At 36.0% G+C, this 431803-nt stretch overlaps 2 protein-coding genes across 5 annotated transcripts; both read right to left on the reverse strand.

Moving 5' to 3' along the window:
• Positions 1 to 15203: 15203 nt before the first annotated feature.
• LOC150098339 (uncharacterized) lies at positions 15204 to 290799 on the reverse strand. 3 transcript variants are annotated; one of them, XM_090405889.1, is made up of 12 exons: positions 290480 to 290799; positions 233335 to 233403; positions 206514 to 206714; positions 152425 to 152723; positions 141519 to 141791; positions 120757 to 120841; positions 101370 to 101547; positions 83888 to 84072; positions 75343 to 75495; positions 42882 to 42971; positions 29116 to 29232; positions 15204 to 20376 (listed from the first exon to the last, which is right to left on the reverse strand). In XM_090405889.1, the coding sequence occupies exons 1-12, from the start codon at positions 290628 to 290630 to the stop codon at positions 17438 to 17440; spliced, it is 4740 nt and encodes a 1579-aa protein (XP_090262015.1). In that variant the 5' UTR covers positions 290631 to 290799; the 3' UTR covers positions 15204 to 17437. The 3 variants fall into 3 exon arrangements, with proteins under 3 accessions (XP_090262015.1, XP_090262016.1, XP_090262017.1); XM_090405890.1 differs by lacking the exon at positions 233335 to 233403; XM_090405891.1 differs by lacking the exon at positions 206514 to 206714.
• A 40094-nt stretch (positions 290800 to 330893) lies between these two features.
• LOC150098340 (DNA polymerase epsilon subunit 3-like) lies at positions 330894 to 430319 on the reverse strand. 2 transcript variants are annotated; one of them, XM_090405647.1, is made up of 5 exons: positions 430264 to 430319; positions 402367 to 402449; positions 354731 to 354816; positions 345471 to 345589; positions 330894 to 331214 (listed from the first exon to the last, which is right to left on the reverse strand). In XM_090405647.1, the coding sequence occupies exons 2-5, from the start codon at positions 402430 to 402432 to the stop codon at positions 331051 to 331053; spliced, it is 435 nt and encodes a 144-aa protein (XP_090261773.1). In that variant the 5' UTR covers positions 402433 to 402449; positions 430264 to 430319; the 3' UTR covers positions 330894 to 331050. The 2 variants fall into 2 exon arrangements, with proteins under 2 accessions (XP_090261773.1, XP_090261772.1); XM_090405646.1 differs by having other exon boundaries at positions 430170 to 430293.
• Between the last annotated feature and the right edge of the window lie 1484 nt (positions 430320 to 431803).

Here is a 431803-nt window from a genome sequence, read left to right on the forward strand (position 1 = left end):
GTATTTAGAAGGGGCGCACTCTTTCGATGCTGTTGGCACATTCTCCCTCGATGAGTCTTTAGACTACCTGGAGGTGTCACTTAATAATAATAATAATAATAAGCTTCAACCAATTGAAATTATTGTATCTTCCAGTCCATATTTTCATTGTTCAGGACGACAATATTTTCGTTAATATTTCATCGCACATCTCTTTATCGGATGCTGCTCTATAATTACCGATAGTCTTGGGCCAGCTATCTCTGAGTGGAGATTGAACTCATCTCTGTCTCCAAAAGATAGGTAGGCCTTTTTTATTCCCTAAAAAGAAATAAAACGTGTCATCATCATCATCAACAACAACCATGGGTCCAATGCCCGTAGGTGTCTGTCGCCATCTTGATATGATTCTTCCATTGCATTCAATTCTGTGCAAGATACTCAGTTTGCGTATAGTTTGCGCACCATTTGACGATGTCATCTCCCCATTCTCTGTTTGGTCTTCCTCTTTTGTTCTTTCCTTCAATCATTCCAAACAGCAATGTTTTTAATTTTCTCTCATCATTCATTCTACATATATGGCCAAATAGACGTAGTTTCCTTTGATTATTTTCTGTATCAGGTGTTCTTTTGGTTGTATTCGCCTGCAGATTTCCTCATTGTTCACTTTCTGGATCCAGCTTATTCTCAAGATCTACTTCCTCTCAAATGCTAATATCCTCTTTTCAGATTCTCTCAGGAGTACCCAGGCCTCGCATCCATAGAGCATGCTGTTGAAGATACATGTTTCTACAGTGAGCAGTTTAGTTTCAATCTTTATAGCTCGGCTCTTCCATATTTTTTCCATGGTTTATTAAAATAGTTGTTGCTCTGGCTATTTTAATTTTTCTCTCTTTTTTGGGGTCCATGTCATGCGTCATGTGGCATCCAAGATATGTGAAATGTTCCACATTTTCCAGTTGGAACCTCTGTATCGTAACTCTGTTCAGTAATTCCTGTAGTCCGAATATTATTGTTTTAGTTTTTTCAAAGTTGACATTTAGCCCATATCTTTTTCCTTCTGATAGTGTTTGCAATGTCCGTTCCAGCCTTGCTGCGTCTTCTTCAATCAGGACGATGTCATCTGCAAAGAAGAGGTAGTTTAGTCTCATGCCATTTATTTAAATGCCTCCACCTTCTTCTTTAATCTTATCTAGTGTTCTTCCCAGATGTGTGATGAAGATGATTGGTGATATTGGGTCCCCTTATATAGCAATTACTTTGATCAATAATCTGTGGAGATGACAATATTTACGCAGAATTTAAACGTATTTTTGTGTTTTCTGCTAATCAATATTCAGCCATTTCAGTTGGAGTACACTAAAAGATAATAATAAATAATAATCAGCTAACGCCTTTTATATTATGTAATGAAATATGGAGATCAAGGTATGCCCCCAAAGAGTGGAAAAAATCGATCTTGGTTGTTCTTCATAAGAAAGGCAGTGCTTTAGAATGCACCAATTACAGAACTATTGCATTAATGAGTCATCTTGGCAAAGTGCTGATGAAAATACTAACAGAACGCCTGAAGGGGCATATGGAGGCACATCTTCCGGATGAGCACGCCAGATTTCGACAAGATTGAAGTACAGTGTAAGAGATACTCGCACTAAGAAAGAACAAAAAGATATACCGCTGTTTCGTGGACTTCCAAAAAGCATTTGATAATATTGACCAAAATATAACATGGGCTGCCTTGGAATCCTATGGCGTGGACAATAAAGTGATCTGCCTGCTGAAAGATATAAACAGCCAAGCACAAGCAAAAATCAGAATAGCAGGTGAGACAAGAGACTGGTTTGCCACTAGTCAAGCCATGGGATTTCATATTATCCACGCCATAGGATTCGAAGACAGCCCTCTAACACCCTTGCTAACCACACTCTTGCTCAGTTTCCATGGATGGTCCCTAGTCTTCCCACCACCAATCCTGTTCTGAAAAATATCCTCTCAATTAATCTTAGAGAAACCCTTCAGTAATTTGAATGTCTCAATCATATAGCCCCTTTTCCACCTATCAACCAATTTTTGCAACCCACAAATCTTCAACCTGTTCTCATAAGGTTCATTCCATAGACCTGCTATCATCTTGGTCACTCGCCTCTGGATCCTCCCCATCAAGAAGAAACCCTGTCCCCCAAATCTGGACAGAGTAGTCAAGATTGGGTCTTATCAAGGCTCAACACAGAGGAACAATGACTTGCTTGTCTCTGCTCTTCAAAGTATTCTTCAGTAACCAAGTGATCTGATGAGCTGATTTAGCCACTTTTGCAATGTCCCCCCTAAACTTCAACTTCCTATCCACCCACATTCCCAAATCCCTTGCCTCGTCAATCTCCTGGAGTACATTTCCACCAATGTGGTATACCGCTTCTAATCTTTTCACCCCAAAATGCACTCTTCCTAATAGCTATAGTTTCCCTGATTCTGTACATCTACTTTCACTTCATTCAGCAACATTTTTTCCGGTCTCCACACACCAAATCCATTCAGATGCAAATCATCCATCTTGTATAAGTCCTTTGGCCCATCAAACTCACTCCACACGTCCACAAACTCCACACCACTCCTCCTGCATAACCTGCACATAAGGTCATTTGCAATTATGGCCCTCCTTCTCAACTCTTCTCTGTCATACCTTGGAAACAGACTCACTATCTTAACTGTCTCTTTTCTTTTGCTACCTCTAGTAATTTCTTCAGGTCCTCTCTCATAGCAAATTTATCACCTTTTAAATCTTGCGTTCCTGTCACTACTATCATTTCTTCCACCCTCTGCTTTTCACTCTAATAGCCTCATTTACATCCTTAATTTTCGCACCCGGTAAGTACGATTTTATCGAACTCTCATCTATTACACCTCTTACTAGTGAATCACCATACAACACTCGCTCCTATATAATAGGAATTACTTTAAACTTGGATTAATAGCAAGGGTCTTCAAGAATTACTTGAAGGACATTATAATGTTGTCATAAGGGATTAAATAGGAAACAGCGGTAGTAGGTTATTCTATTATTATTATTATTATTATTATTATTTGACACCTCCAGGGAGTCCAAAGACTCATCGAAGGAGAGTGTGCCAACAGCATCGAACGATTTTTCCCTTCCAACTACTAACCGCGCTCAAGCTTGCTTAACTTTTTGAGTGAGCCATTAGTAGCAGAGGCTCTACCAATCGACCAACCTTTGCTGGCATTGACAGCTTTAAATTCTTGTAGTACAGTGTAGCGTGTGATAAACATGAGTTCGAAAAACTAAGATTTTGAGTGTGTTTCTCGAGCAGAATCCAGGGGTGGATATGGAATTCAGTGAATTAGGATGTGTTGAGGTAAGTATCAAAAGTTGCAGTGGACAGGACATGTTTTTCGTATGGAAAAATGACAGTATACTTAAGCCTGGAATTTTAGGAAAACCGATTATGAGGACAAGATAAGAGAATAAAATATAAGGTACCTGAGGCAAATAAGGCCCACCTTATTTAAAATTTGAATAAGTTAGACAATTGTTTAGATTAATTGAAACAACAGTGTTCATATTAAAGTTTGTATTATCACTAATTAAAAAAAAAACACAAATAAGAACAATTCATGCAGCAATTTATATTTTATACAAGTCTTTAAAAAACACCTTGTGTGGGTCTTATTAAACCATAATAAAGCCCTTGAACAAAATTAAATATTTAAAAAAGAATATAACAATTATTTTTAATTCTTATTAATTTTAATCATAATTATTAGCTTAAGAACAGTCATAAAGGCATACAAATACGTCACATTCTTCTTGGTGAGATCAACACACTCTTCATGGTACCATTCAAGTCACCGTGTGCATTGCCTCATATTAGCAACTTTTCTTCTCTGCATCCATGGCAACACCACCCCTCTTTTGACACTCCGTTTGTTCCTTTATTTTTTTTGTTCTTCCTGTTTTTTAGTGGCGGCCTTCTCTTTCTTACTATCATTTTCTTTGAAAAGATCTTTGGTCACTCTCTGGTCCTTATAATTTAAAAGCTTTTCTTCGTGGTGTTGCCTTTACAACTGCATAATTTGGCGTTGGCATTAACTCCTGAAACGATGACTTCAAAGAGTTCTTTGTTTTTAGATTTTTAGATTTGTTTTTAGTTTTTAGATTTAATCTCATAATCGGAGTTATCTGAATCACAAGATGGAGGATTAGGGCTACAGCACAAGCAGGATTCAAAAATTGAGTTTTACGTTTAGAAATTGTTGGGTTTCTCTTTAAAAATAACTTCAACCAATCTTTTCCTGCGAGGTCACTTTCTTTATTGAAGTTATTCGTAATTCATTTTGTTCGCAAAATAGAAAAGTTTGCTTGCGTATAGATTTTGAAGTTAAAGTGACGCCAATTGAAGCAAACTTTACTGTTCTTTCTACCAAGTTCTTCCCTTGTTCTTTTGTTAGCACAGTATTTCTTCCTAATCTTTTCGTCATCTTCTCTGTCTTTAAATGGTTCCTCAATGTTCTTCTAGGTACTCCATAGCATTCTGATGCTGCACGTTGTGATAGTTGTCCTCTTTGCAAGACTAGACTAGATGAAAGACTAGAAGCAGCTTTCACAGCTGCTTCTAGTCTTTCATCAGTCCAAAAACCCCTTTTGTTCTTAACTTCTGACATTTTCAGAAGCCTTTAGCAATAAAATAAGTAACGATTATGAGCAATCACCAAAAAATAACACCATAAATCATAGCAATTTAATAAGGCCCATCAACAAATTTACTGGGCCTTATTAACCGCCGCGAACTAGATCAGATAACATCTATTTTCACGTGAAATATGAATTCAAATCAATTAAAACATTTTTTATCATAAAACTGAATGTTGAAAGAACAATTTAAATATAAAAACAATGCGAAAAGAACAATATTTTTAATTAAAACTTATGAATTACTGCGGTGTAATATTAAACGGGAAGACACAACCACCTCCCACAAAGGTCAAGGTCAAACTGACACAATACAGTCGCTAGACAACATGGCGCCACTGATTTGCCATTGCTTATTGCGTCCTCTGTGTGTAAGAAACCACCGTAAATGTGATTTTTTTTTTAACGGGCTTTATTAGACACTGGGTCTTATTTGCCTCAGGAACCTTATAATAAGGGATATTTTTTAAGGAAATCGTTCATAATTAGATGTCAAAATTTATTTTCTACAACGTAAGCTTAAAAACAAAACTGGGGTGAGTTGGATAAATTGCCACGTTCTTAAGGAAAAGCTTAGGGAAGAATATTGACCTGGAAAAAAATCAGCTGAAAAGTTTGACACACACACACACACACACACACACACAGCCGACGCTAGGGTCTTTGCCGCCCACATGCAATGTCTATCTAAGCGCCGCTGAAACGATCCGGGCGTGTGTGGTTCTTTAACGATAATAAAAATTTAAATTATTTCAAATTTCTTAAATAAATTTTGACGGAACAGCCACACGTTGGTTCGCTAAATGTAACGAACCGGGGTTGTTGACTAGGCAGCATAATCGTTAAAAATCCAAATATTCAAAAAATTCTCAAAAGTTAAAGCAAATTTTGATAAAGCCACTTCACTTTAATCGTTGAATATAATGATAAAGGGATTATAGCCTTCTCCCCGACCCGAATCGCTAACAAAATGAAAATGAATTTTAAATAAAGTTAAAATTTATTTGAACTAAAGTTTAAAAAATTCTTGCATTTTACAAGTTACTAAATTCTTAGTAACTTGTAAAAAATTTTAATAATTTTTATAAGTGGAACTATCTTGTAAGAAAATAAAAGAAACTCAAGATAGATGAGAATATAAGAAAAGAATTCAGAAATAATTACATTTAATATAAGTATTCAGAAAAACATCTTTACAGAATAACAGAAAATAAATTAAATTACGTGAATATACTTGAAATTTTTTTAAATTAAAATTTTAAGGGTTTTGATTTCATATTCATAAAATTAGAAATAATGATCTTAACGTCTAATTCCGCACATATATCATTTTCAATAGCAATTGACGCCAAACTAACAAGCCTTTTTTGTGACATACTTGTTCTTAAGTAGGTTTTAATCAATTTCAACTTGGAAAAGGAACGTTCACCGCTCGCTACACTAACAGGTAAGGTTAATAGTATTCTTAACACTTTCATTGCCAAACTGAAAATTGGAATTTCGTGTGGTGGCCAAATTTTTTTTTTTATTATTTAGTTAGCGACGTCCACGCGATAACGCGTGATCGGCCGTTTGGCGCGGCCTCGCATCGCGTGATATCGTTTATTGCCAAGCTGAAAATTGGAATTTCGTGTGGTGGCCAACCTTTTTTATTTAGTTAACGTCCACGCGATAACGCGTGATCGGCCGTTTGGTGAGAACTGGTATCGCGCGATATCGCGTGTTTGACAATGAACATGTTAAAGCAATTGAAAAGTTAGGGAAAGATAAATTATTGGACACAATAAAATTAAAAATATCGAAAGGGTTTTGAATATTTAAATTATCCTTCCGAAAAATATCCCGGAAAGCACATAACTCGTCATATAGTTCTATTGCATTTACGGCTTTATTGTCGCCGTCCTTCAAGAGAATCTCTAAATCGTCACAATTTTTTTGTAAATCTTCGTTATTAATTTGTAGTAATCTATACAATAAATTGAAATTATCATAATATATTTTTTGTTGTTCAAAACGTTCTATTAACGAACACATTGCAACATCTAGAAGAGTCTATAAAACACATTAACTCTAAATTTATCTTCTGTCGATTGTGACGTTTCGTCATGATGCTCGTAGTCAAATTGTCGTGTCTTCTTTCGTCGTCGGACTTCTGTACCAGTTTTAAATTCTTTTTCTCCGTTTACCTCTTCACTCAGTTCTTTTGCCGCTTTAGAACTTCTTTAAAATTTGTATCTGATCGATACTCTTGTAAGATAGATTTTTCGATAGATTCTAAAGCAAGTGTGATGTTCATATTTTTGTCTTCAAGCATTTTACTCACACGGTTTATTCTGTTAATAAATCATGCCCAGTTATTAAAAGTTATAAGAGAGCAAATAAATTTGTAGTCCTTTATTTTAGCACATAATGTTTGTGCTTCATGCTGAGTTTCTTTATTAAAATTTCCATCGTAAATTTCTCGTAATTGATATCGTAGATGGCGGATTGCATTAATTTTACTTTTCCATCGCGTTTCTGATGGCTGTTTCAATGTTAATTTTTTACGAACTTTAAAAGGATTGCCCAACGTTTGTAAGAGAATGAAAAGAAATTGTATATTTCTTGAATAATTGCAAAGAAACTAATTGTATCTGCATTCACTCTAGCTGCATCGTTAATGATTAAATTAAGAGTATGAGCAGCACATGGCACGTAAAAAGCTCGAGGATTTTTGTTTAAAAGCAAGTTTTGAAGCCCATATTTTTCCCCTTTCATATTTGCCCCATTGTCATAACCTTGACCTCACGTCTTCAATGGGAATGTTCCATTTTTCCAGTTGTTCCATTATTGTTGCACATAAACCACGTCCTGTGGAATCTGATATATCTGCAAAACCTAAAACGTTTTCCCTGATCTTGACAATTCCATTGTCACAGGAAAGAAAGCGAATAATAATGGTCATTTGTTCTGTTTTACTTGCATCAGGTGTGCAGTCTAAAATTATGGAATAATATTTAGATTTTCGAATTGATAATAAAATTGTATCCCTGATTGCGTTACTTAAAGTTTCCAATATTTAATTTTGACTGTTTTTACTCAAATAGTGTACTCTATTGTTTCGTTGTAGGGTCCTTTCAATATGATTTTCCATAACGGGATCAAACTTCGCAAACAGTTCGACTAATTTTAAAAAATTATCGTTATTCCTTTCATATAATTTATCAGATGATCCGCGAAAAGCTAAATTTTGGCTACCATGGAATTTTATAATTTCAATCAAGCGTTCTGAAACACTCGTCCAATGTTTCTTTACCATCGAGTCTGGCAAACAATAGTATTTTTGTGTTTTAAATTTTTATCAAGTTCCTTCCATTTTAAGAAATTTTTCATGTGAGTTCAACTAGTCTCATGTCTATGCAAAGTTGTACTTACATTTCTCCAACCATTATAACCTTCTACAAGAATTCTTGATTTGGTAGGTGCGAAAGGTTTGCTAAAAAGCAAAAAACAGAATTTAAAGTTTCGGAATAAATGAGCCATGTTCTTGGCACGAGCTCACCATTTATCATTTTTCTATTATCATATTTGTTGCCAAATTTATGACCATATGTATTTCTGGGATATATTATATTTTTCTTTTGAACAGGCTCCATTTCAATTAAAACAACTCGTAATTTTTCATCAATATTTCCTCTTCACCTGGATCTTCTAAATTTACAGAGACTAGCAATGTGTTCGTTTCGTGGTCAACTACAACTAAATCTTCTCCTAATTGTTTTTCACTTAAATCATGCGTCTTGTTATCTTATTCAAAAGTTTGCAATAGTAGTTTCGTGCAAACTGGATGATGTGCACAGTTCTTCAACTCTGATTTCTGATGTATCAAGTAGGTTACAATCTGCATCAGAATATTTTAATATTTTAACAAATTTATTAAGAGCCCCAGGTTGTTTCTTAACATCTGCTTCTTTTGCAGCATGACACGATTTTGTGCACCAGATAACTTTTTAAAATTTTTGATTCCATTTCTATTTTATACCACAATAAATTATTACACAACACGACACAGAGACGAAATAATATTCCGCACTGCGCTACTGTCAGTAGCCAATTGAGATGCATACCATATGACTGGTTAACTAGCAACAAATGTTTTGTATGAAAGTTCGTTTCTGGTCATAGAAACCGTTCACCATTTCACTTTAGATAGACTGCAGTAGACACATGCTGCAGGCAAGCATTTAGCCTGCTCTCGCTGCAAAATTGTAAACAGCTGACTGATCAAAGAGGTGGCAATGTACAATTGTTTTAAATTTTTATTCGGTGCATCCTGCCTTATTTATTTTGATATTGATCATTATAAGAATTTTTTGTTTTTATGATAAAAATTTTGTTTGTTAAAAATGAACTTATGAACGGTGTCCCAGCAGCGGCGCCCGCATTCACCACATGCCCGCTTCCACCAGCCCTGCACACACAGTTATTATATTATTAACTGAAAAATAAAAGGAAGTTCAGAAGCGAAATTAATGTAATTTCACTCTCTGTAAGATTTTGAAACACCCAATTGAGGAAATTAATAATTATTTCGTTAAGTTTTGTAGAAGGTAAGATAATGAAAGTTGAGAAGGAAAACGTGCATGTAACTAAGGATACAGAACTTGCTGGCCAGACATCTTATATCTGGCCAGCAAAAAAGGTGGTGGAGATGATACATTGTCCTTGTAAATAAATTAAAATGTTCATGCTTCTTTTTAATGAATTGTCAAAATTAGCAATCTTTCCTATTGATTGGAACATCCCTAGGATGCCAATACCAAGTCATTAGAGGAGGAGGAAGTAGCTCATTGTTAGAGTGAACCGATGTTTTGACAAAAAAGGAACAATTTTTTGATTTAAAAAAAAATTATACATAAATCATATTTTATCTATTACATAAATTACATATATGTACTGTGAGACATTTTGCTTTAGACAAAAAAAAAAAGTAATTCATAATAAAGAATTAATAACAAAATTTTCTGAGTTACGGATTTTTTGAGGAAATTTTACCCTTTGACACTCGCTTATAAAATCCTAAACAAGATTTGCCTAAAAAAAGACGTTAAAAAAAAAAAAAGAAAAAATCGTAACAGTTTGACTTAAATTCGCAGCAGTAAGAATCGACCGGCCTGAGATAGAGAAAATGTTGTTGCACAATATCGCATTTATCGCTTCAGGTAAATAAAACTGAAATCTATAAGTTTTTGAAAAAAAAAACAAACAAACATAAATTTACATTAAAAATTCTTGTAGAAGAATCTTGTCTGGTAAAATTTTATAAAATTGTTTTGGGATGATAGCAGATGAATTGCAGCCAACAAAAGTAGAAATTCAAAATTAACATGGAAAGCAGTGCATTCAACGTCATCTGGTCTGAGATAGTCTGCAGGAGAAAGTATTTCGTTGGCTCAGCTGCTAATAGGCCAGGGAATGCAAAAGATGGTGTGATTGATATGTAGCTGCAAATAAACTTAATCAGTTGAATGCAGGTAATTATTATGGGTCAATTTAGCTGTGGGGATATAGACTGTAAGAAGAAATGAACATATGGGAGTAAGATAATGGAATTTATACAGCTTCTAAGGTATTGGAAAAGATTAAACACAACACTCAAGAAGGGACATCGTGTGGGGAAGCATGGTTTTGTGAAGGGTCGGTCATGCTTCAGTAACTTACTCACTTTTTTGTAATAAAGTGACAGCTGAATTGGATAAAGGTAATGACTATACATTGATATTGCTAGACTTCGCAAAGGCGTCAGGCCAGATAAATTAGAGCACATGGAGATGAATGTGAAGTTAGTGAAGTAGATAAGAGGATGGTCGAAGATACCACAGTTGTTCATTCAGAAGTAGAGTCCAGTGGTAGACCTGCAGCTAGTGGTGTATCATAGGCTCTGTACTTGGGGTACTAGTCAATTTGTACATTAATTATATAGGAAATAATCTCAGGGGATAGAGTTGTTTGCAGATGAGGCAAAATTAAATAGAGCAATAGTGCAGAAAAAATTGCAGGGTGATTAAATAGACTAGAATTATGAGCAAAAGAGAACGGATATCGTTTTAATGTGGCAGAGTGTATGGTTATGCATTTTGGAGTGAGAAGATTACCAGCTGATGGGGTATCCATCAGTATGGTATATTGATGCCAGAAAATTGATGAAACACTGTTTTTGGGGGTGTTGGTTGAAGGGTGAGTTGATGTTCAGAAAGCATATTGCTAAAGTGGCTAAAACAGCTCATTGGATGACCCGGTTATTGAAGAACACCTTCACAAGGAAAGGGAAGCAGGCTATTGAACTTCTTGATAAGGCTCACCTGGGTCCCTTGGAGGTGTGGAAGACGTGAAACGGATTCAGAGTCGAGTGACCACGATGACAACAGGCCAGTAGAATGTTTTATGTGAGGAGAAATTGAAGATTTGGGGATTCAGAGGCTGGATGATGATTAGGGAAATATATATAGAGACATATAAGTTGTCTCTACACAGAGACAACTTATATGGAATTTACAGAATTGATGGATGAAATGTTTAAGTTCATGACTAGTGTGGGGAACACTAGGGTCATCCTTGGGAATTAAGTGTAGTTAGAAAAGGGCATGAGGGTTAGTTTTTTTTTTTTTTTTTTGGTTAGAGAGTGATGAATGAGTGGGATGGATTGCCAGAGTAGTCGTGAGGATGTTGTCGATATATGAGTTCAGAGCAAAATGAGGTTTTGTGCAGGTACTGATAGGTAGCATTGATGCTAGTGGACCTCCACAGATGAGTCTACGAACTCCATGCAGATATTCCTATATACCAGTGTTTCTCAAACTGTGTTCTGCAAGAAGTTCTGGAATTTGTGATTTTAGTTTTCTAAGCATTTTTCATGAATAAATATTTTATAGTAGAAATATTCTGAGAATAATATTCGTGAATATGTCGAAAAGCTCAGACCCAGGACGCCTAATAACATCTGTGTATCGTTAATTTTCACACATCAAAACCTTTCAATATTTGGGAAAGGGAATATCGCTGTTTATGACCGGTCATAAAAATTGCCTGCAAGCGGATTATAACAATGGGTGGCATGTTCTCAAAACTGAAGGAAATGATCTGTGTAGCAAATGTCAGTGACCAAGCAGCATATTTTTAAACATGGAAATATTCATGAATTATCGTTAATTTTCACACATCGAAATCTTTCAACAATCGGTAAAGAGAATACCGGCGTTTATGACGATCATAAAAACTGCCTGCAAGCCGATTACAATGGGCAGCGTTTTCTCAAAACTAAACAAAATAACATCCGTGTTGCTAATGTCAGTGGCCAATCAGCAAGGAAGTATAAAGAAAACTTTTCCACTGAAATTGAAGATCAAGATAACCTGTATCCATTTCTCAAATCTAGTAATACTGAATATTTTCTTCGCAAGTTCGTATTGCAGTAAGTGCTTGTTCTGAAACCGGAGTGCCGTGATTTTAAAAGTAACAGGAAAACAGAGTTAAATTCTAATATGAATAAGAGACAAGGCACTTTGTTCAGTTTTGGTATTAAGAAATCTTATTAAGGAACAGATAGTGAGTCATTCACCTCAAGCCTACAAAGATCTCCAGGATGTACAAAAGAAGGGCAAAACTACCAGCACACAGGAGAAAAAGTCTGCATTCACTCATAAGTACTTATAATTAAAAAAAAATTCTTATATTATAAATAAATATATTTGGTGATCAGAATGGGATATGTCAATGAAAATTAGCACAAATTAATTTAATGATGGTTTAATTATTAATAATTAGCAATTAATTATTAGTTAATACATTACAAAATAACCAAGGTGTTCTGTGAAAATTTCAGGATTTGTGAAGTGTTCCGTCGTAGAAAAAGTTTGAGAAACCCTGCTAAAAATGTAATTATTGCTCATAAAGTAACTATATAGTTCGGTCTAACTATTCAGATCATAATGTTGCTCATGAATGTAAGCTAACATAAGCGGCACCATTTACTGGATAAAAGTAAATAAAGTAAAAAGATTAATAAGATAAACATTTAAAAAAATCAGCTAGTGCCTTTTTATTCCAATATATAGGGAATAGGCAAGGCGTTTTAGCCCTAACTTTTGGAGACTGAGTGTGGAGTTCAATCTCCACTGGCAGCCAATCAGAGATAGCTAGCCCAAGGCTATCACTAATTAAGCAGCACGCAGTGAAGAGAGACTGCTCAACAAGTGCTGCCATCTTGTGGTCCCTAATCCTAACACTCATATTTAATGTCTGAAATAATGTTGGTTCTATGGTCGATTTTCTTGAGTTTATGGGAGAAAAAACCCGCTAGCCCATGCCAGAGATCGATTAACTCGGGAACCAGTCGAAAAAAGGCTTAGAAAAATTTCTTCTAGTCACCGACTAGATTCGAAATGAAGTCTTCCTTCAGCGGTCAAACGACACATCCACTGAGCTACACAGGCTCAATGTTATTTCTTTCTTATGCTTGATAAAATTTCATGACCATCTGGACACATGAAACATATGATCCGTAAACTGGTACCATCCTTGTCAAACAGTGAGGTCGGGTCACCTTTCGCATAAAATGGAGAACTGTAGGTAATTTTTTTTTTTTCCAAAAAGAAGTAAACCTTGGAAAAAGTAGCCTATTCAATATGCATAGTTCTTTGAAGATTTTGTTCAACATATTGTTCATATGAGCATGTAAAGTAAATTTATTTTAAAAGAACTATAAAGTTTGTGGTTACTTAGCTATGTAAAATGTCAAAAATATACATTATAGTCAAACAGAAAACTACTTTTGAAGCTATTAAGTTTTGAAAGTGATCAAGAGCTGACTAAAAAAGAAACCTCCAGTATAGTACTGCACTATTTTAAAGATGCATGCTCTGTCCAGGATCCATTATATTCTTCTTTTATGAGTGCTTTTGATTAAGAGACTTGCAGCAGACTTCTCTTTTAGGTAGTGCAAATCAAAGGCAGACATGGTTTGCTATCATTTGGCAATAAACTATCAATGGATATTTATGTTTTGTTTTTCTTTTAATACAAAACTTTATAGGTTTTTTTCCCCTTCAATAATTTTATTCAATTTCTTTTTATATAATAAAAGTACCAGACTGAGAAACAACATGCCCGTGGTGCAATGGAGCACAAATGGCAATACAATGAACTGCAAACCTAAAGCAGAGCAAATTGATGTCCGTGGGAATGAGTACCAATCTCTTGTTCATAACTCTACTGTCCTAGTAACTCAATATTTAATTTCATCAAATAGATGCAATGCAAGAATACTTTTGTATAAATGAAATTTAATAATTAAGAATAAGGAATGGTGACTTTACTGACATGGAAAATCACTTTTCCATATTTTCTCTGTTAGGGGCTGAAATTGTTGATATGGATTTTTAGATAATTCCCTGAAAACATAAACATAATATACACAGCTGTTAGAAAACTACATATAAAAGCTAAGGCAAACCATATCAGAAACAAAGACATCTAGTCACAAAACTCATTTTCATTCTCTGGCAGCAAAAAGATCAAAGGATCGATTTAAATATTAGTAGCAATGAATTTGCAGCATTAAGTGCATGAAGTGAAGCAGATGTTATCCTATTGCTTTCCAGAAAGATCTCAAACCATCCCATGACTCTATCCAAGTAATAGTTGAACAACGATAGTGACAAAAGAATTGCTATGGCACAACATCTCAAGAAGAATTCCATGATCTGAAATGCTGATGAAGATCACAGAAAGGCAATTCAGTGAGTCAGGCTGGTGAAAAAATTTTAGATAGCTTTTGAAAAGTATGAAATACCACATCTCAAGTATTTTACATTGGCATATTTGTATATACATGAAAGGAAAAGAAATTCAATGAAAGTATAGTAGAAAAACATTAGCATTTATTGTGTGATCTAAATTCCAAGGCTGTTTTATGTATTGTGCTTGGATTTACTAAAAGAATTATTTCAATGTTCTGTTCATAATGAAGACACCTTTTTCAATTAAAATAGCAAATTAGTTTTGAAACAAAGCTTAAAATTTAGAGATGTATACACTTGCCACTTCAAGAATAACAGTTTTTCTTTTTTTAAAAAAATTGGACAATTACTCAAATTATAACAAATTTTCAAAATATTTTACATATAATGTAATATGGATTGATAAAGCTGAAATAGAGTAGGTTCAGTGTTTTTCTGATGAACTCTGAAAAAGTTACATTACTGTGAAGTTAACTTTAGTATACAGAGACAAAATCAAACATGTGTCACAAAAACAAAAAAGATAAAATGGCATATAAATTACTATTTTAAATTACTCCCTCACAATCGAAAAGCAGCTTGATAGTAATTTTACCTTCAAAAATAAAAAAGGCACTTCAGCAAGCTTTTCCCTATGTATTATTTTCTTTTCCTAAAACAACTTGCAAAGGTGCACGTATCATGTATATATCTGTTACTGACACTGTTATTTAATACATGAAAAATGAGTCCAAGAAACATATAGGAACTGGTGGTATTTATTATTAAATATTTCTGTCATATGATACAGTACTAACAGCTCACACACACACACACGCACACACACATCATGGTAAACACTGGGGCTCAAAATTCTAATCACAGATCAAAACTTCAGGATTAAAAAAAAATTAAAAAAAGTAAAAATAAAAACAAAAAGAGGATAATGATGGGAGAAGCTACTTCACTTCTGTGTAGATGACTTCAAAAATACAAAAACATGGCAATAAAAAAGAGGGCGTCCAAAGGCCCAGGTGATTCTTTGGACTATGATCCTTACAGCAGGAGGTCATGGATCAATTTGATCAGTATGCTGTTAATGGTTTTGAACCATGCTACCCACATTACATACTGGAAGAGACAATTTGAAGTAATAAAAAACTGGGAAAGACTGAACACATTTGGGCTGACAGTTAAACGACTCCGTGTCGGACGGTGGTCGTTCCAAGTTGGAAAAATGTGATCACAACACTACTTTGCCAGAATAAAGACTAAGTAACCAGCCTCAGCATTTCCCCAAACATATCTGTGAAAGTTATCCAGTCCTTTTCAATAAAAGACCTGGATGTCTAAAGCTGCCCAGAACAGGACCAAAACTATGGGTATTACAGAGTACTTTGTAAGCAAACTCAGCAGAGGCTCCCTACAATGAGCAGTCACATTAAAACAGTATGAAAAGGATTTCTAAAAACCCACAGTCCAGGTCCCTAGATTTATTAGTCATGTGCGTCAAGGTGCTAATATATAAAGATAGGCAATCAAATATGACAATGGACTATGCTTCTAGAAATGCTAGCTTGCCTTTAGCAATTGGGGGTGTAGGGAAACTATTTAATACCACATGGGATACCTCTTGTAAATGACAAAAAGGGACAGTATATGAAAGAAATTATTGTGAAGCTGCACATTTGCTTTTTTTTTTCACTTTTTTTTTGTTTTGTTTTTGCTGTGCTAAAAGTCCAAGAGGAGTCACTCTAAGCCAACCACCATGTTTGATATGATGTGTTTGGTCTCATGGTTTATACTTCTCACTTGCAGACAGCCATCTGGCAGAGGTCAAGAAACATGCCTCCACACCTGAGTAGGGACTTTTACAGAAAGGCAGTGCCTTTTTGTGCCAACTTCTTCACACTTGAGGTCCATTTTGGGTACTTTACGTTACTATGGCAAATGGCTAACAGTTAATGTTCCAATAAAAATTTTCCCTTTTTTCTCTTGGAAACAATACAGTTTGTTTACTCAGGTGAAAGTAATATAATGTAAGTTTTATGTACAGTATCAATAAAATGAGAGAGTATAATTTTATCATTTTTTACACTATATAAACAAAAAAATATTAATTAGCAATTAAATTACCCACAAAATCAATGTTGAAGTGGTAGAACAACTGGACAAAGAGTAGCACAGTTGTTAACCATATTTAAGAAATATAATTATCTCGGTGAAGATGGGACTCTGATACAAATAAATGCAGCCTATGGAAATATATATATCAAAATAAAGCTAATATGAGAACATATTACAACATCTACAAAATTGCCAAGCAGGCTTTTTAGTACTAAATTACAAGCATAACAACAAAATTTAAAGAATATTTATATAAAATTGAAATATGACTCTAGTTCTTATTTATATAACTTACTATAATACAATTTTATACAACAAATATCTAAATATATATTACATTATAAATGACAGCAAAGGGAAATAAGTTTATCAAATACACTATCTGCTCACATATAAAGAAGATCTATAAAAATTTTCTTATAAAAGTAAGATTTAAAAATACCTATTTTTAAAAGAAATCTTAAAGATAAAATGAACAAGTCAATTGCCACAGTACAGCAAGTTTTGGTATGTCCAATGATCCACAAGACAAATCACAAAAACTCAGTCAATGAGCTAATGATCACACTGAACTAGGACAAGTATCAAAAACACCAAGGCATGCCAGGACAGTGAGCATAACAAGATACTGCTTGTAGCCACACTATGTCTTCTCACATTATAAATTCATACATTCTAAACAATAACAAATACACTTTGTTTTCAACATCCAATGAGCGTTAAAAAATTAACAAAAAAGAGACTAGATTTTTTTTTTCTTCACAGATTGAAGCACTTTACAATGCATGGGATACATAAGTACAACACACACATATACACAGACATACATACATTCAACATCTCTGTACAAAGGTATACAATGTGCAGCTCATCTCTGTACAACATTCACCAAATCTCGAACAGTGTTCTGTAAATCTACAAAAAGTTTTGCACTATCAACACTATTGTTACTGCTGCACGTACGCAGCTGCTCTCCCTGGATCTCAAGTTTCGAAAGAAGTTCACGGAATCGAAAACGCCCATGAGGAGGAATGTTTTCTGCATAGCTGCCACACGAGGAACGGAACAGCTGCACTTTGTCTGACAACTGCATCACACTAGCACTATTAATTGCTGCAGAGTTTTTTAACATCAGAATGTTATTCTCTAGGGCACTTGAAATTTCCAAAATGGAGGCCTTGTTGCCAACTTCAGCACCCTTAAAGGAGTCATTAGAATCCTCATATTTTTCTTTCACTCCATCTTCCAACTGATTTTCTATAGGACTTTCTTGACCCTTACCTCCAGATTTAGGCATCACTTGGGGTTTTATTCCCACTTTGGTTTGTTTAACTACAGAAGCAGCTGGAAGCACAGGATGAGAGCTCTTTACAGGTTTAAGGGGGATTACAGGTTTGGACTGATTTAAAAACTGAAAAGCACCATCATCTTTTTCAATTGCAGATTCCAAAGGTGGTGGTGGTGGAGGAAAAGTATCTGTATCAGAATTTTCATCTTCCAGTTCAGGTGTTTCTAAAACAGAAGTTGGGGGACTTTCTTTCGGAGAAGTTCTCGTTTCATTTGGTAAGGAATGCAAAGACTGGTCTTCCTCTTCATCCTCTTCTTCCACTTGGTTAGAATTTAAATGGCCCTGAGATTTCTCTTCAGCACCAATGGGGACGGTGTCAACACCCACTTTCAATGATTCAATTCGTCGAGGAAAATTCTTCTGGCTGCTTTTCTTTTTCATTTCAGAAAATATTGTATTATCATGAATAACTACCATATCCTTCTCCCAGAGCTTCTTAAAATTGCTAATACTCCCTGAACTGTGTCGCCTGCTTCCTTCTTCTGCAAGCAAAAGATTTGGTTTTTCGGAGGCATAAACTTCACTTTTACTTCGCTCATGTTTAGGATCATCACATAAAGCTATATTTGACCTATTGAGTGATTCACTATTCAAGTGTTTACTCTTTGTGTCTTCAGCAATTTTGGGACATAGTTTGGGATGTAGAGATGAATTGCCTAAACAATTGGTATTCACTTGGAAGCCACTAAGATTACTATTCTCTATATATGGCTCTGGTAAGCTAGAAACATCTATATTCACTACTTCCTGTTCTACAATTTTAGTTGTGTCAGGATTGCACTTAGTTTCTTTTTTCTTATCAAGAGTATTTTCAATATTAAGTTCTTCTTCTGCAGTATTAACATTTCTAAAACCTTCTGGTGCTGGTATCAAATCACCTGTTTGAGAAGAAGCATCTCCCATTTCTATGGCTCTTCTTCGTACCTTCATTTTCAAACTTTCAAAAAGTTCTGACACTAGCTGAGCTGCAGGATTTTTTAATGTATTATCACTCTCTTTGGGTTTGGATGATGACTGATTATCTTCTGCGGACTTCTGCAATATCTGGGGAATATTGTGAGCATCTTCATTAGTAGTAGGCAAAAGAGGTGAATTACTTGTTGAATTATTCAAAGGATGATTAGGTCCATCATCAGCATTTTTAACACTCTTGTTCAGCTGCCAAGCAGAACCAGAATTCCATGAAGGGGGAGTTGGACTCCTTCCTTCTGTTAAATTTTTAATAGCACTGGATCTCTCACACTGGAACTGCTCATCTAAGGAATCACTTTTTACTAAATGTTTGGGAGGACTTGGAGGCTTATCTTTAGGTCTTTTTCTAAGTGTTCGACGAACAAGACTAGTACCAAAAGGAGAGGAATCTGGATGTAACACTGGGGAAGTTTTGTTGCTAACTAGTTGACTTATCGTAACGCCTTCTTCAGATGGTGTTCTATGCCGTAAACCATAGCGATTGACACAATCTGTGATCACATTTCGAGGTTCTTGAACACAATCAAGTCTCCCCTCTCGTGATGGCTTCCTTTCTAGTTTTCTACTTCGTGAGAGACGTGGAGAAAAAGCAGATCTTCCTCCAAGACAGTGAGTTTCTGGAATTGAACCTGTTTCAAATACCTCACTAGTTTTTGTATGTGTCAAATCAGATTTCTGCCTTTGTAAAAATCCATGGGAGGAATGTCTGATAATGTCAAAGTCTTGTCGCTGTCGAATTGTTGCTAAATGCCTAGTATCTATGCGACTGACATTAAACATGGAACCTGTCCCTCTTCTGTGTCTCCCATGTTCTAAACCAGGACTAAAGTGAACTTCTCCACTAATTTCACTTAAGCAATCTAACTCTCCTTCCATGACAGTTTCAGGAGGACACATTGTACCAGCATGCAAACCATGCTGCTTAAGAGATTCTAAATAAGCTCCAATACGTGCTCCTTTTGGCAAAGTTCCATAACGATTTATTGCCCTCTTCACATTTTGGACTTCTAAAGCTGCTACTTGTACTTTCTTTGGTTCCTGTTTCTTATTATTTTGAGTTGCATTTTCTTTAGTTCGTTGCTGTACATTTAAAGGGTAAGTTCTAGCTTTCTTTAGTTTTTGCTGCTGAGGTTGTGAAGGATTTGGAACACTAGATATGGAGGCTGCAGTGTGATTTCCAGAGTCTTCTGTATCAGGGGTTCTTTCTCTCATATCACTCTCTGTTTCCCCATTACTACTATTCAGTTCATTAAGTTCTTTGTTGATAGTTTCAAATACTTTTTCTAGTCCATTTACAGACTCCTTGGGAGGATCCAGCTCTTCACCACCCAAAGTTTTATCTTGATAAGTACTATCTCTAAATGAACTTGTCCGTTTGGGTGGTACAGGGGCTTGCTTACCACGAGGACCAGACCGCCTTAACTGAACTACAGTAGATTTTGTAGTCAAAATCCCTGGAAGTTTGGTAACGCCACCACGATGGACACCTGTATAAGATATATTCCATTTACCATCAAGACAGTAAAGCATTTTCATTTATAAAGATAACACTGTCATATACATATATATATATATATTCATGTCATAAATATCATGTAAAGAGGAAAAATTAATAGTATACACATTAACTTCTTTTTTTTTTTTTTGGGGGGGGGGGGGGGGGGGGTAAATGTTACGTATATATCTCCCCTCAGCAAAAACTTCCCTAAAACATAAGAAACACACCGATGCAATTCTAAATGAAATTCACTAATGTATATTAGTGAATTTCATTTATTTCATATTAGCAAATTAGGAGACCTATTAGGGGAGAGAACATGGGGATCATCCATGAAAATTAAATTTGTTCGTAGTCAAGAAAGAAGTAAGGAGCTAGGTTTTTTCTCTCACAGAGCAGTGAGTGAGTGGAATAGTTTGCCTTTAGGGATAGTGAGTGCATCTAGTGTGACGAATTTAAGGGAAGGTGTAACAGCTGGTTAGGGTGATTTATAGCCTCCCTCAAGCTTGACTCCCTGAAGGTCTCAGATAATAATATCTTCCAATCAGATTTGCTGTCTCTCTCTCTCTCTCTCTCTGTTCACTAACATTCTTTCAAAGGACACTTTAGACCTCATCCAGGCACAATTTCCTCCCGATATCTCAACTTTTTTAAAGTACACCATGAACTCAGACTATTTCATTTGGCAAGATTCTACAAACAAATAGAGGGCACAGACATGGAATCTCCATTTTCCCCCCCTCCACCACCCCAGCAAGACTACTTCATGGAAAACCTTTGAAGAAAGTCTTACCTCTGCCCCACACACAGACCTACAGTTTAGTTATGCTAATGTTGATGATGTGTTCTCTGTTTGGCCACATGGCAGAGGCTCTTAATTACTAGCATCCCAGAATCTACTTCAGCTTAAGGGGGGGAATATGAATAAAAATCAGTCTTCTCCTTCCTAGATGCCTTGATTACATGGCAACTTGATGGATTCCTGGCATTCTCAGTTTACAGACCCCCCCCCCCACACACACACAGCCAAGTTCTTTGCACACATATATGCACCAAGAGTCACCCCCCTCGTCCCACAGTGTGGGATTATTAATGTCCTGTACAACAGAGAAAAATTTATTAGCTCTGATAATAATGCTCTTACCACTGAACTTGAACACATTCATGACATTTTCTTAGCCAATGGCTACAATCCCCCATCAAATCCAAATGATATTAACCCCCCCCCCCCCCCCCCCAAAAAAAAATAACACACTTCTCTTCCACCTCCACTACAACAGAGTCCATACAAATCTATTACCAACCCATATATCTGAAGCACATCCAAAAACCAACTAAAATTCTAAAATTATACAATCTTATTACTACTAACAGACCATATAAAAAATTGGCATCCCTTATTTGCTCCTCTAAAGACCAGTCACAGTCACTAGATCTGCCAGGTGCCTACCAGGTTCTGTGCAATTCTTGCAGATAAGCTTATAAATTGGTTACTCATAACTATTATTTTTTTGGAAATAATAAATTTCCAAAAAAACATAAGAATACTAAAATATTAATTATAAAAACTTTAATTAATACTTTCTTATTTTGGCAATATTTAATATAAACCATTAATGTTTTATGTTGAGTATCTTATCACATCAATGAATACACAAAAATAACATTAAAAAAGCAGATAAGCTACTGTCATTATAGATGAACTGGATTGTAACAGATAAATGAGTAAATTACTAATCATAATATTCTTATAGATCGGAATCCTATCAAATCTCAAAGGGAAAAAAGTGTATAAATTATTAAAAGTGGCATCATGGCCAAAGAAATGAACAAAAAGTTAAAACCTTATCATGCTAAACCACCCCAGACATATGGGATCCCCCAAATCCCCACCATCCAATGTTGCTCTCACCCATAAAAAAGTTATTTGCAAGCTATAATACATTTTGTTTCGTGAGTTGGCTTAAGGATTTTTTTCCCTATTTTGTTAATTTTATATATTTTTTGTATAGCTAGGGAAACCCTGCTCTAGATACCAAACATGGAAACTTTCATCTTCACAGTCAATGGAAGTAACCTTCTATTGACTTTCCCCAATTTTCTGTTTCTTTCTTCCTTATTGTTATTCTGAATTTACACAACTTCACGAAGAGAGAAAGAATACAACATTTTTCTGTTTCAGTTTCACAATGAAAGGCTGGAAGTGTCATACTGGCAATTTTGAAAGAAAATGGCAAGGTTCTTCATACTTATGTTCACTTATTTATTAATGTAAAATAAGGTGGTCTTTTTCCAATGGATTCTATAACAGGTATCAAAGTACAGTCTGCAAGGAGACCAGAGTAGCAGTACTAAATGTAGTCTATGTCCAGAAATCTAAGTTTTAGCAGACCTGTCAGTTTGACCATAATAAGCAAGATATCTCTAGAGAACTCGGTAAATAAAACTAGAAAGATATAGGAGCCATAAATGATCTTTAGTAGAGTGGATAAGAGTCATTTTTTGTGCATACTAAAGGAGGTCTAAATCTACAAAATACTGGAGAACAAACTGCATCTTTCTTTTTTAGGATTTCTACTCCCTTTTCAGAAGTTTCACAGACATAAGGATAGATTTACTGTAGCCTGAGTTTGAAGGTGGGAATGTCAGAATTTTTCTTATCTGGTGTAGATTTTAGCTATTAGTTAAGGAGGTGCTGCAATAACTAAATTCAGTAGTGATGAAATAATCATCAGATTCACTTAATTTTGTCATGTTAACTGGTTTTTATAATGCCATAATCTTGGGAGGGAATAGCACCACTGTTGATGGGTGTATCTACCTGTGTATATGTGTATGGTTTCTTGTGGTTAACCATAGGATTTCCTGTCACCAACACTTGACTACACATCAGGGTGTGAGCTAAATATTAGGATGTCGAGTTGCAGAAATGTGTTTATGCGAAATGTGTTAGAAAGTGGTTCAATGTGTCATAAATTTGTGAACAATATGAAAATTGGGTATAACAGAATCACATTAACAACAAGGATATTAGAAAGGAACTTTGGCATTATTAGCATTCAAAAATGTGTGAGAAGAGCTAGTCTAAGATGAAACAAAGGCGGAAATTAAATTATCTTAAACAGAGCAGGTGAGAAGAAAAGAGTAGCAAAGCAGGTGTTTGCTGTAAGGAAGACAAAGATCTAGGTGGACTGATTCAGTTAGTAGTGCTTTAGAAGACCAAAATACCTTACAGATTTTATATCTCAGAAGAGTTTATGAATCAAAGAATAAACCAAGTAAAGTGAGATAAGATAAATAATAAGCATGATTTGGTGATGGAAAAGAACAAGTGGAATTAGAACCATGAAATTAATCAGAAAATTTTTGAAAAAAGTTCTTATCATCCTTTCTCATAATAAACACTGCATCATGTCTCATGTAGTTCTCTTTCTATTGTTTCTCATCATGTTTTATTTTTCTGCTTCCCCTCCCTCTTGCCATTTTGTCAATTGTATTATTGTTCACTTTTTTTTTTGTATTTTAATATCTGTATTTTTAATTGATTTTTTTCTTTCCTCTAGATATGCTTTCATATCCTCAAACATTTGCAGCAATATCTTTCTGCCACCATGCAAAATTTGTGTTCTTGCTTTTTTTTTTTACCTGCTAGCATTCTTTTACTCTAATTTAAGATGGACAATATATACTATTAAAATAAGTCAGAATTTGAGTTAAATCCTACAAAATCCATGGCTAACATACGTGTAAATACACAGATTTTAAATATAGAACAAACATGACAAGTTAATGTGACTTTTTCATCCCGTCTAATAAAGTAGTCTAACCAACCAATAAAGAAGTATTTCAAATGCCAATGACTTATCTGACTTCTAAATAAAAACATGTCATATTGTAAAAACTCGATGTAGCTTAAAAATACCAAAGTGCTTTACATCGATTGTTTACATAGGTCAAGTCCCATGAGAATATTGTAAAATTAACCTTGTTTGTCTCTATATTTTGTGCTAGATATTATTGTAAATAACCCTTTGGAAAATAACTGTATATACTCCTTTAACAAGAATATTTTAGAGTTAAAAACAAAAGCAATGTTTTGCTGCCGGAACTTTGTGTAATAGCTCTCTATGAGGGCATAAGAAAGGTTGTTTATGACTTTTATGAATGAGAAAGTGCTTACAAGCTCTGCGCATAAACACCTCCAAAGTCAGTCTAAAAGGTTCAAACAAGTTTCCACTGGCCGGCAACTTACGATCAAAAGGGTGCACAGATGAGAACAAAGAGCAGGTTGAACTTAAAAGAAAATGAAAGAGTCATGCCAAATTCTTAGAAAGGGTTACAACCCTTTCTGGTAGTAGGCATAATAAAAAGGGACAGAGCTGAGCAGAGGAGACTTCCAGTCGCCGCCGGAGAAGGCTTCCAGTTGTCGACAGAGAGAGGGAACAACAGAAGTTGGAATCAGAGTGGAGGCGAGCTGCAGACTATAAGCGAAGTCCGAACCAGAGCAGTGGCGGCAGAAAAAAAGAGGTGAGGCAAGACCCCAGTTACTAAAGAGGAGAGTCGAGATCCAGGTGCCGAGAGAGCAAAGGCAAAGCGCTGTTTCCCACTCGTGAGTGGGGAAACAACTAAGACATTAAAAGCGCAGTTTTATTACTTAAGAACCACGACTGTTAATGTAAACTTTGCAGTATATAAACATACTACTTCGCAGTAGATAAACTTACGTTTATCTACTGCGAAAGTGGATAAACATAACACATATTATTACAATATCTTTAAAATGAGTGATTGTCTCTGTAAGTTGTTTACCTATACTTTAAAATTCGACTGTGAAGTACATGATGGCATCCACAATCAGATAATAAATTATCTCAGAGAATCATACAAAGAGTACACTTTTTGGCTAAGTGATACTTTCTGGTATCTTCACAAGATGATTCAAGACCTAACACCAATATGCCTTAGTGTCTACTTAATTCACTATTTCTATATATTTTACATTGCTGTAATGAAGCTGTATGGTTCTTTCTTTATTTAATTACTTGATATAATTTAGTATAACATATAAAAGAGAGGCCTATATCTAGCAGCGGATGGAAAAGGGTGAAGAAGTATATAATTTTAATAATAAATTTTATTAAAATACAACTAATCCACACTCATCCAATCTTTTAAAGAATGTGAGTAACAATTAAGAAAATGCACTCCAAACAGCCACTGGCAACTGCAGGAGAGGAACTGGCACTACAATGTTATCATGTTTATACTGTTGCTGATAAAGGTACAAGGGGGTATCCAAAAATAACTGGAATCATTTAAATCTTTATTAAAGTTTATACCATATCCTAGTATCCTTCAAAGTATCCTCCGTGTGAGTCAATGCACTTGTCCTAACATTTTTGTGACTGCTGGAAATAGTTCTGGAACTGTTCAACTGGGATACTGTTGAATTCCAGTGACTTTTCTTTCACATCAACAAATCTTTGCCCTTTCATGGTTTTCTTTATCCATGGGAATAAAAAAAAAGTCATATGGAGAGAGAGAGCGAGCGAGTGAGAGAGATTGGGTGAGCAGGAAAGGTAGGAAACAACCTAACAAATGTTAGGCAGGCTTGATCTAATTGAAAAATAACTTTATATAGTTGCTACACACATAATCCTATTTAGTTTGCATGTTCTACTGCATTACAAAATGCACTTAAAAATGAAGTATAGAGAAGAAATAAGGAATTATGGGGTTTAAAATTATATGATTTATAGATAAAAATTTTCTTTAAAAAATTACAATATTAAATATGCATTTTATCTCTTATAAAACTGATATGTTAAATACTGATGAGGAAAACAATATCCTGTATTTTCCTTCAAAGGGGAATTTGTTTTCTTAGTTCAAGTTACTTGTGTGTATGTGAGCATAGGTTTATAATCTAGACTACAAAACCCTAATTTATACCCCCCCCCGTCATGATTGTTGTTTGTTAGATCCTTGTGATAGCCGAGAAGTGTTCATTAATATTAGTAAGATTTTCGTAATTAACCTTATGTTTAAATCTGTTCACACATCTATTGAATGCTTTGTTTGTTTGTCTGTTATTATTTGTTTTACAAGAAAAACGCCACTTGCTAAGAGAAAAACTGCAAATTTGTCAGATTATTTAGAATTGCTACTGAGACAGTGAGGCAAATGTAATGTGATGGCCAAATGCATGTATTCACTTATGAGTTTATTTTACAAGAGGAAAATATGAGATTTGGAAAGAAAAAACTACAACAAACTATTGGATTGGTAAATAAGTTCGTTCGGTTTTTCAGAGTGGAATGAAACATATTTTATTTAATATATATAATACATACTAGTCGGTTATATATTGACCCTCTTTATCAATGACCTCTTGCCATCTGTCCACCAACTTCATAAAACTCCTGAGGTTTACTGGCGAAAAACTGATCCAGGTGTCTTTTGACAGCTTCCTCATTAGTGAAGATTTTTCCGTTCAGAGAATTCTGCAAAGATCGGAATAAGTGGTAATCGGGAGGTGTCAGGTCCGGTGAATATGGAGGATGCGGCAAAACATCCCAGCCAAGATGTAATGATTTACTCCGGGTTGTTAACGATGTGTGGGGTCTGGCATTGTCGTTGTGCAAGACAACCCCTTTCCGATTTGCCAATTCAGGACGTTTTCTGCTAATTGCACGGGCCAGTCATGTTAACTGTGAGCAATAGACAGTTGAATCAATCATTCTGCCTGACGGTAACACCTCGTAGTGGACAACACCTTTATAATCCCACCACACAGAAAGCATGATCTTCTTTGGGTGCAATCCCACTTTCGAGGTTGTTTGCACCGCTTCGCTCTTGTGCCCCCATGATCTTTTATGTACCACGTTATTATACATGCCCCATTTTTCATCTCCCATAATCATCCACTTCAAAATTGGTTAATTTTCTTGGGGACTGCAGTGAATCACAGATGGATATGCAAGCAGCCTCAGTCAATTCATGTGGTGCCCAAACATTGAGTTCTGAAACATATCCCAGCTTGTGCAAATGGTTTTCAACGATTGGTATGGGATATGCTCAGTACTGCAGCAATCTCCCACACTGTTTGTGATGAATTTTTGTCGACGATATCCTTCACCACACACTCGAAGCAACCTCGGTCGGGCGACCGGCGCATCACTGAAGTTGAAATCTCCAGAACGGAATTTGGCAAACCACTTTTGACATACGCGTTCTGTTAAGGCACCATCCCCATGTACACCGCATATTTTTTTATGGGCCTCCGCAGCGCGTTTGCCTTTTTTGAAATAAAGAAGCAAAATATGCCGGTAATGTACGCTATTTCCTTCCATTTCTAAAAATATGTTACACACACGCAACAAGTAGGCCGTTGAACGAACACGGCCTACTTGATGCCGTGTTCGTTCGAATTTTCACGAACGAAAATTCACTGAAAGGTTATGTGAAATGTCGCCTTTCAACTGCGCAATAGCATTGCGTGGTAGCGCAACAATAGCGACAGGCGAAGCGGCATAAACTTGTACTAACACATAAACCGAACAAACTTATTTGCCAACCCAATACAAAAACTCCAATTGCAGAAAAAACTACAACAAACACCCTACAGTCAATACTCACTAAATAGGGACCAAAAGAATAGTTTATTATGGTAAACATCACTGATGTTATGGGGATTTAGATAGGACTTTTCAATAGTTTGTTATTATAGTGAGAATCAACTATAACAAAAGGTACCAAAGGTCTGTTCAAAAGGAAATACACAACACATTGTTACCATAGTAAACTCTTAAGAATAATTATTCCTGTGATTCTTACAAGTTTGACAAAAGCCTGAGCAAATAAACTGTTTTTATCTTATGAATGACATATTAGGCCAAATGGTCTAATACAGAATAAGTTGACTTTTCCTATAGGTTGCAATTTCACACCAGATAAATTTTATTGTCTGGTATGAGACTGCAACCCTGCTTACTGGAGGCAGCTCTAGTAGCTGCTTGAAAAAGTACAATGTTTGGTTTCTGGAGCAGGATTTATTTAACCCTTAGCACACAGTACTAATGCCAATGCACTATATATAAGACTTTCATGGGTGGGATTCGCAGTATAAAAAAGCCAGTTTTATCTCCATAGTTTGCTATGGCTGTCGACTGTTGTACATGTTCAGGTAGTATTGCAGGAGTAAAAATTTACATTGCCAAAAGGCAAAAATCCTATTGTCATCATATGAGATTAGTCAGCTCTTCAGTTGAAGGTCCTTATGAACTCTGTGTATCTCAAGACAGCTTGAGTTACACGCAGACTGGTTAACAGCAGCTTCTATAGTGTCTATGACTTTGTATTTCAAGATCTTATTCCTGAGACCATTTCCAGTCAGGAATATGAAAGAACAGGGGCCAAAACGTTAGTAATTACAGAGATTAATATTTAAAATATCCATATCTTGACTTGACTTTAAACAGACATTTTTTTAAATAAATAAAAAAGATAAAAATGGACAATTCAGTTGAATAAATGTTCAAAATGGTCACCATAATCTTGAAATGCGCACCTTGACTATACATTCATGTGGGACAAACTGTAACCTTACAAAGAACTGTGGTATTATTAATGCAGTTTGCAGCATTGAAAATTTGTTGCAATTCATTCGTATGGAACAAATTTCATAAGTATCATTGAATTTACATGAATTTTTCAATTTACTACTTGCCTTGTTCAGATACCCATTGGTCCCCTTCCTCACTGAGAGCATGAACACTTGAGGAACTACCCCCATGCTTTTTATAAGGTACACCTGGAATTTTCTTTTCAAGCTGTTTTTCTACTTCTGCAAAAGAAACAAGATAATTAAAAAAAAAAATCATACAAAGATTAAGCATTTTTCCCAATGAAAAGTGAGAAGATAACTTTAAGCTATAGTAGTGTTTTGTAAAAATTACCTAAAAATATTTTATACATTCAAAACAAGGAAATCAGTACAAACTAGAGTTGGAGTAATGTTCTAACATGTGATTTAGGAAATGAAAATCTGCAACTTAGGCAGAATATCAGGCACTAATTTTTCTTTTTTTTTTGAAAACAATAGGTGCCAGTATGGTATAAAAGTATTAAGAGAGATTACAGCAGAGATTATAGTAATAAAAAAAAAACCATCCGACAGCAACAACAACAACATAGCAAAGCTACTTGCATAGTACTACAGCAGAGATTATAGTAATAAAAAAAAACCATCCGACAGCAGCAACAACAACAACAACATAGCAAAGCTACTTGCATAGTACTTCTTAGAATTGTGTATAGTTATTATTTTTTTTCCCCTCCATGAGTACTATAGTCAAAGTTTTATCCAGGTAACCTTCAAGAGAAAATTGTTATAAATCCATAACTGCTTTAAGGTAAAAAAGCAGTATCCCCCCCCCCCAAAAATCTGTTTTTCCCTCCATTCCACAGAAGAACACATAAAATTAATTGACATAATTTTAGTTGCTTCAGTTGTAAATTCAAAACAATAAAATGTAACCATAACGTTTTCCCAGAAATAACACCTATATGTAACCCATAACTATTGATTAAAAAGGTACAGGTGGACATCTATATCATCCAATCAGCAATATGTGCAGACAGGAACTTAAACAGCTTGATCCAAATGCTGTGAAAGTTTGCAGGAATACATTGTGCACTATGCAGAAGAGATATCTGAGAAAACAAAAAGTCGTTCCAAAATTCACCACCAGGGGCAGTATGATGTACTGAATTTAAATGTAGTAAGTTTTTGTGTGTTTAAGGAGAAAACTGACAAGCATATATAACATTTTTATTCACTTCCATTATGTGTTCACAAGCTGTACTGTTCAATGTATTACCCTTCCCAGCATGCCACAAACTGCATTCTTTGCACAGTGTGTTCAATGCCAGAATGCAGCTGGTTGGGATTAATGTTGTGCACATGTCTTTCAGTGTTGGCAAGTTATCAGGATGATCCCAATAAACCTTGTCTTTGAGAAATCCCCAGAGTCCTGGGGAGGATCAGATCAGGTGAACGAGGCTGCCGTGCAGTTAGAAATGCATGGCTGATCACTCTGGCTTTCATGAAATGTTCTCAAAGAACCTCCTGTATGGATCAACTGATGCGTGGAGGTGCCCAATCCTGCATGAAAATGACTGAATCCATGTACAGGCACTGCTATAGCTGTGGCACAACAAAATTGTTTATCATATCGCGATACCTCTTGGCAGTAATTGAGCAGGCAGATCACAACACCGGACTAGGGAATGTCCTCAAAGAAGAATAGTCCAATGATAAATGAAATTGTAAACCTGCACCAGACAGTAACTCTGGGTGAATGTAAAGGAATTTGTTGGATTGCATGTGGGTTTTGCATAGCCCATATATGGTAATTGTGGGCATTCACAGTTCCATTCAGGTGAAAGTGAGCCTCATCTCCTCACAAAATCATACATGACCACGAAGTGTCCAACTTCATTTGAGAAAGGAATGTTCAAGTGAATGTCAGTCGACTTTCAAAGTCCTGTGTGGCAACTCCTGCATCACGGTCATCTAGAATGGGTAGAAATGCAGAATCTTCTGTAGAATTTTCCACAGTTGTGTAAGGCACATCATGCGTTTTGACACAGCAGCACTTGCGCTGCAAACACCAATGCTGTTATTCGTGGCTTGCTCCACAACAGCAGTAGCAACTTCATTCACTTGTTGTGAATTGATTGGCTTGCAACCTCTGCCAGGTCTAACTCCCAATGATCCCGTTTCTTCGAAGCAGCTAATCATTCGTCTCAGAGCACATAGAGATAATGGACCTAGTCGACATTTGTTCAGGCAATGAAATTCGTGGAATGCAACAGAACTGCAATTTTTAGATAGTACCACTTCACGAGCAAAGCATATTGTTAATGGCAAGGTTAATGCCATTTGGACAGTATTAACAATTAGAACGAAGGGAAAAATCCAGTGCCCATCTTTTTAAACCCTTGTGGCACTTGCTGATTTGTGTGATATGCAAGTCTCATGCATTGAGTGTTTACAACATCCCCTGGCAGTGAATTTCAGGACTACTTCACCCTCCCCCATCAGATATAGCTTCCACACGATGGCATTCCACAAGACCTTAAACAAGGATACTTTAATTTTGATCACCCTGTATATAACATAACAGTATCTATAAAGATACTGAAGATCACTTACAGATAATTCTATCAAGAATTATGTGATATCTTAAACTTGGCAATAAAGATAGTATTGGGCATTATTTTATGAGAAGACCATAATAACACAAAACTTAAATAGTACAATAGACTTGAGTTGTCTAAGAAAGCTTTGAATGGTGTGCTTTCCATATCTATATTCAAAATTTTTAAACTCTATTGTTTAAAAATAGTGCACAAAAGGAAGAACTGTAAAATTTAAATTATGCACCAAAAAGTCCTAAACATATAGCAAATATTTATAAATGAATGGTCTCTAAAGAACACAGTTAAAACTAGTTGTGGCTTACAATATGTTTAATTTTTTTTTTTTACTAGTTTTTGCACAAGATCATGTTCAAAAAAACATGAACTTGTGCAAAATTTTCATCTGTAAGAGGAAAACAGAATAAGAATCCATTACATATCTATGTACAAATATATTTGTTAGAAAATAAACTATCCTTAAGTAATATCTAATTATTTTCTCTTAAAAATTATTATTCAGAAAAAGCTTAATTTATTAATTTACAAAAAGCAACTGTGCTTATGACAAAATATTCAAGATTAGAATTGTAGCATTGGCCTGTGTACATATTTATGCAGATATTATTCTTTAACATGATTTTTTACCTCTTATCTGTTTTATTGTGCTATGATCAACAATATAAGACAAACAACAAAATTACACGATAATCTCAGTAACATGCTAAATATGAAAATATGTTCATATTTAAAACTGCTTCTATGAAGAAAATTAGCTTCATCCATAGGATAATGTGTTTAGTGTCAATACTATGCTGTGCCAAACCAGACTTTTGAGGTTATACGTATTCGAAGTAGTACTGATGTTCAATAATTATTTTTTTTCCACAGAAGGGCCTGTCAGCCCAGAGTATGTCAAATTACATTCACACAGAATCTGGAAAACACCAGCTAAGGATAGAGGTGACAGTTTTTCTTTTGTAGATGGTAACAGATGAGAAATTTTGTTGATAGGAAAATATGTAGGAATAAGGTGATACTTCTTCCAAATTCTACCAATAGGTTCAGAGACATCAGAAATATAAGAGATTGGAATCCTGCAGTCTGTTGAAGAATCCTTAGGTCTTGGAACATAGGAGTTGGTTCCAACCCTATTATGGGCTCTATTAATTAAAGACTGGTGTTATCAAGTTTTTAATTAATAAAGCACATAATGTGTGCTCCTCTCCCTCAAGCTTACAACAAGAACTTCCACTATCAGAACTTTAATGGAATTGAATAGTTACAACCAACATTTTATTTCTACACCCAGTGACTGCATTATAAACAGGTGTTATCATGTATTTTCTGCAACTGAAAATTTCAAAGAGTTTGTTATGATAATGTATTTGGTAGGCTGCATTTGGTGCTACAATAAAGCTTTGTTTTGCTTGCATACATGCAAGCAAAACAAAGTTTTATTGAAGCACGGTGTCTGTGGGGAAGGGATGTTTTTCATTATGTAGGATCATTTGCATTCCAGATGTTTCTAATTGCTGTCACTAAATATAGTACATAGAATGAGACTGTACATGTCTCTAATGTATTTAGTGATGCAATAAAACTACTTTCTCTTGCATTTACAGTTTGGTGTCTGTTGGGGAGGGGATCTTCATCACTCTATAGTCAGTTTCATTCCAGTCTTCAGAAACAATAAACACACTGAGTAAAAACTGATCTATTCCTGAATAAAAATGAATCCTTCTATGTTTTATAAGAAGAACCTGTCTCGTGAACCCCCAAAAAATACAAGCATATTTTGGATATATGTGACTGGATAGAACAGCCATTGCAAAAAAACTCGCGATGAAGGCAGAAATCCTGAACAGTTGGATAATTGCAGTTTTCTTTTATATTTGCAAAGCAGTTCCTCATCTGATGAAAATCATATTTTTAGAGAGCAAGGGGTATATGCAATTGTGAATATTCAGTTTCTGCAAACGAATGGAATCCAGGAGGTATTCCTGAAACTGTTACTGCTGCAATACCTCCTGGATTCCATTCGTTTGCAGAAACTGAATATTCACAATTGCATATACCCCTTGCTCTCTAAAAATATGATTTTCATCAGATGAGGAACTGCTTTGCAAATATAAAAGAAAACTGCAATTATCCAACTGTTCAGGATTTCTGCCTTCATAATAAGCTTCTTTTAACACTTGATCTGCAGTGTATGCTGCATTCCTTACTGATGACTTTATGAAATCCATGGTAGAACAAACTAACAGATATGATGATCCAGTGCTTGTCTATCACTCAAGAATGTGAAACTCCAAATAGACATATGAAACCCAAGAAATGGATACCCATATCCAAGGGGGAAAAAAAGGATTCCTTTTACTTATCAGAATTGAACATGTTCCTGAAATATGTTTATGCTGGTCAAAGAATTTCATGTATACACTAAGGAATCCAATTCCCAGGAACAGATATCACCAATGAATACTAGTCGAAACTCATAAATATAGCATCAAAGTTTACAAACTGTTTACCAGCTGGCTACACGTGCAACATCTATGTGTATGCAGATAAAGGTGCCAGTGGGTCATCAGAGAATACTCATTCCATCACTATAAAATTGCCTGATGGCCTCTTGGACGAAGGACAGATTCTGTTTGCAGATAATTTTTATAGGAGTTTGGCACTTGCTAAAGAACCTCTAAAACTTTCTAAAAGAACATCTCTCTCTCTCTGTGTGGCACAATCAGGAATAACAGAGTTGGACTTCCAGCAGAAGTTATGATGAAGAAACAGAATCAGGGAGAAATCATAGCTGGGAGGCAGTGAATTATGGAAATGGACTGAAAAAGATCAGCAATCATGTTGACAATGTATAGAGATCATCACTGATTACTAGGGAGAGTGCTCATAAGAATAGGATAGGGTAGCAACTACAAAAGCTGGATACTGTGTTTAGCTATAATGCAACTAGGAAAAGCATCGATTTCCCAAACTAGGTGACCTGTTATTATTCCTCTCAGAAAGAAAACAAAGTGTTATAAAAAAAATCACCATGGAATTACTTTTTGGAATAGCTCTTGTGAATTTGTGGATTATTCACAAAAAATTCAGCTCTAAAGGAAATCTTCAATCCACAATTCAGGAGAATTGTATTTAAAAAGAGATAACAGTGAAGAGGTCAAAAATTCATCAATTGTGAAAAATAGAAAGTCTGTCAGGCAAAGTCAGCATGCACAGCAGAGAATACTATCAAAAATTTTCAGATTGGTGGAAGCAAATTGGCAGACCAGAAATCCAAGAAAGTGCAAACATATCGTACAAAATATTATGGGCTTCCATGAATTTTAATGTTACTCATGCATAAGAATAATTCACAACTTGTAAAATAATGTAATAATGTAATATAATGATATTCTTAATTTTCTGTGCATAAAGAAGAAATTATTTTACTCTGGATTTAGAGAAAGATGTTGGAAGTTTATTTTCCACTTGGTTAGACTATAATAAATTTAGTTTAATCCTTTACCCAAGTGTAGGCAAACAAAATTTGCGCCTGAAGTAGTTCAGGACTGAGGCAACTTGTAGTAAAGGTGGACCAAGCAAGGAGATGTGCTTTGCATTATGGGAGATACTGAGACAAGGAGTAATGAGAGCTTCAGGTGCAAACTTTGTTTGCCTACACTTGGGTAAAGGATTAAACTAAATTTATTATAGTCTAACCAAGTGGAAAATAAACTTCCAACGTCTTTCTCTAAATCCAGAGCAAATTAATAATAAGGTAGTACACCTTTTGGCAACTCGTATAAGTAAATATGACCTCTCCTGTTGCTTCTGCCTTAGTATCACAAAATCTGGGTCTGCCTCCCAATGACGAGACCTCAATAAAGGTCGAAACTGGTCTGGGTAGTGGCCCTTCCCTTAATGCATAGCTTTATACATGTCTGCAAGGAGATGTGCTTTGCATTATGGGAGATACTGAGACAAGGAGTGATGAGAGCTTGGTCCACCTTTACTACAAGTTGCCTCAGTCCTGAACTACTTCAGGCGCAAACTTTGTTTGCCTACACTTGGGGTAAAGGATTAAACTAAATTTATTAAAGAAATGATCATTGTAATTTTCTTGGAAATCAATAATGACAGCATCTCCAATTTTAGGAATGTGTTTTGACTGTAAAGATCTTTCAGTAGTAGGGTTATGTTGTTATTATTGCAGGTGTTTTTGTTTGCATTTTTTCTTAGCGGTGGAATGGAATGTAGTAGTCTGGTATGGGAATATTGCAGTCTCAATAACGTTCAATTAAGAACAGTGGTTCCAATTAAATTAAACTTACCAAGAAATTATATTTTGCTTAATCCTTTATTTTCAAGTTAAGCAAACAAGGCTTGTGCATGAAGTATTTTCATGACTAGACCTAATTGTATATAGAGGTTAATGACTTCACCTCAATTGTTCAAGTATCCCATAATGCCAAGGACACTTCCTTTCAGAATGCATAATGATATGCAGGTCTCATTGGGGGAAGCCGATCCCAGGAAATATCAAGGTGAAATTAATGAAGAAGTCATATATTTAAGTTAAGGGGATAATAAATCCCTCATTATTTTAAAGCCAGATACGAAACTCGGAGATCGAAATCTAAGAGTTTCATGCCGAAGAACTATTGGCGAGTCCAAGCGTAAGTCAACACCTGGGTAGTACAACACTCGGGCAACTCGGAGCAAGCTCCATCACTATCCTTAATATTTTCTCATAATGTAAAATGCAGCTCCTAGGAGATGTATTACTGTTTTACGTTATGAGGAGAGGTCACTACCCAGACCGGTTTCAACCTTTATTGAGGTCTCATCAGTGAGTAGGTAGACCTGGAATACCAAGGTTTAAGTGAACCGAACTTACATAAACCCCTACCAACAAATTGCTAGACCGGTGTACCCATATATTATTATTACTACGATAAAGAGCCAAGAAGCTATTTTTCCGGTGGCGTAAATTAAGTTAAGGGGATAATAAATCCTTCATTATTTTAAAGCCGGATACGAAACTCGGAGATCGAAATCTAAGAGTTTCGTGCCGAAGAACTATCGGCGAGTCCAAGTGTAAGTCAACACCTGGGTAATACAACACTCAGGCAACGCGCAGCAAGCTCCATCACTATCCTTGCTCCGAGTTGCATGAGTGTTGTACTACCCAGGTGTTGACTTACACAATTCGTTAGTAGGGGTATATGTGTAAGTTCGGTTCACTTAAACCTTGGTATTCCAGGTCTACCTACTCACTGATGAGACCTCGATAAAGGTTGAAACCGGTCTGGGTAGTGACCTCTCCTCATAATGTAAAACAGTAATACATCTCCTAGGAGCTGCGTTTTACATTATGAGAAAATATTAAGGATAGTGATGGAGCTTGCTCCACCCTCGCTCTGAGTTGCTTGAGTGTTGTACTACCCAGGTGTTGATTTACGCTTGGACTTGCCGATAGTTCTTTGGCATGAAACTCTTAGATTTCGATCTCCAAGTTTCGTATCTAGCTTTAAAATAATGAGGGATTTATTATCCCATTAACTTAATTTATGCCGCCGGAAAAATAGCCTCCTGGCTCTATATTGAAGTCATATATTTCCTATGTACAAGTAGTAAAAAGGTGTATAATCTTATTAAAATACTCTGGATCAGAGATAATTGTAGAAAGTTTTTTTTTACTTGGTTAGATATTAATTATAACTGACCAAGAAATTCTATTTTTGCTTAATCCTATATCCAATTATAAAGAAACAAAGTTTGTGCATGAAGTAGTGGATCCAATGATCTAACAAGGACTGTATCCTGATTGGTAACTAAACTTATAAACAACATTATGTCACATTAATACAGTCTGAGCTGTTGTAATTTGTGTTTTACACTTTTTTTTCTTGGTTATTGATTACCAAGAAAATGAAACCATATTGATATAGTAATTGGATTGATACAGTAAAAGGTGCCTTAGAAGACAGATTTATAAGATCTCATAATGTTGGAGTCTTGACAGATAACAGATTGATTTGGAGGAAAATTGTTGATAGGAAGTTAGTAATGATGTAAGTATTTCATGCAGTACTATCATAATATCCTGTACACCCCTTCGGGGTACATGTCAGGAATTTGGTGATGAAACCATATTACGTTGCTCTGAATCTCTAGTGATATAGACTATCCAATATGCTATAAACACAAAAATACTCTATCTAGCCTCACCCGCATGACAATTAAACAAAATACATTAAATAAAACCAAGCAGAACTAATAGTTATCTTAGTCATAAATTTGATGATGATTTAAATGAAACTGCCTTTACACTTTCATGGCTTACCATGTGTATATAACAAGTATTTTTTATTGCTTTCTGTTTTAATTTTTAGTACATTAAATTTTTCAAGTCATACTTTGCTTAATTCATTGTCTTCATTATTAGTTTCATCCATGTATTTTCAGCTATTTGATAAATGTTTCTATGCTCAATTTTTGGTTCTTCATCATCAATACTTTTCCAAATTATGTACTGTCTCAGCTCAATCAAGTCCTGTAGTATTTATGTCATACATTCAAAAAATACACATGCAGGTATGTCAAATTAATAATCTCCTTTAATATAATAAATCACATTTAGTGTAAATCTCATTTTTAGTCTAGGCTGGATTGAGGGGCAGCTCCATTACTGAAATACCTTAGCTTTTTCTAGTTTACAATCAAATGTAAAACTAGATGTAGTGTAGAAATACCAAAGCGCTTTACAAAATAATCTTGTTTGTCTATATGTTTTATGCTAAATATTTTTGTAAATAACCCTATGGGAATTGATTGTATCATCATCATCATCATCAAATTCCTGCCATGTACCCTCAAGGGGTGTACAGGATATGTATTGATTGTATTTACTGTTTTATTTAAAGTTTATAGAATGTCAAAAACAAAGGCAATGCTTTGCTATCGGAAGTTTTGTATAATAAGTATGTATAAGAGCACAAGAAAGTTGTTTACGATGAAGTGTGTGAGAAAAGTGTTTGTGAGCTCTGCGCACACCTTCAAAGTTAGTATCAAAGAGATCCACTAGTTTCAGAAGTTTCCGCTGCCCAACAAGACAAAGAAAAATAGAGTGCATGGAGGAGAAAAAAGAACAGGTCGGCCTTAACAAAAAGATCAAGAACTGCCAATTTTTTCGGGGGTTTACAACCCTTGGTGCAAGGTCCAGAGAAGGCAAAAATAAAAGGGGACTGAGCCAAACATTGTGAAGGGGAGACCAGGTCCAGTTGCCGAGAGAGAGAAGAGGCGAGGTCCAGTTGCTGACAGAGGAGAGTCGAGATCCAGTTGCCAAGAGAGCAGAGGCGAAGCACTGTTACCGAAGAAGCCATAGGCAGTCGGCGGAGAACCAGAAACAGTTGGATCCAGAGGAAAAATTGAGAGAACAGCTGATGCCAAGTGTTGGTCGGATGTCCTAGTGCTGTGGGAAATCAACCGAAGCTAAAAGCAGCAGAACGATCTTCAAGCCTGAACTTTTGAGCACCGAGAAGACTGCAATCCAAGACCAGCTGATTTTTCGATGAAGCGCCCCCTGAAACAAGACTCTCCGGACAGAAACCTAAGGCCTGAGATGAGAGAAAAATCACAGAGACTTTGATGCAGGACTTTTGGAAGGTGTCATGACAAAGAGCCTCTGTAAGTGTATTACATCCTTTAAGGTACATTCTTCTTGTAATTTAGGAGATATGTCTTAGATGGACTGATAAGAAATATCTATAAGAGAGTCCTCTGATTTGTTGTTAACTGGAATATAAATTGTAAGATAACTTGCTAGCTAACATAGCTAGCTAATCTCCTTATGAGTAAATTAGTCTCAGCTTTTTAATTTTTTTAGCAGAGAAGTAACAGAGTAATCATATTGTATAGTCATTTAATATTGAAAAGGAAAAGTTTCTTTCTTTATACCAAAAGTATATAAGGATAGGTAGGTAAAGAGAGTAACCTCCCTATTACTTATTTAATGTACTTCATTTTTTTTATTGTAAATAAATATGTTTTAATTATATGTCAATAGAGTGCCACCTGATTGTTTATTTTACAATGCACTGTTCCTAAAAATAATCAGACTTGTGAGCGAGAAACCAAGTAAGATAGCCGAAGCGTATAGTTAAGTGCAAATAGACCACGACTGTTTGTGTAAAGTTTTACTGAAGGAATTTGTGTTAGAGAAAGAGAGAGAGAAATCAACTGGCCGTATTACTGAGTTTTATGCCAATTAAAAGATATTGGCAGCGCAGTCTTATCAAATAAATTTTCTAGTATCCATAGGCATAAAACTCGTGGTGCGAGTTTGCATATGTTGCATGGTCCTTTCTGAGAGACCGTTGAGTTTCATATAATTCTTTATGCTTACTAGTCTCTGCTGTAATAGTTGAGGTGTAGAACAAATAGTATGAGCATGTTGCAATAAGTTTTTATAATTCGTCTTCTGTGATGGATGATGAGCCAGTTGCTGTTGAATTCTATTTTGTAATTAGCTGTTATCGCCACTGATGATAGCCTGCAATACTCAGACCCAGAAGAAGCCCAAGGTCTAGGTGGATTGATTCTGTTAGAAGCGTGAAATGTTAGATATGACAATATTGGAGTGCTTACAAGTAATAGATTGATTTGGAGGAAGATTGTTGATAGGAGATTCAGCTATTTAGGCGCAATCGAAATAGCAAATTAAATACGGAAATAAAATAAATAAATAATGTTAGTATACTGAGAAGCTAGTTAAATAAATTTACAAGGAACAAGAAAGAAATCAGCCACAGAACCAAGCTAGGGAGTATACAAGGCAGTTTTGACATATGGATAACAATGAAAAACACAAGAAATAGGTAATACTATTTATTTAAGGCCTGAGTATTGCAGGCTATCATCAGTGGCGATAACAGCTAATTACAAAATAGAATTCAACAGCAACTGGTTCATCATCCATCACAGAAGACGAATTATAAAAACTTTATTGCAACATGCTCATACTATTTGTTCTACACCTCAACTATTACAGCAGAGACTAGTAAGCATAAAGAATTATATGAAACTCAATGGTCTCTCAGAAAGGACCATGCAACAGTTTTTTTTTTTTTTTTTTAATTCCTATAATCTTAGGTCAAATAACAAGGAAACAATATATCAAGTTCCAATCCAATACATCTCTAGTATCTCAGAACCGATTTCCCGAATTCTTAAGAAATACAATTTAATGACTACTATTCTCAGCATGGTTTCCATCTTCAAAAGATAACTGGACTTCTCTAGCTCTCCCAGGTGTCTACCAAGTTCCTTGTGTTTGTCATTGCTCTTACTTTGGATAAACTGGATGCTCTGTATAAAAGAGAATACAACAACACCAGTCTTATATTAGCAACAGTAAATCTGAAAGATTTGACTTGGTACAGTACAGAATTTATACAGACCACAACATCCTATGGTCTGAAACATGCTTACTTCATCAATGTTGGTATAAATTTGAATGCTGTTAAAGAAAGCACTGAGGCCTTACTTCACCTGAACTTAAATCAAAATGACTCTCTCTCTCTGTTAATCTAAGATATGGGAAAGTTATTTTAATCACACATCAATAATTTTTAATTTTTTTAACTAATGAACAATTAATACATAAAAAAAAATATACATAAATCAACACCATTGTGTTGATTTATGTATAAATCATGCAACTCTTACTTTTGCAAATTAATCCATTATTTGAATTCTACTTTGTAATTAACTATTGTCACCACTGATGATGCTCTGTAATATTCAGGCTAAAATATATCGCCTTAAATAAATAGTATTAGTTATTTGTGTTTTTTGTATTACGTTAAAGAAACCTCTCATGGCAAGGGTATCTCTTAAAACAAGAAATATCTTTTCCTTCCTGATTTTCTTATTATTTCTAAAGAGAAATATACACAAATGAATTTTGCTTATTAACTACTTGAATGAAGAAAACCATCCAAAAGTTTATATGAAACTGTGAAGTGAAACAAAAATTAACTGGTTCCCAAAAGAAAATTTAAACTTATTTTTCAATCGATTTTAATTTTTTTTAAAAATAAATATATCGTTTTTAACTAACATTTGATCTGGAGAAAGCATACAATGGTGTGCCAAGGCAAAAAGTCTGGAGGTGTCTGAGGGAGAAGGTTCCGGAGATGTACAGAAATGTGAAGACAAGTGTTCGGACCTGTCTGGGACAGACAGAAAGTTTTCAAGTAACAGTTGGCTTGCATCAAGGGTCATCATTAAGTAAGTTTCTGTTTAAAATTGTGATGGAGGTGGTGACGGAGGAGGTGAGAGAAGATGTGCCTTGGACAATGTTGTATGCAGATGACATCTTGCTGTGTGCAGATTCAAGAGAAGAAGCGGGAACTAAACTGGAAAGATGGAGAAAAGTACTGGAAGAGAGGTATGAGACTGAGCAGAAGTAACACAGAGTATATGTGTTGCACAGTGGGCGGCGGCCAGGAGACAGGTCTGGAGCTGGAAGGAAATGTCATCAGGAAGGTGAGGGACTTTAGATACTTAGGTTCAACAGTGGAAGAAGATGGAGGAGCTGAGAAGGAAGTGGGATGCAGGATACAAGCGGGTTGGAGGAACTGGAGAGAGATGGCTGGAGTGTTATGTGATAAGAGGATGCCGATCAATCTGAAAGGCAAAATCTATAGGACAGTAGTGAGGCCAGCTATGACGTATGCTATAGAAACTGTGGCCCTGAGGAAAAATAACATTAGCAGAATGGAAGTAGCAGAGATGAGAACGCTTAGGTGGATGTGTGGTGTGACCAGAAAGGATCGTCTGAGAAATGACTATGCGAGGGGAACAGTGAAAGTTACAAACTTAGGAGCGAAGATACAGGAGGCAAGGCTGAGATGGTTTGGTCATGTGATGAGGAGGGAGGACGAATATGTGGGAAGAAGGGTCATGCAGATGGATGTGCAAGGAAGGAGGAAGCATGGGCGGCCAAAGAAGAGATGGAGGGAGCTGGTAGAAGAGGACTTGAGGATGAAGAACTTGGATGTGGTGACAACCCAAGACAGGAGGATGTGGAGGAGACTCATCATCAACAGTGACCCCACTTAAGTAGGAGAAGCTGCAGAAGAAGATATCGTTTTTAACTAACAGAACATTTTACTCTTGATTATTACTGAAATTAAGGACTTCAATATCTGAATACAAAACCAAAAATTTATTAAGGGAAAATTTTTATATGAAATGTAAATTCAAAAGATAAAGCTTGCATTTTACCTTCTGTGATACTAGAATTTTGAAACATATTTTCTAATGTATGATGAATTTCTTTAAATGTAGGTCTTTCCATTGGTTCCCACTGCCAACCTAAAAATAAACCAAATGTAAAATTTGCTGTTACTATATTTTTATAGCATCTCGAAATTTATGGCTAAATAATGAATTTCGTATTAACAATCAAAATAACAAGCCACTCTTGTCACATAGCTATGTTTATCTAATAGGCAAGTTGCAAATATTCAATGTACACTCATACACTTGTATTTTAATATTAAGAAGGTATTTATTCTTAGGTTTTCAAGAAAAAAAATATGCATTATTAAATTTTATTTATTTGACTTTAGCTGATATATACAGTAATGCATCAAAGTGATTGATTTTGCATTCAGCTTAATCAAGCATTAAGATTCCTGACTACATGTAAGTCCTTATAATTCCAGTCTAATCTTGATATCCTTCTTCTAGTTCTCTTTTAACTTCCTACCTTCCACAAAAAAAAAAAAAAAAAAAAAAAAAAAAAAAAAAAAAAAAAAACTGTTTTTTTTAATACTATAATATTTCTGAAAAAGTGATGATGCTTTTAAAATTGTTTAAGGCAGGAAAGAAAAAGCCAAGCCATAAAAGGCAATGGAGCAGTCCCCTTTGTAACGACTAGGCTAAAATGTTAAAATTAAATGAGATTTTAATTAAAGGATATTAACTTACATATCTGTGTAAAAATTTTGAAGGTCAAGAATGATAAAAACTTGACACAATTGATCAGAGCCAAGAGAATTAAAAGTGAGGAGTACAAGATACAGACAACTAAATGCAGAAAATACATTCAGAAAAATGAAAAACATAACCAGTGACAAATAAAATAAACACTAAAAAGATGAATTACATAAATTTTGGATTTAAAAGAACTGAGAATAAAGAAAAAAAAAACTGTTATATACATAGCAAGCCAGCAACAAACAAGAAACAAGACAGGAGCTGGCTGTTTTGCTAAAAAATCATCAGACGTGAACAGCAAAAACTGTGAGCTAGCTGCATGTTTTTTTTTTTCTTTCCGTGAAATATGTTAGGAGAAATTTGGCTGGTTTGGGAATATAGGAGTAATTATTTTTGCTTAATTGCTATGAGGGAGGACAGTAAATAGAGTATTTTTGTGTTATGGCACATTTAGTGGTTCTTATTGCTAGTGATTCAGAAAAATGTAATTTGAATTCATTTTCTTAGAAATTGATAATGGTTACTGTCACGATTTCAGGGGTGCATGCAAAGATATTTCAGTAGTCAGATGTTTGTTGTTTGTGGTAGAAAGTAAATAAATAAGGGAATATTACAATTCTGATAAGAATTAAAATCTAAATTAAGCAAGAGTTAACAGAATGAATGGTAGAACCAATATAACAGGTGTTGCATCCTGACTGGCAGTTAAATTTAGAATCCATATTATGGCATGGTGGCCTGAGTTATTGTGGTTCTGTGTTTTAGTAAATTTTGTAGTTAAGACAATTCCATAATCTGAATATTGGAAGATTCGTTTTATGGTTTTATAATTGTTTTGGATATATGGGAATTTTAAAACTATATGCAGTTTTGATAAGAGCTTGAGAAGAAGGAACATGATTTTGGGCTGAATGAATAGCATAGTCTATGAGTTGCTTGAGATACTGTTGAGAGTTGAAGAACTCTTTCAGGTGAGTAATTTCTTAGTTTAAAGCTGTAATAGAAGATGAGTATTTGCAGACATTAATGAACTGTATTAATATGACATATTCTTTGATAGAGTAAGGATAATAGGAGTGAAATGCAAATAATTTTCAATGTTTGCGAGTTTATAGTATACTTTGGTACTGATATGATGACCAAATTTAATGAGAATCAAATTCAAGAAGTTAATGGTTTTATTTCTTCGTATTCAACATAGAATTTTAATCTAGGGCTAAAGATGTTGAAAGAAAACAAACTAGTTTATGGCATTTGCTTTACCAATGCACAGAACATCATTAACACACCTGCCATAATAAGAGATGCCAATTGGTGGAGAGGGGTATAAGAACTGTGTTCACATATAGACAAGAAAAAGTTCAGCGAGTACACCAGTAATGTTATGGCCTATGGGAAGACTGAACATTTGTCATTGTATTTAAAGTAATTTGCTGAGATTATTGGTCTAATTATAGAGAGAATATCTGTAGGAGATAATGTAAGTTCCAATAAGGTTCTCATTACTTATAAGCAGGGTGCAGACAATGTCTAGGGTTTTTGGCACATTGATGCTAGTATATAGAAAAGAAGCCTCTGAAGAAGAATAGAACTGGGCAATATGGTTGTTTGCTTGATATGTTGTAAAAGTTGATCAGTATGTTGTATCATAAGTTTAGGGGGCACATTGCAAAAGTAACTAAAACAGCTCACCAAATCACTTGGCTTCTGAAAAATACTTTAACATGCAGAGACGAACAAGTTGTTGTTCCTCTGTATCGAGCCTTGATAAGACCCCATCTGGACTTCTGTGCCCAGCTATGGGCACCAGGGTTTCTTCGTGATGGAGAGGAAGTGGAGAGGGTCCAGAGACGAGTGACCAAGATGATAGCAGGTCTGTGGAATGAACCTTATGAGAATAGGTTGAAGATTTGTGGGTTGCAGAAATTGGACGATAGGCGAAGGAGGGGTGATATGATTGAGACATTCAAATTACTGAAGGGTTTTTATAAGATTGATCCAGAAGATATTTTTGAAAATATGACTGGTGGTGGGAGGACTAGGGGCCATGCATGGAAGCTGGGCAAGAGCATGGTTGACAAGGGTGTTAGAGCTAGGTTCTTTACTTGGAGAGTGGTAAATGAGTGGAATAAGCTTCCAGAGTCTGTTGTGGGTGCTACGACTGTGAATGAGTTCAAGGCAAGGTATGATAGATACTGTGTGAATGTTGAATAGTTGTTCTTGACATGATGTTAGGGCCTCCCTCGATGAGTCTGTCGACTCCTTGGAGTTTCCAGGAACAATAATAATAATAATAATAAATTTTGAATATTTAACAATGGTTTTAGTAGAAGTGCAATAAATTTTTCTAAACACAAGTCTCACTTAATTGAACATTATCAAGATTGTAATATTCCCATACCTATTTACTTGCTACCACAAAGAAAAACACAGACAAAAAAAATACACCACCACCACCAACAACAACAAAAATCCCACTACTGAAATATCATTGTATGCAATACAAACTATACTCACCCATGAAATCGAAAATGTCACCATTATTGATTTCCAAGAAAATGAATCCAAATTATGTTGCTTTGAATCACTAACAATAAGAACCATCCAATGTTCCATTAATACAAAAAGGTCCTATTTACAGTCTTCCTCATGGCAATTAAAAAAAATAAATTACTCTTCAGTACTCTCATACCAGCCAAATTCTTGAATGCTCTCGAACCAACCAACTCCTCCTAACATGTTTTACAAAAAACCATGCAACATGCTCATAGTTTGTTTTTGTTATTCACCTATAATAATGTTTTAATGAAATAGCCAGCTCCTGTCATGTTTGTTGCTAGCTTACTATATATATATATATATATATATATATATATATATAAAACAAGTTTGCATTCCTTTTCTTTATTTTCAGTTCTTTCAAATCCAGAATTTGCATAATTCATCTCTTTGGTGTTTACTTATTTATTTTTTTTTTTTGTCACGGATTATATTTTTCATTTATCTGAATGTATTTTCTGCACTCAGTTGTCAGTATCCTGTACTCATACTTTTAATTGCCTTAGCTGTGATCAAGTTGTGTCAAGTTTTTTCCATCTTTATCTTCAAAATTTTTACACAGATTTGTAAATTAATATCCTTTAATTAAAATCTCATTTATTTTTTTAGTCCATTTATCATTACAAAAGGACTGTCCCATCACACAAAAAAAAAGCTTAGCTTTTTTTCTCTTACTTGAAACATTTTTTTTTTTTTTTTACTTTATACCTTTTACCCTCCATTAATTTCCCCTTCATGACTTCTGAGACAACAACAAAGACACGGATCCTAACCAGTTGGTCAAAAATATTTTTATCCATTCAAATAATATAAAAAGTGAGTGCCTAAATGCTATGTAGTTATAGATAACATTGTTATTAATATAAAAAAAGTATAAATAAACTGAAAAGAGAATTCTTGATATTGGCCATATAGCAGCATATAATCCTCTTTCAGCTCTTTCATTCGAGTAGGGGCAGAAAACTCTTATATTGAAGCAAAACAATTATATTGTCAAATGTATTACTAATGGCTAGACGGTTTACAAAGAATGATGAATTTCAAATTTGAAATGGTTGATACAACTCCTCTTTGGCTAATTTTTCTGACAGCTTTATTTTGGAGCCACTAAACCCCTAATTAAACACTATTTTTCATATTCATCTTGGTACAAGAATATATTATTATTATTATTACTGACACCTCCAGAGAGTCCAAAGACTCATCAAGGGAAGGCACCTACTTTACAACTCTCTGTCTGTACCAACTACAATGAACCGCAACCACACTAACGCCATCTGCCACCCATCACCACCACTAGCATTTTCACAGACAATCACAAACATCCATGCCCATGACGGGATTCAAACCCACAACGCTTTGGCTGGAGAGCAGACAAGCTAATCACTAGGCCGACCAGGCCGGAAATATTTCATTTGAGATTCACAGATCTTCTAACAAACTTGAACATAACATGCTTTTATTACAAATGCAAAAGTATAAAGTAAAAAGGGATGTCAGTTCCGAAACTAGTAACACCACCTGCATAAGCTTAAACCTACAAAAAGGAGAGAGTGCAGCTATTCACATAGATTCAATCCTACTCACCAACTAGAGACTTTATCTAGGCCTCACCCCCTTCTCCCTCCTGAAAGAAACTTTGGTTTTTAACCACCACCAACTGATTTCTAATTTTAAGTCCAAATTACTCCCTTTAAGGAATAAAAGGCCATTAAACAAATTATTTTATTTATAGCTTTGGAACCTTAGTGCATATGAAAACTTACAAGTGAAAAGCCATAATATTGAAGAAGAGAAGATATGATCTCACTGTCTTCGTGCTCTGAAGATGCTGGATATAATACCAGCGAAACATCAACTTTTATCAGTTCATTTATACCAGATAACACTATCTCAAATTGGTTTCCCTAGGATTGGCAGAAGTTGATGTAATCAGCAACTTACAAGTCAAGATTATATGCCTAGATTATAAGTATATCACAAAAGTAATATTAACTGAGCAATATTAAGACAAAGCCCTAAGGAAAAAAAAGACTAAAAAAAATGAGGCTTTTGTCACTTTTATGTGACCTCCCTACACAATTTTTTTTTGTAAACCTACAGTACATTCATAATGTGGGCGAACCAATAATTTTTGTTTTATTAATTTTATATTTTTAATATTACAATTTTTATTTTTTACATAGCCCAGAACTCTGGTCTGGAAACCAAACATGGAATTTTTCATGCCACTTCAGGCCTCCAATAAGTATGTGATCATTTCACACCAGATGATAAAATTCATCTAAAGACAATTACAAGTATCCGAGCCTATAGTGGGATTCGAACCCACAGCCTGTTAGTTGGAGGCTGGACATGCTAACAACTCAGCCAACACCAAGCTGGCATAATAGGAATTGAATAGGCATTTAATAGGAATATAATGCATTTTGCAATCAGTATACTGCTTCTTGCTCTGCTGAGGTTGGCCACCATTTCTGACCTGGAAGAGAAAACATCTACACAGAGGGAGCCACAAGATTAGTCAATAATCACTTAGAGAACTCCATCTTAGCCACAGAGCCACATGGTCCAAGAATGATAGCAATTAGACTAAAAGAAAAAGGAATTTTTTTCAACATTATCCAAATTTATGCTCCAGATCATGAAGACGAAGAATCTGATACTCACTGGCAATTACAGGATCTTACTGACAAAGCAAACAAAAAAGGACATCCTAATAGTGATGGGAGACTTCAATGCTAATTACAAGATTTATGCCAGACATGAAAGGCGTAATGGGTAAATAGGAGTGGACGAGATAAACAAAAGGGACAAAAGGCTCCACTGGAATTCTGGAACATAACAATCTCTTCATATAAAACTTAATTTAATTAATGTTTATATCGCCGAAATAAAGCCTGTTGGCTCTTTATATTTAAGTAACTTAATGGGTGCACCTTTTTGGACAACTCGTATAGCAGAGTATATAAGTTCTTTTCGCTATACCCTTTGGTATTAATTTGGTCTAGCTACTCACTGATGAAGCCTCAAAAAAGGCTGAAACCGGTCTGGGTAGTGACCTCCCTACCATAATGTAATAACAGCATACATTTCCTAGGAAATGTGTTTTTACATTATGGAAAATACCAAGATTAGCGATCAGAATTTTCCCCACCTTTGTAACGAGTTGCCCGTGTTTGTACTATGTTCTAGGACTACTTGCATTCAGCTCACGCTAGTATTACGCTGATACTTTTATAGTTTTTTTATACTATATTCGGCATGAAACTCTCTGATTCAAATCCTTGAGTTTCTTATTCAGTTTTAAAATAATGTGGGATCTAATATCCCCTTAATTTAATTAATATAAAACATATTTTTCAATAGCCCATCACACAAATATACATGCCATCTCTAGATGGAATGATTAAAAATTGCACTGATTACATTCTGATCAAAAATAACTGGAAATCCTCAATCCAAAATGTAAGAAAATTAAAGAAACCAGATTTTGACTGACCGTGAACTACTAGTTGCAAAAATCGAACTGAAATTTAAAAACACCAACCAAAGACGCTAAGCAATACTATTAACATAACAAAACCGAAAGATAAAACTATACAAAACAACTATAGTAACCTAATAGAAACAGAGTTGAAGAAAAATAATCTTTGACAATGTAGAAAATACATGGAACCAGAGAAAAACAATTATGGTAAATTCTGCAAGTAAAATACTTGATACAACAATTAGATCAAATAATGACTGGATAATCAGATGAAAACCTTAGAAGAAAAAAAAAGAGCAGCTGCAAAAAATACTTGGAACACAGAAAATACAGAGGAGAATAAGGAACATTATAAAAGCCTGAAAAACTGAAAGCCAAACTGATAGAACGTACAGGGCTGTCAAAAATGATTGGCTGGAAGAAAAAGCAAAAAATGTGTGAAGAAGCCAATAAAAAGAATAACAAGACTGTGTATAAAATTATAAAAGATTTAACAATTCAAAACAGACCATCTAAAAATGAAAGACAAAAATAATATTCAAACTGGAACAATTCAAAAGATAAAATAAAGAAGAGTTCAAAACTGGAAAAATACAAATGAAGAGACAGAAAGAGAGAAAGCACCATCTATAATAAACAAAGAGATTTTGAATGCAATAAACCAAATGAAACTGTCTAAGTCAGCTGGTTGTGGCAAACTCCTTACTGAACTGTGAAAATATGGAAGCACAGCAGCCGGTGATATTCTGCTAGAAGTTTTCAACAAATACTGCATGCTGGTGAAGTACCACATGACTGGAAAATAGCCATAATATCAATATTCAAAAAGATAGATAAATGAAGATCTGAAAATTATGGAGACCCATAACATTGTTAAGTCATAGCTACAAAATATTCATCATACATATTATTTCTTTCTTAATCCTCCTCTTCTACCTTTTACGATGTTGAGGTTTTTTATTTTTGCAACTGCCTCGAGGATAAAGTGGTTAGCCCTATGCCTCCTGGTGTGTCCTATGTCTGTAGATGTGTATGTTCATTGGGTCGGTTTGCCTGTTCTGGGGGACGAAAAACCCATTTGTGCTCTAGATTCTGCAAGAATCTTGAGCACAAATGGAAAAGGCAATAAAAATTTTAAACAAAGAATGCAAAATTTAAAATTTTTAATAAACTTAGAAAATCATATACTTGAACAGGTAATGAAATTAACATATTGTGGCAGTCTCGTTATTCATAACCTAGACAACACAAACAGTAAAATACATATTTAATGTAGGATGGTCTAACATAAATAAAATAAAATAAAAAAAAAACAGCATTTCAAAAAGCCTTAAATGAAAGTTATATAAAACCATGATTATATCAATGGCAACATATGGAGCTGAGACATGAAAACTCAAACAGAAAGAAATACAGAATATCAGAACATCTGAAATGAAATGCTTAAGAAAAATAAATAAGCTAGTCAGAACACAAAACAAATAAGCAAGTCAAAGACAAACTAACCCACCCACAGAGAAGATATAATTCTTAAACAACAATTAAGATGGTTTGGACAACTCCAAAGAATCTTCTCAGAGATAAACCAAACCAAACCAAACATAGCCTTGAACAGAATCACTGGAAGACAATCTAAAAGGAGACCAAAAAAGAACTTGGCTACAGTCACTGAAAGAAAAGTCACAGTAATCCAGCTTCAAAGAGATGACAGAAATAGCCAGAGGGTAGAGCATGATGGCAACACTTTGTTGCCATCATGCTCTACCCTTAATCCACCATCTGATGAATGAAAAAAAGTTTTAATTTGCCAATCTATTCTTGTTTATTTGGCAGCCAGTGAATATCTCCTAATGGTGCATATTATATGAGCATGAGGACAGGATATTACATCACACGTACCAGTTGGTTCTCCACATTCCATAAAGTTGAAGTGAGGGTCCTCTTCCTAGTTATTTAGCTCTGATAACTAAAGCAATTCCGGATCTTAAGGATGGGATCTAATATCATAACTTTTTCAAATGCATTTTATTAAATTTGCTTTTGCTAAATAGCTTTAGTAAGTTATTTTATTTCTGTTAAAATAAAACCTGGTTTTATTTTAATGGTCATATCTTAAATAATGGGCCCAATGAATGACTAAAATCTTGAAAGATTTTAGTCATTCATTTAATAATATGAGAGGAGGTGAAGTATCAAGAAATACATCCTCAAAAAAACATGACAAAAATGTTAATCTTACCAAGGTGCAGCACCTTATGATAAACAATAAAGTTAAATATATGGGAAAGCAAGAAAATATAACATTAATTTTTATTTTCTGATCTTTTTCAATAGTTTCTTTTCATGATCCCTATTAATTCTTGATCCCTATGTGTGTATATATATAGGGATCAAGAATTAATAGGGTCATCAGAGAATTCATACATAAGAAAAAAAAATCAAACCTCCATGGTTCAAATCTTCCACTATTGCAATTGTGAAATCAAAATAATAATAATAAATCATAAATAACAATGAAATATTGCAGTTACTACTGTTCCAGCCACTATCCTATAACTTCAGGCTAACCCTGTATGTATGTGCTCTTGTGTGTGTACATACTCTTCTTCTTCAACCTTTTGGTTCTGTCCACTGTTGGACGAAGATCCCCCCATGGTTTTCCAAACCACTCTGTTTTCTACCTCTCCCACCCATCTCACTCCTGTAATTTGTTCCAGTTCATCCCTCCACCTCCTTCTCTGTCTTCCTCCATCCGTTGGTATCCACTTTGTTGTTTTTCTAGTCCATCTCCCATTACTGCATCTGGCAATATGGCCAGCCCATCTCCACCTTAGCCTGTTTAATGTATTTTACAATATCCTGTTTGAGATCTTATCCAGGTATCTGTCTTCCTATCTCTTAATGCTATTTTTAGCATGCTTCTCTCCATGCGATGTTGTGTTGTTCTCAGCTTTTTGTTTAGAGCTTCTGTTAAAGTCCCAGTTTCTCCTCCGTTATGTAAGGACAGGAAGTATGCACTGGTTGAGAGCTTTCCTTTTTAGACTCACAGGAATGTCACTTCTGAATATGTCTCTCATTTTCCCATAAGCCATCCATCGTTCAATCTCATTTCTTTAGCAATCCTCAAAGGATAACAATAGGCCCAAATATACATGTGAAGGAACTTGTTCTATTTCATGGTCTTCAACTTTGACAGTTCTATGATTTATGTATTTATTCATCATTATTTTTGTTTTTTCTCTATTTATTTTTAATCCAATTACTCCAGAGGCTGCAATTTAGCCGATTTAGCCTTTCTTCTAGATCATCAAGATTATCTGCAAATTTCAGATGATGCAGCCTTTCTCCATTTATGTTTATTCCTTTTGTTTCCCAATCAAGGCTTCTAAAGACTTCCTCTAGTGCAGCTGTAAATAATTTGGGAGATATGGTGTTGCCTTGCCGGATGATTATTTGTATTGGAAACTTTTCACTGTGTGTACATACATGCATTTATATATCATCACCATAATCAACTATTTTCCAGTTTGTAATAATTTGTACACCTCAAGAAGTCGGCATTCCGATGAAACTAGTTGTGTTTTAAAGTTTTTATCTTAGCTTATCTCGGTGTTCCTAGTCAGTAAAATTATGATTTAAAATGTCTACAATCTGAGTAAATACCAGTCACAATATATATATATATATATATATATATATACACATAACACATACATGTTATGGACTAAATGATTAATATGGGCATTATTTATAATGCCCAGCAGTTTAATAATGACAAACAAAATCAGGCACTATAATAAATTCCACTTTGTTTATCATAATTTATCACATTGATGGGTCAATATGAATACTGCTGTCATTTGGTCGGGCAAAGTGATAATTATTATTATTATTATGTTACACCTCCAGGGAGTTCAAAGACTTGGATCAGATATACTTACAGGAGTATAAGAAAATCTTGGAGAACACAGCCCTACCAATACATTTAGATCTCTCAGACGTAAGTGTATGACGATTGAGATCAAGATATCCACCACTACAATTAGCCCAACTACTACAATCTAACTTTGACCTGAAGCAAAAGTGGCAAGAACAGTGGGAGAGCCAGACAGATGAGATCACAAAATTTTCTCTCAAAGAATTACAAGAAAGTTTTGATGCTTGCTCACACCTCCCATGAAAATCCTGGACTCAGCTTAATAGAATACGAACTGGTCATGGTGTATGTGAGGACATGCTTTTCAAATGGGGTACACGACCATCCCCGCATTGTGATTGTGGAGCTCAAAGACAAACTGTGGATCATATTGTGACTCAGTGTTATCTCCGAGCATATTCAGGACACAAATTGGACTTTTAAGTGCTACACCCAAAGCTATGAACTATTTGACCAATATGGATATAACCTCTTAATTTTATTGGTTTTTAAAAAGACTTTTAATTTTATATGTTTTTAAAGTGACAGTGTAATGTACTGCATGTTTTGTTATTCATGCCATACGAATAAATAAATAAATAATAAATTATTATGTTACACCTCCAGGAAGTTCAAAGACTCATCGAGGGAGGGCACCTACTCCACAACTCTGTCTCCACCACTCAATCCACCAACTAAAGTGGACTGAATCATCTACACCAGTGGTCTCCAAACTTTTCGCCGTGAGGGCCACATTGGGTACTTCAGCACTGTTCAGCGGGCCGTAGTAATAAAAAACTCTAGAACTAGATATATGAGGTTTATTGAAAGCAGATAAAAACTGATTATAGAGTATGTGAGATTAAATTATTGTATATTAATGACAACGAACACTATCAGCAATTTCTCATATTTTTATCACAAATTATAATAAAACCATTAATGTGAATGATGTAACTGTGTTTGTGTTTTTAAAATCTTATTAAACTCTGGTTCAAATTTTGAAGTGCTAATTACAAGTAGCGATTTCAAATGTTCATCAGATAAATTTTCCCTGTATTTTGACTTCATATATATCATTTGGGAAAAAGTTTGTTCGCAAAGATACGTTGTCCCAAAAAACAGAGATAAATTTACAAGCAAATTTCTTCAAATTTGGGAACTGCTCAGAGTTCAAAAATTTATAAAAATCGATCAAGTTCCCTTCCTTGTATTTATCTTTAATATGTTCATTTGCCTGAAGTTCAATAATTTCCATTTGAAGTTGACTTGGGACATCAGTAAAAACACAGTCAAACGAATTTTGAAACAATCTTATTTCCCTAGCATTGGCATCCAAATCAGCAAATCGCTTCTGAAATTGTTGTTTAAGATCTGAAATAACTAAATTTGCGAACAAGAAAGGAAATTCTGCTTCACCCTTTTTATGCAATTCTGCACAGTATGGCATATGAGCAAAGTTACAATTTTTCACCTGGCCTTCCAGAAGTATCACCAACTGTTTTTTTTTTTTTTAAATTTCGCATAACTTCGAGTTTTTTGTCAATGAATACAGATTGGGAAATTTTGTTTTTATTTCGTTTTTTGCTCGTTAGTTCATTTTAATCGTGTTTTTATCAACTTTTTAAAGTGTTCTTATTTCGTGCGACATAAATTTTTTTGTTGATAAAAGTTTATTTGGATGTAACTTTTTTATTTCGTTTTGAATTCTTTTAAATTTTTTTCTTCATTAGTCTATTTTAACAAACCTTTTACAGTCAGAAAGACCGTAACTTGGATTACAGTTACGTTTTGCTATTCGGGAATATATTTTGAAAACAATTTTAATTAATGCACTTGAAATCTATCAACACCCCGTGTTTTTTTTTAGCAGATTCTTATTGAAAAATTAGTCCAATTGGCGGGCCGGATAAAATCATATCATGGGCCGCATCTGACCTGCGGGCCATAGTTTGGACACCCCTGATCTGCACCAATGCCATCTACCGCCCACACAACCAGTATTTTCCTAGAAGAGCAGATAAGGTGTCCACTCGGCCAGTCAGATTGACGAAGATGATCGTTTTTTGGGCAGTATTAGAAGCTGCAGGGATTAGGAGAGGAGAGTCTTCAGATTTCTTTTTGTCGGGAGACATGAAGGGAACTTTTCCCAAGTCCTTCAAATTTTTATAAAATCAGCATGTTTGACAATTATAAAAAAAGTGAAAGAATCAAAAACCAGTGACTTAGCCCATAACATATAAACATCATATAAGGGTATTGTAATATGCATATGGCAATTTGATTAAATATTACATTCACACCGAAGATATATTTCAGATATTGCACAATGCCCATATCACTATTGGCCATGGTTGCAGAAACCGCATGGAAAAGAATTAAGTATGAAATATAAATATATAACAAGGAAGATGATTGTAATTTAGGTCGCTAGGTTAGGAGTTGGGGTGCTTAAGGGTCAAAGCTGTATAACTGAGAGGAGACCTCCAAATAGCCTTTAAAGGAATGCGGAGAACCGACCAGGGCTTCTGACATAATGTCCAATCCTCACCTTCTTGTGGTGCACTCTGTTGGGTATCTACTTGGATACTGAACGAACGAGGATGGGCTGGCAATTTGCGATTTAGCCGACTAAATTGTATTCTTATTGGTTAAACCAAAATAAAAAATGACGGTACAACATGACAAAATTTCATGCCGGCTGGGGTGTCGCCCGGTTAAACAAGGCCCCCGTTGTTTTCGCCAGGGAACCAGGGTGAACAGTGAAAAGTCAGCTACTGGAACAAATCTGAAAACAAACCCCAACTCAACACAACCAAAGTTAAAGATTGGTACTATCAACGTAAGAAGCCTGAATGGCAAAGAAATGGAGCTAGCTGAAGAATTAGATAAGTACCAGATCGACATAATAGGGGTGACTGAAACAAAAAAGACCAAAACTGGTGAGATCTTTCTGAGCAATAAATACAAAATGTTATATTCAGGCAATGATAATCAAGGAAAAGAAGGAGTAGCCATAGTAATCAATATAAAATACGAGGCTAATCTTCTTGAAATGGCAGTCAGTCTCAACTAGAGTAATGTGTGCAAATATGAGAATGGGGAACTGGACAATGAGACTTATTTGTGCCTGTGGTCCCACAGAAGGTTCTACTAAGGTAGAACTGGAGGAATTTTTTGAGGCTTTAGAAAAAGCAACTGACACAATGAAAAATGAAAAGTTGGTCCTTGTTTGGGATCTAAATAGCAGAGTAGGAAATGACTGTGAGACATACAAAAATATTTTGGGAAAATTTGGAGAAAAGAGCAAAGCTAATAATAATGGCAAATATCTGTTGGATTTCTGCTCAGGACATGGACTGGTTATTACTAACACCATGTTCCAACATAAAAATGTGCACAAATTCACATGGAGAGAAGAGGCTAGGAATAAGAAAAGTCTCATTGACTATGTTATTGTTGATAGTGATGTTTTCTCCCTAGTGCAGGACACCAGAGTGTACCGAGGATTTGAAACTGGAAGTGATCACTATTTAGTCTCGAGCAGGATAAAACTGAATTTCATATTGAAAAGAATAACATGTAAGAAAGTTTTAAAGTGAATAAAAGTTGAGCAGCTCTCAGATGTGAACTGTAGACTAAAATACACAAAGATTATTGAAGAAAAAATGAAAGAGTTTGAGAACAGGAATCAAACCTTGGAGATTCAGTGGCAAACTCTGACTAATTCTGCCAGATAGGCATGTGGTGAGGTTGTCTGCAACGATAAAAAAATCAGAACTCCCTGGTGGACACAGGAAGTTAAAGAATCAGTGAAGGAAAAGAAGAAAGCATATCAAAAGTTCCTGTCAAATAAGTCAACTTGTGCTCTTAGATAATATAGAGACAAATGTAAGAATACTAAACACTGTGTAAAACTAGCTAAACAAATATCGTGGGAGGATTTTGGCAAGAATATAGAAAATAAATATCAGGAAGGTAGCAAAACATTCTGGAGGTTGTTGAAGAAGCTTAGGAATGGAGGAAAGAGTGCTGTAAAAGGAGTTAGAGATGATAAAGGTGACATGAAAATGGTAGAAAAAGATACCCTTGAAGTATGGAGTAATAACTTTGAAAAACTGCTAAATGAAACAAGCAGTGATGACAGCACAGTGGTAAAAAACACTGACCAGGCATGCAGTCAGGAATACATATCCATACTTGAAGTAGATGATATTCGACCAGAAATGCTGAAGTAAGGTGGTATAAGAGTCTTACACTGGCTGCACTGCATAGTTCAGAAAGCATGGACAGAGGGACTAATTCCCAATGATTGGAGTAGAGCTCTCATAGTACCCATATATAAAAAGGGAAATAAAACTGAATGTGAGAATTACAGAGGTATTTCCCTACTGAGTGTTCCTGGCAAGATCTATGCAAGTATACTTGAGAAACGGTTGAGAAGAATTGTGGAAGAAAAGCTTGGTGAAGAACAAGCTGGATTCAGGCCAAATAGAGGCTGTCAGGATCAGATCTTCACTTTACGACAAATAGTGGAAAAATCATGGGAATATAACAGAGATCTGTATTTAAGTTTTGTCAATTTGGAAAAGGCATATGACAAGGTGCCAAGAGAGAGGCTATTCAATACGCTACAGTTATATGGTGTCAATGGGGCATTATATCAAGCAATACTTAGTCTTTATTTGAGTTGTAAGTCAGCAGTTAGAATTGAAGGAAGTACAGGAAGATGATTTAATGTTAAATCTGGTGTGAGACAAGGATGTACATTATCCAAATTATTCATTATGTATATGGATCACATTATGAAGGAAAGTGGTATTAAACATGATATCAAAATTGGAGATGTTAATGTCAGCTCTTTGCTTTATGTGGACGATGTTATGCTTCTAAATAAATCTGCTACAAGTCTGCAAGATTCTCTGACTAAATTGAATAGCTGTTGTAATAGATATGGTATGAAGGTCAGCAATAAAAAGACAAAGACAATGAAAATAGGCAGAATCATTGAAAATGTCAACTGTGTTGTGAATGGAGAACCTGTGGAACAAGTAAAACATTTCAGCTATTTAGGCACGATTTTTACTGAAGATGGTAAATTAAATATAGAAATAGACAACAGAATCAGCAAAGCTGGTATGGTGGGAAGTCAATTAAATAAATTCATATGGAATAAGAGAGAAATTAGTCGGAACACTAAATTAGCAGTATACAAGATAGTGTTCAAACCAGTTTTAACTTATGGATCTGAGAGCTGGGTCAGAAGTAAAACACTTGACCGAAGACCACAGATATGAGAGTCCTGAGAAAGATTATAGGCGTGAACAGATGGCATCAATGGCAATATCATATTTAAAATGAGGATATTAGGAAAGAACTTGACATTGTCAGCATCCAGGAATGCATTAGCAGAGCTAATCTCAGGTGGTATGGTCACTTAAACAGAATGGGCAAAGAATGATCAGCAAAACAAGTGTTCTCTGGTAGGTTGGCAGGAAAAAGACCCAGAGGAAGACCAAGATATAGGTGGATTGATACAGTACAAAGTGCCTTAGACGATAGAAATATAAGATCAGATAATGTTGGAGTCTTGACAAGTAACAGACTGATTTGGAGGAAAATTGTAGATAGGAAGTTAGTAATGATAAAATTTGATGATGATGAGGTTAGGAGTTTTTTTTTTTTTTTTTTTTTTTTTTTTTTTTTTTTTTTTTTTTTTTTTTTTGAAAATCAAACTGCCCAAAGGGAATGTAGATTTATTCATAATGTCTGGTGTCAATTTAATAAGTTAATCAATATTTATCAGGCTGCGTGGCCGTTTTAGTCATTATTTATAATGGCTAAGCATTATGAGTAATGACCTATTAGCCACTTGGTCCATAACATATAAGCTCACTGAAATATAGCAAATAGTCTCTATGGAGATTTTATCATCATTCCCTTCAAATTCCTGATTCCTGAACCAGCTGTTCAGCACCAAAGAAAACAAAGTCGGTTCCATCAGCAGGAAAGGTCATGGCATCGGTGTTTTGGGATGCTATGAGACATAGTTTATTAATTATCTTGAAACTGGTAAAACAATAACCAGGGAATATTATTCCGATCTTTTAACCAGACTTGACGAAAAAATTCGTGAGAAAAGACCCGGTTTGCAGAAGAAAAAATCATCTTTCATCAGGACAATGCACCTGCCCACAGAAGTATTTTGGCAATGGGAAAATTAAGGGATCTGCACTATGAATTGTTGGAACATCCACTCTATTCCCCAGATATGCTTCCCTCTGACTTTTATCACTTCCTTCTATCCCTCTAATTATAAATTCGTTTTTCATTGTTAGGCCGAGAACTTTTCAGACCACCCTCGTAGATTGGTGCAGGTTTACTTCTGAGCACTCTACAAGAGTGGTCTGAAAAGTTCTCGGCCTAACAATGAAAAAAAGAATTTTAATTTCAAAATTATTTTTATTTTCAACATAATCTCCCTTAAGACTAATACATTTATTCCAGCGATGCTCCAGCGGCATTATCCCATCCCTGTAGTGGTTCTCAGTAAGATCTACAAAATATCCCTCTATGAGCTCTGAAAGCTGTTCCACTTTTGTATATTTTGTATTGTAAAAAAAAGATGTTTTCAGCAATAGCTTAATTAATGCTCAACACAATGAATAATTAAAAATGGGTTTAATAGTTCTGATATTTCATCTCTTTCACAGAAATATATAATCTGGGATACAATATAAAAATTGTAATAATACACAAAGAATCTAAACAACAAGTGGAAGATGCTAGAAGCCTAAAATTTAAAGGATATGCTCTTGGTGGACACTAGTTACTAGCTTTGACAACTGGATGGGAGATGTACAAATAACTCTTTCCCAAATCCTGGGATGTTTCACACAACTATATTTATTTAGATTTATTTATTTTTTATTTTTATTTTTAATCTGTTGCTGATTCCAAAAAAACACCTGAAACAGAGTGGGAGGGAGTTGAACCTAAGAGATGAGGATGAATTTCCTCCCAACCTTTGTTCCAGGTGCACACAAGGTCTCTTTGTTCTTGCAACATGTCATATTATGGACTAATTGGAAGATATGCTAACACCAGTCATCAATAAAGTAAGAAATATATATGATCCCACAACCATGGTCAATCAGGTTTAGCTGATTGACCATGCCTTGAACAACTTGCACAGAATCAAAAAATGCTATAGTTCACAGCAGCATAATAGAAACTTTTATCGTTTTGGAGCTCTGAAATTTGGAGTCTAAAGGCATCCTTCTTAGGACTTTAAGCTTCCAGCATCTTTGCTTACTGATTGTGTTATTACAAATTTTATACAGTATCCCAGATGAAGGTCTTGACAGAGATGAAATATTGGAACTATTAAACCTGTGTTTAATTATTTCATTGTGCTGTTTTACATTCCATTAAGCTGAGCTTAAACAAGCATCTAAGCCTAATACTTTTTTCCTGAAATTTTCTTATTTCTAGTGCCTTCACTCCATGCAAATTCATAAATATCTTTATGTTGGAACATGGTGTTAGTGATAACTAGTTCATGTACTGAACAGAAATCCAGCAGATGCCATTATTATTAGCTTGTGCTCTTTCTCCAATTTTACAACATATTTTCTACATGTCTGGTATTCTTTTTATACTCTGCTATTTAAATCTCCAAGAAGGACCAACTTTTCCTTTTCTTTGTCGGCTACTTTCTCTAAATTCCTCTACTTTTTCCTTAGTAAAACCTTTTTGTGGAAATATAAACATAAATAATGCTCACTGTCTAATTCTCCATTCTGAGGTTTGCCCACATGACTCTCGATACCGCCTACCCCTCAAAATGTATCTTTATTAGCACTGAATACTATAGCTACCCTTCCTTTTCTTGATCATCTGGATATATATCATTTTGTAGTTGTTCAGAAAAATCTCGCATGTATTTGTTTTCTTTGTTACAACGATACCAATTATTTCAACATGGTATTTCTCTATTCTTCCATTACTTCTGCTACTTTTCCACTGATAGTTCTAATATTGATGATATGCATATCTTGAGTTTTGCTGTGTCAAGTTAGAGTATGTTCTAGTAGCTGACTTTTAACTGTTCACACTGCTTTAAGATGATGGCAGTCAGGATCTTCTTTAACCAGGCAATGCTCCAGCCAGCATGACATTTCATGTTGTTGCATTATTGTTGTTTTTGGTTTGAGCCAATAGTGAATACAATTTGGGTGGCTAAATCCCAAACTGCCAGCCCATCTTGTTCATTCAATACTCAGATGGATACTTACTAACAGGATGTAACACAAGAAAGTGAGGATTGGACATTAAGTCAGAAGCCTCAGTTGGTTCTCCACAATCATTAAAAGGCTATGAAGTTATCTAGTTTCCTGGTTATCTAGTTTTTACCCTTATGTGATCCCTGGAGATCTTATGCTTCTAAAAAAAAAAAAATCTCACATCACACAGATTTCTCACTTATTTCTGTTTTGTTCCCAATTCCTCTGCTAGACTAAAGTAAAAGTTACTTCTGTTTAAGTATAATTTGAACAAATTATTGCAACTGTTATCCATAAGCTACTAAAAATTCAACTGAAATGTATTATTGCTGAATAAACTTTCTGTGTTACTAATTACAGAAGACTTCTGAATACATAAGCATATATATGTTATGGCCTTGTGACTTGACATTTTCTGTTAGAAGGCTTTATTTCTTAGTTGTTCAATATACAACATGGGATTATAATTAGCTACATTCAAATGAACTAAGCATGATTTTCTCCATTAAGTGATTATAATGCATTGAAAAAAAAAAAAATAGTAATATAATAACACTTCCTTGTTGTGCCCCTTGGGAAACACTGGGTAAATTCCCAGCAGGCTAACGTGACTGGTAAAACATATTACGGCCAATCACCCAATATGGATATTAAATGATTACGAAAGGAAACGAGATAATATCAGCTACTTCCACACAGACTTGTGCCTCAACTGCTGATACAGTTATGATGAATACCAAGGATCAAAACCTTCCAGGAAGTTCTTGATTAAATAAAAGGTACGAGAAAGTGTGATCAAATTAAATTATGGAAATCTCACCTCATCTTCTTAACATACAACATACAGACACTTAAGAAAGCTGGAAAATTTTTTGAGCTACTTAGAGGAGCAGAAAAAGTCAACATAGACATTATATGTATACAAGAACACAGATGGAGAACTGACAATCATGAAGTGAATGAAACATCATCAGCTGACAAAAAATGGAGATTTATTTATAACTCAGCAAACAATGATGGAACTGGAGGGGTTGGAATAATACTCAAGAAAGAACTAGCAGAAAAAAAACATCAATTGAAAAAGTGTCTCAAAGAATTCTTCTCATAACCAAAGTACCAACCCAAAACTGACAATAATATCCATATATGCTCCTACAGAATGTGCTTCACTAGAAGACAAAGACACCTATTATAAAGATTTTTCTGAAGCTGTCATGAACATCCCAGTTCATAACATCACATTCATTGGTGGCGATTTTAATGCCTAAATTGGTAAGGACATTGCCAGTACTACTAAAAACGTGGGTAAATATACTTTGATAAGTATATTTATTTGTGGTTTCACAAATAACAATGGACATTCTCTCATGAACTTCTGCAATAGCCATAACATGGTAATCACCCAAACCAAATTTCCCCATCCAAAAGGAAGACTATGGACCTGGGAACATCCAAATAGTTCTCATTCCCAAATAGACCACATCCTAATCAATGGAAAGTGGATCAGATCAATCAAGAACTGTCGAGCATATAATACGGTTGAACTAAACTCTGACCACAGAATAATCAGTGCCCACATTAAACTTTCACTAAAAGCCTCTAAAAATAAGGCCTACAAAGAAACAGTACAACTGGGTCAAACTAAAGAACCCACAAATTGCAGCATCTTTCCACAGCACATTAGAAAACAATATGGAAAACATTCTTAAAGATCCAGTTAATGAAAAGTATAAGGGTATCATTGAAGCAATAAACATAACATCCAACAAAATTCTTGAAAACAGCAACAAAAAAAGACTTGAAAAAATGAATTACTCCTGAAACTGAAAAATATATAGATGAAAGAAATAAAGCAAGGAAACTCTACCGCTTAAACAGGAATGAAATAAATAAAGACAAACTAGACATTTTAAATAACAAGGTCAATGAACTAATGATCAGAGACAAAGAAAATCGAATAAATAAATACTGCGAGGAACTTGAAAATTATAATAAAACTGGGGATACTAGAAACACTTTTCAAATGATAAATTATATCTGTCACCACAAAACAAAAAGAAGTGGAAATATTGTCACACATGACAAAAATGGTAGGCAGCTATCAGTAAATTCAAACTTGATGAAAGAATGGAGAAACTACTTTCAAGAATTACTGAATGTTGATGATCCCCAACATATAAGTCAGCTAGAGGACCTGCATCTAACCACCACTCTATCAATAAATTTTGAAGACTTCACTGAAAAGGAATTAAAAATAGCAATAGATCAAACCAAAGCAGGAAAGTACCCAGAGATTGATGGAATCAGAGCAGAAGCTTTCAAAAATGCTGGGTAAAATACATATTTGAATCTCCTTGCCATAATGAATCAAGTTTTAAACACTGGAATAATACCTCAACAATGGAAACAAGGCCTTATTGTCCCTATACCCAAAAAGGACAATCTTAATAGAATGGATAACTACAGAGGCATTACTTTGCTATCAACCACAGTTAAAATCTACAATAGGATGATACTCAATAGAACAGAATCTTACTTAACACCACCTTTAAGAAAAAATCAAGCTGGATTTTTTTAAAAAATGAGTACATTAGAACAGATACGTTGCATCAGAAGAATCATAGAAGGTTAATGTGATAAAAACTTACCACTCATTTTAACCTTTATAAACTTCAAAAAAGCCTTTGACTCCATTAATAGAGAAGCAATGTTTAAAATACTCAGTTTCTATGGTCTACCCTCAAAAATTCATATAAGAAATCTCAGCACCTTATAAAGATTACAATGCTACAGCAATCTTTAAAACAGAAACAGCTGAATCTTTCTGGTGACATCAGTAGTCGTGCAAGGTGATGTACTGGCACCTTATTTGTTCTTAGTATGCTTGGACTACCTCTTCTGGACCATCAACACAGAAGATCGTGGTTTTAACATTAGAACATCCATCCATACCATGCAAATAACTGAATTTAGCTTTAATCTCTATATCTCTATAAATCTCTTTTCCCTTTTCACATTGTATCATATTGTGAATAAACTATGATGATGAATATAATAATCTTCTTCATATTCCCTTTAACATGTTAGGATCAATGGCTTGTCACAACCAACTTGGCTTTATAAAAATGTAAATAGCATTATGATAGCATAGCACACCAATAACACTAGGAATAAAACCCTAGTGTTATTGGTGTGAATAACAAAAGTTCAAAGTATTCTCAATAGGTTATGAAAATTTTATACTTCATATCAACAATAAACCCCTAGAAAGAGTAAAGGACTTTCAATACCTTGGATCGTACATCAGTAATACCGAAAATGATATTAGAAAACATAAACAGCTGGCTCTGTCTTCCATAACAAACTCCTTCCCATCTGGAAATCATCATTAATATCATTAAAGACAAAATTAAGACTATACCATGCAACCAGTAGACCCATCTTTACTTGTATGGTTCTCAAACCTGGACAATAAGCACCAAAAAAAAAAAAAAACTACAGATCTAATTAACTCCTTTGGAACTACATGTCTCAGACTGATCCTTGGATACACTTGGATGGACCATGTCACTAACTCTGCTGTGCTAAATCTGGATAAGCAAGAATCACTTGTCAATATAGTCAAAAAACTACAACTCAGATGGCTTGGATTTTGGGGTCAGACATCCTGAAGTCTCACCCTTTTTGGAATCCCTCATCCTGTACAAACCAGAAGATGGCAATCGCAGTAGAGGAAGATCATGCAAACAATTTGGCAATACATAATATGTGAAACCATCAGTAGGCTGAACTGTAAAACTCCATCTGACATCTACCAGTTAGCTCAAGATAGAGAGACTTGGAAGACCATAATTTGCAATATTTAATTTTTAATATAAATCTCTTTTCCCTTTTCACATTGTATCATATTGTGAATAAACTATGATGATGAATATCATAATCTTCTTCATATGCCCTTTAACATGTTAGGATCAATGGCTTGTCACAACCAACTTGGCTTTATAAAAATGTAAATAGCATTATGATAGCATACCTAATTCTATCTACACAGTCTACTCAATTGCATGGATTCTCTGGCTAGTTTATCTGTCTTGCAAGATGAAAAATGTCAGATTCACACCAATAACACTAGGAATAAAACCCTACCATCTCTGTATGAGACTGGCTAATAGACCTTCTTGAGGAAAAGCCTTTTATGTACATTCCTATGTTCTAAATGATTCCAATCAGGGCTTTCCAATCAAAGGGAATTATCATCATTACCAACATTACAGAGGCTGAGTTATTATTATCAAGAGAGACCTCCAGGGAGTCATCGAGGGAAGCCACATACTAAATACACCAGTTATCATACTTGTTCTTTAATTCATTCACACTGCTTGCACACATACACAACATTCCACGGCAATCCATTTTCAATCACGCACCGCTCTATGAGAGAAAAATCTAGATCTCACATCTGTCTTAGCTTCCAAGGATGCCCTCTTGTCCTTTCCCTAACCTTAACCTCCATAAAATAAAAAATTCCACCAAGTAAAATCCTATATGACTCTTTCAGAAATAAGTCTCAGTCATATCACCCCTCTTTCTCCTGTCTGCAGTCTACGAATTCACAATCTGTCTTCATAATCAGTATTCCACAATCTTAGCATCATTTTTAACATTCTCCTTTGCAATCTCTTCACTATATCAGAATCACAGCAGAAACCAAGAGATGAGACATGCACACAATAATCCAAGTGAGGTCTTATCAAGGCCTTGTAAAGAGGCAAAATGACATTCTTCTCTTTACATGTCAAAGTTCATTTCAGCATTACCTTTTGAGTTGTATTTGAAATGTTTGTTGCCTGCCCCCTGAACTTCAACTTCATATCTACTAACACTTCAAGATCCCTAACCTGATCAGTTTCTTCTAGCAGAATCCCACCAATATAATACGACATTGGATACTTGATTATTACATAACAAGCCAAAGTGCATGATTTTACATTTACTGACACCTACAATTCCAGCTATTGAAATTATTCTACAAGTACTACATATCAGCCACATTATCTTTGCACCACCAGCAAGTAGTTGTATGTTGCCTGTCAAATCCTTCCCAATGTCATTGATGTAGAGATTGAATAACAGTGGACCAAGGACTGATCCTTGTAGTACAGCACTGGCTACCTTAAATCTTGCAATCTGTCAGTCAGACATCCTCCTATCCAGGCTAATATTTTATAATCGAAACCCATATTCTCCAACTTATGCAACAGTCTTCATTGCTGTATTCTATAAAAAGCCATAGCAAAATCCAAAAGTATCATGGCACATCCATTTCCCCTTGTCTAGCTCAATGATAACATTATAGAATGATGCGAGCATGTTGCTAAAACATGACCTTCATGCTGTTCATTGCAAAGTAGAGATTCTCTGTCAATCCATTTCTCAATCAACCAACTTTTCCAACATCTTCACCACCACTCCTGAGATACTGACTGGTTGATAGATGGATACACTTGGTCTTTGCACCACCCTTGTGCAATGGAATTAACATACATTCTTTCCATTCCTGCAGAATCTTTACTGTTCTGAGACTCAAATTACACAGCCTGGTTAAAGGAATAGCGAGTTCAGCAGCTGTTCCTTTAACCAGGAACAGCTGCTGAACACAGTTGCTAAACTCTTTCAGCAACTGTGCTGATATCCCATCAGTCCCTATTGCTGAATCCTTTCTTCAGTTTTCAACAGCTCTAATATCTCCTCCTCCTCATACACCTGAGTTTCTTCATCCAGTGAAGGGGTAGCAGTGAATACACCAAGTTGGTGGCTTTTAACAAACTGGACACTCATTAGCTGAACAACCTCTTCTGCATCTCTCACCCTCATACTATCTGCATTCAGTAGAGTTATTCTTTCATGTTCATTCTTTCTTTCTTTTAGTTGCAGCATATCGATAGAATTCTTTGGGTTTATCTTTAGGTTGCAGAGCCAGTATCTTTTCATACAAAGACTTAGTTTTTTGTACGACGGTTGCGACTCTTCTGGTATGCTGCTTATAATTTTCATAACAGACATCATCCTTACATGGTATTCCTTTCACATTATCCTTTTTTTTTTTTTTTTATGAATCTCTTGCTTGATAAGATTACACATCCATTTGATTCCTACCCTATTTATTCTTCAAACATTCGGGACATATTCTGATATTGCATTGTTTAATCATCATCATCATCATATTCCTGCCATGTACCCTCAAGGGATGTACACGATATGATAGTACTACATGAAAAATTTATTTCATTACTAACTTCCTATCTACAATTTTCCTCCAAATCAGACTGTTACTTGTCAAGACTCCGACATTACCAGATCTTATATTTCTATCGTCTAAGGCACTTTCTACCGTATCAATCCACCTATATCTTGGTCTTCCTCTGGGTCGTTTTCCTGACAACTTGGCAGAGAACACTTGTTTTGCTAATCTTTCCTTGCCCATTCTGTTTAAGTGACCATACCACATGAGATTAGCTCTGCTAATGCATTCCTGGATGCTGACAATGTCAAGTTCTTTCCTAATTTAATCTTTTTTAATATGATATTGCCATTGATGCCACCTGTTCATGCCTCTAATCTTTCTCAGGACTCTCTTATCTGCAGTCTCTAGTCTTTGGTCAAGTATTTTACTTCTGACCAAGCTCTCAGATCCATAAGTTAAAACTGGTTTGAACACTGTCTTGTATACAGTTAATTTAGTGTTCTGACTAATTTCTCTCTTATTCCATATGAATTTATTCAATTGACTTCCCACCATACCTGCTTTGTTGATTCTGTTGTCTATTTCCATATTTAATTTACCATCTTCACTAAAAATCGTGCCTAAGTAGCTGAAATGTTTTACTTGTTCCACAGGTTCTCCATTCATAACACAGTTGACATTTCCAATGATTCTGCCTATTTTCATTGTCTTTTTATTGCTGACCTTCATACCATATCTATTACAACAGTCATTCAATTTAGTCAGAGAATCTTGCAGACTTGTAGCAGATTTATTTAGAAGCATAACATCGTCCGCATAAAGCAAAGAGCTGACATTAACATCTCCAATTTTGATATCATGTTTAATACCACTTTCCTTCATAATGTGATCCATATACATAACGAATAATGGGGATAATGTACATCCTTGTCTCACATCAGATTTAACATTAAACCATCTTCCTGTACTTCCTTCAATTCTAACTGCTGACTTACAACTCAAATAAAGACTAAGTATTGCTTGATATAATGCCCCATTGACACCATATAACTGTAGCGTATTGAATAGCCTCTCTCTTGGCACCTTGTCATATGCCTTTTCCAAATTGACAAAACTTAAATACAGATCTCTGTTATATTCCCATGATTTTTCCACTATTTGTCGTAAAGTGAAGATCTGATCTTGACAGCCTCTATTTGACCTGAATCCAGCTTGTTCTACACCAAGCTTTTCTTCCACAATTCTTCTCAACCGTTTCTCAAGTATACTTGCATATATCTTACCAGGAACACTCAGTAGGGATATACCTCTGTAATTCTCACATTCAGTTTTATTTCCCTTTTTATATATGGGTACTATGAGAGCTCTACTCCAATCGTCTGGAATTCATCCCTCTGGCCAGGCATTCTGAACTATGCAGTGCAGCCACTGTAAGACTTTTATACCACCATACTTCAGCATTTCTGGTCGAATATCATCTACTCCTGCTGCCTTTCCACATTTCAAGCCTCTGATGGCTTTTTTCTACTTCAAGTATGGATATGTATTCCTGACTGCATGCCTGGTCAGTGTTTCATTTAGCAAATTTTCAAAGTAATTATTTCATATTTCAAGGATATCTTTTTCTACCGTTTTCATGTCACCTTTATCATCTCTAACTCCTTTTACAGCACTCTTTCCTCCATTCCTAAGCTTCTTCAACAACCTCCAGAATATTTTGCCACCTTCTTGATATTTATTTTCTATGTCCTTGCCAAAGCCCTCCCATGACTTTTGTTTAGCTAGTTTTACACAGTGTTTAGCTTTCTTACATTTGTCTCTGTATTCTCTAAGAGCGCAAGCTGACTTATTTGCCAGGAACTTTTGATATGCTTTCTTCTTTTCCTTCACTGCCTCTTTAACTTCCTGTGCCCACCAGGGAGTTCTGATTTTTTTATCGTTGCAGACAACCTCACTGCATGCCTCTCTGGCAGAATCAGTCAATGTTTTCTTCAGAGTTTGCCACTGAATCTCCAAGGTTTGGTTCGTGTTCTCAAACTCTTTAATTTTCCTTCAATAATCTTTGTGTATTTTAGTCTACAGTTCATATTGCATCGTTTAAGTATTTCTTAAATGCTTCCTATGCACTGTTGATATTCTTCCATTCCACCAACCGATACCAATGCATTGAACTCAGTATACTCCTCCATATTTTTTTTTTTTGTTGTTGTTGCTCCAACCAATGAAAGGTTATGTGCTAATCTACTGTACATTTTGTACCATGGGTGGGCTAAGGCTTTTTTTTTTCTGTTTTATATATATATATATATATATATATATATATATATAAAACAGGAAAAAAAAAACATATATATATTATTATTATTATTTGACTCCTCCGAGGAGTCTAAAGAACTCATCGAGGGAGGGCACCTACTCTACAACTCTCTATCTCCACCACTCAACCTCATCATCTACACCAGTGATGGCGAACCTTTTTACCCAGGTGTGTCAAACATCTTTTTTTTTTTAAATATTGACATTGTTGATGTGCCACTTGCATACATGCATTATAAATTTAACTACATAATCATAGGTGGTGACTTATACATATCATATTAGGCTATTTATTTAATAGGACATTGATATAAAATCTATGAATTCATATTATACAATTAATTTAATAAAGTGAAATTACAAACTTACATTACATTTAATGAATTTTCTGTTGCTGAGTAATGGTAGAAAGTTGCTTTATAGAAGGGCTATAGTGTGTACATTTTAATGCTACACAGGCAGCGCTCAAATCATTGCTCAATCTATTTCTCCGTTTCGATTTGATATTATTTAAGGCAGAAAATAGAGTTTCACGAGAGTACGTAGAAGAGAAAATTGTTAGACGAGCTTTAGCAAAGATTTTAAGAGCATGAAAGTTTTCGGGAAGGCTATTCCACAAGCTTAGAATTTCACAGTCTGAATTTTTACACGCGGTATCATGCAGACATTCCCGCTTGAGTTCTTCTAATTCATTTCTAAGAGCAATAAACTTTCTTTTCCAGATAGGATTACACTGGAAGTCGGCTAGTTGCATTTCTAGATCTTTTAAATCCAACCACTCAAAGCCATCTAATTTAATATCCATGAATTCTGTTTAATCAGGATACTTTATGAATTGGATTGTTTGTTCCAACATTTGAAATTGCTCAAATCTAGAAGAAAACTGCTCAGTTACTGACTTTAGAACTTTGATAGATTGGTTGATATGTTGTTCATGAATTTGGGGGCTGGTTTTGTTAAAAAAAATTTTCACTCTTGGGAAATACTTAAAATTGTTACTTTCTAAATCACGTTGAAATATTCTGAGTTTATCCTCAAAGCTCTTGATCGTGCCAAACATAACATCGACAGATTTTCCGAAACCTTGCAATTGTATATTAAGTTCATTCAGGTGCAATGAAAAATCTGTGAAAAACATCAGCTTACTGAGTCAAGCAGAATCATTCAACTGAGAAAATTCGTGTTCTATGCCCTTCGTATTTAAATATAATTTCATTTAATTTAAACATTCAACAAACCGTTCAAGTACTTGGCCATGACTCAACCATCGAATATTATTGTACATTAATAGAATTGTACACTGATTCAACTTCGCTTAAAAGTGAATTAAATTCTCGTTTGTTTAAAGCCCTGGAAGCAATAAAATTAGTTACCTTTGTCACAATTCTCATCACATCATCCAAATCCTTTAAGCCTGATTTCACACACAGTTCTCCTGACAATACAGTGGAAACAAACCAGGGGATGACCAACACATTCTGTAAATTGTTTGATAAAACCGACATTACCACCAACCATATTAGGCATGCCATCAGTTGTAATTGAAAATATTTCGATAAATCTGTTTCTCACGGAACACTTTAACAACACAGTGACATATGTCTTTACCTGTCATGTTTTGAGGTAAATTTTCTAACTTTATCAATTCCTCGTGCATAGAATCACCATGAACATACCTTACAATAATAGCCAATCGATGACAGCTGATGATGTAATATCTGTAGTTTCGTCGAGACAAATGGAAAAACAATGGTATGAGTTCAAGTCTTGTTGTATTTGATTTTCTATATCTAGCATTCATTGATATAACTCTGTCTTTAATAGTATTCCTACTTAATGGTAAGTCTTTCATGCGCTTTACAATGGCTTCCTTATTATGAAAGTCCTCAAATAAAAATGGTGTACACTTTACGAAAGCTTCTTTAATATAATCACCATCACTAAGTGGTTTCCCATGTTCAACAATAGTATGTGAAATACTGTAACCTGTGGCTACTAAATTTGAAGGTCCTGAAACAAATTTAATTAAAGTCCCTGATTGTGATTCTGCCAGTTTTGGATGTTGCGATATGTATTCTTTGCATTCTTCAAAAGTTTTTTCTAGGAGCCGTTTGTGCTTAGTTTCAAAATGTCTTCTTACCTTCCAAGTTCTATTCACAGATAGCTCACCACACAATTTACAGAGAATTTTATCGCTCTATCAATAACACCATATTGTTCAGTCCAGGCATCTTGGAAATTTCTTCCACTTCCTTTCTGTGATAATTGTAGTTTTTTATTAGTGCTAGCTTCCATTGTAAAAGGGTTCACAAATTAAAAAAGAGCACAATTATATATGGTGGCAATTAAGCAATAATAATTAATAAGAAATAACAATTACTGGAAATGAATTATACACCAGCAACTCAAATTACTTAAGTGGCAGACCATGCAAGACTACCACTACTTCTTTCAGCAGGGTTGCCAGATTTATTACCGGAACATTCATAGCAATCTTGTTATGTTTTACTCTCTACCATGCTACTAAATAGCAGCTATTTAGTAGGTTTTGTTACGAGTCATCGTAAGTTGTTACTATTTGCATCATTTAACAAAATTTACTGAATTTATTGCAACTATAAAAATGTTTTCATTATTTACTCAGATAAATTCAATATTTAACGCTGCGAATTATATTTTCTATTAAAGTGGTTTTAAATATGTTTAGGACTTGTATTATTCAGTCGAGAGACTTGGAATGCATGTATGAACGAATTTCACACAGAAGTCAATTGAAAACTTTAAGTTTATAATATATAAAGCACGTATTTATAAGTTTGTATCATTTAATATCGATAATAATTTTTATAAGTTTTTATAATATCATATGACTATGCAGACATTATAATGATTAAGAAAGAAAACGTAAACTTAAAACACTCATTGTTTAGAGGCTAGTTACAAAATAAAATAGAAATAAGTTAATTACAAAATAAAATAGAAATAAGTTAACTACAAAATAAAATAGAAATAGGCTAACTACAAAATAAAATTCTTTCAATGAACCGAAACCTACCTTCACCTTAACTGAGAGCAATCTTTCACGATTTATTGCAGTTTTTTCATCAGAATACCAATATCTTTCAACATCCAAGGTGTGTCACCTGAAATCCTCAAGTGTGTCAGTGCTGACACGCATGTTATAGGTTCGCCATCTACTGTCCACCACCACTAGTATTTTCACAGACAAATATCCACGCCCATGGCAGGATTCAAACTCGCAGCCTTTTGGCTGGAGAGTGGATATGCTAACTACTCAGCCAACCAGGCTGGCATTGATAAGATTATACATTCATTTGATTCCTGACCTATTTATTCTTCAAACGTTCGGGACACATTCTGATATTGCATCATTTAAGTATTTTTTAAATGCTTCCTATGCACTGTTGATATTCTTCCATTCCAGCAACCAATACCAATGCGCTGAACTCAGTATACTCCTCCATATATATATATTATATATATATATATATATATATTGAAGCATGTGTAGCTCAGTTGATGTGACATTTGCATACCATGATGCTTGAGTGAACGAAGGAAGACTTGGTTTCAAATCTAGTTAGTGACTACTAGAGGATATTTTTCTAAGTCTTTTTTCAACCAGTTCCCAAATTAGTCGATCTCTGGCATGGGCAAGTGGGTTTTTTCCTCCCAGAAACGCAGGTTTGTCGTCCTGTAAACTCAAGAAAATCGACTGTAGAACTCACACTATTTCAGACATTAAATATATTGTGTTAGGGTTAGGGACCATGAGATTGTGACACTGTTGAGCCATTTCTTCACTGCGTGAAAGGCGTTAGATGGTTTACTTTTATGTAGTCCAGAAGCCTTGCTCTAAGAGACCAAACATTGAAATTTTTAAAGTCACTTCAGGTCTCCAATAAAGAAGGTTGGGAAATGGTAGATGGCATTGATGTAGGTGATTGGTAGTAGAGGTTTGGTGTAGTAGTGGAGACGGAGTGTTGTATAGTAGGTGTCCTCCCGCAATGAGTCTTCGGACTCCTTGGAGGTGTCACGAATAATAATAATAATAAGCAGAGCAGTGATCTCACACTGCGCAATGAATGAATTTCATTATCCAGTGTGAACAATGAAATTCATCTCTCACCTAAAGATAATTACAAACATTCATGCTCGCAGCAGGATTCAAACCTATGCCTGTTGGTTGGAGAATGGGTGTGCTAACCACTTGGCTAACCAAGCCAGTCTATTATTACTATTATATCATATCTCCAAGGAGTCCAAGGATTCATTAAGGGAGGGTATCCTACTCTACTGCACACAACTTACCATCTCCACTGTACACCAACTGTACATAATGGCATCTACTGCACACCACCAATAGTATTTTTTTTAAATATATTGTTGTTTTGATCAACATATGACAATTGTTTGTCAGGAAATGTATTATAGTAATAGTGGTATTATATTATTAAAATAAAAATTGACTATTTATTTGTAATGTTTGGAGAATTCAGATATAAAGGTAAGCACTGTTGGATAGCAGCAAAATATCACAGTGAATTGAATCATAGCAAATGGAATCAACATTCAGTTTTCTTTATATTGTGTCATTTCTCTCGGGCAACATGGTAGGTCTGCATACAGCTGAGCTAGGATGCATTTCAAAATTACTTTTTTTAAAAAAAGCAGCTTCATTTGTTAATTATGAAAGGGAGTAAGTAATTATAGCAAGTCATTATAAAAAAGGGATTATTTAAAAATAAATCTTTTTTTTCTAATGACTTGCCCAATTTTCCATTTTATTATTACATAACATTTATTATAAAATGACATATAAGATAGAATGTAGAATAGAATAATAATAGAAAATAAAATGACATATAAGATAGAATGACCTAAAAAAATACAATAACCAAGGAGTCACTTACACTGCCTCATGAGATCATACACTCTAGGAGGACAACCAGGAGGACATTCCATTCTATAACCAGATTCCAACATGTGATATACATCAGTAAGTTCCACCCCTGGATATGGAGACATTCCATATGTAGCTATTTCCCAAAGCAGAATACCAAATGCTGGAAAATCAAAAGTAGATTAATAATCAATTAAGATATTATAACCATATGTAACATTAACAAACCTTCCTAAACAGGCAAGGATATATAACTGACCGCTTAATTTCAGGACAACTAAACTAAAATGTAGACTATCCCAAATGTCATTAGGTACATACAAAGGGTGCAATAAAATAAAACTTTCAGTAATAACTACATTTTTCTAAAATTCATATGAAGATATGCACTTTGCTGAAATAAGTAGTACTGAGATGGCATAAATAGCATATGGTCCCTCTTTGGTCCTGATCATACTTTTTGGGATATATACTCTTCACTAGTTTATGACCATATGAGTCAGGTATCTCGGACTATTCTTTCTTTAAATACTACTATTGCATTTAAAGCAAACTGAAAATGCTGGATACAGTTTTGCCTAACATGATATTCCAATTAATCCCAAAGGCATTCTCTTGCATTAGGATTCTGTGCAGGTTGTTCAAACTTTTGCACATCATTTCTTTCTCAAACTGTGTTGCAAAAACATCTGAAGTAAGACGTACTATTGTGTTGAAAGAGAACAACAGTTTGCGCCATAAAACTATCACAGGATAGGAAGTCTTGTATATATCTGTTGGCATTTGTTTTTCCAAGTACTAAAATCACAAGCTTGAGTCCATGCCAGGAGAAACAGCTCTACACCACTTCACAACTGGGATCACTAAGGCATAAGTCATTTCCCAACCTTCTGTCTCATACACACACACACACACATGCATGCACACACTCTTACTCATCTAATGAGAAAAAAAATATAACATGATTCATTGCTCCTGACTATGGATTTCCAATGCGCTGCAGACTTGTCATGGTGTGGACTGTAAGTTCACACTAAAGAAAATCAGACCCATGTTCACTCTAAGTTGTGTGTGCAGCTGTGGAGTGGCCATTGCATGCCCATTTACAAGACTCAATCTCTAACTCACTGTCAAAGATGACAGTAAGTGGAAGACTCCCAATAAAAACTCTCAGAGGAACAGACATTAGCCCATGCTAAGTTATTTTTTGTAACATTGTTTTGATATGTATACATATATTTTATATAACTTCTTATGTAACTTTTTTTTTTTTTGAAAATCAATGCCCAAGGCAACCAATTGCTGCTCAGAAGACATCATGACTTGCACATTTGATTCCCTGGCTTAGAGGGAACACTAATCATGTCTTTACACGTGAGACTGTGAAACTCTTTACATGGTGTCATATATGTTCTTTGAATTCTTGGTCAATTGTTTCCACATTCTTCAACTGCCAAGATTTCTATACTACTCTCCTCGGCATTCTTTGGTCTTAGTATTAGCTTCCTATGCATGCACTGTTTTGACCGAGGTGGTACCGATACATTTTTATCAGATGATAATATTATACAGTTGATTTTGGTGATGTCTTATAGCAGAATAGGTCAGTGAAACAGCAAAAATATATGTCTCATTCTGAAATGGAAGGGAAGGGGTACCAATACATATTTGAATTTCATGTATTTTCCTAGTATATATATATATATATATATACTAGGCTGAAACTAGTAGTGTGTTGATATTAAAACCTTTTTACTTAAATCTCGGTTCTAGTCATTTAATTCTTCATAAAACTATATATATATATATATATAAGATCTGGTAAATAACTTAAAAAGACAAATAACAGTTTTTATTCATAAAATATTTTTGCAATACTTGCATTCCAATTTGACCAATGCTCACCTTCTGTAATGCTATCTGTGACTAGATATCCATTTAGATCTGAATGAATGAGGGTGGACTAGCTAATAATAATAATGGCAGCAAGTATTCACTGTTCAGGACATGGACAAGGCATTCCTAGCAGCACATTACAACATAAAAATGAGTATAAATTTAAACAGAGATTAAACAAAATAACAAAAGTCTTATCAATTATGTCATAGTTGATAGCGATATCTTCAGAATGGTCAAAGATTAAGAGGGTACAGAAGATTTGAAATAGGAAGTGAAGTGACTAATACCTGTGTCAAGTACACGAAGAATGAGTATACTAATGAAAAGAAAAATGTGTGTTAATGTTTTGAAAAGAATCCAGGGCAAACATCCTTAATATGTGAAATTTAGGTTGAAATATACAATTATTATTATGGGAAAAGTGAATTAATTTGAAAACAAGGACCAAACTTCAGAGACAGTGAAAAAATCTGAAAAAAAAAAAACAATGACTGATTCAACCGGAGATGCATGTAGTGAAGTTTGCAAAGATAGGAAAATAAGAATTCAATAGGGAAGTTAGTAAATCAGTCCATGGATATATGTGTGTGTGTGTGTGTGTGTTCAACTCCCCACAAATTACAGAAATAACTTTCAACTATCAAACATTACATGAAATGAAATGGCTTCTCCAAAAAGACTACACAACATCTGTTCGATTCCTACAACACAATCCAGAACAACAAAGAATCAATACATCGAGCTCCAATTCCATATATTTCCGGAATTTCAGAACCAATTTCAAGAATTCTGAAGAAATATGATTTAACAGCCACTTATATCCCCATTAACAAAATATCCACTATTTCCCCTCTTCTAAAGATAAACGCTCAACTATGTCACTGCCTGGTGTATATCAAGTTCCGTGTGACTGCAATCTGTCATACTTTGGACAAACCAGACGCTTTATAGAAAAAAGAATACAAGAACATCAGTCGTACATTCTTCACAACAAATCCGATAAGTCTGGATTGGCACAACACGTGGAGGCCAGTCAAGTGGGAAGCATTGCACTGTCCAGGATGTTCAGATACCTCTCTGAGTTCAATTCGTGGCACTAAAAACAGAGGTTCAAGGCAAAACCAGGACCATAGCATCACACTGCTGTCTCCAAATTTCATAGTTGGGGTTATGCACTCTGGTAGGAGATGTTCACTGGGTATCCGCCACACCAGTTCATCTGCTTTGTAGAGAGTGCAGTGTGATTTGTCATTCCATAATACAGCTTTTCAAGCTTCCATGTCCTATTGTGCATGCTTTTTGCACCACTGAAGACAATGTTGCATGCTAGTTCAGGTAATATGGGACTTGCATACTGCAGTCCTGCCATGGAAACCCATGTTGTAAGTCTAAGCCTCAGTTCTGTGAATGTTTTTGTAAAGATTCGTGTTCCAGTCGATGCCAGGAACTTTGCATTCAACATTTCAGATGAACTGAGATTTCTATAAATTATCCTTTGTAGCACCCAACGGTCATCTTCAGTGAGTGTGGTAGGTTATCCACTCTGGATAGCATCACACTGCTGTCTCCAAATTTCATAGTTGGGGTTATGCACTCTGGTAGGAGATGTTCACTGGGTATCCGCCACACCAGTTCATCTGCTTTGTAGAGAGTGCAGTGTGATTTGTCATTCCATAATACAGCTTTTCAAGCTTCCATGTCCTATTGTGCATGCTTTTTGCACCACTGAAGACAATGTTGCATGCTAGTTCAGGTAATATGGGACTTGCATACTGCAGTCCTGCCATGGAAACCCATGTTGTAAGTCTAAGCCTCAGTTCTGTGAATGTTTTTGTAAAGATTCGTGTTCCAGTCGATGCCAGGAACTTTGCATTCAACATTTCAGATGAACTGAGATTTCTATAAATTATCCTTTGTAGCACCCAACGGTCATCTTCAGTGAGTGTGGTAGGTTATCCACTCTGGGTAGCACTTGCACTTGACTCCGTGTGCTCCATCTCAGTATGGTATCACTGATTGTTTTCCTGGGATAGACCAATTTGTCAAACAGAGAGGTCTGCAACATAGCATCCTATCACAACACTTCTTTTAAACTCCATCGATTCCCTTCTCACAATCATTTCAACCAAACACATTTGCAATGACTTGGGTGCATCATATTATTTCCAATTTACACCAGCTACAAACATTTGACTCATTACATGGAATGACGCACTTTGCCCATTGAGTTGTCCAATGCCTTCTTTCCAAGCAGTGTACGAATCAGCTGATCAATGACTGGATATCATACGCATAAGAATTATGAGAAAAATAATTGGAATGAACAAATGTCATTCACTTTACGACAAATAGTTGAGAAGGCATGGGAATATAACAAAGATCTGTATTTAAGTTTTGTCGATCTGAAAAAAGCCTATGAGAAGGTGCCAAGAGAGAAGCAATTCAATATCTACAGTTATATGGTGTCAATGGGGCATTATATCAAGCAATACTTAGTCTTTATTTGAGTTGTAAGTCAGCAGTTAGAATTGAAGGAAGTACAGGAAGATGGCTTAATGGTAAATCTGGTGTGAGACAAGGATGTACATTATCCCCTCTGTTATTCATTATCTATATGGATCACATTATGAAAGAAAGTGGTATTAAACATGATATCAAAATTGGAGATGTTAATGTCAGCTCTTTGATTTATGCGGATGATGTTATACTTCTAAATAAATCTGCTACAAGTTTGCAAGATTCCCTGACTAAATTGAATAACTGTTGTAATAGATATGGTATGAAGGTCAGCATTAAAAAGACAAAGACAATGAAAACAAGCAGAATCATTGAAAACGTCAGCTGTGTTGTGAATGGAGAACCTGTGGAACAAGTAAAACGTTTCAACTACTTAGGCACTATTTTTAGTGAAGATGGTAAATTAAATATACAAATAGACAACAGAATCAGCAAAGCTGGTATGGTGGGAAGTCAACTGAATAAATTCATATGGAATAAGAGAGAAATTAGTCAGCACACTAAATAGCTGTATACATGACAGTGTTCAAACCAGTTTTAACTTATGGATCTGAGAGTTGGGTCAAAAGTAAAACACTTGACCAAAGACTAGAGACCGCAGATATGAGAGTCCTGAGAAAGATTAGAGGGGTGAACAGATGGCATCAATGGCAATATCATATTTAAAATGAGGTTATTAGGTAAGAACGTGACATTGTCAGCATCCAGGAATGAGTTAGAAGAACTAATCTCAGGTGGCATGATCTCTTAAACAGAATGGGCAAGGAAAGATTAGCAAACCAAGTATTCTCTGCTAGGTTGGCAAGTAAAAGACCCAGAGGAAGACCAAGATATAAGCAGATTGATATGGTAAAAAGTGCCTTAGACGACAGAAATATAAGATCTGATAATGTTGGAGTCTTGACAAGTAACAGACTGATTTGGAGGAAAATTGTAGAGGACGTTAGTAATGGTGTAAATTTTTGATGTAGTACTATCATATCCTGTACACCACCTTGAGGGTATATGGCAGGAATTTGATGATGATGATGAAGAACATATAAGCAGAATTAATCTAAGATGATATCATCAAATTCCTGACATATACCCTCAAGGGGTGTACAGGATATGATAGTACTATGATAGTACTCCAAATCAGTCTGTTACCTGTCAAGACTCCAATATTATCAGATCTTATATTTCTATCTTTTTAATGTATCAATCCACCTATATCTTAGTCTCCCTCTGGGTTGTTTTCCTGCCAACCTGGCAGAGAACACTTGTTTTGCTAATCTTTCTTCGCCCATTCTGTTTAAGTGACCATACCAGCTGAGATTAGCTCTGCTAACGCATTCCTGGATGTTGACAATGTCAAGTTCTTTCCTAATATCCTCGTTTTTAATAAGATATTGCCATTGATGCCATCTGTTCACGCCTCTAATCTTTCTCAGGACTCTCATATCTGCAGTCAGTGGTCTTTGGTCAAATGTTTTACTTCTGACCCAGCTTTCAGATCCATAAGTTAAAATTGGTTTGAATTTAATTTCTCTCTTATTCCATATAAATTTATTCAGTTAACTTCCTATCATACCAGCTTTGCTAATTCTGGTGTCTATTTCCACTCTTGAGCATTTCTGGTCGAATATCATCTACTCCTGCTGCCTTCCCACATTTCAGGTTTTTGGTGGCTTTTTCTACTTCAAGTATGGAAATGTATTCCTGACTGCATGCCTGGTCAGTGTTTTTTACCATGAGCTATCATCAATGTTCATTTCATTTAGACTCAAACATTATCAGATCTTATATTTTTCGAAATAATTACTCCATACTTCAAGAATATCTTTTTCGCCTGTTTTCATGTCACCTTTATCATCTCTAATTCCTTTTACAGCATTCTCTCCTCCATTTCTGAGCTTCTTCAACAAACTCCAGAATATCTTGCCACCTTCTTGATATTTATTTTCTATGTTCTTACCAAAATACTCTCATGACTTCTGTTTAGCTACTTTTACACAGTATTTAGCTTTCTTACATTTGTCCTTGTATTCTCTAAGAGCACAAGCCGACTTACTTGCCAGGAACTCTCAATATGCTTTTTTCTTTTCCTTCACTGCTTCTTTAACTTCCTATGTCCACCACTGAGTTCTGATTTTTCAATTCTTGCAGACAACCTCACCACATGCCTCTCTCTGGCTGAATCAATCAGCCAGTGTTTTCTTCAAGGCTTGCCACTGAATCTCCAAGGTTTTTTACCATGAGCTATCATCAATGTTCATTTCATTTAGACTCAAACATTATCAGATCTTATATTTTTCGAAATAATTACTCCATACTTCAAGAATATCTTTTTCGCCTGTTTTCATGTCACCTTTATCATCTCTAATTCCTTTTACAGCATTCTCTCCTCCATTTCTGAGCTTCTTCAACAAACTCCAGAATATCTTGCCACCTTCTTGATATTTATTTTCTATGTTCTTACCAAAATACTCTCATGACTTCTGTTTAGCTACTTTTACACAGTATTTAGCTTTCTTACATTTGTCCTTGTATTCTCTAAGAGCACAAGCCGACTTACTTGCCAGGAACTCTCAATATGCTTTTTTCTTTTCCTTCACTGCTTCTTTAACTTCTTATGTCCACCACTGAGTTCTGATTTTTCAATTCTTGCAGACAACCTCACCACATGCCTCTCTCTGGCTGAATCAATCAGCCAGTGTTTTCTTCAAGGCTTGCCACTGAATCTCCAAGGTTTGGTTCCTGTTCTCAAACTCTCATTGTTTCTTGAATTATGCTTGTGTATTTTAGTCTAGAGTTCACATCTGAGAGCTAATCAACTTTTATTTGCTTTAAAACTTTCTTATATGTTCTTCTTTTCAATATGAATTTCAATTTTATCCTACTCAAGACTAAATGGTGATCACTTCCAATTACAAATCCTCTGTATACTCTCGTGTCCTGCACCAGTGAGAAAACATCACTATCAAATATCATAGTCAATGAGACTTTTCTTATCTCTCCATGTGAATTTGTGCAAATTTTTATGTTGGAACATTGTATAAGTAATAACCAGTCCATGTCCTGAGCAGAAATCCAACAGGTATTTGCAATTATTATTAACTTTGTTCTTTTCTCCAAATTTTTCCAATATATTTTTGTATGTCTGACAATCATTTCGTAGTCTGCTATTTAGATCCCCAACAATGACCAACTTTTCCCTTTTTATTGTGTCAGTTGCTTTCTCTAAAGCCTCAAAAAATTCCTCCACTTCTACCTTAGTAGAATCTTCTGTGGGACCATAGGCATAAATAAGTCTCATTGTCTAGTTCCCCATTCTGATATTTGCCCACATCACTCTACTTGAAATTGCCTGCTATTCAAGAAGATCAGCCTCGTATTTAGTGTTGAATACTATAACTACTACTCCTTTTCCTTGCCTGAATATAACATTTTGTATTTATTACTCAGAAAGATCTCCCAGTTTTTGCTTTTTTTTGTTTCGGTCACCCCTCTTACATCGATCTGGTACTTATCCAATTCCTCAGCTAGTGCCATTTCTTTGCCGCTCAGGCTTCTTATGTTGATAGTACTCATCTTGAACTCTAGTGGTATTGAGTTGGGGTGGGTTTTAGGATTTGTTCCAGTAGCTGACTTTTCTCTGTTTGCCCTGGTTCCCTGGCAAAAACAACATGGGCCTTGTTTAACTGGGCGACACCCCAACCAGCATGAAATTCTGTCATGTTGTACCATCATTTTTTATTTTTTTTCGGCTAAATCCCAAATTGCCAACCCATCCTCCTTTGTTCAGTATGAGAAGATCAGGTCAGAAGCCCTGATCGATTCTCCACATTCCTTTAAAGGTTATGTGGAGGTCTTCTCTCAGTTATATAGCTCTGACCCTTTCGCACCCGTGATGGCAAAGATTATTATTTCAATTTCACAAATGTTAAAAGTAACAAGAGCGAAAAAAAACTTGATGATGGATTTATAATGCTGTATTTCTAAAATTTTGCTATACCAAAGTGAAACCTTCTGGACTCTTTCCTAGACTATCATAAAGTATTTATTATTTTTTACCATTGTGAATACATGTATGCTATAAGTACATCAGAACAACAAATATCTTTAATATTACAATTATGTAATTCATCTGTTAAACATACCCCAGACATCAGATTTGGTGGAAAATTTGTTATATGCAAGTCCTTCAGGTGCAGTCCACTTAATAGGAAACTTTGCTCCAGCATGAGCAGTATAGGTGTCATCTCTCATTAATCTTGCTAAACCAAAATCTGCAACTTTCACTAAATGGCTCTCTCCAACTAAACAGTTCCTGGCAGCAAGGTCTCTGAAAAAAAATCTGTATGTTAACAATATAAAATATTTGCATAAATACATAAAATGCATAACAAATTAAACTCAACAAATTTAAAAAAAAAAAATTTTGTAACAAAGTAATTCATATTAGGGTATTTCAAGGTTCTGAATACAACTCTGTAATTTAAATAGTTTTTGGAATATTTTATCATGAATCAGCATTTACTAATACTAAAATTTTAAATTACTGTCATTCAATTTTCCTTTTGTAGCTGTTGCAGCTCTCAAGGCATACATACAGAAGTAGTTGAAAAATTAACAGCAGTATAGTGCTATGTTACATTTAAAAGTTAGGTGCTTATTTTGACAAGATATGTTGATGTTTAATGGAGAAAACATATCTAGAGATAATAATTATTAAATTTATTTAACTAGTAAATTACTATGCCAATATTTCACCATACCCACTAAGGCATCTTAATGGGCACAAAGAAATACACAATCATGTGTATGTAGACATACTAAAAGAAGGGAAAACATAGATTGAGTGAGAGGATCTTACAACTCCTTCAATTCAACATTAAAAAGGAAACCAATAACTATCTGCCCTTCCATGGCACTCTGGTTAATGGATAGTTTAAATAATTATCCATTGCCTTATCCTTTTGTCTACAGAAAATCTACCCACACTGAAAGGTACATACCTCTTCTATCACACTGCCACCCTTACCAGCAATATGGTGTTATCAAAATCTTAGCAGATCGAGCTAGAACTATTTACTCGGACAACTAGTCTCTTCATGGAATCAATTACATTTGTTACAGATGATGGCTTTCCCCTTCACAAAATCAACAAGACAGGACATTCTCCCCTCCCCCCTCAAAAAAAAAAAATAATAAAAACCAGAACATAAAAAATTTCATCGCCATTCCTTACATTTGAGGTATCTCAGAAAAAGTCTCATGTTTTAAAAATTAGCTACTCCATCATCTTGCCCGTACTGGGGTCTATAGCATTCCTTGCTTTTGCATATTGTCATATTTTGGACAAATTGAAAGAATTGCTAATGTCCATTTGGAGGAACACAGAAATGTCCATTATATGAAGAGGAGGTAGAGAGGATCCAGGGTAACCAGGATGTCAGGTCTATCTACAGAATGCACATTATGAGAACAGGTTAAAGATTTGTGGGTTAGAAATGGGTAAAGAGTACTGTAAAAGAAATGAGAGATGATAAAAGTAACATCGAAAATGAAGATAAAGATATTCTAGCTATCTGGAGTAATTAGTATGAAAGATTGCTAAATGAAACAAACAGTGACAACAAGATGGTAGAAAATATTCAACATGAATGCAATCAGGAATACATATCAACACTTGAAGTAGAAAATCCATCAAAAATCTGATGTGGAAAGGTAATTGGAGTATTTGACAAGAAATGCTCAAATATAGAAATATAAACGTTTTACAGTGGCTGCGATGCATAATTCAGAAGGCCTAGTCACAGAGTCAAATTCCAGATATTAATTGGAGTAGAGTTCTCACAGTATCCAATATAAAAAAAAATAAAATAAAATAAAAAGAGAGAGAGGAAATAAAAACGAATGTGAGAATTGTAGAGTAATTTTCCTATTGAGTATTCCTAGTAAGATTTATGAAAGTGTACTTGAGAAATGGCTAAGAATAATTCTAGTAGAGAAGCTTGAAGAAGAACAGCTGGATTCGTGCCAAATACCTGTTGTCAGGTCAGATTTTCACTTTAAGACAAACAGTTGAGAAATCATGAGAATATGACAATGATCGGTATTTAAGTTTTGTAGATATGAAAAAGACATATGACAAGCACCAGGAGAAAAGCTGTTCAAAATGCTACAGTTATACAGTGTGTTACACCTGATATCTTGAGAATATAGTATTCTCAGTTATCATGGTGTAACATGAAAAATAAATAACACAAATAAAAACCCCTGCATAAAAAGGATAATTTAGTTAATGTATTGTTCTTGCATCCAGTATAAATTGAGTAAAATGTAAAGGTCTATTGTTTAGTTAAGATAACGAAAGAAAAGAATGTATTAAGATGTATTATGACTAAACAAGGAATTTGTATTAAATAAGTAGCTAACTAAGAATTAATATAGTAATGCGATTAAGAATGAAAGAGTTAAGTGCATAAGTATAAAAGGATGAGTCATGAAATACGCTATGTAAGAGGCTACGGATTAAGCTTTAAGTAGAATTCTGAGAAAAGGTTTGAAAGGGGGTTAAGATAGAGGCTAACAAGAGAAATAACGGAATATCGCTTAGGGCCTATGCCTGGATGGGAACTTCGTTACGAGTTGCCGATCAAAATGACGTATGGCGGCCAAAATGCCACCCAATTGGTAGACAGACGGAAAACAAGTAGGAGGTGGGAAAAAGAAGAAAGAAAGGGCGCCGTTAGGAGAGCAGCTACAAAAGGGTTGGTAACCCCCCCTTTGAGGCTCTTTTCTTTTTGACATTGGATTTTCGAGGAGTAGGCTCTTTTGGGTCTTGGGGGAGACGTTTAGGTGGTCAAGGAGGCTTGAGGCCTTTTTGCCTTTTGCGAGAAGAGAAGAAACGTTTGGATAGTCGCGGTGGTTTTAGTTTGGTTTTCTAGTGGATTTCACGGTGTTCCTGAGTGGAGAGATATGGCATATATCCTCATGCCACAACAAGGAATCGAAGGTGAAAGCGAAAGCTATTCCCGCATTCCTATGTAGAAAGCGAAATATACCAGAGAGTCATAGGAAGCTGTGAAAATATCGATGTCCTCGTTTTGGATAGTACAGCCGACGGCGCAGATGTTCATATAGCCCTGAATTGCAAGAAGTTATGCAAGCAAGTTCGTTCAGTAGAAGGTGAAGGCCCGTAAGTGAAGCTAAAGAAAGGTATTGTGAATTTTGTCTTATGTTAACTAGAAGTTGTATGTGATAGATACCATTGTCATATTACGGAACTGTTTAAGTGATTAGGGAGAAATTATAATAGGACTTTAGAGTTTGATAGAGAGTGTTAAAAGTAAGCTAGCTAGAATTGATAATTTATGAATAATTAATTATCCTAAGAATCTTGAGTGTCTACTATATCGTAAAAGGAAAGTTAATGACATAGTTGTGCGTTAATGAATATTGAGTTTGATTAGTGTAAATTGAGTAACCAAGTAGCCTGAGGAATTTGAATGCCTAGTGTGATGTGTAGAGAATCGGAATTGTCATAAATATGTGCTAGAGTAGTAAATGTATTTGTTAGTGTACTTGGAGCTGAATAATCTATTAATATGTGATGATCTAAAACTTTTATGTTAAGTGAATTCATGTTTTGTATAAAAAATTTTGTGGCGGCATGATCATAGTAACCTTTGTCGAACCATAGCCCAACTACTTGTATTAAGCTAATTTTAGTGTGTAAGTTATTTAGTTCTGTATTTTGATATGTACCATGTTTAGAGAAATAATAAACCTTTTGTTTAATGATAAAAGAAGTTGTCTGATATTGCTAATCCAATGCACTGCTTAGAAACATTCGAGCCTAACCAAGCGGGAAATTAATGTTAAGAAACGGGAAGTTTAAGGAATTAATGTTGAGTAATAAGAAATAGTGTCACGACTGCAATAGTTGCACTTTCAGTTATTTGAGTTCCTTTCTCTGTTTATGTATAAGATATCTTAAACTAAATATCCCAAAGGGCGCAGTTAAAATAAAAATACTAGGGATACTACGGAGAACAATAGCTCAGATATTAGTAGAAATTTTGGTGGTGTTTTGAAAATAGAAGATAGAAGAATATAGACGAAGGCAGTTTGTAAGACAAACAAACAAACAATAAGATCATAAGATAGGGACGTAACAAGTGTAAATGGAACATTATTTCAAGCAATACTTCGTCTATATTTGAGTTGTAAGTCAGAAGTTAGAATTGAAAGAGGATAACAAGAAGTTAATTTGATGTTAAATCAGGTATTAACTCCTGATAACATTATCTCCACTGTTATTCATCATCTATATGGATCATATTATGAAGGAAAGTTTAGCTTGATATCAAAATTGGAAATGTTAATCTCAGCTCTTTACTTCATGCAGATGTGTTATACTTCTAAATAAATCCAGCACAATATAATAAAATTAGTTTAATCCTTTATCCAAGTGTGAGCAAACAAAGTTTGCGCCTGAAAGTATCTTCAGGACTGGGGTAAGGTGGTACAACACCAGGACAACTTGTTGCAAAGGTGGAGCAAGCTACCAACACTACTATCTCAGTATCTCCTATAATGCAAAACACATCTCCTTGCGGATATGTCTAATGTTATGCATTAAGGGAAGGGCCACTACCCAGACTAGTTTTGACCTTTATTGAGGTAGAATGGGAGTTCATGTCTCTCATCATTGGCCTTTAGAGAATAAAGCACGCTGAGGGTCAGCAGACAGTAAGAGAGGAGTATGATGTAAGATAGAGTAGGATAGTAGGAGGTAAAAGAGGCCTCAGTCAACCTGTTTAGCCGTACTAGGCTAATTGGTCTGTAACACATAATCTCCGTTTATCTGTTCAGAAAAAAAAAGGTTAAACATAGACTTTTGTCTAGGGTTCGCATATGATTTTATCCAAATTAGTAATTTGCTTAGAGGATCTTTTTGTGTTACTAAATATAATATCCTTATTTGTATTCCGGGTAATTAAATTTTACTGCTGTTATTGAGAAACTGAGGACTTATGGTCCGGGCTAAATATATGAATTGATCATAGAGGTCAAACTTAAGGTCAGGAAAAAAATAAAAAAAAAAAAAAGGAATTTTTTTTTAATACATTTAAAATATAAATTTTATTATTTAAATTTAAAAAAATTCAAATAATAAAATAACAGGACTTAAGGTCCAGTGAGTTGAAATGAATAGGGACTTATAGACCTGGTACCATTGGGACTTAGAATGGGATAGACACTGGCTCGGGAGATGCCGCTCGCGAGGAGCGGCACCGCCTCGCTGTAAGCCTTCGCAGCCCGGGTTCTCAGCTCTACCCCCCTTATTTGGAGTAAAAGAAACCGTGCCAGTGAAAGCTTTGTGGCTAGGGAAGACAGAGTGGTTATTCTTTTTCCTAGGGGGGGGGGGTTGTGGGTTCTAAAGAGATATACAGGGCTTGGTGCGTCCCTGTATAAGAAAGCATATTGTCGGTGGTTTGCAGTATTGATTCACAAATTTAAAATCTCCTAGTAAGTGCCTTTCTTGTGCAAGAAATTTGGGTAGGTAGAAAAAGAAACCTTTCCTTATTCTTGCATACATTAAATTTGCGTCTCATACCTGGGATTTTTTCCGTACCTTCCAAATGTGATATTTTAACACGTTGATTAGGAAGATAACGAACTTTTGGTTTTTTTTGGACTGGTGGGGGGAATTGTAGCCGTACGACCTCTTCTACTGTCAGCATGGGGATTCCCAATGCTGTGCTGAGTCTCCGCCAGATGCTCTGGGCTGGTGGGCAAAAATAAAAGAAATGGTCCACCATTTCCACATCCCGGCAGACATCGCAGAAGGGGTCGCACGGGCTAGGTACATACCGGGATTTCACCTGTTTCACCGGGAGCCGCCCGTAGGCTATTCTCCAGGCTAGATCTCGATGAAAAGGCTGGCCCCAGCTGTTTTTGATATTTCTGAAGAGAATTTCATTATTTGTCCTGAGATTGGGTGTATCACGCCTGGAAAGTTGGAAGAAATCCCAGTATACTGCTTTGGGTTTGTGTGTGAGGATTGCTATTCCTCTGTGTTGTGATCGATTTAACTAATGTACGGTATCACTTGGGCACCCCCCCCCCTTGAGCAGGGTCCAGCATAGTCCGTGATTCCAAAGAGGGGGAGGAAAAGTCCTATAAAGTATCTAATTAGCAGGCCAGAAATGTGGTTGGAGTTTAAGGCCTTCCGTATGGTTTTGAACGTGTTTGCTTGTAGCAAGCTTTTGTGATCGGACAGAGCGTAACCCCCTTCTTCCTGTTTGAGTTGTAGGTATTCTTTCTTTACTTCGTGTTTTCTCCCATTCCAGAAGAAATCAATGAGTTCTTTTGATAATTTATTTTCTTGTGACAGTGTGATGCCTGTGATGTTGACAGTGTGCATCAGCATTGGGGCGACGATTGTTCTTATTACTGTCGCTCTGCCATAAAAGGAGAAAAAGGTTGGTTTGAACAGCCTTATCCTGTCCCTGCTTGTCTCCTGCAATTTTTGGATTGGTAGTGCTAGGGTGTCTGAAAAAGGCACGTCTAGTACTGTTAGGGGCTATGTCTGTAGCGTTAAACCATAGGGAAGTCCAGTGCTATGGAAATTTCCAAAACTTTTGATTTTAGTTTTTTGTGCATTAACGCGAAGACCACTGACTATGCTGAACTTTTGCAGCATGTGCAGAGATATAGATGGACTCAGAATCTCTGAGTGTGGCCACTACAGCATACATCGTCCGCATATGCTACTATTTTGCATTGTCTGGAGACTTGGGGCAGTGGAATACCATTAATTGCAAGGGTGTTATCAATTCTTTTGATTAGGGGTTCTAATACTAGGGAGAAGAGGAGGGTCTTAGCGGGCAGCCTTGCCTAACCCCTCTCTTTATACGGATTGGTTCTGTCAGAAACCCATTAATAGATAGTTGGGTCGTGGCTTCCACGTACATGTTTTTAATTGTATGCCGAAGTCTCGGGCCCACGCCTGTTTTTTAGAGCATGTTCTGCAAGTACCTGTGGTTGACGCTGTCAAATGCTTTCTCCAGGTCGGTGGAGAGAAGTGCCAGGGGGTATTTTTTTTCCTTGGCCAGTCTGATCAAGTCTCTTAACAAGAAGAGATTGAGTTCCATAGATCTACTGGAGATCCCGTAGACCTGTGAGCTTGTTATTATATTTTCGATACAGGCCTTAAGGCGTGTGCAGATAATTTTTGCAAAGATCTTATAGTCTAAATTGGTTAAGGAGATTGGACGCCAGTTATTCGACAAAGTCCGATCTCGGTCTTTCTTGGGGATAAATATGGTATAGCTCTTAACAAATTCCTCGGGGATGTTTCCCGAAGTGAGGAATTAGTTAAAGATGTTTATTAATGCTGCCACTGCAAATTCCCAGATAGATCTATAGAATTCTATCCCCAGTCCGTCTGGCTCCGGGGTCTTCTTTGTTTTCATCATTTTGCACGTAGCCTTTATTTCGGCTGCAGTTATCGGCCTGTCATGTCAGGGACGCAACACGTTTTCCCGATCACTAAGATGATCGGGAAAACGTGTTGTGTCCCACTCATCACTGAAGTCATCTGTGCCCTGCTGGTCAGAAAAGATGCCGATATACTGCTGATGAAAGTGACGGAGTATTTCGTGGGTTGAGTGTAGAATCTGGCCCTTCTCTTCGATCTGGTAAATCATTTTCTCGTCATTAGCCGCCACCCGTTGTTGGTTGTAGAATGCAGCAGAAGGTGTTTCCAAATTTCTGAGATAGAGTCTCGTTCGAAAATCGAGGTCCTCGACTCTACTCTGCCGTTCTTGCTGCAGCTCTATTTCTACTTGCCTGATAAGATGTCCGCAGGGAACTCCACTCCGTTCGTTTGTCCAGTACCAGCCGAGTTCCCTGTAGAGATCCCTCAGCCGTTTGCGTTGTTGGTAGGCCCTTTCGCACCCGCATTTTTGGAACAGTTCCCTAGCCTGCCACTTGAAGCTCAGCCAGTTTTCCCAGTCCCAGTTGGTGTTTGTCCATCTGTCACAGAGGTTCTGTAGCTGGTCGCTAAAAAGACTGGGAAAGGTGGAAGCCTCCAAGGACCTCTGACTGTTTCCATAACCTCTGGGAGCGTGATTTTGAGTATGACCATTTTGTGGTCGGTTGTCAAGTTGTGCACTGAGGTGTGACGTATCCTCTGAACATATTGTTCCAAGTTTTGGGACACGGCGGCACCACGTAGTTTCTACTTTGGATGGGTTATTCTGCCTCCAGATATCGACGAGATCAAAATTTACAGCATCGTTTTAAAGCGTCAATGCCGCAAGTTCCAGTGTTTGCATTCCCACCGATTTTGTCTAGACGTGCGTCTTCCACACAGTTCCAGTCTCCTGCAACTATTAGGTGTTCTGCTCCCAGGAGATAGTTTTCAAGGGCAGAGAAGAGACCAATTCTGTGGTATGGATTGTTCAGGGCGTAAACTGCAGAAGTCGGATGGTACGGCCACCGTACTTCCAGTCCACCGTTACTAGGCATCCTGTGGCGTCTTTTTGGACGTCGAAGAACCCCCCCGCGAGCGACTCCACGTCCCAGTGCTTATAGAAATGGGTTTCTTGTATCAGGAGGATATTGATTTTGTGTGTTAACATTAGCCTCCAGACAGCGCTTTGCGCAAAGGAGTTGCGTAGTCCGTTAGTGTTTAAGGTTGCGATTTTAACTTCCATGTTGGTGTTAGTATGAGGGGGGGGGGGGGGAGTTATCTGTTGGTTGTTCTATGCAGGCCAGTTCTGGTTCCTCGTCAGTGCTGGTTGCACATTCAGCACCCGAGTCAATGACGAGCCTGTTTGGGGAGTCCCTCTCCCCTTCATCTTCAGAGTCCATTTCGTGGACTTCTGGTTCTGCCGGTTGATCCCTTTCTGGGGGTAGGCTCTCTAGCATTGTTATGTCATTGTTGAGGGACTTTGTGCCTATTGTTTGACGTCGACCTGTAGTGTGGGTATACTCTGTCTCGTCCTCTGATGACATCAGGCTGCTTTGTTTCGCTTTTTTCTTTTCTTTTGATTCAGTTTCTCTTGTGCGCTTTGTTGGGGCGCTGGGTGTGACTTCTTCCTCTTTCCTGCGCATTTCATGGTTTGCCACCTTGATGCTGGCGATGTTGTCCTGCATGTGGCGGCTTGCCTTGGGTATCTTTTGGGTTTTTGTGGAGGTTGTGTTTTCCGTTGATGCTCCCTTTTCAGCCTGTTGGCAGAGCTCCGGAAAATCGCTCCTTGATACTGTCTCAGGCTTCCCGATGGGTGTAGCCCTAGTCGGTGTTATGGTCCCTCCAATTGCTTCTGAGAGTGTCCTGTTTGGACATGTGTCCACTTTGTGGGTCAGATCCCCACACTTCAGACAAGGTTCTGTACAGCTTTCTATTTTATGTTTTGATGCTTTGCAATTTCTGCATTGTATTCGAGGGCAATCTGCCCCAAGGTGTTCCTCCGAGTTACATCTAAAGCACCTTCTTTTCACACCCGGGTAGTTGATCATTACCCTCGTTCCCCCAAAAAAAACGAAGTTGGGGACTTCTTTTTTCATTTCAATCTGGATTTCGACGTCTCCTGTTTTCCATCCTTTATAGTCTGCATGCTCAATTGCTTTAATCTCGTGAATTTCCCCCCATTGACTAAAGAATTTCTTGACTTCAGGTTCGTTCTCTAGGTATTCTAGTGGAAACCTGGTTATTTTTAGCGTTTTGCATAGGCTCCCTACTAGAAACTGTCTGATTGTTTGTCCACAACAAATGAAACCCTCTAATAATTTCTTTTTTGTTTGTTCTTTTTTGACCACTATTTGAAATCTATTGTTCCCGTAAGGTATAAAACCGTATATATTTTCAGCCCCTACTGTCTCGATTAGAGCTCTCCCTAACGCCCGCTGATCTACGGGCTCCGTGAGCTCGATACCGAGCGTCCTAGTTCTAGGCAAAAAATGCGACATGGTTACAGAAATTCTTAACTACTGGCTGTAGAAATGGGATGTAAGGGAGGGAAAAATCGAGGAACGTTGGGCGTTCCTCGCCGCAAACAAAACGATACCAGAATAGATGGATAAAACAGGCAATTAAAAGAAAAAAGGTCTTACCAAAGCTGGGGTACTACTGTGGAATCTGAGCATGGAGCTCTCTTTTCGGGCCGTTGAAACTGGATCTTCTTGAGAGGTAGACGTCCGCCTTTGGCCAGAGCTTTCTCTGGGGTCCTTGGGAACTGTCGCTGGAATCCGCTGCGTTCTGCCGATGTCGATATTGAGGTCTCTTCAGTGGGAGCCAGGCCCAAGTGGAGATACCAGGCAGAAGCATTAGCAGGTCATCTCTACCTATAGGAGTTGCCAAATGGTGTGCCACCCTTTTTTAATAAATTACTCTGGATTTAGAGAAAGATGTTGAAAGTTTATTTTTCACTTGGTTAGAGTATAATAAAATTAGTTTAATCCTTTATCCAAGTGTGAGCAAACAAAGTTTGCACCTGAAAGTATCTTCTGGACTGGGGTAAGGTGGTACAACACTAGGACAACTCGTTGCAAAGGTGGAGCAAGCTACCAACTACACGTTTGCAACAAGTTGACCTGGTGTTGTACCACCTTACCCCAGTCTTGAAGATACTTTCAGGCGCGAACTTTGTTTGCTCACACTTGGATAAAGGATTAAACTAATTTTATTATACTCTAACCAAGTGAAAAATAAACTTTCATCTTTCTCTAAATCCAGAGTAATTTGTTAAAAAAGGGTGGCACACCATTTGGCAACTCCTATAGGTGGAGATGACCTGTGAATGCTTCTCCTTGGTATCTCAACTTGGGCCTGGCTTCCACTGAAGAGACCTCAATAAAGGTCAAAACTAGTCTGGGTAGTGGCCCTTCCCTTAATGCATAACATTAGACATATCCGCAAAGAGACGTGTTTTGCATTATAGGAGATACTGAGACAGGAGTGTTGGTAGCTTGCTCCACCTTTGCAACAAGTTGCCCTGGTGTTATACCACCTTACCCCAGTCCTGAAGATACTTTCAGGTGCAAACTTTGTTTGCTCACACTTGGATAAAGGATTAAACTAATTTTATTATACTCTAACCAAGTGAAAAATAAACTTTCAAAAATCCAGCACAAGTCAGCAGGATTCCTTGACTAAATTGAATAACTGTGGTAATAAATTTGGTATGAAAATCAGCAATAAAAAGACAAAGACAGTGGAAATAGGATGAAACACCGAAAACATCAAATGCATCCTGAATGGGGAATCTATAAAATTTGGAAACAATTTTAGTGAAGATGGCAAATTGAATTTTGAAATAGCAGAATTAACAAAGCTAGTATGGCAGGAAGCCAACTGAATAAATTTATATGGAATAAAGAGAGAATTTGGTCAGAACACTAAATTAGCTGTATATACTAGTGTTCAAACCAATTTTGCAAGAATATGTAATTTTACAAAATAAAATAGTGGATCAAAGAATGGAAACAATAGATATGAGAGTTATGAGAAATAAGAGAATCAACAGATGGCATCAACAGCAGTATCATATTAAAAAGAAGGATATTAGGAAAGAACTTGACATTGTTTTCATTTAGGAATGTTTTAGCAGAACTATTCTCAGTGTGAAATGGTCACTTAAATAGAATAGAATAGGAGAGGAAAGATTAATGTTCCTGTCATCCTGCCAAAGCAAAACAAGTGTTCTTTGGCAGGATGGCAGGAAAAAGATCCAGAGGAAGACCAAGATATAGGTGGATGCTGATGTAAAAATAGTCACTCATACCAATAATGACCTCCATGTAGTATCAATGTTTATTTAATGCAGTGCTCTGTATGTTATGACTGTGCCCTGAAAATGCTGGGTAGAAACTCAGCAAAATATTAGTTTAACAAATGCATTTTTCCTCTTTTGTTGTTACTTATATTGTGAAACTACTCTATTATGAATAGTTCTGCAAAATTGGACTGAAAATGAAATAATAAATATTTAGAAATAAATTTCAGATTTTCTGACCTGAATATGGTGTATTGTAATGATCCATTAAACTTAAATAACTAGAATATAAGAGCTATGATAATAAGATAATAAATAAAAGCTAAGCTTTATGTTAATAGAGCTACTCTTTTTTTTTTTTTTTTACTCCAAGAAGAAGCTTTTCATTAATGGGTTATTTATCAATTTAAATTTGAAATTGTATGAAATTATACATAACTGGATAATATGAAGATTTGGTTGATGGAGTTATTTAGATGAAGTTTTTAAAAGCAAGTTGTAAATGATGAGACTGAGAAAACAAAGTGTGAAAATTAAATGTGCACATAACAATATATACGTAAGCAGACATAAAACCAAAACAAATTTTGGAAGGCAATGGAATTAAAGATTATGAAATTATGAACTAAACATAAACAAAAATGGTTGATCTGCATCAAATAAAGGATAGCAAAGCTAGTTTATGTTGAAGAGAGTATAGATATTAATTAGAATTTGGTTTGTTCGAGAGTAAGGGAAATAATTCATTTTATTTAATTACCAAAGGGGAGAGGGGTAAGATTAGCTAGGGGTCTTTGTATATTTATGGTGTATTGACTGGTTCTTATTGCTAGAAATTCTAGGCACTGTAACTGGTGTTTTCATTTTCTTGGAAATCAATAATGAGGACCGTCTTAATATTAGAAGTGTGTTTTAATCATATGACATGGAAAGATATTTTGATAGTGGGATTTTTGTTGATATTACTACTGTGTGCTTTTTGTTTGTATTCTTTCCTTTCTGGGTGTGATGTAAACAATTAAGTATCGGGATATTGCAATCGTGGTAATGTTCAATTATAAACATGATTATGATTTTAAAGAACAAATGGTGGGTTCAATAAATTACTAACTATTATAATAATGGAATTAACTCACATAAATTATTCTTTATTCGTAGAATTTTCACCTGAGTATCACAGGCATCATCAGTATAGGTACAAGGCTAATTAAACAATAACTGTTATATTTAAGTATAAAGAGCTAATAAGCTTCATTGGTGCAAAGGTGGTAAAGTTCAGATCGCTATTCTTAGGTATTTTCCATAATGTAAAACACATTTCCTAGGAAATGTATGCTGTTATTACATTATGGAGGGAGGTCACTACCAAGACCGGTTTCAGCCTTTTTTGAGGCTTCATCAGTGAGTAGCTAGACCTAATACCGAAGTGTATAGCGAAAAGAACTTATATACTCTGCGAACGAGTTTTCCAAGTAGGTGCAACCATTAAGTTACTTAAGTATAAAGAGCTAATAAGCTTCATTTCGGCAATGAAAACATTACAAAAATTAAGGGGATATTAAATCCCACATAGTTTTAAAACCGAATAAGAAACTCAATGATAGGAATCAGAGAGTTTCTTGCCGAATATAGTAAACTATAAAGTATCGGCGAACACTAGCGCTAGCCAATGCAAGTGATCCTAGTACGTAGTACAATCACGGGCAACTTAATTCAGGAATCATTGTCAAGGTCTTAGAGAAAATAGTCAAGAGGAAAATACAAGATTGGATAGAAGAAAATGGGATACTGTATCGGGGACAGCATGGTTTTGTGAAGGGTAGGTCATGCCTCAGTAACTTGCTCACGTATTATAACACAGTGATGGCTGAACTGGATAAGGGTAATGGGTTTACGGTGATTCTACTGGACCTTGCCAAGGCCTTTGACAGGATTCCACATGGAATTCTAATCAGTAAATTGCAGCATATGGGAATGGACATAGGGTTGACGGAGAGATATCAGAGAGTGGTTTACTCGGGAGTAGAGTCCACAAGACGGCCTGTGACTAGTGGTGTGCCACAAGGATCTGTTCTTGGACCACTGCTGTTTAATTTGTTCATAAATGATATAGGAAATGATGTGAGAGGAACAGTTCATTTGTTTGCGGATGATGCGAAGTTGGGTAGGGCAATAGTGAATGCAGATGACGTCAAAATTTTGCAGGATGATTTGGATAGATTGGAGGTCTGGGCTAAGGAGAATGGATGTCAGTTTAATGTGGCAAAATGTAAGGTTATGCATTTTGGGGTGAAAAGATTGGTGGCAGTTTACTGCATTGGTGGAACCGTGCTCCAGGAAATTGATGAGGCACGAGATTTAGGAGTGTTGGTAGATAAGGAATTGAAATTTAGGGGACACATTGCAAAAGTGACCAAAACAGCTCATCAAATCACTTGGTTGCTGAAGAATACGATGACAAGCAGAGACAAGCAGGTTATTGTTCCTCTGTATTGAGCCTTGATAAGACCCCATCTAGACTACTGTGCTCAAATTTAGTCACCTAGGTTTCTTCTTGATGGGGAGGAGGTGGAGAGGATCCAGAGGCGAGTGACCAAGATGATAGCAGGTCTGTGGAATGAACCGTATGAGAACAGGTTGAGGATTTGTGGGTTGCAAAAATTGGTTGATAGGCGGAGGAGGGGAGATATGATTGAGACATTCAAATTACTGAAGGGTTTCTATAAAACTAATTCAGAAGATATTTTTGAGAACAGGGCTGGTTGTGGGAGGACTAGGGGACATCCATGGAAACTGGGCAAAAGTGTGGTTAGTAAAGGGGTTAGAGCTGGGTTCTTTACTTTTAGAGTAGTGAATGAGTGGAATGGGCTCCCTGAGTCTGTGGTGGATGCTGTGACAGTGAATGAGTTTAAGGCGAGGTATGATAGATACTGTATAAATGTCAAATAGTTGTGATGAATATGATTTGGGGCCTCCCTCGATGAGTCCAATGACTCCCTGGAGTTGCCCGTAATAATAGTAATAGTAATAATAGTAATAATAAAGTATACTTGAGAAACGATTGAGAACAATTGTGGAAGAAAAGCTGGATTCCGGCCAAATAGAGGCTGTCAGGATCAGATCTTCACTTTACGACAAATAGTGGAGAAATCATGGGAATATAACAAAGATCTCTATTTGAGTTTTGTTGATTTGGAAAAGGCATATGAAAGGTGCCAAGAGAGAAGCTATTCAACACACTACAGTTATATGGTGTCAATGGGGCATTATATCAAGCAATACTTAGTCTTTATTTGAGTTGTAAGTCAGCAGTTAGAATTGAAGTACAGGAAGATGGTTTAATGTTAAATCTGGTGTGAGACAAGGATGTACGTTATCCCCTCTGTTATTCATTATCTATATGGATCACATTATGAAGAAAGTGGTATTAAACATGATATCAAAATTGGAGATGTTAATGTCAGCTCTTTGCTTTATGCGGATGATGTTATACTTCTAAATAAATCTGCTACAAGTTTGCAAGATTCCCTGACTAAATTGAATAACTGTTGTAATAGATATGGTATGAAGGTCAGCATTAAAAAGACAAAGACAATGAAAACAGGCAGAATCATTGAAAATGTCAGCTGTGTTGTGAATGGAGAACCTGTGGAACAAGTAAAACATTTCAACTACTTAGGCACTATTTTTAGTGAAGATGGTAAATTAAATATACAAATAGACAACAGAATCAGCAAAGCTGGTATGGTGGGAAGCCAATTGAATAAATTCATATGGAATAAGAGAGAAATTAGTCAGAACACTAAATAGCTGTATACAAGACAGTGTTCAAACCAGTTTTAACTTATGGATCTGAGAGTTGGATCAAAAGTAAAACACTTGATCAAAGACTAGAGACCGCAGATATGAGAGTCCTGAGAAAGATTAGAGGCGTGAACAGATGGCATCAATGGTAATATCATATTAAAAACTAGGATATTAGGAAAGAACTTGACATTGTCAGCATCCAGGAATGCGTTAGCAGAGCTAATCTCAGATTAGAATGGGAGAGGAAAGATTAGCAAAACAAGTGTTCTTTGCCAGGTTGGCAGGAAAACGACCCTGAGGAAGACCAAGACATAGGTGGATTAATACTGTAAAAAGTGCCTTAGACGATAGAAATATAAGATCTGATAATGGAGTCTTGACAAGTAACAGACTGATTTGGAGGAAAATTGTAGATAGGAAGTCAGTAATGATGTAATTTTTTCATGTGGTACTATCATATCCTGTACACCCCTTGAGGGTACATGGCAGGAATTTGATGATGATGATGATGAGATAACATAGGAAGAGATAAATCAGAAAATATAGAGAAAGTAACGACATAACAATAGAACAGCCGGTAGGATTTTAATTGAATAAGGTTTTGAATAAGAAAGGACATAATCAAGAAACAACTAAATAGAACAGATATATATAACATATAAATATTTATCACTGTGGAGATCAGATCATCATCGAAATTGCAACATCCTCATACATAACTATTTACATCCCACCCAATTATATATCTGCCATATAATTAAAGACACCTTGATATTGAGAACCTTCTCAATAAGGTTCCACAAGCTCATAACTAGCTTCCCTATCCTTTATCTGATAGCAGTCCACTGAAGTGGCCAAAACACTGTCACAATACTGGCTGTTTTTCTTTACTGCAGGTTTGTGTGTGTGTGTGTTGATACTTCATCAAATTTTGATGAAGTATCAACAAAAGTTGATAAAAGTAATCAACTTGTGTTGTTAAGGTTTTATATCTATCTTTGGATATACCGTTACTTATATAGTTGGTTTTTCCAAACTTACATTGTTTTTCAGCACGACTGAAAAATTTCATCCAAATATCACTATTATCCTGATCTCCATATTATCCATTACTCTTTCAAATTTAAATTTTAAATGAATACATAGCAAGCCTCTGTATCTCAGTTGGTATACATGAAGCCCTTTGGCTGGAAAGACTTTGGTTCGACTCCTGTCTAGGATGTAAAAAACCGTTATCAGGACTTTTCAAATTTGCCAGAAGAACACATGAACACATGGATTTACAGCCGAAGAAGACAATGCATATATGATTAACTGCCTTATTGTAAGCAGTATTACGTTTCAAGAAGCTCAGTTACTTAGCTGTGATAGGCCATTCAGCCTAACATGAAAAGGGAAGATGGGATGGAATTAATAAATAACCATTAAGGTAACGTCTAATGGTTGCTTAAAAAAATAAAATAAAAAAGAAGTAGCTCTATTCTTATCCTACATCTAGGGAGTAAAACTTATGTCTCGGAATATAGAAAGTTAAATCTGTTTTCTGAAAGTAGAGTGATATAAACTTTTCAATACCATACTTGAAAGCAAATTCTATAAAATAGTACAGCACTGATTCAAAAGGGTGACATTTTGAGTTAAAGTGTTGCAAAGTGTGAAAGAGAGGAGTCCACATTTCCTGAAGGGGATGTAACTGGGGAGGGTACATAATTTCATATGAACACAATGAGAAAAAACTGGTTATCACCATTAGATGTAAACATATTTTATAATAATTAACCTGTACTCAACTTTTAAATGTTTCCTGATTACAGTTAAGTATTAGTTAAGGATTTTCATTATCTCAGGAATGTTTGGGCAATACAGAATGATTGTACTTTTACTCTATATTTTCTGAAATGGCATCATTACATGATTCCTTTAGGTACTCTATACAATGTTTTCTACAGAGTAAGTTATTAAAATTGAAGTCCACAAATACATACACTGAATTCATTTTTTAATTATGAGTGGAGAGAGAGAACATTTGCTCATCACTTACCTGTGAATAAAATTGCGTGATTCAAGATATGACATGGCTGATGCTATCTGTGTGGCCATATACATTAAAACTACTGCACTAATATTATCACGGGTTGTATTTCTTAAAAAGTCCAATAAATTTCCATGAGGCATAAATTCTGTAATGATGTAAAATGGAGGTTCTCTTGTGCAAACACCTAAGAAGATAAAAATAATTTATAGCAATCATTTGCATGGGCATAATTTTATACATGCCCACATAAAAATAAATAAAATAAAGAACACTAAGTATAAAAAGCTATATAATTTACAGTAAGAAACTCTTCAAGAAACCAATCAGTTAGCGAGGAGGTGGGGATTGGTTGACTAGTTAAAGAAGACCTTGCTGTTTATATCAGAGAACAAAGGAGAAAAATGAAAAGTCAGCAAACTCAAACTAATCAACATCAGCAGAATTCAAGATAGGCACTATAAACGTAAGTATATCGATGAAGAGAAGTGAAAGTAACAGAGGAATTCATCATGAAGGTTGTTTTCTTGATCATAAATTAGTAAATAATAATATTTGGTTAACCGATCAAGTGTTGATCAATTTTATTAATTAACTGAACCCAGGTTCAGTTAATTAATAAAATTGATCAACACTTGATCGGTTAACCAAATATTATTATTTACTAACAGAGGAATTAGTGCAATATCACAGCAACATAATTTGTGTTACTAAAACGAAGTCAAACACAAGTCATATTCTTCTGAATAATAACTACAAGATGTTATATTCAGACAATAATATAAGAAAGGAAGGAGAAGCTAAAGTATTCAACCCTAAACAAAGATAATCTTGTTGAATAGCTATCAATTTCAAGTGATGTGGATAACATCACAAAGGAGAATTGCACATTGAGATTTATTTGTAACTATCCTACTAAGGAAGAAGTGGAGGAATTTTTTGAGTCATTAGTAAAAGCAGCTGCCATAAAGAAAAAGGAAAAACTGGTCTTTGATAGAGATCTAAACAGAAGAGTAGGTAATAAATACATACAGATAGAAATGTGTTGGGAAAATTGATAAAAGAACAGCAAAGCCAAATATAGTGAGAGGTTCTTGCTGGATTTCTGTTCAGGACATAGATTAGTCATTACTAATACCATATTTTCTATTAATAGAAATAAAATAATAAATAAATTAAAAAAAAATATTAATAGACAAGATCAAAAGAAGACAACTTCAATGGCACGGACATGTCGAGAGAATGCCATCAAAAAGGCTATCCAACCTTGCTCTGTATGCAAGATTAAAAGAAAAAAGGAAGACAAAGAACTAAATGGATAACATCGATAAAGGTGAACTCCGGATTACAAACCTATAGACAGCTTACCAGCCATGCAAGAAACCGAGACTCCTGGAGGTTGTTGTGGAAACACGGAAAACTCAACAAGACCCCAAAGGAAGAGGACAGTAAGTAGCAATATCATATTCCAACATAAAGATGTGTATAAATTCACATGATGAGATAACACTAAAAATGAGAAATGTCTTATTAGCTATAACAGTTAAGAACATGGAAACGTATACAAGGATCTGTATGTAAGTTTTGTAGATATGGAAATGGCATATGACAAGGTGCCAGAAAAAACTGCTTCAAATGCTATTGTTGATGATGGTGGTATCTCCATATTGGTTCAAGATATGAGTACAGAATGGGTCTGATAACATTTGTGTTGCAAATGTTAGTAACCAATCAGCAAGGAAGTCTAAAGAAAATTTTTCCACTAAAATTGAAGATCAAGGTAGTCTGTATCCCGTTCTATCTAGTAATACTGAATACTTTCTTCGCAAGTTCGTATTGTAGGGTGAAAGTTTCCAAAACTGTAGTGCCGTGATTTTTTAAAAGTAATAGGCCTGCGGATTTAAATTTTAATATGAATAAGAGACAAGGGACTTTGTTTAATTTTGGTATTGAGAAATCTCTTACTGAAGGTGTTTGTGACACAACAGATAGTGAGTCATCCACCACCAGCCTACAAAGCGATCTCCAGAATGTACAAAAGGAGGGGAAAACTACCAGCACAGAGGAGAAAACGTCTGCATTCACTCGTAAGTACTTATATTATAAATTTTTGGTGATCAGAATGAAATATGTCAATAAAAATCAGCATAAATTAATTTAATGAGGTTTATGTTTAATTAATTAATAATTAATAATTAATGATCAATTAATTATTAATTAATACATTACTAAATAACCAAGGTGTCCCGTGAAAATTTCAGGATTTGTGAAGTATTCTGTCGTCAGAAAAGTTTGGGAAACGTAGTTCTAGAATATGTTTATCATTTTGAAGACAAGGTCAGAAGGTTGAATTCCAGATGTCAGATAGAGCTATCATAGTACCCATCTATAAAAAGGAAAATAAAACTGAATGTGAGACTAAAGAGAAACTTTGCTACTGAGTGTTCCAGGAAAGATTTATGCAAGAAAAAACAAAGTTCAAGAAAAATGGAGGATTGTCAGGATCACATTCTCACTTTATGACAGTTGAGAAATCATGGAAATGTATACAAAGATTCTGTATATAAGTTATGTAGATCTGGAAGAGGTATATGCAAGGTGCTGCCAAGAAAAAAAAAAAAAAAACTGCTGAAAATGCTATAATTAAATGCGACATTATTTTTAAAATTGCACATTACATCTAACTTAGTCTGCATAATTTGCCTTTTCCTTTTCTTCATGGTTACATGGTGGTCAACATTCATTACTAAAAATTATGTAAACAATTACTGAGTTACAGTAAAACTTCAGTTTAATATAAACCAAAAGTTTTATTGTATGTATTTTTCTATGTAATTTCTGACAGTCATTTCCAGCGTAGGAAATGACTGTCAGAAATATTTTAGGAAAATTTGAAGAAAACAGCAAAGCTAATAATAATGGCAAATACTTATTGGATTTCTGCTCAGGTCATGGACTGGATATCACTAACACAATGTTCCAACATAAAAATATGCACAAATTCACATGGAGAGAAGATGCAAGGAATAAGAAAATTCTTATTGACTATATTATTGTTGATGGTGATGTTTTCTCCCTGGTACAGGACACCAGAGTGTACAGAGGATTTGAAATTGGAAGTGATCACCATTTAGTATTGAGCAGAATAAAATTAAACTTCATATTCAAAAGAAAAACATGTAAGAAAGTTTTAAAGTGAATAAAAGTTGAGCAGCTCTCAGATGTGAACTGTAGACTAAAATACACAAACATTATTTGCTGGCCTGATCGGCCGAGTGGTTAGCGTATCTGCTCTCCAGCCAAAAGGCTGTGGCTTCGAATCCCGCAGTGGGCATGGATGTTCGTGACTGTCTCTGAAAATGCTGGTAGTGATGGTGCGCAGTAGATGCCGTTGGTGTAGATGATGAAGATAGTTGCAGTTGGTGGAGACGGGGAGTTGCAGAATAGATGCCCTCCTTCAATGAGTCTTTGTACTCCCTGGAGCTGTTATATAATAATAATAATAATTGAAGAAAAAATGAAAGACCTTGAGGAGAGGAACCAAACCTTGTAGATTCAGTTCCAAGCCCTGAAGAAAACACTGATTGATTCAGCCAGAGAGGCATGTAATAAGGTTGTCTGCAAGGATAGAAAAATCAGAACTCCATGTTGGACAAAGGAAGTTAAAGGGGAAATGAAGGAAAAGAAGAAAGCATATCAAAAATTTCTGGCAAATAAGTCAGCTTGTGCTCTTAGAGAATACAGAGACAAATGTAAGAAAGCTAACACTGTGTGAAATAGCTAAACAAAAGACATGGAAAGACGTTGGCAAGAATAGTAGAAAATAAATATCAGGAAGGCAGCAAAATATTCTGGAGGCTATTGAAATGGAGAAATGGAGGCAAGAGTGCCTGTAAGAGGAATTAGAAATAATAAAGGTGACATGAAAACTGGATAAAAAAGATATCCTTCATGTATGGAGTAATTATTTTGAAAAATTGCTAAATGAAACAAGCAGTAACAGTACAGTGGTAAAAAACAATCAACAGGAATGCAATCAGGAATACATATCCATAATTGAAGTTGAAAAACCATCAAAAGCCTGAAATGTGGAAAGGCAGGACATGGCAGGAGTAGATGATATTTAACCAGAAATGCTCAAGTATTTAGGTATAAAAGTCTTGCAGTGGCTGCACTGATAGTTCAGAAGGCCTGGAAAAGACAAATTCCAGATGATTGGAGTAGAGCTCTCAGAGTACCCATATACAAAAAGGGAAATAAAATTGAATATGAAAATTACAGAAGTATTTCCCTACTGAATGTTCCTGGTAAGATTTATACAAGTATACTTCAGAAATGGTTGAGAAGAATTGTGGAAGGAAAGCTTGGGGAAGAATAAGCTGGATTCAAGCCAAATAGAGGCTATCAGGATCAGATTTTTACTTTATGACAAATAGTTGAGAAATTGTGGGAATATAATAAAGATCTGTATTTAAGTTTTGTAGACCTGCAAACTTGTCTAAGAATTATTGGAGAGAAAACACTAAACCATGGTGGAAAGTTGTTTTGGGGATTTCTAGATTTTGAAAAGGCATTTGATTCAGTGAAACATAAAAGGCTTTTTGACATTCTAGAAAATATTAATATTGACTCTTATGACGTGGAAATTTTAAAGAGATTATATTGGTCACAAACAGCGTCAGTATATATAAATGGAGAGGAAACAGGAGAAAACAGGATGCAAGTTATTACCATTATTGTTTAACGTTTATAGTGAACAGATGCTTAGAGAGGCACTTGAGGATGTAGAAGAAGAAATAAAAATAAATGGAAGAATCATTAATAACTTAAGATATGCGGACGATGTAGTGGTGATGACAGAAAGTGAAAATGGATTACAACAAATTATCAAAGAATTGAAAACTCTTGTAAAGAATACAGACTAAGAATTAACACAAAGAAGACCAAGATAATGATAATGGGCAGAAAAATAGGAGATAACGTAAAGATAAGATGTGAATAGATTTCAATATTTAGGTTGCTGGATCTCCAAGTTGGACATTAGAAATAGAATAGGCAAAGCTAACTCAGCATTTATGGAAATGAAGAAAATTTTAATAAACAAGAATATTAAACTAGGTGTTAGAGTTGGAATAGTTAAAGCAACAGTTTGGAGTATTGCAAGTTATGGAAGTGAGTCATGGACACTCAGAAAGAGAGATATGGAAAGAATTAATGCATTGGAAATGTGGTGTTATAGAAAGATGGAAAATATTAGCTATACAGAAAGAATATCAAATCAAGAAGTTTTGAATATTATGCAAAGAAAGACCAGATTTGCAGGACATCTGAGAAGTTCTTCGGGACACCTGACAAGAACTATATTACAAGGGAAAGTTGGGGGGGGGGGGGGGGGGGAAGAGAAGACATGGAAGACCAACTATAGAGTGGTTCAATGACATCGTTGAATGGACTGGTTTAAGAATGACGGAGGCAACAGACAGAGATAAATGGAGAAGAGCTGCTCATCTGCTGCAACCCTCTTGCTAGAGGATGCTACCTGACGACGACAAGACCTGCAAAAGGCATATGACAAGGTGCCAAGAGAAAAACTATTCAAAATGCTAGTTATATGGTATCAATGGGACATTATATCAAGCAATACTTAGTCTTTATTTGAGTTGCAAGTCAGCAGTTAGAATTGAAGTACAGGAAGATAGCCTGCTGTTAAATCTATTGTCAGATATGGATGTACATTATCCCCTCTGTTAATCATTATCTATATGGATCACATTATGAAGGAATGTGGTATTAAACTTGATATCAAAATTGGAGATATTAATCTCAGCTCTTTACTTTATACAGATGATGTTATACTTTTAAATAAATCCAGTACAAGTCTACAAGATTCCCTGACTAAATTGAATAACTGTTAATAAATTTGGTATGAAGGTCAGCAATAACAACATAAAGCCAATGAAAATAGGCAGTAGCAATGAAAATATCAGCAGCATTGTGAATGGAGAACCTATAGAACAAGTAAAACATTTCAGCTACTTAGGCACAATATTTAGTGAAGATGGTAAATTAAATATGAAAATAGACAATAGAATCAACAAAGCTGGTATGATAGGAAGTCAACTGAAAAATTTATATGGAATAAGAGATAAATTAGTCTAAACACTAAATTAGCTGTATATATACAAGACAGTGTTCAAACCAATTTTAACTTATGGATCTGAGAGCTGGGTTATAAATAAAACACTTGACCAAGGACTAGAGGAAGAACAAGATATAGGTGGATTGATACCATAAAAAATGCCTTAGAAGACAAATATAAGATCTGGTAATGTTGGAGTCTTGACAGGTAACAAATTGATTTGGAGAAAAATTGTAGGTAGGAAGTTAGTAATGATGTAAGTATTTCATGTAACTTAGTACTACCATAATATCCAGTACACCCCTTGAACGGTACATGTCAGGAATTTGATGATAAATAAATAAATATATATATATATATTGCTGATTTTCATGTCAATCTGCTACAGATGTCATTCAATTTAGAGAATCCAGGTGACTTACGCAGGATGTGTTTAGGAGTATAACGTCATTAAAATAAAGCAAAAAGTTAAGTTTGAGATCTTTGATTATCATATCAGTTTTAATGCTACTTTCTTTCATAATGAAGATATTGAATAAGAATGGAGATAGTGTAAACCTGATTTTACAATCTATCTTTCTGTGTTTCCTTCAATTCTAACTGCTGGCTTACAATTTAAATACAGACTATGTATTGCTCTATATAATGTTCCATTTACTTGATATAATTATAGTATTTTGAAAAGCTTTTCTAGGGATACCTGTTGTATGCCTTTTCCAGATTTAGAAACTTAAATACTGATCCTTATTATATTCCCATGATTTCTCAATTTGTAGTAAATTTCTCAAATTTCTCAATTATTTGTAGTAAAGCGAAAATCTGATTGTGACAATCTGTTTGGCCTGAACCCAAGTTGTTCTCCAATTTCTCTTCCACAATTTTTATCAGCCTCTTCTCGAGTATGCTTGAATAAATCTTACCATAGGAAATCATTATTTCATTATTGAGCAAACACAAAGCTTTAATTTTTTTCTTTGAAGTGTTGCCAGCAAGGTTTTGAAAAAAAAATTAGAAAGATCTAGGGCACACTGATAAGTGCCAGAGTCAATACAGTCCACTATAGGAACACAGTGGATATATATAGGAATATAGCCAACTTTATGGACCTTGGGAAGACCACAGAGAGTGGCAGATGATCATCAGAAGAGGTGAGGATGAATGGTGGAAAACAAAATATCCTACACATGGTTTAAGTAGTAATTAGTGAAAGGAAGAGACAGAGAGCTGGCCATACTTTCAGTCTGTTTCTAAAATCTTATTTTCCTGCTGAAGTTACCCAACTGTATAACAGATTCAAATATTTTCACCACATCAGAGAATGAGAGGGTGAGAGCATCTCAAAGCTAACCTAACCAGAATATCAGATCGTAGGGAAATATATTTGATCTTTTTGAGGAATTATGTGGACGTTTCATAAATGATCTGGAATGTCCGATGTGTGCCCTTAATAAATAAATTTTACCTATATGTAGGACAGTCAATACAGATCACAATGGATTTCACAGGGTAGCCTTCTTTATGTATCTTTATAATAAGTTGGTTGCATACCAAAGCCCAATGGAGTATAAATGTGATGAGTTACTTGTGACTTGATGGTCTCCTTAAATCTAGTGAATATAGAAATAACATTCATATCATAGATGCAGAGACTAAGGTTTTGCTAAAGTTATGATTTTGCCATGATATAGTTACAGGATTTAAAAGAATACAATGAGAAGAAGAACATGGAAGAAAGTGAAGGCATGCATGCACGCACAGAGAGGGGGGGGGGACAAAGGAAAATATATAGCAGGTTGCTTAGAGGACATGCATTAACAAATCAGCTCAATCAGTATAGTTTGATTAATTATTATGGGAGATTTCAATCATGGCAACACAGACTGGATGGATTTGGTTGGTTGGTTTATAGTTTGTTGGCACAAAAAACAGCAAAGATCATATTGCACCTTAGTAAAGGTTACAGCAATACACAAGGTCAAATATTGGAAGGAAGAAAGAATATAGGGGGGAGGGAAGGAAAACGAAATTTATAACTACTGAAAAAGATAATTACTTAAAAGAAATGTGACTTAAAAGAACCTGGGGTTTGGAGTAGTTGATCTGGTAACAGCATAGAGGATATGTCCATAATCTAGGTAGCCACAATATCTTAGTTGGAAAGAGTTATCATGCATAAGCACTGTCATATCATTAGAAACCGCATGGAACAACATTAGTAGTGCACTGATAAATGGTCAGGAGACATTTAAGGGGAACAGTATAAAACTGTATATCTATGGATAGGAGGATAAATCAGGCAGAAGTTAAATAAATGAATAGCATCATTAAACAGGAACTGCAAAAAAAAAAAAAAAAAAAAAAAAAAAAAAAAAAAAGCATAGTGGAAGGAATATAAAATTTTAGAAAGACAATCAGCAGGAAGGATGAGCAGCACTAGTAAAAGAAGGCAAAATCAGATTGGATCAGATTTCTAATCTATTTACACTGATTGTATGGTGTAAATGGGACATTATATTGACCAATAAGAGTCTATATATGAGTTGTAAGTCAGCAGTTAAAAGTTAAGGAAATACATGAAGATGGTTTATATTAAATCAGGTATGAGACAAAGCTGTACATTATCTCCACTGTCATTTGTCATCTAAATGGATCACATTATGAAGAAAAGTTGTATTAAACCTGATATCAAAACTGAAGATGTTAATTTGAGCTTTTTACTTTATGCAGATGATGTTATACTTCTAAGTCAGAGGTTCCCAAACTGTGAGGTGGAATTCACTTGGGCCTGGCTCCCACTGAAGGTCGAAACTAGTCTGGGTAGTGGCCCTTCCCTTAATGCATAACATTATACATATCTGCAAGGAGATGTGTTTTGCATTATGGGAGATACTGAGATAGGAGTGTTGGTATCTTGCTCCACCTTTGCAAGGAGTTGCCCGGTGTTGTACCACTTTACCCCAGTCCTGAAGATACTTTCAGGCGCAATCTTTGTTTGCACACACTTGGATAAAGGATTAAACTAAATTTATTATAGTCTGACCAAGTGAAAAATAAACTTTCGACAACTGTTGATGGTGCAGAGTTTTGGTTTGAGAAGGCAACACAAGTTCAGAGGAATTTCCACACGCAATACAGCAAAGATCCTCCTAGTAGGTGCACAATCAATGCCACAAGAATTTTGTGGAAACAGGCTGTTCCATGCGTCATCCAAGGTCAACAGAAAGGCTGTGTGCCGCTGATGCTGTTATGGAAGTAGTTTGGGAAAATTGAAATTCTACATGTGACTGCATGGCGTGTTTTACAACAGCGTCTACATTTAAGGCTCTACCCTCGTACAACATTTGAAGACAATAAAAAGATATGCCAGAATTTCTGTATGGAAATGATCAGTAGGATAGAACAAAATGAGGATTTTTTTTTTTGGACATTTTCAGTGACAAGTGCACTTTTCACATAAGTGGGTAAGTAAACACAACTGCAGAATTTGAGGAAGTGAAAATCTATATGCCATCGTAGAACATGTTCACAGCATCCCAAAGGCTAACGTTTTGTGCACCACAAGCAAGAAGAAAGTGTATGGACCCTTCTTTTTTTCAGAGTCTACCGTTACTGGTGGTGTGTATATCTGGATATGCTACAAGGGTACCTAATACCATAATGAGATGATGATGACCAGGATGGATGTTTACATTTCCAACAAGGAGGAACACATCCTCATTACCTAACAGAAGTAAGGTCATACCTCGACACCAATTTTCCAGTCAGATGGATTGGTAGAGGGGCATCTGTAACATGGCCACTGCGTTCCCCCAATCTTACACTGTTAAATTTTTTCTCATGGAGCTTTGTGAAAGATCGAGTGTTTGTACCACCACCACCAGCCAATTTGAATGAGACGCATTCAGGAATTACTGCCGCCATTGTTGAAGTTATACCAGATATGCTCTGCCACGTGTAGCAGGAAACTGATTATAGATGGGACATCTGTAGAATTACTGGAGGCAGTCATATCAAACTTTAACTATCTGCATTGAAACTTCAAGTGTTATGCTATATTTGCATGGTAATAAAAATTGTTCATCTATCACTATTTACCTTCTATTGTCATTCAAAGTTGTATATATCCGCTTTTGAAACATCCTGTATTTATGGTTGAAGCACCTAAGGCTATGAGGTCAGTGGATTATGTCTGTAAATTGCTGGAGGCTGTCTGTTACTACATTATCTATTACTACATCCTAAGAGAATGTTTCACCTGGGAAGAGATAATGTAGTGACAGCAATAGATGAGAATACAGGTAGATGAACTTGAGGTGCTTAGGTATTACAAAGTCTCGATGTGAATACTGCTGTGGGGGTTGAATAGGATACTGGCCTGAGTTAGCAAATTACAGAAAAAGTATCTCAAGAGTTAAGGCACTGGAAAATGGGTGAAGAGTAGAGTTCAAGAATGGGCAATAGGAATGATACTTTTTTTTTTTTGGAAGAGCAAAACAGCTTTGTGAAAGGTGGGTCTTGCCATGGTAATTTACTCACTTTTTATAATAAAGTGGCAGCTGAGTTGAATAAAGAGAATAATAATACCAATAATACTGCTGGATTTTGAAAAGGAATTTGACAGAATATCAGATAGAGCTCTATTATATGAGGGTGGTCTAAAAGGTTCTTGGCCTGACAATGAAAAAACGAATTAATAATTTCAAAATTATTTTTAATTTTCAACATAATCTCCCTTAAGACTAATACATTTATTCCAGCGATGCTCCAGCGCCATTATCCCACCCATGTAGTGGTTCTCAGTAAGATCTGCAAAATACCCCTCTACAGCTGTAATCACCTCTTGATTCGAAGAAAACTGCTGACCAGCGAGAAAGAGTTTTAGCCTTGGGAAGAGATAGAAATCAGAGGGAGCCAAATCTGGGGAAGAGGGTGAATGTTCCAACAATTCATAGTGCAGATCCCTTAATTTTCCCATTGCCAAAACACCTTTGTGGGCAGGTGCACTGTCCTGATGAAAGATGATTTTTTTCTTCCGCAAACCGGGTCTTTTCTTACGAATTTTTTCATCTAGTCTGGTTAAAAGATTGGAATAATATTCCTGGTTATTGTTTTACCCTTTCAAGATAATTAATAAAATAAATGCCTTTAGAATCTCAAAACACCGATGCCATGACCTTTCCTGCTGATGGAAAAGACTTTGTCTTCTTTGGCACTGAACAACCGTCTTGTCCACTGCTGTTTGGATTCTGGTGAATGGTGAATGCAAGTCTCATCCATGGTAATAAATCGATGTACAAAATCAGTTTTATTCTTGTTAAAACCCTCCATGCACTATTCAGAGATTTTCATGCAAGTGCGTTTTTGATCTGCTGTGAGCAAGAGCAGCACCCATCTTGTGCAAAGCTTTTTCATTTGCAATTCTTCATGCAAAATATATCCTACACATTCCTATGAAATGTTTATAGTCTCAGTAATTTCCCCGCACTTTGACTCACCGGTCATCCAATACCATATCGTGCACTTGATTAATGATTTCTGGTGTTGTTATACTTTTTAGACATCCTTCACTTGGATCATCTTCACAGCTGGTATGGTCACATTTAAATTCGGCAACCCATTTCTTAATTGTTGAAAATGAAGGAAGAGTGCCCTTAAACTTTTATGAACTTCAAATGAATTTCTTTTGGTGTTAAACTTTCTTTTACAAAGAATTTTATAACAGCACGATACTCAATTTTATCCATTTCAAGGGATACAGACAACACTTTTGCTTCAGACAGCTGTATAAAACAAATTACTTGATGGAATGATTGCAATTTCACATGGATGCTTATGACAGATGTACCAACTTTGAATAAAAAAATCTTGCCAATAGTGTTGACATCTATGGTCGAGGTCAAGAACTTTTCAGACCACCCTTGTATAAGCTGGAGCAAATGGGGATAGATATGAAGCACTGATATGGATAAGGGATAACTGACGGACAGTTATGAGATGGTAGTGTGAGGCAGAGTAGAACCAAAGAGAAGCCAGGCGACTAATCATGTGGCAGAGTTCTATTACTTAGGCCATTGTATAATTTGTACATTATCATCATATTCCTCATATGTACCCTCAGGGGGTGTACAGGATAATTATGATAGTACTAGATGAAAACATTACACTATTACTAACTTCTGATCAACAATTTTCCTCCAAATTAATCTGTTATCTGTCAAGAGTCCAACGTTATCAGATCTTATATTGCTGTCTTTTAAGGCAGTTTTTTACTGTATCAATCCATCCACATTGTGATTTTCCTCTGGTTGCTTTTCCTGCTAACCTGGCAAAGGGACACCTGTTTTCTTTACTCTCCCATTCTCTTTAAGTAACCATACCACCTGAGATTAGCTCTGCTAACACATTCCTAAATGCTAACAATGGCAAGTTATAATATCCTAATTTTTAACATGATACTGCCACTGTTGCCACCTGTTCACTCCATTTATCTTTCTCACAATTCTCATATCAGAGGTCTCCAGTCTTTGATCATGTGTTTTATTTTTAATCCAGCTCTCAGATCCATAAGTTAACATTGGTTTAAACAAGTCTTGTATACAGCTAATTTAGTGTTTTGATTAATTTCTTTCTTATTCTATATAACATCATCTGCATAAAGTAAAGAGCTAAGATTAACATGCCAATTTGGATATCAGATTTAATACCACTTTCCTTCATAATGTGATTCATACAGATAATGAATAACATTGGAGATAATGTGCACCCTTGTTGCACACCTGATTTACCATCAGACCATCTTCCTATCAATTCTAACTGCTGACTTACAGTTTAAACAGAGACTATGAATTGCTCAATATAATGTCTCATTTACACCATATAACTGTAGCGTTTTGAAGAACTTTCCTCTTGGAACTTTGTCATATGCCTTTTCCAGATCAACAAAAATTAAATACAAATCCTTGTTATATTCCCAAGATTTCTTAACTATTTGCTTAAAGAGAAAATCTGATCCTGACGACCTCTATTTGGCCTGAATCCAGCTTGTTCTTCACCAAGCTTCCCTTTCACAATTGTTCTTAGCCATTTCTCAAGTATACTTGCATAAATCTTACCAAGAATACTCAGTATGAAATACCTCTGTAATTCTCACATTCAGTTTTATTTCCTTTTTTATAGATGGGTACTATGAGAGCTCTGCTCCAATTATCCAGAATTTGACCCTCTGACCAGGCCTTCTGAATTATCCAATACAGTCATTTGTACATTATTAATACAGAAAATTACTGCTGACCTGGTTGGCCGAGCAGTTAGTGCCAAAAGGATTCGGGTTCAAATCCCGCCATGAGCATGGATGTTTGTGATGCTCTGTGGAAATACTAGTGGTGGCAGCGGGTGGTAGATGGCGTTAGTGGATTGAGTGGCGGAGACGGAGAGTTGTAGAGTAGGTGCCCTCCCTCGATGAGTCTTTGGACTCCCTAGATGTGTCACAATAATAATTATTATTATTATTCGCAGACGTACAGAACAAGAAAGACAATAGCTAAAGAAGTGTGGTAGAGATTTTGCAAGATGATTTAGGTGATATAGAGATGCTGTATGTATAATATGGAAACGTATACAGTTATGTACTAGGGATAAAAAGATGAAAAGCAGCATACTGAACTGATGGAAGTAGACTGAAAAATTCATGAATGTAGAGATTTCAGCATGATAATTAACAGCAAACTGAGTTCAGAGGATATATTACAAAAGTGGGCAAATAGCTCAAAGAATCACTTGTGAAGGGATGCTGAAGAACACATTGACAAGCAGAGATATAGAGGTTGTTATATGCCTTTAATAAAAACATATCTGGATTACTGTGATTTAGTTACCTGGGAATAAGAAAATGTTGAAGATCCAGGGACAAGGAACCTAAATTGTGATTGGTTTGATGTGTACTCTCTATGAGAATACTGAAGATATTTGAGTTAAAGAGTTTAACTGACAGGCTAAAAAGAAGGGACATGACAGAAACATAAGTTATTAAAGGTGTTTTATATAGTGGATGATAAAGAAATGTTTTGATACATCACAGGACAGAAGAGAACAAAAAGATCACTAGAAGTTATACAAGAGTTATTATTAGTAAAGGAGGACCATTTTTTACTTAGAGTGGTGAATGAATGAATGAAATGGGTTGCTTTTGAGGGCTATATTAGTGAATGAGTTTAAGGAGAGTATGATACATATTGTGTGAATAATGGTTAGTGTGAGCCTTCTGCAAGGAGTCTTTGGATCATATGAACATTTTTTATTTTAAATGTGATATTCATTTTTATCCTATCCAATGTTAAATGGTTATTACTTCCTATTTCAAATCACCGATGCCCTCTTTGCAGCCTATTGTTTTGTATATGTTTTAAAACATGCAGAAAACTCGTATATTTATGTTATGTTCAAACATGGTATTAATAACGAGGTATATATATATATATATATCCAGCTTGTATCCTGATCAGAAATATGGCAGGTATTTATCATCACTATTAGTCTTACCCTTTTCTTCAAATTTTCCTAACATTTCCATATATCTAGGATTCATTTCCTACTCTGTAAAAGGAAATCATCTTCCTCCCCTCCATTTCTGATGAGTCTAAATTTCTCTACTACTTCTCTTCAACTAGAACCACCTTTGGTGGGATCATAAACAAATATAAGTCTCATTATTCAATATCCTATTTTGAAATTTGATCACACTTCTCTTCTTGAAATAAACTCCAATATCAAGTTTAGTGTTGAATGCTATAGCTGATGCTTACTTACCCAGATCCTTATTGCCTGAATAAGTCATCTTGTGCTTATATTTGGTCACCTGATTTTCATTATGATGTGGAAACAGTGGAGAGGTTACAGGACTGTGGATGACTGTAGATTGCAGAGTTTGATGCATAGATAGTGATATGATAGAGACATTTAAATTAGTATGGGGATTTTATCAGATTAATCTAGAGGGGAGAGTGTGGTATAATCACACCCTCCGTGGAGTGAGTAGACCCATCGTGGGAGGTTCATTCAACTAACCACATATTTATCATACTGAATTTTAAAATCCTTAACACTCCCTGCATTAACAACATATTCCAGTAATGCATTCCATTCACACACAATTCTCCATGTAAAAAATCTACTCTTCACAGCCTTCTTTACGCTTTTACATAACTTCCAGGGATGTCCTATGGTTCCCCCCCCCCCTCTTGCCTTCTACTCTTTTTATAATCTCTTCTCATTCTCCCTTGTTGTTTTGGCCTTCTTCATCTCGGTATCATCAATAATGCAAATATATGAAATTCCTCTGCCAGGTGCCTCATCTATTAAGGCTTTGAATACTGATCTTCAATTTACTGAGTATGAGGTTTCTCAAGAGTAAATTTTTGCTTTCCCTAGTCTCTGATGAAAACAGTAATGTTTTTGGACAATTGAGCAATATCCCAGTTAGCATGGTATCTGATTATTTTATATTTTAAGACATATTAGTTTCAACCAATACATGATAAATTTGTTAACAATAGTGCATACCAAAGGAAGATAAGGACTGGACAGGGTCAAAAAAAGTACACATTTGGTTCTCCATATTTTTATTAGTGTTAGGATATTTAAGGGGAGTATCTAAAGACGGAAGTGATGCTGAAAGTGGATACAATGTCTAAGTTGTTTGGGATTAAAATTTGGACAGAGATTTAAAATTAGTAATAATATTTTATGCATGACGTGATATGGCATGTGTGTGTGTGAATGGGAAGAGCGAGAATCTGGACAACTGTTTTACTAATCTAAAGGAAAGGAAAATAGCAATGTCAACTATAGACTGAAAGGATAAGTTGATTTATGGAAAGGGTTGCATTTTTCAGATAATTCAGGAGGCAATGAGATTATTTTGAATAATCCCTTTATTATATTTTTGTGAGTTGTTAGGTCAATCTTTATTGCTATATGTGGTATGATCGCTAAGCAGAACTTTCATTTTTCAGGTCTATTCACTGCCATGAATTCAGAACTATAGCAGCATTATCCTTATCTTCTCCAGTGATAACTTTCTTTATTTCTTATAATCGCATAGCGGTTTCTGAAAAAGTTTCTTTCAGAAGATTCATGTTACTTATTCACCTTTTCATTTTTTTTTTAAATGTAGAGTTCATACATGAGAAGTAAGTTAATCAATCTATAGTACGTTACCATCAGGGGCGAATATTCCGGGTGTGCGGTGCTCATTCACGAAATATCAATAACAGCGATATTATATTTTTGCATTTATTCCTGCTAAAGACTCTCCCAATTGTTTAGACTTAAAATTGATCACAATATACTAATGCTTCACGAAGAGGGCACTTTTCTAAACGTAAACATTGCATCACATTCGTGTTAATAGCCCGGGTGTGCTTTCAAAATGCATACACCTTTGAGCCCTTCGAAAAAATGTAAAGAGGGGGCAGCGGGTCAAATTCTTAGCTTTCTAGTATTTTTAAACCGCTGAGAAGGCGAGGCTAGGTGAGCTAACATTTTGAGCTCACCCAGCACCTAGTGTCTGTGATTGATTATTGTGTCAACCAATCCAATTGAACGTTGTCACTTGTCATTAGTTGAGAGATTTCTGTATGGGATGGTTGTATTACAAACAGCTGTTACACGTTTTCTGGAACTGAAAATTTGAAAGTGGATGTTAGGAGAAAAAAGCTAATTGTTTTTTCTTTTGCTTGTGCAGTATAGCATCTGTTGAGGGTGCAAAGTTTTTTAACGGTATATAGAGACATTTTTATTCTAGTCTTCGGAAACAACAGACAGTAAAAAATATCTATTCCTGAATAAAAATATGAATATTCTGTTATTATAAGACATTGTTGATCTACAATAAAATACCAGCATATGTGAGATTGATAAGACAGAAAAAAACCACTGATGCTAAAAAGAAATAAATAAATAAAATAAAAAATGAAAAAAAAAAAAATAATAATAATAATGAATGTAGGATTCCTGAAAGTGTAAATTATTCCGATAACGATCGGATGTTATGTATACTGAATCTCAGTAAACAAAATAAAATTCTTGGAAAATGGAGCGAAATATACACAAACCAGAGAAATACACATATAATATGTGCAACAAATTTTACGAGATGATTTGCTACTCTATCAAACTATATTTATTCCTGCAATACTCTCTCTCTCTCTTCACAAGTTTTTTTTTTTTTAATTATGCCATCATAAATTCACTTATTCATGTTTAGACTATAGGATCATGCTGTTCGCTCTACCCAGCAACTTATAGGACACACATATCACAAATGATAATTATTAATAATTCATTTACCATTAATGCAAGTGTTTCTACTCACACTTATTCTTTCTTATTCTTACGTCTTATAAATGATGGTTCACATATTTTCATCTTTGAGTATTTCAAATATACCAACCAAATATAGCATTCTCCTTCATTGTTGCTTTCTAATAAATCCTAAAACAAATGGATTGTTCCCCCACTCTATGCAGAAGTATTCAAAGTTATCCTGCAATTAATTGCATTGGACCAATTAACATGAGCACCTATGCACTCTCAAAACTTTCATACACTGATAAAAATGCAATCACACGGTCATGGGTGTCCACGTGTGCAGGGGGAGGGGCCACTTTCCCCTGGGATGGATTAAAAAATTCCACAAATTATAATCGTAAAATTGATTGAGATATATAATCTTACACCCTCAACCCTGAGATGCTTTGTCTGTCTTAAAATTTTATTATGGGTTAGCCTGTTTTGGCCCACGGCAGGGGTAGACATAGAACACGTGTTTTATTGTAGCAATAAAACACGTGTTCCTGTTTTTGGTTCATCTTTTTCTGAATTGTGAACAGTGACCAGTTAGTTTGTCCTCTGTGTCTAGTGAGTCACTGAGTGAAGTGTGAATTATAAATTTATAATGAAACAAATTTAAACAGAAAAATACATTTTTAAAATGTAAGTGTATGCAATTTAATATTATTTTACTTGTTAGTTTTATGATTTTTTGCTTTTAAACTGAAATAATTTAATTTAGGATTAATTAATTAGTTGATTTTTAATAAAATATGCCGGTCAAATTTTTTTTATATATGAAATTGTGCTAAAAACTATTAATTCGGAATACTTTTTCCCCCAAGAATTAAAAATCATTAAAATCGATGCAAAATGAAAATAATGTATTTATAGTTTACATCAACAAATAATTACATAAAAAAAGCTAAAATACATTTATTTAATTAAATCAATAATTATAAAAATTTATTGATGTAATTATGTCTCCAAGCTTTGCCCCCACCCCCTAGAAAATTTTCTGCGGACACACGCCCATGCATACGGTCAAATTGGCATGAAATTTGTACAGTGGGTTGCATAACCCACACCCAACCGAAATGGGCACGTGACCGCACTGGTTACTACTGTGTATGGGTAGTGTGTTGGGAAAGGAGAAACTTGTTTATATTTGATTTAAAAGCCTGTATTGTATTCCTTGGAAGCATATAAGGGGAAAGATTGTTCCACAATGCTGCAATAGTAGGGATGGAGGAGGAGGAGGAGGAAAAGAAACTTGTTCTGTGGGTTTCAAAGTGTACTGAAGAAATGTTGGGCAGCAGCTGTGCATGTTCCAATGGACTTAGTATTGAGTGGGGGAATTATTGATGCTATTTTGTATGAACATTTGCTATGGAAATATCTATAGCAGGGGTTCTCAACCTTTTACAGTGGCGTACCACTACATTTAATTCAAGATATTAGATGTACCAGTAAGCAATCTGTTTTCGTACCACCCGGCAGTGGCTCACGTACCACCAGTGGTACGCGTACCATAGGTTGAGAATCCCTGATTTATAGCATGCAGATATTGCAGAAATTAAATGCCTGTGTAAAAGTGGGAGCAGTGAGTTGGTAAGAGATGGGTTATTAATAAATCTAATTGCCCTCCTTTGCATTGAGCCACTTAGCCTTTATAAAATATCATGTTAAAATTTATAAATCACATGCTCAAGTTACTACTCATGAGATAACCAAATACATTTTTTAATTTCCCTGGTATATAATGAATGTATTAATTGCTATATTTTTAAATGAAACATTATCTGAACAATGACTTGCAACTGTTCAACTGTATGTGCGAGTATTCACCAACTTCTCCATCTGGAAAATGACTAGTTAAAATTATTATAGAGTAAGATTTCTACTGTGAATAAATAGTAAAAAGCTCACCTAACAACTGTACCAAATTAGGATGTTTCATCTCTTTCATTATAGAAGCTTCTTCTAAAAAATCCTTCAGTGCCATTGTATCCTCCTGAAACAAGGTAAGATATTTAATTATATTAAAGAAGAGAATTTTATCAAAATACCATACTTATCTAATTCTTTTTAAAATAGTCCCAAGTGCTAAAATGTAAAATTAGCCATGAACAAAATCAAAGTCTTCAATAACTGAATGGTCAGAAACCTTTCAAATGTATCCGTCCAAGTTACAACTGCTTAAGTTATAAATCAACAAATATATAAATTACACACATACACACTTCCATCGTAATGCCATCCTTTGCTGGAAAGATATGAGTGCAAATCTTGCCTAAGGTGTAAGAAATTTGTTTTGTATGAAATTTAAATTGACATCAGAAGCTGAAAATAATGACCTTTTTTTTTAGTCTGTTATGGCCAAGTAACATGATTTTATGCAAGTTGAATTAATGCTCTGATAGAGTGTTAATCCTATCTACATAGTCTATTATATCTATCAACAGCACAAATTCACTGCTTGTGTATCTCTGCCACATCTAGATGAGATCAACCTTCACAAATTGGAAAGACTCTTCGTGTTAAAAGTTATCATCATCATCATCAAATTCCTGATATGTACCCTTGGGGGGGGGGGGGGATAATTATGATAGTACTACATAAAAAAGTTACACTATTACTAACTTCCAATCAAGAATTTTTCCCAAAATTAATCTGTTATCTGTCAAGATTCCAATATTATCAAATCTTATAATTCTGTCTTTTAAAGCACATTTTACTATATCAATCCATCTGCATCTTGGTCTTCCTCTGGGTCTTTTCACTGCCAACCTGGAAAAGAACACTTGTTTAGCCTAATTTTTCTTCTCCCATTCTATTGAAATGATCATACCACCTTAGATTAGCTCTACTAGTATATGCCTGAATGCTAACAATGCCAAATTCTTTCCTAATATCCTCGTTTTTAATGTGATACAGCCATTGATGCCATCAGTTTACTCCACTAATCTTTTTCAGAAATCTCATATCAGAGGTCTCCAGTCTTTGATCAAGTGTTTTTTTATTTCTAACCCAGCTGTCAGATCCATAAGTTAAAATTGGTTTGAACATCATCTTGTATACAGTTAATTTAATGTATTGACTAATTTCGTTCTTATTCCATATAAATTTATCCAGCTGACTTCCCACCATACCAGCTTTAGTCGCCTATTTACATATTTAATTTTCCGCCTTCACTAAAAATGTGTGCCTAAATGGCTGAAATGTTTCACTTGTTCTATAGGTTCACCATCAAGGATACAGTTGAGGTTTTTAATGTTTCTGCCTATTTTCACTGACATCTTTTTATGCTGATTTTCATACCAAATTTATTACAACAGTTATTCAATTTAGTCAGGAAATCTTGCAGACCTGTACTGGATATATTCAGAAATATAACATCATCTGCATAAAGTAAAGAGCTAAGATTAACATCACCAATATTGATATCAGATTTAATACCACGTTCCTTCATAATAAGATCCATATAGATAATGAATAACAGTGGAGATAATGTGCATCCTTGTCAGACACATGATTTTACCTTCTTCATGTCTAACTGCTGACTTCCAGTTCAAATAGAGACTACATATTACTCTATATAATGTCCCATTTACACCATATAACTATGGTGTTTTGAAGAGCTTTCATCTTGGCACCTTGTCATATGCCTTTTCCAGATCAAATACAAATCCCCTGTAATATTCCCAAGATTTCTCCACTATTTGTCATAAAGTGAATATCTAATCCTCACAACCTCTGGTCTGAAACCAGCTTGTTCTTCATCAAGCTTCCCTTCCACAATTTTTCTTAGCTGTTTCTGAAGTAGACTTGAATAAATCTTACAGGAACACTCAGTAGGGAAATACCTCTGTAATTTCTCACATTCAGTTTTATTTCCCTTTTTATAGATATGTACTGTAATATTTTGCTGGCTTCATAATAATATGATGTTATCTATGTTATCTGTTATCTTTGATATGTTATTGTTTCTTATCGTTAATGTCGATGCTGTGACATTGTAAGATCTTTATCATTCTTTACCTTATTTCAACTTCTAATTCCTTTTAGGGGTTTCTCTATAGACTTAATCTTACTCTCAGTTTACTCCCTTTTTGTCCTATTCTAAAGTACTCCCCACCTTGTGCCTGGAATATCTAGATATTTATTTGAATTTCAAGACTGCGCCTCAGAAGTTCCCCTTAAGACACAAGAAAGCATTAATACCCTAGTTGAACAAAGAACTTATTCATATCTTAACTTAGGCACGGTTTGCAGTCATGGCCTAAATTTCTATATTGAACTCAAATAACCAATAACTTCCGGGTTTCCCACCTTACAGATCTGAATTAGTTTTATTTGGGATAAGTGCATTGCAAAAAGATTAAACTGAGACAGAATCATTATGTACTAATAAACAATCGAATTTTAATTACTGGTCAGATAGTTATATACAATACATGAAATTAATACTTCATTCACTTTAGAAATTCTAGGTCTTGAATATATTCTCAGGTATGATCCTTAATGAACTCTCTCAAGCCCTCTCAATTAAATTTCAATTGGTACATTTCATATTACAAATTATTCAAAGACTTTTCACATATACCAAGCAAATATTTTAGGTGCGATTAACAATCACAATTAGCCTTTACACATGCATCATGCATACATTATATAACTCTTAGATTCTCACTCTCTAACTTAAGAACTTAGTTAAGAGACTGGTGATCACATTAGCATAATTTCATCTTTTCTAGATTAAACATTCCTATTATTTACAACAAGCATTTCAATTAGAGAGAATTCAATTAGCCTAAATTGAATTAGGGAATTCAACTACACTCATGTTTAGCTTATCAATCATTTATACAGATCAACGAGTAATTCATGCACGATAAAACTCTATTTTTCTATACCAAACAGTTCAACAGTTCTTTAGGGGAATTGTCTTAATTCGCACACATAAAAGAAATGAACGTATTGCCTCATGTGGGTCTTTGACTGTCTTGTGCACGTCCTCCCTCCTTGTTCTATTTACTTTCTACCGGTACTTCAGGGGTCTCTTCTCCTTGATACTTTCTTCCCTTCCTTGATAAGAGTCTCAGGGCACTGTCAAGGGATCGCATCGGCCAACGGGATACTGGATAGGTTTCTTCTGGCGTCTGGAACTGACCAGCGAGGAACTGTTAGGTCAGTGGGCACACATGTACTCAATCAGAGCGGCAAGGCTTGGACCAATACGGCAAGATTTCTCCTTAGACTGTAACCTCCAGTTTATCCTTGGCTTCGGACTGGAAACTCCCCTTGTGGACGGACTCTCATCTCTCCCCTCCGGAACTAATTGGCGCCTCTCTTGTGTACAGATCATGTAAGATGAACACAGGAAGCACTCTTCAACAAAATCCCGAGCCTTATATATCTCATTACCCCTGCACTTTTCTTCAAGGTCATGGGACCCCAAATGTCCCCGTGCATGTCTTGCGCATAGTTACAAGAACCCCGGACAACAGCATGAGTTTGGCAGTTCTCGAACTTTTGTCGACAAATCTTATTCTTCCTTAATCTGGCTGTGGCCTATGGGACTTTCCATTTGATACCAGCCGTGCCTTTTCAATACTGACCTTGAAGGTCACCTGCTACAGGACTTGTAACCACTTTTCAAAGGAAACTGCCGACTTATAGACATTACCCTTGGTTTCAAACATCCTACTTCTATTTTTAAAACAATGAGTGAGTCAATTCCCTTTGGGCTTATTTTTGTGTTTATACAAAATTTAAACATAGGAAGCATAGATATATTTTGTACAAGGAATTTAAGGTGTGTCCCTACTGTAAAAATCGATGTATTAGAGGTATTATTATTTCTTGTAACATCGAGTTTTTACAGTACTATGAGAGCTCTGCTCCAATTGGAATTCAACCCTCTAACCAGGCCTTCTGAATTATGCAATGCAGCCACTGTAAAACTTTCATACCTCCATATTTGAGCATTTCTGGCTGAATATCATCTACTCCAGCTACCTTTCCACATTTCAGGCTTTTTCTACTTCAAGTATGGATATGCATTCCTGTTGTTAGCTTTCTATCATCATGCTGACACTGCTTGTTTCATTTAGCAGTCTTTCAAAGCAATTACTCCAGACATCTAGAATATCTTTATCTTCAGTTTTCATGTCACCTTTATCATCTCTGATTCCTTTTACAGTACTCTTTCCTCCATTTCTAAGCTATTATAATGGCCTCCAGAATACTTTGCCACCTACACTGATATTTATTTTTTATGTACTTACCAAAATCTTCCTATGACTTTTATTTAACTAGTTTTACAGTGCTTTGCTTTCATACATTTTTCTTGTTATTCTCTAAGAGCACATGCTTACTTCTTTTCCTTCCTCGAACTTCCTTAGCCTACCATGAAGTTCTGATTTCCACATGCCTCTTTGGCTGAATCAATCAATGTTTTTTTCAGGATTTGCCACCAGATCTCCAAGGTTTGGTTCTTGTTTATAAACTTTTTCATTTTTTCTTTAATGATGCTTTTGTATTTCAGTCTACAGTCCACCTCTGAAAGCTGCTCAACCTTGATTTGTACCTCTGAATGAGATCAACAAAGTTTCCATCAATTGGAAAGACTCTTTATGTCCTATATAGAATTCAAATCTAGATCTTTCTGCCCAAATAGCATTATCATACAAAATTAGCTATGGAGGCTTTATTAAAGAAGGCTGACAGTGTTTTATTTATTTTTTGAATTATATTATAGCATGATCTAATTATAACTAAGACTGTAGTTATAATTAGATCATGTTGCTCTAGAACTCATGATTCCATATTTACACTGTTAATCCTTCTATCATGTACACCAGTCCATATTTGCTATTGGTCCATATTTTATAATATACTGAAGATTCTCACTGCTTCAGTATGAAGCAGTGAGAATCTTCAGTATATTATAAAATACCTGCAAGAACATTTTTTGAATAAAAATAGTATTTTAAATAATTATTTTAGTAAATAATGCATAGAGAGTGGTAAAAGAACTAGTGGATTTATATGTAAAACAACAACAAAAGTCAGGGTTTAGTAATTAGATTTTGAATCCACCTAAGTATAACATATGTTTAGCTATAATATAAAATAAAGTTTGGAATAGAAGAATAGCAGCAATTATTAGCAATATGTTTTATTGTCTGAGTTTAAGCTACAGTCAATCCATTTCTATTTGTAGAAGGACAAACAGATTGTATATTTGTATCTCTGACAATGCCATTCTAATCTGTCACTAGGCCAAAAGGGTTTTGGCCTTCCAAGACATTCATGGTCTACACTAAACAAGATCAGGACAGAACATCTCCCAAACAATACCAAAAGACAGATAATTTGACTGAAAAACTGCTGTACGAAATGTCAAAAGGCCTTTGATATTAAAGGAACCTGAACCCTTGTGCTACTAAAGGGCTGTCAATGCACAATATATATAGCCTCTAGCAGTCAAGTCATCCCCATCTTCTAGCAGTATAGCCTGTTTCCACTAAAGGGGCTCTAGCAAATGTTGCAAGCATTACCACAAAAAAAAGTATATCTTCCATCGCCTGGTGAAATACCACCACTTTGCTCATTAGAGAGCTGAAGTAGCTGCAACCATGTTGGTCACTAGAGCAAGGATTCCGGTTTCTGCCCCCCCCCCCCCATCCTTTCCACATGCAGTAAGAGTGGTACCCTTGGCATACCAATCTCAATATATTTGGGGGGGCAAGGACCCTTCCCCATTCAAGAGTACTGCAGGCCAGCTACTGGATAGTACACAGAACTGAACCAGCTAGTAATGAATCTGGAGGCTTGCTGATCAACCAGGATCAAATCCTGCAGCCATGTATTTTGCCAGCTCATGACTGGAGGGAGACCAAATACTGTGGCTGCAGGGGGAACTGCCAAGGCCATGTATAGATAGGAGACAGAGTTCCCTCTGTGGGTAGTATGCTTGCAAGCTCTGCTGCATGTCCCACTTACTCTTTATCTCTTCCTTGCAAAATACAATGGACCATAACCCAAAGAAATTTTATTGCAGATCTCAAAAATTCTCCCACAAAAAAAAGTTTAAAAAAATATATAAAATAAAATCCACATCCCAAACCCAACATCTGTGGTCTAAACAGCAATATAAATGACATGTACCGCCTCCACCACCTACAGTCATTTATACCAGAAGTACTATTCCTATCAAACCCTAACTGGCCAAACTACACATTTACACAGCTCTTTCTGCCACCATGCACAGTGGCACTTGTGCATTCATCAAAACCAACATACCATGCTAGAGTGCACATCCTTGAATCCTCACTGTTTGTTCTGCTTTGGCTTAAAATTTCTCTACCAAACCACCAGGCCACCCTCTCTCTTTTTATATATATATGCTCTCTCTCTATGTCTCCAAACTCCATCAACCACTCTGACCTCATTGACTATCTCTCTCTAAAGCTTGACTTTCTGCAGTCAAAATACCTCAATCGAGAGTCATCCTTCCTTTGGACTTCAATGTTTTCAACACACATTGGCTCCTCTTCTTCTTCAGTTTCACCAAGCAAGCAGGCAAGGGTGCTGAGGTGTTCGCAATCAGCAATGACCTATCTCATATCATCAATCTTTCTACCAGAATACCAGACAATCCCCTCCAATTTGCCAACACACTTGACCTCTTCCTAACAAGCTCCCCTTCCAGGTATACTGTGGTTGTCAGTTCTCTTCTTAGTAACTTGACCACAAGCTCATACAAGTCTCTTTTGCCACAGAACAACCTCCACCCACCAGCTCACAGTCTCGTGTCCTCTGACACTACAAGGGCCAACTGGGAGGACTTCTGTGACTTCTATTCCTCCTTCCCACAGCCGACTGCTTCAGCTCTGATCCAAACACCTGCTCAGACCGAATAAGAAATCATCCTCACAGGAGTGAAGGTTGATCAAATGATGCTGCAGGATCTTCTTGCTTTCACCATCCACCTCTGGACTTAAGCCATGCAGAAATTTGGAGAAACTCACATGGCTGCCTAGATATTTCAAATTCATTTGATCAGGTTTGGCATGAGTTTACTTAACAAACTGCCTTCCTCACTCTCCAAATGAATCGCCAACTTTCTCACTGGTCACTCACTATGTGTTATGGTGGGCAGTTTACTCTCCTCAGATTTCCCCACCAACGCAGGAATACTCCAGGTTTATGTCCTTTCACCCACTCTCTTCCTCTTGCATGTAAATGACCTACTCTCTCTCAGACTTCCAATCCCATCCATAGTTTTGCTGATGACAGTACACTCCATTCCTCCTTTCATTTGACAAACCTTGTAGTGCTCAAGAATTAGATTTCTCAAGATTTACCATGACCAGTGACCTGAACTCAGATCTCCTAGCTATATCCCAGTGGGTCATGAACAACCTTGTAAACTTCAATGCCACCAAAATTCAGTCCTGTCTAATGTCTTGCAAGAAAGAGCTCACATCCCTCCCCTTACCTTCAGTAATACTGAGATATCGAAACATGATCAGATTTCTCTTCTTGGACTGACTTGCACTTCTGATCCTTCCTGGCACAACCACATTTCAACTATAGCTTCTGCAGTTGCCAAAAAACTTTGTGTACTTTTTTGCACAAGACACTAACTTCATACCTTAACACTACTAACTGTATACAAAGCCCAAATCTGCCCAGCCTTGGAATATTGCTCCCATATTTGGGGTGGGGCACCAAAATTCTCTCTAAGATTGCTCGATTCCCAGAAGAGGGCAATCCGGCTAATTAATAATCCCTCTCTCACATAGCCACTTCAATTCCTCTCTCACAGATGCTCAGTTTCTGCCTTGTGCCTCTTTTACAGATACTTTCATAGCCAGTGGTCTGCTGAACTGGCCACTGTTATTCCTCCACTCTCCTGAAAAATCATTAAAACAAGAGCCACTGCTAAACAACACCCTTTTACAGTCCATCTTGAAACTCACCAAGCCAACTTCACTGCTTCCTCCCCCATCCCATCTATTTCTGTCCTTTGGATGAAATCTTCATATATGGACAAATTAGTTTACTGGTCCTGGTAAGTTTTTTGCATAGCAAAAAAAGACTACCATCAATATGGAAGAATAAGTTATGCACAAGAACAGATGGGACCCCTAAGTCTGGTCTTGTGCAGTATGCTACCAAGAAGGGGGTTTGTAGATCTATGTTGGAGTCCCAGGAGGATAAGACCTCAAATGATGCTGCAGGATCAAAGCCTCCGGGAAGTTTTGGAGCTAATGTAAGGACACAGCATAAGAAAATGAACCTCAAAGAAAATACAAATATGGGCACCTGGAATGCTAATTCAATGTATCAAGCAGGGAAGATGGCCAATGCGATCAGAGAAATGAAAAGAATGAAGATATCAGTTCTTGGACTCTCAGAGGCTAGATGGAATGGGAAAGGAGATATAAGAACAGACGATGGATTTAGATTTATTTACTCAGGAGGAGAAGAACATCAAAGGGGTGTTGGAATAATGTAGGATAAAAGGGTAGCCAATATGGTGGAGGGATATTGGCAGAGATCTGAAAGAGTGATTGCTTTGAAAATAAAGGCCAAACCTAGAAATATCTTCATAATTCAAAGATACTTACCAACAACAGATCATATAGATGAAGTTGAAGAGATCTATCAACAAATAGAGGAATGTTTACATTTGAAAAATAACAGATATACTGATAGTAATGGGAGATATGAATGCAAAAAGTTTATTTTTCACTTGGTTAGAATATCATAAATTTAGTTTAATCCTTTATCCAAGTGTGAGCAAACAAAGTTTGCACCTGAAAGTATCTTCAGGACGACTCCTTCCAAAGGTGGAGCAAGCTACTAACACGCCTATCTCAGTATCTCTCCTAATGCAAAACATATCTCCTTGCGGATATGTCTAATGTTATGCATTAAGGGAAGGGCCACTACCCAGACTAGTTTCAACCTTTATTGAGGTCTCTTCAGTGGGAGCCAGGCCCAAGTGGAGATACTAGCCAGAAGCATTAGTAAAGTCATCTCTACCTATAGGAGTTGCCAAATGGTGTGCCACCTTTTTAATAAATTACTCTGGATTTAGAGAAAGATGTTGAAAGTTTATTTTTCACTTTATCCAAGGATTAAACTAAATTTATTATATGAATGCAAAGATAGGGAAAGGAAGAGAGGATGGTCTGGTGGGTCATTGGGGCTTGGGAGAAAGAAATGAAAGGAGAGACAGACTGCTGTAATTTTGCAGAAAACACAAATTGATAGTGACTAACACTTGGTTTCAACAACAAGACTGTATACTTGGAGAGCACCTGGACAGAGAGGTGAAGAAATCAGAAATCAGATTGATTATATATTAATTAACTCAAGATATAGAAATATAACAAAAAATGCAAAAACTTATCCTGGAACAGACTGCAACAGTGACCATAACCAGCTCACAATTGAAATAAAAATCAGACTAAAACGAATAAATAAAGAAAATGCAACTAGAAAAATAAGAATTGATGGACTAAAAAGAAAAGATATTAGAGAGAAATATTAAGCTGAACTAGAAAATAAGATTAGCAGTATTGATACTGATAGACCTCTAGAAGTAATCTGGACCGATCTAAGAGAGAAAATCAAGGAATGTGCTAAAGGTCTTCTGGGTGAGGCAGAGAGGAGAGGAAGGAAGCCCTGGATTACTGAGGAGGTGAGAGGAAAAATGGACGAAAGAAGAAAATGAAAGAATAAGAACAAAGATGAAACCCAAGTCAGGTATAAAGAGATCAATAAACAAATAAAAATCCTGGCTAAAAAGGCAAAGGAAGACCGGCTCGATCAGGTCTGCAAGGAAATAGAGGAAAATGATACAGCAAAGGATATGAGAAAGGTCTATGAAGGCTTGAACTTGATTTCAGGGAAGAAAAGAAGGATAAAAAGAAGTGCTTTGAAGGATGAAAGAGGAAAGATTTTGTTGGAAAAAAACGAAAAAATGATAAGATGGAAGAAGTATGTTACAGAAATTTATGGAGATGAATATAATCTGGAATGTGATCAGATAGAAAAAGATGATGCCCCAGAAATTAAGGAATGGGAAACCGAAGCAGCCATTAAAAGAATAAAGGATAGGAAAGTTCCAGGAATGGATGATATTCAAGGAGAGTTACTGAAGGCATTGGGAAAGGAAGGAATAAAACTTCTGTCCATCATCTTTAATAGAAGTCTGGAGGAGGATATAATACCTAAAGACTTTGTAAGATCTATTTTTATTCCTATTCCCAAGACTTCTAGAACAATGGATTGCAACAAGCACAGAACTATCGGCATGATTAGTCACATTGCAAAAGTCCTAATCAACATAATATATAGAAGAATGGAACAGATGACAGAGAGGGAATTAAATGAAGCACAGTTTGGTTTCAGGAGAAATAGGGGAACCAGGGAAGCTATCACAACACTACGGATATTGGGGGAAAGAATGATTGAGTGTAATAAAGATTTATATCTATGCTTCGTGGACTATAAAAAAGCTTTCAATAATGTTAATCACTCTGTTTTATTTGATATTTTGCATAAAATAGGAATAGATAAAAATATTATGAGAATTTTGTTCAGAATATACAAAACTCAAGAAGCCAGGGTCAGATTTGAAGCAGAGGGTACTGAATGGATCCCCATAAGAAGGAGTGTGAGACAAGGGTGTGAGATGTCCCCACTCCTTTTTAATGTCTATAGTGAATGGATGATGAGGGAGGCCTTGGAAGATCTCAAGGATGGAATAAAGATAAACGGACACCTGATAAATAATATAAGATATGCAGATGACATTGTACTTATGAGCGAACCATAGGAAGGCTTGCAAAGAATTTTGAACAGACTGAACAAGGTTGGAAATGAGAGATATAAAATGAAAATAAAAATTCAGAAGACCAAAGTGATGAAGATTTCAAGGTAAGGAAATGATGGGATGTAAATCACTTTGAACGGACGAAGAATAGAAAATGTAAAAAGTATTCATTTGAATACCTTGGGAGTTGGATAACAGAAGACAGTAGATCTAATTATGAAATTAAGCACAGATTAAAAAAGCAAAAGCAGCATTTTTCCAAATATACCACATATTAGGAAACAGAAATCTGAACAAACAATTGTTAAATTGTGAATGAAGATATTTGAGAATTATAATACTTCATTCACATTTAACATAATCTGCCATAACTTAAGCAACACTTGAAAATATTATTTGATGTTAATCTCTTGCTTGTATATTATTATTCATATAATTACATTGAGTTTGTTTATCATCATAATCAAATTCCTGCCATGTACCCTCAAGGGGTGTACAGGATATGATAGTACTACATGACAAAATTTACATCATTACTAACTTGCTATCTACAATTTTCCTCCAAATCAGTCTGTTACTTGTCAAGACTCCAACATTATCAGATCTTATATTTCTATCGTCTAAGGCACTTTGTACCGTATCAATCCACCTATATCTTGGTCTTCCTCTGGGTCGTTTTCCTGCCAACCTGGCAGAGAACACTTGTTTTGCTAAACTTTCTTCGCCCATTCTGTTTAAGTGACCATACCACCTAAGATTAGCTCTGCTAACGCATTCCTGGATGTTGACAATGTCAAGTTCTTTCCTAATATCCTCGTTTTTAATAAGATATTGCCATTGATGCCATCTGTTCACGCCTATAATCTTTCTCAGGACTCTCATATCTGCGGTCTCTAGTCTTTGGTCAAGTGTTTTACTTCTGTCCCAGCTCTCAGATACATAAGTTAAAACTGGTTTGAACACTGTCTTGTATACAGCTAATTTAGTGTTCTGACTAATATCTCTCTTATTCCATATGAATTTATTCAATTGACTTCCCACCATACCAGCTTTGCTGATTCTATTGTCTATTTCTATATTTAATTTACCATCTTCAGTAAAAATCGTACCTAAGTAGCTGAAAAGTTTTACATGTTCCACAGGTTCTCCATTCACAACACAGTTGACATTTTCAATGATTCTGCCTATTTTCGTTGTCTTTGTCTTTTTATTGCTGACCTTAATACCATATCTACTACAACAGCTATTCAATTTAACTATATCTACTACAACAGCTATTCAATTTAACTATATCTACTACAACAGCTATTCAATTTAGTCAGAGAATCTTGCAGACTTGTAGCGGATTTATTTAGAAGTATAACATCATCCGCATAAAGCAAAGAGCTGACATTAACATCTCCAATTTTGATATCATGTTTAATACCACTTTCCTTCATAATGTGATCCATATACATAATGAATAACAGAGGGGATAATGTACACCCTTGTCTCACGCCAGATTTAACATTAAACCATCTTCCTGTACTTCCTTCAATTCTAGCTGCTGACTTACAACTCAAATAAAGACTAAGTTTGTTTATTATTGTTTAATTATATAATTTTGGGATTTGTATTGGTAATGAAAGGACTCTGTATCAAAATGTCATTCAATTTATTTTATTTATTCCTGTATTAATATTATAAGAAGCTGTGTATATATATATAAGAATTTGTATTTATCATACTTAAATGTATTTTATGTGAATTACAGATTATATCTTTATTATTTCTAAAAAAAAGAATGTAAATATGTGGAATTCTGCTGATATGATTTTATGTAATTCTTCTGATTGAATTTGATTGGCTAGTAAAGGAGAAACGGAGTTCTTTTTAGTCAGCGTGTGCTTAGAACGAAAACGGCTATGATATGGAGAGAAGCCTGTAGATGTAAGCTGAACTGGCTAGAACAGTTAATTGGAAAATGAAAGTAAACAAGGGGGGGGGGGGGTGCTTAAAGGTGAAAGCTGTATAACTGAGAGGAGACCTCCACATAGCCTTTAAAGGAATGCAGAGAACCAGGGCTTCTGACCTAATGTCCAATCCTCACCTTCTCGTGGTGCATCCTGATGGGCTGGCAATTTGCGATTTAGCAGACCAAATTGTCTTCTTATTGGTTAAACCAAAATAAAAAATGATGGTACAACATGACAAAATTTCATGCCGGCTGGGGCGTCGCCCGGTTAAACAAGGCCCCTGTTGTTTTCGCCAGGGAACTGGGGCGAACAGCAAAAAGTCAGCTACTGGAACAAATCTGAAAACAAACCCCACTCAACATCACCAGAGTTAAAGATCGGTACTATCAACATAAGAAGCCTGAATGGCAAAGAAATGGAGCTAGCTGAGGAATTAGATAAGTACCAGATCAACATAATAGGGGTGACTGAAACAAAAAAGACAAAAACTGGCGAGATCTTTCTGAGCAATAAATACAAAATGTTATATTCAGGCAATGAAAATCAAGGAAAAGAAGGAGTAACCATAGTATTCAACAAAAAATACGAGGCTAATCTTCTTGAATGGCAGTCAGTCTCAAGTAGAGTAATGTGGGCAAATATGAGAATGGGGAACTGGACAATGAGACTTATTTGTGCCTATGGTCCCACAGAAGGTTCTACTAAGGTAGAAGTGGAGGAATTTTTTGAGGCTTTAGAAAAAGCAACTGACACAGTGAAAAAGGAAAAGTTGGTCCTTGTTGGGGATCTAAATAGCAGAGTAGGAAATGATTGTGAGACATACAAACATATTTTGAGAAAATTTGGAGAAAAGAGCAAAGCTAATAATAATGGCAAATATCTGTTGGATTTCTGTTCAGGACATGGACTGGTTATTACTAACACCATGTTCCAACATAAAAATGTGCACAAATTCACATGGAGAGAAGAGGCAAGGAATAAGAAAAGTCTCATTGACTATGTTATTGTGGATAATGATGTTTTCTCCCTAGTGCAGGACACCAGATTGTACAAAGGATTTGAAATTGGAAGTGATCACTATTTAGTCTTGAGCAGGATAAAATTGAATTTCATATTGAAAAGAATAACATGTAAGAAAGTTTTAAAGCAAATCAAAGTTGCGCAGCTCTCAGATGTGAACTGTAGACTAAAATACACAAAGATTATTGAAGAAAAAATGAGAGTTTGAGAACAGGAATCAAACCATGGAGATTCAGTGGCAAACTCTGAAGAAAACATTGATTGATTCAGCCAGAGAGGCATGTGGTGAGGTTGCCTGCAAGGATAAAAAAATTAGAACTCCCTGGTGGACACAGGAAGTTAAAGAGGCAGTGAAGGAAAAGAAAAAGCATATCAAAAGTTCCTATCAAATAAGTCAGCTTGTGCTATTAGAGAATACAGAGACAAATGCTTTGTCTCTGTATTCTCTGTATTATGTCATGAATAATAAGATCTAAACACTGTGTAAAACTAGCTAAACAAAAGTCATGGGAGGACTTTGGCAAGAATATAGAAAATAAATATCAAGAAGGTGGCAAAATATTCTGGAGGTTATTGAAGCTTAGGAATGGGGGAAAGAGTGCTGTAAAAGGAGTTAGAGATGATAAAGGTGACATGAAAAACGGGAGAAAAAGATATCCTTGAAGTATGGAGTAATTACTTTGAAAAACTGCTAAATGAAACAAGCAGTGATAACAGCACAGTGGTAAAAAACATTGACCAGGCATGCAGTCAGGAATACATATCCATACTTGAAGTAGAAAAAGTCAAAGGCTTGGAATGTGGAAAGGCAGCAGGAGAAATGATGTTCGAACAGAAATGCTGAAGTATGGTAGTATAAGAGTCTTACAGTGGCTGCACTGCATAGTTCAGAAAGCATGGACAGAGGGACTAATTCCCAATGACTGGAGTAGAGCTCTCATAGTACCCATATATAAAAAGGGAAATAAAGCTGAATGTGAGAATTACAGAGGTATTTCCCTACTGAGTGTTCCAGGCAAAATCTATGCAAGTATACTTGAGAAACGGTTGAGAAGAATTGTGGAAGAATAGCTGGATTCAGGCCAAATAGAGGCAGTCAGGATCAGATCTTCACTTTACGACAAATAGTGGAAAAATCATGGGAATATAACAGAGATCTGTATTTAAGTTTTGTCAATTTGGAAAAGGCATATGACAAGGTGCCAAGAGAGAGGCTATTCAATACGCTACAGTTATATGGTGTCAATGGGGCATTATATCAAGCAATACTTAGTCTTTATTTGAGTTGTAAGTCAGCAGTTAGAATTGAAGGAAGTAGAGGAAGATGGTTTAATGTTAAATCTGGTGTGAGACAAGGATGTACATTATCCCCTCTGTTATTCATTATCTATATGGATCACATTATGAAGGAAAGTGGTATTAAACATCATATATCAAAATTGGAGATGTTAATGTCAGCTCTTTGCTTTATGCGGATGATGTTATATTTCTAAATAAATCCACTACAAGTCTGCAAGATTCTCTGACTAAATTGAATAGCTGTTGTAATAGATATGGTATGAAGGTCAGCAATAAAAAGACAAAGACAATGAAAATAGGCAGAATCATTGAAAATGTCAACTGTGGAGAACCTGTGGAACAAGTAAAACATTTCAGCTACTTAGGCACGATTTTTACTGAAGATGGTAAATTAAATATAGAAATAGACAACAGAATCAGCAAAGCTGGTATGGTGGGAAGTCAACTGAATAAGAGAGAAATTAGACGGAACATTAAATTAGCTGTATACAGGACAGCGTTCAAACAAGTTTTAACTTACGTATCTGAGAGCTGGGTCAGAAGTAAAACACTTGACCAAAGACTAGAGACAGCAGATATGAGAGTCCTGAGAAAGATTATAGGCATGAACAGATGGCATCAATGGCAATATCATATTAAAAACGAGGATATTAGGAAAGAACTTGACATTGTCAACATCCAGGAATGCGTTAGCAGAGCTAATCTTAGGTGGTATGGTCACTTAAACAGAATGGGCGAAGAAAGATTAGCAAAACAAGTGTTCTCTGCCCGGTTGGCAGCAAAACGACCCAGAGGAAGACCATGATATAGGCAGATTGATACAGTACAACGTGCCTTAGATGATAGAAATATAAGATCTGATAATGTTGGAGTCTTGACAAGTAACAGACTGATTTGGAGGAAAATTGTAGATAAGAAGTTAGTAATGATGTAAATTTTTCATGTAGTACTATCATATCCTGTACACCCCCTTGAGGGTACATGGCAGGAATTTGATGATGATGATGATGAAGTAAACATTCTCTTCGCTATCTTATGGATAGCGAAGAGACTGGTCGTGTGTAACGAAAAGCGAGTGGAGATATGTGGAAAAATCGACAAGGAAAGGACCGGGAATAAATAGGCATTAAAAACTACCTGTATGGAATTCTGATATTACGATAGATTCCTAATGATTAGAGGGAAGAAAGCTGCAGAGCTGAAGTCAACACATAGTAGAAGATAAGGAATTAATACATGATGTAAATCTAATGTGTCAAGACTTATGTATCTCTGCATTTAATATTTCAGTTAACATAGTGAAGATTTCTTTCCTATGTTAACTGAAGTTAACATAGTGAAGATTAGTTAACATTCCTGTTAACTAATTACCTCATGGTAATTAGTTAACAGGAATTTTGAAAATGTGCCTAAGTGAATTCAATGTGCAGAAGTTGTAACCTGGTAAGACTTATCCTTTTTACATCCAGTGTGAAGCAAATGAAAGTTAATTCCACCTAATATATCTATACCCTAGCTGAGGTGTTTAACTATAAATAGTCGAAGGAATGAAGCACTAAAGTATTTCTCCCTTGAATTGATAACTGCCTTGAGATTCAATTAAGTGTTTATAGACTAGAAGTGAATTAAAGAACTGCAACTATAAAAATATTTATTGTGAATTCTGGAACTTTGAATTGTGAGAACTATTTTCTATTAATTGGCAGTACATAGAGAACTGAGAGTTGAATGTTTGATACCTAATGCATTGTATCTATTCCAAGCACTAGAACAAAATTGATGTGTAGATGATATGATTTGTCTCACAGAATAGAGACAGGTTGTAATAGAGATACTTATGTCATGAATAATAAGATCTAAGATTTTTGGCTTTAATCTTAAAACCTAACTGAATAGCTACCTGTATCAGAGATATTTTGGATTTGTTCAATTGCATTATCTTGTTTAGAAAGTTATGCTTAGATGTACATGTTATATAACCCTGCATTAAATGTTTTGTTTTATTGAATCCAATTTGATGTTTGCCTGATTTCCTTTCATTGCACCGCTCATAAAAATTTATCGGATAATATTAACCTCGGCCTGTAGAAAAGTGAGATTGCAAATGCTAGTTGATGATTGATTCCTCTATATTATATAGACTAATCTGAATATAAGGTGGTGCAGGATAATATAAATTTCTTTATATTGGGATCAGTATCAAAATCAACATCTGACAAATAAAAACCGGAATTTAAAGAAGTAAGGATAAGTTCAAATAACCATCATAATTAGATCAGTCAGCAAAATAGCACGATACAACACAGTTAAAAGTAAGAATCCTCAAGACAATGATCTGGAGTATGGGGATGTATGGATGCGAGTCCTGGACGATCAATAAGGAGATGAGTGACCAATTGAATGCATCTGAAATGTGGTGCTTGAGAAAAATGGATCGTATCAGCTGGGCTGAAAGAGTGAGCAATGGAGAGATTCTTAAAAGATTCAAAATGAAAAGAGACTATATGGCTAGTATCCAAAGAAGAAATATAGCGTTTGCAGGACATTTGATGAGGGGTTCTTCTGGAGAGCTTCCTAGAATAGTATTGCAGTGGAGGGAAAGAGAGGAAGAGGAAGACCCCGACTGCAATGAAAAGACAACATCAAAGATTGGACAGGCAAGAATCTTACAGAAGCAAGAGATAGAGAGGCATGGAAGCGGACTGTTCATCAGCTGCAACCCTCTTAAAGAGAATGCCACAGGATTAGATTTTAGAAACTAATAAGAAGATTTGGGAAACTTTAATTCTTATTTACTAAAAATAAAGAGCCAAAGGCTTCAAATCAGCAATGCAATGCAAAATTATACAAATTAAGTGGATATTAAATCTAACATCATTTCAAAGCCGACTACAGAAACTATAGAAGTTTCGTGTAAAATTTGAGCAGAGAGCTTACAGGAATATGCCTGATACCATACTACAAGTTGCCATAGTCAAACCTAATAAGTGGCATGAATGCTAAAGAGCCCATATATTCGCCTCCTATCGGTTCATTTTGATAAGGTTTCACTGATCCGACAGCTGTTTCAAACTCATTGGTTTTTGCCAGGGATCAGGCAGAAACCTAAGAGAGCAAAAAATCTCAGTACTAAGAAACTCGAAGCTTCAGAGAAGTGTATTTCCTGTAAGCGAACTCTCGGTTGGTGCATAAAGTATTTACTAAAAATAAAGAGCCATGTAGGCTTCAAATCGGTGATACAAAATTATACAAATTAAGTGGATATTAAATCCAACATCTAATACAGTTAATACACCTCGTCAATGCTTCAAGTTTTGCTCTCTTAGGTTTCTGCTTGATCCCTGATGAAAACCAATGAGTTTGAAACAGCTGTGGTCAGTGAAACCTTATCAAAATGAACCAATAGGAGGCAAATATATTGGCGCTTTAGCGTTCATGCCACCTATTAGGTTTGGCTAAGGCAACTCGTAGTATAGCGGGGGGGGGGGGGGGGGGGGCGTATTTCCTTAAGCTCTCTGGTCAAATTTTACACAAAACTTCTATAGTTTCTGTAGTTGGCTTTGAAATGATGTTGGATTTAATATCCTCTTAATTTGCTTAATTCTTATTTCAATTCTTTAATTTAGTCTTATGAGGTGCCCCTCATAAGACTAAAGTCTTTATATAGTATAATGTCATTTCTTCCACTTATTGTTTCTTGTCAGTTGTTACAATTTTAACATCATATTCTTGAAGATGTCTCTGTGACAAAATACTGAAACAACTAAACCTGAGGTTTAATTATTTTTCTCTGTGTTGTAGTTATTCCATTAAATCATATTATGAGTGCAGGTGTGGTGAGAGGATGATATGGCTTCATCCTACTAAAAATCTGGGACAATGTCATCATGAAACCATCAACAGAATGAAATGATGGTCTTATGATGACAGCAACCCAAATTTATTCGGGTAAGAGAATGTAGATTCTGAAAACAATCTCACTGGAACACAAGAGTGGCTGCAGTGTAATACTGATGTATTTTTTCTAATCATCCAATCAAGTACTGTCTGTTCTTGCACTTTGTCAAAAATATTTCAATTATATAATATAAGGGTAGCTAATTTTTGGTGAGGCTTGAAGATATTTGAATATTATGCCTTTTATGAACATGTAAAATGCTTTCTGTGTTTTGGGGAAAGTTGAAGTTGGGAGCAAAAGTAGTGTTGATTATGTACTGAGGAAACATTGGCTCAAAAGTGTCATGGATGCGATTAATTTCATTTGAGAAATAACTTGATGGGCAGACAAAATGGATCTAACAGATGTATACACATTTTTGACATTAACAGATATACACAAAAGGCATAATTTATTCATGTATGAATAGGGAAATAAATATAGAAATATTCATATAACAACAACTCATACAGATAAAGTCTGTTAAATGAAAGTGAGCCCAGTTGTTCTGTTTTGTGCCAAATCATATATGTCAGATTGTTCATGAGTATCATCTTCAAAAACTTCGCACAGTACTAATGTAGAATAGGTTTAGAGCCTTTCGTGCATGGGATTTGCATTCAAATAAAGTAATATGAGCTGAAAAGGATAAAATTTTCTGCTGGATGAAGAAGTTATGGATGTGATGTGTTTGTTCCAGGGAAAGTAGATAAATGCCAGTTCAAGAAGAGACGTTTGCTCTTATGAAACAAGCTATGTATTATCAAAGATAAGGGAAGATGAACTGAAAAATTTTTTTTGAAAGACAGGATCGATTTGGTGATGGTAACTACTAGGTTGTCCCACATTGAAGAATGATATGAAAATCAGTGTTTAAGGCTGGTTGAACATTTTGAAGATTTGGGATGTAGAAAAACAGGAAGGTGTGTCAAGTGAGTAGGATTTACATACTGTCATCAATGAAATTATGAGTAGAATTTTAGGTCTACTGAACCTAGAATTGTTTTTAGTTTATGTAATCGTTATCATCGTTATCAAATTCCTGTTATTCACTCTCAAGAAGCATACAGGATACTATGATAGTACTACATGAAAAGTTCACATTATTACTTATTTCCTATCAACAATTTTCCTTTAAATTAGTCTGTTATTTGTCAGGATTCCGATACTATCCAACTTCATATTTCAGTGTTCTAAGGCAGTTCTAACTGCATCAATCCACCTAGATCTTGGAGCTTATGTAAAAGAAGAATAAAATTATATAAACATAGTTCTGTTACATACAGATGAACCAAATGAATCTAATTAGGTGCTTATGCATCTAAGACAGAAACCAAAACAGCTCAGTTGGTCTCTTCATTGAATACAGTCAACACTTGAAACAGCAAACTCACAGGAACAATAGTTTGCTTGAAAGATTTACTATAGTCATTTTTGTTTAGAACAGCACTGGTAGTATGGGGTGTTGGTCAGGAATTTTCATTAATTTGTCACTGTGAGTGAGCTCATTATGATAGTAATGAATATAACCAGGTGGGAGCTAAATATAAGAACCATTGGATTCAATAAGTAATTTAAATAATGAACCAAGATTTATTTCATCTTTATTCTGGAAACTTACCTTTAAAGTTTTTACTGCTACTGTCATATTATACCTTTTCCAAACAGCTTCATAAACATCGCCATACTGACCACCTCCTAACCTGTGTTTCATCACAATATCTGTTCTGTCTATTTCCCATTCATCAGGTTCTGGACTTAGAGCAAAGACTGCGGGTTTGTTCCTTTTAGGAGCTGGGTACAAAAGCATTGTAATTAGGCCATCAGTGTGCATGGAATGATGATGAACTAGTTCAGCTAATGTGTTGAAGCGACATTCAGAAGTAACAAATACCTGCAAAATTCATAACAGACACAAACATTATTTTCAGATGTAGAAAAAATGTATAAATACTTGACTTACAGTTAAAAGCTGCAAAGAACAAATGAGTACAAAAACATACTACTGGTCATCATCTTGTCTCATCCCCTCACAATTTATGCTGCCTTCAAATAAGTAACCAGAACAAAAATAATTTAATACATAGGTTAGCATCACTGTTTTTGTACATGTTTATTGATTACAGCAGACCTTTCTTAATGTCAGTATTTTTACACAATCAGATTCCTAAAAAACTGACATTAAAAAGGCTGTCATAAACCAAAACCCAAATTTCCCATAAACTCAGGATCATGAATTACATTCCTGGAAATACAGATTGAACTCTATAATAAAAAATAAATATGTGTATTCTTTAAGCTGGTGCTTATCAAAAAATGAAACAAGTGAAATCTGGAACAAGTTCCATCAACTACATTATGAATTCCTCAAGGATAAAAATTTCATGTTTTTCTTCTAATGTTAATGTTCTCCACTTTTTTAAGGATTTTTTATTCTAAAATTCACTTTCTCTTTTTTCCAGATATCTTATTGCAACATAAATAATTTTAAACTAAGTTGACAATAAATTAAGAGTGAATTAAATCACAACAGTTTGCTTTAATACAGGTCACTTCACAAGTGCAGAAGCTTTTTCTCTGTACCTGTAAAGTGATCTGGGAACTGCAACTCATACTGATTGTATTTTAAACAAATATATAGGTATCCCTCGGTTAACGTAGTTAATTAATCCCTCGATGTTACCGCGTGTATCAAATCTAATAATCAATGGTAAAAATTACAATTCATCCATGATTGATTACAGTATTAATAATTTGTTTCATATGGTACTCTTTTAGGAGAGAGAAAAAATGAATGCAAAATAAATGTTTAATTAAAACTTGTACCTACATTAGTAACTGCAATTTTTTTTTTATCAAAAGAAGTTATCAAGATTAAACTGTTTAAACTAAACATATATGGTCGTTTATATAATTCAAATACAAACTTATTTATTAAATTACTGACCATTTACGAAAAACAAAACTACATTAAAGCCTACCAGTTTCGCCAGCAAATTGTCTGGCTTTTTCAAGGCATTGACGGAGACATAAAAACTAGTAAATGCAAAATTGAAAGGAACATAAAAAACGCTGTAAACCAACTGGTAGCTAAGATTACACGTTCGTGACAGAGAGGACTTATTGTTCTTATTCATTATCACGCAAGCATGTTTGTTGTAAATGTGTAATGTGTTTACTGGCTAGCTGTAGTTCAGATTGATTTAGAGAGAGAGAGAGAGGATCAAGTTTTTCCACAAACTGTTTAGGATTGCACCCTGATTTCTGTTGAGGTTTCCACCGGTTATTAACACTATTGTGGCTTCCTTGAATAAACGATGTCTGTAGTCATCATCCAGATATGGCATGGAGCTGTTTTGCCACTCTATCGTGTGGTTAGATGTACAGAAATGATGTGCTAAGCCGGAAGAGATACTTCTGTTGTGGTTTACATCACCAACATGTTCTTTTTGTCTGATTTCTAAACTCCGTGAAGTTTGTCCGATGTAGGCAAGACCACAGGAGCAAGGAATGTAATATACTCCAGGATATTTGTAGAAAGGCACCTTATATTTTGGAGATCCTAAAACTTGTCCGATGCTGGTGGTTGGTTTGAAGACCACTCTGATGTTGTAGGCTCTTAGTATTCTGGCTATTTGATAAGAAATTGACTTGATGAAAGGGATCACTACAGTAGAAATGTGCTGGGAGCGTGATTCTTCTTGTCTGGGGTTGTTACCGTATAGATATTTTTTGATGATGTTTTGAGGATATCCATTTTGTGATAATGTGTTGGCTATTAGTGAGAGTTCAGTGTGTATCCTCCTCTTCTGGTATAAACTTTCTGGCGCTATATTTCAACATGTGGATAATGCTCAGTTTGTGTGTCTCATGATGGTTTGAAGTATAATGAAGATATCTTCCAGTATCTGTGGGCTTTCTGTAAATAGATAATTTGACACTATTTGATTGTTTCTTTATCAAGATGTCTAAAAGATGCAGTTGGTTGTTGTTTTCCACTTCCAGAGTGAATTTTATCTTGTTATGTATTAAGTTGATTTTATCCACAAACGGTTTTATTTTCTAAGCTGTCTTGCCATATAATGAAGATATCGTCAACATATCTCCACCATGTAGATGGTCTAGGGGAGATTATGGAGAGAATTTCTTTTTCAAGTTTTTCCATGAAAAGGTCTGCACAAGATGGTGATAGTGGGCTTCCCATTGCCAGGTCTTCTAATTGTTGGTATATGGTGTTATTAACTTTGAAGGAATTAGATTGAAGGCAGTGTCTAGACATCTGTGTGATGTCTAGAGGAAAGAGATCTTGGATGATGTTTATTATCTCTTCTACTGGTACATTGGTGAAAAGGGATACAACATCTAGACTGGTAAGTATGTCTGTTGGTGCATTTTTTAGACATCTTGATAAAGAAACAATCAAATAGTGTCAAATTATCTATTTACAGAAAGCTCACAGATACTGGAAGATAATCTTCATTATACTTCAAACCATCACGAAACACACAAACTGAGCATTATCCACATGTTGAAATATAGCGCCAGAAAGTTTATACCAGAAGAGGAGGATACACACTGAACTCTCACTAATAGCCAACACATTATCACAAAATGGATATCCTCAAAACATCATCAAAAAATATCTATACGGTAAAGATTATCTTCCAGTATTTATAATATCTATAAATACTGGAAGATAATCTTCATTATACTTCAAACCATCACGAAACACACAAACTGAGCATTATCCACATGTTGAAATATAGCACCAGAAAGTTTATACCAGAAGAGGAGGATACACACTGAACTCTCACTAATAGCCAACACATTATCACAAAATGGATATCCTCAAAACATCATCAAAAAATATCTATACGGTAACAACCCCAGACAAGAAGAATCACGCTCCCAGCACATTTCTACTGTAGTGATCCCTTTCATCAAGTCAATTTCTTATCAAATAGCCAGAATACTAAGAGCCTACAACATCAGAGTGGTCTTCAAACCAACCACCAGCATCAGACAAATTTTAGGATCCCCAAAACATAAGGTGCCTTTCTACAAATATCCTGGAGTATATTACATTCCTTGCTCCTGTGGTCTTGCCTACATCGGACAAATTCACGGAGTTTAGAAATCAGACAAAAAGAACATGTTGGTGATGTAAACCACAACAGAAGTATCTCTTCCGGCTTAGCACATCATTTCTGTACATCTAACCACACGATAGAGTGGCAAAACAGCTCCATGCCATATCTGGATGATGACTTCAGACATCGTTTATTCAAGGAAGCCACAATAGTGTTAATAACCAGTGGAAACCTCAATAGAAATCAGGGTGCAATCCTAAACAGTTCGTGGAAAAACTTGATCTTCTCTCTCTCTCTCTAAATCAATCTGAACTACAGCTAGCCAGTAAACACATTACACGTTTACAACAAACATGCATGCGTGATAATGCATAAGAACAATAAGTCCTCTCTGTCACACGAATGTGTAATCTTAGCTACTAGTTGGTTTACAACGTTTTTTATGTTCCTTTCAATTTGCATTTACTAGTTTTTATGTCTCCGTAAACGCCTTGAAAAAGCCAGACAGTTTGCTGGCAAAACTGGTAGGCTCTAATGTAGTTTTGTTTTTCGTAAATGGTCAGTAATTTAATAAATAAGTTTGTATTTGAAGTTATCAATAGTCATTTGAACAGTTTTAGTTTTTTTTCTTATCAGCATAAATTCTATGATAACAAGCAAAATGACTCTCCAGACCTCGGTAAACAAGCAATAAAACATAAAGAAAAAACAGCGCAAATATAAAACATGATGGTACAAATTAAGTGGATATTGAATCCAACATTATTTCAATTCCGAATATAGAAACTACAAGAGTTTCATGCCGAATATATAGAAACTAAAAGTTTCGGCGGATGCAAGCATAAGCAACCTTATGGGCATCTCGTAGTAAAGGTGGAGTAAGCTCGAGATCACTTTCCTTAGTATTTTCCATAATGTAAAACACATCTCCTAGAGCAGTGGTTTCAAAACTTTTTTGATCGTGTACCCCAAAGACAGAAAAAATAAACAGCGCGTACCCCCAATTGATTGAGCAAAAATCTATTGTAATAAGTATTATAAAGAGGAAATATGCCTATCTACCTTTTATATCTTTTATACTCACTTTGTTGTTTACTTAAATCTATCCTTTCTTACTTAAACCTTCTATCAAAATCCTACCGGATGCTCTATTGTTATATATTTATCTTTCATTATTTATTCTTTCTTCTCTTACTTGAATCTTATTTTTATATCTACGATTGTTTCCTCTTTGGATACTGGCAAATTTATATTTTGCTGTGCCAGCCAGTATCCTATAGCAGAAAAGATCCTTGCTCAGGGATACAATACTAGAGTCTGAAGATTACCTACACAATATCTTATTTTAACTGCCGTATAGATTCAGATTATTGCAGTTGTGACCTAAATCTACATTTTATATTCACTCTCTAAATCCTTCCCGCCAAAATAGGTTCTATTTTTATAAGTGGTAATTTGGAATCGTAATCACGCATGACTCAGGTTCAGGTAAATATGACATGTTTATTGGGATATCTAAAACACAATACAAAATTCATATGCTCAATTATGCTCAATATTAAATAAAACTCGAACTAAGAGATTAACACACTGGAACTAATTAAAGCTTATAAGGCAAGCTAAACACAGTAATTACACATTGGGATATAAAGTAAACGATGTTAAGTTAAGCATATTCCTTTCAGTGGTATTACTTGTAAGAACAAAACTAACAACCATTCAAATGTTACTGAGATACTAAATTCTACTTTTCTTATTGCATCAAGTTAATCCTATCACATACAAAATTACAAAAAGATCTCTTCTAAACAATTCTTCTTACTCACAAACGAGGTTAACTTTCTGATTAGAGATTGTTCAAAGAGTTCCTTAGAATAAAGTTCTAAATTTCACAATCGTAAACAATCTTCTTTCTTCTAATGAACATTCAAAATTAGAGCAATTACATCTTACCGACTTTTTTCGCGTCGTTCCGCACCGCGTATTTGTCTGGATATTTCTCATCTATTTTTTTGCTGTCTATACACCAACGTAGGGGTTACGCTATCTTCATTCTTTCTGCCGGAAACGTACTCAAAATCTTTGCGTTTCAGGAACAACTCGATGAGGCTTTTTAGCGACGGCTTGATTCTGCTAGGACCGGAATTTTTACCTTCAGCTTTGCATAGAATCCAGCTTCATTTCTTTACGAACGCTTGCTGCCCGACATCACAGACTTCACCCCCCCCCCCCCACGCGAAAGTGCCCGCCAATTTCCGAACCACCCAACAGGGAAACTATACAACAAGAGACCAAGAGAATTGCCCTGTGTTCCAGGTTCAACCCCCTTTTATACTCCTATAGAGCGCCCTCTTTTTCAGCCCCTTTTTGCACACGATCCTTACTAATTTCACCTTTTGGCTTATCCTTCGTTTCTACGACGCTGATATACTCGGATTCATGGAATACATGGTTACGTGATTTTCCGAATAAGCTATACCCGCCAGCGTTACGCTGTACGCGTGTAGCTTTAGGCCTTCCAGGAATTAATACTTAACAGCTTTATGATGACTCACAATAGATTTTACATAGCTTAAGTAAGGATTAAATTTAATTCACATTATCCCTCTTTTTTAAGACATACAAAATGAAATCTCAAATTAATCACAATAGCTTAAATATAAGGTGCTTAAATAAAGAATATAAATTTTTACATAAAGTGAGGAAGTTTCACTTTTAATTACAACTGCTGTGCAGGTATTTCTCTATGTTTACAAGTTTTATATGTTAGACCCTAAATGAATGATTTCTTTCCAAGATTCCTTCATTTAGGATCTAACACTATTGTAATAAGTATTATAAAGAGGAAATATGCCTTGTTTCATTATATAATAATTAAAAACGCTAGATATTTTTACACATTATTTTGATTATTAACAGCTTACAAAAATATTTATTACAATATTTAATGTGAACAATAGCCTTGCATTTCTTTCATAATTTCTTGAAATTCTGATTTGATGGCTTCTGATGCTGCGATACGTTGCTTCTTTAAATTATCAGCAATGATTTCTATACGTCTACCAATAGTATTTGCTGATAAGGGAATACATTTTAGTTTATCTGCATATTCTTTTCCATGGATTAGTTCTACCATTTTTATGGCGGTTGGGAGTACAAGTGTTTCCCCAATGGCATGTGGCTTTTGGTCTTTAGCAATTAAGAATGCAACCTCAAGAGATGCCTCCAAATATTTATCGTTAATTTTCGTGAATTTTTTTAAGTTGTTGGATTGAGAATTACATGTCTTCAAACATCGTTCAAAGAATTGTAAAGATTTGTGTTCATGTTCAGGATGTTTAGTTTTTAAGTGTCTTACTAATAATGATGGTTTCATACTTCCATTACATAGCATCTCATGACACAATACACATGTAGGACAAGGTTCATTGTTGACTATCGTTGATGTAAATCCCCATTTCAAGTAGTCTTCTTGATAATTTCGAACTTTCTTGGGCAAGGTTTTGTTAAGTTTCAGATTAATGTTTTTATCACTTAATTTGACTGATAACGAACTTGTTTGAACAGAAGAATCAATCCTATCTTTTCCTTGTTGTTCGTCTGATGTAGAAGTACTATCATAATTATCTTCAATTCGTGGTTTCTTTGGAGGAAATTTTTTAACCATTTATCCATTTTGTGATAGTTAATTTGTAAAATTTAAATATAACTCATTTACTATTGATAATATCAAACACTTTTAAAAAATGTAAGCAATTTTGATAATATTAATTCACTATTTCGAGTATGAACATAAAAGTAAACACAAAAAGGCGTTGGAATTGCACAGAAACAATATATATACTAAAAATTGTTAAACTTACTACTAATAGTCAAATAATTAATACAACTGTGGTGTCATCTGTAGATAGCAGGATAACTAAGCAATTTTTCTTCTCTAGCTGGGCTTGTCAACACTAGGATGCTCTACAAACAATGGCAATGATACGAAGCAAGAGATTTACTCCCTAGTTTTAAAAAACATGACAGCTTTGCCACGGACGATTACGTGTGGAAAGTTGCCCAATGTGCGCTAATCGCAAATTTAAGTTTACTGGATCTTTATAACGTCTTTGTCTATATTAAATATATGTTTAATTGATGAAAGAAAGTAATATTCTTTATCTTTAATTAATTACTTAATTTTTTTTCCTATCAATATAAAACTTTTGTTGACGTACCCTACATATCGACTCGCGTACCCCCTGGGGCATGCGTACCACACTTTGGAGACCACTGTTCTAGAGGACATGTATGATAAATAAGCCTTTGGCTCTCTATTTCAGTAATACATGATGGTTTATTTATTTTCAGTTACAATCTAGAAATTATTGCACAAAGAATAAAAAAATAAATAAATAAACCATACTATACTGACATCGGAGGTCACGGTATATATATATATCTCTCAGATATAATTCACTGTGAAATATCCCAAACCTTTACATAACATGTGTTAAACCAATCTGACAGCAAAAAATGCGGAATATCACTCATAACATATGAATGCACAGCTACCCATGACCTCCAAGCTATACACTGAATTGTGTACGAATATTTATATTAAACATTTTGCATGTATCTGTCATATCAGCTGCGAGCTCTGCAGGGTTAAAGGCGTGTTAATCAAAACTCTTGCCGCGTATATCAAGGGATTGCCACAATTAATTTTGCCGCGCTAAGCAAGGGATAGCTGTATATGCAATATTTCGTGACATAAAATTCAATCAGTGGATGAAAAAATAAGCCATGCTGATTCAGTTATTAGAAATCATTCATACTAATTAAAATTCTCAGTTGGATGTGTTCTTAGTCAGCAACCTTGGAGAAGATACACATCCTAATCATATTGTTTCTGTGGTCCAGCATTTCATATATTCATAATAGAAAACTTTACCAGTCATAAAAGTGGGGGTCATAATATAGAGTCTACTGTATTTATTATTTCAGTTTTTTTTAAATCTTAAAATTAGAAATAATTACTGTTTCCTAATTTTATTTTGTGCTTAACCACCCAAATGGCTACAGAGATAAAAATATATCAAAAATATACCTTTCATATCCATAATTTATATCGACTTGAATGAACACTTCGCCTCCATGTAATTATGAATGTATATACATATCAAGGTCAGTACAATGGTTAAACTGACCGAGAACATGGGGAAAAAATGAGACTGAGATTAGATATTAAAATTATTACGAATGCTCACTTTTGTGAGATTATTAAGGATGATATCTCTGGCTAATTTGATATACCAGCTTTTAAACTAATGTTACACCTAAAAATGTCATTTATCCAATTCTTCTGCTAGTTCCATTTATTTGCCATTCAGGCTTCTTATATTAATAGTACCGATCTTGAACTCTGGTGATGTTGAGTTGAAGACTATTCTACTATTATGTTTAAATTATATATTGCTCTTTGGAACTGCTCTGATATTATTACCTGATCATAACAAATAATAACATATTTATCTTATTACTCCAGGAAATTTCTATACCTGGGTTATTCAAGGTGTCCCATTATATTAGAATTTCATTAAAACCAAAAATCTGCCAAACACTTGTATTCCCTTAAAGTAGGCAATGCCATTTCAGCCTTATTTAACTTTGTTTTTAGATTGAATGGGCAGTTCAATCTCCACTGGTAGTCCAAGAAGCAGCTGGCCCAAGACAATCACTAATGTTTTTTAAGTGGCATCCAGTGAAGAGAGTGGCAGACAAGTGCTACCATCTCATTATCGGTTAACCATAACATGATATCTTATTGTCTGAAATAGTGTGAGTTCTATGGTTGATTTTCTTGAGTTTAGGGCATGAAAAACTCAAGTTTCCAGAAGAAGAAACCTGCTTGCTTGTGCCAGAGATCAACTAACTTAAGAACCAGTCAAGTTAGAAAAAGGTTCTCTAGTTGGCGACTAGAAGTGAACGAAGGTCTTTCTTCGGGCGGCCTAGTTGAGGAAGGAACTGTCAATTCCAATGAGCTGTACAAGCCTATTTAGAATAAATATGAAAAAGTATTGGAGAAAGATGACATCCATGTCTTACATCCTGTTTTACAGATTGTTTTTCAGACATCTTTTCATTTATTTTTATTTCGTTTCCTTTGTATATATTCAATATTGCCTGTGATAAAATATTAGGTATATTTATTCTTCGTAATATATCAAAACAATGCCTTTTTTACTTTTTATTTATATCAAATGGTTTTTGATATAAACAAAAGGTGAGTTTCTAAATTAAATTCTCTTCCTTTCTCTATAAGCAGTTTTAAACAAAAAGCTGTATCCACTGCATTTTTAGAAAAAAGACACTCTACAGCGTCTTTTTTCTAAATCCATTTTGACATTCTACTAAAAACATTATTCACTATACATTTTCAATTTTTCATTAATTATTCTACTATGTATTGTGTAGCATGTATATAATCTAAGTTAAGGGGATAAAAAATCCCTTATTGTTTTTCAGCCAGTAAGCGAAGCTAAGATCGAAAACTACGATCTGAACGTTTCATGCCGACGAACTGTCGGCGGATCCAAGCGTACTTGACCACTTGGTAGTGCCACACCAGGGCAACTTGTTGCAAAGGTGGAGCAAGCTCCCTCACTATTCTTGATATTTTTTCATAATGTAAAAACACACAGCTCCTAGGAGATGTAATACTGTTTTACATTATGAGGAGAGGTCACTACCCAGACCGGTTTCAACCTTTTTTGAGGTCTCATCAGTGAGTAGCTAGACCTAGAATATCAGAGTTTAAGTGAAAAGAACTTACATACTTTCGCTATACGATTGCCAGAAAGGTGTTATTATAACATATTATAACTAAGATGAAAAGCCAAATGGCTATTTTTTTCTGGCGAGGTTCGTCGGCATGAAACGTTCAGATCGTAGTTTTCGATCTTAGTTTCGCTTACTGGCTGAAAAACAATAAGGGATTTTTTATCCCCTTAACTTATCAACCTCGCCAGAAAAAAATAGCCATTTGGCTTTTCATCTTAGTTATAAAATGTATATAATCTATTATATAAAATATAGTATTTTATATTTCTAGTGCATTTAAAATTCACTAAACTAATACCTCTGTAATTATCAGTTTTTTTTTTTTTAAATAATTACCAAACTTGCATTTGATTTTACTGGTATTTGTCCACTTGTATATGTTTTATATATGTATATCTGTCAAATACATTACTAGTAAAATACATGATTATTATTTGCAATACAGGCAAGTTATTAACAACTTTTTCAAAGATATAATCTTTTATATCTTTGAAAACATTTATAGCTTTCAGTGATTTTTTTTGCATTCTTAGCCTATTTAGCATGATTCAATACTTTATGGCATAATGTGTGTGTGCACGTGCAATAAGAACAAAAATAATATGTGAATACCTTTCCTTCAGAATCTTCACTAATGCGATAATGATATACCCTTCCTTCATAACGAAGTGAAATGGACCTCTGTCCTGGGCTACTTTCACTTTCTCGAACTAGAAAGCTACCATTGATTCCACTACTAAGAAGATATTCAGCAGCATTCCTTGATATAGGGCCATGATACCAAGAGTGCTTCTCAAGACTATTCACTGGCGTAATATAATTACTAGGCACCCACCCAACCTGGCCAGTCCAAGACTGTGCTTCACACCATTCTCCTGTCCTATTATATGACAATACACGTACTTGTTCACCTAGAATGAACAAAGAACACACATTAATAAGTATGATCCAAGTCAAACAGGAGAAGATAATGACCTCACATCAGAATATAAATACAATTATTATTAGCGTTCAGTGCTTTTTTTTGCATTGTTATCCTATTCAGCATGATTCAATACTTTATTGCTATATATTTATTTATTAACATAAAAGAATATATATAAATAAAAATAAGTATAAAAAATTGGCTATGAGCCAAAATGTCTGGTATTTTTGATATCAGCCTGTGATCCACAAAACTAATCCAGTAGTATATTTCACAAATATATTTAATACTGTATAATGGATTAAAAAAATGAAAAATGTTTCATTTTTTCATTACACACTAAGCATGGGCATGATATCTTTCTGTTAGTAAATGAACTGCTAAAATACATGTATTGTCTTCTAAGCATTTTTGTAGACAAATCAAAATTGCACATTATATGAAAGAGATCATACCTTTATGCATAATCACTTCCAGATAATATTAGCTTATATAAAACTGCTTAATAATTAAACAGAGCAGTCTTGCCAACTTGAAAGCTAAAAAGTTGCTACTTTAGTTGGTAGGTAAGAAAATGGATCATGTAAGTTACTAAAGTAAAAAACACCAGAATTACCACTACTAGGTGGTGAATTTAAAATATACTGTGGCATGGATGTTTGCAATTACTCTTTTCAGCTTTGAAAATGTAATAGAATTATGCTAAAACAATGGAGGATAGACGATTTTCACTATTCTAGTGTGATCCTCCATCTTATTATTATTATTTATATGGGTACACCATGGAGACCCACTTTATCCACTAACACAATATTTACTGTACATCTCCTTAAATCTATTCATTGTTGAGGTGCTCACAACCGCCTCTGGCAATCCATTCTACCCATTTAGCACTCTGCACATAAAGAACCTAATCTCACACACTTACTACCATACTCTTGGACAACTTCCAAGTGTGACCTCTTGTTTCCCCCCCCCCCTCCCCATGTACTGAAATTTTTCTTTTGTACCAATCTTATAGAAAGCCTTTAGTAAATTATAAATTTTTATCATATCTGCTCTCTTCTGCCTGTCAACTAAACTTTGCAACCCACACACACACACCCTCAATCTATCCTCATAAGAAACATTCCATAGACCTATTGCAAAATCTCACATGATAAGTTAAATTAGTTAACTTATCGGGCTTGGTTTTACAGGGGTTTCAAACACATGTATATATAATGAAAAATGTAAAATTAAAATAATAATTAGATAATACCTTATATTCTTGTAAAGTGCATAAATAATTCCTGTTGAAAGTTGTATGAAAAACTAAAGAGAGGGGATTAACAAGATTAGAAAGGTGAATCAGCAAAAGTAAAAGTTCACATTCATTTTTGAAATTATGGATTCTACAACCATGTTCTCTAAAAGAAAGGAAAAGGAGTAAAAGTTCACAAGGTAAGGTCTTGTGAACAAAATTAAGTGCCCACATTAGAGATGTTTTAGGGGGGGGGGGGGAGAAGCGAAATGACTTCATACAAAGGGACAATCATGGAAATTTCAGTACTGAAACAAAGGATTAAAAAAGATATTTAAGGGGACAGAGACTCTCTCTTTTTATTTTCACTTGTCCTTTACCCTCATCTCCCCACCATCAGAACTGGATCCTCTGACGAGGATCCAGTTCTGACGGTGGGGAGATGAGGCCATACCTGTGGGATTCTTGCTTCGATGCATGGAGGGACGAGGAGAAGGCGACTACCCGAGGACGTGATGGAGAGATTGGTGGTTAATTCCTAGCATCCCGATGGAAAATCATAGCAGTTTCAACGGGATATCTCCCCAATATAATTGGACTGTTTCAAGGAACAAGGTTCGCTGCAGGGATGTGAATTCTGCCCGATAAAGCCCAAGTGACCGACCAGTGAGGATAGAAACAGCCATTGTCATAGAAAGGACATCATCCGTAACCCTAGATTAGGTCACCATAATTGTCTATGGAGTGCCCACACGACTATTGTACCCTGAAGTAAAGGAATAGAGGCAAGAAATCCAGACTGAAATATTGTTCATGTGATTGGACTGTGAATGTAAAAGGTACTGTAAGTAGGCATGCTTTGTTAAGAACTTTTCCTCAAATGTATAAGATTAGAATTAGCATGAGTGATATTGGTGCTTACAGAAGGGAGTTGCATGAATTTGAGTTTAGAGCTGTAGAAATGCAAGAGTAAAATGTTATGATTATGTACAAAGAATGGAAGGAACTAAATTAGATTAGAGATAAGGGGATAACTACTCCTATACTGTAAATTTGTTGAACAACATCTTAAAGTTTAAAGTTGCGAGAAAGCTATGTATTTAACTATTAAATGTATGTTAAGCTGATTCAGTATAGTTTGGTCAAGAGAAGTAGTTTCCTCCTCATGGATGATTACTTGTAATCTCTTACTAGTTAGCAATAAACTTGCATTATTCGATTAATGACCTCACCTGATCTTTTGCCAATGCACTGTCTGGAAATAATTGTGAACCTGTGTGCAAACTGATAGAGAATCGCCACGACGTGCTGCATGAGCAGACGTAAATTTGCCTGTGATCCCCCCCCCCCCCAAAAAAATTCTCAGACTATATTAATTCAATTAGGATGGTGCAGTCGATAATCAAACAAAGTTGAGAAGTACGAGAATTGTGACGAACTGCAAATTGGACACAGTAATAACCTTAAGGCCTGCTTTGTGTGCAGAACATATTCATTTAAGAAAGGACAAAGGAGAGTCAAGTGTTAGGTAGGATTAGTTAAAAGTAAAGTAATAAGGAGTCATATTAGTAGCCCATATTAATTTTTCAAAGGCTCATTCAAGGATCTATTTGAGAGTAAATATTTTAGAGTGATTGACCCAACGCTCACAATCCAAGTATACAGAACTGAAAAACACAATAATAATAACGTGAGAGAAAATAACACTATCACTAGCTTGGTCACTTGTCTCTGAATCCTCTCCACCACCTCCCGATCCTCAAGAAATGCAGGTGACCAAATCTGTGCACAGCAGTCAACATGTGGACAAATCATAGCCTTATAAAGCCCTTACTTACATACTAGACATTTGAAGTCCAAACAATCATGTCTGTACTTCAAAACAAGATTTCAAGCTTATCTAACTGTAATGCTATAGATTTTCAATCTTTCTTCAGAGAGAGAGAGAGAGGGGGTTTCTTGGGGAATGACTGTTATACCACAAAAAAGAAGTCATTAATTGATGACTGTTCAATGAATTGAAAAAACTAACTAAGATAAAGCAAGATCATTTTGGTTTGTTACTAAAATGAGAAAATTGCTGCAATAAATTACTATAAACAAACAGACATTCGGCTATCTATGATAATTATTTGTGAGAGCAACTATAAAAAATTTTTTTAAAAAACATACTTTTAATATAATTTCACTTCTTCAAGTTATATCTGCATTTTCCAGTTAATTTTAACTGCAACTATTCATGTAACAACTTGATGAATAAAACATAATACCACAGGAATGCTAATATCCAAAAATTAATAAAAATTAATTCTGATTCACAAAAAAGTTGCCATATATGATGAGTCAGCATTATTGTAACATATCAATAAAGATTATAAATGCAGGTATGACTCAAACATAGAGGACATTATTATTATTCATATATTGTTTTCTTAATAATATATACATGCATTTGTGAAATTAACCAATACTTCTAAAAATATACAGATAACAATTACTGCATATTAGAATCTGACATATCAAGGAGACCACATTAGGCTAAGAGCTTTGAATGCAGCTCGCATAATCACAATTAGAAAAAGACCATCATGCTCCATCACAGCAAATTTAGAAGAGGACTGTTTATAGAATCTGCTGCTGCTCTTGAAAATCTTCTTTTTCAGCCTTTTTTTTAGTCAGTCCACTGCTGGACGAAGGCTTCCCCTTTTTTTGACCACTTCTTGTCCAAGTTTCTAAGGTCATCATCCCATCTAGTCCTTAGCTTTCCTCTGTTTCTTCTTCCAGTTGGTATCCAGTTTGTAAGCTCCTTGGTCCAGCGTCTATCCTCTCGTCTCATTACATGGCCTGCCCACTTCCATTTTCTGGTCTTAATATGAGGTTGAATGTCATTTACCTTGATTTGCTCTCTAATCCCAAAGTTTAATATTTTATCTTTTGAAGAGATCCCTAGGATGTTTCTTTCAAATTTTATTTGAGCAATCTTCAATTGGTTTTCCAATGTTTTTGTTAGGTTCCATGTCTCACTACCATAAGCCATAACTAGTAATAAGCATTGATCAATTACTTCCCTTTTTAGGCACAGTGGGATGCCACTCTTAAGAATGGAACTTAGTTTTCCAAAACCTGTCCATACCAACTGTATTTGTCTATTGAGTTCTGATTCAATGCCTTTATCTAAATCAGGGGTTGGCAAAGGGGTCAATATTGATCCCTGGGGGGCTGATGTGACTATCCAAGGGGTTGATAAAATCTAGAGGTCAATAAACACCTAAAACGATTTTGAGTAACACCTAGTAAGCATTCAACTATTCATCAAATACATCCTTCTCATTTACCATTCCAAATAATTCAATAAAATGTAAGTAAATTTTTAATGTTCTTTATACATTTCTTGAAGTATTTTCTTTAATTTCTTTAAATATTTCTTATCGAGAAGCAGAAAGGAAGTAAAAGGGTGAAGGAATTATTATTTTTAAATTGAGAAATTCATTATTGATAACATTTATTCATTTATTTAACATGATGGGGTTCGATGAAGAACAAGGATCCCATGAAGGGGTCAATGGTCTAAAAAGTATGCCGACCACTGATCTAAATCAAAGAGCTATAGATAGACAAATTGATCTACAATATCTAATTGATTATTTCCCAGGGTGATGGGTGATTTTATTGCTGACTTGTTGAACATTACTTTAGTTTTCCCAGTATTTATTTTTAGCCCTTTTTTCAGACTTTCTGTATTAAGTTGGTCTTTCATACCTTGGAGTTCTTTAGCTGTTTCGGGTATTATCAAGATCATCTGCATATCTTAAGTGCGAGAGGTATTTCTCATTTATCTTTATACCTTTATTGTTGCAGTTTAAGTTTTTACAGATTTCTTCTAGTACTGCAATGAAGAGTTTTGGTGACAGAGTGTTATGGTTGCAGAAGAATTGTTATGGATATGTTTTAGAAGTTTGATGTACCGGGGTTCAACACCTTGTTTCTCTAGGACTGTTATTAGTTCATTTGTCTTGCCTGTGTCAAAAGCTTTTTCATAATCTATGAAAGCTGCTCTTAAAAACCAGCCTAATTTAAATAAATATGATTGCATGAAACACCCCAAAATATGGGAAATACTAATACTTCGAGATCCCAGTTTACATCCTAAGCCACCGACAGGTGTCCATACAGGGCACCCCCACCTAATTAGGACTCTAGTCTTTCATCCACATGTTTCAGTTAGTTTTGTGATGTCTTTGTGTATGTGTGTTACAAGTCTCATTCTGTGCTCCCTGACAATGTCTCTGTAACTGAGATGAAATAAATACTGGAAGCATTAAATACTACTTTTGATCATTTCCTAGTGCTATTTGACTCTCCATTAAGCTTTCAGCATGATATTTTTTGAAACTTTGCTCACAAAAATAATTGGGGTGGGGTGGGGAGGGGGGCTGTTTTCGACTGAAATGCCCAAGCAGAGAAAATCTTACTATCACTTTTGAAGAAAAATAACAGTCACTAATGCTTCAAAATGAAGAGGAGAATAGTCTTTTCTTATCAACAGATTCCATCAAGTTCAGCAAAAGGACTGAAGAACTTCTGATGATAATAAATTTAGTTTAATCCTTTATCCAAGTGTGAGCAAACAAAGTTTGCGCCTGAAATCTTCAGGACTGGGGTAAGGTAGTACAACACCGGGCAACTCGTAGCAAAGGTGGACCAAGCTAACATCACTCCTATCTCAGTATCTCCCATAATGCAAAACACATCTCCTTGCGGACATGTATAATGTTATGCATTAAGGGAAGGGCCACTACTCAGACTAGTTTCGACCTTTATTGAGGTCTCTTCAGTGGGAGCCAGGCCCAGAAGTGGAGATACCAGGCAGAAGCAATGGCGAGGTAATCTTTACCTATAGGAGTTGACAAAAGGTGTGCCACCTTTTTATTAAATTACTCTGGATTTAGAGAAAAATGTTGAAAGTTTATTTGTCACTTGGTTAGACTATAATAAATTTAGTGTCATCCTTTATCCAAGTGTGAGCAAACAAAGTTTGCGCCTGAAAATATCTTCAGGACTGGGGTAAAGTAGTACAACACTGGGCAACTCATAGCAAAGGTGGACCAAGCTAACATCACTCTTATCCCTTAATGAATAACATTATACATGTCCACAAGGAGATGTGTTTTGCATTATGGGAGATACTGAGATAGGAGTGATGTTAGCTTGGTCCACCTTTGCTACGAGTTGCCCGGTGTTGTACTACCTTACCCCAGTCCTGAAGATTTCAGGCGCAAACTTTGTTTGCTCACACTTGGATAAAGGATTAAACTAAATTTATTATAGTCTAACCAAGTGAAAAATAAACTTTCAATTTCTGATGAATCCAGGAATCTGTTTTTATTCGTGATTTCTTTCTCCTCTCTGCTCCTGTCTGAAGCATAATATGTTATGATTTTATTATTATTACATGAACTCTCCTGGAGTCAAACACCCCTTCTATCAGCCAAACTCTGGGAGAGAGGTTGGGGGGGGGGGGGAGATTTATACCATTAACAATTACAAATATTATATACGAAGCATAAATCATATTACATACAACGTAAAATAATTATACTTATATTACAAAAGTCCATAAGCTTACAGAAAATCTCTCCTGCCTGAAACATATCTATCATACTGAAGCTTAAACTCATTCACACTCTTAGCATACACAACATATGCTCAAGCAATGCATTCCACTCACCTACCACTCTCCATGTAAAAAAAAAAAAAAAAAAAATTCTTGCCATCTTATTCACTACTCCCATGTGTAATTTCCAGTGATGGTCTCTAATTCTTTACCCTTCTCATTTTCCACGATCTGAAAAAATCTCTCTTGTATCCATTCATTAAATACTTTGCAAGAGTTTAAATGTCTTGATTATATCACCCTTTTGCCTTCTATCAGCCAAACTCTGCAGATTATATGATTTCAATCTATCCTTACAGCTAATATTCCACCGTTCTGAAATAATTTTTTGTCAACTGCCTCTGCACCCTCTCCAAACCCCACTGATCAGGGCCTTATACACTTGAATGACTATCATTTTATCTCTACTAATTAACGTTCATCTTAATATTGCAGCAATCCTCTCAGTTGCCTTTATCATGTTTGTAACATGCCCCTTAAACTTCAAATTTCAATCCACTATAACCCAAAGATCTCATGCTCCATGAACTTCCCCTAGTATACCTCCACATGCAGAGTATGCAATATCCCATCTGTAGTTCCCAAAATTCGAAACCTCACATTTAGCAATATTAAACTGGCATCCCCATTCATCTGCCTATGTTTCCAACTTACTCAGATCCTCCTGAATAGCCACAACATCACTACTAGTCCTCAATAATCTTCCCCAGCTTCACATCATCTGCAAATAGCTGAACATCTTGAATTCCAGTGACAATATAATAATTGATAAAAAAAGTTGAAAGTAGTGGCCCCAACACAGCCCTGTGGAACCCACTAGTAATTTTCCTTTTACTCCTCCATACACAACCCTTTGTCCTTTCCTTTAGTGTTACACGGTGATCAGCATTCATTTTACACAAATTATGGACTCTACAACCGTGTTATAAATAATTATTTTAATATCCTGACGTTTCGACTTTCATATTAAGGTCGTCATCTGAAGTATACACACACATATACAGAGACGAGCTAAATTACATTTCACATGGTATGCTGAAGAGACAGTGATTTGATCAACGGTTATTCTGATGACCTGACCTCTAGTGAAATTAAAATAAAATTACAATAAACAAAATAAAATACAATAAATTAACTACATCAAAGCTATATTCTATTTAAGACAACATCAGAGAAACATTCTCTCATATAGATAGTTTTGTTACAGTGAAAATAATGTCCTAATTTAACATGACAATTGTTATTAGATTTAGGATCCTGGATTACCTATGAGTGTATTTACAATAACTCTTAGGGAGAAAGGTTAAGTGGGTAGGATATGTGCCTTCCATATGTTTGGGATTTTTAGACTATCATTTGTTGTTAAGATTAGGGTGATTGATTAGAATCTCACAGGCCTCCTTAAATTTACATTCATACCATGTTTTGGTGTGATGTAAACCAACAGGTACTTTTCCAGTCAATTCTATTTAGTGTTCAGGGCATGATCAGAAAGACCAGCTTAACAACAGTTATTATATTTAATGTGTCGTTTATGTTCCTTCTTTCTGATAGGAATTGTGAGTCCTGTTTGCCCTATACAGGACAAATTACAGGTGCAATGAATACGGTATACCCCAGGGTAGGCCAGTAGAGGGAGTGGATCCTTGGATGTGTTGAGTAAGTTCTTTAATTATGCAGGAGGTATAAAGGTGGATTTAAGGTTGTATTTTTGTAGTATTCTGTTCATTTTGTCTGATATCCCTTTAATGTATGGAATGGTTACAGTTTTATTATAGTCGTCTTTATTTTTGTTTTTAAGTGAGGTCTTGTACAGAATTTTGTCGATAGTTATGGCTGTAACCATTTTTTAGGAAGGTATTGCTGATAACTTTTAATTAATCTTTAAGTGCTTGTTCATTGAAGCAAATCTTCAAAGCCCTGTTTTTAAGTGTATTAATGACCCCTAGTTTTTGCGTTGGGTGGTGGTAGGAGTTTTTGTGTATATATTGGCCACCATGTGTCAGTTTCCGGTAGACAGTGAAGGAAAGACCGCCAGAAGAAAGGCATGTGACAAGTGTATCTAGAAATGGAAGTGTGTTCTGCTTTTCAATCTTGATTTCAACCTAGTTTTTGCGTTGGGTGGTGGTAGGAGTTTTTGTGTATATATTGGCCACCATGTGTCAGTTTCCGGTAGACAGTAATGGAAAGACCGCCAGAAGAAAGGCATGTGACAAGTGTATCTAGAAATGGAAGTGTGTTCTGCTTTTCAATCTTGATTGCGAATTGTATGCGTTCGTGTTGTTTGTTTAGGTGGCTGAGGAAAGTGTCTAGTGTCTGGCGGCCATGGGGAAAAAACAGCAAAAACATCGTCAATGTATTTAAGCCAGACTTTGCGTTTTAAAGGAGAGGAATCTAGAGCACGTTGCTCAAAATGTTCCATGTAAAAGTTAGCAATGGGGGGGGGGGCATGGCTGTGCCTTCTTTTTGTAAGTGGAAAGTGTTTTGTCACACAAAATAGTCAGAATGTAGTACATGCGCTAAGAGTGCTTTGATATGGGGAGGAAATTTGTCCTAACAGAAGGATTGTGTCATTGGTTGGGACATTTGTGAAGAGGGCAGAGACATCAAAGATGAATTAAAAGTTACCAGCGATACCTTCCTAAAAAATGGTTACAGAAAATACTATTGACAAAATTCTGTACAGCACCTCACTTAAAAATAAACAAGACTATACTGTAACCAATCCATACATTAAAGGGATATCAGACAAAATGAACAGAATACTACAAAAATACAACCTTAAATCCACCTTTATACCTCCTGCATAATTAAAGAACTTACTCAACACATCCAAGGATCCACTCCCTCTACTGGCCTACCCTGGGGTATACCGTATTCATTGCACCTGTAATTTGTCCTGTATAGGGCAAACAGGACTCACAATTCCTATCAGAAAGAAGGAACATAAACGACACATTAAATATAATAACTATGGTTAAGCTGGTCTTTCTGATCATGCCCTGAACACTACATAGAACTGACTGGAAAAGCACCTGTTGTTTACATCACACCAAAACATGGTATGAATGTATATTTAAGGAGGCCTGTGAGATTCTTATCAATCACCCTAATCTTAACAACAATGATCGTCTAAAAATCCCAAACATATGGAAGATGCTTATCCTACCCACTTAACCTTTCTCCCTAAGAGTTATTGTAAATAGAACCATAGGTAATCCAGGATCCTAAATCTAATATAACAATTGTCATGTTAAATTAGGACATTATTTTCACTGTAACAAAAGTATCTATATGAAAGAATGTTTCTCTGATGTTGTCATAAATAGAATATAGCTTTGATGTAGTTAATTTAATGTATTTTATTTTGTTTATTTATTGTAATTTTATTTTAATTTCACTAGAGGTCAGGTCATCAGAATAACCGTTGATCAAATCACTGTCTCTTCAGCATACCATGTGAAATGTAATTTAGCTCGTCTCTGTATATGTGTGTGTATACTTCAGATGACGACCTTAATATGAAAGTCGAAACGTCAGGAAATTAAAATAATTATTTATAACACGGTTGCAGAGTCCATAGTTTGCGTAAAATGAACTTTGATTCTTTCCTTTAGTGCAGCGTTTCCCAGATTTTTCCTATGACAGAACACTTCACAAATCCTGATATTTTGACGGAACACCTTGGTTATTTTGTAACATATTAATAATTAATTATTAATTAATAAAAAATTAATAATTAATAATAATTTAAAAAAGTAAAAATTAATGTATTAATTAATACATTGCAACATTAATAATTAATTATGGCATAATCATAAAGAGTATTAGTACACTTATGTATATGGTGTGATATGTTGACAAATGTAAAATTACATTTAAATCAGTTATCGATCACTGGACTAATGAAATCTTATAGCATATTGTAGTTTCCTCAGTCCAACATCATTAAATTAATTTGTGCTGATTTTCATTGACATATCCCATTCTGATCACCTAAAATTTATAATATTATTATAAGCACTTACAAGTGAATGCAGACTTTTTCTCCTCTGTGCTGGTAGTTTTCCCCTCCTTTTGTACATCCTGGAGATCGCTTTGTAGGCTGGTGGTGGATGACTCACTATCTGTTGCATCACAAACACCTTCAATAAGAGATTTCTTAATACCAAAATTAAACAAAGTCCCTTGTCTCTTATTCATATTAAAATTTAAATCTGCAGGCCCATTACTTTTAAAAAATCATGGCACTACGGTTTCAAAACTTTCACCCTACACTACGAACTTGCGAAGAAAGTATTCAGTATTACTAGATTTGAGAACTGGATACAGACTACCTTGACCTTCAATTTCAGTGAAAAAATTTTCTTTATACTTCCTTGCTGATTGGTCACTAACATTTGCAAAACAGATGTTATTTCAGTTTTGAGAACAGAGGATACCCTGCACATTGTTGTAATCGGCTTGCAGGCAATTTTTATGACCGGTCGTAAACAGCGCATTCCCTTTCCCAAATTACTTCCATATTTAAAAATACATGGCTTGGTCACTGACATCACAGAACACTTATTCACTTTCAGCGGAACACTGGTGTTCCGCAGAACACAATTTGGGAATCCCTGCTTTAGAGTTACATGGTAATCAGCATTCATTTCAGTAAAATTATGGAGACTACAATTGTGTTAGGAATAATACAGTTGTAGTCTGTTAGGAATAAGGTGTGTGTTATGATCCATTGAGTTGTTTTTGACTCCTGGCGACTCCACGATCATACACTCTCCATTTTGATCTGTCCCTGACCATGTCTTTCAGAACTTCCAAGTGCACTCCAGTTGCTTTTTAATTCCATCCACCCATCTAATTCTTGGTCTTGCTCTTCTCCTGCTTCCATCAACTTTAGCAAGCATCATCTTCTCCAGACTGTCATTTGCGCGCATAATATGTCCAAAGTATGACAATTTTTGCTTGATGATCATAGCTTCAAGGGAGCAATCTGGCTTTATTCTGTCTATCACCAATTTATTGGTTTGTTTTACAGTCCATGGTATTTTTAGTAAGCATCTCCAAACCCATAATTCAAATGCATCTATCTTCCTTCTTTCACTCTTTCTCAGTGTCCAACTTTCACATCCATACAGCACCACAGTGAATACCATTGCTTTCACGATTCTGATTTTTGTTGTGAGGCTAATATCTTTAAAGATCTTGCTTAAATTTGTCATTGATTTTATTCCGAGTAATAATCTTCTTCTAACTTCTTCTGTAAAATAACCATCTTTATCAATTCAGGAACCTAGGAACACAAAATTGTTAACTGCTTCCATTTTCTCCCTATCTACTTCAAAATCATTAAGTTCACATGTTGCCATAACTTTTGTCTTTTTGAGGTTAAGTTTAAGACCATATTTAGCACTTTCTTCTTTAACTTTCATAATAAGTTCCTTCAAATCTTCTTTGCATTCTGCTAGCAAGGTGGTATCATCTGCATACCTCAAATTATTAATATTTTTATTGTTAGGAATATTTTTATTTATATTGTTAGGAATAATACAACTGTATTAATCCTAACGCAGTCGTAGTTTGCGTAAGGAATACAGGCTTCAACTGTGTTAGGAATAATTACTTTAATTTTCCAATATTTTGACCTTCATATTAAGGTCATTATCTGGAGTATACACATATATATACAAAAGACAAACTACATTACATTTCAAACAGTATGCCAAAGTGACATACTGTTTGAAATGTAATATAGCCATATTAGATTTCATCAACTATTATTCTACTGGCCTGACCTCTAGCAGATAAAAAAACCTACAACAAAGCTATATTCTATTTATAACATCATCATAGAACAAATTCATATAGATAGTTTTAATACAGCAAAAGTAGTAGCTTAATAAATAATTTCACATGACCGTTGTTATATTATTAGATCCTAGATCAGGGCTGTAGATAAGTACCAGATCGACATAATAGGGGTGACTGAAACAAAAAAGACCAAAACTGGTGAGATCTTTCTGAGCAATAAATAAAAAATATTATATTCAGGCAATGACAATCAAGGAAAAGAAGGAGTAGCCATAGTATTCAACACAAAATACGAGGCTAATCTTCTTGAATGGCAGTCAGTCTCAAGTAGAGTAATGTGGGCAAATATGAGAATGGGGAACTGGACAATGAGACTTATTTGTGCCTATGGTCCCATAGAAGGTTCTACTAAGGTAAAAGTGGAGGAATTTTTTGAGGCTTTAGAAAAAGCAACTGACACAATGAAAAATGAAAAGTTGGTCCTTGTTGGGGATCTAAATAGCAGAGTAGGAAATGATTGTGAGACATACAAAAATATTTTGGGAAAATTTGGAGAAAAGAGCAAAGCTAATAATAATGGCAAATATCTGTTGGATTTCTGCTCAGGACATAGACTGGTTATTACTAACACCATGTTCCAACATAAAAATGTGCACAAATTCACATGGAGAGAAGAGGCTAGGAATAAGAAAAGTTTCATTGACTGTGTTATTGCTGATAGTGATGTTTTCTCCCTGGTGCAGGACACCAGAGTGTACAGAGGATTTGAAATTGGAAGTGATCACTATTTAGTCTTGAGCAGGATAAAATTGAATTTCATATCGAAAAGAATAACATGTAAGAAAGTTTTAAAGCGAATAAAAGTTGAGCAGCTCTCAGATGTGAACTGTAGACTAAAATACACAAAGATTATTGAAGAAAAAATGAAAGAGTTTGAGAACAGGAATCAAACCCTGGAGATTCAGTGGCAAACTCTGAAGAAAACATTGATTGATTCTGCCAGAGAGGCATGTGGTGAGGTTGTCTGTAAGGATAAAAAAATCAGAACTCCCTGGTGGACACAGGAAGTTAAAGAGGCAGTGAAGGAAAAGAAGAAAGCAAAAAGTTCCTGTCAAATAAGTCAGCTTGTGCTCTTAGAGAATATAGAGACAAATGCAAGAATGCTAAACACTGTGTAAAACTAGCTAAACAAAAGTCATGGGAGGACATTGGCAAGAATATAGAAAATAAATATCAAGAAGGTGGCAAAATATTCTGGAGGTTGTTGAAGAAGCTTAAGAATGGAGGAAAGAGTGCTGTAAAAGGAATTAGAGATGATAAAGGTGACATGAAAACGGGAGAAAAAGATATCCTTGAAGTATGGAGTAATTACTTTGAAATACTGCTAAATGAAACAAACAGTGATGACAGTACAGTGGTAAAAAACACTGACCAGGCATGCAGTCAGGAATACATATCCATACTTGAAGTAGAAAAAGCCATCAAAGGCTTGAAATGTGGAAAGGCAGCAGGAGTAGATGATATTCGACCAGAAATGCTGAAGTATGGTGATATAAGAGTCTTACAGTGGCTGCACTGCATAGTTCAGAAAGCCTGGACAGAGGGACGAATTCCCGATGATTGGAGTAGAGCTCTCATAGTACCCATATATAAAAAGGGAAATAAAACTGCATGTGAGAATTACAGAGGTATTTCCCTACTGAGTGTTCCTGGCAAGATCTATGCAAGTATACTTGAGAAACGGTTGAGAAGAATTGTGGAAGAAAAGCTTGGTGAAGAACAAGCTGGATTCGGGCCAAATAGAGGCTGTCAGGATCAGATCTTCACTTTACGACAAATAGTCGAGAAAGCATGGGAATATAACAAAGATCTGTATTTAAGTTTTGTCGATTTGGAAAAGGCATATGACAAGGTGCCAAGAGAGAAGCTATTCAATACGCTGCAGTTATATGGTCTCGATGGGGCATTATATCAAGCAATACTTAGTCTTTATTTGAGTTGTAAGTCAGCAGTTAGAATTGAAGGAAGTAGAGGAAGATGGTTTAATGTTAAATCTGGTGTGAGACAAGGATGTACATTATCCCCTCTGTTATTCATTATCTATATGGATCACATTATGAAGGAAAGTGGTATTAAACATGATATCAAAATTGGAGATGTTAATGTCAGCTCTTTGCTTTATGCGGACGATGTTATACTTCTAAATAAATCTGCTGCAAGTCTGCAAGATTCTCTGACTAAATTGAATAGCTGCTGTAATAGATATGGTATGAAGGTCAGCAATAAAAAGACAAACACAATGAAAATAGGCAGAATCATTGAAAATGTCAACTGTGTTGTGAATGGAGAACCTGTGGAACAAGTAAAACATTTCAGCTATTTAGGCACGATTTTTACTGAAGATAGTAAAATAAATATAGATATAGACAACAGAATCAGCAAAGCTGGTATGGTGGGAAGTCAATTAAATAAATTCATATGGAATAAGAGAGAAATTAGTCGGAACACTAAATTAGCAGTATACAAGACAGTGTTCAAACCAGTTTTAACTTATGGATCTGAGAGTTGGATCAAAAGTAAAACACTTGATCAAAGACTAGAGACCGCAGATATGAGAGTCCTGAGAAAGATTAGAGGCGTGAACAGATGGCATCAATGGTAATATCATATTAAAAACTAGGATATTAGGAAAGAACTTGACATTGTCAGCATCCAGGAATGCGTTAGCAGAGCTAATCTCAGGTGGTATGGCCACTTAAATAGAATGGGAGAGGAAAGATTAGCAAAACAAGTGTTCTCTGCCAGGTTGGCAGCAAAATGACTCAGAGGAAGACCAAGATATAGGTGGATTGATACGGTACAAAGTGCTTTAGACGATAGAAATATAAGATCTAATAATGTTGTAGTCTTGAGAAGTAACAGATTGATTTGGAAGAAAATTGTAGATAGGAAATTAATAATAATGTAATTTTTTTTCATGTAGTACTATCATATCCTGTACACCCCTTGAGGGTACATGGCAGGAATTTGATGATGATGAGATCAGGGCTGTTCAAAACACGGCATGCAGGCCACATGGTGCTATTTTGTGCAGCCTGCCTGTGGTTTTGATTTCCATGAGCAAAAAAATAAAATAACAATTTGAACCAAATGCCTATTGGATATTTTAATTCTATCACTAATCGATAATCTCAATGTTGGTTATTTTATTTGGTGTTTTTACATCACTATATATCCACGTTTTTCAAACATTAGATGCGTTCTTACAATGTTTTATTCTAACGCACATGCTCCGGGAGCTCATGGGGAACGTGAGCGTGCGATTAGTGTTGTTCATTTGTTTAGCTATTGTGCTTCTGCTGCTCACTAAATTACTAGATACGCACTGGATGCAGCCCTCAGATAAATCTTTTTTTAAATGCAGCCCTTGGATTACCTAAGGTTGGACAGCCCTCTCTTAGATTATTTACAGTCCTAATAATAATTAACTCTTAGACCAAAATGTTATGTGAGTAGAATATGTGCCATCTATATTCTTGGGATTTTTAGACCACCATTAACTGTTAAAATTAGGGCTGTTGATAAGAATTTCATGGTCCTCCTTAAATTTATGCTCATACCACATTTTGGTGTGATTTGGAGGTGTTATGTAATAATAATAATAATAATAATAATAAACAAATGCCTTTCAAGGGATACCAGATAAAATAAACAGAATATTACAGAAATACAACCTTAATGCCGTTTTAAAACCTTCCTGGAAAATTACAGAACTTATTCAACTCATCCAAGGATCCGCTTCCTCTCCTGGCACATCCTACAGTATAGCATATTCATTGCACCTATAATTTGCCCTATATACGTGAAACAAGACACACAATTCCTATCCGAAAAAAGGAACATAAACGGCACATTAAACTTAATAACTATGGTAAATCTGGCCTTTCTGATCATGTCCTAAATATTTTACACAAAACTGACTTGAAAGGCATCTGCTGTTTACATCAATACCAAAACATGGCATGAGCATAAATTTAAGGAGGCCTGTGAAATTCTTCTCAACCACCCTATATTAATAATAATAGTAGTCCAAAAACCTCAAGAACATGGATGACACATAATTCTACCAACATAACCTTTTTGGTCTAAGAATTAATTATAATTAGGACTGTAAGTAATCTAGGATCTTAACTCTAATATAACAACACCTGTGTTAAATTATGGATTTAGGCCACCACTTTTGCAATTTATTCTCTAATGATGTTATAAATAGAATATAGCTTTGATGTAGTTTTATTTTATTTTTTTTTCATTAGTAGTCAGTCCAATAGAATAACAGTTGATCAAATCACTGTCACTTTGGCATAGTGTTTGAAATTGTAATATAGTTTGTCTTTGTATATATATGAGTATACTCTGGATGATGACCTTAATATGAAGGTCGAAACGTCGAGAAATTAAAGTAATTATTCTTAACATGGTTGTAGTCTTCATACTTTTACTGAAATAAACAACTCTTTGATATCTAGCAGATAAAAAATTGACAATACACTCTACCAACTTAATATCCAAACCCATACATTGCAACTTTATTAATACCAGATTTTTTTCACTTTTTTTTTTTTAATTTAATGGTGCAATTTTTTATTATTATTTTATTTTTTTTTTTTTTACATTAACAAGGAAATGAAAAATTTAAGCCCTGGTACATATTTTAAAAATTAATTAAAAAATTAATTTTTAAAATGTTTAAAATCTTCCATTTTAACTGGAATTTTTTACACAGCCTGTATTGAAAAGAAATCAATATGTACAGGCAGTAGCTAAGATATCTGCTGCAATTATTTATTATTATCAGGGAGAACTAAAAGGAATTTAACTTCAATTTATGTATTTATTTTTTTTTTTTTGCGATAGCTATATACGGGCTTGCTTAATATGCTATAGGGTAGATGTCAGCTGAGTACAAAAGAGCATAGAGAAGATATAGGATGGGTATTATTTCCAAGACACAACTTCTAAGTATAACAGAAAGGAAATTAAAAGAGAAAAATGGTGCCAGGAGGCCAGCTTTGTTTTCTGATGATATTATAGTGGAGTGAGTAAGTGCATGTGTGAGAGAGAGATGTGAAAGTACAGATGAGCAGAAATTGCACCCAATGGCATTTGCAAGGGACCAAAAAGCATAGAAATCAGATATTTTGAAATGTGCACTTCAGTAGGTAGGCTAAGATAAATTGAGGTCCTTGTCTCAAGCCATGTGTGGATATAAGTCACAATGGATATAATGATGATTCCCAGATTGGTATACTAGTTGTTAAATTGCTTCTTGGATAGTGGGTTGGAATTTTGTATACAGAAATGATTTCTGTAATACCGGCAACAATTTCATTAACTTAATCAGAGTAGGTATTTAGAGTGCAAGAGCAGAAACAGTATTGTTACCATGGAAAGGAAGAGCTGAGGTCCCAGAGTGCCATCCTACTTGAAGTCATTATAATGACATAGGATACATAGTTGAGAATGAATGAGGGAAGGGCATTCTGGGAGAGAAAACTTGCATATGATTATTGTTTGGGCTACCAAAAGGAGAGGTGACTTCGACAGCATAATGGAAGATGAATTTCAGGTATGAGACCACAGTAATGATGTGCTGTAAGTTTACCACATCGTGTGAGTGGTAGGCACTTAAAAAAATGGAAAGAGAAATGGTTAAGAAAGGACAGGATGTAGAGAGAATGTAGAAAGTTATATGGTATTCTGGTTGCTGGATGAAAATTTGCATTACGCTGCATATAACAAACACTTCCATATCTCTTCCAGCTGGAAGAGATATGGAAGTGTTTAATACCCACAATTCCAAATTAACATCTGGAATTGTGGGTATTAAAGTTACTTAAAAAGATTATGTCACTGTTTGGGTAAATAGCATGCAGAAAATCAAGCTTCAGGGATGAGAAGTCAAAGAGGACAGAGTGATTTTCAGAATTTGCATGAGTACATAACCCTCATGAATGAAGATAAGTATCTTCATTCATGAGGATTATGTACTCATGCAAATTATGAAAATCACTCTGAATACCAGTACTGATACATAAGGATAACCGTTATTCTTCCTTTATCAATTATCCATTCTGTTCACAAGAGTTCAGTGAAAAGATGAGGATACGTGTGCCAAAAGCTGAATATTTATATTCTTATCTACATTAAACCCAAAAGCCAGTCATTATAAAATCAATGATCTTCAATATAGAATTTAGTTTTAGGCAGTAAAGTTGATGAGTCAACTCCTTGTAAGCACAAAAAAAATTTTCTTACTATTGCTTCCATAGTAAACTGAAATTCATAAAAAAATTTTGTCAAAGCAATGAACCCAGTTTGACAAAAAAAAAATTATTAAAATAAAAGAAAACAAGTTTCTTGGTCCTGAAATTAGAAAAATAATGATTCTGAAAAGAATCATTCAGAAAACTTTCTCACTGAATCACAATGAGAAAGTTTGTTTTCTGAAGTGTAAGAATTTCTTAGAAAATATATTCAGTTATGATGAATTGGTCTAAAACCACACAATAAAATACAGCATCCTTAAATATACATATTTTGCATTGTTTTAAACTTCTTTCTGATGAATATGGATGCAGTCGATAAAAGCACAACAAAAGATATCATTAAAATCTTTTGTTGTGCTGGAATAATCTCTAATTAGTGATTAGAGATAAACTGGAACAATCTCTAATTAGTGATGCATTGCACATTGTCCATAAGAAGCAAGCAAAATGTCAATGAAAATAAAATTATCTAACAATTTTTTTAACGTACAGGGTGGCCATAATTAAGGAAAAGGTGTTCAGAGCCTTGTAGCAAAAAATGTATTGGACAAAATTAAACCAAACTTGGTGTAAGTACACTCTGTAACATGAGGTTTTTATTTACAGAAAATAAAAATAGTACAAAATTTTACCACCAGGAGGTGTTTGGCATTATATGCACGGGATATTTGCATAATTTCACTGTTTTTCTACTGACATGTTGGTGGATATGAAGAAAACCAAAATGCCTCATTGTGATAAGACTGAAGTGCTGGATCTCACCTTGCTTGAACATGCATTGCTAGTCAAGTTTTACTATCAACAATGCAGTAACACTAATGCTACACTTCGAGAATTCTGGTGTTTGAAGGATAGAGAAAAGATCCAATGGCAATAACAAATCTTAGAAAAATTATTTTATGATTTGAAAATAGCAGATCTTTAGCAGAAAGGCCAGGATGAGGGTGTAAACAGATTATTCCTCAACAAGTTGATGAAGTTGCAACTGCCTTTGTGAAACACGGAATGAATAACGTACAAGGGTCTGGCAGTACTGGGCAATATCAAGGCTGGATATGCCATACTCAACTGTGGAAAATGCTACATCAAATGCTGAGGTTTTTACCCTAGAAGATCTCCCATACTCAAGCTTTGCTTCATGGTGATGCAAAAACTCGGCTATCAATTTGAGCGAAGAATATCAGGGCAAACTGTTTCCAGTTTGCCCTGATATTCTTGGCTCAAATGGAGGTAGATGATGTCTCCTTACGGAGACACATTTTTATGTGAATAGTAGTGTTAACTCACACAGTTGTCACATTTGGGCTGCGAATAACCCTCATGTGTTCCATCAGATCCCTTTACACTCACCGAAGGTCACAGTGTGGTGTGGTTTCATTGCATTGTTTATTATTGGTCCATACTTTTTCAAAGAACTTTGCCCAACAGGACTAGTGACCTGTACCATCTCTGCTGTTAGGTATTGAGAGATGATGTGTAACTTTGATGTTCTGCAACAGCGCAGATGCTTTGACTCTACCATATTCATGCTGGGTGGAGCACCACCTCACATTGGATTGCCAGTACAGTGAATGTTACAAAAGCAATTCAGAACACAGAGTGATTAGTCGTGCATTTCCCACAGCATGGCCACTTCGTTCGCCTGATCTCAAACCCTGTAGCTTTTGTCTGTGGGGCCATCTGAAATGCATGGTGTATGAAGGGCATGTCCCTGATTCAGCAATCTTGAAAGACAGAATAACGCAGCGTGAGGAAAATCATTACAGATCTGTTGTGTTCTGATGTAGAAAATGTCACACACAGAATGCAATTCTTAGAACATTTGAAAGGAGGACATACTGAACAACATCTGCAAGTTATACAAACATGAAAACTGATTTTTTGTGTCTCTTCTAGCCATTAGTTTATTAATCTCACACCACATGCTTAGAGTGCCAAATGTCCCCTGGTGACAGACTGTTGTACTAATTTTTATCTTCTGTAAATAAAAACCCCAGATTTTGTGCTGATTCTAAAATTAATACAGTATCATCTGTGTATCTTAAATTGGTTAATTTTTCACTTTTTATTTTCATGCCTTTGGAACTCCGGTTAATTTTTTGAATCATCTCCTGAAATGCTGCAGTAAAAATTTTAGTGGATATAGAATCTCCCTGTCTTATCCCCTTTTGTATAGGTATCTTGTTGCTTTGCATTTGTTGTCTTATAGTTGCTTCTATTTTTGTATATTTCTTTTAACAGTTCCACACATTCACATGGTATGATTTGATTTTCTTGAGTTTCTATTATTGCAGAAGTTTTGTTGCTGTCAAAGGCTTTTTCATAATCTATAAATTGCTGGCCGAGTGGTTAGCATGTCCACTCTCTAGCCAAAAGGCTGTGGGTTCAAATCCCACCATGGGCATGGATGTTTGTCTGTGAAAGTGGTGGTGGATGTAGATAGCATTGGTGTAGTTGCAGTTCGTTGTAATTGATGGAGACCGAGAGTTGTAGAGTAAGTGCCCTCCCTGGAGGTGTCACGTAATAATAATAATATGTAAATTTCTATTCAATTGCTGGCTTGGTTGGCCAAGTGGTTAGCATATCTGCTCTCCAGCCAAAAGGCTGCGGTTCAAATCCCGCCGTGGGCATGGATGTTTGCGATTGTCTGTGAAAATATTGGTGGTAGTGGTGGGCAGTAGATGGCATTGGTGTAAATGATGCAGTTTGTTGTAGTTGGTGGATTGAATGGTGGAAACAGAGAGTTGTAGAATAGGTGCCCTCCCTCGATGAGTCTTTGGACTCCTTGGAGGTGTCACATAATAATAATAATGATAATAAATGCTAAACAGAGGTTTTTGATATTCTTCTGTTTTGTTCATGATTTGCCTCAGTGCATGTATATGGTCAATTGTACTTTATCCTTTTTGGAATCCAGCCTGCTCTACTGGTTGTTTTAAATCCAGAATAGGTGTTATTCTGTTAGTTATTGTAAGTATTTTATACAGAACTGATCATAAGCTAATTGGTCTGTAATTTTTTGGTTCTTCTTTATCTCCTTTTTTATAAATTAATGTTAATATTGCATTATTCCAGAATGAAGGTATTTTCACTTTATCAATACATAAGTTGATAAGGGTTGTTAGATGTTTTATTAATTCTTCACCAGCAATCTTTATTAACTCAATTTGGATTTCATCTTCTCCTGGAGCTTTTCCATTTTTCATTTGGTATATAGTTTCATGTACTTCTTTATAGGGCACTGGTAGTTCAAAATTTATTTTCAATATTGAAGTTACTTCTTTTATTCTGTATGGTTTTATCTAATTCATCTTTATAAAATTCTTCCAGTCTTTTGATAATTTCTTTTGGATTTCTTGTTACTGTGCCATTCTTTTCTTTTATCGTTACTAAATGTTTTTTCCAATCATCAGGCTTCTTAGAATTTTCATATTTTTGTTATTTTCTATTATTTGTTTTGATTTTTCTATGTTATAAGTTCTGATTTCATGTCTTACTCGTTTCCTTAGTTTTGTACAATTCTGAGTATTCTGTTTTTGAAATAGATTGTACTCCTAACTCACCTTTAGTTGAAAAAGACCAGATAAAGGTTCCTCATGTCTTTATTGGAAAATATAGTCTATTTCATATTTGACTTCATGTCCATTTCTTTTTTGGGTATTTTTTAAAGAATGTGTTCATGACGTAGAGTCTGTTGTCTTCTGCAAATTCTATTAAGATATTTCCATGTTCATTTCTCTCCCCTAACCCATGAGTTCCAATTGCTTTTCGATTTGGGAAAGTTTTTTCCCTATTTTTGCATTAAAGTCTCCCATTATGATCAAAAATGTTCTGTATTATTCATCATCATCATGTGTCATGTCCATCCAGAAGGTTGACTTACCATGTGTCATGTCCATCTAGGAGGTTGATTTACCATGTCTCCACCAACTTCGTTCCTGTGCCTCCTTTGCACATTCTTCATATGTCAGATATGTCCAGTTCTAAAGATTGCTGCTCCAAGTAATTCTTTGCATTCATCATTCCCTCCCAGTCCTTCCAAGACCACTTTTTGTAGGCTGTCATGTCTTAGCAAATGTCCAAAGTATGCAAAATTCTGATAAACCACCCAAATATCAACAATAATGGTTGCATGAAAATTCCAAGAATCTGGATGGCACACATTCAGTCTACTTAATATTTAGTATCCAGCATACTTCAGGACTCTAGGCAACCTTCAGATAGTATTGGATACCATTCCATACCAACTGGTTGGAATTTATATGTATAATCATGGTGTTAATATATATATATATATATATATATATATATATATATATAGACTTGTTGTTGCCCCCAATGTAATTTTACAACCAATAGATAATATTAATAATAGGACTCTAGCGTTGATGTAGTATTTTTTTTTTTCACCAGAGGTCAGGCCAATAATTGTTGTAACGGTTGGTCAGTAACTTTAACAAACCATGTAGATTGTAGTGCAGCTGGTTTCTCTGTATACAGTATATATGCTCCAGAAGATGACATTGATATAAAGGTCAAAATGTCGAATGTGGATTTTGGTTTATATTAAACTAAAGTTTTACTCAAACACGGTAGTTGTCTCCATAATTTTCTAAAATGTATTCGGATCACCGTGTAAGCCTAAAAGAAAGGAAATGTCCAAAGTATTTGGCCTTTCTTCTTTTGATAGTTTTAAGAAGATTTCTTTTTTCTCCCGTCATTTGTAGAACTTCTGCATTTGCTTTCTTCTGAGTCCATTATACAATTCTTCTTAAAATCCACATCACAAAAGCTTTAAATTTTTCTGCTGCTTCCTTTAATATTGTCCATGTCTCAGATCCATACAACAGTATTGACCATATAATATAGCATTATGTCAACCTTATCCTCATTTTTATGCTCAAAATCTCTAGGTGTCAGGACAGTTTTCATCACTGCTCATTGTATTTAAAGGATGGCTGTCCATTACTTTTGGAAACTATATAATTCTTTCTTAACATTTTTATGCACATTTTCAGCTTGTGTCTTTTAAAAGGAAATTCATCCATTAATTCAGGAAAACTGTCTTCTTCCTTTATAATGATTTCCTCCTGCTTTCTGACTAAAAAAAAAAAAAAAAAAAAAAAAATCTGTATACTACATTCCACTCCAAAAAACTTTCTTCTTCCAGGACATATTCTGTCTCTAAATAATAGCTATTCCCACTCTCTCATGATATCCAGCTTCTTATTTGCAAATGCACATTTCTGATTCACTGCCCTTGCTCAAATTTGTTTGCTGAGGAAGTTTTTACCTTTCTCTACAAACAACTGCTTTAAATTAACTGCAGGAATAGTAGTCCATTTACTGAAATAATATTTTTTAATCCATCTGAGCTTGATACTGGAAACCTATCAAGGTGTTTATTATCTACAGTTTTATAACTAACTGGAGACAGTTAGGTATTATATATGGGCCTCATGCACCCACTCCCAACTTTCCTTTCTTTCTAGCATCAGACATATCTTGTAATAACACAAGTTGGCTAGATTCTAAATTTCCTTTATAGTTTTATTTATGGCCAATCTCCTTTTTTTTCTGAGGCCTCTCTCTCTCTCTCTCTCTCTCTACTACTGTATCAGTCAGATATGTATCTATGTCTTCAAATCCAGACATGGGAATAGACATGCGAAAATCAATAAGGAAAAAAGCTTTCAAATTCAAAGAGCAAAAAATGGTTTTTCTTAGAGACACTAGAATGAATTGCAGTGCGATAAGCAAATAGTCTGTGAAAGATAAAAAATGTGAGAAAACCTGTTTTATAAACTTGTTCACTCTTTCGTAAAAGCTGTTGCACCAAAGTCAACAGGTTATTGTAAAGATTATGTTTAATAGCTTACAAACTTGCAAAAATAATTCTGAAGAAAAATTATCTGACTTCAAAACCTATAAATTATCTCATCTAATGAAGCATCTTTTAAGTCTCTGCCTATTAACTTGTAAGCATAAGCTACCAAAAGATGAATTTTCTAAAGTGATAGACGATTATCTTTTAAATATGTTGAACAGTGATTTTGGTTAAATGTTTTAAACATGAAAATATGAACTTTTTTTTTTAGCTCAAGGATAGTTTCAAGAAGAAAAAAGGAACTTTAAATTTATCTTTATGCTTCATTCTGCATTTCAGGAACTAGACAGTATCTCAGTAATATGAATGATATGCATGTTTTTTAATGGTTGATTGGTTATTCAGAATTAATTGCTGATGCAATTAAGGCTTTTCTGGCAAAACTGCCAGAAAAATAACTGATGTTTGTTAAATGAATTATTTTTCTACCCGGTTTGCCTGTTTTTGATGAATGAAAATCCCAATTATCTGTCACCTACATGTGATTTTTTTTTTTTGGTTTAAATTGCAAGGTATGAATTATGTAACTGAATGGAACAAACCAAGCTGTGAAAAAGTTATTTACCTTAAACAGGTAAACTACTTTTTTCTGTTTATCTGTTGTTATTATATTAGAATTCCATGATTCTAAAAAAAAGGAAACTGAAATTGGAAGCAATTTTGAGAAATGTTTATGTCCATCTATTTTGCTATATGAATCAGGGCTCCTTTAGATAATGAACTATTTATAATTCTACTTTGTGTTTAATGCCTGTGATGAGATAGAAGCATTTTACTCACTCTATTACATTCAATCATACCACAAATTACACTAATGATGTTTATTTTGTAAATAAACATATTAGTTTGAACTTATTTTATCTCTCATTCAAATCGCTTACATTTTTTTTTCTTTCAGTAAGCTTTTATTAAGCAATACCAGTCTTGAAAACAATAATTACTAAATACTTATGTTTCATTTAACTGGATAAAGAAGAAAATTACTTGGTATACAACTGACAAAAATATTAGAGCAGAGAGAATGGTTTTAATTTTATATAAGAAACTGAGCAAAAAAAATTAAAAAAACTTTGTCTTTTTTTTTTTTTTTGTATTGTGATAAGGCATTGCTTAGCATGTCTATTGAACAGGAGAACAGTTATTCATGTGTAAGGGAATGAGTTATCTAAATATATTATCCTGACACATACTCTGCAGGATTTCAGTGGAGGACAAAATGATAAAAATATTAAAAAGCATTTTTTAGACTGCAGAAAAGGTTAAACAGATTAGAAAATGGCAATTAATGATCAACTGATGCTAGTCACAAAAACCTGTTACAGAACAAAGCAAACATTTTTATTCACATTTTGAGAAGGCTACGAACAAGGTCAGACTTATTCGCTGTTTAAGAAAGTATTAACGGAACAATATTCTAAAAAGTTTCAGCCAACTGTTTGGAAATTGTATTCTTGTGTGCAAATTTAAAGTGAAAGTGTGTCAGACTTGTATATTTATTGAAAAAAAAAAAAAAAATTTCTGCAATTTCACACAGGTCTGAAACTAGATTTATAACGAGTACATAAAGAGATTATTAATTCATCTCATTATTATTGTTGTTTTTTTCAAGACCGGTATTGCTTAAAATCTTACTGAAAGAACAAAATGCAAGAGATTTGAATGAGAGATAAAATAAATTCAAAATAATCCTGGTCATGGCAGGATTTTTTGAGTTAGATGGATGAGTAACAAAATGCTGTGGGGGGTATATAAAGAGAAAGGTGACCAGCAAACTCATGAACAGCACAAGGCTCAGGCAAGAAAGGTGACCAGCATGGCAAGGAAGGCAAAATCAGATTATGAGAAGTATCTAGCCAAGCAGGCCAAAGGAAATCCCAAAGAGTTCTTTTGTTATGTGACAAGTAAGAGGAAGAATGACTATGGAAGATTAACCTTAATGAGTGATAATGGTCATGAGGAGACAGAAGTGGATAAAATAATTGAGTTACTGAGTGACCACTTTGCAAGATCCTAGTGAGGTTACTGCTTTAACCTACGTGACAGAAGGTGGATGAATTGGAAGTTCTTAGGATATTGCATAATCTCAATGTAAATACAGCTGTGGGATTAGATGGGATATCAGCCAGGGTTTTGTGAGAATGTGCAAGGGAACTAGCAATGACTTTGACTAGGCTTTTTAAGTCTCTGCTCTGGTAGAGTTCCAAGAGAGTGGAAAGAGGGAAAAATAATCTCTTGCATAAGAGAGGTTCCAAGACTGCAGGAGGAAATTATAGACTAATCAATATCTCAGGTGTGGTGGTAAAAGTACTAGAAAAATTGTTCAAAAAGAGAATTCAAGAATGAGTAGATAAAAATATGATACTATATGGCTTTGTGAAGGGTTGGTAATGCCTTAGTAATTTACTAACTTTTTTTATAACAGAGTAACAGCCAAGTTGAATAAAGGAAATGGATATGCAATGATTTTGCAAAGGCATTTGACAGAATACCACATAGAACTTTGATAAATAAATTAGAACAAATGGGAATGAATATGACACTGGTTAAGAGAGTGGCTGCTGGGCAGATATCAAAAAGTGGTATAAGGACAAGCAGAATTGAGGCGAAAACAGGTGACTAGTGGTGTGCCGCAAGGTTCAGTGTTGGGACCATTGCTGTTTAATTTATATATAAATGATATAGGAAATAACCTAAAAGGAAATATTAATTGCTGATAATGCAAAATTAGGCAGAGTGATAGAATTCTAGAAGGAAAAATCCAAGATGAATGGACCAACACCAACCTAGTGTTATTGCACAAAAAAAGGAGACAAGGAAGTAGTAAAAAATTATCTTCCAATAAACCTCTAGCATTCTATAAACTCCTCACAAAAAACATAGCAAACAGGATAACACATATACTAAAAGATAATCAATCAATAGAACAGACAGGATTCAGATCCAGTTTCAGCACCATGGACAATTCCACACACTAAGACAATTATTAGATAAATGTAATGAACTCAACATATCCCTCTGTCTAGCTTTCATAGACTATGAAAAAGCTTTTCGCACAGTCAAGACAAATGAACTAATAACAGCCCTAGAGAAACAAGGTGTTGAACCCCAGTACATCGAACTTCTAAAACATATCTATAACAATTCTTCTGCAACCATAACACTATGGAACAAGAAATCTAAATTCAACTTATGAAGAGGAGTTAGGCAAGGGGACACTCTGTCAAGGCACTATTCAATGCAGTATTAGAAGAAATCTTTAAAAACTTAAACTAGAACAATAAAGATAAATGGGAAATACCTTTCACACTTAAGATATGCAGATGATCTTGATAATAGCCGAAACGGCTAAAGAACTCCAAGGTATGAAAGACCAACTTAATACAGAAAGCTGAAAAAAGGGCTAAAAATAAATACTGGGAAAACTAAAGTAATGTTCAACAAGTCAGCAATAAAATCACAAATCACCCTGGGAAATAATCGATTAGATACTGTAGATCAACTTGTCTATCTAGGACAGCTCTTTGATTTAGATAAAGGCACTGAATCAGAAATCAATAGAAGAATATAGTTGGCATGGACAGCTTTTGGAAAACTAAGTTCTGTTCTTAAGAGTGGCATCCCACTGTACCTAAAAAAGGAAAGTAATTGATCAATACTTATTACTAGTCATGGCTTATGGTAGTGAGACTTGGAAGCCAACAAAAAGATTGGAAAATAAATTGAAGATTGCTCAAAGAAAAATTTAAAGAAACATCCTAGGGATCTCTTCAAAAGATAAATAAAGAACTCTTGGATTAGAGAGCAAACCAAGATAAATGACATTCTAACTCATATTAAGACCAGAAAATGGAAGTTGGCAAGCCATGTAATGAGAAGAGAGGATGGATACTAGATCAAAGAGCTTACAAACTGGAAGAAGAAACAGAGGAAAGCCAATGACTAGATGGGATGATGACCTTAGAAACTTTGACAAGAAGTGGAAGAAGAATGTCAATGATAGAAAGAGGTGGAGGCCTTCGTCCAGCAGTGGATTGACCAAGGCTGAGAAAGAAGAAGACAGTTAATTAACGATGTGGACAGCTTGCAGGATGATTTAAATAGGCTGTCAGTATGGGCAAAAGTAATGGGTATCAGTTTAATGGGGAGAAATGTAAATTTATGCATTTTGGGATAAATAGATTACAAGCTATGTATCACATTGATGGCATTGTACTCCAGAAAAATAGATGAAGCTAGAAATTTAGGGGTAGTGGTAGACAGGAAGTTAAAGTTTAGAGGACATATTGCAAAAGGTAGTCAATAGGACTACTTAGCTATTGAAGAAGACATTAACAAGTAGAGATAAGGAAGCTATTATTCTTCTTTATAAAGATTTGATACATGAACCCGCGGTTAGCCTAGTGGCTTTGCACTTTGCAACCATATGCCTGGGGAAGGAGTGTCACAGGTTCGATTCCCGTTGTAGACGTGAGGAATTTGAGGATCTTCCTCAGGCATAGCCAAGTTAGCCGGTCTTGGGCGCGGCCAGTAAGGTTTTTTCCACCAGTTTATCTGGCGTTTTTCATCCCGCAAGCAGGCAAACTGGCCCCGTGAACATACGCCTCTACAGTCATCATCATCATACGTATCAAGGATTTAGGCCTAGTATGGCCTGTTCCGGCCTTAGAAGTCATCGTTGAATCGTTTAAGAGGATGCCCGGTTCCAAGCTATCACCTCTACAGCCAAAAAAATACCCCCCCCCCCCCCCCCGGCAGACCAGGCGACGGGTCGGTTGGGAGTAGTACTAACAAGAAGTCGCATCTAAGTAACACATGGACCCTGCATAGGAAGCGGGAATAACGCGTAGAAGAAGAAGAAGATAAGGATTTGATACATCCACATCTGGATTTATGTGCTCAAGTCTGGTCACCTAGGTTTCTTGGTAATGAGGAAGTGGTGGGAAAGGTACAGAGGCAAAGTGACCAAGATGGTGAGTGGCCTGTGAAATGTTCCCTATGAGGATAGATTGAGGGTGTGTTGATTGCAGAAGTTGATTGATAGGAGAAAAAGAGGGTACATGATAGAGAGATTTAAGTTGCTTAAACGGTTTATAGGGTAGACTCAGGGCAAATGTTTTAGCACTTGGCTAGAGGGACCAGAACAGGGGGTCATCCCTGGAAGTTGAATAAAGGTATGGTTAGTAGGGGACATTAGGAGTAGATTTTTTTTTTGCTTGGAGAATTGTGAATGAGTGAAATGAGTTGCCAGAGTCAGTGAGTGCTTTGTCTGTTAATAGGTTAAAGAATAGGTATGATAGATTGGGTCTCTTGTGATGAGTCTTTGGACTCCATGGAGGTACCCGTATGATGATGATAATATTAGAAGTTTTTAATGTTTCCTTCTAAAGGAGGAAAGCTCAATTCAGAATTCAAATGTACCATAGCCAACACATATAGTAGAGCAAGTTAGTCCTAATTTTACATCACCATCATGCCCAAAATATTGGAATCTTCAAACTTTAGCCCTCACGGCATAGCAAATTTCATCCTCAGGATGAGCACTGCATCTGAACAGGCTCTACTTATACTTTTTTTATAACAGAATGGTTATAACAACAACAACAATGAAAAAAAAAAAAAATGCTAATTAAACTTCTAAAAAAAGAACAAACTTCCCCTCTGCCACTAGGGTCATCTCGCTTTCCCAGGTGTCTATAATATTCCTTGTCAATGCAGCACAAAAACAAAAAAAAAAAAAAAAAAAAAAAAGAAGAAAAAAAAAATGCTAACTAAACTTCTAAAAAACAACAAATCCCCATTCTCCTAACCAGGCTAAATATACACTATATCAGGGGGTGTTCAACCCATCGATTGCAGAGCGATTTTTGGTCGATCTCCTGTGTGTTTCTCCTTACTTACAAATTTAATGAAAACTGAAAACAAAATATTTTATTTATCATTATTTTGTATTATTTTTAATTTGCTTTAAGTGTATTGCTATTGTTTATTAATTTTTCATTAAAATTGTCAAATGAGTAATTTTCTTATAAGTCCGGATAAATGAATTAATTTGGATCAGTGGAAGTCAAACAGCAAGCCGAGTGAATACGATTACAAGCAAAGTGTAAAAACTCAATTGTAGCTTAAATATTAAATATTCCAAAGCACATTATGTCAATTTTTTACTTAGGTTAAGTCCCATGTGAATATTGTAAAAAAATAAACTTTGTCTCGGTATAGTTTGTATTAGATCTTTTTGTAAATAACTCTTTTGAAGCTAACTGTATATACTGCTTTAATAAGAATATGTTAGAGTTAAAAACAAAGGCAATGTTTTTGTTGCCGAAGCTGTACATGGCGGCATTAGAAAGATTGTTATTGAAACTTGTATGAGAAAGGCTTGCAGGCTCTAAGTGTAAACATCTCAGAAGTCAGTCAGAAAGAGTTCAAACAACTTTCTGATGGCCAGCAACTTACAATCAAAACAAAGCAGAGGAGAACAAAATGCGTACTGAACTTGAAACTTAAGATGAAAGACTCATACCGATTCTTTGGGGATTGCTAAACTTCATGCGCGGTCTCAGAGGAGGCCTAACAAAAAGGGAGACTGAAACAAGCAGAAGGGGTCCCGGTTCCAGAATTGCTGTCAAAGAGGAGGCCACCCGGTCCAGAGTCGCCGTCAGAGAGAGAGACTGCCCAGATCCACGTTGCTTGAGAGAGGAGTTTCCCACTTCCAGAAAGGAGCTTCTTGGTTCGAGACGTCGCTAGAGAGAGACTACTTCTAGGCTGCAGACAAGGTTTCAAATTGCTGAAAGGAAGAGTTCCAATTGCCGGAGAAAAGTTTCCAGGTCAGGTTAATGTCAGACATTCACTAGTGTGTTGCATTTTCATTACAATTTGATGAATCAAACGACTTCACTGATATTGCTCAGTTAATGGTATTTCAAGATTATTCAAGTAAAGAAGAATTTTTGAAAATTATACCATTATTGGGAAGGACTAGGGGAGAAGACATTTTTTCGGCATTTGATGAATTTGTGAAACAACACAAACTTCTGCTTTTTAAACTTGTGTCTATTACTACTGATGGTGCTCCTGCAATGATAGGTAATAAATCAGGCTGCATTTCATTATGTAAAAATGATGACAAATATCCAGATTTTTTAACGCACCACTGTATTATTCACCAACAAGTACTGTGTAGTAAAAGATTAAACACAAAAGATGTTTTGGATATTACATTTAAAATTGTAAATTCTATTCGAGGAAAAGCCCTGCAAGGGCGGTTATTTAAATTACAGGCAGATGATGATAGGGAACTTCTGTTAATAATGTTCACTGGCTCAGCAGAAGTCAATTTTTAGAAAGATTTCTTGTATTAATTATAAAAATTTTTATTACAAACTATTATAATAGCAGAATTAACTCACGTAAATTATTCTTTATTCGTAGAATTTCACCTGAGTATCACAGGTATCATCAGTACAGGTACAAAGCTAATTAAACAATAACTGTTATATTCACAAAGCGCCACCTAAGTAGCTAAGGTTAAATTTCCTAAATTTATTTTATTATTGTTTATTTATTTATTTATTTTTAATTATTTAAATTTAATTATTAAATAATAATTATTTAATTATTCAATTATAATAATTTAAAAAAAATTATTTTTTATTTATTTCATTTTTAATATATATATGTGTATATCTGCTCAGGTCCAGTTAGAAGAACACCGGTGGTACATCCAGTACCTTGAACCCGAACAGTCTGGAATTGCAGAACATGCCATCAACACCAGACATAGAGTTAAGTGGAACAAGACAAAAGTCATTCACAAAAGTCGGTTCCTAATGGAACGGCTATACAAAGAAACACGTGAAACATTACTTCACTCCCCCTAACCTAAACAAATCCGATGGTCTACGTCTTTCCCTCTTGTTGGAGATAGGAAACATTTGCTGCTTTAAAGTACTAACACATATATATAAAAAAAATAAAATAAAATAAAATTTCTTTTAAAATTATTATAATTGAATAAATAAATAATTATTTAATAATTAAATAACTAAATAATTAAATTTAAATAATTCAAAAAAAAATAATAAATTTAACCTTAGCTACATCGGTGGCACTTTGTGAATATAACAGTTATTGTTTAATTAGCCTTGTACCTGTACTGATGATGCCAGTGATACTCAGGTGAAAATTCCACGAATAACAAATAATTTACGTGAGTTAATTCCATTATTATAATAGTTAGTAATATGTCTACTCACGGTATTTCCTTACTGAAACTTATAAAAATTTTTCTTGATGAAAATGGAGATATTTATCCACAATTGAGTGATAAAAGATGGTGTTACACTTATCATTTTTAGTAGATTTCTGTACGAAATTAAGCAATTTTAATTTAGAGTTACAAGGTAGAGGTAAAAATTTAATTGACATGTTAAGTTCAATAAAAACTTTCCAACAATACTTACTTTTATTAAAGAAAAATATAAATGACCGTGAATTTAGACATCTCCCATATTTATTAACATTTTTTGAACAAAATCAAGAAATGCTTCGCTATGATTTAAAGATTTTAATAAAACTGAAATGACTATCTTTTATCAATAATCCATTTCAAGAAAACTTGAACATCGCAGAAATTTCAAATAAAATTAGTGGGCTGTTTGATATAAACCAAGCTGAAGTAGAACTTGAGATAATAAACATTCACAATAGTTTACGTTTAAAATCAATAAACAATGAAGTCATTTGGAAGTATGCACATGAAAAATTCCCAATATTAACTGATATTGTGGAAAAATTCTGTCGTTTTTCGGATCGACATACTTGTCAGAATCCGCTTTTTCAAATATGACCATCATAAAAAAATCAATTAAGAAACCAAATTACAAATGATCATTTGGATGATTGTCTACGATTGGTCACTTCTTCATATCAACTTGACTATGAAAATATTACGAGGTCCAAACAATGCCAAATTTCACATTAACTTTTTTTTTTTTTTTTTAAATTAACCAGCATTTCCTGTAACTTGTGAGTTTGTAATCAATCTGTTGTTTTTTCTAACTTTGGTTTTCCAAAATAGAGAAATAAATATTTTATTCCAATATTTTTTTTTTTGATGTATTAAAATAATTAAAAATGATAAATAAATTTTTAAATACACAAATAAAGTTTTTAGTTGTGTATTTTTTTTAGTTGTTTATTTGTGCATAATCGGATATCAGGTTGGGAGAACGTGAGCTATATAAGAGAATAGATCGCCGAATAACTTTTTATAGAAAAATAGCTCACGTAGTAAAAAAGGTTGAACACAACTGCACTATATCCTTACCTTATATCAAAGGTACAACAGATAAACTGAGCTCACTCCTGAAACAACACAAAGAACTGTTTAAAAACCTTTCGACCAAGTTGTCAATTTCCTCGGACAAATTAAAGTTCATTAGGATTCCTATCTCCTTCCCAGGCATCTACAGTATTGCCTATCAATGCAGCATCCAGTAATCATGAACAAGAAAGACAACCATTACTAGAAAAAAAAAGAGCAAAAAAATAAATTCAGTATGGACAACCAAAAAGTAGACTAGTCCAACATGTCTTAGATGAAGACCATTTCATCGATGGAAAAAAAGCAAAGTTACTATACAGATCGTGGTTTAAATCACAAACACTGTTCCTAGAAAGAAACAAACAATTCGATTGGTGATAAATACAACAGAGAGAAGATGTGAAGGGATTGCTGAAGTGAAAGTGAAAATCATCAATATATTACAAGATATATTAATAAATTAAGAAGGACTGTGATGGCAAATGATTCAATGCATAGACTGTATAGGAAAGAATGATTGTGAAGTTTTTCACATGGGGGAGTGGGTGAGCTTGAAGGAAGAATGTATTTATATAAGAAAGTTTGGGCCTGAAAGTATCTTCAGGACTGGGGTAAGGTAGTACAACACCGGGCAACTCATTGCAAAGTGGAGCAAGCTAACATCACTCCTATCTCAGTATCTCCCATAATGCAAAACACATCTCCTTGCAGATATGTATAATGTCATGCATTAAGAAAAGGGCCACTATCCAGACTAGTTTCGACCTTTATTGAGGTCTCTTCAGTGGGAGCCAGGCCCAAGTGGAGATACCAGGGAAGCATTCGCCAAGTCATCTCTACCTATAGGAGTTGCCAAACGGTGTACCACCTTTTTATTAAATTACTCTGGATTTAGAGAAAGATGTTGAATGTTGTACCACCTTATCCCAGTCCTGAAGATACTTTCAGGTGCAAACTTTCTTTGCTTACACTTGGATAAAGGATTAAACTAAATTTATTATAGTCTAACCAAGTGAAAAATAAATTTTCAACATCTTTCTCTAAATCCAGAGTAATTTAATTATAAGGTGGCACACCATTTGGCAACTCCTATAGGTAGAGATGACCTTGCTAATGCTTCTGCTGGTATCTTCACTTGGGCCTGGCTCCACACTGAAGAGACCTCAAATAAAGGTCAAAACTAGTCTGGGTAGTGGCCCTTCCCTTAATGCATGACATTATACATATCCACAAGGAGATGTGTTTTGCATTATGGGAGATACTGAGAAAGGAGTGATGTTATCTTGCTCCACCTTTGCAACAAGTTGCCCGGTGCTGTATTACCTTACCCCAGTCCTGAAGATACTCTCAGGCACAAACTTTCTTTGCTCACACTTGGATAAAGGATTAAACTAAATTTATTATAGTCTAACCAAATGAAAAATAAACTTTCAAGTATTTATATAAGAGAGCAGGAAAACTGAATTATGGTGGGAGGAATAGAAGAATCTTTGCGTAAGAGTGAACATATTATCAAACTATATTAATGATACAAATGTGCTTAATAATAGAGATGATTATGATGAGAAGATTGTTGTGCAAATGATCATCTCAAAACTATATCTGCATACATATGCTAGAAATAATAGGAACAAATAGGCCAAGTTAAATGTCTTAGTGGTGACTCTGTCTCACATTACTGACATTTATAAAACCTTGCTCTAAGAAGCTTACTAACTGACACTGAGTGTAAAGGACACAGTATTTTTAAGAAGAAACGAAAGGGGATGCTATGTTATGATATCAAATTATTTTAGCCCTGTTATAGTAGAAAGCTATAACTGCAATATTAGCAACAGTTTTTCATGTAGCAGTGAGCTTGAAGATATCCTCAAGGGCTCACTTTAGTGAGGATGGGCATCGCAAACCCGGGGTACCTGATGCTGGACCATGCCTTACTTCATGTAATACACATCTGTTATATTATCCGTAGACTGGTCCCTCCCCTTCTTTGTTCTCTTCTTGCTCTCCACCCCCCCCTCCAGGTGCTATTGGAGTATTTGAGGACTAGGGGTGAATCTTTCCTATTTCGCTATGTCATTTCACCTTATGCAGCCATGAAGGGGGGCAAGCTAGCCTCCATAGGTGCCGGACCCAAGCTCGGATAAATGCCAAGGGCTGACATCAGGAAGGGCATCCGGTCATAAAACTTCACTGCCAGCTCTAGCTATGATCTAATGAGCTAAAAAGAAAGTGATACAAGGGCATACCCCTTAGGCGACAAGCAGCAACATCGCCCTACAGCTGCAAGAAGTGGACGAGGGCTACCGCATCAAGGGCAAATGCAGTTAAAGAAGCGAGCCCAGCAGGTGGAGAGAGTGTTACAAGCGGGAACATTGAATGTTGGAAGCATGACTGGAAGGGGAAGAGAGGTGGCAGACATGATGAAGCAGTTGGACATTTTATGTGTGCAGGAGACAAGGTGGAAAGGCAAAGAAACTGGGAGATGGGTATAAATTGTTCTACTCTGGAGCGAATAAAAAGGAAAGAAATAGTGTCGAAATTGTGGTGTGTGCAGAATGAAGGGCGAAGTACTGGAAGTGGGTAGGAGGAATGACAAGATCATGCAAATGAAACTGGGGCTTAGAGAAGAGCAAGTGGTTGTCTTATGTGTATATGCCCCACAAGATGGCTGTACAGCAGAGGAGAAAGATGAGTTCTGGAATTTTTTCTAGATGAAGAAATGAAGGAACTGGAAGAAAACAAGATGGTGATTGTCGGAGGAGACTTGAATGGCCACATGGGAAGACAGAATAGGGAGTGCGAAAGGGTGCACGGCAGCCATGGAGTGTGAATGATGAACCAGGAAGGAGAGAGGTTGTGGACTTTTTTTTTTTTTCAGTAGTGTTGGATCTGGCAATTGTGAACTCGTTTTTCTACAAGAGGGAAGAACGTTTGACAACATTTAGAAATGGTAACAACAGTTCACAAATTGACTATATTTGACTAGAAGAAAACATCTTAAGGAAGTGACAAATTGTAAGGTAATCCCTACAGATCAGGTGATGCAGCAACACTGGCTGTGTGCGCAGACTTTAAAATAAGATCGAAGATAAGAACCTTTGGAAGCCATGGCATGAAAACAATTAAGCGGTTTCGCTTAAAAGAAGAGAGTATGAGGAACCATTTTTAGGGAGAGGATGTTAGAGAGGATTTCAGATGAACTAGAAAGTGTACAAGATTGGTAAAGACATAATTCAAAAGCATTTCTGAGCTGTGCAATCGAGGTGCTTGGTGAGACATCTGGAAAGATTAGAGAGCAGAAGGTTAGTGGTGGAATAATAATGTACAAGAAGCAGTGACAGCTAAGAGGAAGGCAAAGCAGAAGTGGGATGAGTGGCATATCAAGATCTTTATGATCAATTAGATACAAAGAAAGGACAGAGAAAAATTTAACGACTAGCAAAATGTAGAAATAAGGCATCAAAGGACATCTTACATGTGAGGCAGATCAAAGACTCTGGAGGAAGAGTATTATGGAGGGATGTGGATATAAGAAACAGATGGAGAATATACTTTGAAAGACTTTTGAATGAGGAAAATGCAAGGACTCACAGAGAAGCTGCAGCCTTCTGAGGGGATGGTGCAGAACATCAGTAGAGTGGAAGTGAAGGAAGTCATGAAGAGGATAAAGAATGGAAAATCGGTGGGTCCTGACAGGATCCCAGTCTAGCCATGGAAGGCACTAGGGGAAGAGGGAATCGACCTACTGTGGGACCTGTTCATGAAAGTTTGCCAACAGGAAAATATACCCGAGGAATGGAAGGAAAGTACTCTTGTCCCCCATCTACAAGGGTAAAGGGGATGCACAAGACTGTAAGAATTACAGATGAATAAAGTTGATGCCCTACACAATGAAAATCCTAGAAAGGGTACTTGATGAAAGATTGAGGAAGGTGGAGATTGCAAGGGAGCAATTTGGCTTCATGTGTAATCGATCAACGACAGTTGCTATCTTTGGATTACGGAAGATGATGGAAAATTTTTGAGAGAAACAATGGGAGCTACATCTGGTGTTTATTGATCTGGAGAAAGCGTATGATAGAGTGGCAAGGCAAGAAGTCTGGAGGTGTCTGGTGGAGAAGAAAGTACCAGAAAAATATGTCAGGTTGGTGCAGGATATGTACAGAAATATGAAGACAAGAGTTCGGACCTGCCTGGGATAGACAAAGTTTTCAAGTGACAGCTGGCTTGCATCAAGGGTCAGCATTAAGTCCGTTCCTGTTTAATATTGTGATGGAGGAGGTGAGAGAAGACAAGCCTTGGACAATGTTGTATGCAGGTGACATCTGGCTGTGTGCAGAGTCAAGAGAAGAAGTGGCAGCTAAACTGGAAAGATGGAGGAAAGCTGGAAAAGAGAGGTATGAGACTAAGCATAAGACAGAGTATATGTGTGGCAAAGTGGACAGCAGCCAGGAGACAGATCTGGAGCTGGAAGGAAATGTCATCAGGAAGGTTAGGTACTTTAGATACTTAGGTTCAATAGTTGAAGAGGATGGAGAGGTTGTGAAGGAAGTGGGATGCAGGATACAAGCGGGATGGAGGAATTGGAGAGAGATGGCTGGTGTTTTATGCGATAAGAGGGTGCCGAACAATCTGAAAGGCAAAATCTATAGGACAGTAGTGAGACCAGCTATGATGTATGCTATGGAAACTGTGGCCCTGAGGAAAAATAACATCAGCAGGATGGAGGTAGCGGAGATGAGAATGCTTAGGTGGACATGCAGTGTGACCAGAAAGGATTGTCTGAGAAATGAGTATGTGAGGGGAATGGTAAAAGTTACGAACTTAGTAGCGAAGATACAAGAGGCAAGGTTGAGATGGTTTGGTCATGTGATGAGGAGGGAGGACAAATATTTGGGAAGAAAGGTCATGGAGATGGATGTGCAGGGGAGGAAGAAGCATGGGCAGCCAAAGAAGACATGGAGGGGGCTGGTGGAAGAAGAAGGATGAAGAACTTGGATGTGGTTACAGCCCATGACAGGAGGATGTGGAGGAGACTCACCAAAAACAGCAACCCCACTTAAGTGGGGACAAGCTGCAGAAGAAGAAGTGAGCTTGAAAATATATGGTGTGAGCTGGAGTTTAACAAGATCAAATACATGGTGATGTGTTGCTGATCACCTAGTGGATCAGCTGCTAGTGGTGATGAAATACACTGTCAAATAAACCTAATGTTTACTAAATGATTAATTATCACAGATGTCTTTAATTATCTGAACATTGATTGGGTAGCAGTGAAATCTCATGAATTTATTACACTGTTGCAGACAACTTCCTTAAGCAACATGTGAGAGAAAAAACTCAAGGTAAAAGAGTCTTATACTTGATTACATTGACAAAGGGGATTTCAATAAAATTGACTGTCCTGCCTACAGTTGGTGACATGCTATACTGATCTGAGAAGTGGCTAAGTGTAGAGATATTCCATTCAAAAAAAACGTTACATGCTAAACTACAAAGCAGGAAATTTTGACCAACTGAGGAGAATTTCATGTTAATCCCGTGGTATTAGATTGCTGGATGGGAAGGATATTGGCAGTGAATGAGGTATTATGAAAATGAATGTGACACTAGAGTTTAAATAATAAACAGGATGGGAGTGAAATGGATGTACAATCTAATTAAGCAAGAGATTCTTAAGAAAAAGATGACGTGGAAGGAATACCATATGCATAAGGATGATGTCACTTATGAAAATTATAAGATGTAGGCCCAAAGAGTTAAAAGTTCTAAGGAAAGCTAATCATCAGTATGAAGAGAAATTGATTCTGAAAGCTAAAGACAATGCAAAGAATCCCATTGTTATGTGGCAAGTAAAAGAAAGCATGAATGTGAAAAAATAACTATCCTGAATGCAAATGTTATGCAGGCAGTAGATGCAGAAGAAACTGTTCATGCAACGTAGAAGTCAGCAAACTTTTTAGGCTATTGATCCCCATCACGTTAAATAAATGAATAAATGTTATCAATAATAAATTTCTCGATTTTAAAAATAATAATTCCTTCACCCTTTTACTTCCTTTCTGCTTCTCAATAAGAAACATTTAAAGAAATTAAAGAAGATACTTAAAGAAATTTATAAAGAACATTAAAAATTTACTTGGAATGGTTAATGAGAACGATGTGTTTGATGAATAGTAGCCAGTTGGTGTTGCATGTTTACTAGGTGTTATTCAAAATCGTTTTAGGTGTTTATTGACACATCAACTGCCAGGGGTCAATATCGACCACTTTGCGGACCCCTGATCTAATGAGTGTCCATTTTGATAAAAGCTATCAACCTGGTGAATGCAAGAGTGCTCAATGCTGGAACCGCTAAACTGGATAAAGAAACTCGGGTGTACGAAGAAGTGTAAAACTCGATGTAGCTTAGAAAAACTAAAGCGCTTTGCATCAATTTTTACAGAGGTCAAGTCTCATGAGAATATTACAAAAATAACCTTGTTTGTCTCTATGTATTTTATGTTAAAATTTAATGTAAATAACCCTATGGGAATTTATTGTATTTACCGTTTTATCTAATGTTTCTAGAATGTCAAAAACAAAGGCAATGCCTTACCATCGGAACTTTGTAAAATGTATAATAGCTATGTATAAGAGCACAAGAAAGTTGTTTACGATTAAAAGTGTGAGAAAGTTGTTTGTAAGCTCTGTGCATGAACACCTTCAAAGCTAGTATCAAAGAGGTCCGCTAGTTTCAGAGAAGTTTCTGCTCCCTGACAAGACAAGGAAAAAAGAGTGCACGGAGGAGAAAAAAGAATGGGCCGGCCTTAACAAAAGGATCAAGGAGAACTGCCGATTTCATCGAGGTTTACAACCCTTAGTGCAAGGTCCTGAGAAGGCGAAAATAAAAGAGGACTGAGCCAAACATCAGGGGCAGTTTCCGGCAGAGAACCAGAAACTGTCGAGAGGAGGCGAGGTCCAGTTGCTGACAGAAGGAGAGGAGAGGCACTGTTACCGTAAAGAATCAGAGGGAGTCAGTGGAGAACCAGAAGCATACTGACCCATAGAAACAGACTTTACGGCGAACCCACACCAGAGGAACAAATTGGGAAATTAACTGAAGTTAAAAGCTGCAGAACGATCTTCAAGCCTGTAAGCTGAAACTTCTTGCCTGAGCTTTTGAGTACTGGGAAAATTGCAGTCCAAGAACTGCTAATACGCCGATGAAATGCCCCCTGAAGCAAGGACTGAGATGAAGGAAAAGCCATAGAGACTTTGATGCAGGACTTTTGAAAGGTATCATGACAAACAGCCTCCGTAAGTGTGTCCAACCTTTAATGTACATTCTTTTTGTAATCTAGGAGATATGTCATAGATGGACTGATAAGAAATATCTATAAGAGAGTCCTCTGATTTGTTGTTAACTGGAATATAAATTGTAAGATAACTTGCCATAGCTAGTTAATCTCTTTATGAGTAAATTAGTCTCGACAATTTGGTTTTCTTAAGCAAAGAAGTAACAGAGTAAATATATTATATAGTCATTTAATATTGAAACGGGAAAGTTTGTTTCTTTATACCAAAAGGATAGGTAGAGAGAGAAGAGTAACCTCCCTATCGCTTATAAATAGTGTACTTTATTTTAAATGTAAATAAAGGTGTTTTAATTATATGTCAATAGAGTGCCGCCTGATTGTTTATTTTACAATGCACTGTTCCTAAAAAAAAAAAAAAATATCGGACTTGTGAGCAGGAAACCAAGTGAGATAGACGAAGCGTATAGTTAAGTGCAAATAGACCACGACTGTTTGCGTAAAGTTTTACTGAAGGAATTTGTTTTAGAGAAAGAGAGAGAGAAATCAACTGGCCGTATAACTGAGTTTTATGCCAATTAAAAGATAATAGTGAGGCAGTCTCAATAAAAAATAAATTTTCTAGTATCCATAGGAATAAGACTCATAGTGCGAAAGGTAGATAAAAATAGTATGCAATAGAATAAGCAAGAAAGGTTACGAGAGAGAGAGAAAGTACGCACTGCTAATTAGAATAACAGTATTTCAAAGGTGCAGTAACCAAGCAGGCTTTATAAATAGCAAGAAGTAATAGCACGCACAGTTTACAGAGGTACTAGAGCTGTTACATAAACTGAATAAGAGTGCAACTGAATGCAGAAGTCATATTTCCATATACAAGTAGCCAAAAAGTGTCACAACTTGTTACTTAAAAACTCTGGATTAGACATAGATGTTGAAAGTTTTTCACTTGGTTATACTACAAATTAAAGATGCCAAGAAATTATTATTATTACTATCTGAGACCTCCAGGGAGTCAAGAATTCATTGAGGGAGGCTATAAATCACTCAAACCAGCTGTCATATCTTTCCTTAAATTCATTCGCACTAGATGCCCTCACTATTCCTACAGGCAAACTATTCCACTAACTCACTGCTCTGTGTGAGAGAAAAAACCTAGCTCTTACCCCTTTCATGACTGAACAAACTTAACTTTCATGGATGCCCCACTCCCACCTTCCATATAACGAAAAATTTCATCTGATGATATCCTATAACACCCATTCAAAAGTTTATAGACCTCTTATCATATTACCCCTCTTTCTCCTGTTAACCAGAGTATCTAATCCATTATCTGTGCTCATAAGCTAACTCCCATAATCCAGATAATATTTTAACTCTTCTTTGCATCCTTTCTTTATCCCCTTGGAATCCGGGAGACCAAATCTGCATAAAATAATTCAGGTGTGATCTTATCAAAACCTTATAAAAAGGCAAAATGACTTCTTTATCCTTACATGTCAAGTTTCACTTCAACATTGCAATTATCTTCTGAGTTGTATTTGAAACTTTTGCTATGTGACCTTTGAACTTCAAATTCCTATCCACAAATATGCCAAGATCCACTGCCTCCTCAGTTTCTTGCAGCATAATCCCACTAATATAATAGGCCACTGGAAATCTCATCACACCAAAGTGCATAACTTTACACTTACTAACATTAAACTGACAGCCATTTTCGTTTGCCCAAATTCCCAGCCTATTCAAACCATTTTGTAAGTGCTGAATATCATCCCTGATTGTCCTACCTATCTTCACATCATTGGCAAACAATTGCACATCTGATGTTAGACCCTCTGATGTCATTAATGTAAGATTGAACAATAATGGCCCAAGGAGTGAACACTGCAAGAGATTAAAACTGTTCAAGAGGTACACCACTGGTCACCTTAAATCTGGCAGATTCACACCCACTATATACCACTTTCTGATATCTGTCTGTCAGTCATCCCCTGATCCGAGTCAAGAGTTTACATTCCAATCCCATATTCTCCAGTTTATGCAACAGCCTGTGGTATCCTATCAAAATTCTTGATATATCAATATTATATTTTTGGTTTCATCCTTTATCCAAGTGTAAGCAAACAAAGTTTGCTTCACAGTCGTGAAATCACTTCACAACTGTGAGTCCTCAGTCACTGGGATAATAATGAAAGAAATCATCATGCAAGAGATTAAAACTGCTCAAGAGTTGCCTATTATTACAGATTTTTTGCAATTTTGATATAAAGTTATCACATGAAATGTTCATTTCTGCTATTATTTCTAGTAATGCTTTTGATATTTTGCTTTGTGACGAGTTCTCATCATTGTACTGTTATGGTTGTTGCTACAAATCAGGCACTCTTACTCTGTTAGGGGTAGAATAACAGATGTCATTATATGCTACTCTATTTTCTAAAGTTCCTGATCTCCTTTCCAAGGAATCAGGAATAAGAAATTTTCTTCAAAATTTCTGCGTGATCAGCAGGGCCGTTGCCAGATTAGACCGTGCCCTGAGGTAAACAATTAAATATCGCCCCTGATGGATTATAAGACAAAAATATAAGAAAATCTCCAATTGCTATTTTGTTTTTATTACAAGAGAAACATTAATGCAAAATGATTACAAAATAATATGAATTAAATGTTTGCTCTATGGGGATATCGCACAATAAAACTGTTTATAAGCTCTTCTAAATTTAAATTATAAGCTATATCCGCCTCTATCGATATAGTTGCTAGACCAACCATTAGCGTAGCGACAGTGCCTACCACAATATGGCTGAACGAGCGCCCTTATTAAGCCAAGCCGTGAGGCAAGCTGCCTCTATGCTACACCCTGTTGACGGTACTAGTGATTAGTATTTCATTTGAAAATTTATTCAGCAAAATTCTCAGCAGAATAACATCAGAGGATGATAAGTGGAAAGCAATGAAACCAATGAATTTATTAAAGAAGTATGGTGATTGATTTTCTAAAGGAGTACTGGGATTGTCTCAGATAAATATGGTAGGGCATTCAGTCACAGTTGAATCTGATAAACCAATTTATGTTAAGCAGTACCAAACACTTCCTAAGTATGCAGACAGGCTGAAATTGTTACAACAGTTTTTGGAAGTGGGGATTATTAAACTTTTAACATTTTTATTGAGTCCTCAATCCCAGAGAAGCTGCAAGGTAATCTTAGATTTGTTCTCAACCTAAGGACAATAAAGAAGGTCAAAGTGATTACCCACTACATAATACAGAGGAGCTCTGGGATTCATTAGATAGTACCAGAGTGTTTTTCAAAACTCAATCTTAACAGTGGTATCTATCAGATACCTTTAACGGAAGAAGATCAACAATGCTTTGCTTTTCCCAGCTAATGGGCGGAAATTCCAGCTCACATGACTCTCGTCAAGACATAAGAAAATCTGCACAAATATGGTCCCATCAGATCTGTTGGGCTTAGGAGTTTTATGTTTCTAGGATGGCCTATTGATTTACTCTTCAGATAAAAGCTCAAGTTTTTTTTTTTAGCATTTCTTTATTTAGCAGTAACTGCTAAATAAAGCAATGAAGAAGATGAATGAAGCTAAGCTCAGATTAAAAACTTCAAAACATGAATTCTTCTTGAGTGGGTTTTATATCTAGGTCATCTTATTTCACAGTAAGGAATAAAGACTGATCCAAGTAACCTACAAGCTATCCCTAACATCACTCCTATTGTAGAAATGATATCAACGGTACTAGACTGATGGAATGGGCTGAAAGCCTTGAGCTATCACTGGTTTTTGATGCAAAAGACTCTGGAACTTTTAAATCATGTAGATGGAAGAAAGGCTCAAATCCTGACCTCTGCTTTTGCAACTCCACTTGCAACACCAAGGATGATCCCTTATCCACTGATAGGAAAGTACTTGAAAAATTTCCAAGATCTCAACACAGACCTGTTATAGTCACTATAGGAATGCAAATCCTGATTATACAATCTGTGAAAAGATTGTAACATCCATTGGATCCAACCTGAATTTGAAAATTAAACGTGCTGCAAAATGATGTATACAAAGAGGTTTCCAGAAACAGTACACCCATGCTGGTCTCCTGAAACTGAGGAATTATTCAAAAAATACAAAAAAGATCCAGATCCTGAAATTGGAAAAAGAATTTTAGAAATGAACAATGGCTGCAACGTTGGAAAACTACACCTGAAAATTTAGACTTCACCCATTCTAGCCAAAAGGCTTGGGAATTGCTCTGAAAACTTGGAACTGCATCAGTTTCTAAGCAGAAAGTCACACAGGTCACCCCTTAAAGATATAGCAACTAGAATCCAGTAAACATCAAACAATGTAAAGATTAGTGCATCCTATTCTAAAGAAATTAGGACCAAATATTGTTTATATTTGGTCCTAATTTATATTGTTTATATTCCATGTTTATAGAAGTGTCAAACAAAATAACCACTTCTCAATGCCATTCACTGAAAATAAACTGATTCAAGCTAAATCACCAAAAAATAACAAAACATCAGGCCTGGATGGTATATATACTGTGAGTTCATTAAACATCCCAAAGGAATTCCTGAAGAGCAAAGTTATAGCTATCTTAAGACCTGGAAAAGAGCCTACTGATGCAACAAACTATCGACCAATATCTATACTAAGTATTCCTTATAAACTTTTTGAACAGTTACTCTATAATCGATACCCTTTGATTAATGCCATAGTATACCAAATGAACAAGCCAGATTCAGTTTCTCTCTCTCTCTCTCTCAGCTGCTGCGACCAAGTACTTGCCCTCACTACACATATAGAAGCTGGTTTCTAAAAAGGCCTTAAAACCTCAGTAGCATTCATATATCTGTCTGCTGCATACGACACAGTTTAGGTGAATGGATTCATACTGAAATTTTGCAACCATAATATAAGACTCAAGGATGATTAAGATTCTAAAGCACTTGACATCAAAGTGCAAATTCAAGGTACAACTGAATGGTAAAAATTGAATAATAAAATAAAAAATTGAAAAATAGTAACTTTAAAGTAGTAAAAAATCGACTACCACAGGACTCTGTGCTAGGTCCACTCCTCTTTAATTTCTACATTAGTGACATGCCACAAAATCTCCTCTCGAAAGTTCGTGTATGCAGACAATCTGGTGTTGGCAATTCAGACTAAACACCTGAAAGAGGCTGAGACTGTGCTCAGTTCCGACCTTGAAGTTCTGTATAGCGGTTACACCCAATGGAGACTTGCCCAAATCCCTCTAAGTTTGCATATTTCACTTGAACAATCATGAAACTAATAAACGGCTGAAGGTTTCATTTAGAGAGAAAATTTTGAAGCACAACCCCAACCCAAAATATTTTGGAGTCATCTTAGATCACTCTTTAACCTCCAAGAAATACCTGTAAAATGTCTGCCAAAAGCTAAAAACTAGGAATAATATCATCAGGGAGCATGTGTGTTTGGGTTGGGGGGGGGGGGGGCAACACTTTTAAAACTGCCACCCATGACTAGTGTACTCTTGTGCAGAATACTGTGCTGTGTGGTATTTGTTATGTCAGCAAGGTCAACATGCAACCAGACATAAGGAGGAAAGCTGCCATTAACAGAGAGTGGATAAAATGTATGGGAAATAACAGCTTACCAATCCATGAGGACCTCCAAAATTTACCACCTATTTGCTTAAAGTCCCATGACCTGATCTGGAAAAATCAGCAACCAGCTACATATTTTTCTGAAACTGAATGGAAGAATCACTAGCTTACTTAAAAAAAAATAAAAATAAAAATAAAAATGGACACCTCATTACAGAAGCCCTGGTGGCAATGGAGAATACTCAATCGACTGAGGACAGTCTTTGCCAGATGTGCTACCATAATGTATAAGTAGGGCTTGCATCATTCCCAAAATGTGACTGTGGTGCTGATTAACAGACAGTAAATCATATTATTCAGGACTGCCCACTGGAGTTTTCAGGGCACAGTGGTGGATCTGTTCCAGGTAATCCCGGGTGCAATATCTTCCTGTTTGCACAAACCCAACCCATATGAAATGTATGTATGCTATTATAGAATTATAGAGGAATTTCACTACAGCGTATTCTATAAAATTAATGCAAGCATACTTGAAAAGAGGCTAAGAAACATTGTGGAAGGAAAATACGGAGAAGTTCAATCTCAGTTCAGGCCAAATAGAGATTGTCAGGATCAGGAGTGTGGGAATATAACAACAATCTGTATTTAAGTTCTGAAGATCTAGAAAAGATACCTCTTTCTTAACCATGAACAAACTTAACTTCCATGGATGCTCTCATTTTCTCTCTCCACATTCCATATAATGAAAAATTTCATCAGATGATATCCTATAACATCCATTCAGAAGTTTATAGACCTCTATCATATCACCCCCTCATTCTCCTATTAACTAGTCTGCAGCCCATATACTCACAATATGCTCTCATATTCTAACTTCCATAATCCCGATATAATCTTTGCGACTCTTCTTTGCACCCTTTCCACAGCTTCTTTATCTCCATGGAATTCAAAAGACAAAACTGCACATGATAGTCCATGTGCAGTCTAATAAAGGCCTTGTAAAGAGGCAAAATGACTTCCTTATCCTTATATTTCAAGGTTCGCTTGAGCATCATCAATACTTGTCAAGTATTCAACATTGGAATGCTTGTCAGCATTCCAATGTGGCTGTATCTAATATTTCAGCCTTTCAAATGGCTGTCCTCTGGTCTTTTTTTTTGCTGCCATCTTGGCATCAAACACCTGTTTAGCTAGCCTGTTAAGTGACCATTGACTTTTAGACATACACACTGGTTTCTGTTAAGGTTTAACAGAATGAATACAGCACATATAAATAATTAAACACTAGTTTAATCAAACCTATATTTCGTCTCAGTCACTGAAACATCATGAAGGAAATTATTGAAATTACAAAAAACAAACACAAAAATGCACAAAACAATAAGTGGAAAAACGATGATGATGTCTCTGTAACAGATGAAATATAGAATCGATTAAACTAGTTTTTAATTATTTATATGCTGTATTCATTCCATTAAACCTTACAAGGACTCTTAAGTACTATAAATGTCAAGTTCCTTCCTAATATCTTCATTTTTAATATGATTCTGCCATTGATGCCATCTGTTCACTCCCCTAATCTTTAATCAAGTGCTTTTCTAATCCAACTCTCAGATTCATAACTTAAAACTGGTTTGTATACCATTAGGTTAGCAATTTGGCAAATTTTTTTCCAATTCCATGTAAATTTATTCAGCTGCCTCACTGCCTATTTCCTCATTTCAACTGTTTAATACAATTTTAGTGAAGATGGCAGAAATACAACAGAATAAGAAAAGCTGATAGAGTGGAGAGAACTAAATAAATTTATATGGAATAAAAGAGAAATTAGATAAAACACTAAACTAGATTTATACAAGACAGTTTGAACTGATGTTAAGTTATGGATCTGAGAGTTGGATTAGAAATAAAACAGTTGATCAAAAACTAGAAACCACAGATCTGAAATCTGAAAAAATTTAGAGGAGTGAACAAATGCCAATAGCAGAATCATAATAAAATAAAGAGCTAGTAGGAAGGAACTTGACATTGTTAGAATTCAGGAATGCATGCACAGGGCTAACTCAAGTGTGGTATGGTCACTTAGACAGAATGGAAGAAGAATTAGCAAAATATGTTTTGATGCCAAGAAAAAGACGATCTAGGTGGATTGATGTAGTGGGAAGTGTCTTAGAAGACCAAAATAAGTCTGACCATATTTGGAGTCTTGATAGTTTGGAGGAAAACTGTCAATATGTAGTAGGATCATAGTAACCTGTGCATTCTTGAGGTTACATATCAGGAATTCAATTACGGCGATTTTTTTTTTTTTTTTTTTTTTTTTTTTGTGGGAGATTTCTTCTGATCTGTAGAATCAGATATTGTCTTTCATGAGAGTGAAAGGCTGAACATGGCTCCCATACACACGTATAACATGTACAGTGCCCTCTGCACAGATATACTTCTAGGCATGATCTGGCAGAGCAAGTAGTAAAGAGTTATTTGCTTGTTAGTTGGGCAACTTCCTAATGCATATTACCACTAAATTCATTCCATGTACTATTTAGTGGCTGGTACGTGCATACCTACAATACCTTCACAAACAGAGAAAATATTGGCCTCCTATTTAGTTGTAGTGTGGTAAGCAGGTCTACAAAGGGTGTACCTGGGGAGGTCCAAAGATCTTACTCTGGAAACCAACCATAGTACCCATTTCAGACCACCAATAAGTAGGGTGATAGTTGGTCTTTCACCAAGTGATGAAAATCCTCTACCACTTAGGAGATCTGGTTATTTACAAGTAGTTAGCATATTAACTCTCCAACAGGCTGTAGGATTGAATCCAACTGTGGATATGGATTTTTTTTTATGAACGTCTTTAGGTAGAAGATGACTTCTGTTATCTAGTGAGAAACCAACATGTTTGGTCTCTAGAGAAGGATTTCTAATTTATCTAACCCTTAGTCTACTCATGGAATGATATAAATGTACTAAGTCCTTTGTGAGTAGATTTAGATCCATGAGTGCAACACTACTGAGAACAGTCAGAGAACGTGCAATGATGTCTCAATCAGATTCAAGCATATGTTAACAGGGATAGACACCCAATAACCCTAAAACGTTTCTATTAAAGTTTGTTTTTTTTTTAAAAAAAAACTAATTTTTTTTTCTAATAAGTTTTTTTTAAGTAGTACTATTTTTTACATCAGTCCCATACAAAAGGTGTTTTATAACCTCTAGCAAACTAGAAAATAATGTGTAAATGCACGGACCATATTCATTTTATGAAGAAAGGTTATTCATACTACTTATGAAATTATTTATTTTGAAGGTTCAATAAATATCTCTGTTATTAATACTTCCTATTTTCATCCTAACATTCAAAATATTTAAACTATAAACACCTTTCAATAAAAGACACAAAGCGAGTGAGTCATTAAGTTACATTCAGTTTGAAACTCTGTAAACATAACAGGATGAAAAAAGTGAATTCAAAAAAGTAAAAGGGGAAAGAAACAGAATAAATCACTATTTAAAGTATTCATATTTGGTTATGAAGTGTTAAAATATAAGACTTATTATTATTTATGTGACCATAGGTTTTTTTTTAATTACTATATATGTTCATATAATAACGCCTACCAGTTTCGTTAGCAACTGTCTAGCTTTCTCTAGACTTAAATGGTAAACACAAAAAAAATGATAAATGCACAAAGTATAAAGAAAACAAAACCATTAGTAACTATAAGGTAGTTACTAAGGTTGATACGTTCGCATGACAATGTCAGCATGTGTTGCGAATCTTTAGTCCGTGTCCTGAACACGCGTTGCATGAGCACATGTTATATGATTGTTGGCGTACTGTAGTTCCGTCAAACTGAGTGAATTGATTAAAGTTTTCCAAGTCTCATTCAATATGGCACCTTGATTTCTGTTTAGGTTGCTGCCTGTTTGTAGGACTACTGTTGCTTCTTTGAATAATCGGTGTCTGGAATCCTCAATAAATCACTGTTAACAGTCATGAATAAACATTGTCATCGAAAGAGTTAAGATGCAGCAGCTATTAGTCTAAATGTTTAAAATACCCCATTCTAACACCCCATCATGCTGCTTTTGGTACTTCTTTTAGTATTCTTTTTTAAGTATTTCTCTGAATAGTATAAAATAAAGCTACACACACATGTATGTGTGTGTATTAATGCTAACCATGCCCCCCCCACACACACACTCAAGGGTTGAAACCAACAGCATATTATTGTCATGGCAGACAGTTAGATAATCACCTGGGAAATGTACCCTTGAGACCAGATATTTTCAAGCTAGCCATTTCTGAACTTCCAATAAGCAGGACGGTAGTGGTAGTACATCACCTCACACTACATAATAAAAATAATCTACCACTTTAAAGATATTAACAAACTTCCATGTCATAGGGGGATTCAAACCCACAGCCTACAGCATGAAAGAGAAAATGTAATCCATTCAGCCAATGTGGCTGGCAAACATTGGCTGAATGGATTACATTTTAATAAAGTGAATATTCTATGAAATAATTTCCAACTGGCTTTAATTTTTATTAACATAATTTGGGGTTTCTGCTATAGTCAAAATTCAGAAATGATCCATTGTGCAGTTCTTAGTTCATAGTAGGTTTCATATAATAAACAGTTAAAGTTTAAACTGCTGTTTAATAAATCTATCACCACTGGAGTTTGTTTTATATTAGTTTTATACTAGTTTTTCAAACTCATGTTAGCTGAGACTCTTGCAGTGGCCTAACATTATTTGATGTTTTCATTCATGTTACCAGTCCATAACTGCTTGATTCTGGATTCAGAAAGGTCATGATTACTTGTTAGGTTAATACATACGCAAGTTAACCATTACTCTGACAGTTGATTCCTACATTTTGACAAGTTTTATACATAGTTCATATACAACAAACTATATTTATACATAGTTTGTTGTATATGAACTTTCCTTATGAAAGTTTAATAATTTCTGATTAATAACATGATTAATAGCTTATGCTAGTTAAATAGAATTTTAAATTTAAATTAAATTCAACAGCTACTAAATAGTGTATGTATAGTTCTAATTCTCTGAATAATAATAATAATGCAACAGAAAAGGCATTAGCGATGTATTAGATTTAACAGCATAGCATTGAGAAAATAATTAAATGAAATCACATTAAGATGAATTCTATGAAGAAAAGCAACAGATGCCCTCACTAAAAAGTGATTAAAGCAGTGATTTAACATGAATGCATGAAAGTTGGAAAACAAAATATAGTAAATGTCTTAAATACTTTTCTAAAAGCCAAAATGAATTATTCCAAATTTTCACAAGCTGTACTAATGTATAGTATGAAATTTAGGCAATAAATAAAAAAAGTTTCATGTATTTTAAATAAAAATTTTTGTTTATGTGCTCTCTAACCTTTGTTGAAACAGAACAGAACAGCATTAGCATGCAAAATTATGAATAGATATATAAAATGCATCCTGAAGCTCAAGAGTGAATGATGTGCAAGTGCTCAAGGAAACAATGTGCAATTTTGCAGTTAGGCACTAGATAGGTGGTACATTTCATTCTGCAAGTATATTAATGATGAAAATCAGCAAGTCTACATAAGAGCCCACTGATATCTAATAAGAGATGCACCAAATATAGCAAGATTAATCCCATTATTCATCCAGTTCCTATCCCTCCCCTGCCTGGTAAGTAGTAACTAATTCATTCATGCATAATTTTAACTTAAATTCTAGACAACAATAAAAGTGTGTACAACAGTTCCAGTTGCCAAAAACTGTGTACAGTAACCTATAATATTATTATTAAACAGATTTCAACATATAAAATAATGTTCTTTTCCATGAAATTTCATGTAATTATCTGCAATTATAGATGAAAATAAAATTATAACAAAGCAAAGGAAAAAAGAACCTTCACATGCGAAGGTTATTTTTCACATGTGAAAACTGCATGCTGAACAGTAATAATCACTCTACGTGACCAACACATACAGACTAGAATCTGCATGAATAATCTATATTCATGAAGATGTCATTTAGTATCTTCTGTTACCATATGCACATCCAATACTTGTTGCTATTTCAATGTTCAGATATAATGCCAAGAATATGCACTGATATCAAAAGCTAAAAGTTATGACTGTGGGCTCTTTCTGTTGTTGTTTTTTTTTTCTTTCTTTTATTTATTTTTTTTCACTGCATGATTCTATAGTGTTATGGAACTTAAACTTGATAACTTTTAAAGAATTACTGATATTTTCAAAAATACCAAAGGCCTGCATTTCCTGTATCTTGTTATTATCATAAGCCCAGTCTAGATCAATGTATTATTGATAGAAGGAAAATACGGAAGTGCCATTTACAGAGATGAGGTCCTTTTAATCCCATAAGGATCACTAACAGATGACAAAATATTGTATCTGTAGATATCATTCTGTTTTCAAAGGCTAAAGAGCACTCAAAATTATCTGTTCTGGACTGCAGAACATTTTCATATATACTCTCATTTTTTTTTAGTAGTGTGAACAAATTTAGATTTCAGAACTAAGCATCAGTTCAAATGGGTTTCCAGTAATTTGTTTCTTGCCTTTCCTAAGGGATAGCTGATTTTCTCCCCCTGATTGAAAGTCATATAATGCTACAAACAACTGTGGATCAGCATCTTCCTGGGCCAGGAGATTCTCCTTTGACATCCAACGGGAAGCACCATCTGGTGGCAAGGCTGGGTTACTACCATCATCTGCAAGATCAGGAATTTCTGGTAGGGGCCTGCTCTGCAGCAAGGCTTCTGTAATTTTAAGAGATGGGGAGAAAATTTTATAAAATGTCCATTAAAAATTGTACTCTAAGGGTTAAAGTTTCATACATTTTTTGAATTTTTTTAATAAATCAAATTAAATTAATCTTCTAAATATATAATAAAATCTTAACTTTGATTTTATTACAAAAGTAAATTTAAGAAATAACAATAAGAATATAAATAAAAATTTTAACCTTAATTCTGAAACTTTAAATATATTTGAAATACAGGTGAAATGCCTGTTTAGTTTCAGACTAATAAAAAAGGTTTTCCTTTCTTTTCTCATATTCTCTGTAATGTGATATATCACATCTGCTGTAATGACAATCCCAGAGGAACATAAGTATAAAAGTGAATGGTTTTTAGAAGACAATCAATAAATTCTATAGTGTTAATAGAAGCCCAGCATGACCTAAGGGGAAAAAACTATCAGCATTCACAATATATGAACAGAATTATGGACACCAATAAGAACCTACAGACAAAGAAAAATCAGCAGACCAATCAAATATTTCAACAATGTAACACATTCACATCCCACCTGAAGTTCATGGATAATGAAAAACTTCCTAGTATGATTTCATGGGACTCAGAGATGGCATACAAAAACTTTGTATAAATACCCTACCTTTTACATGCATAGTATGAGATTAGTCAAATAATGAAATTTCGACACAATTCCTTAATCAATTTTTGTAATTCCTTTATATAAGGTATACAAACTTTTCTTGAACCTATGTATCCCATTTGATGTGCCAAAAACTAGGCAACATTTTATCTCACCCCACTCCCAGCAGACATGCTATTTGTAGTACACAAAATCTCACTCAAAGTTACAGAGTATGTCTAAAGGAGAGAAGAAAAAAAAAAAATTCAGTAAAACTTATCTCCCTGCATCTAATTTCCTAACTTACTCTGTGTATGATTTTGATAAATTTAAAAACACTCATCATCGTCATCAATTTCCTGATAGGTACCCTCAAAGAGAGTTCAGGTTACAATGACAGCACTACATGATTAAGTTACATTATTATTAATATCTTATCAACAATTTTCCTCTAAATCAATCAATTACTTGTGAGCACTCCAATAATGTCATATCTAACATTCCATGCTTCTAAGGCTCTTCTGACTGAATCAATCTGCCTAGTCCTTGGTCTTCAGCTGGGCCTCTTTCCTGTCATCTTGGCATCAAACGCCTGTTACGCTAACAACCTCTCTTCACCCATTATTTAAATGACCATACCACCTTAGATCAGCTCTGATGACACATTCTTGAATTTAAAAACACTCTCTTTTTAAAGTGAGCAATTTCAGAAAAAAGACAAATCTTTCTAGTAGGAAGATCTTCAATAAAAAAAAAAAAAAAAACTTAAAATTATTCACTGGCTATAAGTAAGTAAGCTCAGATGTAGTGCAGTACCTATACAGGTAAGTAACTCTAAATTATATGCCTTTAAAATTTTTGAGACTATCTAAAGAACAAAGCCTTTAAAATTTTTGAGACTATCTAAAGAACAAAGTCAAAAATCTGCACAAGCGACTCCTACTCTTGTTGGCTGCAATTCATCTGTTATCATCAGCAGGACCCCACTACCTGTCATGTCTACTCCATCCTCCCTAAAAATACTACATCCATCACATTCTATTCCTGCAACCACATCATCTACTATTAGTCAAGTCTCATTCATGCTTCTGTGTTTGGCAAAATTGCACTAACCAATGCCAAAAACTCCTTCCTCTTGTTCCTGATACTAGTGCAAGTATATAGAAACTGTAAAAACATCCCCTCGGCCCCCCTCCCAACCCGAGAGACTAGATTGTGTATTTTTTTTTGTTAATTCACACAATTATTTGCCTGCATCATTCAGACTACGGATCCAGAAACTCTACATCACTCCTTCTACACAACCTGCATATTGATTTATTAGCTATCATTGCTCTCCTTCTCAGTCCATTTCAATCTTCACCCTCTTGCTCTTCTTTGATTCTTATTGCAATAACACTTTCACAACCTCTGCTCATACAATACTTCTCGCATCTGAGGCCATTGGTGCCAGCCAAAACAAGGAATTCTTGCACCTTGTCTTTCTTCATTCTGACAGCATCACTAATATAATTTTAACCTATCAAGGAAACAAAATTTTGTCATGCTTTCATGAAGTACTTCTTTTATCACAGAATGACCATAAAAAATTATCTGCTTATCCACTTTCATATGAACTTTCATTTTTTATCTTGAACATCTCTTCTCAGTTTGACTAATCTTCAGACATTTCTGCAGCCTTTAAATTTTATGCTTTGCCTTGTGAAGGACTACATGCAAATGTGCTATTTCCTTATTCAGGTCTTCTACGTTCTCCAGACCTACCACAACTACACTTTCAATATTATTACCTATATTCAACCCTCTACTCTACTATCACATAATTTGTTCTATCTACACTCACTCTCACAACACACTTGTTCAACAGTTTCACTCTCCCTTCCCAAATCATTCAACTTTCACAACAAACACACCTCCCAAATTCTACATGGAACAAAATCAAGCAAATTTAACTCATCCAACAAAGATGTCTTGGCTGTCATTGTTGTACTATGCATTTGTGCCACATTGACAATATATACTTTAAGGAAATATACATATTTTACTTAAATCAAAATCATTCAGGCCCTTATAAAACAAATAACTATAATAAATTATAGTCATTTGTATGTGAAAGATAAGTAATTTGAAAAATTACTTATCTTTCAAGCAGTGTTACAAACTGACAATAATTCTGAAACCATTTCATGTCGCTCCAAAATCTGATATGAAATGGAACTGCCCTTACATATGAATATGATAGACTTCATTTTAACAGATGTTAATGAGTATAAATAATCAAAAACATGGTAGTCATGAAGTTAAAGTAAAAAGTAAAATTTCAGTTTCAGACAAACCTATAGTGGATAAACTTTGCTATCTGATGATCATTTCTCTAAAACATTTGAAATGATGTCTCTGAAAGCATGCAATCACGCTGCTGGCTCATCATGCATTCTTACAGGTTTGTGTAGTTTTTTTTTTTCTTCTATACTTATCAGTAAATTTGAGTCATTATCTCTTATCATATTATTTATTTAAGTTTCATTCTTGTCATTTTATCTTATTCACTGGTTCTATATTTTTATGTTATTTCATTTTTAATACTGTTTTTGCACCATTATCAAATTCAATACCTAATTTAACATCATCACTTTTATCCCTAAAAAATGCAGGTTTGTTTAAAACTTTATAAAATTTAGAGTTTAACAAAATCGTACCAACCCGGTGAGAACGTAAAGAATGTAAGCGAGTCAATTATAATGCAAAAACAGCGATGAAGGAATTGATAGTGATAGCAGGTACAAATGATTTGAAAGGAAACAAAAAGGCTATGAGTGAGGATGTGAAGGAATTGCTTGAGGTAGCAAAAGAAAAGAGTGAGAGAGTTAGGATGGTGAGTCTGTTGCCGCTGTATGACAGTGAAGAGTATAGGAGGGCCATAATTGCTAATGACTTTATGCGTGAATTATGTTTGATGAGTGATGTGGAATGAGTTCGATGGGCGAAAGGATTTATATAAAATGGATGGTTTACATTTGAATGGATTTGGTGTACGGAGATTTGAAAAGGTCTTGTCGAAAGTAGTGGAAGTGAATGTACAGAACCAGGGAAACTAGAGTTATTAGGGGGGGGGGGGTAAATATGCAGATTTTAGGGAGACAGTTGAGTGTGTGTGTGTAATATGCCCAAGCGAGTAGGAAAGACCACAAATCAGAATGGGTTAGTTAGTATAAGGCATCAAAATAGGGGTGGGACAAATTGGCTTCTGCAATTCATGTATACAAATGCCAGAAGTATTAGGAACAAGAGGGAAGAATTTTTGGCCTTGGTTGGCACTTCCAGGTCGCAGGTTACTGGCATTAGTGAAACATGGCTGACAGAAGATGACACAGCTAGTAGGATTGAATGTGAGGGGTATGGTGTGTTCAGGAGAGACAGGGAGAATAAAATGGGGGGAGGTGTGTTATTGATGATAGCGGATGAGCTACAGCCAAGGAGAATAGAAGTGGAACTGCAGGATAGAGAAAAGAGCACATTTGAGGCTATTTGGTGTGAGATTGAAACTAGCAGAACAAAATATACAGTTGGGTGCTGCTATAGACCAGGTGATGGAATAGATGGTGGAGATAGTATGCATAAGCAAATAGAAGAAATGAGTGGAAGGAGGGTAATTATTATAGGAGATTTCAACTATGGTAACACTGATTGGAAGGAGGAGAGGACACATAGAAGGAAGGAATTGGATTTTATGCAGTTATTAAGGGATAACTATCTGTGACAGCATGTAATGGAAAATACTAGGGATCAGAGAGTGCATGACCAGGTAATTGCATCTGAGAATTTGGCTGTAACGAATATGACCACGTTGCCACCAATCGGTGAGAGTGATCATACGGTCTTGACTTGGGAGGTGGCTAAAGGTGTGGAATTTACAATTAAGAGGGCACATGTGGAATTATCAGGCTGGTAAGTATGACAAGCTTAGGAGACTGATTGGTACAGTGCCATGGCATGTACAACTGCAAGGGCTAGAACTTGATAGTGCATGGGAGGCAGTTAAAAAGTGTTTGCATGAAGCAATGGCTGACTGTATACCTAGAGTCCGAATAATAAATCAAGTAGGAGTCAAATGGATGAATAACACCATTAAGCTTGAGCTGCTAAAAAAGAAACAACTATGGAGGGAATTTAAGGAGAAAGGTGACCGGCAGGCACTTGAACAGTATAAAGCCCAGGCCAGAAGGGTAATGAGTGTGGTAAGGAAAGCAAAAAATGATTACGAAAGAACATTGGCCATGCAGGCTAAGGAGAATTCTAAACAGTTTTTTCGATTTGTTGCAAGTAAAGTTTTTTCGATATGTTGCAAATTTTATGCAGAATAAAATGTTGCAAACATTTTATTCTGCATAAAATGTATATGGCAGAATGATTTTAAAGAATGCCGATGGTAGGGAAGTAACCGAATCAGTTGATATAGTTGAATTACTGAGCGAGCACTTTGCAAGAGTATATCATCCAGGTGGTGACATTGCAGAAATGAATGAACCAATAGATTATACGGGAATTGTGGTGAATGAGGTGGAGGTGAGTACTCTATTACAAAACCTCAATGTCAATACATCTGTGGGATTGGATGGTATACCAGCTCGTGTCGTACGTGAAGCAGCTAAAGAATTGTCAGTCCCCTTGACCATTTTGTTTAATCTGAGTCTCGGGTCTGGGTTAGTCCCGAGGTGGTGGAAAGAGGGGAAAATAGTTCCACTGCATAAAGGGGGTTCCAAGACTACTGTTTTAAATTAGCATATCAGGAATCGTTGTCAATGGGTTTACAGTGATTCTACCGGACCTTGCCAAGGCCTTTGACAGGATACCACATGGAACTCTAATCAGTAAACTGGAGCAGATGGGGATGGATATAGGGTTGGTGAGATGGATAGGAGGGTGGTTGATGGATAGATACCAGAGAGTGGTTTATTCAGGACTGGAGTCCAAAAGACGGCCTGTCACTAGTGGTGTGCTGCAGGGTTCTGTTCTTGGACCACTACCTTTCAATTTGTTCATTAACGATATAGGAAAGGATCTGAGAGGAAATGTTCACTTGTTTGCTGATGATGCAAAGTTGGGTAGAGCAATTGTGAGTGCACAGGATGTCAAAATTTTGCAGGATGATTTGGATAGTTTGGAGGACTGGGCTAGGGAAAATGGATGTCCATTTAATGTGGACAAGTGTAAGGTTATGCATTTTGGAGTGAAAAGATTAGCAGCAGTATATCACATTGGTGGAACTGTACTCCAGGAGATTGATGAGGCCAGGGATTTGGGAGTGTTAGTGGATAGTGAGTTGAAGTTTAGGGGGCACATTGCAAGTGGCTAAATCAGCTCATCAAATCACTTGGTTACTGAAAAATACTTTAACAAGCAGAGACAAACAAGTTATTGTTCCTATATATTGAACTCTGATAAGACCCCATCTGGACTACTGTGCCCAGATATGGGTGCCAGGGTTTCTTCTTGATTGGGAGGAGGTGTAGAGGATCCAGAGACGAGTGACTAAGATGGTGGCAAGTCTGTGAAATGAACCTTATGAGAACAGGTTGAAGATTTTTGGGTTGCAAAAATTGGTTGATAGGCAGAAAAGGGGCGATATGATTGAGACATGCAAATTACTGAATTGTTTCTATAAGATTAATCCAGTAGATATTTTTGAGAATAGGACTGGTGGTGGTAGGACTAGGGAACATACATGGAAGCTGGGCAAGAATGTGGTTAACAAGGGTGTTAGAGCTAGGTTTTTTACTTGGAGAGTGGTAAATGAGTGGAATAAGCTGCCAGAGTCTGTTGTGGGTGCTATGACCGTGAATGAGTTCAAGGTGAGGTATGATAGATACTGTGTGAATGTCGAATAGTTGTTCTTGACATGATGTTGGGGCCTCTGTCGACTCCTTGGAGTTGCCCAAAATAATAATAATATATAAAATATAACTTTATATCTAATACTATCTTGTTTTGGGTAGTTTATGTTCATTAACCTGCGTTAAAAATCATTGCCTACCATTTTGATAATAAAGATAGCGTCCATTTCAGTAGCATAAGATTACTATACATAATTTTCATCATCATTATTATATAAAGGTAAGCTGAAGTCCATATACTCATCACAGGAGGTCCACTAACCATCATTTGCACAATACGTGTTATATCTGGCTTTTTCACTGACTAAGCACTCGATAATGGACTCCGGCAAACTCTTCACCACTCTCCAAACAAAAATTCTAGTCCTCATGAATGCTAATTCTTACATAATTTCCAGACATGAACCCATAATTTTCCCTACTCTAGTTGTCATCATCAATTTTCTGTTTGCATTATTATTAATCTCCTATCAACAATATTCGTCCAAATCAATCTATTACTTGTGAGCACTCCAATATTGTCATATCTAACATTTTGTTCTTCTAAGAAACTTCAGACTGAATCAATCCACCTAAACCTTGGTCTTCCTCTGGGTCTCTTTCCTGCCATCTTGGCATGAAACACCTATTTTGCTAACCTTTCCTCACTCATTCTATTTAAGTGACCATACCACCTTAGGTTAGCTCTGCTGACAATTCTCAAATGATAGTAATGCCAAGGTCCCTCTCTAATATATTCATTTTTTTAATATGATTGTGCCATTCATGCCATTGGTTCACTCCCCCGAGAAAAATTATTTTCTCAGAACCCTCATATCTGTGATCTCTAGTTTTTGATCAAGTGCTTTATTTCAAACCCAAATTTCTGATTCATAACTTAAAACTGGTTTCAATACTGTCTTGTATACTGCTATTTATACACTAGTTATGTACTAAAAAATTTGCTCCTTATGAATCCTATAACTCCCCCACCCCATAAAAAAACTTTATATATCTCTATCATATCCCCTCCCCCTTAAATTGCGTATCCACCAGCCTCGGTATACCAGAAATCTTCGATCAGATCTGTGCACAACACTTGCATAAATGCATATCCAGTTGGGCCATATAAAGAAGTAGAATAACATGATAATCTCTGCCTGTCAAGGTGTTCTTCAATAAACAGGTAATCCTATGGGCTGTTTTAGCCATATGATCTCTAGAATTTCAAGTCTCTATCCACCATTATTAAGTTCCTGATATGTAGGTGTACAAGATATTATGATAATACTACACAAAAATAATTGGTTGTGCGGTCCCAAAATCAACTTGGTGTGGCCGTTCTTTGAGGTTAGAGTTTGCGGAGAAGAGAACAAGACTGGAAAGCGCGCTCACTCCTGTTCTACTGTAGGAGATGTCATGTCTATGTTCCTCAAGACGAAGTGAAACAGATTTATCTGTCTGGCCAAAATAAGGTCAACCACAGTTGCACATAACTTTATAAACACCAGGAAAATGCAGTTGGTTGTGTTTTGGTTGACTCAGACAAGAACGAAGTTTTGGCAGAGTAGTATAGTCTGTCTTTATGTTGAATTTCTTCATAATCCTAGCTAACATTTTTTAGAAGATTTTGAAGAGAGAGCTATTTCTATAGCTACTTTAAAACGTAAACTGTGGTTACGCTACATTGATGACGTCTTCCTAATCTGGGAACATAGTTTAGAGGAACTTCAAAACTTCCTAAACCATTTAAATAATCAACATCAGAACATTAAATTCACATTAGAACTAGAGATTAATGGCATTCTCCCCTTCTTGGATCTAAAGATCAGTAGATTACCTGACTGTCTTAAATTTTCAATTTTTCGAAAAACCACCCACACTGATAGATATTTGTATGGCTCTTCTCATCACTTCCCTCCTCATAAACTGGGCATCATCTCCACCCTTGCCCATCGAGCAAGATGTCTCACTTCCACAAAAGAAGACCTTCAAACAGAGCTTAACTTCCTGAAAAACACCTTAAATAATAGATATTCATCTCGTAACATCACTAAACGTTCGAGATGATGCTAACAACCTCGACAAGAAGATGAATCCAACCCTATCACTCATATACAGTTACCATTTATCAGCTCTCTTACCCCAAAACTATCTAGGATTATGAAGAAATTCAACATAAAGACCAACTATACTACTTTGCCAAAACTTCGTTCTTTTCTGAGTCGACCAAAACCAAAACACAACCAACTGCATTTCCCTGGTGTTTATAAAGTTATGTGCGACTGTGGTTGACCTTATTTTGGCCAGACAGATAAATCTGTTTCACTTCATCTTGAGGAACATAGGCGTGACATCTCCTACAGTAGAACACGAGCGAGCACCCTTTCCAGTCATGTTCTCTTCTCTGCAAACTCTAACCTCGAAGAACGGCCACACCAAGTTGATGGAGACCGCACAACCAATTTATATACATGCAAAGATGAATTTGAAAGACGAATTATAGAAGCAAAAGAAATAATTCTGGACCCTTCACACTTGAACAATCTAAGCTACAATTTGCCTGATTCCCATAGCGCAGTAATCCAATACTGGTGCTCTAAAATTAGCTGTCACACACACATTCAGCTCATGCCAACAGTAGCACGCGGTCACCTATTCAAACATGACTGTTACTATTCTGCTTCTTTTTATTAAGCTGGAAAGTCCATGTTTTTTACCTTGTTATTTTTATAAGTCTTATGTTATTTCTTACTCACCTGAAGAAGTCGGAACACTGATGAAACTAGTCGTGATTTATTAAACGTTTTTGTTATACTTTCTCGGGTTCTAGTCAGTTAAATTTTAATTTTATATATATATATATATATATATATATATATATTTATTTTATTTTTTTTTTTGCGTTCCATGTTAACGTACCGAGGATGCCTTAGATCAATGTGATCCAAGCTTTTATAGTCACAGAACACTTTTCATCTCACAATGATCTGAAAACATTGTGATTTATGTATATTTCTATTTTGAAAACAAAATAGAAATATACATATAAAAATTATAAAATCAGTTGAAAATTAAAGCTGCATTCTATACAAGAAAATTTATACATACACATATGAAATCAACGTGAATTATGATTTATAAAGGAAAAAATTAATTCTATTGTAATGGGATTGGTGTTTGTATGCCAATGAATCACAAATTTGTTTATTATCAGGTATAATGCTAATACTTAATATTAGGTATAATGCTAGCACTGTATATTATTATTACTTGAAACCTCCAGGGAGTCCAACAACTCATCGAGGGAGGGCACCTACTCCACAACTCAATCCACCAACCACAATGAACTGCAACTACACCAGCGCCATCTTCTGCCCACTACCACTACTAATATTTTCACAGACAATCCCAAAAACCTCCATGCCCACGGCAGGATTCGAACCCACAGCCTTTTGTCTGGAGAGCGGATATGCTGACCAGTTGGCCAACCAGGCCGGTATAATTTTAAATATTTTAATTTTTAATAGAATGTCACATATCTCACAATACCTTAAAGTGAGAAAATCCAAAACATCTAAGTGCAAATGAAAACCTTTTTTTCTGGCAGTTTGTTTCTGTTAGAGTATTTCTTAATATAAGATAAGATACATCACACCATAAGTTCCTGACCTGAAAGCACATGACCCTGCTCTGTAAGTTTCCTGCAGTAACTCAACCACAAATGATAACTAAGTGTGAAAAAGTTGAAACATATCAAAAGTGTGAAAATACAACACAAAATTGAAACAAAGCAAGACCCAGCAAAAACATACCCCAAAAAAGTCAAAACAATATCAAAAGTTTGTCTAACAAAAAGACTTCTACATTCATTTCACAAATATGTAGAGCATCAATACAAAAATTAACAATATACAGGTAACAACACTTGTTCTGCCAGTTTTAATCGAATCCCAAATGTCATTCTCTATGACATTCTACCTAAGCTATCCCAAACACATATTACTTGATGCCTTCCATAAAAAGGAAGGACCATGCAGTTACTTTCACTTAGACATTCCTTGACAAAAGTTGTCAAATCTGCAATATCGACTATATGATCATCACTGACTAAAGATTTCTTTGCCTCACTTCATATCATAAAGTGAGATAGCCATAACTTTATCCATGATAAAAACATAGCATATATTCAGTGATTCAAATAAAAAATTCCAGCCTGTACTACATCCTAAAACAAGTGCCCATTGTCCTAATCTCAATACTTTTGAAAGTAATGGAGAAGATCATCAACATCCAGTTTCTTCACTACTTGGAGATTTCGTGATCGTTATGAATTCTGCTGTGGAAAAGGAATGGAAGAATCCATATTGATGATCACTAATTGATAAACAAGTTGAAAGTTTATTTTTCACTTGGTTAGACTATAATAAATTTAGTTTAATCTTTTATCCAAGTGTGAGCAAACAAAGTTTGCGCCTGAAAGTATCTTCAGAACTGGGGTAAGGTGGTACAACACCGGGAAACTCGTTGCAAAGATGAAGCAAGCTAACATCACTCCTATCTCAGTATCTCCCATAATGCAAAACACATCTCCTTGCGGATATGTCTAATGTTATGCATTAAGGGAAGGGCCACTACCCAGACTAGTTTCAACCTTTATTGAGGTCTCTTCAGTGGGAGCCAGGCCCAAGTGAAGATACCAGGCAGAAGCATTAGCAAGGATTAAACTAAATTTATTATAATTGATAAACACTACACAAGCTACCATCTAATGGTCTCCCTCCAGTTCTCTTTGACTATGATTGCCAACCTCCTCTCTGATCATTTATTGCATGTCATGGTGAATATGCAGTGAATGACTGTGGGTGAGAGTACAAACCCTTAGGGTTCTATACTCATGCTCTTGAATTTATGCATCAATGACTCTCACACTGGTCACCTCATTATTCCTCAAGTGGGATGAAGATAATCTAGTAAATTTCAATGCTATCAAAACACAGTCCTAGTTGAGTATCAACTAGGACTAGGGCTGCTTTTCCATTTCACGTATCGATACGTGCTCCTAACTGCATTTATGATCGTCAATATTTTCTGTTATCATTCTATCATTTTTGGTTTTATTTGGCAATCTTTAAAAGTAATTACTTCAATGACTTATGCAATGTTTCACTTTCTTACATTTTTCTCTGCATTCTCTCAGATAGCATGCTTACTTATTTGTTATTTGCTAGGAACTTCCCAAATGCTTTCTTATTTTCCCATGACTTTTCATTCTTGCAGACACTTTCACCACATGCTTGTCTGTCTGAATCAAGCACCGATTTCTTCAGTATCTGCCAATGATTCTCTGAGGCTTGACTGCTATATTCAAACTCTCATTTTTTTCTTTAATAATTTTTGTACATTTGGGTCTACAGTTCACCTCTAAAAGCTTGCTCAACTATGATTATTTTTTTCACATCCTCCCCCCCCCCCCCAGAATGATAATCAATTTCATTCTACTCAAAACTAAATGATGATTACATTCTATTTCAATCTCCCCTGTATACACTTGTGCCCTAAGCCAACATAAAAACTCACTATCAACAATAACGTAGCAATGCATGTTTCTTTACTCAATGAAAAGTTATGCACATTTTGTGGATATTAAAGTCACTAAGGAAGTAACTTTAAGATAACTTTATTGTTTGGGTAGATGGACTGCAGGAAATCAAACTTCAAGGATAATAAGTCAAAGTAGTTAGTGTTTATCAGAATTAGGCAAGTGGTAGGGGCAAGGAAACTTCACACCAGAGAAAGCAAAAAAAAGAGGAAATTCAAGATTTGGTATCTTGAATTTTCTTGAAGAAAAAAGTCTGATATTCCTTGCCATCTGATATTCAGCAAGGAATATCAGACTACACAAAAGCACAAGGAAGAAACAAAGGAACAGAAAGTGTAATTTAGATAATCAAGGTGGACTGTAGTTGTTGGTAGAGCTGCAGTTTGGGGTTTGGTCAAAAACATGTCTTATATTCAATGAACTGCTCTTGCAATGCCATGAATAATTCATTAATTTCAGACTTCAAGAGGCTTAATAGACTATTATGTCATTTAATTTCATAAAATTTTATAATCTGAACAAAATTCATATGGCCTATCAAATTGTAGTCTTATTTCCTTCAATGTGTTAGGCTCAAAGTCCTCTCAAGGCCAAGGCCAAGTAACATGTCTCAGTAGAAGCCTAATTAAGACTATGACAGGGTGGCAAATCCTAACTGCAAAGTCCTGCATCTTTGGTCAGTTAGTCTTTTTTGAGAGTTTGAAAAACCCAAATTTCTGCCACCTGCCACCTCCATATGAGACTAAAATCTTACATTCAGATGAAAAGTGATTATAATAATTTTTCATTTTTTAGACAGGATTCAAACCTAGGTCTTTCCAACCAGAGGGCATCATTATTTATCAAATTACAGTGGCTTTAAAGTTTAGTCATTATCAATTCCTGATGTGCACCATAAAGGGTGTACAGGATACCATGACAGTACTACATAATTAAGTTTACATTATTACAGCTTTCTTTGATATGGTGTTTGTCTATTTATTGCTGATTGTCATATAATTGTAGTGTGGACAGTATTTGTTCACACTACAATTATATAATATATATGTTTAATTATATATATGTATATAAATATATACAATGTATGGAAAAGGCACCTGATCATATACCTTTTCCAGACTTGATTCTTATTATATGCTCACATTTCTCAATTATTTATCTTAAGGAAAAATCTGATCCTGACAACTCCTACTTAGCTACTGTCCAGCTAAACCTGAACCAAGAAATGTGCTATACATTGCAATGGGATATTGGATGTGAAGTCATCTGCCTTCATGTAAAATTAGCCTACTTGGTGAAGACTCTTTATGCACAAACTTTGTTTGCTCATGTTACCTGCACACGCACAGGCTTAAACTGTCTAGTATAAATAACCGGAAGCAAATTTTTGTCAAAATTCTAAATATATATATATATATATACCAAATTTCAGCAAATGCCTTGGGGGTAGATTTATTCATTTTTATACTGAAGTCACAAGACCCATAACAGCACTGTGCATGGGCAAAATACGTAAGTGCATACTACTTACAACTATATTTACTATGTGGTTATACACATAGTAAATATATCTAGATTTTGCAAAGGCCTTGGAAGGATCATAACGTGACAGGATGCTATTTAAACTGGGATATATAGAGTCGGATAATATATTAGTGAGTTAGTTTAGCCATTTGATAGATATCAACAAATATTGTAGATGAAAAAATCACTAGTAGCCTGTTTTACAGCCATTTATATTTAATTATATGTTAACAATGTTGGAAAAGTTAAATGAGGATATGCAGTTGTTTTGAAGATGATGCAAAGCTGGAGGGAGCTATGAGGAGCAAAATTAATGCTGGTTCTCCAGGAGTATTGAAATAGCCTGCCTGTATATGCAGATGAGTGGGTTATAAACTCAATGCAAGTGTTTTGAAATTTGGACGACAAAGATAGGACAGAATGCTATAAGTTAAGTTACTATGTAGGTTTAAGTGCTACTGCTGTCTAAATCTCATGATCAAGTTTAATGGAAATAGAGCTAGAATATGTGAAGCAAAACATAATTAAAACCATCATGTGATTTCATTTGCTGTGCTGTGATTCATTTCCATTAAACTTCTAACAGGAGCTATGTATTCATATGGTAGCAGGAGGGGGAGATGAGGAAAACTCTAGTAAAGATTTACAAGGATTCAAATTTAGGCAGAAACTGTGAGGACAGCACAACAGATTATGGAAATTCATTATGAGGCAACAATCATTTGATATAAAAACTTTAATAATAAAATTCTGATAACATAAATAAAAAAAGAAACAAAAGATATTGATGGTTTTACTATGCTATATAGTGGAGTGGACCAACATATCAGAGCTTCTAGTGGTGTGGCCATTTTAATCAATAATTGGAGAACAGAATATTGAAAGTACAATTTTGTAAATGATCGAATTATAACAGTTAAATTAAAAACAAACAGAAGCTACTTAAATATCACAGTATCAGAGTATATGACCCTGAAGAAGGTAGGAAAGAGGATTCCATACAACTATATGAGGAACTATAAAAACAGTTAAATAAATGCAATAAAAATAACTATATATTAATAGCAAGAGATCTTAAAGCTAGAGTTGGAAATAATTCAATCCCAAATGTCTTAGGAAAATATGGAGAAATTTGCATGAATAACAATGGTCAAGAACTATTAGACTTCCGTACTTTCAATAATTTTAAAATAACCAATACTTTTTTTCAAAAATATATAAATAAATATACTTGGAATGGCAGAGGAACAAGATTTATAATTGATTATATCATTACTAATCAGAAACTAGTTCCATGTGTGTGAGAGATATACATGTTTAGAGAGGAAGTGAAATTTTTTTACTTCCTTGTTCAGTAGGTTTTAAAATAGAAATACTAGCAAAATAGGGAAAGTAAATAAGGAAAAAAAAAAAAAAAGAAATAGAACAAGTCTACTATATCTATTACAAGAAGAAAGCATTAGAATGCTATATCAATCGCAATTAATAGATTATCTAAAAGAAGCCCAAATCAGTGAAGATATAGAAGAAGAAGAATGGAAAAATTTAATAAAGATAATACATAAAGTACCCTCTAAAGTACTTGGAAAGAAAAATAAAATATGGTAGTAGTGTCACAGTTGGAGAATTAATTAAAAAGAAAAACATTAAAAATCTGGAACACAGATATAGAAAATGCAATAATAATAATAATAATAAAAATGGCATACAAATCACTCCTTCAAAAGCATACAAAGGAAACAGAAGAAATATGGCTAAAACCAGAGTAGAGAAAGCTCAATAAGATTCTTGGGGCAGATTTATTAATAAAATAGAAGACATACATGGAAGAAAATACATAGTCTACAAAATATTAAGGAAATTAAACAATGAAGAAAGAGATACAACACAAATCAATATAATACATAAGAAACAATGGATAGAACATTGTAGTATTTATAGTATGACTCAAATTTAATAGCAGAAAATAATAATGAAGAAATCAGTACTATAGAACTAATAAAATTGGAAGAACTAAAAGAAGCAATAAAGGTAACAAATAATAGAAAATCAACCAGATTAGATGGCATAAAATACAGCTTTGTAAATATGGTGGAGAATATTTACATCACAGATTCTTAAAATTAATAAATAACTGTTGGAAGAAATGTGAAGTTTCATCAGATTGGTTAAAAGCTAAGGTTATATCTATATTTAAGAAAGGAGACAGAGATAATTATGGAAATTACAGAAGAATAAGTTTATTAAATAATACAGGTTACAAAATTTACAGTAAATTCCTAAATAAAAGACAGAAATATTGCAAACAATCTACTATCGGAAGAACAAAACAGTGTCAGACATGGAAGATCATGTATAGATCTTCCATGTGCTAAAACAAATTGTTGAAAAAAAGACAAGAATTTAATTTAGAGACTCATGTGGCCTTTATAGATTATGAGAAAGCTTTTGATAAAATACACAGAAAAAAAACTATGGAATATAATGAAAATAACAAGGATATCCATTACATTTGGTACAAGCTATACAAAGTTTATATAAAGATACAAAAATAGTTACAATTAGGTAATAAATTAACAGAAGAGATTGAAACAAATCAGGGTGTCAGAGAGGGATGGAGCTTATTTCTAACTCTATTCAATATATATATATTGATCAGATTATTAAAATATAGAAAACAACAATAAAACAAGGTATCCAGTTAACCAGAAGAACTGTTATCAATACAATGGTAAATGCAGATGATCCGATTATATTACAAGACGATGAAGATGACTTTCAAAAATCAGTTCATGAATTAAACAAAATAAGTCAATAATACAATTTAAAAATTTCACAAAATAAAACAAAAGTCATGGCATTTAAAAGTTGAGATCATGTTAGAACAAAAATAGTTAGAAAATAAAATAATAGAACAATGACACAGTTTAATTATTTAGACTGCATAATAACATATCTAAAAGATAAGGATATAGATGAAAAAAATAAAGAAATTTCAGAAAATCTGTGGAAAAATTCAAAGGACACTGAATAATAATAATAAAAAAAAAAAAAAAATGAGAAACTCAACTAAAATTTTACAAAGTAATGGCCACTCCCACTCTGTTATATGGTTCAGAAACATGGACAGTTAAAAAGAAAGATGAAAGTAAAATACAAGCTGTAGAGATGAGATTTTAACAAACAATTAAAGGATGCACAAAATTGGACCATATAAGAAATGAAGACATCAGAAAAGAACTGGATATATATATATATGAGGTAAATGAAAATATTAAAGGATGTAGAGAGAAATGGAAAGAACGTCTATTTAGGATGGAAAGATATCAGCTGCCAAAAGAGGTGGATATATAAAGACCAAAAGGAGAGAGAGAGAGAGAGGGGAGGGGAGCAGCAGCAAGATGGAAAGACCAATGAAGCCAGAGTAAGCAAATCCTTGAAGAGAATAATAATAATAATAAAATTCTACACTTCACCCCTTACATAAAGGTTATCTTCAGGAATATATACATCTATATACACATAACTAAATTATAGTAACTAACAGCATACCACAGTAAATTATCACATCTAAAACTAATTAACCTGTCTAGCCTAACCTCTTTTTTTTTTATTTTAAGATTAAGATTTTTTAAATTTAAGATTAATAATTAATTGTATCAGCAAATCAAAATAATGACATCAGGCTTCTATATCTCAGAGTTTTTAGTCTTGATACAGGTTACAAAATACTTTATCTATTCTATATATATAAAAAGATAAGCCGAAATTTGAAACGTTTTTATGTCACGTTTTTTGTCTTACCAGCTTATTGGCCCAGAACTGGGGGGGGGGGGGGTTGCTGTAGGCGGCAGGGGGGAGCCCCCTAGTATTACTATAATCACTCAATGGTTTAACCTATGGTATTTTGCCTAGTCCCTTATTTATGTATATATTAAAAAAAAATCCCTCAGATCTCCTGTTAATCTCTTTGAAGTTTTCTTTTTTTACTTTAAAGTTGCCATTCATCTGATGTTTGTTTTTTTTTGTTGTTGTTTTGTTTTTTCATGGAAGAAATCAGTGTTACCCATAGATTATAGAAATGTTGAGTGTGTGAACAGGCAGAGTAAACATCATCTGCAGAAAGATTTCGTAACAGGTTAATGGAAAAGAAATTTTTCACAGAGTTGAGGAGGACAAGCAGAACAGGATGCCAAGCAAGGAGCAGGTTTTTTGTTTGGAAGGTGAATAGAATGCACTGTAAGTGCAGAAACAATAGATAGTTTTATGGTAAAGTATGAAGAGCACTCCGAGAGGGATAGAATAAAGCTGCACTGAGGTTTTGGACTCCATGAAAATCTTCTGATAATAGTAATAAAAATGATAATAATTTGGTCATAAATATGTTATCTAAGAAAAGTTTGCATGCTTAGCCAAATATTAATCTATATAATTATAACAGTTCCATAAAACAACTAAAGGTTAGCAAAGGTTGTGATTTTCCTTCATTTTAAATAGGCTCACTAAATTCTTGTTGTATTACAGCTTAACATATCTTTTTCAAAGTATAAAAATATTAATGTCATGGGCAAGACTTTCACAAGATGTATGCCCCACTTACTTATTCCACCTGCCAACCCCCATACATACTTAGGCTGCTATAGTACAATAATCTACCATTCATCTGATCCTTCAATTATCAGAAAGGAGAGTTCTGATAATTATTGGAGGGTCAGATAATTGAAGTACTATAACAGGGTGCTATACAGAAAAATTTCCTTTAACTAGAAGAACAGCGTGCATATGAAGAAGATAAGGAGTGTGAACAAGAAGAGAATGTTATGACTAAGAAGCTAACTGCAAAAGAACTTGTGTTAGTTTTCAATCACACTGAGCTTGCTAAGGAAATTTTGTTTGATGCTGATCCTGATATGAAACAAAGCTTCGAAGTCTGCCAAAATCTTGATAAAGCGATTGTCAGCATTTCCTTCAGTTGATATGCAAGAGTCAGTTAATTGAAGAGTCGTTTTTGAAGGCTGGATAAATGGTAGATTACTGTAATTACAATATTCTGCTGATTTTATATAATTGACATAAAAGGCTGCAAAACCTAGAGCAAATTGATTGTGTGTGAGAAGGATCAAGAGAAAAATATTCTGTTAATGCAGAAGGATGCTCCAGAGAACAGATGTAGATGGAATGAAAGATGAAATGGGATTTCAATTCAACTGAAAATTAATGTTTGGCATATCATTTTAGATTCAGCAGAAATAGGAGTGGAAATGACAGATGCCAGTTCTGTGAAAAGCTCTCATGGAAATATCTGTAGAAAAGACAATGCAACAGTAGCTTGAGAGAGAGAGAGTTAGTCTGAGAGCTAGCAGTTTCAATTAGCTAAACTGCCCTTTTCTGGACAGCATTAAGAATGTTTTGAGAGGTTTTGGTGGACTGGCACAAATGTGATACTATTCCAAGGATAGGAAGATGTTGGATTTGAACAGATTTAGAAGCTGCATATTGGGTGAAAAAGGATACCAAGTTTTTTTACACTGAGGATGCTACAGAAGTAGCGTGTTCATACCAGGAAAAAGTATCAGTCTGAGAAAGGGGGATCTGGTCTTGAAGTGAATGTTATGAAAGGTAAATGGAGAAGAAAGGTCTTTTGTTGTGAGAAAATAAGACAAAAATATGTTCTGGAAACACTGAAGGTGATTCGGTTGTCATCAATCCATAGATGGTATGGAGATCAGCATGTAGGGCACTGATTATGGAAGACCTGGAACACATTGAGACATTTGAGCACTGCAAGATATGACATAGGTGTAGGAGGAATGTGAAGAGCTGTCATCGGCTAAACTACAGGAAAACCTTGCTTAACGCAGATTCGACATGTGCGGTAATCAGTTAGCATGATTGAGTGAAATGATACTATTTCTCGCTTTAAGCGAGTGATTAATCAGTTAACACAATTATTTAACATTATGTGAATTTTTTTGTCACCAATCTGCAGCGAGTGGCAGCACTTTTCAATGTAGCAGCCAGTGGGCAGTGGCAGTGTTGTGAGCGATGGCTGGCGACACTCAGCAGTTCACTCAAAACTATCATCGCAAGCGCACATGGAAACTGTTCTCTTGCTCAATCACTTTTCCTTCATTTTGCTTTAATTTAGATACCAGGATTACGGAAGATAAAGGTTATTTATAAACCTTTATTATATTCAACCCTGATAGGGAAAAGAGAAAGACTGATAAAGAAAGCAGCAGTAATAAAAAGAGAAGAAAAGTAATTACGTTATAGGAAAAACTGAAAAACTTGCTCGATTCCCATTCAGAACAGTTAAGCGAGAATGATCTCCTTCAACTAGAAGAACAGCGTACATGTGAAGAAGGAGTGCGAACAAGAAGAGAATGTTATGACTAAGAAGCAAACTGCAAAAGAACTTGTGTTAGTTTTCAAACACACTGAGCTTGCTAAGGAAATTTTGTTTGATGCTGATCCTGATATGGAACAAAGCTTCGAAGTCTGCCAAAATCTTGATAAAGTGATCGTCAGCTATCACAAATTGCATAACAAAATGGAAAGGTCGAGCACTATTCAAACATCTTTACTTAATTTTTTTGTAAAAAAGTAGCACAATCAAATTTTTAGACATTAAATAAAAATTTAAGCAATTGATTTTTATTAACTTTGATGATTTTATACTTTAATATTTCCTCCTACTTGTACAGCTGCAACTGAGACGTGTGATATTATACACATGGTGTAAGACTCATTCTTGAATTCATAAATTAAGCTGTTACCAGTTCTTCTGCCTTCTCCCTGAATGAAGCTCATGACATATTGAGCAAAATATATAGGAGTAATAAATTCTATTTAGTTTTCTTTTACCTGTGTAAAGCTGTTATTTAAAACATTATACTATGTCTAACATGCATGTCTCTATTAAATGTCTAGTAACAATTATTATTTACTTCTGTTTCATTAAAAAGAAACTGATCCAGTACCTGTTATCAGATATAATATCCAGGCTATTGTTGCACATCCATAAGCTCTATTGGCATTTATAAGAATGAAAAACAAATACAAGGAGTGCAAGAATGACAACATGGATTTCAAGCCATTTGGTGAAGGGGGGGGGGGGGGGATGTTTGAAATGTTACAATCTACCACTATTTGCATTGCTCTTATACACTCACGGTCTTTAAGTCAGGCCTGAAAATGCATTTGGAAGCCATGAGTGATATATACTATTCTATATTCGGGTGGCAAAGGTGCTTCAATAGCAAGTACATTTTGTACAACATTACTTTCCAATCTATCTACATATGTGGCAGAAATGTTGAGCAAAGCAAACAAAGGCAAGATTCCTGGTATATAGATGCAAGCTATATAAAACTACACATTTATGACTGCTTAAGGACTGAAGTTAGCAAATAACAGAAAGGATTTCCACATATATCCTCTAAGAAATGTGCAGAACCAACTAAGGTTTCTGACCCAATGTCTAATATTTTTTATGGTACAGCTCATTAGTAATCCACTTAGTTACTAGTTTATTTATTTAAACTGCTTTAAGAAATACTATTTATTATTTTTTTAACTGTGGTTGAGTTTTTCATTTGCACAAGCAATACTATATGAAGTAACTGGCTTTGCTTTTAACCACATGAGTGCTCCACATGTTTAGCAATGATGGAAAGTCATGTAGAAAAGTTTAGATGCTGACTATTATTCATATTACAACTTTTTAATGGTATGAACTCACAATGCTACTGTGTATATACAAATAAATAAAAAAAAAACAGGTAATTATTCTGGCATATAACATTATTGAAAAACTATTTTCATCCCCCATCATCTGGGATGCATATGAAAAGATAGTCAAAGTGCTATGCAAATATAATCCTCATGCTACTGTTCAACCAAATATCAATCTAGCAATTGTTATCTGTTTCTTTAAGCACAAAAGTCCATACCTTAGCATATCAGGGGATGTATAAGTGCCATATATCAGCAACATATGGTATTTTGGAGAGATAGAAAGAACTGTTCACATCTACTCACTGAAAGAAGATATGAACATGAACCACCATCGTTAGATGAATAATAGCTAGCAGACTACACACTGGACACTCCATCATGCAGGATTAAATGGAGGGAAAAAACTGATTCTACACAGAAGCCACTAAAAATGGAACACTATTTCTGGAGTCAGCATTAGCAATGAAGCACAGAATGAACCTTGAGAAGTATGACTACATTAATTTATTCAAAATATGGCATCACAATAGACTGTCAGTTTCTTCTTTCAGCATTAGTGAATTCTTTTCCACAATTACTTGAGTGTAGTGTCTATATAAGTGCTCCAGTGCTCTGAGGATGTTGATTTGAAATCCAGTGAAATATCGGAAGTTTAATCAACTGTCTGGTCGATTCTGTTTTTATAAAGTGTTGTAATTCAATACTGTTGAAATAAAACTTATTTCAACTAGAGCAAAGTATATTAACTATCTGAGTAGCAATGAAATCGGATTGCGGATTAAAAGATAACTATTATCCGATTCTAAGCTGAATCAAATTATCCAAGTTTTTAAGTCACAATAATTCACAAACACAATGCAATTGCAGGCATCGCATCCCTGATAACCAACCACAGAAGTACAAACAACTGGATAAATTTGTCAGCCTCAACAACAAAGAGAATGGTTGCTCTACTCTCCAACAAGCTAGAAGTTCAAATCTTAATGTGGTACAAATGTTTGTAAATGTCTCTGGTGGCAGATAATTTTCATCACCCAGCGTGAGATAATATCCTAATATCTGAATGAAGGTCTGAAATGCCTTTCAAAAAGTTCTACATTTGGTTTTCAGCACAAGGTTCCCAGCTTATTTTTGATTTAGATCTAGCTATAGTATACTAAATATACTATTTACCACCTTTCGTAAGTAGGACTGATAAAAAGGATAGTTAATTAGTTGTGATTTGCTATAAAATATATTGATTTAGTTACAATCATTATGCAGAATGATGTTTGAAATTATGCTATAGTGACATGAAAATCAACATACATGCGCCTCTGTTAGTTTCTCTCTCTCTCACTCGCTGTTAATCTTTATACAATGTAGCTGATATTTTTAGTACTAAATGTAGTTAGCAATACTTAATACAGAGAATTTTAAAGTCAACATAAACGAAAGTTGTAGCAGCATTTCAACAAGCAGCTAGTCTTCCAGATGTATCTAGGCAGAATTAAAATAATTGCTGAGATGTTTGTCATAGACAACAAGAATCACTATATTATATCTTAAAATAGATAATTATCAAATAATAATTCAGGGTAAGAATATTTTCCTGTTTCTGAAAATAAAAAACACAAAACACTTGATACCTTAATATAATAATAAGCATTTAAAATTTATTTCCACAAATAATTCTGATTTATTACCAAATAAAACAGCAAGAAAAAGAAACAGTTCAGGAAATTTAGTAATTATCATTAAGAAATTATCCCATTTCCAATATGTCCTTTTTTTAATATAGGAATTATCTATATTTATATTAAACAAGAAAGTTAATGGAATTATATTATTATTATATGGATTACTCCATGAAGTCAGAAGACTCATTATGAGAGATCCATTATTCACAATACCTATCATACCTCATTTTAAACTTCTTCACTGGGAAAGTACTCACAATCACCTTTGACAACATTCACCACCTTCCAAACAAAAAATCTAGTAATAATATGCTAGCTAACCATGCACTTACACAATTTCCATGGGTGAACTCAAATTCTCTCCCTTCCTGTGTACTGAGGGAAAAAAAAAAATCTTCAATGTCAATCCAATAAAAAACCCTTTAATAACTTATATGCTGCAATCATGACTACTGTTTTTTTGCCTATCAGTTAGTTTTTGAAGCCAACAGGCCATCATCAATCTGTTCTCATATGGTGCATGCTACAGTCTTGCCACAGTCCTCTTCTTTTACCCCTAAGGAATTCAGGTGTCTCGATCTATGTGCAGTAGTCCAGATGTGGCCTTATATATAAAGAAACAATAACCTCTCTATCCCTGCTTGCTAATGTCTTCTTCAACAACCACGTACGCTGATATGCTGTTTTAGCTACTTTTGCAACATGCCCTCTAAACTCCAACTTCCTGCCTTCAATCACTCCAAAGTCCCTGGCATCAGCAGTTTCCTGAATTCAGTTCCAAGAATATAGTACACAGCTTGTAATTGCTTCTTCCCAAAGTGCATCACCCCACATTAAACTGGCAGCTATTTACCATTGCCCATACTGCTGGTCTATTTAAGTCTTCCTGCAGGATTGTTGCATCACCTGCATTTACTATCACCTTCCAAGTTTAGCATCATTAGCAAACAACTGAATATTTCCTTGTCAATCATTTCTTATATCATTGATGTAGAAATTAAACAACAGAGGACCAAGTACTTGTGTTACACCACTGGTTACGTGCCTTCTCCTAGGCCCAACTCCTCTATAAACACACTTTGATATCTGTCTATCAGTCACTCTCTAATCCAGATCCCCAGATTCATATCCATCTCCATTTGCTCTAATTTAAGCACAGTTCTATATGGAATCCTGTCTAATGCTTTTGCAAAGTCCAACAGTATCACTAATTAGTCATTTCCCTTATCCAACTCTAGTGACACTTTCTTATGAAAAGTAAGCAAATTACTAAGGTAAGACTTACCCATCACAAAACCATGTTGTCCCTTACAGAGTATTACATTCCTATCCACCCAGTCCTGAATTCAGCCTTACACCAATTTCTCCAATATCTTATCCACCACTTTTGAGATGCTGATTGTCCTATAATTTGATCATTTTGTCTGAGAGCCTCCTTTATGTAGTTGGACTATTAGGCCCTCTTTTCACTATAATTGGTACCTTTCCAGTACTGAAGCTGAAATTAAATGGCTTGGTCAGACAAGCTGACAATTCCCTTGTACATTCTCTTAACATACAGGCTGATATGCTATCTGTTCCCATGGCTGTTTTCAGATTGAGGTTCTGCAATATTTTAAATTGCAGAATAAGCCCTTCATTTTTTTGACCTCTATTTTCCCATCAGTCAATGTCACATCTGGTATTGCAACATCACCTAGATGGTACACACCTACAAAATGCTCACTCAGTAATTCAACTATTTGGTTTGCTTCTGTTGCCCCCCCCCCCACATCAGCACTTTTTAAAGTCATCCTTCCCTAGTGTTTCCTCCTTTAATTGCCACATAGTGAAAAAAATGTTTTTAGTATTTTATCCATATGACTCTGGGTATACATTCTGATAATGATTTCTTCAAACACTCCTTGACCATCTCCCATGCACCACCACCACCACCTCTCCTCTTCCCCCTCCAAATTTTTATGCCATGCACTACTGAAAGCTGACACTCCTCAGGTGGTCATAATCACCTGCTTTGTAATTCCACATACATTCCTTCTTAATAGAAATTTCTGCATGCCTGGCAATCTTCCAGGTCAAGACTACATGATCACTTCTCCTAAGCAGAGGAAACATAGCTAGAAAGGTTACTGTTGAGTTCTCTAATGCTATGATCAGATCCAGCCCAGCGCACTCAAACGTCATGTTCTCTCTATTACATGCTGTCTCGGGTAATTATCTCCAAACAGCTGTATAAATTCCATTTCCTTCTCTCCCTGTGACTATTCCTCCTAACAATCTATGTCCAACTATTTCCTCATAATTGAAATCTCTGATAATAATTATTTGACTTGCACTCATCATGCTAATTTGCCAATGCATGTCATCTACATTCTCTCTTATATCCCTAATAAAAGGTTGCTGTTTATAGCAGCAGTCAATTATATATTTCATTCTCTTGGCCTTTATTTCATACCATATAGACTCAAATGAATTACCAACTGCATCCCTTTCCTCCTGATGTACTTCTACTCCTTTTGGTTTCAATTCCTTTGCTATCATTAGCAAAATCCTACCCCCACATTCTGTTTCTTCTGTCCTCACTGAAGATTCAATATCAACTTCGGTCAACCAAGTCTCATTAATGCATATATCTTTTGGCCAAGTTGAGCTAACCAATGCCAAAAACTTCTCAGTCTTATTTTGAATACTTCTGGCATTAATACATTAAAATGGAATACCCCTTCGCCCCACAACCTCCCTTACACCTTATGTTGCTAAGGCCACTAAAGTTAAAAACTTGGGATGCTATATTTAGCATTATATGTTCACTCTCCCACTTATTAACCTTGAGGCTGGCTGGACCCAGCTCGCCTGCATCTACCCTAAACATTCTAGTTTCTCTAACTTTGTACTTCCAAACTCACTGAACAACACTTTCTCAAGACTCCTGATACTCAAATTCAGTGATAGTCTTCGGTAAGTTTCTCTCAGTTAGCTTTGGCATTCCTTACCATACAGGTCATCGTTATTGCCTGTACCTTGTATTACTCACCAGCATGATGATCCTTTTTCTTCCCTCCACAACTTTTTCTGCAACTACTGCTTAATGATGCTATTCATCCATCTAACTATCATTAGAAATGCATCACATAAATTTAAAAGCTAGTTATAAACTCAAAAGTAGGTCATGATTATGAGCTTCAAGAGACCTTAACATTCCTAATATCAAGATGGCACATTGTGAGATAAACCAGCCCATCTTATGTGATCCTACCTAAACCAGATACACTATTCTGAAAGGAGCAATTTTTTTCCACCTGAAACTCATTGAAATATCATTAACACAAATGCATATATGCACAAAAAAAAAAAAAAAAAAGGCTAACCAGAATTATTAAAAATCTACTATCAAAGAATGCAGTTTTCAAAATATAACTGACACCTCTTTTTGTTACCTGTTTTTATGAAGGCAAAAATATATCAGGGGAAAAAAATTTTTCCCACCATTCCTTTCTTCCTTGGAAGCCAATTTTGTAATGAAAAATCAAAAAGTAAAACAAAAAGGCATAAAAACCAGACTCATTCCAAAAAATTGACTGACCTGGATTTTGCTGACGATATCTACTTGGTTGAGGAAACAGTGGATAACAAGCAACAGGCAAGTGATAGGCTAAAAAATATAGCAGAAAAATTGTGATTAAAAATAAACAAAACAAATTAACAAAAACAAAAACATATGCAATTCCGGAAACAGTGCTCTTATTAATTAGGGAAATTATTTATTTATCAGGGAAACAATACAGCAAATATAAGAAATACAAATGAAATGAAAATAAGTAATTTCAAGTAAATCAAGCAAATAAACCAAATTAGATAGCATTCGCTGTATCAGTTATACTGTATATTTTCTAAGATAACAGTAGATAATTTAACAAAACAAGCAAACCTTATAAACAAAATCTGTTTGGAATTAGTATCATGCTCAGAATATAACTCAAAACTATTTCAATATGTTATGTGGTAATATAAGCTTTTTGATAAAGGGCATTTCACTTAGAATACAGAAAGAGTGAATGAAGTGGTTCTTTATTTGGTTTCCATGCTTTATCTTTTAAACTTATTTAGCCAATGAAATCTAAGTATTTAAAAACAAACAAAAAAAAGTTTGCACATAGGGGATGCAATCCTGACGAAATTTCTTAAATCCAAAATTTTTGAATACGAAATGCCAGTCCTAGGTTCTCAATTTCATCTTACTAAAATTATTTTAAACAAAAAAATTAACCTGATTTTGGATTCAAAACCAGCAATTTTGTTATTTAATCTATTTCTTTATTACACTATTTCTTCTTTCTTCATTGTAATAAGCAGAAATAAAATGCACCAATGCAAATAATATAATAATTAAAAAAGAAAAGAATTTCATTCACAAATTAAACTATAAGTCAAATGCACCAATAACTTGAATTATTGGATGCTGCTGTTGTCATTATAATTAATAACATCATAATGATGGCAATAATGATAATATATTATAGTACCTGTGTGAAGCATTTATGGTGGAATAACAATATAATAATAAAGGTCCCCCCCCCCCCCCTCTCTCTCTCTCTATGATTAACTCTTACAAGACTTACTTTAAAAAATGCTCAAGTACTACCTTTTTTAGAAAAATAAAAATTTCTGATATATAATGTATCAAGAATTTTATTATTATTATTATTATTATTGAACCACTTTGATATATTTACTGAAAAATAAAGATTTGGATAGTGGACAAGAAATCTGAATAGAGTTGGTCCAACAAGAATAATCTAAGGAAATGTTTAGATTGGAAGAGACAATGGTATGTTGATGGAGAGGAGTAGAAGTCATGGAAGCATGGCACAACATTGTAATGCCAAAGAACAAAAGATGAAAATACTGACAGAATGGAATTTTATAAAAAAAAATTTAAAAAAAATGAAACTTTCATAAGATTATGATCTGAGTCGCAAAAAGTAGTTTTGACCTCTACAATATATGTGGAAGAATAACCAGTTAAGAAGGAAACTGTCGGGATTATATGTTATTCTGGGTAATAGATGATTTATGTAATTCCACTACATATGACAAATATATCAGCATCTCACCCAGTGTGGTCCTTTCTGTATATGAAAAAGGAAAAGGGAAGCCAGTTGTAAACATTAAAGTCAACAAGAAAGATAAGTAACTACTACTACTGAGTAATTGGAGCAACAAAAATTCAGCTTTATTGATAAGAGTAGGTGTAATTATGAGAGCAGTAAAAACAGTAGATGAATGCTACAGAATAGATAAGGAAATCTTGAATCAATAATATTCTAGATTTGACACTCCCTTATACATAATATTAAATCACAAAGATAAAAGTGCCTTTCTACGACGAAAAACCATAGAGAATGTACTTCAGCCAGCCAAAATACATGGTGATTACTGCACTTGCCATTTAAGGTTCCATCAAGTAACCTGTAGGACATGGGCCACTTGCAAGCGATAGTAAACTGAAAAAGAAAAAAAAAATGTGTTCAACTGTTTCTAGTTACACAAATTACAGAATGGATTATTAAATTCATATCATGACATTTGACCGAGTTAACTGGGAGGAAACCACGTATGGCCATCTGTGCCAAGTCATGGAGGGATACGTTGTTATATCCAAACATGATAGAAAGTTATATCTGAACTTAGGACTTTTATATCTTGGAAGTTCAGATATAATTTTCAGTCATTTAGTTGGTTCATAAGAGGAGAGGAAAACACCTGCAAAATGCACAAGGTTAAAAAAAAAAACGGCAATGATAACTAATATGAACCTATAAACAGGTCTGAATATGAATAAGGTTTTTTTTTTTTATTGTGAATACCACCACAAAATGTTATAAGCCATTAACACATGAGTATATTGAATGAGTAGGCTAAAGGTTATCTAGACCAAACATGAAACTTTTTCAAACCACTTCACGTTTTCAATAAGCAGAATAATGGTTTCACCCCCAAAACAATGAAATTCAACTGCCACCTAATGTCATTCATAGGTATCCATTCTCATAGTGGAATTTAACCCCAAAATGCTCTGGTTGCAAAGCAAATACACTAATCGACTCAGAGTCAACTAGTCAAGCACTGCAGCAAGCGATGATATACATGCTTGTGTTTATGAGAATTATTGCAAATATTGATGTAGTAGATTCAGAGATTTTTTTTTGTAGGATTTTGTTATATTTTGGCACTATTTTTTAAGGGAAGTTTTTTTAACTGAAGTCACACTATAATGATTCTTCTTTTTTAGTAGCTGATGCCGATAGAGAATTAAACAGTAGAGATATGCGGATAAGAGGAGGTGGCTAAGTTTTGAATAGCTTGCAATAGTAGAGTTCTGAGAAGTGAAACTGATGTCATGGTTCTCCAAAAATTTTGAAAATGCTCTCTTTATATTATTATTCAGGCCTCCATGGAGTCAAAAGACTCATCGTGGGAGGTCCTTTCTAAGAAACGCAAGTCTATCAAGACTCATTGAGGGAGGTCCCCTCCTAGGAAACACAAAGTCTATCATACCACTCCTTAAACGCATTGACCGTTCTTGCTCCCACCACTCCATTAAGGCAATGCAGTCCATGGTTCAACCACCCTCCACACAAAGAAACCACTCCTCGCGCTCTTTCTCACAGTTTCCTTTCGTAACTTCCAGGGATGGCCCCTTGTCATGACTCCTTCCCGGTTTTAAACCAAGCGAAAGAACTCCCCAGTGTCAACCATGTAAACACCTCTCAACAGTTTAAAAGTCTCAATCATGTCACCTCTCCTTCTATCCACCAAACTCTGCAGTCCACACTCCCTCAGCCGATCCTCATAACTAACATTGTACAGTCCTGAAACAATCTTTGTTATCCACCTCTGTACCCTTTCCACAGTTAATTTATCCCCTTCAAATCCTGGGGACCAGATCTGAGAACAATAGTCTAAGTGTGGTCTGATCAGAGTCTTATACAACAGAATGATAACCCTTTTATCTCTGCAGGTCAGTGTCCTTCTCATTATTGCAGCAATCCTCTGTTACCTTCACTACCTTTGCAATATGTCCCCTAAATTTCAGGTTTCTATCAATCATCAACCTCAGATCTCTTGTCTCCCCTACTTCCTCCAGTTTAACTCCTCCCATAGAGTATGCAGCGTCCCATTGATGTGTCCCAAACCTCAAGACCTTACATTTTGCTGCATTATATGTAGATGATAAGTGGGTTGAAATTTTAATATTGCAAAAAAATGAAGGTCCTGCAATGGTTTTGATATTTGACAAGTAAGAATGATATGTATACAACTGATGGAGATATACTGAAATAGTTGGAGGCATTATCTGCCACATCAGAATGATAGCATACAAGGATCTAAAAATTTGGGGACAACAATGCAAGAACTGCAAATTATACTTAACAAGAAATCATATTATAGCTTTTAACAGTTTATCATACAGTGAGTACATGAAGTAATATCACAGAAGGCTACCTGTATATGGGAACAGATGTCATATAAATTGTCTTAGTATCTTATAATACATAGCATTATAAGATACATGCTGCCTTTTAGAAGTATATATTGTCCATTATGCAATGGCTACCATCCAGACCAGATTTGACCTTTACTGAGACAAGGTTAATGCTCAAAGTCTTCTTTGGCTTCAGTATTTAACTGTAAATCATTTAGTTGTCAATGGGTTTTTTTAACCTCAAGTTTCTTTGCCAGAGTTTGTTTCACTTCTCTTATAAACCAACTAGATGACCGAAAGTTATGTCTAAACACAAAGGAAAAATTAAACTGAGGAACCCGAGTTTTCACATGAAAAGATCCTGAAATTCAGATGAAAAACCACAATTTAACTGGCATTTCCCCCTTACTATATGAATCAATCATCACCTAGAAAGCTTCTTTCTACACCTAGAAAGAAGAAGGTGTAGTAATTTGATTGTAGAGACAAAGAAATGTTTCTGTACATGCTGCTGCAATAAATGCTTTCTTTCTTGGATTTAACATATGCGATACTTGATTTCATTCATTAAAACAAATATAAATTCTATGTTTTGCTCTGAGTGCAACAAACTGGAGATATAGGACTTCTTCCAAAATAAATACAGAAACCTGTAGGACATGGTCCACTTGCAAGAGATAGTAAACTGAAAGAGAAAAAAAATGTGTTCAACTGTTTCTAGTTACACAAATTGCAGAATGGATTATTAAATCCATATCATGACATTTGACCGAGTTAACTGGGAGGAAACCACATATGGCCATCTGTGTCAAGTCATGGAGGGATATGTTGTTATATCCGAACATGATAGAAAGTTATATCTGAACTTAGGACTTTTATATCTTAGAAGTTCAGATATAATTTTCAGTCATTTAGTTGGTTCATAAGAGGAGAGGAAAACACCTGCAAAAAGGCACAAGGTTAGAAAAAAAAAAAAACAGCAATGATAACTAAAATGATTTACCAGTAGCTTACTAAAGACTATGAGGCATTAATCCATAAACAGGAGAAGCGATGACGTATTATAGTTTACAGATAAGTCTTTTAGTAAATATTTATTAATCTTAGAAATTATTTTTTAAATTATACATTTTTGGTCGTTTTATAATAGAAATACAATTTTATTAATACAGACCAGTATTTTACAATAAAAACATTTATTCAAACCTACCAGTTTCGGCAGCAAACTGTCTGGCTTTTTCAATGCATTACGGAGATATGAAAGTTAGTAAATGCAAATTAAAAGGAACATAAAAAACATTGTAAACCAAACTAGTATCTATGGTTACACGTTTCGCATGACAGAGATGACTTATTGTTCAGTAATCACATTACAAGTCTACAACAAACACGCATGCGTGATAATGAATAAGAACAATAAGTCATCTCTGTCACGCAAAACGTGTAACCATAGATACTAGTTTGGTTTACAACGTTTTTTATGTTCCTTTTAATTTGCATTTACTAACTTTCATATCTCCGTAATGCCTTGAAAAAGCCAGACAGTTTGCTGGCGAAACTGGTAGGTTTGAATAAATGTTTTTATTGTAAAATACTGGTCTGTATTAATAAAATTGTATTTCTAAATTATTTTTTGGTAGTATTTTACTTACTCTAGACTGTAAAATTGAATGTGCATATTTGTATGGGAATGGTTCGTTAGGGATTTCGTACGATGTAGTTTCTGGTCAATGTACTATGTACTCACTGACAAGGATGAATGGTTCATGGTGTGAAAGCAGAGTCTGTCAGAAATGTTTTGTGTGCAAGTGCAAAAAATGAGAGTCATGTGGGAAGCACAAGAATGAAGTAACAAACAAATATTAACAATGTTAGTGTTGTTGAGAATGTGGAAAGAGTGCATGAAATATGAATGAGAGTATGAAAGAAGTGGCTGAAGGTAATGTGGGTGATGAGGTGATGGTAACGAATGAAAAAAAAAAAAAAAAAACAGAGCATTTACATAGTATTCTTCAGAGGAAAAAACATGAGCTGGCATGACTGGAGAAATGATTGTCATGTTGAACATCAGGAGGAAGAATGAAAAAAAAAAAAAAAAAGAGAATGGAAAAAGCATGAAAGTGCAAGAAACTAGGAGTAAAGAGAAGGTTGTATGGATATTCAATGATAAGAGATATTCTTAATGAGAAAGCGATGAAAGTAAATTACCCAGGTGTAAAGATCAAGGACGATCAGTGAAGCTGTTAGTTTGCATAGAGAGAAGTGACAGTGAAACAAATTATTGTTTTGGAGGTAAAAATAAGTTACTAAGATCAGTGTGGCAAACAATACGGGATATCAGCACAGTGCTGTTTCCATGAGGATAAAAAAAAAAAAGAAAACATACACTGTACCTTAAATACAATATGAAAAATTCTGCACTAATGAACCTGATCTAAAATAAAAATCACTGTCTCCTAAACTTTGTGAAGCTATTTATTATCATTATTCTACGCCTCTATGAAGTAATAAGACTTATCACAGAAAGCTAAACTATTTACAGACCACTCTTGCAAAACATTTCACTCACTTATCACAATCTATGTAAAAGATTACTTTATTCCTTGCTCAAATGACCATTGCTAGATGTCACATTGTACAGTGTCCTCTATGTCTATCTCATTGATTTTTTTTTTTCAACAATTTATATGCCTCAATAACATCACATCTCTAACATTTCCTTATTCAGATATCCAGATAGATCTGTGCAGAAATCCTGATCCGTATTTTATACAATATCAGTGCTATTATCCTCTTAACTCTTCAGGAACTTCTTGTTAGTGTTATTGGTATTATTATAGCAATTTTTTTCTTTTTCATTCCCGAACCTTAATTATCGTACCCTACACATGGAACAGCACCATGTACAGGGTCCATCAATTAAGGGTTGAGAAAGAAGTTTATTGATATTTTTCTAGAAGAGTCGGAGGTTGTTTGGGAACATGCCATGATTAAGGATGGCTGCTCAGAGAACAAAGGTAGATGAAATAAAAGGAGGAATAGAAGAAGCAGGTTCGGTATATTTGCAGGTGTATTGAAAAGAGAGTTGTTGGGAGGCTGATACTCCTGTTTTAATAGGTCTAATGGAAGGTGGGGAAATGATTTGCCAGTTTGATGAAGTGTGAGTCAAAACAGTGCATCTGTGAGGGAGGAATCATCTATAAGCCAAACTGCACCCTTCTAGACAGTATTAAGAAATTTTAGGTAGTCGTCATAAAAATTATGGAAACAACTACCATGTTAGAGTAAAACTTCAGTTTAATATACACCAAAATAATCACTCCTGGATTCCCTCAGACAGTCTATCCTTCACTGTTTACTGCAAGTCTACACATATCAGCCAATATATGCATGCTAACTCATATCACCACCCTTTGCAGAAACGTGGAGTCATTAACACTCTCAAAAACACAGCTATAACAATTTGCTCTAATGAACAAGCTCTTAAACAAGAATTACAAATTATTAGCAATACATTTATAAATTATGGCTATATGAAATACTATCAATAAAGTTCTTCATTAAACTTCATCAAAAAATACATATAATATAGATTACATTAAAACCATAGCTATCCCATACTTAATACAGTTTAATATACACCAAAATAATCACTCCTGGATTCCCTCAGGCAGTCTATCCTTCACTGTTTACTGCAAGTCTACACATACTGGCCAATCAGGGTTATCAGAAAAAATATAGAGAATTCTACACCATTATAATCTTAATGCCACTTTTAAACCACCTATAAAATTTAAAAAAAAAATTCAACTCCTCTAAGGATCCTCTCCCTCAAGTTTATCATATCTTGCACCTGTAACTTACCTTATATTGGAGAAACTGGACGTACAATCCCTATCCATAAAAAAGAACACAAACGAACATTAAATTTAACAATTTTGGTAAAGCAGGCCTCTCAGATCATGCTCTTAACACCCTACATCAAATTGATTGGAAAAGTACATGTTCTTTACATCATACAAAAACTTAGTATGAACAAAAATTTAAAGAAGCCTGTGAAATTTTGATTAACCATCCTAATCTTAACAATAATGGTGGCATAAAAATCCCAAGAATTTGGATGACATACATTCAGTCCACTTAGTTCTTCTTCTTTCCACCCTTACTTTAGGACTCTAAGCAAGCATTTCTTTCAGCTTTTATTGGCCACCAATTTGCTCTAATGAACAAGCTCTTAAATAAGAATTACTAATTATTAGTAATATATTTATAAATAATAGCTATAGCAAATACTGTTTTGTTTTAATTTATATGTATACTTATATGAGTAACTTTGTGTGAACATGTTGCTTTTTAGCTTAATTTATTTTTGTAACCAAATAGATAATAATAATAACATGCCTCTAGCATTGATGTAGTAAGTTTTTTTTTTTTTCACCAGAGGTCATGCCAATAGTTTTAATGGTTGACAAAATCAATCTAACTTTAGCATACCATGTAGACTGTAGCGCAGCTTGTTTCTTTGTATATATGTGCATACTCTAGATGATGACCGTAATGTGAAGGTCGAAATATCGAGATTATTATTATTTGAAACATTGAGTGATACAGTGAGTGTTTATAATGTGATAATATCGAGTGTTTATATCAAATTGAAGTTTTACTCTAACACGGTGGTTGTTTCCATAATTTTTATGATGAATTCTGATCAGTGTGTAACCATGAAGGAAAGAATTTTTAGGAAGATTTTAGGTGCACTTCCCCAACCATGTGAACAGTATTCTCAGAATGGGTGGATTTAGGATTTGTATATAGTTGATTCAACAAAAAATAGCATCTTCAGCAGAAATGAATGCCTAGTTTTCTAGGGACTGAGGAAGCTACTGACATGATTTGTTTAAGCTAGGAGAGGCTGGAGGTAAATATCAGTCCAAGCAAAGAGATCTGATTCTGAGGTTAAGGGAAGGTGAGCTGAGATCTCTTTTGTGAGATAAAAGGCAAGACTCAATTTTGGTAGCACTGAAGGTGACCAGGTTATTTCATCCCATTGAAGCATAGTATGGAGATCAGTGTTTAAAGCTCTGGTTTCAGAAGATCTTGGAATTTGGGATGTCTGAGCTGTGAATGATTTGTCAAATGAACTGGATGAATGAAGTGAACTATCATCAACCAAGCTGTGGAGAGGATTAGTGGCAACTAAGAGAAGGTTGTTTATGTATAAGAGAAGGATAAGTTATAGAACAGAGACCTGTGGCACTCCTGCACTGGTGACAAAGCTTGAAGAGAGGAATCCATCCACTAAGACACACAATGAATGACCAGGGAAAGAAAGATGGTTATCCAATTACAGAAGTTACCAGGGCTGGAAGATAGTTAATTTGCTTACCAGGCTTTGATGATGAGCCAAATTGTTCTCCTATGGATAGTAGAAAGAATTTTTAGTGAAGTTTTAGGTGTGCCACCTTAAAACATGTGAGCAAATATTCTATCGATGGGAAGATTTGGGATTTCCATGGCATTACTGCACATTAGTAACATTCATGCAGCAGATGAATGTTACTAAATGGAGCAAGGAAACCTTGGGCCAGAGGAGATCAAAAGCAGGGATTTTCTCCTTGCCAGAGAATGGCTAATTCTCTGGCAAGCAATGTTAGATCTCCCAAAGGCGTCATCCTTGTGTGGGGGGGGGAGGAGGGATCACGATAGTATGTAATTTTGGCATTTAAGTTGTATAGTGGTGGAGGTAGCTGCAAAAATTTGGGGTTCTGTTAAAAACAAAAGGTCTGGTCTGGGTGACTAAGTTATATTGAATGCCTCCTTTCATTACAAAAAGATTAGAAAATTTTTTTTCTCCAAACTGGATACTAAAAAATTCTCCTGGTCCTGACATCATTTCTCCAACTGCCCTGAAGATTGGTGCCTCAGAGTTGACTCCTGTTATATGTCACCTTATTCTACTGATACCTATCCTACAGTCTGGAAATTATTTCATATTCAACCCATTCCTAAGAAGGGCAATAAATGTTTACCATCTATTTACTATCCAATTTCATTGACTTAGTTATTTCTTTAAGTAATGGAGAAAACCCTTCACATTCAACTTATGAATGATGGCCAGTAGTGATGTTGGTCAATAGATCTTTTTGTTTATGTTACCCACCTTTGGACAAGCTATGGAAAAGTCTAGGGAATCTCAAGTGGTTTCCCTAGATATATGTGTAAAACATAATCAGATTTGGTACAAAGGTCTAAAAAGTAAGCTCCTATCATATGATCTGTATTCTGCAAATGGGCTGCTAGCTTTCTGTCTAGATGCACATGTGTGATGATGATGAATGGATTTTTATCCTCAAACTATATAAATTAATGTTAGTGTTCCATGAGCTCTGTTCTTTCACATACTATGCTTCTATATATATACAGTCATCCCTCGACTTACGTCCTTTCGAAGATACGTCCGTGATCCCATAAGGGAATAAATAACATTTTCGGCTATATATAGAGGACCTGAACCAAAAGCGCATACCCTTTAGCACTGTGTCTATAACCGCTAAGGCACTAAGTCTCTTCAACAGGTTGAAGGAGAAAGCAGAACCCGATTATGACTACGAATTCAATGCTTATTCCGATTGGTTCATGAGATTCAAGCAGAGTTTTGCGCTGCATAATGTGAAAATGTATGGAAATCTGCAAATGCTAAGAAGGCTACCAAGGAGTTTGTGGAAAAATTTGATAAAATTATTTGCCACAGCAATTATTTAATATGGATGAGACGTCCTTGTTTTGGAAAAAAATGCCCGAGCAGACGTTCATCCACAAAAAGCTGAAATCTATACCTAGTTTCAAAGCTCTTAATGCCCGTGTTATGATTCTGTTACAGGTAATGTGAGAATCCAAGAATCTTCAAAAACATTAGGAAGCATACTCCCAGTTCATTATCGGAGCAATAAGAAGTCATGAATGACTCAAAAATTGTTTGAGGATGCCTTAATCAACTGTTATGTGAGTGAAATAAAAAACTATTGTGTGAAAAAAAATGTAGAATTTAAAATTTTATTAATTCTAGAGAATGCTCCAGGTCATCCGTCTTGTAAGTCTTATAGCAGTGATCTTCACTAAGTTCAAGGTCATGTTTCTCCCTCCAAACACTACTTCATTGACCAAACTGATGGATCAGGAAGTTCTTGCAGTGTTTAAGGCTTATTATCTATGGACAACTTTTTCACAAGCCATTTCTGCTACTGAAGGAAATGACCAGACTCTCATGCAATTCTGGAAAACATTCAACATGCAATTAAAACTATTGCTGTGGCTTGGGACGAAGTGACCTCTCAATGTATGAGTGGCATATGAAAAAAGACATTAAAAAGGTTTGTGCATGATTTTGGAAGTTTGTAATAATGGGTCTAGCAAACAATATGAATCTAAAAGTGAATGATGACGACATAATTCAACTCGTAGAAAGTCCCCCTGAAGAACTGACCAAAAGAATTTGTCAAACTGGAGGAACAACTTGCAGAAGAGGAAAAACGAGAAAAGAAAGAGGGAAAAGAGAAACAAGGAGAAATAGTTAAACAATTCACAGTGAAGGGTCTTGTAGAAATGTTCTCTGCAGTTAGCGATGTTCTCAAAATGGTTGAAGACATGGACCCCAATGTTGAACGCTACTTATTAGTAGAAACGAAAGTACATGACTCGTTTGCTTGCTATGAACAAATTTATGATGAAAAGAAGAGGAGGAATAAGCAAAGCACATTGGAATAGTGGCAGTAACACACAGTACAGTTTTATAATAAAGTTTAAAAATTAAAATGACAGTATACTTATTACGGTCAAGTCCCTAACCCCTATAACTCTGTTGATTTAATGTATCGACTTACGTCCTGCCAGATGGAACGGAACCCGGACGTAAGTCGAGGGATGACTGTATATATCAATGACCCTCTCCATTTGGCTGCAAATCCAAAATGCAGTTTTGCTCATAACAATACACAGCACTTCTCTAATTGGACAAGCCTTGCCTTACACAAATCACCAAAGCTTCCAGAATATCAACTTCTACATACTCCAAACCATTCTTCAATGGGATTCTGATAGCCTTGTTAATTTCAATATTAATAAAACTCAATTATTTTTTTTATTTCTTGCAACTAAAAGCCTTTTCTTCCAGTCTTAGTTTCATCCAAATATTTGGACAAGATCAGATCTCTTCTTGGGATTACTCTAAATTAAAATTTTTCTCTCTCTCTCAGCATAAATGCATTACAGATATTATCTCCTTAGCATCCAAAAAGTTAGGCTTTATCTTATGCTAGAGGTGTTTTTTCCAAAAGTTATTTATTAACTCTATACAAGTCACAAATCCATCAGCCATGGAATACTATTTCCACAGGACTCCTTAAAAATACTTGACTCATTGAGAGAGCAACTGGTTGATTAATGGACTATCTCTCACTAATCCACTCCACTCTCTTTTCACATAAACATTAACTTTTTCCTGCTCACTTTTTCTACAAACATTTCTAAAGACAATGTTCATCAGAATTAGCATTGATAATTTTCATTCTTCTTCTAAATCTGTTAAAACATGTGCAGCAACTTTTCAGCATTCCTTCACAAACTTGCAGAACAAATTTTTCTTAATCTTCATTTACTCCTTTTACTGCTGTCTTTTGGAACAGTCCTCCCTCAACTCTAGTGTTCACAAGTTTGTTTTTCCTCTTCACCTTTCTGCTCATCTGCAGTATTGTACTTCAGAATGAACAGTCTTATGGATAGGATTACAATAAAAGAAGAAGAAAAAAAAACTTAAAACATGAAGCTTTAATTAATAAAATTCTAAACACTTTATATTCAAAACTTCCAGTTTTCCTCTTCATGTGCAATACTTCTCCTTCCAACAGGAAATACAAATAAAAAATTTTGCTTTTGTCTCTACTAATTTCAGTTTCCTCATGACATTCATCATTTCCTGGCTTGCACCCTATACTCCTTAAATAGTTGATGAATACTCTTCTTTTTATACTTCCCTTCTAACATTCTTTTGTCTACAGCTACTACAGTACTTAATTTCAGGGCATTTTAATAGATAACTTTAGACTTTTATTTAGTAACTCTCTCAAAATTAAATTATTTCCTTTCCCTGTGTTTCTGGCATTTAAGAAATTCATGCTCACAGTGGGATATGAACCCACAGCCTTTGGCTGAAGAGTGGATATGCTAACCACTCGGCCAACCAGGCTGGGGATTTAGAATCCTCTTTCCTGCAACTTTGGCCTGATCCTCACTCAGAAAACTTTTCCACTAAAACTTATGCTCATTTCATTTTTCCTAATGATTAGGAAAAAGTAACCTGCACTTAAGCAATTCCCTATTAATTGTTTTTTCTTCTCCTGATTAATTCTCTTTTCTTCTATTTTCCTTTTCACAATCATCATACTTATTTCAAATTTTTTCAACATCATTATCATTCCCTTAATATTGTTTTTTGATCCCTTTAGTTTATAATTTTTCATTTTCAGTATTTCTTTTAAAATCATTATTTTTGCTTAACTTTTTTTACGATCAACACCATTCCATGAAAATGTTTCTTTGAACCACTCTTCTTTACCTTTATTTTATTATTCAAGATCTCAATGGGGTCACAAGACTAATTGGAGGATGCCTATTTTAGACAACAAAGTCTATTATGACATTCCTTAAATCTGTTTACTATCTATATGTTCACCTATTAGGCAATGCATCCCATGGTCAAACTAATCCCTATAGAAAAAAAAACGCTACAACCACCCATCGCTTGCTTTGGCAAACTTCCAAGGATGGTCTCTTGTCCAATTATGCAAAAAATCTTCCCAGTGTTTCAATCATGCCATTCTTTCATCTTCAATCCACCAAACTGTGCAGTCTGCATGCTCTCAGCCTATCCTCATCAAGAACATTGTACAATCCTGATATCAATTTCATTATCTGCCTCTGTACCCTTTCCAAGGCTATTTCAACCCCTTCAAATCTATGTCCATCTTAGTATTGCAAAAAATGTCTCGTTATATTCATTATCTTTACAATATGTCCCTAAAACTTAATTCAATTGACTATTAGCACAAGATCCCTTGCCTTCTCTAATATAGTTCTAGCAAGAGAATGTGCATCCCAAATTTGAAGCCCTTATATTTATTGCATTAATATAAGCCTGCCTATCCCACTTAATCAAATCCTCCTCCTGAAGGGATCACATTAGCACTATTACTAATAATATTTTCAAGCTTTATATCATCTGCAAACAACTGAATATCTCTCTACAAACCACTGACAATATCGACTAAGGTTAAACAGCAAAGGTCCCAGTCCTGTGGCTTTTCTTTTCTATAATAATGCTCCCCCTCTACCCAACTCTCTGATATCTATCAGACAGCTAGTTTCCAATCCAATTCACTAATATAATATCTAACCTCATGTGTTCCAGCTGAAATATCAACTTCTCATCTGGCATTCTGTCAAATGCCTTTGCAAAAAAGAAAAAAAGGCAGTATATGCTTTTCCCTCATCAACCATGCTCAATTTTCTGTTTCGTTAACCTCTTTCTATCCAATGCCGGATATAGGCTTTCCTAACTTTCCAATTCTCTCCATCTTTAACCAATGTCCACATCCTTTGTATATCATTTCTCCATCTTGTGCTTTGGCAATCTTTCCTTCTCGTGGTGCTCAATTTTTTTCACCTTTCATCTAGCAATCCACCAATACAGACAGCCCATCTCCATTTATTTGCTTTACAATAGTTCGCGATCTCCCTAGTCCAGTCATCTTTATAATTCTAGTATATCTTATTCTATTCCCTTTTGTTATGTGAAGCATTGTTCTCTCTGAGGCTTTTGGGCCACATGCAACCTGTCTTTTAATAGTTGTGCATGTTTTACTTCCATAGGTAAACACTGGAAAATGTACACATTAAATAGTTTTATTTTTAAGCATAGAGGCAAGTCTAACAGATAATCCTTTGTTTCCTTGTAAGATTCTTCTACTCATTTCTTTGTTTTTCCTTAAAACTAACTAATTAACTGAGGTAAATATAGTCCTCCACAATTTCAACAGGATTATCTGCTAATTTTAGTTTTTGATTTCATCTGAATTTGTCATTAGTTTTGTTTGTTATGTTAATCTTTAAACCTTTTTTTGCAGCTTTCTCTGTCAATGTGATTTCAGCATTTCCTGAGCTTCTACATTTCTTGATAAAAGAACATTCCATTGACATTAATTCCACAGTTTTCCCATGAGACAATCTTAACAGCTCGAATGTAGCAGAAAACAATTTGAGTGATATTGGATCTCCTTGCCTTACTCTTCTCCCAATAGCAAATTCCTTCCCCTGATGTTCTAATTTTAAACTTGGTACTGAGTTTTGATATCCAGTTTTTTTAATAATCTGATATACTTTGCTAGGATGACTTGCTGTTTTAAACTGTTTATTTCTGACCAATATACGTAATTAAAGAATAATTATGGAATCAAAGGCTTTTTCAAAATCAACACCATGCATGAAGATTAGATTCATTTGCTTTTTCTATTACTTGGTTAATAGTTTAGATATGATCTAAATCTGAACCCTGCTTGTTAATATGGTCAAAAATCTTGTGCTTCTATTTAATATAATGGATATAAATATTGTGATAACAAACTGATTGGCCTATAGTTACTGATATTATCTCTGCTGCCCTTTTTATGTATGATAATCAATGACTTATGCAACTGCACTGGAATTTTAAAATATCACTGACCATACCCAGTATGACCTTATGAAGCTATGAAAAATTTAAGGGAAGAAAATCATGTGGTGAAATCTCATCCGGTTCCACTGCTTTACTGACTTCCAGAGTACTTAATATTCAAAATAGATTCTCTTTATGCACTTCTAAACCTTCAACTCCTCTCCCAACCCTCCAGGAATAAAACTTGCTTTTCCAGGATGAAATACTCCAATAAATTGATCATTAAACAGCTCCAGTATATCATCTACATTGGGTACTTGACCAATACAGATGACATAGTAGCCACATAACAAAAGAATTCTCTTCTCATATTCTATTTTTGTCTTTCTACTATACTAGTTCCTTTCCTGGCTTCAGGCTTATATTATTCATGCAACTGCTCTCCACCTCTTGCTGCTATTGATGCTTGTCATGCAGAAATTCTTTTAAATGTCATGTTTACTGAAACTATTCCCAGGTAATCTCATCCCAGGATGAGATGAATCCTGCAATGACTTTACTTTTCAACTGCTTCTTTCTATTTCTATCAATTATAACCTTTTATGACTGACTGTTTTCTGTAAGACAATTCAGAATTTCAATAAAAGGCTTTTACCATTATACAATATACTGAATTTGTTGATATTATTAAACTAAAGTAAGTTATTTTTTGACAATTAGTTAAATTACTTCATAAATTAATTCTTAAGCATAATATAAATAACATAATATATTAATATAACATACCATGATAAACTGATCAAACTTGTCAGGTGATGGTTATTTGAATTTTCATCAGACTGGTGGATGGTTATCATGCATGTTCACTAATGTCAGAAGACATTTGGATAAAGGATTAAACTAAATTTATTATACTCTAACCAAGTGAAAAATAAACTTTCAACATCTTTCTCTGAATCCAGAGTAATTTATTAAAAAAGGGTGGCACACCATTTGGCAACTCCTATAGGTAGAGATGACCTGCTAATGCTTCTGCCTGGTATCTTCACTTGGGCCTGGCTCCCACTGAAGAGACCTCAATAAAGGTCGAAACTAGGCTGGGTTGTGGCCCTTCCCTTAATGCATAACATTAGACATATCCGCAAGGAGATGTGTTTTGCATTATGGGAGATACTATGATGTCTACGAGATAGGAGTGTTGGTATCTTGCTCCACCTTTGCAAGGAGTGCCCAGGTGTTGTATCACCTTACCCCAGTCCTGAAGATACTTTCAGTCGCAAACTTTGTTTGCTCACACTTGGATAAAGGATTAAACTAAATTTATTATTAAATAGATATGCATCTTCAGCCATCTACCAGCGTCAAGTGGTACTTAAGTACTAGTACTAACGTCGCAGGTAGATGGCTGAAGCAGTAGTTCATTCGAGTGCACTGTCTAGTGCCTTCTAGATACATCTCGAAGGGTCTCAAATACTTTGTTATTTTCATATAAATAGAAGAGGATCTCATCCACAGTCAGTCAGTTGTGAACCGTGATATTCGTGTATAAGCGCACGCAGGTTCGTCGAGTCAGCCATAGCCTATTGTGGTTTTATATTGCCAGACTTTTTTTTCATTAGTGTGAGACATATTCAGTGGATAATAACCATTACACAGCCATTTTGGATAATTTTTTGGGGTTCGCCTTCCATCACTATGATGTCTACAAGTAAAAAGTGTAAATCAAGTGATTCTTGTCAGGTTTTTAATGAAAAGTGGACCAATTTGTACTTTTTTATGCCGATCGACGATAAGCCAGTGTGTTTAATTTGTCGTGAGTCAGTGTCAGTATCAGAAGAATACAATATAAATCAACACTATGAGACAAAGCATGTATCCAATTTTGATCACCTTCAAGGACAGCTTCATGTGAACAAAGTGAACTGTCTCCAAATTGATTTAAAATGCCAGCAGGGTATGTTTAAAAGGCAGAGGAAAGAGAGTGAAGTGTGCGTCAAAGTAAGTCATGTAATAGCTGAAAAAATTGCAAAAAATTCAAAAGTCTTCTTGGACGGCGAGTTTGTGAAAGAGTGTCTCATCGCTGCTGGGGAAATTATGAGTCCAAATAATAAGGAAGTGTTTAAAAAGCAGAGTTTGTCTGGGGTAACTGTAGCACGGCATGTCAAAGAACTTGCCAATGACATTGAAGGAACTTTAAAAAAACAGTCATCTGAATTTATGACATATTCACTTACTTTAGATGACAGCACAGATGTGAAGGATATAGCACAGCTGGCTATCTTTGTCTGTGGCATTGATCAACAATTCTCTGTGACAGAAGAACTGGTAGCACTCGTACCTATGAAGGGAATGACGAAAGGCACTGATATTCTTGAAGCTGCCAAGAAAACGCTCCAGCGTTTCAACCTCAGCTTAACCAACCTGTGGTTGTAACTGATGGTGCCCCTGCTATGGTGGGAAAGAACGAAGGGTTTGTTGCGCTGCTACAGAAAGAACCGGAGCTAGAAGGAAAAGATTTCGTCCATTACCACTGTTTAATCCATCAGGAGAATTTCTGTGCAAAAACTATTGGATTTGAGAATGTCATGAAAGTTATTGTCACTGTCATCAACATTATTAGGGCAAGAGGACTGATTCATCATCAATTCCAAGAGTTTTTGAACCAAGAGTACAAAGCGGATCACGGCAATGTGGTTTATTACAGTGATGTGCAGTAGTTGAGCTTTGACTTAAGGAGCGAGTTCATGCAAACCAAGGGGAAGTTGATTGTGGAATTCAACGATCTGAAGTGAATGACAGACTTTGCCTTTATGACTGACATCTCACTGCATATGAATGACCTAAATACGTGGCTACAATCCAAAGATCAACTGGTGCACACTGTTTGATCACATGAAAGCTTTTGTGGCCAAGCTTAAATTTTGCAAGGCACAATTCGCAAAAAAAGACTTAACTCATTTTCAACTGCTCGCTGAGTCAGATGAATACGCTACAAAATTAGTCATGTTGCGAAGTGGGTTTGAAGAGATTTTTAGTGATAATAAGTCTTCTTTAGATTTATTTTCAATGCCATTCAAGTATCAATGTTGCCGAAATGCCAGGCTCAGTACAAATGGAGCTGCTTGATCTCCAAAACAGCTCTTCTTTGAGAGAAAAATTATTCAATGTGCCCTTGGCTTACATTTTACAAAGACTACATTTCTGAGGACGCATTCCCTAATCTTCGCTGGCATGCTTTAAAGATGAGTGCTTTGTTAGGAAGCACATACTTATGTGAGCAGTTCTTCTCCAGAATGAAGCATGAAGTCCAAGACAAGAACTCAGATTACAGACCAACATCTCGAGAATACTTTGCGCAAAGTGACTTCCAACATTGATACCAACATCAACAACCTGGTCAAGGAAAAGCATTGCCAAGTTTCCCATTGACATTGTAAAAAATGAATGTTTTATTCATTAAATTATCTTTTTCCAAGTATTGATTGTATTTACTTATCATGAACCTGACTCTTACCTACGTTCTTAAAGCTGAGTTTATTTTTATAGGATTTTATGTAAAGTATCAAATGCACAGCATTCCTTGCAAATCTCGAAAGCATCTTACAATTCTAAATACCACAGTATAGCTTAGTGAGCCGTGGGCTTCATTGAAATTTTTAATGCGGCCCGCACTGTCTGAAAGCTTGAAGATCCCTGGCATAAGTAAATGCAAATGAACCAAAAATCATTACCATTAGCGAGACCTGATTGACACAGAAGAGAATATCCTTACAGGGACAGAATACAATAGTTACACTGTATCCAGGGAAGATAAGCAGAATAAGAATGGAGGAAGAGTAATGCTTATGATTATAGATGAATTGTAACCAGCTAGAATGACTGCAATTGGTAATGACCCAGACTTCTACTTAGCACCAAACAACCTCAAAAGATGTTTGGTTGTTCAACCAGAGGCTTTTAAGGCTGTTTGGTGCAAAGCATAGGTTTGAGGGCTAAAATGCATAGTGGGTGATGTTCTAGACTATAGGATCAACTGAAGAGAACTTGGAACTGCACAGGCTTGTGAATACAGAAAGGGCTATCATTATGGGTGATTTTAACTATGGGAATATAGACTGGAAGGAGGAGAAAGTATGCAAGAAAAGGAGGAAAAGAATTTACAGAATGACTGAAGAATAACTTCCTTAGGTAGCATGTTATTTAAGGGAGTTCAATCTAGTAATAGAATCTGGCCACAAAAGAGGTAACTATTTTGCCTTCAGTTGGTGAAAGTGGTCGCGAAGTTTTGTTTTGTTTTGGGAAGTGACAATTCATGTAAGAGCTTTCACTAAGAATGAATACATGTGAAATTATAAAGCAAGTAATTATGATAAACTGCAGAGGAAGTTTGCAGATGTACCATGGTATAAAAAACTGAATGGTATAGGAATCAATAGTGCATGGGAAGTGGTCAAAGGGTGTTTGAAGGAAGCAAAAACTGACTGCATTCCCAGTCCGAAGAATTAATCGGAAAGATATGAAAAAGATGACTAAAGTTTTAAGGCATAAGCTAGATATATAAAAATGTTATGGGGGGCCTATATCATTATAATTACACAGGTATCTTCATGGAGTCAGAAGATTCATCATAGGTGATCCACACTAACTTTATACACACAATACCTATCATACCTTTCCTACAACTCATTCACTGTCATGGCACTCACAACTAATGCCTGCAATCCATTCCAATCAATCACTATCATAATTGCCAAAAATTCGGCATCATTAAGACTTTAGTACACTGAGCACAATCTCATTGCACCACTGAAATGCTACTCTCCCAAGAAATAAATCACATCAAGTCCATCTTCCTTTGTAATGACTTTTACTGAATCATATGTCAACAAGATAATTAATTATTATAGTTGCCTTGTCATCTGCCTCTCTGATACAGGTGGTCCATCATATCATCATTCCCTATTAAAGGCATCTCAAAAGGTATAGCCAAACTACTTAGATCCATTGGGTTATGAGTGTCCTTCAGGCCTATCAACAAGATATCTATTTTTCTAGGCTCAGCTAAAGATTTCTGCCTTTAGCCCATCCTGGAGTGTATCAATTTCATTGCCAGTGTGGATTATTGTATTTTGACCAAATATGTAGATCTGCAGCCATGTGTCATGATGAACATTTAGACTACATTTAATTCCATCAACCAGAGCAATCAGGACTTGCAGAGCATGCTTTGGAAGAAAATTAAGGTTCTTTGTAAAAGTAATTGCGAGGCCATGCTACACTGACCAAATCTAAATAGAAACAACGGACTTAAATTATCCCTCAAATAATTTAAAATAGTTCTTCACAAATTATTATTATGGGCTACTCTATGGAATCCTTAGATTCATTGAGGGAGGTGCTAAACATCATGCCAAATACTATCCAATATTTCCACAGTATCTATCACATTTTGCTTATGAGTATATCTTAAAGAGAACCCAAAGAAGATTCACTAAGTCAATGTCAAGTTCTTGCAAATGTGAAGATATATTGAGGGAATGCAATTTGCAGAAACTCGTGAATAGAAAGAGAGGATATATACTATTTTGACAAAAGTATTTGGACACCTTATGTGCCATGAAAATTTCAGATCCTACCACATTCAAATATTCAGGGGATGTCTGTGTAACCTGTTAATAAAAGGTGGAATGTGTTGCATGTTTTGTACTGTACTCAATGTCAAGATGACACATTCAGCTGAGCTGACAGACTTCAAACATGGGAATGGTAGTTGAGTGTCACATCAGTTGTCTTTTTGTCCGTGACATTGCTACTCATCTCAGTATACCGAAATCCACTGCTTATGTCAATCATAGATGGAAAGTTGATGGTGCTACTATAGCAAAAACCCACCCACCCACCCTAGGAGGCCACTGACACTTGCTCTGTCTCAGAACATTTGAGCATCCTGTATTCAGTGGCAGACCTCATAAACAACTTGGAAAATGCTCCAGGAACATCTGTCAATGCTAGAACTGTCTGCACAGAGTTGCATGCTTTAGGTTACCATGGCAAAGATGATGCAAATAAGTCACCCCCCCTTTAATGCCAAACGACATTTGGATGGATGGTCCTTTCACATCGTTCCTGGACCATAGATGATTTGAAAAGAGTTCTGTGGAGCGATGAATCACACTTCCAAATGTTTCACTATGATGGTGCTTTGGATGTGGAGATTACCCAGGGAATAGCTCCAGCAGGACTGCATCATTCCAATTGTCAAGTTTGATGGAGATTCAATAACGGTATGGGGGGTATTTCAGTTGGATGGAGCTTGGTCCATTAGGGAACATGCCCAAAACACATGACATCTGATGACTACCTGGATAACTTCATGCTTCTGATGCTGTGGAAGTATTTTTTGGCAGTGATCCTTGCATGTTTCAGAACAACAATGTTCCATGCCATACCACACTGTGCATCCAAGACTGGTTTCCACAAAACTACGTTGACACGTTGGACTGGCCAGCTCTGAGTCCAGACCTCAACCCCTACTGAACATTTAGGTGTTCAGTAGGGGTTGAGGTTCTAATTCATCTCATTATTCCACCAAATAATGAGATGAATTAGAATGACAAATTCATCATTTATGAAATGATGAATTTGACATTTCATAAATGATGAAATGACAAGAGCAGTCATCATCAGCAATGGACGTAGCATTGCATGAGGAATGGAAGAATATTCCTGTTATGATGTATCAGAAATTGATTGACAGCATGCTTTGAAAGGTAGCTGCTGTCATTCAGACCAAAGGTGGTCCCACTTGATACTAGAAATGTAATTACAACACTTTTTTTTCACCACAACTTTTGTCCAAATAGTGTAGTTGAGACATATGGTGAGAGACAAATAAGTTGGTGATGGGCTGTCACCAGATTAATGTGGAGATCTTTTATAAAGTAGTAGTACAAGTATCTCTTAAAGAGATACCTGTACTACTACTTGTACTAGTACAAGTATCTCTTAAAGAAGGAAAGCAGCTGATGAGTAGAATGCATTGCTTGAGCATGGTAAGTGCAGAAACTGTGAATGAGTTTAAGGCATGATTTGATGATATTTGAGAATGTGAACTTCCTGATGAGTCTGTGCATTTTCCTCAATTCTCACAATGTAGAATCTAAATTTCAGATCCTTATTTATCAAACCCTACAACCTTATCATCTCCACCTCTTTTTTTCAGTATATCCCTACCAAATGTATTCGCAGCATCCCATCCTTGATTTCCAATTTTAAAACCTTACATTCTGCAACAGTGGATTGGTCATCCACTTATATAGTCACAAAGACAGTCCATTAAAATCTGCCTAGTGAGTCACAACATCCATTTCTTTCTTTACAGCTCCTCCAAGCTTTCCAACATTTACAAGCAACTGTATATCCCCAGTTAAGCCTCTCTCTCTCTCTCTCACTCTCCATGACATTTACTGTATTTACCAGTGCATAAGATGCACTTTTTTTTCTTTGAAAAAAGGTCTGAAAAACAGGGTGCGTCTTATACGCTGATACTCAGTTTTTTATTACTTTCATTTCTGGAAATTTTCTCTGTTTTGAGTTACGCTATTTCTTCCTTGCGGTGTGAGAGAGCATTCCAGTTACTGGAATACATTCTAGTATTTCTGTTATGAATATATAACATTTGGTCTAGGCGCCCTATTGAAGAAGCCTGCCCTGCTAGTATGGGAACAACTTCGTTCTCACAGAACAGATGTTAAAAATAAACTCAAGGAATTGAAAACTCAGTTAACTGTAATTCCAGGAGGTCTAACTAGTCAGCTTCAACCTTTAGATGTTTGTATTAATAAACCATTTAAGGGATTTATGAAGCAGAAATGGATCACTGCACCCAGAAGACTGCTGGATGCAGTCTTCAGATTTTGAGGTTACGCCATCAAGAAGAAGCCTATCATTTCGCAAGTTTGTGAGTGAGTCAAAGCTTCATAGGATGCTGTGAAAACTGAGACAGTGGTTAAATCATTCAAGAAGTGTGGCATTAGTAATGCATTGGATGGTGCAGAGGATAATTTGTTGTATAATGACTCCTATTCTGATTTAGAAGAGGTTTTAAGTGTCCCTTATTTAGTTCTGCAGATGAATTTCTGGCTTTTGACGAAGAAGATTAAAAGGTGGATACTCTTTCCTAGTAAGATTAGGTATTTGTTGCAAGTAGACCTACTTATTACTTTATATTTGCAATACTGTAAATTCATTATAATATTCAGTGATAAAGTTTTTTTCCCTAAAAAATGTGTACAAAAAAGGGGGTGCGTCTTATACGCTGGCAAATATGGTAATTCTTTTTTCCACTGAATGTCCAGTTTGTGCAAAGGGTGCCAGTCACATGGAACACACCAGGAAGAGCAAGAGGGGAATGTTCCTTTAGAAGATGAGAACAACATGCTCACCTCAGAGTAGACCACACTATGTCTTTTTGATTCAAACATAGTTCAAATAAACAAGGAAATGGCATGTAGAGTCCCTGTCCAATAAATTAATGCATCTCAAAACCAATTTCTAGAATTCTAAAAAAAAAAAGTACAATCTAGTGGCTACATCTATTCGAGTCAGACTATCATCATGGTTCCCCATTTTCTAAAGATAAACATTCCCCTCTTGCTCTTCCTGGCATCTACCAAGTTCGATGTGACTGTCACCTTTCATATTTTGGACCAGCTGGACGTTCAATAGCACAAAGAATACAATAACAACAGTTTTACATCATCATCATAGTGACGTTTAAGTTATGCAATACTGGCAATAAAGCTCCTGGCATGTAGTATAGTGCAGAATTAGTAATTTCCTCTTTTGGAATACTGTTTTCCCAGCCCCACCTCTCACTGCATATTATCCAATCCCACCCATCCCAATTTAAGTACTAATTTGTTGTGAAAATCTATCAGTCATTTGTGGTGTGCAAGATAGAATGACTGAAGAGGTTTTGCCTGAAGGAACGACAGATAATGTGACTATGGCAATTAAGTGAGGTGAAAGGGTGGATGAAATGATTGTGATGGTGGGCATGAATGACTTGAGAGGCAGTGTAAATCAGATGGTAAGAGATCTGAGGTTCATGCTTGAAGTTGTATCGAAGAAGACAGAGAGAGAGAGAGAGAGAAGATGGTGTGCATGTTGCCCAGGTATGATAATGCAGAGGAGAGCATCAATAATGAATGGTATAATAGCCTGAATGTGTTAGAAGAAAAGGCTTAGAATATATGGATGCTTCGAGGGCATTTGTGGACAGAGGAATTGTATGCATAAAATGGCTTGCATTTCAGTGAGGAAGGACATGGGCATCTGGAGAAAATGCTGTTCTCTGAACAAGTCAGTGCGTCAATGCAGAGAAACTAGATTTATCAGGGTGGAGAGTAGCAGAGGTGCCCTCTTGTGGAAATAGGTACTTGGGAGATGAGGGATTACATTGGGTAATGATGAATCCAGTGGAGTCTGGAAGGAATAATGATAGGTATAGAAACTGTAACAATGCTTTGATTCTTTATACTAATGCCAGGAGTATCTGTAATAAAGAAGATGAATTGGTAGAGCTGATAGAATCAGCTTGTCCAAAGATTATTGGAATCTCTGAGACATGCTTGAAGGAAGATGATATACTGACAGGAATAGAAGTAGCACAGGGTATAGAATTTTTCAACAGGATAGGAAGAAACATATGGTTAAGTACTTATGATAAGTGATGAGAAGACATCATATTGGAAGTTTAATGGAATATTTACAGCACTAGGAAAGGATTAAAACTGATTTTAACTTCCAATATTTCATCACTAAGGCATCTTTAGGGATTACAAAAAACTACTGTAAGATACACTCAAATACAACACAACACAAAACTAAGTGAAATATGTGGGTGACTCTAAAGTCCTATCTAGGTGGTGTACCCTCTATGGACATTTGTAGGTGACCTAGGACAGTGGTGGCAAACCTTTTTATGTGCACGTGCCAAAAGTTTACAAATCGAGTTGCTGACGTGCCGGTGCGTGCCAAAAATTTGGAAATCAAGTTTCTGATGTGCCGGGCAGTTTTTAATAGAGGAAAAATTCATAGAAAATTAATTAATAATATATATATAATATTTTATAAATAATTTAATTATTTATAATTTTATAAATAATATTTTATTTTATTTATAATATTTATTTATATATAAATTTATAATATTATTCACTGTAAAATTGATTATTGTATAATTAAATTGATTTTAATGATATTGGTTTGAAAAAAGAACCGTAGTGAGAAAAATATTTATGCATTTTAACTCACCGTCAGCTGAGAAGGGGAAGATGCACAAGGATGTCAACTTGTCGGCGAAACGCTTAGCATATTTACTCGAATATAACTTGCCCACGCATATAACTCGTACCCCTGATTTTACTTTACGAAAAAAGGCATTAAAAAGTTTTGCATATACCTCGCACACAAAAAATGTTTAAACATGTTCACGTTCAGGCGACAGTAACTTGTTCTCCGCGGTAACAACACACCTCCCCAAAAGCCATTATACTGCAGATGCAAGAAAAACAAGTGTAGTTTTATTGTATCCCTGAATAAGGTACACATGATTATGCAGTCTGTGTAATATATTTCTCAACAAATAGTGCAATTAGAGACAGCTGAATAAAAATGGTGCTAACTAATGCATCACATGTCCCCCTCTCACAGAAACTGTGCTGTATAAACTGGAGCAAAACCATGTTACACCAGAAACACAGTACTAACTAAAAACTATTGTCCAATTTTTCAATTATATAAAATAATGTTTGTTTGATTGCATTTGAAATTCTGATGTCATTATGACAGATCACAAAGGCTCACTTCAAATAAAACTCTACCACGAATTGAAACATACCACATAATGCTTGTGTAAATTCCCCTGACAGCTCAAATGCAAACAAGCAGCAATAAAAATCAGCCAAGGGTTGAAACTTTGTGCGAGTTGAACACACCAGCAATGAGAAGTTCCGTCGGAACGATAAACGTCACCCTGTCATGAATGTGTTAAAATAAGAAATATATAGTGAGTGTTGAGTATGACAGTTGCAGATGCTATGGGATTCGGGTGAAGAGAATTAGCATTTCAATTCAAAAATTGTCGGCTGGCTTGTATCTTTGAGTTGTGCGATCTTTTGTTAATACCGCATCAATCATATGCATGTCTTCATAGCTGCTCTATGTATGCTGGCCTACCACTGCTGTCTGTTTCGGGGTATGCTTTAACTTCTCATTAGTCATTCATGAAGGATTGTTTGTTATGTATCTCAAGTCTTGTAAATTAATGTTCATTTTTGCTTGGAATAATGGGAAGGAAGATTTCACTGTTTGGGTTTCTCAAAATCTCTGCATATATCTCGCACTACAAATTTTTAGCTTTAATTATAGGGAAAAAAAGTGAGAATTATATTCGAATAAATATGGTATTATCACATACACATGCCCAATATTTATATATGCAAAGTATGTAATTTAATAGATAAAAATGCATGACTCTCTCAATTATAAACACTAGTTCCAACAATAATTAATATTTTGAATTTAAAAACACATTACTTTAATGCAGCAATTAAAATTTATTGAAAAAGTTAAACTTAGTTTCTTTTACTACAACTCAGTTTTTGAAAGTTTTAGTTATAGTCGTGAGAATTTTGTTGCTGTTTTCTGTCCGTTAGCTTATTAATTCTGGGACAAATTGAAGTGATAGAAAAATGGATAGAATCAGAAAGTTGCAAGAGGTTCATCTGTTTCGTTATAAGCACGGTTATGACAGAAAATACAGTTTCAGAAATACATTGGAAAAACAAAGAAGAAATCTCATTGTTATTTCATATAAATTTGGATATTCAGTTTTCATTCTTATCCAGAATTTCGATTTACTCATAGAATTAAAAGTACTTTCGAGTCCTGTGTCCGATGATAATTCAAAAGTTGAAGGATTTCTTCATGGGAAAGGGCTGTCTCTTTGTGTTCAACAAAGGTTCACATATTTTACCACCAGGGATCCTCATGTTCGGGATAAAACTTTTCAAACGACAACATCTTCAAATGGGTTGCAACAACATCTGGTATTGAATTATGTGCATAGAAATCACCTGCTTCCATAATAGATTCTCAGTACGACTGAAACATTTCATTATTTCTTTCTGCAATCATATTAAACCAGAGTTTGAGTTTCTTTTTGAATGATTCAATCTTGTTCCAAGCATTAAATATTGTTGTATCTGGACCTTGAAGTTTTAATTCAATTCGTTTATATAAGAAAATATATCGCTGAGATATGCCAGCCTGGCTACCCATTTCTTATCCCGGAAATAATAGGACAGGTCACTTTTCTTATTAATTAGAAATAGCTCAGCTTTCTTTCGGAGTTCATATAACCTCTCGTGAACTTCACTGCAGGACATCCAATGAACTCCCGAATGTTGAAAGATTTCAATGTCTGAAAATTACCGATTACTCATGAACACTTCCATGTTTATAAATACGCCGCTTCATCACTGACATTTCCAACCTAAATAACATCTGGGTCTGAATTTTTTGTTACATTCACGAATATTATATTCTCCTCAGAATATTTCCACTATAAAATATTTATTCATGAAAAATGATAAATTTCAGAAGAACCTCTCGTGACCCGGTATAATTGATGCCAGGGCCCGATGGTTGAGAAACCCTGATCTAGAATGAGTCGACTGAGCCAAAGAAAAATTGTATTTGTTCACAGCCCACTGTTGGAAGATGCCCAGCAGATATGACCACAATGTTACTCTTAATATATGTTTAGAAGACAGATGTTTTGACAAAGTTGCAGCTGGTGACTTTTCATATGCTAAAAATATTAAAGATGATAAACTTGAGTTAATTAATAAGCTTTTAAATAATGAAAAGTTTTGGCGACTAAACACAGTTCTCTTCTATCAGCTTGAGTCATGTCATTATGCCCCTAAGCCAATGGCTAGAGGTTCTTTACATCAGCTTTAGTTTGCAGTTGTAAGGTCTAGTTCCTACAGTAGGCTTTGTGATTGTTGGTTAGTTTATTTCGTGAAAAACAAAATTTAACTTGTAGGTATTGTAACAATTAAAAATAAAAAAGGTTGAATAATTTATAAGTGTATAAAAGGATATCACCTGTAAATCATTGACGTGCCACCTCTGGCACGCGTGCTAAAGGTTCGCCATCTATGACCTAGGATGTAAAGTGGGATCTCTGATAACACTGGCCAACAAAAAAAAAATTTTTTTCTGCTGATTATGATCTGACACTTGTTGTTTGCTAATTTGGGTGCGCTGATTTCAAATATCAAACCCATTTTTCTCTATCACATCAGGTTTTTCCTCTATGGCATTTTCTTTTTGCTAATTTGTAAGTTTTTGATAGTTTTAAGGAGGCACTACTATTTAAAGGATCAAAAAAAATCGATTTTTTAATATTATTTTCTGAAAGTATGTACTTTTAAAAATCTGTTCCTAACTTTTTATCAAGAAATTCGAAAAATTCCCGAAGATATTCCCTATTATTCAAAGCGGTGCGCAGATCAGAATCGGAGCGCTCACCGCTCTCACTTGTTAGTAAACAAATAAATGCGTAAGAACCTGCAACAGCACGTACTGGCGCTTTGGATGTGAGAGAGGCCGATAACCGACCTAATACATTTAGGTGATGAAAAGTATGCGATGACAACTGCCTAAAACAAATGAATGCTATATGCGTCATAGTGGACAAAGAACGATCGAAATCAGTCAATCGTTAATCGATCGTGAAAGTATGATGAGCGCTATAAGTTTTAATAGTCTGTTTTTTTTTTGTCTTGTTAATTGCATGTTAGTCGGCAGTGAAGAAAATACATCATGTCTACTACTCGAAATTGTGTCAATAGTGTAGATTCCTTCTGCTACATTTGTGGCAGCTTTACTGTTCCCAGTCAAAGGACAAATATCACTGATTTCGTTAAGAAAGTGTACTTTGCATACTTTGACATAAAAATTACAGATCAGGACAAGTCATGGGCTCCAAATAAAGTGTGTAAGTCGTGTAGAAAATTTACGATAGTGGAGCATGGGAAAACGCAAAAAATTAGCTTTTGGCATTCCAATGATTTGGCATGAACCGAAAAATCACGTAGATGATTGCTATTTTTGTTTAGTTAGGCCTCTCTCGCATTCAAAGTGCCAGTACGTGCCGTTGCAGGTACTTATGCATTTATTCGTTTACTAACAAGCGAGAGCGGTGAGCGCTCCGATTCTGATCTGCGCACCGCTTTGAATAATAGGCTATATCTTCGGGAATTTTTCGAATTTCTTGATAAAAAGTTAGGAACAGATTTTTAAAAGTACATACTTTCAGAAAATAATATTAAAAAATCGATTTTTTTGATCCTCTAAATAGTACTGCATCCTTAAAACTATCAAAAACTTACAAATTAGCAAAAAAAAAAAAAGAAAATGCCATAGAGGAAAAACCTGACGTGGTAGAGAAAAATGGGTTTGATATTTGAAATCAGCGCACCCAAATTAGTAAAAAACAAGTCTCATATAAAAGTCAGCAAAAATTGTGTTGGACTGTGTAATTAATGTTTCCCAAATTTCGGAAAGTTTTATCCAACCATATTTATTTAAATTCGGTTGATTTCTGAGTGCCGCCACCAATTCTAGAACTTTTTTTTTCTTAATTGACTATTGTAGAGCATGGTGGTTTTTCCAAGAGATCCTATGGGCAGTATCTAAAACATCGTCTGCAAGGCCAGATTGACCATAGTCGTGATTTCAGATGTGTGATTTGTGTTCTTCTAAACAGATGGTTGCTGATCTGCCTGTCTGTCCAAAGTAAGCCAGCTTGCAGGGTACTTTATAAACTCCAGGCACTGAGAGAGGTGGGAGCTGATCTTTGGTAGAACGGATAATGGTAGAAAGTTTATGGTGGGGCTTAAATGCTGTCTGGAGGTTGTATTTTTTTAAAGGACCTGGCTATTTTTTCTGATGTGCCACAGATGTAGGATATGGTAATGGCATTTCTGAAATCCTTCTGAAGAGATGGCCAGGGAAATGGAGGAGAAACTGATTATTATTTTAATTTCTGTAATCGCTGTAGCCATTGGAAAGGAAGGTGTTGTGTATGCAGTTGAGTTCAGTTGAAAGGTTCCACGGGAACAAAGATTGTGGGCTCTATTGGTTAGTTTTAATAATGTCATAGTCATATTGTTGAGAGTGGTGGTGGGAGAGTTTGTGAATGTATCAGCCTGTGTGAGTAGGTTTTCTATATACAGCGAAGGAAAGGTTACCATTAAGAAGGCATGATAAGGTGTCTAGGAAGAGTAAACTATTGTTATTTTCCTTTCCATCATAAACTCGATTCTTGGATGTAGGCTATTGAGGTGACTGAGGAAGGAGTCTAATGTGTCTGGCCAAATAGAGAACACATCGTCTACATATCTTAGCCAGATAGAAGGTTTGAGATTATATTAAATATTCAATTAAAATGGAATAATGACTAAATGAGATAAATGAAATAAATATTCCATTAAACCTCCAACACGATGTCCTCACAGCACTTAAGCCTCAACTCACTGATGAGAGGACAATAAGTCATTGCTTATGATAAGTGATGACTTATGTCCTCTAAGAGTGGAGGATTTGAAGGGCAATGGCACTAATGGCTTTGAAAGCATATGGTGTGAAATACGAGGGGTGGTCTGAAAAGTTCTCGGCCTAACAATGAAAAACGAATTTATCATTTCAAAATTATTTTTATTTTTCAACATAATCTCACTTAAGATTAATACATTCACTCCAGCGATGATGCAGCGCCATTATCCCATTCCTGTAATGTTCTCAGTAAGATCTGCAAAATACCCCTCTACAGCTGCAATCACCTGTTGATTCGAAGAAAAACGCTGACCAGCTAGAAAGAGTTTTAGTTTTGGAAAGAGATAGAAGTCAGAGGGAGCCAAATCTGGGGATAGAGCAGATGTTCCAACAATTCATAGTGCAGATCCCTTAATTTTCCCACTGCGAAAACACCTTTGTGGGCAGGTGCATTGTCCTGATGAAAGATGAATGATTTTTTTATTCTGCCAACTGGGTCTTTTCTCCCAAATTTTTTCGGTCTAGTCTGGTTAAAAGATCAGAATAATATTCCCCGGTTATTGTTTGACACTTTTCAAGATAACTAATAAACAAAATGCCTTTAGCATTCCAAAACACCGATGCCATGACCTTTCCTGCTGATGGAACCGACTTTGTCTTCTTTGGCACTGAACAACCGGCTTCTGTCCACTGTTTTGACTGCTGTTTGGATTCTAGTGTGTAATGGTGAATCCAAGTCTCATCCATAGTAATAAATCGATGCACAAAATCAGTTTTATTATTAAAATCCTCCAAGCATTGTTCAGAGATTTTCATGTGAGTGCATTTTTGATCTACTGTGAGCAAGTGTGGCACCCATCTTGCGCAAAGCTTTTTTATTTGCAATTCTTCATGCAAAATATATCCTACACGTTCTTTTGAAATGCCTATAGTCTCAGCAATTTCAGGCACTTTGACTCGTCAGTCATCCAATAACATATCGTGGACTTGATCAATGATTTTTGGTGTTGTTACGCTTTTTGGACATTCTTCACATGGAAGAATGTCTGGTATGGCCACGTTTAACCTCGGCAGCCCATTTTTTAATTGTAGAAAACAAAGGAGAAGAATGCCCATAAACTTTTATGAACTTTGAATGAATTTCTTTTAGAAAGAATTTTATAACTGCACAATACTCAATTTCAAAGGATACAGACGACACTTTTGCTTCAGATAGTGTATAAAACAAACTACTTGATAGAATGACTAGCAATTTCATGGATGCTTATGACAAATGTACCAACTTAGAAAAAAAAAATCTTGCCGATAGTGTTGCCATCTATGGTCGAGACCGAGAACTTTTCAGACCCCCCTCGTAGAGGTGGGCAGGACAGGATATTTAGTGGAGTGTTGCTACAAGCTAGGGAGCATAGACAGTGAAGAGTAGGAGATGTTTAGTCAGTTGAGTTTGGCAAGTGCAGGAAGAGTGATTGTTATTGGAGATTTTAACTACAGCAGTATAAATTGGGAAGTGGAAACTGCATGTAGTAATAAGGGAATGGAATTTCTGGAATTCTTGAGGGATAAACGTCTTAGGCAACATGTAGTAGAAGGAACACGAGGTTCAAGAGTTTTAGATTTGGGCACAGCATCAGAAGAGCTGATTATAACTGAGATGGCATCTCTGTCCCTAGTCGGAGAGTAACCGTGTAGTTTTCACTGAAGATGAACAGACATGGAGTATCAAAGAGAAAAGAATGTATGTGGAATTATAAGACAGGTGATTATAACAGTCTTAGATATCAACTTGGGGCAGTTCCATGGAGGAAGGAATTGAAAGGGTAAGATATTAGTACTTGGTAACTTGTGAAGGAATATTTATTTAGCAGCAATAGCAAGCTATATACCGCAAGTGAAGAAAACAACACAATATAGAGTAAAGTGGATTACACACAATACCAAATGGGAACTACAGGTAAAAAAGAGGTTATGGAAGCGATATAAGGAGAGGGGTGGAGAGCAGATGCATGAAGAACATAAGAATCAGGACAGGAGAGTGACTAGTAGAATAAGACAAGCAAAACTGGAATATGAGAAGAGAGTGGCCCTGAGATCCAAAGAAAATCCGAAGGAATTTTTTAGCTATGTGGCCAGTAGGAGTTGAAATGATTGTGCTAGAGTGACATTGTTGGATAAAAATAGAAATAAGAGTGACTGATGCAAAGGACATAGTGGAGTTGTTCAATGAACACTTTAATGGAATATTTCATCCTGGAGAAGTAGGTTTTAATACTAGAGGAATAGAGCAGGTTCGAGGTTTAGAAGCGAAAGAGAATGGAAACTACAGGTGTGTTTCAAATACTGAGTGTGCTCTGGATGTCAATAAAACAACAGGAATGGATGAGATTTTGACATGGGTTTTGAGAGAATGGGCTAAAGAACTGATAGCTCCATTGACCTGGCTTTTCAATAAAAGTCTGGCTGTGGGAAAGGTACTAAAGTAGTGGAAGGGGGATTAGATAGTGCCATTACATAAGGATGGTAGCAGAGCGGGAGTGTCAAACTATAGACCAGTTTATATTTCATCAGTAGTTATTAAAATCTTGGAGAAATTAGTGAGGAATCATTTACAGCGTTGGGCAGATGAGGGTAATGTTATCTGTAAGACTCAGCATGGATTTGTTAAGGGATGCTCTTGTTTTAGTAATCTGACTGCCTTTTATAATAAAGTGACAAGAGCGATTGATGAGCGAAACGCATATTCTGTGATTTTTTTTGGATTTTGCAAAGGCATTTGACAGGGTACCACACGATAAGCTGATATTTAAGTTGCAGCACGAGTTTAGATGTCAGATTAGTGAGCTGGATTCAGGATTGACTATCTGATAGGTATCAGATATTTGTGTATGGGGGAAAAGTATCAAGGAGCCAAAAGGTTACAAGTAGGGTCCCACAGGGCTCAATACTGGGACGTGTATTGTCTAACCTTTATATTGTTACACCCTGATAATTTAAGAATGTGAAAATTTCAGTTATGATGATGTAACAAGAGAAGAAATAAAAACCCTGTATAGATAACTAAGTAAGCAAGCTTGTTCCTAAGCAGATATCATTAAGAGCCTTTGAAAGTAACGAATACAAAAAAATTAAAAGAAAGAAAAATATGCTTGCATCCAAGTGAAAAATATAGCTGAAATTGATTGTTGAACTAAATAAAAAAAAGAAGGGAATTTTATTACAGTTGTGATATGATAAAATAAGGTTAAGTAAAGCAAAGATTAGTCATAGCATTTTGTATGTGAGAGGCTAGTTTTTACACTTGAATTAAGAGATTAAAGATTCAAGTTAATTCTTAGAAAAATTAGGAAAGGGACTTAATTTAGTATAGATGACATAGAGGTTAGCTTAAACAAAAACTAAAGCTCAAGGTCATAATTCCCGAATTGAGACTTCGTCACGTGCACACGGACAGCATGATGTTTTGGCAGAAAAACGCCACTCTAATTGGTCAGTGAAATCGATTCCAGTAAGGAGGGAAGAAAAGAAATTGAAGAAGGTGCCAGTAGGGGTCATGGTATAAAAGGATTAGGACCACCCCACAAGGCATTTTTCCTGAGAGTTTTCTTCATGAGTCTTCGTATAGGTCTCACGCGGTTTTCCTGAGTGACAGGTTAGGAGTTTTCTCCGTCCGACACAATAAGGAAACAAAGTGTGCGGGATTTCGATTAGTGTTCTTATTGTAAGAAATGAGGGATGCCTTTTAGTTAAAAAGAAAGAAGATAATGTCAAAAAGAACTTAGGAGTGATAAGATATAGAAGAGTTTGTCCTAGGAAGGCAGAATCGGAAAAAGGTAGAGACCAGTGTAGAAAACCCAAATCATATGTAACTGTAATCATTGTTCAATTACTGAACAGTTGAAGGGATTAATGAGAATTATACTAGGACTTTAGTACATGTCAGACTAGAATGAAAATGAGCTTGTTACTATTAATTAATAAGTGTTCATGTGCCTAGAGATTTATGCATGTACATTGTATTTTAATTAAGAGACTTTTAAAGGTCAAAAGTGTGCATTAGCTCAGCAAAGGGATAATTTTAATCCATATCGTCTTAGTGAGAAAATTAGAGTAACTGATTATATATGTCTTAGAAAATACAGAATTATAGCGTGAACAGACCAGTAAGGAGTTAGACAAAGGGTCAATTAGTTCTAGGATTATACATGTTTGTATGTATAGAATCTGTTATGGAGATATGATCACAATTCTCATATAGGATCTTAACCTAATACTTGTGTTTAGCTGGTATAAATTTGTATTATATATTCTTAGTATTGAATTGAGTTTTATTTGATAAAGAATGAATTGTATCATGTTTAAGAGTTTTCAATACATTTTTGTTCCTTGAAAATACAGTTGTCTGAGATTGCTGCTCAATGCACCACTTATAACAACGTACGAACCTAATCACACGGGGGGGGGGGGGGGGGGATTTTGTTGCGTTACGAGATAAAGGTCATGACTGCATATTAGCTTCACACTCGGACATATTTTGGTAATTGATCCTTGTTTTTGAATTTTATATCTTAAACTAAATGTCCTGAAAGGCGCAGTATAAAATAAATATTTAGGGACACTAAGGGGAGAAGAAGCTTGAATATTTGTATTTGGGTGATATCTCGTATATAGATAAGATTTGGATAAAGACAAGTACAGTTTCACATGTAAGGATAGTTGAAAGCCTAATAATCGTAAATTGGACACAACATAAATGGCGCAGTCGGCAGGATGTAGTTATTATTATTCCTGACACCTCCAAGGAGTCTAAAGACTCCTTGCAAGAGGTCACCTACAACTGTCTCAACCACTACACCGAACCTCTACTATGAATCATCTCCATCAACCGCCCACCTCCACCACAACTAGTATTCTATGTCTGTAAATTGTGTGTTCTGAAGGGCTGATTTGTCTGTATGCGGGATGAAAAACCCGAGTTTCTGGGAGAAAAAAAACCCTGCTACCTCCGTATGAGATCGGCTAACTCACCTAATTTAGCTAATTAAATCCTAATTACAAGCTATTCGCAGCAAGATGGTTTTGGGTGCAGGTCAGACAACTGAGAGGAAAAAGTTTAATTAAGTGTTGTTGAAAATTTTAAAGAGTAAGTTACTGTAAACTGGATGCAAGTATGACTGATCCCTCTAGTAGTTTAGGCATGGATAACAGTGAATTTTTTCGTTATATTAACCCACAGCAGGTGTTCCCACAATTTTCAGGCGAGGAGACTGATGACGTCCTCAATTTTTTTAGTTATATAGAAGAGCTTAGAAGAGTTGGAGGAGGGACTGAGTTTCAGTTGTTAGTCTTGCTCCGGAGTAAACTGGTGGGAAAATCTAAAGCTTTCCTGTATTCCTCCCCCATTCTCAAGGAAACCCTGGATTACTCCCGATTTAAGACAGTACTAATTTCTGAGTTCTCAAAACTGGGAAGCTTAGGACCTAACTTATGGAAGCTCCAGAGGTGCACTCAGAAGGAGAATGAAAGTGTAGCTGAGTTCCATAACAGGTTACTGAGAGTAGCTAGTACCCTGAGTGTCCTTAGTGAAGAAAAGTCTCACTTGGACTGGGCCATCTTCCACCAATTCAAACAGGGAGTCAAACCTGAGTTAAAGGAAACGGCATTTGATAAAAGATTGCCCAGTTTAAGTGAGTGTTACGATGCTGTCAAGGAACGTGAACAATTGCTTGGAGACCTCCGTCCCACACCGGTTCCGGGGTCAATAAACATAATTGAAGAAAAGGGGCAAGGAAAAAATAAAGAGAGTAAGGAAAGGAGAGAAAGACCTAAGGCAAGAGAGAGACTAGAAGAAGAAAATAGGCAGGTGATAAACAAATTGACAGAGTCATATACTGATTCAGATAATATCAGGGTTATTGTGAAGCAAGAAATAGAAATGCTCCAAAAACCCATCATAGATCAGTTAAACGAGGTGAAGAGACAACTGGAAACGTTATCTGTAAAGACCCCAGAGCCTGATTATAGCAGAGCTGAGGAAACCACCAAGTTAATTAAAGAGGAAATTGAGTGTCTGCGTATAAATACCTCTTCTCGATCGAATGGATTCTGTAATGCAGAGGCTGTCAGAAATCACTCCACAACACACAACAGCTAATCCTCAAAATCAAGGAAGAGTTAGTGACCAAAGAGGCGATAGAGAGCCCCCAAGATGTTTCAGTTGTAACAAGCTGGGACACTTTGCTCGAAACTGTTACATCAAAACCGTTTTAGTAGAGGTTATGATGGAGATTTGGATTCACATACTTATACAAACAGAGTATGGAAAATGGGACAAGGAAGAAAGGAGCATCCTTACGAGATGGAGGCCAGTGCATATGGAAGACAATGCAATGCTTTGCTGGACACTGGGGCTCAATCATCCATTGTATCTGAGGATTACTTTAAGATAATAGAGCCTTATGCCAAAGATAATATCACTCACCTTAAGCAACGAGTGAGAGTATCAGGTGTTACAACTTCCACGACTCGTGCTTCTAGGACTGTAAATCTAAAGTTATACCTGCCTGAGTTCAAATTATGTGTTTGGCAGGAGTTTCTGGTCCTATCAGGGTCCTCTCTTCCACACATCAAGCTGATCCTGGGTAGGGATTTCCTGTCAAGGTATGACTTTAGATGTAATTAGATGAGGAAGGAAATATACCTATTGGGAAGGAGACAGATTACAAGAAGGGGGCAAACTCCAGAGTTATGTAAAGAAGGGAGAAATGAGCCTCAGGAGAGGAACCATGAATCCCACATGAATAAAGTGAAGAGATCATTAAATGAGGAGTTAATCAGTGAAAAGAAATCAAAAGTCGTTAAGGTTAAATCAGAGGTAAATTACTGCAATGTTAGAAGAGGAAGGAGAAATAAAAAACAGAGAAGTTAAGTAATGAGTAAATAGATAACACATACATTATAAAAGGGATGAGAAAAAAAACAAAAAAAAAAGGATATGAGAAAAGGAACATTTCGCAAGAAAAATTTTGTATTAAAAGGGAGGACCTTTGTTACACCCTGATAACTTAAGAATGGAAAATTTCAGTTATCATCATGTAACAAGAGAAGAAATAAAAACCCTGTATAGATAACTAAGTAAGCAAGCTTGTTCCTAAGCAGATATCATTAAGAGCCTTTGAAAGTAACGAATAAAAAAAAAATTAAAAGAAAGAAAAATATGCTTGCATCCAAGTGAAAAATATAGCTGAAATTGTTTGTTGAACTAAATAAAAATAAGGAAGGGAATTTTATTACAGTTGTGATATGATAAAATAAGGTTAAGTAAAGCAAAGAAGATTAGTCATAGGATTTTGTATGTGAGAGGCTAGTTTTTACACTTGAATTAAGAGATTAAAGATTCGAGTTAATTCTTAGAAAATTTTGGAAAGGGGATTAATTTAGGATAGATGACATAGAGGTTAGCTTAAACAAAAACTAAAGCTGAAAGTCATAATTCCAAAATTGAGATTTTTCGTCACGTGCACACGGACCGCATGATGTTTTGGCAGAAAAACGCCACTCTAATTGGTCAGCGAAATCGATTCCAGTAAGGGGGAAAGAAAAGAAATTCAAGAAGGTGCTGGTAGGGGTCATGGTATAAAAGGATTAGGACCACCCCACAAGGCATTTTTCCTGAGAGTTTTCCTCATGAGTCTTCGTATAGGTCTCACGCGGTTTTCCTGAGTGATGGATTAGGAGTTTTCTCCGTCCGACACAATAAGGAAACAAAGTGTGCGGGATTTCGATTCGTGTTCTTATTGTAAGAAATGAGAGATGCCTTTTAGTTAAAAAGAAAGAAGATAATGTCAGCATGTTTCATCATCCAGTGATCGTGATGAGAGAAGGGAAAAATCTATAAAGAAGTCAGTGCCCATGTGGTGAGTTTTACAGCCATAGAATAATCATTCTATGTATGTCCTTAATTGAAGCATGTAAGGTAAAGATTGTGAAGGCCCATCTTAATGCCAAAAGAATTTAGAAGTGATAAGATATAGAAGAGTTTGTCCTAGGAAGGTACAATCGGAAAAAGGTAGAGACCAGTGTAGAAGACCCAAGTCAAAAGGTATTAAAATCTCGTGTCAATTCAAATCATATGTAACTGTAATCATTGTTCAATTACTGAACAGTTGAAGGGATTAATGAGAATTATACTAGGACTTTAGTACATGTCAGACTAGAATAAAAATGAGCTTGTTACTATTAATTAATAAGTATTCATGTGCCTAGAGATTTATGCATGTACATTGTATTTTAATTAAGAGACTTTTAAAGGTCAAAAGTGTGTATTAGCTCAGCAAAGGGATAATTTTAATCCATATCGTCTTAGTGAGAAAATTAGAGTAACTGATTATATATGTCCTAGAAAATACAGAATTATAGCATGATCAGACCAGTAAGGGGTTAGACAAAGGGTCAATCAGTTCTAGGATTATACATGTTTGCATCTATAGAATCTGTTATGGAGATATGATCACAATTTTCATATAGGATCTTAACCTAATACTTGTGTTTATTCTTAGTATTGAATTGAGTTTTATTTGATAAAGAATGAATTGTATCATGTTTAAGAGTTCAATAAATTTTTGTTCCTTGAAAATACAGTCGTCTGAGATTGCTGCTCAATGCAGCACTTGTAACAACGTACGAACCTAATCACAAGGGGGGGGGGGGGGGAATTTTGTTAAGTTACGAGATAAAGGTCACGACTGCATATTAGCTTCACACTCAGACATATTTTGGTAATTGATCCTTGTTTTTGAATTTTATATCTTAAACTAAATGTCCTGAAAGGCGCAGTATAAAATAAATATTTAGGGACACTAAGGTGAGAAGAAGCTTGAATATTAGTATTTGGGTGATATCTCGTATGTAGATAAGATTTGGATAAAGACAAGTAGAGTTTCACATGTAATCGTAAATTGGGACACAACAATATCAATGACGTTGTCAATGGATTGCAGGGGGATATTCAGTTATTTGCTGATGATGTGAAGCTAGGAAGGGTTATTAATAATAGTGCAGATGTTTTAGCCCTGCAAGAGGATTTGAATAAACTGAACAGATGAGCAAATGAATGGGGGATATCAGTTTACTGCAGTTAAATGTGAAGTCTGAGATACATCAATGGGAGGAAGGATGCATACTCTGTTGGAGGAACTGTACTGGAAAAAGTGGGGGAGGCAAGGGATCGGGGGGGGGGGGGGGGTGATTGATAGAAACCTGAAATTCAGGGAACATATTGCAAAGGTAGTGAAGGATTGCAGCAATACAGAGGACACTAACCTACAGAGATAAAAGAGTTGTCATTCCATTAAAGCCCTGATCAGACCACACTTGGACTATTGTTCTCAAATTTGGTCCCTCAGGATTTGAAGGAGATAAATTAACCATGGAGAGAGTGCAGAGGCAGATAACAAAGATGGTATCAGAACTGTACAATGTTAGTAATGAGGATAGGCTGAGGGAATGTGATTTTTTAATTCGTAATTAGACTGTAGATTTTGGTAGATAGGAGTAGAGATGATATAATTGAGACTTTTAAACTCTTGAGAGATAGTTACAGAGTTGACTCTGGGGAGTACTTTTGTTTGGTGGAACAAGGGAAGGAGCGGGTACAAAAAGCCATCCCTGGAAGTTATGAAAGAAAGTTGTGAGCAGAAGGATGAGGAGTGGTTTCATTGCATGGAGGGTGGCTGAACCGTGGAATGAATTGCCTGATAGAGTGGTGGAGCAAAAACAGTCAATGAGTGGTATGAGACTGTGTTTTCTAGGCTGAGCCTCCCATGATGAGTCTTGTGACTCCATGGAGGCCTGAATCATAATAATAATAATAATTGGCAAAATTAATACTATTGCATCTTTCATGTCCAATGCATGTATCAACCCTGTTGAAATATATGTAAGTAGATTGCTAAAGCATGATCTCTCCTTAACAAATCCATGCTGCCCTTTCACTGAGAATTATTATTATTAAGAGAGACCTCCAAGGAGTCAATCTCCAGGAAAAGAATCCTACTGTTATCAACCTAATTCTAGATTCTAGTCTTTGCTAATCTCACTAACACCTTATTCACTATCCCAGATACATAGCTGGATAGACTGTCCATATGCGACACCGATATGCTATAGGTTTTCAACCTCTTGTATGATATATATAAATATTGACTGCTATAGAGTAATTTCAAGCTTCAATTTTTATTGCTCACTTTATGAAGTGGAATATCATCTAGTGTCCTTGCTTCCATTCATTCAGAATTCTTCACTACAAGGCTCCTTTTAAACAAGCCAAAGTGGCTGAAACACTGAAGTTACTTGATTCTTCACATAGATTTGCTGCTACTCACTAGTAGATGCTTCTCACTCAATCATTCATAATATCACACTCAGGAGGATGGAATATCTCAATAAACCAATCACTGCATACATACTTCAGCTATATCCTCCAAAGCAGTTACCAGTAAGAAACATTAATATCATCCTCCATAATCATTCGTTCTTTCAATTTTCTAATGGCCATATTACATAAGAACTGCTCATACAATGTACTCATACTACATTTTCACTTTCCTTAACAAGTGAGTCAGCTTAGTCGTTATACTAGAATAGTCCTAATATATAGCTCACAATTCTGGATTTCGTGTATTCTGGATTTTGTCTAGCAATCGAAATCCCAATTCTGGATTTCGATTGCTAGACAACTTCCTATTCAAGATTCTGATATTTTACAGGCCCCTAAATCCAAGTATCTGACATTTTAATTGACAGATCAAGTTTCCCATATTTTGTCAGTTCACAAATCCAGATCCTAGATTCCCTACCTCAGACCTCCAGCCAAGATCCAGGTTCCCAATCCCTTATACTGGCCTCCAACAACTAGCCTGGGATGAACTAACTGTATGAGTCCATTTATAGCCTTTCTTTATACTGCTCATTATTGCTTTTATGTCTCTATCTTTCAGGAGTGTCTGTTTATTCTCACTATTCATCCATCTCACAACCATCCAATTTAACCTCCTGATCACTGGGACACATTTAGACATTCCTGCTGTTAAATATTTCTTGAACAGCACCCTTTCAGCATTTGATCTTCATTCTACCATTCCAAACTATCTTCTATGCTTTTCATCTGCCTTGTAGTTCGACAATATAAGCCATTATATGACTGGCTACTATCACCTAATGGTCACTTTCACCAAATGGAACCAATTTGACTTCATTCACAATAATGTCTTCTGGTGCAATAACCAAATTCAAGGCTCAATTCTAGCGTGTCCTCTGTTATATGAAGGACAGTCACTTCCAGTAGGTAGGTAGATATCCTTCGGAAACACTTATTTTGCTTGTTTTTGGATACTATCTGTTCATTTCAATCCACATTTCCATCATTAAAATCACCATCCTCTTGGTAACTTAATCAATTTGCCTGTACACTTTCCCACACATAGAGCACATGGCAACATCCAACTAAATATCTCAATCTGTCTACCTTCATCTCAAATGGTGCAGTCTTAAAACTACTATAATCGCATCACGTTCAAGCATGATTCCTCTGAGATCAAGTGTTCTCCCCTTTCTCTAATGAAAAGTAGCTTATATTTCAATCTCTATTTTCATCAGCATATTATTTTCATTCAGCTATGTTTTACTTCTAGCCCACATATGACATTGAACTGATGTGCTATATTATACATGACAAGAAATTGTATTCATGTTTTAATCTTTTACCCAAGTGTAAGCAAAACAAGATCAGATATCACCATATTAATAAACACTCCAGATCAGAATAATTGTAGAAAGTTTTACTGCATTACAAAGCATATTATACCTGACAAAAAATTATATTTTCATTTTAATCCTTTATCCAAGCATAAGCAAACAAAGTTTGACATGAAATATCTTCATGACAACTCTACTTGTATGTGTGTGTATTATGTTGCTCCCACCTGCGAAAGGATATTTGTAAACCTATAGTATATTTTGCACCATATGCAGAATAAGGATTTTTTTTTCTACTTTTATCCATTTTATATTTTTTTTTGTACTTTTCATTTATTTTTTACATAGTCTGGAAACCCTGTTCTGGAGACCAAACATGGAACTTTTTCAAGCCACTTCAGGCCTCTAATAAGTGGGGTAGTGGTCTCACACTGGGTAATGACATTCATCTCCCACCTAAAGACAACCACAAACATCCATGCATTCGAACCAGCAGCCAACTGGTTGGAGAGTGGGTATGCTAACCACTCGGATAAGTAGACCGACATATTATATAGCCTGTTGACTTCACACCAGTTACCTCCGTATCTCATATTGCAAAAACATTATGAGAAGAGACACTTAAATAAAGGATTAAAACAGTAAATTTTTTTTATTTTATGCCCCCCCCCCCCCATTTACCACAGAAATTACTTTAAATGAAACAAACAGTGAAAGAACAACAGTAGAAAATATTCAAGATGAATGCTATCTGGAGTATGTAACTAACAATACCTTGAAATAAGTTAGCAAAAGCCTGAAATGTGGAAACAAATTTCAGAATATTTGATGAGATATGTTCAAATATGGAAGTTATACATCTATTGTGACTTCTTAGCAACAACTGCTCTGACAGAAACTGTCAGGTATATCAGAGAGAGTATTTCTTGTGGCTACAATGCATAATTCAAAAGACCTGGTGAGAAGGCAGAATTTTGGATGACTGGAGTGGAGATCTCATAGTACCATCCATAAAAAGGGAAATAAAACAATATAGAAATTATAGAGGAATTTCTCTACTGTGTGTTCCAGGTAAGATTTATGAAACTATACTTGAGAAGAGATTAAGAAAAATTGTGCACGGGAAAATTAGAAAAGAACAAACTGGGTTCAAGTCAAATAAGAGTTGTCAGGATCAGACTTCCACTTTATGACAAATAGTGAGAAATCATGGGAATATAATAAGGATTTGTATTTAAGTTTAATAGACCTGGAAAAGTTATATGACAAGGTGTCCAGAGAAAAGCTTTTCAAAGCACTACAATTATATGGGGTAAATGGAACATAATGCAGAGCAATACATAATTTATGTTTAAATTTTAAGTCAGCTATTAGAAGTAAAGGAAATACAAGAAGCTAGTTTGATATAAAATCAGGTGTAAGACAAGGGTGTACACTATTTTCACTCTTATTCATCATCTATAAGGATCGCATTATGAAAGATAGTAGCATGCTAACCTCAGTTCTTTACTTTATGCAGTATTCTCTAAATGATTAACTGTTGTAATAAATTTGATATGAAAATCAGCAATCAAAAAACAAAGACTATGAAAATAGGCAGGAACACTAAAATTTGAAATCATCAACTACATCCTGAATGGGGACCCTATAGAACAAGTAAAACATTTCAGCTATTTAGACACAATTATCAGTGAAGATAGCTAATTAGACATTCTGACAACAGAATTCACAAAGCTCGTATAAAAGAAGTTGACTGAATAAATGTATATGGAATAAGAGAACAATTAATAAAAACACTAAACTAGCTGTACAAAAGAGAGCACAAGCCTATTTTCATTTATGGATCTGAAAGCTGGGTTAGACAAAGCCACAGAATTACAAGGTATAGTTGGGATGGTGAGCAAAAATCAATAATAGATTATTCATCCTTGATAAAGAATAGAGCAGGGTAGTCATAGACATCAAAGATGGGATTTTTCTTGCTTTAAATGAAGAGCATGCAGTTCTCATGGCCACTTTTAAGGTGCATATGTCAATGTGGCATGAAAAAAAAAAAGCTGAAGCTGTAGATGCTAAAGTAAAGCAGCAAGAATTTCAGTCCCAGATCAGGTTCAAAGCCCATGAGTTAATGGGAAAAGTTTTCAGATGTAATGGTAGGAATAGCAAAAGGTGTTTGGAAGAACAAGGCAAATGCAGAAAATTAAAAGAAACATCCTAGTGGAAAGAGCTAAGGAATCTGTCAAATAAAAAAAAATAATAAATAAATAAAAATAAAGACTATCAGAAGTCCATAATTACTAGATCAAATGATGATGATAGAATCAGAGAAAAAGCCATTCAATAATAATAATAATAGTAATAATTAAAGAGGCAAAGATAAAAAAAAGCTAGATGGAATTTACACATATATTGGAAGATGATTTTAATGGGAACAAGAAAATGTTATATGGACTAATAAAGAACAAAAGAAGAAGCAATGAGGTACCAGATTTTTAAATAAATGGAGATGTACATCTTCGTGACCACTGGATTAAAGATTAGGATGATGTGACAACACTGCCATAGTAAAATAAACTGGGATGAATACATTGATGAGAGAGATAATAAGGAAATAAGTCTGGCAGAAGTTGAAGAATAAAGATGAAGAATAGAAAATCCCCTGGGAGAGTACAGGATTTGATTGCTAAATGATCAGAGCTCTTGGCAGTACGAGATTCAAGTGGCTATCTGACATCTTTATACTGACCTGGAAAAAGAAGGCAATACCTGATGATTGGACTAAAGGGATTATTATTCCAATACATAAAGGAGGCTCAAGATGGAAGTGTAGTAACTATAAAGGAATAACATTATTCTGTAATGGTGGAAAGATTTATGAAAAGATAATGGTAACAAGAATACAAGCTAAAATAGAGAAAGTTCTAAAAGAAGAGAAGTTTGGTTTTAGAAAAATGGTGCTCAAGTGTTGATTTGATTTTTGCTGCAAGAGAAATGATGAAAAGACACTATTAATTTGGAAGAAGCCTATTTATAGCATTTCTTGAAAAAGCCTCTGATTTGGTTCAATAGGAAAAAGTATGGGAAAGATAGGCAAATAAAAAGAAAAAATAGCCACGATCAGAAATATGTACTAAATCTAAGAGATGTAAAGATTAAATTTGGTAATTCAGAATGGTTTACACTTAATAATGAACTGTGAGAAGGAAGTATCTTATCTCCATTGTAGTTCATTGTGGTGATAAACAGTATCCTAGATATGGTTTAAGACTAATCAGAAAGGAGAAACAACTGTGTTTGCAGATGATGTCATGATTAGGGAACATTCAGAAGAGCTACAGAAGAAACTGGACAAATGGAACAATGTGACACAGAATTTCAGGTTACATATTAATAGCTGGAAGAGTGAGAGCATGGTTTGAAATCATTGTGGAAATGTAAACATTAATTGCATTAAAAACTCAATGAGCAAGTTTTGAAGAGTAGTGAAAACTTCAAATATCTAGGAATTATACAAGTATATAATGAGGATCTCACTAGGACAAACTTTCTTTAACAGTGTAAGCAGTCTACTTTGGGACAGTAAGGTCCCACTTAAGTGCAAGCCTTTGATTAACAAGTTGTTATGCCTGTTCTGATTAGCAGCAGAGACATGAAGACTAACAAAAAGAAACATGAATAGAATACAATGAAAATGAAAGTTTTTAAGGACAATATTGGCAAAAACAATTAAAGACAAAATAAGAAATGTGGACATTAAGAATAATTTACAGCTAAAATGTATTGAAGAAATGCTTATGAACTCTAGCTTGAAGTGGTTTAGACATCTAATCAGAATGAACTTAGAAAAAATACCAAGAAGAATGAATGAAACGAAATTTCAGGGGAAGAGACCAAGAGGAAGACCACGGAAAATGTGAAGAGACCAGATAAGAGAAGATCTATAAAAAAAGAAATCTGAACTGAAACAGTGTTCACAAAGAAGGAATTTGGGAGGATAGAAAAAAATGGAGCTTTGATCCACCTGACAGTTACTTTGGAGCAGTTGTTGATAAAGAGCAGCTGGGTTAGAAATAAAATATTTGATCAAAAACTAGAGACCATATATATGAGTTCTAAGAAAGATTAGAGGAATGAATAGATGGTGCCAATGGTAGAATCATATTATAAAATGATCAAATCAAAAGGAACTTGATATTATTAGCATTCAGGAATGTGTAAAGAGAGTGGTATGGTCACTTTAACAGAATGGGAGGGGAAAGGATAGCAACACAATTTTTCTTTTTGTTTTGTTTTATGCTAGGATGACAGGAAAAAACCCAGAGGAAGAGGACCAAGATCTAGGTGAACTGATACAGTAAGAAATGCTTTAGAACAATGAAACTAAATCTGACAATATTGGAGCTTTGACAGATGAGAGGTTAATTTGGAAGAAGACTGTCAATAGGAAGTTAGTAATGATGTAACTTTTTCATGTAGTAGTAGTAGTAGTATCAAAATATCCTATACACTTCTTGATATATTTCAGGGATTTGATGTTGATGAAAGGCAAGATTTGACAATATTAGAGTGCTAACGCATGATAGACAAATTGGAGAAAAACTGTTGATCTTGAGTAATAATGTAAACTTAATAGCATAGTCACTTTCATAGTATCAGACTATTACATGTGTCCCTTGAGAGACATATAAGGAAAGGAAACTGATGATGATAATGATGAGGTCTGATAATGCAAGAATTATTGATGTTATTATAACATTGCACTACTAATACGAGATTATAAAAAACAAAACCACTTTATGGCACTTTGTCATTTCTGCTTTGTTTTATATCTTGCATAAAAAAGAGTAGTCACAAAATTACATCCCAACAGTATCAGATCAATTCCATCACTACATGTTGGCATGGCAGGTCAACTGGATGGCACTACTCCAACCAAAAGATTGTGGGTTTGAATCCCTCAGCAGGCAGGCAGGCAGGGATACTTTTGAATGTCATTACTGGAAGCCTGAAGTGCCCTGAAAATATCTCATGTTTTGATATTTCCAGATTATTTAATCCTAAGTCCGCCGCCCACAGTACTAAATGGACAACAGGTTTCCTTTTATATGGGAAGTCACATTAAAAACTTTTTTAACCACTTTCGTCATGCTATGCATTCATTATTACATTTTTTTTTTCAAAGGAAATCTTTTTAAACATAATATGAAACATTTCTTACTACTGCAGGTTTTTTTTTCTTGGTTGATAATGAACCACTTCTTTTCTTTATAGTCATGAATGCAGCAAGTCTTTCAGCTACTTGTTCACTGAGTTGTATGAGATTGCTATTTAATTACAAAGAAGTTGTATGAAATCACTTCTTTAATTACAAAGAAGTTACTAATTTGTAATTAATTATATCAATTGTACAATTAATTACTAAGTGGTAACTTCTCATTTAACATGATTATACACTAATATTGAAAGTTTATCCGAATTCATGATGCTCCTAAATTTGTTTAATGTTAGATTAAAAAGCAAAGCTATTTTGGCAATGGAACAGTTCCTTTATAACATCTAAACTACAAGAGATATAATTAAATGAGGTTTTTTAATTTAAGGATATTAATCTGATGTACCTGTGTGAATTTTTTTAAAGGTAAATAACTTGGTACAAGACTTGGTCAGAGCTGAGATAGTATATACTTAAAAGTGCTGAACATAAGGTAATGATAACGGAGTGTAGAAATACATTCAGATAGTCAAAAAATGTAAATAAAACCAGTAATGGAAAAAAAAAAAAAAATGCAAACTATGAATTTAAAGAACTGAAAATAAAGAAAAAAAGAATAAAAAACCATGATAAGCTGCAACATTTTAGGTGGCTTTGAGAGCAGGGGGGGGGGGTAATTTATTTTGTTTAATTGACAAGAGAGGGACAATAAATAGGATAATTTTGTGTTTATGGCATATTGGATGGTTCTTATCACTAAAGACGCAAAGCAATGTAACTTGGTTTCATTTTTGTAGAAATTGATAATGGTGATCTTCATTTTGGGATGGGATGGGGTTAGATTGTATTGCATGTAAGGATATCTCAGTGGTGGGATTTTTTGTTGTTGCTGGTACATTTTTGTTTGTGTTTTTTCTTTGTGGTAAAAAGTAAGTAGCCCGGTATGGGATATTCAATCACTATAACGTTCAATTAAGGCAGACTATAGAATGAATGGTAGATCCAATATAACAGATATTGCATCCTAATGCAGTTAAACTTATAAACAATGTTATGACATGGTGACAAATCAGTCTGAGCTCTTGTGATTCTGTGTTTTAGTATAAAATATATTTGTTATGAAGGGACTATGCCATTGCCACAATATCTTTGCTATTTAATCTAATAATTATAACAAGCATTTATTATTACAATGTTTCTGCAGGAAACATTTTTTCATGTATCAATTCTGCTATTTTCTTCATTTATTTTTTTTTTTTTCACAACTGACAATGAATTATTTATTTTATTTATTTATTGTTTTCAGTTGGGGATACAGGTAAACTGTCATTCAGCTTGTTATTTCTCAATTTCTGCATAATGATAAAATGATAAACAGAATTTTTCAGCATTTCAAATTCCAGAACATAACACTATGTGGACTGCCCTTTTCAGTCAGATACTGTCAAACTTAACCACAGATAGTGGCTTGATAAGGTAAAGGGCTTAAGAATTTTAACACATTTGCATTATCAAACAATGAGTTAAAGCAATAGAATGAGCAACAAGAAAAGGCCAAAACTGATGATGATGATGAATGTACTGCTCATGCATCTTATGAAAAGACTCAAGTCTTTCATCACATTCATGCAATCCTTAATGAAAATGATCCTGACAGCTAATGTCAATTTAAAATGACAGTATAACATACCTTACAGCTATCTACTAGGCAAGCATCAGCTAATGATCCTAAATGTTTATTATTATTATCTGACACCTCCAGGGAGTCCAAAGACTCACTGAGGGAGGGCACCTACTCTACAACTCTCCGTCTCCACCACTCAACCTCATCCACCAACCACATCATCTACACCAACATCATCTACTGTCCACCACCACTAGTATTTTCACAGACAATCACAAACATCCATGCCCAAGGCAGGATTCGAATCCACAGCCTTTTGGCTGGAGAGCAGATACGCTAACCACTCGACCAACCAGGCCAGGCTGTTGGTCAGATAACTACAAAGTTAATTTAGAGAAATCCGGCTGATAGGTCTTAAAATGATATTTTAAACTACCATCCAACACATTTCGGTGGACAGAATCTCTGCTAGGAAACCAATAAGGTTTAAGTCAAAACTTGCTGTTGCATGAATGAAAACCACCATTCTGTTAACTAGAAACTTGTGATACCTTGGGAAGAAAAAAATATGGTGTGCAGTCTGGAGCAAGATTTCCAAATTATCTGACCCTCCCTTAGTTCCTCCTTCCCCAACACACACACACACACAAAAACTGCAGAAGAGGGGGAGAACAAATTCCTCTTCATACAATGGTCCTCATAATTATGATCATATTTCACTTCCTCTTGTTTAGTGTCTTCCATGTGTCCTCAATCAGAAATTAAGCAGCACAACTTAAAGTAAAATTCTGATCCCAAATATACAATATATGCATTATACTTACAAAAAGAACCCATTCAAAAAATTTCTATTTTGACATATTCAAAAATATCTATTTAGGAATGCAGCTAGTGTTTTCCACTTTTTTTTTTTTTTAAAGCCAAGCCTTATAAAAAAAACTCAAGGAGATAAGCTCATCCAGAGCATGCTTTTACAAACAACCATGCCTACAGTGGGATTCGAACCCACATCTATTGGTTGGAGAGCAAGTATGTCTTAGAGAAATCATATTTCATCAAAATATTTTCAATATTAGATGGGTTTTCAAATATACAACTAATGTGCTAATCAAGGAGTTCCAATGGAAGAGGCGTGTACTCTTGTACTATTCTACTTTCATAATAATGCTTACCAGTATAATCAACATCAAGGGGGGGGGAATACATTTATTAAGCTCATTAATATTTAACTGGTTTTGTACCCAGCACCATCACAGCACAATAATAACTGTGACAGGCACACTGTACTAAACCAAATAATTGTAGAAACGATTTAAAATGTAATTGACACCTAATGTCCTCACATGGCACCCTCTGTTGGTCAGATAACTAAGTTAATTTAGAGAAGTCTGGCTATTAGGTCTTCTCAAAAGGATAGTCTCCCAAATCTTTGGTAAATTAATGCAACCATACTTGTTGAGGATGGGAGAGTGCTTCATGGCTGATGCTGATTCTAATAATAGCCTCTCAGACCTGTAATGATTTCTATGTAATATAGATGTTTTTCTCCATCTGATCCTATGTGAAGGAGTATCCAGAGCATGGTCTGTCAATCCCAACTTACCATACAGATGATCTCAGATGTAATTTGTATGTACTTCAAGGCAGATGTTAACTGATTTACTAGTCTGTCCCAAGCAGGCTAACTCACAGGAACAAGGAACTTTATATACTCCCAGATGTTCAAGAGGAAGTAGCTAGTTGAATGAAAGGTTTGAAAATGGTATGGAGAACTTAGGTTATTTGGTGGTGGTGGTGCGATTGTTTATGTAAATACTTTCCGGTATGAGTAGGTTTTCTGTAGATAGAGAAGAAAAATGAATAATTAGGAAGCTGTGTCACTAGTGTATCTAAAAAGGGGAGACTATTATTACTTTTTTTTTCTATGGTAAAGTTCATTTTAGGATGTTGGCTGTTAAGATGTACCAAAAATGTATCACACATTATCAACATAGCGCAGCCAAACTGTTGGTTTTTATATGGGTGTTGAGAGCACAGTTTGCAAAATGTTGCATATAGAAGTTTGCTAGAAAAGGAGGAAAGAGGGGAACCCATAGCAGTCCAATCTAGCTGCTTGTATATTTTTCCTTTCCATGGGAAATACCCTGCATATATGGTGAATCTGAATAATTCAATTATGTGTGGGGGGGGGTTAAGGTCAAGGGTCTCTGTCTAAGGTACATTAGTGAAAATGTGAGGTGATATCAAAACTGACCATGATGTCAGAATCTGTCAGAGTTAAATATTAAATTAATGTTTTAAAGTGTAAAGAAGTTTTAATAGATGAGAGAGGCCTGTAAGAGAGAAAATTGATTTGGATAACTGTTTAGCCAATTTGTAGGTGGGGCTGTATATGCTATTTAGCCACTGTGTATATGGCTACAGCCCATAATATTTATTTGTCATGTAATATTTTATCCATAAAATGGATAAAATATTTATTTGTCATGTAATATTTTATCCATAAAATGGATAAAATATTACATGCACCCCTGCCCAACACACAGAAGCAGAGCAAAACCATTCCCATTCCATAAAGGGAACACCAGAAAAAATAAGCCAAAGTTCTGTGCAAACATGATCTGCATACCACTTTCAAATCTTTCATTCAAATAGCAACTTTTATACATTGTCCTAAAAATCGATTGCATCCTCTTGAATATCCTGGAGCATATAAAGTTACCTGCAAGTTAGACTACTTTGGACAAACTGGTAGATGAGTTAACATACACCTTCAAGAACATAAAAATTATATCCAAGATCATCTGTATGGCAAGTCAGGATTGGCAGACAAGGCTCTGGATACTCCTTCATATAGGATCAGATGGAGAAAAACATCTACATTACATAGAAGTCATTATAGGTTTAAGAAGTTATTCTTAGAATCAGCATCAGCCATGAAGCACTCTCCTGACCTTAACATGTATGGCTGCATTAATTTACCAGAGATCTGGGAGACTATCATTTTAAGACAATAGCCGGACTTCTCTAAATTAACTTTGTAGTTATCCAGCCAACAGATGGTGCCATGTGAGGATATTAGGTGTCAGTTACAATTTAAATTGTTTCTACAATTACTTGGTTTAGTGGTATATGCTTGTCACAGTTATCACTGTGCTCTAATGATGCTAGGTAGAAAACCAGTGAAATATTATCGAGTTTAATAAATGTTTTTTTTTCCCTCTTGATGTTGATTATACCATTAAGCGTTGTTATGAATAATGAACAACTCCTAAGCCTTTCTTTACTTACTACTTTACTTTGGAATCTTAATTTTAGGTGATGCTTTATTTCATAACAATATTCAGTTTCTGTAAAAGTGTCTGCAATGTTAACCAATGTCTCTTTTGAAGGTCCAGTTTGAAAAACTGATTAGCCTGAAAGATCCTGATGCTTTAACATATACTTCTATTTATAGGACTACATCAAGAAACACACTCAACCAACTCACTTCAACCATATGAACTGTTAAATATGTATTTAACAAGTAGTATTAAATATGTATTTCATATATATATATATATATATATATATTTGAAGACCAAATGGTTTTCAAAGTGTAACTGCCATTAAGTCCACATCATGATTGTCAGAAAATGCAATGCATTTATAATTATATAAACACATTGCACTTTCTGACAATCATGATATGAGCTTACCATTCTATGTGATAAAAAAAATTATTAACATCCTTTCCCTTATCATATTCAGGGATGAGTAAATAATGGCATATCCCTTAAGTAAAACATTAAAACAGTATAGACAGTCCTTGCTGTTTCCTTTCTCAATGTGAAGTGGTCAAACAGTTTAAAAATAAGTTAAATCTCTAGAATGCAGAGGTTTTTCCAAAGGATGTAGATTAGGGAAGAACTGTGTTTAAATCTCATTTGTGATGAACACTCAACTTTTTTTTTTTTTTTTCAAAAAAGAATATGTTGAGTGGAGTCATTAGGGTTTTTTCACTCTAGAAATACAAACATGCAAACAAACCAGTTTTGAGAATATACACAAATGACCATAGCAGATAAAATGGAGCCAGAGTAAGCACATCTGTGAAAAACTCTGCCACATGAAGGACTCATCACTAAAAATCACCACATGAAAGACTAATGGATTACCCAAGCTGCAGAGCATACAATGGATGCCATTTCTATTAATGAGATGGGCAAAGGATTGCCCATCCTGCCACTATTAACTTAAAATTTTTACATTAAGACGACTTGAAAGAATGAATGTCCATACTGGTGAGTAAATAAAGCTGCGCATGTGATAATATATTGTTATTGAAAGATGATAATGATGATGATGATAATAATAATAATTATAATAATTATTATTATTACCATCATCCTTATCAGACCTCCATGGAGCCAAAAGACTCATCATGGGTAGTCCCACTGTTACATACAAACAGCTTACTATTATTATTATTATATGACACCTCCAAGGAGTCCAAAGACTCATCGAGAGAGGGTACCTACTCTACAACTCTCTGTCTCAATCCACCAACTACAGCGAACTGCATCATCTACAACAACGCCACCACTAACATTTTCACAGACAATCAAAAAATCCATGCCCAGTGGTTAGTGCATCCGCTCTCCAGCCTTTTGGCTTGGAGAGCAGATACACTAACCACTCAGCCAACCGAGTGGTTAGTGTATCTGCTGTGTCTTACCATGTCTTAAATGCATTCACCATCTCTACACTCACCACACTCTTGGGCAACGCATTCATTAAAACAGTACATATGTGAAAGTAATCAATTATTACATGAGTTTTCCAATGTTTTTTTTTTATTCATTTCTTTTTCTCTCTCTCTCTTGTTCATGTACAAAAATGGATCATAAACAACTGTGACTGAGTTTATATTTCTGGTAGCCAATCCAGACCTGTCTGCTGCTGGCCTCAAAATGAATGACATGCCATTTATAAAACTGATCAGAAAAATAAATAAGATAATAAAATGAAAATTAAATTAAAATTTTTACAATCTATAGGTTTCATAAACAAACTTACAAATCTTAATTTGCAAGAAAAAGAAACATGTTAAAAAATATACAATACCTTTCAGTAGCACAAACATTATTTTATTCATATTACCAAAAACAAAATAAATAAAGAACAACAACAAGTGAAATGAAATTTATACAATCTGCAAAATATACATTATTCAGTCATATAAGAAATGAAGATAACTTAAAATAATGAAAAATCAAATCAATCCAAGAAAACACAAATAAAAATAATGGAGCAAATATGTATATCAAAATCCAAATGTTCAAAAGAGAAAATCAGGTAATTATCAATAAATATTGTCAAAATAATGAATGAGACTGCAGCAGAACAAAAGCTTGGCAACTGTAATTAAGTCATTGGTGATGATGATGAAAATAAAATAACACAATGATGAACAACAAAACTAGAAAAATATCTATCTATATATCTATATATATATATAGATGTGTCATATTCCAGTTATTTTTTAAATAACTTTACAACGCAAAGACATATTTTGTGGATGCAGTAATCACTTCAATAAAATGAAAGCTGAATATATATAAATTCATAATACTACTACTTCAAGCAACAATTAACTATAAAATATATATTATAATATGTATAATTTATGTGCGATGAATTTTACATTCATCCAAAATAATATTTTAACAAGATACAGGAGCAGGAGCCACTATTAAAAAAAAAAGTAATATTTAAGGAATTATTTTTAAAGAATGCCAATACAAAGTATTTTCTTTTGTGATACTGAAATAAAGTAACAAAAAGGGGGGGCCATTTCTATGGAGCTTATATCTGGTATCAAAAGATCTTATCATGAAAAAGCATGTAAATCAACAATTTTTAATAGTATGATTTAAAATGAAAGATGGCCTTCAGTCACTTTTGTGTAACAGAAAATAATGTAAATCAAACAGCGTTTTTTAAACTAGTTCTGTAAGTTTCAATTGAATAATCTCAATATATTTAGCAATTTCTATTACAATGCATTGTAATTTAGATTTATGGTGAAAGGTATATTTTTCATGGAACAGCAATCAATAATGAAGTGAAAGAGTATATGGTATCCTCCAACATGAGACAATTTCTTTTATGAAAATAAACAAATACATTGAATATTACTGTAAAAATGATATAACATGCTTTATTGTATTACTATTAGAAAATTATCAGAATATTACTGTATAACATATAATTTTATTCATGTTACTCTCAAAAATGAATAATTTATTTTAAAGTAAAAGGGGATTTGTGAAGTCAAATTAAAAATTTGACTTCACAAATTTTTCCTTTGTGAAGTCAAGTGGATCATCAAGATGCTATGATATTAGTCTGTGTAATAAATTCAAGAAATGTAATAGTGAAAGCGATAATTACAGTGGGATGATAAATACTACTTGTACCAATTCAAAAATTTGCGTACTTTTAACAGATTCCTCAAAGTCGTTATTTCACCTTTGGACTCCTCTTGTTTGCAGAAATCGTCTGGAATATATTTGCTTTGTTGGCTCGGAGACATAGGTTAGTTGAATATAGATTAAATTATAACTCCCAAAACTGGGATTAACTCTTCGATTTTTAAACTACAATGTCTTCCATAATTCATTTAAAGATCACAGCAGTGAGCCTAATGAATATTTTCAGACTGGCAGATAATTTTTAAAAAAATAAAAAATAAAACCACATAACTGTAATAAATGAGTCACCGATCAAATTATCAAAGCCTTTTATTTAATGGATGCAACTTGTTTTGTCTTGTTCAAAACAAGAAAGCTTGTTAGAAGAGTTTCGTGTAATAAAAGATAATGAAATTAATCAGGATGATACCAACAAACTACCCAAAACGGAAGAAAAAATAACATGAGTTTCAAAGTGTAATAATAAGAGAAGAATGAATGGTGAATCTGTACGCAAACAAACAAACAAAAAAGTAACACTGTATTCGTTGGTAACTAGCTTTGTAGTGCAGCTGAAAAGAATTTGAGAATTCTTAACAAGTTCTCTAGCCATGATGTTGAATGTGAATGATCTAATAATGTTCCAGATTTTCTGAAAGGAGAAGGTCACAACGTGCAATCGCAGCTGTTAATCACGTAATAAATCAACTACTGATTCACGAGGTGGATTCATTGATCAAAGAGGCAGCAGGTATGACCAAATGATAGGAATAAAGCAACGTTCGGTCTAAAAAAAAAAATAATAATAAAACCTGCCGATCATCAATGAATACGATGTATAACTAGGTACGATTTCTTAAGCTTACCATTATGTTCAGTAAATATATTTCCTGATCCAGTCGATATCCGTGAATCCTTAGACTTGTGTTTCTGACTGTGCTTTGCCGTTTTGCCACCATGACTACTGCCGACAGACGAGCCACTACCACGGTTCTCTTTGCCCTGCTGGGCTCCCATAGCCTGGCGCTTACTGAGCTAACCAGGATCCACTCCCAGCACTAGCACCGCCAGATTGACGAAAATCTGCGACTTGTGTCGCTCTTTACTGATCCATGTTATCCATATGCATGCCCCTTATTAAAATTATGGGCAAACAATAATATATAGAAACCCATTCCCTCCAACAATAAGCACCTCTGTAGCCATTTTGGCTATGATCCGTAAAGCCGAATTCTTCCGGGCTCCACTCTGATAAATAATCTCAACACCAGATACGGATTTGTATAGAAAGCTTAGTGTACGAGAGAAATGAGTGTGATGAGGTCTTCTTTCTATGTCAGTAAAATAATTGTAACTGGCTGGAAGAAACGTGTTTTTTTTTAAATAAATAAAGCCATGAAAAGAAAAAGGGGAAAACTTAATACATTTTATGAAGAGGTGTTTCCAATCAACAATATCAGTGTTATTATTTTGGATATACGCTATGTTTGTATACAAATATTTGCGTTCTGGATGTATATATTATAGTTCAATTAATGATGACTTAAAAAAAAAAAAATTCTGCAACAAACAATAAATAAAAAAATAATAATTTATCATCGATTTAATTTAATTTAATCTGCAGGTGTTTTTCCAATTTTATTTTTAAGCCAGTAAGAAATATATAATGAATTATTGAAAATAATAACAATAAATAATAAATAAAAGTTAGTTGCAATTTACAATATGCGTTACAAGTAACAACGGGTAGTGATCATACTTTGTTATGATTTTGTTAACAACACGAAATTTAGGGCATTAAGACAATTTTTAAATTTCACTGATTCGGAAAGCAAACGCATAGTTACAAACTTATTGAGCGGCTCAACCAGGATGGCCAGATCTGCTTTTGAAGAAATTTATCCAACAACACTGCATTTTTGATAGTCATATTTGTCATATATGAAAATACAGTTTTCATAAACAATTAAAATGCAGTAAAATAAAAACGAAAGTTTTATTAGTTAATAAAACATGAAAACTGAACTGAATATATAGTAGTTGTAACAACCTAATACAAAATAAAGAATATATATATATATATATATATATATATATATATATATATACAATACACGGAGTCGCTGACTACGATTCAAAGTGGAATAGTATTCATCCACCGCTTTTATTCAACAACAGATATATTCAAGAGGACATAACCTGTCAAATAATATAAATTAATATAATAGTAGAAAAACGCACTTTAAAAATGAAACATTCTACAAATATTGGTTGTTTTTCTTTTTTTTTCTCCAGCTCGCATCGCTCAATTTCGAACAACATTCAATTATAGCTATTTCTTACAGTACTGGAGGTCTTCTGATGGATTCAGCCCAACAATTGGGAAAAATTAAGGAGGAGGGAAGGGAACCTTTTTCTCACCAGTTATACATATTATACTCAGGTGATTTTGGAGATTTATATCTCAAGTCTTTTGTGCTAGTCTTAAAAATTAACTGCTCAACCACTTATCGTTAATTAGATTCTGGTTTTTTTGACAGTTTTATATGTGCAAACAAAATGACCGCCAACATCGAAAGACTATGCCAAAAGTTTGCAAATAAGTCAATTGTTAAGCAGATAGGGTTGTATAACGTTTCGTATATTGCTAGTAAAAGGAAAATTTTCTCATCTACCAGAGCGTTTTGCTGTAATAACTTTTATTTTCTCAACATCATGCAGAATACGAAGTTATCAGATAGGGGGAGGGTGGGGGCGTCAGTAAAGAGAAACTGAATTCCACAAACAAGTTTCTTCCAAGCAACGATATATGCAGCAATTATATATGTGTTCGTATGCGACAATCATTCGTACATGTATTTCACACTAATTTTTTCTCACCTCTCAGAGCGTTTTGCCATAACTTTTAATTTCTCAGCATTACTATCATGCAGAATACAAAACGATTTACCTTTTCCCCCCTCCTCACATACACATATGCCAGTGCGTGCCCTCTGTATGCATATGTGAGATTGGTCATGGTCAACAAACTGAAGTCCTTCACTATCTTCAAATGATACTTTCGCTAGATATATCTTATTGTATCGAGTTGGTTACAATAGCTCTAAGAGAAGATTTAGAACAAGGGTGCTGATGTGCTATTTTGGTTGTTGTTGTCGAGTCCATTGAAGAGCTTCTAGATGTGACCATGAACATGTAGTACTGCTTGGAAACCATTTCTTTTGATTGTGCTATTTTGGTTGCGTTCACAATATCCTCTAAACTTCATCTCCCTGTCCACAATCACACTCAAGACCCAGGCCTGATCAGCATAGTTCAATTCCATCAATATAGTAAACAGCTTCTGATCTATTTCCAAAGTGCATCACCTTATACATGGCCAAATTAAACTGGTAACCATTTACATTTGCCTATTTAATAATAGGCAAATGTAAATGTAAATGGTTTCTAATAGACTGTTTAAGTCGTCCTGCAGGATCTCAGCATCACCTTCATGTACCATTGGAGTGGAGTCCAAGGTAGGTGACCATTGGTGTACCATTTTGTTCTTCCCAGTTTAGCATCATTAGCAAACATCTGAATATTGCCTGTCAATAATTTCCTATATCATTGATATCCATATTAACCAACAGAGGATCTAGTACTGAGTCATCTGGTATACCAATGGTCACGTGCCTTCTTTTGGACTCCAATCCTCCATAAGCCACACTTATATATCTGTTCATCAGCCACCATTTAATCCAAATCAATAGATTCATATCCATCTCCAATTTATCCAATAGAGTTCTATGTGGAATCTTGTCAAAATCTAGCAGTATCACTGAGTAGCCATTTCCCATTATCCAACTCCAATCACTTGATTATAAAAAGTAAGCAAATTACTAAGGCAAGAGCAACCCTTCAAAAAACCATGTTGTCCCTTATAGCATATCATATAAATACTCCTATCCACCCAGTCCTGAATTCTGTCTTTCACCAATTTCTTCAATACCTTAACCAGCACTCCTTAGATACTAATTGGTATATAATTGGCTTCTTCTGTCTTGTAGACTCCTTTATACAACGGGACTATTTTGCCCTCTTTACACCCCATTGGCACTGATAGCCTTGAGCCAGTTATTTTGTGATTAGTCAAAATTGGAGAATAGCACAGTAGTCTTGAAAAGTGATCGAATTTTATTAGATTATAATCATCATACATAAATTTTAATTAACGCATCCAGTAATCTTCCACGTATTTTCAACGTTAACATGAAAATGAAACTTCATATAATTTATATTAAACTATATAATAAACTTCATATAATTGATTTTTCGAAGTACAACCTTTCTAAATATCTTGCCACTTCTCTAATATGTTTCTCTGGCAAATCTTCATTCTTTATCAAAAACTCAACGGAATTTGTCTACAGCCTTAAGGATATCACCATCAAAGACACAGAAATCATGGCCATTTCGACATAATATCCTTATTTCCAAATGTTCCTACGGAGAAAGTTATTTCACTATTAAAAGACAAAGTATCTAAGAAGATCTTAGCCTTATTGACAGACTGTGTTCATTCCGGATACTTCAAATTTGAGAACACAATCTACGAACAAAATTCGGGACTAGCTATGGGAAACCCTTTATATCCAGTACTTGCTAACATCTACCTGGAAGATTTTGAAGAAAATGATATCTCATCCTTCCCTTTAAAACCCAAGATTTGGAATCGTTACATTGACGACATCTTTTTAATTTGGAAACATGGCCTTGAATCCCTCTGGAATTTCCAAGACCACCTGAATGATATACGTCCTAACATGAAGTTTACAGCTGAGTTGGAAGTCAAAGGTTCTTTGTCTTTTCTGGATGTCAAACTGACCCATTCAGCAGGAAAATTCAAGATTTCGATTTATAGAAAACCTACTCATACGACAGGTATCTTTATGATCACTCCCACCACTATCCTCCACAAAAATTCGGGATTATTTCTATACTCGTACACGGGGCTCGCTCGCTTCTTTCTGATGAAGAACTAAACTTTGAACTCAATCTCCTTCTAACCACATTTCAACTAAATGGCAACTCAATGAAGGTTATCAACAAACTCCTGTTCAATCCTCTCCCTCGCTGCAATGAAGACACAACAATTTTTAAAGGAAACATTTCTATTCCTTACATCAGCCGTGTCACATCAAAATTTGCGAAGATTCTGAGAAAACATAACATACGGACTTTCTTCACGACACTACCAAAGCTACGTTCCCCTTTAAGTCTGCCGAAGACTAGACATAACAACCTCAAATATCCCAGCATCTACCAGATTTTCTGCATTTGTGATAAACCATACTTTCCTCAAACGGAAACATCAATTGAACTTCGCATCGAGGAACATCAAAGAGATATAAATTACAAGAGAACACGAGCCAGTGCTTTATCTAGCCATGTTTTGTTTTCCCTTCTTCCACTGGATGAGGAAACTTTTTTTACGACGAAATAGAAAGGAAAATAATAGAATCAAAAATATAATCCTTAACCCTGTACATACCTTAACCTTGTAACCTTAATTACAACTTATCAGATTATCACTGCTCTGCTATCGAATATTGGCGTGCTCGAGATCTTTAACGCACACGTATAGCTAATAATGCAGTTAGAAAGAGTTCTTTTTAAACTCATCAAGGCTTGAACCTTAACAGTTATTTGCTAACACTTTTTTGTACTGTTCAGAGCCAGTTCCTGTACGGTTATCTTGCTGGTTATTTCTATGTTTTTTGCACCTAAAAAGTCGAAAGACGAAACTGGGAAACACGAAACTAGTCGTGCGAATAATAATTCTCGGTATTCTAGTCATTAAATAATAAACACAGGGTGGCGATAAATTAACTTTCCCTCTTTGTAGGTATCTGTAGCTAAAACCAATAAACGGAATGAGACGAAATTTTATACTGAGACTTTTGAAGGCATGGGGAGATGATTTCCGCGAACAAAAAGATTTAGTACCAAAAGTCGCCGATAGGAGAAATTTTGGCGCTGGCGGAGCCGAAAGCAGTCAGATATTTCCAGTAAACGTAGGTTAAAAGGATTATGCAAATTTTACTGTGCGTACATGAGAGAAGTGCCACCAATTCCACTTAAAAAGGGACTGGGAACGTTCAGGCAGTTATTCGAATGACTGACGAATGGTGCTCAATATACATCCTACCTTGCCTCAGCGTGCTTTACTTGTTAAGTTGTTTTACCTTAAAACAGTGAAATGCTGTAGGGCCCCTTCGGGAATTTAGGAGGCTTCATAACCTGTGTACAGGTCCTATGTCAGCTGTAGCACTGAGAGCCATGATTAAGAAGTTTGAAGAAACTGGATCACTAGGAGTTAGACCTGGCTGAGGACGGAAAGCAGTGCAAGAAGAGACAGTAACAGACGTGGCTATTGCGGTGTTCGATGACACAGGAACCAGTACTGGTCCAAGCGCCATCCAATCCAACTCCTTATGCTCAGCTGTAGAGCATGTCGCACACCAGATGCAATTTGTTGTACACAAGAAAGGTCAGCACATTGAAAATTGTGTATGTGGTCCAGGAAACCCTGATTCTGATGAATAAAACATTATTTCCTGTGAATTCTATCAGTAAATTAATTTCTGTGTCTCTTGCAAGTTGTTGTTTTAGTTTAATTATTATTATTCTTATTATCATTGTAACGCGCCACATATCCAGCTGGAATGAATGACGCTGCTGTCTCTTACACCGTCGAAATGTTATTATTCCACTCTATCTGCCTTTAATGTAATTATCCGCTTGTTTTGGCCGTTTATTAGTTTTAACAACAGATGCCTCCAAAGAGGAAAAATTATTGTATGGCCACCCTGCAAAATGTACTCAAATCAAATAACATGGGCATGCCAGTAGTGTCTGGCGCTTGTGTGCAAAACATTAGTTGGCGCCCCTATACCCCCCCAATAAAAAAATCACTTTATTAAAACGTATCAGTGAGTTAAAATAAAATAAGAAATATATTAATTATAAGTTTATTCCTGTGTAGCTCAGTGGATATGGCGCTGGCACACCACAGCGCTTGGCCGCAGGAAGGAAAACTTGGTTTCGAGTCTAGTTGGCGACTAGTGGAAATTTTTATAAGCCTTTTTTCGACTGGTTCCCGAGGTAGTCGATCTCTGGCACGGACAAGTGGGTTTTCTTTTCCCGGAAACTCGGGTTTTTCGTCCCGTAAACTCAAGAAAATCGACAATAGAACCCACATTATTTCAGACATTAAATACGAGTGTTAATGCTCGGGATCACGAGATGGTGGCACCTGTAGAGCCGTCTCTCTTCACTGCGTACCGCCTAATTAGTGATAGCCTTGGGCCAGATATCTCTGATGATTGGGTACCAGCGGAGATTGAACTGCCCACTCAGTCTTCAAAAAGTTAGATAGGGCTAAAAATGATCTCGCCTACTCCCTGTATGTATAGGGAAATAAAAAGGCATCAACTGATTTTTTTATTTTTTTTATTTTTTTAAGTTTATTGAACAAAAAGCAGAAATTACTAAAAAAATGTATAAAAAACAATAAACATACAAGAAGGGTACAAAAACAACAAAAATAATTTGAAAAGTAAATAAATAATAAGATAAATAAATAGTAGTAACTTACAGGTATATAAAATAGGAACATATTAAACATTATTGGGTAAAGAAATATTTAAATAAATATTTAAACAGAAAGAAAAATCACTTAGTAAATCGAACTTTTCTAGTTTTCATTAATGAAAATTCTCGAATAATATCATGTATATCAAGTTCATCCGGTCTTCGGTCTTTCCTCCAGAGGCAAAGCTACATGCCACCGGACGGGTCCCCAGGTTGCCGATCGGGGAATGGCCACCAGAGATGGTGGCTAACTGCGAATAGCCAATAAGCAGTTCCGGACAAGAAGCGACAATACTAACAGTACATGGTGGGTTAGTGGACAACTCCAGTAACGGTATAAATTGCCACAGAAGTCCAATGACGATACTGCGTCAGGGCGAGCTCAGGCCGCCCTAAGCCTAAATCTATATGCTCTTTCTGATTCTCTTCCAAGCTCTTCAAGGAAGACTAAGGGTTTGTCAGTTAAGTGTCGATGTGCTCACAGTAAAAAGAAAACATGATTGAAATCTGATCCCAAAGTACAAGAAAAAAGATTCGTGCCGGCTCGGACGTCGCCGGGTCAAACAAGGTACGCGTCCCCAATCAAGTAATCAGGGTTAGATCGAAAATTCAGTTACTGAAAACAAAGACAAAAAAATCAAACTCAGGCCTGTAAAGGATGGAATCTCAATTGGCACATGGAAAATTGCAGCTGCTTCAAGAAGAAATAAAGAAATTCAGATGTGATATATTGGGTATTTCAGAAATGAGATGGACATTGTCAGGAGAATCAAACGTCGGAAGAGTTCTCTGGTCAGGAAATGAAAGTAAGCATGAAGCAGGCGTATGTTTCCTGCTAAGTAACATGGCCTGTCAGGCAATGATAGGATACAAACCAGTATGCGAGACTCTAAGATCGAAAACTACGATCTAAGCGTTTCATGCCGATGAACTATCGGCGAATCCAAGCGTAAGTTTCGCATACTGGCTTACCGATAGTTCGTCGGCATGAAACGCTTAGATCATAGTTTTCGATCTTAGAGTTTCTCATACTGGCTGAAAAACAATACGGGATTTTTACCCCCCTTAATTTATCAACTTCGCCAGAAAAAAATAGCCGTTTGGCTTTTCATCGTAGTTATAATAAGGATACAAACCAGTTAGTGAAAGAATAATGGTTGCAAGATTCAGTGCCCAAACATTTACTATCACAACCATTCAAATATATGCGCCCACTGCAGAGACTGCAGATGAAAACATTGAGAGATATTACAGGGATCTATAACTAGTAATTGATGAGGTACCGAAGCAGGATATACTCGTCATTGGAGTAGACTGGGATGCAAAGACTGGCAAAAATAACACAGGATGGGGAAAGGTTATGGGAAAATTTGGATATGGAGAAAGAAATGAACGTGGAGAGAAGCTTCTGGAATTTGTCACGGATAACAACCTGATGGTTTGCAATACCAAATTTCAAAAAAACGATTGTCGTAAATGGAAGTGGCGCTCCTTCGATGACAAATGCAGGAATATGACCGATCTGATATTAATAGACCAGAAATGGAGAACCTCAGTTCAACAGTGCAGATCATTTCAAGGAGCAGATATTGATTCGGACCACAGCTTAGTGATTGCCAATATAAGACTAAAACTGAAACAGAAGTACAAAGGAAAGTTCCAAAAAGCTAGAGACATCTCAAAACTAAATGAAGACAGGCTAAGAACAGCATATCAGAATATATTGGAAACTAAGCTTAAGACCAAAAGTGAAAAACAAAATATAAATACAAGAGCAGAACAACTGACTACAGTGCTAAAAAAAGCAGTCGATGAAGTAATTCCTGAAAGAGAAAAGATCAACAAGAAATGGATAAATCAGGAAACCCTAAAATTGGTACAAGAGAAAAGAGAACTGAAACTTAAAAGAGATAATTCAGAGGCAGCAGATGAGTTATACCGTCAAAAATGCAATAAGTACGGAAAGCATCAAGATCTGATAAAGCCAAATGGTTGGAGAACCAGTGCAAAGACATTGAACAGTACCATGGAGAACACAAAACTAGAGAGGTCTACAAACTTATACGAAATGTCAATAGGAAGTGGCAAACAAGATCAGTAGCAGTCAAAGATGAAAATGGTAAAGTACTTATGGATAAGACAGAAATCATACATAGATGGACAAGATATTGCAGCGAACTATATAAAAATCAACTAAATGATACTGAAACAGAATTAATCAAAGAACTAAAAGTAATCTCTCCACCAGCAGAGATCTTTGAAAAATGACATCATGGAAGAGGAGGTGAATAAGGCTATAAAACATCTGAAGAACAACAACAATCCTGGAAATGACAACATAATAGGCGAGATTCTAAAATATGGGGTGGGGAGAATCGGTCTTGGTTGTTCTTCATAAGAAAGGCAGGATGGTTTTTGTAATTGGTGCTTTAGAATGCACCAATTACAGAACTATTGCATTAATGAGTCATGTTGGCAAAGTGCTGATGAAAATACTAACAGAGCGCCTGAAGGGGCATAATAAGGCACATCTTATGGATGAGCAAGCCGGATTTCGACAAGATCGAAGTACAGTGCAACAAATACTCGCACTAAGACTAATACCAGAGAAAGCTCGAAGAAAGAACCAAAAAATATATTGCTGTTTCGTGGACTTCCAAAAAGCAATTGATAATATTGACCAAAATATAACATGGGCTGTCTTGAAATCCTGTGGTGTGGACAATAAATTGATCTGCCTGCTGAAAGATATAAACAGCCAAGCACAAGCAAAACTCAGTATAGCAGGTGAGACTGGAGATTGGTTTGCCACTAGTCAAGGCACAAGACAAGGGGACCCAATATCACCAACCATCTTCATCACACATCTGGGAAGAACAATAGATAAGATTAAAGAAGAAGGTGGAGGTATTTCAATAAATGGCATGAGAATAAACTACCTCTGCTTTGCAGATGACATCGTCCTGATTGAAGAAGATGCAGCAAGGCTGGAACAGACAGTGTAAACACTATACACAGAAGGAAAAAGATGTGGACTAAATGTCAACTTTGAAAAAAATAAAATGAACAGAGTTACGATAGATAGATTTCAACTGGAAAATGTGGAACACTTCATATATCTTGGATGCCACATGATGCATGGCTTGGGCCCCAAACAAAGAGATAAAAAATAAAATAGCCTCAGCAACAACTATTTTAAAAGCCATGGACAAATCATGGAAGAATCGAGCTATAAAGATACAAACTAAACTGCGCATTGTAGAAACCTGTATCTCCAGCAGCATGCTCTATGGATGCAAGGCCTGGGTACTCCTGAGAGAATCTGAAAGGAGGATATTGGCATTTGAGAGGAAGTGCTAAAGAAAGATCTTGAGAATAAGCTGGATATAGAAAGTGAACAATGAGGAAATCTACAGACAAATACAACCAAAAGAAAACCTGATCAGAAAATAATCAAAAGGAAACTATGCCAATTTGGCCATATATGTAGAATGAATGACGAGAGAAATTTAAAAACGTTGCTGTTTGGAATGATTGAAGAAAAGAACAAAAGAAGAAGCCAAACAGAGAATGGGGCGATGACATCGTCAAATGGTATGGAAATTCTATACATAAATTGAGTAATCTTGCACAAAACAGAATGCAATGGAAGGATCATATCAAGATGACAGCAGACACTTACGGGCATTGGACCCATGGTTGTTGTTGATGATGATGATATCAAGTTGGTCCAAAATATCTGACTCTAATGATATAATGGCAAGATTTGAAAGTATGTCTTGTACCATTGTGGAGCGCAAGTATTTTTTAATAAGTTTAAGTTTTGAAAAGGACCGTTCCGCAGATGCTACAGATGCCGATAATGACAGAAGAATCCAAAGAGCAATTGTAAAGTTTGGATAAACTGTGATTAAGTCGCTTGAATAAATATGCTGAATTATCTGATATATAATGTTTTTAAAATTAGAAATAAATGGTTTACTGTAAAATTTCTTCGCATAAGTCGTCTGTGTTAATGTCTCAATGATTCTCATGTGTTAATTTTTGTCGTAACTTTTTATAAGAGAATAAATATTCTTTATTTCCTGAAGTACTTAACAAATACAAAAACTGAAAAGAATTCATATGTTCTTTTAATAAAGTTAATCTTTCCTTCAAAGATTGTAGTGGAGATTGAACTGCCCACTCGGTCTCCAAAAGTTAGATAGGGCTAAATAGCCTCGCCTACTCCCCGTATACGGGAATAAAAAGGTGTTAGCTGATTTTTAAAAAAAGAGCCTCTGTAGCTCAGTGGATGTGGAGTTTGCACACCACTGCGCTTGGCCGCACGAAGGAAGACTTCGTTTCGAGTCTAGTCAGTGACTAGAGGAAGTTTTTCTAAGCCTTTTTTCGACCGATTCCAGAGTTAGTCGATCTCTGGCACGGGCAAGTAGGTTTTTCGTCCTGTAAACTCAAGAAAATCGACCGTAGAACCCACATTATTTCAGACATTAAATATATTGTGTTAGGGTTAGGGAACACGAGATGGCGGCACAATTGAGCTGTTTCTCTTCACTGTGTACCGTTTAATTAGTGATAGCCCTGGGCCATCTATCTCTGATTGGTACCAGTGGAGATTGAACTGCCCACTCAGTCTCCAAATGTTAGATAGGGCTAAATGGCCTCGCCTACTCCCCGTATGCGGGAATAAAAAGGCGTTAGCTGATTTTTTTTTTCTTTTTCAAAGATTGTAATATTTGATCTATTATGCAGAGAGAAAATTTACTTTAAATGAAATTTCAGGATCTGCTATATTTTCATTTTCATGTTCGTAATCAAATTGTGTTGTCTTTTTACGTCGCCTTAGTGGTTTGCTACTACAAAATACAGATTCTGCGTGAAATTTTGCTGCAATTAATTTTAGCTTTCTACAATTTCTTCAGTGGCAAATTATTAATTGAGAAAGAAGTAACATTTATTTGCTAATAAATACATTCATTTATCAGCATACTATTTAGGCTTTTATTTTTGTAGACAGAAGACGTCTTAAGCTTGCGCGGCAATAATTGAGCTTTGCATTGTGTATCGAAGGCCGATGCTTGCTCGTCTAGTCAAAGGTACCTGGGCTTGCTCGGTTGTAGGAGCTTACAGATCCTCACTGCAGCACTGTGATTTCATGCATGCGCATTGCCATTTCCGCTCCCTTCACGTCGTCTTAAACACAAGGCCACACGCAGTCAAAGTAGCTATAGCCAGTGAGCTTCAGCCAGTCTTTACAAGTGTGCGTGTTGGTTGGGAAAGTTAAGTTACAACCAACTTTTTATGACGATGTTATTAACCAGTTCATAAAGAACCGTAGGGTAGAATTTGCATTCAAGTAGCTGAATTGAAAAAGATAGGATATCATTTGTAAAATAAATGTTGTATTTGTATGATTAAATGTACATAAATTTCTAAATATATAGTTTTAAATGGTCATTAGAGTAATTCATTATTCGGCTAATCAGACTTCAATCACGCCTCTCACTCCCTGAACGATAACCAAAGCAAGCGTGAATTTCAAGACCAGCATTCGCCCTTTAACTTCCTTGAAAGTTTCATCAGATCTATAATCATTTAAAAACTAATTTAGATCATTCAATTCATCTAAAGTAAGTTGGAGATTGATAAATGAAGACTGCAGTATTATGCTGACAATATTTACTTTATTTAAAATATCATTCCAAATCTTTGGCGCCTTTACTATTCTGGCGCCTGTGTGCGTCGCACACATTGCAGATATGGCCGGCGCGCCCCTGCCAAGTAAATCTATAAACACACACTCACACACACACACACACACACACACACACACACACACACACACACACACACACACACACACACACACACACACACACACACACACACACACACACATACTGAGTCGTCGATTACAGGAGATTGAATGTAATAATATCTGTGTGTATATACACCTATTTCATTGGTGTGCGTCGAGTGCAGTCAAGAGGGTCCTGCGCTTTAATTAGGTCTTTCTTACAAAGCAAATGCACAGGATTTTTAAATTTAGAGATTATTGGGAGGGGGGGGTAATAATTCATTAGTTGTGGCTGGATCGACCCAACAATTAAAAATTAATCTTGTAGTTGGGATAAATGGTTACATGGCATATCGGCCCATGTGTTACGAGAATGTGCAAGAGAATTAGCAACTCCTCTAACCAGAATGTTTAATTTAAGCCTCAGTTCTGGTAAAGTGCCAATAGAGTGGAAAGAGGGGAAAATAGTTCCATTGCACAAGGGAGGCTCTAAGAATGAGGTTGCAAATTATAGACCAATCAATATATCTGGAGTGGTGGTTAAGATTTTGGAGAAATTGGTTAAAATTAGAATTCAGGACTGGGTGGACAGCAATATGATACTTTATAAGGGGCTGCATGGTTTTGTGAAGGGTAGGTCTTGCCTAAGTAAAATGCTTACTTTCTATAATAAAGTAACAGTGGAGTTGGATAAATGAAATCCTTACTCAGTGATACTGCTTGACTTTGCAAAGGCTTTTGACAGGATTCCACATGGAACTATGTTACATAAATTAGAGCATTGTGGGTATGTATGCGAAGATGGTGATTTGGAATAAAGGATGGCTGGTGGACAGATATCAAAAAGTGATTTATCGGAGCTGAATCTAGGAAAAGGCAAGTGAATAGTGGTGTACCTCAGGGCTCAGTGCTTGGTCCTCTATTGTTTAATTTGTACATCAATGATATTGGAAATACTTTGAATGGAAATATCCACTTATTTGCTGATGATGCAAAATTGGGAAGAGCGATAATCAATTCAAATGATGTAAATATTTTACAGGATGACTTAAATAGGCTGACGGCATGGACTGAGGTAAATGGCCAGTTCAACGTGGCTAAGTGTAAGGTGATGCACTTCGGGAGGATGACATCGCATGCTGTTTACTATATTAACGGAACTGAACTGCAGGAAGTTGATGAGACAAGAGACTTGGGAGTTATTTTGGACAGAGAACTTAAATTTAAAGGGCATATTGCAAAGATTGCCAAAACATCACATCAAATTACATGGTTGTTGAGGAACACAGCAGGGATAGGGAAGTTATTGTTCCACTCTATAAGGCATTAATAAGGCCGCATTTGGACTATTGTGCACAGATCTGGTCGCCAGGATTTCTTGGTGATGTGGAAGTGGTGGAGAGAATTTAGAGGCGGGTTACAAAGATTGTTGCAGGTCTGTGGGATGTTCCCTATAAGGCTAGATTGATGATCTGTGGGCTCCAAAAACTAGCTGACAGACGTAGTAGAGGAGATATGATAGAGATATTTAAATTGTTAAAGGGATTTTTTTACAGGATTGATTCTGATGATATTCTTAAGACCAGTGCAGGATGTGAGAGAATGAGGGGCCATCCCTGGAGATTGTGTAAGAGTGTGGTTAACAAGGGTGTTAGGACTAGATTTTTTACTTGGAGGGTTGTGAATGGGTGGAATGCTTTGCCAGAGGTGGTTGTGAATTCGTCAACTGTGAATCAATTTAAGGAGAGGTATAGGTATTGTGTAAATAATGGTTAGTGTGTCAATATCGGGTCTCCCGCGATGAATCTTTTGACTCCATGGAGACACCTGTTAAAATAATAACAACAACAACAACAACAACAACAACAACAACAACAACAACAACAACAACAACAACAACAATAATAATAATAATAAACAAACAAGAGCCTGTGTAGCTCAGTGGATGTGGCGTTTGCACACCATCGCGCTAGGCCGCACGAAGGAAGTCTTGGTTTCGAGTCTAGTCGGCGACTAGAGGAAATTTTTCTAAGCCTTTTTTCGACCGGTTCCCGAGTTAGTCGATCTCTGGCACGGGCAAGCAGGTTTTTCCTCCCGGAAACTCGGGTTTTTCGTCCTGTAAACTCAAGAAAATCGACCGTAGAACCCACATTATTTCAGACATTAAATATATTGTGTTAGGGTTAGTCACCACGAGATGGCGGCACATTTGAGCCGTCTCTCTTCACTGCGTACCGCTTAATTAGTGATAGGCTTGGGCCATCTGTCTCTGATTGGGTACCAGTGGAGATTGAACTGCCCACTCAGTCTCCAAAAGTTAGATAGGGCTAAATGGCCTCGCCTACTCCCGTATATACGGGAACAAAAAGGCGTTAGCTGATTTTTTTTTTTTTTATAATAATAAACGTCTGTTGTCACTTGCACTTATAAATAAAAATTTCTTTTTATGTATTTTTCTATCTACTAATTACATTTATTTTGCTATCCAAAATTTATTTTGCTATCCAGAACGTATGCACACTGAGAAAACAATGCCAGTGATTTCGACCTGCAAAACTTCTAGGCGCGTTTTTTCCCCTAAGAAACTTGGGGTTCCACATTGATCTACTCTGCAGTGTTCCACAAAATCGGTTAATAAAGTTTTCACCGATAATGCAATACCTAATGTAATGTAATTCCATCATTAACAGAAACTTCCTAACAGAAACCCAAATTTCTACCCTCCCCACAATTGCTACTCATCTCAGCTTTTATAATTACACATGTTTAGACTCCTTCTGCCTCAAAGCGCGTATGTTCATTCCAATATATCACGTTAAAGAGACTCAACCTGGAATCTTCCCATTTTGACCTCTTTTGGAAGAAGACATTGTTCTCTCTACTGTAGCCAAAATGACACCAAGCATTCTGAACATCTCGTTCGATTGACTTTCTTAAAAGTCGATGTTCTTCAATCAAATTTTCCTAGCAGTGGGGTTATTTTCCTTATAAACTTCAATGTCCACAACACCAGCTGGCTCTCCTGTTCCAACTGCACAGTTCAATCAGGTAGAGAGGTCGAGACGTTTACCATCACCAACGACTCTATGCAGATATCGCACATGCTTGCCAGAATACCACACAACCCTAACCACTCTCTAAGACCCTCGACCTCTTCCTCACTAGTGACCCATGCAATTACATGTCAATGTTGTCTGTATTCTAGGCAGTTCAAACCATATCCTCATGGTGCTCTTTCTCCAAGAAACAACACAAACATAATCACTCCCATTCACACATTGTAAGGCATTACAAAAAAGCAAAGTGGGATGATTTACGCAGGGCCGTCGCCAGATTAGATCACGCCCTGAGGAAAACAATTAAATATCGTCCTGATCGATTATAAGACAAAAATATAAGAAAATCTACAAATGCTATTTTGTTTTCATTACAAGAGAAACATTAATGCAAAACGATTACATAATAATATTAATTAAATGTTTGCTCCACGGTGATATCGCACAATAAAACTGTTTATAAGCTCTTCTAAATTTAAATTATAAGCTATTTCCACCTCTATCGATATAGTTTCTGGACCATCTAAATTTTCTTGGGTCATAGCTGTTCACAACTAATTTTTAATCAGTTCAAGCTTGGAAAAACCTCTTTCCGCACTTGCTACGCGACGGCCTACTGTAATATGGCTGAACCAGCGCCCTTATTAAACTGCTCCATGAGGCAGGCTGTCTCTATGCTATACCCTGTCGATAATACTGGATTTAAGTAACTCCTACGCTACAGTTCATTGAGTGAATTATTATTATTGCGCTTCCAGCCATTTGACTCAAACCTATGTGCTGAACGTATTACTGAAATAATTCTTATCTACAAGAAAACTTTCATTCCGTACACCCTAAGTTCTCGTGCTCTATCTAAAACTTGGTTCTCTCACACGTGTGCTACGGATGTACTAGGAGAAGAATCTAGAAGAACCATGACTAACTTGTATCCAAAACTCCATCCGCCTATATCGCTTTTACCAAAGCCTGGAATAGCTTCAGGAAAACTATGAACATGTCAACAACTGACTTTGGGAGAGAACCAAAACACGAAACTTGCATCCTATCCAAACGCAGCCGTGCATTCTGTTCTCTGGCCAAAGCAATTAGTTCAACTTCTTCCAGTACTGATGCCATCACTACTATTGCATTCAGATTATTCTGTTGCATTTACACCCATAGAAAAAGTAACCTTCTGGCTTCCTACTTTTTCTCCAGAACCGTCCGTAACACTCATTTTTTAATTCTGTTCTTTTGTCAGAGAGATATCAGAAAAAAATTTGCACATATTGTTACTAAAACGTTTCCTAGACTTGATGGTATTTTTCTGATTGTCCTATGGTTTAATGGTCCAGAATTGACACCCATTCCATGCCTCCTTATTTACGCTCTCTTATTCCAGTAGAATCTATACTGCAGTCTGGAAATTAGTTCACATTCAACCTATCACAAAAATGGGCGTAAAATCTATATTTTCAAACCATTGTCCACTTTCTTTCCCACGTTCCTTCCAAAGCAATGGAAAGCGCTACCAGTAGTCAAATGTCGGTTACCTTGAAGACTAAATTAACGTACCTGCGGTATCGATCCGTCATTATGCTTTTAAAAAAAGCACAAAAAATAAAAAAGGACCCTTCTCCTCTAGCTTTACATTTCACATCAAAATCTCCATGGATGATAAGATTGATCTTTTTTAGGATAACACTTCAAATCTCACTTGGCACGGACATATTACATATATTGATTCTTCTCCCCCCCCCCCAAATCCCTCGCGGCATTACTTTAACTTAACACAACTTTTTACTTTATACAAATCCAAAATTCGTTCGACAACTGAATATTACTCCCATATCAGGGTTGGTGCCCTTGTAGTATCCCCGAAAGATACCAAACTCTATACAAGAAAAGGGCAATCAGACTGATGAATAACCCATCACTCATTAATACACTTCACTTACTTAACACTGTTTCGACTGTTTGCATCTTCAACAAATACTTTAAAAAAAAATCAGGTAACGCCTTTTTATTCTTGCATAGGGAGTAGGCGAGGCCATTTTATCCCTATATAACTTTTGGAGACTGAGTGGGCAGTTCAATCTCCACTAGTACCCAATCAGAGATAGCTGGCGAAAAGTTATGACTAATTAGGCGGCATGTAGTGAAGAGAGACGGCTCAACAAGTGCCGTCATCTAGTGGTCCGTAACCGTAACACAATATATTTAATGTCTGAAATAGGGTGGATTCAACGGTCGATTTTCTTGAGTTTATGGGACGAAAAACCCGATTTTTCTGGAGGGAAATCCACTTGTACGTGTCAGAGATCGACTAATTCAGGAACCTGTCGAAAAAAGGCTTAGAAAAATTTCTTCTAGTCGCAGACTAGATTTGATCCCAAGTTTTCCTTGGTGCGGTCAAGCGTCATGGTATGCAAATCCCGTACCCACTGAGCTACGCAGGCTCTTCAATAACTACTACCATGGCATTAATAAAATTAGCATGAATAATATCCAAACTCTCTGTAAAATCAGTTAAACGCGTGGAGTAATTAATCAACACTCCCTGACGGTGCATCTCGAAACTCACCGAATAATTTAATCCTCTTCATTTATTCCTTTTGCTGCTAGAACAGAATTGAGATCATGTGTGATTTTCAAGGAATAATATCCACTGCCCTTCAAGGTAAATGTTAAGATGTTCCTTCTTGCCTATCGATGGTGATAATATACTATAGATTGACAACCTCTGGTGGAAAGATGGATTTTCCATAAAAAAATTACCTACTTAGCCAGAGACGTCTATATATACGAAGTAATATGACTATAGTTCTACGAGTTCGCAGATCCAAACTTGTTGCAGGATTTTACTAATACACGGCATGGCATCGACTCTATAAGAGCTCTGATCAGTGCACCCTTACATGATGATGTTCTCCAAAGAAATGTGATTGTTTAGCCTGGATTATTCAGAGATCTGCTCATCTCTCCAGCTGTGAAATCACATAGATGCTCTATGGGTTTCAAGTCGGAAGAATATGGTGGTAAAAACTGAAAGTTTCTGTTGTGTTCGGTGAATCAGTGACGATGTATACCAGCACATTTCCTTACAAGACCATACTCCTGCCACTAGGAAAAACAGCCATCATGGAGGAGAGAATATTACAAAGTTCCTATTCATTATGAATGATCACGGGTGTAGACGTAATCCACAATGGATAGGTACTTTGCTTTGTTTGCAGTGTTAAGCGTTGAAGAAATTTCGAAGGAAACATCTCTCATAGCATAACTGCTGCTTTCTTCTGTTTCTGCTGAACAGTGCAACTGGGCAATTTCACTCTCTAGGTTCTTGACACACTTCCCAGCTCCACAGTATATTTGGAAAGGAGGTTCATCCGAAAACGCAACTTTATTGCAGGTTTCGTTGATCCAATGAATCGCTCAGACGCAGAGGTTCTCAATGATTATTCTTAAGCATGAGTACTAGGAGCCTACATTGGATTGTGGTAGAACAAACATCGTCATCGTCATTCCCTGGCTAAATTCCGTGGCCAGCCTTTCAACAGTTTCTACCTACGAGTAGAAGCCTGCGCCTCATCGAAGCCCATGGTAGAAATCGGTAAGACGTGGGTACATAGCATTGGCCTGATCACCTGTATCCTGCTGATATCCTTCCACTCTTGATATAGCACTGTTGTAAGTCTAAAACACTGGCAGTTTTCTGAATACTGATGCCATTCCCTTCAGCAATATAAACACCTTCAAATGAGCAGTACATCACACACTTCCAGTACTATATATACGGCTTTCACTGTGATTCGGTTTCCACCTTGCAGACGTTGTAAAAGAAAAATCTTCAAAGATTTGGTGTTGTCTTACCAATATGATTCCTCAACTTAAAGGGGTTACCAATGCCTCATCTTTTGCACGTCACTGTTTTGATTTCTTGTATACCGTGTAGGAATTCAAAGTGTCATCGTTTTCACAATCTAAATCGTCTATGATAAGCAATAACACATCCTCTTCTCTTTTACCTATTCGATCTTGACTGTCCACATTATAATTTTCACGATGCACTTAACAAAAAAAAAAAGCTGTTTATTAAATTACGACAGAAAATTTCTAAAATATGACAGTGCATTATCATCAATAGTGCCCCTGGTCCAATGTCCTTTGCTTTCTGATGTTGTTTTCAACATTATTTGCTATTTCTCTGTACCCATTGCACGGTGATTCAAATTAGCAATGGACCCTTTCTACACCATTCCTTCACATCACTAACCCACGCTCATCTTGCTCGTTCTCTTTTGTTTATACCATCCATTGTAGCACGCAGTAATGTTTCGATCTTTCTACGGTTATCCAAAAAGCCCAGATTTCCTTCAAATTATTTTCTGTATTGGATTCTGTTTCAATTTTGCTTTTCTATTCGGTTCTTCATTTTTCACTCATTGCACCTATCCAGTATGTAAACACTTCCTATAATATTCTTTCACAAGCCAATATTCGACCCATAATGATGCAAAGCATATGTGAATATGCATGTTTCCAGAATTGTCTTCTTTATGGCAAGGTTCAGTGATTTACATTTCCATATCTTATCAATTCCTGCAAGTTTACTTTTGCTTTTGTTATCCAAGATCATAACTCTTTTTTACATTTCAAATCGTAGGTCACGTTACACCTCAGGTACATGAAATTCCCCAACACGTTGAGCGCACATATCCATCGATTTTATGTTTATTTCATTTTCATCCTCTTCATATATCAATGGAAGTGACTTTGGCATCCTCTGCGCTAGGTTTCCCATTGATAGACTTAAGTTCAAGTCTACTCGGTGACTGCAGGAACCTTTTCTAAACTTTTCTTCGACTGGTTCCCGAGTTAGTCGATCTTTGATACGGGCGAGCAGGGTTTATTCTCCTGGACTCTGGTTTTTTGTCTAGGGAACTCAAGAAAATCGACCATGGAACCCACGCTATATCAGACAATAACATATCCTGTTAGGGTTATGGTCCTAGAGATGACAGCATATGTTTGCTAAACTCTTCAGCAGTTGTCGCATATCATTAACGAAGATGGTCCACTTCTTCAATAATCACTGTCACATGAAAATCCGAATTTATTGATTTTTGTACCATGAAATAAAATTCCTCATATTCTTCTTTACAACATCGATTGTTCTTTCCAATAGCATGATAAATATGCTTGGAATAATTGATCTCATTATCTCGTAACGTTTGTGTTCAGAACTATATTTTTATATCTCTGCAGTTAGTCATGGGAATCCCTGCATTATCATTGCGGGTTCGAATCTGCAGCTGCGGGAAGGATATGGTAACCGCTCTGCCAACCAGCCTGGCTCTACTTGTATACTGCAAAATTTCTGAGTAAAACATTATGCTTTTAAAGTACATATCGATGCCGACTTCTATTAATACAGCACCTTCCTTGTTACTTCTTGGATATCCTACTCTACTACTCCGAATTAATTGTCATCAATATTTCTTTCTGGATCATTGCTTTGTGCTCTTTTGGAGACTGAAAGTCAGTTCAATCTTCACCAGTAGCCAATCAGAGATAGCTCGCCCAAGACTATCACTAATTATACACGGTAGCCGATGGAGACAGGTGGATGACAAGTGCTGCCATCTCGTTGTGCCCAAGATTATGTACACTGTCAGAAAAGAGATGCGTTCTTCTGTTCGATTTTCTCTAGTTTACAGGATTAAAAACCAGAGAAGGCGAGAGAGAGAGAAAAAAAATAGCTTGCTAGTGTGCCAGAGATTAATTAAGTCTGGAACCGGTCGAAACAAAGGCTTAGTAAATGATCCTCCAGTAGGCGACTAGAAATGAACTTGAACGCTTTATTCGTATACGGCACACGTCACTTCATCTGAGCTACAGAGCCTCAAAACTATCCCAAAAAAACAACAATATTCTTTTAAATTCGCAACACTTTTTAAAACATTTACCCCCCAATAATATGCCCATCTCAGAATTTATCATTTTTTTCAGAATGTTTTGTTACGACTAATAACTCGAAATAATAATCCAACATACACAAAAATTTTCATATCGATTTATGTAACTTTCTGGAAATAGCGTTTGCTTTCATTGATCACAGAAACAGCCCAGGACATCATTATATATATCTACAGGAAGAATAGTCCGAAATGCCCACTGATCGTTATCGTATAATTGTGGAGAATATGTCTCGTATGACTGCTGCAGTCATCGCAGCAAAAAACTTCTACATCTTATTAAATTTGGCTGTTTTTCCCTCACACAATGGCTTCTCTTAATTTCTTTCAAGTACTGTATTATTATCTCACAATAGCCTGAGTTCTGAGATTAACACTTTCATTGCCAAGCTGAAAATTGGAATTTCGTGTGGTGGCCAAATTTTTTAAATTTTTTTATTTAGTTAGCGATGTCCACTCGATAACGCGTGATCGGCCGTTTGGTGAGAACTCGCATCACGCGATATCGCTTGATTGGCAATGAACATGTTAAATTTCTTGAGTTATGCAGTTAAAAATTCGTACTAACAGATAATAAGCATTCACTAATTTGGGAACCGGCTGATAAAAAGGCCCTAGGAGAAATTCCATTAGTCGGAGTCTAGATTCGAAATTAGAATAGTTTTCCCTTCTGGAAACAAATCAATCTTTAGAAAATCTACACATACAGATAGATGTACACTGTCAGAAATGCATGCGTCCTCACATCACTATCTTGCACAGGAAAGTGGGTATCATCTCAACCATAGCACATCGTGCTAGATCTATATTGTCAGATGATGAAGATCTAAAAAATGAACTACAACATCTACAAAGAATCTTCACAAGTAATGGCTACTCGTCGAAAACTATTAATAAGCATCTATACCACCGCCATCAAAACAACTCAGAAACACAAGACAATCCAAAAGGTTATATCTCCTTACCATATATCAGCTCGCGCTCCACGAAACTAAGAAGAATTTTAAGAAAGTTCAACATAAAAACTTGTTTCTCTACACTTCCTAAACTAAGATCGATTTTAAGCAAATACAAACAAGCTCACAACCATCTACAGTTCCCAGGAGTGTACAAAATCACGTGTGACTGCGGGAGCAATACTATGGGCAAATTGAAAAATCCATCCTCCTACGTCTAGAACAACACCAGAGAGACATTGCCTACAAAAGAACTAGAGCAAGTGCCCTGTCAAGCCATGTACTGTTTTCAGTAAACACAAATGATGAAGGCCGTCAACATGAGATAAACCGGACAACAACCTCAAACCTTCATATATGCCGTGACGAGGTGGAGTGATGCATAGTCGAGTCTAAGGAAAGTGTTATGGACCCTCATCACATAAATAATAACCTCAGCTATAATCTACTGGACTCTTTCAGCTCTGCTATCCGATATTGGCACACGCATGAAATCAGACGCACGCAGCTACTTCACAATAGAACTTCAACACGGACTGTAGCTACAGTTCAAAACTGATTTTATAATAGTCGTTTTATAGTGATATGATGTTTCTTATAGTGTTTACTTGCTTTCTATGTTCCCACGCCTGAAGAAGTCGGACAATCCGATGAAACTTGTTGCGTTTTGAATAAATTTAATTGTTATTCTAGTCTAGGTTATAGTCAGTATATATAAATATGAACATATCCCAGTACCGAGTAAATACTACAAATTGCTATATATATATATATTATATTAGCCTTAAACTACGTTTCAGGCGCAAACTTAACTGTTTGCTTACTTGGGATTAGGAGTAAAATAACAAAGTTTTTTTACACTTTTCAGGGAACTGATGGAAAAAAGTGAAAATAGCAGGAAAATTAATAAAATAACCAAGTTTATAAAATTACTTGGTAACCCTAATATACATTATTCCCAATATATATATATATATATATATATATATTGGGAATAATGCAAGTGATGCAAGTCTAGCTGATCCTACAGGTAGTGCAAGACCAAGGCAACTCGTGGTAAAGGTGGTATAAGCTCTGATCACTAATCTTAATATTTACCCTTAATGCCAAAACACATCTCCAAGAAGGGGATGTATGATGTTTTGTATTAAAGGCAAGGGGGCCACTACCCAGACCGGTTTCGACCTTTATTGAGGTCTCATCAGTGGGAGCCAAGCTAGAAATACCAAGATTTTAGTAATACAGAGCTTATAAGTATTTTACCAGAACAAGTTACCATAAGGTGTTTTAACCTTTTATTAAATATATATATATCTCCTCCTGAGATTTTTATTTAACACGTTCATTGCCAATCACGCGATATCGCGCGATGCGAGTTCTCACCAAACAGCCAATCACGCGTTATCGCGTGGACGTCGCTAACTAAATAAAAAAAATAAAAAAAAATTGGCCACCACACGAAATTCCAATTTTCAGCTTGGCAATGAAAGTGTTAAAAAGGTTAAAACACCTTATAATAACTTGTTCTGGTAAAATACTTATAAGCTCTGTATTACTAAAATCTTGGTATTTCTAGCTTGGCTCCCACTGATGAGACCTCAATAAAGGTCGAAACCGGTCTGGGTATTGGCCCCCTTGCCTTTAATACAAAACATCATACATCCCCTTCTTGGAGATGTGTTTTGGCATTAAGGGTAAATATTAAGATTAGTGATCAGAGCTTATACCACCTTTACCACGAGTTGCCTTGGGCTTGCACTACCTGTAGGATCAGCTAGACTTGCATCACTTGCAGGTGCAAACTTGACTTGTTTGTCTGTTTGCTTACTTGGGAAATGGAGTAAAACCAGGTTTAATATTGCTTGGTATTCTTAATATTTATTATACCCAAGGTAAAATACTTTCTACACACACACACACACACATATATATATATATATATATATATATATATATATATATATATATATATATATATATATATATATATATATATATATATATATATATACAGTAAAATCCCTTATTTACACTTTTCAGGGAACTGATAGAAAAAAGTAAATAGCAGGAAATGTAAAAAAACATTAAAAAAAGGCTAAAAGATGACTTACTGCTAGTATGTGATTCTACATACTAGATTACAAAATTTAATAACTGAAAATAAATGAATTTACAATGTACTTACATTTATCTATTTTAAAAAATCTTTAATTGTTGATTGTTTTTGCTTTTCGTTTTTTTTTTTTTTCGACTTAGCGGCAGATTGCTTTGCATTGAGTTCAATGCTTGACCTGTTTTTTTACTATCGTGTTCAAAGTGGACACGGAGAGTCCAAGATCTTATGCTAAATGCACACGTGTTCCGGCATGCCAATTTACACGTCGCAGAATTGCCATCATTCTTCTACCGAAATACATTTTCTGTCTTTTTTCTGCATGTTACTAACATGGATAATCCACCACCGCAACTTGAAAGCAATTTTCACACGCTAAATTACGTTGTAGAAATTCTGCAAGATCAATTCGTACTGTGATTGAAAAATCACGGTATCGCTCATCACTACAGTACCGCTGCATGCGCGCAAGTCACCATGATGGCAAGCCAAAAGCAACGCCACCTGAGAATAGAAATGCGCAGATTTCCACTGAAATCGATTCGAAAATCGGTATTGCCACCGAGAAAAAAAAACAATACATCGTGAGAATATACCTAAAGACGGGACCAACAGAAAATGACGTAAATGGCAGGAAAACGTAAATTACGGGAACGTAAAAACAGGGTTTTACTGTGTGTGTATGTATGTATATATATATATATATATATATATATATATATATATATATATATATATATACATACTTTTAGTCTGTTTGCTTACTTGGGAAATGGAGTAAAACCAGGTTTAAAATTACTTGGTATCTTTAACATATTTATACCCAAGGTAAAAATACTTCCTACATTTATATCTCCTCCAGAGATTTTTATTTAATAAGGTTAAAACACCTTATGGTAACTTGTTTTGGCGAAATACTTACAAGCTCTGTATGACTAAAATCTTGGTATTTCCAGCCTAGCTCCCACTGACGAGACCTCAATAAAGGTCGAAACCGGTCTGGGTAGTGGCCCCTTGCCTTTAATACAAAACATAATACATCCCCTTCTTGGAGATGTGTTTTGGCATTAAGGGTAAATATTAAGATTAGTGATCGGAGCTTGTTCCACCTTTGCCACGAGTTGCCCTGATCCTGCACTACCTGTGGGATCAGTTAGACTTGCATCAATTGCAGGCGCAAACTTGACTTTTAGTCTGTTTGCTTACTTGGGAAATGGAGTAAAACCAGGTTTAAAATTACTTGGTATCTTTAACATATATATATATATATATGCATCCTCTGTAACTATAGTCCTACAAAGCATCTTTGTTTATATGCGAATTCTTTCCTGTTTCTTTCCCTTTAGTATGATCAATATCTATGCTTTTCCTTTTTTTGGTTTTAAATTGTGCAGATTAGATTTTAAAATTTTCGAAATTTAAAATCTAATTAAATCACGTGTTCTGTTAACCTGTTTGCCAATTTGCGGAGCGGAAAATCTGAATTTGCTAAGTTCTCATCACACATTTATAATCGACGTTGGAAATTCCTTTCAGTTGTTGCAAGGTATAAAGTGCACCTTGGAATATCAGGGTTCGTGGGCTGCTAAAGATAAAACTCAAGCCGAACGTTGTAGAGAAATGCTCTTTATTTCATAAAGAGTTAGAAGAAATAAGCAATACTTTTACACAATAAATAAAATAAATTATTGACACCAAGGAGAATAGAGTTTGCTATGTATTTTAGGACTACATTGTACTGCTCGATATTTTATTATTAGCTCTCTATGGATTCAATGGCTAATCTCGGGAGGTCCTGCATCATACATACATACAGCTCATCATGCGGCGAATGCGTTTACTGAAGGCATTCGCGGCAGGATGAGCTGTATATATAGGAGTAGGTTTTTTGTAGGCAAAAAAAAACTACTCCTCATCCCTTGCTCACATCCTTGTTATATAGCTTCCGGGGAATGGCAAGAAGCTATTCCCTGGAAAAATTACTAAGCAGACCCTAATTTAAAGTGCTATAGTTCAGGTCTGCCCTTACATAATGGAATAATCGTATCCTTTTATTGAACTGAGTAGGCTCATGACTGGAAGGTAACCTATCAGAGAAACTTCCAGTTCTTTTGAACTTGGATAATTTTAATTGTTTTATTTATGAACAGTAATTAATGATTTGTTTCGGCTGTCTCCAGGGAAGTGAATTATTTTACTTTTCCCGAGACATCAGTGTATATTAATAAAAACCTGTCGATTATAAGAAACTATGATAGGAAAATCTTGAGTTATTTTCAAGTCGACGTTACGAAAGTCTTAAATGAAAAGGAAATCTTTGTTCTGTCAAACAGAGCCAGTAAAAAAACACACCACAGAATTAGAATTAAACTGTAAAACTAGACAATGATATCCACACCGGTGTATGATACTGGTTATCAGTGTTACTTGCAATATATTCCAGACATTCACTATTGTATCCCTAAATTCCTTGGATCTTAAGTAATCTGAAATGCATTCTGATGCACAGAATTCCCTCTCTCGGCAACATTAAACTGGGACTGTCCACATACCTGCACATTAGTAATTCATTCAGGTGATATTATGAGTTATTTCTTATTGTTAACTTTCCATGATCTTCAACAAACTATACACAGCCTTGTTTGACGGAAATCAGCCATCACTCCATGAAAGAAAAAAATTACTAAGTAGATTGTACTTTTAAACCCATTCAGATTCTGTACTTATGGAATTATCCTATCATTTTATTGCATTATGCCAGGGTCAAGACTGAAGCTAAACAGAGAAACTTCCAGCTCCCTTGAACATCCAATCAACACACTCGCTAATATCCTATCCAACATCGGTCTTTATGTCTTAAAGAGATATAGGTTGAAAATCAAGAATTTCTCTCCCTCAAAGAGGAATTCTGGAAACCATCCAATGACAAGATAAGGAAGTCATTTTGCCTCTTTACAAGGCCTTGATAAGACCTCACTTGGACTATTGTGCGCAGGTCTAGTCTCCATGGTGATTCTGATATAGTGGAGAGTGCAAAGGAGAATGTCAAAATTGATATCAGGATTGTAGAACACTGATTGTGAATTTGTAGGCTGCAGACATTAGCAAGCAGAAGAAAGAGGTGTGATATGATTGAGACGTACAAACTTTTGAAAGGGTTAGATAGAATTTTTCTTATTATGGTGAGAAAGACATGAGGGAATCCATGGAGGTTGATAATGAATGCTGACAAGAAGGGGGTTAGGGCTAGATTTTTGTCTGATTGAGTAGTGTGTGATTGGAATGGATTGCCATTGGATGTGTGTGTAAGCAGTGCGAATGAATTCAAGAACAGGTATAATAGCTGGTGTGAATGGTATGGCCTCTCTCGACGAGTTCCTGAACATGCAGCATTGGCTTGGGTAATGGTGCAAAAGGCATCTGCAGTGAGAAGTGGAAGTTTGGAAAACTGTGTTATGGATCGACGAATCACGCTACACCAAATGGATGGGTGTGCCAGATACCTGGTGAACGTTTCTTACCCTCGCATAACTCAACTATGAAATTCGGAGTTGGTGGTGTGATAGCATGATCCTGTTTTTCCTGGTTTGGTATCAGAATTCTATTGTGCCATGAACATTGAACTCCAAGTCATCTGAAATTCTGGAGAACGCAATATTTCCTATGGTACGGACCACTGTCTCTTTCATTAAGAATGGTGTGGTGGACAGCAGTCCTGTCATAAGGCTGCTGCTGCTGTAATTGTGTGGTTTGGGGGACATGAACATCACCACAATTGACTGGGCTCCACATAGCTTTGATCTCAACCCTATTGAGCATCTGTGGGATGAACTGGACTTTGCGTGAGGTCAAGGAACGTCCATCCTCCAACATGCCAGAACTTCATTACATGTCTACAGGCAGGGCCGCATTAAGACCCATAAAGGCCCTAAGCACTTAAAAGATTTTGGTGCCACATATATATGTAATTCAAAACATAAGCAATAATAACCATAAAATAAATTTTTATATTTCTAAATGAAACAAAACTTATAGTAAGATGGAAAATAATGTTTATTTTTGTATACTTCAACTTTATTTAGATTTCAAAAGTTTTCTCTTACTTTTTTTTAATTGCAAAATCTTTGATCTGATCCTCAAAATTAATCTCACGTAAAACATCTGTTTCTATACTTAGTAGAGATAAGGCATTCAACCTGCCTTGTTGCATAGTTGTTCTGATGGGATTTTTAATATACTTCACTGAGAAAATGAACACTCAGCTGAGCAATTTGTGACCATTAATGTTAAAAATATACGAAAGGCACACTCAATATTGTCTTCTACAATTATTTTATAAAGTTCAGCATGACTGAATCTTGTTTTTACATTTTTTTGTTGCACTGAACGTATGGCGCACATATGAGTGAAACTGCTGAAGCTCAGCTGAGAAATTATTGTTCAAGTCCTCTGGGTAAGCATCAATCAGCTTTTGACAACACTGAGAATACCTTTCAATTTCAGTAGATGATGAAGTCACTGAAGTAGCATCATGTGCCACATCACATAGAAAAGAAAATCTCTCTGATATTTCTTTGTATATCGCTCCTCTTCTCATCTCAGTTTCAAGTTTGTCAACAATTGTGTAAAAGATGGTGATGCGAAATTTATCTCTGGCATTCAGATATATTTCTGGAACATCTCCGTCACTGGGTACCTTCTTTCTGATACGTTTGCGAGTTTGAGCTGCCTTGTAATCAACATCTGGTAGCACTTCCTTTGTAGCTGCTTCATATTTTCAAATTCATTTCCTGAAATGCGCAATTGGTCAGCTAATGATCAATACAGATCTGCACGTTTTTAAGTTGACATCCTCATTCTGTAGAACTTGGCTTACTCTATGAAAATATTGCAAAATCTCACCCCAAAAATTCAACATAAAAACGAATTCTAGCTCTTGCATCATATTTGCAATATTATCTGCTTCTCTTCTAGTGTCTCTCTTTTGCGACTGATCTTCGGCTATAGTCTAACGCTTCTAAAATTTGAAGGAAAGATTTCAAAATTGCTCCTGTTGTCATAGCATGTGCTTCCCATCTGGTATCAGATAGGGATTTTAAGACATTTTCATTTCCAATACAACCTTTAAGGACTGTCCACCGGCTGGTTGAGGCTGAAAAAAAGGTATAAAGCAACCGCACTGTAGAGAAGAAATTAACTGCCTCTTGACAGCAGTCAACAGCACTTCAGCCAACGGAATTTAGTGAATGAGCTGCACAGGGCACATATATATAGCAAGCAAACTTGTTTGTTTCTAAAATGTTTTGCTGCATCCCCTTATAACGCCCAGACATGTTAGCAGCGTTGTCATAAGACTGAAAAGTTAGCTGACAAATCAGGTGTTGCAGTACTTTACATAAGTACTGCAACACCTGATTTGCCATTTCCTTACTGGTATGGCTTGTCATTTCCAGAAAGGTTAAAAAGCGTTCAATAGGCTGTCCATCTTTTCAGTACCTAAGTAAAACACTTAATTGGTCGATATGTGACAGATCTGGTGTAACCATATTTTACTTCATCAACAATAACCACGTGGACCTTTTGAGCCACCTGTGAGGAACTCATTCAGCTAATTTTGGACAGATAAGGATTTCCTTTGCCACAATTTCCATATTTCGCAATGCGACCTGCGAAAATTGGATCAAACTGACTTATGAGCTCAAGCTGCCCTAAAAGTTCCCATTTTGCAATGATCCAAATCTTTCTTGTTCCTCGAAAAGCCAAGCCACGTTCAGTTAACGCACGAATAACAGCTATGACACGCCTCAGGACATGCTCCCAGTAATCACTCTTCCTGAATTTGTTTTTCCAACTGTTGTCCCAACCCTACATCTTGTCTGCGAATTAAGTATGTTAGCATAGTCTCAGTGAGTAGTGCTTTTTTCGTGATCAATTACAAGAGTATTTCGCCAGTCACTGAACCCTTCTCTTGTAACAAAATGTGAGAAATTTTTAGGAGCAAACAGTTTACAAACAAAACAATAAACTGATCCCGTTGATGGTGAAAGAATAACCACTCTCTTGTATTCCTCACCATTGGCTTTTGTCCCAACAAAAAGTTTCTGCAAACAGTATCTTACTGGTTTGCCACTACTGAAATGTCAGTAAGACTTGTCAAATGACCCATTGTGGTATTGACAGTCACTGGGTCCACAATCAGTCCAATAAGCCACGTCATCAGCAGAGAAATCAAGCCACAACCCTGGATCTTTTGCAGACTGAATCATTTCACCACCATCACCATGGTCCACTAAACTTTCCTTTTCAGCAATTATTTCAACCTCAGAATGTTTCGTAAAGCAACTTGCATCAACATTTGCAGTAGAGATATCAAGAGATTTTACAAAGTGAGGTCAGTAGTGAGACATGTGCTAGATGAACCTGCTTGTGACACCTTGATGATTCCATCATAATCATCATATTTTGATTTTGAAGTGATCAAAGTGGTATTTGTGTCCATTTCTGATCAGGAATTGGTATATAATGTTGTGGAACTTGTGTGAAGAAATCAGTCAGCTTTGCAGTCTTGGAATCTAATTCCAAAGTCGCCTCTCGTTTCTTTTTTGATAGTTCTCGCTTTTGTGCACAACTTAACTGAACACGTTTCATCTTGGTTCTTGGGATCTGTTAAATACAGAAATAAAAAGATTTCGTTGAATATTAGGTGGCAATCAACACAACTACACACATCACAGGCAACATCATACGAACAATTTAATTTTCGGCTTATAGCTGAATATTCTGCTTTCGTGCTTTAATTAACTCTTATTTTACCGGAGGCGCACTTCTGCGACAGCTAGGCCTTTTACCGTAGACGAGTTTCTGAGACAACCACGTGATTTGTTTTATATTTGCTTCTGGAGCCTTTTATAAGACATAATTTATTGAAACAAGACCTAAAACACAGGAAAATAAAATGGTTACGTTAATTATAAAAAAATACCTCATTTGACGCAATGGTAGTGCCAGAATGCGTCGTGAGCGATAATACGGTGTAAGCGAACCGTCATGCACGTGGTTAGTTTATTAGGCCTTCTACACGTCATTATTTATTGAAACAAAGTAGGTAACAGTACGTAACGTGACCAATTTTTTTACAATGAAAAGGAGGACGAAAAAATTTAAGAAAAAAGTACAACGTAAATAAATGAAACATTTTATTAATTTAAACAAAAATACACTAATTATGCTTACATCCCTTTTAATTATTTAATTAAAAGAGTATTTTTCCATTGAATGAACATTTTTTGTCAATATATCATTTTCTAACAATATATTGGAAATTTCGGAGCAAGAAATATCCTTCATATTGAATTTTACGGTAAGTGCTGCAGCTAGACTATCAACATTCAATCTTGATTTCTCACTTGTCCAAAAATCATTACCAATTGAAAAAACTCTTTCAACTGCTGCATTAGTTCCAGGGCAGCACAACGTAAATTCAACAAGAATAACTAAATTTTCATATGGAATGTGTTCATTTTTGAAATGGTTAAATATTTCCACCCATCTCTTATCAATTTCAACATGATTTTCCCATTGTTCTAATTTATCAGAATTTAAATATACATTCAGTCTTCTAATTTCTTCAAACAGACAATTGTCATCGATTTTAATATCAGGCATTTCTTTCGATAAAAACTCAACACAATTTTCAATATCTGCCCAATTTACTTGCGATGAAGTCAAAAAAACACCATTGAAAACTGTTATTTCCTGTGATATTTGTTTCAGACCATTCTTCGACATATTGGAAACATGTTTGGTAAAAATTCTGCACTTCTTTGATAAACTTTTCCGTTATGCCCGGATTTGATTCCTCTAAGTTTGACAATTTTCTTTTTATTATTAAAGGAATAAATTTTTCTTCAAATCGTGATTTATACTGAAGGACAAAATCGTTCAAAATAAGACTAACTTCCGTAGCTGAAATATGTTCATCTTCAATCTTTTGAATCGTTTTGTGGAAAATAGATGCCTGATTATGTACAAAATACATTATCTCCGATAATTCATAATTGAATTCGTAACAGTTCGGCGCGGACTGTTACGAATTAACAGAGAAATCTGTTAATCTCTGTATTCATCTCTGAATACAGAGATTAACAGATTAGTTTTAAAATATCGAAGAGGAGGACACTTTTCGAAAAAGGACAGAACCTACAAAAGAAGGACTGTCCTCCCTAAAGGACGACGATTGGTCACCTTACAGTAAGAAAAGATAAAAACAATGAAAAACTAATTAAAAGTTAATTTAAATTAAGTTTTTTACCTTGGGTATAAATATGTTAATGATACCAAGCTATTTTAAATATAAACCTGTTTTTTTTTTTTTGTTTTTGTTACTCCATTTCCCAAGTAAGCAAACAGACAAGTCAGTCACAAGTTTGCGCCTGCAAGTGTTGCAAGTCAAGGAAACTCGTGGTAAGGGTAGAATAAGCTCTGATCACTATTCTTAATATTTACCCATAATGCAAAGCACATCTCCTGGATCCTCTACATCTATCTCTCATCCTGAGATTTTTATTTAATAAGGTCAAAGCACCTTATGGTAACTTGTTTTGGTAAAATATTTATATTTTACCAAAATAATATATTATATATTAATATATTATAAAATATTTATAAATATTTAAAATATTTATTCTGTATTACTTAAAACTTAGTATTTCTTAGCCTGGCTCCCACTGATGAGACCTCAATAAAGGTCGAAATCAGTCTGAGTAGTGGCCCCTTGCCTTTAATACAAAGCATCATACATCTCCTCCAGGAGATGTGCTTTGTATTAAGGGTAAATATTAAGAATAGTGATCAGAGCTTATTCTACCTTTACCACGAGATGCCTTGACTTGCAACACTTGACTAACTTGTCTGTTTGCTTACTTGGGAAATGGAGTAAAAAAAAAAAAAAAACCAGGTTTATATTTAAAATAGCTTGGTATCGTTAACATAATTTAAATTAAATTCATCATCTAACTAAAGCAGAAATTCTGTGGTCCCCCCCCCCTTTCCATGATGTCCTAAGCACATGCTTATTTTTTTTGCTTAATGGTTAATTCAGCCCTGCCTACAGGAAAAAGGTCCCAATTCCCACTGATTGCTATTGCACACCTTGTGGAAAGTATGTCCCATAGGAGTGCTACAAATAAGAGATCAGTATCACGTAACTGAATCCTCTTGAATTACCGCTCGAACGCATTCTTCAACTGCTGACAAAAGCCCCAACACATGTCTGGCCTATCTATTCAGATAATTTACCACTTTGTAAGCATAAAATATGCTCCTCAGGCCATTCTTAACTATATCAGTACTAAAAGTACAGGTGTGTTCCCTTGATTTCTCCTTTTGGTAATATTACAAAATTTTTTGCATCAATTTTATAGTCTCTCTTTACCAACCTATGTTTTTATCACATATCTTTGACAGAAATTTTGTAATTCACAAACTTCCAATATATCCTCATAGGAACCATTCCATTTTGATTAACTACATCTGGATCCTCTCTCAACTGCTTCCCCCCCCCCCCCCCCCAAAAATCCAGGCAAACATCTCAGTAAAAGAAGTGGTTGGTTATATCAAAGCCTGATAAAGAGAGATAATAGCTTCCATTATTAAAATCATGTTAACTACTGTGTTATAGTAATACTTCAGATTAATATAAACAAATAATCACTAGACATTCTGATCTTCATATCAAGGTTATCATCTGGAGAATGCGTGCGCGTGCGCGCGCGCACACACACACACACACACACACACACACACACACACACACACAAAGAAACAAGGTAACATTACAATCGACACAATATGCTAAAAATCATAGTAATTTGGTTAACCATTCAAACTACTAGCCTAACCTCTGGTGAAAGAAAAAACTTAATACATCAAAGCTACTCATGTTATTATTATCTATTTGATTACAAATCATTAAGAGATATTAAGCTAGAGAGCAACATGCTCACATAATTACTCATATATTAGAATTATAATATATAAAAAACAGTGTAGATATTGGTCAATTAAAAGCTGAAATTATTGCTTAGTCTTTTAAAGATGCCTGTGAAAATTTGATCACCCACCCTAATCTTAACAATAGCTGCGGCATAAAAATTTCAAGAATTTGAATGGAACACATTCAGCTCTTACTGGCCACTATCTATACAGTTTTATTCTAATTTATGTGAGAACATGTTGCTTTCTAGCTTAATCTCTCTCCTAATGATTTGTAACCAAACAGATAATAACAACAGGACTCTAACTTTGATGTAACAAAGTTATTTTTTCTTTCGTCAGAGGTCAGGCCAGTAGTTTTAATTGTTGACCAAATTACTGTGACTTTAGCATACCATGTAGATTGCAATGCAGCTTGTTTTTTTTGTATATAAGTGTATACTCCAAATGATGACGGAGGTCAAAATATGGAGGTCAAAATGTCAAGTGATTATTTTATGTTAAAATGAAGTATTACAATAACATTATAGTTGCTTCCATAATTTTTAATAATGAATGGTGATCACCATGTAATCATGAAGATAGCTTCCTTATATTTATTAGTATTTGTTAGTTATTTTCAGGCATTTTGTCCAATTTTTGAATATTTCCCATTAACTTCACTCCCTTCTATCAACTCCCAAATCTCTGGCCTTTTTTTTATTTTTGTCCCAAAGTGTATAATATACCTTTTTATACTGAACTGGCAGTTATTATTTGGTCACACTACCAATATACTGAAATAGTCCTGCACATCCCTACATTCCCCTTAAGTCGCCCTAGTACAGAATGAGAAATGTCTTGGAAAGAACGTGTTAGCTACTGCAACACCAGCAAACAAATGGATATCATTTCTGCCATTAATAACATAATGCAGAGGCCAAAATACATAGTCCTACACATCTTCTTTCTTGATTCTACTGCAGTATTTTATGTTGTCTCTTAGTCACCACTTTTATGTCACTAGTTTCACATCCATCCCCATTTGATGATATCAAATACCTTTGCAGTCTGGCACCATCATGGTGTGATAATTTCCTTTAACTAAAATGACATTGATTCAACTTGCATTATTAAGGCAAACTCCCTTCACAAATCCATGCTAATCACAATCCTATCCATCAATGTCTGAATTCTCACCTTAAACTTTTCTAAAAGTGAGAAACTAATCCAGCTGTAATTTGCTACCTTTGTTTGGATTCTTCATGCAATAGAATCATCTTGTGCTCGGTCCATGCCGTCGGTAGTGTCTATGCGCTTTGCAACCATATGCCCGGGGAAGGAGTGTCCAAGGTTCGATTCCCGTCGACGACGTGAGGAGCTTAAGGATCTTTCTCAGCCATAGCCAAGTTAGCCAGTCTTGGGTGTGGACAGCAGTTTCCCCCTCCCCCAAAGTTTATCTGGGTTATTCATCCTGCAAGCAAGCAAACCGACCTCTTGAACACAGGCTACAGTCAAAAATACATACTTAATCCCTCATTAGGAGGGCTCAACCAGTCTTAAGGGGCAGTCAAGGAACAGGGGAACCCCACACAAATAAATAAAAATCTTGTCCTCTTTCTATTTGGATCTTTGTAATGCTAAGATTTAAATGAACTGAATTATTATTTTTTGCCAAGTCAAAGCTAATACTGAAACATGCTTTCCTTTATTCCTCATGTTTCTGATATTAGTATACCTGAATTGCAAAATCTCCTTTGCTCATAAGTCTAACTGTTGTTGCTATTCTTGACTGTGGCATTTAGACATGAGAGCTAAGATGCTAAAATTACATTCAGCATTCTCTATCTATTCAGTTTTCACACTCCATCACATACAAAAACTTATGTCTATCAAACTCACTCTATATATCAACAAGATGCATATCTAAGAACTGACTCATTTGCAATCATGGATCTTCTCGTTTAACTATTATTATACTACAGTAACAGGTTTACTATTTTGCCTCTCATACTTCTGTTTCTTCCAGTAACTCATATCCATCTCATTTCATATTTGTCACTTTTCAAATCATATCAACCGTTCCAAGGCTATCAATTCATTCAGCTTTCTCCTCTGCTCACATTTTTTAAAGCTTTGCACCATGAAAATATCATTTCATCAAAGTCATTAAGCACACATCTCCTAAACAATGAATCACAATACAGTTTTTTCTCTCTCTCTGCTGTACTATTCATTAGATATATTTAGTCATATTTAAGTTCTTTTTAAAAATTTATTCATGTGCCCCCACTTCCTCCGCCATCCCTTAGGACATTGAGCCCTCCTAGTGAAGGAATTAAGTATTTTATGACTGTAGATCTGTGTGTGTTCACAGGCCAGTTTGCCTGTTCTGAGGGACAAAAAAACAGAGTTTCCAAGTGAAAAAAAACTCTCTCCCTTGTATGAGACTGGCTAACTCACCTTTAGTCAAAAGAGACCAGATAAAGGTTCCTCATGTCATGGACAGGAATTGAACCCAGGTCTTTCTGACCAAAGAGCTTTGCCCATACTGACTGAGCTATGGAGCTCTTCTTTTTAAAATGTAATATTAATTAAATTTTTTAGTGTAATAGATTGGAATGAAGGGAGCATCTGGAGCAAAGAAAATTAATTTCCTAAGTTTTAAAGAGACAAGTACCTTGGGCAGTATGTACCTAAGAGAGAGTCCATGAGGATCAAAGGGTCTTGGTTCTGATTATCTCATCAGAGGAGGTTATTGTAAATGGCTGTCAAATCCTCCTCCAGTTGGTCAAGGTAATCACGAAGTGATGATATGGGTGGTGGGCAGCCATATAAGCACTTCTGTGAGGACGATATATATGGAACTATAAGTCTTGTGATTATGACAAACTCAGATGTCTTGCAGCAATACAATGGAATGAACAACTGGATGGAAAGGAGACAGGAATATATATATATATTTTTTTTTCTTCTTCCAGCAACAGCTGAAAGAAGTTTTAGCAAATTAAAACTCATCACAACATATTTGCAATCAACAATAGGGAGTGACAGATTAAATTCTTTACCCTTGTTATCTATTGAAAATGCTGTTGCTCAGAAAATAGACATTAGTGAAAGAATAAAAGCTTTCACAGATTTAAAATCAAGAAGAAAAAAAGTAATTATAATTGATTAAATTAAACCTACAGTGTAAAATCAATATTTTTTATTGTAGTATATCTGAGTGAATAAAAATGATAAGTAGAAATAATGAAGTTACAAGTCTGCAAGATTCCCTGACTAAATTGAATAACTGTTGTAACAAGACAAAGACAATGAACATAGGCAGAAGCATTGAAGATATCAACTGTATTTTGAATGGAAAACTTATGGAACAAGTAAAACATTTCAGCTACTTGGGCACGATTTTTAGTGAAGATGGTAAATTAAATATGGAAATAGACAACAGAATCAACAAAGCTGGTATGGTAGGAAGTCAACTAAATAAATTTATATGGAATGGGAGAGAAATTGATCACGACACTAAATTAGATATATAAAAGACAGTGTTCAAACCAATTTTAACTTATGGATCTGAGAGCTGGGTCAGAAGTAAAACACTTCAACAAAGACTAGAGACCGCAGATATGAGACTCCTGAGAAAGATTAGGGACGTGAACAGATGGCATCAATGGTAATATCATAATCAATACAGGGATATTAGGAAAGAACTTGATGTTGTTAGCATTCAGCAATGTGTTAGCAGAGCTAATCTCAGGTGGTATGGTCAATTAAACAGAATGGGAGAGGAAAGATTAGCAAAACAAGTGTTCTCTGCCAGGTTGGCAGGAAAAAGACCCAGAGGAAGACCAAGATATAGGTGGATTAATACATTAAAACGTGCCTTAGAAGACAGAAATATAAGATCTGACAATGTGGAGGAAAATTGTAGATAGGAAGTTAGTAATGATGTAAATTTTTCATGTAGTATTATCATATCCTGTACACCCCTTGAGGGTAAATGTCAGGAATTTGATGATGAAGTTATGAAATTATTAATAATTTGAAAAAATACTTATACTTACAATTAGAAAGTACTTAACTATGCAAAAAAATAAATAAATAATTATCTTGGTTTTTCACTGCTTGTGCTCTTGGAGAATACAGAAACAAATGTAAGAAAGCTAGACACTGTAAAACTAGTTAAACAAGTCATGGGAAGACTTCGATAGAACATAGAAAACAAATATCAGGAAGGTGGCAAGATATTTTGGAGGATGTTGAAAAAGCTCAGAAATGGAAAAAAGAGTGCTGTTAAAGGAATTAGAGATGATAAAGGTGACATGAAAACAGGAGAAAAAGATATCCTTGATGAATGGAGCAATTACTTCAAAAAATTGCTAAATGAAACAATCAATGACAAGATGATAAAAAAACACTAAACAGGCATCCAATCAGGAATACATATCCATACTTGAATTAGAAAAAGTCATTAAAAGCCTGAAATGTGGAAAGGCAGCTGGAGTAGATGCTGTTTAACCAGAAATGCTTAAGTATGGAGGTATAAAAGTCTTACAGCATAGTTCAGAAGGCCTGGACAGAGGGACAAAACCCAAATCATTGGAGTAGAGCTCTCATAGTGCCCATATATAAAAAAAAAAGGGAAATAAGACTCGATGTGAGAATTACAGAGGTTTTTCCCAGACATGCTAAATCTGGTGTCAGAGAAGGATGCATGTTATCCCCTCTGCCATTCATTATCAGTATAGATAACATTATGAAGGAAAGTGGTATTAAACCTGATATCAAACTTGGCGATGTTAATCTCAGCTCTTTACTTTATGCAGATGATGTTATACTTTTAAATAAATCTGGTACAAGTCTGCAAAATTCCCTGACTAAATTGAATAATTGTTGTAATAGATTTGGTATGAAGGTCAGCAATAAAAATATCAACTGCATTGTGAATGGAGAACCTATAGAACAAGTAAAACATTTCAGCTATAAAACAAGTAAAACGTTTCAGCTACCTAGATAATATAAATATAAAGTTATGAACGCTGAACTAAAAATTACAAGCTATAAAACAATATGGTAGTACCATAAGAAATTCATGAGAAGTATGGGTCTAAGTGGACAAGAGTCAAAGTTCAGGGAACACTGCAAAAAAGACTCTGAAGGAAAAAAAAGTGAACAAATGAAGATTATGGATCACCTAGAGGTTGTAAAACACAATGATGAAAAGACACTTATCAAGTCCCTCTTTATAAGATTATAATACAATCATATCTGGACTACAGTGGATAAATATGGTTACCTAGGTTTCTTGGAAATGAGGAAATGGTGGAGAATATGGAGGTGAGTGAACAAGATGGTGACTATCTGTGAAATGCTTCCTATAAAGATAAATTGAAGATGTGAATTACAAGATATGGCTGGGGGAAAACAAGTTTTAAAGGGAGGTAATTAAGACAGAAAATAAATCCTCTAACACCTTTCATTCAAAAAAAGATTAGATGGAGCACCTTTAGCCGTAACTTTTTGAAGACAGGTAGGAGCCAGTCTCCATCCTTCAAAAAATCAAGCCTGTTTTTTTGGCAGAGGAGGGAGGGAGGGGGAAGAGAGAGAGAGAAAGTGTAAAGAGAGGCAGATCAGATATTACACGAATAAGAGTTAGCATGGACATATCGTGATGATTAAACTCTTCAGAGATGAAATAATAATGATGACAATTACAAGTTATTAACATCTTATCAAGTTCACTGCATTTTTATTTATATCTTGCTTATGGATATAAATGCCAAACAGATTAACCAAGAATATTAACATTTATTATATAATACATATAATACACTCAAATAATTCATCCCTTCCCCATCAGTTTTTTTACTCTTATAACACAAAAACTAATAACAGTTTTTCCCATAATGCAGGATAATGCCAAAGGAAAATGAAAATATTTTAATTCATTCAATAACATTAACTTCAGCATCTTTTTCACCAATCTCTAGTTTGGTTTCTTCGTCAACTGTTTCATGCTCTTCCATTTTTTCCTCATTATCTTCACTACTCTCATTAGCTTTAGTGACTTTCTTTTTCATCTCTTTGGTTGCTTTCACACTTCTAAAAGCTGAAATATTAGTTATAAGATTTATAAATAAAAATTTTAAATAGTTTGAATTTAGAGTATTATTACAGAGAATTATTTTAAAAATAGCTTCAAAGTTCAGAATTGAAATAATATGCTATTTGCATTACATTACAAAACAATGATACAAATGATAGTGTATATTAACCTATATTCTTGAATTCTCCAATGGCAGATTTACAATTTTGAAAGTTCCAGACAAAGTCAATTTGATCCCCTTACAGATTTTTCAAATAACAAAATGTAGTAGTTATTAATTTTTATGGTTATAGCGATTTTTGTTTAGGAGTACCTCCTTTTTATAATGTCACTGGTTTCTTACTCAATTTTTAGGGCATTACTGATGTTTTAAAGACAGATACATGAGGAATATTCATGCATTCTTTAAAACATCAGTAATCCCTAAAAAAATTGAGTAAAAAGCCAATGACATTACAAAAAGGGTACTCCTAAACAAAAAAATAGGCAAAAATAGACAAAAAAATTAATATTTATAGGAGCAATATGGAATTTTTTTTTTTTCAGAAATAATACCTAAAATGTAGTAGAATTAATACAGTGTTAGTAAGGTGGGGCTTCACAGACCCCAAAGATTTTAAATTGACTATAACTTTTTAACAACACGTGGCAATGAGTCATGCCTCAATATAGCTTTCCATCCTGTAACCTGCTACTCAACGCCATAGGTGACAGGCTGTTTCATGCAAGCAAGTTGAGTGTGCAGAGGTGTAAAGTGTGCTGGGGTCCACCAGACCTCCACCTTACCAAAAGTGTGACTATATTTACTTCTGAAACACAAGTTGTTTTCATATATATTCTACTAAAATATTATCGTTACTGCTGTGTCTTCTATATTTTTACATACCAACTATAAGCAAACTCGTTTTCATCAATATTTAGAGTATATTTTGAGAATAATATCTTTTTTTTTTACCAGATGAGTTACGAGTAGGAAGAACAGAGGTTATGTCAACTTATAGATGACGCTTTGACAGATGAGGAGCCATTTAGCAGAGATGATGATGATGATAGTGAAACTGATTTAGAATTAGTCAGTAACCATGAGTCTGATACGGAACAAGACTGTGAGGAAGAATCCACTAATATTGATTAAAAAGATATTATTATTATTATTCAGGCCTCCATGGAGTCGAAAGACTCATCGTGGGAGGTCCTTCCTAAGAACATAAAGTCTGTCAAGACTCATCGAGGGGAGACCCCCCCTAAGAAACACAAAGTCTATCATACCACTCCTTAAACTCACTGACCGTTCTCGCTCTCACCACTCCATCAGGCAATGCATTCCACGGTTCAACCACCCTCCATGCAAAGAAACCATTCCTCACCCTCTTGCTCACAGTTTTCTTTTGTAACTTCCAGGGATGGCCTCTTGTCATCACTCCTTCCTGCTGTTCAACCAAACAAAAGAACTCCCCAGTGTCAACCAGTGGCGCACTCAGGATTTAATCTTGAAGGGGGGGGGGCGAGTTGAGTAGACGATTTGCAAATATACAATATGCATCTCATACGACCTATGACTGAGCATCTGCAATGATCGCTAATTCATTAGTATAGAAATAGAAGACATGACACAACATAAATAAAAAAAAACGAATTTTAATTAGGAAAAGATTTTTTGAAAAATTTCTAGTGTTTCCCCCTTTTCTTTGGGGGGTGCCCGGGCCCCTCCCCCCCTCTGGGTGCGCCACTGGTGTCAACCCTGTAACCACCTCTCAACAGTTTAAAAGTCTCAATTATATTACCTCTCCTTCTTCTATCCACCAAACTCTGAAGTCCACATTCCCTCAGCCGATCCTCGTAACTATCCTTGTACAGTCCTGAAACCATCTTTGTCATCCTTTCCACAGTTAATTTATCCCCTTCAAATCCTGGAGACCAAATCTGAGAACAATAGTCCAAGTGTGGTCTGATCAGAGACTTATACAACAGAATGATAACCCTCTTATCTCTGCAGGTCAATGTCCTTCTCATAATTGCAGCAATCCTCTGTGTTACCTTCACCACCTTTGCAATATGTCCCCTAAACTTCAGGTTTCTATCAACCATCAACCCCAGATCTCTTGTCTCCTCTACTTCCTCCAGCATAACTCCTCCCATAGAGTATGCTGCATCCCATCGATGTTTCCCAAACCTCAAGACCTTACATTTTGCTGCATTAAACTGACACCCTCATTCATTTGCCCATCTATCTAGCTTATTCAAATCCTCTTGCAGGGCTACCACATCTGCACTATTATTAATAATCCTTTCTAGCTTCGCATCATCCGCAAACAACTGAATATCCCCTTGCAATGTCATTGATATAAAGGTTAAACAATATAGGTCCTAGTACTGAACCCTGTGGGACCCCCCCCCCCTTGTAACCCTCTGCCTCCTTGAAACTGCTCCACCATACACAACTCTCTGATACCTATCAGACAGCCAATCCTGAATCCAGTTGACCCAATCTGACATCCAGACCCATGTGCTGCAACTTAAATATCAGCTTATCATGTGGCACCCTAATGGAATGTAGAATGCTAATGAGAAATTAGTTCGGTGTGTTTGAAGCTGGACAGTATATGGGTGTTGGCCAGTAGCTGCTCTAGTTCTTCTATGGAATGGTAGCAGCTAATTCAGAGGAGCAATGCCCATGAAAGTACCTACAGAATAGGCATAGTGCTGAAACAGAGCACCTATGATAAAATGACTGAAGGGAGTCTGTGAGGGAAGGGTTGTCTATTTAGCAGACTGCCCTCTTCTGAATATCATCAAGAATTCTTAGAGAGGTCTTGTGTGCTCCACCCCAAATGTGGGAACAGTGCTCCAAAATTGGACAGATCTGTGACTTATAAAGTGTTAGTAGTTGAGAGGAAAAGACGTATTGTCTAGAATAGAAAAGAATACCATGCATTTCAGAGGTTAAAAAGACTATGCAAGTAATATGTTTGTGCTAGGATAAACTGGATGTGATAATCAAGCCAAGAAAAGAAAGTTGATCTCGAAAGAAAACCAGAATATTATCAAAATTGAGAGGTAGGATTGCTCTCGCAGGTAATAAGGCAGGCTTGAGTTTTTTAGCATTGAAATTTACTAAGTTGTCTTCACTCCCATTTCAGAATGTTGAGGAGATCAGTGTTCATGTCTCTAGTTATGGAAGATCTTGGGGCATCTAACATTAGGGTACTACAGGGTTTATCAAATGAGGAAGAGGAATAAAGAGTACTGTCATCAGCAAAGCTGTGAATAGGATTTGAAGTCAGAGAAAGGAGGTCATTGATGCAAAGGAGAAGAGTATGGGTGAGAGCACAGAATCCTGAGGCATTCCAACATTGATGGGGAAATATCATGAGAGGAAGTCATCTACCACGACAAAATGAACAACCAGTGAGAAAGTGGGCAGCTTGTTTAGGCCTCAGTGCCAGACACGATCAAATTCCTTAGAAACGTCTAGAGCAATAACAAGAGTTTCTCCAAATCTTTCCATGGCCTAAGTCCAAAGGTGAGTGAGATTAGCTGTACAACAAGCATGGCAGAATCCATATTGCTGATTGCTAATTAACTGATGAGTCTTCAGGTAATGAAGAAGTTGGATGTCAATAACCTTCTCCATCACTTTTTAAAGTACCGAGATGAGAGCAATGGGACAATAGTTAGAGGGCTGATTTTTGTCTCCCTTTTTGGGGCACAGGCTGGATGTCAGTTCTGAAGCATAACCGGAGGAATAGCATCTGGACTAGGAGCCTATCAAGATTGATGAGGTTTTTTTTTTTTTTCCCCTTTTGGCAAAAGTGCAGAGGAGGCATGTAGTGGACAGTTTGTGGAAGTGCAGAAGGTGATCTGCTTTGGTTGTTCATTAAGAAGTTGGAGGAAAAACCTAATGCTAAGAGATCTGCCTTTTCCTTGGGTGAGGTTACCTTAGTGCCATCAGATTGCAAGAGAGGTGGCAACATGGAAAGGCAGAAGTTAGGCTAACAGCCTTAGCAAGGAACCAGAAGGCTTGACTGACAGTCGAGAAGGAGGCAAGTTTATTGCATTTTATTCTTATGAAGTCTGCTTTGCAATCATTGATAACTTTTTTTACATTGTTTCTGGCTGTTCAGTAAGCTGAAGTTTTTAATTTAAGTTACTGAACATAAGCTGCATTTTTATCATGGATGGCAGAGGCACATTTTTTTTGAGAAGCAGGGCTTGGATACAGGTTGGGGGGGTTTACAGTGGAGTGGGGAATGAAGGCTCTCATTCCAGTGAGGATTATTTTGGTTACCAGTTCAGTGCAGATGTTAGGAGGAGGATGAACTGTAGAGAAGGAGAACTGAATAAGAATGTGGTCACTGTTGTCAAACAGGAGAGCAGACATCTATGGTATATTTAGAGGGAGAGTTGGTTAAGAAAAGGTCAAAGAATGTTGATAGAATGATAAGGATTGTCTGGTATTGTAGTGGATAGATTGACTGATGGCAAATGATTCAGCTTGATCTGTGAAGCTGGAAAAAGGGAGCCAGTTTGTGTTATGAATGTTAAAATTGCTGAGGAGAACAAGCTCACAATTTGGGTAATTAATTTGTAAGAAATTAATTTTTAGTGATAGGTAGTAGTCAAAAAGGGCAGCAGGATTGTCGCAGTTAGGAGAGCAGGAAATGCAGCAAATGAAGGCTGTAAAGTGAGGTAAGGAAATTTGAGCCACAGCAGATCGAAAAGAGGAGGATTCCAAGTTAGATAGCCTTTGACAGGGGATATCAAATTTCACAAAAGCATATATTCTGTCCTTTCTGCAAATTGTATCATGTAGGATGTAGTTGAGATGGTTGTGGTGGACAGTGGTCGTGGAGGATGCCAAATGAGGTTCTTTTAGGAAAAAGAGATCAGGTTTTGATGTCTGTAAATGTTGATGTATGTCACTAATGTTTGTTTTAATGCTTTGAATGTTGGAGAAATGAACATGGAAGTGTTTTTTATTGGTAAAAGTTTTGGTATTATTTAGGATGGGTTGGGGCATATTTTTATTATTTGTTTCAATTTTTAGTAGGAGTAGGAGTAGAGTTTAGCAGGAGTAGGAGTAGAAGGGGGTGCTTAAGGGTCAAAGCTGTATAACTGAGAGGAGACCTCCACATAGCCTTTAAAGGAATGCGGAGAACCGACCAGGGCTTCTGACCTAATGTCCAATCCTCACCTTCTCGTGGTGCACCCTGTTGGGTATCTACTTTGATACTGAATGAACGAGGATGGGCTGGCAATTTGGGATTTAGCTGACCAAATTGTATTCTTATTGGTTAAACCAAAATAAAAAATGATGGTACAACATGACAAAATTTCATGCCGGCTGGGGCGTCGCCCGGTTAAACAAGGCCCCCGTTGTTTTCGCCAGGGAACCAGGGCGAACAGCGAAAAGTCAGCTACTGGAACAAATCTGAAAACAAACCCCAACTCAACATCACCAGAGTTAAAGATCGGTACTATCAACGTAAGAAGCCTGAATGGCAAAGAAATGGAGCTAGCTGAGGAATTAGATAAGTACCAGATCGACATAATAGGGGTGACTGAAACAAAAAAGACCAAAACTGGTGAGATCTTTCTGAGCAATAAATACAAAATGTTATATTCAGGCAATGACAATCAAGGAAAAGAAGGAGTAGTCATAGTATTCAACACTAAATACGAGGCTAATCTTCTTGAATGGCAGTCAGTCTCAAGTAGAGTAATGTGGGCAAATATGAGAATGGGGAACTGGACAATGAGACTTATTTGTGCCTATGGTCCCACAGAAGGTTCTACTAAGGTAGAAGTGGAGGAATTTTTTGAGGCTTTAGAAAAAGCAACTGACACAATGAAAAAGGAAAAGTTGGTCCTTGTTGGGGATCTAAATAGTAGAGTAGGAAATGATTGTGAGACATACAAAAATATTTTGGGAAAATTTGGAGAAAAGAGCAAAGCTAATAATAATGGCAAATATCTGTTGGATTTCTGCTCAGGACATGGACTGGTTATTACTAACACCATGTTCCAACATTAAAATGTGCACAAATTCACATGGAGAGAAGAGGCTAGGAATAAGAAAAGTCTCATTGACTATGTTATTGTTGATAGTGATGTTTTCTCCCTGGTGCAGGACACCAGAGTGTACAGAGGATTTGAAATTGGAAGTGATCACTATTTAGTCTTGAGCAGGATAAAATTGAATTTCATATTGAAAAGAATAACATGTAAGAAAGTTTTAAAGCGAATAAAAGTTGAGCAGCTCTCAGATGTAAACTGTAGACTAAAATACAGAAATATTAAAAAATCAGCTAATCAGCTAACGCCTTTTTATTCCCGTATATACGGGAGTAGGCGAGGCCATTTAGCCCTATCTAACTTTTGGAGACTGAGTGGGCAGTTCAATCTCCACTGGTACCCAATCAGAGACAGATGGCCCAAGGCTATCACTAATTAAGCGGTACGCAGTGAAGAGAGACGGCTCAAATGTGCCGCCATCTCGTGGTCTCTAACCCTAACACAATATATTTCATGTCTGAAATAATGTGGGTTCTACAGTCCATTTTCTTGAGTTTACAGGACGAAAAACCCGAGTTTCCGGGAGGAAAAACCTGCTTGCCCGTGCCAGAGATCGACTAACTCGGGAACCGGTCGAAAAAAGGCTTAGAAAAATTTCCTCTAGTCGCCGACTAGACTCGAAACCAAGACTTCCTTCGTGCGGCCTAGCGCGATGGTGTGCAAATGCCACATCCACTGAGCTACACAGACAGAAATATTATTGAAAAGAAAATGAAAGAGTTTGAGAACAGGAATCAAACCTTGGAGATTCAGTGGCAAACTCTGAAGGAAACATTGATTGATTCTGCCAGAGAGGCATGTGGTGAGGTTGTGTGCAAAGATAAAAAAATCAGAACTCCCTGGTGGACACAGGAAGTTAAAGAGGCAGTGAAGGAAAAGAAGAAAGCATATCAAAAGTTCCTGGCAAATAAGTCAGCTTTTACTCTTACAGAATACAGAGACAAATGTAAGAAAGCTAAACAGTGTGTAAAACTAGCTAAACAAAAGTCATGGGAGGACTTTGGCAAGAATATAGAAAATAAATATCAAGAAGGTGGCAAAATATTCTGGAGGTTGTTGAAGAAGCTTAGGAATGGAGGAAAGAGTGCTGTAAAAGGAATTAGAGATGATAAAGGTGAAATGAAAACAGGAGAAAAAGATATCCTTGAAGTATGGAGTAATTACTTTGAAGAACTGCTAAATGAAACAAGCAGTGATGACAGCACAGTGATAAAAAACACTGACCAGGCATGCAGTCAGGAATACATATCCATACTTGAAGTAGAAAAAGCCATCAAAGGCTTGAAATGTGGAAAAGCAGCAGGAGTAGATGATATTCGACCAGAAATGCTGAAGTATGGTGGTATAAGAGTCTTACAGTGGCTGCACTGCATAGTTCAGAAAGCCTGGACAGAGGGACGAATTCCCGATGATTGGAGTAGAGCTCTCATAGTACCCATATATAAAAAGGGAAATAAAACTGAATGTGAGAATTACAGAGGTATTTCCCTACTGAGTGTTCCTGGCAAGATATATGCAAGTATACTTGAGAAACGGTTGAGAAGAATTGTGGAAGAAAAGCTTGGTGAAGAACAAGCTGGATTCAGGCCAAATAGAGGCTGTCAAGATCAGATCTTCACTTTACGACAAATAGTCGAGAAAGCATGGGAATATAACAAAGATCTGTATTTAAGTTTTGTCGATTTGGAAAAGGCATATGACAAGGTGCCAAGAAAGAAGCTATTCAATACGCTGCAGTTATATGGTGTCAATGGGGCATTATATCAAGCAATACTTAGTCTTTATTTGAGTTGTGAGTCAGCAGTTAGAATTGAAGGAAGTACAGGAAGATGGTTTAATGTTAAATCTGGTGTGAGACAAGGATGTACATTATCCCCTCTGTTATTCATTATCTATATGGATCACATTATGAAGGAATGTGGTATTAAACCTGATATCAAAATTGGAGATGTTAATGTCAGCTCTTTGCTTTATGCGGATGATGTTATACTTCTAAATAAATCCGCTACAAGTCTGCAAGATTCTCTGACTAAATTGAATAGCTGTTGTAATAGATATGGTATGAAGGTCAGCAATAAAAAGACAAAGACAATGAAAATAGGCAGAATCATTGAAAATGTCAACTGTGTTGTGAATGGAGAACCTGTGGAACAAGTAAAACATTTCAGCTACTTAGGCACAATTTTTACTGAAGATGGTAAACTAAATATAGAAATAGACAACAGAATCAGCAAAGCTGGTATCGTGGGAAGTCAATTGAATAAATTCATATGGAATAAGAGAGAAATTAGTTGGAACACTAAATTAGCTGTATACAAGACAGTGTTCAAACCAGTTTTAACTTATGGATCTGAGAGCTGGGTCAGAAGTAAAACACTTGACCAAAGACTAGAGACCGCAGATATGAGAGTCCTGAGAAAGATTAGAGGCGTGAACAGATGGCATCAATGGCAATATCATATTAAAAATGAGGATATTAGGAAAGAACTTGACATTGTCAGCATCCAGGAATGCGTTAGCAGAGCTAATCTCAAATGGTATGGTCACTTAAATAGAATGGGAGAGGAAAGATTAGCAAAACAAGTGTTCTCTGCCAGGTTGGCAGGAAAACGACCCAGAGGAAGACCAAGATATAGGTGGATTGATACGGTACAAAGTGCCTTAGACGATAGAAATATAAGATCTCATAATGTTGGAGTCTTGACAAGTAACAGACTGATTTGGAGGAAAATTGTAGATAGGAAGTTAGTAATGATGTAATTTTTTCATGTAGTACTGTCATATCCTGTACACCCCTTGAGGGTACATGGCAGGAATTTGATGATGATGGTTTCAATTTTTTAAAAATTTTTTTTCACATTTTTAGCGTTTTTTTTTTTTTTACATTTTTGAAAATCATGGATACAACTACCGTGTTAGAGTAAAACTTTAGTTTAATATAAACCAAAATATACACTCAACGTTTCGACCTTTAGATCAAGGTCATCTTCTGGAGTATACACATATATACAAAGAAACAAGATGCATTACAATCTATACGCATGCTAAAGTTACTGAATGTATCCATAATTTTCATAAAATGTCTTCTAATGACCGAGCCAATCTAAGAGCGCAAGCTGACTTATTTGCCAGGAACTTTTGATATGCTTTCTTCTTTTCCTTCACTGCCTCTTTAACTTCCTGTGTCCACCATGGAGTTCTGATTTTCTATCCTTGCAGACAACCTCACCACATGCCTCTCTGGCTGAATCAATCAAGGTTTTCTTCAAGGCTTGCCACTGAATCTCTAAAGTTTGGTTCCTGTTCTGAAACTCTTTTATTTTTTCTTCAATAATCTTTGTGTATTTTAGTCTACAGTTCACATCTGAGAGTTGCTCAACTTTAATTCGCTTTAAAACTTTCTTACATGTTATTCTTTTCAATATGAAATTTAATTTTATCCTGCTCAAGACTAAATAGTGACCACTTCCAATTTCAAATCCTCTGTACACTCTGGTGTCCTGCACCAGGGAGAAAACATCACTATTAACAATAACATAGTCAATGAGACTTTTCTTATTCCTTGCCTCTTCTCTCCATGTGAATTTGTGCACATTTTTATGTTGGAACATGGTATTAGTAATAACCAGTCCATGTCCTGAGCAGAAATCCAACAAATATTTGCCATTATTATTAGCTTTGCTCTTTTCTCCAAATTTTCCCAATATATTTTTGTATGTCTGACAATCATTTCCTACTCTGCTATTTAGATCCCCAACAAGGACCAACTTTTCCTTTTTCATTGTGTCAGTTGCTTTTTCTAAAGCCTCAAAAAATTCTTCCATTTCTACCTTAGTAGAAACTTCTGTGGGACAATAGGCACAATTAAGTCTCATTGTCCAGTTCCCCATTCTCATATTTGCCTACATCACTCTACTTGAGACTGCCTGCCATTCAAGATTAGCCTTGTATTTAGTGTTGAATACTATGACTACTCCTTCTTTTCCTTGATTGTCATTGCCTGAATATAACATTTTGTATTTATTGCTCAGAAAGATCTCACCAGTTTTTGTCTTTTTTGTTTCAGTCACCCCTATTATGTCGATCTGGTACTTATCTAATTCCTCAGCTAGCTTCATTTCTTTGCCATTCAGGCTACTTATGTTGATAGTAACTCTGTGATGTTGAGTTGGGGTTTGTTTTCAGATTTGTTCCAGTAGCTGACTTTTCGTTGTTCGCCCTAGTTCCTTGGCGAAAACAACGGGGGCCTTGTTTAACCAGGTGATGCCTCAGCCGGCATGAAATTTTGTCATGTTGTACCATCATTTTTTAATTTGGTTTAACCAATAAGAATTACAATTTGGTCGGCTAAATCGCAAATTGCCAGCCCATCCCCGTTCGTTCAGTATCCAGGTAGATACCCAACAGGGTGCACCACGAGAAGGTGAGGATTGGACATTAGGTCAGAAGCACTGGTCGGTTCTCCGCATTCCTTTAAAGGCTATGTGGAGGTCTCCTCTCAGTTATACAGCTTTGATCCTTAAGCACCCCAGTTTGTGGACCTATGGCCTGAAATTGATGGAAAAGGATTTGTTCAATGCTGACAGACTTCACTTAAATGGCTTTGGTGTTAGGTATCTAAAGAAAGCCTTTATTCACTGAGAATGCTGAAGCACAAAGTCAGGAAAACTTAAACAATTAGAGTGGATGCAGGTGAGTGTGTGAAGGTGAAAGACCCATAAGGTGAGTAAGTATGAGAATGACAAAAAAAAAAAAAAAAAAAAAAATGCAGAATCTAGTCTCTCAAGCAACAATAACGAATAGGTCAGTTAATTCAGAAAGTAAACATAGTTGCCAACCTAAAGGGATGCTACAGTTTCTAGATACTGATGGCAGAAGAATCAGGAAAAAGAGGGATAAGTTTTGACATTGGTCAATGCAACCTCACCTAAAGTTATAAGCAGAAATGAAACTTGTCTAACAGCAGATGATGTAGTTAGAAGGAGGATAGAATATGAAGTATTTTCAGGGAGAATAGAGAAAATAAGATGGGAGGAGGGATGCTGCTAATGACAGTAGATGAACTGCAGCCAAAAAGAACAGGAGACAGGCTGGAGAGTGGCTGTTCTTTTGAAGCAGTCTGGTGTGAGATTAAGGCCAATAAGACAAATTATACCGATGATTGCTACAATAGGCCAGGAAGATGGGTTCCAGGGATGATGTGAAAGACATACATCAGCAGATTAGTACAATAAATGCAGATCGAGTAATTATTATGGAGGAAATATGGAGATACAGATTAGAAGGAAGAAAGATCACATGGCAGGAAGGAAATGGAATTTATACACCTACTGTGAGATAATTACTTCAAGTAGAATGTGATGATGGATGAGAATGTGCAAGGGAGCTGGCAATGCTTGTGACTAGGCTATTTAATTTAAGTCTTAGCTCTCACAGAGTTTCAAAGGAGCAGAAAGAGGAGAAAATAATTCCTTTGCATAAAGGATGTTCTAAGACTCAGTAGCAAATTAAAGACAATTAGAATCTCAGGAGAAGTAGTATAAGTACTGGAAAAATTGGTCAAAAAGAGAATCCAGGAATGTACGGATAAGAATACAATTTTCTATGAGGGACAACATGGTTTGTGAAGGGCCAGTCACAACTTAGTAATTTACTAACTTTTTATGATAGAGTGACAGCTGAGTTGGATAAAGGGAATGGCTACATAATTCTCCTGGATTTTGCCAAGGCATTTGATGGAATACTACACAGACTAGTGATGTGCTGCAAGGTTATGCTAGGACCCTACTGTTTAACTTGTATATAAATGATATCGGAAGTAATCTGAGGGAAAATATTTGGTTGTTTGCTGAAGATACAAAACTGGATAGAGTAATATTAATCATGGAGAGCTTGCAGGATGATTTAAATAGGCTCTCAGTATGGGTAAAAGATGATGGATATCAGTTTAATGTGGAGAAATGTAAAGTTATGCATTTTGGGATAAACAGATAAAAAGCTGTGTTCCACACTGATGGAACTGTACTCCTAGGAAATAGTGAAGATAAGGATTTAGGGATGATAGTAGATAGTTTTGAGAGCATACTACTAAGATAGCTCATAGGAATGACTTGACTATTGAAAAACACACTAACAAAGATAAGGAAGTTATTCCTTAAGACCTAGATACGTCCACATCTGGATTACTGTGCTCAGGTCTGGCCACCTGGATTTCTTGGGGACGAGGAAGTAATGGAGAGGATTTGAAGCAAGTAACCAAGATGGTGAGTTGTTTGTGAATGCACCCTAGTTGGTTGATAAGCAAAAAAAGAGGGGATAAGACAGAAACATTTAAGTTACTTAAAGGATTCTAGATGACTGAATGCAGAGGAAATGTTTCAGTACTTGGTTAGAGGGGGACAGAAACAAGAAGTGATCCCTGGAAGTTGAGTAAGTAGAGTTAGTTAGTAGGGGTGTGAGGAGTAGATTTTTCTTTTGGAGAATAGTGAATGAATGGGATGGGCTGCTAGAATCACTTGTGAGTGCTTTTTTTTTTTTTTTTTTTTTTTTTTGTCAATGGGTTCAAAACAAGGTATGATAGATAATGACAAATATTGTGTGAATAGTTTGGGTCTCCTGCAATGAGTCTTTGTACTACATGAAGATTCCCATGCAATAATAATTTTTTAGAACATGAAATAGAATGGTTACTGAGTGTCTCCTTTCTAGAACTGTCCATCATCTATAGGATTAAACTTTGCTTAAGCATTCATTTAAAGAAAATTAATTTTTGGAGATGCCTGTTGCATATGCATGTTGTAAAATCTAACGACAATCTGAAAAAGTCTGTCTGTTCTTAATTTTCTTTCCTAAATACAATTGACTTTAGCATACTGTTCTCACATTTCAGGTGGTGCACCTAAAGCCTAACTAAGAATCCTCAATTAGATACAGAGGAGGGCAGTCTGCCAAAGATGTGACACCCTTCTCTTGATTTCCTGCGATCATTTTCTCATGAGTATTGTTTCTGCATTTTGCTTTATTTTTTTATGCTCCACTGAACTAATCCACTATCATTAGTCAACTTCCCATTAATCATGCAAAAATGAGACCACCCATTTGTACAGTCAGACTCCAAACATATCAAACCGACTTCTTTCATTCCATACCTCTGTTCTTTGAAAAAGAGTTTCCCATACTACTTTCCCCAATAAGTACAACTCCCAACTTTTCAAGGAATTTGTTAATAGATTCCTTCCTTCTCCTCAAAAAAAAAAAAGTTTGCATGTGCAATATGCTCATGTATCACTTATGTATCACACTGAATTGCCCTAGTATCCTAGTGCAATCAGATGTGAAGTCATCTGCCTCTATATACAAGTAGCCTAGCTATGAGGTAATTCACATGAAAGCCATTTGCTAACATTGGGTAAAGGATTAAAACAATAATATAATTTGTTGTTTTTTATAGTTTACAGTTTTTTTACAATTACAGTTTATTAGTAAAACTGAATAGGTTTCTATTTGTTTCCTAGTTGAACTAGAATAAAAATCTAAACATACATCACCCCTCCATAATAATAAAATAAAATAATCAATAGGAAATTTTGTGTCATGGTTAGCAATATGACATCATATACAAACTGCTCCATTTTATGATTAATAATTAAAATCTTGTTTAGACCAAAACATAAAACCTACATTTCTAAACATGTTGTTTTAAGGATACTTGTGACATAAGATCGAATGATATATTCATGTAAACACAAGAAAGATATTTATTTAACCAAATATTTCAGTCTGGAAATAGCAGACCATCCTCTTTTTTCTTCAATCATGTCTCTACTTCATGTATTTTTTAAAAAAAATTTTTTTTTGAAAATTTGGATGTGATAAACTGAAGGCTGTAAGAAACTTTTTTTTTTTTTGATTCTATCATAATTAGATTTGTTTCATGTGCACTTCACTGAATACTGTACTAATTTTTATAAGTCTCTCTTACACACACACACACCAAGCAAGGAGAATAGTAAAAATACTAAATTAAAATCTTTGAGACTGCCACACTAAAAAGAATGCAACTGGTGTGCATATTACAGCTGACTAGATCTGTATTCTTCAGCTAAACTCAGCTATTAAAATTAAATTGCAATAACATTTTTCTGGTTCCAAAAGAAGGAAGTTGCAACTACTTCTTATCCTTACCTTCCAAACTTTCCTTCAACGGCTCCAGAAATTTTTCAAATTCCATATCCTCCATTGCATTTAAAACATCTACTGCAGTTAATGTTTTCCTTTTTGCTTTTAAAGCAAAATTGTTAGCACTGAAATGATAAAATACAAAGATTTCCAAATAAATATGTTGTAATTAGAATTAATGTTCACACAGCTATGCCACAGGTAAACCTTATCAAATTTACAAAATACACATTAACAAATTTCACTTAACTTCCCCTAAAACATCCATGGTTAAAGAATAACAGAAATATGAATGCAATACTAAATTGTATTCATATAACAATTTATATGAATACACCATGTGTATCTGTATAACACACAATGAATCAAGTGTGTGTTGTGTGGAATTCTTCACCCCCTCAACCGACCATGACGTCTATAGATGTCCAGCTAAATCTGGATACGATACTGTAACACCCATCGAATAACATGGAAAAGAATGCAATTTGGTCTCACTATTTCATCTACCTTGACCGGTAGGGAGGTTAAATATGCAGCCAGGTAGTTGCCGGGATAAAACAGTATGTATATGCACGTGTTTATGCAGTTTATAAGGTAATAACCAGAAGTACAAAAGTAACTATTCAGAGACAGTACTAGTTTCATCTAAATTGAATAAGACTAAGGGTGTAAGAGAAGAATTAATACACAAACAGTAAAAAATTAGCATGGTGACAAATATGGAATTCCATGCATCCAATATTGTGCACACTGGTAAGCTCTTGTTTGCATACTCAGCTGGCCGTCATTAGGAAGCAATCAAATAAATTTATGCTAGGATTTACATGAAGGTGTATAGGATCTAATAACACTTTAAAAGATTCCCAGATATTTCTTTGTTTTGCCATAGTATAGGTGAAAGATCTTGGATTCATTCCAAGATCTTAGACCTTAAATGTGAATCTTGAATGGTGGAATGTGTACAGGTGGTCATTGATTAATTCACAGACCTCTAAGTAGTTGAGGAGTTGGTTATTGATGACTTTCTCCATTATTTTAAAGAGGACAGAGGAGATGGCAGTTGGTCAATAGTTGGATGGTAGGCTTCTATCACCCTTTTTGGAATAGGATGGATATGAGATTTGTTTCCATGCATTGGGATAAGTACTAGATATGTATAATAAATTATAGAAATGACGCAGAACTGATGTTAGCTCTGGAGCACAATGTTTGAGAATTGGGGAGATGCCATCAGGACCAGAAGATTTTTTATCCAAGTTAATTAGTAGTTTACTGATGAATTTTTGTCGAAAAGCGATAGGAGGCAAGCAGTGCTTGGATTCCAGTATGATAGCAGGTGATTTCTCTTGGTTATCTATGCAGGAGTTTGAGGAAAAGTGATGCCAGGCGTTCAACTTTATCTTTGGGTGAAGTAACAGTGTCATCAGGATGAGACAAAGGTAGAAGTACAGAAGAGCAGAAGTTACATCCAACGGCCTTAGCAAGCGACCAGAAGGCACAGTTTCCATTTGGACAGAAGGCTCTTGTCTGCTGGTGGCCTTTATGAAATCAGAGTTGGATCTACTGATGACTGATTTGCACATGTTCCATGTTTTAGTATAGGCAGAGTATGAAGCTGAAGTTCTTGATGTGAGCCACATGCAGTAAGCTGAATTTTTTTCTTTGACTGCTTTGACACATTTAAGGTTGAACTAGGACTCCGAAAGTGGATGTGGATTGAATGAGGATGAAGGCCTTCATACCAGTGAAAAAAACTTGTTTTGACTTGTTCACAGCAGGCATTAGGGTCAGGTGAGTGAAAGCAACAGTCAGACCAAGTAAAGGAAGTGTAGAAATTCTGGAGGCCATCCCAACTGGCTCTTCTGTAGTGCCAGTGGATGCAAGGTTAGGAGTGGTTGGAGGAGGCTTGTATGAGAATGTGGTCCAAGTTGCCGAGAGGAAAGGTGACCTTTACAGTGTATCTGGAAGGAGAACTGGCCAAGAAAAGATTAAGAGTATTTGGATCACTGTTTGTGATCCATGCATGCACACTGTTTGTTTACACTTGGATTAAAACAATAATATAATTTCTTGTCAAGTCAAATATATTTTGTAACCTAGTCAAAAAACTGTCTATAAAATTTATTCTTCAGTAGAAGATAGTCTTTAATGATTATTTAAAGTTTAAAATATTTTAGTTATGCCAGCTATCAATTCTTGAAACTCTTCAATGCTTGGAAGGGGGGGGGGTAATCAAGGACTAATTAATGTGCTTTAGGGTTGCATGAAAGAAGAGAACAGATCTGCTACTACAGCGCTGAGAGAAGTTCAAGAAGCTATAGTTACCCAAAGAAATATCAGTATTTATTTTCTGAAACCAGAACGAAGAGGACTTTTCCCCCCTTAAATTTGCTTAGCAAACTTTGTTCAAATAAATTATCTCTGTCCCCTAGTGATTTGCTATAGTTACTGTCTACCAGTGGCGGGTTGTGGCTTGAAATCGTGCGGGTGCTGCAACTTTCGAAATATACATATACACTGTACTTACAGTGTGTGTGTTTGGATAAAATATCAAAATTATGGTAAAAATTTAAAAAAAAAAAAAAAAAAAATTAAACATGAAAAAATATTGTTTATTATCGATAAAATTATAGTTTGGTATAATTCAAAATTACTTAAAAATAAAATCCATTCGTTTAATTGTAATGTACAAATATTTAAAGAGACGGAGTAAACATGATAAGCACTACGAACGCTCTACTACTGGCGCAAACTATATATAAACAACAGTGGAACTGTGCGACGGACAGTGCCGCATTATGCTAATAGTTCGCTCGCCGCAAGCATATGACGTTCATATGCTGCAGTTCCGCAGTGCCTATGCACGAGCCGCCCCTGCTGTCTACTATAAAATGTGAAACAAAGAATAGCATCAGAGTGTGTATAATTATGCATTTTATACACTTTCTTTGCTATTATCTAAGGCAGACACATGCTCACAAATATTCCCATTTTTATAGAACATTATAAAAACTAGATAACAGATCTCTTTTCTGATCAGTCATTTTTCACAACTAAACTCGCCATATTCACCATGCTTTCTTAGCAAATGACTAAAATTCCAACAAATTAACAAAATATTGAATCTTCCTCAACAAATCAATCTCCAACAGAACAGTAATGCTATTACTATTTTCTAGATCTGGGCCACTTCAAACAAAATATAACAAACACGAGTCTAATTTTAAGGTTTCTTGTCCAATAACCAAGATTCATGTACCAATAGACTTGTACCCTTGCCAAGCCTTGAGGTTTTAAGTATAATCAGCTCCACTTCTTTTGTGTTAAGAAAGACTTCTAGGGAGATGGATTTGTTAAGGGAGGACATTATCTGCACCAGCTGTTACACTAGTTCTTGAACTCTTTCACACTACCTGCACTCACCACATCCAATGGCAATCCATTCCAATCAGGAACCACTATGTGAGAGATAAATTGAGCTCTCACCCACTTCTTCATGGCATTCTCAGTGTTCAAGGATGCCCTCTTATCCTTTCCCCACCCTCCATAAAATGAAAAATTACAGCTAATGATATTCTGCATGACACTTTTAGAGGTTTGTAAGTCTCAATCATATCAAAGCCCCTTTCTCCTGTTTGCTAAAGTCTACAGTCCACAAATTCTCAATTGATCTTGATCAAAAAAGATATCGGGATCGTGAAATCCCGATATCTTTTTTGCACTCTCTCCAATGTATCAGAATCATCATGGAATCCAGGAGACCAGGCATGCAATGTCCCAAGTGTAAAATTATCAAGGCACTGTAAACAGGTAAAATGACCTTATCTTTAAGGTCATTGACCTTCCTTATCTTTACACGTCAAGGTTTGTTTCAGTATTGCAATTATTCTCCGAGATGTATTTGCAATCTTTGCTATATAGCCCTCGAACTGCATAAGTTAAAAGTTTTATTTTAAACAGAGTTAATAGTCTTTTTGTATGGTAAGTGGTGTAGCATAGCACATGGCACGATGCAAGGCAGAACAATGGTGTCCAAGGCATCATTGTTTAAAGAATTCAACCAAAGGTACTTCATACAGTGCAATGTCTGCAAGATGTATGCATCACCAAAGGCAAATGGAATTTGGCTTGAAAGTGATAGTGGTGGGAAAGTGTGCTGAAAATGCCATGAAAGTAAGGGTCAGGTCGTGAGAGAGTGAAGCAGTGGACAGAACAGAGAATGTACGTGAAAATGTCTGATGGTGTAATGGTAGATAGGATTGAGACAGGGTCTCAAGTCACATGACTGAGAGAGAAAGAGCAAAAGTGTTGATCAAAAGAATAGTATGATGGATGTAAAGAATGAAGAGTTGACTGTAATGATGTAGATAGCTTGGTTACGCGAGTAAAACACACATGGCAGCTGCAATGAATGCAGAAACATCTGGTGAGTGGGTCAACTGATATTGGAAAGAAAGCAGTGCAGGGGGAAAAGAGAAATGAATGCTTGACTAAGAGAGAAAGAAAAATCAAGGAGTGAGTCTTGTACAACAATTCTATCATAAGAGGTGTGTGATTGGTGAAGGATTAACAAAATTGTGCTTCTCGGGTGCAAAAATTAATGATGTTAGTGAGGCTATTAGAGTGCAAAAGGGTAAAGTGAGAGAGTTGATCGTTTTGGCTGGAATGAATGATTTGAAAGGAGAAAAGTATGGCATGAGGTAGGATATGAGAGAATTACCGAAAGTAGCAAAAGAAAAGAGTGAGAGTTACGATAGCAAATAACTGAATGCATAAGTTATACAGGAGGAATGATGTGGAGTTCGTGGATGTGTGGGGTGTGTTTGACGGGCAAAAGGACTTATACAAGAAGGATGGTTCGTATTTGAATGGATTTGGTGTTCAGAGTTTGGAAAAAGTGTTGTTGAATGAAGTGAAAGTGGATGTGTGAAATCAAGGGAAGGGGTGAGCTCTTGAGGGCATATGCAGATATCAGCAAGGTAGTTGAGTGTAAGAATGTGCACAAAATGCCTAAATTAATACCACTGGTAACAAACTTAGTATGAAGTGTCAGGATAGCAGTGGGCCCAAGGGACTTCTGCACTTTATGTATACTAATGCCAGGAATATTCAGAACAAGAGAGAGGAGTTCTGGGCATAGGTTAGTTCATCCTGGCCAAAGGTTACTGGCATTAGAGAGACATGGCTGACAAAAGAGGATGATATTTTAGTGGGATTGAATGTGAAGGGTATAGTGTTCAGGGAGGATAAAGAGAAAAGAATTGGAGGAATGTGATTGATGATAGTCTAACTAAAGAGTAGAAGTTCAACTGCAGGCCAGTGAAAATAGCACATCTAAGGCTATCTGATGTCAGATGGAGGCCAGCAGAACAAAATATACAGTTTGATGCTTCTACAGAACAAGGGATGGAATGGATGATAGGGATAGTATGCATTGGCAAATAAGCTCAATGAGTGGATGGCAGGTAATTATTATGGGGAATTTCAACTATGGAAACACAATATAGGACATAGGAGGAAACAAATGAAATAATGCTGTTACTAAGGAATAATTACCTGTGACAGCATGTGATGACTAGGAGTATGAGAGTACTAGATCTAATAATAGCATCTGATAATTTGCCTGTAACCAACATGACCATGTTGTCATCAACTGATGAGGGTGATCATACGGTCTTGATCTGGGAAGTGGCTAAATGTGTTGAATTTTCAGTTAAGAGGGGGGTATATGTGGAATTACAGGGCTGGTAAGTATGACAAGCTAAGGAGATTGCTTGGATCAATGCCATGGCATGTGAAACTGCAAATGCTGGATGTTGATAGTGCATGGAAAGTGGAAAAGGAGTGTTTGAAGGAAGTAATGGCAGACTGTATACCTAGAGTCAGGAGAGTAAAACAAGTGGGAGTTAAATTGATGAATATCATCATTAACCTGCAGCTACAAAAAAAGAAAAAAATAGTGGAGGAAATTCAAGGAGAAGAGTAACCACTGTGGTAAGAAAGGTAAAAGCACAACATGAAAGGAAATTTGCAGTACAGGCAAAAGATAATCCCAATCAGTTCTTTCAATATGTTGCAAGTAAAAGGAAGAATTTTTATGGCAGAATGATTTTAATGAATGCCGATGGTAACTGAATCAATCGAAATAGCAGAATTACAAAGTTAACACTTTGCAAGGGTATATCATTCGGGTAGAGATACTGCAGTAATGAGAGAGAAAAAGACATATGGGATCTGAGGTAAATGATGCATAGCATATTACAGAACCTTAAATGTGAATACAGCCATGGGAACTGTGAGTGCTGTTGACCACATTGTTTAATCTAAGTCTCAGCTCTGGGTTAGTCCCGAGGGGACGGAATAGTTCAATTGCATAAAGAGGACTCCATGACTGAAGTAGCAAATTACTGACCGATCATCATGTCAGGAGATGTTGTCACTGCACTGGAGAAGTTGGTCAAAAGCAAAATACAAGAATGGATAGATGGAAATGGGATACTATATTGGGGGGAGGGGGAGGGCAACACGGCTTTGCGAACAGTAGGTCATGCCTCAGTAACTTGCTCACGTTTAAACAAGATTAAACCAGTGGTGTATGCTAAGGACAAATCCTTGTACACCATTGGTTACCTTAAATCTTGCAGAATCCCATTTCCCATATATCACTTTTTGATGTCAGTCAGCCATTCTCTTATCCACATTAAATATTTCATAATCCAATCCCATATTCTCCAATTTATGCAACAATCTTCCATGTTATATTCAGTGAAAAGCCTCAGCGAAGTCCAAAAGTATCATGGTGTATCCATTCCACCTTATCTAATTCAACGGTAATATTATTATAGAATGTGAGCAATTTCTCAAGAATGACTTTTCTCTAGTAAACCCATGCTGTTTACTGCAAAGTATAGGTTCTCAGTCAATCTATTCATCCCCAATTTTTCCAAAATCTTCACCACCACACCAGAAAGATTGATCAGCCAATAGGAGACACCAGTCTTTGCACTACTCTTGTCCAATGGGATTACAATACATTCTTTCCACTCCTATGGTCCCTGTTCTGAGAATTAAATCATATAGCTTGGTCAAAGGAACAGCTAATATGAAATAGCCAGTTCAGCTGAACACTGTTTTAGCATCTGAGCTGATATTCTATCGTTCCCTATTTCCAACTTCTTATTCAGTGTGTGCAACAGCTCTGGAACCTCCCACTCCTTATATACCAGTTTCCAAATCTTGTGAAGAGGTATCAGTGAGCTGAATGTTGCATACACCAGATTCATAGCTTTTACCAAAATGGGCACTCATTACTTGAATACTCTCTTCTGAATCCATCACCTGCACACCATCTATCTGCATTCAGTAGTTATTCTTTTTATATATATATTTTATTTTATTTTTTTTTACTTGCAACATAACAATATAATTCTTTTGGATTATCTTTAGCTTGAAGAGCCACTTTCCTTTCCTACTCAGTTTTCCATACAATGGTTTAACTCTTCTAGCCTGCTCCTTATAATTAACTATAACTAACATTCTTATGTACATGGTATTCCTATCATCTTTTTCTTACAATTATCCTGCTTAATAAGATTATATATCCATTTCACTCCAACTCCATTTATTCTTCATACACTAGGGACACATTCTGATATTACATGATTTAAGTATTTTTTTAAATGCTTCTCATGCACTGTCGATATATTTCTCATCCAACAATCAACACTATGGTGCAGAGTGCAGCATGCTCCTGAATTGGTCATAACTTCTTGCTTTGTAGTTCAGCATGCAACTTTTTCTGAATGGAACATTCATAAACTATAGCCACTTCCCAAGTCATCGCTGCATGATCCCTGTCACCATGTCACCGACACTATAATCAGATCTAACATTCTTTGACCTTGAGCTCTTCTGCCACATGCTGCTTGAGGAAGTTGTCTCCAACAGCTCAATAAATTCAGTTTCATTCTTCTGATGAGATTTTGCTGCTATCCACTCCATGTTTGGATAATTAGAGTATTCCATTATGAGGGTGGTCTGAAAAGTTCTCGGCCTAACAATGAAAAAACAAATTTATAATTTCAAAATTATTTTTATTTTTCAACATAATCTCCCTTAAGACTAATACATTTATTCCAGTGCCATTATCCCGTCGTAGTGGTTCTCAGTAAGATCTGCAAACTACCCCCTCTACAGCTGCAATCACCCTCTTGATGCAAAGAAAAACGCTGACCAGCGAGGAAGAGTTTTGGATTTGGGAAGAGATAGAAGTCAGAGAGAGCCAAATCTGGGGAATAGAGTGGATGTTCCAACAATTCATAGTGCAGATCCCTTAATTTTCACATTGCCAAAACACTTTTGTGGACAGGTGCATTGTCCTGATAAAATATGATTTTTTTCTTCTGCAAACCGGGTCTTTTCTCACGAATTTTTTTGACTAGTCTGGTTAAAAGATCGGAATAATATTCCCTGGTTATTGTTTTACCCTTTTCAATAAACAATAATTAATTCAATAATTAATAAACAAAGTGCCTTTAGCATCCCAAAACACCAATGCCATGACCTGCCATGAATTAATTTGCCTATCAGTGTGCTTTAGTCCTCTTCTTGGGGGTAAATGACTTTCACTATTTCTGTGAGTGATGCTACCATCTTTCTTACTGAAAAAAAAAAAAAAAAAAAAAAAAAAAAAAAAAAAAAAAAAAAAACACTAGACAAGATAGCATTTGGTCTCAGAACACTTTCTAGTTTTATAAAATCTTATCTCACATGCGATAAAAATGCAGCAAAAGTTTCTACCCTGTTCTGGCTGTGTGTGTGTGTGGGGGGGGGGGGGGGGGAAGAGATCATCATAACATTCAAAAATGGAATAAAAACAAACTCATAGTTGGCAGATTTTTCTTCAATGCTTTGTAATAATAGCATTAGTGAGCAGTAATGCATAATCTGATGTGCAACATTTCCGTTTTCTTTGAGGAAGAAACACAGTCCATCAAATTTCTAACTCATAGTAAGAAGATTCCTCTCTAATTAAACTAAAAAACAGATCAAATTACAAATGATAATAGTAACATTTATTATTATACACGCACACATTGCCAGAACATGTTTGAACTAGGAGCTGGAATGTGTTGGAGGTTCAACATACCTATTATGTACGCATATGAGCAAGACTTCCCCATAATCTGTTCACTCCATCAGGGATAATAACAATTTAACTACATAACAGTAAAGAATTATCCAAATGACCAAAAGCTTAAACTTACCATGAGGTAGCATACAAGGCAAAAACAGTTGCTGATCTTGTTAATGTTGCTTTTGCTTCTTTTGACACAATAACGCCATCGGGAAGCTAAAAGGCAATAACTGTGGATGAATAAATTTACAATATAAATATCTATAATACAAATAATTATTTCCCTCAAAGTTTTTTAGTAAACTGGCAAAGAGAGAATATAGGAGGTTTTTCCACAACAAATACACTAAGTATTGGAACCTCCCAAAACATGTATGCATTCATTCATACATCTTCTTCATGTATTAGGCCTAGTTACAGAGTTACAGCCTGTTATGGAGCTATCCTTAGCTCTTCTAAGCCGTACCCATCCCGAGGATAAGGTGGTTGGCCCTATGCCTCCCGGTGTGTCATGTGACTGTAGCCTGGTTCATGCGGCCGATTTGCCTGCTTGCGGGATGAAAAACCCCAGATAAACTGGAGAGAAAAACCCTACTGTCCATGTTCAAGACTGGCTAACTTGGCTATGACTGAGAAAGATCCTTAAGCTCCTCATGTCGGAAACGGGAATCGAACCTAGGACATTCCTTTCCCAGGCATATGGCTGCGAAGTGCATAACCACTAGGCTAACCGTGCAGACTCATTCATACATAAGTGTTTCATTCTAAAATGGGAAGTGTCCAATACCTATATATATATTCATGTGCTATATATGGTATAATATATAAGGCAGTAGAGTGAAAAATGGAGATCTGTATACAAAGTCAAGACTTCAAACAAAAGAAAGATTATTATAGGTCACCATCTGTTCATGACACTTTAAAAACAGCATTATCCAAAATTAGCTGCACACAATGTTATTATCTAATAGAAATGTAAGGATGCTTAGAGGAAGAGAACAGATAGTTAGTACATGTGGAAATAATTAACTAGGAGCTCAAAGAGTTTGCAATGATGGTAGGAGGGAGTGACTGTTGACACTGTTTGAACGTAGAGTGTTGAAATTTGGTAATATGAAGTGACAAATCATGATACATCCACTTCCAAATTGAGGAGTGCACATGCTGGGTCCATCATCCAATCTGAATATTTTAATAAGAGATGGGTAATGATCTGGAGCCACAGCCTTTGGTTAGAATGCATGGAAAAATGAATGCCAATGAATATATGACATTTTCTGGATAATGTAACTACAATGTGGAAGCTCTACAGAATGTAGAAGTTTAGCATGGCAATGCCATACTGCAGGTACCATTGTGACATGGTTTGCTCAGAAGCACTCAAACCATGTGAAATTATGTGGAACTACTTGAGTGGCTAGCAGAGTCCTGATTATAACTCAAAAGAATTCATCCTTTGTGGTGAACAAATACTGCTAGATGTGGCATTCAACAATAGCACTGTTAACTAGTTTAACAAGGAAGAATGATCCAAAATATCTCATTATCACAGATTGGTGGAGAGAGTATGCCAAAAAGGGTGGAATGTGTTATCATGACCAAAGGAGGGCCCACCCACCCATAGAGGTGTGTACAAATTAGGTTTTACTGAAACAATGCTGTTTCTACAACTTATTTCAACAGCGTATATGTGAATGTCAAGTGTGTATGCAGACTTAAATCCTAGGTAGAATAATGTAGATTTAATGAAAATTACAAAGAACAGAGGTAGATGGAAATGAATGAAGAGGAGGATGACTTTGAGTGATAAGATTGGAGCAGAATATATGGATGCTGATCAGCAGCTACTTGTGTTCTTATGATCAGAATAAAGTGAAGGAATGGGGTGACCAGTTCAGAGATCATCCTTAACAATAATTATAAAAGACAATGCAGAAACACATCATCTGTAAGAAGCCTATACTTCTGGATGGTAGTGAGCATTCTTAGGGAGGTTTTGGTGTCCCATCCAAAATACAAGAAGAGTATTCTAAAGTTGGCCGGATTTGATATATAAACCGTTAGTCACTGGATCCAGGCAGAAGATAAATAGTGTTGCTGTCAAGTTAGGCTAGATGTAGGTCAACACAATAAAAGAAAATTAATCTTGAATGGAGAGTGGAATATTATCAAAAATAAGAGATTGAATTAAAACCCTACTTTATGGAAATAACATTTTTCCCCTCTTCAAACATCAGTTCCACATGAGAGACAGCAGTCTCCATAACACACAAGTGTCCTGAGAGAGTCAGGAGTAGAGTAATCTGTTGATATTCTACTTAAACAGTTGGAGCTGAAGTTATTTCATGGGGTGACTGTTCTACAGAACTGAGGTAGATTAATAAAAAGGGATGTGGTTATGCTTGAGTTCCTGTATATCTGATAGAAATGTGAGGCATAATGGATGCGCAGGTTATGCAGACGGTGTGGTGTGGAATTCGTGGACGTGTGGAATGAGTTTGATGGGCAAAAGGATTTATACAAGATGGATGGCCTGCATTTGAATGGATTTGGTGTGCGGAGACTGGAAAAAGTGTTGCTGAATGAAATGAAAATCGATGTGCAGAACCAGGGAAACTAGAACTACCAAGGAGGGGGGGGAGTGGATATGTGGACATCAGTGAGACAGTTGAGTGTAAGAATGTATATAATGTACCCGAGCTAGTACTAAGGACAAGAAATCTGAATGGGATAGTTAGAATAACGCATCAAGATAGGGGTGGGACAAAGGGACCTCTGCATTTCATGTATACTGATGCCAGGAGTATTAGGAACAAGAAGGAAGAATTTTTGGTCATGATTGGCTCTTCCTGGCAACAGGTTATTGGCATTAGTGAAACATGGCTGACGGAAGATGATATAGATAGTGGGATAGAACGTGTAGGTTATAGTGTGTTTAGGAGGGACAGAGAGAATAAAATGGGGGGAGGAGTGTTATTGATGATAGCTGATGAACTGCAGCCAAGGAGATTTGAAGTTGTATTGCAGGATAGCGAAAAGAGCTCATTTGAGGCTATTTGGTGTGAGAATGAGACTGGCAGAACAAAATATATAGTTGGGTGCTGTTATAGACCAGGTGATGGAATAGATGGTGGAGATAGTATGCATAAACAAATTGATGAAATGAGTAGAAGGAGGGTAATTATTATGGGGGATTTCAACTATGGTAACATTGATTGGAAGGAGGAGAGGACACATGTGAAGAAGGAAATGGATTTTATTCAATTATTAAGGGATAACTATCTGAAATAGCATGTAATTGAAAATACTAGGGGTTTGAGAGTGCTTGACCTGGTAATAGCATCTGAGAATTTGACTGTAATGAATATGACCATGTTGCCACCTATTGGTGAGAGTGATCATAAGGTCTTGACCTGGGAGGTGGCTAAAGGTGTGGAATTTTCGATTAAGACAGAGTATATATGGAATTACCATGCTGGCAAGTATGACAAGCTTAGGAGATTGCTTGGATCAGTGCCATGGCATGTAAACCTGCAAGCGCTAGATGTCGATACAGCATGGGAAGTGGTCAAGGAGCATTTACAGGAGGTTATGGATGATTGTATACCTAGGGTCTGAATAGTAAACCAAGTAGGGGTTAAATGGATGAATAACACCATTAAGCTTGAGCTGCAAAAAAAAAAAGAAACAACTATGGAGGGAATTTAAAGTGAAAGTGACCTGCAGGCACACGAATGGTATAAAGTGCAGGCCAGAAGGGTAACGAGTGTGGTAAAAAAAGCAAAAGCCGATTATGAAAGGAAACTAGCTACGCAAGCTAAAGAGAATCCCAAACAGTTCTTTCAATATGCTGCAAGCAAAAAAAAAAAAACTGTACACGGCAGAATGATTTTAAGGAATGACGATGGTAAGGAGGTCACTGAATCAGTCGATATAGTGGAATTACTGAGCGAGCACTTTGCAAGAGTATATTATCCAGGTGGTGACACTGAAAAAATGAAGGAACCATTAGTTTATATGGGAATTGTGATGAATGAGGTGGAGGTGAACAGTCTATTACAGAACCTTAATGTGAATACATCTGTGGGATTGAATAGTATACCGGCACAGGTCTTACATGAAGCGGCAAAAGAATTATCAGTGCCCTTGACCATGTTGTTTAATCTGAGTCTCGGGTCTGGTTTAGTCCCGAAGGTGTGGAAAGAGGGGAAAATAGTTCCACTGCATAAAGGAGGATCCAAGACTACTGTTGCAAATTACCGACCGATCAGCATATCAAGAGTCGTTGTCAAGGTCTTGGAGAAAGTAATCAAGAGAAAAATACAGGAATGGATTGATGAAAATGAGATACTGTACGGGGGACAGCATGGCTTTGTGAAAGGTAGATCGTGCCTCAGTAACTTGCTCAAGTTTTATAACACAGTGACGGCAGAACTGGATAAGGGTAATGGGTTTACAGTGATACTGCTGGACCTGGCCAAGGCATTTGACAGGATATCACATGGAATTCTAATCCATAAACTACAACATATGGGAATGGATATAGGGTTGGTGAGATGGATAGGTGGGCAGTTGATGGACAGGTATCAGAGAGTAGTTTATTCATGAGTAGAGTCCAAAAGACGGCCTGTGACTAGTGGTGTGCTGCAGGGTTCTGTTCTTGGACCACTGCTGTTTAATTTGTTCATCAACGATATAGGGAAGGATCTAAGAGGAACAGTTCATTTGTTCGCTGATGATGCAAAGTTAGGTAGGGCAATAGTGAATGCAGAAGATGTCAAAATCTTGCAGGAAGACTTGGATAAATTGGAGTTCTGGGCTAAGAAGAATGGATGTCAATTTAATGTGACAAAATGTAAGGTTATGCATTTTGGGGTGAAAAGATTAGCAGCAGTATACCACATTGGTGGAACTGTACTCCAGCAGATTGATGAGGCCAGGGAGTGTTGGTGGATAGGAAGAAGAAGTTTAGGGGACACATTGCAAAAGTGGCTAAATCAGCTCATCAACTCACTTGGTTGTTGAAAAATACTTTGACTAGCAGCGACAAGCAAGCTACTGTACCTCTGTACCGAGCCTTGATAAGACCTCATCTCGACTACTGTGCCCAGATTTGGTCACCTAGGCTTCTTCTTGATAGGGAGGAGGTGGAGAGGATCCAGAGGCAAGTGACCAAGATGATAGCAGGTCTATGGAATGAACCTTATGAGAACAGTTTGAGGATTTGTGGGTTGCAGAAATTAGTTGATAGGCGGAAGAGGGGAGATATGATCGAGACATTCAAATTGTTAAAGGGTTTCTATAGGATTAATTCAGACGATATTTATGAGATCAGGACTGGTGGTGGGAGAACTAGGGGACACCTATGGAAGCTGAGCAAGAGTGTGGTTAGCAAGGGTGTTAGAGCTGGGTTCTTTACTTTTAGAGTGGTAAATGAGTGGAATAAGCTGCCAGAGTCTGTTGTGGGTGCTATGGCGGTGAGTGAGTTCAAGGCAAGGTATGATAGATACTGTGAGAATGTCGTATAGTTGTGTGGACATGATGTTTAGGGCCTCCCTTGATGAGTCTAAGGACTCCCTGGAGTCGCCAGTAATAATAATAATAATAGTTCTGAACAACATCCATGGAAATATCTGTAGAAGAGACAACGCAGAAACTGATCTTCTATGATGGTGCTTCTCTCAGTGGCTCACTAGGTCTCATACTAAATTCTCTACCAATAGGTCACATTTTACCATGCAACATGAGACTTCATATGCCATCCTTAAATGCAAAACTGTTAAATAGCTGTCATATCACACAATATTTTTCATGGAAAATTAAGGTTCTCATCATATGGTGGCAACACAGTGACAAAATATTATGCATATTATTATAATGAAATTAAACAAATTATGGAAAAGAAATTTTGAATTAATAGGATTTTAATATATCACACATCCTAAATTGTATCTGAAATTTTAATAACTAAGATAAAAAAATATTTACTAAAAAAATTATTTAAGAAAATTTTTCCTGTTAATCTTGGGATGCCTGCATTATTTCTTATTTCACCAACCTTCTTCCTGATGTACAGGTTGATCGATATTAATGTAATCCTGTTTAACGCATTGTGGAGTGCCACCCAGTGATCCATATGCTGCGAAACTTTGTAGAAATACATTATGTGTCATGCAGAAGTTCTAGTCATGCAGAAGATAGCAGTTCTCAAGTGTCGAAGAAGTTGACTGTTGATAACCTACTCTGCTACTTTACACAAAACTGATGGGAGAGAAACAGGTCAATAGCTTGATAGTAAACATTTATCTCTTTTCTTGGAACTGATTCTATATAAGTTTTCTTCCATGCTGAAAGATGGATGCTGAATACAGTTTAGTAAATAAATGATAGAAAACAGGTGTTAGTTCAGGAGCACAATGGATGGTATTCCATCAGGACTGGCTGCCATAGGGTATCCAAGAAGAATGGATGCTAGTTGAGTAAAATATAGTGTATTGATGATAAAGAACATGTGTTATTCAGGAGCATGTTTTGAACAAAATTGGTGGGATTCCATCAGAACCACCTACTTTTTTTGGTGTCCAGGTTTTTTGGGATTCTTTTGATATCTTTCTGGTATTTTTAAAGGCCACAAGAGGCATGCAATGCAATGTGCTAGGCAAAGAAAGAGGTGATATGCTTCAGTCATCTATGAAGGAGTTGGAAGAGAAGAATGAAGCCAGCATGTCAACCTTAATAACAATACAATGCTACCATTAGGGTGAGAAAGAGGAGGAAGCACAGACAGACAAAAAGATATGACTGCAATTGGCAAGTTTTCTACATTTGTCCATATCAAAGTTAGAGTTAGCCCTTTTAATGAGTTTTTACAAGTGTTGCAGGCAACAGTGTAGGCTACAAACAAAGATGGGGGTTTTTATTTCAAGCCACTAATCACAAGCTGTTTTCTTTTCTTAGACCATCCTGGCACACTTATTGGAAAACATGCCTTAGATCTAAGGTGAGAATTTTGAATACAATGAGAAATGAAAGCCTCCATTTGAATATTGATTATTTATGTAACAAGATCACACCAAGTATTTGGATCTGAAGAATAAAAACACTATCTGACCATAAAGAGGAAAAGTAAAAAGTCACAAATCTTCACACTTGGCATTATTGTGTCCAAAGTATACAAGATTGTGAATGGCTGAGAGATGGATGTTCTACCAAAGATGAAACTTGGATGATCTGAATTACCAATAACAGCAATCACCTCAACACTGTACATGGAAGAACTTGTTAAGAAGGGATCCAAAGTGACGGCGAGTGAAGAGAATTGTCAGGAATTCTGATAGGGAGATGAATAAATTTCAGGTCATTGCTTACAGCAAACATCTCTGCCTCTCTTCTAGCTTCATCAATTGAATTACAGAAAGGGAGCCAATTAGAGTTGTGGACAAGGAAGACAACTACACTGCTTGCAGAATTTGGATCTAAAAAATAAACCTTCAAAGATAAGAAATCAAAGAGGTCAGAATGATTTTCAGAATTGGGAGAACAGTGAAGATAGCAGATGAATGAGAGAAAATGTGGCAACAAAATCTTAAGAAATCATATAGGATGCAATTCAGACAATTCAAATTAGCTGTCATTGTTGCAGCAGAGATTTGGAGTTTCAATCAGAAAGAAAACATCAGGTATGGATGTCTGAAGGTGAGAATGTATGTCATTTAAGTTAGTATCGATGTCACGAATGTTGAAGTGGATATGGAAGATTTTTTCAGTTTAAATTTTTTGGGGTATTTTAGGGAAGTTAACTTTTTAATTTAACTTGAGGGAATTAAACTAATTGTTTAGGCTTACTCCCATTCTAGTGCTTCAACGGTGAAGAGAAAAAAAGAAGGGGAAATACTCCTGGACATGTTGTCCATACATTGAGTACCTGATCTCCATATCAAATGTCAGCTATAGCTTCTTCAGTCTAAAAAATTTGGTATATTTTTCTGGCTGAGACTATTTCTCACAGTACAACAGCTAACACCATAAATCTGCCCAAATTTTGAATAGTGCTCACACGTTTGGGGTTATGTACCTAAAACCTCCCTATAATTGTTTCATGCTATCCAGAAGTGGGGAATCTGATTAGATGGTTCCTTCTCTGACACAACTGGTGCTACAGAAACAAAGAAGAGAAACAGGAGAAATACTTCTAAATAAGAATTACAAGATGTTATATTCAGGTAACAGTGATCATTGAAAGAAAGCAGTAGTCAACACTAAGATAATTTCCTTGAATGGCAGGCAAAGACTGAGATGAGAAATTAGATGAGACTTAACTGTACCTCTGGTTCCATGGAAGGAAGTTGAGGATGTTTAAGTCAATAGAAGAGGTGGCTGACAAAAAAAAAAAAAAAAAAGAGAGAAACTGGTCTTTGTTAAGGATTTAAACAGCAGAGTAGGATATTAATTCCAGATATCAAATGTTTTGGAAACTGAAGAAAAGAACAAGTGTCTGCTGGATTTCTCGAGCTGAACTATTCATTATAAATACCATGTTTCAACATAAAGATGTACACAAATTCATAGTGGGAGAAGACTTTGTCTTTTTCTCACTGTGAATGTGTGAACATCTTGGGTCAATTACCGTTCAGTGATATCTTCATGCTTGTTATGGAGAACATAAGAATTGAAACAGGAAGAGATCACTGTTTAGTTCTGAGCAAGATAAAAACAAATATCATAAAGAAAAGAAAATATGTATAAAAGTTTTAAAAAGAACTAAAGTTGAGTCACTTGTGAAATGCAGACTCAAATATACAAATATTCAAGAAAAACATGAAAGTTTGAAAACTAGAACCAACCCTTGGAGACTTAGTAACACAACTGAATACAATGAGTCAGTCAATGAAACATGTTTCTAGAGATGACATCATTGGAACCATGGTGTACTTCATTTAACTCACACATCTTGTCCCAGCACAGCAATTGTTGGGAATCTTTCTTGACTATCTAATGATAATATACATCATAACAAGTTTGGTGGTCTTGAGAGGACAACCTCGGTGACTCTACCAATGAATAGTTGCAAAATCAACTTTGAGTTTGGTTATTTTCAAAGTAAATGGACACATTTACAGTGCATGCACAATAAAGAAGGTGGTATCTAAGTTTTTTTTTTTTTTTTAAATCTGGTCCACACATGCAAGGCCATGATAATAATATAGTGCCATGTGTGGATAGTTAGTTAGTAGGTAGTTTAGTTTAGTTGTAGATAGACAAATGGGATTGAGGCTTAATTTCATGACTATCAGATTAAGGTGCAAGGTTTGAATGGCAGCATCCATGGCAGGCTCTGACATGGTGTGAGGTTACAAAAAAAAAAAAAAAAAACTGACAATAACCTCAATAAATAAATTAACAGTAGTGGCAAAGAACTGGTGATAGTCCCTAGGTCATACTATAATAATTACATGAACTGAACGCCTTTAGGTTCATGTACTAAAACATGGACCAAATGTCCTTAATGTGGGATAATGATTGAATGCCTCTAAGTCAGAATTCCCATCTAGCCACTGCAACAATACTAGTCATGCCTTGCTCATTGAAAGACAACACTAGCCAGAGTTGCTTTTTTACTGTTATGGTGTGATCACTGCTTCCTGCACCACACCATTGAGATATGACATGCAGTCACCAAATTGTCTGCTTACAACCTAGGTACTGATCTGGATGTTGTGCTTAGAAGAGCAACCACTAGAAGTTAAAGGCAATCCTGGGGGAGGTTAAGCATATTAAAAATTTCTAGCAGGTGTGCAGAAAAAACAGGTAAGCTGTGCAAAATTAGCCAAATAGGAGTTGTTGGAAGATGTTATAAGACAGAAGATAAATATCATGAAGGTAGCAAAATGTTCTAGAGGCTATTAAAAAAGTTTAGTATAGGAAAGAAATCAAAGATGAGAAAGTAACATAAAAGCTGAATAATATATGCTGGAGGTCTAGAGTAATTACTTGGACAAAGATATTCTACATGAGAGTGATAGAACAGTGGTAGAAAATATTCACCCAAAGACTCAAATATTGAGTATAAATTTTATTTCTTATGGCTCTACACAGTCCAAATTAAGGCTTGGCCTCCTGGATTTGCTGCCTCTAACCCTGTCTATCCAAAACTTTCTCTAGTTTTGACATTGTAATATAATATTGCTATCTTGACTAATGGTGCCTATTCCAGCTTGTTCTAGGTTTTCCTTTTAGTCTTTTACCATTAATTTTACATTTAATGTATTTTTAAGGATAGTGTCATTTTCCATATGAAAAACATATCCTACCCACTGCAACACTTTGAACTTTATTACACTGGATATTTTTTAAAATTTTTTTATATACATACAGTCATACCCCCGACTTACACAAATCTAGAGTTACGCGGTTTCTTATATGTACGTATTCCAGTCCCGCTTCATGCCTCACCACTAGTCGTATCTTTCAGGCACTGGCTGCATTCGCCAGTGTCGCACATGCTGTGAACAAGCACTGACGTGTTTCGCATGGTCTCCATTCATACATGATTTTTATAGTCTACAAACCTTGCGATTGTTTAATGTTATGTTCTTGATAAAAATTTTATCACATAAAAAATAATAATGTTGTCCAAAGGAAGCAAGTCCGATTCTTCTACAGCTAGCAAGAAAAGAAAAACATTGACTTTGGAAACAAAATTCAACATTATTAAGGATTTTGAAGGCAGAATCAAAATTTGTGAGCTAGCAAAGAAGTTCGATCTACAGGAATCCACAGTAAGAACAATCATAAAAGAAAAGTTTATAGATTTTGGAGGACATAGATTCTAACGAGGAATGAATTGTAGCCACAAGGCAAGGAATAAAAAAATCATTAGCTTGCTATGAAGAAATTTTGCGTGACAAGAAAAAGACATTATGCCATCAGACGAATCTATTAGATTTTATGAAACCATCGACATCGAAATAACTTTCTTTTTTTTATGTACAAAAAAACTACAGTTATGATTATATTTTTTAACAAATATAGGTTTTTGTAAACCTTTGGTCCCAATTGTATATTTGTATATATAAATTAGATGCAAAATTATACCCCGAGTTACGCGAATTCGACTTAAGCGATTTTTGTTGGTCCCACCTACCGTGCAACTTCGTGGTTTTACTGTATATAAAAGTTGATATAACTCAAGGTTGTATCTGATTCCTCAGAGACCATAATTTATACCAGCATTATACATTCATCCATCTGTACAAAAGGAAAAATTAATGTGAGAAGTGCAGGCAAACTTTACCTACACTTGGTAGGAATTTCTCTACTGAGTAAGATTTATGTGTATAAATCTTACTCAGTAGAGAAATTCCCCTCGAAATGGATAAAATTGAGTATGTGTGCATAAATTTGATGCAAAAAAACTGTGGAAGACAAAAACTTGAAGGACAAGCCAAGTTTACACCAAGCAGGGGTTGATCGGATAGTCACGTGAAGATAAAAAGTTGAGAAATCATGAGAGTATAACAAGGACCCGTTGTAGATACAGAAAAGGGATATGACAATGTGACAAGAGAAAAGTTGTTTGAAAGTGTACAACAAGTGCATGACGCAAACTGTAAGGCAATAAGAAGAACTGTTGAATGTTGAATGAATTTCTTTTGGCGTGAAACCTTCTTTTACAAAGAATTTTATAACTGCACGATACTCAATTTTATCCATTTCGAGGGGACAACGCTTTTTCTTCAGACAGCTGTATAAAACAAACTACTTGAGAGAATGACTTGCACATGAATGCTTATGACAGATGTACCAACTTAAAAAAAAAAAATCTTGTAGATAGTGTTGCCATCTATGGTCGAGAACTTTTCACACCACCCTCATATAGTCTTTGCAGTTCTCAATTTTTCCACTGGGTGATGGCTAGGTTATTTATGGCTTTCCCTATGAGAAGACATTGTATTAATGATAAATAGTCATTTAATTTACAGAAATTTAGTAGCATTTCTCCTCCATCATTCATTTCTCATATTCCAAATTTAACAGCTGCATAAGAATTTCCTAAGATTATCAGGATCTCTCTTATTTGTATCATCTGCTTCTTCATGAGAATGGTCTGGTGCATAAACCTGGACAATCTTAATGTGAAGGTTCTTTTCTTTTGCTTTAAATCTGATGGATAGGATTCAAAAAAGGATGGATCAGTGATGATATTTATGAAATGGTTTCTGATTACAACTGCAACTCCTCTGACTGCTGACCTCTTTTCCCACAGCATACTGTTCTTTCACTAAGGTCTACCCTACCTTCATCCATCCAATGCATCTTCGAATTCTGATCACATTTCATCTAAAGCAGGGTTTCCCTAGCTGTGTTCTGCGGAAGGTTAATAAGTGCTCTGCGAGAAGTTCTCCTGGAATTTGTCATTTTAGTTTCTAAGCATTTTTCATGAATAAATATTTTATAGTGGAAATATTCTGAGGAGAATAATATTTGTGAATATGTCGAAAAGCTCAGACCCAGAACGCCTAATAACATCTGTATATAGTTAATTTTCACACATCGAAACCTTTCAACATTTGGGAAAGGGAATACCGCTGTTTATGACAGGTCATAAAAATTGCCTGCAAGCGGATTATTACAATGGGCGGTGTATCCTCTGTTCTCAAAACAGAAGGAAATGACATCTGTGTAGCAAATGTCAAGTGACCAAGCAGCATATTTTTAAACATGAAAATATTCATGAATTATCGTTAATTTTCACACATCGAAATATTTCAAAAATTGGGAAAGAGAATATCACTGTTTATGACCAATCATAAAAATTGCCTGCAAGCCGATTACACGGGTGGCATATCCTCTGTTCTCAAAACTGAAAGAAATAACACCTGTGTTGCAAATGTTAGTGACCAATCAGCAAGGAAGTATGAACAAAATTTTTCCACTAAAATTAAAGATCAATGTAGTCTGTATCCGGTTCTCCAATCTAGTAATACTGAATACTTTCTTCGCAAGTTCGTATTGCAGGGTGAAAGTTTCGAAATCGTAGTGCCGTGATTTTTTAAAAGTAATAGGTCTGCAGATTTAAATTTTAATATGAATAAGAGACAAGGGACTCTGTTTAATTTTGGTATTATCTCATCTCATCTTCCTTATACCCTCTTTTACCCTTGCGGTGTCGAGGGTCCATTGATCATTGGACCTCACTCCGTTTACAGGATAAGGTGGTCAGCTTTATGCCCCGGTGTATCCTATGGCCTGTAGTGTTGAGTTCTCAAGGCCAGTTTGCCTGCTCTGCGAGATGAAAAACCCCAGAATAAACTGGGGAAAAAACCCTGCTGTCCACGCCCAAGACTGGCTAACTTGGCTATGGATAAGGAAGATCCTTCAGTTCCTCACGTCACCGACGGGAATCGAACCTAGGACACTCCTTCCCCAGGCATATGGTTGCAAAGCGCATAGCCACTAGGCTAACTGCGCGGACTTTTTTGGTATTAAGAAATCTCTTATTGAAGGTGTTTGTGATGCAACAGATAGTCGTCCACCACCAGCCTACAAAGCGATCTCCAGGATGTACACAAAAGGAGGGGAAAACTACTAGCACACAGGAGAAAAAGTCTGCATTCACTCGTAAGTACTTATAATAATAATATAAATTTTTGGTGATCAGAATGGGATATGTCAATGAAAATCACCACAAATTAATTTAATGATGTTTAATTAATTATTAATAAAAATCAGCTAAATTAACAATTAATTAATACATTACAAAATAACCAAGGTGTTCTGGAAATTTGAAAATTTCAGGATTTGTGAAGTGTTCTGTCATACGAAAAGTTTGGGAAACGCTGATCTAAAGCATCATAGTTCCTCTTCAAGTAGTCTCAGCTAAGTAGTTTTGTGCATTGTTCTGATGTTTACAGCTGAGATGTCAAAATGTCTTCTTGAGAAACACACAGCCAGATTTTCACTTGTCCTCTATGGTTCTGGGACAGGCACGCCAGCTCACCAAACATGGTAGCAATGTCATTAAGCTTTAATATCAAATTCATGGAATTAACTTCTTATTCAAATTTCTTACAAACTATTAGTTATTTGTCTAGTCATTGATAGTGCACCTTTTCAGATACATCAGTACATTACTAATGCATCAGTCAACTTAGATCTTTGTCTCCAGCCATGAAACTTCTGATTTGATGACCCATCATCTCCCATAAATTGATTATACAGCAATTCCTCGATTAATGCACTCCCGATTAGTGTGTTTTTGATTAGTGCGCCATTTTTTTCAATACCCAAATTCGATTAGTGTGCCTATATACATCTTAAAAATAAATGTTACAGATTTTAAAAATTTTCGATCTATATATTTTTTATGGCTAACTATTTTAAAAAATCACTCACCGAGATGAAATCCAATATACGCATAACATTATACACATCTCCTTGCGGATATGTATAATGTTATGCATTAAGGAGGGGGCCACTACCCCACTACCCAGACTAGTTTTGACCTTTATTGAGGTCTCTCCGCAAGGAGATGTGTTTTGCATTATGGGAGATACTGAGATAGGAGTGTTGGTAGCTTGCTCCACCTTTGCAAGGAGTCGCCCAGTGTTCTACCACTTTACCCCAGTCCTGAAGATACTTTCAGGCGCAAACTTTGTTTGCACACACTTGGATAAAGGATTTAACTAAATTTAATATAATTTTACAGAGTTATTTTTCAATGGCATACTACACTATTTCCATGTACGCTATGTTCCAAATTTACCTCCAAAATTTATGTTGTCTGCTTTACATAGAATTTTGCTGATCATATCTCATGCAATTGCTTTCCGTACTTTTATTTTAAATTATTTTCCTAACCTTTAATCATGAGTAAAAGAATTAGTGAGCAAAAACAGAAGTGTGAAAATTATTCGAAAAGTAATCTGATTGGAAGAAAAACTTGAAATAATAAAGAAAAATGAACAAGGCGAGTCCAGAGCAAAGATAGGACAAGAACACAAAAATGGGTGAATCAACTGCTGAATACAAAGAGAAAGATAAGGCTGCTTGAAGTTCATCACGCATGCACTGAAAATCAAAATATTATAATGACTGAATTAGAGAGACTTCTTTTTACGTGGATCAGATTGTAACCAAAAACGCATCCCGCTAAACACTGGCCTTATTAAATCAAAAGCATTGTCTCTTTGTAACCAGGAAAGAAAGGGCTATCAATGATGGAAAAGAAGAATTCCACGTTAGTGCTGGGTGATTTGAGCGTTTTAGAAAGAGAAATAGCCTACATAATGTTCTAATCAGAGGTGAAGCTGCAAGTGCAGATAACGAGATATTAGAGATTTTGAAGACAATTGTATAAGAAGGGGACTATTGTGATCAATAAATATTTAATGTCGATGAAACCAGCCTTTTTTTGGAAGCGAATGCCTTCCAAGACTTTTCTAGCCAAATCAGAGAAATCTCAGCCAAGTTATAAAGTCACAAAGCCGAATAGAATTACTGCTAGCAATATGTAAGCCCATTCTTCCACATTGTGCAAATGATTTTAGAGGCTTTTCAAATGAATCTAAGTTAATTAAATCTCGTTCTGAGAAGTTGAGTGAATCCGACCTGCTAAATTTAGATGCACAGTGGGAAGATCCTGAAGAATATGAAGAAAATTTAATCACTGACAAGCCCAAAGAGGTTTCGCAGAAACAATTTGAAAATAGTTTTCACACAATCAAAGTTTTTAAGCAGCAATGCTTAGAGACTGACCTTGGTGAAGAGAGAACCAGTAAAATTTGCAGAAGAGGCAATAGGACTACCGTCAGTTGCATGAAAAAAAAGAAATAAAACCCGCCAAACTACGTTAGCTCAATTCTTTGTTAAGAAGTAGAATAATAAATTTATATTCTGAATATGTTGTATTGTCTTTCAGCTTCATTGTTTTCCTTTAACTAGGCCCTGAGACATACCCTAATTCTTTTATAAAAAAAATTAAGGGTTAAAAAAGAAATCTGAGGAACAAATACTTTTTCCCATAGGTTATTATATTCAATTAGTGCATTTTCGATTAATGCGCCTGTTTTAAAGAACGCATTAATCGAGGGATTGCTGTATACTTTCTGAGATCAGCTCTCATTCATACTTTCTTGAATGCTAAAGTTATTTTCTAATTTTTTTATCTTTAATATGATCTTGCCACTCATGTCATCTATTTACTATCCAAATTTTTCTCAGAAATATATCTATGGTCTCTAATATTTAATTAAATATATAAAATACTTTATTTCCAACCAAACACTAAGAGCTGTAAGTTCGTTTTTTTTAATTAATATTATACAAGCATTTCCATGGAGTCAGAAAACTCAATTGAGGAGACTTGCTAGCAATCCATTCAACTCATTTTCAACTCTGAGCAAAAAAAGCTAGTCCACCCACCTTTACTAATGACACTCTTCCAAGGGTGACTTCTAGTTCTCTCTCTATTTATCATGTACTGAAAAATATTTTTGTATCAATCTTACAGAAACCCTTTATCAACTCATAATTTCTATCATGTATCCCCTTTATAAACTAATTTCTGCAATGCACACCTTCATCAATCATCATATTGACTGATGAAAATGAGATACTATATGGGGGACAGCATGGCTTTGTGAAGGGTAGATCATGCCTCAGTAACTTGCTCAAGTTTTATAACACAGTGACGGCTGAACTGGATAAGGGTAATGGGTTTACAGTGATACTGCTGGACCTGGCTAAGGCATTTGACAGGATATCACATGGAATTCTAATCCATAAACTACAACATATGGGAATGGATATAGGGTTGGTGAGATGGATAGGTGGGTGGTTGATGGACAGGTATCAGAGAGTAGTTTATTCAGGAGTAGAGTCCAAAAGACGGCCTGTGACTAGTGGTGTGCTGCAGGGTTCTGTTCTTGGACCACTGCTGTTTAATTTGTTCATCAACGATATAGGGAAGGATCTAAGAGGAACAGTTCATTTGTTCGCTGATGATGCAAAGTTAGGTAGGGCAATAGTGAATGCAGAAGATGTCAAAATCTTGCAGGAAGACTTGGATAGATTGGAGTTCTGGGCTAAGAAGAATGGATGTCAATTTAATGTGACAAAATGTAAGGTTATGCATTTTGGGGTGAAAAGATTAGCAGCAGTATACCACATTGGTGGAACTGTACTCCAGCAGATTGATGAGGCCAGGGAGTGTTGGTGGATAGGAAGAAGAAGTTTAGGGGACACATTGCAAAAGTGGCTAAATCAGCTCATCAACTCACTTGGTTGTTGAAAAATACTTTGACGAGCAGCGACAAGCAAGCTACTGTACCTCTGTACCGAGCCTTGATAAGACCTCATCTCAACTACTGTGCCCAGATTTGGTCACCTAGGTTTCTTCTTGATGGGGAGGAGGTGGAGAGGATCCAGAGGCAAGTGACCAAGATGATAGCAGGTCTATGGAATGAACCTTATGAGAACAGGTTGAGGATTTGTGGATTGCAGAAATTAGTTGATAGGCGGAAAAGGGGAAATATGATTGAGACATTCAAATTGCTAAAGGTTTCTATAGGATTAATTCAGAGGATATTTATGAGATCAGGACTGGTGGTGGGAGAACTAGGGGACACCTATGGAAGCTGGGCAAGAGTGTGGTTAGCAAGGGTGTTAGAACTGGGTTCTTTACTTTTAGAGTGGTAAATGAGTGGAATAAGCTGCCAGAGTCTGTTGTGGGTGCTATGGCGGTGAGTGAGTTCAAGGCAAGGTATGACAGATACTGTGAGAATGTCGTATAGTTGTGTGGACATGATGTTTAGGGCCTCCCTCAATGAGTCTAAGGACTCCCTGGAGTCGCATGTAATAATAATAATCATAGCATTCCACAGAGCTGTCACAAGACAAAAAATCCTGTCAACCACCTCTTGATCCCCAAGAAACCCAGCTGACCAAATCTGTGCGCAGTAGTCAAGTTGCAGCCAAATCATAGTCTAATAAAGAGAAATATCTCCAATATCATCACTTGTTAGTCTTTTTCAACATCCAAGTAATCCTTTGAGCTATTCTGCCAACTTTTGCAGTATGCCCTCAGAAATTCAACTAGGTCCACCATTAGCCTCATCAACTTCCTGCAATCCAGTACAAACAATGTGATACACAGTATGTAACATGCAACCCAAAGTGCATAGTCTCACATTTTGCAACATTAAATTGACAACTGTTATCCTGTGCAGATGTGTCAAGGTTTAAGTGTGTTGAAGGTTTAGTGGAGTATTTAGAGCACTAAGAAAAGATTAAAAACTAATTTTAATGCTTACAATATTTCATCTTCAGGGAGTACAAATTACACTTGTAATATAATATACACTCAAAGACAGCACAATACTTAATGGGTGACTCTAAAGTCCTATCTAGGTGGTGTGCCCTCTATGGGTGTTGGTAGGCAGCCTATGATGTAAACTGAGATCTCTGACAATTATTGTTTCCCAAATTTTGGGAAGTTTTATGCATCTGTATTTGTTTAAATTAGGTTTATTTCTGAGTGCCATGTTGTATCCATGTATTGGATACAACTCACAGGATCTTCTGGAAGAAAACCACCATGCTCCACCATAGTAAATTTAAAAAAGAAAACTGTTTTTGGAATTTGCAGCATCACTCAGAAATCAACTTAATTTAAACAAATACGGATGCATAAAAACTTCCCAAAATTTGGGAAACAATAATTGTCAGAGGTTCCAATTTACATCCTAGGCCACCTACAACATTATACAAATAACACTTGTAACACACACACACAAAGACAACACAATACTTAATGAAAAACATAGGTGACACTAAAGTCCTATCTAGTTGGTGCATGTTACAAGTGTTATTTGTACTCCCTGAAGATGTCTCAGTGACTGAGACAATATATTGGAGGCATTAAAATTAGTTTTTAATCCTTTCCTAGTGCTGTAAATACTCCATTAAATCTCCAATGTGATATACTTTGTCCACAAAGCCATTAACCCAGCATTAGTAAGGTCACCACCTTACTAACGTATAGTAAGTAAGGTCACAGTTATAGTCAATTTAAAATCTTTGGAGTCTGTGACACCCCACCTTACTAACGCCTGGTTAATCATCCAATAGGATATCTACATCACCTTTATCAACCATTGCATTCCCCAGTTTTGCATCAGCATCAGCAACAAACAACTGAATACTCCCCCCCACACTCCAAATCATTCCATATATCATTAATACGCATATCAGATTAGTGGCTCAGTACATAGCTTTAAGGCATCCCACTAGTCACCCTCCTTCTCCTAGATTCTACTCCACCATATACTACTCTCTGGTTGTCAGCATCACACACACACACACACACACACACACACACACACACACACACACACACACACACACACACACACACATCATCCATTCTGATATGCTCCAACTTCTGTAGCACTTTTTGCATGCTGTAATTATTATTATTATTATTATTATTATTCAGGCCTCCAAGGAGTCAAAAGACTCATCGAGGGAGGTCCTTTCTAAGACATAAAGTCTGTCAAGACTCATCGAGGGGAGGTCCCCCCCTGAGAAACACAAAGTTTATCATACCACTCCTTAAACCCACCGACCGTTCCCGCTCCCACCACTCCATCAGGCAATGCATTCCACGGCTCAACCACCCTCCACACAAAGAAACCACTCCTTACCCTCTTGCCCACAGTTTCCCCTCGCAACCTCCAGGGATGGCCCCCTGTCATCACTCCCTCCCGCTGATCAACCAAGCGAAAGAACCCCCCAGTGTCAACCCTGTAACCACCTCTAAACAGTTTAAAAGTCTCAATCATATCACCTCTCCTTCTTCTATCCACCAAACTCTGCAGTCCACATTCCCTCAGCCGATCCTCATAACTATCCTTGTACAGTCCTGAAACCATCTTTGTCATCCGTCTTTGTATCCTTTCCACAGTTAATTTATCCCCTTCAAATCCTGGGGACCAAATTTGAGAACAATAATCTGTCAAATGCCTTTGCAAGTCCAGAAGTATCATGGTATAGCTATTTCCTTTATCTAAATCCTGTCATTATTATAAAATAGTGAGTAAATTACTATGGCAGGATCTACCTTTTACAAAGTCACCCAATTAGGTAATAATTGGTCTAAGTTTGCTACTTCTGTCTTGTCTTAATCTGTATTATCTCAATTGAGATAATAATTGGTCTGTAAGTTTGCTACTTCTGTCTTGGAGCCACCTTTATGTAATGGAACTATCAAACACTTTCCACTCACCTTGTCAGAGCTGAGACTTAGATTAAACAAATTTTGTCAGAGCCTGCTTATTCTCTGCACATTCTCATAAAACATAGGCTGACATGTCATCTAGTCTTACTGCTGTACTCACAATGATATTTTTCAATATGTTGAGCATCTTCAGCCCAATTCTCACATCAGTCACCTCAGCAACTGCAAAGTCTTCACCTGGAAAATATATCTTTGCAGAATGATCACTTAGTAAATTCAGCTATTTCATCTCATTCTGTCACTTTATTACCATCGGCATTAATCAAAGTCATCCCTCAATAATCATTCTTTCTGTTGCTTGCTAGATAGCAAAAACTTTGGGATTTACTTTGATGCACTGATTTGGTCTTACTCTAAATACTATCACCCTTCTTGCTTCACTTTGTATTGCTCATATGTTAATCACCTTTTTCTTTATATTTCCTCCACACTATTTTTTTTTTTTAATTTTTTACAGCTCTTGCTTTATATCTATTCATCCACTTAACCCCCACTTGGTTTATTTTCCTGACTCTGAGTATGCAGTCTGATCCCGCTTCCCAAGCACTACTGACATTCTTTCCTTGAAGCTTAACCATGGCTCCTAGCTGCATTCTAAGTCTGTCATAATTACCAGCTTTATTGTTCAAATACATCCTTTCTTGAGAGAGAATTCCACATGTTTTGCTACTTCCCAGAACAAGACTGCATGCTACCCTGATTGGAAGTAGAGTGTCTACCTTGATTATGGATACATCTTCTGATGTTATTACCAGACCAGCACTCTCAAACCTCTGGTCCCATCCATCACATGCTATATCCCTCAGTAACCATATAAATTCCATTTTGCCATTTCCCCCCTCCAGTCAATGTCCCCATTGCCAAATTCTCTCAGTAATAGCTCAGCATGCATTCATTGTACTAATCTGCCAATGCATGGCATCCACATCTTCCTGTGAACTCCTTGGTCTATAATAGCAATATTTTGTACTATTGGTATCTACTTCACACCAGAACAGCCTAAAATGAACCATCCCCCCCCGCCCATTCAGATCTAAAATCCTCATTAATTTCTAATTTTGTTAGTTGAAGTTCTTCAGTTTCAGTTTCATCATCAGTTTATTTTATTTATTCTTGTGGCAAAAAGCAGCTACAGGTCAATGTCCAGACCAAAAAGCCAATCTAGGGCCTCATCTTTCACCTTATGGATGTCCTGGAAGCCGCCGCCACCACCACCACGAAATTGGTAGTCATTGGCAGTAATTCACAATATGAGTGATCATCTAGGCCACAGAGGAAAGTCACAATAAGGGTAGTCTGATAGTCTCCATTTATGTCGTAGGTAGCCACATCTGCCCTGGTTAGTTCTGATCTTGTTGATAGATGACCAAATCTTCCCAGGATGCAGAGCACAGGGATCTTCAACCAGGAAGCCATTTGTTGGAAGATTGTTGAACCAGTGTTCTCTCCACATGTCAGGTGTTGATGGTGAGGCAGCTGAAGGGAATTTGTCCATGGACTAGAAAGGGTTTTGTGATTTTAGGCGAATACTAGGTGGATTTATGAGAGTCTGATGCAGGGGCAGAAGTGGGTTGCTCATTACTTTATTAAATACTTTAATCGAGGCTTGTCTTCTCTGTATATTTGGTGGGGCAATGTTAGATAGGATAGGCAGCCAGGGGAGAGGGGTGCTTCTCAGTGTCCCACTAATTGTGCACATGGTAGAGTTTAGCTGGGTGTCTATAATGTTAGTGTGCGCACTTCTTTCCCAGACAGTGGAACAGTATTCTGCTGCAGAGAATGTGAGGGCTAGTGCAGACGACCTTAAGACATCGGCACCACAACCCCACATTGTTCCAGCAAGCCATGAGATGACATTATTTTTTGTTTTAACTTTGTTGGATAGGTTGGTGATGTAATATTTTTTGTCATCTAAGTCTCACTGATGATGATAATCTTTGACCAAGTCAAGCTGACCAATGCCAAAAAACTCCTCCCTTTTATTTTTGATAATTCTGGCATTTGTGTACATGCATTTCAACATCCTCTATCCTCTTGGGTCCACAGTTACTCTTGCATAATGTCATTGCCAACCCATTTAGATTTGAATCTGTGAAACTTTATGCAGCACTGTATAATCATTTCTGTGAACACACTCATTTGTTCCAGGAGTGGCTGAATCAACACTTGACTATATCTACCCCCCCCAGTGCTTCTAGTTTCTCTGATGTTGCAATTACAACCTGTCAATGAGTGGCACTTTCTTCAAACATCTAATTCCAAAACCATTCAAATATAGTCCAACAAATTTACTCTATACGTCTATAAACTGAACACCATTCCCCTTGCACAATCTTCTCGTTAACAATCATGGCCCTTCTCAATTCAATCTTATCATACCAAGGCAGTAGACTCGATCTTTAATTTCTCACTATCAGCAACTCTTTGATGTCTTCTCTCAATGCATATTTCTCACCTTTTGAATTATTCTTATCTTCTAAAACAATCATTTCTTTCACTTCTCCCCTCTGCAAACTAACAGCTCCACTAACATCCTTGATTTTTGAACCTGGGAAACATACTTTTGTCACATTCTCATTAAGCACACCTCTTATCAAATCTCCATACAATATCTTCTTCTTACACCAAGTGCCTAGCTCTTTTATACTTCTCCCATTCACTTTTTTTTTTTCTTCCTAACATTTAGCCATAAGCCAATCACTTCTCAAGTTGTTTGAGTTTTGTACTGTGAAGGAATGTGTAAGTGTGCATTACCTTACTGTTATCTCATCATCCACATCACTTAGCAACTTCTTTTGTACTCTTATTCATATTTCATCCACTATTATTCACTCCTTTCACTACATTTGTTAAAACACTCTTGCTGTCTGCCTTACATGATTAATATTAGCTACTTCATTGTCCTGCTTTCGACACAACTCATTTCTTGCACTCTCTATATCAAACTCTTGCTTTCATATCATAAACCATTCAATCTTGGCAATGAGTACAATGAATACACACTGCATTGCAAAAACTCCCTTATGTTATAGTAAATAAGGAAGCCCTGGCCACCATTTTTCTCATATGCACTGATGTCACATAAAACTCTTATTAAATGATATTGTGTAGTAAATTTCACAAACACACATGCACGACTACAGAGCCGAAATTAAGTAAAATATTAACAATGATAATGACTAAAATTACTAATATTTAATAAAATAAAAAACTTATCTGTATGCCATACAGATAAGTTTTGCCATACACAGCACAGGTTCTATGCATAATACTCATAAATATCCACCCTGTACGAGATCTCAGACTTAATAACAGTACTGCGTGGATTATACTTGCCATGTATACTGATAGTTTAGTGTTTTGGTTGATTCTCTCTCTCCTTATTCAATAAATTTATTCATCTGGCTTCCATCATATCAGCTTTACTTATTTAATTCCCCTCTATGAAAACTGTGCATAAGTAGCTGAAAGGTTTCTTATTCTTCAAGTTTTTTGCTAAGAATGCAGTTGATGTTTGCTATGTTCTGCCTATTCTCATTGTTTATAGATACTTATACAGCTTACCCATGTAGAAAAATTACAGAATTTTATTGAAAACCCCAATATGAAGAAAGCCTGGTAACTATATTCAAAACATGAATCAGAAACTGAATTATATAGCATGTGTTTTACTACAGTCCTACCCAGCACCTAGTCCTTTTCTTGTGTGTGTGATTATTGTTCGGCACCTTTCCAAAAAAGTTTTTTTTGAATAAAGTGTGAATAAAATGAACAGGAAATGAAAAACAAATGAAAACCGCTTTACAGTATAATGTTACCTACGGATTATTCTGCTTATACAATTTTTTTTTTTACACGGAACTCAACAATTAATCATAAGTTGATTTATGATACATCAAAAAATAAAGAAAAACTATTTTAGGTATATGTTAAAAAAACGTTTAATTTTCTTGACTAAAAAGCTCTGGAAAAACTTTTATTGGGATTATATTGATCAAGTGTATATAATAAACAACTAAGTTATACCAACTAGTTTCACGAACTAAGTCTGTTGGCATCTTCAGGGTACATAACTGACGTAAGGCACTAAAAAGTAAAAAACTGTTACAAACTAAAATCAACTGATTCCAATTATATTAAACAAAGAACAGAGCGCGTACAATACATTCATAGAGCGTGGATGATCTCACTTGTTGTTATTTAGGAACGTTCTATAGTTGGCACTATAATTCAGTTCTGGCGAGTTGAAGGATCTGATAAGGGTCTTCCAGATCACGGGCAAGATTAGTCCTTGGTTCCTGTTAAGGTTTTGTGTACAGCGGGCAACTGTTGTGGCCTCCTTAAAAATTCGGGAGCGGAAGTTCTCCTCCATGTAGGGAATTGTGCTTCTATCCCACTCTATGGTATGGTTCGTTCTTGAGAAATGAAATGCTAACCCCAATTTTTCTTCTCTGTTATTATTGACGTCACCTATATGTTATTTTTGCCTAATTTCAAGGCTCCTTGAAGTTTGGCCGATGTAATTCAAGCCGCACGAGCATGGTATGGTATAAACTCCAGCATATTTGGAGAAAGGATGGCTATCTTTTGGAGATCTTAAGAATTGTCTAATCGTTTCTGTGGGTTTAAAGGCCACTCTTATTTTATGTGGTCTAAGGAGTCTAGCAATCTTATTGGAAACTGTCCCTAAATATGGAATGACGATGGTAGAAATATAACGTACATCATCTTGTTGTCTTTATTATTATTATTATTGTTCCGGGAAACTCCAAGGAGTCGACAGACTCATCGAGGAAGGCCCTAACATCATGTCAAGAACAACTATTCAACATTCACACAGTATCTATCATACCTTGCCTTGAACTCATTCACGATCGTAGCACCCACAACAGACTCTGGAAGCTTATTCCACTCATTTACCACTCTCCAAGTAAAGAACCTAGCTCTAACACCCTTGTCAACCACGCTCTTGCCCAGCTTCCATGCATGGCCCCTAGTCCTCCCACCACCAGTCATATTTTCAAAAATATCTTCTGGATCAATCTTATAAAAACCCTTCAGTAATTTGAATGTCTCAATCATATCACCCCTCCTTCGCCTATCGTCCAATTTCTGCAACCCACAAATCTTCAACCTATTCTCATAAGGTTCATTCCACAGACCTGCTATCATCTTGGTCACTCGTCTCTGGACCCTCTCCACTTCCTCCCCATCACGAAGAAACCCTGGTGCCCATAGCTGGGCACAGAAGTCCAGACGGGTCTTATCAAGGCTCGATACAGAGGAACAACAACTTGTTTGTCTCTGCATGTTAAAGTATTTTTCATAAGCCAAGTGATTTGGTGAGCTGTTTTAGTCACTTTTGCAATGTGCCCCCTAAACTTCAACTCCCTATCCACCAACACTCCCAAATCCCTGGCCTCATCAATCTCCTGGAGTATGGTTCCACCAATGCGATATACTGCTGCTATTATTTTCACCCCAAAGTGCATAACCTTACACTTTGCCACATTAAATTAACATCCATTTTTCCTAGCCAAGTCCTCCAAACTATCCAAATCATCCTGTAAAATTTTGACATCCTGTGCACTCACAATTGCTCTACCCAACTTTGCATCATCAGCAAACAAGTGAACACTTCCTCTCAGATCCTTTCCAATATCATTGATGAACAAATTGAAAAGCAGTGGTCCAAGAACAGAGCCCTGCGGCACTCCACTAGTCACACGACGTCTTTTTGACTCCACTCCTGAATAAACCACTCTCTGGTATCTCTCCTTAAACAACCCTCTTATCCATCTCACCAACCCTATATCTATACCCATCTGCTCCAGTTTACTGATTAGGATTCCATGTGGTATCCTGTCAATGGCCTTGGCAAGGTCCAGTAGTATCACTGTAAACCTATTACCCCTATCCAGTTCAGCCGTCACTGTGTTATAAAACGTGAGCAAGTTACTGAGGCATGATCTACCCTTCACAAAGCCATGCTGTCTCCCATACAATATCCCATTTTCATCTATCTAATCCTGTATTCTTTTCTTGACTAATTTCTCTAAGACTTTGACAATGATTCCTGATATGCTAATCGGTCGGTAATTTACAACAGCAGTCTTGGAACCACCTTTATGCAGTGGAACTATTTTCCCCTCCTTCCACCCGCTCGGGACTAACCCAGACCCGAGACTCAAATTAAACAAAATGGTTAATGGTACTGACAATTCTTTAGCTGCTTCTCGTACTACACGAGCTGGTATACCATCCAATCCCACAGATGTATTGACATTGAGGTTATGCAATAGACTACTCACCTCCACTTCATTCACCACAATTCCCGTATAATCTACTGGTTTATTCGTTTCTGCAATGTCACCACCTGGATGATATATTCTTGCAAAGTGCTCACTCAGTAACTCAGCTATCTCAACTGATTCAGTTACCTCCCTACCATCGGCATTCTTTAAAATCAATCTGCCATGTACATTTTTCCTTTTACTTGATACATATCTAAAAAACTGTTTAGGATTCTCTTTAGCCTGCATGGCCAATGTTCTTTCGTAATCCTTTTTTGCTTTTCTTACCACACTCGTCACCCTTCTGGCCTGCACTTTATACCGTTCATGTGCCTTCCGGCCACCCTTCTCCTTAAATTCCCTCCATAGTTGTTTCTTTTTTTGCAACTCAAGCTTAATGGTGTTATTCATCCATTTAACCCCTACTTGATTTATTATTCGGACTCTAGGTATACAGTCAGCCATTGCTTCATGCAAGCACTTCTTAACTACCTCCCATGCACTATCAACTTCTAGTCCTTGCAGTTGTACATGCCATGGCACTGAACCAATCAAACTCCTAAGCTTGTCATACTTTCCAGCCCGATAATTCCACATGTACCCTGTCTTAATTGAAAATTCTACACCTTTAGCCACCTCCCAAGTTAATACCCTATGATCACTCTCACCGATTGGTGGCAATGTGGTCATATTTGTTACAGCCAAATCCTCAGATGTAATTACTAGGTCAAGCACTCTCTGACCCCTAGTATTTTCCATTACATGCTGTCGCAGATAGTTATCCCTTAATAACCGCATAAAATCCAGTTCCTTCCTCCCGTGTGCCCTCTCCTCACTCCAATCAATGCGACCATAGTTGAAATCTCCCATAATAATCACCCTCCTTCCACCCATTTCTTCTATTTGCTTGTGCATACTGTCACCGTCATCTTTTCCATCACCTGGTCTATAGCAGCACCCAATTGTATATTTAGTTCTGCTAGCCACAATCTCACACCAAATGGCCTCAAATGTGCTCTTTTCTCTATCCTGCAATTCAACTTCTATTCTCCTTGGCTGGAGCTCATCAGCTATCATCAACAATACTCCTCCCCCCATTTTATTCTCTCTGTCATTCCTGAACACACTATACCCATCACATTCAATCCCACTAGTTATATCATCTACAGTCAGCCATGTTTCACTAATACCTATAACCTGTGGTCTGGAAGTGCCAACCATGGCCAAAAACTCTTCCTTCTTGTTCCTAATACTCCTAGTATTAGTGTACATGAATTTAAGACCCCCATTAGCCCCAACCCTACCTTGATGCCTTATATTAACTATCCCACTCAGATTTGTTGTCCTTATTTGCTCTGGCATATTATATTCATTCTTACATTTAACTGCCTCCATAAGGACTGTATCTCTACTCCCCCCCCCCCCCTTAACAAATCTAGTTTCCCTGAATTTGCACATCCACTACATTCAGCAACACTTTCTCGAGTCTTCTTACACCGTAACCATTCAAATGCAAGCCATCCATCTTATATAGATCCTTTCGCCCATCAAACTCACTCCACACATCCACAAATTCCACACCACTCGTCATACATAACCCACGCAGAAAGTCATTCGCAATTATAGCCCTCCTTTTAAACATTTCACTGTCATACCGTGGCAAAAGACTAATCATTCTAACTCTCTCACTCTTTTCTTTTGCTACCTCAAACAATTCATTCAGGTCTTCTATCATTTCCATTTTATCTCCTTTCAAATCATTCGTACCTGCCACAACAATCATTTCTTTCACCCTTTCCTTTTGCTCTCTAATAGACTCAGTTACATCCTTTATGGTCACACCAGGTTGGTACGATTTTGTCAAATCCTCTACTAACACACCTTGTACTAATGAGTCTCCATACAGCACTCTATCCTTCATTTTGTTCATGTTCACATTCACACATCAATTTTTCCTGTCATACCTTTTATTATTGGTTGGTTCATTCAGTCTACTTTTGTTCATGCACTCTAGCTGCTGTTTTGCTCTTTCTATTGCACTATTCAACAACGCGATCTCACTCAATGCATCTATCTCATCTTTTTTGTTCTCTGAGAAACCATTAATACTATCATTCACACTTTCTACATTCACACTCTCATAATTCTCATGTACAACCTTGCCGTTTCTTGTCATATCGCTATTTTCTTCATTCTGAAGTTTGACAAAAATATCACACGATCCGAAATACACTTCAATTCCTCATTCTCCCTACATTTTCTACACACATTCAATCCTTTATTATCATCTAACCACACTCCGACTGCACTCCGCAAAGCGTACATTTCACAGCCAGTACACTGACTCATTTCTTTTATGCTACCGTTCTTTGATAACGATGGCGAACCTTCATTACTGCCGCCATTTTCCTTCGCACAGATGCCATACTTATTTGCAACGTGTTTTGTCAAATTATATAACACACCAAAAATAGACGCACTAAAATACGCAAGGCAAACAAAACAAAACTACAAAATATTAAGTAATTTGTATCGATAACTGAAAATGATACTTATCTTATCTGGAGCTTGCACGAACACTACACATTACGAATTCATCTAGCGGCGACTTCCCGACATAGATTATGTTATAAAACACTTTAGTACACTAACCACGCTAATAAAGCTCCAATAATATACCAAAATTACACACTTAAGTCCATTAAATTGAATCCAAAACATCAATAAATCAACAAAAAACACCAAGAAAAATTTTCAGAGAAAAGTATCTTGTGGATGAGTCTTCGAGGAAATCCATTCATGGTAAGGTTGGTGGATATCAGGGATAGTTCTTCCTGGAGGTCTTGTTGATCTGTTGTAAGGAGAGAGGCACGGTTCTTCAACATGTGTACAATACTAAGTTTCTGAGAAATGTGGTGTGAGGAAGTGAAATGTAAATAACGTCCTGTATTCTTAGGTTTGCAGTAAACTGAGAGGTTGATACCACCATTTGGAAGCTTCTTAATTAAAGTGTCCAGAAATGATAATTGATTATCTTCTTCAAGTTCTAGAGTGAATTTGATTGTGTGGTGTAGAGAGTTGATTTTCTTAAGAAAGTCGAACAGGTCCTTTTTTGTGTGGTTCCAAACGATAAAGATATCATCCACGTATCTCCACCATATTGTGGGTTTAGGGTCTGTTTGAGTTAAGATTTTATTTTCAAAATCCTCCATAAAGAGATCAGCACAAGATGGAGAGGGGGGGGGGCTACCCATTGCAAGGCCAGTCAATTGCTGATATATGGTTTTATTCCACAGAACATGACAACAACTAGCAATGTTCCTACACACACAGTAACGAATATATCATTTGTATTCTGGTTTTTCAATTATTTAACAGTTGTGAAGTTATTAAAAACATCTAATATGTGTAGTTAATTGTTAATAAGCTTTCGTTGTGTAAAATGTTTATGTACCATTACCCCTGATGTAAGTCTTATGATGCACAAAGGTCAGTGTCAATCCTATAAAACCCTTTTAATAACTTAAAAGCTTCGATCATGTCTCCTCTTTTTCATCTATCACCTAATTTTTAAAGCCTACAAACCATCAACCTTGTAGGTTTTTTAATTGTTTATTTTTAATAAACTCTTTATATTAATATTACTATTATTATTACTATTATTACGGGCAACTCCAGGGAGTCATTGGACTCATCGAGGGAGGCCCCAAATCATATTCATCACAACTATTTGACATTCATACAGTATCTATCATACCTCGCCTTAAACACATTCACTGTCACAGCATCCACCACAGACTCAGGGAGCGCATTCCACTCATTCACTACTCTAAAAGTAAAGAACCCAGCTCTAACACCTTCACTAACCACACTTTTGCCCAGTTTCCATGGATGTCCCCTAGTCCTCCCACAACCAGCCCTGTTCTCAAAAACATCTTCTGAATCAATTTTATAGAAACCCTTCAGTAATTTGAATGTCTCAATCATATCTCCCCTCCTCCGATATCAACCAATTTTTGCAACCCACAAATCCTCAACCTGTTCTCATACGGTTCATTCCACAGACCTGCTATCATCTTGGTCACTCGCCTCTGGATCCTCTCCACCTCCTCCCCATCAAGAAGAAACCTAGGTGACCAAATCTGAGCACAGTAGTCTAGATGGGGTCTTATCAAGGCTCGATACAGAGGAACAATAACCTGCTTGTCTCTGCTTGTCATCGTATTCTTCAGCAACCAAGTGATTTGATGAGCTGTTTTGGTCACTTTTGCAATGTGTCCCCTAAATTTCAATTCCTTATCTACCAACACTCCTAAATCTCGTGCCTCATCAATTTCCTGGAGCACGGTTCCACCAATGCAGTAAACTGCCGCCAATCTTTTCACCCCAAAATGCATAACCTTACATTTTGCCACATTAAACTGACATCCATTCTCCTTAGCCCAGACCTCCAATCTATCCAAATCATCCTGCAAAATTTTGACGTCATCTGCATTCACTATTGCCCTACCCAACTTCGCATCATCCGCAAACAAATGAACTGTTCCTCTCAGATCATTTCCTATATCATTTATGAACAAATTAAACAGCAGTGGTCCAAGAACAGATCCTTGTGGCACACCACTAGTCACAGGCCGTCTTGTGGACTCTACTCCCGAGTAAACCACTCTCTGATATCTCTCCGTCAACCACCCTCCTACCCATCTCACCAACCCTATGTCCATTCCCATATGCTGCAATTTACTGATTAGAATTCCATGTGGAATCCTGTCAAAGGCCTTGGCAAGGTCCAGTAGAATCACCGTAAACCCATACCCTTATCCAGTTCAGCCGTCACTGTGTTATAATACATGAGCAAGTTACTGAGGCATGACCTACCCTTCACAAAACCATGCTGTCCCCGATACAGTATCCCATTTTCTTCTATCCAATCTTGTATTTTCCTCTTGACTATTTTCTCTAAGACCTTGACAATGATTCCTGATATGCTAATCGGTCGGTAATTTACTACAGCAGTCTTGGAACCACCTTTATGCAGTGGAACTATTTTCCCCTCTTTCCACCCGCTCGGGACTAACCCAGACCCGAGACTCAAATTAAACAAAATGGTCAAGGGTACTGACAATTCTTTAGCTGCTTCTCGTACATAACGAGCTGGTATACCATCCAGTCCCACAGATGTATTGACATTGAGGTTATGCAATAGACTACTCACCTCCACTTCATTAACCACAATTCCCGTATAATCTACTGGTTTATTCGTTTCTGCAATGTCACCACCTGGATGATATACTTTTGCAAAGTGCTCACTCAGTAACTCAACTATCTCAACTGATTCAGTTACCTCCCTACCATCGGCATTCTTTAAAATCAATCTGCCATGTACATTTTTCCTTTCACTTGCTACATATCTAAAAAACTGTTTAGGATTCTCTTTAGCCTGCATGGCCAATGTTCTTTCGTAATCCTTTTTTGCTTTTCTTACCACACTTGTCACCCTTCTGGCCTGTGCTTTATACCGTTCATGTGCCTGCCGGTCACCCTTCTCCTTAAATTCCCTCCATAGTTGTTTATTTTTTTGCAACTCAAGCTTAATGGTGTTATTCATCCATTTAACCCCTACTTGATTTATTATTCTTACTCTAGGTATACAGTCAGCCATTGCTTCATGTAAGCACTTCTTAACTACCTCCCATGCACTATCAACTTTTAGTCCTTGCAGTTGTACATGCCATGGCACTGAACCAATCAAACTCTTAAGCTTGTCATACTTTCCAGCCCGATAATTCCACATGTACCCTGTCTTAATTGAAAATTCTACACCTTTAGCCACCTCCCAAGTTAATACCCTATGATCACTCTCACCGATTGGTGGCAATGTGGTCATATTTGTTACAGCCAAATCCTCAGATGTAATTACTAGGTCAAGTACTCTCTGACCCCTAGTATTTTCCATTACATGCTGTCGCAGATAGTTATCCCTTAATAACCGCATAAAATCCAGTTCCTTCCTCCCGTGTGTCCTCTCCTCACTCCAATCAATGCGACCATAGTTGAAATCTCCCATAATAATCACCCTCCTTCCACCCATTTCTTCTATTTGCTTGTGCATACTGTCACCACCATCTTTTCCATCACCTGGTCTATAGCAGCACCCAATTGTATATTTAGTTCTGCTAGCCACAATCTCACACCAAATGGCCTCAAATGTGCTCTTTTCTCTATCCTGCAATTCAACTTCTATTCTCCTTGGCTGGAGCTCATCAGCTATCATCAACAATACTCCTCCCCCCATTTTATTCTCTCTGTCATTCCTGAACACACTATACCCATCACATTCAATCCCACTAGTTATATCATCTACAGTCAGCCATGTTTCACTAATACCTATAACCTGTGGTCTGGAAGTGCCAACCATGGCCAAAAACTCTTCCTTCTTGTTCCTAATACTCCTAGTATTAGTGTACATGAATTTAAGACCCCCATTAGCCCCAACCTTACCTTGATGCCTTATATTAACTATCCCACTCAGATCTGTTGTCCTTATTTGCTCTGGCATATTATATTCATTCTTACATTCAACTGCCTCCATAAGGATTGGATCTCTACTCCCCCCCCTAACAAATCTAGTTTCCCTGAATATGCACATCCACTACATTCAGCAACACTTTCTCAAGTCTTCTTACACCGTAACCATTCAAATGCAAGCCATCCATCTTATATAGATCCTTTCGCCCATCAAACTCACTCCACACATCCACAAATTCCACACCACTCGTCATACATAACCCACGCATAAAATCATTTGCAATTATAGCCCTCCTTTTAAACATTTCACTGTCATACCGTGGCAAAAGACTAATCATTCTAACTCTCTCACTCTTTTCTTTTGCTACCTCAAACAATTCATTCAGGTCTTCTATCATTTCCATTTTATCTCCTTTCAAATCATTCGTACCTGCCACAACAATCATTTCTTTCACCCTTTCCTTTTGCTCTCTAATAGATGCAGTTACGTCCTTTATGGTCGCACCAGGTTGGTACGATTTTATCAAATCCTCTACTAACACACCTCGTACTAACGAGTCTCCATACAGCACTCTATCCTTCATTTTGTTCATGTTCACATTCATACGTCTATTTTTCCTGTCATACCTTTTATTATTGGTTGATTCATTCAGTCTACTTTTGTTCATGCACTCTAGCTGCTGTTTTGCTCTTTCTATCGCACTATTCAACAACGCGATCTCACTCAATGCATCTATCTCATCTTTTTTGTTCTCTGAGAAACCATTTATACTATCATTCACACTTTCTACATTCACACTCTCATAATTCTCATGTACAACCTTGCCGTTTCTTGTCATATCCCTGTTTCCTTCATTCTGAAGGTTGACAAAAATATCACACTCACGATCCGAAATACACTTCAATTCCGCATTCTCCCTGCATTTTCTACACACATTCAATCCTTTATTATCATCTAACCACACTCCGACCGCACTCCGCAAAGCGTACATTTCACAGCTAGTACACTGACTCATTTCTTTTATGCTACCGTTCTTTGATAACGATGGCGAACCTTCATTACTGGCCGCCATTTTCCTTCGCACAGGTGCCATTCTTATCTGTGACGTGTTTTGTCAAATTATACCCTAATCTTTAATAATTATTCAATTAATAAATAAGAGGAAAAAAAGTACAAACATCAGAACATTTAAGTACTAAATATAATTAAATAAAATGAAATATAACTAAATACAGTAACTTAGCTTCGTTTTATCTTCCACTGTTACTCGTTCGATTCCGACGGTACCAAAATATATTATATCGCGACAGCAACTAACTTCCAAAAAACAACCACTGAAGTACACTCGTATTCAGGGAAACAATTTAGCACTCAAAAACGTAGAAAAACGGGGAAAAAAGCGGACTATTCACCGATTAAAAATCACTTTCTTCTGCACAGCTCAAATTCACCGCCACGTGCTACGGCGACGCTAGCGCCACTTCCTGTGTGGTCTTGATACCAAAAACTACCTACAGTATATTAAAAGATGTTTATAAGAATGCATGCAGTTGCAGCAGTTAGAATAGGTGAAGATTTGGGAAAATGGTTTAGAATAAGCAGGGGTACTAGACAAGGGGACCCAATATCACCAAGTATTTTCATCGCACATTTAGAAAGAGTAATGGAAAAATGAAGGAAGATGCAAAAGGAATATCAGTACATGGGATGAGAATCTTGGGGGAGACCACACTCCTACCAGGCACGTCCCCCGGGTGGCGGAAACCCAAATGGGTTGCTCTGAAAGAATAAAGAGCCGTCGACCAAAGGATGTAGCAGAGGCATGGCAAGCTGGCTACATTATTATGCCAGTAACTTTCATGAGCAGGAGAAAGTCTACAAACCGAGATAGTGCTACTGCGTACGGGACAACCGACGCGCCTACTCAAAGACCACATAGAAATCAGCAATGTGGTCAGCTAAGGATGTGAAACATGTAGCCACCCTCAACATAAGATCACTATACCGACCCGGAAAATTTGAAAAGACTGAAATGGAGTATTTTAGGTTTATCAGAGACACATTGGTGCGGAGATGGATTCATGGATTTACCAGAAGGAAGACTGTACTTCTCAGGAAGAAAAGATAACATACACAGAGAAGGAGTTGGATTACTAATTGAAAAGAAACTTACACACTCAGTAATGAAATAAACCCAGTGTCTCCTAGAATAATAACAGCCAAACTTCAAGCAAAAAAAAAAGGTCAAACAATTAAAATAATCCAGATATATGCACCAGACAGTAACCATTCAGAGGAAGAAATAGCAAATTTCTATGAAGAACTACAACAGGAAATAGATAATCCCCAAAACAGAGAACTCATGATAGTGATGGGAGATTTTAATGCTAAAATAGGACAGTTCACAGCAGACAAAAAAGATGTGATGGGGAAATTTGGATACGGAGAGCTTAACGACAGAGGAGAACAATTACTCCACTTCTGTAAAGCAAACGATCTAATGATTACAAACACATTGTTCTATCAACGCCCTAATAATAAATATACATGGGCATCCCCAGATGGTAATATAAAGAACTGCATAGACTATATCATCATAAACAAAATGGAAAAGATCAGTATATACTGTACGAACATTAAGAAGTTTTGATTTTGACACTGACCACGAAATATTAACTGCCAAAGTGAAGATAAAATTCAACAGGAAAAATAATATCAGAAAAGAAGAAAACATCAACCTATCAAAACTAAAAGATAGCTCAAGCAGAAGTCGATTTTTAGAACAGATGTGCTTGCCTATGCAAAAAAAGCCAAAGAAAAATGGTTAGAAGAAAAAGCTAAGAAATGCCAAGAAGCATACCAACAAAACAACCTAAAAGCCTTCCATGATACTGTAAGAGAAATTACAAAGGAATTCTCAGCAAAAGCAGTAACAATGATAAACAACAAGATGACTGAAACTGGGAATATTGAATATATAAGAAAAATCTGGTCAAACCATTTTAAGACTATCTTCCACCAAGGAAACAAAACTACAATGCCAACAATAGAAGAAAATAATGATCACCCAAAAATTTTACAAGAAGAAGTTAGATACACAATAAAACAGATGAAAAACAATAAAGCACCAGGCATTGATACTATCCCTACTGAACTGTGGTCATATGGAGGCAGCATATCAATAGAATATTTAACAACCCTATTCAATAAATTACTACAAACAGGAGAGATCCCAGATGACTGGAGAACTGGAAAGATCATCCCAATATACAAGAAAGGAGACAAAAGAGACTGCAGAAATTACAGACCAATCAATTTACTCCCTCACACCTATAAAATATTCATAAGAATTATATAAAATAGATTAAAAAACACCTACGAAGAAATGATAGGCATAGAACAAGCTGGTTTCCGAGGAAACTTTTCAACAATAGACCAAATTTTCACATTGCACCAACTAGCAGAACTCAGCTGGGAAGACCATAAAGAACTATATTGTTGTTTTGTGGACTTTAAACAAGCTTTTGATAACATCAACAGAGAAATCCTTCTCAAAATTCTACTAGAAAAAGCAATACACAAATATATAATACAGTTTCTGATAAAATATTACTCTAAGACAAATGCAATAATTAAAAAGGACACACTCACAACAGAACCCATAGAGATCTAAAAAGGAATAATGCAAGGATGCCCATTATCCCCATGCCTATTCAACATATATCTAGAAGAAGTTGTAAAGAAAGCAATAGACAATGAGCTTGGAATCAATGTCAACGGTTTAAACATAAATAATATCAAATATGCAGATGATCTCGTCCTTCTTGCAAGAACCCCAAATGAACTACAAAAGTTGATCAACAAGCTAAATGAAACCTGTAAAACATATGACATGACAATAAATATACAAAAGACAAAAGTGATGAAAATAGGGAGGAACAGAACTACCATCTCAGCCACCCTAAACGGAGAACAATTAGAACAAGTAGACAACTTCATATACCTTGGATCAAAACTAACAGAAACAATAGATGAACTCAAAACAATCAAATACAGAATAGCAATAGGATGGACCACCATGGGAAAATTACATGATAACTAATATTTAAGGAATTGACAGCGTATACTAGAAATATAAATTAAATAAACTTTAATATATACTTTCCGATATTTCGGCAAACGTCACGTTGCCATCTTCTTGGGAACTTAATACAAGGACACGTGCACACAAGTACTACATAACAGCAAATGAGACTGAAGCTAGGAACTAACGTTTTCCTAAAGTCCTGATGGTGCCCCCTGGCAAGCTATATTGGTAGTTCTTGGCCTTTGGGCTGAAGTTCTTCTGATAAAAGTTTCCCAAATTTGGGGCAGTCTCATGCATCCAAATTTGTTGAGGTTTGGCATGTTCCTAAGGGCCGAGGCTGATTCCATGAATAGTCTTTCATACTTAAACTTGCTGCGGTGTATTACTGTGGCTTTCTTCCATCTTATTCTGTGGCGAGTATCCAGAGCGTGGTCTGCAAGCCCAGAGTGGCTGTACTGGTGAAATCAGATGTAATCCTTGTGTTCTGAGATTCTGATATGTCAAGAGAAGACTCAACCCGTCTTAGACGGAAGAGAAGAAGAAGAAGGGATGAGAATTAACAATCTGAGATTTGCAGATGACATTGTTATTATTGAAGAATACGAAAGAGAACTACAAAAAAAAACTATTAAACGAGGAAGGAAAGGGAAGAGATTTGGACTTGTTATGAACTTGGAAAAAACAAAGATAATAGTATTTGGTAAGAAGAACATGAAACAAAAGATACAAGTGGATGGAATTGATATAGAAAATGTAGAACAATTCACATATTTGGGAAGTTAAATTACATATGATTTGGACTGTAAAAAAGAAATAAAGACCAGGATTGCAAAGGGAAGAACAAATCTGAAGTCCATGGATAACATCTGGAAAAGTAAAGCAATCAGCCTGCATATGAAACTAAGAGCCTAGAAACATGCATCTTTAGTAGTGTAATGTATGGATCTGAAATGTGGGTAATAAATAAGGAATCAAGAAAAAGAATTTTTGGCATATGAAAGAATTTGTTACAGGACGATTCTAAGAATAGGATGGGTACAGAAAATCACAAATGAAGAGCTCTACAATAATGGAATTACAAATTTTTTTTTGTATTTTTTCACTATTTTTGTATTTTAAAAGTACAATGTAAATTCCATTGTACTTTTTGTACATTGTACAAAAAAGTACAATGGAATTATTTGGACACATCTGTAGAATTAGTGAGGACTAGAAGATAAAGACATTCATATTTGGTATTATGGATGGTGTAAACAGAAGAGGTAGACCATACAGAGAATGGATAGATGACATAAAAGGACTGGTGTGAAATGGGTTTACAGAAACTGTGACACTGTGCACTAGACAAAGAAAGGTGGAAGAAGATAGTGAAAGAAGCATCAGACACCAATAGGCAGTGAGCCCATGGTTTGTGGTGATGATGATGAGGATATCTACATATCACATCATCCTACCCAACAGTATGGAATTCTAAAAATACTTAGAGCTAAGGCTATTTGTTCTAATGAATACAGCTCTTTTCACAGAACTCAACTCAACACTGTCTGTGCCATACTTTTTTTTTTTTTTTTGGCCAATGGTTCCTAAGTTCCTTGCCCTTCTACTTCCCCTTTGTCAAACACACAAGAAGAAAACACCATATATTCAAGGTACAACTGAAAAGACAGCCACAGTACTAATAAAATATAACTTTCACACCACTTCAAACCATCAAATTAGCACCTTGATTCACTCCAAGGACAAACTCCATCCTCTAGAACAGTGGTCTCCAAAGTGGGGTATGCGAGTCGATACGTGGGGAAACGTCAAAAAAAGTTTCATATTGATAGGAAAAACATTAAGTAATTAATTAGAGATAAAGAATATTACTTCTTTCATCAATTAAACATATATCTAATATAGACAAAGACGTTATAAAGATCCTGTAAACTTAAATTTGCGAATAGCGTTGGGCGACTTTGCACACATAATAGTCCGTGGCAGAACTGTCATGTTTTTTAAAACTAGGGAATAAATCTCTTACTTCTTATCATTGCCATTGTTTGTAGAGCATCCTAGTGTTGACAAGCCCAACTAGAGAAGGAAAATTGCTTAGTTATCCTGCTATCCACAGATGATACCACAGTTGTATTAATTATTTGACTATTAGTAGTAAGTTTAACGATTTTTAGTATACATTGTTTCTGAGCAATTCCAATGCCTTTTTGTGCTTACTTTTACGTTTACACTAGAAACAGTGAATTAATATTAATATTATAATAAATTAATTGACATTAGATACAACACAACTTTGAAAAACGAATTTCAACAGAAATCTCTTCACAATTAGTGAATGGGACTGAAGGCCGAGTATAGCAATTTAGTAAACACAGCAAATGATGCACTCCTACCATTTGGTTCTACTTATTTATGTGAGGTATCATTTTCTGCAATGACAGGTATTAAAACCAAATATCGAAATAAATTAAACTTGGAACCAGACCTTCGTATCGCAGTATCAGAAGCCATCAAACGAGAATTTCAAGAAATTATGAAAAAAATGCAAGGCCATTGTTCACATTAAATATTGTAATAAATATGTTTGTAAGCTGTTAATAATAAAAATAATGTGTAAAAATAGCTAGCTTTTTTAATTATTATATGATGATACAAGACTCTTTATAACACTTATTACAATAGATCTTTGCTCAATCAATTGGAGGTATGCAATCAAAAAAGTTTGGAGACTGCTGGTCTAGAATATCCTGGAATGTATGAAGATACCTGTGACTTAGCTATTTCTATATTATAGCAAGTTGGAACTATCAGCCCATGCTTTGGACACAGGATTAGATGGAAGAAAACCAGTGTGCTACATAGAAGTTGTTATAGGTCAGAAAAGTTATTTTGAAATTAGCAATAGCTATGCATTCTTCTAACTTAACAAGTATGACTGCATTAACTTGCTAAAAATTTGGAGATCAACTTCTACAGAAGCATTTGTAATGCTTCTTTTTTACAACATTAGAGGGCACGACATTAGGACTTCAGATCTTTTGTTCATTACAATGCAAACTGTTTCACTTACTGTCACATGTACACTGCAGCATATTTGCTCTGAAAATGCTGGTTTAAAATCGAGTGAAATATAAACCAATTAATAAACATCTTTTTATAATTTAGCTGGCTTGGTGTTTGTAATACAGTTCAAATAAGTTATGAATAATGTCAAGCATAATTTGGGTTGAGATCGAGGTTATATCGTAGTGTGTAGTGTTCGTGCAAGCTCCTGATAAGATAAGTATTATTTTCAGTTATCGTTGATAAAATTACTTAATATTGCATAGTTTTGTTTGCCTTGCATATTTTAGTGCGTCTATTTGTGTGTTTTTGGTGTGTTATAACTTATTATTTGATAAAACATGTTGTAATAATTATGGCACCTGTACGAAGGAAACTGGCGGCCAGTAATGATGGTTCGCCATTTTTATCAAAGAACGGTAGTATAAAAGAAATGAGTCAGTGTACTAGCTGTGAAATGTACGCTTTGCGGAGTGCGGTCGGAGTGTGGATAGATGATAATAAAGGATTGAATGTGTGTAGAAAATGTAGGGAGAATGAGGAATTGAAGTGTATTTCGGATCGTGAGTGTGATATTTTTGTCAAACTTCAGAATGAAGAAAATAGCGATATGACAAGAAACGGCAAGGTTGTACATGAGAATTATGAGAGTGTGAAAGTAGAAAGTGTGAATGATAGTATTAATGGTTTCTCAGAGAATAAAAAAGATGAGATAGATGCATTGAGTGAGATCACGTTGTTGAATGGTGCGATAGAAAGGGCAAAACAGCAGCTAGAGTGCATGAACAAAAGTCGACTGAATGAACCAACCAATAATAAAAGGTATGACAGGAAAAATAGGCGTATGAATGTGAACATGAACAAAATGAAGGATAGAGTGCTGTATGGAGAATCGTTAGTACGAGGTGTGTTAGTAGAGGATTTGACAAAATCGTACCAACCTGGTGCGACCATAAAGGATGTAACTGAGTCTATTAGAGAGCAAAAGGAAAGGGTGAAAGAAATGATTGTTGTGGCAGGTACGAATGATTTGAAAGGAAATAAAATGGAAATGATAGAAGACCTGAATGAATTGTTTGAGGTAGCAAAAGAAAAGAGTGAGAGAGTTAGAATGATTAGTCTTTTGCCACGGTATGACAGTGAAATGTTTAAAAGGAGGGCCATAATTGCGAATGACTTTATGCGTGGGTTATGTGTGACGAGTGGTGTGGAATTTGTGGACGTATGGAGTGAGTTTGATGGCCGAAAGGATCTATATAAGATGGATGGCTTGCATTTGAATGGTTATGGTGTAAGAAGACTTGAGAAAGTGTTGCTGAATGTAGTAGATGTGCAAATTCAGGGAAACTAGATTTGTTAAGGGGGGGGGAGTAGATATACAGTCCTTAGGGAGGCAGTTGAATGTAAGAATGAATATAATATGCTAGAGCAAATAAGGACAATAAACCAGAGTGGGATAGTTAATATAAGGCATCAAGGTAGGGTTGGGGCTAATGGGGGTCTTAAATTCATGTACGCTAATACTAGGAGTATTAGGAACAAGAAGGAAGAGTTTTTGGCCATGGTTGGCATTTCCAGACCACAGGTTATTGGTATTAGTGAAACATGGCTGACTGTAGATGATATAGCTAGTGAGATTGAATGTGATGGGTATAGTGTGTTCAGGAATGACAGAGAGAATAAAATGGGGGGAGGAGTATTGTTGATGATAGCTGATGAGCTACAGCCAAGGAGAATAGAAGTTGAATTGCAGGATAGAGAAAACAGCACATTTGAGGCCATTTGGTGTGAGATTGTGGCTAGCAGAACTAAATATACAATTGGGTGCTGCTATAGACCAGGTGATGGAAAAGATGGTGGTGACAGTATGCACAAGCAAATAGAAGAAATGAGTGGAAGGAGGGTGATTATTATGGGAGATTTCAACTATGGTCGCATTGATTGGAGTGAGGAGAGGACACACGGGAGGAAGGAACTGGATTTTATGCGGTTATTAAGGGATAACTATCTGCGACAGCATGTAATGGAAAATACTAGGGGTCAGAGAGTGCTTGACCTAGTAATTATATCTGAGGATTTGGCTGTAACAAATATGACCACATTGCCACCAATCGGTGAGAGTGATCATAGGGTCTTGACTTGGGAGGTGGCTAAAGGTGTAGAATTTTCAATTAAGACAGGGTACATGTGGAATTATCGTGCTGGAAAGTATGACAAGCTTAGGAGTTTGATTGGCTCAGTGCCATGGCATGTACAACTGCAAGGACTAGAAGTTGATAGTGCATGGGAGGTAGTTAAGAAGTGCTTGCATGAAGCAATGGTTGATTGCATACCTAGAGTCCGAATAATAAATCAAGTAGGGGTTAAATGGATGAATAACACCATTAAGCTTGAGTTGCAAAAAAAGAAACAACTATGGAGGGAATTTAAGGAGAAGGGTGGCCGGAAGGCACATGAACGGTATAAAGCGCAGGCCAGAAGGGTGACGAGTGTGGTAAGAAAAGCAAAAAAGGATTACGAAAGAACATTGGCCATGCAGGCTAAAGAGAATCCTAAACAATTTTTTAAATATGTAGCAAGTAAAAGGAAAAATGTACATGGCAGATTGATTTTAAAGAATGCCGATGGTAGGGAGGTAACTGAATCAGTTGAGATAGCTGAGTTACTGAATGAGCACTTTGCAAGAATATATCATCCAGGTGGTGACATTGCAGAAACGAATAAACCAGTAGATTATACGGGAATTGTGGTGAATGAAGTGGAGGTGAGTAGTCTATTGCATAACCTCAATGTCAATACATCTGTGGGATTGGATGGTATACCAGCTCGTGTGGTACGAGAAGCAGCTAAAGAATTGTCAGTACCCTTGACCATTTTGTTTAATTTGAGTCTCGGGTCTGGGTTAGTCCCGAGCGGGTGGAAGGAGGGGAAAATAGTTCCACTGCATAAAGGTGGTTCCAAGACTGCTGTTGTAAATTACCGACTGATTAGCATATCAGGAATCATTGTCAAGGTCTTAAAGAAATTAGTCAAGAAAAGAATACAGGATTGGATAGATGAAAATGGGATATTGTATTGGGGACAGCATGGCTTTGTGAAGGGTAGATCATGCCTCAGTAACTTGCTCACGTTTTATAACACAGTGACGGCTGAACTGGATAGGGGTAATGGGTTTACAGTGATACTACTGGACCTTGCCAAGGCCATTGACAGGATACCACATGGAACCCTAATCAGTAAACTGGAGCAGATGGGTATAGATATAGGGTTGGTAAGATGGATAGGAGGGTGGTTGAAGGAGAGATACCAGAGAGTGGTTTATTCAGGAGTGGAGTCAAAAAGACGTCGTGTGACTAGTGGAGTGCCGCAGGGCTCTGTTCTTGGACCACTGCTTTTCAATTTGTTCATCAATGATATTGGAAAGGATTTGAGAGGAAGTGTTCACTTGTTTGCTGATGATGCAAAGTTGGGTAGAGCAATTGTGAGTGCACAGGATGTCAAAATTTTACAGGATGATTTGGATAGTTTGGAGAAGTGGGCTAGGAAAAATGGATGTCAGTTTAATGTGGCAAAGTGTAAGGTTATGCACTTTGGGGTGAAAAGAACCGCAGCAGTATATTGCATTGGTGGAACCGTACTCCAGGAGATTGATGAGGCCAGGGATTTGGGAGTGCTGGTGGATAGGGAGTTGAAGTTTAGGGGGCACATTGCAAAAGTGACTAAAACAGCTCACCAAATCACTTGGCTTATGAAAAATACTTTAACATGCAGAGACAAACAAGTTGTTGTTCCTCTGTATCGAGCCTTGATAAGACCCCATCTGGACTTCTGTGCCCAGTTATGGGCAGCAGGGTTTCTTCGTGATGGGGAGGAAGTGGAGAGGGTCCAGAGACGAGTGACCAAGATGATAGCAGGTCTGTGGAATGAACCTTATGAGAATAGGTTGAAGATTTGTGGGTTGCAGAAATTGGACGATAGGCGAAGGAGGGGTGATATGATTGAGACATTCAAATTACTGAAGGGTTTTTATAAGATTGATCCAGAAGATATTTTTGAAAATATGACTGGTGGTGGGAGGACTAGGGGCCATGCATGGAAGCTGGGCAAGAGCGTGGTTGACAAGGGTGTTAGAGCTAGGTTCTTTACTTGGAGAGTGGTAAATGAGTGGAATAAGCTTCCAGAGTCTGTTGTGGGTGCTACGATCGTGAATGAGTTCAAGGCAAGGTATGATAGATACTGCGTGAATGTTGAATAGTTGTTCCAGACATGATGTTAGGGCCTCCCTCGATGAGTCTGTCGACTTGGAGTTTCCTGGAACAATAATAATAATAATAATGTGCGCTCAAAACTAGATGTTACCATGTAATAACTTGTCATTTCAAGTCCCCTCTTATACCCTTGATGCAGAACATATAATCAACAAGACTTGTCTTATTCTTTGTGCATTCTCTTTGTACGAGTTCATGCACATCTTTATGCTGGAATACTTCTCAGCAATAATAAGTCCATGTCATGAACAGAAATAAAGTAGGTACATTTTTATCATTAGGTCTACACTTTCTAAACTTTTTCCATATGTATGGTATTAATTTCCCATTTTACTACTTGGGTACCCACCAATGCAACTTTTTTTTTTCCCATGAAAAAATGCTGCTGAAAAAATGACTAAAAACTCATACTTTTTTCGTACCAGAGCTTTTTATGGAACTATGACAGATAAATGTCACCGTTCCATTTCCCATTTTTAAAAATGCCTCACTACTTGGAATAACCTTTAAGTTTCTTTGCTTAGTGTTGAACACTAGCCATCATTGACACAATGCCTATCATACTTCTCCTTCAACTCATTCACTAACAAAGCACTCACAACCACCTCTGGCAACCCATTTCAATCATTCACCACCCTCCAAACAAAAATATAGTCCTAACACTCTTGCACAATTTTCCATGAGTGACCCCTTGTTCTCTCCCTTCCTGCCATGTACTGAAAGTCTTCAGTGTCAATCCTATAATCTTTTAATAACTTAAAAGCTTCTATCATGTCTCCTCTATTTCATCTATCAGCTAATTTTTAAAGCCTACACCCATCAACCTGTTCTTATAGGGAGCATTCCACAGACTCGCAAATATTTTTTCACTTGCTTCTAGATCCTCTCCATAACTTCATCACCACAGAATCCAGACATCCATATCTTGCCCATACTGCTAGTCTGTTTAAGTCTTCCTGAGAGCTCTCTGCATCACCTTCATTTACCACTGCTCTTCCCAGTTTAGCATCATCAGCAAACAACTCAATATTTCCTGTCAGATCATTTCCTATATCATTGACATACAAATTAAACAACAGAGGCCAAGTACTGAGCCTTGTGGTACACCACTGGTCACTTCCCATTTCCTGGACTTAACTCTTCCATAAGCCATTCTTTGAAATCTGTCCATCAGTCACTCTCTAATCCAAATCAGCAGATTCATTTCCATCACAATTTGCTCCAATTAATGCAATAGATCTATGTGGAATTCTGTCTAATACCCTTGCAAAGTCCAGTAATATCACTCCAATTCCAGTGACACTTTCTTATAAAAAGTAAGTAAATTACTAAGGTAAGACTTACCCATCACAAAACCATTTTGTCCCTTAGAGAGTATTACATTCCTATCTACCCAATCCTAAATTCTGCCTTTCACCAATACCTTAACCTCCTGAGAATCTGATTGGCCTATAATTTGCTAATTCTGTCTTAAAGCTTCCTTTATGCAATTGGACAATTTTAACCTCTTTCCATTTGACTGGCACCTTTCCACTACTAAGGCTTACATTAAACAGCTTGGTCAGAAGAGCTGTTAATTCCCTTGCACATTCTCATAATACATGAGCTGATATGCCATCTAATCCCATGGCTGTGTTTGGATTGAGATTCTGCAACAAAGATAAAAATGCAATCACATGACCATGTGATTGCATTTTTATCGATGTATGAAAGTTTCGAGAGTGTATAGTGCATCAGTGCTCATTTTAATTGGTCCAATGCAATTAAATGCAGGATAACTTTGGATACTTCTGCAGTGGGGGAACAATTGGTTTGTTTTAGGATTTATTAGAAAACAACAATGAAGTAGAATGTTATATTTGGTTGGTATATTTGAAATACTCAAAGATGAAAATATGTGAACCACCATTTATAAGACATGTGAGAATAAGTATGAGTAGAAATACTTTCATTAATGCTAAATGAATTATTAATAATTAACATTTGTGATATGTGTGTCCTATAAGTTGCTGGGTAGAGCGAATAGCATGAGCATATAAAGTCTAGACATGAATAAGTGAATTTATGATGGCATAATTCAAAAAAAATTATGAGGAGACAGAGAGTTATGGCAGGAATAAATATGGTTTGATGGAGCAGCCAATCATTTCGTAAAATTTGTTGCCCATGCTATGCGTATTTCTCTGGTTTGTGTATATTTTGCTCCATTTTCCAAGAATTTTCTTTTGTTTACTGAGACTCAGAGTACATAATACAATATTCCGATCATTATCGGAATTATCCACACTTTCAGGAATCCTACATTCATTTTCTTTTTTTATAGTATCAGCGATTCGTCTGTCTTATAAATCTCACATCTGTTGGTATTTTTTTGTAGATTAACGTCTTATAATACACAGAATATTCATTTTTATTCAGGAAGAGATGTTTTTTTTTACTGTCTGTTGTTTCCAAAGACTAGAATAAAAATGTCTGTGTATACCGCTAAAAAACTTTTGCAACCTCAACAGATATTATACTGCATAGCAAGAGAAACATTTAGTTGTTGTTTTTTTTCCTCTTAACATCCACTTTCAAATTTACAGTTCCAGAAAACATGTGTAACAGCTGTTTGTAATACAGCCATCATACAGAAAGTGCTCAACTCATGACAGGTGACAACGTTCAATTGGATTGGTTGACACAATAACCAATCACAAACGTTAGGTGAGCTCAAAATGTTAGCTCACCTAGCCACGCCTTCTCAGCAGTTTAAAATTACTACAACGCTAGCAGCCTCTTTACATATTGTCAAAGGGCGCAAAGGTGTACGCATTTTGAAAGCACACCCGGGCTATTAATGCGAAAGTGACATAATGTTTACGCATAGAAAAGTGCCCTCTTCATGAAGCACTAATGCTTCATTATCCACATGAAGAGGGTAATGAAGCATTAGTATATTGTGTTTAATTTTAGGAATCACGCAAAATCTGCAAACAATCAGGGGAGTCTTTAATGGGAATGAATGAAAAAATATAATATCGGTGATATTGATATTTTGTGAAATATTATACAAAATAATGGTGCATGCAAATATGCAAGTACATGAACACACACACAGACCAAATAAAATGATAAAAGATAAAATCTAAGAAAGCATCTTAGTTAGTATTTAAATTATGATCGTATAAAGAAATAAAATTAAGTTACAGAACATCCAAAACAATTAAAAATAAAAGTTAGAAAAAACTCACAGCTTCTTTCACTAATCTGGCAATAACAGCATTTGGTAAATTGAGGTCTTCAATATGCTCTGACATTTCTTCTTCTATTGAAACTAGAAAATAAATATGACATCCATTACAAATAAATGCTGTTTTAACAAGGATGTTTCCTAATATTACAATAAAAAAAAAAAAAGATCTCATCACCTTCTCATTAGCATGTCAAGCTTCATAGTTTTTCATGACTAAGCAACTTTGTTTCAGATAAATCTAACTACAATAAGATTGTTAATCCTATCTGCAGAGAGATTATGTGTATACTCTGTTCTCTACTCGGATGAAAAACTGGAATTTCCATGAAGGAAAACCCTTCCAATGAGATCCTGGACTGTTGTGGGGGTGGACATCCCGACAACAGTCCAGTATGAGTTGGAGAAATGGTATAAGGACAACTGCTACAGAGGACAGAGTCGATATATTTAATGACAGTTCATAAAGGTCTTTCATTCCTCGTGAATGTGACATCATCTTCAATTCATTTAAAGATTTGTTTTGCATCCCAGACTGGATTGGAATCCCAAGTCTTTCCAACTCTAATTTTTTCTCTTTCAAACATTTACTTATTGTCTACAGCTTATAATTCACTCATGGGTTCTGCTTACCAGAGAATAAAATCAAATGAGTTTGAAACACTGCAGTCCAGAACTTTAAAAATGAATAATAAAAGGCAAATCTTTGGTATTTGTATCTTTTATCAATTCATTGTCATAAATGCAGATGCCAAAAGACCTATGTCTCTGTGATCTCAATAGTTGCATAGTTAATAGCATATTTTGCATTTAAAAACAAAAGAGTGAATAAATTCGTAGATCACAGGATCTGAAATAGAATGATTATTCTAAAATTATCATCATCATCAATCTTCCTTATACCCTCTTTTACCTTGCGGTGTCGAGGGTCCATTGATCATCAGACTTCACTCCGTTTACAGGATAAGGTGGTCAGCCTTATGCCCCGGTGTATCCTATGGCCTGTAGTGTTGAGTTCTCAAGGCCAGTTTGCCTGCTTTGCGGGATGAAAAACCCCAGAAATAAACTGGAGAAAAAACCCTGCTGTCCACGCCCAAGACTGGCTAACTTGGCTATGGCTGAGGAAGATCCTTCAGCTCCTCACGTCACCGACGGGAATCGAACCTAGGACACTCCTTCCCCAGGCATATGGTTTCAAAGCGCATAGCCACTAGGCTAACCACGCGGACTCTAAAATTATTAAAATGCAAATTTACACAGCTATGAAAACAATCTGCATAGCTCTTATAAGTTTCACAACACTATTATCTATAAGAAATTATTGCAGTGACAATTTTCCGATGGTTTCTTTGCACCAGCATATTATATTATTATTAAACAAGACCTCATGGAGTCAAAGACTCATCTAGGAGGTCCTTTTATCTCACACACATCTCATCATACCGTGTCTTAAACACATTCAAACTCCTTGCAGACACCACACTCTCAGGCAAGGCATTCCATCACTCACAACTCTGCATGAAAAAAACCTGCCTCTCACTCCCCTACTCACACCCTCTTTATACAGTTTCCAGAGATGACCTCTGGTTTTCCCCTGATCTCTCACTATTCTCTGTAGAACTTCTCCACCATCGATCCTATAACAACCCCTTACCAAGTTGTAGGTCTCTATCATATCTCCCCTCTTCCTTTTCTCCACTAGACTCTGCAAATTACATCTTTTCAATCTTTCCTCATACTCGACATTCCAGAGGTCAGAAACTACCTTAGTCAGTCGCATTTGGACCCTTTCCAACATCTCTTCATCCTTCTGAAAACCAGGTGACCAAATCTGGGCACAATAGTCAATGTGTGGCCTAATCAAAGCCTTATACAATGGAACAAGAATCTCCCTACTTCTACACGTCAGTGTCCTCCGCATCATTCCCAGAAGTCTTTGTGTTGTCTTCACAATTTTGGCGATGTTCCCCTAAATTTTAGATCCTTATCCACTATCACCCCCAGATCTCTTATTTCCTCTACTTCCAACAATATATTCTCACCAAGCATAAATTCTGCATCCCATCTTTGTTTTCCAAATTTTAAAACCTTACATTTTGCAACATTGAACTCACATCCCCATTTGCTTTCCCAATCACTCAATTTATTCAAGTCTTCTTGCAAGGCCACAACATCTTCACTACTCTTTATGGTTCATCCCAACTTTGCATCATCTGCAAACAACTGAATATCTCCATCCAAATTTTCGCCAATATCATTAATATACAAGTTAAATAGTAATGGTTCTAAAACAGACCCCTGAGGCACTCCACTAGTGACTTTCCTTTTCCTGGATATTGCACCCCCATACACAACTTGTTGATACCTATCAGATAGCCAGTCTCCAATCCAATGCACTAATCTAATATCCAACCCCATCAACTCTAGTTTGACTGTCAACTTATCATGAGGTACTCTATCAAAAGCTTTTGCAAAATCCAAGTATATTACTGTGTATCCTTCTCCTCTGTCCAAGGAAGCAGTCACTTTATTGTAATAAGTAAGTAGATTACTAAAACATGACCTCCCTTTAGCAAATCCATGTTGTCCATCAAAGATTATACCACTGTTATCAACCCAACTCTGGATCCTAGTTCTCACAAGCTTCTCCAACAACTTAACCACAACACCTGACACACAGATAGGCCTATAGTTTGATGCTTGAGTTCGATCACCTCCTTTATGAAGTGGCACAATCTTGCCCTCCTTCCACTCTTTAGGAACTTGACCAAGTGCAAGACTCGTATTAAAAAAATATGTCAAGGCAGGTGTCAACTCTCTGGCACATTCCTTCAGAATACGCGGTGATATGTTATCAAGTCCCACAGCCTTATTTACATCTAGTTTACTCAACTCCCCAAACACCTCTTGCTCACTTACAGTCAGTCTCTCCTCCCCATCATCAACTGCTCTTAATCTCTCCATGAAGTCACATTCACAAGATTGAAAGATCTTTATGAACTGCTCATTAAGTATCTCCACCACACATTCTGCAACAGCTGTCTTTATACCATTTTCTCCAATCAATATCATTCTTCCATAATCATTCTTTCTTTTGCTGGCTACATATCGAAAGAACTCCCTAGGATTCTTTTTGGCTTCATTAGCTAACTGCTGTTCATACCTCTCTTTAGCTACTCTCACCAACCAAGTCACCCTCCTTGCCTGGTCTTTGTAGACCTCATGAAATTGGTTACTTCCACTTCTCTTATACTGCCTCCACAATGCCCTTTTTCTCTGTATTGCATGCTTAATCTCTTTATTCATCCATCTCACACCTACCTTATTTAACCTTCTCACCCATCATACACATTTAGACATTGCATCTACTAAGTAGTTTTTGAAAATCCCTCAAGCTGCATTGATCTCTTTTCCAGCTAACTCCTCATTCCATGCTACACCTGCAAGCTGTCTCCTGAGCTATTCATAATCACCCCCCCCCCCACCTTGTAGTTCCACATATACCCTTTTTTCACAGGGGTCCTTGCACTGCTGGCAACCACCCAGGTAATCACCTCATGGTCACTTTCACCAACTGGTGGATGATTTGGCACCTCATTGATAATTACATCCTCCGATGAGATGACCAAATCCAAGACCCTTAATCCTCGTGTGCCCTCTGTTACATACTGTCTGAGGTAGTTATCCCTCAAAAACTCAAGAAACTCATTTTCTTTACTTCCAGTTGCTATCTCATCATTCCAGTCTATATTGCCATAATTAAAATCACCCATAATGATCACCCTTTTCTTATTTGCTTGGCTTATTTGACTATACATTTCACTATCACCACCATCCACATTACCAGGTCTATAACAACATCCCACCAAATATTTGATTCTATTCACCTCTATCTCACACCATACTGCCTCAAAACCACTGGCCCTCTTTCCCTTTTGCATCTCTACCTTGTATGGACAAAACACTTTCTCTATCATCAATAGCACTCCCCCCTCCCTTTTTACCCCTTCTATCCTCACAAAACACATCATACCTTTCCATCTCTATTCCTGTCAGGATGTCATCCTCATCTAACCATGTCTCACTTATTCCGACAATCTCTGGGTGCACAGACGCAATTAGTGCAACCATTTCATCTGCCTTGTTTCTTATACTTCTAGCATTGGTATACAAACACAACAACTCATTTCTAACGATCTACAGCTAGTTCCACTGATACCACTCACTCAATGTGATCTCTCCATGCTGGAGTGGGGCCATTTCCCTTTCTGCGTCTTCATTTTAGAACCCTTTGCAATTCCATCTGTTTCCTCTTGATCCCTGGTCATCCCATTACTTTCCTGCCTACACATGCTCTCACCTCCTCTTGGAGCTTCCACCTTTCTAACGCTGTGTACCCCTGTCCACCCTGAGCTTCCCCATTTTCCTGCTCCTCTTGCACACCCATTTTCTCATTTTCTATACTCATATCACTCACTTCCCCATTCATTTCCACTTCTTCAATCTCTCCTGTCTTACTCTCCTGCTCTTCCACATCACTCCCCTCTCGATCTGATTCATTCTCTCTATTCACTTCTCTACTTTTCAGCAGCAGTCTCTCCAAGCGACTCACACCATAACCACTCAAATGCAGTCCATCACTCCCATACAGCTCACTTCGTCCCTCAAACTCATTCCATACATTAATAAACTGTACTCCCATCTCCTCACACATTTCAGCCAGAATATCATTCGTAATCCTTGCTCTCCGCCTCATTTCACCACAGTCATACCTAGGCAACACACTGACTACCCTTCCTGTCACACTATTCTCTTTTATCTTTCCAAGCAGTCTCCTGACATTCATTTTGACATGCTCTTTGTTCTCTCTCAAATCGTTTGTACCAATTAATACAATTAACTCTTTTGCTCGCCCCCGCCTCATATTCTATGCCTCAATCGCTCTACACATTTTACCGCCTGTAAAACATACCTTGTGCATTTTATCCTCTAGCACACCTTTAATAATGGAGTCGCCATACAACGCCACTCGCTCATCTTTCGTTAACTCTTTCATGCCATCATGATTTATTTTAATAGTTTTGACCTGAATTCTCTTAATTTTATTCCGCATCCATTTCATTTCTTGCTTCATCCAATCCAATTCACCTTCCGAACCTCGCGACACATTCTCTCTATCATTAAATCTTTCTAACTTTCTAACTCTCGACCCCCTCTTCTCACTTTCCCTCTCATTCATCCTTCTTTGTTTCCATACTTTCGGTCCAACATACGTCCAACTTTCACTATCATTCTTCTCACTTTTACTCTCATTTATCTTTCTTTGTTTCCGTACTTTCGGACTAACATGCGTCAACTTTCGCTATCATTTTTCTCACTTTTACTGTCATTCATCTTTCTTTGGTTCAGTACTTTCGTTCCAACATGCATCCAACTTTCGCCATCATTCATTCTTTTTTCGCTATCATTTATTCTTTCGATTTTTTTTACTTGCGATTTCTGCATCATGCCATTTCTACTTTCATTCGTTCTCTCAATTTCGTTTCTTTCTGCCTCACTTTTGTCCCTTTTAACATCCGTTACGGTTGTCAAATCGCTCTTTTTCTTTTTTCCTGATTTTTTAACATTTTTTTGCCTCTCTTTCTCACCATCCTTCTCTTTCAAATGTACACTCATGACACAATCAGTACTAGCACTTTCTGTCATCAATTTCATATTCGCATTCATCAGCTCCTCGTTCAGGTCACACTTCGCACACACCCGTCTTCCATCCGTACTAAACATCCACAAATCATAATTTTGTAATCGAAGGAATACATATAACATGGAATGACAATGCCGCCGCCATTTTTTTTTTTTTCTCTGCAAGTTACTAGTTCTAATAATAACGATTTCGTAATTTAGTTTAGGCAAGAAAAAAACCCCAGACTAATAATATCGGTAGTGTACAACGTTTACAGCCGCTCTTACTTAAACAATTACGCATATATACTTAATTATTCCTAGTAAAACTTATCTGAATCAGGAGCTCTTCAAATCGCGTCCGCAGCGCTTGGCCCACTAGCACCCTCTCCAATTTAGAAATATTAGAAAAAGTAAATCCAAGGAATTATGTGTGGCAAAACTATTATTATTATTACAGGCAATGCCAGGGAGTCATTAAACTCATTGAGGGAGGCCCCAAATCATATTCATCACAACTATTCGACATTCATACAGTATCTATCATACCTCGCCTTAAACTTGTTCACTGTCACAGCATCCACCAGAGACTCTGGGAGCGCATTCCACCCATTCACCACTCTAAAAGTAAAGAACCCAGCTCTAACACCTCTACTAACCACACTTTTGCCCAGTTTCCATGGATGTCCCCTAGTCCTCCCACAACCAGCCCTGTTCTCAAAAATATCTTCTGAATTAATTTTATAGAAACCCTTCAGTAATTTGAATGTCTCAATCATATCTCCCCTCCTCTGCCTATCAACCAATTTTTGCAACCCACAAATCCTCAACCTGTTCTCATAAGGTTCATTCCACAGACCTGCTATCATCTTGGTCACTCGCCTCTGGATCCTCTCCACCTCCTCCCCATCAAGAAGAAACATAGGTGACCAAATCTGGGCACAGTAGTCGAGATGGGGTCTTATCAAGGCTCGATACAGAGGAACAATAATCTGCTTGTCAACGTATTCTTCAGCAACCAAGTGATTTGATGAGCTGATTTGGACACTTTTGCAATGTGCCCCCTAAACTTCAACTCCTTATCCACCAACACTCCTAAATCTCGTGCCTCATCAATTCCCTGGAGTACAGTTCCACCAATGTAGTAAACTGCTGCTAATCTTTTCACCCCAAAATGTATGCAAAATTTGCAAAATTAAAATATGCAAAATTTTAACATCATCTGCATTCACCATTGCCCTACCCAACTTTGCATCATCTGCAAATAAATGAACTGTTCCTCTCAGATCCTTTCCTATATCATTAATGAACAAATTAAACAGCAGTGGTCCAAGAACAGAACCTTGTGGCACACCATTAGTCACAGGCCATCTTGTGGACTCTACTCCTGAATAAACCACTCACTGATGATGATAAAACTGAATTAACAAGCTTTAATTCAAAGTTTTTCATGAAATAGCTGATAACAGAGCATGTGTGTGTGTGGGGGGGGGGGGGTATAGTGATTATAATACCATACATAACTGAGGAAGTCAGCAATGTTGGATGAAGAACCTTTTTGCAACAGTATATATATCCATTATTAACAGTAAATCCATTACAAAAGGTCAGCCACTCTCTCTCTCTCTCTCTGAGGGAGTGGGGTAATGGCATGAACAAATTACAAATTCATAATTTGATGTGTAAATTGAATGTGTTTAAGGCACAATATGATGAGATTTGTGTGTATGACAAAAGGGACCTCTTATATTAGTCTGTGAATCCATAACGTCTTAGGATGATGATGATGATAATAACTTATGTGAAGTTGGTTATGATGTAAAGGAAGGAAGGAAGTAGGTAGGAAATAACCCCATTGTCAGTTTGTGGGCCATCAAACTCAAGAAAGAAACAAGCAACAAGTGAACTATATACTAAGCAATTACGACTATGGCCAAAGATTCAAGATTCCATGTATAGGTTGGGATGTGTATATATTCACTCATAAGCTTATCTTCTCCCTATGCATTTCCTCACATCTTTTAATTTTATTACAAAATACACAAAAAGACAGCCATGTTCTGTCCTCCACCATAAGTAACTGGAAGTAGCAAAAGAAAAGAGTGAGAGAGTTAAGATAGTGAGTCTGTTGCCATGGTATGACAGAGACAGAGTAGAGCTAAGGAGGGCCATAATAGCGAATGACTTGATGTATAGGTTATGCAGGAGGAACGGAGTGAAGTTTGTGGATATGTGGAGTGAGTTTAACAGGCAAAAGGACTTATACAAGAAGGATGGTTTGCATCTGAATGGATTTGGTGTTTGGAGACCAGAAAGAGGGTTTTGTTGAATGAAGTGAAAGTGGATGTGCAGAATCAGGGAAACTAATTTTTTTTTTTGGGGAGGGGGAGCACCTCTATCCTGAAACTTTATACTAACTTTAGTATAAAGTGTCTGGACAGAGGTGGACCTAACAGACTTTTGCACTTCATGTACACTAATGATAGGAGCATTTGGAACAAGCAGGAGGATTTTTGGCATTGGTTGGCTCATCCTGGCCAAAGGTTATTGGCATTAGTGAGACATGGCTAACAGAAGATTATATAGTTAGTGGGATATAGAGAAAAGAATGGATGGAGGAGTGTTATTGATGATAGCCAATGAAATGCAACCAAAGAGATTAGTTCAACTGCAGGCCAGTGAAAATCACACATTTGAGGCTATCTGATGTGAGATTAAGGCCAGCAGAACTAAATATACAGTTGGATGCTGTTATAGTCCAGGGGATGGAAAACATGATGCAGATAGAATGTATCAGCAAATAGACTCAATAAGTGGAGGACAGATAATTATTATGGGTGATTTCAAATATGAGAACACAGATTGGAAGGAAATGGAATTTATGCAGATACTAAGGGATTATTACCTGAGCTTGTGATAGAATATACTAGGGTTCAAGAGTGCTTGAACTGGTAACTGCATCCGAGCATGTCAATAACAAATATGGCCATGTTGTTGCCACCAATTGGTGAAAGTGATTATATGGTCTTGACTTGGGAGGTGGTTAAATGTATGGAATTTTCAGTTAAGAGAGGAGTATATGTTGAATTACAGGGCTGGTAAGTATGACAAGCTTAGGAGATTGCTTGGATCGGTGCCATGGCATGTAAAAGTGCAAGGGCAGGATGTTGATAGTGTGCATGGAAAGTGGTAAAGGAGTGTTTGAGGAAGGTAATGGCAGGCTGCATACCTAGAGTCAGGAGAGTAAATCAAGTGGGAGTTACATGGATGAATATCATCGTTAAGCTGGAGCTGCAAAAAAGTGGAGGAAATTCAAGAAGAAATGTGACCAGCAGGCACATGAGCAGTACAAAGTACAGGCCAGAAGAGTAACCAGTGTGATAAAAAAGGCAAAAGCAGGGTATTAAAGGAAAGTAACAGTGCAGAATATGTTGCAAGTAAAAGGAAAAATTTTTATGGCAGAATGATTTTAATGAATGCTGATGGTAGGGAGGTAACTGAATCAATCGAAATAGTAGAATTACAAAGAGTTAGCTTTGTAAGAGTATATCATTCAGGTGGAGATACTGCAGTAATGAGAGAGACAAAGACAGCATACCACATTGTTTAATCTAAGTCTCAGCTCTGGGTTAGTCTCGAGGGAGTGGAAAGAAGAGAAAATAGTTCCACTGCATAAAGGAGGCTTCATGATTGATGTAGCAAATTACTGACCAATCAGCATATCAGGAGTTGTTGTTAAAGTATTGGAGAAGGTGGTCAAGAGCAAAATACAAGAATAGATAGACAGAAATGGGATGCTATATGGGGGGGGGGGCAACATGGTTTTGTGAACAGTAGGTCATGCCTCACTAACTTGCTCAAGTTTTATAATACAAATGTGAATTTGTATTATAATGACAGCTGAGCCAGATAAAGGAAATGGCTTTATAGTGATACTGCCAGTGGCGGCCCATGAAGCTTTAAGTGGGGGTGCTGCCTATAGAAAATAATTTAAAAAAATTTTTTTTTCCTAATCAGTAACCAATTTATTAATAAATAAATTACAGATTTATTTATTAATAAATTGGTTACTAATTAGGAAAAAAATAATTTTTTTAAAATTATTTTCTATAGACAGCAAGAGGGTGATTGATGGAGAGATATCAGAGTGTAGTTTATTCAGGAGTAGAGTTCAAAAGAAGGCCTATGAGTAGTGGCATACTGCAGGGTTCTGTTCTAGGACTGCTACTGTTTCATTTGTACTTTAATAATATAGGAAAGGATCTGAGAGGAACTGTTCAGTTATTTGCCGATGATGCAAAGTTGGGTAGAGCAATAGTTAATACAGATTATGTCAAAATTTTGCAGAATGATTTGGATAGATTGGCAGACTGCACAAAAGAAAATGGATGTCATTTTAATGTGGCAAAGTGTAAGGTCATGTATTTTGGGGTGAAAAGATTACCAGCTGTATGCCACATTGGTGGAACTGTACTCCAGGAAATTGACAAAGCAAGAGACTTGGGAGTGCTGGTAGATAGGGAGTTAAAGTTTAGGGGGCACATAGCAAAAGTGGCTAAAGCAGCTCATCAGATCACTTAGTTACTGAAGAATACTTTGACGAGCAGAGACAAGCAGGCTATTATTCCTCTGGGGGTGCGAGGGTTTCTTGGTGATGAGGAGGAGGTGGAGAGGATCCTGAGGCGAGTGAACAAGATGGTAGCAGGTCTATGGAATGAACCTTACAAGAACAGGTTGTAGATTTGTGGGTTACAGAACCTGGTTGACAGGGGGAGGGTGATATGATTGAGACATACAAATTACTGAGGGTTTTTTTACAAGATTAATTCAGAGTAGTTAGCAAGGGTGTTAGAACTAGGATTTTTGCTTGGAGAGTAGTGAATGAGTGGAATAGGTTGCCAGAGTCTGTTGTGGGTGTGTTGACTGTGAATAAGTTCAAAGCAAAGTATGATAGATACTGCACAAATGTTGGATAGTGCTTGACATGATGTTTAAGTCTTCTCTCAATGAGTCTGAGGACTCCTTGAAGTTGCCCATAATAATAATAACTGATTTATTCTTACAGTTATATGAATTTCCTATTTCCAGTAATGGTCATTAAAGGTAATTCGATATATTTTCAACCTTATCAGTAAAAGAAACTACTGTTCAAACTCTACCCCTCATTATCTTCCAGCTAAATGTAATGAACTGCTTTCTTTTTACATGTGCATGCACATAGACCTTGAAGTTAAAACCTTTAATTCTTGTTTGCAACATCTCCTGGTCCCCACCCTCTGTGCTCCTTGCTACAAACCAAGGAGCACAGAGGGTGGGAACCATGAGATGTTTAGACGATTGAGCTTGGCAAGTGCAAGAAGAATGATTGTTATGGGAGATTTTAACTACAGCAGTATAAATTGGGAAGAGGAAGATGCATGTAGCAATAAGAGAAAGGAATCTCTAGAATTCTTGAGGGTCATATGTCTTAGGCAACATGTAATAGAGGGAACAAGAGTTTTGGATTTGGGATTTGGTCATTGCATCAGAAGAGTTGATAATAACTGAGATGACATATTTCCCACCAGTTGGAGAGAGTGACCATGTGGTTTTGACTTGGAAAATGAATAGACATGTAGGAGTATCAAAGAGACAGGAACTTATGTGGAATTATAAAGCAGGTGATTATAATAGTCTTAGATATCAACTTGGGGAAGTTTCATGGAAGGAGGAATTGGAAGGCTGGGATATCATAAGTGCTTGGGAAATTGTGAAGGAATATTTGTTAGCAGCAATAGTAAGCTGCATTCCACAAGTGAAGAAGAGGACACAATTTGGTGTAAACTGGATGACAAACAATATTAAGCAGAAACTGCACGTGAAAAAGAGGCTATGGAAGAGATATAAGGAGACAGGTGAAGAGCAGATGCATGAAGAATATAAGACACAGGGCAGGAGAGTGAATAGTATGGTAAGGAAGGCAAAACTGGAATATGAGAAGAGATTGGCCCTAAGATCCAGAGAAAATCCTAGGGAATTTTTTAAGCTATGTGGCCAATAGGAGGAGAAATGATTGTGGGGTAGAAATGGGAATAAAGTGACTGATGCAGAGGACATACTGGAATTGATCAATGAAAACTTTATTGGAGTATTTCATCTTGGAGGAGTAAATTTTAATACTAGAGAGATAGGGCAGGTTCGAGGTTTAGAGGTGTAGGAGGAGAGTGTGTTCCAAATACTGAGTACTCTGGATGTCAGTAAAGCTGTGGGACTGGATGGTATTTCACCACGAGTTTTGAGAGAATGTGCTAAAGAACTGACAGCTTCTTTGACCTGGCTTTTCAATGAAAGTCTGGCTATGGGAAAGGTGCCCAGGGAATGGAAGGAAGGAAGGTAAGATAGTGCCATTGCATAAGGGCAGTAGCAGACTGGAAGTGTCTAATTATAGACCAGTTTGTGTGTCATCAGAAGTCACCTGTATATGGTGAGGGACCATATACAGCATTGGGCAGATGAGAGTAATGTTATCTGCGAGAGTCAACATGGATTTGTTAAGGGGCACTGTTGTTTTAGTAATATGCTAGCCTTTTATGATAGTTACAAGAGCAGTTGATGAGAGAAAGGCATATACTAACATTTTCTTGGATTCAGCGAAGGCATCTGACAGGGTGCCACATGATAAGCTGATATTTAAGTTGCAGTACATGGGTTTGGATGTCAGGTTGGTCAACTGGATTCAGGATTGGTTGTCTGATAGGTAAAGTGCACACTAAGAAAGTGACAAGCATAAAGAAATAAAATGTATGGTATGAGAGGAGATTGGCTGGTCAGGCCAAGGTTAATTCAAGGGACTTCTTCTTGTATATGGCAAGCAACAAAAATAATAATTATGGCAGGTTAACACTGCGGGATAGTCATGGCAGCAGAATAACAGCTGCAAAGGATATAGTGGAATTATTGAACAAGCGCTTTATCAGCGTATATCATACTGGTGTAAATGATGCCATGCAACATACAGAAGAGAGGCAAGTATTAGAATTGGAAGTGAAAGAATTAGAGGTGTATCAGATGTTGGTTGGGTTAGACATTAATAAGGCTGTGAGAATGGATGACACATCATCACGTATTCTTAAGGAATGTGCACCACAGTTGGCTATGCTCTTGACCTGGTTATTTAATGAACGTCTTGCAGTGGGTAGGGTTCCTAAGGAGTGGAAAGAAGGCAAAATAGTACTACTCCACAAATATGGTTCTAGGACAGAAGTCTCCAAATATAGATCAGTCTGTATAACTGCAGTTGTGGTCAAGGTGTTGGAGTGATTGGTAAGGAATAGAACACAAGATAAGGGTTGATAGACACAGCATTCTTTATGATGATCAGTATGAATTTGTAAAGGTAGGTCCGGTCTTAGCAATTTACTTGCATTTTATAAGGTAACAAATGTGTTAGATAAAGGAGAATCATATACAGTGATATTATTGAACTTTGCAAACGCATTTGATAGAGTATCACATGATAAGTTGGTAAACAAGCTGCGGAGGTTGGGAATATATAGTATATTGGTTAGATGGATCAGAGATTGGCTCTCTGAATGATACCAGCAGGTTGTGTATGATGGAGCAGTGTCTGAAAAAAAAGATGGGTGAGCAGTGGTGTGCCCCAGGGTTCTGTTCTTGGGCCCCTGCTGTTTAAATTGTTTGTAAATGATATATCATGTGGACTGACTGGGGATCTTCAGTTGTTTGCTAATTATGCAAAGTTGGGAAGAATTATAAGCAGCACTGCTGATGTTAATTGACAAAGGAGTGGGGTTGTAGTGCTAATATCAATAAGTGCAAGGTGTTGCATTTTGGAGTGCAGAAAGATAAGACTGTGTACTATATTGGTGGTGCTGTACTGCAGGAAGTGGATGAGATTAGAGATTCGGGAGTGAAGTTTGACAGTAGAGTGAAGTTTAGAAGGCACATTGCTAGTGTTGTAAAGGTTGCACAGTGCTGCTATGATAAGAAATACTCTAACATGTAGGGATAAAGAAGTGGTTGTGCCACCGTATAAAGCTAGGTGAGACCACACTTGGCCTAGTGTGCTCAAATCTGGTCACCTGGTTTTCAATGTGATGTGGAGACATTGGAGAGGGTCCAGAGACAAGTAACTAAGACAATGTCAGGACTTTGGAGAGAAGTTGAAGAAATGTGGATTGCAATTTGGTGGATAGGAGGAAGACAGGTGATATGACATGGACATTTAACTTAGTGAGAGGATTTTATCATATTAATCCAGAGGGGATTATAAAAAAAGTAGAAGGTGAGAGGGGAAGAACCAGAGGTCATCCCTGGAATTTTTGTAAAGGTGTGGTGAAGAGTAAATTTTTTTTACATGGAGAACTGTCAGTGAATGGAATGCATTACCAGAATGTGTTGTTAATGCAAAGAGTGTTAAGGATTTTAAGATTCTATATGATAAATACATTGTCAGTTGAATGAACCTCCCACGATGAGTCTGCCAACTCCATGGAGGGTGTAATAATAATAATTCATGAGGAAGGCTGTTCCATAGAACTGAGGTAGATGGAATGAAAGATAACTGGAAGTAGCAGGTTCAGTGAATCAGCAGTTAATCATTATTCTCGTGGAAAGGCTTAGATGTTGGTTATGCATTTTCGCTATATAATTTAAGGAAATTACAACGTACTAAGATATACATTAAAATAAATTTTAATATATTTCAATATTTCGGCAATGTCACGTTGCCATTTTCAAGAACTTAAGAACAAGACACGTGCACGCAGTCACAACAAAAGAGTAAATGAGGAAGAAGTCTGAAGCTATTATTTCTCCTAAAGTCCTGATGGTGCCCTCTAGCGAGCAATGTTGGTATTCTTGGGCGATTGGGCTGAAGGTCTTCTGATGTGGGTTTCCCAAATTTGAGGAAGTCTCATGCAGCCAAATTTGTTGAGGTTTAGATCGTTTCTTAGGGCTGAAGTTGATTCCATGAAAAGCCTTTCATATCTGTATTTGCTATGGTGTATTATCCTGGCTTTCTTCCACAGTATTCTATGGCAGGTATCCAGCGCATGGTCAGCAAGACCAGAGTGGCTGTATTAGTGAAACCGGATGTAGTCCTTGTGTTCTGAAATCCTGATATTTGCTCTCCTGCCTGTTTGGCCAAGGTAGGACAGCTTAGAGCTGCAAGGAACCCGTTATACACCAGGTAGGTCTAGGGGGGGGGGGAGGTTGGTCTTTAGTAGAGCAGATAAGGGATGCCAATTTTTTATATGGTTTGTAACAAGAAGTTAAGTTATGTTTTTTTAGGATTTTTGTGATTTTTTCCGAGGTGCCTCAGATATAGGGTATGGTGACGGATTTAGAGTAATCCTTGTTGTGAGGGAGGGGGGGGGTTGTGGTTTACTGGTTTCAATATTTTTTGGATTTTTTTTTTGGGGGGGGGGTAGCCATTGGCTGAGAAAGTGTCGAGAATGTGGTTTAGTTCTGTGATTCGAGCAGATAAGTTTAGCCCTGTTGTGTAGTGTCTTAATGACTCCATATTGTTGTGAGAGGGGGGGGGAATTGTTGGTGAATGTATCTGCCTGTATGGGTGGGTTTTCTATATACTGAGAAAATTAAGGTTCCATCAGGCTGGCAGGTGACTAGTGTGTCTAAGAAAGGAATGCAGTTGTTTTTTTCCTCTTCCAGGGTGAATTTGATTCTGGGGTGTTGGTTGTTTAAGTGTGTTACGAAGGAGAGGAGTGCATCGGAGCCATGTGGCCAAATAGCGAATACATCATCTACATAGCGAAGCCAAATAGTTGGTTTTTGTGGAGGCAGAGTTTAAGGCTTTCTCTTCAAAAGTCTCCATATAAAAGTTGGCCAAGGCTGCAAAATTCTACAAACAAATAGAGGGCTGTCCCCTCTATTTGTTTGTAGAATTTCCCTTGCCAAACAAAATAGCCTAAGTTCATTGTGAACTGAATTAGGCTGTGATATCAGGAGGAAATTTAGCTTGGATTAGCTCTAAGGATTCTTTTAGTGGGACATTTGTGAATAAGGAGGAGACATCAAAACTGACCATTATGTCAGTGTGTTTGAGTGTAAGGTTTTCTATGCTGGCTTTGAAGTGGGCTGAGTTTTTTTATGTATGAAGGTGTGTTGCCAGTATAGTGTGAGAGAGCTTTGGCCAAATGTTTAGCTAGTTTGTATGTGGGGGAATCAATGCCATCCACTATGGGACGTAATGGCACATTTTCCTTGTGAATTTTTGGGAGTCCATAAATACGGGGGGGGGGGGGGATATGGAGTTATTATGGTTTTAATTTGCTAGTGATTTCCACAGGCCAAGAAATGACCTTCTTAAGGAGCCTGTGGAGTTTTCTAATTTGAGAGTTGGTGGGATTGTACTCAATAGGGAGGTAAGTAGCCCGATCTAACAATAGGGATTTCAGCTTACCTGTGTAATCTTTTTGGTTAAGCAATACTGTGGCATTCCCTTTGTCAGCTTTGGTGATTATTATTATTATTATTTTTTTTTTTTCAGTCTTCTTCCTCATTTACTGTTTTGTTGTGCCTGCATGCATGTGTCTTGTTCTTAAGTTCTTGAAAATGGCAACGTAACGTTGCCGAAATATTGAAATATATTAAAATTTATTTTAATGTATATCCTAGTACGTTATAATTTCCTTAAATTATATAGTGGAAAAAAAAAGTTAATCATTAGCAATGATTACCAAACATTTTTGGCAATCTTGCTAATGCTGATATAGATTTAGTAGAAATGGTGCAGATGTGGATGCTAATGTTCTGTTGAACAGCATCACTGGAAATATAAGAGCAGTATTCCAAAGTTGTACAGATCTGAGATCTGTATAGAGTAACTGGACAGATGAAAAGTAATGTCTTGAGCGAAAAAGGGTGTAAAGTTTTGTGGAAGCTGAGAATGCTATAGAAGTGACATGATAGGATGTTGAAAGTTTTTTTCACTTGGTTATACTATAAATTAAAGATGCCAAGAAATTATAATTTTGGTTTAATCCTTTATCCAAGTGTAAGCAAACAAAGTTTGCACATGAAGTATCTTTCCAACTGGGCTACTTGTACATAGAGGCTAATGATTTCACATCAATTGCCTTAGTATCCCATAATGCAAAGCACACACCCTTTCATGTAAAATGCTAAGTATTATTGGGAAGAGCCACTACAGAGATTGATTTCGACCTTTATCGAGGTATGTTCAAGGGAGGGATTTCTCTCCAAAAACTGAGTATCTACAAGAAGTCTCACTGAGCGACCCCCAAAGGGCCACTCCTGATCTGAATGACTCCAGGACAGGAAACTCAGTGGTGGCACCACTCAAGCAAAAACTTATGAGCAGAGCCCATCTACTCCCCAAGAAGCAAGCCAACTCAAAGACAAATACCATCAGCATGAGCCAGACCCAGAAGTGATATCAAGGCTGAAGTAAATATTATTATTACCCTAAGATCCATGTGTAAAGGCTTAATGGATTGTATACAGCACTCAGAAAGGATTAAAACAGAATTTAATACTTCCTATATATTTCATCTCAGTAAATGAGACATCTTCAGGGATTACAAAAAAACCATGTAACATAAAAACAAATAACACACAATACTAAGCCCAACTACGTGGGTGACACTAAAGTCCTATCTAGGTGAAGTGCCCTCTAAGAGCGGTTGTAGGTGGCCTGGAATGTAAAGTGGGACCTCTGGTGATAAGCGTTTCCCAAATCTTAGGAAGCTTAATGCAACCATATTTGTTGAGATTCGATTGATTTCTGAGAGCTGCTGCTGATTCTAAAAATAGTCTCTCTTTTTTGAATTTGCTGTGGTGGAGCATGGTGGTTTTTTTCCATGAGATCCTGCGGGTTGTATCCAAAACATGGTCAGTCAAGCCTGGCTGACCATGTTTGTTATGTTTGCAACATGACAAACATGGTCAGCCAGTCATACATCTGCAAACATGATCAGTCAGGCCTGCCGACCATGTTTGCAAATGTATGACTTATGTTCCTCCAGGCGGATAGTTGCTGATCTGCCTGTCTGTCCAAAGTATGCCAGTTTACAGGAACAGGATATTCTAAGAATAGTCTCTCTTTTTTGAATTTGCTGTGGTGGAACATGGTGGTTTTTTCCATGAGATCCTGCGGGTTGTATCCAAAACATGGTCGGCAGGCCTGACTGACCATAGTCATGTTTGCAGATGTATGACTTATGTTCCTCCAGGCGGATAGTGGCTGATCTGCCTGTCTGTCCAAAGTACGGCAGTTTACAGGAACAGGGTACTTTATAGACTCCAGGCACTGAGAGAGGAGGGGGCTGATCTTTTGTAGAGCGGATAAGGGTAGCAAATTTGCGGTGGGGCTTAAATGCTGTGTGTAGGTTGTACTTTTTTAAAATCTTGGCTATTTTTTCGGATGTGCCACGGATGTAGGGTATGGTGATGGCATTTCTCAACTCTTTCTGAAGAGAAAACCGAGGAAAGGGGGAGGACCTGATTACGTGTTTAATACTGTGATCATTGTAACCATTGGAGAGGAAAGTGTTATGTATGTGGTCAAGCTCAGTTGTAGGGCAGTTCCACTGGAACAAAGATTGTAGGCTCTCTCTTGGTAAAAGTTTTAATAATGCCATATTGTTGAGCAGAGTGGTGGTGGGAGAGTTTGTGAATGTATCTGCCTGTGTCACAAACTCTCTCACCACCACCACCCTGCTCAACAATATGGCATTATTAAAACTCTTACCAAGAGAGCCCACAATCTTTGTTCCGGTGGAACTGCCCTTACAACTGAGGGCGGTTCCAGTGTGGTGGAACCTCCTCTCCAACACTTTAACCAACAACTGACACACAGATAGGCCTATAATTTGATGCTCGAGTTCTGTCATTTCCCTCATGAAGTGGCACAATCTTGCCTTCCTTTCACTCTCTTGGAACTTGACTGCTCTCAAACTATGGAGATTTTGAGAGCAGTTAATGATGATGATGAGGTGAGGAGACTTACTATAAGTGAGCAAGAGGTATATGGGGAATTGAGCAAACTTGATGTTAATAAGGCAGTGGGACTTGATAATATTGCCACATATTTTGAAGGAATGTACTAGGGAGTTGGCATTTGCCTTGAAATATTTGTTTAACATGAGTCTTGCACATTCTATCAAAATACGTGGCAATATTATGAAGTCCCACAGCCTTATTAACATTAAGTTTGCTGAATTCCCCATATACTTCCTCCTCATCATCAACTGCTCTCAAACTCTCCATGATGTCACATTCACAAGAATGAAAGACCTTTATGCATTAAATATTTGAACTACAGTGGCAGCTCGTTCATAACGGCTGCAGCCCCTCCAGTATAAAATAAACTTCCTGTTTTATTAATTGGCATTTTTAAATTTTTATATATTTATCTAAAAACTGTTATTTTCTTGTTTGTAATATAATACCACTCAATAGTATTTTATATAATTCGTTTTGTAGCAATAGTTGTATTTTGCAATAGTCAACATGCTGTGCAGGCTAGAACTAGTATCAGTACTGGCTAGTATACTCAACACTGGAGCTAAATTCAATGCAGACCACACCAAACCGCTACCTGGTGGGGATAACGCACGATTTACGTGCAGTTTGGGCTGGTAACACTATAAATTCTTAAAAGCCACCACTGCTGAACTATATCCTCAACAGTAGTTGTTCTTATACCATTTTCTCCAATCAATGTCATCTTTCCATAATCATTCTCTCTCTCTCTCTCTTTTTTCGCTGGCTACATATCAAAAGAACTCCCTAGGATTCTTTTTGGCTTCATTAGCTAACTGCTGCTCATACTTTTGCTACCCTTACCAAAGTAGAATAATGAAATACAAGTAACCAAAACGTGCATCATGCTATTAATATACTCTGGATCAAAGAAACATTGCAAGTTTTTCACTTTGTTATGCTATAAATTAAAGATGTCAAATTATATTCTTGGTTTAATCTTTTATCCAAGTGTATGCAAACAAAGTTTATAAGTGAAGTAACTTCACAACTGGGCTACTTGTATATAGAGGGCTGGTAGTGGCCTTTCCCATAATGCTTAGCATTACACATGCTAAGCATTATGGGAAAGGGGGTGTGCATTGTATTATGTGATACTAAGATAACTGATGTGAAGTCATTACCATCTGTATACAAGTAGCCCAGTTGTAAAGATACTTAATGTGCAAACTTTGTTTGCCTACACTTGGATAAAGGATTCAATCAAGAGCATAATTTCTTGGCATCTTTAATTTAAAGTGATGTAATCATATCAAGAAATGCTACGAGTAAAACTCAGTCCAAGAAGAGAGATCTGATCTTCACTGTTAAGTTGAACATTGTCAAAAATAATCAGATAAGAACTAAGGTCTTATTTTGTGAGAGAAAAAAAATAAATAAAATATGTTTTGGAAGCATTGCAGGTTGGTTGTTATTGCTCAACTGAAGGGGTGAGAGGATGAGGGTTTAGTACACACTGTAGATGAATTAAAAACTTGACATGTTTGAACATTGCAAGGTTAGTTGAATGAGTGGAGTGTTATCATGAGCAAAACTGTGAATATGGTATAAAGTCTGTAAGAGGAATTTAGTTTATGTATTGGTAGTGGAGAGTGAACCAAATAAGAATCCTGAGGAACAGCTACATTAACAGCACAGTCTGAAGAGAAAACTGGATGTTTTCTCTTCAGACTTTGCAATCCAATTCCAAAGGGGAAAAGTAGACCATATGATGGCAGTCTGTTGGGAAGCCCTCACAATGCCTTGGAAATGTGAAATGCAACAGCACAGGTTTCTCCAAGAGCTGAAGAAGATGCCCTACTCCATTCACTTTAGACAACACTGAGCTTAGAACAATGAGATCAAGACTTTGATGGTAGACATTAATTACCCCCCTTTTTTTTATTCTTTTTTGGAATTAGCTGTATATTGACTTACTTTTATGCTGGTAGATGCCAACTGAGTATGATATGATGTATAGATGATAATGAACAGGTATTAATTCAGGAGCACATCTCAAAGAATAAATTGTGGGGTTCCATCAGGACCAGATGCATTTTTTGGTATCCAAGTTGTTTACAATTCTTCTGTTAGAAGGCCACAGATGCACAACTACTTGCAGAAGCCAAACCCAATGTGTTGTTCAATGAATCCAAAACTCTCTGCCACAACAACCTGTATGATTCCTTCTGCCATAAGGATGATACTTTTATGTGATCTGATATTCATTTCCAGAGGATGTCTAATTTTGAATTTAGACATCCTCTGGAAATTGACATCCCCTTTATGACCCATGACTTAAGATTTCCTGGCCTCATTATGCATGATTCACCTGCTGTCTCTACCAATCCCTCAATTCTGAAAATCAACATAATCTATTTGACTTATTCTTGAAGCCCAATTTCCTGCAATACAAATTTCCTAACAGTGAAGTCATCTAACTCCAACTCCACTGTCCAAGATAGAAGAGAAGTTGAGTTGACAATCTTCCACTCATCCAATGCTTTGGATCTTTTCTTAACCAGTTGTTCTTCCATGTACACCAGGGGTCGCCAAACTTCTTTGATCGTCAATCCCTTCAAGAGGTTCTTGACTTTTTATCCGTCCCTTCTATTTTACTATTACGTAATTATAATAGGGCAAGCAAAAAAGACGCTTATGTGAGTTTTTAGATTGTTTATTTTATAGTTACAGTGTTTATTGTATGTATAATATAGTATATATTATTATATTACTATTACTACTACTATCACTAGTAATATCACTGGTATTACTAGTGATATTAATATACTGGTATTAATATCACTGGTATTACTACCAGCCCTGCTCAACTCTTGAACATAGAGAAGTTTAGTTCGTGAATGAATAACGATTGAATTATAATATGTATGTTGATGAATTTTAGAACATTAATGCTCACTTGTATGTCGATGCGCAAAAATGAGACTGGGATTGAATACGTGTAAGTATAAGTAAATAAGCAACCGTGCACGTGTTGCAATCTCGTTCCCCACTCGCCCGCCAGGCGGTAACCACCGACATCCATTTATTGGTAAATATGTCATTTTGGCCTACTTGATGGGCCTCAGTAACAATTTTCTTGACCTTGCTCCATCTTATAGGTCCTCTTAATGTCACTGTTCCCACGATTCACTCTTAATTGCGTCGTCATGCAGGATGGAGGTAATCCAAGTTAACCGAATTAAATATTACCCATACAATGATGTCTTATATTTTTCTATCGACCCCCCAATCAACCCCTGAGCCCGAATCGACCCCTAACAATGGTATATCGACCACTTTGGCAACCACTCCTCATGGTAACTCAGATCACAATCTCATCCAAGGTTCATCTCTGGTGGAACCTCTTCTTGGCCATTCACAGCCATGTGAACTTTGGCACTACAACAATGCCAAGTGGGAAGGTCAAGATTTTTACTCCTCTTTTCCATAGAGGAGTAAAAATCTCAGAATTACCCATGCCTTCATTCCCCACTCTGTTCAAAATGCCAATCCTATATCCAAAACAAAAAATGCCTATCATAAGTGGCTTAAAACAAATTCAGCCCAGTTGAATCCAACAGCTTCAGCAAAGAATTGCTCAATAATCCAGTAATTAGCGAGATTACCATACCAGAATACTCATATTCAACCCACTAAAAAAGCACTACCGAAACTGCAAATGATAGTTACCATTACTGATTTCAAAAATAAAACCAAATTATGTTGCTCAGCATCTAGCAATATGAATCAATCAGGATGCTACAAAACACAAAAAGATCCTATCTATTTTTATATTATTATTACCCCAAGACCTCATGGTGTCAAAGACTCATCTGGGAGGTTCTTTTATCACACACACACATCTAATCATACCATGTCTTAAACACACTCAAACTCCTTGCAGACACCACACTCTCAGGCAAGGCATTCCAATCATTCACAACTCTGCATGAAAAAAACTTGCCTCTCACTCCCCTACTCACACCCTCTTTATACAGTTTCCAGAGATGACCTCTGGTTCTCCCCTGATCTCCCACTATTCTCTGTAGAACTTCTCCAGCATTGATTCTATAACAACCCCTTACCAACTTGTAGGTTTCTATCATATCTCCCCTCTTCCTCCTGGCCACCAGACTATACAAATTACATCTTCTCAATCTTTCCTCACACTCGACTCACTTACCTTAGTCAGTCGCCTTTGGACCCTTTCCAACATCTCTTCATCCTTCTGAAAACCCGGTGACCAAATCTGGGCACAATAGTCCATGTGCGGCCTAATCAAAGCCTTATACAATGGAACAAGAATCTCCCTACTTCTACACGTCATTGTCCTCTGCATCATTCCCAGAAGCCTTTGTGTTGTCTTCACAATTTTGGCGATGTGTCCCCTAAATTTTAGATCCTTATCCCCTATCACTCCCCAATCTCTTATTTCCTCTACCTCCAACAATATATTCTCACCAAGCATAAATTCTGCATCCCATCTTTGTTTTCCAAATTTTAAAACCTTACATTTTGCAACATTGAACTCACATCCTCTGAGCTCAATCACTCGATTTAATTCAAGTCTTCTTGTAAGGCCACAACATCTTCACTACTCTTTATGGTTTATCCCAACTTTGCATCATCTGCAAACTACTGAATATCTCCATCCAAATCTTCACCAATATCATTAATATACAAGGTACACAGTAATGGCCCTTAAACAGACCCCTGAGGCACTCCTCAGTGCAATATTAAAAATTGTAAATATAAAAATATATAAAATTTTATATTAGAAAGGTTAATCTCATCTTCTTGTCAATTAAACAAAATAAATTACTTCCTATTAATCTTGAATCACCCAAACTCCCTTTAATACATAATCTTAAACCATGTGGCATGCCCATAATTTTGTGCTGCTTATAATCTGATGATGGTTCCCCAGGAAATGGCCAGAATGCCATCATGTTGCTAGTCCTGTATATACTTTATTAGTTTGTTCTTTTTTCTTTTCTTTTTTTCTTGTACTTTAACTTTTAGATTTTCATAATTTTAATTCTTAATTTTCCAAAATGCATCATCTCTGCTTACTGGTTTTTATTCACTATTTATTTTTGGTTATTGAATATATATATATTTAAGTTCACAAAATTGAGCTTCACTCTCAAAACCTTTCCCTTATACTTTCAGCTCAAAACAACCATAGCTCTGAATATCTTTTTATTATTATTATTATGTGACACCTCCAAGGAGTCCAAGGACTCATCGAGGGAGGGCACCTACTCTACAGCTCTCTGTCTCCACCACTCAATCCACCAACTGCAGAGAACTGCATCATCTACACCAATGCCATCTACTGCCCACCACCTCTAGTATTTTCAGAGACAATCACAAACATCCATGCCCAAGGCAGGATTCGAACCAGCAGCCGTCTGGCTGGAGAGTGGATACTAACCACTCAGCCAATCAGGTCGGCATCTTGTCATCGCTACCTTCTAAAAATACCAACCAGGTATGCCCTTTAAATGACCTCTTTAATTTAAGTAAAAATTTTATATTAGTCAGATTAATTTTGCTTTTGGCTGAAAAGCAAGTTAGGCCCATCACCAAATAAGCCTTACTATTTTTTGGACATAGTACAAGGTTTGAAGATATTTAATTATTTTCTGATGTTAACATCAGAAAATAACTGAATCAGCAAACAATGAAATATCTTCATTGTTTTTTTGAATTTGTTTATTATAATAATAATAATTAATAGTATAATTATTATTATGTGACACCTCCACGTAGTCTTTGGACACCACTCAATCCACCAATTACAGCGAACTCCATCATCTACGCCAACGGCATCTGCTGTCCTCCACTACCACTAGTATTTTCACAGACAATCACAAACATCCATGATGCCCAAGGCAGGATTCGAACTCACAGCCTTTTGCCTGGAGAGCGGATATGCTAACTGCTCGGCAGCAAACTAGATATGTGCACAGAAATCCAAATGTGGCCCTAATTACTGCCTTACACAGTGAAAACATTAAATATTTCCTCCCTCCTTATCGGTAGCAGTCAGGGTTCTTCACATTATAGCAGTAATTTTCTGGGTGACCATTACAGCTTTTGCAATATATCCCCCTGGACTTCAGTTCCCTATCCACAGATCCCTTGCCTCCAACCTTTAAAGCAAAGTTCCTGCAATATGATAAATTTCATTCCATCTTCTCTGGCCAAAGTGCATAACTTTACAGGTAGCAAAACTAAAGTGACAGCCCCATTCTTCAGGCCAATGCACCAACCAATTTAAATCCTCTTGCAGTAAATATCATATCAGAACTTACTAACACTGCTGTTACTGCAAGAAGATTTGAATAGATTGGTGCATTGAGTTGCTTTTCTTGCAGATATTGTAACTAATGGAACTGCAAGAAATTTGTTGATAACAACATTCTCCATTCATTTGGATGTGGATTATCTTAAAGCTTCAATGTTTTAAGAAACTTCTCATTATTCTCAAATGAGGTGAAGACAACTTAGCAAATTACAATGCAACATTTCCAGTCTCTTTTGATAATGTTTCGATTTCCTTTCAGGATCAGTTTCCTCGCCTTTTTATAAGCTGAACTTTCAACTTATAAAAACATCAAGCTTTTCCAAGCATAACCATCTATATTCATAGCCTCCTCGGCCTCTTAAAAACTTATTCTTTTCATTCAAAACTTGTTTCCTGCTCACTCAGAAACCTTAATTCTAACAAAAATAACTCCTTCCCATCTTTTCAAGAAAGCTGTTAATAGATTCAGATTCCCTCTTTCTCCTAAATCACTGCACTGTTGTGTTATGTCTTGTGCCTTTCTCACGCATGGGGTCAATAAAAAAAAAATGCTTTCCTGTTATGCAAGTAATTCTTGATTTGTGTTTGTTTCCATTTATCTCTAAAATATCTCTCAAATTGAGTGACATTATTATTGAATGAATTACTCATGTAATTACTGTGCTTAAAAGGGTCACTATTAGGGAAAGGATCAAGATTGTTTGAAGGGTGGATATATGGCAGATATGTGAACCATTTGTGAGATCATTTGCAACAACAAAAGCCTCAGTATCTCTACCTGCTGAATCAGTGATAGAAATAAACAAGCATACTAATATAAAGGAGTACGTTTGCATATTTCTGGAAATGTATATTTAGAAATGTATATTTAGATATAGCCAGTTATAATTGTGAACATTAACATCTCCAAGGAAGATAACTTCACTATCAGAAAAGCTGGAACTGGAAAAATCAACATTTAAACAAATGAAATCAAAAATTATGAGAGAAGAGATATCAAATTTGTTTGATAAGACAGAGTGACACAGAGATTTTAAGTCAATATTAAAAAGAAGAGAATAAGTATAAAGCTCTGGCATGGGATATCAGAATGAACAAATGTGTGCACAAAAAGCCATCTTTTGGTTAAAATAAACAGTGCATGCATAAGTGAAAAACTGAGCAGTACTTGACAAAGCTGAAAGAGTGTGTTAAATAAAGTGTGTAGTTTGACGAAACTGAAATGAACATCACTGAAGTTGGAACTGAGAGCATGCAATAATTCAGAAGTGGAGCTGGATAGTGGTGGATGTGGTTTGAAATCATGAAAGTAGCTACTGATCCCCAAGATACCCAGGTGACCAAATCTGTGCACAGTATTGGGCCACAGATCGACTCTCCCCCCCTCCAGGGAGTCAAGATGTGGCCCAATCATAGCCTTGCAAAGAGGGATAATAACTTCCTTATTATCCTGTTAGAACCTGTTAGAATCTTTTTCAACATCCAAATAATCTTTTGAGCTATTTTACCAACTTTTGCAATATACTCTCTGTCCACCATTATTTCCAAGTCCTTAGCATCAACAATTTCTCACAATCTGGTACCATGTGATACACATTATGAAACCTTTTTTTTCAACAAATGCATAACCTCACATTTTGCAACAGTAAGCTGACAATCATTATCCTTTGACCATAGTGCCAATTTATTTAAATCAAACTGCAGGGTATCACCTTTATCAACTATCGTCCTCCCCAGTTTTGCATCATCAGCAAACAACTAAATTCCTCCCCTCCCACTTAAATCTTTCCCTATATCACTGACGCTTTTTAATTTGTGTATCAGTGAATTCTTATCATTCTCCTAGATTCCACCTCACCATATACTACTCTCTGGTGTATGTCTGTCATCCCCCATATTCATGCCACTAGCCTAGCTTCATATCCATTCCCATTTGCTCCAACTAATTATATATTGGGTTTTATCCTTTATTCAAGTGTGAGCAAGCAAAGTTTGTGCCTGAAGTACTTTCAGGACTGGGGCAACTCATGGTAAAGGTGGTATAAGTTCTCTTGGCCGGATGACACTTATACCGCCTTTACCACGAGTTTCCCCAGGCACAAACTTTGTTTACTTACACACACTTGGATAAAGGATTTAAACCCAATATATAATTAGTAGCATAGCCAAGTGAAAAAAAAAAAAAAAGGGGGGGGGAGAAAAAAAAAACTTCCATGAATTAGCTCCAACTTTTGTAATAGTTTTCTGTGTGGCATACTGTCAAATGCCTTTGCAAAGTCTAGCAGTATCATGGTGAAGCCATTTCCTTAAAAGTATTGTCCCACTAATGGAGAATCATCCTCACCATGTCCTAATTCTGCTTTCCAGTTGATCTCACTAAGGTTTGGTCATTCTTTGGGGCATGGAGCTGTATTGTGTTAGAAGCTGAAAAAACTTTAATATTATTATTATTATGTGACACCTCCAGGGAGTCCAAAGACTCATCGAGGGAGAGTATGCCAACAGCATCGAACGATTGATTCCCTTCCAACTACTAACCGCGTTCAAACTTGCTTAACTTTTTGCGTGAGCCATTAGTAGCAGAGGCTCTACCAATCGACCAAATATAAAACTGTCAAAACGTGAGAAATTCGATTAATAAAATGACGAAATTACAAGTAACCTGCTAACACAAAAAGAAATTTATATCAGTCATTCAAAAAATAAAAAAAAAATTATAACCATACGAATACATTTTAAGATGGAATATCGATCTTACCTGCTCCTATTTAAAAAATAAATACATAAATGAAACTACTTACATGACAATTAAGTGCGGAAAAAACTAGCCTTTTACGGAAAATAATGATATATACATCAAAGAAAACATGAATAAATAAAGAAAAATATAGTTACTAGGAAACACTCAGATCACATCCTGACGATTATAAACGGCGGGTAAACAAATAAAAAACGAAACCTAATAGTAAATGCATGAAAATACCGAATTTCGTATTGCCATTTCGTTATTCTCGAAACCATAGCCCAAAAGCGCAGTCAAAATTGATTCTTCACGTTCCGTCTATTGTATTTTCTAAAATAAAATTAAAGGAAGAGATATGAAGCTTCTTTTAACTGTTAAATCAAGTCAAGGTGTTGGAGAGATTGGTTAGGAAGAGAATATAGGACTGAGTAGATCTCTCTCTCAGCTAACGCCTTTTTATTCCCGTATATATTAGGACTAGGCGAGGCCGTTTTTAGCCCTATCTAACTTTTGGAGACTGTGTGGGCAGTTCAATCTCCACTGGTACCCTATCAGAGATAGCTAACCCAAGGCTATCACTAATTAAGCGGCACGCAGTGAAGAGTGACGGCTCAACAAGTTCCGCCATCTCGTGGTCCCTGACCCTAACACTCGTATTTAATGTCTGAAATAATGTGGGTTCTACGGTCGATTTTCTTGAGTTTACGGGACGAAAAACCCGAGTTTCCTGGAGAAAAAACCCGGTTTCCCGTGCCAGAGATCGACTAACTCGAGAACCGGTCGAAAAAAGGCTTAGAAAAATTTCCTCTAGTCGCCGACTAGACTCCAATTCAAATCTTCCATCGTGCGGCCAAGCGCTGCGGTATGCAAACGCCACATCCACTGAACTATACAGGCTCCACAGCTATACATGATTGGGTAGAAATGGATGGAAATAAGAATCTTTATGGTGGTCAACATGGATTTGCAAAGGACAGATCTTGTCTCAGAAATTTACTTGCATTTTATGATTAAGTTACGAATGTGTTTGATAAGGGTGTATCATCCGTATTCTTTGCATTTGATGAACAAACTTCAGCGGTTGGAAACGGATAGTATATAGGTGAGAGGGATCGGATATTGGCTCTCTGAATGATACCAGCAAGTTGTGTTGGTGGAGCAGTAGCTCAAATCTGGGTAAGCAGTGGCATACCTCAGGGTTCTGTTCTTGAGCCCCCTGCTGTTCAGTATGTTTGTCAATGATATATGATGTGGATTGACAGTGGATCTTCTGTTTTTTCTAATGCTTGGGATAATTTATAAGCAGCGCTGCGGATGATAATTCCCTTCACAAAGATTTGAAGGCACATTTAGTTTGGACAAAGGAGTATAGAGGTGGCATTTAATATTATTAAGTGTAAATTGTTGAAGAAATATGACTACGCACTTTATTAATGGCGCTGTTCTGAACGAGGTAGATGAGATTAACAATCTGGGAGTGATAACTGGGAATAGACTGGGTCATATTGCGAGTATTGTAAAGCTTTCACATCGCAGTGCCGGTGTGATAAGAAGAACGCAAACATGTATAGATATTGTACCATTCGATAAACCATAGGTCAGAATACACTTAAATTACTGTGCTCAAATTTGGTCAACTGGGATTCACTGCAAATGGAGAGAGTCCAGAGACAAGTGACGAAGATACTAACA

The sequence above is a fragment of the Typopeltis vanoorti genome, chromosome 15 (assembly GCF_054136105.1).
Source record: "Typopeltis vanoorti isolate ZY-2024b chromosome 15, IOZ_Tvanoo_1.0, whole genome shotgun sequence".
NCBI classification, from domain to species: domain Eukaryota; kingdom Metazoa; phylum Arthropoda; class Arachnida; order Uropygi; family Thelyphonidae; genus Typopeltis; species Typopeltis vanoorti.

Excerpts from the sequence above, each read along its gene's own strand:
- LOC150098339 (XM_090405889.1), bottom strand. The coding sequence starts at position 290,630 with ATGGGAGCCCAGCAGGGCAAAGAGAACCGTGGTAGTGGCTCGTCTGTC. Across the intron at positions 141,792-152,424 it reads GTGAAGATTCTGAAGGAAAG|GTATTTGTTACTTCTGAATG; the intron begins GTATTCACATAT and ends TGAATTTTGCAG. Across the intron at positions 84,073-101,369 it reads TCACGCAATTTTATTCACAG|AGACCTTGCTGCCAGGAACT; the intron begins GTAAGTGATGAG and ends ATTTTTTTTCAG.
- LOC150098340 (XM_090405647.1), bottom strand. The coding sequence starts at position 402,432 with ATGTCAGAGCATATTGAAGACCTCAATTTACCAAATGCTGTTATTGCC. Across the intron at positions 354,817-402,366 it reads CCAGATTAGTGAAAGAAGCT|CTTCCCGATGGCGTTATTGT; the intron begins GTGAGTTTTTTC and ends ATTGCCTTTTAG. Across the intron at positions 331,215-345,470 it reads GTTGAAGGAAAGTTTGGAAG|CTTTTAGAAGTGTGAAAGCA; the intron begins GTAAGGATAAGA and ends CTAATATTTCAG.